This window comes from Pleurodeles waltl, chromosome 4_2 (assembly GCF_031143425.1).
Source record: "Pleurodeles waltl isolate 20211129_DDA chromosome 4_2, aPleWal1.hap1.20221129, whole genome shotgun sequence".
Taxonomy (NCBI): domain Eukaryota; kingdom Metazoa; phylum Chordata; class Amphibia; order Caudata; family Salamandridae; genus Pleurodeles; species Pleurodeles waltl.
The window spans coordinates 568,594,265-569,170,980 of record NC_090443.1 but is presented as its reverse complement, the minus strand read 5'-3'; the positions used below and the strand labels follow the sequence as shown (position 1 = coordinate 569,170,980).

Below are 576,716 nucleotides of genomic sequence, written 5' to 3'. Positions count from 1 at the left end.
ATGTTTGGAGAAATAGAAGCATTTCTCTTTCTCATCAACTGCCTCAAAGAGGCACTACTGCTTGGAACAAAGCCTTATCTACCATTGTTGGTAGAAAGGGCTTTTCATAAAAAGCTATGGATGGTGGCATGAGAACTCACAGCTATTTCCCATAGAAGGCCACCTTGACACAAACTAAGGCAAAGCAGAGCAAAGTGCTTCTTTGAATTACCTTCAGGCAACTTTCCAGTACAAAACAAGTTTTGTTCTGAACAGTTAATCCCAAATAAAACTTTGTGCCATTTTGCATCACTTTGAGATGAAAACCCAGTGCAAACTTTTCGCAAATCTACCCTCGTGTCAAAAATATAAATTACCAAAATATTGTCAAATTTCAGTTAATAGAAAATCTGCATTCAATGGAACAATGTTTTTGTAAATGATTTTTCAGACACACATTTTCTGACACAATATTCCTGCAAACCATTCTGACACACAACTGCAGTCTTTGCCCATAATAGTATTTTGGTAGACCCTATTGTGGTAGTACACATTTTGCAAATTCCATTTGTAGCCCTTGCTGGGCCTGTGTTGAACAGTGGAGGCACACCACAGTTTCATTATGGGACATTATGCTGTCACCTCATCTTTGTCCTCAAACACACAAAACATCTCACCAGCTGTGATGTTACTTACTATCTCCAATCAACATGTCAAAGTCGACGCCACGTCTTCTGTGTAGAAACCTAATAATACATAACTCCTGTTTAGGAAACCACCCATGGTCCAGTACCCTAGTATCCTTAGAATCGGACCGCACCGTATAGGAAGACAAGATACTTGCTTGAATACATGAAGCACAGGGATCCAGTCCATGTCTGTTAGGTCATGCTGTTAAACAGGGCATTCCTTTTAGACAGGCTCCTTGATTACATTGATTGGGCCAGACCTCATTAAAGACCACGCTCCCACAGACCCACCTTTTCCATTCCACTAAAAGAATTGTTGCTGCATACTCATAAAATTAAATGGAGTAAAAATGCAAATCGCTTCAGGGAGATTGTATGAAAAGTCTTAGTGATGAGGACTTCAGTTGAGTACACCACATGGAGAAAAATAATTTTACCTATCTACCCGAACTGCCCATCTTTTCCATCTGGCATTTCCTAGATGGGCTAGAGCCACTTGAAGCCATTTTTAGGTCGAGCTTTGAGACCTGTTGCATATACTTTGTATATACTTCTTTGTAGGCTTACAGCCCGCCCATTGTTATTTATTTATTTGTTTCAGTGTCCTTTAAAGATCCTTGCTTTGTAGTGGTCAGTCCTTCCTCTTTGTCCCTCCGTTTTTGTCTTTTGTTTCCTCCGACAGAGAAGGGAATATGAACTGCATCTTCACACTTTGGTTCTTTAACTGTTCGCTTGGGGGACTATTTTTCACATATTTCCTGCTCGTGTTAATTCTTGCCTGTGTTTAGCTTCGGCACCCGTAGCTGCTTACATTTTAATGCAGCATTCACCCCTCCCACCTCCTGCTATGTCGCTGCTTTTTCATCTGAACACACTCAGCTAACAGCATTTTTATTTTCCAAGCAGAAGATAGTGTGTGTATGCATGTGTAAACAAACTTTGTTTAAATGCATGCTTCTGGAGCCCATGCAGCTTTTATTTTATCGAGCTTTTTGATCTGAACATGCTTAACTGAAGACATTTTCATTTTGCAACCAGAAAATATCGTATGTATGCGTGTGTAAGGTAACATTTTTAATTATATGCTTATGGACTCCACATGGCTTTTTTTTTTATCAGCAAGGCCCTTTATGATTCATATTATTGGTTCTTTTTATCGAGGCAGTAGCGTGTGTGATTTTGTAGGTGGTGTGGATGTTATTTTGTTTAATTATTTTATTTTGGAGGCTGCACATCTTTAATTTAATCAGCACAGTGCCTGGTTCACAGCCCCTGAGTTTCATGTTTCAGCATGGCAGCTGCTTCAAGGGGACTGCGCGCCTAACGTTTAACTACATGCCCACTTTCCTATTATTGCTGTCGCGGGTAACTGAAGACGTTGATCTGTTGGAGTGAATGGAGAGGATCCTGTTACATGTACTGCTTGGGCTTAAGGAATGAGATTCATCCGACTTGGAGGCTGCCCCTTCCCTCCCATGAGTTTTACGAAGCATGTGACCGACGTTTCTTGCTAATAGCAACTCTTCCATCTTCATTACTTTCAAAACATGTCCCTATATAACAGCACTAGGCACAAACTGGGCGAAGCATGCCTGCTGTGGTTGAACATTTCTGTCTTTGGTTGACAGTGTTCGATATTTAGTAAGATTCTCCGCAACTCCCTCCCACATCACTGCTTGTCTGCCCCCACCACCGCTTTCTGGTTGCTGCTTGCCTGTCCCTTTTCCCCATCGCTGCTTGTTTTTATTAGCAGAGTCCACTTCTGTGGCAACTTTTGGATTCTGTCGATTCTTGATAAATTTGCACTTGTGCCTAGCTCACCTAAAAACTGTACAAGATTTGTTTTTGTCTTGGACAGGTTTGGGGAAAGTCAGTTTTTATTTTGATGTCCTTCATTAATTTTACTAAGCCAACAGTGTTGAAAAACAGTGTCTCGCTTGAGAAAAACACTGTTTCAGACAAATGTTTTAGATCCTACACGTATGAGGCTTTTCAGTTTTTAGAGGCAACCCACATGTTAGTCCATTGAATGCATTATCTCATACTGTATCACATCATTGGTGTTTTTTGCAAATGAACATTTTTGTGAGGCACGAATGCCTTGGGGGCATAAAATAATTTTGCCTCAGGTGATTGACCTGCAGTTTGTTTGGTGTTACACAGTGGTCTCCAGGCCAGATTTAATGAGAAATATCTCTGCATCTGCCGAAGCATAGAATCGAGCACCTTCTTGTATAAAGGGGAAAAACGCTGTGCATACCTGAATGACAGGGACAACCAATGCATCATGGATATGTCAGGATTTTCCTGGTGCTGTCTGTGTGAAAGTCAGGTCTCAGGGTGTTGGCTTTTCACATACTCCTTTTCATCATCAGACCGGACTATCATCTCCTTAAAGCAGCTCGGTGACCGAGGGGTTATATTTCTGAAGCCCAGACTCATCTGTGCTGAGCATCGAGTTACATTAGCTGTGCAAACTCCCTCCTGTGCCTACACACAGTTAAGTGTTAGAAATGGGGTCCCTGGTTGGCAGTCAGTTTGCACTCTGTCCAAGCAAGGACCTCACTCTAGTAAGTGTAATGGAGATACACACCTAGGATAACCCCTGCTCACCCCCTTGATAGCTTGGCAAAGACAGAGATAATGTGTAAAGTATCTGTACCACTGTACCAACACACATAGTAACGCAGTGAAAACACACAAAAGGACTCAACACCAGGTTAGAACAATAGCCAATATTTGTCAGAGTAAAAAAAGACCAAAACAAAGAAAGTCCAACATACACAAGCAAAGTTATGAATTTTTAAAGATGAAACTTCAATTTAGCACATGGAAACACAAGTACTTTGAATTGGTGATATCACAACGCCGTGACAGAGTCGTTCCCAACAATCCAAAACTAATGGCTCCAGTCACTGAGTAACATGGAATCCCAGGAAGAGTACCTTGTAAAAATGAGGAAACAAGCCGGTGCACAGAGTTGGGGATTGAGACGTCGCTGGACCCGATGTGGCCTTGATTCTGCTGCTGCGTAGCGAAGGAGTGGAGACATCGGTGCAAGGTGTTGGGTCCTTGCTACAGAGCTGTGGAGGAGAGGCAGCATTGGTGTGAAGCATTGGATCTGCGCACTTCCGGCAGGGTTGATATCTGGTAGTCATGACGTGGTGCGGCGACCTCCCAGAGTCGCAGTCATTCCACAAGGCTGCAGGCGCCACAGTGGAGTTGAGTGTCACGGCACTTCAGAATTCATAGAGTCACGGACTTCAGCGAGTCTGCGTCGGCCTGTGGGGTCATCGCACTCCAGCAGGGACCACAGCGTCAGTTGCAGGTGGCGCCGTGGGATTCGGCAGAGGCGTCAGTCCAGAGTTTCCTGAAGTCGGTACACTTAGACCCATATTTATACTTTTTTTGCGCTGCATCTGCGTCATTTTTTTATGCAAATGCGGCGCAAACTTTCAAAATACTATTGTAAGTATAAAGGCAAAAATATGGGCCTTAGTTCTTCTTGGTTTTTGACCACCTTCTACTTTCAAGGGCCCAGGGACTGGATTAGGCACCACTTGGAGGGTAGGAGTCTCAGCAGAGAGTCCAGGTGCTGGCAGAGAAAGTCTTTGATGGCCCTGAGACTTCAGAACAGGGAGCAGGCTCAGTCCAAGCCCTTGGAGAAACTTCACAAGCAGGATACACAGCAAAGTCCAGTCTTTCTCCTCTCTAAGGAAGAAGCAGCAACTGCAGCCCAACTCAGCAAAGCACACACAGCAAAGGGGAAGTACTCCTCCTCCAGATCTTCAGCTCTTCTCCTTGGTGGAGGTTCCTCTTGGTTCAAGAAGTGTTCTAAAAGTCTGGGGTTTTGGGTCCACTACTTATACCACTTTCTGCCTTTGAAGTAGGCAAACTTCAAAGGAAAGTCTCTGTTGTTGACAAGATCCTGCCTTGCCCAGGCCTGGCCACAGGCACACATCATGGGATTGAAGACTGCATTGTGTGAGGACAGGCACAGCCCATGCAGGGGTAAGTGTCAGCTCCTCCCTCACCCCTGTAGCCCAGGAGACTCATCAAGAAATGCAAACTATACCCCAGCTCCCTTTGCATCACTATCTAGAGGGAGTTAACAACAGTTCAACTGTCAGTCTTACCCAGATGTGGAATACACAAGCAGACAGAGGCACAGAATGGTTAAGCAAGTAAATACCCACTTTCTAAAAGTGGCATTTTCAAACTAACAATCTAAAAACCAACTTTACCAAAAGATGTATTGTGAAATTGTGAGTTCAGAGACGCCAAACTCCACATCTCCATCTGCTCCCAATGGGAAACTTCACTTAAAAGATATTAAAAGGCAGCTCCCATGTTATCTTATAGGAGAGACAGACCTTGCAACAGTAAAAAACAAATTTGTCAGTATTTTACTGTCTGGACATGTAAAACACAGCAGTACATGTCCTACCTTTAACATTGCAACCTGCCAATGGGGCTACCTAGGGCCTACCTTAGGGTTGCCTCACATGTACAAAAAGGGAAGGTTTGGGCCTGGCAAATGAGTGCACTTGCCAGGTCGAATTGGCAGTTTATAACTGCACACACAGACACTGCAATAGCAGGTCTGGGTCATGTTTACAGGGCTACTCATGTAGGTGACACAACCAGTGCTGAAGGCCCCCTAGTAGCATTTGATTCACAAGCCCTGGGCAGGCACCTCTAGTGCACTTTACTAGGGACTTACTAGTAAATCAAATATGCCAATCATGGAAAAGCCAATTATACATACAGTTTACACAGAGAGCACTTGCACTTTAGCACTGGATGAGCAGTTGCAAAGTACCCAGAGTATCATAAACAGCAAAAACAGAGTCCAGCACACAGTCAAAAATACAGGAAGCAGTGGCAAAAAGACTGGAGTGACTGATGTAACACTAAGTAAAAGTGAAACTTGAGCAAGATATTCCAACCACAACAAGCACTTCATGTTCATTAAAGTGTGCAAGAGTGCTGCACTTGACTCTGTCAAATACCGTTTCTTTCACCGAAAGCTGTCATGGTTTAACTATATGACCATGAGTAGGCGCCGTTTGGAGGAAATTGAAAGAACTACTCCTTCCCCTCCTGAGTCTCCCTCCCTTAACTGCCTTTAATTGTTTACTTCCTCTCATAACCCATTATTCTGTACGGATGTCTGAGTCTAGGTAAACTCTCGGTTTGAGCATTCAACAGTGTTTGCTTTCTCTATGCTCATTTGCTGCACATGTTTTTAATGAGACTCTCCGACAGCAGCTCATTTAAGGTTCCAGTGGAGCACTAAGCACTGTACAAAAGTGCTACCCAAAAATAAAACAAGACAACATTGGCCCAAACAAAAATTACACACCTGAGACAGATACACACACACACCCACCAACAGCACTATAAAACACACACCCACACTACCCACAATCCTTTGCAAACACAAAAAGACCGCAACAGCTAGCCACGCAAATCACAGAGACAACTTCACACACACACCACAACTACCCATTTATCCGTTACGCACCACACACCACCACATTATTCAACACCCTATGCCCAACACACACACCACACAACACCCATGTCCCGACAAAGGCACCCTGATTTCACCAATGAGGAGTTGTGGGTCATGGTTGAGGAAATAGTCAGGGTAGAGCCACAGCTGTTTGGAGCACAGGTACAGCAGATATCCAGTGCCAGGAAGATGGAGCTACGGCGGAGGATCGTGGACAGGGTGAACGCTGTGGGACAAAATCCACGCAGAAGGGATGACATTCAGAAAAGGTGGAATGACCTACGGGGGAAGGTGTGTTCCATTTCATCAAGGCACGAGCTCGCCATCCAGAGGACTGTCGGTGGACCCCAACCTCCACCCCCACAGCTGACATCATGGGAGGAGCAGGTCTTGGCAATCCTGCATCCTGAGGGACTCACTGGAGTAGCCGGAGGACTGGACACTGGTGAGTCAACATTAACAATGTACCACCAACCCATTCCTGCATGCCAACTGACCCCCTCACCTTGACTCCCTTCACCCCACTTCATCCCACACGGTGCACCACCCCATTAACCATACCTAAATGTTTAGCCCTGCATGCCATGCCCACTGCAAGTACATCCCTCCCAGCTCTGCAAGCACACCCCCTACCAATGCATGGACAGCATGGGGAACTATCAATCCCACAATACATCACCACATACCACCAAAGGTGGGAAGACAACACCAATATCTTTGGGAAAGCTGGGAATATGGAAAATGTCACAGAAATGTACCTTAACACATCACTTTCTTCCCCACAGGTGCCCCAGCCAATGTCAGCGTCAAGGAGGTGCCACGGCAACCCAGTCCTCCACCAGAAGATGCCCTCAGTGATGACAGCAACTCAGGCGGTCTGGTTCTGGAGGAACTCCCTGGCCCATCTGGGACCACTGGTTAGTCGGACACCACATCCCACAACCAGTCCACCACACGTCCCCCCTTCAGATTCAAACACCAAAACTGCCAGGCAAAGCCCCCAAACCTCTGTCCCCAGGACATGTCAGTCACTGGTGTGCCCACTTCTACAGAGATCCGAGTCTAGACCACTAAGGCAAGACGATGAAGGTTCTGATGTCATTGGGAGTGGGCACACTGTTCAGGGGACACAGGCACAGGGGGCCAGGACACTCAGAGGGCAGCTGTGCACCAGTGGGAGGACAGGCCCAGGGAACCAACTGCCCAGGAGAGACTCACAAATGTCCTGGGAGCATACCAACAAACCCAGCACAGGATGGGCCAGGTGATCACCATCATGCAAGAGAACCATGCAGCAGTTGCAGTCCCTAAATGCCAACATGACCTCCCTTGTAGGGGCGCTGGGTGACATGGCCAATACCATGAGGGAGAACCGAGCACACCAGTGGCCCACTTCCACTAGCCAGTCCACCCAACAGCCATCAACATTAGCTGCAGCTAGTGGACAAGAGGACCTGCCACAGGACCCGCAGGCCACCAGCACCCCTACCCCTGCAGAAGGTGAACCACCCTGCAAGCGTTACATTAACCCAAACAGACACCAGAGACTGTTACCAAGACCACCTGCAGGAAATGAGCTCCTCTCGAATGTCCCCCTTGTGTCCCACTGAGTCACCCTGTTCACTTTGGACTGCCATTGCTCCTCTTCCTATAGCCCCATGGACCCTGGACCTGTGTCACAAACAGACTGGGCCACTACTCTGAACTTTTCCTCAACCATCTCCCCACTCTATTGCACTTCCCATTGTTTTTTGTCTTCAAATAAACACCCTTGAACACAACTTGAGTAGAAGTGCTTTATCAGAAAGAAATGTGCAAAGTATTGAACTGTTCTATCCCATGCAAATGTCCTGTAATGTATGAAGCCATCCAACAAATGTGTCTCAGCAGTCTGTAGTCATCACATCAGTTCACTGTTGTAACCACACCAACATCTGGAATAAGGGAAGGCCATCTGGAATAAGGGAAGGCGTAGGAGACAGTCAATTGGGATGCAAAGGTGGTGACTGGAATAATACTACACCCACACATCACATAAATCAAATGTATACATGTATGGATCAACAGTCTTACCTGAGTGTCATTGGAAATACTGCTGAATGATCTCTGTTCTGTTGTCCACATCCTCCTCCTCTTCCTCCTCTTCACTGTCCTCAGTGTCCACTGCTGCCATAGCTGCATTGTCACACGCCTCCTCCTTCAGATAGGGCACATGGCGTCTGAGGGCCAAATTGTGCAGCACACCACCACAATCTGGCAGACCTTCTCAGGGGAGTAGCAGAGGGATCCACCTGTCAGATGGAGGCACCTGAACCTGGCTTTCAGGAGACAGAAGGTTCGTCCCACAATCCTTCTAATACGCCCATGAGCATCATTGTACCAATTCTCAGCCCCTGTTCTCAGATTCCTGACAAGGCTCAACAGACAGGACAGGTTTGGGTAGCCGGAGTCACCTGCAAGAAGTGAGGGACACACATTAACCATGCACAATGGCTTTGGGTGTGACTTCAGTAGGCATACACTGACATTCATTTGGTGAGGACTCATGGTCACCTATGAGCCACACTTTGTGCCTCTGTAGTCATGCCATCACCTGTGGGTCATTGCTATTCCTCAAGACATAGGCATCATACACAGATCCAGGATACTTAGCAGTGATGTGGGAGATGTACTGGTCAGCAAGGCATCTGGACATTGAGTGAGTGGAAACTCTTCCTGTTCCTGTACACCTGTTCATTGGCCCTGGTGGGTACTAAGGCATTATGGGTGAAGTCAATGGCCCCGTCACATTTGGTATGTGTCCCATTGCGTAGAATCCAGGCTTCACAGTGGGCAAATCATCAACCTGGGTTAATGTATGTAGCTGCACCTGTGTTTCAGCAAGGCAGACAAAACCCTTCCAAGCACAATCGAGAACATTGACTGTGATATTCCTGCAGCCAAGCCCAAAGTCACCTGGAATGAACCAGTTGCCAGGAAATGTAGCACTGACAGGACCTGCACAAGGGGTGAATTGCTGTGGTGCAACGGATTGCAGATATCAGATCAGGCTCCAATTGTGCACACAGCTCTGTGATTGTGGCCCTGTCCAGACGATAGGTGAGTTTGATGTGGCAGTCCTCCAATGTACCCATGTCCACAAGGGGTCTGTACATGGGTGCATGCCTCCTCCTCCTATTCCTCCACAGCGGTTGGTTTCTAAGAGGGCCAAAAAGAATATGGGTCTGACAACAGCACACATGGATACACAACATCAGAGTACACAGTGCATGTATGTGAATTGGACACCAGAATTGTCTAGGTGTGTACAGTCAAAACCAATGACGCACAGACAGAATCCAAACATGAGCACTAGCAGTAGGAAATGGCAACCGCCTGTCCTGTATGCCCCTCACTCCGCCAGCGTTAGATGTCATGGCGGAAGGCAGTCTGCACAGCCGTGCAATTCCTCATTGGCTAACATGGGGCTCTATGGATTATAGGAACCAATGATGATCAATGCCGGGGGTGACGGTGTTCACCACTACGGACGTGACCGGCATTTCCTTTCTACAACTTCACTAGTTTCATGACTATCCACCGGACGACATCTCCACTGCATGTGCTGCTGTGACCTTTGTCTGGAACCTGCCATTGTCTGTGCTACAGGGGAAAGGGCACTAGCTTTCACGTTGGAGGAGTTGGAGAAGCTCGTGGATGGGGGCCTACCCCTGTATGGGCAGTTGTATGGACCTCCATACAAACAGGTGAGTACAACATGGGTACATTGCATGCGACATGGCTGCATGGAGATGTATGTATGTGCTAGCAGTGTGTCAATTGGGGGGTATGGCTGCAGGCAATGTGAATGCAGAGGTACAGGTCATGTATGTGCTACATGAGGGGCAATGCAATATGTAGGCCATATGTGTGACAGGCTGGATGGTATGGTTCATGGTGTCCTTCTGTCTGTTTCCTCTGCAGGTCAGAGCCCATCAGAAGGGGTTGTGATGTGCCATCGCCAAGGATGTGCGGACCCTCAGGTCCATTGCCAGTGGAGCACCCACTGCAGGAAACGGTGGGAGGACCTGAGACGCTTGGCCTGGAAGACCGGAGAGGCCCAGCTGGGGACGGCTCCCAATGAGGGATGGGTGACCGTCAGACCCTGATCCCCCTAACGGCCCGCATACTGGTGGTGACCTACCCAGAGCTGGATGGGCGCTTGAGGACAACACAGAAGCCACAACTGAGTCCAGTGTGTCTGGCATTCATAATTTCTTGGCTGGCATGGGGTTTCAGATTAGGTTTCTAGTCAGTGGATGCCCCCATTTGCCGGTGTTGACATTCCTGCATGGTCCTGCTTAGCCATGTGGGGAGGTATGCATTCTTGGTATTGCTAGGTAGCTATCTTGCCAGGGCTGACAAGGCTTAGTTGTGTCCGGTAGGTGTGCAGATGGTAGTGTATGGGTTCCTAGCTGCTGTAGTGCCTAGGCAATGGTTAATCACTGTGGTCCATACTGCCCAATCTTTGTCCCACGGAGTGATTGTGATGTTTATGCTATCTATGCTGTTGGTGCTGTGTTTGACCCTTTCTTTCCCACCCCCTCTCTCCTTTTGTCATCCTGTCCATGTGTGCATTAGCATCATCTGGTGAAGGAGCAGGGGCACCGGGGAGTGAGGGAGCAGCAGCCCACGGGACCCAGGAGGCAGTGTCCACCGATGCCAAGAGGAGCAATGGTATGGAGGGTGTGGGGAGCTGAAATAACTGACTATGATTCCTCCGATGGAAGCTCCCTGGTGGTGGCGGAGACCTCTGGGACCACCCCAGCTACATCATCTTCCACCAACCCTCGTACCAGCACTACCTGCCCAGTTGTCCCCCCACCCAGTTGCCGGTGCCAGGTCACGCAGGAGGGTGGGCATCTCCTTAGCCCCAGGCACCTCAGGCCCTGCCCCAGTCAGCCCTGCTGCCCTCAGTAAGGAGGCTATTGATCTCCTGAGGTCCATCTCTGTAGGGAAGTCAACCATAGTGAATGCCATCCAGGGGCTGGCATCCCAGATGCAGCAATGCAATGCCTTCTTGGAGGGTATTCATGGTGGCTTGGCGGCCCTACAGAGATTGTTTCAGGCTCTGGCCTCCTCTCTGATGGCAGCCAGTGTCCCTGTTTCTTCCGTCCCCCCTCCAACTACCTCTTCCCAGTTCAAGTCTCCTCTCCCCAACCCATCCCATGCACACATTCTGACATGCATGCACCAAAAGCAACTGTCAAGACTCGCACAGACAAATACAGGCAGCACACATCAGTCCACAAGCACACACACAGCCAACACACAGTTGCACACACAACAGCAGCCACTGCCTCTACTGTCTCCCCCTCCTCCTCTTCCCTCACAGTCACATCAGCACTCACACCTGCATGCAAAACATCAACAGTCTCAGATCCTGCCACCTGCGCAGCCTTGCCCACAGTCACCACAACAGCAGACCCGCAGACATGCACCCCACACACCATATGCGCAGTCACCACCACCACCATCACCACCTCATGCAGCACACCCACCTCACCTTGCAGACACCACCACAACATCCATCCACACGTCCTGTTTGACCTCTCCCACCCTTTCTGCCCCCTCCAAAGACACACAAATGCTCGCACTCAGACCCCCAACAGCCATGCACCTCACAAATGCACACTGTCCTGCACCTGCACCTCCTCCTCCTCCTCCTACAACTACTCCCTCTACCTCCACTACCATTCCTCCTCCCACACCCCACCCCACTGAACCTAAGAAGCTTTTCCTTTCCCACCTTGACCTGTTCCCTGCCCCACCCCACTATCCTGCCGGTAAAAGAAAGATCCCGCCCCCCCATCCCAATACCTCCACCTCCCAATTTGACTCCTGTTGCTCCCCCTGAGACTGCCACTCAGGGGCCCAAGAGTGGAACTCCAGCCCCAATCCCACTCCGCCGCCCCCTAAATGGAAGGGTCAAGTCCTGCCCCCTCCCAAACCGAAGCCCAAGGACCCCCCTGCCAAATCCCCCCCACCACCTCAATGCCCCCACCCCGAGGTGCCTGCCTATCCACACATGATGCCGCTGCCCAATGGAGTGCCAGGTTGTCAGGAGTCAAGTTGGGCCTTGGACGTTGCCTGCTGGTTGAACTCAACATCGGAGTGGCCAATGGCCCTTTGTGCATATGGCTATTTTAATGTGGTCGCTATTCCCACCAGAATACAGTGGTTGGACCAAAGGTATGTGTCTTGGCTTTCTTTACTTCTGGGTTATGTTGCTGCTGGTTTACTCTGCTGATTGTCCTGGGTGTGTTTCATGTGTGTTTGGTGTGTGTTGTGCATGTGTGTGTGTGTATCACTCTCCCCTCTCTCTCGTGTGTGCTAAGCGGCTGGACTCACTGTCAGTGTCTTCATCGGCGTTGGTGCTCCTGGACTACCATGACGTAGTACAGCATTGGGACGACTTGCAGCTCTGGTTCCATGGCTGCCGCTGACTCCTCTGTGTCCCTGGAGGTGAGTGTCTCCTTTATATGATGTGTTTCTGCCAGGCTTTTGGTGTCGTTGCTACTGCCCCGGAAATCTTGGTGGTGTGCTATGTCATAATGTGGTGGGTGGATCCTTGTCTTCCGCCTGCCTGAAGAGGGGTAATGTCGTGTTCAGTGGTCGTACAGCGCTGGCAGATGGTGTGGTACATTGGCTCTCTATGGGAGAGATCACCGCCATGGTCGTTATTTGGTGGTCATTACTGCCGGCCTGGCGATGGTACTATCGCCAGCGTGGCGGTAACCTGACCGGCAAGGTCATATTGACCACCTATATGCCAGCCTCATTGTTGGAAAACCTGAAGCTCACAACCCTCCAATCTCACTGACCAAGCTACGCCCCTGCCGAGATGCAGTTGCAAACACTGGTGAAAGCTAAATAAACAAGCCAAAACAGACAGAGCCAGCTACTAAAGATGCACTCTGCAGAGTGGCTCAACAAAAAGATAAAATAGTTCTCAAAAGTACAAGCAGTGGAAGGACACAGGTACTTGAGCCATGCTCTAGGGGAGGGTCACATGCAAGTAGAGGGAAGTGCCAACCACAGAGCTGACCAGCAGGAAGCAAGCAACCGAATGTGCCTTTGGAAGCACTAACAGTAAACAAAATGTCTCTAAGAGACAGTGCATGTGCTGTCTATGCAAGACCTAAACAATAGCCTATGCAATAAAACAGGCGTGTGCTTACTCTTTACTGGAGGAGGGGATTGGGGAAAAGTTTCTGTTGTGTAGAGTGAGACAGCCCCAGACAGGAACAAGCACTCACAGAACTGATTGAGGCAACAGGGGAACAGAAGTACAGCATTCAATCGAGAAGCGCTCACCTTGAACTATGATGGTCTGTAATGAATCCAGAAGCGACATCCACTGACAAAGCATTTCAATTCAGGCTAGTAATTATCAGCCTGTGCCACATGTGTGACTTGTGAAACATTGCGTGAGGTGAGATGGAAAGGGAAGAAGAGAATGGAGGGTAGGATAAGGAAGAACTGGAGAGAAGAGGAAAAGGAGGAAAGAAAAGGGGAGGTGATGGTTTCACGAGAGAGAATAGTAGGAGTAGAGGGAGTAAATATGAACAAGAAAGTAAAACAGATGAACAAAAAGATTCTGGAAAAAGAGAAAGTAGAATGATGCCTGGGAGAACAGGTTGAATGAATAAACAAGATGGAGGTAAGAGTCAATATGAATATCAGAGGGTAGGACATACCTGGGAGAGAGATGAGTGAACAAGATAGAAGTAGGGAAGAAATAAAAGGCAAAAGAAGATAAAGCAGAGAAAGGAGAGAAGAAAAGAAAGTTACAAAGATAGGAAGTAGATAAGGGTGAGAGGGAGAAAGAGACAAGTGGAAGTGGAAGTGTGTAGGAAGCAGACAGTGAAACATGACAGCCATGAGAAAAGAGAGGGCTGGAGATTAGAAAGAGAGAGGGAAGACAAGTGGAATATGAAATTCAGAAACTCAAAAGCAAGAGCATAGCTACATTTAGTGCCACAGGTGCATTAGCATTGGTGTCCTGGGGTCAAAAGGGCCAATGCACCCAATACATTTTTGTTTTATAATACCATGCCCGAGAGTCAAGGAGCATATTTCCCTTTCCAGTCGTACTGCCATGCCAAGATAAACTTTGTGAAAATACTAGCAGTGATATAAAGATATTAATCTGTAACAAGCATGATTGGTGTGATCCCCCTTAAAACAAATATGGTTTAATCATAGCACATGACAATCAATTGTAATTATACCATCCTTGCAGTCCAGAAGAAAAAGGGGCAAAGTTGAACCTCAGAGGGAGTCCACACCAGCAGACCTACTCAAATTTAAAGACATAGGGCCTCATTACGACCCTGGTGGAACCAACAGGTGGCGGTGTACCACCAGTGTATTATGACCGTGGCGCATTAGCCACGGCCATACCGCCGGCCCCCCCAACATACCCCAGGGCAGCGGTGCTTGCGGTAAACACCGCCATGGAAATGATGGCGGTAAGGGGGACTCGGGGTGCCCCTGGGGGCCCCCTCACTGCCCATGCACTTGGCATGGGCAGTGCTGGGGCTCCCAGGCACAGCCCTATCGCACATTTCACTGCCCAAATTTCCGGCAGTGAAATGCGCGATAGGTGCTGCTGCACCCGCTGCACATCAACATTGCCGCCGGCTCAATGCACTGTTTCCGTCCGCTGGCCCAGCGGAAAAGTCATAATAGGGAGCCACATATACCACCAGCACTGATGGTATAGTGGTGCCCGCGGCTTCGGCGGTCTTCTAGTAAGACCACCAAAGTCATAATGAGGGCCATTAGGGCAGTATTAGTTCTCTCTCAATGATCACCCTTTACGGTTTTGAAATGAGTCTAATCCAATCATTACGTATGGTTCACTGACTTACCATAGTTATCCTATTGTTGACTTTCATAACCAATCTCCAATCGAAATTGCATTGGCACCTTGCATTTCCTGCAAACTAATTAGAAAATAGCCATTTTTATTTTCTGCCACTAAATATTTTCACTTTTTTTCAATACTTAATGGCCTCATACGGTTGACATTTTCCTGTTATTTTTCACCTGTTACTTCCTTTGTTCATGATATTTTGTTTCTGGTTGGCAAAGCTATGTACCCTGCCCCAGTAGCAACCACAGTCCTAGTCAGGGTAACTCAGATACGCACTAGAAGTTAACCTGTGCTCACTCTCTGGTAGCTTGGCACAGAGCAGTCAGGCTTAACTGAAGAGGTAATGTGTAAAGTACTTGTGCAACACATCAAACAGTAAAACGGTGACAACACTGCACAAAAAAGACATCACACTTGGTTAGAACACCAGAGCTCAATTTAATAAATAAAACACGACTAAAAGAACAAAAATCCAATAAGTAGATATTTAGATATGCAATTTAAAAAATGTATGAGAAAATAGCGAATAAAAGAGCCAGCTGTGATTAACTGGTCGGGCTGGACCGGGGCAGAGTCACACGTTCAGACCGACTGCAATATAGTGTGGACCTGCAACAGGGACCCACTTGGGCCCACTGAACATGGTACCTTAAATCTTTGTGCGCGGTCTGCGCAGTGTTGCTTTGTGAGGATATCCGTCATCTGGTGTCGGTTCCCAGAAGTTGTGCAGCAAGGATTGCAGGGCTTGGCATCACTCTGCATCGATCCCAGGGAGCTGTGCGGTGAGACTTTGCAGTGTTTGGCGTCGCTTTTTGTTGATTCCTATGGAGCTGTGCGGCGAGGCTTTGCAGGGATTGTTGTCACTGTGTGTTGGTTCTGATGGACTGGCAGCTGCACAGCAAGGGTTTGAGGGCTTCTTGCCACCCGGTGTTGATTCTAGTGAGGCTGGCAGCTGCACGGCAAGGCTTTGCGTTGCTTCAGGGCAGTTCCGAAGAGGACCACAGAGGACAGAGCACCTTAGGCCCACTTCCGAGAGGCCAAGACTGGGGTTGTACCACTTGGCAGTGTAGACTCACAGATAGCAGAGTCCAGGTTCTGTAGCAGTTGAGTTGGAGGTCTTCTGTGTCCCTGAGACTTCAGAAAACAGGAGTGCCAGAAATAGTTTCTCTAGTTGACACAGGTATGCACTCTGTCCAAGTTCCCAAACCACAATCCTTGTCAGGGTAAGTCAGATACACAACCTAAATTACCTGTGCTCTGGTAGCTTGCCACAGAGCAGTCAGGCTAAACTTAAGAGGCAATGTGTGAAGTATTTGTGCAACACTTAATTACAGTAGCACAGTGGAAGACACCACAAAAAGACTCCACGCCAGTTTGGAAAAATAGAGAATATTTATCTGAGTAAAACAAGACCAAAACAACAAAAATCAAATAAGTATTATGTTGAGATATAAGTTTTTGAAGATTAAGGGGCATATTTATACTCTGTGCTCGATTAGCTTGATTTCTAATTCAGCGCAAACTCAATGCCATATTTAAATTTGTCAGGCATAAAAATATTGGTGTTAACGTCATTTTTTGGATGCGTGAAACCTCCTTGCGTCAATGAGATGCAGAGTAGGCTTTCCCGTCCAAAAAATTATTCAAACACCCTAGTGCCGTATTTATCCACCTGGGCAAAAATGATGTACGGGTGGGAAGCGGACCTAAAAAATTATGTTAACACTGACTTGTGTCAAAATGTAACGCCTGGGTCAGTGGTGAGGCAAACACACCACTACGTAAGGAGAACACACCGAAGCAACATTACAACCCATATGAGAAGATGGAGGTAATAATGATCCAGCTTGCTAGACGGCGCAGAGGACAGCAACAACTCCTGCACTCACAACTATGACATCGCGGCCCACAAAGGCAACGCAGAAGTCAGGAGAGGGTCTTTAAAACCAGGACAACCCTCCTTGGCCTCAGGGACCTGGACAGTATTAGGACCTACAGACTGAACCGGCAAGCCATACTACACCTGCTGCACCACATTGCGCCACAAATTACAGCTAGCCTGCAGACTCCACACAACATACCACCTATGACAAAGCTGCTCGCTGTCCTGCACATGTTGGCAAGTGGTTCCTTCCAAACGACGTGTGCACTGGTTGCTGGTGTCTCACAGCCGTCATTCTCTGCATTCCTGCCAAAGCTGTTAGACGCTATCATCTCCCTGACACCCAGCCACATCAGATTCCCCAACACCCAGCAAAAGCAGCAGGAGAACAAACAGGGGTTGGATCAAATCCATGGCTTTCCACATGTGCTCAGTGCAATTGACTGCACCCATGTACGGCTTGTACCACCTGTAGCAACAGAGCACTTATACTGGAATCGCAAGCACACTCATTCCATTAATGTGCGGGCATAGTGGACCACCGGGGCCTATTCATAAACATTTTGTCCAAATATCTTGGGTGTGTGTATGATGCATACATATTCCGGTACAGCAGGTTCAATGAGCAATTCCAGAATGGACAATTCGGAAATGGCCTACTTGTGGGTAAGTCAACAAATCTAGCAATGTACACACAACACACCAACCCTGTCGGACACACAAGACATACACCACTACAGTAACATATCGCCAGGGTAACACACAAGTGCAAGTGATAACACATATGTACCATGCTGCAGTACAGCACAGTCAGTGCACAACACTAATACATACACCCACATGTACGTAACACACCCACAACTTGACAGGCACACCACGGGAAGGACAGGTGCAGACATGTACCCTTTGCTAATAGCAGAACTACACAGACCACTACAAGTGCCCACAGGCTGCCTACTATGTACACTTCACACACACTATATCAAACAAAGAATAGCACAGACATGTGAATGTCATACATCATGCCCATGTCATTTAACTTCCAAATAGGCACAGATGCCTCAAGTTATGCTGTGCAAATCACTGTCAGAACAAATATCAAACACCACATAACTTGTGCCTATTTCAACTGCATCTCATCAACACATACCTAACTTACCTGTAGTGACCTGTAGTGTGCAGAGACATCTGTCTGACGCATTGGCTCACACACATAGGAATACAAGATCAATGCCCATCACATACCATGTGCCAGATGTTTGAGAAGTGGTACTACACCTACTTTAGTGTAACCTCACATGCAACACTCACTGACTCACAACACCATCATGTCTGTACCAGATACAATAAATGGCCCAACAGGGGGCAGAGTCACTGTCAGACAGTGCAGATCATGAATGTCATAGTTTGAACCAGTAGGAGAAAACAAGACATCACTGACCTCACATGCACTGTGCCAAGGGACACATTTGCTAAGCAGCTGAGCTCCATCCCATAGCCTGCACTGTGCATCTGTCAACAGTATAAATGCACATTAATGTTTTGAAAGATAGGAGAGACACTGGTAGTTATATTCATCATGCTGTGAAAATGGGATACACACCCTTGGACACCTCATGGCTGCCACAAACATTAGCTGCCACTCTGGAACACGAAAGGACCTATATAATAGCCCACAGTTCCATTGTCATGGCCTGTACTGTATGTACAACTTGGCAGATGACCATTTCATAATGACTTGAAGCCACATTGTACATTGGCCACCCTCCCATGCTGTATGTAGTGTTGAAGGGGTGTGCAAAGTTTCTCGCTGCAGGTTTGTCACCACGAGATACATAGCATAATGATGCTAACTCAGATGTAGCTGTCACCCTAAACCTGAGGCAGTGCCAACAACAAACACCACCCCAGAGGTGCTCTATGCAGGATGCAATAAGGAAGTAGACTGTGCTCTGAACTCAGATGAATGTGCCACCAATGCACGCTGCATACTGCTGCACACACAGAAAGAGTCAAATGGCAATCAAAACAACATATGTATAGGGCGGAGTCCCTTCTTGCACAGATACATCCACCTCCACAAGGCAGATAGCCAAGTACCCTGGTGCAAGGTAGGTAGTGTAGGTGCACAGCTGCATATGAGCAACTGTTGCAGGGGACAACAAAGGGATGCTCAGTAACATGTCACACATTGGGCATTCTTGCATAGCCTAAATGTTGCAGGACAGTGCAGCCAAGTTAGGAGACGTGTTGTGCATTGTCACTTAACAATTTCAAAGGCCCTAAGTGTGGCACATCATCTGCAATGTCACATGTCAAAAGGGATGGGATTTCCAGGCTCTGTAGTGCTACCATGTTGCCACCACATCTGACCCCATTGTGTTGTGAGGATGTGTCATGTCCCCTCTAATGATAGCACACAGATACAAAGGATCACTACACAACGCATGGTACATACACCATCACCATCAGTTTGGAATCCAAATCATATGTACCAGGTCCATGAGCCAGACACAAGATTGTCATGTCCAACAACCCAGTGCCGAGGAGACATTACACAAAGATAGAAACTTACAGCATACCACAAAAACGAGTCACAACCAACTCAAAATATCAACTGCCATGCTACATGACAAACCTGTTGCAAACCATAATAACAACTTACTCCCTTAATCTTTTGCAGCAGACCAGGGTTATGGTATACAGCCATGGATAATGTACCCATTTCAAAACCCAAGCACAGCAGCAGAACATTCATTTAATGAGGGACATCGGAGGACACGGACCATTGTGGAGAGGACATTTGGTATCCTGAAGTCCAGATTCAGGTGCCTGGACTTCACAGGAGGCAGCCTCCTATATGCCACACAAATGGTCTGCAAGATCATATTGACTTGTGCTATCCTGCTCAACATATGTGTGCGGATGAACGTACCATTATATGAGCAGGTTGATGACCTGCCTGAGGAGAAGGAGGATGATGGTGGAGAAGAAAATGAGGGGAAAGACCACAACACAGCTGCTGGGATACGCTGCAGACTGCACATTGTACAGACGTTCTTCACATCATAATAACGTAACTTACCTTGTAAATTCTGTCAATAAACACCTCACTTATTCACACTACCCGGCTTTGGTGTCTTCAATCTCTAAAACATATACCTCAGGATTGTGAGTCAAACCTCAGAGAGCATCTCACAAACACTCATCTGAAGAGTACTGTAGCAACATCACATGTGAAGCGTAAGAATGAACTGCTACCATCACACACATCACTATTAGCCTCATCACTTGAATGTGACAACTGAAGGACACATTCTACGGACCACAAACATTAATTACATCCATGTTGCCAACCTGTACAACAATAGCTCATCACACACATCTACAAAATGTCCAAATAGGAGGTAAACAAGGGGCCCACACATGAGGCAGTGGATGTCAAAATATGGTGAGACTGTAACGTCTGTGGAATGCACATCAGAATGGATGAGAACATATGCATTATTACAATGCAAAATGTAATGACTTTCATCTTTCTATTGTGTTCAATACATGATATGGTTGGAATGTAGGCAGAGTCAATCAATCAACCAATCAGAGTTTGTAAAGCGCAGCTACTCACCCGTTAGGGTCTCAAGGCATTGGGGAGGGAAGTGTAGCATGTACCGGTGAGGTGGATTAAAAAAAGTCATGTCTTCAGTTCATTCATGAAACTGGGGAGTGAGGTGGTTTGTTTGATGTGGATGGGTAGGGCATTCCAGGCGGTGGCTACAAAGTAGGAGAAGGAGCGTCCTCCTGTTCTGGTTTTCCTGATGCAGGGTACTTCTGCGAGAGAGAGCTGGGCTGAGCATAGGGCCCTGTGGGGTACATGGAAGTTGAGTCGCTGGTTCAGGTAGGCTGGTCCGGTGTTGTGGAGGGCTTTTTGTGCATGGGTGAGGATCTAGAAAGTGATTTTTTTCTCTATGGGGAGCCAGTGCAGTGTACGTAGGTGTTGCGGGATGTGGCAGTGTCGGGGTAGGTCAAGGATCAGTCTGGCAGCGGCGTTCTGGATGTTTTGCCATTTGCGGGTGAGTTTTTTGTTGATTCTGGCACAGAGTGCGTTGCCTTAGTCTAGTCTGCTGGTGAAAAGGACGTGTGTGACAGTCTTTTTATGCTCGAGGGGGGGTCCATTTCAAGGTCTTTCATTGGAGGCAGAGGGTGCGGAAGCAGGTGGAGGTGACTGAGTTGATTTGATGGTTCATGCTTAGGTCGGGGTCCAAGGTTGTGGGCTTGGCTGGTGGGGGTGGGCGGGCTTCCGAGGGTGGGTGGCCACCAGTAGTCGCTCCATGCGTTGGGTTGAGGGCCCATGATGAGTACTTATGTCTTGTGTCAATCACAGTATGTACTAAATATGTACACATCAGACATATGTGTAGTCCACACACAAGTCATCCATATACTCAAGATCAACATATGGAGAGAGTTGTCGGGTAACATTTGTCAGATAGCATTCATCAGCCATAATTAAGAGTGCCCGAGCTGTGTATGTCGCCTGAAATGTGATGCTCTGTAAGACAACTACACACAGCATATAAGTGAACACAATTCCCAATCACATACCATGACTCTTGCATAGTACTGACTGCCATACATATGTGGCTACACTGCTGTCACACAGACATACATGTGCATGACGTGAATACATTTGCATGCTGTTGATTCTGTAACACACACATTGGTTTAACAGACCAATCATACCCAAATCACATTATTCTATGGACTACCACATGTGGCCCTACACAAAATGCCACTCTGCAGCCCAGCCCATTCAATTTTTATGTTGATACAGGGTGTATCAATTGACAGTGGACAAAATCACGCAATCAGTAACAGAATAAAAAAAAAATGCCGCAAATGTGTCATATACATCCGCAAATGCAAAGTATGTGATCCATTTACCCTTAATGTGAATTCCACCTTCGCACTCATTGCAATGCTGATTTACTGTTAAATTGATGCATAAAGGTAATGTGTCAAGAAAAAAAGAAGGACGTAAGTCATGCAGCAGAAATACTCACGCAAATATCAGATGCATCAAAAAAATACACGCATTAAAGAAAGCGTGACACACAGGGACAGGAAGGAATGTAATAGGATATCATATGTACAGGCATGGTACAGTGGGTGTACTTTCACTTTCTCTTTACAGTCGGTGCCTCTTTTGACTATGTGGTTGTGTCTTGTTGGTAACTTATTGCTCTGTTTTGTATCTTGTGGTGTCCCTCCTGTTGTGATTTCTGTTGTATTTGTTTGTAAATTGTCCCAGTGTATGTGAATTTGTGTGTTCTTTGTATTTTTCCTTGTACCTTTGCTGTGGGGTGTATGTCCGGGTTAGTTGTATAGGTGGGTTAGTTGGGATTGTTAGTTTTTGGGAGTTAAGTTTCCTTTACTTACTTCTGTTTATTACAACTATTATTTCTCATTTACAACCTGTACCCCAGTGCAATGTCTAGTAGAGGGAGGCAGACTAGAATGGGGGAGGAGGAGCTGGGAGGCTTCATGTGGCTGGTAGCCCACTACCTCCCATTAATGTTGGAGATGGTTGGCTGTGTGATACAGTGCTACTGGACAGAGGCGAGGCGGCTGCGGTGAGGCAAGTTGCTCCAACACCTGAAGAGGGTGTACCGCAGTAGCCACAACGACCACCAGCTGATGCATTGCTGGGCTGATCTGGTGGCCAGGGAGCAGGATCTTCTGGACCATCATGGTGTGGTGATCAGTGGCCCTGTTGGTGAGTCTCCGATTGGCAAACTATTTACTGTTTACTGCACTAGAATGACAGTAGCAGATGTGTTGGTGTGCTACATCCAATGCTTGTGGACAAGTTGCATGCAACCAGAATGAAGTGTCACTGTGCCAGTGTAGACATGGGGTTCACATATCCTACCATTTTACCAATGCAAGTCAGATGTTAAGTGAGTCATGCACAAACATCACTAAGTCACACATCTCAAGGGCCATGGCAACATCTGCGCCCCAGCATTGTGTCATGTCTGATAGGTCAAGACAGCGCCAGCATACCATATGTAGCTGGATTGTGAATGCAAAGTAGGCCAATCCATGTATGGTGCAACATTGTCAGAGTTTCACACACATCATCCCTGCCATTATGTTTACAAAGGCGGCATACCCGCCTGAGGGGGCACTGGCAATGGGGCATTTGATACCATCATACAACTGTGACACATCAGTCATGGATTACTCAATGCATGAAAATTGCAGACTAAAAATTGAGCTGCTTGTTCTTCACAAAGTGCCTACATGACTCTCAGGCCCAGTGTGAGAGTACAGATGTGTGGCTCTCACTCACCTGAGTGTCAGTCTCATTGTGAGTTTCCAGTGGTGTGTCTGTTACACTGTCCTCAACTTGGATAATTAGCACACTCCTCTGAAATTGTGCACACTGTGATATGTTGTTCACTAGTAGTGACAGTGATATGATACTACCATGGTTTTCCATCTTTCAGGGGGACCTTCCCCCTACACCATAGGTGAAGTGGCAAGATTTGAGGACCCAGATGTATCCAGTAAGTGTGATTTTGTCTGTCCTTTGTAGTGATTAAGGCGGTCATTCTGACCGCGGCGGTCAGCGGTCGCCGCCCGCCAAGCGGTTCCCGCCAAAAGACCGCGGCGGCCATTCCGGCTTTGGGCGGCGGGCGACCGCCAGAAGACCGCCGGCCGGCCCAGCGGGAAAGCCCCTTCAACAATGAAGCCAGCTCGGAATGGAGCCGGCGGAGTTGCAGGGGTGCGACGGGTGCAGTGGCACCCGTCGCGATTTTCACTGTCTGCAAAGCAGACAGTGAAAATCTTTGTGGGGCCCTGTTAGGGGGCCCAGGGGCCCCACGGCACCCGTTCCCGCCATCCTGGTTCTGGCGGTGGACACCGCCAGAAACAGGCTGGCGGGAAGGCGGTCGGAATCCCCATGGCGGTGCTGCAAGCAGCGTCACCATGGCGGATTCCCTGGGCCAGCGGGAAACCGGCGGGAAACCGCCGGCTCCCCTTTTCTGACCGCGGCTTTACCACTGCAGTCAGAATCGCCCAGGAAGCACCGCCAGCCTGTTGGCGGTGCTTCCGCCGCCCTCCGCCATGGCGGTCATGGACCGCCAGGGTCAGAATGACCCCCTAAGGGTTTTGTGTGAGTGAGTCATGTGTGTTGCACCCAATGCTGGAAGTGATGAGCTGTCAAATGATCAGAAATCAAAGTATGCTGGATGGTGACACTGTGTCACATTTAAGTGGTTCCCCATGCACGTGCAGAGAGTCATATCTTGTGAGGCATGTGGTGCTCAATAGGCAGCATTGTGTAAACAAGGTGATGAAAAGCCACATGTAGGTCCATATGTGACTTAGATGTGCACCATTGTGAAAATATCGGCACTGGAACACACAATCATTCTCATAACTCAGTGATGCACCATTTTGTAGACAAGTTGGTGCATCCCTGTATTGTAATGTACATGGAGGATTGGGTGTGCAATTGTCCCCCAGCATGGTGCCACATATATTGTACTCCACTTACGTGACTTTTATATGGAATGTAATAGGTGTGCAAGCAGGCCAAGTCCAATCATGTGCTGGCATGGATATGGGTGTGTGAGGAATGGTATTGGCTGATCAGGTATTGATGGGTGTCCACACCTGGACACATGAATGTAGATGTGATAGACCTATGGATACCAGCTTCCTAGTTGTCATCGCCTAACATAGGGTCCACTCCATGTATGAGTGGGCATGCCTTGGTGGAAGATCTGGACAGTTGCAATGATGATCTGCATGGCCATCACCCTTGAGGCACAGGGGGTGGTAACAACAAATTTGTAGGTAAATGTGATGCTCACAGTGTAGGTGACAGTCATTTTGATCAGGCTTGCATGTGTCCCTAACAGCACTGTCCCGTTATGGTTACCAACTGTATCCCATACTCCCAATAACAGATACAAGTAACTGGTGATGTATGTTTGAATATTTGACACAGATGATGAGGAATAGAGGCCCTGATCTATGTGAAGTTGACGCTGCCTTTGCATTGCTACACATGGTACAAAGTCAATGGACATCTAATTTTGTTTGTTTCCTAATCTTGTTGTGGGTGGCTTTGGTGTCAGGAAAATGGTGCTACAGCAGAGTTATCATTTCATCCATCAGAGCCATTGTATTATCAGGAATGTGAGTAGGAGTGCATGTGCAAATCGATGTAGATAGTGAGCTAATTATCTGTACATACTCCACACAATGCTGACATTGATGGTTGCCTGTCTCATTTTAACAGCTGTCAAAATGAACAACGAGGAACTGCCTTTCAGAAGAGGGCAGTACCCTATTGGCACATACTGGCAGTGAAATTTGGGTTTAGGAGGATAGCACACCGCTATCGCTCAGAGCAATCCAACGGTGAGTGGCAGGCATTCAGCCAAGGGGGACCCACACTGCCCACACAGGGAGGACCAAGCACCACAGCTGTGCAGGAGGCACAGCGGCCACCATCACTATTGCTCCAGCTGCGGCACCCTCAACATCAGTCCCACAGCCAACCACACCTGCTGCCATGGACATGAGTGTAGTCAGAGACTTACAGAGCAATGTGACACGGGTCCTCAAAATGTTGGACTTAATTAAGAAGGAGGTGGCCAAGAACACTAAGACACTCAAATACATCAAGAGGAAACTAAAGAGGGCCAACCTCTGAATGGCATGATGTCTCTCGTCCCAAGTTCAGTCCCTTACCTACTCATTTTTTCATGGTTTTTAGTGGGTTTTCGGGGGTTAGTTTTAGGTTAGTGGGTTAGTTAGATTAAGTTGGTTTGGGAGATGGGTTTTCTACTTTTTGCATTTTACTATGTCAGTGGGTGGGTCGGGGGTGATGGGACTTTTATGTGTTTATAAAAAAATATATATTTGTTTAGTAATAGGTAGTAAATGTGTAGTTTAGTTTATGTTGTCCTGCATGTGTCTTGTGATATAAGAGGGGTGGGGGTGAGTGTTTAGAATGTGTTGTTAAATGTGTTAGGTAAGCATAGCATTGAGTGGTTAGGGTCTGTTGTGTGTTATGTATAGTTAGGATAGGTTAGGTTAGAATAGGTGTTCTTAATTCTCTTTAGTTTTGTTAAAATGTAATTAAAAAAATGTTGGGTACTCCCTTACTTCATGGGTCATATGCTTGTGTCTCAGGGTCTTCTCATGGGTGTACACCCACTGTACCATGCCTGTACATAGGATATCCCTCTCTTGACATGTTCATCACCTTCTTATAACTGAGCTTTCACATTGTCAGCTACAACACATCTACTTGTCTGTGCATTTGCCATCCAGTGTACCCACCACTCAAGGTGACTATGTTGACCATGTATAGGACAGGTAGATGTGGTAATTCAGCTGACATTGTATGGGTTTTGTGTCGGAATGTTAGGCCCTGTGGGACATTTGACAACAGCCTACATTTCATTCCTATCCTGCTAACCTGACCAGTGGCAATTACAGATGAGGTTGAGGCCCTCTGTTTCACACCAATGTGTTCTACTGGTACTCCCAGATATTGCCCAAGAACTGTTTCACAGCCATTCCTGCCATATGTAGTGGGTGTAGCATACATGTGTTCAACATGTTTTACATACTCAATGAATTGCTTGTAGGGGATGAGACCAGCATTGACGTTCATCATGTAGGTACCATGTGCATAGATATGTGCCCCCATATTCATGCACTCTTGTACTGACACTCTGTGACTTGAGACATGTTACATACATCACAATTCCTAGGCATAGTAGATGTGTCACAACACACAAAAAACATGCTGGTTGTGTAGGTGGTGTTTAATAACAAGTTTTATAGTGCAATATTTACAATGTTCAGGTCTGTGACCCCATTCATGGAATCCATCAATTGTGACACAACACAAGTTCAGGGTTGAGGGACATCTCATGGGACATGTTTGGGTAAAGTGTCTTTCAGTTCAGGGGAACATAAATTGCCAACAGAAATTTAGAGACAATTGCAGTCCATAGCAGAAAGGTCAACAGTGTGTTGAGGAAGAGTGAATAACTACAACAGTGCTAACACTGGCATGATGTCAAGCACAAGACAAAGGAAAACACTGCCCAAGTGGCATGGGCTGGTGCTACCGGGAACTCCTATGGGTGAAGATGATCTGTTCCACATCTCCATCCTCCGATGTGTGTGATGCTTCCTCTACCCTTGATGGTGGTAGTGGTGATGTAGAGGGGGCCACACACACTTTAGTGGTTGGAGATGTGGACTCCCAATTCCTGGCAGCTGCCATCTGTGACACTACATATGGCATCACTGCAGCAAGGAGGCACTGCTGATTTTTAAGTATAGCTGCAACATCCCTGTGGTAGGCAGCCATGTCTACCCTGAGAGAGACCATTTCATCTTTTCCTCAAGCACGCTGATGCCAGTTTGGGAGTGCAGTTGTTTTGGCATCTCCCCCATGGCTGCAGCTATGTCCCTCAGACACTCCTGGACTCCACGCATTGGGAAGTGTGTGCATCGGTTGGCTGCAGTCTGTTCTGTTGCCGTAACCATGCATGCCCGCATCCCCTCAAGGCTGGCTGCCATAGTTTGCATCCCCACCCGCACCTCCTTGGCCAGGTCCCACTGGACTCCTATCACTGTCCTCTCAAAGCTGGTGCCTGGGTCCTCGGAGTCCTCTGCTGTGTCGGTGCTGGCAGGTCGTACTATTGGGGTACTAATTGGGGCCTGTGGGATGTCTGCTTCATTAAAACTCCTCCTTGCGACTGGAGTTGGTGTCTGGAGGTTTATAAGGACTTCTTGGAGGGTCTCTTTGCTGATAGTTGCCAGCTGGTTATCCAGGTCATCAGGGTACTCCAGGACAGGCAGATCCTCAGTAGAGCCATCATCCTGTGCAATGAGATGGTGTAAAATCAGTCTATGTGTGTTGTGGCAATTGACATGTTATGTCACTGACTTGATATTTGGGGCTCATATTAGGGCCATATTCATGTAAAAATGGTGCAGCGTGGTGCTGTGCAACAATTGGCAGCGCTGCACTGCGTCACTTTGGTAACACAAGGATGCGCGTATGTAAGTGAATACAGCGCACCCTTGTGTTGTCCCCCACGCTGGTGCAAAATTCAGCTGCCAGTTCCAATGCAGGCATCCTTGTACCATTGTGCAAGGATGTATGCGTTGAGGGGTGTGATTGTTTATGTGGGCGAAGGTGTCCCTTCCTGCACATTAACAATCACTGATGGCGCTTTGGCACTTGTGCATGAGCTATAGAATGCAGCACACACAGAAGAGCCAAAGCGTAATTTACAAATGATTGTTTATGTGCAGGAAGGAACACCTTCATGCACATAGACAAATATTTCTGGCAGTTTTCTCTTCCTTTGCATGCTGCAGAATGCAGTACACATTGGAAAAGCAAAAAACTAGGAGGTATAAATGTATTCCTACTCATTGCACCCTGCTAACGCCACCACGGGTGCTGGCGTAAGAGTTTTGGCCCTGCCTTAAGTTGACAGAATTCCATTTATTTGAGGTAGCATCAAAATGTAATGGGTGTTGCTGTGGCACGCCCACAGCAACACCCATTGCACCACTTCCACGCACAGTGATGGTCAGGAAGGGACCATATTTACAAGGTGATATTAAGCCTTTAAAAAGTGGATTAACGCCACCTTGTCAATAGGGCACAGTGTTTAGAGCCACAGGAGCGTCACTGAAAGTGACGCTCCTTTGGCGCTAGGGGCCTATGATGCGCCCCTTAGTTCCAAAGGATTATTCCTGTACATCATAGTTGCAGTCTATAGCCCTATGCCCCTCCTGCATGTCAGATGAATGGAAGCCCAATTGGCACTATTGGCTGTGTCATATCTACTAAGTGTGTTGTCTATCCTTTTTGTGGCTTGACGCCATCTTTTCATGTACTACCCTCCCTTTGCATCCATTTGCGTGGTGAGGCCTTGCAATGGGTGTTGCTGTGTTCATGCCACAACACCAAACAAGGCAATTTTCAACTGTCACTTACATGTTTCACATACACCCATGCTGTGCTGAGACCTTGCACCACCCCAGAGATGGCAAGTGTGCAGAATGGTGACAGTACAGCTCATTTGACACAAGCACAGGGTTGAACCCAGGGATGGGCAGTATGGATATGAAATTTCTGGTGTGTACATCATTCTGTATGTGACAGTGCCTGATGGTAAATGAGTCTATGGGCATAGCCATTTAACAGGAATTGTACTTAGGTCAGGGCCTGAAGCAAGTTCTCATTTCATGTGCAGAAGTAAAAGAGGCACCTGACTGCTATTGTGCATTTGACCATCCCAACAGCACAGGTGGTAGTGGCAACTGTTGTCAATGTGGAATGCCCCTTGGGCCAATGGCCTGGACATGCCAGGTTTCCAGCAGCTTACAGACTGACTATGGATTCTGTCCTGTGACACCAGACCAGTGTTACGTTCAACAGTACCCTCCAGGTCTGTTTCTGCATTTCCACCAGCCTTTGCATTGCGGTGTAACCCCCATGAAATGGTTTTTGGTGATGTGGTGTGGTGTGGCCCTGGGTGCCCCTGCAGAGCCCATGCACTTGGCATGGGCAGTGCAGGGGGTCCCATACCCTGGCCCTTTGCCCTTGCCACTGCCTGATTTGCAGCACTGAGTGCAGCATGTCCTGTTACACCCAATACAGCCCAAAATTGGCACTGACTCTATTTGATCCATCAACAATGTTTACTAGGTGCCCCACAGAGCTACCATGAGCAGACAGATTTCCAGCCGCCATCCCAACGTGTGACTCATACCACCAAGTGCAAAGGGTACACTGCACTGGCAGTCTTACCACCACCGGGCTTGCCCATGCACCATTCCCCCACCCGTTGATGTGGAATTATCCACCATTATGTTCACAGTCATATCCCAGTTTTGTAGGTGTGTGTTTATTTCCCCATTCATGTGTCTGACATGGTTGTGTCAGAGTAGTTGTGGGCTCAGCCTGTGACTGTTGTGACCTACTGCTTGCTATCTGTGGCACATATTTTCTGTAGTGGCACATTTCAGTTCAGCATCAAGATGTGTGGTTCAACACTACTTCAGTTTAGTTGGTCTGGGTAGTGGCATGTTACCAATGATACAGGTCCAGCCTGCTATTCTCCCAGCGCCTGTTCAGTTCATTGTTCCATGCACCCAGGGGACACCCTGACTGCATGATCTAGGGATGGCTGCCTCATGTAAATGTGTTGTCTATGTGCTGTGTGGTGGTGCTACCGGCACACGCCTGGGTGATGTTGGGACAGTTGCAATGACTTGTGTGCTGTGAGATGCAGCACACATGCATTTGGGCAATGAGGCAAGGCAGTTGCAAGGTGTTACTGCAAGGGACACCACTATGAAGTAACTCCAGGAATGGTGTTGACCGACTACCTGGTCTCTGAGGTCTTGGTCATGTTGGTGGTGTTGATGTGACAGCATGCAAAGGATATTGTGATGTCACAACCAGTGGCACAGTGATTATACATGCCATCCAGCCATGTCCTGCATATGTACATGTAGGTATTTAGGCTTGGTGTTCTAAATATGTCCAGGTTGGGTATGTGTCATGGTGCATGACACTACCAAGGCGTAGGTACATGTGTAGCTTACATTGACATGGTGCAACTTGCTTAACGTGCATTGTCTCCCTCTGCACTCCTTTGACATGTATTGAGTGAGTCCTATGTGCCTCCCCCTTCTTGCACTTGACATTTTAGCATATATTTCCCCCATGCAACTTACCCTGCATTTGTGGTGTTTCCTTATAGTCTGTGCTGTCCTGTCCTTGTATTCTTGTGACAGTTTCCTCCAGGATGACCCATGCAACCATCTCCTCCATCTCATCCTAGTCCTTTTGTGGTGCAGGTCTCCCACCTCCAGTTTGCAGTGCTGCCTTCCTGTTCCGTGCCATTTTTTTCTTTGTCCTTGTCTTGAAGTCATGCCAGCGTTTCTTGCAATCAGTTACAGTTCTCCGGAGCTCTGCCACACAGTTGATCTTATCCACAGTCTGCTGCCAGATTGCCTCTCTCCTTCTAATTGGCAATTTAGAGGTGATGAAGAGTTGATGTTGATGCTCCGTCACCTCTCTCACCAGTATTTCAGGCTCCTCTGCACTGAAAAGACACTTTTTTTTCTTCTCCCTCCCCTGGATCTTGTCTGTGTCCTCCTGGCTGGTTCCTGGTTGAATGGGGTCTGCCTGGGATCCCTCCTGGCTTCCTGGCTCCATTTTGGGTCTCCTTTGCACTGTTCTCTCCGTTTGCGTCTGGTTTTGATGCTATTGTGGGCAAAAATGATGCATTTCCGTTTTGTGACGGATTTCATGTCAAAAACCGGATTAAAGTCATTTATCCTCCGTTAACGTAATTTTGCCTTACGACAAGTCGCAATGGTCAACTGCGGAAAAAATTACTCTGAACAATTTTTAGTGCCACCCAGCATCATAGTATAAATATGACGCCCGGGTGGCGTTAAAAAATGTCGCAATTCAGCGCTAACCTTTTTGACTCAAAACTGCGTTAGCGCAATTTTGTGTCAAAAAGTATAAATCTGGCCCTAAATGAGAAAACAGTGTTTAGAAGTTACTAGCGGTCAAAAGGTTCCTTGAGGTCACAAGGGACCAGTGCAAATCCAAAACCCAGGCTGACCATGATGGAGGGTAGGCAGGATACAAAACCCATGCAGGGCCTGCTGAAACAGTACCTTTGATGGAGCAAAGCATTAACGTCGAGGGCATGATGAGTGTTAGAAAAGGGGTTTCTGGTTGGCTAGGGTATGCACCTCAGCCAGGCAGAACTTACCCACTCTAGTCGGGGCAAGGGAGTTACACGTCCAAGATAACCCCTGCTCACCCCCTTGGTAGCTTGGCACGAGCAGTCAGGCTTAACCTGGAGGCAATGTGTAAAGCGTTTGCACAACACATATGACGCAATATCCCCACCACAAAGGAAACACAACACCAGATTATATGAAAATATACTGTATTGTACACAAGGCAATTATCAGACCAAACATCACATATCAGTACTATCCTGCTACCTTAGCAGTTGTCAGAACGTTACACATTAGTTACTCTGCAACCTAGCAGTAGTCACACATAACACACAGGTTACTCAGTATTCTGCAACATAAGCAGTAGTCAGGAAAACACTTTATTACATCACAGCATTTGTCATAAGAATATCATAAAATGCCCATAGTAGGAACATTAGAAAACATATGGCAAGTTAGAAAAACATATTAGCAAGCATGTCCATAAAAGGAACATTTGCATACACATATGTAAAAACATCAAACGCAGGTAGGTAATATATGAATCAAACAAAAGTCTGGGGCCTCCCTTATACTCTGGGGTCAGAGGAGGGTGACATGCACCTCCTCTCTTTTATAGACAGGCCCCTCCGGAAACTGTGATTACTGGGGGCCCCCCAGGGCCTCAACCGGCCCTCACGAGGGGGGCCAAAGCAAGCAAAAACAACTTAGGGCAGGAGGGGGCACCACGCACCCCCTCCGGTTTAATGACAGGCCCCTTCCGGGACCCGCGATCTCCGGGGCCCCCCCGGGCCTCCACTGGCCCTTCTACCAAGGGGGGGGGGCACAATAATGCCTGTTTTACCTAACAGCAGAAAAGGAGCGTCCTGCTCCTAACGCAGAGGCCAGGGGGAAGGGGGCACTCCCCGCGCCTTTCCCTGGTCCTGCCGTGAAACCACAAGAAGATCGGACCCCTCCTGGGGCCCGAGCAGACACTAGCCTGCACCCGATGCAGTGCGCAAGTGTTCTTCCAGCTTCCCGGGTCGCTGCGGTGATCTTATTTAAAGGGGCACAATGCAGCGAGGAGCCTCACTGTCACAGTTGGACAGCCCCAAACATAACATTCCTCATATGCCCACAAAACAGAAACAAAAAATAAAAACAAGAGACATACATCAGACTGCAAAAAAGGCTGCAAAAAAACACAACAGAACTGAACATGAGTACTAGACACTGCCACATAAGTTAACACCAGTGCCATGAGCTGCACTCTTCGTGTCTGCACATAGGGTGGACAAGTGACAACCCTAACCATCGGCTCCCAGACCCTCGCGAAAGTTCACCAGCACCCTCCTCCAGATGTTCTCTTACATCAATACAAAATCTCTCAGTGTGCTGGACAGTGGAGGGGGGGGTCTCAGATGAAATCTCCCGGAACTAGCCCTCAAAGGGACACTTTCCACGGTCCCTGCGGGATCACTCCCCACCAACAGCCTTTCCATACTGTCTCTCTCCAAAGCTACGGACGTACCCCCAGAGAGTTGCGGGTCTCCATCCTGCACATTACCCAGGCAGTTCTTTTCCGCGAGTTCAGGGAAGAGTTGGGGATCATCAGAGTTTTCGACACAGTCAGAGTCATCGTGTAGTTCACCTGCACCAGCCCTCGTTTCCACGCCTTCAGATCGGTAGCGCTTAAAGAAGGAGACGTTCCTGGTGACGGACTCTCCTCTACTCATTACAGTGATCATGGTGCTGCGTGTCCTCATGACGGTCCAAGGCACCAGCTCAAATGGAAGCTTGAACCTCCCTCCTGTGCGCCGGTTCCAAACCAGCACCCTGTCACCCACTCTTTGGGGCCTAATACGGGAACGCCTCTTCCTTGACATACGATCATTAGTGGGGCCACCCTGACAAAACCTCTCAGCTGCCTGCTCCTGCAGGGCTGTGGGGGTCTCGTGATGGGGGATGGTGTCCCCAACTATCCAGTTCATACACAGTGAGCTCAGTGGTATTTTAGTGGCAGTCTGGGGCATGAGTCGATATTCCCACAGGAAGGAGTATAAAGCACAGTCTATGTTCTGCCCCTTGGCCATCGCAATCCTCAAAACCCCGTTTAAGGTCCTCATAAAGCGTTCAGCCTTACCGTTCGCCTGTGGCCAGCACGGCATGATTTTCCAATGGCGAATGCCCTTGAGATCCAGATATTCAACAAAGTCCTGACTGGAGAACGTCGGTCCGTTGTCCGTCCTGAGCTCCTGGATGATACCAGGTGTGACTATTATCGTTTTGAATCGGGGAATGGTCTGCTCAGCCGTGGTTGTGTCCAGAATCTCCACCTCTGGATACTTGAGAAGTCATCGATGACAACTAACCATCTGGCAGGGCTCCAAGGTCAGAGCTCGTTCGGTTCCAGGGCATTAACAGGATTGGTTCTGTGACGATAGGCACTGGGGGTTCACTGGGGCCAACAGCCTGACAGAGTTGGCAATGTTGCACTACTCTCTCCACGTGTTGGTCCAGCACTGGGAACCACACCTTACAGTAAAATATTGCTTTGGTTTTGAAAACTCCTTAGTGTGCCAAGTGAGCAAGATTGTAAGGACTTGGTGAACCCCAGCCTCAGGTGCAAAAAGAACAAGCAATGGACATAATGCTGAAAAATGTCAAACATTCAAACCCAGTACAGAGATCTGGGCCTAAATCAATCATTTTCTTTTGCTACCCATGCCATTCCAGTTTGGACCCAGCCAAATGCAAATCAGCCTTGACCCTGCTTTCTATAGGAACAGTCCAGCCCGAACTGCAAAGCCAGGTCTTCCATGGACTGGAAACATGCATCCTAGGATGGGTTTCAGGGTATCACCCTTCATCAGGCAGGTTAGCATGGCTCCAGTGGCAAGGGGTGCAAGGAACCACAGAGTAGGCATCCTTCCGAAGACACAGACAGTTCTTGTCGGGGGTGATGGAGGGCTGTTAGTGTGCGGCCTGCATCTTCAGTCCTTTTTGACAGATTGTGCTCCATGGAGCACCAACGTATTGTGGTGACACCCGCAATAGCCGGTTACAGACACTCATCATCATGGGTGACAGCCTTGAACTCTTCTGTAGACACCAGTTGTGGTCAGGAACGCTCAACCACCAGACGCACAAATCCACATCGTCTGTTTCCGATTCTTCCTGAGCAGTAGTGGCCCTGGCATGTTGTGAGAGGTAGTCCTCTGGATTTTTGGCCCATGGTCAATACACCACTGTGAACTGGTACTCCTGTAATTGGAGAATCCACTTTTCTATTCTGGGGGAGAGGCGGAAGCTGACCTTTTGAATAGTGAAATTAGGGGTTTGTGATCCATCAGTACAGTGAAGGACTGCCCGTACAGGTGAAAATGGCATCAGCCCCAATGAACAGCTGTAGCTTCCTTTTCAATGTGGGTATACCGCTGTTCAGTCTCAGTCAGTGCATGACTGGCGTATGCTACCAGGGCCCACTCCCCATTGTCGCTCCGATGAGATAGGATGGCGCCCAAACCTACAGGACTCGAATCCACAGATAACTCAGACTCAGATCAAAGTACCCCAGAGTGGTGTGGACTGACAGGGCACCCTTGGTAGCACTAAATGCCTCTTCCTGAATGGGTCCCCATTCCCAGGGAGCGTTGGCTTTCGTCAGCTCTTGAAGAGGAGCAGTTAGGGATGCCACGTTCTGGATAAACCTCCTTCAATACATGACCATGCCCAAAAAACTGCGGACTCAAGTGACAGATGTAGGCACCGGTGCAGTTTGAATGTCTTGGACCTTTTTGGGATCCGGCATTATCCCTCGGTCTGAGAAGGGATACCCAAAGAAGGCAATGTTGTTCTGTAGAAATGCACACTTCTCCCGATGCAGCATCAGCCCTTGATCTTGCAGGCGTTTGAATGTGGCGCGGAGCCATACGCAATGTTCCTCTACGGTGGGGGCATGCATCAGGATATTGTTATTGATGTTTATTACTCTCTCCAGTCCAGCCAGAAACCCCCTTATTGTGTCCTGAAAGACTTCAGCATCACTGGATACCCCGAAGCTGTATCTCCAGAGTCCCACATGCGTAGAGAAAGTAGTAATGGCTCTTGATTCTGGGGCCAGCAACAGTCAGTGGTAGCCCGCCTGCAGGTCCATCTTACAAAACCATCGGGACCTGCTCACCTATGCCACAATGTCATCTATGGTTAGGTGCTGTTCCCGACAGATGGCTAGGTTGGGCAGCCTCATGTCAACGCAGATTCTCACCTCCTCAGGCTGCTTGGGCTTCTGGGTAATGACAATCGGGGAGACCCAGGGCATAGGTCCATCCACCCACTCGAAGTCAGCAAGCTTGAGCTTTTGCAGTTCCTCTTTGACCTTGGGACGCAGGTGGAAGATGACCCGGCGGTGTTTCAGGCCTACAGGTTGGATGGACTTGTCAATATGGAGGTGTATCAGTCTCCCTTTAAGACATCCAATGCCTTCGGATAACTGGAAGTGTTCTGCCACCAGTCCCTCAATGCTCTCTCGATGTACGCAGAATGCTAAGGACTCTAGACTCAATTTCTCCGCCGTCCTGCAGCTCAGCAGCATGCCAGAACCGGTCTTGGTGACATAGACTTTGGTGCAGACCTTCTGGGCCTCGTGTGTGATGTTATTCCTGAAAACTGCAAGAGGGAGCGGATTTGAAGATCCGAATGTGAAGAATTTGATGGTTGTGGGGTGGAGCACCCAGTGAATGTGTAGTGCTTTCAGAACAGGCTGGGCCATGATGTTGATGGATGCTCCAATGTCAATGAGGGCCACCACTGGTCAACCCTCTACTTGTATGTTGCTTTTAGGGATGCATTTTCTGGGGAATTGTCCTGGTTGCATGGCATGAATCACGTGGACTGCCTCGTCCAGGTCATCATCATCCATGTCTCCACCCCCTTCATCAGGTGTGTTCATTTTCTCAGCGTGAAGTGTCTTAGTTTTATTGAGTTTCCTTGATGGAGTGGACCGACAGACCTTGGCGAGGTGGTTACGCTTATTGCAACTTGTGCATCATTTTCCTTGAGCAGGGGATTGGCCTTGGTGTGGGTAGGATTCTCCACACTTGTAGCACGGTGGCCGCTTTTGGTTGAGGCTTCTTCTGGTCTGAGGCTGCTGCGGTTTCTGCATTCACTGGTTCAGTTTTAACTTGTCGCTGCAAAGCCGCCTCCATGTGTGTAGTGCGCACCTTCAATAACTCCTTTGACCGCTCCATGGTAAGCATGTCTGCCATGGGAATCCTGGGGACTTGCAGTATGCTTTCTCTCAGCTTTACTGAGTAGCAGCCTTGAATAAATTGTGCTCTTACTTCATCATCAGCATTCGGTAGTGTACAGGTGCTTGCCAGCTTTCAGAGTCTTGCATAGAAAGTGTCAACCGATTCTTTTGGAAGTTGTCGAGCCTGCTGAAGGAGGAACCTTTCATAGTCAGGTTTGCTAATGGCTCGAAATAGGCCAAAAAGGACCTTTTCAGTGTTTAGTATGCGAATGGTGACCTTTCTTCATTCACTGATTTGCTTATTTTATGGATTGCAGCTCTGCCTAGATGTAGCAGCATGGGATGACGTTCATCATTGTCTAGGGCTTCCACTGCAAACTATGTTTCCTGTCTTTCAACCTACTCCTTCCATCTGGTCACCTGGGAAGATGCGGACCGTCGATTATGAACAGCAACAGGGCAGGTATTGATGACATGATGTGCCAATGACAAATCTGGGCCATGTCAATGGAAGACAAACAGGGCACTGAACTGGCTCTTTGGGTTATTTTGTGGTCAGGTGGTACCCCCCCCCCCCACCGATGGCCCACTGGCAACGGCTCCCTCGTGTCCTAGGCCACGCCATGATTCAGTTCCTGTGCAGCCCTTAGTGCTGTTGGCCCTGCACCAATGTCTATTGCCTGTGCGAGTTCATTGGGGTGACTGTGTTCCATCTGAATGCCCCTTGTTGCCTGTCCTCCTCCTTTTATTTGGTCCCTGTAGCATGCATATAGTTCCTCATTCCATCATGTTGTTATTTAGGTGGGTGCCTCTGGCTCTGCTTGAAAGTCTTTGTGGCCAGCATGTTTCTCGGTTGATATCCAAGGTACGGTGTCAGGCCTGATGCCATGCAGCTGGCTGGAAGTGCTCTCCCTCCCTGGAGGTGCGCGATGACCAGCGGTGTTCACTAGCCCTCCTCTCTCTCTATACTTCCTACCACTCTTCCCTCTGCATCTCTCTCTTATCTCTCCACTCCCATCCTTTCTCTCTCTATCCAACCCACGCACTATCCCCTCCCCCTACCTATCCACCTCTCCCCCAGTTTACCCCTACATACCTCCTCCCCACAGGGCAACTTCTAACGCTTGCCACTCCCTCCCTCCCCTCTTTCTCCCAAACCCACCTTGTTTCTAATTACGTTGCTCTGCACGGCACCTCCCCCCTTCCACCTTAACAGTCTCTCTTGGTCCCATCACCATGACCAGCCCTGTCTCTACTGCAGCCTGCCGTCTCCTGGAATGCTAACGGCCTGAGACATTTTGTTAAACGGAACAAAATATTGTCCTACCTTCAATCCAAACGGGATGGTATAGCTCTTATCCAGGAGAAGCACCTTGACAGCATAGAAACCAGTAAACTACGCAGGGACTGGGTGGGAAAGGTACTCTTCAGCTGTTGTCCTAGGCATCAGGAGGAGGGAGGTGGCGCCCCACGAAAATGCGGGGTTGCGATTCTACTACGCAAGATACTGCCCATAATAGTCATCAAAACATGGGAGGACCCCGAAGGGAGATATGTGTTTGCTAAATTAAAGCTGGGAGACTACTTGATTTGCGTGGGCTCCATATACACTCCAACTGGCCCAAATAGACAGTTTCTCTTGCAACTCAACCGTCTTCTGGACAAAATAGGAGCAATCCATGCTACATCATAGGGAGAGACTGGAACCTGACACGAGATGCGGTATTGGACAGGACAGGCCCTCTCGATGTTAGCAATAACCATGACAGAGCTCTCCTAACTGACATAATGGCAGATATGGAACTGGTGGATTGCTGGAGGCTCACACACCCAGCCGACAAGGAATATACTTTCCTGTCGCCTGTACACGGTACTCAGTCCCGACTGGACTTCTTCTTAGTGTCGCACAACATTGTGGCCCAAATACAAGATACTGGTATATTGGAATGTGGTCTCTCGGACCATTCCCCAATTCAGTTATTAACACAGCCGGGTTTGTCGTATCCCGGCCGCAAGCCCTGGCGCTTCACCGTTCCACGATATAGATCTCCCCAGGGCATGGTATGCCTGCAGACCCATGTGTCCACTTACATGAGGGAAAATATCGACACTGTCACCTCCAAGAGGGTTCTGTGGGCTGCAGCAAAGGCAATCCTAAGAGGTCAAATGATGCGAGATGTGGCAATAGACAAGAGAGACAGGAAAGCTCGCCAAACGATCCAAGAAGAAGACATAAGACGTCTTATGAGACAGTATACTATGCAGCCATCTCTAGATACGCACCGCTCCTTGGTACGGGCCCGCATGGCACATAATGAGCTCTACACATCCCAAGCAGAATATGTGCTACAACGTCTACAAGGACGACACTATGAGCAAGGGGAGAAGGCTGGTCGACTGCTAGGGAGGCTGCCCTAGCTATCCCGGCCATCACATCCGCACTTGGAGAGATACTCACACGATCGCAGGACATAGTAAACAAATTCTCAACTTTCTATCAAGATCTATATACCCCGGAATCAATGTCTGACCCCGCTCAAATAGATACCTTCCTAAATAATACTAATCTACCATGCCTTACGGCTGAAGGCCGTTCTCTCCTATATGGAGAGTTGAGCAGGACTGAAATAGAGCAAGCCATTTCCAATCTCCCCTATCATAAAGTGCCAGGGGAAGACGGTTTCCCTGCAGAATTTTACAAGTGGGCTGGCCACCAGGCAATTGGAGCTGTCCATGAAGCACTCAATGAGGCATGTTGAGAAGGCTCTCTGGGCGCGATGTCGAATAGAGCAATGATTGCTGTCATACCCAAACCAGGACGGAACCCGCTACTCTGCGGCGGTTATCACCGCATAACTCTCCAGAACGGGGATATCAAGATACTTGCTAGTGTCCTGGCGGCCCGCCTGCGTAAAGTTATCCCATCCTTGATCCATCACGACCAGGTGGGATTTGTGCTGGGACGCCCCTCTAGGAATCACTTGCGCACTCTTGGCTATACCCTGTGGAAATCCAGGAACATCCCAGAAGAGGCTCTTGCCCTGTCCCTAGATGCTGAGTAAGCATTTGACTGAATGGCCCTATCTTTTTGCCATCCTGTCAAAATTTGGATTAGGAGACCAATTCATTGCCAAAGTTCGCCTACTCTATGACCACCTTAAGGCACAGGTCAATTGTGGGGGCTTTCTATCAGACCCCTTTCCAATTCAAAGAGGGACGCAGCAGGGATGTCCTCTCTCGACACTTTTGTTCTTGTTAGCAATGGAGCCCCTCGCGGCTACTACGCGTCAATCACCACAGATAACAGGAATACCCCTGACGGGTGGGACCGCCACAATATACCTATACGTGGATCATGTGCTACTCACTCTAACTGACCTGACGAGATCCCTGCCGGCTTTACTGAACGTCATAGATGGGTTTGCATAATGAACTGGGACAAGAGGAAAGCACTGCCCCTCTCATTCATGACGACAAGAGCCGCCTTACATGGATATCAGTTCCACTGGACCCCAACCCGCCTCAAGTACCTGGAAATTCTTGTCAACCGGGGTTTGGAACATTTGGTGCCAGATAACCTGGACCCCCTTATTGCACGCATGAAACTAGACTTCGCAAAATGGTCACAAATGGGCTGCTACATGTGGGGCAGGGTACAAGAGGTGAGAATGGTTACACTCCCATGTTTTATCTACGTTCTAGGAATGATCCCCCTTCAAGTCCCCCTCTCAATCCTCAGGCAGATAGACGCAGTGCTGAGAGCCTTCGTGTGGGACTCTACACGCCCACAACTGACACCGGCAAAGATAATTGCATATTGCTCCTGCGGGGGCTTAGGAGTTCCTTCCATGGAACATTATTCCCTGGCTCTCCATTTATCAAAATTGGCATACATGTTACCCGGGAACCCAGAACAACCACAATGGGTAGCCACTGAGAAACTTCTTCTCTCCTACTCTGGCGGTCTTAACGGCCTGTACTGTAAGGACCGTTCACAGTTCCACCCAGCCAATCCGATGTTAACACCAATGCGTGCAGCTTCGTGTAGGGCACATCGCCTACACAGTATACATCCCTTTTTACATGCTCAAGCCCCCATATGGGGAAATAACAACTTGCAGATCGGGGGAACTGCCCTCACCTGGCCACAGTGGAGTCAAGCTGGAATTGCCTGCATAGCTCAGATTGTCGATGAGGGGTCACCCAAGTCATTCGATAGCCTGCGAGTGGAATACAATCTCCACACAAGGCAGTGGTTACTTATCTAAGAACATGGGGTCGCCATGAAGGTGTATCCGCAGGCCTCTATGAAGTACTTACGAGTCATCTTCATTCGCAACCCCTCCTCGAAACGTTGCGCTTTAAATGGCAGACCCGTTTACAGACAGACTATTCAATGGAGGACCGGTCAGACATACTAGATGCCCTAGACAGAGGTACTCGGGAAGCTCGACTGAAATTCTGTCTCTTTAAGATATTGCATGACTGGTACTGGACTCTTCTGAAACTGCACAGAGCAGGACTCCTACCACACGCGAATTGCGAGTCTAGGGACTCGATGCGATTTACTCCATGTCATATGTGAACGTCCTTCAGTCCTGCCCCTATAGGAAATGGTGAGCTCCACCCTGAGAGATTCCATACCACTCCAATCACTGCTCACCCCCTCGACCATTCTCCTAAATAATTTGGGTCCCCTTCCCATTTTGTCGCGACCGCAACTAAGATTGTTGCATACGGCGCTAGCAACAGCTAAGATCTGCATCCTTCGGCACTGGAGGTCAACGGCTTCCCCTACCCCAGAAGAATGGATGGCGGCTGTGGTTCAAATGGCCACCCATGAACATGTCATCTATAACCTACATGACCAGGTAGCCTTATTTACCCAGGTGTGGGCTTCCTTCCTTACAGGGGGATCATGACTCCCTCATCATCATTTACCACTCTCCTTCCTCAACCACGCAGAGTACTGCGGAACTTCAGTCACAGCTTCACTCTACCTCCAACCCTTTGACTTGCGAAAATACCCCCATGCTTGTCCGAGCTCTCCCCCTTCTTTCCTTACCCCCTCTCCTTCTTCTTCCCCCCATTTTTTTCCCAACCTCTCTTCTCTTCTTTTTTCTTCCCTTTTCTTTCCCTTTCTTTTCTCCCTCCTCCCCCGCCCCTCACACACCCACCACAGGTCCTTAATCAGCCTATTGGCGGAAAACCCCGCTTGCAAGCTAGAGGTCATGACCCGCTGACACATACTACTGCGGACTGCACCTCTCACGGAATGGTGCCCCCTCATAAAGCCTTATCCCGACGGTCAGCACTTAGCATCAGAACTGGGAGTTAGAATGGACCGCCTGCTCACGGTCTACTACCCTGGGGATGCACCGTTACTGGACATCATGATCATATTTCCTACCCCTATGATCGTACTGAGTAAGCACAGGCCATGACCGGCTAGAATACTCAGGCATGTCAGCCTACAGGATGCATTGCCCCAAATGATGGCGTATGCTTCCCTCAGCCCGTGACAGCATACTCTTAAATCCAAACCCCCCCTCCTTGACTTTGCACCCCTCCCTATTTTCTCTTTTCCCTTACCTCTTCCTATCCTGAGTATTGTTTCTCTCCCACAGGTTTGAACAGTTATTAAACTCACGCACTGAACTGTCATGTGAAAGATATGTGTTATGACCATTGTAACAGACCTCTATAAGTGCTTTAACCTGTACAGTTTCCATGTGTATTATTTAAATTCTGTAATAAAGAATTGCAAAAAAAAAAAATAACATGCAACCTTTTTTTTGTTTTTGACTTGTGTCCTTTCTATCTGTTTTTTTAATTTCTTAAAGTTTTCTCTCTATATGCTTTCTGGAGGTTTTTCCTGAGCAAACCATTGAATTCACAGTTAAAAATGCTCAAACAAAAAAGGACTTTGTATTCAAATAGGAACATGTTTGTAGTATAGATTAGGGCACTACCCTTTCATTGGTGGTCTACTTGGCGGGTAAGTGTTGCATCTTCACTAATTCCACTTTTCTTTCTTTACAGACTCCTTGATGAAGTCACCTCCATTGGGACCTTCAGATCAGGGTGCAATAGGGTCTCAGGATATTCACAAGGGTAATTACCTATGTTTGTAGTCTTGCTTGTCTGTAGTAATCCCGGTGATGTCTGGAAGTGGCACATGAGACACCGTGCTCACGGATTGACAAAGTCAAGCAGTGGCTTTGTGGCTGGGACATGATATTTATACCATGCCCCAGCCAAGATAGCTGCTGCATCAAATGATCACTTCAAGGTCTCATACATTCGTGTGAGATCTAAATGGTGATGTTTTCTCAACAAACATTTGGCAAGGCTATGCTACAACAATTTAATGGGGGTGGTGAAAGTAAAATAGCAAGACTGGCTGTCAGAGGAAGCCAGATCTTGAAATATCTAGGGAAATATATAGGGGCGGCAACAAATATATGAAAAAAACACTTTTAAATAATGAAACATAGGGTATTCAAGAGTTGTTGTTAAAGAGTGCTGCATGATATAAACTAAAGCTGCACATGAAGTCTTAACAGGCAGAGCATTTACTATGGAGAGCCCTATTGGAAGAACCTCAGATCATAACCACCCTGCCTCTATAATTCATATAGCATTTAGCGAAAAATAGAAAATATTCAGCAAATAAACACACTTGCAAGCAACTTCAATGAGCCCTTTGGTGCAATACTAAAGACAGCATCCACAAAAATCCCTATGCACATTACTAGAGAAACGCTTGCCATCCCTAATTTAAAACGAATTATAAGCAAAAAAGACAGGCAAGTAAGGTTCATTCTACACAGCCATAAAGCTTTAGGGACCTATAGATACCAGGAAATCTAATCCGAATTTTTAATCATAAATCATTTCTTCTTTGTCATAATCACAACCCTTAATAAAAAATACTAATTTTTGCAACTCTCCGTAACATGAGCACCTTAGAAAATAGGGAATTTCAATGAAGACTGGGGCATTTAAAACAGCACTCAATTCATTAGCCCAAATTAAACCTATGCACTGTAAAATTAACACTTCTACTATGCTACTACTATGTGCTTTACTACCTGACAAATAATTTTCTTCCTAAACAGCATTCTTAACAATGATAAAGGGAAAACCAGCAACAAAAGATCTGATAAAATAATAATTGAAAATTAGCAATGATTTCTGTGAATGGAAAAAAATTCTGAAAAATTCAAGGATTTATTCTACTTTTACCAGGCAATGTGTCAAAAAAAATATTGGCAGGAGAGTACATGACTAATAGTAATCAACAATCTGAAATAAGAAAATTGAGATAATTCGCTTTTGTTCCCCCTCAGCATGTAGATGATTTCTGCTCAACAATTATTCAATCAGAATATTATTAATTTAATTAGGAAAGAATGTCAGTCCATTAAATTATTTTGAACAAACATAAATTGGACATCTAAACATTTCAGGCCAGGGCAAGATGGCTGACCGGAGGTAACTAGAAACAGCTCTGGCTAGCCCAGTGAAGAATCCTGTTATAGTCCTTCCGTAATGCTCCTATCCTGTCACAAAAGCAACAGCAGTGCTTTCCTTTTCCTTAGGGGAGGAGTTTGAGGCCAAAAGGAAAGCAGCTGAAGATGACAGCATTGGAGGAAAGAATGGCCCGCAACAGCAGCGCAAGACACTAGTGCTCAAAATGGCAGCCTCCTGACTGCAGTGGAAAACACACAGCTGAAAGAAGAAAGATGATGCAGCCCTGCAATAGGAGGGCTCCTCTAAAGGTGAAGATGCTCTGTGGTGGGGTTGCAGGGGCCTTTGATGTAGGGACCTCGGAGTGCAGGAGGGGTGATTCGTTAGCATTCAAGATGGCATGCAGCAACAAGAGGAGTAGCGGGTCGGCCCTGCAAGGCAGACCTAACCGCTGGTAAGGACTGGTAAATGTGTGGTGTTGGGGGGCCCTGATAAGAAAAAATAACTGCTGTGGTATCCCTGGAAAAAGGGGAAGACCCCTTCTGAGTTGGGGTTCGTAATGAACGTGAAAGCCTAAATAGAGTGTGTATTGGCTGCAGGGACTAATTCCTTGCTCCCTCATGGCCAAATGAGAATCCACAACAAGCTCGGAAGATCATCTGGTGGGGACCCCAGAGTGTAACACCTACAGAGAGAACAGGGAGCAGCCAACAGGAGCTATCAACAGAGCTGGGCTGTGCTATGAAAGAATGAGTGCTGAGGAACACCTGGGCTGCCCTGCAAAGGTACAAAAAACTGAAGGAAAGGAACTCTGCTCTCCCTGTATTAAAAGGCTGGGAGAGGCACTCAAGCTAATAAGATTGTGCAGTAGACTACTGTGGCAAGCACACACAGCACAGCCCTCTGCAGAAGACTGTGGAATGGTGCCTGGACTATCATCAGTGGCCCTATTGGGTGTAACCATCAGTTCAAGCCAATTGCAGGCAAACGCAAATGAGCTGCTCATCACAGTAATTAAGCTGTAGAAGATGGTGAGTCGATAGTATGACAGAACTGAGGAAGTGGACAATATATCAAGGCACAACAACTTATGATTTCTGGGCTTCCCGGATGGTGTGGAGGGCCCATTTTGGAACTTTTCCTTGAGGACAGGTTACTGACAGTTCTAAAGTCTAAGGACCTATCCAACTACTACTTGGTGGAGAGGGCGTACAGAACATTGTCACAGCCGCTAAAACTTGGGGCCCTTCTGATGACCTTATTAGTCCACTTCCTAAATTATCATGTCCGGGACACCATCCAACAGTAGGCCTCTGCAAAGTGATGGAGCACAATATGAAGGCATAACAGCACAGATATACCCAGACTGTACATGCTATATGCAACAAGACAGGAAATCGACTGAAGCTGTGCAAAGGAAGATGCGTAAAGAGCGACTGAAGTACCTTTTGCTATTTCCTGCAAAATTAAAAGTTATCAAGGACAACAAAACCCAATTCTTCTCTTGACTTGAAATGGGTTGTGACCATTGTTCCCTGTAAGGCGCGAGCGCGCGTGCACCTTTCCTTCCCCCATCGCACAGGCCCCTTTGGCAAGCGCGCACGTTGTTCCACCATTCCTGTACTTTGTGGTAGTTTATATGCGTTATCACTTTCTAAGCCTAAATAAGCCTTTTAGAGCGACATACGTGCTCCCCTAAGGCAGATAATGCTCATATTTGAATCTGGATTGAAGTAAATGAAAACAGCGTTTAAAGGCCGCGGGAGTGTTTTAAACATCATTTGCCGTACTTTAACATACAAGCGAGCAAGTGATATTTTTGTTGAAAATTAATGGTTAATGAGCTAGGAAATGCTTCAGAACAGTAGAAAATGTGCTGTTATCAACTTTTCCATCATTGTCGTACTTCATAGTTGTTTATATGCATTATCACTTTCTCAGCTCAAATAAGCCTTTTAGAGCGATAGTCGTGCTCTCCTATTGCAGAAAATGCTCATATTTGAATCTGGATTGAAGTCAATGAAAACAGCGTTTAAAGGCCGCGGGAGTGTTTTAAACATCATTTGGCGTACTTTAGCATACAAGCGAGCAAGTGATATTTATGTTGAAAATGAATGGTTAATGAGCTAGGAAATGCTTCAGAACAGTAGAAAATGTGCTGTTATCAACTTTTCCATCATTGTCGTACTTCATAGTTGTTTATATGCATTATCACTTTCTCAGCTCAAATAAGCCTTTTAGAGCGATAGTCGTGCTCTCATATTGCAGAAAATGCTCATATTTGAATCTGGATTGAAGTCAATGAAAACAGCGTTTAAAGGCCGCAGGGAGTGTTTTAAACATCATTTGGCGTACTTTAGCATACAAGCGAGCAAGTGATATTTATGTTGAAAATGAATGGTTAATGAGCTAGGAAATTCTTCAGAACAGTAGAAAATGTGCTGTTATCAACTTTTCCATCATTGTCGTACTTCATAGTTGTTTACATGCATTATCACTTTCTCAGCTCAAATAAGCCATTTTGAGCGATAGTCGTGCTCTCCTATTGCAGAAAATGCTCATATTTGAATCTGGATTGAAGTCAACGAAAACAGCGTTTAAAGGCCGCGGGGAGTGTTTTAAACATCATTTGGCGTACTTTAGCATAGAAGCGAGCAAGTGATATTTATGTTGAAAATTAATGGTAAATGAGCTAGGAAATGCTTCAGAACAGTAGAAAATGTGCTGTTATCAACTTTTCCATCATTGTCATACTTCATAGTTGTTTATATGCATTATCACTTTCTCAGCTCAAATAAGCCTTTTAGAGCGATAGTCGTGCTCTCCTATTGCAGAAAATGCTCATATTTGAATCTGGATTGAAGTCAATGAAAACAGCGTTTAAAGGCCGCGGGCAATGTTCCCTGTAAGGCGCGCGTGCACCTTTCCTTCCCCCGTCCCGCAGGCCCCTTTGGCAAGCGCGCACGTTGCAACGTTCTTGCAACATCGCTCCCTGCATCATGCACAGCAAATGTGACAAGACAACAACAAGACGTAAAGGCACCTTCATTGCTCATTTACCGTCTGAATGGACAAAACACTTTTTTTTGTCCGCTTGCCAGAACGAGCCAGTAGGCCTAAAAATGGCTCACCCTTATAAATCCGATTAGTCATAGCGAGTGGCTGAGCAGATAACTTGAGGCCTCTACTTCAACTTCCGATCTGTAACATCAACAGAGCACAAAACAGTGTTTGGGGGAATTGTAACTCTGAGTGCATGCAATGCAGAGGCTATCACTACAGCTGTAAAATAGTTCTACACTGCCAATAAGCTGGACCTTATGAAAATGTCATGTTTACATCAGATGGTGCATCAGTGATGCTGGGAAAGAACAATGGTGTTGCTACTCGCCTCAAACAATCCATTCCTCATCTAGTTGAGCAGCACTGTGTTGCACACAGAGAAGATTTGGGAGTTGATGATGTCTGGAAAAAAGTGCAGATGATCAGGGAAATGGAAACATTACTGAGGACTGTCTACACTGTGTTCTCCCGCTCACCTTTAAGAAAGTCCAAGCTGGACGAAATTGCTTTGGTCACTGAATGTGAAGCGGTCTCCTTTCGGCCACTCAATGAGGTGCGGTGGCTTTCAAGGCATTTTGCTGTTGGTGCACTCTTGCGTAATTATGAGGTTGCTCTCAAATACTTTGATCATAAAAGAGTTGAGGAGAATGACCCAATTGCTAAATATTGCTACAAAAAACTATCGGATTCAAACTACCATATTTCCTTTGCAGCACTAAATGACATTCTGGGTGAACTTGCATCTTTGTGCAAGTTGTTTCAGAAAAGCTCTTTGACCACCGTTGAAGCTGTACAGTATGCAAGAGCAAAAATTACCCAAATAAAGAAACAGTACTTGGGCGACACTGTCTTTTGGAGCGACACAGTAAGAGATCTGATGGCTTTGTGCAGAATGCCGAGAGTATGATAGTGAGCCGATGTTATCTTTGATTTATCTTCTTTGTGAGCACATGGAAAGAAGGTTCCCAGAAGATGAATTGAAGGAATAGACAAGCTTTGATTTCCATACAGTAACAACACAATCACAGTTTGATTTTGGGACTGAGAATGTACAAAGACTTGTTGAGAAGTATAAGAAGGTCTTGGTCCTGGGTGATTGTGACACCCCTGGTAATGTTGTTCGGCAGTACAGAGATTATAAATATGTGGTGGCAGCGCATATAAAAAACGGATTGTTTAGGACCTTTCAAGACATGGTGAATTTCACTCTGCGGAATGCTGCACAGTATAGTGTTGTATCTCAGCTTGTTGATATCTGTGCAACTTTCCAGGCTTCAAGGGCAGACTGCGAACGAGGATTCAGCCTCATGAACTCAATCAAGTCCAAATTAAGAAACAGGCTAGAGGAGAGTCACCTAGATATGCTGATGAGGACAAAGGCTTACCTCTCAAATGGGAAAGTTGATTTAGACCGAGTTTATCAGCACTGGAAAAATGGCAAGGACTGGCGAGAAAAACAAACATGTCACACATCTAACGTTGGCACCTGACTTGTCTAAACTCTGATGCGGCTTCTCCTACAGTCTGTGTGTGGGTGGGGTAGGAACATTTCTCAGCCTGTGTCTTGGCAGGGGCATCATGGCATTCATCAGCAGTGTGTTCATCAAACTGTAAATGTTAACCAATTGTACAACTAGCTGTGTTTGATGTGCGGGGTCCTCTGCAGCACTCTGAGAGTATTCATTAAAGTTTCATAATGGTTCAACCTCCTGATTTCTGTTTTCTCTAACTGGGGTGTAGGTGGCACTTAACAGGTCATGTCCTTGGGGTGTGCAACCAGGTCACAAAACTGCCTTGATGCCCTATTGCATGGAGCAATGATATCCCTTTTTTGCTTTAGTGGTATGGAAAGGCTAATGCCAAAGATCTTGGCTAGTTATGCGCTGCGCGCGCGTGAATGGTCAATTTCTTGGTGCAAGTATCCTTGGCTGCAGCGCACAGAGACCGCACACTGCCGCACACAGTGAAAAAAAATTAGAGGGAACATTGGTTGTGACTGACTGGAAGGATAACATGGACGCAAAGCGACAAGGAGCAGAGGCTTATCACAGATAAACAACATTGGCTCACAGATTCATGAGCAACTCTCAGCTGGGACTCTTCCCCATTTACCAGAAAGCAGAAAGGCAAACTCAGATAACACACTGAGCGCTAAGTAATAGAATAATTCAGAGACACCCTACCAGAAATGTAGTGATGTGTATTGATAGGAACCAAATGATGGCAGACTTTCTCACATAAAACTCCTCGGTTTATCATGATTGAAATTGAGATGTGACCCAGGCCACGTGAAATGAGGAATACTTTTCTTAGCTTTCTTATCATCAGACACCGAAGTGGCTACCCAGGCAACTGAACATATATTCTGTTGCCAAGAGGAGCCTGACGTTGTACGGGCCTGTAGTGGTTGCACTGAGTTGTGGATGAAGTTTTTGTTACTAATCTTTGGGTTTATCAATAGGGAGTTTTTGGATGGAGGGGTGGTTACAGGGATTAGGAACCAGAATAGATATGCAATATTGTTACAAATACCTGCTGGATTGTGGGGGTTGAGACCAAGATATTCTAATCAAGATACTGGGCTGCCATGTTCAGGATGCAGGCATCCTTAAAATTGGATTTACAGAAGTGTCCACATGAGGGGGTTGGAAGACTTAGGATTTAGATAGACGACTCATACTCATAGAGGCACAGTTGATGACTACACTGATATCTGTTGTAAACGGGCAATGCATAAAACGAATGGATCCTTCTCGGAGATTGCCCTTGAAGGAGCTCTGGGATGGATAGCACAAAAATGCTGATGTGGAATGTGATAAGGCTAAAGAATTACATTAAAAGATCCAGAATTCTCTACTACATAAAGTGGCACCATATTGGTGTACATTCATACAGGAAAAACACGTAACATTGCAGGAACATGCTAGATTCGCCACAAAATGGAAGTGACATCTGTACTCAGTGGTTTTCTCTTCCTACTCCAAGAAGTGTTCATTTGGATTGATAGTGGAGTCCCTGTTCTGTTTACTATCTGATGGTTAATGGTACTCTAAACAGTACAACGCTGAGCATGTTAAACGTCAACATTTCTAACCTAGAGGGTATGTCACTTTTTCCTGGTTTGCAGGAACTAGTGCTCTTGCAGCTGGGCAGCCACATGATTTGGGATGAATACTTCAATTGTGCATGTCACATGAGAGGAATAGGCACCTACCACAATGAGACTTGCAAATCAAGCTCTCAAATCCGCTGGCCGATATTATAAGACAACTGCACATGACAGATATATTGAGATCTAGACTCTGAGAAGATAGAGAATACTCCTTTTGCTCACCCTCCTATAGTTCCTATAACAGACTGGACTATTGTATTCTCAATCAGAACCTGTGCACAGACTGCCCAGAAGTGGATTATATGGTTGGACCCTTTTGGATCATTCTGTGTAGTTTTCACACTCAAAAAAGTGTATAGGAGAGCTTTCATAACCACATGATGGATGAGAACTGAGACACTTTTAGATGGGGAATTTCCTGTGTCCCTTACACAAGTGTTAACCAATTACATTGATAGTAATTGGGAATTAACAATTAGAAGAACCACTAAATTGGAGACAATTAAAATAGTAATTAGGGGCACTGCCTTTGCCAAAACAGTGTGGGTCGTGGGGCAACTCAAGAGGGACTTTATTGATGGGCAGCAGAAAATAAAATACATGCCTACAGCTTTTGGGGGGTGTTGGGACTTTAGCACAGCAGAAATTGTGCTTTTTGGACACATACAATAGACTGGATAAATATTCACTACAGACATATACACAACATGTGGTGCTATGGTCAGAGCTGCTGATTTTGGAACTGGGGAACCAAGTCGAGCCCCAGTGTCGGCTCAACGTATGGTGATTGTGGATAAATCATTTAATCTCTCCATGCCCAAAAAATGAATCTGATCTTGTGTAACTTAAATGGTTCTCATGCCCTTCGGCCAAGTTTTGGCTTACATAAAACTGCAAAAATAAATGTACACAGAGACAGATATAAGTCAGAAGCGCTGCTGACATGGCTACTCTGAAGGGATCGCAATAGTAAGATTATTATATTAATAACAAATAATGATGGTTGGACTTACACTACACAGAAAGCTGTATACATTGCCTTCAGTGATCCTGCCTGGTGGGTGTACGCACAGGGGCACATAACAAGCGGGCAACAAGTGATCTCCTATCTATGCAGAGCGAAACACCTAGAGTTACCTATACTTATTACAGAAGATTTGGATCGGCCTCTGACCGGTGCAGAATTGAGGCAGCCCTGGGGTATACAGGATACATATGATGTGGACTTGCCTTGCGGTCTGTGAATACTGAAGGCAGGTGGTAAATGTTCTGATGTCAATACCGGCAGTGCGGGTAGGTTGTTCTTTCACACACTGTATGCTAGGTTTACACCCAAAACCCAAAAGGGCAAAATTCGCTACACATTTGTGTCACTAGAATTACTGTTTGCGAAACATAGGGTAATTATATATTGGATACAACCACATGATCCTTCATTGCAGTTGTGGCATAAAGATACCTGTGAATGGCTGCTAACTGAAGAAATTCGGACGAAAAAGGTATACAACAATAGGAGGAAATGACTGATGAAGAGTGAGGTTGGGTCGCCAAGGTCACAAGGCTTGTACATTTCACAAAAGTAGGACTGCATAGCATATATACTACAATACGTATATATTCTGATACCACAAATGTAACCATGGACACTGGTATTATGCAGCAGGGCTGACTAAATTATGCAGCAAGAAAAGGCAAATTATGTTGCGTAATGCAGCACATTTAGTGGCAGCATTACTTCATTATTTGTCATTTTTACCCATGTTAACACTGCTTTCTCCAAAGCTTCACTTCACTAGTACCACTTTAAAACCCAAGTATAGCAATAAGCTACTGAAACATGGCCAGTCAACCTCTGTGAAGGGCCTTCCCTGTGCAGACACGAGTCAATACTTTTTTAGTAACCTTTGATCAGCGGCAGCTGGTGACTCTAGAAAATGGTGGGGCATTCATAGGGTACTTGCTGCAGGAGCAAGTACTATATGAATACCCCACCATTTTAGCTCGTCTTGTCAGTGCTTTATTTGTAAATAAAAATGTGCTGGTGTCCAAAGCCCTCCTCTTAAACATGCGGCTGCTGCATTTAAATGTGCGAGCACGAAATACTAAAGCAGCGTAATCCTGAAGCCATTTCGGGCCTCTTCAATCCATTTAAAGTCACTCCGTGCCCCCTCAGCTCACTCTAGCAGCTTTCTGCTTTCTACTGTTGTGACGCATTTTCGTTTTTCTCTTCCTGCATCTTTCCTACATGTGTCTTTTGCTCTCAGCAAATGATTGAGGCAGAAGACTGAAACCCAGTCCTCAAAAATAAGTGCCGGTGCTCAGCACCGGAAACAACAAGCACAAATTAAGCACTGCTTCTGGTGTCTAATGTCACAACAGAGAGCGGCAGGCATACGGAGCTCTCAGAGCACTAGTGCACACAATCATTCACGACCACACAACAGCCTAGCGCAGCCTTTACATGAGTATCAGTTACATTACTTTATGGGATATAATTAACAAAAACAATCTTACCTCAGTGATTCTCTTAGCTTACTGGCGGCCCTACTCTTCAAAATCCACCTGCATTGTGTATGCTGCCTGGCTGCACTGAAGTGCAGAGCATGATAGGCATGCAGCAACTAAAGCATCAAGTATCTCGGCCAATGAAAGCACTGCTCTCATGCTGTTTATAATAGTAAACAGCATAAGTGCAGTGCAAGTATTGGCTGAGACAGGTGAATACATTGCTTCATCTGAGGCCGAAGGAGCTATGTCTCTGCTTTCCAGCTCCCTTACAGAGATGACTAGGGAAGCTTTAACTACACATGTCAGGCTGGCCACCAGCAAAATACCTGCCAACCTGACAAGCGCAGTTCACATACACAGCCCCAGCTGGTCGCTGCGATAAACCACGCCTGTGAGCACAGTATGCCTTGCCTACCAGAAGATAGATAAATAAGGTATCTGAGGGGCATAATGGCTTGTGGGTAGTGGGTCAACGTCCCTTCACCGTGTGGAGAAACCATCACTGCCTTTGATCCATTTGAGCTAGAAACAAATGGCCTCATTTACAAAGATCTGACACATCGCCATTGATGCTCAGGTTTTTTGTGCTTCCCGCACATCTCCTAAGAACACCATGGATGCACTGTACTTACAATACAGAGCTCCATGGTGCACATTTTTACAGATGCGTCAGATTTTCAGACGTATCTGTTGGTGCTAAACTAACGGATTGCTGGAGTAGCATTGTTAAATTGACGCAACTCCTGCAATGCGGGGAGTCTCACGTAGGAAAAAGCAAAGCCCTGCGGAAATTTTACACCTGCTCTGAGCAGGCGGTAAAATATCGACGCAGTGAAGTCACAGAATGACCCAGTGAAATGTTGTAAATTTCTCTACATCAGTTCTACGTAACTTTTCCCATGGGAACACCTACCCTGCCTACATTATACCTGATGCAGGTATAATGTTACACAGGGCTTTACAAACTGACGCATTGGGCCTAATGCGTCAATTTGTAAATATGGAGCAGTGTAGTGCACTGCAAGCGCCACTGCAGCGTAAAAAAAAATTATGCAGCGGTGGCGCAAAGGTCTTGTAAATTAGGCCCACATTTTGGTTTTTAAATTCTACAAAATATGTAGCAAATGATAGATCTTGAGGCAAATTCAGTATATCAATAATTATGCATGACAACTCCAGTGGCTGTGAATATAACGTTTCTTTGTTGTCTGTATTTCAATTGCCTTTTTAAAAACAATTCTAACCAGCTATATTTTTTCGAAATAGTCCACTTCCTTTTTAGAAATCAGTAACACACGACCAACTATTTTACAAAGTAATACAAATTATATCTTTGAGCAGTCTCCAAGAGTGACTACAAGATAAAACAGCACGTAAAAAACAGAAATACAAACAACGCAAACCCGGATGATTAAAGTTTCATGTGATCTGCAGCATTTCAAAATACTTTTGAGACGAGTAATGATTTGAACGTATGCAGTTTAATGTAGTGGAGAGATCCAAGGTGCCCAGTGGCAAAAGTTTAGGGTCCCGCCCGTTATGCCTATACAGTATGTTTTAATTATTTCAGAATGTTGGGACAGGAAGTCCACTCCATGCCTCTGGAAAGCACTTCTGTCCTGTGTCTTTCTGCTAAATGAGCTTGATGGTTTTCCTAATGAACTCGAAAGTCCGCTGAGGGTACTCCTTTTTTACTGGAATAAGACACCAGAGTGGGGCTTCGAGGCTGAACAGCCACCCTAAGTTTACACCTCTTTAGAAGAGTGGTGAATGCCCTCTCCACCCAGGGAGAGATTGGCAGTAGTGGCAGTGTAAATCTAATAAAGAGACTCGTCTTTTTACCTGTGCTCCTCTGGGGGAATTGACTACAATGTATGTATATGTAGGGAGGTGCATGCAGTCTCCTCTACATAGAGCTCTTTACCGCATCATTTGACAGATACATTGAGGGTGCAAGTAGGGTGTGTCTGTGCATCCATGTGTGTGTGTGCGCACATTTTTACGTGAGTAAAAGGTCTATGAGTATGACTAGCTGTGTACATGGTAGAGTCCACTGGACAGAGAGAAAGAGAGAGGGAGGGAGGGAGGGAGAGAGAGAGAGAGAGAGAGAGAGAGAGTTATGTTTGTGTGCGCTCATGAGTGTGTGTGTGTGTGTGTGTGTGTCATTCAAAATGGCAGCTTGCTGTAGGCAAGGCTACCCAGGCTACATATTGGATCTGTGAGCTTGCACATTTGCATTTCTTTTCCTACTGCCCGAACACAGTTGTTCCTGTGGATAAGTGGATTGCCTCTAAAGCTTTGAAATAGGTGTAGTGCACCTGTCTGAGTCTTACCGCACCCTTCCACTTTCCTGCTGGCAGCTGCATATCCTTGGAGTTAGTCCCCATGTCTGTGTCTGATACAAATTTCCACCGGAGCTACTCAAGCCAGCACACAAGCAGCTACAGCTGATAATGGCCCCTATATCAGTGATCCTAGCACATCAAGGCTGGGGAGTCCCATGAAGTTCATACATTGCAGATAATCCAATGGACAGGGCCGCCGATTAGTACTGATCATTTCGGACAGTACAGATTCCACGATCTCTCAACATATGTGGAGGAACTTCACACAAGTGTAGTTGAGAAGGACTGCAATCAACCAGCCTTGGACTACGTCTGGCACAAGGCCAGAATGAATTGGTGCTATGAGTGCACTGTGAGGACTGAGACTTGTCTTCCAGTGGAAGAAATGCTGGATTGTATCTTTCGGGGGGAGTGCCCAACTGCCAGTGAAGCCCACAGCCAAGCTTACGGTGAAGAATATGACAGATCCTGTTGGACTACGCCAGATCCAGGAAACAAGTTTACCCCCCCACCCCACCACCAGCTTGTCAGCAGTCATCTGTCAGCAACTGCTGCGGCACCCCCCACCACCAGCTTGTCAGCAGTCATCTGTCAGCAACTGATGCGGCACATTATCTTTGAAGTAGAGTGGAAGCGCGGTCATTTGTTGCAGTTAGAAGGGTAGGCCTACATCATTTTAACCCTGCCCTCTGCCATCTTGGAGCCATTCTGCACACTATAGATGACTCCAGAGGATTTGAGGATTACCTAAGCTTCATCCCATGGCCTGGAAATTCAAAGAGTTATCTATAGACTGGAAGCCTTTAGTGCATATTTCTTCTCCAAGCAGTTCTGGAGATAGTTCCATGTGAACCCTTGGTCACAATGAAAAGAAGTAAATGTTCACCTGTTTGGTCCCTGTTGCACTGATGGTTACTGCTGTGGCCTGCCCACCGCCTACTACTACCAGAATGTTTTGACTGGAACCAATGAGTTTCAGTTAGAGATCCATGGAATTGTTTGTGTCATCTGCATGAACGTTCCAGTGTACTTGCACTGGAACCAGTTATTGTCTCCATCAAACTGGACCAGTAGTCTGTGTACCTTGCTTGGGCACTGGAAAAATGGACATCGCTCACTATTGCCCCTGATGCCCTGTAAGAGACCAATTTTGCTTGCCAGGCTGGGTGGGAGTTCCATTTATTGGGAGATGGTCCACGAGCATTTCTTTGGATCATGTGGGGGTTTGTGGCACGCTCATCAAAAACATAATAAGATTAGAGCAACAACCCGTGAAATGTCAATCTCCGCGATATCCTCTTTAAAGTGCAACAGCATTAACCCCCTACGCTTTAATGTATTTCCCATTGAGAATGAAATTTAGAGCTAGTATTTCCCCGATCTTCCAAGGGTTGTTTTGTTACGTTTTCTGGTGTTCCGAGATCATGACCTTGGACTTTGCAAACACCTCATATTGTTTAACATGGTCCTTCGTTTCCTAAATATATCTTGTTATAGTGTTAGGCACCTGTGTGTTATAATAGTTTTCAGGGTCATATCTCTTGCCGGGAGTAGTTAGAGATTTCTTGAGTTAACCTCGACTGCTGTAGCTCATTATGGGCCAGATGTAGGAAAAAAGCAATTTGCGACTTGCAAATTGCGAGTCCCTGCGACTCGCAATTTGCAAGTCGCAAATTGCTATGCAGTACGGTGTCTCAGACACCGACTGCAACTCGCAATGGGGTCGCAATGACCCACCTCATGAATATTCATGAGGTGGGTCGCAAATTGCGGCCCCATTGCGAGTATAGGCACTCGCTAACATGGAGGCCTGCTGACGTCAGCAGACCTCCATGTTAGCGACCTGCTTTTAAATAAAGCAGTTTTTTTTTTTTGAAGTGTAGCCCGTTTTCCCTAAGGGAAAACGAGCTGCACTTAAAAAAAAAACGAAACCTTTAGTTTCGGTTTTTTTTCAGGGCAGGGAGTGGTCCCTTGGACCAATCCCTGCCCTGAAAAAATATTTTGGGCTCCAGTCACAAACTGGAAGGGGTCCCATGGGACCCCTTCCAATTTGCGATTGGGTTACCATCCACTTGAAGTGGATGGTAACTGCGATGCCATTTGCGACCGCATATGCGGTCGCAAATGGTATTGCATCCCAATGCGACTCGCAAATAGGAAGGGAACACCCCTTCCAATTTGCGAGTCTGAAATGCATTTTGCGAGTCGGTAACGACTCGCAAAATGCATTTCTGCATTGGGATACGCGTTTTGCAACTCGCAAACGGCAAATTTTGCCGTTTGCGAGTCGCAAAACGTTTGCTATATCTGGCCCCATGCTCTAAAATAAAGTATGTGGTAATAATGTGGCCCCAGGACACCAGCGGTAAACAACTCCAACAATCGTATTTGGAGCTCATTGCCCTCTGACTGCCCGTGTACAGGAGGAGCCAGGACTCACAATGGCTAATCAGCTTTTTAGAAGAAATACACTTTAGTGGACATGGAGGAAAGTAGTGCTGAATAGTTCACTGAAGGTTAGGAATGGGTTATTTTCCTGACTGCCATGTCCATTGTGCACAATTATTTGAACAGCTCTTGATGCTGGTAGACCCTCAAGGTATTTAAACGGTAGTTAAATATGATGCCTTAGCTTAAGTATTCTTTTATAAAGGTACATTTATAACTTTACAATGCAGTGGCTGACGATTCTAAACTCTGCGCCTTCAACAAGTCCTGAACAAATCTATGGTTCAAACACAAATCCTTGTGCAGGTTCAGTTTTCCAATGATGTACTGTATATACATGCTTTGTCTAACCACACTGATATTTCGTATCCAGACTGTGACCTTGAAGGTATTTCTTCAGAGATGATTTTTTTGGTGTAGAGTATTTAGTATTCATTATAAATTTCCTTCCATGTGATGCCCTTTCATGCTGTCAAATGCTTTCATCTGTAGTATGAAGATAGAGGGCTTGATCTTCACGGATTTTCTGTGCACAGGATCAAAGGACACGTCAACCCATAGATTGGATTTACTCCTGTGGACAATCAGTGTTGTGTGGCTTTTCCCGTGGGAACGCCTACCTTGCACACATTATACATGACACAAATATAATGTGACGCAGGGCTTTCCAAACTGACACATTGGGCCCACTGCGTCAGTTTGAAAATATGGGGCAGTTTAGTGCACTGCTAGCACCACCTCTGCATTAAAAAATTTACGCTGCGGTGGTGCAAAGGGCTGGTAAATGAGGTCTTCAGTGTGTTTCTGAGGACGAGGGCAACCAGAGGTGAAAGGCTCTGAACACTCCCTTATGTTTTTGGTGGAATCTTCCATTGTCCTTCATAAAATAAAATAAAAAGTATCCGTTCAGCTGGGAGACCTAGAGTCGCACAAAGGCTGGATGTACAGGAGTTACACTTTGACCGAGATGTAGGAGACCATAGGTAGTAGTGCTGCCCATTTGTGGCAGGCCCACAGGTTTCCATGTGCACGCATGTGACCCTGGCTCTCCCTCGGGCTATTCACATTCCTGTCAGTTTAATTCTGCTACATTGCCTCATGCAATAGACACACAAAACAGGTAGACATACATCTTTTTATGCGGCCTCTGCTTCCTTACGAACACTGCAATCAATTCTACTTCTAGGTCAGGCTTAATTTGCATATATTATGATCATCTGACTTGCTTGTGAGGGGTAACGCAATGAATTCATTCAGCAAGGCACTTCTATATCTGGGATGCACCTAGGGTGACCACCCGTCTGTAAATTTCATGGACTGCCTGTAAATTCGCCCTGCCGCCCGTTGTCTGTGATGAAAGGCTTAACGGACAGCATTTGTCTGTAATTTTAGCCTTTCACCTAAAGGACAACAGCAGGACGAAATTACAGGCAGATCAGTTTCCCCAGCTGGATTGAAAGACAGTGAGTCTCTTGTGCTCTGAGAGAGGGAGGGGCAGACAGATAAGAAAAGGCCTTCTTGCCAGGGTGTCCCCCTCCCTAAGGAAATGCAAATGTGGGTAACTGGTAAATCTGCAAATGCAAAGGGGCTTCCAAACCTGCATTGACTTTAATAAAAGGAGTCACTTGAAGCTTTCTGATGGCAAAGATATTTTCTTTTAGAGAGGTACTGTAATGGTGTTCCAAGGTGACCTGTGGAGTATGTGGTTTTTATGGAGCGTTATAAAAAATGTTAGTACTAGGTATAAACTGTACATTATTCAAATATGTATTTGAGAAGCACTTTTTTATTTAACCAAACTGTATTTGCACATTTTGTAGCAGCCTATATTACAATATAATTGTATTTACATTGCGCTTATTACCCCTGATGCAGCGTCGACTGCAGGTTTAAAACAAGGACTTACATATTCATAGTTCTTTCAGGGACCTCGGTACCTCATAGTACTAACAAATATTGGCAAAGCCAGTAGGTCTTGTCTACGTAAGAGTTATTGGCTTTGCCAATGTGTTTTAGCCATGTTATACACCAGAATGGCTTCTGTTCAGCATGGCTAAAAGTTAGTGGCATAGTGGTGTGGAGTGGAGTAGAGGTGCATAGGAGCAGTGGCATAGAGCCCAGTGATGCAGAGTACAGTGCAGTGGGGATCAGTGCAGTTGTTTAGACTGCATTGGCCTAGAGTGCAGTGATTTGGAGTGCAGTGGCATGGAGTGGCGTGGGACAGAGTAGAGTGGCATGGAGTGCAGTGGAGTATAGTGGCATACAATAGAGTGGCAGAGAGTGCAGAAGGGTAGAGTGGTGCGGTGGCATAGAGTGCAGAGTAGATTCATGTGGCGGTGAGTACAGTGGTGTAGTGTAGAGTGGTGCAATGCGGAGTAGAGTATAGTGCTGTGGAGTGCAGTTGCATAGAGTGGAGTGACGCAGAGTAGAGTGGCATAGAGGGCAGTGGCGTAGAATGCAGCAGTACAGAGTAGATTGGTGTACAGTACAGTGGTGGAGAGTGCAGTGTTGGAGAGTAGAGTGTCAGTGCAGTGATGTAGAGTGGCACAGAGAGCAGTGGTGTAGAGTACAGTCTTGCAGAGTAAAGGGCAGTGGAATACAGTGCAGTTGTTTAGAGTGCACTGGCATAGAGTGGCGTGGCATAGAGTGGAGTGGCATAGAATGCAGTGGAATAGACTGTATTGGTGCAGAATGTAGTAGTACAGAGTAGAGTGGTGTCGAGTATAGTGGCAGCCAGTGCAGTGTTGCAGAGTAGAGGGTCAGCGTGCAGTGGTGTAGAGTGCATTGAAGTAGAGTGCAGTGGTCAGAGTGGCATAGAGTGTAGTAACGTAGAATAGATTGTTTCAGAGTAGAGTGCAGGTGCATAGAATGGAGATGTGCAGGGTAGAGTGCAGTGGCATAGAATGCAGTGGCACAGAGTGCAGATGCGTAAAGTAGATTGTTTCACAGTAAAGTGAAGTGGCTTAGAGTGGAGAGGTGCAGGGTGGAATAGAGTTGCATAGAGTGGCATAGAGTGTAATGGCATGGAGTAAAGGGGTGTAGAATGCTGTGGCATAGAGTGCAGAGGTGCAGAGTAGATTAAAGTGACGTACAGTGTATTGATGTAGAGTGCAATGCAGGGGCATAGAGTTGAGTGTTACACAGCAAAGTGCACTTGTATAGAGTGTATTAGTTTAGAGTGCAGTGGCATACAGTGCACTATTGCAGAGTGGCATAAAGTGGAGTTGTGCAGACTAGATTGGTGTTGCTTAGACTGGTAGAGTGGTATAGCATGCAGAGGAGCAGAGCGCTGTGGTGTAGAGAGACGTAAAGTGCATTGGCATAGAGTAGAGTGGTACAGAGTAGAGCAGAGAGGCATATGTGAAGTAGCATAGAGTGCAGTGGCAAAATGTGGAGTGGTTCAGAATGGAGAAGAGTGCAGTGCAGTGGCATGGAGTGGTGTAAAGTGGAGTGACACAGAGTAGGGTGCAGTGGTGTGGAGTGGTGCAGAATAGCGTGGAGTGGAGTATGCATGGTGTGGTAACACACTGCCATTACAGACAACACATTTTTCATTGAAATTACCATTACATCTGCACAGACAAAGTTTTTCAAATCAAACTACTGTATACTGTGCACAGACGATGATGTGTGGAAATTGCATCACCTAATGCAATGGATTGTTTTAAACATATAAACGTATGTTTCCAGTCAGTTCAGAATTAACAAAAATGTGCTTCATTTACACTCCTAATTCTGACACATTCTCAAGTTTATTTACATGTTGTCATGTGATAGAAAAAACTCTGTCCTAACCCCAGGTTGTAGCATAAGTCCTCTCACTTTGAAGTCAAAGAAAGAAAAGTAAACACTAAGTTCCCACCGAAGACAGAGCTTGACATTTGACTTTGTTCTTTGAATGCACAGCAAATGTGATGAGATAAGAACAAGATTTACAGGCCTGTTTACAGAAAGGGAGCACTCGGAAGGGTACTGTAAATAAGGTTTGGGAAAGGGAAGGAACAAACTCAAGCTGCATAGCCTAAAACAAATAAAGCCAGCAAATTGAAAGCAACAAAATGTGAGTTACAAACCACAAGGCCAATGGCAAGCAACAGGTGGAATGCATTTCAAAGGAAGCACTGTGAATTGACTTAAAGAGACACCCATGGGATACTTTGTGTGGAAAGTCCAGTATTTTAGTCCAGTCTGTATCTTGCAGAGGTTTGGCCAAATCAATCACCCAGGTAGTATGACAAGAAGACCTGGAGTGGTTTCCATGTTGCAGGAAAGGACTGTACAACCATTCTATCAGTTTGCCACCAGTTCCTATGGTGTGGAGCATCTGGCGCACCTCTTGTAGGGATAGTGCTAGGTGGCAGACATGAAACAGGGAATTTAATGATTATTTAAGGTGGTTGTAAGTAAGGAGTTGACCTGGGTGAAGATGGTAGTCTGCCACAAGGGTTTGGATTTTAGTAGCGTGCCGTCCAGAAACAAATCCCACAATTTTAAGATACCTGCAGCATGCCACTGATGGAGTTGCTCTGAGCACAGCCTTCCTGTGTGAGTGGGAAGGCTTAGCAAAGGTAGTGCAGGAGCACAGGGTTTCTTCCTGTCAGTGAGTTTACAGGCTCTAGCAAGACAAGAGAAAGCTGTGCATGATAATCCCGGATGGTGATCTGTAGAATGGTCAGTAGGAAACAATGAGCACTGTATTACGCCTTCCTTAAAAGTCTTTACTGATAAACCCAATCTTATGCATGGAGGTGGGCAGAAAGCCAGTGAGCCAGCCATTGGACCTGTGCAGCTGAATAACAGCATTCTAAGTCCAGAAGACCTAATCCACCCGCAGTCACAGGTAGCTTTAGAGTGGAAAGAGCTACCCGACAGCACCGCAGCAACCAAATCAGATGTGTGGCATGCCTGAAGAAGGTATGAAGGATGAGTAGGGGAAGTTTTGCTTAATAATACTATCATTAGGGTAGCACACCATCTTCACTAGTGCCGCGTGGCCACTACAAAAAGCAGAATAGAAGACCAAAAAGCAAACTGGGCTTGGAGGGACCGTGACGCTCTGCCGAGATTTCCGTCCTGCAAATCAGTGGAAGAATGGTAAATATTAATCATTAGGTATCAAAAGGTAACTGGTTCCCAGTTCATACTGAGATCTAATTGTATACAAAGGGGAAAACAGTGCCATCTGTTAAATAAACACTTATTACATTTTAACATTTTTACAGTTTGTTTGTGCAATTTACATCCCAAATATTTTGAAGATTGTATGTGTACTTGACACTTAGGTATAACCCAGATCACTAGTTTGGCTTTTGCTCAATTTCAAAACCATTTAAAGACCTGGACAAAGCAGGCAATTGCCTTGCACAACATTGCAAGGGGTCTGGCCCCTGCTCACCCTTCACAAGCACGAACAGCGGACCATTGCACCAGAAGGGTTTGCCAAGGTGGATGGGTGTTGCTTGTTCAACCACTTGACAGTGCCTCTTCTGTTTCTCTCCTGTGTGCAGAGAGAACTCCCCAGGTACCCAATACCTTCCGATAGTCTTGGTTGACCCATCTTGTCTGATTTTAGGAACTGTCCCACCTAGTTCTTCTCTTCCTTATTTATCCAGTTCTGAGCAACAACCCTTTGAATGACTTGCTGTGGATCTCTATTTCATCCTCCTCTTATATTATCTTTGATTGGTAGTCCAGGCTCCCATTTTTGACATAAATGTAGAATCCCAGACATACGCTCTAGTGCTGTGAGACTACAGACAAATTGTGGGTACCTCACATCCTGACATTGGGTGTGAGACTGTCGCCCACGCCATCTGACCTGCCTCTTTAATTTCTTTTTTGGTTGAAAGTCCATGGGCCGTTGGGGTAAGCCAGATGCAATTTGTTTAAACTAGCATAAGGTTAATTACCTAAATGATTCCCAAACTGTTGGCCAGGGGTTTTAAAATGTTCAGAAACATAATCAAAATGTTGCTGTTACTTTCTCTTCAAGAAAGATTGGGTAGATTTGGGTAGGGGTGATGGCCTTGGTGATTGGCCTACACTACTGAGCAAGGACGTAATGTGACACCTGAGTGCAGCATACCAGGAGGCAGTCAAAAAAAGATCACAGTGGGGGGGCGTGGCCACGGAGCCGAGCATGGCGCACGCTTGAAGGATCGGCTCCGGAGGGGCCGACTCTGCATCGGTGCCTGGAGGCGTTGAGGCGGGTGCTCCGGTGTGCGGAGCGGTAAGCGGCGGCTGCCGTGGAAGGGGAGATCGCGGAGGTGCGGTCTTACCCCCCCGGAGCGGGTCCCTGAGTGTCCCGGGCTGATCGGGATGGCGAGGAGGCCGCGGCCCGGCCGGCGGGTGAAGCATTGACGCACTGAGCCAGAGAGCTCCCCGAGCGGGGGAGCAGCGGAGAAGCGGCCGTCACGGGCGGGGCGACTGGGGTGCGGCCGCGGCCCTGAGGGGCGGCCTTGGACGGACTTACGCGCGTCGGCGCGGACCTGGGCCGCGGCCTCGAATAAAGCGGGGCTCGGCGCCCGGCGCTGGCCTCGAGGGCGGTGCCGCCCAGAGGATGGGGTGAGGCCCGGAGCGCCTGCTGGAGGCCCCTGTCAGCATCAGCCGGCCTTCTGCTTGGAGGACGGAGCCTGACGCCCTCCCCTGACTGAGAGTCTACGCAGACCTGTGAGAAACGGAGGTGAGAGGCCCTCCGGAACCACCCGGTAAGGAGTCCACTTCGAGCGTGTCCAACTGGGGAACACATGGCCGGAGCCCTGGGGTCTGCTGCCCGGGAACCACTGGGGGCCCACAACGCAAACTACCGCGCCCCGGGTGCCCTGGGCTGAGCGCTGGCTGTCTTTTGTGGGGCGAGACAACGGGGATTCACCTGACGTCACCTACTGCCATCTTCCTGTGTTGGAGGTCGGGGACCCGTGTTGCCGGGTACGGGGCTCCCTTTGCTGGACCGGACCGAACCGGATCGAAGGTCCTTGCTGAACCAAACACTTATGCATACAGCAACGCAGAACCATAATAGAGTGTCAGCTCCGTTTTAGCCAAAAACTGATCCCCTGCCTATGGAGCAGAAATTGTGCGAAGGGGGGGACTGAGCAAGGCGCACTTGAGAGCATTCGGTTTGCGGGGGACCGCTAGTGGTTCTGGGCCTAAGCGCACTGGGCGCTAGCCTCGCTGAGTCGCCCCTACTTGCCTGGCAAATGCCCCCCAAGGGCAAGCATAAGAGTAAGACCATGGATACCCCGGCACATGCACCACTGGGGGAGAATGAACAGACCACGCAAAGCCAGCCGCAAAACAAAATGCAAGACACTCTTGACAAAATTCTGGGCGCCATTGAGGACACCAAATCCACATTACAGCGCGACATCAATCAGGTGGCGATAGAGGAGGGCCTCCTGAGAGCTGATCATCACAAACTGGCGGATAGAGTAAAAGAAGCGGAGGCAACGCTAGCGGAAGTAGTCCCAAAACATGATGATGTATCAGCGGAGGTGACTTCGTTGGTTGGCAGAGTGGCGAAGCTTGAACAGCGAGCTGAAGAAGTAGAGGGCAGGAACAGAAGGAATAACATACGTGTGGTGGGCCTCCCTGAAGGAGCCGAGGGGCCGAATATGTTGGAGTTTTTGGAGAAATGGCTACGCACAGTTGTCGCACCGGGATGTCTGACCCCCTTCTACTCATTGGAGCGAGCACACCGGGTACCGGCTAGTCCACTGGCTCCTGGCAGGCCACCGAGAACAGTAATAGCTAGGCTCCTGCACTACAGGGACAGAGACATTCTTTTACAGAAAGCCAGGGAAATGGGCCCGTTTAAAATAGCCAATGGTGAAGCGACACTATTTCCTGACTTCACCTTAGAGGTCCAAAGCAAGCGTGCCTCCTTCCTAGCCGTTAAAAGAGCATTGCGTGAAGAGGGGATACAGTATTCGCTGCTCTACCCAGCAAGATTACGAGTGATCGCGGAAGGGAAGACCACGTTCTTCCAGGCTCCAGAGGAGGCATGGGAATGGCTCGAAAGGTCGGGGACACGGTCGACGCGACTGACACCGGAAAGTCGTGGGAAGAACGGGACCCGGCGGGCCTCAAAGGGGAAAAGGCTCAGAGACCGCCAGAGACTAGCACCAACGAGGACACAGAGAGAAACTGGCAGGAGGGAGGCCCTGGAGGCAGCGGCCAAAGTGAGTGGAGAATCGCCGACCCGGGAGATATCTGAAGAAGAATCGGAAGACACGGTAGTGTCTTCGCCCGACGGCTCTGGGGACTCGACTTATGCGCCAAAAGTGACCCCGCAGACCGCTGATGATCTTGCATAGATTGGCCCCGCACCGGCGCTGAAAGGCGAGACAAGATAAGAAACGAAATGGCCCCTCCGGACCTGGCCGCCCCCCCGAACCTGACTCTTGCCTGTCAGTCCTGACTGGCGAGTATTGAAGTGATGTGTTTGAATAATTTGCTGTGTTGCAGTACTTATTGGGCAGCCTACAGTTCCGAAGGTGCCCTGGGGATGGGGAGTTGGGGTTTGCAGTTATTAGTTATATCGGCTACATGTGCGAAATGGTACGAACATGTGGAAGGTACATACTTGTGGGGGCCTCGATTGGGGCCTGGGGTGTGCCGGCCCTTCATGCAACAGGCTTTTAGAATAGGATGGCGAATTATAATATCATAACTTGGAACGTCAGGGGGATGGGTACTCCTGCTAAGAGACATAGGATCCTTTCCTTTCTGAAAAGGAGAGGGGTGCAAATAGCTATGCTACAGGAAACCCACCTCGCATTCGGAGAGGGAGAGAAGCTAAGGCGGAGGTGGAGGGGGCAGGTGTTCGCCACAGAATATTCAGCTTACGCAAGGGGAGTCTTGATCTGGATTAGGGCGGGGGTCCCCTTCACGATTGATTCCTCCAACATTGACAATGAGGGAAGGTTTGTCATATTGGAAGGGAGATTACAGGGGCTCCAGTTGACCCTGAGTTGCATATACGCCCCCAACCAGGACCAAACAACATTTATGATGACTCTTTCTAGGCACCTTACTCGTCAACACACGGGGGAAGTACTGATAGGTGGAGACTTTAACGCAGTGCTCGACACAGACCTAGATAGATCTACCCCCCCACTGCTGGGAGCAGCATCAACCAAAACAGCTAAAAACTTAGTTGGGTGGCTAGACGCCTGGGGCCTAGTGGACGCTTGGCGGTTACAACACCCAGTGACTAGGGACTACTCGTTTTATTCGGGTCTCCACCAGGTACATACCAGAATAGATAGGATAGTTTGTACTCCGGGACTGGCTCGTAGAGTGACCCATGCTGAATACCTTGCCCGCACAACATCAGACCACAACCCTCTATTACTGACGTGGAGAGCATCACAGGACAGACCCCCCATACCGGCATGGAGAATGCTCCCGACAGCGCTTGAAGATCAGGCATATAGGGAGGAATTAAGATGCTACCTAACAGAACTTATAGAAACTAACCAGGGATCCACTTCCTCCAGAGGCATGGAGTGGGAGACACTTAAAGTGGGGACACGGGGTCACTGTCTTGGCCAGTCAGTAGGGATAAAACGCACGCTCGAGAGAGAATTAAATGCGTTGGAGAGAGTCATACACGAGGGGGAGCTGAAACAGGGCGCCGCAGGGCAAGTGGGCGAAGAATACGATCGTGCACGAAGAGAGTGCTCCCAGGCTGAAGAGCGACTTAGATGTCATAATATGCAAAGACACTTGGCATCCATACAGTCAGAGGAGGGAAGGTATGGTAGACTATTGGCATGGTTGGTGCGCCCGAATAGAGATAGTGACCCTATTGCAAGCGTATTAGACAGGGGAGGTACACGTAGACTCAGCCCAGAATCCATAAATGACGCATTTAGAGATTACTACACACACCTATATAGGAGGCCCGCTGACATGGAAAGGGGGACCATTGACAACTTTCTAGCTACGATTCCACTGCCAGTATTGAGTCCAGAGGGCAGGGTCGGCTTGGGGGGCCCAGTGACTGCGGAAGAGACGGTTGAGGCAATTACACAATTGGCCCCTGGGAAGACCCCGGGAACAGATGGTCTTCCTATGGACTTTTATAAAAAATATAAAACCTTACTGGTCCCCAGACTGTTAGAAATGTATAGGGAATCGGCGAAGAACAGAGAACTCCCACGCACATTGCGCGAGGCATTGGTAGTGCCACTTCCTAAAACAAACAGCAAAGAAGCATCGGTGACAGACTACCGCCCGCTATCAATGCTAAATAGCGACTTTAAGATCCTCAGTAAGATCCTTGCCAATCGCCTGTTGCCCCTTATGCCCACCCTGATACATCCTGATCAGAACGGTTTCATACCCGGTCGCAGCACCTCCCTAAACCTTAGGCGTATTTTCTCTATCATACATATGCCTAGTGAATCGAAGCCGCCAACCGGGACCCTGCTAGCAGTGGACTTTGAAAAGGCCTTTGACTCAATTAGGTGGGACTACCTGAGGGCGACAATGCTGAAGATGGGCCTGGGGGAGGGCTGGGTTGAATGGGTGGACCTGCTATACCCATCCCCGCTGGCAAGGGTCAAGACAGGTAGGACAGTTTCTGGAGCCTACCCAGTACATCGAGGAACCAGACAGGGGTGTCCCCTGTCCCCATTGTTGTTCGCCCTAGCGATGGAGCCCCTGGCGGCCTGGGTACGAGGGGAGGGAGCTGATAGAGGGATTCAGTGGGGGCCTACTGACCATATTATATCGCTATATGCAGATGACATCCTGATCTATCTTAGAGACGGGGCGAGTGGCCTCCCCTGGGCCCTGTCCGCCCTGGAGGAATTTGGGGTAGTGTCGGGATTGCGCCTTAATCGTAATAAAACATATGTGTTCCCCCTGGTGCCCGGATATAGTTGCCCAGCAACATGCCCAATAGATCTGAAATGGGCCCCACAGACATTTAAATATCTGGGGATCCAGATTTATCATGACGTGGGAGACTTAAGAGAGGGCAATCTTGGTAGCGCGCTCCGATCCCTGAGACCCTCGGTAGAATTTTGGCGCTCTTTGAAGCTGTCGGTGATGGCCAGGGTGGCGCTGTCCAAGATGATCATGCTCCCCCGACTCCTCTACTACTTTGCCAACTTACCAATACTAATACCCCGAGCATGGTTCCGCGACCTGAATGCACTACTCAGAGAACTAATATGGAACAATGGGCGCAGACGAACTACACTTGCAACTATTTGCAGACCACCCAATGCGGGTGGCCTGGGAGCCCCCGACTTTGAAGCATACTATCTAGCATCCCAACTACAGTGGATATCCGGCTGGCTAGTGGGCCAGGGCCAACTTGATCTATACACAGCCCAAGGACCAATAGATTCGGCATGGATTGCGACATGCATGACAAACAGGAAGATAACCCCCCCTGGGAACAATATAATGATAAAAGTGACGCTGGCATGCTGGAAAAGATGCATGAAGAGAGTGGGAGTGTGCCCTCCATACTCCCCAGCTCTACCACTGGCGGTGCTTGCCATAGAACCCAAGGGGAAAGGGCCGGGAAACACCGGACTTGGCCCCTGGTTGTCAACTGGAATAGAAGTAGTGGGAGGACTCTTCGAGGAGGGAGTGCTGAGGGGATTCGTTGAATTAATGGAAAAAGGGGTTCCCGGTGGGCAGTTCCTGCTTTATGGGAGATTAATACATACTCTTAAGACTCACTGGGGCACAGTGAATGCGGAGCCTACAATACACGAGGTTCTGCACTCGCTGTTGACATTAGGAGAGGAATCACATCTGATCACTAAAATATATCGGGCCCAAGCAGGGGCAGCCTTGGATCCATTACGGTCGCTGAGAGGAAAATGGGAGGGAACAATAGGGCGGGAATTAACTGACTCCGAATGGAGGAGGACACTGGCCTACCCTCAGAAAATATCACGTAATACACGGTTAAGATATATCCAGTATAATTATTTGCATAGAACCTACCTCACGCCTCACAGATTGTTCCGTATATACGGAGGGGCTTTGGGGAGTTGTCCGAGATGTGGAGGAGGAGGGGCAGACTTTGACCACATGGTTTGGAATTGTCCTGTGATCCAGACGGGCTGGAGGGAAATATTGCCTACCCTGTCTGAATTATTTGAAATTGACTTGAGACCCACCCCTGAACTGTGCCTGCTGGGTCTCAGACCAGCTGCACTATGCGGAAAAGTGGAATGGCGCTTTTTGGACCTTTCCTTGGCCCTTTATAAGCGGCTAATCTCGAGGGGCTGGAAGGCTGCGGCTCACCCTCAATTATCTGACTGGAAAAGGGATATATCAACATGGTCCAGAGCTGAACTGCAGGTCCTAAAGGCGGAAGAAGCCAGAAATATTCGCCAGGTTCCTATAGCCCCGGGGTGGGAGAATATAATGACGAACTGGGAGAATATAAATAGGAGAATGGTAAACTCAGTAGGAGAAACCAGTGCAACTCAAATCACATTGAGGACGGAACCAAATGGTGGAAACATATAGATAGGCACCCAAAATCAGACCCAAACCACACATAGAATGCATAAAGAATAAAGGTGGGTGGATAGTTGAATCCCTGACCCCTGAACCACTGACATAACCAGTGGGCAGGGTGAGCGACCCGCCACCTTCGCCGAATGCCGGTGCGCCCCGGACCCCCGTCCTCCCTCATTCAAAAACGAGCACATTACAGTGCCTCCAAACTAGCAACCACGAAAGCCAATCGCACAAAGTCGTAAAGGTTGACCGTTTATGGTCCTTTGTTCTCCTTTCTTTCTCCCCTTCTTCCTTTCCCTACGCCCAACTAAATTAATCCGATTGTCAGCAGAGACTATACACCGAGCACCTCGGGTTCCCCCTCCCCTCACCTCTATCTCCCCTCCATCACCCCTACCCTCCCACACCTAGCCCCAAACACCACTCTCCCAAGTTATAAAGAAGAAAGGGGTCAGGTTTGATGTTGGATTGTTTAATACACAGCACAGCGAATTGCAGTAACGAAAGGTAACTTAATAGAGTAAATGTACATAATCTACTGAATAAAAAACATTAAGTCTAATGATAATAAAAGATGCAAACAATGAGAAAAAAGTAGAATACAACAATGTACGCAAAAATGCATGTAATATGTACAAGCATGAAACTGTGTAAAAACAAAATGTTAATAAAAATATGTAAAAAAAAAAAAAAAAAGATCACAGTGAATAAATAGTGCTATGTTAAAAAAGAGTAAATAAATGCACTGACAACATAGTGAGGCATGGCCTCTCTTGTGTGTGTCTGTAAAACTGACGTTTGTTATTGAATTTTTGTCCTGAATTTTTAACCTTTGTCCTGAATTTTTGTCCTGAATTTTGACCCTTTGTCCTGAATTTTTTACAGTCCTGTCCAGAATTTGCCTCAATGCCAGGTGGTCACCCTAGATGCACCTACTCCCTGCCCTGTGGTTCAGTATTGTTTCACTTGGTTTTCCCAAGTGGTGCTAAAGTGTCACTGTAAAATTTTACTAATTTAATCTCCGTTTTACTAAATACAGAGATTAAACTGGCTAATAAGGAATCAAATCCCACAAGTTCCAATTTGGTCCACAAAATGTGGGGATCAACCAAGTCAAAAGCTGCACAGCAAAGTCAAAAGCAACTATTCAGTTTTGCCAACCGATTTAAAAATATCATGGTCTCCTCAAATGAGAATTACTTTCATACAAAAGACACGCTATTCCACATGAGTAATCTCATGATTCGGTACGGATTTAATTCCCATAATCCTCACGTAACTATGCGTTGCTGCTCTGTTCCACTTCCACCAGAGAAATTGCTCTAGAGACCCATAGGCAATGGTCCTATCTCTCCTGGCATCAGGGTGAGCCAATCACCAAGTGCACCATCTGTAACATAAAACACTTCTGATCTGTTCTCTTTACATTGAGCCCTTCAGCTTATGTAACATTTAGGTGTTTGCTAACTGTGAAGTTTGCACATTATCCCTAAGGTCAAGACTTCCTTCCACTCATTCATTAGGCTGATAGAGCCTAAATTACACTATCATTGAGAGATAATGCTAAGGAAAATGCTATAAGTCTGAATCAAATAGAGAGGGGCTATCATACCTCTACTGTTCCACTGACTTCCTATGGCCAAAAGAGTACAATTCATAGCACTGTCTTGCGAAGCATATGTCTTCAAGTAAAGGGTAAAAAGAACTGGTGAAAAAAGTAGACACTTTGGACCATATTTATAGTCCCCTAGCGCCACCTTTCGCGACATTAACGTAATTTTCTTTACGTTAATGTGGCCCAACGAGGCCGAACTCCCATGCAGTCTTTACAGAGTGGCGCAATGCATGCATTGTGCCACTCTGTAACCCTTTGTGCTACATTATGCCTGCACCAGGCATAATGTATGCAAAGGGGGCGTTCCCCCGTTATTGGAGCTGGAAAAATGGCATAAGGAAATCTATGCAGAGCAGGTGTTAAAAGGGGGCTTCCATTCTTAATAATGGGCCCTATGTACTCAATAGCATCATGAAAAGTGACATTATTGTCCCCTACCCTGTGCCATGGAGCACCATATTTTTAATACGGCACACACATGGTGGCGGTAGGGGGGTGCTAAGAGGCTCAGGGAAAGCAGCGCTGCACTCGGTGCAGCAGCACTTTGTATAAATCTGGCCCTTGCTGTGTTGTAGCCAATCTTACACAGCTTCCTCAAGCCAGCTGCTTTCAATCAGCAGTGGGAATAGTGGTTCTTCAAATATCATTGCTCATTATTTAGGTAACTTTGCTGGAGCAATGCGGGGTGCCAAAGAACTTCCTTCCAGCGTTTTCAAGTTACATAACACGATACATAATATGTCTTACTTAACTAAGGCATGCAGTTGAATGATTTTGGAGGGGGTGAAAGGTTGAGTTGGTCCTTCCCATCTTTAAACCTGCAATCTGCGATCCAAAAAGATGTCAGAGGAAGAGCACTTACCTTTGAGCTTTCTTATGTTATGTAAGAATCAACAAGCCCAATGCAGTGCAGCAAGGCAACAAAAAAGAAAGGTTTGAACAAAGGTGCCTTTGCATTTATAAACTAGATGGTGCACAAAAAGAAGGAACAATCATTGAAAAAAAAATGTCTATCAGTGGAATAGTGCTTTTTAATCTTTGTACGTCATTTGGGGTCTATGACATGGCTGGGATCAATGGGGAAGACAGGTGATGGGATATTGTGGGTAGGATTATCACTTAGTAGGTAAACGTTAGCCAGGTAGTCCGTAAAAATGTAGGGGCATATTTATATTCTGTTTGCGCCGGATTTGCGTCATTTCTTTTTACGCAAATCCAGCACAAACTCAACTCCATATTTATATTTTGTCGCTAGACATGTCTGGCGCCAAAACATTTGAGTTAAAGTCATTTTTTGCCTGAGGAAAACTACCTTGCGTCAATAAGATGCAAGGTAGGCGTTCCCAGGAAAAAAATTACTCAAAGACCCTTGAGCCTTATTAATCCTCTTGTGCAAAAATGGTGAACAGGAGGTAAGCAGGCCTAAATAATGGCGCTAAGCTTGCTTAGCACCATTATTTAACTCCTGGGTCACGGAAGGCGTTAGGGGACCTGTGGGCCCATTTTCATGGTGGAACACCATGGAATAAGCCCACAGGTGCCCTCCCCAGGCCCCAGGGACACCCACACCCACGCAAAAGGGACAGCGGAGGATGAGGGACTCCATCCCAGGTAAGTACAGGTAAGTAAAGGTAAGTATTTACCTTTTTTTCTTAAGTGCCCCATACATTGCACTGGGTGCAATGGTCATGCTCGGGGGACCCTTGTCCCCTGTGCTGGCCAATGGGGTGGTGGGCATGACTCCAGTCTTTTGTATGTCTGTCATGTGGTATGGTAGGTTTAGCATCAATAAATGATGCTAGGCTGGTTAGTCATCTTTTTTTACTCTAACCATTTAACTCTAAACCCACTACTCCCATACCGCCACCCCCACCCGGCTAACATCATTCTCCATGACAGTAGCCCACTCTTTGTGCTTAATTGCGCCATTCCATACATAAGAAGACCAGCAGGTGTCTTGGAATGGCGCTAGCCAGCGGTATAGTTTTTGGTGCTAAACTGCGTTAGTGCAGTTTAGCGTCAAAAAGTATAAATCAGGGCCGTAGTACTTAGGTGATTAATGTGGGAGATGGTCTCACATCATGGGCGAAGGGAGATGTATGCCCTCAGTGACCTATAGTGAAGAATATTTGAAGGCCACAAGAAGCTTTTCTAGATGCTGCTCAGAGTGAAGCTCACTTCACTGAGAGTCTGCTGCTGGCGGTGTTCACACAGAGCTCAGCAATCATGGATAGCCCTGCTTTACCTTCTGGTATTCGAAGGAGGCATTGGGGCAATAGCTAAATACATATAGTTCAGCTAGCAGGCATACATGTCTAGCTCCAAGGGACCTCATGGGACGTTGGGAGATTGATAAACGTTGTCATTCATTCCTTCATCGAGTGCTCTGAGCAAAGAGAACGGATACAGAAACTGTGCACCTTGTGTTCAGGCCCTTAGATCCATGGAGCTGTCTATCTTAGTAAGCTTGTTTGTAGGCACTGGGAAAGCCTCTGATCCAGACTACTTCAGAGGGTATCTCGACGAGTCACCATAACATCGGCCAGCTTAAGCAAATCATTCTTGGTTACAAATATATGTCTTTTATGTGCTTTTATCATATTCTCTAGCTGGATGACAGCTACAATACCGTTCTACCTGAGGGTACGGCATCACAACTACCCTCCACTCATCAATCTTTAGTCCTGCATGAACTGTGGCTAAGCAATAGAGCGCTTCAGCTGCCAATGGGGCTTGACTACACAAATGACCAAGACTACAGTTGACTGTTTGGCATTATACAGGGTGTTAGACCTGACAGCCATAGGGTGGTCATCCCAACACTTTTTGCCTGCATCCCCCCAATTTTCTGACACTGTTTTTGCTGGTTTTAAGACTCTGAACACTTTACCACTGCTAACCAGTGCTAAAGTGCATATGCTCTCTCCCTTAAACATAGTAACATTGGGTCGTCCTCCAATTGGCATATATGATTTACTTATAAGTCCCTAGTAAAGTGCACTTCATGTGCCTAGGGCCTAAAAATTAAATGCTTCTAGAGGGTCTGTAGCAATGATTGTGCCACCCGCCTAAGTAGCCCTTTAACCGTGTCTCAAGCCTGCCATTGCAAGGCCTCTTTGTGCAGTTTCACTGCCACTTTGACTTTGCATTTAAAAGTACTTGCGAAGCCATAAACTTCCCTTTTTCTACATATAAGTCACCTCTAAGGTAGGCTCTAGGTAACCCATAGGGCTGGGTGCTATGTAGGTAAAAGGTAGGCATGTACATATGTCTTTTATATGTCCTGGTAGTGAAAAACTCCCAAATTCGTTTTCCACTACCGTGAGGCCTGTTCCTTTCATATACTAGTATTAAGACTGCCCTCATGTACTTTTTGAGTGGTAGATTCTGATCTGAAAGGAGTAACCAGGTCATACTTAGTATGGCCAGAATGGTAATAGGAAAGCATGCTTATTGGTGAGATTGGATTTCATATTACTATTTTAGAAAGGCTACTTTTAGAAAGTGAGCATTTCTCTGCATTTAAAAACATCTGTGACTTACAGCCTGGCTCCAATCAACGTCTGGTATGTGCTGGTTGACAGCTCCCTTGTGCATTTCACCCAGACAGCCATAAACACAGGACACTTTATCACATCTCCATTCATCTGCATACTGAATGGGTCTTCCTGGGCTGGACGGGTGGAGGTCCTGACACTTACATTTCAAAGGCCAGTGGCCTGCCCTCACACATTGGACTGATAACCCCCCACTGGGGCCCTGGCAGACAGGACTGGGCTAAAAGGGGAACTTGTGCACTTCAAAACCACTCTATGAAGTCTCCCCCACTTCAAAGGCATTTTTGGGTATATAAACTGGGTCTCTGACCCCACCAACTCAGACACCTCTGGATCTACACCTGAACTCTGTCAGAAGAGCTGCCTGGCTGCCCAAATGACTCATCTGGACTACTTTGCAGAGAGAGACTGCTGCCCTGCTGTTGCCCTGCTGGCCTCTGACTTTGCTGGTAGGACTCTGGCTTCTCCCAAAAATGCTCTCCAAGGGCTTGAATTGAACTTGTTTCCTGTTTCTGAAGTCTCGGGCCAACAAAGACTTCACCTCTTCAAGAAATCCATTGTGCGTTTAAAAATTTGACCTGCCGAAATCGAGGTTAAGCCTGCATTGCGACTGAGAAATCGCCGCACAGCCGACTGGAACGGCTTCCCGACTGGAAATTTGATGCAGCACCTACCTTGCTATGAAAATTCAATGCATCACCTACCAGATCCACGCAAAGCCTGTGCCTTCTTCCAGCACGTCAAGGATTTTAAAAACATTGTCCCTCGGTGTCAAAATATCCCCGCATCTCAGTGAGAAACCAAGACTGCGCACCACAAAACGATGCAACCCCTTGTAGCTTAGAAAGAAACAATGCATCATCTATGTTGCGTCAGAAAATCCGACGCAACACCTTATTTTTCCATGCATCTCCTCATCTGCAGTCTCTGAGCGCCGCTATTTTTGAAGCATATGAGGTACTGTGTGTAACAAAGAGACAACTGTTTATTTCTAAGGATTGAGACTCTTTTAAATCTTTTAAAAGTGATATTTCAACTTGTGCTTATTGGATCTTTGTCTTTTAGACCTTATTGTATTCAGATAAATATTATCTATTTCTCTAAATCTGTGTGGTGTATTCTTGTGGTGTTTTCACTGTGTTACTGCATGATTTATTGCACAAATATTTTACACATTGCCTTCTAAGTTCAGCCTGATTGCTCAGTGCCAATCTACCAGAGGGTGGGCACAGGATAATTTGGATTGTGTTGTGGTCCCTACTTGGACAAAGGTGTATACCTCTGCCAACCAGAGACCCCATTTCTAACACAGGGGAATTCTGTAGCATACTTGTTGCCATTTTAAACCAAGGGCATAGCTACCAGTGCTGCATCCGTGCATGCACCATGGGCGCAGAGGTGGGTGTGGCCCAACTTCAATAGCCCCATGAGCTCTTAGAGAGCAACTAAGTAACCATGTTGAAGTTCTGAAGGTAAATGAGCATTAACCTTTTGGTTGCTAGGCCTTTTCTCCCCTAGTGCTAAGCCTGTTTTTAGCTATTTGGGGTAGTTCGCCCTTAGGCACTTTAACCTTTAGTCCACATAGCTATCCACCCCAAATTTGCGTCCTTTTTTTCCAACATCCTGGGGATCCTAAAAGTATCCAGGGTTTTTGGATTTCCCTAGAGGGGACTGAGAAATTAGCCAAAATTAGCCAAAATACATTTTGGGTCTTCTGTGAAAAATGGGAAAAAAGTGCTGCAGAAGAAAGCAGCAGTTTTTTCCCCTGCAAATGACATCAACAAAGGGTTTTTGTTGCTAAAATCACCATCTACTCAGCTTTCAGGAACAGGCAGACTTGAATCAGAAACCCAAATGTTTCAACACAGTTTTGGCATTTTACTGGGAAACAGTCCATTGTTCCTATTTTTGTGCTTTCAATCTCCTTCAAGTTAGTGGTGAAATGGGTGTGAAACTAGTGGTGGATCCCATAAAGCTATATATTTCTGAAAAGTACATAACATTTTGAATTCAGCAAGGGGTAATTTGGGTAAATCTGTCAAGGTTTCTCCAAAGAAAGTAACTATTGAAATTGAAATTATGGCTGCATGGATATATTGGGCTTGTAGGTTCACCAGGAACCTGAGGTGCCCAGAGCCAATAACTAGACTGCACCTTGCAATGGTTTTTCAATGTGTACTGGGTATACCGTAATTCATTTGGTAAAATATAAAGAGTGAAAAATAGGTATCAAGAAAACCTATGTATTTACAAAATGGGCATAAAATATCTAGTTTCCAAGCAGTGGTTATTTGTGCATCTCTGAGTTTGGGGTACCCAGAGTAGCATGTGAGTTAGAGGCCATCTCTCAAAATGACCTCTTTCTTACACATTTTCTTACATGTGGAAAGTGCAAATGAAGAGAAAGACAATTGGTAATAATACGTGTTCTACTATTCTGTGTTCCCCTAAGTCTCCCAATTAAAATGGTACCTCACTTGTGTGGGTTGGCCTAGTGCCCTCGACAGGAAACGGCCCAAAATGCAACATGATCACATCAAACTTTCCACTCTAAACTGAGCACTTTTTTGCAATGTACATAGTTTTCGAGCTCTAGCAGAGCCAGCACCTAGAAAAACCGAGCAAACCTATAATTTTTTTTAAACTAGATACCTAGCAGAATCCAGGATGGTGTGACTTGTGAGGTTCTTACCAGGTTCTGTTAACCAGAATCCCTTGCAAACCTCAATATTTGCCTAACTAAACACATTTTCCTCACATTCCTGTTATGGAAAGTTCTCAAATCTGAGGGGAGCTATCCAGCGTTTCCCCCAAGTCAACCGATAAAAATGGTACCTCACTTGTGTGGGTAGGCCTAGTGCCTATGACACGAAACAGCACAAAACGCAATGTTGATACATCACATTTTTCACGCAAAAACGACACTTTTTTGCAATGTGCATAGCTGTGGATTTTGGGCCGTAGCTCAGCCGGCACCGAGGGAAACCTAGCAAACTTGTGCATTTTTTTAAACTAGATATCCAGGGGAATACAGGATGGGGTGACTTGTGTGACTCTCACCAGGCTCTGTTACCCAGCATCTCTTGCAAACCTCAAAATGTGTCTAAAAATCATATTTTTCTCACATTTCTGTGGTGGAAAGTTCTGGAATCTGATGGAAGCTACACAATTCCTACCACCCAGTGTTCCCTCAGATCTCCTGCTACCTCACTTGTGTGGGTGGATCAAGTGCTTGTGACAGGGAAGGGTCCAAAACACATTGTGGAGAAATCAAAATTATTTATCACAAAATGACCTATTCTTGCAAGGGAGGGCACCTGCATTTTTGGTCCTGAGCTCGGCAGCAATGCAGGGAAACCTACCAAACCCAGACATTTCCTGAAACTAAACACCTGAGGGAGCCCAGGGAGGTGTGGTTTGCATGGATCTCCCAACATTTGTGTACCAAGAATCCCCAGCAAACATCAAATTTAGCAAAAATAAATCACATTTTCCTCACATTTCTGTGTGTGGCATAAATGTTGGTCTCCTGATAAAAATGATACCTCACTAGAGGTGGAGCATATGCCTGCGACAGGGAAGGGCCAAAAACACGTTAAAAAAAAGGGGGGGGGAACAAAGTGCGTCAAAAGGGAACATTGCAGCACACATGGAAAGAGGAAAAAAAACTAAGAGAAGTAAGGTTATTTCTCCTCGTTACACCTTACCTCAGTAGGCATAAGGTGTTGGTGCATCCCCAGCTTTACATGGTTTTATAAACCTAGTGAAGAGTCAAAATCATCTACCACAATGCTCTGGGAATGCTTTCCGAGCACATAGTTAGGCAACGTAGCGATTTGCCCTGCCTTGCCTTACGCCACATCTATGGGGCCATTCAAAGCCAAGCAAAGTGGCTTAGCGTGTGTCCTCATAAATATGATTTTGTAGTATGCACCACCGGAGCATCAAAAAAAGTGATGCTCCGGTGGTTAAAGGGCTCATAAACATGCCCAAAAATTTTAATAGAGTCAAAACAAATCAAGCCACTTTACTTGGTTTTACCATATGACAAGTATTTGCAGGAACCCAATTTCCACACATTGTCATTTGTGTGCTATATATTGCTCTATTTGTAAAATTGCATGTCCGTGCAAATTTCGAGGTCATTCCAATGTAAAATGTGCTGACTACAAAGGACAGTGGCTACCACATCATGCTTTTGGTAGCATATTTGTGACAGCATGCACATAAATACTACACCCTCCACTCTCCAGTTGAATGGAAGTGGCTACTTTGCAACACTTGTTCTTTGTATGATGTTTGAATTTTTCAAAATCCCTAAGAGTTGAGTGATGTAACACTGATGGCAACACCATCAGTCAGAAAATAGTTGCAGCACCACTCTCTTCTAGGGTCATAGCAGCTTGCTGGTTGCTCCGTTTGGTTCCTTGATTTGTGACAGTCAGACTCTGAGCAGCAGAATCTACTGGGGCATTTGTAGGGGCAATAGGAAGGCCTCATTGTGTGTGCATTGAATGGAGGAGCAGAGCACATGTTCACTTTTATAAATGCAGAGTGTTCCAGTCAGCCCTGGCTGCCTGACACCAGTAGAGGTTAAAAAAAAAAGTTATACCTATGCTGCTGGGTAGCTTCTAAAGGCAAGATTGTCACAGTAATCACTGCACTGATGGGTGGAGCACAAACGGTTGTTAGTAAAACAATTTAGAGTTATTTAGGACAGAGTCCAGGAACAGGGAAAATGAATGATCTGAGCATTGTTTGTTTAATTTTATTTTAAGAAAAATGTACAGGTAACTTCAAACAACTTCTTGTGGTGCCTAATCCATATTTCTTCCATATTACAACCTAAAATATGAATAGTTATCCTTCTGAGAACTGTGGAAAGCTGTGAATATTGGAAAATAAGATATGGTTCCTCAGAGCAAGATACTGAGAGAGGGAGGGAGAACTTGAGTAACAGTTACACACAATACTGTAATAGAGGTGGGCAAGCCAACAAATTAATAGGGCAACCGCAGTTAAGGGTCTGTATTTGCTGTAAGAGCCCGTGTTAGCCCTAAGAGCCAAGGCAGAAGCTGAGCCATGGTTACATTTGGCATGAAAATCATGCAACAAATATGTAAACTTTGATGAAGTGTCTTCAAATTAACAGATATGCCTTCGACAAGCGTTTCACATTAGTACATCAGAATATATCACTGTATGGAGAGGCATTTATTAAAAGCGATAGGTGCTTATTTACAAGTCAACATGGTGGGGGGCAGTGCAGCAACATAAACAATCATTAATGGTGTTTTGCTCTTTCTATGTGTGCTCCAGAATGCAGCATACCTAGAAAAAGTGAAAACAAGGAGAAATAAAAGTATTTCTCCTTGTTGCCCCACTCTAACGCCACCCCTGGGATGACATTAATTTTTGGTACTGCCTCAGGTTTACAATTTCTCGTAAATCTGTAGCAGTGTCAAAAGCAATGGGTGTTGTGTGCAAACGCCCACAGCAGCACCCATTGCACACCTGTCTGCCACAGAAAACTGCATCGGAGAAGGCCATATTTACATGATGGCATTAAGCCATGCAAAGTCGCTTAGCACTGCCTTGTAAATGTGGAAAAGGACACAGTTCCAGCAGAGCATTGCGTTGCTGAGGCTTGTAAATCAGTCCCCTAGTTTTTAAACATGAACTTCACAACCTTAATGCCCCCGAGTCACTCCAACTACAATACTATTAGTGAACGAAGAGTCAAGTCAGTTGTCATGTGCATCATATTCCTATTTTACACAGAGCAACATTATAGTCTGTTAAGTCAAACATGAGAGGTTTTTGTACAGCAAACATTCTCAAGTATTTCAAGGTTTTTTCATACACAATAATGAAAAAATTAGAGGCACAATAAAATATTATAATAGCCTATGATCATGTAATTTGGTCAATTGGCCAAGCATGGCTTGATCTCAGGTTTTCTGGCCTTACAATGTATAATTCAGCCACTTCATTGGGTATCCCTTTCTCGCTCCTGTTTGACATCAAAGTTTGTCTTTTATTCTTGATGCATGAGGTTAGAGTGTGGTTAGCAGATGTAAGACACATTAAAAATCAGCATATTTTGGACTTGAGGGCTCAAGAGAACCTTCAGCTGAGCCTGAGCCTAGCATTTAACTCAAGCCTTCAGTAGCTCACCTGCCTCTTTACTATATTCTGGGTATTCCATGCATGAGATAAAAATAGATGCTGTTGCCTGTGTGATACCGGCTTTGTATGTGATGATATTTTAGCTTGTATGGCTGATGACCACCTGTGCTGCATCAGATGGGAACTTACATTGCTGTCAAATGCTGCACATAGTGTGTGTGCTCAATTGATTTCTGTGTGTTTTAGGTCTCTCTAAAAGACTGTTTTAGCTGTCTCACTAGCCTCAGGTTTTCTAAACAATAATGCGTAATTTTGCTTAGCGAAAATGGTATTTAGGTAAGCCAGCATCAGGTATTCACCAGACAGAGAGCCTGATTTAGATTACGGTGGAGGAGTTACTCTGTCACAACTGTGACGGATACCCCTCCACCTCCAATCGGAAATAATGGGATTTAGATTTTGAAGGACTGCATATCCATCACTATTGTGATGTGTTGAGAGTGCGTTGTGAGGGATGCGCCTGTGTAAATACAAGATTAACCTTGTCTTTTGTGAGGGCAGGGTAAGTGGTCTACAGGTTAAAAGTTGTGCCAATGTGAGTGCAGAGTAAGGCCTATGCCTTTGTGAGTGCACATGTTGTGTCCTTGAGTTCCTGCACTCTACAAGGGCCACACCTATTGGTTTTTTTTTAGACACGTCAGCTCTTAGCATGGTTTACCCTGCCTTTTTGGCTTCTGACCTCCTGTTTTTGATCCTGTGCTGAATTTGTTTTGCTGACTTTAGGACTCTGGGCACTTTACCACTGCTGACCAGTGCTAAAGTGCAAGTAGTCTCTGTCTTAATGGTATTGGTGATCGGTTTATCCATGATTGGCATGTTTGATTTACTAGTAAGTCCCAAGTATAGTGCACCATGTGTTCCCAGCCCTGTGAATCTAATGCTACTAATAGGCCTGCGCACTGATTGTGCCACCCACAGGAGTAGCCCTGTAAACATGTCTCAGAACTGCCACTGCAGTGTCTGTGTGTTCAGTTTTAACTGTCAGTTCAACCTGGAAAGTACACCCACTTCCCAGGCCCAAACCTTCCCTTTTACTACATGTAAGTCACTCGGTAGGCAGACTCTAGGCAGCCCCACGGACAGGGTCCAGTATATTTAAAAGGTAGGACATCTACTGCTGTGTTTTACATGTCCTGATAGTGAAATGCTGCTACATTCGTTTTTCAGTATTGCAAGACTGTCTCTCCCATAGGTTAACATGGCCATTGCCTTGAAATAGCTTTCAAAGGTAATTTGCCATTGGGAGCAGATAGAGATTTGGGGTCTCTGAACTCACAATTTAAAAATACATCTTTTGGTGAAGTTGGTTTTGAAATTGTAAGTTTGAAAATGCCACTTTTAGAAAGTGGGCATTTCCTTGCTTAACCATTTTGTGCCTCTGCTTGTCTGTGGAACACATGTCTGGGTCAGGGTGACAGTTGGGTTGTTTCTGAATTCACTCTAGACAGTCACACAAAGGGAGCAGATTTGTGTGTCCTGCATATCCTGAAGTGTTTTCCTGGGCTAAAGTGGTTGGAGGAGCTGACACTTGTACTTGAATAGGGCTGTGCCTGTCCTTACACAAGGCAGTCTCCAACCCTCCGGAGTGTGTCTGGTGCCAGGCCAGGAAAGGCAGGGTCTTGTACTACAAAGACTTTCCATTGAAAATTGCCTACTTCAAAGGCAGAAATGAATCTCAGTATTGGACCTCTGAGACCACAACTTTAAATTTTTTGGGACCGAGGACATTCTGCCAGGAAGAAGAGCTAGATGCCGTAGGAGGGACTGCCACTCTGCTTGTTGCTTTGCTGTGCTGGCCTGCTGCTTGCTGCTTCGATCCTGGACGTGAAAGGACTGACCTTTGCTTTCCACATCCTGCTTCCAAAGGTTCTCCAAGGGCTTGGCCTGAGCTTGCCTCCTGTTTCAGGGATACCAAAGACTTTATCTGCCAGCACCTGGGCTCTCTTGCTGAGAGCCCTGACTTGCCTTGGCAGGTGTTAAAAAATGACGCTAGAATGGTGCAGTGAAATCTTGTAAATTTCACTCCGACACTTTTTTGGGCCTCCCTGGGGGGAACGCCCCTGTTGCATACATTATACCTGGCGCAGGTATAATGTGGTGCACGGGTTTACAAAGTTGTGCAGAGCTAACATTGCACCACTTTTTAAATATGGCGCAGGGTGAGGGCCTGTTTAGGGCCCCCGTTGTGTCAAAAAAAATGACACTATGGCAGTGCTAAGGGGCGCTAGAGGCTTGTAAATATGCCCCCAAGTACATCAACTCCAGAGCAACTTCAGAACCAATGCTGCTGTCCAACCCTGTGCTGTAACCTGTACTGGAGGCCCCACTGAGTGCAACAACTGCGACCGACTCTGCAGGCCTGACACTGCTACAGTGTTTCTGAAGTCCCATCACAGAGTGAGTCCTGAGTGCTGTGTCCCGGACAACGGAGACACCCGACTCTGCTGCAGATCCTGTGGCCTCGTGGTGTGATTGCGACACTGCGAAGTCAACGCCTCGAGTCTTGACCTGCTGGATTCATCAACCTCCCGGATTGTAAGGAACCGACATCTCGCCACTGATGCCACATCATCTCCCCAGCAACCATAAGGAACCAACGCCTCACCTCCTCTACCTCACAGTAAGGAACCCACAACTCACCTGCCCATTAGCAGTAAGGAACTGATGCTGCACCGGCTCCAGAGACGCCTCACCTATCCGACTTGCAATGTCTTTGTTTCCTCATCATTTTCAAAGGTACTGTGCCTGGGGTCCATGTGACACCGTGACCGGCCCACACTCCCTGACGAGTGGCATTGGACTGTTGGGAATGACTCCGTCAAGACGTTGAGGTAGCCCCAGTTAGAGCTATTGTGTTTCTAAGCACTTTACTGAGATTTAGGCCTTAGTTTAAGGAAAGTGACGCTGCATCCAATGCACCCCTTAGCACCCCCCTACCGCCACTATGTGAGCACTGTATTTAATATACAGCGCACCATGGCGCGGGGTAGAGGTAATAGCGTCAACATTTTTTACGCTATTGATGTACCGTGTAGGATGAGCACCAATATTTTGGTGCTAATCCTCCAGAATACATAGAGGGGCCATTGAAAACATTGGTATGCCCCTTTTTAAAGCCTGCTCTGTGCAGGCACTAAAAATAGCCAGTAAAATAGAGCAGTGGAATCTCAGTGTGCCATTTTTTCTGTCCTCCTAATGGGAGAACGCCGACATTGCATACATTATGCCTGGTGCAGGCATAATGTGGTACAAGGTTTTACAAAGTGGTGCAATGCATGCATTGCACCACTTTCTAAATATGGCACAGCAAATTTGGCCTCGTTGGGCCACATTAGCATCACAAAAAATTATGCTAATGTCGCGCAAGGAGGTGCTAGGCCCTATTAAACCTGGGCCTTATTCTTTAGAAATGTGTATCTTTGCTTGTGTATGTTGCATTTTTGTTGTTTTGGTTTTGTTTTACTCAGATAAATAATGGCTATTTTCTAAACTGGTGGAGAGTACTTTTGTGGTGTTTTCACAGTGTTACTGTGTGTGTGTGTGTGTACAAATACTTAACACATTGCCTCTAAGATAAGGCCAACTGTTCGTGCCAATCTACCACTGGGGTGAGCAGGGGTTATTTTAGCTGTGTGGCTCCCTTACCCTGACTAGAGTGAGGGTCCCTACTTGGACAGGGTGCAAACCACTGCCAACTAGAGAACCCATTTCTAACAGGTTTGGTCATGATTTTTAAGGGTTATGGCTTTGACTTCCAGAAATGCACAGTGGGAAGGGAAAATATAATAGTAGTGAGTTGTGATATAGCAGATGCAGACCATGTCAAGTTTGAGGAGTGATGGGTCAGTTGACAGACTGAGATGTAACCCTAGTGGGGGGACCCAGTTACTTTGTTTGCACTATGGTCCATGACAACCTAGCTGCTCCACTGGCTTAAACCACTTAATTATCAAATGGCTCCGACATGTGCCACACATCTGCTTTTACAGTAGCGTAAGTATGTGTAACTTTTACACTGTTTACTTAACTGCCAATTAATGTGTGTGAATTTCCTGTGAAAATACCCCCAAAGAGGATCGCGCATCTCACTGGGGCATGGAAAAATAGTACAGTTTAAATGTAACACGCTTGATTCATTCATCCAAGATATGCTTCCAAAAAGAAACGTTCCCGTCAATTCTCATTGCTGTAAACTGTGCCGAGCTAGGGGTCGGTGTGTTAGGTTACAAGGGGTGCACCTGAACGGCTGGCGAGAACTGCCAAGTACTTATAATAAGAAATAAGTGGCAAGAAAAGAGAAGCATGTGCCTTTCTCCACTCCTACTCGCCCCATCCACAGTACCCCGACATCAAACATGACCGTGAAAAACGTTTTAGCTTTAATCAGTTTAAAATTGTGTTAACACTTTGAACTTATGGTTAAAAAGGGAAATGTTGCGACTTTTTAGTTACACAGTTACAAGCTGTACATTTCCTTAAAGTATTTTAACAAGGCCTACGCAGCACTTTTTGTAGCATCAAGAATATATTCTGTTGCGACTTGCGTTACGGATTAATAGTTGTGAGGTGATTTTGTGTCAGTTTGTGTTACCGATCTAGTTACTTTTGCATATATGGGTGTCATGGTACACTGAGATCCGGGGCGGGGCATGCCGATAAATGTACATAGCTAAACCATCAGTTGAGGTCAAATCGGGGTATAGAAGGCTAGGTTTTCCAGGGATACAGGAGGGTGCAGTTAGACCTGCTTGAAGAACCCAGCGACTTTATGCTGTAGAGTACAGACCCGCAGCAGTGCTTTTTACAGAACACCTTTTCAACACTTGACTCTTTTCGTAGCAAAATCAATAGCTATAGGATTAATTGCGCACCCTGAAGTCATCCTGGTGTCAAAGGTCACAATCTATAAATAAACCTAACCTCAATCCTAAAAATACATCTGGAACCCGAGAAACTGACAACTTTGCCTTAAAATGTTTTACTAATAAAATAGCCTCTTCTACACACTACTTATTTCATAGGGCTGCTGTCTGTGAATCTGTATTTTTGCTACCAATATAGAGGAAAGCGTCAGAAACTCTTTTCAGGGATGCTTATGTGATTTCATACCGCCATCGTGTGTTCGCATTTAAAAATGCTTCATGAACACGTTGAGTGCATTTGTACAGTATAGTTCTAGTTAAACTGAAAATGTGAAGCGAGTTTTGCGTTCTACAGAAGGATTCCTCGGTTAGATGAGAAGCGAAGTCATATTTGCGTTCATTTTCTTAAGGTTAATTGTAACGACAGTCAAACAAATCATGATCAAATTCTATTAAATCAGGTACTATAACAAAACTCGATTTCTACTATAGATAATTAGTCTAAGCAAACCACGTGCTTAAATAAACTTCATCCGAGTTCCAGGATTAGTTAACAATTCACAAACCAACATCAAGCTATGCTGTGTTAATTGCGTATTCTCCTGAGAGCAGTGCATTATGAACCCAGGCAGGAAGCAGCATCACATGGAAACCTCACATCCTATTTTCCAAGGCATCCTTAATGGCATTTAAATTGTCATTTCTGTTTAAGGAGAACTTGTAGGATCAATTTCGGTTCTGCTCAATATATGTTTTTTAGACACTACAACAGACAGTAATTGAATGTTTGGTCTTAAGGTTCTGAATCCATAATTAGAGCCATTGTTGGTGGCCTTCGGGGATACTCCCATCACCCTGCACCAGCAAGTCCCCAATATTTTGCTCGGCATAGGGTTGCTGATGTGTGGGTCGGGCCCATGTGCTCTTTCCGATGTCGGGCTTGAATCTTGGCCTGCACTGTGTCTGCTGCCGCTCTGTTCAGTGGCGTAACAAAGGCAACCGCCCCCAGGGCCCCCTCAGCACAGCACCCTGGCCTGAGAGCCCCAAGTTTCGTTACGCCACTGGCTCTGTCCTTTTACCTGCTCTGGATCAGTGCATGGACAGGCCTTTGGGGTCCCCACTTCCTCAGCACTGGGCTTGATGTTTGCAGACTGCTTTCCTAGGGGCAGATTTAAGGAAAAGTGGTGCAGCCAAAATTGGCAGCGCCGCACTCCGTTACTTCGGAAACGCAGGGATGCGCCGTATTAAAGTGAATGCGGCGCACCCCTGCGTTTCCCCCTGCACTGGTGCTAAATTTAGCTGCCAGTGCCAACGCAGGCATTCTTTCACCATCGTGCTGTGATTGTATAAGGTGTCCCTTCCTGCACATAAACAATCACTAATGGCGCTTTGGCACTTCTGTGTGTGCTGCACAATGCAGCACACACAGAAGTGCCAAAGCGTCATTTTCAAATGATTGTTTAAGTGCAGGAAGGGACACCTTCCCACACATAATAATAACTTCTGGCATTTTGCTCTTTATATGCGTGTTGCAGAATGCAGCACGCATAGGAAAGGCAAAAAACGAGGACGAATAAAAGTATTCCACCTCGTTGCGCCCTGCTAAAGCCACCCCTGAGGGTGGCGTTAGATTTTGGCGCTGCCTCAGGTTTACGGAATTTCATAAATCTGAGGCAGCATCAAAATGCAATGGGTGTTGCTGTTGCACGCCCACAACAACACCCATTGCACCCCCCTTCCACGCACAGTGCTGCGTGAAAGGAGCCATATTTACAAGGTGGCGTTAAGCCACAAAAAGTGGCTTAACGCCACCTTGAAAATACGGCGCAGTGCATAGCTCCAAAGGAGCGTCACAAAAAGTGACCCTCCTGTGGCGCTAGAGGCCTATAAATACAGCCCCTAGTTTTTCGGTTTCACTACATACAGCACATCACACGCAACATGATGCATGCACCCTGACACATATCCATGGAAGTACTGTGACGCATATGTACGCATGTATTGTGATGCACACATGCTCACTCATGCGTACACACCTGCCATGCATATAAATGAGTGGTGCTGCACCAGCAGCCATTTTGGCTTTTTACTTTATTATTCCAACACGGCCAATGGGCATGTCGGAAATGTAATCAAAACACATTTTTTTAAAATGCGCTGAGCTCCATTGGGATTGAACAGCACTGGCAAAGCCAAAAGGTCTGCACTAGATCTTCTAGGGGAACATTTGTTGGCTTTATCAATGCTTGCTCCTGTAGTTTCAAGTTGGGTGTGGCTAAATGTTTCTGTCTTCCTTATTGGGGTTCAGGCCTAGCCCTGTTTTTTGGAGTTTCCTTATGGTGACTTATTCTTTTGTGGGTGTGCTCATTTTGCTATTGGCTATGAGTGCCTTGGTGTCTCTGCTTGCCCCACTCTCCGTCTTGTTGTTATCTTAGTGTTTGTCATTTGACTCATGCAGTGAGGTTTGCCGCTTTTCTTTTCACATACATCTCACTTGTTTGGCTTGCGGACTGGTGGTAGGCTGGGCCATTTGCTTCATTGTGGGGCCTAACCTTCTCTGGGAAAGGAACTCATATTTTTACTGTTGGAGATGCTCCCCGGTGGGCTTGCTAGGCCGGTGTTCAACTGAGCAGTTCTTGCTCTGGGGTGCTCCCTTCCTCTAGCCTCAAAGTGGGTATTGGGACCCTCCTGGCTGATGCTTACTTGTCTGAGTTTGGACTGTTTAGATTGTGTTCCGTTTCCTTGCTGCCAGCGTATCTTTGGCTGAGGATCCATGTCCTTGAACTTCAGAGCCTGCAACCTTAGTGTGTTCACCTACACCTATTGCATCTATTTTAACTTGAGACCGTGCTCCATACGGTACCTGAGGTTTTGAATGCCTTGTTCACTGGGAATCCTATCTTGTTCTTGCCTTCAGCCCCTTTCTCCCATTGCGGTTTGACATGTGGTGTATGCTTTCTTGGTGTGGTATGTTTCTTCTTGCTCTTGTAGCACCTATCATTTTGATTTGGTGTCTTCCAGTGGGGATATATTGTTCTGGTTGTGGGGGACTTACTACCTGGAGCATGTTCACTAAGTAAACCCTCCCATCTCCTCCACTGGTCCTGCAGTGTGTTGGGGTGGTGGTGCTAGTGCCTTCTGTGACAGTCACGTGTTTTCTCCCCTGATTTCTTTGCTTTGTCTTTGCTACACATAAAGGCTTCCTCAGCAGGTACAGTCTGCTGGTCCTCTGTTGGGTATTCTACCTGGTGGTATCTTTCTTAGCAGCTCTGGTGTACTGTAATCCTGGCTATCTGTCGTTCCTTGTACTGTAGGAAAGTACCAACTTGCCTGGCATGTTACCCCCATATTTCACTGTATATATGTTGTTTTAGTCTATGTGTCACTGGGACTCTGCCAGGCAGGGCCCCAGTGCTCATAAGTATGTGCCCTGTATGTGTTCCCTGTGTGATGCCTAACTGTCTCACTGAGGCTCTGCTAACCAGAACCTCAGTAGTTATGGTCTCTCTGCTTTCCAAATTTGTCACTAACAGGCTAGTGACTAAATTTACCAATTCACATTGGCATACTGGTACACCCATATAATTCCCCAGTATATGGTACTGAGGTACCCAGGGTATTGGGGTTCCAGGAGATCCCTATGGGCTGCGGCATTTCTTTTGCCACCCATAGGGAGCTCTGACAATTCTTACACAGGCCTGCCAGTGCAGCCTGAGTGAAATAACGTCCACGTTATTTCACAGCCATTTACCACTGCACTTAAGTAACTTATAAGTCACCTATATGTCTAATCTTCACTTAGTGAAGGTTGGGTGCAAAGTTACTTAGTGTGTGGGCACCCTGGCACTAGCCAAGGTGCCCCACATCGTTCAGGGCAAATTCCCCGGACTTTGTGAGTGCGGGGACACCATTACACGCGTGCACTGTACATAGGTCACTACCTATGTACAGCGTCACAATGGTAACTCTGAACATGGCCTTGTAACATGTCTAAGATCATGGAATTGTGACCCCAATGCCATTCTGGCATTGGGGGGACAATTCCATGATCCCCTGGGTCTCTAGCACAGAACCCGGGTACTGCCAAACTGCATTTCTGGGGTCTCCACTGCAGCTGCTGCCAACCCCTCAGACAGGTTTCTGCCCTCCTGGGGTCCAGGCAGCCCTGGCCCAGGAAGGCAGAACAAAGGATTTCCCCTGAGAGAGGGTATAACACCCTCTCCCTTTGGAAATAGGTGTGAAGGCTGGGGAGGAGTAGCCTCCCCAGCCTCTGGAAATGCTTTGATGGGCACAGATGGTGCCCATCTCTGCATAAGCCAGTCTACACCGATTCAGGGATCCCCCAACCCTGCTCTGGCGCGAAACTGGACAAAGGAAAGGGGAGTGACCACTCACCTGACCTGCACCTCCCAGGGGAGGTGCCCAGAGCTCCTCCAGTGTGTCCCAGACCTCTGCCATCTTGGAAACAGAGGTGTCTGTGGCACACTGGACTGCTCTGAGTGGCCAGTGCCAGCAGGTGACGTCAGAGGCTCCTTCTGATAGGCTCTTACCTCTCTTGGTAGCCAATCCTCCTTCCGTGGTAGCCAAACCTCCTTTTCTGGCTATTTAGGGTCTCTGCTTTGGGGAATTCTTCAGATAACGAATGCAAGAGCTCACCAGAGTTCCTCTGCATCTCCCTCTTCACCTTCTGCCAAAGGATCGACCGCTGACTGCAAAACCGCAACAAAGTAGCAAGACGACTACTAGCAACCTTGTGTCACTTCATCCTGCCGGCTTTCTCGACTGTTTCCAGGTGGTGCATGCTCTGGGGGTAGCCTGCCTCCTCTCTGCACCAGGAGCTCTGAAGAAATCTCCCATTGGTTGATGGAATCTTCCCCCTGCAACCGCAGGCAACAAAAGACTGCATCACCAGTCCTCTGGGTCCCCTCTCAGCACGATGAGCGTGGTCCCTGGAACTCAGCAACTCTGTCCAAGTGACTCCCATAGTCCAGTGACTCTTCAGTCCAAGTTTGGTGGAGGTAAGTCCTTGCCTCCCCACGCTAGACTGCATTGCTGGGTACTGCGTGATTTGCAGCTGCTCCGGCTCCTGTGCACTCTTCCAGGATTTCCTTCATGCACAGCCAAGCCTGGGTCCCAGACACTCTAACCTGCAGTGCACAACCTTCTGAGTTGTCCTCCGGCGTCGTGGGACTCCCTTTTGTGACTTCGGGTGGACTCCAGTTCACTTTTCTTCTAAGGGCCTGTTCAGGTACTTCTGCAGGTGCTTCCTGCTTTTGTGAGGGCTCCTTACATTGCTGGGTGCCCTCTCTGTCTCCTCATCCAAGTGGCAACATCCTGGTCCCTCCTGGGCCACAGCAGCATCCAAAAACCCCTACTGCAACCCTTGCAGCTAGCAAGGCTTGTTTGCGGTCTTTCTGCGTGGGAACACCTCTGCAAGCTTCTTCACAACATGGGACATCCATCCTCCAAAGAGGAAGTTCCTAGTCCTCTTCTTTCTTGCAGAACTCCAAGCTTCTTCTAACAGGTGGCAGCTTCCTTGCACCCTCAGCTGGCATTTCCTGGGCTCCTGCCCACTCTCGACACTTTTGCGACTATTGGACTTGGTCCCCTTGTCTTACAGGTACTCAGGTCCGGAAATCCACTGTTGTTGCATTGCTGGTGTTTGTTCTTCCTGCAGAATTCCCCTATCACGACTTCTGTGCTCTCTGGGGGTAGTAGGTGCACTTTACACCTACCTTTCAGGGTCTTGGGGTGGGCTATTTTCCTAACCCTCACTGTTTTCTTACAGTCCCAGCGACCCCCTAGAAGCTCACATAGGTTTGGGGTCCATTCGTGGTTCGCATTCCACTTTTGGAGTATATGGTTTGTGTTGCCCCTATACCTATGTGCTCCTATTGCAATCTACTGTCATTTTACATTGCTTGCATTACTTTTCTTGCTATTATCTGCATAATTTTGGTTTGTGTATATATATCTTGTGTATATATCTTATCCTCATACTGAGGGTACTCACTGAGATACTTTTGGCATATTGTCATAAAAATAAAGTACCTTTATTTTTAGTACTTCTGTGTATTGTGTTTTCTTATGATATTGTGCATATGACACCAGTGGTATAGTAGGAGCTTTACATGTCTCCTAGTTCAGCCTAGCTGCTTTGCCATAGCTACCTTCTATCAGCCTAAGCTGCTAGAAACACCTCTTCTACACTAATAAGGGATAACTGGACCTGGCACAAGGTGTAAGTACCTCTGGTACCCACTACAAGCCAGGCCAGCCTCCTACATTGGTGGCAGCGGTGGGATTGGAGGCTCATGCAGCAATGCTGGGCATTCCTGGGCATATTTTTGCTTTGACAAGGGCTCAGGCCAAAAAGCAAAAAGGACAGGGTAACTTGGATCCTGGAACAATGGACCAAGTGCTCCCTAAAGCTAGGGGTAGCAAGGGTAAATCCCTACCCATTATCCCTCCCTCTACAGATGATTCTCCTTCTGAGGAAGAAGAATTTCCTCCCTGTGCAGAACCTTCACCAGATGAGCTGGCAGCAGACACTGCTGAGCTTTTGGGTGGTGGGGGGGCCTGCCAGGGAAGAGCTGAGTGTGGCACAGCAATCCTGTCCCACATTAGAGGGTCTCAGACAGCAAGCTGTTAAGCAGCAAAATGGGGATGTCAGTGACTCACATAGAGTTTACTGGGAGGACAACCTCTTGTACACAGAGGCAAGGGACCCAAAACCTGGAGCAGCCAGGAGATTGGTCATTCCCCTGCAGTACAGAGAGTTCCTCCTAACTCTGGAACATGACATTCCTTTGGCTGGGCAATTGGGCCAGATCAAAACATGGGAAAGGCTTGTCCCCCTGTTTCACTGGCCTCAGATGTCAGAGGACACTAAAGATTTTTGTAAGTCTTGTGTGACCTGCCAAGCCAGTTGCAAGACTGGTGGCACACCAAAGGCTCCCCTTATTCCACTACCTGTGGTTGGGGTCCCCTTTGAAAGGGTAGGGGTTGACATAGTTGGCCCCCTTGACCCTCCTACTGCTTCAGGCAATAGGTTTATCTTGGTGGTTGTGGACCATGCCACAAGATATCCTGAAGCAATTCCTCTAAGGACCACTACAGCTCCTGCAGTGGCAAAAGCCCTCCTGGGAATCTTTTCCAGGTTGGGTTTCCCAAAAGAGGTTGTATCAGACAGGGGTAGCAACTTTATGTCTGCATACTTGAAAGTTATGTGGAAGGAATGTGGTGTAACATACAAATTCACCACACCTTATCATCCACAGACTAATGGACTGGTAGAGAGGTTTAATAAAACTCTAAAAGGTATGATAATGGGACTCCCTGAAAAACTCAGGAGGAGATGGGATGTCCTGTTACCTTGCCTCCTTTTTGCTTACAGGGAGGTACCCCAGAAAGGAGTGGGCTTAAGCCCCTTTGAACTCCTCTTTGGACACCCTGTAAGAGGTCCACTAACACTTGTGAAGGAGGGTTGGGAACAACCTTTAAAAGTTCCCAAACAGGACATAGTGGACTATGTACTTGGCCTAAGATCCAGAATGGCCGAGTACATGAAAAAGGCCAGTAAAAACCTTCAGGCCAGCCAAGAGCTCCAGAAGCAATGGCATGACCAGAAGGCTGTTCTGATCCAGTACCAACCAGGACAGAAGGTGTGGGTATTGGAGCCTGTGGCCCCAAGAGCACTCTAGGACAAATGGAGTGGACCCCATCTAATTGTTGAGAAAAAGGGTGAGGTTACCTATCTGGCACCCAGCAACGTAGGGAGCCCTCACAGAAGCAGACAGCACCCGCAGAAGTACCTTAACAGGCACTTAGAAGAAAAGTGAACCGGAGTCCACCTGAAGTCACAAAAGGGAGTCCCACGACGCCGGAGGACAACTCAGAAGGTTGTGCACTGCAGGTTAGAGTGTCGGGGACCCAGGCTTGGCTGTGCACGAAGGAAATCCTGGAAGAGTACACAGGAGCCGGAGCAGCTGCAAATCACGCAGTGCCCAGCAATGCAGTCTAACATGGGGAGGCAAGGACTTACCTCCACCAAACTTGGACTGAAGAGTCACTGGACTGTGGGAGTCACTTGGACAGAGTTGCTGAGTTCCAGGGACCACGCTCGTCGTGCTGAGAGGGGACCCAGAGGACGGTGATGCAGTCTTTTGTTGCCTGCGGTTGCAGGGGGAAGATTCCGTCGACCCACAGGAGATTTCTTCAGAGCTCCTGGTGCAGAAAGGAGGCAGGCTACCCCCAGAGCATGCACCACCTGGAAACAGTCGAGAAAACTGGCAGGATGAAGTGATACAAGGTTGCTAGTAGTCGTCTTGCTACTTTGTTGCGGTTTTGCAGGCGTCCTGAGCAGTCAGCGGTCGATCCTTTGGCAGAAGGTGAAGAGGGAGATGCAGAGGAACTCTGGTGAGCTCTTGCATTCGTTATCTGAAGAATTCCCCAAAGCAGAGACCCTAAATAGCCAGAAAAGGAGGTTTGGCTACCAAGGAAGGAGGATTGGCTACCAAGAGAGGTAAGAGCCTATCAGAAGGAGCATCTGACTTCACCTGCTGGCACTGGCCACTCAGAGCAGTCCAGTGTGCCACAGACACCTGTGTTTCCAAGATGGCAGAGGTCTGGGACACACTGGAGGAGCTCTGGGCACCTCCCCTGGGAGGTGCAGGTCAGGGGAGTGGTCACTTTGTCCAGTTTCGCGCCAGAGCAGGGCTGGGGGATCACTGAACCGGTGTAGACTGGCTTATGTAGAGATGGGCACCATCTGTGCCCATCAAAGCATTTCCAGAGGCTGGGGGAGGCTACTCCTCCCCATCCTTCACACCTATTTCCAAAGGGAGAGGGTGTTACACTCTCTCTCAGAGGAAATCCTTTGTTCTGCCTTCCTGGGCCAGGACTGCCTGGACCCCAGGAGGGCAGAAACCTGTCTGAGGGGTTGGCAGCAGCTGCAGTGGAGACCCCGGAAAGGCAGTTTGGCAGTACCTGGGTTCTGTGCTAGAGACCCGGGGGATAATGGAATTGTCCCCCCAATGCCAGAATGGCATTGGGGGTGACAATTCCATGATCTTAGACATGTTACATGGCCATGTTCGGAGTTACCATTGTGACGCTGTACATAGGTAGTGACCTATGTACAGTGCACACGTGTAATGGTGTCCCCGCACTCACAAAGTCCGGGGAATTTGCCCTGAACGATGTGGGGGCACCTTGGCTAGTGCAAGGGTGCCCACACACTAAGTAACTTTGCACCCAACCTTCACTAAGTGAAGGTTAGACATATATGTGACTTATAAGTTACTTAAGTGCAGTGGTAAATGGCTGTGAAATAACCTGGACGTTATTTCACTCAGGCTGCACTGGCAGGCCTGTGTAAGAATTGTCAGAGCTCCCTATGGGTGGCAAAAGAAATGCTGCAGCCCATAGGAATCTCCTGGAACCCCAATACCCTGGGTACCTCAGTACCATATACTAGGGAATTATATGGGTGTACCAGTATGCCAATGTGAATTGGTAAATTTAGTCACTAGCCTGTTAGTGACAAATTTGGAAAGCAGAGAGAGCATAACCACTTAGGTTCTGGTTAGCAGAGCCTCAGTGAGACAGTTAGGCATCACACAGGGAACACATACAGGGCACATACTTATGAGCACTGGGGCCCTGCCTGCCAGGGTCAAAGTGACACATTGACTAAAACAACATATATACAGTGAAATATGGGGGTAGCATGCCAGGCAAGATGGTACTTTCCTACAGGTACTAGTGTGTGTGTTTCTTGTTTCACTTGGAGCTTGGTCTAACCTGGGGTGATTTCTGTGTGCCATCTTGTTGGGCCACTGCGCTCTCTCTCTTTCTCTCTCTCTCTCTCTCTCCTCTCTCTCTCTCTCCACCAGCTCTTCATTATTGTGGGATCTGGCCAGGTGCTTTGCACTCTGGTTTGCACATGGCGGTGTTTGTTTCCCTTTTTGATGTCCTCTGGTGTTTCTCTGACCCACCAGATGGTCCTGCAACAGATTAGCTTTGTATGTGCTATGGTGTGGGTAAGCATTTCTTGGTGGGAGACATAGGTATCTCTTGCTGTCTGGGCTTGTCTCTTTCTGTGTCATTCGGTTTCTTGGCTTTTGTGTGGGGTTCACTTCCCTGAGACTTTGTCTGATTTTTTTCCCCCTATTGTGGTTGACCCACTAGGCTGAATCGTCCTCTCCTGTGGGTGGAGCTCAATTCTATTGTCTTCTGTCTTTTCCCTTTGGTATTTTGCTGGGCTACTGTGCTACTTAGTTAGGCTGTGTCTGAGGACTTTCCCTGTGCTCTCTAGGGTGCTTAGATTTGGGGGCTGTTAGAAATGGGGTCTTTGGTTGACAGTCAGGTTACCCCCTGTTCAAGCAAGGACCCCCTCACTCTAGTCAGGGTAAAAGAGAATCACCCTCAGCTAATCCCTGCTTACCCCCTTGGTAGCTTGGCAGAGCAGTAGGCTTAACTTCAGAATACTAGGTGTAAAGTATTTGTACCAACACACACAGTAACTCAATTAAAACACTACAAAATGACACAACACCAGTTTAGAAAAATAGGAAATATTTATCTAAACAAAACAAGACCAAAACGACAAAAATCCACAATGCACAAGTCAAGTTATCAATTAAAAATCAAAAAGAGTCCTTAAAGTAGTTTTAAACACACACTAACGCCGTCAGCGTGAAAAAGTGCCTTGGGTGTGTCAAAAATAACCCCGCACGGGCGAGTGCACGTCAAAAAGGGCTTGCGATGCGTTGATTCCACTCGCGAGCGGGACCTTGCGTCGTTTCTCCTTTCACTGGGTCAGGGCGCGTTGTTTCTTCTTTCCGAAGGAGAGCAATGCGCTGATCCGGTCAGCGCTCTCGGGTCCGGGCAGACCTTGCGTTGTTTTTCCACGCCCAGCAGTACTTGAGTCGAAAATCGCACGAAGATCCGAAAACCCCGCAGCGCGGGTGGTGATCACCCAGCCTCCGTCAGCGATGCCACGCGTCCTTTCTCCTGCTCCGTGCGTCAATTCTTCGGTCACGTTTCCTGCGAGCGTTGATTCTCAGCTGTGGAGCCGGTGGCGCGTCGTTTCTTCAGCCGCAGATCAGAGTCGCGTCAATCTTTTCACCGCACGGCGCTCTGTGTGTGGATTTCCTTGTCATTAGGCTGCCAGCTTCTTCTTTCAGGGTCCCAGGAACTGGATAGGCACCACAGTGCAGAGTAGGACTCTCTCCAGAGACTCCAGGTGCTGTCAGAGAGAAGTCTTTGCTGTCCCTGAGACTTCAAACAACAGGAGGCAAGCTCTAAATCAAGCCCTTGGAGATTTCTTCTCAAGATGGAAGGCCCACAAAGTCCAGTCTTTGCCCTCTTACTCTGGCAGAAGCAGCAACTGCAGGATAGCTCCACAACACACAGTCACAGGCAGGGCAGCTCTTCTTCCTAAGCTCTTCAGCTCTTCTCCAGGCAGAGGTTCCTCTTGTTTCCAGAAGTGTTTCTTCAGTCTGTGGTTTTGGGTGCCCTTCTTATACCCAATTTCTCCTTTGAAGTAGGCCTACTTCAAAGCATAGTCTCTTGTGAATGTGAAATCCTGCCTTGCCCAGGCCAGGCCCCAGACTCACCATGGGGTTGGAGACTGTATTGTGTGAGGACAGGCACAGCCCTTTTAGGTGTAAGTGACCACTCCTCCCCTCCACCCTAGCACAGATGGCTCATCAGGAAATGCAGACTACACCCCAGCTCCCTTTGTGTCACTTTCTAGTGTGAGGTGCAACCAGCCCAACTGTCAAACTGACCCAGACAGGGAATCCACAAACAGGCAGAGTCACAGAAATGGTATCAGCAAGAAAATGCTCACTTTCTAAAAGTGGCATTTTCAAACACACAATCTTAAAATCAACTTTACTAAAAGATGTATTTATAAAGTGGGGTCTCTGGCTCACAAACTCCACATGTACATCCGCTCCCAAAGGGAATCTACACTTTAATCAGATTTAAAGGTAGCCCCCATGTTAACCTATCAGAGGGACAGGCCTTGCAACAGTGAAAAATGAATTTAGCAATATTTCACTGTTAGGACATAGAAACACATTACTATGGGGGTTATTACAACTTTGGAGGAGGTGTTAATCCGTCCCAAAAGTGACGGTAATGTGACGGATATACCACCAGCCGTATTACGAGTTCCATAGAATATAATGGACTCGTAATATGGCTGGTGGTATATCCGTCACTTTACAGTCCCTTTTGGGACGGATTAACACCTCCTCCAAAGTTGTAATAACCCCCTATATGTCCTACCTTAACCATACACTGCACCCTGCCCTTGGGGCTATCTAGGGCCTACCTTAGGGGTGTCTGACATGTAAGAAAAGAGAAGGTTTAGGCCTGGCAAGTGGGTACACTTGCCAAGTCGCATTTATAGTTAAAACTGCACACACAGACACAGCAGTGGCAGGTCTGAGACACGATTACAGAGCTACAAATGTGGGTGGCACAACCAGTGCTGCAGGCCCACTAGTAGCTTTTGATTTACAGGCTCTGGCACCTCTAGTGCACCTTAGTAGGGACTTACTAGTAAATCAAATATGCCAATCATGGATAAACCAATCAACAATACAATTTACACAGAGAGCATATGCACTTTAGCACTGGTTAGCAGTGGTAAAGTGCTCAGAGTTCAAAAGCCAACAGCAACAGGTCAGAAAAAATAGGAGGCAGGAGGCAAAAAGATTGTGGATGACCCTGCATAAGCAAAAAAGTCCAACAGGGACCTTGGTCTACAGTCTGATTTTCCACCCTTTTATTTAGTGCCCCTGCCTGTTCCCCTATTTCCCCTGAGGTGGACATCATGCTGATCTCTCCCCTTTGCTCTAACTTTTCCTGGAAGTGGTGTGTGCCTGCTCTTTCGAGGTCTTCTTGCCACTGCTTTTTGCCCCCTTCTAACTTCGACTGATAGCTGCTTTTGTCTTTCATGACTGCCCTATTGCCTTGTGGCAGTCAGAAAGAGTCGGCATGTCCTCTTTTGGGGTCATGTTCTTCTAGGTGTACTGGTTGTGCTTTCTACTGTTGTATGCTTATTTTCTTCCTTTGACGCTGGCATTTGCGGTCTTATTGGTCTTCTCTGCTATTTTCTTAATCATTTGTCTCTACCCTTTTTTAGCTGGCAACTCCAGTGGGCAATTTATGCCAAATGCACATGTTTGGGAGAGCCTCGTGACATTTGGACTGGGATGAGAATGTCTATGCTTCTTCATCCAAGACTTCACAATGCACCTGTCCTGCCTGCTGTGCTCTTGGCTTCAATGATAGTCTGTTGGGCTGCTTTGGTAGCTGACTCAGAGAGTGTTTGTGAAGAGGTCCTCCACCGGGACACCTAGAGGTAAAAGACTGAACTTTTTTGTCTTTTAGGTAGGCAGTGAGGTGATTGTCTCCGGATAGTAGGCCCAAGCGCCCAGATGTACGACCATTTCCTTTTGCGACTCACAAATTGTGAAGTTCCAAAAGGAAATTTACTAATGTGTGACATTTATCAATTCCCAATGGGTTCGCAATTGACCTGCTTCATTAATATTCATGAGGTAGATCACAATTTGCGACCCATTAGGAATGGGCACTAACACGGGGATTGTGGTCTGCTGGAGAGGGCAGACCATCATTTCTGTGCTTGCTTTTAAATTAAACAACTTTTTTAATGAAATGCAGCCTGTTTTCATTCAAGGAAGAATAAGAAATAAGAAAAATAAAACATTTCTGTTTCATTTTTTAACGTTAGGCAGTGTTCTGTGGGACCACTGAATGCTCCTAAAAACATTTCTGCTACCATTCACAAAGGGGAAGGTTTGCGACTAGCTTACTACCTACTTGTGGTAGGTGGTAAACTGCAATTGTTTTGCAACAGCATTCTGATCGCAAAACAATCATACATCCCGCTGTGACTCGCTATTAGGAAGGGACGCCCTTCGCTTGCCTCTTCCTAATAGGGACTTGCAAACACTATTTTGCGAGGCGGTTATAGGTTAGAGACGTGCAAAATAGGGTTTGTACATGCTAGAGGCCGTTTTAGCAGTTGCAAATGGGCCCAGTCTCTGTTTGCAACCGCTAAAAACAATCATATATCTGTCCCAAGGTCTTGAGAGTGCTGACTAGGAAATTAAGTAATAGTGCAAACTGCTAAGTAGTCAGCTCATGCATTTGCCAAAGGGATATGCTTCAAGGATCTAAGACTCTAAAAACATGTATCTGAATTTCAATAGCTCTGTATTTGAACATTGCCCAAACACCAATTGTGCCTATCCATTTTAACCTTGCAAAACGCCATGGTATTGGCCTCTACGAAAGCAATTATCATAGGATCTTTTGCATATGAGTAACCTCCAATGGTTGACTACAGAGGGCTCCAAAAAGCTAATTGACAGCCTGCAAAGACTCCTAAATGATGCACACAAAATTTGCTAAAACCTGGAGAAATATAGCCAAATGGAACCTGCCTGAAAAACCCACCAAATACTCTTAGATTTCTCCAGGTTTAAATTCAAAATCATTTGCTACTTCTCTAAGTTATACTTAAGCAAAGATCCAAGCTATCATCAAAGAATACCCACATATTACCTTTCAGCTCGGAATATCTGATTAAGTAATCTACACCTTACCGTGCAACATGCTTTCAAAATTACTAACATGTGGAGGCACATCCCTAAAAATCCTGGGTCCCAAACACTGAAATGCTTTGAACGATATGAAATTATAACTACCCTTTGCTAACAAAACAGATGTTGCAGGCATCGACAAAAGCCATAACGTGGTAATACCGACTAGAGTTTTACCTCCCATTTAGTTGGACTATACAGCCTCTCCCTTTGCCTTTATGGGTTTCTCTTCTTTTCAGTGCCCTGTAGAGACCAAAAAGGCAACATGGCAGATACTTAACAAAACTTTCAAAAAAATAAAGACATCCCATTGTAATCTTAGAGGAGAATAATGAAGGATAACAATGTCTTCAGAGTATGTTACTTTCCCCCCATCACTGATTCGTTGAGGTGAAGCTCTAGCTCTATATAAAGTTTGAAAGGTAATGGCATGGGGATGGAGTCTTGTTTTAATCCATCTTCTGTTCTTAATTTTTTAGAGTGGCTGAGGTAATAGAAATGGCAATCCTGCAGCCATAGTTTGTAACAATACCATTGCAAGACAGCCCTGAGAGCAAGTTAACTGTCTGTTATCTGCCCAAATATTGAGAACCTTCAGGAGTTGGCAATGTTTTCTCTGAATATTTGCCAATCATTATCAGTTAGGAAAATCCACCAATGTGATTTAAGACCATTCTCTACGCCTTTTTGGGTCTTAGCTGCAGACAGCATTAGTTGTCTGTGGGTAGACCTATTGGGACAGATTTACTAACAAGTCACACAACACAATGCAGCAAGACAACATGCTGTGCTAAGTTGCGTGACAGAAAGAGGGCAGGAATGCGCCATATCTCCTAAGATATAGCACATTTCACTTCACCTGAAAAGGCATAGCATTTTGATATATTCCCAGTTTTACTAGTGTTAGTAAGTCTGGGAATGTACCAAAATCCCTGGGTAGGTGTGTGAGAACACTCACACCCCACCCATGGAACACTTTCCCAGGGCAGAGTAATGCAAGGCAGGGACTTGCACTGCCTTGCGTTACTCCAGATTTACTCCACACAAGGCATGATGCAGTGGCAACACAAGGGCTTCGTAAATCTAGGTCATTGTATCCAATGCACTTAAAGTGGGATTTGGGGTAAGCTCTTTGCTCATGATTGGTTGGCTTTCTTGACTATCTCAGTTGCATGCTCCTGATTGATGCCTTTCATCCCTCTTCTAGTGTTGTCCAACTGAGAAGCAATTCGATCTCACAATGTTCTGAGTGTATGAGTTGTGTGCTTACCTTTTTTTTTTTAAACTGTATTTTATTAGTTTTTAATAAGAACAACAAATACAATATACGGTGCTAGATTCTTGTAGCATGCACATATTCACCTTAATTACATTTTGTTCATATTGACAGTCTGAATGCGATATTTAAGAAGGCAGAGGCTGCATGCATACTTTAGGAATTTCAAGGAAAAAAATGGTCTTTAGGACATCAGAAGACGCCGGGCTAGTAATTAGAAACCACATCATTAACCAATCCAGTGCAAATAACATACCCAATCTGTCGTCTCAAAGATGTGTTGACTATAATGATGAATCTTGTCCCTCACTGCCTGAGTCCCCGCTGGAGTCAGAGTCCTGGTCACCAACCTCCAGGAACCGAGTCAACAACTGGGCCCACTGTGAAATCTCCTCTGCTGCCTTTTTGTCTGTGTGTGTCTGTTTCATCTGATGTTCCTCTGCTACTCCCCACTCCTGCAGATCCCTCAACCACAGGTCAAAAGACTGAGCCAACCAATGGCTACACGTCATTTTGCCAACAATAGGTCCAGCTGTGCAAGCTTATACTGCATTTTACAACCCTTGTGTCTGATCAGATGTACCTGGCTACACTCCCAGGCCAAGTGCAGAAAGGACACACTAACCTCCACACAGCGCTCAAATTTTGCCCTTCTGGTGGGCTCTATCTTATTTAGTTTATACAGCATTACATATGTGCATTGTAGGAAGTGGAAGTGGTGCAATTTAAACCTATTGTTGCATGAAATTGTGCCCACCAACTCTGCAGCTCTTGTCCAAATGAATCAGGGATGGGCATCCCAGTTTCCATTCCCAGGCCACCCGAGCCACAACTTGTTTATGAGTCATGTCACCCCGAAGAGCTCTATAAAACAACAAGATCAGATGTCACCCATCTCCCCACCTAAGCAGCCCATCCAGTATTTCAGAGAGTCTAGGCTCTGCAGGAAACTCAAGCCGGTCCTCCCTTGCGACGCTTTCTAGTTTAGCATAGTGCAAAAAATACGCTGGACCAACCTCAAATGTGTCCTGAACTCCCTGAAATGAAATACACGTTTCCCCTGGGTATATAGCCCCTATATCATGGCATTCTCTCGCTCTCCAATGCTCCATGAATAAGTCCCTATCTATATATCTAAAGGGTGTCAGGTCTCACAACAGGAGTTCCATGCTGTATGGGGCATGCTGAAGAACCCTCTGCATCACCCATTCCCAGATCCCAGCCGTGGTCGTTATAAGGCATATGACTGGAGTGTCGGACCCGCCCCCTCACATCAATAATTGTGGTAGAGATAGACTGGCCACCTCAGCCCCCAACTTCTCCCAGTTGCTCGAGTCTGTGAACCATTTGGCAGCATGTTGTAGGTGTGCAGCCTAATAATAACACCTCATATCCAGTATGGTTAGTCCATCCTCCACAAGGTCTCTCTTGAGTGTCACCAGCGACACCCTGCTGCATTTACTGGCCCTTATTAAAGAGCCCAGAAGGTTATCCAGCTTCCTAAAAAAACTCCTCTCTCAGTGGGAAAAGAGAATCCTGGACCAAATATAAGCACCGTGGAAAAAAGACGATCTTTGCGATAGAGGCTCGACCGATCATGGAGAGAGGGAGCCTGTTCCAGAATTGAATGAAGCCGTAGAGGCCCAGACAACACCTTGTCAACATTCTTAAGCTGATGCTGGGACCCCGAATGTGTGACCCAAATCCTGAGGTATCAGAAACCCTCCAATCTTCCTAGTGGGAATGGCAGTGATTTACAAGCATTGATCCTCAGTCCAGAGACATAACCGAATGAGCTCAACAGCCCCAACAACAATGGAACCGATCCTCTGGGGGAATGGAAATATACCAATGTGTTATCTGCATACAAGGAGACTATATGAGTGACCGTGCCCACTCAGATTACTCTGATCCCCCAGGGTTCCATCTTTTTGCGCAGCAGTAGTGTGAGGCTCTATAGCCAATGCAAATGAAAGAGGGGAGATTGGGCATTCTTGGCATGTTCCTCTACCCAAACTCCAGGGTGCAGAGAGCCCCCCTACTCTAATGCGGATAGTGGTCTCAGTGTTTAGGAGTTGAATCAAGGAGCAATATGATGGGCCAAACCCCATTCTTTGCATCACTGACTCTAGATATCCCCATTCCACTGTGTCAAATGCCTCTTCAACATCCAGGGAGATCAGCGCCATATCCTGGTCAACATGCCACGCTTAACAACTTTGCATCCCCTAGTCTATTACATAATAAGGCTACACTACAAAAAACAGTACACTCTTCTCTCTCAGCCACCAAGTCCACAACCCACAGACACAGACCCAACAAAATGCCTCCTAAACCTGCTAGAAGAGGAACACTATATTGAAAAACAAGACTATTGTGACCCTCACACAGGTATCACAACTAACAACACAGCTGCTACAAGCTCAGAATATACTGCTCACCCTTCTCCTAAACAAAACAACACCGCCACTAACACACTTTTTCTAAACTGCCAGCTCATAAATGCTTGGTCACTCAAAAAAAAAAAACAAGCACCACATCTACAACCTGCTCACAGACACACAGCCTGACTTACTATTCATAACAGAATCATGGTTGGGAGATGACATGGCCCCACTGTTGCATGAAGCCCTTCCGCTGGACTATCAAACCATCACACAAAACCATATAGGGAACAGAGGAGGTGGGCTAGCTATTATATTCAAACAGGCAATAAATCACAGTAAAACAGACATTTCCATATAAGGTTATGAAGCTGTCCTCACCAGATGCCACCCTACTCCAACTTCCTCCTGTAACTTTCTCCTCCTTTACAGACCTCCACCTAACAACTCAACATTCCCAGACGCTTTGCTAGATTCAGTCTGAAACCTTATTACATTATACTCAAACCTATGCATTCTTGGGGACCTAAACATTTGGTTTGACAAACCCAATATGCCCCATCCAAAAGCTATCACCATTGGCCTAGTCTCATTGAACCTACATCAAATTGCACACAATCCCACACACATCGCTGGACACATCCTAGATGTCATTTTTGCTAAGCCTTTACTAGTTACTGTTTACAGCATAACGCCAATCACATGGTCAGACCACCATTTGATAACTTTCCGACATAAAACACCACATATCAACACACCCCACAACTACTTACATGCACTTATCGAACTTGGAGCAAACTCAATTTTGATGACTTAGAAACACAACTAACAGCCAACACAGATCTAGATACAATTAATTCTGTTCCAAAGCTTTATGAGTGGCTAAAGTAAGCTTTTGATATCCCAATACCAACTTAAAAAGATAAAGCAACAAATCAGAAAGTTGCAGCGGAGCTGGCTCAAAACAAACAACAGTCAAGACAAACTGCAGCTACACAAACTTAACAGAATATACACATCATCAATCAAAAAAGCTTAAAAAAGGTACAACTCAGACAGAATTCAAAATGCTAAGTCTGCAACCAAAGAATTTTATAAAATTCTCAATGAATTCTGAAAACCTACATGCATGGAAGGAAGTCATCCCACTACTCAAGATTTCACAAACAAACTGGCAACTCATTACACAACCAAGGCAGACACATTGGACTCCTATTTAAAACAGAAGAAAACCATCAGCACCAACCCCTTTCCTAAAATACTCTCAAGGGATAAACCAACCCAGCCTCAGCAGTCCTTCAAACAAATATCACAAAGTGAATTTATGGATTTGGTCAAAGCAACCAGACCTTCCAGTTGCCCTTCTGACCCTTGCCCACCACACATCTTCAAGAACATTTGTTTATCTACTTCTGCTGCCACACCTGTAAGAAGAATCATCAACAATTCTTTAATTACAGGAACTTTTCCTGAAGACCTGAAGAAGGCATACATACGACCTTTATTAAAGAAAACAAACCTAGACCCGCAAGACCCCAACAACAACAGACCAATCACAAATGCAACAGCAGCATTCACCCAGATGTCACAATTCATTGAAGACAATTCTGTACTTTCAGACTACCAAAATGGATTCTGCCCAGGAAGAGGCACTGAATCGTCACTCATAGTAATCTGGGATGATCTTAAAAACACAGTTGACCGCAATAGAGTTGCTGCACAACTTCTCTTGGACCTCTCGGCTACCTTTGATACGGTTGACCATGATACCTTAATTCAAAGGCTCCACGAAGCCGGCATAGAAGGGACTGCTCTCAACTGGATTACATTCTACCTTCAAAAAAGGACTAATATCATCTATTTCCCCCCTTCTCATCCAAACCCTACCTCTCAAAAGCAGGGGTCCCCCAAGGATCAATCATCTCACCTTTACTTTTCAACATCTACATGCTATCATTACCAGAACTGATCAGTGATTTTCATCTCACGTGCTACAACAACTATAAAGATGACACACAAATACTACTTAAATTAGAATGCCCCAAAAACATTGAAAACTCACAAATCTTCAGTTGCCTCAGAGCCATTGAACAGTGGATGACTTGGAGCCATCTCAAACTTAATGCCTCCAAAACAGAAATACGCAAATGTGGTGAATGGAAAAATTATGACCCACTGTGCGCCTGGCCTGACCTGACGATCTTGGACCACCTCCTCAATTATCCAAGGAAGTTAAAAACCTTGGAATCACCATGGACTCCAAGTTAACAATGAATGCCCAAGTGGACAAATTAGCATGAACAAGCTTCATCACCTTGAACACTCTACGATGCATCTTCCCCCACCTCAGATTTCCACACAAGGTGCAGGCTACTATCTCTTGTACTACCCAACTGGATTATGCCAATGGCTTCTACCATGGATCATCTCTATCTATTATGAAAAAACTACAACGTATTCAGAACTCCGCAGTGAGGCTACTATTACATGTAAAGCCACCAACCTACATCTCCCCTGCCTTGAGAGCATTAAACTGGTTACCCGTTGCCAGAAGATGCACCTTCAAGCTGCTTTGTATTACTAACAAAGCAATACATGGAACAGGACCGCTCTTTATCAGAAACAAAATAACCAAATACATTCAACAAAGAAACCTCCGCTCAAGATTGGCACCTCGCCTTAGAACACCACCATACCAGAAAAAGACTATAGGTGGTACATACCTTCTCCGTTCAAGCAGCCAAACTATGGAATTCATTACCCCCAACTATAAGATCCACAGATAACTATCTTATCTCCAGAATACTACTCAAGAGTTGGCTCTTTTCTTCATAACCACCATATTCAAACAGCTATATGCCTATGTTGATAAATATTTTTTATCTGATTAGGTGTATATTCTAGTTATATATAGTTCTTTAGAAAATATGTATCGCTACTATGTCATAACAATAAATTATACACATACTCTTTAAACCTGTTTAACTAATGTATATTTACTCACGTTTTGAATATGTATATGTTTGTACAAATATGTGTGTGTATGTGTGTATATTCATTGGTGTATGTATGTGTGTGTGTGTGTATATACATATATATATATATATATATATATATATATATATATATATATATATATATATATATATATCCACACTTTCCTTCAATAGTTACAAGAAGAAGCAGCACTCCAGAGCAAGTATTCATTCAGGAACGTGTTTCGGCACAACTGCCTTCATCGGACTGTTGGCCGCCATCTTTAACTTTCTATTTATACACGATAGATCGTCTTTCTTCACTTTACATCAGCGTCATGATCAAATCTTAAAGATGCTTAAATTTTAACTATTAAATTGATTATTATATGTATAAATAGAAAGTTAAAAATGGAGGCCAACAGGCCGATGAAGGCAGTTGTGCCGAAACGTGTAACTGTTGGGAATATGAATACTTGCTCTGGAGTGCTGCTTCTTCTTGTAACTATTGGAGGAAAGTGTGGATTTTAGAATGCAGCAGCGCACGTTCATACGGCAGCACCACTGGCGGTCAAGAGCGGAGTGACCACGCCGAAAAATAGTGTTTATATATATATATACATATATATAAGTGTGTGTGTGTGTGTGTATGTTATTCTATGCTTAACATGTTCATAGGTCATTGCATAGCAAAAAAAAAGTCCTGCTTCACTGCAAAAAAGTGGCGATCATCAGTGTTACGGGCGTATGAGTTCACCATTGTGAGTTCCCTGACATCTAGGATGCCCTGCAGAACTATGTGGCAGCCCTCCACTTCTGCGTTAACTGTATGTGTGTTTAAAAGGGACTCTCAGGGCATCCCCGTGGCATAGGAGGAATAGGAGGATGCAAACAATTGCCCCCTCCATTTATTTACTTATTGAGCCTTTGAGTTTTGTCTGTTATAAGACATGTTTGCTGTAGGCAGGTGATTTGAGTTTTGTGTCTCTTGAGGATGAATGAACCCTGAGGCTCTTGGCACATCTCCGAAGTCCCCTGACGTTATACATTATCACATTAATGTGTTCTCCCATAGATGCCAAAATGTGAACCATGAGCCCCCTCTCCACACCTTCCCACCCACAGCCTTACTTTGAACCATCTAACATTGATAACCATGTACTCTCCAGCATCCAGCACTGTTAAGACCTTAGAACAAATGATCCCCAACCAGGGCTCAATGTACAAACTGGTCACTGAAACCAAACCTTCCACCCCAGACATGCAGACTAACAACACTCCAGTTGCTGCCAAGACACACAGCCTAACTCCCCCTTTCCCCAAACATAACCTACTCCTAGTGTGTAGAAGCATCCCAACCAGTGTTGATCCCCGGTTTGCAAAAGAGTAATGAGACCACTCATCTGTAGCCCTAGTACATCATAAAAGTAAAGCTTGTACTTCCAGTCTAGATTGAACCCCTTCCCCTGGACTCACGGCATTCATAGCATACTCCACTCTGTGACTGCACTGTTTAAACATGAATGAACCGTAAACTTGAGGTTAAGTGACAACTCTGTTGAATGAATCCCAGCCCTGCAAAGGAAGATGAAGTTAATTATCCCAAAGCACTGTGAAGGATTCAACATTCTTACAGCAAAAATATAATCAGATCATAAACCAGCTCATCAAGCCAACTGTCCCAGGGTGTCCGGTCAATGTCCAGATCGACTCCAGAGCCCTCATGCGGTGATCTGAGGCCTCACCTGCCTCCGAGTCTGGGTTTCGCTGGGCCATCGTCATGGTGCCATCCTCCTCCATTTCCATCCTGCCCCGGAAACTCCATCCAGAGGATGGCCCCATGTTCATCTCCTCCCCTTGCACCAGCTGGAACATCCGTAGCAGGACTTTTGCATGGCCCCTTCCTCCCGGTTCCTGTGCAATCCTTAGGCACTTTGCCCCAGACCTCCAGTCAGAACCACACATACTCAGGGTTTTCAAAGAAGTGCAAGTTCCCTCCAGACAACACTTTGAGCTTGGCTGGGTACATGAGCATATTGATAGAGTCCTATAGCTTGTAGTTTTGCTTTTACCTCCAGAAATGTCTAATGAGCCCCTTGCACCCTGATTGTATAGTCCAGATAAATTGAGAGCTTCTGGTTTTCAAACCTGGCTGTGCCTGTGGCCTTGGCTGCCCTCAGGATACAGACCTGTCTTTATTATATAGTTAAATCATGAACATAGGTGACAATCCGACTGGCCTCAGCTGCTCCTGGATCCACTGCTCCAGAAAGCACTCAATTGTAGATCCCTCCACTGTTCCGGGAATCCCAGAAGGCGGACATTATTCCAGCATGATGTTCCCTCTGCGTCCTATACTCTTGCATCCATGGCCCCCGATCTGGTCGTAACCATGGCTACCTGTTTGCGGAGGGTAGCTACCAGCATCTGCAGTTGCTCTATTGAGGATTTGCCACCCGGACTTTCTCGGATACCTTGCGGAGATCCGTGCGCAACAAATTAACCTCAAGCGCCACAGTTTAAATTTTGTATTCCAATGCCACCCTGAAACCGTGGATGGCAGCCAGGACCTCAGCCCTCTTTAGTTCCCCCTCTGCCTGTTCCTGTTCTTGGACCTCCCATCTAGAGGCTTGGCGCATGCTGCGCTGTGCAGTGGTCCCCGGAGTTGTGTAGTGCTCCATGGTGTTCCCCTGAGGGGTACCCTCTTGCCTGTTCCTCCCCATGTGGTTTCAGAGCGTGTCACACTGCAAGTGCTTCCACTGGCTCTCAGAGCCCTCGCGGAGGTGCTCACGGGCAGCAGTTCAGCACTTCTCGCAGTGCCCCCAGGACAGGTTCCAAGTCCTCAGAGCCAGGACTGGCCTGCCCCCAGCTGGTAACCGCAGGTGGGAGAGTAAAATCAGCTCAAGGCTCAAGTTATCAGCTCAAGGAGCCCAGGGTGTTGTGCACGACCATTCATCTAATGGCCGTGGGGCCCAAGGGGCCAGCGACCCCGAAACAAAGGTGATCTGCCCGAAGTACCTCAGGCATCCAACCTTTCCTCAAGGCCTTTCAGTCCACTATGGGGCCTCTTCTCCTACACGATCCTCTTAAGAGATGACCCCCCCAGGGCAGCCAGGATCCAGGCAGCTGGGGGTAAGCAAGGCAGGCCAGTCCACACCTCTAACAGCAGCACTCAGCAGCGCCAACGCCGGGTTAGGCCGCACCGGGAGGGAAAGCTAGCAATGCCCTCTTCAGAGCCGCACCCACCTGATTGGGCCCAGGACCACAACATCATTCCCCCCACTCACAGAGCTCTGACTCCCACAGAGCAGCCCGTGAGGCGGGCCCCCACACCTCCACGCCATTCCACACATCTGGCCTGCAGTATTCGGGCCAGATTTTTCTGTCCAGCTTCAGGACCTCCACTGCCTCACAGGACCCTGGGGCAACATGGGAGCTGTCTGCCCCCATGCGGGTCCAGCCAGCACCATGCCACCTCCAATCCGGCTAGCTATCCCTGCAGGGCGCAGTGCCCTTTCCTGGTGGGACAGATGGGCCACAGAACACCAGATACAGGTCCGCTGCCGGTGACAGGAAGTTTCAACAGAGGAGGGGCAGGCGTGGAATTTGCAAGCCCACCCTGTACTGCGACTGTTGACACTGCGGCGTGCAAGCCCACCAAGACTCAGTCACAGCGTCACAAGCCCAGAAGGGGTTCCAAACCTCACCTCAGAATCACTGCTGGTTCTGGGGGGCCCTTCCTTTGGGGTATCCTCATGGATTAATATGATGAGGACAGGATCATATATGATTTACTGGGGTCGGTCAGAAGCCTCTCAGAAGCACGTGCTGATGGCCATCCTGCTTTACCACACCCCCCAGTTCTGTGCTTCCTTGAGAAAAACTTCCTTTTCCAGAGTGTAGGTTTCCTTTCTTTTGCTTTCTGTTTCTCCTGTGCAAATGCTCCATTTCTCTATTTTGACAAAAATGGAATGCACGCACGGGGAAATGTAGGACGCTAATTCTCTATATAGTGTACAAAAATGATGTGCACTGTGCAGAGAGTCCAAGCAACCCCGCCTTGGTATTCAGAGGTAATAGATAGGCCACCCAATGCTTAATTTTAGTGGTAGCTTGGTCAAGCAGATAGGCTAATGTTGGAGATGTGCTAAGCAGTTGTTGTACTCACAGTATCAATAAATGTGGACACCCACTCAAAAGAATAACTCGAGACCAATTTACAAAAGTACTTAAGATTTGTATAACATTATTATGACCAAGATCATTAAAATCGGGTACGTACTTTCTGAGTTATGAGTTTAGCAAAAATAGTCTTTTTTGTGCATAATTACGCACCATAGGAATCAATGGGAGAAAGCTTTAAAAATGCATATAAAATCAGGCAATGCTTTCATAAGTGTCACCTTCTATTTTTAGATTGACATTGTAGAGATGTCCTGTGGACCAGTCGGAGAAGTTCGGGTGGTTCCCAGTTCTAGTGAGAGCAGCGGCTGAAAGTCTTGGAGCTGGTGCAAAATGGAGAAGGGGATCACTTGGAAACACACTGCACAGGAGGACTTAAAGGTAAGTCTAGTGGGTCAACTTGGAGTGTAGAGGTCACAAGGGGTTAGGGACCCCTAGAGGATAGCTGGTTTTCTGATAAAGGTGCCAGGAAGGCCGGGTGCAGTGCAGATAGGTCAGCCAAGGGTTGTGCATCCTAGGGTCCTTGGAGCCAGGTGCAGGTCAATTTGAGGGTGGATTGCAGGTCAGCAGGGCCACTCTGGTGGTGGTTCTCAGGTGTCCTGAAGTCTCTCAACTTGAGCTTGCTTTTGGTCCTTGAGGAGTCTGGGGTGACCTTTTCTTCTGGGTTTCCGATGTTGGGGGTTCGGTACCACAGGCTATGGCACATCTCAGTCACTGGAGGTTGCAGTGCTGCCAAACTTGGCACACTGGCAGGGTTTGTCCTTTGGGTCCGTTGGGTGAAATTTGGTCTGGCTGCTGTCCGGTTCATTGGTCAGCAGCCAGTCAGTGAACTCACCTTGACTGTTTTTTGCCTCCCGGGTGCAGGGAGTGATGCCTTCACTCTGGAGGGAGGTTGTTGGCTATTTTTAGAAGGCTGGAAGTCCTCTGGGGTTTCTTAGAGTCTGTCCAAGGTCCAGTCAAACACCATCAGCAGCGATTGTCAAGTCCTGGGTGCAGCAGGCAGGGTTTGGCACCTTTTTCTTCTTGCAGTAGAACTTCTGTTCGCAAGCTTTGGGTCTTCTTTGTCACTGGTCTTCTCATGTCCATGGAATCTGATCTGCAGGTCTAGGTATGCCCACTAAATACTGTATTTAGTAGGCATTAAGGGGAGTACCTGGTAGTGGCCAATGGGCCACTTATCTTAGGGTAGCTACACCCACTATGTTACCACTTCCTGTGCAAAGAGGCCAGATCCCTAACCCTGATAGGCTATTTTCCTGCCATCCAAGATGGAGGAAAATGAAATGGAGTGGTCACCTCACCTGCCACACCTGGGGGGTGGTGCATGCTGGGGGTGGTCACTTCTACCACTCTGACTGAGTTTTCCCACTCAAAGTGGGGAAAAACCATGGGGTGGCCATCTGCTGCTAGCAGCAGAGTCAGGGGTCAGATATCAAAGGTGGCAGAGCCTTCGGCACAGGCCTTTAACGTTGGAGTGGGACTTTAATTGCCAGTATAGCCCACTACGGCGGGCTCTAAGACTATATTTAACATGGGAAAAATGCAAAAAACAATAGAGATAGCTAATAGAAAATAAAAAAAACATCTTGAACAAAGTCCATCTGATGAAATCCAGGATGGGAAGAAGGAGTTCAGACTGTAAGGTTCATGGCTGGAGTTGACGCCTCCAGTAGATCACTATACAGTGTGTAGTGGTAGCCTTGGAGCTTTTTAGGTGTCTGAAGTTGCTGAAGCAGATGAAACTGTTAGGGCTGGATACACATAATTAATACAGTGTTGAGGTGGGATAATACTCGCCTCCGTGTGTTTAATAAAATGAAGACTTTCCTTTATAAATTACTTAGGAAAATGTTCATTTTATGTCAAGACTGGAGGCCCTTATTATGTTATGTTCTTTAAAGCATATTAATTACCATAGAAGATGCTGTATTAACTGGCTTACAATAGAAAGTCTGAAAAGTGACATCAGTGGACCGATCAGCCAATCTCAGAATGTCCTCTAGGTGGGACCCTGCCCAAAAACATTTGGAAGCCATGGCACCCCGTGAGAAATGAGCTACAAAAAATGGAGGCATCAATACCCGCGAGTGACATAACCCATTTAACCCATCGAGCTAAGGTGGGGGAAGAAACCAGCTTGTGAGGTTTCCTGAAAGAGATGAGTAATTGGGTATCAGAGGAGGTTCTGAGATGGATTGTTTTTTGTTTGTAAACTTTTAGACAATTTCCAACACAGATTGTGGGTTTCTTTGGAAAAGTAAGGAAAGAAACCAGAATTTAGATTAGCCTTGGCACGTTTATTTTATGGTAGGTGTAGCAGTGATGTGAAAAGGCAGAGATGGTCTGGGGCACCCAGATTTTAGTTTAGCTCTTGTTTGTTCACCCAAGGGTAAACATAATCTGGCAGCAATCTATTCCCCGACATACTCTGGAGGAAGCCACTCCATAGGGTTGGGGTGGTGAATTAGCTTGGTGTTGAACATGGGATGAACTTTCCCATCACGTATTGTTTTTCAATAGAAGAGATCATTAGAGGAGAGGGACAGTTTTTATTTCTTAGGTTGACAACCAAACTAAAAGTCAGAATTATCCAAACCATCAGGATCGTTATCAGAGTCAGGATTATCCATATCGTTGTCAGTATCTTGAATGTTAGACATTAAAATTGTGTGCACTGTCTTCTAAGTGCTTTGATTTGTTTTTGCTTTTAATAGCAGTTGTATTCCCCCCCTTAGCAGGAGGCATAGGAGGAACTTCGTCCTCGAACATATGTGAGAAAGCCTCAATGACTTAGAAGTGCTCTAGTATTGAGCCTGAGAAGCCACCGCGGCTTTGCGCTTTCTGCCTTCCTCACAGATAGGGCCATGTTAGATTGTGACATTATAGATAAAACAGTATTTTCAAATTTTTTGATACTTTGTTCATGGAAGCTGAAACAGCTTTGGCTACTGAGGATTGTATAAATTCATTTACATTATTTTTAACATCCTCCTCATTCTCATTATTGTCCTCCAGAAATGAAGAATTGCCCAAATCCAAGCAAAAAAGCACACTTTAAATGTAAATGCTAAATAAAAGGTTAATTCTCTGGGAGAGAACAGCTTGGGAGGAGCTTTGCTGAGGACTTGGCAAGTTTCCCAGTAAAGGCGGTACCAAGGAGAAGGCTGTGCTCCCAAACAAGAAGGAGCTGGCACAACAGAAGGGCAGGCTGAGCAGCAAGAGACTCGGTTCACAGGAAGACTGAGTGAAGCTAAGGAACTCCAACGATTGTAAGCATTCAACCATCAAGATACCAGAAAATGTGCAGGTATGGGTTAAAAGGAGCTGCACCATAGAATGGCGGGCTTGACCACAACACGAGAAGGGGAGAGCCTGATAAAATGATTTGGAGTGCATTTGTGCGCCGCGCTGTGGAAAGAAAACATCAGTTTACGGTTGGAAGCGGAAAAAAAGCCAAATATGTAATTCAACATACAGTAAATAAGGAATTAGTCACTTTAGATATACTTATCATGACTGTAAGCGGCAAGAAAAGAGGGCTGCTTGCAGGCAAGTTAGGTTTGCTAGAAGGTACCTGGCTAGTGATTGGTGCAATGTGTTAATACTGTTATTTTCCCCATTAGCTTTCTGTTTTCTCTTGGCCTCATGGAAGTTGTAGTTTTCTGGTCCTTGACTGCTGCTATTTAATAAAGCGAGACTAGAGAAGCATAAGAAGAGCCTCTGGTCTTCACATAAAATTAGTCCTCAGTCACTTTATTGCCTTCAGCATTTCCATTTTCTAATATTAATAACCACTAAACACTCCTTAGGTGCCATTGAACTGTAAGGCATTTAGTGCTTGTTCCATCTGCTGAATGCACTATGTATCTTGTTCTATTCCAACCCTAGGAGCATTAACAGTTTCATCCTATTCATGTTCATTATATTTTACTGAAAAGCCCTAGCCTTCTGAACATTGACCTCCAACCATGTGCTTCAGTTTAGCTCAGAATGGGCAAAGTACCCCTTTCTTTCAGAATGAGCACCCAGTCCTTCCAGAGTCATCATTTTAGCACTGCATGGCAGATCTCAAAGCAGAGCACAATCCAATAGGTAATGTTCTCTTCTGCACAGCCTTTCCTTTTTTCGGAGAATCCCACAAAGAGCCTATTGTCCACCAGATGTTCTTTCAGTATTTATTTATTTAGATAGTTTTCTATAGCGCTGGCAAGACCCCAAGGGTATCAGAGCGCTTTACAACAGTATAGATATATAAACTCATAAATTAAAAAAGAACAGTTATACAGTGGGTTTCACATGGTCAAGAAGATAAAAATCCAGCAGTGGTGGGATGGGGGGTGAGAGATTCTTTTTGGAGTGGAGGTTGGTTGAGGAGGAATTCTTTTAGTAGCTTCTTGAAGATCTGAAGGGAAGGGTTAGATCTGATGTGAATAGGTATGGAGTTCCAGATTCTCAGGGCATTGCTTGAGAAGGAACATGTCTGAGTTTTTTGCTTCTGGGTTTTAGGCACGATGAGGAGGAAGGTGTTTGAGCTTCTTAGTGATCTTGTTTGACCTGCTTTCAAGAGTTTATTGGCGAGGTATTCTGGTTTCCCAGTGTGAAGGGCTTTGTGTGTTAGGCAGGCAGTTCGGAACGAGCAGCGGGATTCCATTGGGAGCCATTTTAGACTCTTCAGGGCAGGGGAGATGTGGTCATATTTTTTAACTCCAGTCACCACTCTGGCAGCTGCATGAAGAGTGGACCTCATAGGAGCAAGTTGGGATTTGGCCGTGCCAGTAAGGATGGAGATCCCATAGTCTAGTCTCGAGAGTACCGGTGCTTGTGTGGCCTGTTTGAGATCATCTTGGAAATGAAAGATTTGATTTTGTTCAGCAGTTTAAGGCTGTGGAAAGCATTGTTGGGGTTCTTCTTGATGTGGTCCTACATAGTCAGGTTGGATTCCAGAGTGATTCCCAGTGACTTGACAGTGCTCGTAGGGGTGAGATTACTTTTGAGAACGTTGATGGATTTCAGCCATTCTTGCATCTGGAGGAGCTGGTTCGATTTCGAAAGGGGGAGTATTTCCATCTTATCCTGGTTGAGTTTGATATGGTTGTGGGATAGCCAACAGTGAGCTTCTTTGAGGGTGTTTTTCAGGTGGTGGATGTCTTCTAAAGAGGATATTTCAATGTAAAGTTGAGTGTCGTCAGCATAGAGATGGAAGGGGATGTTGGCTCGAGTGAGAATGGTGGTAAGAGGGTCCATGTAGATGTTAAAGAGTGTGGGAGAGAGGACAGATCCTTGGGGGACTCTTCTGGTGATTATTGAGGTGGGTGAGGTTGTGTTATGTATTTTTACTTGTTGCATTCGGTTGTGTAGGAAGGAAGAGAACCAGCGGAGGACTGTGCCTTCTATGCCGACTCTCTTTTGGAGAGAGTCCAGAAGGAGCTTGTGGTCGACTGGGTCGAAGGCCGCTGTTAGGTCTAGGAGAATCTGAAGGCAGCATCGGTCAGCGTCAAGGGAGTTGTGGAGGTCATCTACTATGTTGAGAATGGCTGTTTCTGTACTACAGCCTTTTCGTAAGCCTGATTGTAGAGGGTTAAGAAGTACGACGTATGTAAAAGCTTAGTGCTCTATTGTGGTTCAAGGGATGGTGTCTCTTCTCCTCCTTAAAGGTGTAAGATGGATCATAGAACGCCAGCAAGTTATGTTCTGGTCGATGTGGATAGGTGACCGAAATTTAGTCAGAAAAGATGACATTCCACATAATCTGCACAACCAGTTTGTCTGGGAAGAAGGTGGTATGTGGTGGGTTGGCACAGAGAGCTTGAAGCTCACTCACAAGACTTATGCTTCTGCCCAGGTGCCTAGATACCCTCAAAGGTGATAAGTTGTGCCCTAAAAATCTCCATAGCATGACAACATAATATACCTGACATAACATAACTCACACACTGTGCTGATGTTATGGTGATGAAGAACACTGTCTAGAGCGTGAGAAGCCACAAGAAGAAGCTGGAAAGCAGCTCAAAGAGAGTGTACATCAACAACGTATGAACAAAGATAAGGTACCACTGTAGCATGAGAAAGGCAGAAGGAGGAAACAAATGTTACAAACTTTTCCAAAAGCTCAATTGCTGGAGACTGAAACAATGAGGGCTGATCCAGCAATCACAAAAAAGCCAAAATGAACTGTTTAACTGTACTCAGAGCCAAGCCTTACTGAGACAAGGACAAAGCAAATAACAAAACGTGAGATAACTTTGCCCAGAGATGGTATATCTACAGAGTAACTAACCAAGAAACAAATTTCTCCTGATGAGGTGTGTACACTTTTTGTCCTCAAGGGGTGCCTGGCTGCACAGATGACATCAATCACCTCCGAGGGAAGGTCGAAACTGTTCAACTGTTGCCGCTCAATTTCCAAGCATGCAGGTGGAGATCTTGAAGGCGTAGGTCCAGAAGCCTGCCCTGCTGCTGTGACAGCAAATCATTATGGAGGGGTAGTCTGATCGCAGGATAGAATCTCAAGCCCAGGCATTCTGTATACCAAAAACCTCCATGCTCAATCCAGGGCCACCAGGAAGACTTGGGCCTGGTTGGTCCTGATCTTCTTAAGAACTCAGAGTCAACCTCACTAACATCCAGGTCCGAGGCAGAAAGATCTGGATCAGAGTCTGAATGTCCTGGACTCTCTTTCCAGGCATAAAGGCACAGAACCAAACTGTAATTGAAAGAGATTGCAGAACCCACAATACATCCACATATACGAATCCAAGCTTGTGGACATAGAATAATATATGTCACGTAGAGTCCAAAGTAGTAAATTCAAGGAAATGTTGATATGTGAACAAAAAGCCGACATGTGTTTCGCCCCTTACGGCAGGTTTCCCTGGGGCTTTTTCAAGGCTGAAAAGTATGCATGAAAATTATACATGAAAATTAGATCAATATTAAGTAGGACTTTGAAAGGCAAGCACATTGTTACTTAGTGGTGATCAGGAAAGAAAAGGTACCATAATGTACCCAGTAGTGTCCAGTCCACTGGGAGCAGGACAGAAAATGAAGTTAAACCTGATGTGAGGAAACATGTGCACAATAAGACTCTAGGTAAGTAAGTAGTAATGGTAATCTCAATATATTTTATGGGGGGTCATGCAATAGATGAAATATAGTCACATGGTGGTTAGCTTCAAATATTCAAATCAGGGTGTACAGTTATTTATTATTACAAGTGCTGGCAGGTTAGGTTAGTAGCGGTACTTCATAGAAACACTGTCTCACAAACTAGTATATTGCGACATCAGAAATGTAGCTGAAGACACAGACAACACATACATCATCTGAGAAAATCCAGTATGGTGGAACGCATATTTTGCTGATCCATATATTCATTCTGTAAAGGAAAATATATATACAGAGAATATCAATCTGATTACAGAGGTCCAACTTAGTACTAAAAAATATATGACTGCGATCTCAGAGGAATTAGTTGATAAGTTAATCCCTATAGAAATGTAGTATGTTTGACCTATTTACAGGTAGAAACTTCGTGAAGGATGGATTTATTAAGCAGTGCATCTATCAGATACCAGGGCATAAATGTCAAGCTCGTTGGTTTGAAAAACGATGCCTATAGGTACAAATATAGAGTTCAATAACCCTAACTATTATCGTAACATAAACCGGCATTTAGTAAGTCCAAAATGTGGGCTTGCTCAGAGCTAACTGCAAATCATAATACAGTAAATGCACATGTTAGGTTCCCCCAAGAGTCAGAATTAGCCTGCTGTGGATCGGTAAACTGTGAATGTTAAATCATAATCTGTTTGTTAAAAGCAGAACATTACGAGTCACTTACCAGTCTTTAAAGTTTATACAGACTTGTCTTCTGGCAGAAGTGTTGCGGGCTAAATCCCGTGTAGTGGACTCAGCGTACCGGTACAACGCCAAATTTAAAGTGATGCATACATTGGTCCTATTTCTATTGTTATGAACCTGAGAGGCAGCGTTATGGGTATATTTTGACAGCGGCCATGATGGAGTATCTAACAGTCTTTAAAATAAATAGAGACATGTCTTATGGCAGAAATGTTTCGGGCAAAATACTTAGTCATGGAAACCACTAGGGTTTATTATCTTAATATGGCAAAATACATTAGTCACACTTCTAATATCATGGCCCTGTAGGGCATTGTTATAACTGAGGTTAGACGGCAACCATGATAGAGTGGATGATATGTTGACGCAATTAGGAATCAAATCAGGGTTAAGCTGTAAAGAACAGTGAAGGAACCAGTGATTGTTAAAGAAAGACTAAAGAAAAACTAATAGTTAGCAGAACAGTCCCCAATATTCTACTCAAGTGAATCAATTGACAAATAGGCAAAACGTAATGGCTTGTTAGTTTGACGTGAAACAGCACGTTAGTCCCACTTCTATTATCCTGGTCTTTTAAGGCATCAGTATAAATATTTTTAAGTACTTTTAAGAATTTTTAACTGGGGCCATGGTGGGGTGGATAAAATTTTAACATTATTGGGAATTCATTACAGGATTATTCTATAGTCGTCAGTGAGAGAGACATATGTCTACCTATGAATATTAATGAGAACTAATTATGTACATAACAGACACCAGTCTTCAGAACAAGAAAGTCTATTAGCAAACAGCAAAACATAAAAGCATGTAGTTGCTCGCAGCAACCAGAATTCATAGCAGGTCAAAATCTAAGTTACTTGGTTATGTTGTCTGGTTAGAATGTACTGACAAGCCCAAAATAACGGTCAAAGGATGCATGAGTATTTACCCATTAATTATGGGCCCAAGTTAGGAACGCATATACCAATTTAGAGTAGCATGTCTGCGTGTTGATATTGTTAGGATATCAATATTAGTAAATTCATAAACCAAAACAAAAGCAGAAAGAGTGACAATAATAGCAGTGTTAAAAAAACAGAAATGACATATACATGTCCATCTCAGTTCATTAAAGGAGCCAGTAATGCCATTCTGCATCTTTGTTAAGACCTCGTCGAACTGTGTCGAAGCAAGTGATGAAGCTATTTTCACATTGTCGTAATTTTAATTCAAGGTCTCCACCTCATTGCAGTCCCTTGTTGTTGCAGAAAATAATCGTTTATAAATAAGAAGTTATTTTTGTGACAGAAGGTCAGCATAGCAATGATCATTTCATTTCTTTCAAGAAGATGTACTGAGCGTGTAGATAAGCATTTACGTACTGCCTCAATGCTGTCTTCATGTTTAATTGAAGTGTAAAGACTTACCACATCTGTGGTAGCTAGTATATAGTGTGGTTGCCAATCAATGTTTTGAAGTTTCTGAAGTATATCCTTAGTATCTTTAACAAAAGAGGGAAGGTTTTTCATAAAAGGTTGTAGTTCAGATTCAATAAAAATCCCTAAGTTGGAAAATAGAGTTTATACCTGAAATGATAGGTCTCCCTTTGGGTGGAAAGGCCTCCTTGTGAATTTTGGGAAGGAGATAACGAGTGGGTGTGGTTGGATGTTTGATGAATAAGAAATTCCTCTCCTCAAGGGTAAGTACCAAAAATCAAGTAATTCCCCTAGTTTGCCTTGAACCTCTTGTGTTGGGTTTTGGGAGTGTTTCCTATAACACGTAGTATCATTAATTTGTTGATAAGCTTCCTTAAGATAATCATTGTTGTTGAGAATACCAATATTTCCCCCCTTGTCTGCTTCTTTAATCAGAACTGTTTTATCTTCCTGTAGTTCCCTAATGGCCTGCCTGTATTTATTTAGAATTGGTGTTCAGTGGGAGATACTCCTGTTTCTTTACAGGCCTATTTCTGCATACTAGTGTGTATAACTTGTGAATTACTTACCTCCTAAGAGAGTATAGCCCCTATGATATTTTTGGTATTTGTTTCACCAAAATAAAGTTACCAATAGGTCAATATAATAACGTGTACTTTATATAACACTTCATATCTGTCAAAGGATACATAGTCACAAAAGTAAATTTACACTTACAAATTTACTCATGAGTGAATCTACTACTGTGCAGAGGAGTACCTTTACACGTTTTAGCTATTCATCCTTTCCAAGTTTAATGTTACCATATACCAGGATTTATGAGTGTAACATTACTATGGTATTCAATTCAAAAAAATATTAAAACTATTTTTATAAAAAATATTAATGTAAAATAGTCTTATGTATATTGTCAACCTTGAACTAATCAAATAAAACGTTACAACACATTAACTTAAATATGTATTAGATATTTACAAATATATATTTATTCATTTTTGAGATATTTCTTAAATAATCTTTTTTTTAAACGCACCTATAGTAACATTTTTGTTATTGGATATATGTTTAAATGTATTGAAAATTATGCATAGAATTAACTTTAATTACTTTTATTTTTAATAGTACTTTAGAAGGGTATTTTTAATTTCAATATTAAAATAAATTCATAGATACATTTTATATAAGTACTTATTAATTGTATATTTTTAACACAGGCGCCGTACTGTCATACAATATAAAGAACTTCAGTTGAATTATCAACTCGCAGGTTGAGCATCTTTCCTTCTAGTTGGAAATCTTTCTTGATGGATGGATGGATGGATGGATGGATAGATAGATAGATAGATAGATAGATAGATAGATAGATAGATAGATAGATAGATAGATAGATAGATAGATAGATAGATCTGCCCATCAAATCAGTCTGGATTTTTTGCTGGAGGATGAGCCTCACAACCTGTAACTCACCCCTGGTAAAATTATGCTATATGGACTGCGCATGTTTATCACCAGTGTCTGCCTTTCAAGACAAGGCCCCTGCGATGTAGCAAGGTTAAGGGGGACTTGGCTGGTTACACGTAAACACATGTGCATACGTGTCTGCACATATGTGAGGGCTGCACGTGGGAGACTCCTAGTGTGTGCAGCCTGCTAACTGTGCACAGGTAGGCTGGCCTGGTGGGCACTCTGCAGGATTGGTTATCAGCCTGGGGTAGGCCTCATAATATTAATATAAACTCAGAATAAAATCAGTGTAGTTTACTGTTTCGCCTGCAGAGACACTCCATTATACATCTATGGGGGAGGCTGCCTTAAAGTGCAGTTTCGCGTCCCCTTGCCTTATAAACACCAGAGACATAGCGATTTAGAGAGTAACCTGTGTGAATATATCAATTCTGCAAAGTCTAAAGACATATCTACACAGGTTATGGGTCATTCAAGAATGTCATATTTCTTTGGCTCAGCTCAGGATCAGTGCCCAGGCCTTTTGTCACCCTGCTGGGATGGGTTAGTTACATTTCTCTCGAGTGGTGGGAACAAAGGCTTCCCCACACAAAGAGAGCAATTAACAGTGCTTAACTCAGCACCTCCGGAGGAAAGCGGTGGGGCGGAATGCTCTGCATCAGTCAGCCAGCTGTCATTCTGTGCAAGTAAGGAGGCCTGCCCAAACCCACTAAACAAAAGAGGGAGTCCCGACTCTGGAGACAAACCAGGAGGGGGCTCTCTTTGATGACTGCTGGGAAAGGCCCTAGTAGTGATGTCAGGGAGGGGTGGAGCTGAGACTCCCAGAGCAGCTATGGAAAGTGACTCCTGGGTGATGCTATTTTGAAATATCCCAGCAGGTTGTGCAAGAAGGTCGAGACAGGGTCGGAAAGGTGATGTGGCCCCCCAGGGCAGGCCAGAGGTGCATCCCTCCTGGAACTTCCCACCCACTTAAAAGGTCCTGCACAGGGGAGAGAGCTCTCTCTAGGGTGTGCTTTTCTGCTGGGCACAGGAACCAGAGGCAGCTGCCATGGACAATTGGAAGGAAGAGCTCCCTGATTGCCATCTGGCCTAAGTAGTCTGACTCCAATTGACCCCAGTACAAGTGGGGCTCTCCTAAGGAATAGGCAAGCTGGAACTAGTTGGGGAATAACTGGGCCACTGCGCCAAACAGGAGAGAGGCCCAGAGGAATAACAAGGAGAAAGGCTAGGTTAAGGAACCAGTGAAACCAGCTCCCTGCAAAGTTTGTTGCCTTTATGGCCATGAGGCATACAAAAAGCACTTCAGGTGGCTAGGGCTTTACCAAACCCAAGTAAAATGGTCAAACGGGCCTGAGATATCAGTACAAGAAAGAGTCTGATCTTTGATCTCCACTGTAATCCCAAAGGACATGGATCTCCACTGCTAGATTACTTTTTATTCCCTGGGGTGGGCCAGGGCCAGGGCCTGGGGGTCACCATGTGCAAGGATCCTGTGCCAACAAAACGAGTCGGAGAGGGCATGCATGATGCACCCTTCTGATGTTCCTGAGGGTCTGGGGACCCCATCTACCAGGCCAGTTTCATAATTGGGGGGCCTGGAACCCCATCTCCGGTTCCCTGATGGCCATCATCATGGGGAAGCACCATTGTGCTTTCCCTGCATGTGAGTATCACCAGAGTGGGCCTTGGATCTCATCCCTGGGCCTAGAGTGATGAGGCTGCTGGGGGAGCGCCGCTGTGCTCACCCTATTGTGGCCAGCCCGCCTCACTCCCTGCAACTGGGGGAGCAGGAGTCTGCCACAAGTGCAACATCCTGCTCACAGGAGCCAGTGGGGCAGAAGAGACCTGTCAAATCCCAAAACAGCAAACAGCGGTGCTGTTCATGTGGGAAGCCAGCAGGGTCAGCCAAGGGTGGACTCCCCAGGGTGTCCCCCAACAAGTGTGCAGTGCAGTGTGCCTGGGTGAGATCGGGCACACCTGCACAAAAGAAAGAGGCCGCACATGAAGATGCCGCACGACAAAGATCACAAGCAGCGGCTCTCCCCAAGGAAGAGGAGACCTTATCATCCAGTGCGTGAAGTTCCGAAGTGTTCTGAAGATCACCCCATAATGAGGCTTTACAAAACAATTTTCTTCCCTTGTGGTGGCCCCAGGTCAGAGGGGCCACCAACAATAATAGCAGAAGAGTGAGGGGGAGCTGCAGAAGCTATGCAGCCCCCAACAAAGTGTTTTTGAAAGTAATGACCCGAAATCTGATGGTTCTCAGAATACATGACTAACCCACAATGTTCCCCTGAAAGACCAGCACTCCCCAGGCTGGATCAAGTGCTCTTCAGCTGGGAGTGCAGCACCCTCTTTGGGCAAAGTCTATGGCAGGAGTCGCTGTGGCATGAAGGTGCTCAAGAAGAGTTGTGTAACGCCCCCTAGGGGCAAAGTCCATGATGACAGCTATGTGATCAGAAATGCTGTGCCCTCTATGGGATATTTTTTTAATTGTGTTTTCAATGATATGTTTATAAACCAAACTACACAGACATGTATGAGGATCATTTTTTAAATGCTTCATTTAAAAATTCATATCAACAGTGATTATTGATCAAAGGGTACATGCTTTATTAATCCTAATAAGTGCATTTACACAGGATTATTTTTGATTATTGCATTTACCTTAAAAACATGATAATTTGATATGTGATTTGTTGAAATAGACCCCTTTTTGAGGGTCAAAAGTGATTAGGGAATGTCATCAAGAAGTATTTCCATCCGCCTTGTGTATATTTGTGAATTATTGCATAATATTAAGTATTGTGTGTGTAATAAATGTAATTTTCCTATTACAGCAGATAAAGCACAGACTGGACAATCATTTTTGAAGTGTTATTTTATTATTATTATTTTTTTTGCTCATTCGCCTTAGGCTCCAGGTCTTCTCCGAACTAGCTCGCTTTATACCCTCCCGCTTTCAGATTCAGACCTTTACTTCATAATCATTTATGAAGTGTTATCATCATGTGACCGCAAATGGTGATTACTATCCCACACCACCTCCCTTGACTAGGCCTTGGACTGCTTTGCTTCGCTATCCTGAAAGAGTCAAGCACTACAATGGGGTGTTTGGTACCCAGCGGAGTACAAATGTGGATCCATTACTTGTGCAGGCCACAGAACTAATGGCCCGTTTTCTTACAGATAAAAAATCTATCTATGTCGAAATCATTTTATTTACGTAACATTATTTTCTATGGTTGTTATTTAAATCCCTGACTGCATTGTCTTCTGTGAGAGTTTGTACCTGTGAGTGGCCATGTGTGGTGCTGGACTTCTTTTCAGCTGTACTGCAGTACATTTACTACTGTATTGGACTTTCTGGCTATATTAACTTTAGAATTGTAGTTTGTGAATAGCAACAGTCTTTCTCTCTTATAAGTGGGTGTATATATTTGCATGCCCCTCCTGTTACCCAACGCTAAATCACTCCTAATAACTCAATTTTCTTGCCACTTGGGCCTGTCCCTCCCACTTAGGTTAGTGAATAGCGTTTTGTAGAACATGAGTAGTCCTACTGTGGTAGTCCTTCACGTACTGCAAAATTCAGTTTGTCAATAGGTCCCACAGTGGTTAATGCCGAATGGTGCTAGAACTATCCAATTGGTAGTTCTACTGACTAAAAATTCCAGCCACCTTGAAATGACAAACCAAGTATAGGTATATTTAATAGAATATACTCTCAGTGGACTAAGATAAAACATTTCCTATGGACAACCACATCACAATAGTGCATATTTAGTTAGTGCTAGAGTGAGTGACAAATTAAAGCAATTTAAATATCTGCCATTTCATGGTTTCAAGATAAGGCCCTTGGAGTTTAGAAGATCACAAGCTTCAAAGCGTCCATAAGTGTCAGTATAGTGGCTTTTTAAAGTACATCTCAAAATTAATAGTGATTGTGAAAAGCAGGGCCAGCTCTAGGGTGATGTGACCGGTGCCACCACACTTGGTGCTGACATCTGGTGGGGGACTCCGTGTTTGCAGGTATAGTATAAATGTAAATGCACCTGCTGCGGCTTTCCTTGCCTCCAGCAATTTTCAGGCAGCAATTAAAATGTCAAGAGAACTCTGGTGATTAATGTTCTGCCTGGGGAGAGATGGGAATTTTCTCTAGTGGAAGTTTTAAGGTAGTGCACAGGGCAAATATGCCTGTTGCAAAGAATGTGTACCATGCACATCACAGAGTGCAGATTCTGAAAATGGGTCAGTGGGTCAGAGAGGTCATTTTGTTACTTGCAGTTTATAAGACAAAATCCTAATATAGAACAATAAGCTATAAACTGTCATCAAAGAGCTGTATGAAAACTGCAAGGTATAGTTTAGAGCGTTATGTTTTTGCCCAGTCTTTCATTATCCTAATGTTGCAAGAAGGGCTCATTTAGGTAGAAATCAGTTCTTATAATCAAAGAGAACTGCCAACCACGGCGTTACATTTCAAATTCTGAGTTTGTGCTTCTCCAGACCAAGCACACTTAAACTATACAGTCTAGCAGTATGAATGACATGTGACTCCTACACCTTGTAGTCCTTTGTCTTATGTAATATTTCTTATACACTGATTTACACACATCTGATTAGTTGTCTCTGTGTAATGTGTGTGCAACGTAAAATGCTCTGACACCCTACACTAGAATAAGAAGCGCTATAAAACGAATTAAATGCATATGAGAGAGAGTGGTTATGGAGACTTGAGGGTCACCATATGCAATGAGGGAACCCGTGGCTGAGGTGGACATTGGGGGTGCCAGCAAACGTTGGGGCTCAGGGCACCACCTGCACTAAGGCCAGCCCTGGTGAAAAGACGGGCCCCCATAATGAATAGATGCAAATTCATCCACCCATCCTGGCTTCACAAATTGTCCTATGCGGAGTGCTTTGAACTTTGAACAAAGTAATGTTGGCTTCTGGGAAAAAAGTATATGAGTTTGTGTTCTTCAATTATAAATTAATCTAGAAAAGCCTAATGGGAATACAGCGTTTTGGCGTGGAGATCGAATTAATTACTCATGTTTTTTTGTTTGGAAAGTTTGCATGAAAGATATATTTTGGACGAAGTGTTAGAATAAGCCCCAAAGGACACCTTATTTGGTCTCGAACATTTGTACATTTCTGTTTTTACCATCAGCTTCGTGGAAAAAGGCTAAACGAGTAGCTGGCCACTTTCCCAGCATAGAACACGGTTGATGCAAACGCCCATGCCCACCAAATGAAATCACGGTAAAGGTCGTGGCTGTCATTTCCAGTTGTGTCTGCATGCTTATCTTACAAAATGTCTGCCCTCCGGCTTTAACTGACTGGGGAGACAGAGCAGGTGCCTTATAGGCCGACACTTGTCACGCGCAGACCAGACCACCTGTAGGGTCAACTGCAAGTCTCTCACAGCAAAGAAGCTGTTGACTGAATTACCCTCTTTTATGGCTCAATGTTCTTGTGGTTTTTTTACGATAGCCTAGGGCTCTCTTCAGCATTTTGCTCAAGTGGTGAGATAACTGTGACACAATATGTTCTTGTGATTCTCAGAAAAGCGGTCGTGGTTGGATCAATTAAGGGTGGGGGAGTAGGCTGAGCCCTTATTCTAAAAGCAGGACATATTATCATGCTGATGTAGGACGAATTACTTTTCCAAAGACATTCTGTCATGCACGTGGACATATAAAGGATTCATTTAGGGAATGTTTGAGTTCGTACATGCCACTAATTTGTAAGCTTCAAGGATAAGGGAAATTAATCCTTGACCCGAATATTAGACAGAAATGCATGTTAACAATGTTGTGCCATTTAATGATTTTATTCACGAGTACTACATCTGTATCTTAAAACTTACCATTGCCTTCTTTTCTGACTGTCTCTTCCCATAATGCACCAACTATTTCAATTACCACTCAATCTACCCACCAAAGCTAGGTTGCAATACAACAAATGGCGTAACAATCATTACTGCAGAAAATGCAGCGGCACCAGGTCCAAGGGGTATGTATGAAAGTCAACTTCTCAAAGTTATTCCTGTTGTTTACTATCCGGCTTGTGATAGGAGGTGGTGGGGGGAGGGGTGGAAGGGGACGTGTCTGCCCATTTTCCCTGCTGCAATTATCTAAGACACAGTAGCTATGCTGGGTGGATAAGGTAATATATTTAGCATACACTCACACGTACATTTTCATACCGGGTCTATGAAAATAAATCTGGTCCACTAACACGTTATTTAGAGAAACTGTACTACTAAATACACATGGACACTTTCATTACAACAGTGCAAAGGTGAAATTCCAGTTTATTACCACAGTACAAACAAATGGCATTAGAAAAACACTGTTTACTGCCTCCTAGATTGCACTTAACAAGTACGTGTCACAGGGAAACAGACTCCTAATAGTCCGGGTTCTCTTCTATTTATTACCAATGCGGAGGGAAGGGAGGGGCCCTTATGGCACAGTAGAGGCCTCCCTACTACCAACAATGGTAATAAATAGCATACCACACGTGCATCTTCATATACTGTACACTACATGGTTAGTGCTTTTATTCCACAAAACGCAGAGGTCTAAAACCCCATATTTCAGCGGGAACCATTAAATATGGAAAATATCCCACAGTTGCCTTTGAAATATGGGTTTCATTATCATAATGACAGCCCACAAACCACTCTGTAGAACGTTACCATTGTCAGGAAACCTGGGTTATGCGGCGAGGAGGACCAAATTATGTGGCAAAGTTATTTCTGACAAAAATGCAAATTATGCAGCACATTTTCAGGCAATATTATTTTCTTCTATCTGGTCAAGAAAATATGAATCGGTAAAATCTGCAATTTATGTGGCAAATGCAATACACTCATAATTATGCCTTAAATGCTACAGCCACAGAATCATATGAATCGACTGGACCTCACCACTGAACATTGTTTTATCAAGTGTTTCCAAAACAGCTTTTTTATGCTACCCCAAAATAAACAATTAATAAAAAACATATATGGTAACCTATACTTGGTGGCATTATAATCTTCAAGGATAAAGTGAATTTCAGAGGTTTGTTTTGCTTGATCACATATTGCATTCAAGTTCTTTGAAATTATTCTCTTTCCTGCTCCGAACATGTAAAGTGGGAGTTGGTCATAGGTCTTAGTCAATAACCCGGTCCTGTGCCCAACGTGCCACTGGCAGTCAACCCACCAAAGACAACTCGAAGCAGGGGTCAGCCACAGGATTTTTTTCTGCGGACAGGCCTGCACCCAACATACTGCAGTTGGCCAGCCTCTGCTACGCATGCCCTTTCATTATCACTACTGTAAACGTTTTTATTTTGTAAAACATTTCTGGAGTTTCCTAACCCCAAGGAATGTTCACAAACACTCAGGCACCTTGAAATCTTCGTTGGACTCCTTCTAGGGTTCGCAAACCCAGTCCTAGGTCTATGAACCCAAGGCGGCCTATCAAAATCCCAAAAATCCTTGCCACAGTGTCTGCAGTCCCTGACACAAGGTTCACAGACCTTAAAGTTTCTTTGGGCGGCAAACCATACCACAGAGTCTACAAACACCTTAGCAAAATAAAAGTTTTTTAAACCCCTCCTCCCCCAGGAGAGTATCTTTCTGCTTCATTTTTTTCTATGGGACCCCTATCCTCCCTCCTTCATCTTTCCTGATGCACTTCCACTGTCTTGGTGGACATTTCCCCTTCTTCTGCACAGGAACAAAACAGGGGCTTCAGGGGTAGAGTCTGCGGGCCTCCATTGCTTGTACGTGCAGTGTGTGTACTACAGTGGCCACATACACAAGCACTTACAACATGCAGTTAGATGGAATTGAGTGGCAAGTTGTGAGTCTGACTGCGCATTGGCGGGACACTCTGAGCCAGTGCCAAATGACCAGTTTTAGGAGTGAGGACCTTTGATTACACAGTAGTTAGGGTAGATCTTTAGATGAGACCTTCTCTTTTTCGGCACTGACTTCCTTTGTGCAGTGTGCAGGCTCGGTGTTAGGACTGGGATACTCCAGACTCTAAGGGCGCTGCTCTGGGCTTGACGTGCAGTTGGTTCGGGCTCATTGTTTGGGAGACATGGACACTTCAGAGTATGGAGAACTATGTATTGTGTTGTTTCTTTTTGCAGCTTGCATCCTCCGGTTGCTTGCCATCTCACAGGACCTTCTCACGCTGTGGTCATGGAACCCTGCATGTGGGATAGACATTGATCTGCGTCCATATGTTTCTCCTTTCCTTTTTTTGAATGGCCATTTTCTTGCCTTCTGTCCTCTGCACGCCATTTGTTTCTGGGTCTGGCCTCGCTTATGTCTCATGCTTGTCTGCCATAATCCTTCTTGTTGTGGTTCTGCAGTTGACTGATAACTCATTTCGTGGATCACAGCCTCTCCTTGTTCGGGCCCCATCCCTCTCTAATGATCACACCTAGCTGGTATAATCTATCTCTAAATAACTGGAGTAAATGGATGCAATTTTTTCTTGAGAACACATGGCTAATAGCATTAGCCACCAGATTAACTGCTAACCTTGGGTTCCAGAGTAGCGTGCTACTCGCCATAATGCGCTTCAACGCCAGGTCAACGGTAGTAACTGCTATATAAATACAATTCGTTTTTTCCAGGATGCAGAGACCAAATTCTATAATTATGGCCGCAAGATGTTTCTCTATTGCAGCCAGCCAGACAGAATCTTCGTGTTCACAAACCCTGCTTTGGGTACACAGATCCAAAATGGACAATGAGACTAAAAGCTTCCCCATCAGATTTAGCTTTGAGGACCCTTCACTGATTAATAGTCCATACTTTGCTAGCTTTTTAACACTTCAAGGCCCACTTAAGACATTTTTGTAATGCTAATTTCTCAAAACTACTGAATGGATTTACACCATTAAAGCAAAGGCTTTTCCTTGAATAAAGCTCTACTTTCATGCGTAGTTTGGTGTATTTCTGTTAAGTCCTTTTTTTGTAGAGAAAAGCAAATAATGGGACTTAACTTAAAAATGTAACTTTTTTGACTTTCCCATCCTCCTTGACTGATTTTCACCAGATTTGCTATGACAAGCTCAAATCAGATAACTTTCATTTTTAAATACTTTTTTTTTTCAGATTTGTTACATGACACCAAAAGTAGTTGTGTCCTAAGGGAACTATATCTTATACCCCCACCATTCACAGTCTCCTCATCAATGATGTTATTTCAAATGTTGCAGTGATGTTTTCAATGAGGTTATAGAACATGTCATGAGTGATGTAATACGTGGGGAAATTAGCTGTGCACGGCATGGTCACATGTTATAGTTACCTTAGGGCATGAGTTATAGTTACTAGACATAACTTTAACTGGTGAATTTCAGTGGTTTCTTTTTAGTTTAAAATGATACGTTGTGATTAATCTTTTCACCTAACTATAATGTCACTTCAATCTTTGTTTTATTTAGTGGACTTCTAGTGTTTTTTAATGTAAGGTACATTTTTATTACTGTTAGAAATGGGGTCTTTGGTTGACAGTCAGGTTACCCCCTGTTCAAGCAAGGACCCTCACTCTAGTTAGGATAAGAGAGAATCACCCTCAGCTAACCCCTGCTTACCCCCTTGGTAGCTTGGCAGAGCAGTAGGCTTAACCTCAGAGTGCTGGGCGTAAAGTATTTGTACCAACACACACAGTAACTTAATGAAAACACTACAAAATGACACAACACCAGTTTAGAAAAAAATAGGAAATATTTATCTAGACAAAACAAGACCAAAACGACAAAAATCCAACATACACAAGTCAAGTTATGATTTTTTAAAGGTTTAAAATAAAAAGAGTCTTTAGGTAGTTGTAACACCACACTAGCGCTGCTAGCGCGAAAATGTACCTGGTTTGCGTCAAAAATAACCCCGCACGGGCGGTGTGCGTCGAAAGTAACCCTGCACGGCTGTGTGCGTCGAAAACAACTCGGCACGGCGGTGCGCGTTGAAAAAGTCAGCCACACGACGATCCGAAAGTCCCGCGGCGCAGGGTGCGATCTCTCAGCCTCCGTCAGCGATGCTGCGCGTCGTTTCTCCTGCTCCGGGCGTCGGTTTTTCGGTCGCGTTTCCTGCGGCGTCGTTTCTCAGCTGCGGAACCGGCGTCGCGTCGTTTTCTCAGCCGCGATCGGATTTGCGTCGATCTTTTCTCCGCACGGTGCTCGGTGCGTGTATTTTTGTCCTTAGGCTGCCAGCCTCTCCTTTCAGGGTCCCAGGAACTGGAAGGGCACCACAGAGCAGAGTAGGGGTCTCTCCAGAGACTCCAGGTGCTGGCAGGAAGAAGTCTTTGCTATCCCTGAGACTTCAACAACAGGAGGCAAGCTCTACATCAAGCCCTTGGAGATTTCTTCTTCAAGATGGAAGGCACACAAAGTCCAGTCTTTGCCCTCTTACTCAGGCAGAAGCAGCACTGCAGGAAAGCTCCACAAAGCACAGTCACAGGCAGGGCAGCACTTGTTCCTCAGCGATCAGCTCTTCTCCAGGCAGAGGTTCCTCTTGATTCCAGAAGTGTTTCTGAAGTTTGTAAGTTTGGGTGCCCTTCTTATACCCATTTTAGTCTTTGAAGTCACCTTTCTTCAAAGGGGACTCACACCTTCTTGTGAAATCCTGCCTTGCCCAGGCAAGGCCTCAGACACACACCAGGGGGTTGGAGACAGCATTGTCAGAGGCAGGCACAGTCCTTTCAGATGAGAGTGACCACTCCACCCCTCCCTCCTAGCAGAGATGGCTAATCAGGAAATGCAGATCACACCCCAGCTCCCTTTGTGTCACTGTCTGGTGTGAGGTGAAAAACAACCCAACTGTCAAACTGACCCAGACAGGGAATCCACAAACCAGGCAGAGTCACAGAATGGTTTAAGCAAGAAAATGCTCACTTTCTAAAAGTGGCATTTCCAAACGCACAATCTTAAAATCAACTTTACTAAAAGATGTATTTTTAAATTGTGAGTTCAGGGATCCCAAACTCCACATGTCCATCTACTCTCTAGGGGAATCTACACGTTAATCATATTTAAAGGTAGCCCCCATATTATCCTATGAGAGAGAGACAGACCTTGCAACAGTGAAAACGAAATTGGCAGTATTTCACTGTCAGGACATATAAACCACATTACTATATGTCCTACCTTATCCATACACTGCACCCTGCCCTTGGGGCTACCTAGGGCCTACCTTAGGGGTGCCTTACATGTAAGAAAAGGGAAGGTTTAGGCCTGGCAAGTGGGTACACTTGCCAAGTCGAATTTACAGTGTAAAAATACACACACAGACACTGCAGTGGCAGGTCTGATACATGATTACAGAGCTACTTATGTGGGTGGCACAACCAGTGCTGCAGGCCCACTAGTAGCATTTGATTTACAGGCCCTGGCACCTCTAGTGCACCTTACTAGGGACTTACTAGTAAATCAAATATGCCAATCATGGATAAACCACTTACATACAATTTCACACAGAGAGCATATGCACTTTAGCACTGGTTAGCAGTGGGAAAGTGCTCAGAGTTCAAAAGCCAACAGCGACAGGTCAGAAAAAAATAGGAGGCAGGAGGCAAAAAGACTGGGGATGACCCTGCATAAGCAAAAGTCCAACACGACCCCCTACCAGCCTAAAGCCAGGGGAGAACAATCAATACCTTGATGTACTTCCCTGATTGGGGCGATAGAACAAGGACCCAGGCCCACAACAGCAGGGGCATGTTCCAGTTCTACGCCTTCCTGACTCCAGTTGGATCCCTCTGTCCATACTCTCAGGGCCCACTAAGCTAACCCATGGGGAACCCTTCTCCACATCTACAGACACCATCTGTGCAACACCTAACTTTACTTTGCTCACAGATGTATTGCAATGGGCAGATAGTACCACCAGGGCCAACACAGTGGTGTTGCCCACTCCACCCCCGGGGTGTGACTCTCGTCCTCCCCCCCCCAGGGGCCACTCTGTCCACCAGGACAGCAAGCCACAGTGGCCCCAGACAACTGTCAGGGATGAGAGCCCGACCTCAGGCCTCTCTAACCACTGTGACCGTGGAGAGTGGGGGGTGGTAGCCCCAGGTGCCTGGCACCCTTTGACCACTCTCTCTTCCACCAGTGCAGGGATGTTAACCTGCAACTGATCCTCCAACCTGGGGTCTGTACCTTCAGGTTGGACCAGGGCCAGGGGTGAGGCTTCCCTCCCCCTGCCCTCTCCTCTGGGGTCCTGAACCACCCAACTAGGAGTGGCCCCCCCAGAAGACAACATGGTAGGGGCACTGTTAGCAGTAGCCCCTTCCTCCAGGTCAGGGGGGACACCCTTAACCTGGCCTCCCAATCCAGGGTCTGTACCCACAGACTGGATCACTGCCTGGCAAACCAGGACTTCCTGGGGGGCATACCTACCCCCTACCAGGTCAGAGTTTACCCTCTGAACCTGGTCATCCAACCTAGGGTCACCACCCTGCGGTTGAACCACTGCCTGGCACACCAGGACTTCCTTGGGAGCACACTTACCCCCCATCAGGTCAGAGTTTACCCCCTGAACCTGATCATTCAACCCAGAGTCACCACCCTGCGGTTGAACCATTGCCTGGCACACCAGGACTTCCAGGGGGGCACACTTACCCCCCTCAAGGGACACACTGTCCCGAAGGGCCACACAAGAGTCTGGCTGGCGCAGGTCTCCTGACCTCTGCCCATCTGACAGAGTCTGGATTCCCCCCAACCCAGAAATGGTCTCACCAAGGTCATTCATGGGGGGCTCTGCTCTCAGAGCTGACCCCTGACCCTCCAGGTTCTCCACTGGGGTCCGCAACCCCCTCTCAACCCTCTGTCTGGACTTCTGCACCCCCTCACTAGGAGTGGTACCGCCAGACACCAGAACTGGTGGGATGCTGGCTACAGCCGCCCCCCCGAGTTCTCCTGACACTGTGGGGTCTCCCTCAACAGATGGCCCTATGGTACAGGCTAGGCTCCCCTCCTGGTGTTCCCGCAGGGAACCCTCCAGGACCTGGGACCGGATCTCGGGCACCTTGGGTCTCAACCCATCCCCATTCCCTCTCCTCTGAGACTGGACATGGGGTCCCTCACCCATCCCACTACACTGGGACCTACCTGGGACACTACAATCCTTCCCTACCTCACCTGGTTGGGAACTACCTAGACCACTCCTCTCAGGAGCACCCCCAAATGCCTCTTCAGACTCTCTGGTACTCACCCAGAAGTCTGCCTCCATTGTAAGCTCCCTGGGGTCAGAGAACTCACACTCCACCTGGTGTTGGCATAGCTCTGGAAAATAAGGACTAGACATATGCTCTCCAGCAATTACATCACTCAGCCCCTCACATGAATTAACCAAAGTACCCTTCACCCAACCATCCAGTGACTCTGCTTTGAAAAAGCACCCCACATCACCCTCCTGAGACTGGTGAGACAGTACCTGACTGTCCCTGACACTCAACCCACACTCTTCTGGGATGTTTTCACACTCCATAACCAGGACTTCTACCTGGGGGGAACCCCTCTCCCTGTCACTCTCACCTAGAGTCAGTAGAGTGTCCCTCCCACCAGTAGGAATATGACTCCCCATGCCAGTTCCCCAATCCACCTCAGGGACCCTGTGCATCACTGGAGCTACCTCATACCCCTGAACCTCCTGGCGTGTGTTAACTCCCTCCTTCAAGTAGGGCACCACCTCTCTGGGCATGTGCACTTCTGCAGCATCACTGGATATACAATTGTTGCTGCCACCATTCCAGCTGGACTCAGCCCTCATGACTTCCAGCTCTTTCAATTTAAGCTCGTAAGCATAAATCATTTTTTTAATCTCTAAGTTCCTCCTCCTTTCTTCCAACTTTTCCCACTTGTCATACTCCCTTTGCATCCTCAACTTTTCTGCCTCCAACCGGCGAACCCTTTCTGCCTGTCTGTCCTGTAACTCTTCAGGAGTCAGACCCTTGGGTGACACCCTGCCATCCCTCCTGGGGACCCTCCCCCCAGGCGTAACAGGTTCCTCCACTACACCACTGTGTATCCTCTGCACTTCCCCACCCATATTCTCCTCCTCTGTGTGCCCTCCAGCCTTCTTGATTGTCACCCAAGCCCTCTGTGCCTGTTGCAGCTCCCCCTCCCTGGTGGAGCTCTCAGTGGGACAGTCAAGATCTTTAAGGAACTGTTTCAATTGAGCAACTGAGTACTCCTTCAGTTTCTCCATTTCAAACACAGCTCCAGCTGTTGCATCTCCAGATTGAGACATGATGGTCACAAGTGCAAAGTTCCAAAAGGCAGAAAAAAATAATTTCCCAATGAAGTAAAGAGAATCAGTCAAGGGATCAGCAAAATCATGGAAGTAGAATAAAAAGAGTCCTTAAGAGAAAAATCAAAAGATCACCAAACAAGTAGTATGTGGTCACGTAGTGGTCTGAGATCAAAACAGTAGTGTACACTTAATTACTGTATGTCAAGTACAAACACAAGTCCAATCCCGACCGCTGGTCACCAATGTTAGAAATGGGGTCTTTGGTTGACAGTCAGGTTACCCCCTGTTCAAGCAAGGACCCTCACTCTAGTTAGGATAAGAGAGAATCACCCTCAGCTAACCCCTGCTTACCCCCTTGGTAGCTTGGCAGAGCAGTAGGCTTAACCTCAGAGTGCTGGGCGTAAAGTATTTGTACCAACACACACAGTAACTTAATGAAAACACTACAAAATGACACAACACCAGTTTAGAAAAAAATAGGAAATATTTATCTAGACAAAACAAGACCAAAACGACAAAAATCCAACATACACAAGTCAAGTTATGATTTTTTAAAGGTTTAAAATAAAAAGAGTCTTTAGGTAGTTGTAACACCACACTAGCGCTGCTAGCGCGAAAATGTACCTGGTTTGCGTCAAAAATAACCCCGCACGGGCGGTGTGCGTCGAAAGTAACCCTGCACGGCTGTGTGCGTCGAAAACAACTCGGCACGGCGGTGCGCGTTGAAAAAGTCAGCCACACGACGATCCGAAAGTCCCGCGGCGCAGGGTGCGATCTCTCAGCCTCCGTCAGCGATGCTGCGCGTCGTTTCTCCTGCTCCGGGCGTCGGTTTTTCGGTCGCGTTTCCTGCGGCGTCGTTTCTCAGCTGCGGAACCGGCGTCGCGTCGTTTTCTCAGCCGCGATCGGATTCGCGTCGATCTTTTCTCCGCACGGTGCTCGGTGCGTGTATTTTTGTCCTTAGGCTGCCAGCCTCTCCTTTCAGGGTCCCAGGAACTGGAAGGGCACCACAGAGCAGAGTAGGGGTCTCTCCAGAGACTCCAGGTGCTGGCAGGAAGAAGTCTTTGCTATCCCTGAGACTTCAACAACAGGAGGCAAGCTCTACATCAAGCCCTTGGAGATTTCTTCTTCAAGATGGAAGGCACACAAAGTCCAGTCTTTGCCCTCTTACTCAGGCAGAAGCAGCACTGCAGGAAAGCTCCACAAAGCACAGTCACAGGCAGGGCAGCACTTGTTCCTCAGCGATCAGCTCTTCTCCAGGCAGAGGTTCCTCTTGATTCCAGAAGTGTTTCTGAAGTTTGTAAGTTTGGGTGCCCTTCTTATACCCATTTTAGTCTTTGAAGTCACCTTTCTTCAAAGGGGACTCACACCTTCTTGTGAAATCCTGCCTTGCCCAGGCAAGGCCTCAGACACACACCAGGGGGTTGGAGACAGCATTGTCAGAGGCAGGCACAGTCCTTTCAGATGAGAGTGACCACTCCACCCCTCCCTCCTAGCAGAGATGGCTAATCAGGAAATGCAGATCACACCCCAGCTCCCTTTGTGTCACTGTCTGGTGTGAGGTGAAAAACAACCCAACTGTCAAACTGACCCAGACAGGGAATCCACAAACCAGGCAGAGTCACAGAATGGTTTAAGCAAGAAAATGCTCACTTTCTAAAAGTGGCATTTCCAAACGCACAATCTTAAAATCAACTTTACTAAAAGATGTATTTTTAAATTGTGAGTTCAGGGATCCCAAACTCCACATGTCCATCTACTCTCTAGGGGAATCTACACGTTAATCATATTTAAAGGTAGCCCCCATATTATCCTATGAGAGAGAGACAGACCTTGCAACAGTGAAAACGAAATTGGCAGTATTTCACTGTCAGGACATATAAACCACATTACTATATGTCCTACCTTATCCATACACTGCACCCTGCCCTTGGGGCTACCTAGGGCCTACCTTAGGGGTGCCTTACATGTAAGAAAAGGGAAGGTTTAGGCCTGGCAAGTGGGTACACTTGCCAAGTCGAATTTACAGTGTAAAAATACACACACAGACACTGCAGTGGCAGGTCTGATACATGATTACAGAGCTACTTATGTGGGTGGCACAACCAGTGCTGCAGGCCCACTAGTAGCATTTGATTTACAGGCCCTGGCACCTCTAGTGCACCTTACTAGGGACTTACTAGTAAATCAAATATGCCAATCATGGATAAACCACTTACATACAATTTCACACAGAGAGCATATGCACTTTAGCACTGGTTAGCAGTGGGAAAGTGCTCAGAGTTCAAAAGCCAACAGCGACAGGTCAGAAAAAAATAGGAGGCAGGAGGCAAAAAGACTGGGGATGACCCTGCATAAGCAAAAGTCCAACAATTACCATATGGGAATCCAACCCCACCCCCACAGGCAGCCAAGCCCACGCCTCACATGGCACCGCAAGGCCTGTGTCTGTATACAAGTCATTTACTCAGCTCACTTCCCTAAGCAACTTTTTTTTTTTTAAGAGGCAGGGGCATACAGCTCCCCTCCCAGAACCACTTTAGGCCCCAAGGACTCCATCCCATGGGGCTGTTTTTATTTTATTAAGGGAGGGTAGAGCAAGGCCACCTTCCCTGAGCCACTAAGGAGCCCCATCCTTCTGGACCTTTTTCATTTTTAAATAAAGGAAAAGGGGCACCCAACCCTCTCTCTGAGCCAATCGTGGCTCCAGGGACCCCATCCACAGGGACAAAAGATATTTCTAAATGGGAGAGGGCACACAGCTCCCCACCCCAAGCCACAAGGGGCCCCTGGCACCCCATCCCCTGGGTCCTTCTTCCCCGAACTTCCCTCCCCCAGCCAATTGTGGACCCTAGGAATCTATCTCTCTGGCTTTTTTCTGAACATCATCCCCCAGGCGTCTTTTATTTTTTAAGAGGATGTGGTGTGTGGCCCTTCCCTCATCAAGCCACAGGGCGTAGTGGGGCAGGGTGTCCCTACCCTGTCCCTTTATATATTTTTTTATTTTTTAAACACAGAACAGTGGATTAAGTCTCGAGTCCTGTAGTGGCTGCTTGCAATGTTTCTTCATAGATAGATAGATAGATAGATAGATAGATGGATAAATAGACAGAAAGAGAGATAAAATGGGTTCTGCCCATCAAATCCGCCAGGATTTGTTGCTTTCGGAGCACCTGGTATGTGACCTTTTTACTGTAGGGTGAGCCTCACAAACTGTGATTCACCCATGGTAAAATCATGATAAAAGGTCTGCATGTGTATACCACGAGTGTCTGCCTTTCAGACAAGGCCGCTGCGACATAGCAAGGTTAAGGAGTACTTGGCTGGTTACATGTAAATACATGTGCACACACATGAGAGCTGCATCTGGGAGACTCCAGTCAGGTGCAGCCTGATACACAGGTAGCCTGGCACAAAAGGTAGTCGCCAGGATTGGGTATCGCCCTGTGGTAGGCCTCATAATGTTAATGTACATTCATAGGGAAAGTCAGTGTAGTTTACTGTTTTGTCTGCAGTGACACTCCATTATACATCTATAAGGGATGGGCTGCCTTAGAGTGGAGTTTTGCTTCCCCTTGCCTTATAAACATAAGAGACATATCCATTTAGAGAGTAACCTGTGTGAAAATATCAATTCTGCAAAGTCCAAAGACAAATCTGCACAGGGTCATCCAAGAATGTCATATTTCTTTGGCTCATCTCAGGATCAGAGCCCAGGCCTTTTGTCACTCTGCTGGGCTGGGTTAATTACATCTCCCTCCAATAGTAGGAACAAAGGCCTCCTCACACAAAGGGAGCAATTAACAGTGCTTAACTCAGCTCTGAGGAAGAAAGGGGTGGGGCGGAATACTCTGCATCAATCAGCCAGCTGTCACACTGTGTCAGTAAAGGGGCCTGCCCAACCTCACTAAACAAATGAGGGAGTCCAGACCTCTGAAGCCATACCAGGAGGGGGCTCCCTTTGAAGATTTGCTGGGGAAGGCCCTAGCAGTGATGCCAGTGAGGGGTGGAACTGAGACCCCCAGAGCAGATGTGGAAAGTGACTCCTAGGTGATGCTATTTTGAAATATCTCAGCAGACTGTGCAGGAAGGCTAGGACAGGGGTGGAGAGCAGATGTTGCACCTCAGGTCAGGCCAGAGGTGCATCCCTGCTGGAACCTCTTGCCCTATGCAGGGGAGAGAGCTCTCTCTAGGGTGTGCTTTTCTGCTGAAACTGGAGGCAGCTGCCATGGACAGTCGGAAGAAAGAACCCCCTAATGGCCGTCTGGCCTAAGGGCTCCAATTGACCCCAGGACCAGTGGGGCTCACCCAAGGATCAGGGAAGCTTATATCCCCTGAGACCTAGTTGTCGAACAACTGGGCCACTGCATCAAGGAGGAGAGAGACCCAGAGGAAAAGCAAGGAGAAAGGCTGGTGCATGGAGCCAGTGAAACCAACTCCTTGCAAAGTTTGTTATCTTTATGGCCATGAAGCATAGAAAAAGCACTTCAGGTGGCTAGGGCTTGACCAAAACCAACGAGGCCTGAGATGTCAACACAAGAAGGAGTCAGACCTTTGAACCTCAGTTTGATCCCAGAGCACGTGGATCTCAGCTGCCATATGATTTTATATCCCCTTGGGTGGGCCAGGACCCAGGGGTCGAGCCATGGAAGGATCCTGTGCCAGCAAAAGGATGTTCCAGAATGCCTGGGAGCCCCAACTCCCAGGCCAGTTTCATATTTGGGGGGCCCAGAACCCCATCTCAGGGCCCCCGGTGGCCATCAACATGGTGAAGCACTATTGTTCATTCCCGCACATGAGAGTCACCAGAGGGGGCCCACGACCTCATCCCTGGGCCCTGAGTGAGGGTGCTGCTTGGGGGAGCGATGTTGCGCTCCACCCAATGTGGCTGGCCTGCCCCACTCCCCGTGACTTTGGGGGGAGCAGGAGACTTCCACAAGGGCACACCCTGCTGGCAGGAGCAGGCGGGCAGAAGAGATCTGTCAACTCCCGTAGGCGTCACACAGGAGTGCAGCTCACGTGAGGACAGCCTGGGGTGGGCTCCCTGGGCTCGCCACCAACAAGTGTGCACTGCAGGATGCCTGGGTGGGACCGGGCACCCCTGCACAAAAGAAAGAGGCTGCACAGTGAGATGCAGCACGGCAAAGATCACAAGTAGCAGCTCTCCCCGAGGCAGTGGGAGAGCCGGTAATTCGGTATGCAGATTTAGACGGGAGCTGCACAGACCACCCCCAAAGGGTTTTTGAAGGTAATGATCCTAAATCTGATGGGTCTAAGAAAACATGGTTAACCCACGATTTATCCCTTAAAGTCAAGCACTCCCAAACCTGGAGCAAGTGCTCTGCAGCGCCCTCTAGGGGCAAAGTCTATGGCTGGAGTCTCTGTTCAACAAGAGTTTACATGTTGTGTAACGCCCCCTAGGGGCAAAGTCCATGGCTGCAGCTATTTGAGCAGAAATGTTGTACACTCTATGGGCTATTTTTTAAATGCATTTTCAATGGTACAAGTGTATAAAAAGAAAGCACACAGACACATGTGAGGATCATTTTTGTAAATACTTCATTTAAAAATGTATATCAACAGTGATTACTGATCAAAGGGTACATGCTTTATTATCATTTTTAAATACTTCATTGAACAACTAAAGACATTACTTATTGATCAAAAGGTATATACTTTATTAACCCTATTAAATACATTTGCATAGGATTATTTTTGATTATTGCATTTAACCCCTAAAATGATGATAGTTTGACATGTGGTTTGTTGTACTAGAACCCTTTTGGAGGGTCAAAAGTGATTTTTTGTCATTCGGCGAGTGTAGACATTATTGTACTATATCCCCATATGTCGTTTTTAATCATGTCAGAGGTATTAGTATCAGAATAAATAGTATTTTTTTACCTCTAGGCATTTTTAACTACCCTTATACCAATCCTTACAATATTTTTTGACCGGTTGTTCACTATTATCAAAAGATCTCCGGCAAAGAGCCCCCCCTGAGGGGCCCGTCAGGAATTGCAGCGCTGGCCTGACGAGGAGCATAGCCCTATGATGAAGCATGTCACCGGCAGGTGAGTGAGGGCTTTTTGCTTCGAATAAATTGATTCCCACCAATACAGAACCTTTAGTTTGGAAGAAACCCTCTCGTGCTTTGTAACTGTGTGTATACTGTTTTGATGTGTTAAACTATTGGGAGTCATACACACAGGACCAGGAGTCTTTACTCCGAATCTCCCACTTATGCCCCTCCCTGCTGTTGTTTGAACATTCTGTCATGTTACTTCTTGTGATGTCACGTCCAAATTAGAGGGGCCTCAGAGCTTCCCTTTCACCCAGAGCCCCAGAAATCCTATAACCAACCCTTTCAATGCTGAGCAAATGAAATCGTGGCAAAGGTCATGCCTGTCATTTCCAGTCATGTCTGCATGCTTATCTTCTGCCCTCCGGCTTTAACTGACTGGGGAGACAGAGCAGGTGCCTTATAGGCTGACACTTGTCATGCGCAGACCACACCAGCTGTAGGGTCAACGGCAAGTCTCCCATAGTAAAGAAGCAGTTGATTTTGTGGCTCAATGTTCTTGTGTTTTTTTTTTTAATAATGCTTTATTGAATAAGTTAGCATACACTAGTACAATAGGATAAATACATTGTAACCAAAAACAATTATCATAAAGATAATTATACCTATAACAAGCATTTGCAATGCAATGGGTCTCGCGTTTGCTCATGTTCGAGCTGATAGCGTTGTAAACTCCTAACCCGACTTTTCACATATCGGCAAAAGTGCATTTATGTACGTAAGCCAAAAAGGTGCATTTAACTATGTAAAGCGCTCGACTTCTGCCAAGCGAAATCGCGCTAGTAAATTGGAGAAAAAGTAGTCCACGAGCCGGACAGAAAACAGCGAGCCTCGCATGTTTTCTGTACATGGTCGATGCGCTCGAGGAGGGCTAGCCACTGGAAAGGCATGACCTATGCATGCCTTCGACTAATGAAAGCAAGCAGATTTTAATAGGCAAGCCCACTAACCAATGAAAAACACTGACGTTGTTGAAGTAAGCCTCAACAAGGCCTACTAGTGCAAGGGGTTCACCTTTCTCTGCACAAAGTCCTCAGACCATGTAGGAAGAAGTTGGCACAGGAACTGAAATAAAAGACAAAGGGCCAGATGTACTAAAGGATTTTACCCATTCTGTGTCTATGGGAAAAAGCTTTCGTACATACGGCCCAAAGTTTATTAACCTCATGAGGTGGTACAACAGTTCAAACAGCACCCTTAGGTAATGTCTGAAGTAGCACACTGAACTGAGAGAGCATGGTCCTTTTATACCCACGCAGGGGCTAAAAGGAGGTGGTACAATTATAGAAGCAAGACTTGCATACATGTAAGGTCATGTGGAAATGCACAGTCGACAGGTAGGAGGAGCTAACAGTTTTCAAGGACTAACAGCTGCAGACCTTACTAAGCATGTGCGAAAGTGGGAGTTGCTAAATATAACTTGTCACTAGGCAGATTTAAAGAGTAGTTAACAGAAAGGTAGGACAGAGCACATGGTGAGCACATGGCAGCATGTGGCAGAGAAAATGGCTGCCATGAATACAAAATGGATTCCGCGAAATGTTCACAATAGTTACTAAATACAAGATGTCTTCTGCTAATGCTTAATCTAATCGCTGCTAAACTACAACAACGTGACGTCGACAGGGCTCCGAGCCCTTTTCTAAATCTTAAAGCGTCTTGTTGCAATACGCATGCGCGAGCGCATGCAACGCAGGCTCGACCCTAAAAACAATTTGTATACACAACCAGAATAGAATATTGTACCATGGAATAATAGCATTTTTTGTTATGTTTTAGTAAAGAAAGAAAGAGACGAGAGAAAGGAAAGAAAAGTAAAATTTAAACAATGCAAATTAAAAATCAAATATTTACAATAAAGCAACCATTAAGTATTAACAGTAGTATGAAAGGTCTTGTGTTGCGAAAGAAAAGAGGTGAGAGGAAGCCAAAGTTTGTCCCTTTTAATTAACAGTTGAGTAGTATTAGCATTTGCTCGATCCATTCTGTGATGATAACAAATCAGATTCCACCAAGCTACAACAGATATTTTCGTGGTATCTTTCCAATTAGAAGCTATAATTTGCAGTGCACTAGCAATGAGAAAATCAGCCAATTTACCAAGCAGTGGTTGGGAATGCCAAATAGATGAAGTACTACCCAAATAAATATGTAATATATTAAAAGGTACATTGATGGACAAAATCTGATTGACTTTATCCCAAACTTATTCCCAAAAAGTATGAACTGAAGGGCACTCAAAAAACATGTGCATATAATGGCTGTTTTCTTTTGAGCACGACCAACACTTGCTATCTGTAGTACGTTTACATTTATAAAGATCTACAGGAGTATAGTACAACCTATTATAAAAGTAAAATAACGTTTGGGTTGTAGATGCTGAACGGGATGTTGTATGGAGTTTTGACCATATTTTTTTTCCATGTAGATATAGGAATTTTTGATTAAAATCCTGCTCCCATGCTAATTCTATTTTAGACTTTGGTCTCACAAGACTGGTATGTGTAAGAGTAATGTTTATAAAGGACGCTGGGACTTGTGAGGAAAAATTATGAGGTTCGGAAATGGGCTGTGTAGAAGAGGGAGCCTCCAAAGATTGAGACAACAAGTTATAGAGGATAGCAAAGAGTGTTTGGTATTGCACAGCGTAATAAGAGGAGATATGAAATGTCCGTTGAATATCTTGAAATTCAAGTACAGCATTATCTAAAATTAAATGATCTAAAGTTATAGTGCCTTTGTGCATCCACTCTTTCCATACTAAACTTCTATTATGAAATGTAATATAATTATTGTACCATATAGGAGTTTGCCTAAGGTTCTCATATGAGGAGTGAGAGGCAAGAAGTAATGGCTTGGCAATAGAAATAGAATGAGTTATTATCGGAGAGAAAAGAGATTTAGGAGGTTTTGAAAACCAAACTGCATCTCTAAATGTAAATAGTGTAATTTGTGAGTGTTCCAATTGACTCCATAGAGAGGTCCCTTTATGAAAAGTGGGAGAGAGGGACAACCATATTTGTTTTAAAACAAATGCAGAGTGATATCTTCTAAGGCACGGAAAATTTACACCTCCATTATCTCTAGGTTTCTGCAGTTTGACTAGAGATATACAAGATTTACGTTTGTTCCATAAAAATTTCATAAATAATGCATTTATAGTTTTAAAAAAACTAGAAGGAAGTTTAACTGGGAGCATAGATAAATACAAATTTAAAATGGGCAACAACATCATTTTAATTGTGGCCAATCTTCCCCACCAAGTTAAATAAAAAGGATACCATCTGTCAAGTAATTTCAAAATCTTTGACTCTACCTCTTTGAGATTAGTTCGAATAGTGTCTTTAAGAGAGTTGGAATAGGATATGCCCAGGCATTTGATATGCTTAGAGTTCCACGTAAAACCAGTATCTTTAAACATGTCTGGTAGACGATATGCATTTAATGGCAAAACCTCTGATTTGTCTACATTAAGCTCATAACCTGAGACACTTGAGCATTCTTGTAGTATGTTAAAAAATTCCAGAATAGTCTTTTGAGGATTAGAGATAAAAAGTAAAATATCGTCAGCATAAGCTGTGAATTTAATCTCAGTGTCTTTATGCTGAAAACCATATAAATCAGATGACCCACGTATTTTCTCTAGAAGGGGCTCAAGTGCTAATATAAATAACAGAGGTGATAGAGGACAACCTTGTCTAGTACCTCTGTGCAGGGGGAAGTAATGAGATTGTTTACCAGTGACTAAAATTGATGTAGAGGGTGAAGAGTACAACATTCTAATAAGTTTAATAATATCAGGACTAAAACCATGCCATTTTAATGCTCCAAACATAAAATCCCAACAAACTCGATCAATCAATCAATCAGTCACATTTATAAAGCGCGCTACTCACCCGTAAGGGTCTCAAGGCGCTGTGGGGGGGGGGGGGTCAATGCTCGAAGAACCAGGTCTTGAGCTGCCGTCTGAAGTGAAGGTGGTCTTGTATGGCGCGAAGGTGGCTGGGAAGGGAGTTCCAGGTCTTCGCTGCTAGGTAAGAGAAGGACCTTTCTCCGGCAGTGGCTTTGCGAATGCGTGGTACGGCTGCCAGGGCTTGTCCGGTCGAGCGTAGGGTGCGAGGAGGAGTGTAGAAGGAGATGCGGTGGTTGATGAGTTCTGGTCCGCGGTTGTGCAGGGCTTTGTGTGCGTGGGTGAGGAGTCTGAAGGTTATCCTCTTGTTGACTGGGAGCCAGTGGAGTTTCCTCAGGTGTCCGGAGATGTGGTTGTGGCGGGGTATGTTCAGGATAAGTCGTGCAGCAGCGTTCTGGATTCGTTGAAGTTTCCTCTGTAGCTTGATGGTGATGCCGGCGTACAGAGCGATCAAAGGCTTTTTCAGCATCTAGAGTTATGGCAGCTATAGGGTCCCTGGACTTAGAGGCAAGATGGATAATATTGAGAAAAGTTCTAGAATTATCCGATATGTATCGCCCCTTAACAAAACCTGACTGATGAATGTCTATTAAGTCTGGGATAAAATGATTAATCCGTAAGGCTAGGACTTTTGCAAAGATTTTACAGTCAACATTAATAAGGGATATAGGTCTATAATTACCACATTTGGATAAATCCTCATCCTTTTTAGGAATCAAACACAACATAGCTTCAGAAAAAGTGCCCTTTGCTTGATCTTTTGATATGAAATATTGTATAAGTGTTAATAGCTTTGGAACTAAAATAGATGCAAAAGTTGAATACAATTCTATTGAAAAGCCATCTGGGCCAGGGGCCTTCTCTTTAGGAAGCTTGGTAATGGCATTTTTAATTTCTGTTTCAGATAGGTCAGAGTCTAATAGTGACAAATCTACTTTTTGTTTCGAAGGAATAGAGTGGAAGAATGTATCTACTTCAGTCATATTAGGAATATTTTTGGGAGTATTTAATGTGGTATAATAGTCGGTAAAGCATTCCAGGATTTTTGAATCTTTAGTGTGTCTGTTTCCAAATGTGTCTGTGATAACAGTAATTTTAGACTTTTGTTTTTTGATCTTTAAATAATTTGCCAATAGTTTACCCGCTTTATTTTTCCCCCCATAATATTTGGAATTTATTTTGAGTAGAGTTTCACATGCACTTTCCAAGGAATGCTTATTGTATTGTAATTTAATATCAATCAACCTGGATAAGGTATCTGGTTTGTTACATGAGAAATATTCATGCTCAAGACACTATTTGTGTGAGCAATTGAGAGGAAGCGTTAGATTTTTCTTTCTTTTTAATGGCAACATAATCTATAACAAAGCCTCGAGCAGTAGCTTTAAATGAATCCCATATAAAATTCATCGGAGTATCAGAAGGTAAATTGTGCATAAAAATTCTTTAGAAAACATTGTGAATTGTTCAATAAATAAATGATCTTGCAATAAAGTGTTATTAAACCTCCAGCGATTAGAAAAGGAGGAATTTCCTGGAAGGTTCATATCAATAATTATTGGGGCGTGATCTGATAAAAGAATAGACCCAATGTCAGCATGTGAAATTGTTTGTATAACACTTTGTGTAGCAAATAATCTATTCTAGAATATGAGTGATGTACTGGTGAATAAAACGTGAATTGTAATACATATGGATGAGCAATTCTCCATATATTGCGTAAACCTCTGGAGGAGACTGCTTGCTAAAATGTTTTTTGCATTTTATTAGGGATATAACGAGTTTGAGAGCGACGATCTACAAAAGGATCCATAAATTGACTGCAATCACCTCCTACCACAAGATTTTCAGAGTTGCAAGATAGTAATAAAGAAGAAAAGTTAACCCAAAATTGAGGCTCTACTCCAGTTGGACCATAAACATTGCAAATGGAAAACAGCATACCATTAATCTTAACTGTCAGTAATATCCATCTACCTATAACATCCTTAATCTCCTCCACAACTTGTATTTGTAAAGATCTATGAAACAAGATTATTACCTCATTCTTATTATGAGCTGCAGAGGAACCGAAAACATGACCAACCCAATTTCTATTTAGACTTTTAAAGTCCTGCTCTTTAAGATGGGTTTCTTGTACAAGAGCAACTTGACAATTCAATTTAGAGAGATGTTGGAGCACTCTTTGTTTCTTAGTTGGATTACATAAGCCCTTAACAGTCCATGAGATAATACGAAGACTGGTCATTTAACTAGTAGAAGACATTTAGACAACAGAACCTTACCGAAACCTAAGAGACAAACAACATGTGAATCATAGAAGAAGGTGGAAGGGAAAATTATGAACATATATCTAAGTGAGGTTACTTGTTGATGCCAATCTTGCATTGTAAGGCATAAAAATAATAAAGGAAGAAAGAAAGGTAGAAAGAGAAAGAGAAAAGACCAGAGAGAAAGAAAAAGAAAGAGGTAGCAAAAGCACCCCATTGATAAAAGATTTTTTTTTTTCAAAAAGCCAGGAAGCTTCAGTCATAATTGTCTCAAAAAGAAGAAAAATATTTTGCATGGGAGAAAGGGAGGAGCAAGAGAAAAGAAAAAAGAGGCCAATCAGCGACAGTACCCCCGAGGAACTACAATAATTGGATAACAAGAGGAAGGAGAGACGATGATACAGAATAAATACATTACAATTGACGACATGACTTACCAACAAGGGAAAGAACACTATGATGTTGAGATATAAAGGAATATAGACACAATCGGAAAAAGGGGTTTTTCTCAACTTGGGATATCAGCGGTTTGAGTATCTGTAAAGAAGAAATAAATAATTTAAGAATTTCATATTAACCAATCAAGTCTTGCTAAGTTCCATTGCCTCCCCTTTGTGAGTATATATAAACTGTTTCAGATCAGAGGGATTTTCAAAATTAGTTGTTCTGTCCTTGAAGTTAACCTTAAAGAAACAAGAGTGAAAAAGGCTAAATCTAGCATTCATAGATATTAAAGCTGGTGGAGAATCCAGAAATTCCTTCCTTCGTTTGGCTGTCGCCGTGGCCACATCCTGGCTAAAGAAAATCTTTTGACCCGACCACAACATTTGTTTACATTGCTTGGCAGCAGTTAAAACAGTCATTAAATCTGAATGTTGTAGAAACAAGGCAATAATTCCTCTTGGTTTTGATGTAGAAGGGGGACCAACACGATGTGCTCTCTGAATGTTGAGAGCGGTAGTATTCTGTAGACCAACAATCTTTGGAAAATGAGTTTGCAAGAATGTTATCAAATCTTGGCCTTCTGAGCCTTACGGAATGACATAAATGCAAAGATTGTTTTGTCGATTGCGATTTTCCAAATCCTCTGTCTGTTTTTTGAGTAGTATGACTTCCTTAGTCAGATTATCAACCTTGGTAGTAGTATCCTGTATGTCACTGATCCTCTGTTCCACCTCAGAAAGTCTAGAATCCAGACGTGACCATTTCTCTTCAATTCGCTGTAACGCAATATTTGTCTCCGTAACAAAGGGCTTTATTAACTTAAGCTCATCCATAATGTCATCCAATGTGAGAGGCAATGGAGACTTAGTTGGAAAGGCAGGGTCTTTTTTAACTCTTTTGTGGCCCCGGAGTCTTTACGACCATTAGCATTAGAAACAGAGGATACAGATATTTTTGAAGTGTGAGGAACTTGCATTTCAGCTACACAGTATGTATTTAACACAGTAGTTTAGTTGATGTTACTGCAACGTCGATTAGGTCACCTGATTAAAAAACTTCTGAATAAAACGTCAGTAATACCTTCAAAAATGACTTCCAAGAGTGTCAAAAAAGTATTAAGTTCTCCATATTAATCAAAATCGCCAAAATATAAAAACAAATGAAAAAAATATATATATATATTCCTCTCAAAATGGCGGCCACATTCCTGTCAGAAAGGGAGCAGCAGGTTAAAAATATGAAACTCTGTACAATACCAGAATTTTAAAAACAGTAAACAACTCACCATACTGCTCCCTGCACTTTCCACCATCGAAAACTGGGGAAGAAAAAAAAGTCTGCCGTCAAAACTGCCTCCTTCCGAGATGAAACGTCCTCGGCAACTCGGGAGCGTCGTTACCGAGCGGCCATCTTTGCTGCTCTGACGCGCAATCTTTTTTTTTTTTTTTTTAAGGTGGCCTAGGGCTCTCTTCAACATTTTGCTAAAGTGGCGAGGTAACTGTGACACAATATCTTCTCGTGATTATGAGAAGAGGTTAGTGGTTAGATAAATTAAGGGTAGACTGAGCCCTTATTCTAAAAGCAGGACACATTAACATGCTGATGTAGGACGAATTACTTTTCCAAAGAGAACTCCATACTTACCATTAACATTCTGTCACACACGTGGACATATAAAGGTTTAATTTAGGGAATGTTTGAGTTTGTACATGTCACTAATTTGTAAGCTTCAAGGATAAGGGAAATCCTTAACCCGAAATTTAGACAGAAATTTGTTTTGACAATGTTGTGCCACCCAATTATTCTATTCACGAGTACTACATCTGTATCTATGAACCTTCCATTGCCTTCTTTTCTGACTGTCTTTCCCCACAGTGCACCAACTATTTGTGTAACAATCATTACTGCTGAAAATGCAGTGGCAGCAGGTCCAAGGGGCATGAATGGCAACTGCTCAAAGTTATTCCCTTTGTTTAGTGCCCAACTTGTGATGGGAGGTGGTGGGGAGAGGGGTGGAAGGGGACGTGTCTGCTCATTTTCCCTGCTGCAATTGGGGTCTATTCTAAGACACATTTGCTATGCTGGGCAGAGATGGTTAATTTATTTACCATACACACACACGTACATTTTCATACTGTGCCTTTAAAAATCTAGTCCACTAACACGTTATTTAGAGCTACTGTACTGATAAACACAAATAGACATGTTTAATACAACAGTGCAAATCTGAAAATCTGGTTTATTACAATAGTACAAAAAAGTGGCATTAGAAAACCCCTTTTTACTGCCTCCCAAATTGCACGTAGCAATTACTTGTCACAGGGACTTCTGCAATTTATTACCAATACTGAGAGAAAGTAGGGGCCTCATGGCATGCTAGATGCTTCTCTACCACCAACAATGGTAATAAATCGCATGCCACACGTGCATCTTCATATGCTGTCCACTACATGGTTAGTGTTTTTATTCCATAAAACGTAGATGTATAAAACCCATATTTCACAGGGAACCATTCAATGTGGAAAATATCCCACAGTTGCCTTCGAAATATGGGTTTCACTATCATAATGACAGCCCACAAACCACTCTATAGAACTTTACCATTGTCAGGAAACTTGGGTTATGGGGCATGGAGGACCAAATTACATGGCAAAATAATTTCTGACAAAAATGCAAATTATGCTGCACTTTTTCTGACAGTATATTTTCATCCATCTGACCAAGACAACGTTTTTTGGTAAAATCGCCAATTTGTGTGTAAAAATGCAGTAAATCCATAACTATGCCTTAACCCGTTATGTGCCTTGGACGAGGCTACAGTTCCCGTGTGCCTTGGACGAGGTCACCTCGTCCAAGGCACGGGAACTTGGGGGAGCGCTAGCGCGCCCCCCCTGTGCACCCCCCCACCCCCAAGGCGGGGATGGAAGGGGAAGACCTTCCCCTTCCACCCCGACCCCCCCCCCCCCGGTAATCCGATGATGTCAGCGCGCGCACAGCGCGCCGACGCCATCAAGTGTTGCCGGACGCGCTGGAAGCCATTTGCTTCCAGCTTGTCGAGGGGAAAGGACCCTCAAAGGTGAGTCCTTTCCTTTTTTGGGGTTTTGGGGGGATGGAAAACAGACACGGGGGGAACGGAAAGGGTTTTTCCTTTCCCCCTGTGCCTGTTTTCACAAGATTCCTGCTCCACGATCGCGGGCAGGGCCCGCGATCGTGGAGCAGGAATCTCCACTAGCCACCAGGGATTTTTTGAGGTCTGTTTATTTTGGGGGCGACCCCTTGGGCATCGCCTTTTTTTCGGCCGATCTGCCCCCAGGGGGGCGAAATCCACTAGACACCAGGGATTTATTTTTAGAGAAAAGTTTCTTTTGGAGCAACCCCTTGGGCAAGGGTCGCCCCCCTGGGGGGCTATTTTTTTTAGTATTTCGCCCCCCCCCCCCCCCCGGGGGCAGATCAGTGATTTTTCGGCAGATCTGCCCCCAGGGGGGGCGAAATCCACTAGACACCAGGGAATTTGTTTTTATTGTGTTTTTTGGGGGCAACCCCTTGGGCAAGGGTCGCCCCTCCTGGGGGTCTATTTTTTTTTTTTAGTGTTTCGCCCCCCCCTGGGGTCAGATCGCCTTTTTTTCGGCCGATCTGCCCCCATGGGGGGCGAAATCCACTAGACACCAGGAATTTATTTGTAAAGAAAAGTTTCTTTTGGGGGCGACCCCCTGGGGGGCTATTCTTTTTTGTATTTCGCCCCCCCCCCCCCCCTGGGGGCAGATCGCCGATTTTTTGGCCGGTCTGCCCCCAAGGGGGGGGGGGGGGGGGGGGCGAAATCCACTAGATACCAGGGATTTTGTTTTTCTTGTTTATTTTGGGGGCAACCCCTTGGGCAAGGGTCGCTCCCCTGGGGGGCTATTTTTTTTTCTGTTTTGGCCCCCCTGGTGGCAGACCAGCCATTTTTTTGGACGATCTGGCCCCCGGGGGGGTGGAAGAACACTAGGCGCCAGGGATTGTGTGGTGTGTGTTTGGGGGCACCCCCTGGGCAACGGTCGCCCCCCTAAAGTGGGGAAAGTTCGTATTGGTCATCTCTGCCCCCTTTGGGGGAAGATGGGCCTATTTTTGTAGGCCCATCTGCCCCGAAGGAGGGCAGAAACCACCAATACGCCAGGGATTATTTTTTGTTCCCCTTTTTTTTGTTTTGTGCTGGGGGTGCCCCCTTTGGGAAGGGTCACCCCCTAAAGGGGGCACAGAGGTGTTGCCCATTTCTGCCATCCTTGGGGGCAGATTGGCCAATTGTTTTACGCCCATCTGCCCCCGAGGGGGGCAGGATCCACTTAGGTACCAGGGACAACTTCTAAGTTCTTGGTGGTGGGGTGTTTGTCAACTGGCGAAGTATTTGTATTTGTGATTATAACAATTTATTTCTTCTTTTTCTTCTACTTCAATGCTTTTGCTTCCTTTGCTGTGGATCCTTGCGGTTTTGCCAGTAGTTGTCCTGCGGTTTGCATAGTTGCATGTTTTAGGTAAGTGAAAGCAATTTACTCCAAAGGAGTATTGTTGACATGCATGAATGACATGTTTGTAGGTGGTGTACTAAATGCAGTATTGTGTGTTTGACATTGTCCTTAGATTAGAGCACAATGATATTTGTGTTGTCAAATGTCTAATTTTCTTTTTTCTTTTTTCTTTTTAGTGGGATATCATTGGTGATTGCTGTGTCTGTGCAGAGTAGTTCCTTGGTGAGTAGCTTTTTCAGGCAAGTGAGTGGTATAGTTTTTTTTTAGTACATAACTCTTTGTGATAAAGCTACACTTTGTTTATTACTTATTTTAGTGCTAGTTGTTGTTGGCAATCCATTTGTTGTTAGTGAGGATCATGGCTAGCCGCAGAGTGACCGCTCAGCAGGTTGTTCGCATTCTCTTTGAGTCGTCTTCAGACCATGATTACGACACTGACTCTGCATCTGAGGCAGAGGAGGAAGCAGGAGATTCTGGAAGTGAGTTTTCTGTCCGATAGTATTCTTCTGATGAGGAAGCTACTCTCAGTGCAGATGAAGGGCCTGTGCTAGAGGAGGACATTGATGTGCCAAGAGTGCAGCAGCCTGGGGCTGAAGGGTTTCCCATTAGAAGACCTGACACCTGGATTGCCCCAAACATGGAGCAGCCACAGTTACCTGCATTTACTGGTCTCCCAGGGTGTAGAGTTAATACGGAAAACTTTTTGCCTGTCCATTTCTTTCACTTGTTTATGGACGATGTATTTTTGGAAGAGATTGTGGAGCAGACAAATGTGTATGCAGATCAATATTTGCGGGACAACGCTGCCAGACTTAAGCCTCAGTCTAGAGCTACTCAGTGGGTTCCCACATATCTGGAAGAGATGAAAAGGTTTTTAGGTTTGACTTTTTTGATGGGGTTGATCAGGAAGCCGTCACTGGCTTCTTATTGGTCTACTAGTCCCTTGATGGCAACGGCTATATTTCCTGCAACTATGACACGTAATCGGTATTTGCTTCTTCTTCGTATGCTGCATTTTGTAGACAATGCTTTAGCCTTGCCACGAGATCACCCTGATTGTGACCGTCTTTTTAAGATTAGGCCTGTCCTTGATCATTTTGTGGATCGGTTTTCAGAGGTCTATGTTCCAGGCAAAGAGATAAGTGTGGACGAGTCTTTGGTCCTTTTCAAGGGGCGTTTAGTTTTTAAGCAGTACATTCCTAGTAAGAGGGCACGGTATGGGATTAAATTGTATCTGCTGTCAGAAAGCAGTACAGGATATGTGTATGATTTCTGGGTCTACATTGGTAGGGATTCCAGTATTGACCCTCCTGGTTATCCAGCCACTTTTGGAGTTAGCGAAACAATTGTGTGGGAACTTGCTAGACGGCTGTTTAACAAAGGTCACCATTTGTACGTAGATAATTTCTACACTGGAGTGCAGTTGTTCAAGGAGTTGTTTAGAGTGGACACTGTTGCTTGTGGCACAATCCGTTCTAACCGGAAAGGCTACCCAAGGGAGCTTGTCTCTAAAAAAACTTGAGAGGGGACAGTGCAGTGCCTTGCGGAATAATGAGCTGCTAGCTATGAACTTTTCAGACAGGAGGGATGTGTACATGCTATCTACCATCCATGATGAGAGTACTTCCCCTGTGGCTGTTTGGGGTCAGGTTGCGGAAGTGCGCAAACCTGCGTGCATTTTGGACTACAATAGGCACATGGGTGGTGTTGATAGAGTAGATCAGAGGTTGGAACCTTACACTGCTCTACGTAAGTCTTATATGTGGTATAAAAAGTTGGCCCTACATTTATTTCATTTGGCAACTTTTAATGCCTTTATTGTATACAAGGATTGTTCACCTGAGTCAAGGATGACATTTGTTAAATTTCAGGAGTCGGTGATAGAAAGCCTTATTGTGGTGGAACCGGCAAGAGTTCCTAGAGTAGAAGTGGTGGAGGATGTGGCTAGATTGAAAGATCGGCACTTTCCAGATCACATTCCTCCCACTCCCAAAAAAGACTTGCCCATAAAGAAATGTAGAGTATGTGCCCTGAGATTAATCCGGAGGGAGAGCCGGATGTACTGCCCCGAATGCCCTTCAAAGCCTGGGCTGTGTGTGCCCAGCTGTTATACAAGTTACCACACAAAAAGAAACTTCTGGGAAATACCGTGAGCGTAAGCTGTCTGTTTTATATTTTCATAAGTTTCACGGTTGGCATCTCTGTCATGTATTTAGTTAGAGATTTTGTGTTTGTAGTTGTGTGCTTATTTTATAATTAGTGGTTTCTTTGTTGTTTATAAACAAAAAAAAAGTGATGGCGGTGTGCGTGGGGTGGCGCTTAGCTGGCGGTGTGCGTGGGCCGGCGCTTGGCTGGCGGTGTTACGTGGGGTGGCGCTTGGAAGGCAGTGTGCGTGGGGTGGCGCTTGGCTGGCGGTGTGCGTGGGGTGGCGCTTGGATGGCGGTGTGCGTGGGGTGGTGCTTGGCTGGCGGTGCCAGCCAAACGCCAGTCCACACTCCCATCAGCTGGTGTGATTCTTGTATCAGGCATGTGGGCATATGTAAGTGATGGGCCCTTGAGTGGCGCGGTCTGTCGATGTGAGTGTTGTAATGTGCTGGGCCCGTGGCTGGCGGTGTGAATGATCTTGTGCGTGTCATGTATGAAAGGTGTGTGAATGGACTGTAAAGCGGTTGGTGCCTTGTCGCGGCTTTACAGCTCACGAGCTGTGAGTCATTGATTCAGTTTTTTGCCTTTCAGTTATTAACAGTGCATTTCATTTTTGTGAAATCTCTTGTTAATAAAATTTGATCCACTGAACCATCACTCACCCTCGTGCCAAATCCAACCAGTATGTGTGGTAAAAATGACAAAACCTGCTCCGCTGTAATCAGGCGTCGCAGCACACCTGTGACACGCTAGGTGCCTCAGGTGGGACCCCGATGATGAAGCATGCCACCAACTTGGTTGGTGGGTGAGGGGTCTTTTTCACATAACCTAAGTGTGTTTCTTTTCACAATTTTAGTGTTTGGCACATCACGGACGTATGTGCACACATCAAAATGATATATTACAAAAATACCTGTGTTTGGGGGGGAGGGCCCACCAATGTTTTTGGTCCTGGGTGCCGCCTTCATCTAGGGAAACCTACAAAACCCAGACATTTTTTAAAACTAGACACCCCAAGGAGTCCAGGGAGGTGTGGCTTGCGTGGCTCCACCAACATTTTCTTACCCAGACTCCTCTGTAAACCTCAAAATTCGCTTAAAAAAGCATATTTTCCTGACTTTTCTTAGTAGGATCACCGCTCCAGCACAAAATTCCTACTCCCCAGTTTTCCCCTCAGTTTCCCAAGTAAAATAACACCTCACTTTTGTGGGTCCCCAAATCAGAGTCTGTCTAAAGATGTATAAAAGAATATGTCCTTATAAACTCGCTGTGCTATCTCCTCTATCTCTACAAGTTGTGGGCCTTATTCTGTTGCAGGCACCTGGCCCACCCACACAAGTGAGGTATCATTTTTATCGGGAGACTTGGGGGAACGCTGGGTGGAAGGAAATTTGTGGCTCCTCTCAGATTCCAGAACTTTCTGCCACAGAAATGTGAGGAACATGTGTTTTTTTAGCCAAATTTTGAGGTTTGCAAAGGATTCTGGGTAACAGAACCTGGTCAGAGCCCCACAAGTCATCCCATCTTGGATTCCCCTAGGTCTCTAGTTTTCAAAAATGCACAGGTTTGGTAGGTTTCCCTAGGTGCCGGCTGAGCTACAGGCCAAAATCCACAGGTAGGCACTGTTTTCTTTCAAAAAATTAGATGTGTCCACGTTGCGCTTTGGGGCATTTCCTGTCGCGGGCGCTAGGCCTACCCACACAAGTGAGGTATCATTTTTTTCGGGAGACTTGGGGGAATGCTGTGTGGAAGGAAATTTGTGGCTCCTCTCAGATTCCAGAACTTTCTGCAACAGAAATATGAGGAACATGTGTTTTTTTAGCCATATTTTGTGGTTTGCAAAGGATTCTGGGTAACAGAACCTGGTCAGAGCCCCACAAGTCACCCCATCTTGGATTCCCCTAGGTCTCTAGTTTTCAAAAATGCACAGGTTTGGTAGGTTTCCCTAGGTGCCGGCTGAGCTAGAGGCCAAAATCTACAGGTAGGCACTTTGCAAAAAACAGCTCTGTTTTCTTTCAAAAAATTGGATGTGTCCACGTTGCGCTTTGGGGCATTTCCTGTCGCAGGCGCTAGGCCTACCCACACAAGTGAGGTATTGTTTTTATCGGGAGACTTGGGGGAATGCTGAGTGGAAGGAAATTTGTGGCTCCTCTCAGATTCCAGAACTTTCTGCCACAGACATGTGAGGAACATGTGTTTTTTTAGCCACATTTTGAGGTTTGCAAAGGATTCTGGGTAACAGAACCTGGTCAGAGCCCCACAAGTCACCCCATCTTGGATTCCCCTAGGTCTCTAGTTTTAAAAAATGCACAGGTTTGATAGGTTTCCCTAGGTGCCGGCTGAGCTAGAGGCCAAAATCTACAGGTAGGCACTTTGCAAAAAACAGCTCTGTTTTCTTTCAAAAAATTGGATGTGTCCACGTTGCGCTTTGGGGCATTTCCTGTCGCGGGTGCTAGGCCTACCCACACAAGTGAGGTATAATTTTTATCGGGAGACTTGGGGGAATGCTGAGTGGAAGGAAATTTGTGGCTCCTCTCAGATTCCAGAACTTTGTGCCACAGACATGTGAGGAACTTTTAGCCACATTTTGAGGTTTGCAAAGGATTCTGGGTAACAGAACCTGGTCAGAGCCCCACAAGTCACCCCATCTTGGATTCCCCTAGGTCTCTAGTTTTAAAAAATGCACAGGTTTGATAGGTTTCCCTAGGTGCCGGCTGAGCTAGAGGCCAAAATCTACAGGTAGGCACTTTGCAAAAAACACCTCTATTTTCTTAAAAAAAAGTGGATGTGTCCACGTTGCGCTTTGGGGCATTTCCTCTCGCGGGCGCTAGGTCTACCCACACAAGTGAGGTATCATTTTTATCGGGAGACTTGGGGGAACGCTGGGTGGAAGGAAATTTGTGCCTCCTCTCAGATTCCAGAACTTTCTGCCACAGAAATGTGGGGAACATGTGTTTTTTTTAGCCAAATTTTGAGGTTTGCAAAGGATTCTGGGTAACAGAACCTGGCCAGAGTCCCACAAGTCACCCCATCTTGGATTCCCCCAAGTCTCTAGTTTTTAATAATGCACAGGTTTTGTAGGTTTCCCTAGGTGCCGGCTGAGCTAGAGGCCAAAATCTACAGGTAGGCACTTTGTAAAAAAACACCTCTGTTTTCTTTAAAAAAAAATGGGATGTGTCCACGTTGCGCTTTAGGGCGTTTCCTGTCGCGGGCGCTAGCCCTACCCACACAAGTGAGGTATCATTTTTATCGGGAGACTTGGGGGAACATAGATTAGCAAAACAAGTGTTATTGCCCCTTGTCTTTCTCTACATTTTTTCCTTCCAAATATAGTAGAGTGTGTAAAAAAGACATCTATTTGAGAAATGCCCTGTAATTCACATGCTAGTATGGTCACCCCGGAATTCAGAGATGTGCAAATAACCACTGCTCCTCAACTCCTTATCTAGTGCCCATTTTGGAAATACAAAGGTTTTCTTGATAGCTATTTTTTACTCTTTATATTTCAGCAAATGAATTGCTGTAGACCCGGTATAGAATGAAAACGCACTGCAGGGTTCAGCTCATTTATTGGCTCTGGGTACCTATGGTTCTTGATGAACCTACAAGCCCTATATATCCCCGCAACCAGAGGAGTCCAGCAGATGTAACGGTATATTGCTTTCGAAAATCTGACATTGCAGGAAAAAGTTACAGAGTAAAACGTAGAGAAAAATTTATGTTTTTTTCACCTCAATTTCAATATTTTTCTTTTTCAGTTGTTATTTTCTGTAGGGAACCCTTGTAGGATCTACACAAATACCCCTTGCTGAATTCAGAATTTTGACTACTTTTCAGAAATGTTTAAGTTTCTGGGATCCAGCATTGGTTTCATGCCCATTTCTGTCACTGACTGGAAGGATGCTGAAAGCACAAATATTGTAAAAATGGGGTATGTCCCAGTAAAATGCCAACATTGTGTTGAAAAATTGGGTTTTCTGATTCAAGTCTGCCTGTTCCTCAAAGCTGAGAAGCTGGTGAGTTTAGCACCGCAAACCCTTTGTTGATGCCTTTTTCAGGGGAAAAACAACAAGCCTTCTTCTGCAGCCACTTTCTCTTTTTTTTTTTGAAAAAACAAAATTTTCACTGTATTTTGGCTAATTTCTTGGCCTCCTTCAGGGGAACCCACAAAGTCGGGGTACCTCTAGAATCCCTAGTATGTTGGAAAAAAAGGACGCAAATTTGGCTTGGTTAGCTTATGTGGACAAAAAGTTATGAGGGCCTAAGCGCGAACTGCCCCAAATAGGCAAAAAAAGGCCTGGCACAGGAGGGGGAAAAGGCCTGGCAGCGAAGGGGTTAAAGGCTACAACCACAGGATCATATTAATTCACTGGACCTCACCACTGGCCATTGTTTTATCAAATGTTTCCCAAGCAGCTATTTTTACGCTACCCCAAAATAAACATGTAATAAAAAACATATCTGGTAACTTATACTTGGTGACATTATAATCTTCAAGGCTAAAGTGAATTTCAGGGGTTTGTTTTGTTTGTTGTCATATTGCATCCAAGTTTTTTAAATTATTCTCTTTCCTGCTCTGAATGTGTACAGCAGGGGTTGGTCATAGGCCTTAGCCAATTACCTGGTCCTGTACCCAACGTACCGCTGGGAGTCAACCCACGGAACACAGCTCAAAGCACGGGTCAGCCACAGGACTTTTGCAGTTGGCCAAACTCGGCTACTTTCATTATCACTACTTTAAACATTGTTATTTTGTAAAACATTTTTGGAGTTTGCTAACCCCAAGGAATGTTCACAAAAACTCAGACACCTTTAAACCTTGGTTGGATGCGTTTGGGGTTCACAAACCTAGTCCTAGGTCTTTGAACCCAAAGTGGCCAATCAAAATCCAAGAGTCCTTGCCACAGCGTCTGCGGTCCCTGACACAAGGTTCACAGACCTTAGGATTTTGCATGGGCGGCCTGCCATAGCTCAGGGTCTACAAACACCTTAGCATAAGCAATTGTTTTTAACCCCACCCCCAGGAGAGTACCTTTCTGCTTCTTCAATTTTTTTCTATGTGATCCTTGTCCTCCTTCTAACTCTCCTAATGCACTTCTACTGTCTTGGAGGACATTGCCCCTTCTTCTGCTCAGGAACAAAACAGGCTTTCGGGGTGGAGCCTGTGGGCCTTCATTGCTTCTGCATGCAGTGTGTGTACTACAGTGGTCACATACACAAACATGCATAACATGCAGTTGGATGGGATTGGGTGACAAGTTATGAGTCTAGCTGCGCATTGGTAGGACACTCTGAGCCAGTGCCAAATTACTAATTTTGGGAGTGAGGACCTTTGGTTACACAGTAGTGGGGGCAGATATTTAGATAAGACCTTCTTGTTTTCGGCACTGACTTCCTCTGTGTAGTGTGAGGGATTGGTGCTAGGACTGGGATACTCCAGACTCTATTTAAGGGCGCTGCTCTGGACTTGGCGTGCAGTGGGTGAGGGCTCAGTATTTGGGTGATGTGTACACTTTAGAGTATGGAGCACTATCAATGGTGTTTTATCTTTTTGCAGTTTGCATCCTCTGGTTGCTTGGAGTCTCACAGGACCTTCTCTTGCTGTGCTCCTGGGACCCTGCAGGTGGGATTTACTTTGGTCTACTTCCTTTTTTTTTCCCCCTCCTTTCTTTTTCTAGAATAGCCCTTTTTTTGCCTTCCGTCCTCTGCATGCCTTTTATTTCTGGGTGTGGACTCACCTTTGTCTCATGCTTGTCTGTCATACGCCTTCTTCTTGTTGTTCTGTAGTTGGCTGATACCTCATTTTGTGGAGCATGGCCTCTTCTCTTTGGGGCCCTGTCCCTTACTAATGATCACACCTAACTGGTATTAATTTTATCTATCTCTAAATAACTGGAGTAAAAGGATGGATGCAATTTTTTTTTCTAGAGAACACATGACTAATCACAATAACCACTAGATTACTGCTAACCGTGGTTGCCAGAGTAGCGTGCTACTCATTGTAAAGCGCTTCAATGCTTGGTCAGGGGTAGTAACCGTTATAAAAATACAACCACCTATTTTTTATTTTTCCAGGATGCGAAGACCAAATCCTGAAATGGTGGCCACCTCATTTTTCTCTATTGCAGCCAGCCAGTCAGAAACCTCCGGTTCATAGACCCTGTTTAGGGTAAAAAGATCCAAAATGGACAATGAGACAAAAAGCTTCTGCATCAAATTTGGATTTGAGGACCATTTACTGATTAATGGTCCATACGTTGCTAACATTTTGACACTTCATGGCCCACATTACACATTTCTGTAATGCTAATTGCTCAAAAGTATTGAATAGATTTATACCAAACTAAGCAAAGGCATTTCCCTAAGTAAAGTTCTACTTTCATGTGTAGTTTGATGTCATTTTGTTTAGTCCTTTTTGTTTAGAGCAAAGTAAATAATGGGACTGAAATGAAAAAAAAAGTAACTTTTTTGACTTTCCCATCCTCCTTGATGGATTTGCATAAAACAAAGCTCAAATCACATAACTAATTTTTTTTTAAAAACTTTTTTTGCAGATTTGTTACATGACACCAAGGGGGTTATTCTAACTTTGGAGGAGTGTTAATCCGTCCCAAAAGTGACGGTAAAGTGACGGATATACCACCAGCCGTATTACGAGTTCCATAGGATATAATGGACTCATAATACGGCTGGTGGTAAATCCGTCACTTTTGGGACGGATTACCACCTCCTCCAAAGTTAGAATAACCCCCCAAATGTAGTTGTGCTCCAAGGTAACTATAACTTGCGGCCCGCCATGCACAGTCTCCTCATCAAGGATGTTATTTCAAATGTTGCAGTGACATTTTCAATGATGTTATAGAACACAATCATACGTGATGTAATATGTGGGGTAATAAACTGTGCATGGCATGGTTGTGTATTATAGTACCTTAGAATTTCAGTGGGTGCTTTTAGTTTACGTAGTCTCTAAACTTTTCACCTAACTATAAGTCACTTCAATCTTTGTTTTCCAGTGAATTTCTAGGTGTTCATAAATGTAAGGTAATATTTTATCATCATACAGAAAGCCATACCCCACAGTCAGCCAACACCATGTCACACAGGCTGCTGCAAGGCCTGTGCCTGTATTCATCCTATTTACTCAGGCCCCCTCCCTAAGCAAATTTAGGCCCTGGGAACACCATCACCCGGGCCTGTTTTTTAAGGGGAGGGGGCACACAGCACCCCTCCCAGAACCACTTTGGACACCTGGAACCCCATCCCATGAAGCCTTTTTTTATTGAGGGGAGCATAAGGCCCCATTCCCTAAGCCACTAAGGGCACCCATCCTTCTGGCCTTTTGCTTTTTTAAATAAAGGAAAAGGGGTGCCCAACCCCGTCTCTGAGCCAATAGTTGCCCCAGGGTCCCAATCCCACAGGGATAAAAGATGTTTCCAAAGGGGAGAGGGCACACAAGAGGTCCCAGGGACCCCATCCTAGTGGTCTTTAAGGGGAGGAGGCATGTGGAAGGTTAGACCTGGCAGCTTTTTGCATGTTCCCCTGTCTTTTTTCCTTCCGACCTCCTGTTATTATGTGCGAAAGTGCAAGTGCTCCCTAGGTAAATTGTACTGTTGATTGGTTTATCCATAATTAGCATATTTGATTTATTGGTAAGTCCCAGGTAAAGTGCACCAGAGGTGCCAAGGGCTTGTAGATCAAATGCTACTAGTGGGCCTGCAGCACTGATTGCACCACCCACATAAGTAGCCCTGTAAACGTGGCTCAGACCTGCTACCACAGTGTCTGTGTGTGCAGTTTTAAACTGCCAATTCGACCTGGCAAATGTACCCACTTGCCAGGCCCAAACCATCCCTTCTTTGGTTCATGTAAGGTACCCCTAAGGTAGGCCCTAGGTAGCCCCATGGGTGGGGTGCAGTGTATTTAAAGGATAGGACCTGTACTGGTGTGTTATACATGTCCTTACAGTGAAATACTGCCAGACTTGGGTTTCACTGTTGTAAGGCCTAACTTCCTCATAGGTTAACATGGGTGCTGCCTTTAAATAACTTTAAAGCGCAGATTCCCTTTGAGGGCAGATGGAAATATGGAGTTTGGGGTGTCTGAACTCACAACTGAAAAGTACCTCTTTTAGTGAAGTTGTTTTTTCGATTATGAGTTTGAAAATGCCACTTTTAGAAAGTAGGCATTTTCTTGCTTAAACCATTCTATGACTCTGCATGTTTGTGGATTCCCCGTCTGAGTTAGTTTGACAGTTGCGCTGTTGTGAATTCCCTCTAGTCAGTGACACAAAGGGGTGTGGGGTGTAGCTTGCATCTCCTGATGGGCCATCTGATCTAGAGTGGAGGGAGGAGTGATTGCTTACACCTGAAGGGACTGTGCCTTCCTTCACACACTGCAGTCTCCAACCCCCTGGTGTGTGTCTGGGGCCTGGTCTGGACAAGGAAGTATCTTGCAAACACTTGAGTCTTTGCTTTGAATTTTGCCAACTTCAAAGGCAGAAAAGGGTATAAGAAGAAGAACCAAAACCCCAGACTTTTAGAATCTTTCTGGAATCAAGAGGAACTTCTGCCAAGGAGAAGAGCTGAAGAGCTGGAGGAGGAGTACTGTCCCTTTGCTGTGTTGCTGTGCTGGACTGGCCTGCAGTTACTACTTCTGCCTGAAAAGAGTGCAAAGGGTGAACTTTGTTGTGTGTTCTGCTTGAGAGAGTTCTCCAAGGGCTTGGAGAAGAGCTTGCCTCCTGTTGGAAGTCTCAAGGGCACCAAAGACTTCAGTTTCCTCGACCTGCAGCACTGGGAACTGTGTGTTTTGTGCTGTTCAAAAGGAGAAACCACTGGGATACCGCCAACAACACCGCTGGCCTGCACCGTGACCTGCTGACGCCGTACTGAATCGCATTGCCCCGCTTTGCACTGCGACCTTGGTCTCACCGTCGCAGTCATCAGACAATTTCACTGAGCCGCTGCTCGCACCGCAACCTGTGGCCCCCGCACTCCAGCATCGCCTGCTCACACCGCAGCCTGGGCATCCCCTACACCATCGCTCCTGCTGACACCGGCACTGCTGCCTGCACCGTGGCCTGTGGACACCGTTTGTGAGGTACACGAAGAATCGTCCCGTCCTGCACCGCAACCCTGGTCCAATGACACCAGCATCATTGACTCCAGTGTTGTTACCAGGCATCCTGCCTGCACCGTGGCCTGTGGACACCGCTTGTGAGGGTCATGAAGCCCCATCCCGTCCCGCTGGCTTGGGCCTACAGACAACAGCACTTCCGCAACGACGACAACGCTGCCTGCACCATGACATGGTGACACAGCACATCGCACCGCCCCGCTTCACACCACAGCCCCAGTCTCACCGACGCCGCTGGACTCTGTCACCGAGCCACTGACTGCACCGTGACCTGTGGGCACCGCACATCGCATCGTTCTGCTTCGCACCACAGCCCGAAGCCATGCACGCCAGCGCTCCTGACTTCATCAGCCCAGAGTTCGATCTGCAAGATGTGGTACTTCCAGGGCCCAACGATTTCCGCACCGACTCCGGAACCATCACCACAACGCCAGCGACATCACTCTCCGGAGCCCACCACGAGGATCACGAAGCCCTGCAATTCCAAAGGTACTGTTTGCGGATCTTCCCGACACCGTAGCCGACCCGTGACGCTGTGGCTGGCCTGAACTGTTGGTTTTGTTGATCACGACACCGTGATAGCCCCAGGTGGAGCTTTCGATTTTAAGGAACTGTATTTTTGAGTAAATCTTGCAGAATTCATATATTTATTACTATATGGTGGATTTTTATCGTATTTGGGCTTGTTTTATATAGATAAATATTGGTTATTTTTTTCTAAAACTGGTGGGTGTCCTTTTGTAGTGTTTTCATTGTGTTACTGGGTGTTATGTGCAAATGCTTTACACATTGCTTCTGAGATAAGCCTGACTGCTCGTGCCAAGCTACCAAGGGGGTGAGCAGGGGTTATCTGAGTGGGTATCTCCCTTATCTTGACTAGAGTAAGGGTCCCAGCTTGGACAGGGTGCAAACTGACTGCCAACTAGGGACCCCATTTGTAACATGGACCCTCTCCCTTAGCTAATAGTGGCCCAAAGATCATGTCCCTCGGGTCCAGAACATATATTAAGGGTGATGAGCCCAGCCACTCCCTAAGCCACTATGGGCCCTGGGTTCTTCTTCCCCAGAGCCCCTGACCCCAGTCTATAGTGGCCCCTAGGAATCTATTTTTTGGGGCCTTCTTTTTTAACCCCATCCCCCGGGCCTTTGTTATTTTTTTACGGGGATGTGGTGTGCAGTCCCCTTCCTCAAGCCATCTTGGGCCCCGGAGACCCCATCCCCTGGGCTGATAGCAGCACAACGAGGGGGGTGCTTGGCCCATCCTGCCCTTCTATTAGCATTGTGGCCCCAGGTGATGGAGTCCTCAGGACCCAAAAGTGACTCTGGAAGGGGGACCACACGCTTCACCTTTCTTGAAGACTTTAGTCCCGGGGAATGGGGTCCCAAGGCCAATGTTGGCTTGGGAAGGTTGGCCGCATGCCCCTCTCCGCATTATTAAATAATCGGCCCCATGTGATGGGGTCCCCAGGATCCATTATAAGTGGGTGTATGAGTGGCTACATTAGTGACAGACTGGGTGTATCAGTGCTTTGCATGTCAGTCAGCGAGTGTGTGAATGGTTTTATTGATTGATTATGGGTGTTAGTGATTGTATTGAGGACTGGGTGGGTATGTTAGTGACTGAATGGGTGAGTGTGTGGATGTGTTAGTGGTCGGGCAGTTGATTCACTGAATGTGTCGATAGATGAGTGATGTAATGTTTTTTTCTGATCCTTTGTATGGGTGTATCAGTGGGTGTGTTAATGGCTGTATGGGTGTATGAGTGGATATGTACTAGCTGTATGATTCTCTTAATATGTGAGTTCGTACTGTGTGGGTGACTAAGTGGTTCTGTCAGTGACTGAGTGAATGAATGTCTGTATATCACTAGTTTTATCTATGTGTGAAGAAATGTGTGAGTGGCTGTGTGTGAGTGGACATAGAAGAGTTTCTATGTGTGAATGACGTGGATGTGTCAGTGCATGGATGATGTCATCAGTGATGTCACTGACCGTGTCATGAGCTATGTAATCTGTGAGGTCATAAGCAGCGCATTGGGGGCACAAGTTATAGTTAGCTAAGGTAACTATAACTGCTGAATTTCTATGATTTTGTACGTAGAAAATGTTACACTTACTATAACGTCCCTATAACCTTTTCAGTGAATTTCTATGTTTTATATTAATTCTATTTCCTAACTATAATGCCCCTATAACCTTTGGGGTTTTTTCAGTGAAGAGATACATATATATCTCTTCACTAAAAAAAAACAAAGGTTATGGGAACGTTATAGTTAGGTTGTGAATGTACTCGCAAAGAAACCAGAGAAATTCAGTAGTTGTAGTTAGAGTTATTTCAAGTAACTATACCCGCGGCCTAAGGTAACTATAACTCACGGCCTAAGGTAACTATAACCATGCACAGTTGTTTCTTCAATAATTTGACTGCTAATGATTCATTGATATTTTTATTGATGTTATAAAAGTTGTCATGAGTCCTATATCTGGGGTAATTAGCAGTGTATGGCGAGGGCGCAAGTTATAGTTACCATAGATCACGAGTTACAGTTACTTGAAATTACTCTAACTACAATTGCCGAATTTCTCTGGTTTTGTGCAAGTAAATTCAGAACCTAACTATAATGTTCCTGTAACCTTTGTTTTTTTAAAGTGAATTTCTAAAGTTGTTTAAATTCTATTTCCTAACTATAACGTCCCTGTAACCTTTATTTTTTTCTATTAATTTCTATGTTTTTTAATGAAAAGTAATTTTTATTACTATACGTTAATCAAACCACCGCCAGACCCTGTGGCCAACTGCCCTAACCACACAACCCATGATGTGCATGGCCTTTGGCCATGCACAGCGGGAGCTGGCCACAGGGTCTGTCTCTCTGGGTGTGAGAATAGGTGTGAGAGGGTGTCTCTGGGTGTGAGAGTGGATCTGAGAGTGTCTAGCTGGTGGGTGTGAAAGGGTCTATGTGGGTGTGAGAGGGTCAGATTGCACTCCAATAGATGAAAGATGCATTCATCTCCACAAAGGATTTCAGATTGTTTTTTCAATATGGAATCATGGAGTAAACACACTTGCTTTGCCTTCGCCAAGCCCAAGAGTTAGGATAATTTGCCCTTTCCAGAAGTGGAGCTTCAACTGGGGCACCTGCTACGTTCATATTTGTAAGTGCTTCCTGTTGAGGTTTAATTTCTATGAAATGAGCATCATGAAAAAAACAAAAGAGCTGGCAGGCAGCAGGCAAGCACACAATGGGGCTGAGAGCCTGGGGAAAGCGGTTAGAAGGAGGGACAGGCAGGCAGCATGCATGCACACGATGGGGCTGAGAGCCAGGGGAAAGCAGTGAGAAGAAGGGGCATGCAGGCACACACACAATGGGGCTGAGAGCAAGGACAAAGCATTGAGAAGGAGGGACAGGCAGGCAGCAGGCATGCACGCAACAGGGCTGAAAGCCCGGGTAACGCAGTGAGAAGGTGGGACAGGCATCAGTCACAGACGTCGGGGTTGACAGCTCAGGGAAAGCAGAAGCATTCACACGAATGGGACTGAGAGCCTGGGGAAAGCAATGAGAAAAAGCGGCAGGCAAGCAGCAGGCATGTACGAAACGTGACTGAGAGCAAGGACAAAGCAGTGAGAAGGTGGGGTGGGCAGGCAGCAGGCATGCACACAATGGGGCAGAGAGCCCAGGAAACACACTGAGAAGGATGGACAGAGAGGAAGCAGGCATGCACACAATGGGGCTGAGAGCCCGGGGAAAGCAGTGAGAAGGAGGGAGAGGCAGCAGTCATGCACATGTCAGGGCTGAGAGACCAGGTAAAGCAGTGAGCAGGAGGGACAGGCAGTCAGCTGGCACGCACACAACAGGGCTGACAGCTCAGGGAAAGCAGAGAGAAGGAAGGAGAGGCAGGCATGCACACGATGGGGCTGAGAGCCTGGGGAAAGTAGTGAGAAAAAGGGGAAAGCAGGCACAGGCACCCATACAATGGGGCTGAGAGCCCAGGGAAAGCAGTAAGAAGGAGGGACAGGCAGGCAGCAGGCACACACAAAACGGGGTTGAGAGCCTGAGGAAAGCATTCATCATGTGTCCTGAGGAGGTGATAGTCCCTGGGGCTCAGGGGGGCCATGCAGGACCCCACATTGATTTAATTATGTGACCCAGGGAGGTGGCAGTCCCTGAGGCTGTGGCCCCCTGTATCTGTTTCATCAGGTGCCCCAAGAGGTGGTGGTCCCAGGGGCATAAATAAGCCCATGAAGGGGGGCCCGTGCACCCCCTCTTCTATTGTTTACATGCCTTTGGGACCAGGCCCACCTGGGGCTTTAGTAAAAACAAGCCCTGGAGACTATGCTTGTATTATTTTTTTTTTTTTTATTTTTACGTTTTCAGCAGTGCGTGGCCTGGCAAGATGGCAGGTCGAAAGCTCTAAAGCCGAGCTCCAGCGCCCCATCAGTAAATCCTTCATAATCCTGCCCATCATATATATCTGATTGAGCGTCTTTGGGTGCTCGGTGCCCAGCATACCCCCTTACACCTCTACCATTGACAATGCAGCAAGAGGGGTGCGATGAGGAGAGTGGTGGTCGGCCGGCCCAGAGGGCCTATTGTGCTGCAGTGACAGGGCTGGTGTGCGGCTGTATCGCCGAAGCATGGAGTTGTAGCGCCCGGCATTGGCAGCATCGATGTGTAGCTGGGCTCTCCTGAAGAGGTGTCTGTGACTGGGAGAGCGCTGCCTGGGGCCCAAGAGTCACCACGCTGGGCCCAGGAGATCAGACGCCTGTGGCCAACTCGCAGCCTGTGTATGGAGTCGGCGGGTGGGGCCTGCCCACCCATGGCTGAATTGATTAAAGGTAAGGGCATTGGGAAGGCTGAGACAGGATGAACCGCAGCACCCTTCTGCAACGGCAACAGACAAGCACCCTGGCGAGGCACTGGGGAGGAGCGTTTTAGGTGCCGGAGGTTGCAGGAAGACCGAGCCACATGAGGGTGCAACATGAAACACACTGCAATGCTGGAAATTGAGTAGGATGGTGTGGAGGGGCCCTGTGGACAAGTAGTCAGTCCTGAAGCTCAGTGAGTGCCCTCCCCCGCCCACATACGTCTACATGACCTGAGATGGCTAGGGTGCCTTCTCTGACACATTGCGGTGGCCAGGCTTAGTGGAACAATTGCATTATATTGAATTGCACTCTTCAAACTAGGTGCTGATCTCCTGAGGGGATACCTGGGCTCTCATTGGAGTGAGAAGGTCACTAGACCTGGAAGCATAGAAAGAAGGGCTGGTGGGGCTGACATAGTGCTTGGGGCCCGTGCCTGCAGGTGGGGCCTCACTGACAGGACAGGAATGCTTGGAAAACCACTCAACAGAAGTCAGTGGAACTGGACTGTCCAGGGCAGCGAGGGTCCACCGGATCTAACAGCGTGCAGCGCATCCTGGTAGCTGGAACATGGGGAAGGATAAACCTACCAAAGGCCAGCAGGTCAATACGAACAGCCAGTACGCCCTACAGCAGGGTACCTCGGCACACAGTATGCTCCACAGTGGGACACAGACAGAACCAGAGGGGGAGCCCTCACACACGGCCCTACTGGAGGCGATCCTGGGTTGCATAGGAGAAGATTGATGCCATGTCGATCAAGGCTGGCCTTCTACACCCAGATCTCCGCAAAGTGCAACAAAGGGTAACGAACACAGAACAAACACTTGATGAACTAACTACAGATATGGTCACCCTCAAGAAACAGATGGCACGACTAATCACCATCACCAAGACACTGGAGGACAGGGCTGAAGACGCTGAGGGAAGGTGCGGGCGCAATAACCTCTGTCTGGTGGGGTTCCCAGGACGTACGGAGGGCACCACAACAGAATGCTTCATAGAACAGGGGACACTTAACATTCTCAAACCAGAGGGACTCTCTCTGGTGTTCTGGTGGAACGAGCACATGGAGCCCTTGCAGCACACCCCCCTCCGGGTTGAGGCCCACCCAGGGCAATCAATATATTAATCATCAACTACCATTGCAGGAATTGTATCCTGACAGAAAAGAAGGGACCCTTGAAATATGAAAATCACATCACTGGTGTGTTCCCAGACTACACACGCAAAGTATAAAATCAGAGACAATCGTTCATTGAGGTTAAAAAAAAACTGCTTGCTACGGGACTCACTTACATGCTGATATTTCCAGCTAAACTGAGAATGAAGTAAACAGAGTGATCACCAATGGCAAGGCACTTCTTTGACAGGCCAGAGGATGTCTGGAGATGGCTGAAGCAATGGCACAAAGTAACAGTCCGGGAGCAAGGGACAAGCGGCGGAGGAGGAATTGGGCAGATGAGCAGAGGTTGAGAAGGGGGCCATCAGCCCCAGTCACCTGAAAAGAGAAGATTGACTTCCAGGATACTGGTGCAAGAAGATGGTACACTGGCAGATGCGAGGATGGGCAGTGGTGATAACTCTGCGCACCAGAACGATGCTGAGAAGGCTGTTGCCCCGACTCCTTCGGATGAGGGTGAGGCGAACCCTGACTGAAAAGTTGCGGTGGGGGGGTTGGTACTAGCTGAGGGTAAGGGGATTTATTGGTACATATAGCAGATACTGATGTACACTGACTGCCCACACAATTGGACAGGATCCTGTGGGAGGGGTGGTTTCACCCACTAGGGAGTGGAGAATGAAGTAACACTGCCTGGACTTATGGCACATATACACAGAATAGTCTCATCGAATGTTGTGGTGTGTGTACCTGAAAAGGCACAGGGTTCTATCTTTTTTGCTTCAGCACAAAATTGGTATCGCCTGCTTGCAGGAAACTTACCTCACAGAGGAAAAGGCAGACAAGCTTAGACGGAAATGGAGAGGCCAACAGGTATCGCCACATACTTCTCCTATGCTCAGGGGGTGGTTATCTGGGTGGAACCTGGTGTGCTGTTCCAGCTGATATTCTCTGAGTCAGATCAGTATGGCCAGTATGTATTGGTACAGGGGACTCAGCACGGTGTGGTCATGATGTTACTTAACATCTATGCCACCAAACTGGACAGCATGGAATTTTATTCGCAACTGCAGACATTAGTGTCTAAGAATTTGATGGAACACCTCCTCTGGGTTGGAGGCTTGAACTGTGTCCTTGATGCTACAATGGACAGGATACCCACTCGTTCACTTACCAAGCCGTGTATGGTGGATGCACTAACCACAGTTGGAATTGGGGTGAGAGGAGAGAGGTCTACCCAACCAAAAATGAATTTTCCTGCTATTCAGCCACACATCACACTCACAGCAGACTAGACCATGCACTGGGCAATGCACCTACTCAAATGAATGTCTGTTCCATTGTCTGGATAGGCAGATATCTGTCTGACCATGCATCTCTGTTGCTGAAATGAGAGGGGTGGCCCCAAGACTGGAGCGGGCCAGCTGGTGCCTCGGGTGGATGTCCTGTTGGACGTGCTGTTTCGACAAATAATTGGTGAGGTGATGCGGAATATCTGACGGCCAATTTTGGTACCACAGAGAAAAAGGGAATTGAATGGGAGGCGGTGAAGGTGGTGATCTGGGGTGAATACCTTGGTAAGGCGTGTGGTCTGCATCAACAACTACAGGGTGAGCTAATGACAACGGAAACTAAGTTAGCTGAGGCTCAATGGGAGGGAACAGGCCTGGGGGACGAAGAGGACACAACAGTAGCACTGTGAGGGTGCATTGGGGGCACTTGGGAGAGGTTAGTGTGGCAAAGTACCCTCTTGTATGGCATGTTACCCCCATTTTTACATGTATATAAGTTTGTTTCTGCCTGTCTAACTGGGATCCTGCTAGCCAGGACCCCAGTGCTCACAGTTTTGGCCTGAATGTGTGTACCTGTGTAGTGACTAACTCTGTCACTGAGGCTCTGCTAACCAGAACCTCAGGTCTGATGCTCTCTCTGCCTTTACAATTGTCACTATAGGCTAGTGACCATTTTCACCAATTCTAATTGGCACACTGGAACACCCTTATAATTCCCTAGTATATGGTACCTGGGTACCCAGGGTATTGGGGTTCCAGGAGATCCCATTGGGCTGCAGCATTTCTTTTGCCACCCATAGGGAGCTCAGACAAATCTTACACAGGACTGCCACTGCAGCCTGAGTGAAATAACGCACACGCCTTTTCACAGCCATTTTCACTGCACTTAAGTAACTCATAAGTCACCTATATGCCTAGCCTTCACTTGTTGAAGGTTAGGTGCAAAGTTACTAAGTGTGAGGGCACCCTTGCACTAGCAAAAGTGCCCCCACACAGTTCAGGGCCATTTTCCCGGACTTTGTGAGTGCGGAGACGCCATTACACGTGTGCACTACATATAGGTTAATACCAATATGTAGCTTCACAATGGTAACTCCAAATATGGCAATGTAACATGTCTAAGATCATGGAATTGTCCCCCCATGCCAAATCTGGTATTGGGGTGCCAATCCCATGCATCCCCGGGGCTCCACTATGGACCCTGGGTACTGCCAAACCAGCTCTCTGGGGTTTTCTCTGCAGCTACCGATGCTGCCACCCCACAGACAGGGTTCTGCCCTCCTGGGGTCTGGGCAGCCCAGACCCCAGGATTCCCACTGGATTCCCACTGGATTCAAGCTAGCCTGGCTGATGAGGGGTGAAACCCCAAAACCGGTCCCAGGATGCTTGTTTCCAGTCCAGGGAAGACCTGGCCTAGCAGTTCGGGCTGGACTGTTCCCATGGGGAACAGGGTCAAGACTGATTTGCATATGGCTGGGTCCAAACTGGAATGGCATGGGCAGCAAAAAAACGATGGATTAAACCCAGATCTGTGACTGGGGGTGAATGTTTGACAATGTTCAGGATTCCGTCCATCACTTGTTATTTTTGCATTTGTCGCCCTAAGTGGGAAGGGTATGCCCAGACGTGGGTCCCGTGCTTCCCGTGCCACTGGATTCAAGCTAGCCTGGCTGATGAGGGGTGAAACCCCGAAACCGGTCCCAGGATGCTTGTTTCCAGTCCAGGGAAGACCTGGCCTAGCAGTTCGGGCTGGACTGTTCCCATGGGGAACAGGGTCAAGACTGATTTGCATATGGCTGGGTCCAAACTGGAATGGCATGGGCAGCAAAAAAACGATGGATTAAACCCAGATCTGTGACTGGGGGTGAATGTTTGACAATGTTCAGCATTCCGTCCATCACTTGTGCATTTGTCGCCCTAAGTGGGAAGGGTACCGGTCCCAGGATGCTTGTTTCCAGTCCAGGGAAGACCTGGCCTAGCAGTTCGGGCTGGACTGTTCCCATGGGGAACAGGGTCAAGACTGATTTGCATATGGCTGGGTCCAAACTGGAATGGCATGGGCAGCAAAAAAACGATGGATTAAACCCAGATCTGTGACTGGGGGTGAATGTTTGACAATGTTCAGCATTCCGTCCATCACTTGTTATTTTTGCAGGTGTATCTTGGACACCCTTAGTGTTTTCTTACACTCCATACGACCCTCTACACACTAACCTAGCCTAGGGGTCCATCCATGGTTCGCATTCCACTTTCATAGTATATGGTTTGTGTTACCCCTAGGCCTATTGCATCCTATTGTATTCTACAGTGTTTGCAATATTTTTCTAACAGTTTACGTACCTGATTTTGGTTTGTGTGTATATTTTGTGTATTTTACATACCTCCTAAGGGAGCATATCCTCTGAGCTATTTTTGGCACATTGTCACTAAAATAAAGAACCTTTATTTTTTAGTAACCCTGAGTTTTATATTTCTTATGATATAGTACCTATATGATATAAGTGGTATAGTAGGAGCTTTGCATTTCTCCTAGTTCAGCCTAAGCTGCTCTGCTTTAGCTACCTCTATCAGCCTAAGCAGCTAGAACACGACTAATCTTCTAATAAGGGATAACTGGACCTGGCACAAGGTGTAAGTACCATCAGGTACCCACTATAAGCCAGGCCAGCCTCCTACAGTTAGACAATGTGACACGGAAAGACTATAGGCAGTACCTCAACCAGGAAGGGGACAAACCAAGCAAGATGCTGGCATGGCTGCTCTGGCGGGAGACGGCTAGGGCACACATAGTGTGGGCCGGTGGGATGAGGCACCTTTATTTTTATTGGGAGAGGGAGGCATGTGGTCCCGCTTCCCCAGCTATTTTCAGCCTTGGGAACCCCAACTAGTCAGGGCCTGAAGCATTTTATAAGTGGAGGGAACCACATGCACACTCAGATATTTTCGGTCCCTGAAACCCCATCCCCCAGGGTCCACAGTTATTTTTAAGAGAAGGGAGCACACAGCCTCCCTCCTGAGCCCTTTAGTGCCCTAATATCATCATCCTCAGTGCCCCCCCGTGAGCCATTAAAGGTCCTGGAGACCCCATCCCAGCCCACAAGCAATGTCCTGGGAAGTCCACACCTGGAACACAGTTATTTCTCCGCCTGCAACCGGCAGTAGCATTTTTAAAACTCCCACAAAACGGAAGCAAACACAAAGTCTGCCCCAGTGGGTGGAAGCTTTAAAAATGCTCCCACCAGAGGGGAGCATACTTTTGTTCGGTTTCCCCTCTCATACTGATGCAGGCAGGGAAACATGAAAACATTGCTCCCGCCTAGAGGGCGCTTCCGGAATAGACCTAGGCAGAGGTCACGATGCGGAACTCACCAATGTGACCAATAAAATCTGCTGCGATACGTGGAGTTCTAGAAGCGGCGGAGTGCATTAGGTCACACCGTTCGCACTGATTTTAATTACTGGGTGTTTGACCTGCGCGGAAAAATCAGCGCGAACAGCACCATGTGCAGCACAAGAGGGCGATGCTTCTCTTCTGCCGCTCAAGTAGATTTTCTACTCGAGCAGCAACTTCAATGCAATCAGAAGATTTCTCAATGCAGGCAGTAGAGACCATCCACGTTGATAAATCTCACTGGGAGGTGGTGCTTTTCCTTGTTCACGCTCGCCAACTTAACATCAGTGAGAAAAAAAGAGGAAAAAATCTCCGCACCTCTGAGTTTTTTGGAACTCTAAGCAGAGCTTAGAGAGGGGAAAAACTCTGCACACTCCACGAGCAGAGCAGAGTTCACTGCCCACCCCTATTCATGACCAGGCCTGGCGGAAGAAGCATCTGTGAGAAGCAGCTTTTGTAAAGGGTAGAATGCACCGTGAGCTTTATGCAAGGGCCAGAGTTGAGGTGCCATACCCAATGCATGCAGGTATCCACCATTGGATCACGCCATCTGCTCAACTGTTTGGATGTTTAAAAAAAGGACCACTGGATGGCCTTGTATAAATCACAATTTCTAAAACTCTTAACTGTTTGTTGAGCACTCAAGCAGAAGTATCACCATCATGTTGACCCTTAATCAGTGACACAAACCAAGCAGGTTTAACTCTCTCCTGCCTTTCTTCTGAATTCAATCCTGACCCAGGGATGCTTTAATAAACTCTCTGTGTACTCTGTAGTCAGTTTTATCTTCACATTTTGTTCACACTCTGCTTACCTCACCACTCCTTGCTTACCATCGAGAAACCATCATAACCCCAGAAAACATTTGCAAAGCACCTCCCACTCAGCAAGGCGGTTGTAGCCTGCGCAGTGACTATGTATTGCGGCATGAGGAGGTTCCCGATGATGAAGCATGCCACCACTTCTGGGTGATGGAACTCTTCCTTTAAAAGGAACACTCCCTTAACAGCATATTGATTAACAGCTAGTTTTGTCTTGTCTTTCTACTGTTGTTTATTTTTTTGATAGCCTTTCTTTTTGTCGTATTTTGCATTAGACCCAGGCGTTTTATGCTGCTTTATAGTGGGTTGGTTGGGGAATCAACTTCTGCAAGTCTTTTAATTTCCACTGGCCCATTTATTTTGTGATAGGGCTTTTCTCCAATCACCACTAACCCTATTTTAATTGTGGTACCAATCCTTGGCATGGAACAAATGAAGAGTTTGACCAGTGCTCAGTGGGACCTAGCTGTCCCTAACAAAGCAGAAGGGGGCTGAAGAACTGGCTGAGGCTCTTCAAGATGGTACCAATTCTGATGTGAGAGCTAAGACGCACCAACAGAGGAGAAGAGCAGGACATCCACACTAGGGTATGCCAAAGCTAAGGAACCAAAAATATTGATGGCAAAATATTGATAGCATATCTGCAGGTTCCCTAGGCAGCCTTCACACTCTTTAATAGAAGTTTTTAAGGAAGAGAACTTCATTTTCCATCATCAAACTGCACAAGAAGTGACACTACTGCATTTCCCACCATGCATATGCACAGAAAGTGATATCACTTATTACCTTCTCTCCACTTCAATCTACTCTTCAGATCTTCCTTATCAAAGGGCAAATACAGGCAAGGGAATTGCCTATTTTAGCCAGGAAGGGTCTTGGGCCAGAACCCTTGTTCCCCTGACACTTACCAGGTAAGATTAAATCATGTGCATCACTTAGTAACCCATACTGCCAAGCCCCACAATCACATCCAGATGTAAAAGGACAAGACACTCACATTACATTTTCACAACACATAGACCCAACCACGCTTACATCTCACAAACTACCACAGACCTTGAAACTACAGAGCACACATTCCATCGCATGCTCAATAATGATCTCTCTGCAGTACTTCAAGCACCAGCCATCACATACCTCATCACCTACCACAACCTTGATGCCTCTTCAACACAGAACATCTTTCACATCCACATTTTTGACCATCCTAGATGTCCTCCTTCCTACATGCTACAGCATCCATCATGTGGACCACACAAATAAGAAAGGAGGTGGCATCAATGTCATCCATAGTTCCTCATGGTCCTACACCCTGGGCAAGCAAGTAAAACTCTACTCCATAAGGCTGCTGACAAGCCATTTCCCACTCTGCAAATTAGACTGCCACATTCCATCTCATCTACAGGATGCATGGACAGGATTTAATTGATGGATTTACAGATCTCCTCACCATGTTGTCCATTTGACATGTCCACCCTACTCTCCTGGGTGAATTCAGCCTTCCAGACCTCCCAAACAACACAAGTTAAAAAAAGCACAAGACACCCTCTTCAACCTAATTGAAACACTTAACATTGTACAGCATGTAGCACACCCAACACATTCCAGAAACCACATCCTTAACCTTGTCTTCTCAACATTACCAACATTTAAACGACCCATACCCTGGACCAACCATTTTGCCATCCCTATCTCATTGTTTAGCATCCTATTCATCTATCAAGGTCAACACATAAAAGAAGACCATACATTCAGATTCCTCAAGGACTTCTCTGTAGACTATCCAATGCTTGAACTCATTCTTCACACTACCATCTCCACGTGATGCCAACAACCCTTCTAACAACTTCAACAATGTTTTGAAAAGCTATGTGAGCACCCACAACCCAATTACAACACACAAGTGCAAGCTAAAGCCTTCTGCATGATAGTACTCTAAAGACATTGCTGACAATAAATGATCAATCCACAGTCAGGAACGAAAATTGAATAAAAACTAAACTACTGAGGACCTCTTCATACTGAAGTTCCTTCTGCACTACATGCAGACGGCTCATCACGTCAGCAAAAACATAGTACTATATCAACACCATCATAGAAAGCACCAACAGAAGCAAAAAGCTGTGCAAGTCAGTCAAGCACTGCATCAAACCCCTGCCCGACCCACCTTTCCTCACTCCACAGAAAAGTGCAATGCCATCATCCTCTTCTTCAGCGAAAAAATACTGAAAATCTTACAGCACATCAATTAATTCAAGCCTGCTTCATCTCTAAGACCTACCCCTTCCTCTAGAATCCCAACGGTCAGCCTTCAAATCCCAGTCATCACTGACGTACTTAACTTCATCAAACCGTTTCTTAGGAAGATGATGTCCTACAATTGTCCCTCATAGTTCTCTCTGTGGACAGTCTCTTACCCCTACTTGCCTCCCTAACGCAAAGGAATTTTCTCAGAAGCTCTCAAGACAGGTCAGACCCTCCTACTCCTAAAGAACCTACACTAGACCCTGATGGCCTTGCCAACTACTGACCCCTCACTCAGCTACCATTCATTGACCATATCATCGAAAAGTAGTGTTCGTTGAACTCCATGATAACATCAATGCTAATTGTCTCCAACATGACTACCAGTCCAGCTTCGGATCATGCTGCAGCAAGGATGTCGCTAATTTATGTATTATAGTCCCCAACCTCTTGATCACAGATGAAGATGACCAGTGACTCCTGATATTACCTCTGTAGGAAGTTGGCTCTGTATGTGCTATTTCAAAGTAAGGAATAGCATGCACAGAGTCCAAGGGTTCCCCTTAGAGGTAAGATAGTGGCAAAAAGAGATAATACTAATGCTCTATTTTGTGGTAGTGTGGTCGAGCAGTAGGCTTATCCAAGGAGTAGTGTTAAGCATTTGTTGTACATACACATAGACAATAAATGAGGTACACACACTCAGAGACAAATCCAGCCAATAGGTTTTGTATAGAAAAATATCTTTTCTTAGTTTATTTTAAGAACCACAGGTTCAAATTCTACATGTAATATCTCATTCGAAAGGTATTGCAGGTAAGTACTTTAGGAACTTCAAATCATCAAAATTGCATGTATACTTTTCAAGTTATTCACAAATAGCTGTTTTAAAAGTGGACACAGTGCAATTTTCACAGTTCCTAGGGGAGGTAAGTATTTGTTAGGTTAACCAGGTAAGTAAGACACTTACAGGGCATAGTTCTTGGTCCAAGGTAGCCCACCGTTGGGGGTTCAGAGCAACCCCAAAGTCACCACACCAGCAGCTCAGGGCCGGTCAGGTGCAGAGTTCAAAGCGGTGCCCAAAACACATAGGCTAGAATGGAGAGAAGGGGGTGCCCCGGTTCCGGTCTGCTTACAGGTAAGTACCCGCGTCTTCGGAGGGCAGACCAGGGGGGTTTTGTAGGGCACCGGAGGGGACACAAGCCCACACAGAAATTTCACCCTCAGCAGCGCGGGGGCGGCCGGGTGCAGTGTAGGAACAGGCGTCGGGTTCGCAATGTTAGTCTATGAGAGATCTCGGGATCTCTTCAGCGCTGCAGGCAGGCAAGGGGGGGATTCCTCGGGGAAACCTCCACTTGGGTAAGGGAGAGGGACTCCTGGGGGTCACTTCTCCAGTGAAAGTCCGGTCCTTCAGGTCCTGGGGGCTGCGGGTGCAGGGTCTCTCCCAGGCGTCGGGACTTTAGGTTCAAAGAGTCGCGGTCAGGGGAAGCCTCGGGATTCCCTCTGCAGGCGGCGCTGTGGGGGCTCAGGGGGGACAGGTTTTGGTACTCACAGTATCAGAGTAGTCCTGGGGTCCCTCCTGAGGTGTTGGATCGCCACCAGCCGAGTCGGGGTCGCCGGGTGCAGTGTTGCAAGTCTCACGCTTCTTGCGGGGAGCTTGCAGGGTTCTTTAAAGCTGCTGGAAACAAAGTTGCAGCTTTTCTTGGAGCAGGTCCGCTGTCCTCGGGAGTTTCTTGTCTTTTCGAAGCAGGGGCAGTCCTCAGAGGATGTCGAGGTCGCTGGTCCCTTTGGAAGGCGTCGCTGGAGCAGGATCTTTGGAAGGCAGGAGACAGGCCGGTGAGTTTCTGGAGCCAAGGCAGTTGTCGTCTTCTGGTCTTCCGCTGCAGGGGTTTTCAGCTGGGCAGTCCTTCTTCTTGTAGTTGCAGGAATCTAATTTTCTAGGGTTCAGGGTAGCCCTTAAATACTAAATTTAAGGGCGTGTTTAGGTCTGGGGGGTTAGTAGCCAATGGCTACTAGCCCTGAGGGTGGGTACACCCTCTTTGTGCCTCCTCCCAAGGGGAGGGGGTCACAATCCTAACCCTATTGGGGGAATCCTCCATCTGCAAGATGGAGGATCTCTAAAAGTCAGAGTCACCTCAGCTCAGGACACCTTAGGGGCTGTCCTGACTGGCCAGTGACTCCTCCTTGTTGCTTTCTTTGTTCCCTCCAGCCTTGCCGCCAAAAGTGGGGGCCGTGGCCGGAGGGGGCGGGCAACTCCACTAAGCTGGAGTGCCCTGCTGGGCTGTGACAAAGGGGTGAGCCTTTGAGGCTCACCGCCAGGTGTTACAGTTCCTGCCTGGGGGAGGTGTTAGCATCTCCACCCAGTGCAGGCTTTGTTACTGGCCTCAGAGTGACAAAGGCACTCTCCCCATGGGGCCAGCAACATGTCCCTGGTGTGGCAGGCTGCTGGAACTAGTCAGCCTACACAGACAGTCGGTTAAGTTTCAGGGGGCACCTCTAAGGTGCCCTCTGTGGTGTATTTTACAATAAAATGTACACTGGCATCAGTGTGCATTTATTGTGCTGAGAAGTTTGATACCAAACTTCCCAGTTTTCAGTGTAGCCATTATGGTGCTGTGGAGTTCGTGTTTGACAGACTCCCAGACCATATACTCTTATGGCTACCCTGCACTTACAATGTCTAAGGTTTTGTTTAGACACTGTAGGGGTACCATGCTCATGCACTGGTACCCTCACCTATGGTATAGTGCACCCTGCCTTAGGGCTGTAAGGCCTGCTAGAGGGGTGTCTTACCTATACTGCATAGGCAGTGAGAGGCTGGCATGGCACCCTGAGGGGAGTGCCATGTCGACTTACTCGTTTTGTCCTCACTAGCACACACAAGCTGGCAAGCAGTGTGTCTGTGCTGAGTGAGAGGTCTCCAGGGTGGCATAAGACATGCTGCAGCCCTTAGAGACCTTCCTTGGCATCAGGGCCCTTGGTACTAGAAGTACCAGTTACAAGGGACTTATCTGGATGCCAGGGTCTGCCAATTGTGGATACAAAAGTACAGGTTAGGGAAAGAACACTGGTGCTGGGGCCTGGTTAGCAGGCCTCAGCACACTTTCAATTGTAAACATAGCATCAGCAAAGGCAAAAAGTCAGGGGGCAACCATGCCAAGGAGGCATTTCCTTACACAACCCCCCCCCAAACGAAAGAGGATGAGACTAACCTTTCCCAAGAGAGTCTTCATTTTCTAAGTGGAAGAACCTGGAAAGGCCATCTGCATTGGCATGGGCAGTCCCAGGTCTGTGTTCCACTATAAAGTCCATTCCCTGTAGGGAGATGGACCACCTCAACAGTTTAGGATTTTCACCTTTCATTTGCATCAGCCATTTGAGAGGTCTGTGGTCAGTTTGAACTAGGAAGTGAGTCCCAAAGAGGTATGGTCTCAGCTTCTTCAGGGACCAAACCACAGCAAAGGCCTCCCTCTCAATGGCACTCCAACGCTGCTCCCTGGGGAGTAACCTCCTGCTAATGAAAGCAACAGGCTGGTCAAGGCCATCATCATTGGTTTGGGACAAAACTGCCCCTATCCCATGTTCAGAGGCATCAGTCTGCACAATGAACTGCTTAGAATAATCTGGAGCTTTGAGAACTGGTGCTGAGCACATTGCCTGTTTCAGGGTGTCAAAGGCCTGTTGGCATTCCACAGTCCAGTTCACTTTCTTGGGCATTTTCTTGGAGGTGAGTTCAGTGAGGGCTGTCACAATGGATCCATATCCCTTCACAAACCTCCTGTAATACCCAGTCAAGCCAAGGAATGCCCTGACTTGAGTCTGGGTTTTTGGAGCTACCCAGTCCAGAATAGTCTGGATCTTGGGTTGGAGTGGCTGAACTTGGCCTCCACCTACAAGGTGTCCCAAGTAAACCACAGTTCCCTGCCCTATCTGGCATTTGGATGCCTTGATAGAGAGGCCTGCAGATTGCAGAGCCTTCAAAACCTTCCTCAGGTGGACCAGGTGATCCTGCCAGGTGGAGCTAAAGACAGCAATATCATCAAGATAAGCTGTGCTAAAGGACTCCAAGCCAGCAAGGACTTGATTCACCAACCTTTGGAAGGTGGCAGGGGCATTCTTTAAACCAAAGGGCATAACAGTAAACTGATAATGCCCATCAGGTGTGGAGAATGCTGTTTTCTCTTTTGCTCCAGGTGCCATTTTTATTTGCCAGTACCCTGCTGTCAAGTCAAAGGTACTTAGGAATTTGGCAGCACCTAATTTGTCTATGAGCTCATCAGCTCTTGGAATTGGATGAGCATCTGTCTTGGTGACAGAATTGAGCCCTCTGTAGTCCACACAAAACCTCATCTCTTTCTTTCCATCTTTGGTGTGAGGTTTGGGGACTAAGACCACTGGGCTAGCCCAGGGGCTGTCAGAGCGCTCAATTACTCCCAATTCCAGCATCTTGTGGACTTCCACCTTGATGCTTTCCTTAACATGGTCAGATTGTCTAAAGATTTTGTTCTTGACAGGCATGCTGTCTCCTGTGTCCACATCATGGGTACACAGGTGTGTCTGACCAGGGGTTAAGGAGAAGAGTTCAGGAAACTGTTGTAGGACTCTCCTACAATCAGCTTGCTGTTGGCCAGAGAGGGTGTCTGAGTAGATCACTCCATCTACTGTGCCATCTTTTGGGTCTGATGACAGAAGATCAGGGAGAGGTTCACTCTCTGCCTCCTGATCCTCATCTGTTACCATCAACAGATTGACATCAGCCCTGTCGTGGAAGAGCTTAAGGCGGTTTACATGGATCACCCTCTTGGGGCTCCTGCTTGTGCCCAGGTCCACCAGGTAGGTGACCTGACTCTTCCTTTCTAGTACTGGGTAAGGGCCACTCCATTTGTCCTGGAGTGCCCTGGGAGCCACAGGCTCCAGGACCCAGACTTTCTGCCCTGGTTGGAACTCAACCAGTGCAGCCTTTTGGTCATACCAAAACTTCTGGAGCTGTTGGCTGGCCTCAAGGTTTTTGGTTGCCTTTTCCATGTACTCTGCCATTCTAGAGCGAAGGCCAAGTACATAGTCCACTATGTCCTGTTTAGGCTCATGGAGAGGTCTCTCCCAGCCTTCTTTAACAAGGGCAAGTGGTCCCCTTACAGGATGACCAAACAGAAGTTCAAAGGGTGAGAATCCTACTCCCTTCTGTGGCACCTCTCTGTAAGCGAAAAGCAGACATGGCAAGAGGACATCCCATCTCCTTTTGAGCTTTTCTGGGAGCCCCATGATCATGCCTTTTAATGTCTTGTTGAATCTCTCAACCAAGCCATTAGTTTGTGGATGGTATGGTGTAGTGAATTTATAAGTCACTCCACACTCATTCCACATGTGCTTTAGGTATGCTGACATGAAGTTGGTACCTCTGTCAGACACCACCTCCTTAGGGAAACCCACTCTGGTAAAGATACCAATGAGGGCCTTGGCTACTGCAGGGGCAGTAGTCGACCTAAGGGGAATAGCTTCAGGATACCTGGTAGCATGATCCACTACTACCAGGATATACATATTTCCTGAGGCTGTGGGAGGTTCCAGTGGACCAACTATGTCCACACCCACTCTTTCAAAGGGAACCCCCACCACTGGAAGTGGAATGAGGGGGGCCTTTGGCTGCCCCACCTGTCTTTAAAATAAACTAAGAAAAGATATTTTTCTATACAAAACCTATCCCACCGCTGCCACCAATGTAGGAAGTTGGCTCTGTATGTGCTATTTCAAAGTAAGGAATAGCATGCACAGAGTCCAAGGGTTCCCCTTAGAGGTAAGATAGTGGCAAAAAGAGATAATACTAATGCTCTATTTTGTGGTAGTGTGGTCGAGCAGTAGGCTTATCCAAGGAGTAGTGTTAAGCATTTGTTGTACATACACATAGACAATAAATGAGGTACACACACTCAGAGACAAATCCAGCCAATAGGTTTTGTATAGAAAAATATATTTTCTTAGTTTATTTTAAGAACCACAGGTTCAAATTCTACATGTAATATCTCATTCGAAAGGTATTGCAGGTAAGTACTTTAGGAACTTCAAATCATCAAAATTGCATGTATACTTTTCAAGTTATTCACAAATAGCTGTTTTAAAAGTGGACACTTAGTGCAATTTTCACAGTTCCTAGGGGAGGTAAGTATTTGTTAGGTTAACCAGGTAAGTAAGACACTTACAGGGCTTAGTTCTTGGTCCAAGGTAGCCCACCGTTGGGGGTTCAGAGCAACCCCAAAGTCACCACACCAGCAGCTCAGGGCCGGTCAGGTGCAGAGTTCAAAGCGGTGCCCAAAACACATAGGCTAGAATGGAGAGAAGGGGGTGCCCCGGTTCCGGTCTGCTTACAGGTAAGTACCCGCGTCTTCGGAGGGCAGACCAGGGGGGTTTTGTAGGGCACCGGAGGGGACACAAGCCCACACAGAAATTTCACCCTCAGCAGCGCGGGGGCGGCCGGGTGCAGTGTAGGAACAGGCGTCGGGTTCGCAATGTTAGTCTATGAGAGATCTCGGGATCTCTTCAGCGCTGCAGGCAGGCAAGGGGGGGATTCCTCGGGGAAACCTCCACTTGGGTAAGGGAGAGGGACTCCTGGGGGTCACTTCTCCAGTGAAAGTCCGGTCCTTCAGGCCCTGGGGGCTGCGGGTGCAGGGTCTCTCCCAGGCGTCGGGACTTTAGGTTCAAAGAGTCGCGGTCAGGGGAAGCCTCGGGATTCCCTCTGCAGGCGGCGCTGTGGGGGCTCAGGGGGGACAGGTTTTGGTACTCACAGTATCAGAGTAGTCCTGGGGTCCCTCCTGAGGTGTTGGATCGCCACCAGCCGAGTCGGGGTCGCCGGGTGCAGTGTTGCAAGTCTCACGCTTCTTGCGGGGAGCTTGCAGGGTTCTTTAAAGCTGCTGGAAACAAAGTTGCAGCTTTTCTTGGAGCAGGTCCGCTGTCCTCGGGAGTTTCTTGTCTTTTCGAAGCAGGGGCAGTCCTCAGAGGATGTCGAGGTCGCTGGTCCCTTTGGAAGGCGTCGCTGGAGCAGGATCTTTGGAAGGCAGGAGACAGGCCGGTGAGTTTCTGGAGCCAAGGCAGTTGTCGTCTTCTGGTCTTCCGCTGCAGGGGTTTTCAGCTGGGCAGTCCTTCTTCTTGTAGTTGCAGGAATCAAATTTTCTAGGGTTCAGGGTAGCCCTTAAATACTAAATTTAAGGGCGTGTTTAGGTCTGGGGGGTTAGTAGCCAATGGCTACTAGCCCTGAGGGTGGGTACACCCTCTTTGTGCCTCCTCCCAAGGGGAGGGGGTCACAATCCTAACCCTATTGGGGGAATCCTCCATCTGCAAGATGGAGGATCTCTAAAAGTCAGAGTCACCTCAGCTCAGGACACCTTAGGGGCTGTCCTGACTGGCCAGTGACTCCTCCTTGTTGCTTTCTTTGTTCCCTCCAGCCTTGCCGCCAAAAGTGGGGGCCGTGGCCGGAGGGGGCGGGCAACTCCACTAAGCTGGAGTGCCCTGCTGGGCTGTGACAAAGGGGTGAGCCTTTGAGGCTCACCGCCAGGTGTTACAGTTCCTGCCTGGGGGAGGTGTTAGCATCTCCACCCAGTGCAGGGTTTGTTACTGGCCTCAGAGTGACAAAGGCACTCTCCCCATGGGGCCAGCAACATGTCCCTGGTGTGGCAGGCTGCTGGAACTAGTCAGCCTACACAGACAGTCGGTTAAGTTTCAGGGGGCACCTCTAAGGTGCCCTCTGTGGTGTATTTTACAATAAAATGTACACTGGCATCAGTGTGCATTTATTGTGCTGAGAAGTTTGATACCAAACTTCCCAGTTTTCAGTGTAGCCATTATGGTGCTGTGGAGTTCGTGTTTGACAGACTCCCAGACCATATACTCTTATGGCTACCCTGCACTTACAATGTCTAAGGTTTTGTTTAGACACTGTAGGGGTACCATGCTCATGCACTGGTACCCTCACCTATGGTATAGTGCACCCTGCCTTAGGGCTGTAAGGCCTGCTAGAGGGGTGTCTTACCTATACTGCATAGGCAGTGAGAGGCTGGCATGGCACCCTGAGGGGAGTGCCATGTCGACTTACTCGTTTTGTCCTCACTAGCACACACAAGCTGGCAAGCAGTGTGTCTGTGCTGAGTGAGAGGTCTCCAGGGTGGCATAAGACATGCTGCAGCCCTTAGAGACCTTCCTTGGCATCAGGGCCCTTGGTACTAGAAGTACCAGTTACAAGGGACTTATCTGGATGCCAGGGTCTGCCAATTGTGGATACAAAAGTACAGGTTAGGGAAAGAACACTGGTGCTGGGGCCTGGTTAGCAGGCCTCAGCACACTTTCAATTGTAAACATAGCATCAGAAAAGGCAAAAAGTCAGGGGGCAACCATGCCAAGGAGGCATTTCCTTACAACCTCTAAGCTGCTTTCAACACAGTCAACTATCCCACCCTCATTCACACCCTGAGGTCTTGAGTGAGATTCACTGGCAATGTCCTTTATTGTTTCTTCTTCTACCTGTCCAACCATCACCAGTTTGTTCACATGGGCAGCTCCAGGTTACAAATGCTCTGTATCATCCGTGAAGTAACCCAGGGTTCCTTGCTGTCTCCTGCCACCTTTGACCTTTACATGGAGCTGCTTTGTGCTCTATTCACACATATTAGTGTCAAGATACACCATTATACCGATGATTACATCTCTGTTTGAATGTCTCCTCTGGTTCAGACATCCAACACCTTGCAAATCGTCCGGACGTGGATGTCCAGTGCCTACATAAAGTCGAGTTCAACCAAGACAGAATTCCTGTCATACGTTGTCGCGTAGGCTCTCATTATTCTAATGAGTCTACTGGATTTTGAGCGGCAGAATCGCCCGCGATGTGGGAGACTGAGTCTAATCCACTGCAGGTGACACCTGTCGCTCCAACCCGGGGTTTGCTCTGGCCAACTAGCAGTGCCTCATCTCCTCCCAAGGGCAGGGATGATTGGGCAGCCGAGCACATGACATACTTGGTTTCTCAGGGAAGCCACGGTCACTCAGATCTCATCCGTTTCTCTCAGTTACCTTAGTCTCATATAGAAATGACAAGCAGAGGCAGTATATGTTTTAATAATGATTTTAATAAAACGACTGCATCTTAGATAGCAAAGCATGAGCTACAATAACCAGGATGACACAGCATGACAATATTAAAATGGTAACGAGGAGAGTGAAGCATAGAAATAATGCTATCATATTGTCACTATGGTTGATAGACTAATTCCTGCCTAAGCTATCATAGAGCACAGTATATTAAGTTCTAATTCTGCCCTTCAGGTTCCCCTGGGAAGACATCATCCCCCAACATGTTAAGGGGCAAAGAAGTGTTTTTATAATAAAACTGCTGATGTTCTGAGAAAATGTCCCTACGTAAGGATGTGTATTTTCTACGAATGTCAGAGACTAAACTTATAGCACGTTCACCGGCAATGTACTGTGCTGTAGCCTTGGAAGAAGCACAGAGTGAGCAGGAATGTCTTGTTTGAGAACATTGTGCTGGCATAAGAAAACAAGTAGATAAACAGAAAATAAAACAAGACCGTAAGAGTGGCTATTGTAACAATAAAATAAAGCTGAATAAAATACATCTAGGTTAGAGTGAACAGCAGCTTAAATGGCTACACTACAAAGCTAAGAATAACAAAGAAAGCACAGTACAAACCTGGCTCAATTATATGAACCTTAAAGGCTTCGAACCCCAACTTCAACTGAATGCCAATCAATTGGATTCGCCCTGGACACCAACCTCACACTCAAAGACGCACTGGTATCTGCACTCTCGTCTAAAGAAAATCTATCTTTTTCTGTTGTTGAAGCCCTTGTACTCTCTCATCCAGTTCGTGGTAATGCCTAATGACCTACTCCATGGCATCCCAGTCTCCACACTGACACCCCTTAAGGGCATCGGACACAATGCAGCACTTCTCACTCAGGTACTAAAGAAATATGATCACATCACTCCATACTGGTGGAACTCCAGTAGCTCCCCTTCCCAGCCCATACCATCTTCAAAACCAGCTGCATCATTTACAAAGCCATCACGACCAGTACCCCTGCTGACAATCTTACCATCTCCTGTGGTGTTCAGCACACCTGCACCCAGGACACCATCAGACTGCAGACTAAGAGGTGCATAAATGAAAACACATGGCAGCAGCCATTTTCCATCTATGCACTCAGGATATAGAATAACATCCCTGTATCCTTCAGGACAGCTCCAACACTGCTCCAATTTACAAAAAAACTGAAGAATCTCCTCTTTCAAGAGCAACACATTAACCACCTACGACTCAGCTTACTCTCCCATTAATCGTTAACTGTATCCTTGTCTTCGACCATGGACCACACTCTGCTGCTCTTTGGCTAGGTTTGTGATTAAGAAATACTACATACATACATGCATATATACAGAGGGGTGTGCAGCTCATAAATAGTGCAGCTCACCTCGATGGGTTGCCCCTTTGTGGTGTAGTAGACGATAGTAACAATTCCTCTTTGGTGATCCCAGCATGGGAGCAAGTCTGATGCACTGAGAATGAAAACTAGATCTCCATGTTCCCCTGGAAGATGAAGGTGTATATTCAGGGAAAGTTACCAAGACTACAAAACTGGCTTCCCGTTTTATATGAAAGAAGACATTAATGTGACCTTCCCACTTGTGGACAAATGAGAACTGACCCTCTGGAAGTGTCCTGTGAGATCCATATACCAGATGGTGTGCCTTGCAGAAATTCCCAATAAATGGATCAGACTTAGGCTCGGTGAAGCAGACCTCATTATTCGATGAGTGGCTGAGTTTACTCTGTTCCAAAGTAGTTTGAGTACCACTGAAAAACAAAAACATAAGTTGTGCAACTATTTGAAATCTACCAATGATATAGCCACTCTGGCGCAAAGAGAAGCTGCTTTAAGTCCACAAATAATGGCATGGCGCTGCATAAAACCTCTCTCCAGAAGTAGGTTTGGTAAATAAGGGCGAGTGGTGCAAATTGTTGCTGTTTTAATCCTACTACAGGTAAAAGGGAAATGATGGGTGGTTACCGACTTTGACATGGAGATGATTAGATAGTATTCTTGAATATAAAAGGTTTCAATGCACCCTCAAACGATTCAATCGGTTGGACATATCTAGGAGATACTAGACCAACATTATTTGCTTACAGGAGACATTTCAGAGGAGTAGATCAACCCGGAATGAGGAGTAGAAAGTAGCTCTTTGCCTTGTATTATCTTTCTTCAATAAGCATCATGGGTTGGCCATTGTCTGGCGTAGAGGTCTCCAATTTTAAGCATCAGTTTGTGAAAATCCTTTCTTGAGGAATTCCTTACAGCTCTCTCCGATTGCACATCAGGGACTTAATGACAAAGGATTTCAAAGCAAGTGTGAAATGGTATATTAGAGCGATCAAACATGAGGGAGGCAACACCAAATGTCTTCTCCAAGAAGCTGAAAGAGCACTGGAGGATCTGTGCACGTCTGAGATGTGGTGGGAACAAAAATGTATATGTAAAATAATTTGTATATTTTTTGCATGTCCACACGCATTGGTAATATATATGTAAGCAATGGTAAATGTTTTTTTTTCCGGTGGCTGAGCAGCATAAGTTGAAAACCTTAAAGATGCTTAAACTAGAGAAAGAATTCCGAGAAGCAGAAAGAGAATATAGGCAAACACTTCTTACGCTCCTGCGACAAATGAAGAATTTCAGAACTCAACTAAAAGTCACAATTAACAGAGGTGAAACGACAATGACCCAGCTAAAGGACTCTTCTAAGTTCAGTGGAAAAAATGGGTTCACAAGTAGTTCTCCAATTACAGGGGAAAGGGGAAAATGTATCTGATAAATAAATTTGCTTCAGCACCGGTGAACCTCTCCTAAGAAGCCAAACATTTGGATGAATTCAAGATGTTTTGTAGTCCTCTCTGTTCTGCGAATAACCATTCCTAGAAACACCAGGAGGGCTACCAAACGAACTAATATTCCTAAAATGATCAGGGGCAGTGGGTTGTTTAAAGGCATCAATTACAGAAGATGACAGAAGATGACGTTAAACAAGTCATAATTCATAATAGATTAACAAGGAACCAAGCCCTGATGGTTAAGTAGGGTACCTCTCTAAAAAAATAAAATATATATATAGCCCTGTTAATTCCAAAACGTACTAAACTTTACAATTACTTGTAAAGTTGGGCCCCCGATCGCACTTTAATTAAAAATAATAAATTACTTACCTATACTTACCTGGGATGGGGTCCCCTATCCTCCGAAGTCCCTCTGATGTGGGTGGGGGTGTTCCTGGTGCTTGAGGAGGGCACCTGTGGACCCATTCCATGGTGTTTAACCATGGAAATGGGTCCACAGGTCCCCTAACGCCTGGTCTGACCTAGGCGTTAAATAATGGTGCAAAGTAACCTTTGCACCATTATTTAGCACCTCCTCCCCGTGCGTCATTTTAGCACGTGGATGAATATGGGGCTATGGGGTTAGCACCATTTTTTAGCTAGGAATGTCTACCTTGCATCTCATTGACTCAAGGGAGATTCACGCATCAAAAAAATGGTGCAAATTCCAATATTTTGATGTTAGACGGGTCTAACGTCAAAATATAAATATGAAGTTAGTTTTGGGGTGAATTTGCGGAAAGAAAATGATGCAAATTGGGCCCAAATGGGATATAAATATGCCCCTAGGTGCGGGTCCATTACCAACATGGTGCGTTAGCAGGTACCACATGGCTTAAACCCTAACTTCCTAGATGACATTCTTGACAAACATTACAAAGAATATTCAACAAAATGCCAAAAAAAGCCTTTTAAAAAGAGACAGAGGGGTAGCTCTTCCTCGGATAAGTACTAACTGGCTCAGAAAGAAAAGAACGGACAGCCACGCGCCTGGGTGGAACCAAATAGGTGACCGTCATTTCACTTCCGGCGCCAACGACAATGAAGACACCACGCAGGGGTATTGCTCAAGCAAAAGTTGCCAGATCCAGTTTGATGTCTGGGAAATTTAAAGGTAAGGATTCTGCAGCTAGAAGTCTCTATCAGATGGAAATCCTAGCCTACACACGTACGTTGGATACAGGATTATACTGGTGGGAATCAGACTATCTGATATAAAAAAGCTCATTACAGCAGATTGGTGTCTGATATGTCAATGTCTAGGAGCATCAAAAGTAAGTATTGCTTATTTGTGGAAGAGAAAAGAGTCATGCCAAATCTAAAAGTGGAGGACGTTCTGAGGGAACAAATAGGAGCCCACGTTTAAGGTGAAGAGAAGTTTAAAACAATTGGTGTACTACCAGCATTTTGCAGTGCAAGTAGGCTTGGGTAGGTATTATGTAACAAATGTTTGAATATAGTATTATGCAGAACACATTTCCAGTGGGGCAGAGAAGGATGGGTAGTAGTAATAGTTGATGGAAGGTTTTTTTGTATTACAAAGATACCTGCAAGCCAGAAACTGTAATGTTTCTTTGGATAGCTGTCAATGCAAAAGTACTAACGTTATGTATTTTTGGTTTGAAAAAAAATAAACATACTGTTTAAAAAGAAAAAAAACAGCTGTGACTGCAAAACTGGAATGTTATTGGCTGTCATATTGGAAGGAAAAGATATTATCTGGCAGGATACTTCACAAGGCAAAACAAACTCGTTTTCTTCAACATCCAGTCCATTAGTATCACAAAATTATGATTCATCACATACAGTGGATAAGGCTAGCCACCATAAAAGGGGTGTAATTGGAAGAATCTGGGTGTCTCATGAAAGTGAAAGCACCTCTGTTAGAAATTGAATTATATAGGATAGTTGCCGCCCCACCCCAAGGAAAAATCACAACCCTTGTCAGGGTAAGCCATCAAAGTCACTAAATTAACCTGCGCTCAACCCCTGATAGCTATGGCATAGAGACCCCCCTCCCTCCAGGGTATTACAATTTTGCAATTAGCAAAACAAATCATTAAATTGGAACTTTTGATTAAACACAACAATTTCTTTTTTTTAACTAAAGTTCCTGCAAAAATCGTCATTTAATAAAAAGTGAGGGGGGTCCTCCTTTTATTTGCTCTGTGCTGAGCCAACAAAGGGAGGGTGAACAACGGGGTATCTAGCCGCAAAGCTGTTGAATTACTGTCACCTGCCTGTTAATCCCCTGAAAATGCACAGTGCAATACTCCTGTGCCCGGTTTTAAGCTTCCTTTCCTCCTTCCTCTTGATTTGTGGCATCCACTACACCATCTGCTGCCCCCTGACGTTTTTTTTTTTTTTTTGCAATTTAATTCAGCGCAAGTGATGACGCAGAAAAGAAGGTCTCGCAAATATTCATATGTCAAATAATCAAAATCGTACAAGGTAGTGTGATTTTAGCAAAGAAAAATATTGTACGTGGGAAATTGTGCCCACAGGGTAGTTCGCCATCATTATAAACAAGCTTAAATTAATCATGAAGAATTGACAAATGTAGTAATCCGTCATAATTGCAAATGTATTCTATGATTTTCTTGTCAAAATTGTTATATGCTTAGCTTAAATTTAGCAGAGGCTTTGGCCTAGTTGCCTGGTCTCAAAATTTAACTGCGTGGTTTTCACTTGCTTTAACAAAGACTTACTATTTTAGTATAATGCTGTATTTTTCCAGTAGAGATGACTAATACACTTATCTCAAGGTTTCGTGCTAGGATGGTTTCATCCCTTTTGATGCAAGGTCAGCTCCTGCAGGTGCGGTTAATAAAAGCACTGATACCGAAATAATTGGCAAACTTTGTTGCAACTCGTGTTCCAAGGCTCCAAGGACAATGTATGCATAAATGAGTACTAGGAGAAAGACACTATTCATTGGTCAAATTGAAGCCACCCTATGAACCCTCCAATGGAAGACCCTGAAGGATTTGGAATGTTTCTTACTTAAACCGACCGGACAAAGAGAAGTCAGCCATTTTCCTTGATGCCATCTTGAAGCAAGATTCGAGAAGCCATTTTGGACCTTTTCTCTGTCGCAGAGAAAGAGACTTTAAAGAATTCTCACCCTAGAGACTTTAACTTTAATGTTGCCCCGTCTTGCCCATGCAGTATCTCTTGCCCCATTCTCCTTGCTGCCGCAAGGAAACTTGCCCTTAACTTTGCCCCCTTGAAATCTGCCCCATGCTGATCTAACCAATACCTGAAGGACGAAGACTTTTCCTTGAATGCTGATTGTATTTGGTAGATATGAAAGGATAATTGTATTATGCATTGTGTTTTCCTTCCTAGGTACCAACTGCTATTTTGATAGGGCCCAAGCTAGAAGTTTTCTAAATTCGTGTTGACTAAATTCATTTTGCATGAAGCCCCACATGCCAGTGCTAATTAGAGGCTAGTCGAGGTATTCATCTGATGCACCATGCTAAATTGAAATCTTGTTATGCTGACCGATGTATGCAATTAGTCAAATTCAGTTACTTATAATAGTGATTTGAATTGCTATAACCGAGTGCATTATAATTCAGATTTTGCGTAGACTGCGTTTCTTCCGCCGCTATGGACAGCTAGTAATGTTCATATACATATATCATTTAATTTTGAGATTCACTTATATCATGCTAGCTTTGTTAATATAGAGAAATAAATTCATTAACTTCAAATCAACTGGTGTGGTTATTCATGACTGAAAGGTCATGGTGTGTCAAAATACTGATTGTTATTGATTTCAATTGTGTCGCTCGATCTATTGATTAAGTATTGGATAATGATTACAATGGTTATTGATTATTGATTTGAGTGATCCGACTATTCTTGGATGAGGAGAACCCAACTCGGTTAAAAGGTTCACCGACCTCCGGCGTGTCCAAGTACAGGTAATTTATAAAGACTGGACGTGCTATCAGTAGATGGTAGCAGAGATTGATGGTTACGCCCTTTGGGACCCCATCCGAACAATAGACGGAGTCAAGTTAGAATTTTCTATGATGCAACAAGTTGGAGAGATGATGATGCCCTAAATCCCCAATGACTTTCCCGGAATCTCGGGGCTTGCGAATGGAGGAAATGGAGGTGTGAGAATGTTTCTGGCATTTCTAGTGACGGTATGAGAGAAGTTAGGGTTTTGCGCTTGCACAGCTTATTGCCGCAGATTAATTGAAAAGTTTGTGAGGATTTTAGGGGGTTATGAACTCCAGTTAAGAGATTTTAGAGGAGTGTTACTCCAAAGTGTGAGAGTAGGGAAATCGTCGAACTTCACGTGTGTAGCGCTTTGTACAGGAAAATTGTCCACGTGGTTGTTGATGTTGAGACGGGCCCTGCGAGGTCAAGAGACTCCGGAGTATGTTGAAAAGTGTATGAGACACTTGATTGATGTTGTAATCTGTTCGGTTTAATAGGTTGATCGGGCGTGGTCAACGAGTCAGTATGAATATTGAGGAATGAAAGAAAATTTCAACTTTGAGATTTGACGAATTCTAAGGTGCACTAGAATAGTTCATTGATCAGTTGAGAGTAAAGTTTGCGGGTCAAATTTTGCTTGCGACAGCGGGAAACCGAGAAAGATGGAATAACTGCTGAGGCTAGTGAAAAATCCTTAAGGTTTCTGAAGCGATTGTATTACCCTTCCTGTAGTAAACCGACAGATTTGTGGGTTTTTTTTTGGTCAGTGCTCGCAATATATTGCGGAAATTAATTTTGAGTGAAGCTGAATGAAGGAGGACAAGCCGCGGGACTTTGTCAGCCGCAGTGTGTGAGTGTGACGTCACTAGGAACCGCGCTTGGATAGGTTGGTTGGTGAGAAAGGTCGCGCACGGATTGTACGCAGTCCGTGAAGCGCAATTGGTGGAGAAAGGCAAGCGAAGAGTATTCCAGGAATTAAAATCACTTATTGATTACATATCCTAGAACAATAAAAGACGGAAAGATGAAATTTTTCAAAGCATTCAAGAGTGCCTTGAGGGGAGATGTATATATTAAAGCAAATGTGGGAGAAGAAACACCGCCTGAGGGTACACCAGCTTACATCGTGATTGAAGAAAAGGGTGTCGCACCATGTCTTTGGCTAAAGCAATGGTGCAAATTAACAGAAAAACATGGAAGTGTAGCGTTCCCTATCCATGGGTCGTTAAATCTAAGAGTTTTGGAGAATCTAAGATTCACGCTATACGACATGAAAGTACCTCCAAGACCAGCACAGTTTGAGGCATTAGCTATTTGGGAGCTAATAGCTAGAAGGCAACAACAAAAGAAATTTGAGACAAGAGTGAGAAAAGTAGAAAAGACACCAGCGGATGCTAGATGGGATACTACTCAAAAGGTTTGGAGATCAGACGTATTGCAGGGAATTAAATTGTTTCCAGCAATTACTGACGAAGCATAGACGTAAGGAAGGAAAGCTACCTATAAAACAAACAGGAGTCAGTCCAGAGATAGAGAAAACAACAGAAATTCGAAAAGGTCAGACGAGTCAGAGGATGAGGAGTTCATTATGCAATTGCTAAATGACCGCCCGCCACCATATGTGGAAAGCGAAAATGGGCCAAGCACTAGTACTGCCCCTCCAGAACCAGTACAGGGTACTGTAACACCGAATTTGAGAATACCGCAGAGGCAGAGTAGTTCTGACATGCCTTTTACACTAGAAATACCACAAGTTCAGAGAATATATCCCGACGTGCCTAAATTGAAACCTGTCAATGATTACCAGCCACAGGTTCAAAGGCGCTATTATGATGAGCATAATTTAGAAATGACTTCTAGTTTAATGGCACAGGGAGGACAGAATTATCAAAGACCGACATTGATTCAAGCCGAATCAACACAAATTTTGAAGCAGATGCAAGAAGTGCCGAGGTACACACAAATAGCAGAGAACCAGTTAGACATGCCAACAATGATGAACCATAATGTGGGAATTAACATGCCACAGAATTCGGGGAACGGACAGAATCCAGACGCAATATCTCTGCCTATCACTGTAGGTACGCCAGTACCATTGTATATACAAGCAAAGCCGAATGCATGCGACCAAGGGGTAATGACACAAAATGAGACAGGGAGGAGATGCATAGAAAATACTCCAGAAACAACCCCGGTAGGAACACTGCCAAATAGATCTGGGTCTTTGTTGGAATTTAGTCCAATTCCAGCTTGTGTTCCGTCAACTGTGATAAGGTGAGGTCTACCACTAGTAGTACCGCTAACCTCAAAAACAGAAACGTTACAGAAACCATCAGTAGCAGTCGATGTAAGTGCTACATTGATGGGACTGAACGCTGAACAGTTAACACAATGGTTGAACAGCCTGAACTCCCAACAGAGTTCACCCAGCGGAAAGGGAGAAGAATATTTGAATAAGATAAGATTGGGCATGGAAGCAGACAAACTAGTAGAGGGAACAATGGGTCTGAACAGATTAGAATCATACACAGAAGAAGAGCTGAGATACATGTGCCCTAGAATTACAAGAGAAGTAAGCAACATACATAAAAGGTTACAAGAAATTGCAGGCAGAAACCAAGTCGACATAGGTAAAACCAAACACTTGAGCAGAAGTTACAGGTTAGACTTTGAGACAAAAGACTTTGAACACATGAGATCTGCAGGAATGAAAACACACCTTAAAGAGATACTGCAAAGCGCGCAGGTTTGGAGATGTCTAGATAAGTGGGAGAGCAGGTGGGTTAAGAAAAAGGACAAGAAGAAAGAAAATACCCCAGACCGGAATGAGAAAGTACAACAGAATGATGATCTGATAACCATGTTGCCAATGAGAGAAACGGCAGGGGGGAAACTTGTCCATGTACCATGGCACAGGTGCGATATTCAGTCCTTTACGGATGATTTCCCAAAATTAAGAGAGAAACCGATCGAATGGTATCAACAAACAGATTTGTGAAACTCGCAAAATGTCTTTGGGAAGACCTAAACACATTTTTTGAAATCGTGGTCCCGGCAGATTTGTGGGAAGATTGTAAAAGGTCTGTAGGTTGGCCAACAAGTGAACCAGAAAGAGATAGGGAGACAGGCGCACCATCGCCTACGGTAATGAGTTTGTACCATAAAGTAATTGAGCATTTGAAAACAAAGGTTGCGTCGGAAAATGTGGATTGGCAGAGAATTGACAGAACAGCACAAGAAGTTAAAGAGTCGATACATGCATACTATGAGAGATTGTTGAAAGCGGTTAAAAATTACAGTGGTACGGAAACGATTGAACCAAAGGACATGCTCCATTTTGTGTTCAGATTTGTGGAAGGATTAAGACCCGAAATCAGCTAGATGATTAAAATGCATTTGATTTGTTGGTAGTCAAAGTCGATCGATGAGGTGTTGAATTATGCAAAATATTGCAGTGATGAGATTGAGACAAAGCAGAAAAGGTTGAAAGAAAAAGTGATGGTGATGCACCTTAGAGCAGCTCAGACAGGTTTGCAAAGTTTGCAAGGTTTTCAACAACAGTTGCCGCAGCAGCAACAGCAGGGAAATGCTTTGTTTCAGCCACAGATGAGAGGCAGAGGGTGAGGAGGTTTTGTGAATAATGGTCCTGATTTAAATACTGTTATGATTCCAAATGGTATACAGGCAATGAAGAAGGTGATGCCGTGTCACACGTGCGGAATCGTCGGGTATTGGAAACAGGAGTGCCCAATGTTGGTGCAGGAAGGTGTAGGTCAGCAAAACAATGATGTCAATTCATTTCAGAATATGAGAGGACCGAAAATGAGGGGTCCAAATCCAAATTTTAAAAATAATGTGAATCAGATGCAGGGTTTACAACCCGTACAACCACAGCAGGTGCAAATGCCCCGTGTACAAATGGCCCAGTTGCAGCCAACGCAACAGCAGTTTCCCATGGTACCTAATCAGCAAATGCAAATACCCTTAGCACCAATGAATCAGCAACAAGTAATGCTTCCTCAACAGGTCACGGGTCAAGGAATGAATCAAAATGACAGTACAACAATTCCCGTTACACAGTGAGAATGGAATAAACAATGTATGGGAGAGTGAAAGTTCAGATGAGGAGGGAAATTGTATGCTTGCAGCATCTTTGGAAGTTGATCAAAAGGGACCGTATGTGGAAGGAAGAGTTATGGGTCACAGCGTTTCATTCTTGGTTGACACAGGAGCTACACGCTCTACAGTCAGAAGTATCGAAGTACCAAATTTGCCACTTTCGGGAAGAACAGTTCAAGTAGTGGGAGTAGCAAATAGGTATCTGACAAACCCAATCACAGATCCAGTTCAAGTCAGGATTGGTAACTATCAAGGGTCGCACAAGTTTGTGGTGTGTGACTCGAGTCCAATATCCCTGTTAGGGAGAGATTTGCTGTGCAAGTTGGGATGTTCGATTATGTGCTCAAACGATGGAATTAAAATACAGACAAACAGTGATGAGGAAGAAGAGGACAGTTTAGGAGGAGACGAAGTGGAAACTGTCGATGAAGAGTATCCCCTGATTACTCTTTATCCAATGCTCACTGAAGCAGATATTCCTACAGAATTACAGGAAACAGTTGGAAAGGAAGTGTGGGACATGACAGGGGAAGAAGTAGGCTTGGTTAAAGGAGCAGAACCAGTGAAAGTGACTGTAAAACCCAATGCAAATTTTCCTCAGACTCCACAATACCATATGTCACAAGACACTCTCATAAAAGTCGCCCAACTCATTGATGAGTTTGTGAAACAGGGAGTACTGAAAGAAGTACTAAGTAGTCCATGTAATTCACCAATCATGGGATTAATAAAACCGAGTGGAAAGGTCCGAATTGTTCAGGATTTGAGAAAAATAAATGACATAGTAGTCAAATGTTGTCCCGTGGTACCAAATCCAGCTGTGATAATGTTTCAAATTCCCTGTGATGCAGAGTGGTTTTCAGTCATCGACTTGTCGCAAGCATTCTTTTCTGTGCCTCTTCATGAGGACAGCCAATTTCTCTTTTGCTTCAAATTCCTAGACAGAGTCTACAGTTGGTGTCGAATTCCTCAAGGGTTTTCGGAGTCACCATCAATATTCAATCAGATCCTAAAGAAAGATTGGAATCATTGCAATTACCATTTGAATCAACCTTGGTACAGTATATTGACGATTTACTAATCGCATCCAAGACAGAGAATGACTGTACGGTTGGCACTATTGCCCTATTGAACCACTTGGGAAGGAATGGCCACAAAGTGTCTCCTTCAAAATTACAGTTCTGTCAGAAGAACGTGAAATATTTGGGTCACCAAATAGAGAAAGGGTCGAGAAGAATTATGAAAGAGAGAATAACAAGTGTACTTCAAATGAGTCCACCAAAGACGAGAAGAGAGGTGAGGAAGTTTTTGGGAATGGTGAGCTACTGTCGCCAATGGATTCCCAATTTCTCGGCTCTAGCCAAACCTTTGAAACTGACCCAGAAAGAAGCGTTGGATGAAATAGTGTTGAAAAGAGATGAAATGGATGCTTTTGTTGAATTAAAGGAATGCATGTGCAGAGCTCCAGCTTTAGGTATGCCTGATTACACAAAGCCTTTTACATTGTTTTGTCATGAACGTGATGCATGTTCCTTGTCTGTCTTGACTCAAGCCCATGGTGGCGTAAACAGACCAGTAGCATATTTTTCAGCTACTTTGGATCCAGTCGCAGCAGCCTTACCGGGATGCATGCGTGCTGTAGCAGCAGTTGGTATAAGCCTAAATCAGAGTGAAGGAATTGTGATGGGACATCCTTTGACAGTTATGGTACCCCACTCAGTCTAAATACTTTTGACACGTTCCCGAACACAACACATGACCGGTGCTAGGCTTGCAAGGTATGAGACAATAATTTTGGGGTCACCCAATGTGCAGCTGAAAAGGTGCACTACGTTGAATCCAGCAACTTTGTTTCCCAGTGAAAATGTCGAAATTGAGAACGCTGAAGACATCGAGCATGACTGTCTTCAGGTGACTGAATTTTGTACAAAGCTGAGACCTGATATCAAAGACACCACATTGGAAGAAAATGATCAAATTATTTTTGTTGATGGTTCGTGTTTAAGAGATGCACTAGGAATATTGAAAGCAGGATATGCCGTCTGTACGATAACAGGTGTTCTGGAAGCATCTTGGCTTCAAGGAGTTTACTCTGCACAGGTAGCGGAACTAGTAGCCCTTACTAGAGCTTGCCAACTTTCAGCATTAATGAAAGTCGCCATTTACACTGACAGTCAGTACGGATTTGGAATAGTGCATGATTTTGGACAATTGTGGTCGCAGAGAGGTTTTATGACCTCTTCAGGATCACCAGTGAAAAATGGTGAAAGAATAAGAGAACTGTTACATGCCATCCAGTTACCAGGAGAAGTGGCAGTGGTAAAATGCAGTGCACACTCGAAATCACAAGACTTCGTTTCTTTGGGAAATGGATATGCAGATCAAGTCGCAAGGTTTTGCGCATTGAACTGTATATTGCTCAGAGACAAATGGAACCTGATACATGAGCCAGAACTTGAACCAAATGAAGCCTTTGCTTTAAAAGTCGTAGATACAATTGAAGAATTGAAATTCCCACAAAATAATGTCAGTAAGGATGAGAAACTCTCATGGAGCAAACTACAATGCATAAAGAAACCAGATGATTTGTGGGTTTCAAGTGAAGGGAGGTTGGCTCTGCCAGACAGTCTTTTAACGCAGCTAGCCAGATTGTATCATGGACAAGCCCATCTTGGAAGGGATGCCATGATTAGGCTATTCAAAATTGATTGGTTTAATCCTAAATTCCGCCAAGTTGCTGAAGCAGTTTGCCATTGTTGCGTCATTTGCCAACAAATGAACGCAGGGAAGGGAACAGTAGTAAATTTGAGCCACATTGGAAGAGCAGGTGGGCCATTCAGCAGGATGCAAATGGATTTCATTGAGATGCCTATGCATGCAGGCTTGAAGTATGTGTTGGTGATTGTGTGTATTTTTAGTCACTGGATTGAAGCATACCCTACACGCAGAAATGACAGTCTCACAGTTGCAAAACTACTCCTGAGAGAACTCATACCATGTTTCGGATTCCCGATCTCTTTAGAATCAGATAGGGGAAGTCACTTCAATAACGAAGTAATCAAATTGTTGTGTGTGGCACTGAACATTGAGCAAAAGTTGCATTGTAGCTACCGCCCTGAAGCATCAGGACCAGTGGAACAAATGAATGGCACATTGAAATCGAGAATGGCGAAAATATGTGCATCCACAAACTTGAAATGGCCTGACGCGTTGCCTTTGGTGTTAATGTCAATGAGAAACACACCTGATAGAAAGACTGGACTGTCACTGCATGAAATCCTCATGGGCAGAGCCATGAGACTTCCAGCCATTCCTGCAAATGCACTTGTAAATATTACCGATGATATGATATTGGACTACTGCAAAGGTCTAGCTGATGTGGTCCGCTCTTTTTCTCACCAGGTGGAGGCACCCACCTTGCCACCGATCCAAGGTCCAGGACACGCCCTGAAAGCAGGTGACTGGGTCGTGATAAAGAAACACGTGAGGAAGTCGTGTCTGGAACCCCATTGGAAAGGACCTTTCCAAGTGATTCTGACAACTACCACCGCTGTGAAGTGTTCAGGAGTTCCCAACTGGATTCACGCCAGTCACACGAAAAGGGTGACGTGCCCCACAGAAGAGGAAGTCGAAGGGCTGAAATTACCAGCAACTGGCAGGGAAGTACCAGGTACCGAGACAAGACAAAGAGAACCTGGAGGCGAATAAGCAGAAATAGAAGAAGGAGAAATATTTTCTGAAGAAGAAGCAGCTGACCCACTTGAGGAGGTCGGAGGAGAAACATCAGAAAGTGACAAAGATCCTGAAGGTGACGAAGAACCTGCGACAGGTGAAGAAGCAGGAGAGCCTGATCAGAGGAGGGTTTTCCCAGAAGCAGACGATACAGGAAAAGGAAAGGAAAACCTGATTGACCTCCTAGGGGAAGAAAAGGATGCGGGACAGACTGAAATCGTTCAACCTCTTCCAGAACCGGTTGCAGGTCCGTCAAGTGAAAACAGTTCGAAAAGAAGACAAAGCATATCGTCAGTGGGATCAAAGACTAAAGAAATATTAAAAGAAGGTGAAGAGCCAAAGTTGAAGGAGAAAAGAAAAGAAGTGTCTGTCGCAATAACATCACCAAGTGAAGAAAAGGACACAGCCAAAGCACAAAGCGTCAGCAAGAGAGAATCAAAAGGTGATGCAAAATTGAAGAGGAAAAGAATACCGAGCAGAAGATATTCTGGTCCTGAGTGGGCATAAATAGCCGCTAACGATTGGTCAGACGAATTCCTCTCTCTCAGTCTTGAGAACGAGGAAGCAGAACGTCACTTTGGCACATGAGAAATTAAAATTCCATGAACATTACCGAATAAGACACTGACAACCTGATTGACTTTTAACCGGATAAGACATTGTTAACTTGATTGACTTTGAAACCGATCTTGAGACAAAGGTGCTAAACCAATAAGAGACTAAGCTGATAAAGAAAACTGTGTGAACATTGAACTCGTTCGGCTTTATATACATATATATACATCTGCAAACCTGATTTGGTAAAGTGTCTTCAACTTTCTGATTCTATATAGATCATGACAGGCTACACTAAAAAGGGACATAAATTGAAGTGTTGTAAATACATGTGTGGAGGTCTAATAACTGCATGTGTACTAATAATTATAGCAATAGTTCTTGGAATGCATGGGAAGAATGAGAGAGATGCAAATGTTGCTTCTACTTCTAAACCTACTACTGAATTAAACCCTTTGCAGAAACTCGAACAAGACGAGAAATATTTGCACGATAAGAAAGAGCTCTCCTCCAACGTCTTCTATCGCTTGCTGAATGAGTATGTTGAGACAATGGATGCGAAAGATTGTTATGTGTGCACACAAATACCTATCTCAGTAAAGGAAGGAGTAACCTATCATAGCATGCCTCTTACGTATGGCATTTCATGTAGTTTATTGATGACCAGATTTTATGGCCAGGAGTATATTCACTACTTTTATTCCAATCATGATGTTGTATTTGCATATATCCCCATAATTGAGTATCTGAGTAAAGTAGCAAGAGATTATTATATAAAATTAATGAGGGGTTTCTTTGAACCATTGTCACCCTTTCACACAGCTCACGACCACAGAGAAAACCTTACATGCTTGCTTTCACCGATGGAGAAAAGCTTTTTAGATCACACTGACGATAGGAGGAAGGAGGGGAAGGACAAATTAGAAAGGGAATTACACAAGAGGACATCTGTAGATAATTATGCTTTTGCCGCAATAAAGACACAAGAGAAACTAGCTGTAGATGCCATACACGTAGGGAGGCTTTGTGTATATAGACCTAAATCATATTACGACACAATCTTTGTGGGAACGAGTGAATGTAAACATACGTTTTTGTTTCAAGCTAAATGGACGTTTATGTTAAATGGCCTAGATCCAGTTATTCCAGGAGTATATTATATCTGTGGACTCAATGCCTATTATCGTCTTCCAAAAGGGTGGTATGGAAGGTGTTATTTGGGAATAGTATTTCCAAAGATTCATCAACTAGACGACTTAAAGAAGCTTCCAAAGCTGTCTGAATCACATCATGTTCAGAAAAGGGAGACAGCTTCTGGTGTGGTAGGAGATATATTTGGAGCAATGATTCCTTCAGTAGGAGTCATATTGAATTCAATCAAAATACGAAAGTTGTCTACTATCGTGGATAACATGTTGACAAAATTCTCAGGAGCTATAATCCTGATGGATGCTGAACTTGCTGCAGAAAGAGCTATGACTCTTCAAAATCAGCTTGCTTTAGACATTCTTTTAGCAAAGGATGGCGGCGTTTGCAAAATGCTTGGGCCACGTCACTGTTGTTCTTATATTCCAGACAACAGTGGGCAAATTAGAAAAATGCTTACAAATTTAACTAACGAGAGTACAGATTTAAAAGAATTGAAAGAACCAGGAGTATGGGAGAAGGTTGGAAAAGGATTTGCTTCTGTGGGAAATTGGCTCAGCAACATTTGGAACGGACTATTACTGAAAATAGCAAAAGGAATATTAATAATATTAATTTGCTTATTGGGTATTTGGGGAATAGGGAAAGCTATTAAAATATTGAAAACAAGAAACAAAAGGAAAAGAGAAGAGAAAATAGAAAACAAAATGGTAGAAATATACAGAGAAAAATCTAAAGGAACCAAAAGAAAGAGGGAATTGACTGAAGTGGCAAATTACTAAAACAGAATTTTAATGGAATAAAATTTGTGGGAAGATTTGATGTGATGACATAATTAGTCATCAGAGGAGGGATTGATGACGCAGAAAAGAAGGTCTCGCAAATATTCATATGTCATATAATCAAAATCGTATAAGGTAGTGGGATTTTAGCAAAGAAAAATAATGTACGTGGGAAATTGTGCCCACTAGGTAGTTCGCCATCATTATAAACGAGCTTAAATTAATCATGAAGAATTGACAAATGTAGTAATCAGTCATAATTGCAAATGTATTCTATGATTTTCTTGTCAAAATTGTTATATGCTTAGCTTAAATTTAGCAGAGGCTTTGGCCTAGTAGCCTGGTCTCAAAATTTAACTGCGTGGTTTTCACTTGCTTTAATAAAGACTTACTATTTTAGTATAATGCTGTATTTTTCCAGTAGAGATGACTAATACACTTATCTCAAGGTTTCGTGCTTGGATGGTTTCATCCCTTTTGATGCAAAGTCAGCTCCTGCAGGTGCAGACATTAAAAGCACTGATACCGAAATAATTGGCAAACTTTGTTGCAACTTGTGTTCCAAGGCTCCAAGGACAATGTATGCATAAATGAGTACTAGGAGAAAGACACTATTCATTGGTCAAATTGAAGCCACCCTATGAACCCTCCAATGGAAGACCCTGAAGGATTTGGAATGTTTCTTACTTAAACCCACCGGACAAAGAGAAGTCAGCCATTTTCCTTGATGCCATCTTGAAGCAAGATTCGAGAAGCCATTTTGGACCTTTTCTCTGTCGCAGAGAAAGAGACTTTAAAGAATTCTCACCCTAGAGACTTTAACTTTAATGTTGCCCCGTCTTGCCCATGCAGTATCTCTTGCCCCATTCTCCTTGCTGCCGCAAGGAAACTTGCCCTTAACTTTGCCCCCTTGAAATCTGCCCCATGCTGATCGAACCGATACCTGAAGGACGAAGACTTTTCCTTGAATGCTGATTGTATTTGGTAAATATGAAAGGATAATTGTATTATGCATTGTGTTTTCCTTCCTAGGTACCAACTGCTATTTTGGTAGGGCCCAAGCTAGAAGTTTTCTAAATTCGTGTTGACTAAATTCGTTTTGCATGAAGCCCCACATGCCAGTGCTAATTAGAGGCTAGTCGAGGTATTCATCTGATGCACCATGCTAAATTGAAATCTTGTTATGCTGACCGATGTATGCAATTAGTCAAATTCAGTTACTTATATTAGTGATTTGCATTGCTATAACCGAGTGCATTATAATTCAGATTTTGCGTAGACTGCATTTCTTCCGCCGCTATGGACAGCTAGTAATGTTCGTATACATATATAATTTAATTTTTAGATTCACTTATATCATGCTAGCTTTGTTAATATAGAGAAATAAATTCATTAACTTCAAATAAACTGGTGTGGTTATTCATGACTGAAAGGTAATGGTGTGTCAAAATACTGATTGTTATTGATTTCAATTGTGTCGCTCGATCTATTGATTAAGTATTGGATACTGATTACAATGGTTATTGATTATTGATTTGAGTGATCCGACTATTCTTGGATGAGGAGAACCCAACTCGGTTAAAAGGTTCACCGACCTCCGGCGTGTCCAAGTACAGGTAATTTATAAAGACTGGACGCGCTATCACAAGCTCGATCAGTACTTGGGCGGTTTACATTAATAATGGTTAAATCACACAAGCTCACATTCCTTTTTTTTAAGGCATGGGTAGATTACGTGATTTGCCCAGAACCACAGGATGTTGAGCAGATGCTGTGACTCAACTCTGTTTCCCCAGGTTCAAAGTCAAAAGCTCGGGCCATATCGCAACATCTTCTCTCCTTTACACACACTCCGGTGCCTCCTCTCCCGTGGCCGAAACTCCTCTCCTCCAACAACTCCAGGAGACTCATCGCACCTCTCTCCTCACATCCACTGCCCCAACTCCCAAGTCTTCTGTGTCACTGCCACTTCATTCCCCCAGCGACATTATTCACCTTTGGAATAGTGCATGTTGGAAGGCAGCGAGAGCAGAGATTTAATATTAAGATGCGCACTCTTTGGCATCAGACACCCTTCTGTTCCAAGGCACGGTGCTGCTGGACACTCCACCAGGTCACAGACTGTGACAAGTCTGAGTCTCTAGCAATGGCAGACCAAGGACCGAGTGGTATTTTTGTTTTTCCTGCTGCAAAAATATTGCCAATTTTGGGGTTTAGATTCACATATTTTGGGGGTTTTGCCACCCTAAGCCATTTTAGAAAAATAGTGAATTTTAACAAATAAAATGACACCAAAATGACAAGAATCCAATAAGGGGAAATAAAGATATGATTAAAAAAAAAATGTTTAAGGAAGAGTTCAGCCAAAAAGCATTAAACTGCAATGACAATCTATGGCAGCAGTAGAATGGCACAATTTCAGGCTGACCACAATTGAACACCAGTTGGACACCCCAAGCGTGTTTGTCAAGATCAAAGATTTTACCATCTTACGTAGTCATTTTTCAAGGAGCACAAACTCCTCCAGTGTGACAAACCTGAAGCTGTATCAGACGAAGGTGCATCCAAACCGTACACCTTTAAAGGATGTCCCCTGACTGCTCCAGAGGTCTTGGAAGTCCAAAAATGTTTTATGTCCCAACTTTGCAGGGTTTCTGGAGTAGCCCTTTTGGGTCACTTCTAATGCTCCTAAAAGCTCAGGGACAGTACTTACGGGCCAGGACTCACTCCAGCAAGGGCCATAAGCAAGGTCCAGTCCAGGTCCATTTGCTACTTGCCAACTGATCATTTCAGGAAAAATGCCTCTTGCAGCTTATTTCGTCAGTGTAGCGACACAGGCGGTCTGCCATCTGACACTTGCAGTCCACTTCTTTTTCCTAGGTACAAGAGGAAGTAGATCCACTCCTTCAGGGCTTCAGGTTACAGCAAGCGTGATCTTCCGCAGATTCAGAAAGTCGTCTGAGAAAGGCTCCTTTGGATGTAATATTAGTCAGTGGGTGTGGGTGTGGGTCATTCCTGGCCACTCCCTAACCAGTGGGAAATATGCAACCATACCCACTTTTTCAGCAGTTCCTGATTGCCCTACAGCAAACAATCCAGCAGTGGCCCTCACTCCTATAAGCCAAGATAGGGAAACCCTTTCTCCCTTGTGCAGCGCTCGTGTCCACCCAGAGGTGAGGCCAGGAAAATGAGCAGTCTCCACCCTTGACCTAACCAATTGCGGGGGGTAGCTTCGCTCCCACTGGGTTTGAAGCCAACGTGGCTCCTATGGGCCTTGTGGAAAAAGGCTTTTCCTTTTGCAGGTCTCTCTTTACAATACAATCTTTCAAGTTAATTAAGTTTCTGGGTCTACTCCAACCATCCTTACTGGGCTGATAGGAATCAATTTTCATTTTGTACACCATATACTAGGGACTTAAAGGAAAGTTAAATAAGCCAATTAGGGGTAATGCAATATAACTATGTTCAAAGGGGGAAGCACAGGGACTTTACACTTAATTAGCGAGGGTAAAGGCAGTGTTAAAAATTCCGAAAAAAAATAGGGTTCAGAAAAAAAGAGAACATGCTGAGGTGACCATGCACTAAAGGCAGACTCACTACATCCAGGCTTCATCTTTTTCAATGGTGGGATTTTCTCAGACAATGAGGAAGAGTCCGCATCAAGACTTCAAAACTGCTATTCTTCGCTATCATAAATCTGACGAATCGTGCCTTCTGGGACGATGTCAGAAAGATGCGAACATTAGGACCTTCACTAACAAAGCCAACTTAAAGCTTGAGAGTTCGGCCTTGGCAGAAACTTTGAGGGATAATTCTTGCACCAGAACCGCGTTTAAACAGTTACTCAACACTAAACAACTCTGTTGTCTTTATAGTACTGACCTTGAGACTGGTGGATCAGCCTCGTTTTCATTATTGAAACTGTGTGTCAAATTGCATTTATATAGCGATTACTACATCTTCTGAGGCATTTAAATGGTTATTTGAATGCCGTAAGGGACACTTGAGCATTAAATGTAAAAAAAAAAAAACTACTCATGCGACTTAAACATAATGTTGTAAGTAAGATTCATTCCTAGCATCCATCACAGGTACAATGCCTTTCTTCTGTTTTTAGGTCTCGGCTAAACATCGCATGCGTTGTCTGGAAGAGACATGCTGTATATGCTTTGAGGCATTTGGCCCATCCATAAGCTTTCTATTTGCTGGCTCCATTGTCACTCTCCCAATCACTCGCTTCATTTGTCCAGGGCGTGCATTTGTCACGCCTCTTGCTTTGTTTAGCCTTCCCTTAGAACACCGACCAAGTACTATACAAATACATTGGTCACCATTTTAACATCTATTCAGGAACTACTTTTCACTTTCATCTGGAGCACTTGAGACGAGTGCTTGTGGTTTTCCAAGCTCAGATGTAAACAGGGCTGGAAATCTTGTTATATGGTCACATTTGCTGTGCATTCAAAGACCAAGATCAAATGTCAAACTCTGGTTTCTGTTCTGGTGTAGCCACATTTTTTGGCTTGGCCTGGAGAAGATCTCTGGGCTTTTACAGCATGTGCCTCACTCCCAGTGTTATGCAGCATCCTGTGGGAAAGATACGCCTCACTGAAGTGCCCTGAAAAATATGTACACATTTGGAACTGACCTTTTAGCAACGCAGTGCACAACATTAATTCACCAAGCAAAGTCTTGCAAGAGTCCAATTGTAAGCGATCAATTTACCTTCCGCAAGATTTAGGTACTTTCCATAAATCTCTCATGCGTGTTTTACTTTACATGGCAGAGCAACTAGTGATGTTGGTGACACAAATGTCTTGGTTACTAATTGTTGCATTGTTAGTCATATACCCGTACTGTGTTTTTAACAAGTCTTTACATTCTGGGAGTTGCAGTTTAGAAGAAAAGTTACATTTAACAAAGTGTATGGCTAGAATTTGTGAAATGATATTCCAGGGTTTGAATATAAAAACCTTTTATTTTTCCATTGTGACTCCATTTATTTACCTAAATGTTGTCACCTTAAGGCAAGGCACGTAGTTGGCCTTGTACATGCTGTGTCTAGATGACCCATGTAGGGAGAACGCCACATTTTCAGTTCCAAAGTTTATCTTGAGCCACTGTTTGTCAGAGACATAGTCCAAATGAAGCAATTGAAGACTACAACTCCCAGAACACTTTGTTACATGACTGCCTAGGATTAGAAATGCCCGGCAACTCAAGGCCCAAATGTGTTCCGTAACATAATAATGCAGTTCCTAAATGACTTCCACCATAGCATATGTGCTGCCGCTGACCGCACTTCATTTATCCCCAGCCACTCACTGTAGGAAAGTACCCTCTTTCTTGGCATGGTTACCCCCAATTTCTGTCTATTGTCAGTGTGTTTGACTGTGTCCACTGGGATCCTCCTAACCAGGACCCCAGTGGTTATACTTGCTCCCTTAAAACTTGGTAACTATACCTTTTTCTCCCCACATTTGACATACTGGTCTCCCCATGTAAGTCCCTAGTATATGGTACCCAGGGCATTGGGGTACCAGGGGATCCCTATGGGCTACAACATATATTGGGCCACCCATACGAGGCGATTGCAAAGGGTTTTGCAGGCCTGCCATGTAAGCCTGTGTGAAACATGTGCACACACCTGTTTTCACTACAGGTCACTGCACCAGGTAACTATACGTCACCCCTATGGCAGGCCCTCTCAGCCCAGAGAGCAGGGTGCAGGTACCTGTGAGTGAGGGCACCCCTGCACTAGTGAAGGTGCCCCCACGAACTCCAACTCCATTTTCCTGGACTTCGTGAGTGCAGAGATGCCATTTTACGAATGTACTGGACATAGGTCACTACCTATGTCCAGCTACATAATGGTAACTCTGAACCTGGGCTTGTTTGGTATCAAACATGTTGGAATCATACCCCAATACTGTTGCAAATATTGGAAGTATGATTCCAGGCACTCTGGGGGCTCCTTAGAGGACCCCCAGCATTGCTACAACCAGTCTTCTAGGGTTTTCTGAGCAGCCCAAGCTGCTGCCACCCCTTAGGCAGGTTTCTGCCCTCCTGATGCTTGAGCTGATAAAGCCCAGGAAGGCATAACAAAGGATTTCCTTTGGGAGAAAGAGGTAACACCCTCTCCCTTTGAAAGTAGGTGTAACTACCTTGTGAGAAGTAGCCTCCCCAAGCCACTGGTATGCTTTGAAGGGCATATTTGGTGCCCTCTGTGAATAAACCAATCCACACCAGTTCAGAGACCCATAGTCCCTGCTCTGGCGCGAAACTGGACAATGGAAAGGGGAGTGACCGTTCCCCTGTCCATCACCACCTCAGGGGTGGTGCCCAGAGCTCCTCCAGAGGGTCCCTGTGTTCTGCCATCTTGAATCCAAGGTTGGCCAGGACCTCTGGGAGCATCTGAGGGGCCAGGCAGATGACGTTAGCGCCCGCTCCTGATAGGTGGTCACTTGGCTAGGTGACCAATCCCCCTTTCAGGGCTATTTAGGGTCTCTCCTGGGTAGGTCCTCAGATTCTCTTGCAAGATTTCAGCAGGATTCCTCTACAACCTCTGCTTCTACTTCTGGCCTCCAGAACTGTGACTGGACCCCCCCCCCCCAGGACCTGACAATCGGTCTCCAAGAAGAAGGACTCTTCTGCAACATTGTTTCCACGGCTCCTGCCAGCTCCTGCAACATTAGCACCGGCTGTGCATCCACTGAGGATGGCATGACTTCAGCCTGCACTAGCAGAAAGAAGTAATCTCCCTTGGAGTGAAGGATTCACTCCGTTGCATCCGCAGGCACCTACTGCAACAATGACCGGCTGCATGGATCTCTTCTCATTCTGAGCTGCATGGATCCTGCATCACAGGTGGTGGTCCGGAGTAGTCCTCTTGGTCCTCTCTGCCAGCTGTCCAACTTTGGTGGAGGTAAGCCCTTGCCTTCCCATGCAGGATAGTACCCCTGTGCACTGCATCTCTTGCAGCTGCCAAGACTTGCTTGCATCTCCTCCAAGGAAATTTCAGGCTACGTGCAGCGCCAGCCCCCAGCACTCCTTCCCCCGACACACAGCCCTCTACATGGTTCTCCTGCGCCGTGGGACCCTTTGTCTGTGTGCTGCATGGGCTACTTCTGTAACTTCTGTGTCCCCGTCCTGTGGGACTCCTGTGGGTGCTGCCTTAGATCCTGTGGGCTCTCTGTGTCATTGAAGGTCCCCTCCGACTCGCCCTCTGACTCCCCCTCCTGGGTTGAGCCCTCCTGGTCCCCAGCAGCACAACTTTCCACCAACCACGATATTTGCCCTTGCCAAGGCTTGTTGGTGGAATTCCTGCACCGACACCGGACTGCAATTTTCCTTCCAGGGTGGGACGTCATCTGCCTCCCTCAGGGACTCTCCTCTGGCTCTAGGGCTGCAGTGCGGACCTTCCTCTCATGACCATCGACCAACTTCTGCAACTACACAGCTCCTAGTCCTCCTGGACTCCACTGTGATTCTTGGACTTGTTCCCATCTCTCCACAGGTCTTCCTCTTCAGGAATCCACCGCTGAGGTCTTGCAGTCTTGTCTGGGTGTTTCATTTTCTTCATTTTCGTCCTTTTGGGTGCTTGGTGGAAATTCCAGTGATTTACTCCTGCTTTCTTGGTCGCTGGGGGGTACTGTGTTACTTACCTCTGTGGTTTTCCTAGTTTTCCCAGCTCCCCTCTACACATTCCACTTAGCAAGGTGGGAGTCCTGTGTTCGTATTCCATTTTTTTTGTATATGGTTTGTGCTCCTCCTAGAGTCACTATTGTTTATTTGCAACTGCACTGTTTTCAAAACTTTTCTATGCCTATTACTGTGTACCAGTGTATATAATTAGTGTATTACTTACCTCCTATTGGAGTGCTGTCCTTCTAGTATTTTGTGGTATTGTGTGACCAAAAATAAAGTACCTTTATTTTCGTACAACTGAGTGTTTTCTTTTGTGTGTGTAAGTGCTGTGGGACTACAGTGGTTTTGCATAAGCTTTGCATGTCTCCTAGATAAGCCTTGGCTGCTCATCCACAGCTACCTCTAGAGAGCCTGGCTTCTAGACACTGCCTACACTTCACTAATAGGGGACCTGCTATAAGATGTAAGTACCTTAGGAACTCACCACACACCAGGCCAGCTTCCTATAATCACTATGTATAATTATCTTTACCTTTCTGCACAAAAAGGGTACAATCTGCAGCGGAGGCGTTATGTTGTTGTGGAATGATTGACTTAAATTAATGTTTTTACTTGGCCTGGAAACTTTGACCAAAATACACAATATGAACATTAGTTAGTCGAATAATCAAGGCCCATGTTTGGTGCCCTTACCTACATATGAGGTTTCATCGCATCTAGTTTAGAAGCAGCAACCATGCATCAGTGCAGGCTGCACTAAACAGTGACTCAAGGGTTTTCTATTCAAACTTTGAGGTATTTTGTGCTTGCTGGAGGCAAAATATGACTCATTCAAGAACTAGCCTCTACCATTTTTGGGCCAGTTACATAGGCTTTTTATATTAAGCAACTCAAATATACGTTTTAAGACAATGGGCTAGGTTGTCTCTATATTTTGAACACACACTTTCAAATCTATTTCAGAACGAACAGCATTCTTGAATGAGCAAGCCTAAAATGTAATGCCACAAGTAAAAAAACAGAAAGGTGTCCACAGTTTCCAGCCACACAAGTGGGGTAATATTTTTATCAGAATAAGTGTGGAAATGCTTGGTGGTAGACATTCTGCTGGTCCCTCAGATTTTATAATGTTCCCTCAGAAATATGAGGTAAATGCATGATTTTAGTCAAAGTTTGAGGTTTGCTGGGTATTCCGGGTAAGAAAACATAGCAGCACGCACACAGGTCACACTACCCTAGATTCTCTAGGAGCCTAGTTTTCAGAAATGTCTTGGTTTAGCAGGTTTCACTAGGTGGCATCTGAGCTCTGGCCCAAATACCACAGCTATCCCCATCACCAAAATAGGTTTATCTTCATGGTGCAATTCTGACATCACCACACTTTTATTTTGGGGGTTTTCGTGTCCGGGGGGATGGTCCAGCATCATCAGGGGTGTACAATTTTTTATTGGGAGAAGTGGGAAACAATGAATAGTAGAATAGGTGTTATAATCTACTGAATTTCTATTTTTGGTTTCTAAATGTAAGTGGTTGTGCAAGAAAACACAATTTGCAAAGTGCCTTCAGAATCATATGGTAGTATGGGTAACGCATGTTTTTGGAAAAACCACAAACACTAAAAGTGCCTGAAAACAGAAGGCTATGACTGATGTAACATTTTATTATGTTTGTACATCAGCCATTGGGGCAACAAAAATTGCAGATGACAACATTGTCATCTATTTCTACATTTTATTTGATTTTTTTACTCACTTCAACAATTAGTTTCTTTGAGTAAACCATGAGAGATCGCAAATTACCCGTTGCTCTGCTTGTTCCTGAAAGCTGAACAGATGATTGTATTAATAGAGCACACCTTTTGTTGATACTGTTTTTAGAAATAAAATCATGCTTTCCTGCACAGCATTTTTTAACTACTTTTCTTTTGTTTGTTTTTTTTAAATCATTTTGCTATATTTTTGGTTACTTTACTGGCTCCCTCCAGGGGAATCCATAACTCCTGGTTAACTTTAGGATCCTTCATGTAGAAAATAAAGGACAAACTTGGTCTGGATAGCTTTGTGAGAAAATGTCATGAAGCCTAAGTACCCCAAACATCAAAAAAAGCTCAGCACTGTGGATGGGGGAGGGACGAGCAACTATAGGATTAAGAATTGCCTTAAACCCTTGCAGACTACAAGACAGCACAGCTGTCTGGTTTACTGCTAGAAATAGGGTCTATAGTTGGCAGTCGGTTTATACCCTGTCCAAGTAGGGACACTTATTCTAGTCAGGATAAGAGAGAGATACCCGCTCAGATAATCCCTGCTCTCCCCCTTGGTATCTTGGCACGAGCAGTCAGGAGCAATTTGCACATAACACACAGTAATAAATGAAGACACTACAAAAGGAAACCTCACCAGTTTTAGAAACATAGCCAATATTTATCTATGTAAAACAAGACCGAATACGATAAAAATCCACCATACAGAAATATATGAATTCTGCAAGATTTACGCAAAAATGCAGTTCCTTGATGTCGATAGCTCCACCTGGGGCTATCACGGCATCCACCAGTTCAGGCCAGCCGCGGCATCACGGCCAGCTACGATGTTGGGAAGACCCGCAAACAGGACCTTTGGAATTGCAGGGCGTTGTGATCCTCATGGTGAGCTCTGGAGAATGGCGTCTCTGGCGTCGTGGTGTTTGGTTCGGAGTCAGTGCCGGAGTCATCAGGCCCTTGAAGTCACACGCCTTGCGGATCGCACTCCGGGCTGATGAAGACAGGAGCACTGGCGTGGATAGCATTGGGACTGTGGTGCAAAGTGGGACGCTGCGATGTGCGGTGCCCACAGGTCCTCCCAACTGGAGCTGAACACTGCCATGTCATCAAGGTAGGCGGCACTGAAGTTTTCAAGCCCAACCATGACCTGATTGACCAACCTTTGGAAGGTGGCAGGGGCGTTCTTCAACCCAAAAGGCATAACCCTGAACTGGAAATGCCCCTCTAGTGTTGAGAACACTGACCTCTCTTTGGCCCCCTCGGTTAAGTCATTTTCCAGTACCCAATCGTTAAATCAAACGTGCTGAGGAACTTGGCTGCCCCGAACCGATCTATGAGCTCATCAGCTCTGGGGATGGGGCGGGCATCCATTTTGGTGACGGCATTGAGCCCCCAGTAGTAAACACAGAACCAAAGTTCTGGTGTGCACCAGGTGCAGCAGGCTTGGGTACCAAAACCACTGGGCTTGACCAAGGGCTGCTGGAGCACTCAATCACCCCTAAATCCAACACCTTGGAGACCCACTCCTTGATGCTTGGCCTTTACTCGGTCAGCTAACCTGTAAACCTTGTTTTTCACAGGCAGGCTGTCCCCAGTGTCCACATCATGCATGCATAGTTTTGTGACACCTGGAGTGAGTGAGAACAGAGTGGCAAAGTGTCCTTGTAACTGGTGACACTCATTCTGCTGTTCTAGAGACAGAGAAGGGGAGAGGACTACGCTTTCTACTGACCCATCCTGCTCCCTGGCAGACAGGAGGTCAGGGAGAGGTTCACTCTCCTCTCCTGCCCCATTGTCTGTAGCCAGAAGCATGGTTAATTCGGAACTCTCAAAGTGGGGTTTGAGGCGGTTCACATGGAGAACCCTCTAGGGGTTCCTTGGAGTCTCCAAGTCCACCAGATAGGTGACGTCACTCTTGAGTTCCTTCACCTCAAATGGCCCTGACCACCTGTCCTGCAGAGCACAAGGCTCTACGGGGGCCATGACCCACACTTTCTAGCCAGGCTGAAACTCAACCAGAGTGGTATTCTGGTCATACCAGTGTTTCATGTCCTCCTGGCTTGCCTCTAGGTTCTCTTGCGCAAGCTTCCTGAACAGTATCATTTACTTAGGGAGCATTTGCACTTTAGCACTGATCAGCAGTGGTAAAGTGCACAGAGACAATAAACCAGCAAAAACAGAGTCCAGTAAACCATAAAAACAGGAGGTCAGCAAGCAAAAAGACATGGGAGACATGCCAAAAAGCTGCCGGGTCTAACATTTACTAAAGACATCTTGGGGACATTCAGAACGTTGACTTGGGAATGCATTCTGCCTGTTGCTTGCTATTGGCTTTGTAACTCACATTTTCTTGCTTTCTGTTTGCTGGCTTTATTTGGTTTAGGCTGGCCAGCTTGAGTTTGGTCCCTGCCTTGCCAAAACCTTATTCACAGAATCCTTCAGAGTGCTCCTTTTCAGAAAATAGACCAGCAAATATTGTTCTTATTTCATCACATTTGTGTGAATTCAAAGACAGAGGTCAATTGTCAGGCGATGTCTTCCAAGAGTGCTTGTTTACTTTTCTTTCTCTGACTTCAAAGTGAGAGGATTTATGTGACAATCTTGATGGATAGTAGGGGTACAAAACAGTTTGTTTGTTTTTCTAGCACACTACAACATTTAAATGAACTGTGTAAATATTTCAGAATATATCAATTATGAATGCACATATGAAGCACATTTTTTTGCTATTTCTGAAGCCTTGTTGGAAACAAATACTTTAACATGATTAAATCGAATCATTAAACTAGGTGATATAATTTCCACACATATGCATCTGTGCTCTGTATACTTTTATTAGTAAAAATGTATGTTTGTGCAAATGTATTGGTCATTTCAATTGAAAATGTGTTGTCTGTAATGGCAGTGTACTACCACATCATGAATACTCCACGCCACTGCACTGGTCTTCGGAAACACTCCACTCTGCACCACTGCACTGCATGCTACACCTCTCTACTCTACCCTGTACCACTCTAATCTATGACAATGGCCTCTTCGCCACTCTACTCTACACCATTGCACTTTTCGCCACTGCACTCTACAGCACTCCAGGCTAGGCCACACCAATCTACTCTGCACAACTCCACTCTATGCCACTGTAATCTACGACACTGCAACACTGCACTCTATGACAATACTCTACACAAATGCACTTTACTCTGCAAAACTCAACTCTATGCCCCTTCGCTCAGTGCCAATCCACTGTACTCCATTCTAATCTGCACAACTGAACTCTACACCGTTACTCTCTATGCCACTCTACACAACCGCACTCCACCCTGCACCACTCGAATCTATGCCACTGCACTCTACATCACTCTACTCTGTACCACATGCCACTATACTCTATGCCACTCTACTTTTACCCACTCCACTCTATCCCAATGCACTCTCCACATCACTGAACTGTATGCCACAGCTGTCTACGCCACTCTATTCGGCTCTTCTTCCCTTCACTCTGACACTCTACTCTGCAACACTTCACTTCCTGCCATTGAACACTACTATGCACTACTCCAAGCTATGCTATTCCACTCCATGCCACTGAACTCTATGCTGCTGCACAATATTGCAGTTTATTTTACACCACTCTATGCCACTCAACTCCTCTCAGGGTCACCCTAATCTGCGCCGCTGCATTGTATGTCTCTGAATTCAATACCACTGCACTCTATGCCAGTCCACTCTACTCTGCCACTCCAGTGCATGCCACTCTATGCTACTCCAAACTATGCCACTTCAAAACAGGACACTCTGACACTCCACTCTACAGCACTCTAATCCACTCTTCACCATTCCACTCTGACATTCCACACCACTAACTTTCAGTCATGCCGAACAGCATCCACCCTGGTATACAACATGCCTAAAACACATTAGCAAAGCCAATAGCTTCTGCAGAGGCAAGGCCTATTGGCTCTGCCAGTGCTTGTTAGAGAGAAGCTGCATCAAACAGCTTTCATTCTCTCCGTACTCTCCTTTAATAAAATTCTTCCGCTGGAGTGTTTCGTCTGCGTTTCCTGTTGGCTCACATCTCTAGTCTAAAAAAAAGTGCCTAGCTGTAATTCAAAAATAACTGACAATAACATAAATCTGAATTCCATAACAGACTTTGAAGACTGCAGGAACCAAGTCGATCATTTTTTAAAATATAAATCAAAACGTATTCCGCTTGGTGCAGAAAGCGTTCAAACAACACAAAAACGTTTTTAGAACTCGTCACTTTATAATAATATTGGCATTTATTAATGAAAACCCCAAACGCGCTGTTTTTGACGCATAGCTTTGTTAAAAGTTTTAATTTTTGGTCAATTTTTGTGATATGAGGAAAACAAGTAATGAAGAAAGGATTGAGAGGTAAGGACAAGGACAGTAGAAAGGGGTGAGTTGGGGGTAAAGGACAAATGGGTAGGATAGTTAGAAAGGCCGCAAGTGAGGGAGAGATAAATGGATTAGGGGAAGGGATGAAACATGCTGTGAAAGAAAAAGTGTAATTGGAGGAGAATGCAAAAACACGGATCAAGGAATCAACAGGAAAGAGAGGTGAAATAGGAATAGAGACAAAAGGAGTGAAGAATCGAGAGAAGTGATGACAAAAGGGAAAGGCAAAACACGGATGAAGAAGAGAGCAATGGGAGGAGAAAGACAAAAGGATAAGCGAGACAGAGGTAAGGGAGAGGAGGGAAAAACTCTGAGATAAGAGCAAGGGAGAAGTCGAACATGGGAGAGAAAAATAGAAAGATAAAGGAGGGATGAAAGAATCACCCTTATAGAGAGAGAAATTATCTTCCTGGTTCACAGCCTTTCCGGAGGTAGGTTCAAGTGGGGGCATTTATTTTCTCTGGCTACTTCTCTGATTAAGAAACATAGTATTAACGTTTAAACGTGAGTTCAGGTGTCGATTCCTTTTTTAATCGATTTCACTATATATATGTGTGTATATATCAGGACAGTCCTGACATAGAAGTAAGATTAAAGGTCTTAGTCCTACCTTTATGTCTGGCCTGTCCCGGTTTTTGCTTCTCAAAATTGAGATTTTCCTAGCCTTGGTGTCTGAAAGACTAGATTTTATTAAAGACACGGAGGCGAGTATTATGCGTTCTTTTCTTACTTTATTAAACACAGCAGCCAATAAACTACGAATCCCAGAAGCCCTGCGAAAGAAACTACAAAATATCGTCAAAAAGAGGGTAACCAATCATATATCGAGTACGAGTACAATTATCTTGACTGAGAGCAACAAGCCCTCTTTTCTTGCGAGAGTCAGTCAGAATCATCTGGGAGCAAAATCAAAACCAAATAGAAAGTCAACAGGGAAACAGAAAATCCAAAAAGGAGTCCATGAAGATGGAAGGAGGCCGAACAGGTAACCAGGAAGCACGATGAGACGAAATGGAGTACAGCGAATTCGAATGCAAATCAGCAGGATGTAGCAGAGCTAGTTGTAGGTAGCAAAACTGTGACGGAAACAACAGGGAGGGTTAAAGCATATGCGGCGGGATAATACTCGCCTCTGTGTCTTTAATAAAATCTAGCCTTTCAGACACCAAGACTAGGAAAATCTCAATTTTATTACAAGACCGGAGGCTCATTTTATGCTAGTTCAAAGCAATGAAATAACATTGTCCAATGGATGATCAAGAGTTTTACAATAAAATGTTCTAAAAGTGTTGACGTTTGACCAATCTGCTGATCTGAGAGTATCATGTAACCCAGCCACGACCATAAGGCGCAAGAGGCCGTAGCCCCTCTCACCGAATGGGCACCAAAGGAAAGGGTAAATATACCCGAGAGGGACATGAGCCATTTAATCCAACGGGCCAGAGTGGGAGCAGAAACAGGCTTATGTGGCCTTTGAAAGGAAATGAGTAACTGGGAAGAGGAAACGTTTCTAAGATCTGCAGTTCGAGAAACGTAAGTCTTTAAACAATTACCAACACACAACTTGGGTTGTAAGGGGAAAAAGGGGTAAAACACAGATGATAAATGAGTTTTGGTGCGTCTACTGACCTGGAAATAAACGCCCATAGAGGAATAACGGAAAGAGGAAACATCTAAAGCTTTTACATCAGTAACACGCTTAATAGATACTAAACACAAAAGCATTGTCAATTTAGCAGACAAATGTTTGAGCGATAATTGAGCATTATCTGGCCATGTAATAAAAAGACGAAGTACAGTATTAACATCCCAGATAACATTGTATTTAGGAATTGGAGGTTTAACAAACGTACTCCCTTCAATAGTCGGCAGACTAAATGGTGTTCGCCAATAGGCCTTCCGTCCACTCTGATTTGTTCTGAAGAGATTGCAGATCTATATGTATTAACAGCCCGATAAGCATTACCTTGGGACGCTAAAGAGGCAAGGAAATTGACTACCAAGGTTACATCCACTGAAAACGGATCCGAATCCCTGTCCAAACACCAGCTACACCAGGCCATCCAGGCCGACTTATAGACCTTTGTTGTGTCTGGAGCCAAGGATTGCTGGATAAAATGGATAGCTTCTTTTGAAATTCCTGCGGCTCTCCAGGAAGCCCCGAAACCCTCCAGGTTACTAGATGAAGGGCGTTGTCTAAGACCAGAGGATGAGGAAGACCCTGGGGGTTCAGGAGTAAATCGGGAAAGGGAGGAATCAACACTGGAAAATCCAAGGTCAGCTCCAGTAGGATTGGATACCAGGGTTGGGACTGCCAAAAGGGAGTGATCAAGACAAGGGATGACCGTTGTCTACGAACCTGTGCTAGGACCCCATAAGGAGAAAGTGAGGGAAGGCGTAGAGGAGGGAAGGGGGCCATGACTGAAGGAAGGCATCTGTGGCCATTGCCAAAGGGTCTGGTCTCCAGCTGAAAAAGGAAGAGAGTTGAGTGTTGAGACGGGAAGCGAAAAGGTCTGTCGACATTATGCCAAAGATGGAAGAAAGTTGATTGAAAACGGAAGGATGCAGACGCCAGTCGCTTTAGTCGTAAATATGTCTGGAAAACCAATCGGCCACGACATTGAGCTGGCCCGGTAGATATTCTGCCCTGACTGAAATGTTTTTCTGCAGGCAGAATTCCCACAGGCTTTTGGCCAGTAAGGCCAGAGGTCTGGATCTGGTACCTCCCAAATGAGTTATGTACCTGACCACTGACAGGTTGTCCATCCGGAGTAGCACCGTGCACCTTACCCTGCCTTTTGTAAAGGACTGGATGGCAAGGGAACGTGCAAGCATCTTTAAACAATTGATGTGCAGTGTTGACTCCTGAACGGACCATGAACCCCCAGTCGAGAGTTGACCGCATCTTGCACCCCATTCTGTCAGACTTGCATCTGACTCTAAGACAAGATATGGGGCGGCAGAGAAAATCGTTCTCCTGTTCCAGACATCTAAGTGACTGAGCCACCAAAGGAGTTCCTCTCTGGATTCTGAGTCCAGAACAACTGGATATGAGTAAGCCAGACCTTGACGGAGATGATGGATTTTTAGTCTTTGAAGGGCCCTGTAATGTAAAGGCCCTGGAAAGATGGCCTGAATGGAGGAAGAGAGAAGGCCCACTAATCGAGCCAAAGACCTGAGGGAGGTACGAGAAATGGATAAGGCGTGATGAATCTCTTTCTTTATCATTTCCACTTTCATTTGAGGGAGTTGAATCTAATCGACTGTATTTATTATAAAGCCGAGAAACTCCAATTGTTGGGAAGGGGTAAGGATTGACTTGTGAGGGTTGATGAGGAAACTCAGACTTATCAAAAGATTTCGACAAAGATCTAGATGAATCAAGAGATAGGACCTGTCCTGGGCCATTATGAGGAAGTCGTCGAGATAGACTATGAGCCTGACACCCTGAGCCCTGAGGAAGGCAACAACCGGTTTGAGAATCTTGGTAAAGCACCACGGGGCTGAAGACAAACCAAAAGGCAGCGTCTTGAATTGGAAGAAAGAATCTTCCCACTGGAACTGAAGGAACTTCCTGAAACCCGGATGCACGGAGACTGAGAGATAGGCATCCTGAAGGTCTAGACAGACCAGCCAATCGCCCTGAAGGAGAAGGTCTCTGAGAGGAAGGATAGTCTCCATCTTGAAACGATGATACACCACAAAATCGTTGAACAGCTTTAAATTTATGACTGGACGATGTTTGTTGTTTTTCTTGTGAACAAAAAATATATTGCTCAGGAAACCTGAAGGATCGAAGGAGACCCTTTCTATGGCTCGTTTCATCAGCAAAGCATGTATCTCATCTTGGACCAACAGAAACTGGTCGTCTGAAAAATGAAGGGGTTGAGGAAGATGGGTCTGGAAGGGACGTTGGTAAAATTCTTTTCAATAGCCCTCAACCGTTTGTAAAACCGAGGGATCCGACGTTAGAGACAACAATACGTTTAGACAAGGTGCTAATCTGCCTTCTACGGGAGGAAGGCCAGAACTGAGTTGATCGCTCTTGGGTTTGAAACCCCTGCCGTGGCCTCCACAGAAACGCCGGGGATAAAACTGGGGTTTGTATCCTTGATAGAAGTCTTGCTGGGAGTCTTGGTTAAAGGATCCTCGGTTGAGGTATTGTCCTCGGGATGTATAACGGTCGGCAAAGTGACTCCTTCCTCTGCCGGCCCTGCCAAAAACCCATTGGGAAACAAATGTCTTCATCGAAGACTGGGCTTTCTCAATAGAAGCGAAGGTTGAGATGTATCTGCTCATTTCCTCGATGAAAGAATCTCCAAAGACAAGGCCTTCAGCCTTAGGTCGAACATGGGTTCCCCAAACTGGTCCCCCAAGTCATCTGACAGTGCAAGGAATGAAATTGCAGAGGGAGACATTTTTCGCCTTTTCTTCAAAGGCCAGTGATCATAAATATCATCATGGACATATTTGTCAAAGGCATCATCCCCATCGCTGTCCGTATCTCTGAGGTTAGTAACATTAAGAGGGGAAGGAGAGAGCCCTGAACGATTCGCCTCTCGGGTGGGAGGCCCAATCTTGAGAGAAGCGCCTTTAAGAGGCACCCGGGAGGGAGCCGCACGTTTCGTTCTCCTTTTTGAAGGAACATCACCGGAGGGCAGTAGCATTTTAGATAATGAGGCCTCTAGATTTTTGGAAATATCAAGCATGGAAACAGAAACGGCATAATGCACTGAATCTTTAAGAAAATACTTTAAATTGTCTTTTAAAAATTGGGCTTATTCATCCCCAGACATTATAAGGTAAAAGGAAAATACACACTATTTCAGAATAAATAAATAAATACTAATAAAAAATATTTAACCAATATTTAACAAGTATTGGCACCGGAAACCCAGCAAATAATGAAAAACCCACATTAAACTAATAATAGGCTGTGAGGAGCAAAAACCAGAGAAGCAGGGGTTAACAAAAGCTGAGGCCGGAAGGGGTGTGCAATGCGGAGCCAGAGAAGGACTGCCGGAGAAACCGGGAACGCCCCTGAGGCAAGGGGAAACGCCCGGAAGGCAGACGAATGCAAAACGCAGCGAGCGAGAGCCAATTTGACCGAGGCCTCTCAATGAGGAAAGTGCTCTGCAGCCGTTAGAGCGTAACGGCAGAAGATAGAATGCCTCGGGGAAACAGCGCGCTACAGAGAGCAAAGGAAGCGCGGCAAGAAGCATGAAAGTTTAAGGCAAGGCAAATAAAAAGTTATACATTAAATATATACCGAATACACAAATGATGCATGACAAATGCACGTAGAGTGAGCAGAGTACTTATCTTGACTCTTGCAAGAAAAGAGGGCTTGTTGCTCTCAGTCAAGATAATTGTACTCATACTCGATATATGATTGGTTACCTTCTTTATGATGATATTTTGTAGTTTCTTTCCAAGGGTTTCTGGGATTTGTAGTTTCTTGGCTGCTGTGTTTAATAAAGTAAGAAAAGAACGCATAATATGAGTCTCCGGTCTTATAATAAAATCTGGTCAACCTAATCTCGGGGAGTTTGGTTCTTGATGAATACCAGTTGAGACATATTAAATATTTTATATAAATCTATATTTTTTAAAGAAAAAGTTACTGAATATTTGAATATATAATAGGTGGAGACCATGAGGGATGTAATTCAAGGAAAATCACACTCACGATTGTTAAGCAGGTAACTTCAACAAAGATGGACTGATACTAAAATAGATTGGATTTCGAATCCGTTGAAAGTAGCTGTATAATTCGAATTTGTATAATTAGGGTGTGATTGAAGGTTAGGATCTGTAATTAAGTTGAGTATTTAAAAGGATGGTGAAGACGTTGGTGGTATGCGGCAAGAAATATGGGAAAGTATTGAGGAGTTACATTGTATCTAACCTTTCTTGGTGTGGTTTGTTGTAAAATGCGGATTGGATGGTTATTGTCAGCTCATATTTGTATTTGAAGCAGTTGCACCATATCAAAAGGTTGGAAGTTATAACAACGTTACTTAATGGATCTAAGAAACCTTGTAAACTTTGTACAGGTTGGAGTGCTTCTTGAATTTGATTTGAAAGGTGCCACTCTTACTGAGAAGATTTGGAAAGCCAACCGAATAGGTTACAATGTATTTGATATGCCTCCTAAAGCTGGATTGTGGCCCTGTAATATAGCTATTAGATTGAATCTGAGGGGGCGGAGCCATGCCGGCTTCCAAAATGGCCACCAGACTGGCTCTTAACCCCTTTGCTGCCAGGCCTTTTCCCCCTCAGGTGCCAAGCCTTTTTTTGGCTATTTGGGGCAGTTCGCGTTTAGGCCCTCATAACTTTTTCTCCACATAAGCGACCCATTACAAATTTGCGTCCTTTTTTTCCAACATCCTAGGGATTCTAGAGGTACAAAGACTTTGTGGGTTGCCCCTGAAGGAGACCAAGAAATTAGCCAAAATACAGCGAAAAGTTTATTTTTGTCAAAAAAATGGGAAAAAAGGGCTGTAGAAGAAGACTTGTGGTTTTTTCACTGAAAATGGCATCAACAAAGGGTTTGCGGTGGTAAAATCACCATCTTTTGTGGTATTCTGTTTGTTGGGGAAACATTTATGTATGCAAATTGTAATTCAAGGTTCAGGTAATTATATCTTGCCCCTTTACGCTTCGTTTATTTATGTTATGTGAAATGGTATCTTCCTGCTCTCCCTGCTCTTAGAACGGTACTGCCTGGAATGTGGGGATTGGAGGCAGTTAAAGAAGGAGCTGAGCAGGAGCGGCTGGGGTCTTTCATTATTCAGGACTTGAACAAATAAACAAGTGTTCTACTTTTTGAATTGGTATTTTTCTTATGGATTTACTTCATTTTGGCAACAAGTGACTTTTTGACCCCAGGACCCCAGGACCTGCTCTCATCTGAGCTTTTAAACCAGAGCTATTCATGCTGTTCGACATTGCTGGTTTCCTAGGCAACGGCTGAAGCTGAAGGGATTTCCTCTCGTAAGGCCGTTAGAACTGAAGGATCTGTGTTTACTTTAGGCCGTCTGCCCTTGCCTATTAATTGACAGAGGAGGAGAAGGAATTCGGGTGAGTTTCATTTCATCTTGGCCACCTGCCAATATTTACTTTGAAGGTTAACACATTGTGCTATCCCTGCTTCAAATAGAATTAGCTCATCAGAGCTCGGTATTGATTTTGGCTGCCTGCCAACAAAAGAGTGTTCAGCTGAAACTATCCAAGAAAGGATTTAACCCGTGTGATGTTGTTTTGGCTCCCAGCCAAAACATCAGAGCTCAGTATTGATTTTGGCTGCCTACCAACAAAAGAGTGTTCAGCTGAAACTATTGAAGAAAGGATTTAACCTGTGTGCTGTTGTTTTGGCTCCCAGCCAATGTTTACATTTCACAATTATTAGAGCTGCTGTGCTTCTAAGAAGATTGTTGGAGCTTGGTATTTACTTTGGATGCCTGCCAACATGAGTCTTGAAGTGTTCAGCTGAACTTGATAATTACCTTGCTTCATTGTGTTTAAGAAAAGTTGGGTATTTATCTTGGCTTTGGGCCAATGCTTCTATCTCAGCATTAAGGTTTTGTTGCTAGGCAACGCACAAGCTTTAGCAACCTCACTAGCAAGTGCTGTAAGACTATTGTTTTTTTTTTCCTCTTTGTTTTCAACTATGTATTCTTTTGCTATGCTCTGCTTTCTTACACATGATTATTAACATTTAAGGCAGTTTTACATTTCAAAGGGTTGCATTTAAGTAAGAGTATATCTGAGAGAATGCAGAATATAACACCGCCCCCCTTTTTCTTGTCTTTACCTGGTGATCCACCTATACCATGGAGTAAATGGAAAAAGGTTTTTCTTACATACATTCGAGTTTGTGGCAGCAATTTATCTGCAGACCGGAAAACTTCTATTCTCCAACATTGTCTGGGTGCAGAAGGTCAGGAGATTTTGGAGAATTTACCGGTAATTGATTCACCAGATGGAGCGGAAGGCGACACAAATTTGAATGAGTTTGAATTAACTTTGCTCAGGTTGGATAGACATTATCTCCCTAAAGTGTCCATTATTTTACAAAGGTACTACTTTGGTAAATGTAAGCAAAGTGAAATTGAGACAGTGGAGGATTTTGTGACTGCTTTGCGTAAATTGGCTGCCCAATGTAAATTTGGTGACACTTTGGAGGAGCGCATTAGGGACCAATTTATGCTGGAATGTAAGAGCGACAAGATTAGAGAAGCCTTGTGGTCGAAAGGTGATCCAAATTTGGATGAAGTTATAATGGTGGCAAAACAAATTGAACATTCTGAACTTTGCATGGAAAACTTAATAAAATCAAAAAATGCCTTGAGGGATATCCAGTTAGTTGAAACCAAGGTGGCAACAAAGAAACCGACTGGATCACTCAAATCTAAACTGTTATGCTATAGGTGTAATTCTTCATCACACTTAGCCAATAGCAAGGATTGTCCAGCAATTAACATGTTATGTAAAAAATGTGGTAAAAGAGGGCATTTTGCTAGATATTGCAAGTCAAGTGAGAAGAAAATGGTGAAAGTGAATGAAATTGAGTATGCTTGCAGTGATGAAGAGGAAGAGAAGTCGTTTGTGTTACAGGTTGTTAATGATGTAAATTGTACTGCCAGGGTAAATTGTGATTATCCCATTGATGAGGTTGATGTAAATGGGATGAAGGTTTCCATGATGATGGATTCAGGCGCAAAGTTAACCCTGATTTCGGAGTCAGATTATTTGAAATACTTTGTCAACAATGTGACTCTTCTCCCTCCGGATGTTATGCCGTTTAGTTATGGTGGGAAACCTATTGAGTTAAGAGGGTACTTTGAGGCTAAGATCACGTTCAAGGGAAACGTAATTGAAGGAAAAATATATATTCCTGTTGTGGGTGACACGATTTTGGGATGGCCTCATCAAAAATTACTTAATATTATATTGAATCCTAATGCTAACCCTCAAGTTCAAGTGCAGAAGGTATGTATGGAGGGTGAAGATCTCAAGAATGAATTTCCTGAGGTATTTTCCAACAAAATTGGGTGTGTTAAGGGCTACAAGCATCGCATTGTACTTAAGAAAGGAGCAATACCTGTAATGTGCAAAGTTAGAAGCATACCCTTTAGTGTAAGGGACAATGTGAGAAAGGAACTTCAGAGATTAGAATCAGAAAGTATCATTGAAAAAGTTGAGGCTGCGGAATGGATTGCACCCATTGTGGTTGCCTCTAAGGCCAATGGAGACATAAGATTGTGTGTGGACTTGCGCAATTTAAATAAGGCAGTAGTTGAAGACAGGTTTCCCTTACCCAACATAACTGAAATGATAAGTTTGTTAGGTAATGCTAGATTTTTCACTACTTTGGATCTCAGCTCGGCTTATCACCAGGTTCAGCTTTGTGAAGAATCTAAAGTGTTGACTTCCTTTATCACTCCTTTTGGTGTTTATAAATTCAACCGGATGCCGTTTGGTCTATGTTCTGCGGCTTCGGTCTTCCAAAGACTCATGAATGAGCTTCTTGGTGAGTTGCCTTTCGTGAAATTTTTTCAAGATGATGTTCTCATATTCTCCAGTACTCTTGAACAACACAGAACATCTGTGAGGAGTGTGCTCAACATTTTCCGGAACAAAGGTATAACTCTTAAAGGGGATAAGTGTAAGTTTAAAACAAATGAAATCTCTTACCTCGGACACATGATTACTGCAGAAGGTGTAAAGCCGAAAGATGATCTAGTGAAATCTATTATCAAGCTTACTGTACCTGAAAGTAAGTCTGATGTGCAGACGTTCTTGGGAATGGTGGAATATTATTCTAGGTTCATTCCTGATCTAGCTAAAAGAACTTGTGCTATCAGAAACTTACTTAAAAGTCGATCTGTATACATGTGGGACTCAGAATGTCAAAGGGAATTTGATGACTTGAAAGAGAGCTTGTCATCGGCGCAATCCTTAAATAGTTTCCAACCTGGCCTTCCGTGCTCTATCACTACGGATGCATCTGAGAAAGGGTTAGGTTGTGTTTTGAAACAACTTAGTGGTGATGAGAACAAAACCATTGCTTTTGCGTCAAGGAGTTTACGTGGAGCGGAGTATAAATACTCTACCATTGAAAAAGAGGCTTTGGCAATTTTTTGGGCTATAAAGAAATTCAAACAATTTCTGTGGGGAACTAAATTTGTGGTGTGCACTGATCACAAACCACTACGTGAGATTTTTGAGAAGAAGGGTTTGGATAATGTTTCAGGTCGTATTTGTAAATGGATTGTGGGCCTACAGGATTATTTTTTCGATGTAAAGTATGTGCCAGGTTGTGAGAATAAAGCTGCAGACTGTTTATCCAGACTCAGAAATAAAGGAGTGGGAGAAGATGACCCTGAAAGTTCCTGGTGGGTAGATGAGGAGGTGAAAGTATGTGCTGTAACGGATGGATGTGTTACTGAGGAAGAATGGAAACAAGGAGTGGATGATGATGTTGAACTTTCCCGTGTGAGAGATTTACTTTCTGTTGGTAAGGTTTTAGATAAAAGTGAGAGTATAGGTGATGGTTTTGGTAAGATTTGGCATGAATTGTCCATTCAAAATGGAATTGTGTTAAGAGGGGAAAGGTTGATCCCGCCGTGCAATTTGCGTGAATGTATTATGGATCTTGCTCACAGTGGTCATCATGGGATCTGCAAAACTAAAGAAAGACTTAGGGGAGTGTATTGGTGGCCAGGGATGGATTTATCTATCGAGAGAAGGGTGCGTGATTGTGTGGAGTGTAATGTTGCAGATAAATCGTTGAAAGTCAGAACTCAACCCATGATACTCAAAAAAATTCCCAGTGAGGTGTGGGATTCTGTATCTATTGACATTTTGGGGCCTTTGAATTATAAATCTCATTCGAAGTATGTGGTGGTCCTCATGGATGAGTTATCTAGATGGCCGGAAGTCAAGATTGTCTCTGAGGTGTCTTCTTTGACTGTTTTAGAATTCCTCACTGAAGTATTTAGTAGAGAGGGTAATCCTAAGTCTATTTTGACCGATAATGGAGTTCAATTCACATCCAAACTTATGTGTGAGTTCTTGAGGAAAAGAGGGATTTTACACAAAAAGAGTGCATTATATCATCCAGAAACCAATGGCATGGTAGAACGCTTCAACAGAACATTAAAAGAGACTATCCAGTTAGCTAATCATTTAAATTGTGATTGGGAGTATATGGTGAAGAAGAAGGTTGAGGAATATAGGTTCACCCCTCACACTAGCACTGGTCAATCTCCGTTCATCATGTTCAGGAAACGTATACCTCACACTGTGATAAATCCACTGTGGGTTAAAAATTATACCAAGGAACATCTCAATTATGAGGGCAGGAGAGTTTCAGCAAGGAGTAAGCATTTGTCCTGTCAGGAGAAAAGAAAACTTGTGTATGATGCGAGAAAATCTGTAAAGGAGATGCATTTTGGGGTAGGGGAGTTAGTTAAAGTCAAATTACCAGGGAGAACTGGTGGAGGGCAGTCTCACTTTAGTAGAGTCTTTAAAATTATTAAAGTCTATAAAGGAGCGGTTAAATTGGATGATGGACGTGTATGGAATCTCAATAGAATTGTCAAAATAAAATAATGTGTATATATTAATAGTTATTTAGGAATCTCAATAGGAATGTCAAAATAATATTATGTATATATGTTTACAGATATTTGTTTGAAGGGGAAAGATGGTGTGGTATTCTGTTTGTTGGGGAAACATTTATGTATGCAAATTGTAATTCAAGGTTCAGGTAATTATATCTTGCCCCTTTACGCTTCGTTTATTTATGTTATGTGAAATGGTATCTTCCTGCTCTCCCTGCTCTTAGAACGGTACTGCCTGGAATGTGGGGATTGGAGGCAGTTAAAGAAGGAGCGGAGCAGGAGCGGCTGGGGTCTTTAATTATTCAGGACTTGAACAAATAAACAAGTGTTCTACTTTTTGAATTGGTATTTTTCTTATGGATTTACTTCATCTTTCCAGCTTTCAGGAACAGGCAGAGTTGAATTAGAAAACCCTATTTTTCAGCACAATTTTGACATTTTACTGGGACATACCCCATTTTTACTATTTTTTGTGCTTTCAGCCTCCTTCCAGTTAGTGACAGAAATGGGTGAGAAACCAATGCTGGATCCCAGAAAGCTCAACAGTTCTGAAAAGTAGATAACATTCTGAATTCAGCAGGGGGTCATTTGTGTAGATTCTACAAGTTTCTCCTACAGATAATAACAGCTGAAATAAAAGAATATTGAAATTGAGATGAAAAAAAATGCCATTTTTTGTTGCAGGTTGTAACTTTTTCCTGCGATGTCAGATTTTTTAAAGCAATATACCATTACGTCTGCTGGACTCTTTTGGTTGTGGGGATATATACGGCTTGTAGGTTCATCAAGAACCCTAGGTACCCAGAGCCAATAAATGAGCTGCACCTTGCAATGGGTTTTCATTCTATACCAGCAATTATTTTGCTCAAATATAAAAAGTGAAAAATAGGTATCAAGAAAACCTTTGTATTTCCAAAATGGGCACAAGATAAAGTGTTGAGAAGCAGTGGTTATTTGCACATCTCTGAATTCCGGGGTGCCCATACTACCATGTAAATTACAGGGCATTTCTCAAATAGACGTCTTTTTTTTACACACTGTCTTACATTTGGAAGTAAAAATGTAGAGAAAGACAAGGGGCAATAACACTTGTTTTGCTATTCTGTGTTCTCCCAAGTCTCCCGATAAAAACGGTACCTCACTTGCGTGGTTAGGCCTAATGCTCGCGACAGGAAACACAAAATGGACACATCACATTTTTACATCGAAATCTGACATGTTCTTTGCAAAATGCCTTGCTGTAGGTTTTGGCCTCTAGCTCAGCCAGCACCTAGGGAAACCTACCAAACCTGTGCATTGTTTAAAACAAGACACCTAGGGAAATCCAAGATGGGGTGACTTGTGGGGCTCTCACCAGGTTCTGTTACCCAGAATCCTTTGCAAACCTCAACATTTGGCAAAAAACACTTTTTCCTCTCATTTTGGTGACAGAAAGTTCTGGAATCTGAAAGGAGACACAAATTTCCTTCCACCCTGCGTTCCCCTATGTCTCCCGATAAAAATGATACCTCACTTGTGTGGGTGGCCCAGGTGCCTGCAACAGAAAAATGCCAAAAACCTGTAGAGATTGAGGGGATAGCACAGCGACTTGATAAGCACACATTTTTCTTTTATACATCTTTTAGGCTGACTCTGCTTTGGGGACCCCCACAAGTGAGGTATCATTTTACTTGCGAGACTGAGGGGAACACTGGGTGGTAGGAAATTTGTGCCGCAGCGGTGATCCTACAAAGAAAAAAGTGAGGAAAATATGCTTTTTTAAGCAAATTTTGAGGTTTGCAGAGGAGTCTAGGTAAGAAAATGTTGGGGTATCCAGGCAAGCCACACCTCCTTGGACTCCTATTTTTATAACATGTCTGGGTTTGGTAGGTTTCCCTAGATGAAGGCCGCACACGGGACCAAAAACATAGGTGCCCCCCCCAAACACAGATAATTTTCCAATAGATCATTTTGATGTATCCACGTACTTATGTGATGTTCCAAACACTAAAATTGTGAGAAGAAACGCACTTAGGTTAAAAAGACCCCTCACCCACCAAACAAGTTGGTGGCATGCTTCATCATCGGGGTCCCACCCGAGACACCTAGCATGTCGCAGGTGTGCTGCGACGCCCGATTACAGCGGAGCAGGTTTTGCCATTTTTACCACACATACTGGTTGGATTTGGCACGAGGGTGAGTGATGGTTCAGTGGATCAAATTTTATTAACAAGAGATTTCACAAAAATGAAATTCACTGTTAATAACTGAAAGGCCAAAAAAACTGAAACAATGACTCACAGCTCATGAGCTGTAAAGCCACAACAAGACACCAACCGCTTTACAGTCCATTCACACACCTTACATACATGACATGCACAAGACCATTCACGCCACCAGCCGGGGGCCTAGCACATTACAACACTCGGATCGACAGACAGGGCCACTCAAGGGCCCATTACTTTCATACGCCCACATGCCTGATACAGAAATCACACCAGCTGATGAGTGTGTGCACTGGCGTTTGGCTGGCACTGCCAGCCAAGCGCTACTCCACGCACCCCACCAGCCAAGCGCCACCCCACCCACACTGCTAGCCAAGCGCCACCCCACTCACACCGCCAGCCAAGCGCTGCCCCACTCACCGCCAGCCAAGCGCCGCCCCACTCACACCGCCAGCCAAGCGCCGCCCCACTCACACCGCCAGCCAAGCTCCACCCACGGACACCGCCAGCCAAGCGCCACCCCACACACACCGCCAGCCAAGCGTCACCCCACACACACCGCCAGCCAAGCGCCACCCCACACACACCGCCAGCCAAGCGCCATCCCACACACACCGCCAGCCAAGCGCCATCCCACACACACCGCCAGCCAAGCTCCACCCCACGCACACCGCCAGCCAAGCGCCACCCCACGTACACCGCCAGCCAAGCGCCACCCCACGTACACCGCCAGTCAAGCGCCACCCCACACACACACATCACTTTTTTTGTTTTTAAACAGCAAAGAAACCACTAATTATAAATAAGTACAAAACTACAAACACAAAAGCTCTAACTGAATACATGAAAGTAATGCCAACCGTGAAACTGAACATATAAAAATATAAAACAGCAGTTTACGCTTACGGAATTTCCCATTAATTCTTCTGTGTGTGGTAGCTCCTAAAACAGCCACCCACACACAGCCCAGGTTTTGAAGGACAATCAGGGCAGTACATCCTAGTCTCCTTCCTGATACCTCTTCCAGCACAGACTCTACATCTCTTAGCAGGAAAGTTGTTTTTGGCCGTGGGAGGAATGTGCTCAGCCAAGTGACGATCTTTCAATCTAGCCACATCCTCCACCATTGCATCTCTAGGAACTCTTGCCTGTTCCAGCACAGCAAGGCTCACTATGAGAGACTCATGAAATTTCACAAATGTCAGCCTTGACTCTGGAGAACTATCCCTTAACACAACAAAAGCATTAAAAGTTACCAAGTGGAACAGATGAACCGCTAATTTCTTATACCAAACATAAGACTTACAAGCAGCAGTGTAAGGTTCCAACCTCTTAACTACTGTATCAACACCATCCATGTGCTTATTATAGTAAAAAAATGCACACAGGTTTACGCACTTCAGCAACTTGACTCCAAACAGCCACAGGTGAAGTACTCTCATCATGGATGATAGTTAGCATGTACACATCTCTCCTGTCTACAAATTTCAGAACTATCAGCTCATAATTCCGCAAGGCACTGCACTGTCCCTTCTCAAGTTTTTTTTACAGGCAAGCTCTCTTGGATAGCCTTTCCGATTAGAGCGGATTGTGCCACAAGCAACAGTGTCCACTCTGAACAACTGAACTCCAGTGTAGAAGATGTCTACATATAAATGGTGACCTTTGTTAAACAGTCGTCTACCATGTTCCCACACAATTTTCTCACTAACTCCAAAAGTGGGTGGACAACCGGGGGGGGGGGTCAATATTGGAATCCCTACCAGTGTGGACCCGGAAATTATAAATATATCCAGTACTACTTTCAGACAGCATATACATCTTAATTCCATACCGTGCCCTCTTGCTAGGAATGTACTGCCTAAAAAACAAACAACCCTTGAACAGGACCAAAGTCTCATCTACAGATATTTCTTTGCCTGGAACATAGATCTCTGAAAAACGATCTACCAAATGATCAAGGACAGGTCTAATCTTAAAAAGACGGTCAGAATCAGGGTGATCGCGTGGCAAGGCTAAAGCATTATCAACAAAATGCAACATCCGAAGAAGAAGCTCATACCGGTTACAACTCATGATTGCAGGCAATATAGCAGTTGCCATCAAGGGACTAGTAGACCATTATGAAGACAGTGATGGCTTCCTTCTCAGCCCCATCAAAAAAGTTAAACCCAAGAACTTTTTCTATTCTTCCAGATTTGTGGGAGTCCACCAGCTAGCTCTAGAGTGTGGCCTAAGTCTGGCAGTGTTGTCCCTCAAATACTACTCTGTATACAAATTAGTCTGCTCAACAATCTCTTCCAAAAATATATTGTCCATAAACAACTCAAAAAAGTTGACGGGCAAAAAGTTTTCTGTATTAACTCGACACCCTGGGTAACGCAGGCAACTGTGGCTGCTCTATGTTTGGTGTAACCCACGTGTCAGGTCTTCCAATGGGAAGCCTCTCAGCCGCTGGCTGCTGCACCATTGGCATATCAGTGTCCTCCTCTAAAACAAGCACTGAGAGTGGCTTTATCATCAGAGGATTCCTCTCTGACAGAATATTAAATTCCAGAATCTTGCACTTCCTCCTCTGCCTCAGATGCAGAGTCAGTCTCATAACCATGGTCAGAAGACGACTCAAAAAGCACACCAACAACCTGCTGAGCGGTCATCCTACGGCTAGCCATGATCCGTCCTACAAAAATTAACTGGACAAATGCACCACCGACAACCAGCACTGTGTAAGATAAGTAACAAAGTGTAGCTTTATCACTAAGAGTTATAAACTCAAAAACTATACCGCAAACTTGCCTGAAAAAGCTCGACTCACCAGCAACTACTCTGCACAGCCACAGCAATCACCAACGATATCCCACTAAAAAGAGAAAAAAAGCAAATTAGATATAGACAACACAATAATCATTGTGCATAAATCTAAGGACACTTTCACACACAATCCTGCATTCAGTAGACCACCTACAAACATGTCATTCATGCATGGCAACAACACTCCTTTGGAGTAAATTTATTTACTTACCTAAAACATGTAACTATGCAAACCGCAGGACAACCACTGCCAAAACTGCAACAAGCCACAGCAAAGGAAGCAAAAGCTTTGAACTAGAACAAAAAGAAGAAATAAACTTATTAACAAAAATACCAAATACTTCCCCAGTTGACAAACACCCCGCCACCAACCATTTTTAAATTTCCCCTCGTGTCTAGTGTTCTCTGCTTGGGGGCAGATGGGACTAAAAAAAAAATAGGCCAATCTGCCCCCAAAGGGGGCAGAAATGTCATAGAATATATTGCCCCCTTTGGGGGGTGACCCTTGCCCTAGGGGCCACCCCCACACACAAAGCACACACATGATCCCTGGCGCTAAGTGGATTCTGCCTCCATTGGGGGCAGATGGGCCTAAAAAACAAGAAAAAAAAATAGGCTGATCTGCCCCCAAGGGTGGGCAGAACTGCTCAATAGTGCTTTTTGCCCCTTGGGGGCGACCCTTGCCCAAGGGGGCGCCTCCCCAAAACAAAAAAAACTAAGGAAAGAAAAAAAAAATCCCTGGTGTTTTCATGGTTTCTGCCCCCCCTCGGGGGCAGAAGGGCCTACAAAATAGGGCAGAAATGCCTAGATTTCATTGCCCCCTTTGGGGGGGGGGTGACCCTTGCTCAAGGGGCCACCCCCCATACACAAAGCACACACACTCACATAATCTCTGGCGCTAAGTGGATTCTGCCCCTCTTGGGGGCAGAAAGGCCTAAAAAATAGGTTTTTGGGCCCTTGGGGGCGACCCTTGCCCAAGGGGCCACCCCCAACACAAAAAAATGAACAACAAAAAACAAACCCTGGTTTCTAGTGGCTTTCTGCCCCCATTGGGGGCAGATCGGCCTAAAAATAAGGTCAATCTGCCTCCAAGGGGGGCAGAAATGGCAAAAAATACATTGCCCCCAAAAGGAGAGCGACCCTTGCCCAAGGGGTCACTCTCCCATGCAACAACACCACACACACACACTAATTCGAGACATCGAGGGAAAGAAAAACCCTTTCCTTTCCCTCAATGCCTCTTTCAGAGGGATCCCCCCTGCACGGAGGTAAAACGTACCTTTTTCCCTGAAGACGCACTGGAAGCAAATGGCTTCCAGCGCGTCTTTGCACCCTTTCATGATGTCAGCACGCGATCGCGTGCTGACCTTAATGGGGGGGGGGGGGGGGGGATTGCAGGGGTGAAGGGGAAGCGATTCCCCTTCCAGCCCTGACCTTGGCCATCAGGGGGAGCATTAGCGCTTCCCCGAGGGCTGGTAAAGGGACGTAATGGTTACGTCCATGGCACCTCAGAGGCGCAACCATTACGTCCTTGGTGGTTAGGGGGTTAAAAAACTCCAGATGAACCTGTATACGCACCCCTCTGACCCCAAAGACATGCCGCAGACCCCCTGAACGTCAGCTGCAGCAGAGGTGGTGCATTTGAAGGCACGAGCGACCTTCTCTCTGCACGTACAGCAGATGCTCCTGAAATTAGCCTGTGCCTCGGAGGCCCAGTGGCGACAAGGGATGCGAGTGAGCCTCAGGCGTGAAGCTGGTGGGTCACACAGTGCGGCCCGATTGATCACCCTGGCTGTGCACCAACACTTTGGCCCTCCAGGACACTCACAGCTCTGGAGTGTGAGCAGACACCACCTACCGCAGCGACCACCAACAGCCCATACATTGAGCTCAAAATGGCGGCCACCATTACCCTGACTGCTGGATGGCCTGGGATACCATAGCTGCACATGGCTGGTAGGGCGCAGTAATCACTGCACATTCTCTTTACTGCTTAACTGCCCTGCTGTCTACCCAGGCCATCCCTGCAATGGATCATTGTACTTCAGCACGCTCACCCGGCACAGTGAACCACCCTGCCTGACTGCTTCTTAACCCAGCTGCGACCAGCAAACAATGTGATTCAGTGCCCTGCTAAGTACCAACAAGCGCAGAACGCCTGGGCCCACTCAGGATATCTGCTCCATACCTGCTCTTGCCACAGGCTAGGCACTTCCACCCCACAAGCCGCATTTGCGACACAGTGAATTGGTGGATGATGCTACATACTGCAATCCCTGATCTGCAAGACCTTCTTCCTTCTGCACTACCTGCACCCCCTTGCCTCATCTTCCCACAGGCAGTGACAGCAGCTTCTCCCACCTGCGCTTGAGATGTTTCGGGGGAACCCAAAACAGCAGATGCTTCCCTTTGAGAAAACCAGGCCGCCAACTCCGACAGACACCTGTGCAGCCATGGAGGACAATGCAATGGGTGGGACTGAGCCAGAGCAACCAGAAGGTATGGATGCCATCATAGCCGAAGTCTGATCCAGGTTTTGTGCATTTGATTCCCGCTTCTACACAATGGTTTCATGTTTGGACCGGCTGGGGGAGAGTCTAGAACGGTAGGGCTGAAGGATAGAGAGGACAGAAGAACACATTCCACACTCAGACAATGCCACTACGGTGGAGAAAAGACTGCTGAAACTGAAATTCAGACTGCACCCTGCAGCCATTAAAAACGAACATCTGGAAGCGCAAGGACTTCGCAACAATCTTCGTATATTAGGACTTGAGGATTCCACAAACAAGGGGCGCTTGGACCTCTTTGTTGAAAAACTCCTTGATGAGCTGCTTGGCTGCCAAAATGTCACTACTATGGTTGTGGTGGAGTGGGCCCATAGCACTGTTAGACCCCACCCGGTCCCAGGTGTACCGCCCAAGCCGATCATTGCCCCATTACTTAATTTCAGAGACCATGACACCTTTCTACGCCTGGTGGGGAAACTGTGCCCCCTCCAGTACCAGGCTATATTGCTCACTTTTCCTTGACTTTACCCTGGCAAGACATGAAGCTCGGCACAAATTTACCAATGCCAAAACATGTTTGCGCAAGTTGGGGCTATGTTATTGCATGCTATACCTCGCGAGACTCCGAGTCAACAACAGTGGAAAAACATGCATCATCAACACTCCTGCTGATGCCCTGGATTTTTTGCAAAACGGATACTAAAGCATGCACACCCTCTGGACAAGGTTCATCTGCTCGATCTCCCCCTGGATACACAGAATGCCCCAGTATGGATCTGTCCCCACCACCCCTGAAAGACAGTGGACTCCTTATCTTAGTTCTGGAACCTGAGTTCTAGGTCACACACGCCTTGTTTGTTCATAGTCCAACAATATTGCCTCTGCATTGTTGGCCAGGACCTTGGCACTCACTTGTCCAGATTACATTAGCTCATCTGCATCTTACTTATTGACTTATCCTTTTATGTAGAGCCCCACCGTAGTGTTGCAAACCCTTATAGTTGATGCCACACCATCATTTCTTTGGGTTGTTGCTCGTTTGTTAGCATTATGGTGATTCACCTGGCATTTTTTGCCAGGTGTGGGTGGGGATTTGGTTCTTCAATGTTGTTTTTCCTTTGTCTTTGTTTAATGCCTAACTACCATGACTTTTCACCATACATATTGCAATTTCGTATGGACGCATAGATGACGAGCAATACATACCACTGGAGGTCCTCCTTAGACATCACCTTCATCTCCTGGAACATCAGGGTGCTCAATAATTATAAGGGTAAATGGGTATTACAGTATTTGAGCAGATACAATGCTCAGATAGCCTTTCTACAGGAGATCCACCTGCCACCGTGACTCACGTGCACATTCGCAGCTCACTGATACTTTTCCAGCTATAGCTCCTATTCTTAAGGGGTATGTACTCTCATTCACAAACTCCTTCCCTTCCACCCATATTCCACTTCCATAGATCAACAGGGTAAATATGTATAGTTCACGGGTACTTTTGCCAGCTTGAGGGTCCATCTCGCTAATGGGTTTGCCCCAGACATGGATGACCCTGTTTTTTTTCCCTCCCAGACACTACTGCCCCACCTCGATCATATGGACGCTGATCACATTGTCCTCATTGGTGATTTTAATATGCTCCTAGACCCATTGCTAGATACCACAGCGTGAACCCTGCCAGGAAACCCGATCCCTGTGTGTCCTGCACGACATGTGTGACATCTATGCCCTACAAGATCCCTGGCACCTACATCTCCCATCTGCCCCAGCATACACCTTTTGGTCAGCCCCCCACAACACATGGACATGTATTGATTATTGGCTAGGGTCTCCCCAGGTTGTTCCGTGGATAGGCGCTATGACACACTTAACATGCGCCCTTTCTAACTACTACCCGGTCAAGATTACATGCTGATTTTCCCACTCGGGAGAACATTAACGTACGTGGAGGTTCCCCGCGATGGCCCTTCAGGACTCTATTTTCCGTACTGAACTCTGTACTGTCATTATGGAGTACTTTGAACTTAATAAGTTCGGGCCACCTTTGGGAGGCCATCAAAGCCTATATGAGGGATGTCAGAATATCGAAACACTCAGGGGTCCTGAGAGATATTCATAACAGTCTTGCCCAGGTGGCGGCGGCATTGACTGAGTTAGATCAGACCAATGTACGTCATCCTGATGGCTCTGAACTACCAAAGAGGGCCATCCTGCTGACAGAATTTCATGATTTTGCAGAACGCGAGTCACATTATCTAGGGAAGTACGCAAGAGCCAGCCGATATGAAGAGGGCGACCACTCAGGACGCACCCTGGCACGTCTGCTCTGACCTCCCCCACCCTCACCCAGATCCTCCACCTACATATCAGAAGTGCAAGCAGCAGACTGAGCACACATCTCCAATCGTAAGGGTAATCAAAACACATTTCTTACCTACTATACACAAATATATACCACTTGACATTGTGATGACATGCTGGGACTAGCTCACTATCTAGAAAAAGTGGCCATGGTGGAGTCACTACTGCGCAGCAGCAATTTCTCAGTGAGCCGTTTACTTATGAGGAGATTGTACTCTCAATAGATGCTCCGGATAGATTCAAGGCCCCTGGCCTGGTAAGATTCACCAGCGCATTCTACAAAGCATACAAACACATCCTGGTGCCGCATTTATTAGCAATGCACGCTGAAGTCCTGCAGACGGGCATCCTGCCACCAACACTGCTAGAAGCAGTGATTACATTACTGCCAAAACCAGACAATGACCACCAGCTGTGCGGCTCTTACCACCACCCTGTCCTCGTTGAATTTAGACAATGAGATATTGACTGAGCTCCTGGCCATGCACCTCTCCCTACTGATGGACCAAATCATATCACCGGCTCAGTTGGAATTTGTCCCTCATCACACCATGTCCATCAACCTCCGGACAGTATTGGCAGTTACTAAATCCGATTTCACCCACCACCCCAGCCACCTTAGCCTGCTTGATGCCGAAGGGGTGTTTGATTCTTTGGAATGGCCCTTTTTACATGCAACCCCATGCAAACTGGGGATGCCCCGGGGCTTCACCTCCTTGCTTATGCTATTATATTCACAGCCTATGGCCTGGATTCGACTTAATGTTTATATTTCTCCCTCTTCACAGTCACTAGGGGTATCTGTCAGGAGGGCTCCTTTTCGCCACTCCTTTTTACCATCACCATGGACCCACTGGTACATCATCTACAAGACAAACATTTGCATAGGGGATTGCAGTTCAAGGCGGGTCCACTGCTTATTTTGCTTCATGTGGATGACATTTTGTTGTTTATGCGATCATCCTGCGGACAATCTGGACCCCATCTTGCGTGAAATTGTTCGAGTCAGGAACTTTTCAGGACTGCATCAACTGGGCAAAGTCTGAGCTGTTCCCTCTTACAGACACACAGACCCTAGTCCAAATAAATGGTGTACCGATTCAGTCAAATATCTCAGTGTATATGTACAACCTAACAAAGCAGGTCAAACGGTGGATTCAACTACCATTGTCAATGGCGGGTCGTATCGCCATAATTAAAATGGTGGTCCTTCCCCTCTTTTTGTATTTATTCAATAGCATTACTATCCCAATCACCAATTCCATCTTTGCCTCCCTTAGAAGCTTATTGACATGACTTGTCTGTGCAGACAGGTGACCCCAGATCCGCTGGGGTGTCATGGTATTCCCTCATGAACAGGGATTTGGCATTCCTTATTTTCAACTGTAGTATCTGACCACACAATGCTACTATTCATATCTCTGGTATCACGCGGATGCGTCTGCCGTATGCCATACCCAAGAAGGATCTTATCTCCCCCACAACCCCATGGGCACTGCTCCTTGCAGGATATCTGCTAGATAATTCAGATATTCAAACCGTTTCAACCACCTGCTGGACATGGTGCAAATTTGCCCAGCTACTTAATGGGGGGGGACGTTGTACTCTCTTACGCTACCTATACCAAATAACCCATGGCTCCCCATTGCTAAAGAAAAACTGGTTCAGCGCACACTGAACAGCTTGACTCTTCATACCTTTGGGGGATTTATTCCCAGAGAGGCATCTATTCTCACGAACGGAGTGTCCAGACTGACTACATATGTGGACCATTTTGTGCTGTGGTGTCTTTAGAACGCATTGCACACCCAAATCCCTTCGTACCCCTGGCCCCGGAGGATTTCAACCGCACACGTTAGTCATCACTGACAGAGATGATGGAAAACTGGTCTCAAAACTATATAGCGCTTGCTTAGGTCTGTTACCACCCCATGACACCAAATTATGGGCCATATGGGAGACCGAAATAGGTCACACCCTCCTTGACAAAATTTGGAACGCCTGCTGTGCACAAACACGTTTGATCTCTCTGAACCATCAACACAGACATATACAATTTAAATTCTTGCACCATGCTTACACAACTTCTGAAGCACTGGCTAAAATGGACTACAATCGCTCCCCGGCTGGCCCTAGTTGTAACGCACCCTGAGCTGAATTTGCACACATGACAAGGACCTCTGCCACTATTGCTCAATATTGGAGGGACATATTTAGCCGCCTAACCTTGATGACTGACTTAACTCTTGAATCAAGCCCTCTCCCAGCCTTACTGGGATATTTGAAGGATGCTCCCAAATCCACCCAATGCTACATAGCCACGCCGTAGTTTTAGCCAAACGTGAAACTGCCATACATTGGGGTAACAGAACTCTGCCCACAGTGAAGGTTCGCCTTAAAAGCCTTATCCTTCACCAGCAAAATATACGCTACTCTCCAACCACCCATGTCCAGACCTAAGGACTTATGGCAACCCCTGAGGAACTATCTGTAGCTTAGAGAAACTGATGCACTTGTCATACTTAAACCAATGTATATATATTCTGATGTTCTTCCTTTTCTTTGTCTCCTTATGCTTCTGGTTCTTTTTTAAAGCATGGACACACCCCTTATGTGATTCCCCTGACTGTTATTGCATTGTTTGTCCCTTTTGTCGATGCTGTAATCTTCGCTTCACATTCACTCAATCATCCCTATGGAGGATCAGGAGACTGTACGTTATGTATGGTATGGCAATAAAATAAAGTTTCAGAACAAAATAATAATCTGATGTAACTGGTACCATTTATATTAAGATGAGACGTACAGCCAACAACCTAATAGGTTACAATGTATTGGATATGCCTTACGAGGTGGGAGTACAGTGCAATCAACAAACTTTGCACTCTCAACGGTTGAGGTGTGAGCTTGGAGTTAGTGAAAACTTTGTAAAGAGGGATCGTGTATCATATATTTGGAAATAAAATGTTGCGCTCAGAGCAAGGGGATGGAAGGAATTTTGGAATTATTGTTTTTTGAATGAATAATATCAGTGGGCATTGTCTAATTAGTTCAAAGAATGTTCTATTGGGCCCCTTTTTCCTTCTTTTTCTCTTTTTTAGACTTGGCATGTATATTGTGACATTTGATGCATGAAATCATTTCTGATTCAAGAGCAACCACAACAGACCAGTCATATATATTTTGTGTGTCTTCACCGGAGGGAGTGTGATCTAATTTTGTGTACATTTAATAGAAGATTGTCCTTTCGTGAATGGTGACAAAACATTGTCTATGGGAAGAGCAGATATCTTGGCTCATAAGACTGATCTTCCAAGTAGCAACAATTTCTAAACAGGAAATAAGATTAATAGATGTGTGTGGAGTGATTAAGCTTGTTACATTTCGCATGAGAGAATATTGCAGTAAGTTAAGGCCAGTATTGGTTATACTAGGGGATGAATGGTGTTCTCACCGTTCTCTAATTAAGACATTTTTAAATCTCCTGTTCTTCAATTAGACTAGACCTACTTATCACCATTTGATTGACCTGCAAATTCCAGGGAGCATTACAGTGTGAAGAAAGAAGGATTAAGCCCATGCAAATATTATGACTTTCTTGTGAGACAAGATCTGTTATAACAATACTCTAGGGTGAGTGCATTATAGAACTTAGGACCTGATTTAGAGTTTGGCAGATGGGTTACTTAGTCAAAAATGTGACAGATATCTCATCCGCTGTATTACGATGTCAATAAGATATAATGGCATTGTAATACGGCAGATGGAATATCCGTCGCGTTTGTGACTGAGTCACCCCATCCACCAAACGTTAAATAAGGCCCTTAGTGTTGAATCTTGGGTTAATTGGTAAAGATTTTAGATTTTTATGTTAAATAAAGATTAAAATCCATGTACATACTTCCAACTGACAGGAGTTTGTTCTCCTACGGAATGTTCTCAATTTAATTGATAACTGGCTTTGTAAAACACAAATGTGGATTTTCTTATGGTAATCTAAAACAGTAATATTTTGTTTTAAATGGAATATGCCTGTAGTGTTACCAATACGCACGATATGTGGATATATTGAAATCTATTTTTTCTTGTTCTTATAATTTCAGCCCTGAAGAAGCATCATGTATTGCTGTGAAATACGTGTTGGCTGGAATCAGTTTTGCTTCAAGGAACTAGTTAATTATTACTATTACTAGAACCAGTGGCGTATAGATCTTCCTTATGATGGTTTCTAACTTAGCTGGAGACAATGTGTTTGAAGAACAATGACGGATTACTGAATATATTTATAGGCAAGTGTTTGGAACCTCCAATGGAAATAATTTGCTGTTGAAGTACAATGTCTTATTGCTAATTTTTTGCAATAAATAAGATGGAAAATTTATGTTCATTAGGAGACTTGAGCTCCCTACCAAAACTTAGATTGGGTTTACGTATCGGCTTGGTTAGGCACCGGTCCAGTAGGTGAGCTTGTCCGGGCCACTATTATCTTCATGCAGCGACTTTGACTTGATGGTGTCTCAAGTCACCATCCCAGATCAGAAAGTCTGTGCCCACTAGTCTACCAAATGTCTTTGTAGAAACTAAGTTATTCTGAGTTTTTTTTTTTGGCTCTTTTTCGATATAAATCTGTATCCCTGCCGCCTCGTGGCCAGACACGGAAACTGCTTCTATGGCTGTTTCAGTACAGCTCTCTGTACAGGAATTGCACAGGTATATCAAACAAAACCCCTTCCTTCCATCCCTGGGTGTATGCATGTCCTTGTTAGTTTCCCTTTTCCCACAGAACAGTGTGCTCATGGTCAGGGTCTTTTTATACGTATTCTTTTGAGGTTCTTCCCCTTGCCCCCACTTCCTTCAAACATGGTAGCTTATATTGCAGTGCTTTGAAATTAAGTCACAAATTTCTTCCCTCAACTGTTTTCAGCTGCTGCAAAATTCCTACCTGCACTTATGTACACTCCACCATCTTCCGCTAATTGAACAAAAAAACTAACCAGTGCTGTATTCAGACAGGTGAATCAAGCATTGGCATTTCTTATGGGAAAGAGCCTGGCCTAAAAATAGTTGGCCACTGACTGCAATTGCAAATATCTAAGATAGAACAGAGACCTCACCTTTTTAAGTTTTGGTTGCATCCCCCTACTCCGCCCTCTGATATTTTGTAAGAAACCCCCCAGAACGAAACACCCCGCCTTCTGATCTCTTTAAAACATCCCAACCCTTCATTCCTTTTGAAACCCCCATGGTTGTTCTTTAACCCACCCCGCTGCCCTCCTCCAGCTACATACTCTTTGTTCCTCCACCCTCCTACCTCTCGTTTCTTGCCACCCCAACCCCTTTCACTGCTTTGCAACATGTAAAGAAAATCATGGACCAAACCAATAAATCTTGCATAGGCAAAACCTATTGTCTTTGTCAATGCTTGCTTTTCTTACATATATTTAGATTGAATAGAATCCCTTATCCCTTTTAGGAGCAGTATCTGTCTTGATCAATCCCAAATGGAGGAGCCTCTTTACCTCCTGCAGAAGTTCTAGGCAGGGCAACTGGGCGAGAGGTGCTTGGGTGAAGGTAGTTGTCCAACAGAACATAGCTACTCTCCACAAGACTTGGGTGATTTTGGTTACCTGAAGCAAACAGTGGCAGTGCACAAAAAACATTCACTTCTCACCCACTGGCATTGATTGGGTCTCCTGGAATGGCACAGAACTTTTTGGCCTTGACTGCAGCCGGTGTAGACTGCTTGTTTCTTCCCCCTGAAAGGTATTTTCTTTGCCTATCTACATCCCTATAAAGATGAGGATCAAACTGTGATGAGGAGTCAAAAGGGCTCACTAGGCTTTAATGACAAAGGTGGTCATTAAGACATTGGCGGTGAGTAATAAAGAGGCGTAAGTACCACCAATAGGCTGGCAGTAATTACCGCCAAATTATGACCATGGCGGTGAGAACTCCCATATACAACCAATGTACCACACCATCCGCCAGGGCGTTAACACCACTTACCACAGTGGCAGCCAACAAAAGCCAAGTGGAAGACAAGGTACCGCCCACCAAATCATGACCTTGCAATCCGCCACGATTTCCGGGGCGGAACCAACGCCATCAAAAGCCTGGCAGAAACACTGCACAGAAGAGCAAAGAATCACCAGAGACACAGAGAAGAACAAAGCCACCATGGAACCGTAACTGCAAGTCTTCCCGATGCTTTTCTACGCCATGCTCACCTGGAGCACAAACGCTGACGAAGACGACAGGGAGTAGAGCTGCCTAGCACACAAGGGAGGGAGGAAAAAGAGAGTGACACACACACCATACACACAACCAGCTGCAAACGTAAACCAACGGCACACAACACATGGCATAATAAAACAAGGACTAGATTTCGGAAGTATTGAAAATGTATTGTCAAGGGAAAAGCCAAATGAACCAGATATGTACAATTATCCACAAAGAGCCAATGCCCAATCCAAGTACTAAGGGCTCACATGGCCACAGTGCACAGTCCAAGGCCCAACTCGTTTCCTGACAGCATCCTCACAGAACTGTGCAGGGGCATCATGATTGGAGTGGGCAGGCACCTCAGGGGGAAGGGGGTTGGGGAGAGCGCACCTCAGCCAAAGTCAGGAACTCCTCCACTGGTTCTGGAGGGGGCTCCATGCCCATTTTCCCTTGTTGGGGAGTGCAAGGTCACAGTTTCTCGGGTGGGGAACTCGCCTATTGCTTCTGGAGGGGGCTCCATGCCCATTTTCCTTTGCTGGGGAGTGCAAGGTCACAGTCTCTCAGGTGGGGAACTTGCCCACTGCTTCTGGAGGGGGATCCTTGCACAGCAGTCCATGTAGGGTGGCTTACATGTCCGCTGCTGGAGGAGAGGGCTGCACCGTCTCAGCTGGAGGTGAGGGCTCCATGACCGGTAGTGGTGGTGGTGATACCCTGCCAGCCTCTGCTGGAGATGAGGTGCGGCTGTGTCTCAGCTGTGGAAGGTGCCTCCTGGCAGCCTCTACTGGAGGTGAGGGCTGCTGTGTCTCAGCTGTGGAAGGTGCCTCCTGGGCAGCCTCCGTTGGAGGCGAGGGCTGCTGTGTGGCAGCTGGAGGTGAGGGCTTCTTCACTTTAATGGCAGGAGGTGAGGGCTTCTTTCCTGTCCTGGCTGTTGGTGTGGGATCCTTCCCCTTCCTGGCTGTTGGTGTGGGATCTTTCCTCTTCCTGGCTGTTGGAGTGGGATCCTTCACTGTCTTGTCTCCACAACTAGGAGGTGCCTCCACTGTCCCTGTGGACTGTTTGGCTGAGGTGCTGGGCTGGGTCATTGGGACCCTGCTCTTACAGGCAGGACGGGGGGAGGGAGAGGTAGGGGTAGGTAAGAGGTCAAGTTGGACAAGGAAAAGCTTCTTAGGGACGGTGGGGTTGGATGAGGGAGGAGGAGAGTGGAGGTTGAGGGAGTGGTTGTTGGAGGAGTACGTCTTCTGGACTTGGGTGCAGGTGCATGGGCAGTGTGCTGATGTGAGGTGGATGGCTGTTTGGTGTCTGAGTGCCTGTGTTTGTGTCCTTTAGGAGGGAGGGACAGACAGGGTGGTAGAGGACACAGGGGACGCATTAAAGGATGTTGTGGAGGTGTCTGCAAGTGAGGCTTGTGTGCTGCTTGGTGTAGTGATGCTGGTGGTGGAGCAGTGCATGCAGGTGTGAGTGTGGACGTGACTGTGAAGGAGAGGGAGACAGTGGATGTGGTTGTGTGTGCAACTGTCTGGTGTTTGCGTCAGTGCTTGTGGGCTGAAGTGTGCTGCCTGTGTTTGACTGTGCCACTCGTGTGATGTTTCGTGTGCATGTTTTGTGATGTATGTGTTCATGGGATGGGTTGGGGTTGAGGAGACTGGGAAGTGGTAGTTGGAGGGGGGACGGTAGGAACAGAGACAATGGCTGCCATCAGAGAGGAGGCCAGAGCCTGGATTGATCTCTGTGGGGCCGCCAATCCACCGTGGATGCCCTCCAGGAATGCATTGCATTGCTGCATCTGGGATGCCTGGATGGCATTCACAATGGTTGACTGCCCTAAAGAGATGGATCGCAGGAGGTCAATACCCTCCTCACTCAGGGCAGCAGGGCTGACTGGGGCAGGGCCTGAGGTGCCTGGGGCGAAGGAGATGCCCACCCTCCTGGGTGAGCGGGCACGGGCAACTCATCAAGGGGCTACTGGGAGGGGGGCTGGTACGGGGGTGGTGGCTGTAGCTGGGGTGGTTACAGAGGTGTCCGCCACACCCAGGGAGCTTCCATCGGAGGAGGTATCCAACTCTGTGTTGTCACCTCCTGTCTCCACCATGGTGCTCCCCTCGCCCTCCGTCCCACTGGTTCCTTTGGCGTCGGTGGACTCTGCCTCCTGGGTCCTGTGGAATGCAGCTCCCTCTGTCGCCGGTGCCCCTGCTCCCCCGCCAGATGATGCTAATGCACACATGGACAGGATGACAGAAGAAAAAAGGGGAGATAGAGAGAGCTGGGTCAATCAAAGTACCAATACCACAGTTGGCATACACAGCACCATCACACACAGGGATCAGGATTGAGTACTATGCATTGCACTGCCATTGATTCGGCTAGATGCCACAGCAAGATGAGGGCCAAACACCTGGGACCCACCAATCCTTGACTTACATGGAATGCAAACAAGCTAGGTTACCTGCATTTACCATACACCCATTTCCCTTGAGCTGGATCACGCTGCAATATCTGGCCTGGCATTAAGGGGCACCCACTAACTCACACGCAGCACCCGGATCCCATGCCACCTACTAATTATTGTAGTAATGCCCACTGTACTCACCCCCTTGTGGCTGCTGTGATGCCCTCAAGCGTCCACCCAGCTCTGGGTAGGCCACCGCCAGTATGCGGGCCATAAGGGGGGTCAGGTTCCGACAGGCACCTCTTCCTCGTTGGGAGGCCATCCCCTGCTGGACCTCCGCGGTCTTCCGTGCCCAGCGTCTCAGGTCCTCCCACCGTTTCCTGCAGTGGGTGCTCCGCCTGCTGAAGACCCCCAGGGTCCGCACGTCCTTGGCGATGGCACACCACCATCCCTTCTTCTGATGGGTGCTGACCTGCAGAGGAAACAGACAGGAGGATACCATTAACCATACAATACAGCCTGTCACACATATGGCCCACCAATCCCGTTTCCGACTCGAATGGCACACACATCATCTGGCGCCCACCATGTACAGTACCACGAGACACCCCCCCCCCCGATGACACGATGCATGCACACACATCCTCATCCATCCTTCCCACATGCATCGTGCCCATGGTGTGCTCACCTATTGGCCTGGCGGCCCGTATAGCAGTCCATACTGGGGCAGGATCCCATCCACCAGTCGCTCCAACTCCTCTGAAGTGAAGGCAGGGGACCTTTTTTCAAGTCACACGGGCCATGGTAGGTTCCAGACACAGGTCACAGCAGCACGTGCAGTGTAGGTGTCGTCCTGTGGAAAGTCAGGAAATAAGGGAGGATTTAGTTAGAGAATGGCAGTCACGTCTGCGGCTGTGTACGCAGTCACCGCAGGCGCAGATCTCCATTGGCCACTGTACTCCATAGAGCCCCATATTATCCAAAGAGGAATTGCACGGCGGTGCAAGACCGCCTTCCGCCACGACGCCCAACATCAGCTGAGTTAACTCACTTACATCAGTCCCAAGATACAGGACAGGCGGTCGCCATTTCATGGTGGTGGACAACGATCAGAAACCATCATTGCATCACTGCCTAAAATAGCACATACATTGCCATTCCCACTGTCTCATCACATTGATGCTGTATGTACACTGTGGTGATGGTTCTATTGTTCAAATTGTGACAGCCTACTCACTCTTGTGGCCCTTAGATACCTACAGCTGCGAATGAATAGGAGGAGGAGGAGGAGGAGACAAACCCCGTGCACAGACCCCTTGAGGACTTGGCTATGCTGGAGGACAGGCACATTATACTCACCTATAGACTGGACAGGGCCACAATCACAGAGCTGTGTGCCCAATTGGAACATGACCTGATATCAGCTATCCGTCATCCCACTGGGATCCCCCCTCTTGTGCAAGTGCTATCAGTGCTCCATATTCTGGCAACTGGTTCTTTCCAAGTGACAGTGGGCTTGGCAGCAGGAATGTCACAACCAATGTTCTCAATCATGCTGGCAAGGGTTCTGTCTGCCCTTATGAAACACATGTGCAGCTACATTGTTTTCCCCTACATGGAAGATTTGGTCACTGTTAAGGCAGGATTCTATGCAATGGGCCACATCCCTAATATTGTTGAGGCGATTGACGGTACACATATTGTGTTAGTCCCTCCCCCTGCCAGAATGAATAGATGTTCAGGTATCGGAAAAGTTCCCACTCACTGAATGTGCAAATGGTGTGCTTGGCTGACCAGTACATCTCCCGCGTCACTGCCAAGTATCCTGGGTCAGTGCAGGACACCTTTGTCCTGAGGAATAGCAGCATCCCAAATGTGATGGGCCAACTACAGAGGAACAGGGTGTGGCTAATAGGTGAGCCAGAGTCCTCACCCACTGTATGTCAGTGTACTCCTTGAGGTGTTATCCCCATAGGATTGTGTAAGGCTAAAGTGTATCCCTCACTATTTGCAGGTGACTCTGGCTACCCAAACCTTTTGTGGCTCCTGACCCCTGTGAGGAATGCCAGGACAGGGGCTGAGAACCGTTATAATGAGGCCAGGTTCAGGTGCCTCCATCTGACAGGTGGATCGCTGTGCTACTCACCCTGGAAGGTCTGCCAGATAGTGGCATGCTGCATGTTGCACAACCTAGCCCTCAGACGGCATGTGCCTTTTCTGCAGGATGACGAGACTGGAGATGCCCCTGTGGCAGCAGTGTTCCCCAAGGACAGTGAGGATGATTAGGCAGAGGATGAGGATGTGGAGAACAGAACATCAGTTATATGTCAATACTTCCAATGACACAAGTGAGACAGTGGGACTGATCATTGCTCTGAATATTGATTTCATCTGTGTGACTGTGGCATGATGGCATTTGCTTCCTTTGCATCTAAACTTACTGTCACCTTTGGCTTGTGATCTTGCAGATGTTGGTGATATGACAAGAGTGTCCTGATGTGATTACTACAGACAGATACAGGTCATTAATTGTATGCTATCACAGTGTCCATATCATTTGCATCAGATGTGACTGTTCCCCTAAATACACATTTTCAACACATCAAATACTATCAGTCAAGTTGTGTTCAAGGGTGTTTATTGTGGTGATATAAAATTGAGGGTAAAGTGCAATGGAATGGGGTAATGGTAGAGGAAAGTCCAGGGTATTGTTCAAGTCTGATGGTAGCACAGGTGCACTATCCAAGGGCCAGGAACAATGGCAGTTCAAAGTGGACAAGGTTGGAAACAAGGGGGACAGTTAGGAGAGTCATTTCCTGGCAGTGCTGTTGGCCTTGGCAAGGGTCTCTGGCTTCTGTCTGGGTCACAGGGAACGTTTGCAGGGAGGTTCACCTTCTGCAGGGGGAGGGGTGCTGGTGGCCTGTGGTTCCTGTGGCAGGGCCTCCAGCACATCAGCTGCGGCGGAGGTGATGGGCTGGTCAATAGACTGGCTAGTGGTAGGGGCATGCTGGTGTGCTGTCCATTCCCTCATGATTTTGGCCATGTCTGCCAGGACCCCTGCTATGAAGATCATAGTGGTGTTGAGAGCATGCAAGTCCCCCCTGATCTCCTGGTGGTGTTCCTCCTACAGCCACTTGTTCTACTGCATATTGTCAAGGATCTGGCCCAAAGTGTCCTGGGAATGTTGGTAGGCACCCAGGATCTTGGTGAGTGCCCCCTTGAGAGTTGGTTCCCTGGGCCTGTCCTTCCCCTGGCGCACAGCGGTCTTCCCAGTGTCCCTGTTGCCCCTGGATGAAGTGCCCACTGCCACTGACCCCAGTTCCAAGATTCTTTAAGGTGTGAGGTGTGGACTGGGGTCCCTGAACAGGTGGATACACTTCTGATTGACATGTCCTGGGGACAGAGGTGTGGGGAGGCTGGGTGGGTGCTGTGGTGTTGGATACTGATGGGGGAGGTTCTGTGGTGGACTGTGAGTGCGCTGGGCTGACCAAATGTCCAGTGGTCCCTGATGGGCCAGGTTGTTGATCTAGATCATGAAGTCCAGAGTTACCGTCCTCACTGGGGGCATCTTGTGTTGGGAGACTGGTTTGTCGTGGCACCTCCTCTCCGATAACATTGGCTGGGGCACCTGTGGGGTTGTAAGTGATGTATTATGCTTCATGCCTGGGACATATTGTACATCCCTAGCTTCCCCTCTATCTTTGCTGTTTCCCTGCCACCTTTGTTTGTGTATGGTAATATATTGTGGGATTGTTAGTTCCCCTATGCTGTGCATGCTTTTGTGATGGGTGTCCATGCAGGGCTGGGAGGGCTGACCATGCATTGGTATAGCATGCAGGGCTGGGCATTGTGGTTAGTCATATGTGTAGGTACAGTGTGTGGGATGGAGTGATGGGAGTGAGGGCGAGGGGGTGTGATGGCATGCAGGTATGGGGGTGATAAGTAGTAAATGTTGACTCACCAGTGTCCAGTCCTCCAGCAACTCCAGTGAGTCCCTTAGGATTGCCAAGACTTGCTCCTCCCATGCTGTGAGCTGTGGGGGTCCACCGCCAGTCCTATGTATGGCGAGCTGGTGCCTTGCTGCAATGGAACGTACCTTCCCCTGTAGGTCGTTCCACCTCTTCCTGATGTCATCCCTTGTTCTTTGATGCTGCCCCACAGTGTTCACCCTTTCCACGATTCTCCGCCATAGCTCCATCTTTCTGGCAATAGATATCTGGTGTACCTGTGCTCCAAACAGCTGCGGCTCTACCCTATTTCCTCCACCATGACCCTCAACTCCTCACCTGTGAAACAGGGGTACCTTTGTGGGGACATGGGTGTTGTGTGGTGTGTGTGCATGTGTGTGGGTGTGCGTAGTGGTGTGCGTGAGTTGTGTATGTGGTGTGTGCGTCTAGCTGTCGCAGTGGTCTTGGTGTCAGTCTGGTGGCAATAATTTGTATTTATAAAGGGTTGTGGGTATTGTGGGTGTGTGTTTTATAGTGCGGTGGGTGTGGTATGTGTATGAGTGTCAGGTATGTGTTTTTGGTATTGGCCAATGTTGTGCAGTTTAGTATTTGGGTGTCCATTCTAAGCGCGCTAGTGTGTACCACCGTTAAATGTCCGCCTTGGTGATTTGTGGGTCATGAAGTAGTGGGCGTCGTTTTGTTGGCGTAACGGTATGGGTGTTGGTACTGACACTTTAGCACTGACCTTTGGACTGGTGGATTTGTGTATGTGGCTGAATTCTGTCGGATTGGTGTGTATGTGTGTCATAATATGGAGGACAGATATTCGCCACAGCGACGGTAAGTTGGCAGCTGTCACCGTGGCGGTAAGCAGGATTTACCATTAATGTCATAATGAAGGCCAAAGTCTCTACACTAGGTGTTTTGGCTGTGACCAGTCCCATATGTATTGTTGGACGACCTCCTTTGTTATGGAACTAGACAAGTTCTTCTCATAAAAAAGGAGACTAATGCCTTTCTCCTCATACTCCAACTTCAGATCAGAGGACTTGAACCATCACTACAGCAGACGGTACAAGTAGTCTTAAGGGTTTTATGAACAAGGGTTTATAAAACTGCTAAACATCAGCAGTTTCAGCTTTACAGTTTACTTGTCCTGAATGTAGTCTGGGAGGAAGGAAAAAATGGCAGTTTAACGTGTGCAAGAGGTGAAGATTGTGGCTGTTCAGCATAGTATAGGGTTGCTTCAAGAATGATCCATCAGACTAGTAAATCAAATCATCTTCCAATTTGCCTTGAGGCACTTTTCCTCCTTATCCATGTAGGTGGATGATAGTTTCCCATTAGGAAAAGTTGTCATCTCAAATGCAGATGTGGATTCCCAGATAGAGATTAAACATTTCTTGGGGGCTGGTACTTTGCATCCAGTACCAAGGATATACTGAAATGCATCTTCCAAATCTCCATTGACTGCTTGAGTGCCAGGGCCAGGGCTGCTGTCTGTGGATAAAGTGTATAGACACCAAGATGACAATGGTAGGAGTGGGCATCTCACAATGGGAACCTCTTCCTCGGTCATGACAATATATAATCCTTTACCTTGAAAGGGGTTGGCAGTATCAGGCCAGCCAAAGAACTGGAGTGAGCAGATGATCTTCCGCCTTTGTGAGCTGCACAGTGAGGTCAGGTGCTGCGCTGGGTCAACTGAGAGCTACTCCACAGGAGGAAGCATCAGGACTTGAGGCGATGGCCTCTAGCTTTCAATTTTACACTCAACATTCAAGGTGTTTAAGGAGTGTATTAAGTATAGCACGGAGGCTGTAGCAAAGTCTTCAGGCAGCTTGAAAGGGTGACGTATCTCATACAGCTGCTTCTTCTCTAAAGGAGTCACCAAATAGGACCTGTTTACCATTGAGTCTAGCACTTCTGTAGGAGGGCAGCCAGCTAGAAACCCCCTGAGGATTGTGCCCCAGGTGGACAAACCTCTGCTATTCAGCCAACCTCCAAAGCCAGGTGAGACTGGTGCCAAATCCTGCTCCTGAAAGAAGCTGAGCATATAAGCAAGCAGTGGGGTCATATTCTTAGTGGTTCAGTGCACACCTGTTTGTGAGTAAAAATCCCAGCAGGTCTAGTGTGACAGAACTTCCAGGAGAGAGAAAGAGCTCGGGGGGGGAGGGGTAGGGCACTGCTTTTACTTATGGTCCCTATTGAACTCCTGTGCAATTCCAAAAAGAGGAGGAGTATTGACCGCTATGGTTCCTACACTGCTGAAGGAAGGCAGTCCCCTTCTAAACAGCCACCCGCACGGTGCAGGAGTCGTCCTCAAATGAGATGTGAAGGAAGAGGAATTGGGAAAAGCTCCTAGCCTGGCACATTGAGAATGCAACACTCCTCTAACAGGAGCAGATGGAGTCAACTTCCAAGAGCAAGTCTGAAGTCACAAGAGTGGACAGAGATTGGGCACCAAGTCCACATCTGGAGAGGGAGCTTTGTTCAGCCACTTGCTACAAAGGACCTCTAGCACCACACCGATGTAGATCGGTTCTACAAGACTGGGACCTCCATGCATAGATGAAAAGCTGGACACAACAGATTCTGGAACAGAGTTTGAGATGCTGAAGAATGATCTGCTTCTGGGAGCTTGACCTCCTGTCCTTGGATTACAACGAGGTCTTGCTGTAACAAGCAGTCAAGTGCACAAGTTAGTTACAACCAGCAATGCTGTTTCTAGTGGACATGATCTAAATACAGGTTCCTCATCTTTAGACTATTCCCCAGGAGCCAAACTGGACCTGGAAACTTTTCATAGCAAGGATCCTGCATGTCCCTAGTTGGCGCCTTATGGCTTCACTTAGGCTTCATGCTGCCTCAGATTTGAGAGGGGAGACACATATTCACCCTACCCTGCACACCATTCAGTTTCATGCACAAAAAATTGAACCACTAAACAGAAGGGGAGGTGAAAGGGCAGTGAGTAATCTGCAGTTAGACTGAGTATCTACTAGAATGAACATTACCAAAGGTAAGTAACTGTTCCTCTGATTAATACATCTAACTACGTATCACTTACCTACAGTACAGATACCAAAACAGTGTTTTTTGGGGGGAGGGGGTCAAACCACAAAATCATACAGGACCAAGCTGCCAAACTTCCTTTCCCATCATGCCTGGCTTAAAGACAGTAGTACTTTCTAAATGTGTGCAGTGATGCTCTGGAAGAAATCAAGAACAGGCACCATGCATGACAGCACAGTGATACCAACCTTGGCTCTGGTGGCATGAGCTTTCAGACCTTCCAGAACTTGTTTTTTGGCCAATATGTCACCAATATTAAGACAGAGGACCATCCATCTTGACAGTCCTTTTCTGCAAAGCCTTTCCTTTCTTCATCCCCAGAGACCCCAACAAAAATCTGATTGTCCACCTTGGTGTGATCAAAGTAAAAGCTTAAAGATCTTTTGGCATCCAACCATTGGAGTCCTTCGCCTCTTTTGTGAGGTGAGGTAAGGAACACTGGATGTGTGATTTTATCACCCAAAGTGGAAATAAGTACCCCCACTTTCGATGAGGCCACCTGAGTCTTCCGCACTAGTTTGTCTGGGAAATAAAGTGGTGTAGGGCAGTTTATCAACAGGCACTGGAGTTCACCAATGTCACAAACTGATGTAATCACAATAAGGAAGAGAGTCTAAGGTCAGAAGACACAACAAGCAGCTGGACCTTGCCTTGTAGAGAGTACAGATGAGAAATGTCAAGACAAAGCTAAGGCCCCACTGTGGCATCACACAAGTTGGAAGGGAACATGTGTGTTTAACCTTTAACAAATCACACCAAAATAGGCGATTTAAACATGGATGGTTGGTCCAGCAAACGCAAAAAGTCAGACCTCTTATTAGTGCCCACTGCAAAGACTTGCTGGACCAAAGACAAAACAGTAAAGCGTCTAATCAGTTTGGCAAGTAAAGGGTCTGTTTTGCAGACCTCAGATCAAACCACAAATTTATCCTAGTACCTGGCATAAAGGACCTTTGAAAATGGACACCTGGTAGCAAGAATGACATACACAACCTCAGCTGTTAGATTGAACATGGTCAACTTCTGCCATGCAATCTCCAAGTCTGAAGGTGCAGAATGAGCAGGTTCTGATGCAGAACCCTGCCCTGCAACAAAAGATCCTCCCTAAGTGGTAACCTTATCAGATGACAGATGCCCGAATCCAGAGGTTCTAGGTGCCACACAATCCGGGCCCAATCCGTAGCCAGTAGAATGATTTGGCTTGGTCATCATCATATAATTCTTTATTCGGTTATAAAAATAACCATACAAGAGCATAACAAACGTGGTGCATACACATCATAAACCTTAAAAGCAGATTACAATACATGTGTAAAGGATCATAAAAATCATGGCTAAAAGAAAATCCGCATAGACATCTACAGAGTTAATCAGGTCTAGATCGACTTGATCTCAACGCAGCACATAAAAAACATGAAAAATCAGATAAAACATGTTAATTCTAGAGGAGCTGCAGATACATAAGGGCTTATCGAACTTGTGTAAAATTCAGTGCTTTCAGTAACTGGTGAATAAATTGCTTCCTAGGCATGGTAAAATATTTTCAAAAGAACACGAAATGTAGTGTCCTGTGGAGACACATTGTCGCAGCAACATGGTCCCAAGGTTCCAGGACGGCTCCATCCACTAGGGGAAGCCAAAAGATGGTGCAACAGGTTAAACGTAAATCTTACCACAACAAATCAGTCCCCTTCATTGGATAAAGGAATAAATAGGGCTCCATAGGTTTCATCAGCTCTGTTTGTTCATGTTGCAATATGTGTGGTAAAAAAACAAAACCCTCACACTTTTAAGCTCCGAGGGTTTCGGGGATGGCAGTTATAAAATAGTTCTGCCCTACCCAAACTGGTAAAAGCTGCTTTACATAAGCAATCTATGGAATTTTATGCACATGGTCAAGGGACAATCAGCCAAAATCTGTCTGTACATCTGGGCACCCTCCCCAGTCCAGATCTTAATCCAGCAAAGCAGTGGCCCGAGGGCAACAATGTCTCCAAGTATCTTACACCTAGCTTCTCATGGACAGAAAAGGCCGGGGTGCTTTGTGAAACGTGCAATATGTGCCATAAAAACTTATTTTCAGCAAGCTGGATCTTATCAACCATTGTATATCCCCAAACCTAAGAGCCATATAGGGCAGGGCACTGGAAACACACTTGGCCTGGTAAAAGTTCAGTAAAGTACCTGGGAACCAAGAGCCCAACCTCTAGGCAAAACTAGCAAAAGCCTCCCCTCCCCCCAGTGGCCTTCACCAGGTCATCTCTCCTTCACTCAATTAAGGGTTTCCAATTCACGCTTGCGTCAAACAGCACCCCGATGTAAGAAAAATCTGAGACTTTTGCTAGAGTGTGATTCCCCACCTTAAAGGTTTTAGAGCTGGAGGACTGGGCACCAAATACCATGACATAATATTCTGTAAACTTTACAGCAAGATCTAAGCTGTCCATAAAGGAAACAAATGTGTCCAATAATAACTGCAGACCCACTACTGTGTATGCCATAAGGACTCCATTGTTGCCATACAGTAGCACAGGTAATGAGCTCATTCCCACTCTAGTGCAGTCAGCCTGCACAGAAAGAAGGTCTTGCTCTAAACCATTGAACAAAAAAAGAATAAAGTATGATACTCTGATGTACTCCCCTAATAGTGGGAAAATGCTCCAAGAGATCCACCCACTGGGAGTACCTCACTCCTCTGCTGTATTAGCAGGCAAGTTCGATAAGAGGAGCACTATGTCTGGATCCACGCCCATCGCAAGGACCAGAGCCCAAAGCTTCCTGCGGTTTACCCTATCAAATGCAGACATAAGGTCTCTAAACGCCAGATGAAGTGATCCTAGCCGAGCAGTATACTTTTTAATAATTAGGTATAAGTTTAGGCATTGAACAGTTATCGGCGTACCTGTTCTAAAACCATATTGGACATGTGAAAATGTACTGTTCACATCTGTCCACAACATCAACCTATTCAAGAGTACCCTCCCAAGAACTTTCACAGCTGCATCAATTAGTAAGATCGAATGATAACACTGAGGGTTGTCCTTATCTCCCTTCTTAAATAATGGGGTGATTACAGCAGTGGACCATGACTGTGGGACACCCTCTCTCGCTGCTGCATTTAGGACACAGGTCAAAGTTGGGCTCCAAACTTCTATCTTATCCCGAAACAAGTCAGGTGGATGTGATCACGTCCTGGGGCCTTTTTACACAAAAGCGCTTTAGTGCCTTGTGTAACTTCCTCTGAGGTGAAAACAATGTCATCTCTGCCCAACATTAAAACACCCTGTTCTTCAACACCATCATCCAATTCAAAATTGTATATCCCTTTAAAATGTGCCACCTATTGCTGCTCCAAAATGTGATGACAAAGCCAGACCTGATGATTCAGCAAAACAAGGCCTATTTCTTACTATCTAAAAGGGAGCTATTTCTAGTTTCACTGGCTTGCACTAAATCCTCCCACACCCTCTTGTGTAAAGTTAGATATGGCCTGCTTATATTTCTTCTACCAGTAGGCTACTTGCTCCCTAACTCTGTGAACCTGCTTTAAGCAACCTTTAGAAGATGGAGGGACTTTGAGAATTCTCGATCGAACCATTTCGGCTCCTGCAACCTAAACTTTTTCCAATGGAGCCGTTAATAATGCTGTGGCATCTGGGCAATGCGTGCAAATGCATCCAAAATTGCAACCCCCGGGGACTTCAGAGCCAAGCAGCTCAATATCTCCAGCCAGCAAGTAAAGAGTGACAAGTTAAAATCCTTTCGTTCTACCTGCAACCATCTTAGTTGTCTACTCTGATCAGAAAGGGTGGCCCTGCCTTGTATCTCAACCACTGGCCTAGTCATACTTCTAACTCCAACAATGGCAAGGGACAATGGGTTATGGTCACTAAAAGGGCTACGAACAATAGCAAAAATCCACAATAAACAAGAACAAAGGGGCAGAAACAAAAATAAAATCTATTATAAACGCACACTTCCTTCCTTTAAACGTGGGGATAATATGTGGCTTAATTGAGCTTACTGATACAGAGCGAAAACTAGATTATAAGTGTTTCAAAGATTTAGCTCTGTGCCTTGTTTGTGTGAACCATATGATGCTGATCTGTAATCATACACTTGGGCTTTGTGTTTTCTAAAGCTAAGAGACAAACACAAAGATGGCAATTGAAGTCACCTACTAGTATAATCTTGTCCCAACAGAACACCAGCCCCCCCTCCCCGAGTGTCAATAGCAGAGCTTAAGCTGGATAAGCGAGAGGCCCCATGTGACCTTGATTTTGCATTGTAAAAATTGAATAATACTAAAGATAGGGAGCCGTGTACATGCAGCTTCAATGCTTGAAGGTGAAGTGAATCCCACTTGAGATCTTTAATATATCCACCTACCTCTAAAGACACAAAGATTTTCAGTGTCCCTTTGGCCCTCCTTGATGCTAGTGCAGGTGAAAAATATGTTCTGTAACCGTCTAGGAAAAAAAGATTATTTACTTACCAGGTTTCCTGCAAGCAGATGACATGATATGTCCTCACAAACTGCACCCAATTAGCAGACAAACCTGCGATGGTCCAGGATAGCAACCTCAGATCGTCCTGGTTAACAGAACTTTCATGGGGAAGGTTATGGGCAGAAAAGATAGACGGGATGCTCCAGGGGCAACAAGTCCGTCACAGGAGTCAAGGTTGCTCATGGGTCCAAATCTGTTCTGTAGGAGGGGAGTCGGGGACACCAATGGGGCTGAAACAGGGAGACCGGAAAGGGCTGACACGCGCCATATCAGGATCCACAGCGGTTGACACAGTTTCAGGTTTGTAAAAGAAACCTAGTGGAAGTGCTTAAACTTTGGTCTGTGTAGATGATCTAAAAGAGTATATTGTGGTCAGAACACGCCCGCAGTGGTCGGATTGTTAAAGTGAACCACCACACAATCTCCCACCTATTTCTTAACATCAGGACCCACCCAAGTTACCCTCCTGACCATGTTTTTTTAATTTTGCAGAGCTCATGAAAAAAAGAACACTTTTTAATGAAGAAAATAGTTTAGTCTTATGTACTTAAAATGTCCACACTTAAATAAGGCACAGTTTTGTGAAACAGAAAACTTTGTCCCTAAAGGGAGGTCTGAATCAGAAGATTCTGCAATACAATTCAAGTTTTACGGCATTGTCATAAATGTTCAAGGCATTCTCTCAAAATCTGTTGCAACAGCATCTTCCAAGGCAGTCTTTGGATGAAAATGCCAACTGAAGAATCCATGTAACCTGTTGCTAGGCTGAAGGCAGCAGGAATGCAGAACTTGGTCACTGCCAGTGATACCTCAGGTACCAGATAGTTTCATTGCTCAGCTGCAGCCCAAAGAGAGGGTTGACCTGCACCAAGATGGCTATGAGCCAAAAGAGATCACAGCAAATGGAACACGTCACTAGCATTGTATTGATGACTCCCCGGTTTGGACCCTTGGGGATGAACCAGGGCAGCACGGCACCCACCACTCCCCAAAAAACACTCATGACGATAATAGGCAACACCAGCCCGGGTACGCCATGTCCATAGCCTTCACCGACACCACAAAGACTCCTGACCATGTTGACTGAGTCAAATCTCCATACCTAGGGTAAAGTGGGAACTAAGGATAAGTTACTTACCTGTAAATCCTAGTTCTCTTCCAGGGGTATCCTCATCAAAGTCATAAACATTGAATATTCCCACCCTTGTGCGGGGACCCCAGAGCATATATAAAATATATACCTATAAAGTATGAAATATGCACGAAAAATATATATATAGCATTTTTAGTAGACATATCTTTCATACTAAACTCATATATTCATGTGTAAAACAGCAATGCAGGCTATAATCATAAACAAGCTAAAATGCTTTATTTCTATGAAGTTTTTTTTTTTTTTTATCATTATAAAATTACAATAGAGAATAAATATCTACCCAAGCCCCCAAAACTGGGCTTAGGGAAATAAGCAGCAGCAATATCTAGAGAAAAAAGAGAAAAAACTACATTGAAAAACAATGGAGCATTCTTAGCCAATAGGCTGCATGCAGGTTAACACAGGAGAACCATATAAACTTTGGCATTGTGCCTTTAAGACCCTGAGCACCTCCAGTATCCCACCATGCCTCGGGGGTGAAGGAAAGGTGACAGTTGGTTCACAGTTAGGTCAGTACTTTTTTACGGTGACAATCTGTGAAACTGATTAGAAAAACAGTCTGTCCTGCACTTCTAGGAGACGTGCGTCCTGGGAGGAGGGTGGGTTGTTTATGACTTTGATGAGGATACCCCTGGAAGAGAACTAGGATTTACAGGTAAGTAACTTATCCTTCTCTTCCAGGGGATCCTCATCAATAGTCATAAACATTGAATAGATTAGCAAGCCCATCCCTAAACTCTGCGGACTGTCTAATAGAAGTGCAGGAATATATACATGTATCATGCAAATAAATTTCTCAGAGAGGCCTGCCCCACTTGGGCATCTGCTCTTGCATCGGAGTCCAAACAGTAATGTCTAGTAAATGTATGTACAGACTTCCATGTAGCAGCCTTACAAATCTCAGATATTGGAACATTGTTAAGGAGGGCAGCAGTAGCCGCTTTTCCCCTTGTGGAATGCGCTTTAGGCCTAGCTAGTAGTTGTTTGTTAGCCAACTGGTAAGCATTAACAATGCAAGAAACTATCCATCTTGATATCGTTCGTTTAGATGCTGCCTCTCCTGTCCTCAAATGACCATAATTTACAAACAAGTGGTTGGAATGTCTAATCGATTTTGTTTTATCCAAATAAAATTTCAGCACTCTTTTCAAATCTAAGGAGTGCAATGCTTTCTCCGCCGGAGTCTCCGGATTGGGAAAGAAAGTCGGTAAAGAGATAGTCTGATTGATGTGGAATTCTGACACCACCTTCGGTAGAAAAGATGGGTGAGTCCGCAGAACCACTCTATTGTCGTGAAAAACTGTGTACGGTTCTTTGGAAGACAAAGCCTGAATTTCACTGAGCCTCCTCGCGGAAGTAATGGCCACCAAAAAAAAAGGCTTCCACGTAAGGTGTTGCAAAGAGGCTTTGTGTATAGGTTCCAAAAGGGGGGCCCATAAGTTTTGACAATACTATGTTCAGTTCCCATGGAGGAGAGGGTCTCCGAATGGGCGGAAAAACTTTTTTCAAACCTTCTAAGAAATCCTTGACTACTGGTTTCGTAAAGAAGGATTCCTGAGAAGGTGACTTACGATAGGCTGTAATGGCAGACAAATGTACCTTAATAGATGATACCTGCAGACCGGACTTTGCCAGATGAAGTAAGTAAGACAGTATGACATCCTCCTGAGCCCGTATGGGATTCTGACCTTGTTGACAGCACCATATGTAGAATCTCTTCCACTTAAAAGCGTAAGAACGCCGCATGGAAGGTCGTTTGGACTCTTTCAAGATGTTCATGCACTCCTGCGAGAGCCCTAGGTGCCCATATTGCAGGAATTCAGGAGCCATGCTGTCAAGCTCAGAGAGGGTAGGTTGGGATGCAGAACCCTGCCCTCCATCCTGCTCAGAAGATCCGGTCTGCACTGCAGCCTCCTGTGAGGTTTTTCCGATAGGTTGAGGAGATCTGTGTACCAGAATTGACGGGGCCATTGTGGCGCTATGAGAATCATTCTGGTGCTGGACCTGTAAAGTTTGTTGATCACTGCCGGTATGAGGGGAATCGGTGGAAAGGCGTAGAGAAATATCCCTGACCAGTCGATCAACAGGGCATTCCCTCGAGATCCCGGACGGTAGAACCTGGATGCGAAGTCTGGGCATTTCTTGTTTACTTCGTCTGCGAAGAGATCCAATTGAGGCCGACCCCATTGAGCGAAGATGTCTTCGACGACTTCGCCGTGTAGGACCCAATCGTGGGCGTCCTCTAGGTGTCTGCTCAGGAAATCCGCTTCCACGTTTTGTTGACCTGGCAGGTGAACCGCTGTAAGTGACATTCCTCTGGCCAGGAGCCAATGCCATATCGTTTGGGACTCTCGAGATAGGGGTAGGGATCTCGTCCCCCCCTGTCTGTTCAAATAATACATTGTGGTTGTATTGTCCATTTGTATTAGGAGAGATTTCCCCTGAATCAATGGAATAAAAGACTTGAGAGCCAGATGGACCGCCCTGAATTCCAGCAGATTGATGTGGTACTTCTTTTCCTTGTCGGACCACATGCCCTGAGCTTGAAGGGGACCCAGATGAGCCCCCCATCCCTGAAGAGACGCATCTGTTACCAGAATGTCGGATGGAATTACCTGGTGAAACGGAGCACCTACTGACAGGTGAGGTCTGTGCATCCACCATTGCAATGACTGAAGTGCCGCTATCGGTAGCCGCACTCTGTCCTCCCAGCGACCTGTCCTTTGGCTCCAGTTGTTCTCCAACGCCTCTTGGAGGGGCCTCATGTGCAGCCTGGCATTTGGGACAATGAAAATACATGATGCCATGGAGCCCAGCAGCGATGTCACCTGACGGGCCGTAGGTGCGTCGGATTTTAACAGGTGTTGACACTTCCTGTTTATTGATAATAGTTGTTCCTCCGAAGGATACACTCTTTGGAGCTCTGTGTTTAGTATAGCTCCCAGGTAGTGAAGATTTTGTGTTGGAACCAAGGTGGACTTTTGGTAGTTGACTTGAAGGCCTAGAGACTCGAAAACCTTGAGCACATTGTCCCGATGGCTTCTCGCCTGATCCGGAGAGGAAGCTTTCAGTAACCAGTCGTCTAGGTATGGGTAGATGAAGATCTTTTGTTTTCGAAGATGTGCTGCTACCACTGCCACACATTTCGAGAAGACGCGGGGGCAGATTTCAGGCCGAATGGTAGTACTCTGAACTGATAGTGCTGTGAGGCTATTTGGAAGCGCAAGAATTTCCGATGCTTGGGAGCTATTGGGATGTGAAAATATGCATCCTGCAGGTCGATGGAGCACATCCAGTCTCCCTGATGTAGCTGAGGGAAAATCTGGTGAAGAGCCAGCATCCTGAACTTCTGTTTTCTTATGTACTTGTTCAGCAGCCGTAAGTCCAGAATTGGTCTGAAAACGCCCTCTCTGCCTTTTTTCGCCACCAGGAAATAACGGGAGTAAACCCACTTTCCTCTGTGCGCAAGTGGAACCTTTTCTATTGCCTTCTTTTGTAAGAGGGCGAGAGCCTCTTTGCGCAGCAGGCTGAGATGAGATGGATTGCATTTGGCTGGTGGCAAGTGTGGTGGAGGCTGTCTGAAAAGAAGAGAGTAGCCATTTTCGACAATGTTGAGCACCCATTTGTCTTTTGTGATAGAGTGCCACTCGTGAAGATAACCTGGGATACTTCCCCCCACCGGAGTGGTGTACAGTGTCGAGGGAAGCGAGAACTCATTGTTTGGCCGGCGCTTTCGGTGTGGACTGCTGAGGTCTACTTGACCCTCGTTCCTTTGTGGCCTTTCGAGCCTGAAAAAGAGGGCGTCCCTGCCTTTGCTGAGGCCTCTTGGACCAGTGAGGGGTTTGAACCCTCTGCTGGAAAGGGCTCTTGTCATAAGGCCTATACCTCCGCCTGAAGTCTTTCTTCCTTTCCAGGCCTACTGCCCTCATGGTGTCCACCTCGGTCTTCATGCGGGCCATTTCTTCATCCGCATGGGTACCAAACAGCGAGTTCCCGTTGAATGGGAGATTTAGGATGCGCTGTTGTGCTTCCTGTTTTAAACCAGTCAATCTCAGCCAGGAAGACCTTCTTGCACAGATTCCATGTGCGTACCCATGTGCAGCTAAGTCTGCCCCATCTGCCGCTGCGCTGATGACCTGGTTAGATATCAGACATCCCTCTTGCAGGATCTCTTGAAAATCCTGTCTGTCTTCCCTGGGCAACTTTTCTGTGAATCTGTTGAGGTAGTCCCACAGAGAACGGTCATACCTGCCCAGGAGTGCAGAAGCGCTGGAGACTTTCATTACAGATGCCGCCGTGCCGCACATTTTTCTCCCCAGAGAGTCTAGATGCCTGCTCTCTTTGTCCGGTGGGACCGTGGAGGATGATGCCACCGAATGGGTTTTTCGGGCTGCGGCCAATATTACAGAGTCCGGTGGCAGGTCCTTTCTTAAGAATAAAGGGTCCTGTTCAGGCGCCTTATATTTTTTCAGAATCCTAGCCGGGGCAGATTTGAGGGTGGCTGGCGCCAAAAAAGTGTCCTTGGTTGGCTGCAACAAACCAGGCACTAGCGGCAGTAGCTTTTTCGACACTGTTCTATGCTGCAGAGTCTCAAAAATGACTGACGAGGAGGTAGATGGTTCTGGAACCTTATATTTAACTTCTGCGCTCCCCTTAACAGCACCTCATTAAAAGTGGTAATGTCATCCACCGGTGAGACCCTAGCTGGTGGAGAATCTGTTAGGGTGGGGGAGTAACGTCCGACAGATGATCCTGACGACGACCAAGAGGGTGATCTTCTGTGTCATGATCGTGATCTAGAGCGCCGTTGGGAACGTGACCTGCTGCGAGACACTGTAACAGAGCTCCCAGGCCTCGTGGTCGGTTGGCGAGGAGCAGAACGAGCCCGTTCTGCCCCCGCTGTCGGTGATGGTGTTCTCGGGAGAGAGGCAGTAGGAGAGTACATTCGTGAGTACTGTGAATCCGGGGACGCCGCTGGTCTATTAAGGCTCTCCAACCATCTTGGTGATAAGTTGATGGGTGAAATATGCCCCGATGATGCCGCTCTCGAACGAGATGAATCGCTCTGTATGGAGACCACTGGAGAAGGCGCAGCCTTTTCTGCTGGAGGACGATGTTCTACTCCCTGCGAGACAGGTAAAACCTGTGTCGACGTCGATGGCTGTGCCGACGTCGAAGGGCACGCCGGTTGTTCTTGCCTCGACGTTGAGTGTCTCGACGTTGAGTGCCTCGACGTAGAGTGTCTCGACGTCGAACGGCGATCTCTGGACCTTGACCTACTCGCCGTCGTGTGCCTCGACGTGGAGCGGTGGGTGGCCAACGGCGGATGTCGCTCTTGCCGCCGTGGCAATTTTGATGTCGTGTCTCTTGACGTCGGGGGGCGTGAGGTCTTCGGCGGCGAACGGGCACGCCGGTGATGGCTCGACGTCGATCGGCGGGCTGCCGTCGACGGAGATATGCCCCTGCGATGGCCATGTTCTCTCGACGCCGTGTCCTTCGACGTCGGTCGGGTCGCCGGCGATCTATGGCGGTGAGATGGTGGCAGCGACGACGTCGACGGGGAACAAACAGGTACTTTCCTACCTGCTGACGTCGACCTAGCCATTCTCTCCCGAGAGTGGCCTGTTGGCTGCCTGGGAAGCGAAGAGGATGATGTCCTCTGCCTCTCGTGAAGCCCATGAATTCTGATCTTTTCTCTGTCCTTCAGAGTCCTCTTTGACATATTCTTGCAGTGTTTGCAAGTGTCAGGGCAGTGATTCTGAGGCAGGCACACAATACAAAGAGAGTGTGGATCTGACTGGGCCTTCTTCTTCCCACAAGAAGTGCATTTGACAAAAAGGGAAGGCATTTTTCTGTCAGGAAAAAACTGCCAAACTCAGACAAAGATGTTAGATGTCGAGTGAAACAGGAAAAAATGCTGTTTTTAAGTATTTTTCTGAGAAAAACTCAGAAAAACTGAGAGCTCAATGCTCCAGGATCCTCTCAGAAGAAGCCGGAAAAAAGAACTGACCTAACTGTGAACCAACTGTCACCTTTCCTTCACCCCTGAGGCATGGTGGGATACTGGAGGTGCTCAGGGTCTTAAAGGCACGGTGCCAAAGTTTTTATGGTTCTCCTGTGTTAACCTGCATGCAGCCTATTGGCTAAGAATGCTCCATTGTTTTTCAATGTAGTTTTTTCTCTTTTTTCACTAGATATTGCTGCTGCTTATTTCCCTAAGCCCAGTTTTGGGGGCTTGGGTAGATATTTATTCTCTATTGTAATTTTATAATGATTAAAAAAAAAAAAAAAAACTTCATAGAAATAAAGCATTTTAACTTGTTTATGATTTATAGCCTGCATTGCTGTTTTACACATGTATATATGAGTTTAGTATGAAAGATATGTCTACTAAAAATGCTATATATATATTTTTCGTGCATATTTCATACTTTATAGGTATATATTTTATATATGCTCCGGGGTCCCCGCACAAGGGCGGGAATATTCAATGTTTATGACTATTGATGAGGATCCCCTGGAAGAGAAACCAATGTACCACTTTATGTTTTAGCTCCGCAAAGGATTCTAGGGTGGGATTGTTATGAGGAGGAATATTTCCAAATAATACCATTTATGGAGTTACTTCCGGAGGCAAATTAATTACCACCCCTGGCCTAGGAAATGGGTTGCTACAGGAACACAAGTTCCAGCTCGAGGAGGTGCAGTGGCTGGAGTGACATGCGAAACAGTGCAAGAAATTCGAGTCAACTGAGAAGGTAAGGGAGGTAGCTCACTCAACTGCGTTAACTCTTCCTGTGGCCGAGTTGGGTCAGTGCTGATAGCCCCCTCTCAGATAAGGAAACCCGGCCCCTGGTAACACAACTGACATTTTCAACTGATCCATGATCTGTGATACTCGAGCTTCAATTATTGCTAGCCTTACAACAATTGGGTCTAATATGGAATTCACAGAATCCTTAAGCTCCCAGATGATCAATCTGGCCAGAAAGCTGGGAGCAATATGACAATGGCTCTCTCTCTACTTCCACCCTAACCACAACGCCTTGTTTAGGAGTGGCCTCACGTCTCCTATGTTTACATCTGGGGCTTACAGCGGGACTTGGCTGTCTCTCTTCCCCCCCACCCTCCCACCCCCTGTATCAGCCACTAAAGTTTCACCACTTTTTGATCCCAGGAAAACCTCTTGAACACCCCCCCCCCCATTAATGCATGGAAACTGAATCACAGGTCTCAAAGGATGTAACTGGAGGAACAAAGCGGTTAGGAGCACTGGGGAGGGAGCAAGGAGAGGGTCTTCCCTTGTTAGGGGTAGTCTTCTTTCAGTCAACTCAATCTCCTTTGACGTAACCCCCACCACCTGAGACAAAACCCCTCAATGGTGATGATTCGATGAACAGCCTCGGGAGCTTTGGGTACAGAGGAGCCACCTTTCTTATCCCCATCCTTTAGGCCAACAATACTAAAACTGGAGGCTTACACAACAAAGCCACGCACTGGTCCCAAATGTGGCAAAAGTTATATGCAAAATTATCCCATGCCCCACTTAACTCCAGACAGGCAAACGGTCTGGTCATTCCTGATTTTTCTCAGAACTCAGGGCAGGAGTGGTAGCAGTAAAGGAGCTCTGTGTTCCATTTCAATTATTTTAATTTTTTGCAGGAACTCCAAAAATGTTATCACTGCACATTCTAATCTGAGGTGAACAGTTCTAGCCAGGGTCACACCACTGTCAGAAGATGCCCTGTGCCACCTCAGAATGCAGGCGGCGCTTGTGATTTGACAGATACTGCTAAATTAGCTCATCTGGCTTGTGTTCAATGATCCTGCCAGGTAGTTCATAACCAGGGCACTGCCCTAACACCATAGCCAACTCCAGAGGTGCAGGCACTCATGGCACACTACCCAGGACCCCACTCTGCCCTGCTTGTAACTACCACATAGTAGTAGTCTTTTACGTGACAACCTGTATCAGCCTTCCCTTGATGACAGCACAAAGGCCTTCAGTGCCAGATGACAGGCCTGCAACACCAGCAGATTGTTAAGGAGACCGGTTTTCACCCTAACGGGTGTCCTCTGACTGCTACCTCCCCAACCAGACAGTGACGCATCCATCATCACTGTGCACTCACCTCCTAAACCTGGGAGGCCATAGGGGAGCATGGCAAATTGAAAATGCTACTGGCCTACCTTGAACCATAGCTAACATCTAAGGGACTGCAGGATGGGTATATAATACGCATTGTGCAGGTCCAAGGCTACCATCCAGTTGCCTGGATCCAGGGCAGACAGAACCTGGACCAGCGTGAGCATTTTGAATGAGTCATTCTGTAGAAAGGCATTCAGAAGGTGAAAACTGAAGATGGGCCGAAGCCCTCCATCCTTCGTCTAGAGGAAATAGCAAGAGTAACAACCCAGGTCTATTTCAGACTCTGGGACCCTCTTGAGGGCTCCTTTGGAGAGCCAAGATTGCATCCCCCGAGAACGAGTCCGGTGCGAGAAAGTGGTGCAGTGGGGCATAACCCTGCTGAATGAACTGACCCATGTGACCGTTACCATGGAAGAAAGTACTATATTCAGCCTGCCACGGGGTGGTTGAGCACTGCTAAAGAAGGCTAAAGTGGCTTGGAGGCTGCTGCCATAGGAGAGGGAGACTAGAACGACTGATGACCTGGGCATGTCTGCCTATCCATGATCTTGGCCACTAAATGACTAGGGTGACTACAGAGAGGGCTTGGGAGACTGGCATTCCCTGTAAGCTAGGCCCCTGGAGGAGCGTCAGTTCCCTTACCAGATGATAAAACTGTCAGGAGCAGGAATCGAATGAACGAGATAGTGCTGTGGCCCTACTCTCCTTAAAGCAAAGGCGGAATCAACTTTTTTGCTGAACAGACGTCAGCCTTTGAAAGGCATACCCATAAGGGAGGTGTGTATGTTTCCTGACAATCCTGCTGATCTCATCCATTTGCAGCACTGAAGCCCACACTGATGCAAAGCGCCCATCCCAGACAATCCATTACAAATCATGCATTTGGCCACATTTTGATCATCTTCAGTTGTTTGAACCAAGAGGCCCTACGTTCTTCTGGGACTGTTGCCAACATCGTGCTGGCCATGTCCCATGGTGAATGCCTATATCAGCCCAATGAACAAACATCACTGACTGACCTCAATGCTAGGCTAGCCAAGGTGAACATGTTTGCCAAATGCCTCAATCTTCCACTTCTTCTCCAGGGGGTTACGAAGAATGAACTGGGGCTTACCTTGCTGGCAGATGCTTGGACCACCAGACTCTCTGGAGTAGGATGCTGTGTAAGAAACTAAGGGTCACCACTGGCCACTTGCCAATTCACCGGCAGGCATGGACACAGCTTGGTGACAGTAATGGCTTTATTGAACAGAAGCAGTGGCTCAGATGATGCTAGTCTAAGTTGCAAAAGCTCCATAATTAAATTTGTCTTGACTTCAACTGAAGGCAGTTGTAGGTCTAGGACCTCACGTGCTTGTTGAATCACCATAGCAAAGGAAGCACACTCTTCAGTTGGGGACGCAGTGCACAAATTACACCCTCTATCAGGGGGAGTATCAAGGCATTGGACTCCTGCAAGTCCATGTAAAGACTTTCATCATCATAACTGCAGTGCAGGGGAGGAGGCTGGGGGGAGTTTAAATCATTCCTATTGTCATCTTAAACTCTGGTCAGAGTCAGAGCAACAAAACATTGGAACCTCTTCAGTAGTGGACGCATAGGATCAGACTCCCCTTGTAAGGTGATGGGGTGAGTTGTAGCGGATTCGGTGTGTGACCTTAGTTGTGGTTGAGTCACCGATGGTTCAGGGTCAGATATCTGAGTAGGTACCAGATGTTCCTCCAGCATTGACTGCATTAGTTCTGGTGTTGATGAAAGAGGGACAGGTGGAGGCCTTGGAACCAATAGTCCAAGGGGTTTTGACTGCCACAGACGAACCTGCTGGCAGTAATCAGACTGGGAGCCCCTGCGGATCCCTGGCCCTGAAGGCATGCCAGAGGGAGCCAGAAGAGTGCCAAAGATAAGCAAGATTGCTACCTTAAAGGCCTCAACCTGATGCAGTGGCACCAATGGCCTGGGAAACTCAAGGTGCATTGGGATCAGTTCCTCAATCGGAGATCAGGAGCAAATTCAATTGACCCCTTTATACCCTTCAAACTTCTCTCTTGATAGAAAGTGAAGGGTTGGGGTCAAGTCCTGATTTGCTTTCTTAGGATTCTGCTTTGACTTCGGCTTACAGGAGGAATTTCACAGCAAAGACAACACACAAGTCAGCCTCTAGAGGGCTACAGGGTCCTCGCCCTCAACTTGGAGCAGAACTTTTAAGAGGCTTGTGTTCAGCCACTTACAGCTTTGCGTTCCCTGGTCGCCTTGCTGGGCACTAGGGCAGATTCTTCACACAACTGTCAAGCTCCAAACCCAAACATCAAATGATGTGAGGTTCTGTGACTGACACTGTTTTGTGCAGTTATGGAACGGTATGAATCCTGTAGTTTTAGGAAGGGATAGCCTTGCACACTGGATTTTGTTTTGGGAGTCTTTGAAAGGGGGAGCAGAGGTAGAAGAAAAAAAAAAAAAAAGGAATAGAGAGGTGGCACTTATATGTGGCTTCGTTCCATCACTTCCGGGGCTGAATGAAGCCTAAGTGGATCCACACGGCACCAGCTGGTGCACTAGAGCACTCGGATGAAAAGTTTCCAGATCCATTCTTGCACCATGTATTGGCCGCCCCTCAAGTTCTGCATGGTGAGTCCTATCTAAATAACACATTTCCTGCTTGGCTATTTCCCTGTGGCTGGATTTCAAGTGCGCATAATAAACAATGATCAATCGGCTACTTATTTTTTTCTACAGTGAATAGTCCATTACTTTTTTGCCACTTGTGTTTGCTGGGTGAAAGGGGGAGCCCTACACAAGCTCGTGTCTTTGTATATGGATGTTTGGTATGTACTTTGTGTGTGTTTCATAGTGAATCACGTGTGTGGCTTCAATTCCAATTCGTTTCTCTTCTTCAAAGAGGGGTGTTTTAATGCAAGGGACTGTTCTCACTCAATGACTCAGTTTTTTAAACTCACAGAAAAAAACTGCTTCACACAATTATGAAAGGCACATAATTTAATAAATCAAATAGTACAAAGTAAAAATAAATCAGCCTGCGAAAACAGATTTCAGACCTTGTCACAGTTGTGGATACATTCATAGTTGCATAGATTCAGAGAAGAGTATTGCGAGGAGCCATAAATTATGGAGCTGCAAGAAGGCACTGCAAAGCAACTGTGAAGAATTATGGGGAGTGATAAGAAGTTGGACAGAGGGTGCAAGAAAATAAAACCCATAAAAACACAAAGTAAAACTACTGTGCCAAACAGGAAACAAACTTAATCAAGACGTATATATGGGAAGACGTGAATGATGTACATGCTAATAAAATGTTTATTAAAATATGTTACAGGTTTAGTAATGTGTGTATCAGCTGTACATTCCATGACTGCTCGATGTTAAAGACGTCATTTCAGCTGGTGTGTGCACAGGTCCATTTGAATAGGTTGTATGTGCTGTGTGCCAGAAGTGCATAATGTTATGTGCCCACTCCAAATATCTTGTGTATCACTTTTGAAATGGTCACACAAACTCCACTTCTGTTGACACATATTGGTAATTGTGCATGTTGCCAAACTATGTGCAAATTTATTTTATTTATGGTACACAAAAACATTTTTGTGACATATTTCTAAAAAAGGGCATTTATACCTATACTGTTACAAAGAAAAAAATGTGAAACAATCGGATAGCATTAAGCATTTCCGTCATGGTGCTTTATTGTATGATTTCATAATACAAATTTTAAAAAATCTGTACATTTATAAAGAAAAAACACTGATTTAAACGGTGTAATGTAAGAAATAGGACAGTAAAAAAGTTTACTGCAGTGGGAGAGATCTATTTACAAGTTCATATGTTCTTTTACACATAGGAAATATTTACAACGTACATACACATATAGAGACTCTGTACAATATCTACATTTAGCGTGCAATACTGAGTGTATCCATCAGCATTTCAATAGCCTTAAGCGGATCCTCGATTTCCTTCATGTTGTCTTTCCTTAGAATCCAGTCAGGTTTAATTCTGTGGCAAAGGGAACATATTTACATTTAGGTAAGTGCAGCCACTCATGGAGGTAACATACAGTAACTTGAATTAAAAGCAACCAATACTACATTTGATTTTTAAGCCGTTTAATTTTTAAGACCATTTATAAATTGGTAGGCATTGCCTTTTGGTCACGGAGGATCGCAGCCTGGCAATCATAATAGATTAAACTACACCAAAGAATTATTGCAATACGAAGCGCATCACTATTTGATTACCAAGCTGGGGGCGCAAACCTAGGTAAAGACTTAACTGTAAAAATAGCCAAAACAATTGGCAATACATTTAGCAGCGACAACACTAACGTTTTGGTTAAGATAGTAGGACAAGGGCTAAGTGGAGCCACTTCACCTTCACTAGGCTTTAAGTTGCAAGCCTCGGAATATATAGTAGTATTCTGTCAAGTATAAGCATTCACTTTAAAATGGTAAAGAAACGGGTAGCATTAACCAACGTTGCCGTAACAGAGGATAGACAGATTTCAGCGTATTGGATGGTGGCTCAAATCCTTATCCCAGATATTGCCACTTAAATTATGGTCCAAATTATGTGGCAGGGCCAACTAAATTATGCTAAGAGAAAAAGTAAATTACGTGAAGAATACTTAAAAATTATGCATATTATTCAGTGACTAAATGCAAATTATTTGGCACACGAGGAATCTACATTCACAATTTTAATACCTTACATTAATACAAAAATGATCATAACATTACAGAAAATACAAAGATTTCATAAGACAAAAAACATAATTCAGCATACCCTATTGAAATTGTTACTCATCCAAAAATATCAATTAACGCCAATGCCCTTCCTTTCTTACCCCTGACTGAGGCACAGAAATATGGTCATCTACTCAATACTCCTTAGTTCGATCTATGTAGACTACATCTATAGTCTAGATCCGTAGCCGAAAGCCCTCTGAGGAACACAGAATAATCCTCTGCTCCGCCTCAAAATGCAGAGGGCGATGTGTTTTCTCACATGGAAGGTTCTACTTTCGATAGGGAAGATTTCAGTGTGAAGCACCAATTTAATAGTGAAAAATGTGGCATAATGTGGCTGTACGTTTGTTTGCTGTGTCAGTAAACTGCTGGCAATCGCAATGAGAAAAACAGTCAATATCAGCAACTTCAGAGAACAGTTGTGCACAGGATTAAAATAAATTTACATCAAAAACGTGAGGACCAAGTAAAGGTCCCACTGCTGCAAAATATTCGACAGGAAACGTGAGCCCTTTAAGAAGTGCACTACAATACAACCAGTGACAAACAACGGTAGATCAGGCAAGCGTGGAAATGTCAAAAGGCCAGATAAAATCTTTAATGGTGCCCATTATCCAAGTTCTGCCAGGCCAGTAGCAAAAAAGAAGCGCTGGCAAAGACAATAGGTCTCACCTATACAAGAGCTATTGGCTTTGGCAGTGTGTTTTGCCATGTTGTACACCGTGTAGCTGCTGTTCAGCATGGATAAAAGTTAATGGTGTGGAGTGTAAGAGTGGGGTGGGGAAGGAGAGTGTTGTAGAGTGGATTTGTTGAAATGTTGTGGAGTGGGAGGAGTAGAGTGTCAGCGGTGAGTAGAGTTCAGTGGTGGAGTGCGTTGTAGAGTGCAGTGGGGTGAAATACGGTGGAGAGCATTGGAGTGGATTGAGGTAGTGAGTTGGAGTGTATTGAGATAGTGGGGTGGATTGGACTGACTTGGTGGGGTGGGTTGGTTTGAAATGGGGTGAGGTGTGTGGGGTGGATTAGATTGGATTGGGGAAGGTATATTTAGATTGGAGTGATAGGGTTGGGTGTGGGGTGGCTTGGGGCTGGATGAATTGGAGTGGACTGAATTGGGATGGGCTGAGGTGGAATGAAGTACAGTGGGTGGACTGGAGAAGAGTAAGGTGGAATGGTGGATTGGAGTGAGTGTTGATTGGAGAGGGATGGGGTGGATTGCATTCTGCTGAGGAGGAGTACAATGGAATGGATTAGGGTGGGGTGTGTTGGATTGGATTGTGGTGGATTGCATTGAGGTGGGTTGGTTTGGAGTGTGGTGAAGTGGGGTGAACTGGAGTGTGGTGGATGGATGGATTGGAGTGTAGTGGACTGAATTGGCATGGGTGGAGTGGACTGGGGTAGAGTGGGATGATTGAAGTGGAGTGAGTTGGATTTAAGTAGGGAGGACTGGATGGAGTGGATTGAAATGGGGTGGGGTTGGATTAGATTGGGCTGGAATGGGTGGATTGGATTAGAGGGTGTGGAGTGGATTGGGGCAGGCTGGGTGGACTGGGGAAGGTTGGACTGAACTGGGATGTGGTGGGGTGGATTGGAGTAGAGTGGGTGGATTGGAGTGGGATGGACTGAAATGTGGTGGGGTGGATTGGAGTGTGGTGGGGTACAGTGGGATGGATTGAGTGGATTAGACGGGGGTGCGGTGTGTAGGATTGCATTGAAGGGGGTTAGGCTGGAGTGTGTTGGGGTGGATGGACAGGATTGGAGTGGGGTGGACTGAACTGGGGTGGATTGTAGTGTGGTGGAGTGGAGTGGACTGGAGGGATTGGGTTGGGGTGGACTGCACTGAGGTGGACTGAATTGTACTGGGATGTATTGGACTGGAGTGGGGTGGCTTGGATTGCCATGTAGCAGATTGGGTGGGGTGGAGTTGATTGGAATGAGTGGGGTGGATTGAACTGAGTGTGGTGGATTGGACAGGGGTGGGGTGGACTGGATTGTGGTGGGGTGGAGTGGATTGTTGTAGGGTGGAATGATTGGAGATGACTGTGCTTGACAGAGGTGGTTTGGAATGGAGAAGGGTGGATTAATGTGGGCTTGAGTTGGGTGGATTAAAGTGGATTGTATTGGAGTGGGGTGAATTGGAGTGAGGTGGATTAAGTAGCAGTGGACTTTACTGAGTGGAATGGACTGAAGTGGGATGGGCTGGATTGGAGTAGGATGGATCTGAGTGAGTGGGATGGACTGGGGTGGGGTGGGATGGATTGGGGAGGGCTGGTCTGGAGTGGGTGTGGGAGTCGATTGGAGTAAGGATTGGGTAGCAGTGGAATTGATTGGAGTAGGGTGGGTTGCACTGGACTGGGGTGGGTTGCACTGGACTGGGGTGGGGTGCACTGGATTGGGGTGGGGTTGACTGGATTGTATTGGTGTGGGGTGGATTGTATTGGTGTGAGGTGGACAGGATTGTAGTGGGGTGGATTGTGGTGGGGTGAATTGGGATGGAGTAGGGTGGAATGGATTGGGGTGAGGTGGATTGGAGTGAGTAGATTGGAGTGGGGCAGAATGAAATTGATTGGAGTGGGGCAGGTTATTTTGGATTGAAGTGGGGCAGACTGGAGTGGGACAGATTGTGTTGGATTGGAGTGGGGTGGATTGGAGTGGGGCAGATTGTTTTAGATTGAATTGGGGCAGATGGGAGTGAGGCGGACTGGAGTGGGGCAGATTGTTTTGGATTAAAGTGGGTAAAACTGAAATGAGGTGGACTGGAGTTGGGTAGATTGTTTTGGATTGCAGTGGGGCCGATTGTTTTGGACTGGAGTGGGGCACATTGTTTTGGATTGAAGTGGAGCTGAGTGGAGTGGGGCATATTGTTTTAGGCTGGAGTGGGGCAGATTTTTTAGGATTGGAGTGGGGCGAATTGAAGTGTGGCAGATTGTTTTGGATTAAAGTGGGGCAAATTGTATCAGGGTGAATTTGAGTGGGGCAAATTGTATCAGAGTGAACTGGAGTGGTGTTTGGTGGATTGTACTGGGGTGAGAGGGATTGGATTGAGTGGGGCGGACTGCAGCAGGATAGATTGTTTTGGATTGAAGTGGGGTGGATTTCAGTGGGGCAGATTGTTTTGGATTAAAGTGGGCCAGACTGGAGTGAGGTGGACTGGAGTGGGGTAGATTGGTTTGTAATGAGTGGAGCAGATTATTTTGGATTGCAGTGGGGCAGATTGTTATGGATTGAAGTGGGAAAGGTGCTTTTGGATTAGAGTGGGGCAGAGCGCAGTGGGGAAGATTATTTTGGATTGGAGTGGGGCAGTTTAGAGTAGGGTAGATGAGTGGGGCATATTGTTTTGGAGTGGGGAAGATTGTTTTGGATTTAAGTGGTGCAGATTATTTATGATGAGTGGGGTGAATTGGGAGTGGGGCAGATTAGATTGAGATCGTAAGAGGGTTGGAGTGGGGTGGGTTGAGTGCAGTGGGGTGAGTGGAGTGGATTGGTGTGGGGTAAAGTGGGGTGGATTGGGGTGGGGCGAATTGTAGTAGGTGGATTGGGGTTTACTGCACGATTATCTGTTAAATCATAATTTCATAAATTACACATAATAAGGAAACAATGTTGCTTGAACAAGTTGTCATCTTTTGAAAAGAGTGCCCAGGAGCAAAAACTAAAGAAAACATGAGTGGAAAGTTAGAAAAGATGACCTGGCAAAGTAAAAAAACGTTATCTTTTAAACATAAAACTTTTCAAGTTTGTTTGCTGGGCACGTTTTTGCCAGTCATAAGACTACTGCTTGCAGGGCACTAGAAGTTAAAAAGAACAACATAGTAACTTGATCGTGTCTGTAGCAGGGGACGGGCACTAATTAAGTTGAATCAATCAGTGCTTGGTCCCTGTCCACACCGAAGAACGGAAATGATGCCAGGGTGGTCTTGATGAATTACGAGGATGTAAAGAAGAGTGCTAGGCAAACCATCAAATGATGAGCGCTAGGTGGCCTCCAAGCCCTTAACTGTACATAACAGAGTCTCGCAAACATCTCATAGTTTTGTTGAAGAGGATCTGCCAGACTATCCTCCCAACAGCACAAACTTTGCCCATCAACTAGAATAAACCAATCTGATAGACTGACACCATGTTGCCAGGACAACATCCCAGTCAAAGGGGCAAATCAAAACCCCTTCAGCAGTAACTAATTTGTTAAAAAAAATACATAAGTGCTAGGGCACTTGTCAGAAGGCCACTGCAGCTTCCACCACCCATTAGCGCTGCCAATGACAGTACCATCACAACTTATCACACTCATTCAAGTGTGACAATTCAGACTTTAAACAAAATAAAAATGACTAATACATGCAGCCACGCTATATTGATGGCTTTGGGTGGTTGGTATTAGTGACTTTAATTTACATTTAATTAATAAGCAACTGCTGTTGTGCTCCTCAAAAAATTAAACGTCACCACCATGTGGCAGGCTGTTTTAAGAGTCAGTGTTGATAATAAAGTGCTGGTGTCGAGCACCAGAAACTACTGGCTCAAATTAAGCAATATCCCTCAGGTTCCACTCAATCTCTATGCATGGGTGTGTAGGATGCGGAAGTTCATCTGAAAAATCCTGCCTGTTTCCTGAGACAGGCGGTTAACAGGAAGAGGTAGATACAATGGGGGGACAAATGCTCTCCCAGCAGGTCTCCTGGTCCAGTCCGGGGATACCAGGATGAGTTGAGCTCAGTCCCTCCTGATCATCTACAGATCTTAGGACAAGGAAGGTGGTGGTGGAAAAGCATACAGGAAACGTAAGACCGACTGCAGGCATAATGCATCTTCCCAGTGAGCCTTGGGGCGGATGTTCTTGTGCACAGTATTTGTAAAGCTACAGGTTCTTGGAGGTGGAGACGAGAACTACCCAGATCATGCACTACTGGCTGAAGTGAATTTCAAACCTCTGAGTGCCTTTCATGGTCCACCAGGTGACATTAGCTGAGCTCATCAGCACTGGCATTTAGAGAGCCAGACATTGATTGGCCATCAGTAAGATCCCTTTGCGGTTGAGCTATCTCCACAGTTGCAGCACTTCCCGACAGTACACAAGACTACACACTGCTGCTTGTGTTGTCCAACAGGACCTGGGTCCAGCTCCCCCCAGATAGAAGAAAGGCCTTCAGGGCCAAATGAACTGTATACAGTTCCATGAGACTGATTTGGTGCCACTGCTCTACTAGTGACGAAAGGCCCCACATTTCCACATCATCCGGGTGACACCCATGGCAGAGAGAATGCATTAGTCACTAATGTAAGCTCAGGGTGGGGTAAGGAGAATGGTATGCCACAGGTATGGTTGGTTTTTGTTACCCACCACTAAAGGCCTTCACTGCCTCATCCAAGAGACAGACATTGCTCGAGGGCAACCCCAGTGGTGAGTCCCCTCCAGGCCTCCTCCAATTTTCACAGCATTTGGCTGCGCAAATAGAACTAGAAGAGTGCACAAAGCCAGGAGGCCAAGAAGTTTTAAAACAGTCTGTGCTGTAATACACGATTGAGCCGGAAATATAAGGATTGTAATCCGAAAGTCCTGGACTTGCTGCCTGAAAAGACACAGTGTCCAGGATGACCACAATGAAGGGAATACTCTACATTAGTTGCAGATAGGATTTTGGCTTGTTGTCTAGAACCCTAGATGGAACAACAAAGACAGTTGTCTGCAGGTGGTCCGTGACTGACCGCAACAAGCTCTCTTTCAACAGCCCATCATTGAGGTACAGGTTTACGCGCTTCCCTGACATTTGAGGATTGGCCACGACAACCATCATCGCCTTCGTAAACACTCAGAGGGCTGAAGGGTAGGATGATAAACTCAGAATGTTCACGCCCCACCACCAATTAAGGAGGAATCTTTTGGATTGCCGAACAGGAACATGCAAGGGCACATACTACAAGTCCAAAGTCACCAGCTAGTCCCCAGATACAGGCAAGAGAGAGAGAGACGGAGGACCTGGCTGAGTATCAATATTTTGGCACCTTTGGCTAACAGATATCTGCAGATCAGAACTCCATCCTTGTTCGTGAAATCTGATCGCTGAGAGAGAAGAGAAGCAACAAAAGGGGGAGTGGACACAAATGGTAGGACAAACAATGAGCAATCTCAACTGTATGCCAGCCGCGGAGACAAAACAATATTCTGCTTCCTACCAGGGGCTGTCCATGATCACTGGAGATTGTTGCAGTCATGGCGGGCAACTACAAGAAAGAAGTTTAAAGTCCTTGTTGGTACCCACAGCACTCACTGGCACTGCATGCTCTAGCATCCCGGAAAGCCTGTATGGCTGCCTTTGGCTATAGGGAAGACCCAGAGAGCAGGGTTCACACTTATAGTACAGATGGTGAAATTGGTAGGCTTCAGGTAGCAAGCCCAAGGAACGGGTTGTATTGCAGCTGTCTTTCAAGCACTCCAATGCAGAATCCGTTTTTTTCTCCAAAAAGTCTGGAATTGTCAAATAGCATATCGATAAAAGATACATGAACAGCCCCAGAAAATCCTGTGGCACACATCCATACATGCAGTCTGATCACCACGACACCATTTTTTTAAATTTTTTTTTTTATTTATTGCCAGGATCGAGCAACACCGAAACAAAAATGATACATTGTCACTTTCAGTGAAAATAAAAAGTTGCGTATAATCATTCAATAGAAAATTAAACCATAAACAAATTCAGCCAGGCTTATCTAAGAACTAATCCCCCTAGATCAGGGAGAACTTTTTACCACTACCTACTCTGCTAGCATATCTCGATTCCTGAACCCTCATCTTAGAAACGCCATTCTTGACTAGTGGGAGACAGCTTAGCACTCCAATTTCTTAACAGAAGAGATCTAGCAACCACAGTAGCGATAAATACGAGCTTCTCCCACCTAGAAGGGAGCCTTGCCTCAGGGTCATAACCCAAGCTCATCAGCCGAATGCTGGGAGATATGGAAACCTGCGCCATAGTTGTTAACTTCTTGAAAATTCCAGCCTAGTATCCCTGTATTCATCGGCACGTCACAATCACGAGTCCAGCCTGCCACTCCTACTTCCTTACAACTAAAACAAAAATCGGGATAGTCGGTCCCCATGTGAGACAGGGCCTGCGGGGTTCGATACAATAACCATTTGCTGAAAAATATAATTCGGTGCCAGTTTGCCCCTCTAAGAACTGAGAAATTCAGACGATTAATGCTCTCCCAGCATTCACTTGAAAGCTCTAAGCGCTCCTGACGAGCCCATTTCCTTTGAGCTTTTATCCCAAGATCTGCTTTGTCCCTGTCTGTCAGAAGCCTTCTCCATGACCCCGCAGTCCTCATCCCAGGAGGATCCGCCAATTCTGAGACCAACGACTGGGCGTTAATAATAGAATTGACATCTAAATACCTTAAAATATGTGACAAAATATTATAGGATCCATCCAAAAGGAAATCATTTTTTAAAGCAGACAGAATATTTAAGGGAGTTTCCCAGTTGTCATTGGCGCGAAAATCCCCAATTTTACTGAATCCCGCGTGCTCCCATCTCCTTACTAAGTCTTCATTAAGCTGAGCACCAGAATGCACCAAGATCTGTGTAAGAGGAGTGTCAAAATGTAAAAATGGGATTGAATGTTTTCTGAAAAAGTCTGATCTTCTCTTAAAGAGCCATTTGAAAGTCTTACAGCGAACTTTTTTAGGCGATTTCACCAAAAGTGCTGGGTTCCGAATATTATGCTCCCTACATATTAAATCCCGAAAATCATTAAAGAACCTACAACCTGCCAAATGATCCATTTTAAAGCTAGCACAGTAATGTGCAAAAAAATCAAAATAATAGTCTTTCAAATTCGGCAAAGCTAACCCCCCCTGTTCTTTATCCGCATATAGTATAGTTAATGCGGCTCGAGCCTTCCAGTTTTGCCAAATAAAAGGGCAAAATATGGACTCCAGTTTTCTGAAAAAGTTTTGTGTTAGAACACACGGAATGGCCGCAAACAAAAAATTGAAGAGTGGTAAGATCAACATTTTAATTAACGCAATTCGACCCAGTATAGAAAGGGGAAGGGACCCCCAGTGGGCCAGCAAAGCCTGAGTTTTCTGAAGTAATGGAGCAAAATTTAGATCATACAGGTCTCGTATATTGGCCGAGAAATAAATCCCTAAATATCTCTTTTGATTGGCATTCACACAACATTTTAATTCAGGGAGCAGACTGATAGGAGAGGTGCCGCAAAAATAATATTGGTCTTGCTCATATTGATCTTATAGCCACCAATTTGCTCAAATGCATTAAATACATTAAAAAACGCTTCCTGAGAAGTACGTTCTTTATCTAGAAACAGGATGATGTCATCCGCATAGAGTTTGATCTTTCCCATTAACTTTAAAGGAGGTTGAATCTGAATATGTTGTCTAATTTTAATGGCTAGAGGCTCAATAAAAGAGCAAATAGTATGGGGGATAAAGGGCAACCCTGCCTAGTCCCTCGTTGTATTTGAAGTTGGCCGACGCACTGAGTTTATAATAATATTGGCTTCTGAGTTTAAGTACAGCCTTTGAATTAGTGCAGTATCCTGAGAAGGCACCTTGTAACTGGACAATACTGCAAAAAGCGTATCCCATACAACCAAGTCAAATGCTTTTTCCACGTCTAGTAAAAGAACGATGGCAGGGACTTTATTAGAAGCAAAATAATCAAGAGCCTCAGCCAAAAAATATGTATTAGTAGCAAGTTGCCGGCCAGCTATAAACCCATTTTGATCAGGATGCACCAGTTTGTTCACTACCCCATTAAGCCTATTGGCCAGAAATTTTGTAATCATTTTGTAATCTGTGTTTAACAATGAAATTGGACGATATGCATTGGGGTCCTCCCTGTCCTTGTTTTTCTTAGGAAAGCTAACCACGTTTCCTGAATGCCAGGTCTTAGGAATCTGCTCGACCATCAGTAGGCCATTAATTAAGGCCAAAAAATCATCAGCAAATGCATTGATAAAAACCTTATAAAACTCAGCCGGGAAGCCATCCGTCCACAGGCCTTCCCCGTGGGGAGGTTCTTAACAACATCTAGGAGTTCTGGCTTCGTAAATGGCTGTAACAGCACCTCACAGTCTTCGTCTGTGAGACTGGGAATCTCCAGGTCCCTCAGGAATTTCTTAATAGACCTGGAATCGATGACTGGGGCATAGCTATAAATTTGTCTATAATGCTCCAGCATAATTTTATCGACGGCTCGGGGATCAGTATATCTAGCCCCGGTGACAGGACATCTTAGAGGGTGTATGATATTACCAGCAATACGATCTCGAGCTTGCCATGCCAAAAGTTTTCCTGTAAAGTTACTCTCTTCATAGACCTTTTGTTTATATTTCCGATATTCTTTATCCACCTTCTTAAAAAAAGTTATCAGCCAATGCCTTCTTAGCAGCTTCCAAAGACTGCTTATTATTGTCCGAGGGAGCATGTAGATAGGCAATTAAACACTTTTGAACTTCCTCTTCCAGGACGGTGATTTGTTGTCTCAGGAACGATTTATCAGCTGCCTCTTTGGCAATTACCCTGCCCCTAAACAAGGCCTTAAATGAATCCCAGACCACAGCTGGAGTTGAGGATCCCTGATTGCGTTTGAAAAAAGCCCTTATTTCAGCCTGAGAGATCTGTAGCCACCCCTCATCCAAAAGAAGCTGAAGATTAAAAAAACACCTTCTAGTCTGAATTGTAGGGGCTTTGGAATGGAGATACTTCCAGCACCAGGGAGGCATGGTCTGATAGGCCAGAGTGCTGGACCAACTGAGTTCTATAACACAATATTTCTGATATCAGAAAAAAAAAATCGATACAAGAGGAGCTTTTGAACCAAGTAGAAATACAAGTATATTCCCTTGCATTAGGAGCGTTCGTTCTCCAGGGATCACAGAGCATCAAGACCTTAACATAGTCTTTAAAAAAAATTGCAACTCTGGGTTTGTGTTGTTTCTTACCCCTAACCGTGGTATCCAAAACTGGATCCTGAAGGAAATTAAAATCTTCTCCAATAATGATTTTGCCTGTTAATTGCAAAAGGGAGTGAAACAAGCCTACATAGGGACCTGGGTCATCTAACAGAGGGGCATAAAAACTAAAAAAGACAAATCTTTCTTTGGCAATTAAACACTGGACCCAACACCATCGCCCGTTGGGGTCAGAAAAAAAAGAAATCAAGTGGCTGTGCATTGAGAGCTCTGGCTAGAAACACTGCCACACCTCTGTGAGCTGCTGAAGCTGCAGCGACTACTTTAAAATCAGCCAATTTTTTAAACATGTGGAAATCCGGAACTTTATTAACCGGAACATGAGTCTCCTGTAAAAGTATAACTGAGGGATTTAAAGCGGTTACCCTTTCCTCAATTATGAACCTTTTCCTACGGTTATTTAATCCATTAACGTTCCAGGAGAGTATTCTTAATGGAAGAAAACATTTTGTCATTGATTTACACCTTGACCTGGTCTGAATAATATCACCCACACTATGGAGTTAAATACTCTATAATAGGCATAGCGGCGCTCTAAAGTGATAAAAACGTAGCCTGGTGTCCGTACCTACCCCCCCCCAAAACCCGCTCCTCCCTTACCCCCCCAACCCTCACCCTCGGTGGCCAACTCCTGGAGCCCTCCCGTCCGGGCAACCCGAGGCCACCGCCCCCACCCCGACCCCAACCTTCCCTAACCTGGTGCCTTGACATAGCACCCTAAGCCACAGACTGGAGAGAGACTAAGGTGCAAACAACCTGGACATGCACTGTGGATGCTATCAATAGAATCTCGCATTTTCTTGCATCATCATCATCCCTCTTAGTGCAATATGTATCTCGCCCTGCCATTCTCTTGTTAAGTTTTTTCTACCCCGGCCCGCCCCCCCCTTGTTCGACCTGACTGCTCAGAGTTTTGAATTACATATAGCAAGGATTTAGCAGCATCAACTGTATGAATAAAATTCGAATGACCCTGAAAAAACACTTTAAGTTGGGATTGCTGCACAAGTCCATCCTGAGCCCCAGCTTTTTGCAATGCCGGAATCATCCCTTTCAATTCTCTCCTCCGATGCGCAGCCGCAACCGGCACATCTGAGAAAATCTTAAATGTATAGTCACCAGGAATCTGGTAGATTTTAGTCTTAAATCTTGAATCTGTTCCTTGATGCGAAAATCACCAAAATTCACAAGAATAGTGCGAGGGTATTTAGCGTTGGGAGGCTGCACTGCAGGGACACGATGGGCCCGCATGATGGTGAGATCCGACTGCTTGTCCGTTGGTTCTGATAGAACATGACGTTGAATAAGACCAGTGACCAGATCTGTGACAGTCTGGCCATTTTCACGGCCTTCAGGGACTCCTGTGAATCTCAAATTAGATCTATGTGAACTATTTTCGGCATCGTCAAACCAAATCTGTAGATCTAGCAGGTCCGCCTGACACTTTGACAGGGATGGTTCTACAGTCACACGGACGTCCTCAAGGTCAGAAACTCGCTGCTCGATATCCGTAATTCGCGAATTAAGTTGCTGGATATTACTACAGATTAAGTTCAATTGCGATTCTGTTCTCCGATTTGTGTCAGCTTGCGAAACTTTCAGAGTTTTTAATTCCCTTAGTATCTGCAGGCGTAAGCTTTCCAGGGGGTGTCAGTACTTGCTGTATCTTTCAGCTCCTGAGATGGAGCCCTATTTTGACCATTTAACTCAGAAGATCCAACAGGAGTAGAAACATGAGGGGAGGATCCAGCTACTGTGTCTCCCCCGACCCTGCTGATTGACTTGTGCAGTAGGAGCGAAACAGAGCTATCTGCCTGAGGGGCAGAGATGCAGCCGTTAATCAGTGAAGGAGTAACCTCTTTCTGGCCTTTCCCCAACCCAAACAAGGGATAGAGTGGCTTGAAGGCAGTGTCCGTATCAGTCACCTGGCCGCAGGAGGTCTCAGAGTTCCAGCTAGGGGTCGACTGAGTGAGCAGTGGGGAGCCTTTGCCAAATGATCCCGGACTGGAATCCGAGTCGGATGGCAAAACTCTTAGTTCATCAGATGGACAGTCAGAGCTAAGGTGAAGGCTTGCCAAATTGTTCATGGAGGGGGGTAAATTATGAGGCAGGAGTGAAGTAGAGTTAGAAGTTAAATCTATGGCGGACGGTATGGCAGGTTCTAAAGATGGAGCCTTGTGTATGTGGTTATCCAAAGGGACAGGACATTTTGTTTTGAAAGTACGTGCTGTTCTAGGAGCCCTGGCGGCAGAGCGACATGTGCCCAGCGCGTGATGTGGAGAACGCCGCATCATCCAAGGTAACGGAGTAGCCGTGTCGCGCCAGAAACGTGCCTGTCCTGATCCTTCAGACCGCGATTGAGTCGTTAGCGAAGCACAGAGAAGGGCCGACAAATCGCACCAAGGGCAAGTCTCAAGACCAGTGTTTTAAGTAAGTGATTTCCACTCTAATAGCTCCCTTACACGGAGAGGAAGCAATGGTCTGTCTCAACCCTCAAAGTACGACTGAATCCGCATTTGGCTGAGTACAAACAGGAACTAGCAGAGCCATTGTAACCAATAATGTCCTTTGGGAAAATAGCTCCCTTAATGAGAAACCCTCTGGCACACTTAACAAGCCTGGCAGTCAAAGTCCCCCAATATATTAGGCATTGACTAGGAATCCTCACCTAAAGAGCCAGGGTCAATAGAAGTGAAAGCGGCCTTTCAATTCAGTCTTCTTTTTTGTTTTGTTTATTTAAGCCCCCTGCCTCACCTCCGTGTGTCGTGCCGGTCTCTCCCTTGCCAGTGAGCTATTACAGGAGCCGAGAGGTTGTGTCCACGAAGTCAGCTGGTTCCACCCTCAGCTCCTGGGATACTGCACTTGCAGGGGGGCGGGTAGCCATCGGCTCCATATTCGGCTGCTTCAGCCCCGTTTGGCCGATACAGCCAGTTCAGGTGCCGCTCCCCTTGATCCTAATTTCGGCGTCCTGCTTGCTGCTGCGCTCGTAAGTAGAGTGAAATACTGTCTTCACAACGCGTCTCGCTCAGACGCGCGCCCTCTCCCTGTGTCTGTGGCTAGCCGCGGAGCATGACGGGAGCTCCCTGCCGGCTTCCCCACAATGGCACCATTAGCACACCTCAGCAGTCAGTCTTGCCCAGACTGGCTTGCAATATGTACTTAGCTGCGCCCATTCATTATGGATTGTGTGTGTTAATGCATTATTGAATTCCTTGGGAACTGTGGGCAAAATCTTGTTAGCCACATCCCAGAAAGTCTTCTAGTGCTTTAGTAGACAGGAAGCGTTTAGGGACCTGGATGCCAAACTGGCAGATGAGAAAACCTTCCAAACGCTAACAGGCTTTGACTCTTTGTCCTGTAAGGCAATGGAATTCGTGGCGACTTTAATGGAAGCCTGTAAACATCAATCTTTCAGGAGTCTGGTATTAAGTCAGAAAGGCAGGGTCCCCAGGGGCAAACCTATGAAGTCTAGCTATAGAGAGAGTCATTGGTGGCAGAGCATGGCTTAGAGCAGGTAGCATGTGTTATAACCTTATCAAAGGGCAGCAGGGTCTTACATTTCAGATCCGGGCTGCAAAAACTGTTATTAAATTTGCCTTGATTCCAAGAGTGGACAACTGAAGGCCAAGCACTTCTACAGCTAGGAGGACTACAGCTGTAAAAGAGACATTTTGTTCTGCAGTGGATCCAAATGGGGAGTCTAACTCTGTATCAGCAGAAGAATTCAGGCCATTAGCATTTACCAAGTCCAAATACATGCATCTGTAATCAGGTGGTGGGGGAAAATTATCTGCCTCCTCGTCATCATGAGGAACATTGTAAAGGACCAGGAAAGCATCATAGTCCGATCCAAAGAGTCTCTAGCATCGGCTAGTATGGAGTCACAGTAGTGTCTAGGAGTTCTCCCAGACCACAGGCTGTGAATTAGTTATTTCATAGTGAGACAATGACAGAACTCGGTTTGAAGCGGACTCTGGGCCCCAACAGGCATCTGAGTTTGGGTCCAGAGTCAGCACCTCAGGAGCCAAATGGAAGAGCAGGCAGAATTGATGTTGCATATCATGCAGGTGTGGAGATGTGAGATAGGGTTGCCTCAGAGCTTCTAAGGAATTTTATCAGGCCAGTGGAAGGAGAGGTCAGGAGGGACTATATAAATGACAAAGAAACAAACACTAGCAGTAACAGTAAACTATAATATCCATGTCCTCTGCTCCTTTCTAACCCCTTCCTTTCGATCTACTGGAAGTTTAGCAAGCATTACTAATATGGGAGGTTAAGCCGCTTAGCATAAAAACATGCAAGGTCAGCAAAAGAGTTTGAGGATTGCTTGGATAGATTTTACTGGGTTCAAGCCTAAAATCAAATGTCTGTTGATCTCTTCAAAGGGAAGGCAATCCTCCACATTTCAAGATGTATGAAACAACCCAATGGGTAACATCCAAAAGTATTTTCCATGCAATTAGAGTCACTGTAACACACTGATGACTTTCTGCATCCAAAGGTTTCCCTTAAATACATATTGTAAAGATGATCTGCATTACCTGTGTTAATGGGGCAAAGAGGACTATTAGCAAAAAAAAAACGTGTCTATGGTCATTGTAACCGTATCTATTTGCAGCACTGCAAAAGGTTCTTTAGCAGGAAATATGAGCCATTCTTACCCAGCAAAAACCTAGCCTTCCTTGTCAGGTTAACAACTCTGAAAGCCATCAAGTTTACAGACCCATAATCTTATAAGTACAAATAGAAAGAAAATGTCAGTTCCAAACTGGACAAGACCCACAGATTGAGGTATTATTAAATGTGGAATTTACTGTGCCAAGACTAAACCTAATGTAGGAAAAAGAAACACTGCCTCAGAGATGCAACAGTGCCGCTCAAGGCAAAATAGTAATTACATGAATAGTAAACGAGGTAAATAAGCGACAGATGCGAAAAAAGATGGAAGTAATATAACAGTCTGTTAATGGCACCTGCAAGAAACCAGTAGCAGCAAACATTAAGATACTCGCTTTTATACTGCATCCTTTCTGATCGTTTAGTGTCTGCCTTGAGGATGTCAATGTGATCCTGAGTACACACCAAGCGCACAATAGAGCTGGGCCTAATGCACTATGGTACCATGTTAAGTCATTGTGAAGAGCAGTGCCAAGGTCCACTCCTACGTCAAAACTTAGGATAGCTCCTGCTATGGAAGGAGCTTCAAAGGAATATTAGTCAATTGCATGCTGTTTGGATGTCATTAGAATCACTCAACACTTCTGAGCATCAGAAAATCTGACCATGCATCTTCAGGGAGGAAACTCTCTACCCATTTAGAGGTCATAATCCTCACTGTAGGAAAGTAGCCTCTTTCTAGCTTGGTTACCCCCACTTTTGGCCTGTTTGTCAGTGTGTTTGACTGTGTTCACTGTGATCCTGCTAACCAGGACCCCAGCGACTGCTCTCTCCTCTAAATTTGGTTTCTGGTAACTTTTTATCCCCATAATTGGCATAATGGTGCCCTCATGTAAGTACCTAGTTTATGTACCCAGGGCATTGGGGTTCCAGGGGATCCCTATGGGCTGCAGCTGTTATTCTGCCACCCATAGGGAACCCATGCAAAGGGTTCTGCAGGCCTGCCATTGCAGTCTGTGGGAACCGGGTACACGCACCCTGTATCACTACAGGTCACTGCACCAGGTCACAGTAAGTCACCCCTGCGGTAGGCCCTCTCAGCACAGAGGGCAGGGTTCAGGTACCTGTGTGTGAGGGCACCCATGCACCAGCAGAGGTGCCCCTACGAACTCTAGCACCATTTTACTGGACTTTGTGAGTGCGGGGACACCATTTTACGTGTATACTGGACATTAGATCACTACCTATGTCCAGCTACATAATGGTAACTCCGAACCTTAGCATGTTTGGTGTCAAACATGTCGGAATCATACCCAAATACTGGTGAAAGTTTTGGAAGTATGATTCCATGCACTCGGAGGGCTCCTTCGAGGACCCCCAGCATTGCACGCACGGACAGGGCAGCCAGGCGTATTCTTAGAGGGCATGTGTAAAGCGTTTGCACACACACACACACACACACACACACACACACACACACACACACACACACAATAAATACACCACAAAAGAAACGTCACGATAAATTATGTAAAAATAAACTATTACACATAAAACATCATGGACCGAAATCAGTAATATTCTGCTAAGCCAGCAGTTGTCAGATCATCATCATGAATGTAAATAAAGAGGAATATTTCCATATTGCACGTTTTCAAAAGCACACCCTCCTAGAGCATATAAGGCGATCCTGAAAATATGCATGTCACCCCCTACAAGGCAAGAACAACATAACTCACATCATGTCATGGAAACATAGTAGTTAGGTGAGGGCGAGAACACACATGAATGATCATGGTATCATCATACATAAATCATCTGCAAGGTGGTTGCCTAACCCCAGCAATGTCTGAGTCTGCACCACCCCAAACATACCGTGCATCTGTACCCCTTTCAGAAGATATGGGGGTGAGAACCCCCTGTCCAGCACAGCAGCTCCTGTGCTCCGGCTATGCTAGGGCTGTAAAAAGACCCCCGGAGGGATGGGGCCCTCTGTCCCGTCCCACAAGTTTCAGCCAAAACAAACGAGAAGCGCAGAGAGAGAGAGAGAGAGAGAGAGAGGCAGAGAGAGAGAGGCGGAGAGCGAGAGAGAGAGAGAGAGAGAGAGAGAGAGAGAGAGAGAGAGAGAGAGACAGAGAATATGAAGGTGCATGTCCTACCTCTTACCTACATAGCATGCTGCCCGTAAAGCAACCTAGGGCCTACCGTAGGGGGTGACCTACATGTAGTAAAAGGGGAGCTGCAGGCCTGGCAAGAAATTTTAGATGCCAAGCCACTGTGGCAGTAAACTGCACATGAAGGCCTTGCAGTGGCAGACCTGAGACAGGTTTGAAAAGGTACTTCTGTGGGTGGCGCAAGCTGCGCTGCAGGCCCACAAGTAGCATTTAATTTACAGGCCTTGGTTATAACAGCTACCACTATACAAGGGACTTACAGGTAAATTAAATGTGGCACTCAGGTGTAAGCCACGCCTACCAAGTTTAGAGGACAGAGCACATGAACTCTAGCATTTTTCAGCAGTGATAAAGTGCCCAGAGCCCTACAGCCAACAAAAAGAGGTCAGAAAAACAGGAAAGAGATTGGGGGTGACCCTGCAAAAAAGGGTATATTATATATATAATAAAAAAAATCTCCACCCCCCCCCCCCATTTACACACACAAATAAAAAAAAATAAAAAAAAACAACAAACAAAACAAGCAAGGACAGCACCTTTACTGCAACTCCAGCAAAACACATCAGTTATGAAAAACCAAAGGATAAATACAGGCACAGAGATGCAGTAGTATCAATATACATGGGTGTGACAGAAAAAAAAATATTGGCCCGTAGGAGGTCAGAAATTTATTAGTCCTATTTCTTAGGCTTCTCGTACAGTGCAGAGACAAAGTCATCAGCTGTTGATTTTGATTGTGGCAAACCGAGGACTTCAATCCATTGAACAATCCTGATAGGCTAAACCACAACTCAGAAAAGGATGATATGATCTGGACAATTCAATAAATCTGTAAATCTTTTTTAGTTATTATCACCAACTGAAAATCTAATTTGTAAATGAGTGAGAAACTTGCAATCAAAGGTCCAGAATGTTTATCTAACACATTGTGTGTTGGCTAGAAAAAGGTAACTGCACATGGTACCACCCAGCCCCTGCCCTGATGCTAGGGTCAACATGTTAACATGTTGAAATCGAAAGCTACAGTGCTACCAGATCATCTTTAGCCAGTAAATTCACATAATCCACACTGGAACTGTTTGGAAACTCCCTTAAATATTTTGAATATCCAACAAAAATACATGCCTAAGATTACAAAACAAGCATTTGCAATGCAATGGATCTCATGTTTGCTCGAGGTAGAGCTATTAGCGTTGTTAATTCCTAACTGGAATTTTCTTGCCATATAAATTGAAAATGAAAAGTAAAATAGTTGACGTAAGTGAGCCAAATCAAAGCTCCACGGCCGCCATGAGCATTAAGGCGAGACACAAAAGGAAAAACAAATTTGCTCGCAGTCAAACTTATCGGCAAAAATGCAATTATCCATGTAGCAAGGTCGATGGCCAAGGCAGTAACAAAACTGCCCCAAGGAGGGACAAACACAAAGCATTTACCAATGGCAAGCCCATGAACGAGTGATAGTGATGGGCATGCAGTGGGAGTGTTAAAAGCCCACAGAGATTACAACACGTCAAAGCACTTGCACACTCCGCCTAAAAACTGCCTTCGAGCAGGGAAGTGTCAAACGTGCGGTTTCCTACAAAGATATTACAACAGGTGTGAAAGCTAGTGGTCCATCTGAAGATGGGCTGAAGAAAAAAAAAAAAACACTTAGGGCTGTGGCTATGCACAAGATGCCTTCTTGTTAGCAGCATAAGATATAACTTGTGATGCATGAGGCAAGCAGACAGTATTTGGCAATTGTGAGTTTCATGTATTCCAAGAATGATATCAAACAGAGACATATATCAAACTTGTAAGACATGAAGGACAAAGGCTTTGTGACTCTTCAGGCCACAGCGCCCCCACCTCTGGCACACCACTCATTGATTGTATATATCCTACCTTGAAACTAGTTTTGTTCTCACAGGCGTTGCCTGCATAGCGAAGGTTGCATTTCTGCTGAAGGGTGCGCTCACAGAACTCATCATTCGTTTGCTAAGTGTTCGCTGTGCATCCATCTTATGTTTTCGAGCAGTAAGTTTATATATGCTGCAAATTCGATCCACAGCCTTCGGTACCGCACGTATCTCCTACAAGGAAAAATGTATTTAGACCAAATGAATCCATTACCTTTCAAGAACACATAGCATGGCATTAAAGAACTAACCAGATACATAACAGTTTGCACTTTTAATCATGTAACGAGCTCAATACCCAGCAATTGCATTTTTCTCTAAACTCAGTGTACAAAATAAATTATATACATATTATGAAATGCTTGCCTAGCGGAAGAAGAACAGGGTTTTACTATATTTGAGCATGAATACAAAAAACAGCATATCCGACACTGCTGCAGGATTTTAAAGCTCTGTGCTTCTGCCTGAAACGCTTCCACGGCCTGCTTAAAGCATACACCTCAGCTAAAAAATAAACCAGCATTTGCAATACAATGGGTCTCGCGTTTGCACGAGTTAGCGCAATTAGCATTGTAAATTCCTAACAGGACTTTTCTTGCCACGCAAATTGAAAATGAAAAGTAAAACTATTGACATAAGCGAGCCGATTCAAAGCGCCAGGGCGGCCATGAGCATGAGCGCGAAAGCAGACACAAAAGGAAAAAGAAGTTCGGTCGCAGTCAAAATTATCGGCAATTATCCATGTAACAGGCTCGGTGTCCAAGGCGGTAACAAAACCGCCACCAAGTAGGAACAAACAAAGCATTTACCAATGATAAAGGATTTTTGAAAGGCAAGCCTATGAACAAGTGATAGTGACGGGCAAGCGGTGGGCATGGTTAAAAGCCCACAACACTTACAACAGGTCAAAGCGCTTGCTTGCTCGACCTAAAATTGGTTCTGGCTCTCCCAGGAAATAGGGTTTGCAAAGTAACCTAGATAAAAAGCACATACAAAGACCTGCATGCTATAACCACTTAGCTTCTTGCTGTCTCTAACCTCTTTCTGATGCAACATAAATCACTAGAATATTTTTATGTATTCAAATCGATAATGTTATCCTGCCCATTTTCTACTGCTGAAAATCTTATATCTTGTATCCTCTCCAACGCACTGTAACATAGGCTATAGTTTGTTGACTTGTTGATTCCAACTAACTGTAATGACTCAAATGAGTGTGAGCCACTGTTTGGAACTATGTGCCACAAAGTCTTTATTTTGAAGCCCCAGGACACGCACGTTGTTCAGTTTTAATCGAGCTTTATCAATAACTAGATATATAAATAAAATGAAAAGCCCAAGCCATTGTGGTTGATATCGGCCTTGTGCTCAGTGTCACACTGAACACCGTCTTGGGGCATTGGAAAGGGGTCAGGTGGGAACACTGCCAAGGTGAAATGAGCAGACGTGAGCAAATGGAGGAAGTGTGCTTGCGAGGCAGTTACCACTCCACTCACCCGCACATATAGACTGACCTTGAGAATATCTCTGGTCTCTAGTAAGGGGTAGGTGGATGTGGTTCTCTAGGTCTGTATTACTGGACACTTAGGGCTGGCTGGTGGAATCGAGGTTATGGATTTGAGAACACAAATTTGAATAATTTTTTTTTAATCTTTAAGTTTGAAAAAGTTTATTTGAATTGGTAATGCTGCCTATGTATTTAGCACTGCGATTTTTTTTTTTTTTAACTAAACGTTTGGGGTTGTGGCCAAGATGGTGGCGGAGTGAAGTGTTTTTCTCCAATCCACCTGGGCCTTTGGTATTGGGCCCGAAACGGTAAAGCCATGAACAGTACGAGCTTGTGGATTACAATTAACGACTATCAATCAGTTTTTGTAAATCCTGGCTACTCACCCGTGAGGGTCTCAAGGCGCTGAGGTGGAGGGGAGGGGCCTCATCCAAAGAGCCAGGTCTTAAGGTTCTTCCTGAAGATGGTGCTTTGTCTGAGGTGCAGGAGAAGATTGTTCTAGCTCTTTACTGCAATGTAGGTGAAGGATCGTCCTCCGGCAGTGTTTTTGCGAGAGATGGTGGCCAGGGCCATCTGGGCGGGACGGAGGGATCTGGCGGGCTGTGAATGGAGACGCAGTGGTTCAGGGAGGCTGGTCCAGCATTGTGTATGGCCTTGTACGTGTGGGTGAGTAGCTTGAAGGTGATTCGCTTCTCGACCGGTAGCCAGTGGAGGGTCCTCAGGTGTTGGGAGATGTGTTCTCAGCGTGGGAGGTCCAGAATGAGTCTGGCGGTGGCGTTCTGGATAAGTTGTACTTTTTTAAATGTTTCTAGTTCAGGTGACGGCAGAGAGGGCGTTGCCGTGACCGAGCTTGCTTGTGGCTGAGGCGTGGGTGACTGTCCTGGGATACAGCAGATTAGCAAATTGGAGGGCTAGGAATGGACAGGAATGTGCTGTACCATGTTAAGTACAGCCCATTCCTTGCGCTATATGAAATAAAGACAAATCTGCCCAAAGTATCTGCAGTGAATATAATGCTGTATTATTGGGTATTGAAATTGCAAATCAGATGAAACTGTCACAATTACTACATTGATTATTGTGCCTCTTGTAATCAGTGGTTCACAACAATAAGGACTATGGCCTTCTCGAATAGAAAATAAAAATCTGTTATTGGATGGCAATTATCTGACTTCCAATATTATTGGCAAAAAATATGTCTACGTCTCTCCAGTTCACAATTTATTGCCAATCACGATCCATGGTAAAACCGCACTATTGTGAAGAAAACGCAGTTATCTAAGTGAAAACTACAACACATTAAAACCTTATTATTGAGTTGAAGAGTGTTTGCCCAGGAAACCTGCTGTGTCTCTTAATTTTGGGTTAGGGTTTTCACAGTACCTTAAAATTTGGACCTTTTGACTCAAAGGTGCCAGTGATGCTGGTTTAATGGCTTTCTGTACAGGAAGGACTAATCTAGATGATGGGAAAAAAAATTATTGCTCTCCAAGGAATCAGGGTTTGCAAAACCACCTAGGTAACAAGTTAATTGTCATCTTTTGACAACAGCGCCCACGAGCAAAAAAAAAAAAAAGAAAAAAAAAAAAGTGGAAACTGAGGAAAGACGACTTAACAAAATAAAAGTCAGCTTAAAAAAATAAAACTTTGCAATTTGGTTTGTCCTGCTGGGCACGTTTTTGCCAGTCTCAAGCCTTCTGTTTGCAGGGCACAGGAAGTTAGAACAAAACAGTACCTCGATCATCTGTGGAGCAGCGGACGGGGGCTAATGAAGTTGAATCAATTAGTGCTTGATACTTGCTCCACACCGAGGAACGGAAATTATGCCAGGCCTCTCCCTGCCTTGACGAATTATGAGGCTGTAAAGAAGAGTGCCACACAAGCCAACAAATGGTGAGCGACAGGCGGGCTTCCAAGGCCTTTAATGAACTCAACAGTGTCTCATGCGAGACGTATGTGCATGCACTTGCTGGCTCGTCCCTAATAAAGTGGCAATTTGAGGAGCGCACTTCAGACGACTGGCAGGCCTCAACATTTTGAACAGGTGCAGCATCGAGGCTGGGACTGCACACAGCCTGAAGCACGCGCATTCAAAATTTTTACAAAGAAGTTGACATCTGTTTCTCTCTAGGGCATAGTTACTTAGGTTGCGGCAAGGCTGTAAAGAAAAAATTAAAAAAAAAAAAAAAAAAATCAACGACCTACTAGGTTACTGCAATTTTGTTTTAATATATGGAAGAAAAAACAAAAATCAAAGAACAGATCTCAGAGTGTAAGCAGCAGGAGTTTCAGGGTGGCGATGTGGAATATCACCTAAGTGAGAATAGTGTCAGAACTTGCATAGTCACCTACTTATTCACCTATAAATTACTCTCAGGAAGTGAAGCACCTGTTTCCGACATCTGTCTGTAACCTATAACGCACTAATGCCTTAACCATTCATGTTCTGTCAGTGAAGAAAGTTAGTACAACTCTACCATGCTGGATCTTATCTGAAGAAATGACAGATTGCATTTATTGCCTTCGGTGAGAGAGGGAAGCCTGCTTTGCTATAGCCATGCTGTCCCTATTCATTAAAAACTAAAGCTTACACTGCTGTTACCCTATTTGTATCTGCTTATGCTGCCCCAGCTGTACCTGCCCTCCGAAGGAGGGATGCTTGCACCATTTCTGACCAAGGTGTAGCTGTTCTATGAAGAGACGTGTTTACCCTGCTCTTTCTCCATTTCCTAATGATAAAAAGATAATTTGAATGCCCTTACATAGCATGTCCTGACCAGTAAGAAACATTTATTGAACCCAGGACACAACTTCCCTGCTTGACCAAACTGTGTGACTCAGGGCAATTCGTTTTCTTCACTCCTCCTTCCTTTTCAGTAGTCATCACATTTTAGAGCAACTTGTAAAAACTTAGCTCATGATGTGCACACTACAAAAACCTCTTTTATATGGGTTAATAAACCATAATGTTGCTTTACTGATGAAAACATTAAAAGCCTTGCATAAGACAACTAACTTGCCTCTTGCGACAATAGTAAAGTTTTCATTAGGGCAGAAGGGGGTAAAGAACGCAATTTCCATCCAGGATCTGAATTGTACAATGTCTAATCAGGAAACTTGGTTTTAATTCCAGCTTCCAAGCTGGACTTATTAATAATTATGATTAATTACTTTTCTTCACTGTTGCTCTTTTCCCATGATCCCCTCATTTGAGAGCAGATTAAAATATTCCAGGAAGCACACTGTACAGTAACCTCTCTTGTGTAAAGCTTACTAGACAAGGTTGTTCCATCTATTAAAACAAAAGGATTATATAGAAGGAAACATGGAAACAAAACAACCAACTTGACTCTTGAATTATTATTAAAATTGTCCCAGCAAAAAAGGTGTGGTTGACAAATTTAATTAAGGCTGCTTACAGCAGTGATATAATCTAAGGTGCTAAAAAGAAACAATCCAAAATTCACTTTATGTAATTAAAAAAAAAAAAACTCTGCTATAAAGTAACAGTCACTGACATTTGCAGAAAGGCAAGAGATAGGCTAACTCAAGAGCTGTTCCCTTATACCTGGCATGGCACTGCTTTTTGTTCTTAGGCAAGATACAACACAGATAGTGCTGCAGAGAAAAATGGGACTCTCTACCACTGCCCTATTAGTGCTAACTTCGAGGTAGGAGATGCTTTGGTGTTGGATGTTTAGTCTGTGCTCTCAAGGCCCTTGAAACTCAAGATGCCCAAACATTCCACCCTCTTGTGAGGCTAGCAAAAATGCCCTATAACTAGGGTTGTTTCACATTTGATTTTTGAAAGCTACATTCCTGGGAGACACCTAACCTCACAAGGGCAATCTTCAAACATCAAAACAAGCTGATAAAGAGAATTGTATGATGCCGGGCCTCCTGTTAATCTTGTGGTAGAGACACCAGTAAAAACATTCTGCACTCACCCACCTAACATTTTAATATTGATCTAACAGTTTAATCAAGGGATAAAACAAATGTTGACAAAAGTGACAAACTCACCCGAATGAGGGAACCCAATAACTAAGTGACTATACAACCAGTGAAGAGTAGTACTCTTGAATGTGTTCCAGTGCAAACATTAGAACCCAGTGATTAAGCATACTACACAAGAAAGGTAAGATTTCTCTCTATACGAGTACATGGATTTTTGGTAAATCTATAAAGGGTTTTGCTATTTCATGCAGCAGTTTTGTACTTCCTGTATGCTCATGTCTGTTTACAAAAAAATATTCAACAGTGTTTACAAGGACACTGTAGGGAGCTGGCGTGGTGTCCAGGTATCCCCTATTAGTGTAGTGTAGGCAGTGTCGAGAAGCCAGGCTCTCTAGAGGAAGCTGTGGATGAGCAGCCAAGACTTATCTAGGAGACACGCAAAGCTCACGCAATACCACTGTAGTCACACAGCACTTACACTCAGTTTTACAAAAATAAAGGTACTTGATTTCAGTGACACAATTACCAAAAAGTACTAGAGAGGCAACCCTCCAATAGGAGGTAAGTAACACACTAGATATGTACACCAATAATCAGTAATAGGCATAAAAAGTGATAGAAAACAGTGCAAATAGCAATAGATAATAGTGACCCTAGGGGGAGCCCAAACCATATACTAAAAAAAATTGAATGCAAATTCACTAGGTAAGTGGAATGTGCAGAGGGGAGCTGGGGGAACTACGAAACCCCAAAGGTAAGTACCACAGTGCCCCCCAGCGACTAGGAAGAAAGGAGTAAGTTACTGGATTTATCCCCAAACCACCCAAAAGGACTAAAAAGAAGAAAATGCAACACCCAGACAAGACTGCAAGAAACCAGCGGTGGATTCCTGAAGAGGAAGACCTGTGGAAGAAGGGGACCAAGTCCAGAAGTCGCAGGAGTGTTCGGTGGTGGCAGGAGCCACCACCCATCCGTCTGTGGTTGCTGGAGTTGGTCTACAGTAGGACGAAGACAGTCAACAATGCAGCCCTTGAGCCGGAAAAGAGTTTCTGGAGGATGCAGTGGACTTACCATGCCGGACAGAAGATTGCAGTCGGTCAGTGGCATGGAAGGGCCACCAACAAGCCTTGGCAAAGGCAGAAGTTGCGGTGAAGCAAAAGAAAATAAGTTACTTACCTGTAACTGTAGTTCTCCAGTATTGGTATCTTTCATAGATTCACATGCTTGAATCATTCCCCGTCGTCGAAGTGGGAGTCCCACGGTACATAGAAAGCAATAAATAGAGAAAAAACTTTTCTTTCCTTTTTTTTTTTTTCATTGAAGTCAATAGGAAAAAACATATTCAATTGTAGAACTATCAGCCTCTTTAGAAAGAGCCCAAACTTCAACCAATCAGGCGTGACCACCCTCTTAGAACCCTCAGCACAGAGGCTCAGTCTGTCAGATTTCTCCGCACTAGTGTACACAGGAAAAAATCCCAGAAGGTGAGCCTCTCTGGGGAGGAGGGTGGGTCGCATGTGAATCTATGAAAGATACCAATACTGGAGAACTACAGTTAAAGGTAAGTAACTTATTTTCTTCTCCAGTATTAGGGTATCTTTCATAGATTCACATGCTTGAATCAGAATAGCCAGCAGTAAGGATAAGTTATTATTTTCTTGTAGTACCAACAGAATGCATAAACATAATGCATGTTGACTGAATGTATATAAGCAATTAAATCTGCAAATTAAGAGCTAATCATTACAAAGTACATGTAGTAACCATCCATTATATATAATACCTATCCATATCCACATAAACATTTAGACATGAATATAAATACATATACCTCCATGTAGTCAAGAAAAAATATGTGTATTCCTAACTGCATATAAGAAGCGTATACTCTAAATTACATATGAAATAATACACAGAGGATGGAGGGTAAAGTTTATAGGCTCACCTTATGTGAACAAATTGCGCAAAACTGCTTGTCCTACCACAGCATCCACCTTGTCCGTAGCTTCCAGGCAGTAATGCTGGGTGAAAGTATGAGGACGTGTCCATGTCGCTGCCTTGCAGATTTGGTCCAGAGGTATTCCAGTGAACAGAGCTGTGGAAGTGGATACCGCTCTAGTGGAATGCGCCCGGACCTTAGATGATAATGGCTTTCCCGCCAACTGGTGGGTCAAGTGAATTGCAGCAGAAATCCAGCGCGCTATAGTTTGCTTAGTAACTGCGCTACCACGATTGACCTTTCCAAAGCTGATAAACAACTGCTCAGATTTACGGAAAGCACTTGTTCTTTCTATATAGAACTTTAAACAGCGCTTAATGTCTAACGAATGCAAAGATCGTTCAGCTGCCGTTTGAGGATTTGGAAAAAATGTTCGTAGAACTACTGGTTCGTTTAAGTGAAAAGATGATGGAACTTTAGGTATAAACCTTGGATTCGTTCTCAAAATGACCACCTCTGGCTTGAATTGAAGGAAAGGTGGAGAAATTGTAAATGCCTGGATATCGCTGACTCTCCTTGCCGATGTCAAGGCTAAAAGAAGGGCCGTTTTAAAAGAAACGAACTTCAAATCCACTCTATGAATAGGCTCGAACGGATGTTTCATTAATTGGGAGAGCACAATGTTCAGATGCCATTGTGGTGCAGGACGATGAATTGGTGGATATTTTCTGAACAAACCTTTAAGAAATTATTTTATGATTCTGGCGGACCATAGTGAAGGTGACTGAGAGGTCCGTCGGTAACGAGATATGGCAGCCAAATGCACTTTAATCGATGAATGCGAAAGACCGGATTTAGCCAAATGTAGTAAGTATGGCAAAATTTGTTTAGGGGATGATGTTAGAGGATGGATGCTGGAAGCTGCGCACCACAAACAAAACCTCTTCCACTTGAATTTCTATGTGCGATTCGTAGACTGGGCTCTGGCACAGGCAAGTATCTCTCTGCACTCCGGAGGAATATTCAATCCATCAAATTCATAGAATTCAGGAGCCAGGCTGATAAACGAAGAGATGTCGGGTTGGGATGACGAACCTGACCCTGGCTCATTGTCAGCAGATCCGGAATTGCTTTCAGCCGAATGTGAGGTTGTTCCGATAGCAATAGAAGCTCTGTGAACCAGAACTGGCGTGGCCACCTCGGAGCGATTAGAAGAATCCTGCATTGCTCCCTCTTCATTTTTAGCAGAAGTCTCGGGATGAGTGGAAGCGGGTGAAAAGCGTATGCATAAATCCCTGACCATCTGATCAAAAACGCATTCCCCCTCGAACCCTTCTGCGGACGCCAGCTTGCGAAGTGTCGGCATTTTTTGTTGTCCTTGGTCGCGAATAGATCTAGGGTGGGCTTGCCCCAAAGGCGAAAGAGATTGTCGAGAACCGATTGATTGAGTTCCCACTTGTGGCAGCTGGTTCGATTCCTGCTCAAGGCATCTGCCCAGATGTTGGTGATCCCTGGGAGATGTTCTGCTCGGATGGCGATTCCCTGCTGAATCACCCAATGCCACAGCTTCTGCGCCTCCAGGGATAATGCTCGAGATCTTGTGCCTCCTTGCTTGTTGATATAGTGCATGACCGTGGTGTTGTCTGTCCTTATCAACACTGAAGAGTCTTTGATGTTCATGAGGAAGGATTTGAGTGCCAAAGACACCGCTCTGAGCTCTAATACATTTATGTGGAGAGTTGATTCTTGCATAGAGCATTTTCCCCTCACGGAAAGATCCTGTAAATGAGCACCCCATCCCTCCAGGGATGCGTCCGTTGTTACTATGTGCATGGTCCTGTCTTTCAGAAATGACAGCCCGTCTGAGACTAGGGGAGTTTCTTTCCACCACCTGAAAGCCTGTTTCGCTGCAGGGGTGATTTGTACTAGCTCGTCGAAAGAGCCTTCTGTCTGTTTCCATTGGTTGTCTAGTTGTTGCTGAAGAGTCGATAGTATCCCTAGAAAAGACTTGTAAGTCCGCACTGAAACGGACCTTTTTTTGCTGAGCCGAGCTGCTAAGTTTCGAAGTCTCCGTCTTCTGTCCTGTGAAGCAAAGGCTTTCGCTTGTAAAGTGTCCAAGATGGCTCCTAGAAACGTGATGTTCTGAGTGGGCTCTGTGTGAGATTTGGGGTAATTGACCGTCAAACCCAAAGCTCCGAAAAGGGAGAGACATGTTTCCGTGTCTCTGGCAGCCTTCGACGCTGTACGTGCCTTTATTAGCCAGTCGTCTAGGTAAGGGAACACCTGTACCCCTAATTGTCTGAGGTGGGCTGCCACTGGCGCCAAAACCTTGGTGAACACTCTTGGAGCCGACTTGAGGCCAAACGGAAGCACTCTGAACTGGTAGTGAATGCCTGTGACCCTGAACCGCAAGAATTTCCGATGATTGGGGTGAATTGGAATGTGAAAATATGCGTCCTGAAGATCTAGCGAGGTCATAAAATCCCCTCGGTTGAGGAGGCTCAGAACGTCTTGAAGAGAGATCATGCGAAAAAATTGCTTCTTGAGGTATTTGTTGAGCGATCGAAGATCGAGAATAGGCCTCCAGTCTCAGTTTTTCTTCCTGATAAGGAAAAAACGGGAGTAAAAACCTATTCCCCTCTGGTTTCTTGGTACGATCTCTATTGCTCCCTTGCTCATTAAGATAGCAATCTGTTCCATAAGCTTGTTGAGATGGGCTGGCGGTGGGCCTCTTGGTGGTACTTGAGGAGGAGACTGGTTGAATTCTAGAGTATGTCCCCGATTGATAATATCCAAAACCCATCTGTCTGTTGTTTTTCTGGACCATTGGTGTAGAAATCCGGAAATTGTGCCCCCTATACGAGTGTTGGTGCAGGGGCTGGGTGCAGGCACTTGATGAGGGTCACTGCTTTCTAGCCGTATCCTTGGGTCTGAAAGCAGACTTTCCTCTCGTCTGCTGTTTGAAGCGAGCTGATGTTTGCTGGCGAAAGGAATGCTGTTGTTGCTGGCCATAAGTTGAGCGATATTGCCCTTGGTAAGAGGAGTACGGTCTATATTGTTGAAAACCTCCTCTGTGGGAAAAAGTACCTCTCCCTCTCGCTCCTCGAAAGGGTTGCCTTTTGTACTGGAGCGTTGCAAGTGACCTGGCTGTTTCAGTGTCTGACTTGATCGACTGCAATACATCGTCATGTTTTCCAAATAAAAGTTCGCCATCATATGGCATGTCTAGAATTTTCAACTGAACTTCCGGCCTAAAAGATGTAGCCTTTAGCCACCCTTGGCGTCTTAGAACCGCAGCACCGGCCAATTGTCTGAAACCTGTAGAAGAAACATCAATGGCCGAGTCTATGATTTCGGCCGAAATCTTTTCTCCTTCTTGAAGAATTCTGCGTGCCTCTGCCCTACTGGATTCAGGTATCATGTCAATGAATTGTGACATGTCAGACCACATCTGACGATCGTATCTCCCCAGTATTGCTAGAGAGTTGGCGGCTCTAACAGTAGTGGCAGCCATGGTTGAAAATGTTTTACCTATAGAGTCCAGACGCCGTCCTTCCTTGTCTGGAGGGGCAGTCAGAGAAGCTGACGGATTCCTGGATCTTCTCTGAGCTGCTTGGGAGATAACCGAATCCGGCTTAGGATGGCTGATTAGACATGCTGGGGAGTGGTCAGGTGCCTTATATTTCTTTTCTAGTCTGGGCAAGACTGCAGGAATGGAGGACGGAGTCTGCATGACCTTTAAGCCTTCTTCCCAGATGAAATCGACTATGGGAATGGCTCTTACCGATTTTCTAGTGTCCTCTAGAAAACAATCTGATTGTTTTGACGTAATCGGTAGCTGGAATCTTTTGGCAGCTCTCTCCATGACACTATGGAAACCCCCAATGTCCTGAGGAGGAGAGTCTACTGGCGGTGGTGTAGACGGAGATGGAGTCTGAATCTGATACTCATCCCATTCCGGTATTAAAGAGTCTGAGTCTTGTATCTCCCCTTCTTCCTGTTCCTCCTCAGATGACGGTGACTCAATAGTCTGAACCGATGGAGGTGCTGTGGTAGGGTCTGGTAATGTGGAAGGTCTAGCTGGAGTGGACACTGGTGTCTGCTGAGGCTGTACCGGTGTAGAAGGACCAGGCGGGGGAAACCTCGCATAGTAGTCCTGCATCATTTGCTGAAGGTTGTTAATCAATGATACCGGCATTTGTACTGTCTGTTCTGGTTGTTCGAAATGCCCTTGATCCTGCCGGTGGGAAAATTGCTGAAGATCCTCCTCTTCATCCTCCTCTTGGCATTTTATACGTAGTTCGGACGGACTACGCGCTACCGGAAAAAATCCATCATCAGAGTACCCATCGCCATCATCATCATCATCATCATCATCAGCAGCATCAGCAAAAAGATGCTGCGGAGGAACGGGTGCAACCTTGCTGGGCGATGTATGCGATGGTTGTAAAACAGAGGACCTGACCTGTACAGGCAAAATCCTTTGTGGTAGGTAAGGAGATGTTCCAGAAAAATAAATAAACCGTCGACGGAGCTGTCGTCGACGGAGCAGGCGTCGACGGGGCCGTCGGTGTAGTTGGTGGTATCATTGTCGATGAAGGAGCCGTCGACGAAGCCAATGTCACTGCGTCACCCGTCGACGGGGTTGACAACGACGGAGTTTTCGCGATCCGGTGCGTTGATGGAATCTTCGTCGGCGAAACCGACGGCGACCTTCTGAATCTCTTCGTCGACGATGGTAAAGATTTTAGCTTCTTACTCATCGACGGCTTCTTAATGATCTTCAAAGTGTGCGACGACGACGGACCATACTTGAGACTCACCGATGTTATCGTCGTAGACGACAGCGGAGATGAAGTCACTATCATCGGAGACGGAGGGGCTGTAAACGTAGCCGTAGTCATCACAGGTAGAGCTATCGTCGACGGAGCGCTCGTCGAAGGTGTAGATTTTTTGGACATCGACGAAGGTAGAGAACTGGAAGGCTTTTTAAGCTTCTTTGAAGAAGAAGCAGGTGTTGATGGTTCTGAATGAACCCTGCCACTTGCTACCTTAGATGTTGAAGGTAGATCCCCGGTGTCCTTAAAAGCATGCAGCTTCTTGGCTGACTTAGTGCTTGCAGGGGATAGGCTCTCCACAGACCTCTTTCTCTTCTTTGAGGTCACTGCAGTGTCACTCTCTTCTTCTTCTGGAGCCAAAGTAGGTGCCTGGCTTCTCTGTCCCTCAGAGTCTTATTAGGAAAGGTCCTGCAGATCTTACAGTCCTTGACCTTATGCTCTGGATGTAAGCAATAGATACATTCTTTGTGAGGGTCCTCACAGTGAAGTCTCAATTTGCCACAGGTCCCACAAGGTCTAAAAAGGCCTTTTCTTGTAGACATGATGGAAAAAAGACTTGAAGAAAAAATGAAGTTAAAAGTACTAAGGATTTCTCTTGAAGAGATGGAAAACTGAGCAGAGCTCAGGGAGACTCCCTTACACACGACATGCGGTAGAAAATCTGACAGACTGAGCCTCTGTGCTGAGGGTTCTAAGAGGGTGGTCACGCCTGATTGGTTGAAGTTTGGGCTCTTTCTAAAGAGGCTGATAGTTCTACAATTGAATATGTTTTTTCCTATTGACTTCAATGAAAACAAAAAAACAAAAAAAAAGGAAAGAAAAGTTTTTTCTCTATTTATTGCTTTCTATGTACCGTGGGACTCCCACTTCGACGACGGGGAATGATTCAAGCATGTGAATCTATGAAAGATACCCTAATACTGGAGAAGTGGAGCTGCCGGGGACCAGCAAGGTCCAGGAGGACTCAACCCATGATGGAAGACCTGGGGGACCCTCCACAAGGCAGCGAGTCCACAGAATAACAGGCAGCCCCCACAGGACACCCACTGGACAAGCAACCAGGAGTTGCAGAGGAGCCCACGCAGCACAACCGGAGAAGGGCCCCTCTGCGTCCCAAAAAGGAGCGCTCGGGCTACATGGAGCCTGAAGATCCCTTGGAGGAGATGCCAACAAGCTTTGGTACCTGCAAGAGACGCAGTGCATGGAGTACTGTCCTGCGTGGAAAGGCAAGGGCTTATCTCCACCAAAGCTGGACAGCTGGCAGAGAGGACTACTCCAGGCCACCACCGTGATGCAGGATCCACGCAGGATGAAAGAAGATCCACGCAGCCTGTTGTCGTGGCAGTTGGTGCCTGCGGATGCAGGAGAGTGACTCCTTCACTCCAAGCAAGATTCCTTCTTTCTTCTTGTGCAGGCTGAAGGCTTGCTGTCCCAAGAGAACGCATAGCCAGGGGAATGTTGCAGAAGCTGGAAGGAGCCGTGGAAACAATGTTGCAAGCAGAGCCTTCATTGTGGATGCAGATTGTCAGTTCCTGGAGGGTCCAATCGTGGTTCCAGTGGCCAGAAGTCGAAGTAGAGGTTGTAGAGGAGTCCTGCTGGAATCTTGCAAGCCGAATCTGAGGACACACCCCAGAGGAAGACCCTAAATAGCCCTGAAAGGGGGATAGATCACCTAGCCAGTTGACCACCTATTAGGAGGGGGTTCTGACATCACCTGCCTTTCCTGGTCACTCAGATTCACCCAGATGCCTCTGCCCACCTTGTATTCAAGATGGCAAAAACAAGGGACCTTTCTGAGGAGCTCTGGGCACCACCCCTCGGGTTGGTGATGTACAGGGGAAGGGTCACTCCAGTTTCGTGCCAGGACAGGGACTGGGGATCCCTGAACCAGTGTAGGCTGGGTTATGCACAAATGGCACAAAATGCCCTTCAAAGCACACCAGTGGCTTGGGGAGGCTACCCCTCCCAAGCCATGTAACACCTATTTCCAAAGGTAGAGGGTGTTACACCCCACCCCCTAAAGGAAATCTTCTGTTCTGCCTTCCTAGGCTTCAGCTGTTCAAGCAGCAGGAGGGCAGAATCCTGCCTGAGGGTGGCAGCAGCTTGGGCTGCCCAGAAAACCCCAGAAGGCTGGCAGCAGCAATGCTGGGGGTCCTCTAAGGAGCCCCAGAGTGCATGGAATCATACTTCCAATACTGGCAACAGTATTGAGGTATGATTCCGACATGTTTGATACCAAACATGCCCAGGTTCAGAGTTACCATTATGTAGCTGGACCTGATGTCACATTTTACATGGGCTCCCCATGGGTGGCATAATACATACTGCAGCTCATGTGAATCCCCTGGTATCCCAACGCCCTTGGTACCTGGGCACCATATACTAGGGGACGTACATGGGGGCACCAATATGCCAAATATCGGGTGTATGTGGTTCAAGTAGCCAAGTTTAAAGGGAGAGAGCTTAATCACTGGGGTCCTGGTTAGCAGGATCCCGCTGAACACAGTCAAACACACTGACAACAGGCAGAACAAGGGTGTAACCATGCCAAGAAAGAGGGTACTTTCCTACAGCCTCTCTCTCCTTTTGTGCGTTAGCTACCTTGGTTGTATCTGTCCTGTATTTGTGAGAGAATCGTGTAATGTTCTTTTTGCTGCGGTCACCTGTCCTTAACTTATATATGTGAGGAAAGTTGCGTTGTGGCGGTCCATCTTGTACCTTTATTGTGAAGCTCGGTTTAAAACCTTTCACACCACATAAGAAAAAATAAATGATCCTCATTGCCACATGCTTGTTTTAATGCATGATTTGAGTAAAAGAGTGAACTCTTACAAATTAATTGAACAGAGTTTACTTTTAGTTTTACACACAAAACAAACTTTTTTTTAAGGAGTAGACAGTTTGTAAACATTTAAAAGACAGCTGGCAAGTTACTATGTCACGTATAACAACGCCAGCTAATTTTGGCAACTTAGCCAATAGCACACTGCATACTGGGATTCTGATCTCATAATCAAACTGTTAAATGCAAAACTACAAGCCCCAAAATGCAACATTCAGTTAGCTGCAAAAAAAAAAAAAAAAAAAAAAAAAAAAACAGATCCCATTACCATATGTAGTAGTACCAAAGCGCAGAGTTGTGAAATGCAACAGAAAATCTATTTCCTAGCTTTCTGTCTTTTTAGGGTCGAGTGCGCAAAGCGATCTGTCTCTGTTGTTCTCTCTCTCTACGGGCTTGTAACCACGCCCATCAGTTTGGTTGGTTTGTGGGCTTGCCTTTTAAATTTTTGATTAGTGAAAGACATATATACGTCATGCCTTTTCTGGTGTTTAGACCTCCTCGAGCGCACAGGCCAACTACTGAATACATACAAGGCTTGATGATTTTCGTATTTCTGGCCTACCTTTTCTCTTTGTTTCGTAGGTAGCGCGGTCTCGCTGGGCAGTAGCTGGGCACTTTGCAAGACATCGATCCTGTTACATGGATAATTGCACTTTTGCCGGTAACATGGATAATTGCACTTTTTCCACTGCGTTTCACTGCAAGCTAACTTCTGTTTCCTTTTGTGTGTTTGCTTTGCAGCTGCCGTCTTGCTTTTGTGAAACTGTTTATCTTTTCATTTTCAGTTTATGTGGCAAGAAAAATCTGGTTAGGAGTTTACAACGATAATAGCTATAACTCGAGCAAACGCGAGGCCCATTGCATTGCAAATGCTTGTTTGTTTTTGTAGGCAATCGTGGATAAAACAGCCCAGTGGAAGAGAGGGCAGAGATTGCCTTAAAGATGCAACTACCAGCACCTACTGTTAATGCGATAACATTAACACTCATTGGAATACCAGTTTGAAAAAATGATCGATTTACCAGAACAATGCTAGCATCAGCAGGTAGGGACACAAAAAAAAGCACAATGACTGTTCGCTGACTCTACTCCAGCTCGTCTTCTAGGCTTTTCCATGATATTGGTGGAACCCACACCACACAGCTGTGAATGTGATGCATCCTGCCTCAAGCAAGTGCAGCACAGGCTGCAGGAGCTGCCCTGCAAGGGGCAACAGTGCTTTGAACAAAGCAAAGATAACGGCATTGCGTCTCCGGTTAGAATGCGATAAATTACAAAACTGTGAGGGCCAAAGCCACCCACTTGCCAGAACCACATGCACATCTTGGAGCAAGGTGAAGCAGAACCTAGTGTTCGGGCCAGCAAGAGGATGGACACGGAGGTGCGCACAGAAGAGAGCCCATCAACACAAGATATCACAACTGCCACGAGAGTAGCTCTCCTGCCTACCTTTACGCATGAAGTCTCCTTGCGACAAGGATTAGGACTATAGGGAGAGCAATGCCAGCAAGAGAATGTGTTGCAACTTTGGAGCTGCTTGTGATCAAGAAGCATTCCTGGTGTTGGGTGGGGTGGAGGGTATAGACTTTTGCAGAGGGTCCCAAAAGATGTGGTTAAGTTCATCTGGTGAAAATGCATAACCAGGCGGTGAGCAACTGCTTTCCAGCCTTCATTCTCACATATTTCTCCCCTGCCAACCACCAAAATGAAATAAAACACTGGTTGCAGAAAACACATAGCAAAGCGTGGACGGACTAATAAGAGGATATCATCACCTGTGCTTGACTGTCATCTTAGTGGATCCACAGTGAAGAGTGAACAACAGGGAGCAGAAAGAGAGGTAAACCTACTAAAACATGCAAGCCTCCTAGGATCTAATGTACCTTTGCAACCGTTAACCAACAGTATAGCTGACTTTCAAGTACCAAGGCTTTGCAAATTTGTATTATCCTAACTGCCTCAAAGACACCTCACGCAGTGGTCATCATTGGGTCAACTGTCAGCATCATGAAGTCACATCGTGAATTATGTAAAACAGAAGGAATTTTAAGTATTTCGGGACCAGATATTGTTGACATAAGATTGCACTTGTTAGAGCAGATTAAAGAACGAATTGATAGGATTTCCACAGTCTGAATGTCTACACAAACCGGCCTAGAAGCCCTGCGTCATCGACCCAGTCGGCTTCGAAGAGGCATACACCCAAGGTATATCTTACGCGGGCACATTCCCAACACCCTAGTTTACCAGTTAGGAACACTCCATTTCAGAAATTAAAGAATTTGCAGAGGAAATTTTACAAAAAAGCCAAAGTGCATAAACTATGTCCAGCTCTTACATCGCTTCCTTTGTTACATGCATGTCAGATATATAAAAAAAAACAAGGGAAAAACGATTTCAGCTTACCAAAGCTCTTTTAGTGTCTAGAGAAAGAATTGCCAACAAGCAACACGTCTTCGTGAAAATGCTTCCTCCTTTGTCAGCCACTTTATCACCAGCCTTTTCTCGGTACGTCTGCATTAACTCAGTTAACGTGTCCACCGAATTATCCACAGCATAAACTGCTTGTGTTGTTTTTTCGTACTTAAAAAAACATATTAAAGTAATTATGAGGCGTATTTTCTGTACAACACTTATTTAAATTAGTAGCTAGGGGAACAAGACAGGACTAAAGTAAAATGTTTATTCGTGATCTGTTAAACTACGAAGCAGGGCAAAAAAACATCTTCAAATTTCAATGTAGAATTAAACATAGGCTAGATAATAGGCAGCAACCATTCAATCCACATACAAAATACACATGTATATAAAAGCATTGAAGGTTTGTATCTCGCCACACCCCTCTCCAACACCACCAACGCTTTTTCCAGGCTATCTACAGAGCGGAATTCCCTGGTATTTGCACACGTAAATTCAGCAACAGGATTTCTTTAAATGATACTCGAGCAAATAGGACTTCCTTTTTTTTCCCATAATAATATGGTTGTACCCAGTGACCCTTATTTTCGATTACTGGTTTCAAAGTCATGGCAAATATTAATATGCAAATGTCATTGACTATTGCCAATCTTGATCTCAGTTGGGACAGCATTACAAAAAACTCTTGTGCTTGCTTTAATGACAATGGGACACACAAAATCCAAAATTCTTTTTCACTTCCCTTTCATAACAACCTGGACAATCAAAGTTGACTTCCATCTGAGGGAGGCGGTTATTGTCCCCATAAAAAAGTGGACAGACATTCTCCTCCTCGTTATCGCCCAATCTCCCTTCTTTTAAAATATTAGGCAGAGACTTGGCAGTGAAGCTAGAGGCCTGGCTGGAAGTAAACCAGGCTCTGTCAAGAGTGCAGTATGGGTTCCACCCAGGGATATGCACTGTGGAACCTCCTTAAACATCCAACTGATTAAAGGTAAATATGTCAAGGCTAGGAAGGGATCCATTCACCTTGCATTTATGGACCTCTCCTGAGCATTTGACATGGTGGATAGGGAGAAGCTTTGGAATAATATTGCAAGGGTTGGGATTGTCTGGTTTACTTCTAAGGATGCACTGGGATACTATAGCAAGAATTAGATATGGAACAGACGTTGAGCTATCCCCTATAATTAAATGTTCACAAGGGGTCAGACAAGGATGTGTGATGACACCTTTACTGTTCCTCATTTATATCAATGGTTGAGAACATCACCTAGGCAAAACAGGGAAAAATCTTCCCAAAATGAAATCTTGTGTTTTACCAGTTTTACTTTAGGTGAATGATGCAGTTTTAATATCAAGACCTGTAAATGGGTTGCAAATCCCTCCAAGATGTTTTTTATAGTATTACTGAGGCATGAGGGGTGAGGGGCTGGACCTTAAAACTAATCTCAGCGAATCATTTGTGATGAGTTTAGGTCCTAAAAATGTAAAAACTATATTATTTCAATTGGGAGGGACAGCCATTCTTAGAGTAAAAACTTACTTATTTAGATTTTTCGCCTAGATTCCAACTTAAATTGAAATAGTCTGTTCAAAACCAGAATAACCCAAAGCGACAGAGATGTAGAGTCAGTATTTAGATTTGCCCACCGCTTTGGGCATAAGCCTGTGCAAGAGTTGGTTAATATATACAAAAGCAAGTGCATCTCTTTGCAGGTTATGGATCTGGTGTTTGGAAGTACAAGGATGTTGGTCAACTGCAGCAGGTGAAAAATACATTTCTCCATAGACTTTTAGCAGTCCCTCAATCTACACCATCCTTTATGTGCTATTTTGAGGTATGTCTGGTCTCAGTGATGGGTAGAATTAAGCTGGAGCCCTTGCTTCTCTGGCTTTGAATTTGGGGAAACCCAGAAGCTAATTTTGCGAGGAAATTGCTGGCAGACTCTTTCCCTGGACAATGCCTTGGCAATACACTTGATTAATTATGTCAAAAATGGTTTTATAGCTTTAGGTCCTCCGGAGCTCTTCCATTACCCAGAGAATACAGTAATGAGAATAAGAATGTGGGTGAACAAGCTGTTTATGGCAAGGCAAGGCAGACTCCATCCAGAGGATTTTAACAAATTGCGATTCAGCACAAATAATAATTTAATCAAACATCCCCCAGGTTGTGAGATTTAGCTGACATTGATTTTTAATGTGAGGTTGAGGTTTTCTCTCACACGATTTTGTTTTAATATGTTACGTTATTTCAAAAGACTGCAAAGAGTCCAAACAGCTGCTACAAAACTAATATTAAATCCTCTGCTTCCCTTGGCCTTAGGTAACATCATTGGCTTCATGTGGAACAAAGGATCCTCTTTCAAGTCTATGTGCATTGTGTTTAGGGCCTTGCAGAAGAAAGGTCCTGTACTGCTGCAACGCAGACTGAAAAGTTATGCCCAAGGAGGCCTCTTCGATCTGCTACTGCTAATCTCATGCAGGAACATAAGTTCTGAAAGGTTCGACAAGGTGGACAAGCCTTTTCAGTCAAAGCTACTCAGTTGTAGAATGAGCTCCCGTCCACTCCGAGTGCACACAGAACTGATGGAATGCAGGATAGATGTGATGACTTGGTTCTTCCCAAAACAGCAGATGCTTGCATTAGAGTATTACTTCGTCATTCTCTCTTTTTAAACAACTTTGTGCCTCAGCACTCCGATACCAGTCTGGTCCCAATGAGCTTTATAAATGTTATACAATGATAATAACAGTAATAATAATGACAACAACAACAATAATACACTGACATTCTGGATTCCTACCTTAGTAGCATTAATCCATGGACAGAAGCAATGTCAAAGATGAAGTCAGCAGGATAAAAAGCTCCCATAACTCAGCTTCTATAACTCGTATATCATAATCAAGGTGGAAGAACTACAGACCTTCATTTTACTGCAAAACATAGGGCTTAGCACCAAAACTAGTACATGGGTGCCTGTTAGAATAGAAAGGACCCTTATATGTCTTTTTACAGAATGTGCTCCTGCCCCGCATTTCAATTGACAAGTTTGTGGGTTTTGGATGTTTTGCTTCAGCACCCATGGCAAGCATATGTGTGGTCAGAGAGCTCTCTGTGATGCAGAATACGACCCAGAGTGACGCTCTGTGGTTTGGAGGGGCACACCATGTGCACCCTCCTTTTCTGACTATGACTACTGTCAACTCTCTGGGTTTTAGGAGTCTGACAGTGTTGGCAGCAAAAGACTATTGAGGCATGACTAGCTTCATCTGCTGCCTGCTAGGGAGAGTTGCCTTCCATGGTTGAAACTGGTGTCTCAGTCTCCCACAATTATATCCTTTGCTTAGTCCATCTGGGACATCGATGAACATGTTTGCACAACTCATTTATGTGTTGTTGGCTGTGTGTGGAGTGCAAAAAGTACTATGATTTCCCACACTATAGTATCACCACATAAGGTGGAGGGTTCAAGAGGGCACCAGGGAGCAATAAGAACAGAAACTGTCTGCCAATTTAGAATAAGTATGGGGCAGAAACTGCGAGCCAGTGTGTTAAGATTTCACGACCAGAAGCTAGAGTCTCATACCAGTGGATACCAAGAAACTCTTCTATGCTCCAGAGTTGAAGTATTTATAGCTAAAATCTATTTGACAGGTTCAGGACCAGGAATGTAGAAAGTTCTGCAATCTGGCATAAGAAGAGCTTCCTTGAACTTGCCACAAAGGAACCAACTCGCCTGACTGCTGAGCAGTGCCACTGCAAAAGAATATATAAGAACAAATTCATTTATTTACAGTATTGCCAAATGAAGTAAAGAATATAAATGTATTAGTTCTTATATGTGGCGCTCTCACCAGGTTCTGTTACCCAGAATCCTTTGCAAACCTCAAAATGTGGCAAAAAACACTTTTTCCTCACATTTCGGTGATAGAAAGTTCTAGAACCTAAGGGGAGCCACACATTCCCTTCAACCCAGCATTCCGCAGGTCTCCCGATAAAAATGGTACCTCACTTGTGTGGGTAGGCCTAGTGCCCACGAAAGGAAATGCACCAAAACACTACGTGGACACATCAAAATGATCAAATACAAAACTACCTGTCTTTGCGGGGGTATGGCACCTGCATTTTTGGTCCTGGGCTCAGCAGCCATCCAGGGAAACCTATCGAACCCAAACATGTCTGAAAACTAGACACCTGAGGGAGTCCAGGGAGGTATGACTTGCATGGATCCCCTAGTGTTTTCTTGCCCAGAATCCTCAACAAACCTCAAATTTAGCGAAAAAAAATAAAATAAATACATTTTCCCACATTTCTGTTTGATCCCCTCAGCAGCACAAATTTCTTACCACCCAATGTTCCCCTCAGTCGTCCGGTGAAAAATGATACCGCACTTGTGTAGGTGGGACAAGTGCTTGTGACAGGGAAGATCCAAAAACATGGCGAAAATGAGAGGTAACCAAAGCGGGTCTAAACTGGGAGTTTGAAGAAAAGAAAAAAAAAACGTTTTTAGGCTGACAAGGGGGGCAGAATTGTTATCTGTATAGATGAGACAATGCTAGGTGGTATGAATTTTGTGGATTCCTGCAGATTCAGGAAGGTTCCATCACAAAATGTGTGATTTCAAGCAAAATTGGAGGTTTGCAGGGTATTGTGGGTAAGAAAATGGTGCAGAGTGCATGTGAAGCACACCACTCTGGACTCAGCCAGATGTTTAGTTTTCAGATGTTTCTAGGTCACATAGATTTTTCTACATGGCAGCATCCCAAAGTCCAAAAAGTACAGCCCTCATCATTCCAAGAGGGACGATTTTGAGAGTTAGACAAGCTCTCATGGCCCAAATATAAAACCAAATCCCCAAATAATCAAATGTCCCCTTGCTTGCTGTGGGATAAGATGTTTTAGTGTGCGGGGGAGAGCTGAAACACTGTTACCCCCTTTAGTTGGGGCATAACCATGCTCATACTGGTTGGTAGCCATCACCCCACAATTTGTTTTGAATTCCCTGTCATCTAGTAGGCTTTCTGCCCCCTTGGGGAGTGGATTTGGGGTAATTGACCTATCTGCCCAGAACAACTTTGTTCCCATTTATTTAGGGTGAGGGTATGGCCATACCCTCAACCTCTTTTTTTTATTTATTTTTTTAAACAAAATATTCCCTGTTCTCTGATGGGCTTTCTGCCCCCTCCCCCTTTGGGGGCAGATGGGCCTTCCAAATTAGGCCAATCTCCCCCCCAGGGGGGCAGAAATGGCCTAAAATAAATTTGTCCACCAAGGGAGTGATCCTTACATAAGGGGTTGCTCCCCTTGTGTGAAATTGTCGCAAAAAAAGAAATGGCCTAAAATAAATCACCCCCGTCCCCAGGAGTGGATTTGGGGTAATTGCCCCATCTGCCCACCGGTGGGCAGAACAACTTTGTCCCCATGTATTTAAAGTGGGGTATGGCCATACCCTCAGCCTCTTTTTTTTTTTTTTTTTTTATATCTTCCTTGTTCTCTGGTAGGCTTTCTGCCCCCCTGGGGGGCAGATGGACCTTACAAATTAGGCCAATCTGCCCCCCCAAGGGGCAGAAATGGCCTAAAATAAATTTGCCCACCAAGGGAGCAACCCATCCCTTTGCATGTTGACAACCTTAACTGCTGCTATACCTTGAAGCCTCTATTCTTTGGGTCCCCAACACTGTGGTCATGCCCCAGTTTAATGGCAACCTCCCACAAGACCCTCGCTCAACACTTAGTTCCTGTGGTACTTAGTCCAACAGAGTTTACATTTTGCCCAGTTTAACAAGAATTATTGCGGAGTTTTTGGGTTGGCACTAATACTCAATAGTCTTGAAACATTTTTAGTAAAGCTGACAATATAGGCCTATAACATTGTGTTCAGGTTTCTGGTTTGCTGATGCAATTAGGTAAAGAAAACATCCTGCCTACTGTGCTCTTTATACATATTTCTTGATTATAAACCAGAAATATGTTTAAAGCAAAGCAGCCTAGGTTCTTCATTTATAGGCATCAGCCTTAACTAAACAAAATGAGACTGGGTACTAAAATGTGCGAAAGGAATGCTCCTAGTGGTCAGCATAAGGAGTGGAGGTGATGAATATTTTGGAGAGTAATCAAAACAAGCACTGCACACATTTGAACTGTGTCTGTTAAGGATATATGGATTCATGATTCCCCATGCACTCCACAGCAAACTAACCCCACACTACACTCATATTGAACAACACTCTACTGCCAAAAATAGAACACTAGATACAATTCAATCTTTTATGTTTATGGATGGGCACAGATCACATAAAAGCAATGAAAGCGACTATAAAGGCGAAAGAAATACTACATGCTGCTATCCCGACATTCTTGTGGTCTTCACAAACACATTAGGTATTGACACTTTCACAAAGTGGTTCCAATACATTTTTAAAAAAAGCTCAATTAAGCCCACCACCAATAACGAACAAGATGCTACATATTGCTGATGGGCAATTAATTTTACAAATTGAGAACACAGGATGTACCATTCAAATTTGGAGAAACTAATCCTTCCTATTTCCAGGATGAAAACAGGAGCTAGGAGGAAAACTTCAATGATTGCTTGCCACGCAGAGAATGGCCATACGGGCTAGTCAGCTTTTAAAGGCACACAATAAAACTAGTTTTGGAAGTAAAAACAACTTACAAACATATCACATGCAGCCAAGCAGTTTCTCTTCAAATCTTGGTGTTTAGATTTACATACAAATATTATTAGTGAATCTGAAAATCTAGTAGAAAAACATAGTTGTTCAGTTAGTTACCTTTGACAGGTTCAGCAGGACTTGAATTGAATATTTTATAACTTCCATACAGGGGATGCTGCGGTTACAGCTCCGGATTAGAATGAAAATGTTAACAATTGCTCCACTCCGAGCCATGTTTTCACAACAAACGGAGGACAACCTGGTTGCAACCTCTGAAAGAAAATATCAAGTGTTCACACATGAATTACATTACATTTTTTTTTATAGATTATACTTTGTCCAGAAAATTACTTGTGAAAGCACATAATTCATTGATGCACAAAAGTGAGCGTTCAACATGGACTGCCATTCACAACCAATGTCCACTAATAGCCAAGGGAGTTGGTCAAGTGGCTCCTCTGCATTTGAAATCGCACAAGTTTAGTGGCTGCGAGATAGACATAGCAACATTACTGAGAGGAGGAAGTAAGGAGGGAAGGATAAAACTGGTCCGGGATCAGACCAAAAGCACAGTGGACACCTGAAGAAGGACAACAAATTGTCATATAAAGGCTGCGAGAAGAACTGGGGGCTTTCTTAAATTCTAGTGACGTGTGCTCTGAATGCAGGCCAGGTTTGTGAAGCATCAAAATAACGATCAATAATGAGACCAAGATCCTAATTTACATGAGTGTCAAAGTACACTTGTTAGACAGGATGAGACAGAAGGACAATTCATCCTTGTGGAACAATGTATGCTCCTACGGGTCTGTATTCTCATAGCACAATTAAACTATGAATAGGGATAACAATGTTTGCGATAGTGGTTTCATTGTACTGCGAATATTGGTATTGCCAAGCCCGATGCTTCCTGCAGCTTCCCCAGTGCTTTCCTGAATTAACGTAAGCCTTGATTTCTTTTTTGGGAGAGCAATACCTTTTCAGCCTTTTAGACAGCATGGAGGCCATTTTAAGCTTGTTTCAACTCCTATGCTTGCCACTGCTGTATGTCAATAAAACATCATACATCAGAAAATGGTCTAGCTGCTCCAAAATGTACAACCAACAGCTTCAATATCCCGCACTGTATCGCTTTGCTTCTTACTTGACAGTATGGTTCAGAAATGTTTTCAGAAATAATTAAAAAGTACACACAACTGAAAGTAAAATTGACTTACCTATGGTAATGCGTTTTCTGGTGGATACTATATTTTTGAGTTGTACCCTCACCTTCTGAAAATCCTATGCCTGACTGGTTCTGGAAACCTCTGCCATACAGCAATAGTGCTCCAGAGCCTTAAAGTGGTCATGCGGCATCAACTGTGACTCTGTCCACACATCATGTGAAGACATTGGAGTATATAAGATGCCAAATAGGACCCTGGCATTAGTTCTTTGTTGTTTTTCCACACCTCATTGAGACATGCAGATAGCACCAATGTGAGTGATAATACAACTTAAGTTAGATTTGCATACCTTGGGATCTTATTAACCATGATCCTAACTCATAAAAGAGGAAGGAGGACAGTAAAGAATCTGTAGGAATAAAAAGTAACCACAGACATAGTGTGATCAAAGGTAAGCTACTTTTACTTCGTATGGGCACTTCTTTCCACAGATTCCTCACCTTATGAATAAGTCCTTAAGCAGTGCACTCAGTGAAATGGGACTGAGTAGAGGCAATTATCCGAGGAGGTTATTCAACACAGCCCTGGCAAAGTATGCATCACTGCATGCTGGAGCTGTAAGAGTTCAGGAGGAGTATTCCAGTAAGTCCATGTGACAGCCCAGCAGATGTCAGCCACCAGAATGCCTCTGGTGAGAGCAGAGAAACAACCATGGGCCCGAGAGTGAGCACAAATGCGTGCTTGAGGCTCTTTCTTGACCAAATCATAACTGATCTCATTGCAGACAAGATTCAACGTGCCATGGCACGCTTGGCCACTGCTTTCTCTATCTTTTCCATTATGGCAATGGTAAAGCCCACATAAAGCTGATCTTCTACTCTGTCCTTCTATGTACGGTCATTGTAATAAAGACACTATATGCAAGGTCCAGTGTATGGAGCCGGTCCTCTTCCTTGATGGTTGAGAAAGAGGAACTAAAGGTGGAAGAGTGGCCTATGTGAAAGGCAGAGATTGGTGAGAAAGATGAAAAACTATTAAGAACTATTAAGAACCAGTTTTTCTGCATAGAAGACTGAATGGTGGCCAGACCAAGATGGCCTGTAGTTCAATGGCCCGCCGAGCCAAAGTCATTACCACAATGAAGACTGTTCCAGTGTCAGAAGTCACACAGGGCAATTGTGCATCAGTTCTAATGAAAATTCCATGAGGGAAATTAGCACAATAATCAAATCCCACTGAGGAACTATAAACTGAGCTGGAGGAAACAAAGCAAACATTTCTGAAACATGCACTAGGGAAGACAGAGCAGCCAAATAACTTGTTACAATAGACACTGCTGGTGCAGGAAACAGTGCAAAGTCTAGATCATTGTAAAGACATGACTGAAAAGGGTTACAGATTTCTTGACTTGCACTGCTGGATTTAACCAGGTTTCCTAGCAACCAATAAGACATCTGCAACTTCAGGATCCAATCAAGAGGACCATTTGTCACCACTCAATATCTAAGCATGCAGCGTCTGAGTAATGTGATAAAGGACCTAGCCAATATGATGCAAGACCCTTTGACTTTACGGCTTACTGCATCGCAGGTTACTTCAGAATATGAATTATTGCTGTCCTTGTTTTGAGTATAGCTTTTTCCTGGAATCACAGACTACCTTAATTAAGTTCAGGGAAATACTGACTCACTACAGCGGCTCCCGTCACATTAGTTCTATTTACTTCTAAATAATCCACGAGATCGCTTGTTATAACAGCAACGGGACCATTTGATTAGTTATTGCCATTTGCTACTTTTCCAGACTTTTGGGGACATTTAGCCAGACGTGTTGATCTCTCAACTTGAACTGTGACAATCTCAGGTGAAGTTTCGGCACAACTGCAAAATGGTCAACCGGCCTTTTACTGCGTTTTGAGTTGTTTCTGCAGGTTCTTGGGACTACTTGCCTGCTTGTATAACTTTTCGATTTTGTGGATTACCAGTTCATGCAAACCTACTTTGCGGTCTGCGAGACACAATAATTAGCCTTGAAAAAGTCACATAGGTAATGAAATATGTGGCGGCTGTTGATAATTATTAAGTATGTCAATAAAAGGACTTCAACTTCACCTGCTTGTCTACGTATCCTTACTGTGATGTGATTCTGTTTTTGAACAAGTTTAAATACTTCAACTTAATGTGTGCAGAGGGTATCTTTATGGCAAACTAAGTTGTACTGATTCTACTCGGGACCAATAACTCATTAGCTCTGGGTAGTAGGGCTTATATACTTGGCCAGCACTACATGTTGCTTCTTTGACATTACCTGCTACAGTGTTACATCTGTGCGTAGAGGTGCAAGGCATACTCCACTGCTACCCACATTCATTGCACATAATGCGAGAGCAGGTTCAACCTGTGTGTGTGTGTGTGTGAGGGGGGGGTTGGGGGGGGGGCAGAGTTCCAGCAGATCGGCATACCAAATCCTCCTCTCCAAGGCGAATAGGATGTGCTGTGCTCAGTTTTTCTGCGCTTTCTGTAGGACACACTCAGAAGTAGGATAGGTGGGAATTTGTAAAGGAGAACTCCATGACTGTATGAACCTGAGTAAAGTGTGAGGCACAAAAACAGAGACACTACCCATTATGGGCCACGATAAAGATATCCAGAAATGGACACACCAACGTGGAAACCTTTTCATACATCACTTTGCGATTAAGTTGTATCTTGTGGGCCTCCAAGGAGAGGGGCCACAGAGCATCCACTCTATTGCAGAGGGTGCCAGCATGGTGTGATATTCCTGGTAAAATAATATGTTGCTGGGCCCTTTGCTTCACCCAAACTGACTGCCAACACAGGACCATGACCCCCACACTGCCCAGTTGGTTGTCAACAAGTAAGCTATTGAACAGAACTTGAATGCTATTCCCTGAGATGGAAGGGTGGATGGTGTTCATGGAAAGACCATCCACTTGCATCTCCAACACGTTTATGTGTAGGTGCTACTCACAAACGAACAAAAAGCCCATGTACTGATGTTACCCAGATAAGTCACCCAAGCCCAGCAAAGAAGCAAACCAAAGTAGCCCAAAACTACGGAGGACTTACGGAACACACGACCAACAGATTGGAGGGGCACATGAACTAGTGCAGATCTCGGATGACAGTATTGAAAATCTGCGTATGAGCCAATAGGTTCCCCTGACGCTGGCGCCACCGAATTCTTAGTTACCAATAAAGGGCTCCTAATCACCATCTGGCATGTTGCTCCAACAAAATGCATAAAGTCATCAGGCCTAACAGTTTGCAATGTGTCCGAGTAAGAAAAAAAAGTTACTTGCCTTAGGTAATCATCTTTATAGTGCATATTTTATTTGGCAGCAGATTCCTCACCTTTTAATATCCCAGGCACCAGTCTGGGTCCAGAAACGTCTGACATGGCTCTCCAGCAGGGGGAGTCCATTTAGACTCCATAAGTGGATTCACTGCAACATTAATAGAACCATAGATTGTCTACATGCAACATAATCTCAGATTTCCTGCAAGGCAGAGATGAGAAGAATGACTATAAGGGACAGGTGCAACAGGCAACTAACAGGATATCTCACTAATATGTAAGAATTTTGTTCAAAGCAGGGAGGCGGGAAGAGTCAGTCAAGAATCTGCAGATAGACAAGAGTATGCACCAAAAAGATAGTTACCAAAGGCAAGCATCTTTTTCTTCAGGTGGATACTACTATCTCAAGATTCCTTACTTTTGAGCAGCTTTCCAACAATACTTCTCCAGCAGATGGGTCTGAAGGAAATTCAAACAAAGAAATCCTGTAAGAAAGAGCAAACAAACTGGACATTACACTGTTCTTTAATTCAGTAACGCTCAGTCTAGTAGAGACTAACTAGCCACCGATTCCTCACATTGTCTATTCCCCAGATGTCAGACTGGATCCGGAAACTGTTCAGCAGTACCACCGCACACCTTAAGCTCCACACTGATGCTGTTCCTCTCTAGAAATGGTGTGCAGAGCCTATGTAGCCACCACTCAAGTGCACTGATGTAATTTGCTTTTGAGAGCATCTGCGCTCCAAGAATAAGAGCTCCTTAAGGAAACAGGGTGCCAATGTGCAGATTGCTATTCTTAGGATCTTACTAATAGGTAAAGTCCAATCACAGATCAGGGAGGATGGGAAGGTCGGTGAGCAATCTGCAACCAGATAGTCTCGAACACAAAAAGCTTCATCAAAGATGAATAACGTTTTCTTCTGTTAGCGACTTCTAGCCACAGAATCCCCATCTTTTCAATAGATACAAAAGCAGTTCCTATTCGGAGGTGGATCTGTGGATGGACTCAAACCTGACGGTCCTGCAGGACCTAGATGGCATAATGCTTCTCTCGGCAAACCTGACTGTCCAGAAAATAGAGCCTCAAACTTATGGAGGGTTGTCCACGTTGCTAACTGGCAAATGTCCAGAACAGGGACACCGCATGTCAACGCAGTTGTAGCAGCTTTGCTTCTGGTAGAATGAGCACACGGTCTTTCAGAGGCTGCTTGTTAGCCAATCTGTAGCAGAGCACAATCCAGTGGGAGATGGTTTTCTTCTGCAGTCTTGCATTTTTTCACTACAGAAAACCCCACAAACAGCTAATTGTAGACCTGGTGTTTGTTACAACCTATGCAAAATCTCAGCGCTCTCTTGGGGTCCAAGAGATGGAGTCTCTCCCCCTCAGTGGCACAGCATAGAACATCAGCATGGTGACATTCTGACTGATGTGGAACAGCATCACAACTTTAGGCAAGCAAGGATGCCCTTGCCCCCCCCCCCCCCCAAAAACCAGCTAGTGTGGAAAGAAGGTGTTATAAGGCAGGTTGGCTCAGAAAGACAGAAGCTCACTCACATGTGGCTCAATGGAAGTGCACATCAGGAATGTAAGGACCAATTTAAGTTCACACTGTGGCATGACAAAAGGAGGGGGGAGAAAACAAATGTAAAACTTTAAAAAAGCGCAAAACAACTGGAGAATAAAACAATTAAGGCTAAGCCGGCAACAGGAAAAAAGCCGAAAGGTAGATTTTCAACTGTGCCAAGACCAAACTCTTGCTGAGTCAAGGTAAAAACAAATAACAAAATGTCAGAAAATGTTGCCTGAAGGGCGTCAACTGTGGAGTATCTCACCAAGCCACAAATCTGTCCCAACAATAGGAGTATACAATTTGTCAACACGTCTGGCTGCCAAGATGACCTCAAGCACCTCCGGAGGAAGGTTAAGGTGGTCTCCAAGAATGAAGGTAGAGACTGCGAAGGCCTAGTTGCAGAACCCTGCCCTGCTGCTGCCACAGTAGATTCTCCCGGAGTGGCAGCCTGATCGGAGGAAAGATGCTCAAGCCCGGAGGTTCAGGATACCATACTCTCCGTGCCCAATCCTGGACTGTAGGAAAGTCCCTCTTTCTGGCATGGTTACCCCCACTTTTTATAAGTTGTCAGTGTGCTTAGACTGTTTTCACTGAGGTCCTGCTGACCAGGACCCCAGGGTTTGTGCTCTCTCCTCTAAATTTGGTTGTCTTTGTACTCTATACACCCCACAATTGGCATACTGGTGTACCCCTGTAAGCCACTAGTATATGGTACTTAGGTACCTTTGGCACTGGTACACCAGGGGCTGCAGCATGTATTATGCCACCCATGGAAGCCCATGCAAACTGTGTCTGCAGGCCTGCCATTTGCAATCTACGTAAAAAAGGAGCATGCACCCTTTCAGTGCTCATCACTACACCAGGCTACTGTACGTCACCCCTATGATAGGCTTTGCCAGCCCTAAGGGCACAGTGCAGACACCTGTGTGTGTGGGCACCCCTGTGAACTCCAGTTCCAATTCCCTGGACTTCTTTAGTGCAGGGAAGCCATTTTAGCTATGTACTAGCCATAGGTCTTTACCTATGGTCCAGCTACATAATGGTAATTCCAAATCTAGGCATGTTGGTGGCAGTATTGGTGGCATGATTCCATGCACTCTGGGACCTCCTTAGAGGACCCCCAGTATTGCTCCTAACAGTCTTCCAGGATCTGCGAGCAGCTGCCCCTCAGACAGGATTCTGCCCTCCTGCTACTTGACCAGCTCAAGCACGGGAAGGCACAACAAAGGTTTTCTCCTCTCCCTTGGAAATAGGTTTAACAAGGTTGGGGAGGGGTAGCCTCCCCACCACACTGGTTTGCTTTGAAGAGCACATTTGGTGCCCTCCTTGCATAAATTGGTTCGCACCAGACCAGGGGCTCCCGGGCCCTGCTCTGGCGTGAAACTGCACAAAGGAAAGGGGTGTGACCAAAGCAGTAAGGAACCGACACCGCACCTCAAAAGGTCGAGTCCCCGGGATCTTGCTGGTCCTCTTCAGCTCTGCAAATCTCCAACAGCTTCAGTTGCATTTGTTTGTGCTTGTTGGTGGTCCTCCTTACCACTGACCCGTCTGCAATTCGGCAACTGTCGAGGAACAGCTCTTAGGTGACTTGAGGACTCCTCTGCAGCTTCTGGACTCCGTAGCTGGACTTAATCCACCGCTGTCGACTCTGATCTTCACCCACAGAAGGGTGGGCATTGCCTCCTGCCCCACCTAGACACTCCTGTGTGGACTGGACTCCCTCCCCTTCTTTTGCAGGTCCTCTTCATCCAGAATCCACTGTTGGGTTCTACTGGCCTGGTCCTGCTTTTGCAATATTCCTTTTACGAGTCCCCATGGTAGCCTATGGGACGACCAGGTAACTTACCTCTGCTCTCCTGGTCACTGGGGGTTGTCTAGATACTTACCTCATGGGGTTACACTCTCTCCCAGCCCTTGGCTAACTACTCCATAATCTCTGGTGGGTGACCCATTCTTGCATTCCACTTTTTTTTTTAGTATATGGTTTGTACCGTATAGGGCCCTTGCTATTTTATGCTATTTCCTAATACTTACTTGTGTATATTTTGCGTGCACTTACCTCCAGCAGGAGGTTTGCCTACAGTAATCTAGTTTGGTGTTCCAGCAATGAAGTATCTTTATTTTTGCAAGACTGTGTGGTCCCTTTCATGTGTGTTAAGTTACTGTGCAACTACTGCAGTGTTGCAAGAGCTCCTCAATCCTCCTAGATAAGTCTTGGCTGTTTACCACAGCTACCACTAGAGAGCCCTGACTACCTAGACACTCTAACACTATCTAATAAGGGTTGCCTGGACCCAGAATAAGGTGTAACATCATAGGTGTCCACCATACACTGGGCCAGCCTCCTACATGGACCATGAGGATGACTTGGGCCTGGTCAATCCTCATTTTTAGCAGGAGTAGTATTAGCGTATAGGCATGCAGGAGTCCCAAGGCCCACTCAAGGCACGCGTTTCAGAATGAGATGCTTTTGAAAATCCAATGCAAAGAGTGCTGACACTGAGTGGTCTTGGTAGTGGCTAACAGATCGAACCGAGGCAGAGGTTCTCCTCAATTGTGGAAGAGGCCATACACCAATTCTGGGTACAACTGCCATTAGCGATTTGCAAGGTACTGACGGCTGAGCTGGTCTGCGCTGTCATTCAACAATCCTACAAGTAATGTTCCCTTGTGGTCCAGTATTTCCAGAGTTGCAGGGCCTTCTGGCACAAGGTCTGTGACCACACCTGTCCTGCTTGTTGCAGTACTACATGATGGTGGTATCTGTGAGCACCTATACCAATCCCCCCTTGATAGATGGAAAGAAGACTTCCAATGACAAGCAAATGGCCCTCAGCTCCAGACTGAGTTTTTTTTAACTCTTTAAGTCGTAAAACAAAGAGAAAAGGGAGCACCGGACTTGCCTCTAGTGGCAGGGTGTTGGACCAGTCTCTTTTTGCAGGGTTATCCCCAAACTTTTTGACTCCTTCCTCCTATTTTTTCAGACTTGTTTTGGTTGGCTGTGGGACTCTGGACCCTTTACCACTACTAACCAATGCTAAAGTGCATATGCTCCGTCTAAAATGTATTGGTGGTTGGTTTGTCCATGATTGGCATATTTCATTTACTAGTAAGTCCCTAGTATAGTGCACCAAGTGTGCCAAGGGCCTGTAAATCAAATGCTACTAGTGGGCCTGCAGCCCTGATTGTGCAACCCACATGAGTAGCCCTGCAAACATGTCTCAGGCCTGTTACTGCAGTGCCAGTGTGTGCAGATCTACACTTCCATGTCGGCCTTGCAAGTGCACCCATTTGCAAACCTTCGCTTTTACTACATGTAAGTCACCTCTAAAGTAGGCACAATGCAGCCCCATGGTAGGCTGCAGTGTATTTAAAAGGTAGGACCATGTGGTGGTATGTTTTACATGTCCTGATAGTGAATTGCAAGGCATATCTCTAACCATAGGGTAACATGGGGATTGCCTTGAAATATCGTTTAAGTGTAACTTCCAATTGGGAGTAGATAGATATGTGGAGTTTGGGGTCTCTGACTCAATTTAAAAATACAATTTTTGTTGTTTTGGTGAAGCTGTTTTTTAAAATTTTAAGTCTGAAAGTGCCACTTTTAGAAAGTGGGCATTTTCTTGCTTAATCATTCCGTGCCTCTGCCTGTCTGTGGATTACACGACTGGGTCAGGATGACAGTTAGGCTGTTTGTGAGTTCAATCTAGACAATCATACAAAGGGAGCTAAGTTGTGCCTTATAAATCCTGATGGGTCTTCCTGAGCTACAGTGGTAGGAGGAGCCGACACTTGCAAACTCAGTAGGTCCGTCCTTACACCACGCAGTTCAACCCCCTGGAGTATGTCTGGGGCAAGGGCAGGGTCTCGTGCACTACCACAACTTCTCTTTGAAGTTTGCCTACTTCAAAGACAGAAATGGGTGTAAGTACTGGACCTTTGAAACCACATAGTTGGAATCCTTCTGGACTGCCAAAAGAGCTCAATGCTGTCGGAGGGACTGCCATTCTGCCTGTTGCTTTGCTGTGCTGGCCTGCTTCTTCTGACCTGGAAGTGAAAGGACTGGACTTTGCTTTCTACATTCTGCTTTCAAAGGCTCTCCAAGGGCTTGGACTGAGCTTGCCTCATGTTAAGATGTCTCAGGGACATCAAAGTCTTCATCTGCCAGCACCTGGGCCCTCTTGCTGAGAGTCCTGACTTGCTAAGTAGTGCTAAACCCAGTCCCTGGGCCCTTGCAAGAGAATTCTGGTGCAACCAGAAAGAAACCAAGTACACTGATGACTTCAGAAGTGGTGCCGTTGTCCGACTCCGCCCGCTGTTTGCACCTGAGCTGTGGTCTCTGCTGAATGCAACAACTGTGACCGACGCTTCTGCAGCGCCTCCAAAGTCCCACCAAAGCATGAGGCTCGAGAGCTGTGCCACCTATACCCATGACACCTAACTCTTCTGCAGCACATGTGGGCCCGCGGTGTGATCACTACACCACAAAGTCGACGCCTTGCATCTCGACCTGCTGGATTAATTGACACTGCTGGGTAGTAAGGATTCAATGCCGCATCAGCTCTCCTGTAACAGTAAGGAAAGGACACCTCACCTCCCCTGCCTAGCAATAAGGAACTGACACCACACCGGCTCCAGTGACGCCACACCTCCCCAACTCCGTGCAACATCTTTGTTTTCTTATCAGTTTCAAAGGAACGGTACATGGGGTCTGTGTGACTCCGTGACTGGCCCGCACTCCCTCGCGAGTGGCATTGGACTGGTACAAACAACTCTGTCAAGATGCCGTGATAGCCCCAGTTGGAGCTATTGTGTTTGTAAGTGCTACACTAAGATTTAATCTTTGAAAATGTGCATCTTTGCGTTGGATGTTTGCTGTTTTGGTCTTGTTTTACTCAGATAAATATTGACTATTTTGCTAAACTGGTGTGGAGTACTTTTGTGGTGGTTTCACTGCATTACTGGGTGTGTACAAATACTTTAAACATTGCCTCTGAGACAAGCCTGAATACTCGTGCCAAGCTACCAAGGGGGTTAAGCAGGGGTTATCTTAACTGTGTGTATTCCTTACCCTGACTAGATGGAGGGCTCCTACTTGGAAAGGGTGCAAACCACTGCCAACTAGAGACAACATTTCTAAAATGAGGAAACAAAGAAACTGAGGTCAGTGTGTGGGAGTGGCACCTATATAGGCTCTGCACGTCACTTTCGAAGAAGTGTTTCAGTGCAGAGCAGAATGACACTATCTACAGGTACACAGAGGTACTGCGGAAAAGTTAACAGATCTAGTCTGACACTGGGAAACATACAAAAGTTGAGGGATTTGCAGCTAGAAGCCTCTATTAGAAAGTAGTGCTTAGCGATAGTGTCAAGAGGCCCATGTTCCAGTGTTCGTCCTAGTGGAACGGACTTCGTCCCCTTCAGGTTGTTCTTCCTTTTCCAGTGCATAGCAGTTCCTAATACACAGCAAAATACACCACAAAGGTGCCTTTTTGTTGCTTGGGTGCCCAACAAACAGCTAGATGTCAAACCTGATCTCTTTCGTGAGGGTGTTCTAAAATGTCACTGTATTCCTAGGCTCCAATCTGTGCAACCGCTCTTCCTCCTTGGGGTTATGGGGTTGACAATGAAAAGGTGGATAGGATAAGCTGATAGACTGCCCTAGATGGAATGGGGACACCACCTTAGGAAAGCTGCCTTATTATAGAGGACCAGCTTCTGACGAGAAGCACATCTAAAGAGCGCGGACAGTCACTGCCTGTATCTTGCTAAATCAGTGGGCTGAGGTTTAAGCAATCAACATACAGCTTTAAGAGCGAGAAGTTGCAGCTGGCAACTATGCGGGGGCTCAAACTGAGTGGCCCTCAAAAAAATGTCCACATCAAATTCAGTCCCATTGCAACATAATAAATGGGACAAGCGGAAACAAGTTTATCAACAGTTTAAAAAATCTGACCACCACTGATGACGAGAACACAGAAAGTTGGTTTGTAAGTCATAGAAAGGTCTACAGGGCTGCAATGTATTCGCTGACTGTAGCAAATGCACAGCCCTGCTGCGCCAAGAATAGAGCAAATTGTAAAGTATATGCCTGTGTCCCCTTCTTGGATCAATATGGCTACCTGAACACCATGTGACAAAAACGTTCCATCTTGCTGCGAAGCCCAACTCAACTGAGGGCCAATGTACAGAAATGATTGCATCAGTCATTTCCAGAGCAAGTTGCTTTAAAGTCTAATGTCACCACTCAATCTTAGCGCATAAAGGTACAGGCTATGTTGACCTGGGTGCAGAACCAGCTCCTGTCTGAGTTGGAGAAAAAAGGAGCCAGTTGGACAAATGCTGTAGGTCTGTGTACCACTATCAGGCTAGTCCAGGGTAACAAGAATTACTTGAACTCATTCCTAGAAAATCTTCCTAAGAACCAGAGGAGTCAAATGATAAATGTAGGCTGATTGGGGGTGGGAGCCCATAGTTCCATATCTCATGAAAAGGCATCCACCAAAGCTACTTGCAACGGCTGCTGGAGAGAAAAAGTCGTGCAATGGGCACTTGAAACGACTAGCAAAAAGGTACACCTGATGCATGCCCTAAAGGGCAAAAACTTCCTTTATGTGTCTCAAATGGTGTGATGGCAAAGCGTACGAGTCACTTTTTGTTTCTTTTTTTGCAGATGATGGGTCTAAGAGTCTGATAACTGTATCAGCTATTATCGGCCTCGTGCAGACATTTGTGCTGGCAGTAACAAATGTTGAGCCAGGGCTAGGGTGATTGGAGTCGAGGTTGAAGGTGTCTGCCTCACGTTGAGGTCGAGTTGAGCAGTTGGTATAGAGGGAAGGATCCACAGGCGGTAACCAGAAAGGAGGCCACCTCAGATTCTCAGGGCACAAAGGTGCTCCAGAGGGACCCGGAGGAATACCAGAGATTTTATCCAAGGTCTCTAGCAGCTCACAAAACTGATCTGCCATCGCCATTTTCACAAGGTCAGGATGGATCAGAACAAAAGTGAAATCTGTTACGTTGCAGGGAAATGCCTCGGAGACCTGGAGATACCCAGCACATCACATGCCTTCAAATGATGGGAGTGGTGTGATGACAGACTCATGCTTGGATTTCTTAGTTTTTTTTTGCCGTCTTACTTACCTAATGCTGAGAGTTAGATGGCAAGAACTGATCCCTTGACTCAGACTGGCACCTTTTTCTCAACTTCCTATGAAGTTTGGTGACGGCGGGTTTGCCTTCAAGGTTGCAGATGGACTTTCAATTCACCTTCACGCAGCAGTCATACAATGCTGATCGTGTTTGGAGCAGAGGCAGATGTTGTGGGTGTCTGTCACCGACATCTGTCTATGACAGTCTCTTCCCACAAGGCTTAAAGGCTGCTGTTTTAAGGTCACATAGGTCTGCACACAGAAGAATATTTGGGGAAAAAAGGATATCAAATGGACAATTCGAGAAGCTCCAGATCTGCATTGGAAGGCACTGAAAGAAAGTAACTGATGACAGCTGGTAGAGGTGTTAGAAATACACAGGTTTAGAAGTCATATCCAGGGTGGATCGGCCCGTATGGAAACCAAAAACACCACCACCTATCAACGTACAGGGGAACTGCTTTGAAGGTTTCCGGATCCAGTCTCGTGCCTAGGGGAATTCACAAGGTGAGCAATCTACAGTCATAAGTCTCTACCAGAAACTTCAATCATTTTCTCTCCTTTCTTTCCTTCGAATTGCTGTCTCCCTGCCTTTCATCTTCTGTGTGCCTCCGCTCTGTGAATACAGCCTTCTGTTGCATACTTGTTTCCCTAATTTCCATTGCTATACTTCTGCAAATTACTCACACCTCATTTTATAAATCACAACTCTTTGGAAGCTATACTACTGTAACTTAACAATACCTAATCTCGTCTAACCTATCTATTCATCTCATCAACTATTTGCAGGACTCTCATAACTTCCAATTATGACACCCAAGTCCTTTTAAATTTACCCTATAACAAAGAAGAAGGTCAAATGCATGGCATGATTTCCTTAAGAGCACAAGACTAATCAAAATATCCAATACTGAACAATCATCCAATTAACCATGGATTCCCAAGTGGCATTAAAACTCTGTGTAAACTGCTTCAATGCCTCATCAGGAGCAGTAAGCACAATATAAATGCAATTGCAATTCCCATTAAGCAGTCGGTAGTACAAACACCAGAACCCCAAACAGGTAGAGTGCTGAGATCCCACAGTAAATTTCAGATAGGACCAGTAAGCGAGTATAATACGAGAGCCAGTGTGGTCTATCTCAGGAACAGCATCTTGAACTTGTCCTGCCAAATCAAAATGTGTAAGATGGGAAGGCCTGCCAAGATTTGTGAGAGACCTCCATCCATCTTAGGGACCTGAAATAAAAGTAGTCAAATAAAGCGCCCCTTTCCGCCATGAGAAAACCTTCATTTGCCCCTTTTACAGCAGCAAACATCTCAAATTTGGAGGTAGAGAACGGTACAGGGAGGAGGAACAAAAGTGTAGGACCTACCTCTTGTGGAGGGGGAAGAACCACAAATTGAAACTGCAAATCCAGTGGAAGATGGTGAGGATCGGACCTGTTCCAGGCATCCTCTAGAAATATCTTTACCCTGAAGAAGCAATACAACTATTGGGGCACATGGCAGCTGCAAAGGTTGAAACTAGCTGGAAGGCGGTCACTGCAGTAGCCCCTACATGTTTTCACTGTTGGAGACGCCAGGTAGCGCTGTAGTTTGTCTGTTCTTGAAGGGTGCCATAAAGGAGTATCTAGTCCTTGAATAGCCACTCGCCATCCAAGGGTATGTCCATGTTGGCCAGGTAGACATCTCATGAAAGCCAGTGGGCCACATCCAAAAGTGGCAATACCACATTAAGGTCTATATGAATTGTTCGAGAAATTAGGTCTGCAAAATCCAGGGTGCACTTCAAGATCTATCTGGAAGCGTTTCAACCATTGTAGACTAAGTGAAAAAACCTTTTTCAGATTTGGATAGCATTATGAACACTACACCAGGCCACAAATTCGTCCCTGCGTCCGGCGTAAATAGACTTTGTAGTGTGGTACCGTCCACCAAATATCATTTTCACAACCTCATGAGGAAAAATCAAAAGCAGTCAACTCACGCTATTCAATCTCCAAGCATGGAGGTATAAATTGTGCAAGCCCATGTGCAAAACGTTGCCCAGCTGCTGCGGCAGAAGATCCTCTCACAGCAGAAGCTTAATTAGGGAACAGAAGTTCCAGATATCAATCAGGAGCCAGTAGGATGACCTGGGCATGTCATTCCTGATCTTCACTACTAGAGCCATGATAGGCGCTGGCAGAAAGGTATAGGAGTCTCATGCTTCACTCCAGCCTGAATAGGTCTCAGAGAGAGCACTCTTGGGAACTCCAACAGGCACAAGTTTTGACACTGCAGTTTCAACAGTGGAGAAAAGAACTAGTCAGGGTTCTCCCACTTTCATAAGATGTATTGTTCCATCTCAAGGTGAAACTGCCATTTGTGATCTGCCAGGCACAGTCAGCTGTACTAGTTTGCCCTGGCATTCAAAGATCCCGCCAGGTTGTTCACAACCAGGGAAATGCCCTGATGTCCCAGCCAAATCCAGAGGCAAAGGGCCCCTCAGCACAGAACCTTTCAATGCCATGATGGCAGTTGTGCTGTATGCGAAGACCTGTATCAGCCTCTCTTTGATGGATAGTAAGAAGGCCTTAGGCATCAGGCAAATGACCTGCAACTCCCAGATTTATGTTTCTGCTGGAGACCAGATTCCTGAAAGGGGTGCAGAAGGGAGAGGGATTTGACTCTGGTCCAACTACAGTTGAGAAACCACCATTACAGATCTTTTGCAATCTCCTCCGAAACCTGGTTGAGACTGGACAGGTTCCCTCGGTGCTGGGCCCACTAAGACTTCAGGTTTCACTGCAGAGCTAGCATATGCCACATGTCAGTCTACAAGTAGGATGCCGGAGCCAGGAAGCCTCAAAGCCACACTTAGAGACCAAGGACCAAGGCTGTAAGACTGGGATCAAAGCCCAAATGACCTGAAATTATTGGGATGAAGAAGAGCCTCTGAGGAGTCAAGTGTGACCAACATATTGATTGTGAACCTGGACTTTGTCAGGAGGTTCACTGTCGTCTGGAGGTGGTCTAAGATGGACCGTGGCAAGACCACCTTCTCCTCCCAGTGTTCTGGGTAGAGAAAGATTGGAATCCCATACCTCCAAAAGGTGTACCCTGACCACCGCAATCACTTTTGTGAATGCCTGTGGGGCGCTGGTGAGACTGAAGAGGAACACAGCAAATTAAAAATGCTCCTGGCCTGCCTTGAACCACAGGTACCCTCTGCAGAACTTCAGAACCGTTGTATCAAAATGTGTGTCCTACAAGACCAGGGGTACCATCCAGTCGACTGAATCCAGGGCAGGCCGAACCTGGAACAGTGTGAGCATCTTTAATCTCTCCTTCTGCAGGAAAGCTTCAGAAGTCAGATCTAAAATGGGACAAAGCACTCTGCCCTTCTTTGGTACGAGGAAATAGCAAGAGTGACAACCAGTCCCTACTTCTGATGCCAGTACCATCACTATGGCTCTTTTGCACAAGACAGGTTGCACATCTTGTAACCAAATGCCCAGGTGCTCCTCTGAAAGCTGTGCCGATTTGGTGGAAGACGAGGTGGGAAGGAATGGAAGATCATAGCCCTACTGAACAATCTGGAGGAGCAATCTGTTGGATGTGATCCTTTGTCACACTTGGTGAAAACGTTGGATCCAGACTCCTACAGGGTGGCCGTATGTCACAAATGGAAAGCTAAAGTGGCTTGGTGGCTGATGCCATAGGGTTGGGGGACTGAGCTGATCGCTGTTCCTGATGACCTGCACAATGGCTGCCCAAACCTCGAACCCTAAAGGGTTGGACTGGTGTGCATACTGCAGAGGCAGGGGTCCTGGCGATACCTGTTTGCCAACCCTCAATAGTAGCCTTTAAAGGGATATGTTGCTGGGGAAATTATCTAACAGGTATTGAAAAGCCCAAAGAATGCACTATGGCTTGCTCTCCTTACAGCATTAATCTCCACTGTCCTCTCCGAAAGCTGCCTGATTCTGCTCGGAATCAGAGCCAAAAACTTGGTGGAACACTTCAAGGCAGCTCCATAGCAGAGACAATGTTCTATCTTAGTCTGATTGAATGGGGACAGGGAGTGTCAAAGTGGATTTGGGATGTATTCTTGGTCAAGACTAAGACAAGTTCAGCTGCAAATCAAACGTCAGTAAAGCACATCAGTAAAAGTAAAGCATCCTTCTCCAGCACCATTAGGCCAGTGTCAAAGGGACCAGCGCAGATTTTGGTGCAGGACTCGAAAACAGCACCAACTTTGGCACGGAACCCAGAACAAGTTTTAGAGGCACAGAGTGCAAATTATAGATTTTGAGTCTATCAAACCATTGATGCAAAGGGGCACTTGAGCTCCGATTACATGCTTGAAGGTGCAAAAAAAAAAAAGGTAACAGACAGCACACATGTGACCCTTATATGCAGCTCCATTCATCACTTTTGGATGGAACAAAGTCAAAGAACCACATGGAGCCACCTATTGGTGTGCAGGAGTACTGCTGTTTAACAATTTCTGGATCCAGTCTGGCGCTTGAAGATATTACAAAGTGGAAGAGTCCATCAGCGAATGGAAAGTTTGAAGGTGCACACGTATGGTTTAGCTTCGACCACATAATTGATCACCTTGACTTGTGAGACTTAGACAGCCACATCTCTGCTTAGCCTGTAATGCTAGCAGCATGGTTCTACATATGCTATGTTATATTTCATTGTTATGCCAAGAGAATGTCCTATCTTGAGTCTTATTTCTACTTTCCCTCTAAGAAAATCATCTCTACCATCACAAAAATCCTACTGTGCCTCTTCACATCAGAGCGTAGGACAGAAAATCAATAGGTGCCTACCTAAAAAGCAAGATGTGGATCTCAGAGTGGTATCTAATGTAAAATCCTTCTTTGTCATGGGATTGAGCAGGATTCCCTCTGGTGAAGAATGTTCAGGGGAAAATTAAAAAAACACGTGGCCTACCTCTAGCACTCCTCAATGAGCAGGTAACTGACTGAACTGACCTCTAATAAAGCTGAAAAGACTGATGCAGGCTTCTGTCACATCTCCATGACTGTGTTTAAAAGCTCTCACATTTAAGTAAAATGTCATTGCACATTACATCTAATCTTCTCTTTCTTTATTCAGCAAATAAAGAGCCTTAGTTGATGGTGTAGAAACTAATCTCACTCATTTGATAAACAGAAAGATATGCTGGACAACTCTGGCATGCTCAATGCTGCACAGAGGATATAAGATGCTTTCCATAACTGTCAAACTAGCAAGCACTGACCGACAGCAGGAGTCTTTCTTCATCAGTTTTGCAAAGTAGGCATACTGGAGTAAAATGAATCTCTGCTGAAATTGGGGAAAAAAACAAATATATATCTCCCCAATTTTCAAATTGAGCATATTAAATCTCTTTTCCAATGGCGCTGTAAATGATGGAGGCATAATTAAAGCAACATTTTTGACCCTCAACTTCTTGAATCATACACAAGAGATGTTTGTAAAAAGTCTCTAAAAGCAGCTCCTTAGCAACCTCATGCCCCCGAGCACAAAGTCTAGTTATCGTCCCTGGCTAAAGTGGTGGTGCCCTGAAGGCCTGTGACTATGAAACACTGCCACTGTTTATTTTCTGGCACTGGCCCTGGCAAACCCTTGAGTGAAGAAAGAAGCCCAGTTCTCACACAAAGGGTCCTCTGCATGTCCAAGAGTAAACAAGTAGTGTTGGTCTGGTCCAAGTAAACCTCTCTCTTTTGGACATTATGCTTAAACAGATTTTGCAGTTGCTATTTCACATCTGCCTCGCTGAAACCATATATGGAAGTTTGCTATGCAGTCCTTAATATTGCCACTGCCAGTCCTTAAATCCCATTAGGACATTGGAACGCTGGCAGCTCCATTGAAAACAATGGAGTTCTGCGGGCTTTTACTGGCCGGTAAAAGCCTGCAGCGCCAACATTCCAATGTTCGCTTTGTTCACAGCAACAGCTGTGAACAAAGCCTTGAGCCCGAGGGGATTTTAATCCCCTCGGGCTCCGTGAGCATTTTGTTTTATTTAATAGAACATTCTGCCCTGAGTGGCAGAATGTTCTAATAGCCTTAGAACCCGCCATAGCGGGCTCTACCGGCTGTTAAAGGCCCTTTCCCTTGTTAAAGGCCCTCGCCTTCGGCTCGGGCATTTAACGCGGGAGCGGGCCTTTAATAGCCGGTAGAGCCCGCTACAGCGGGTTCTAAGGCTATAATGGATTTATGAGAATTGTCACATGAATATAACGTTTAAAAATGATTGAGCATTTTTAATTGGTAAATATTGCAGTAGCTAGTGATAGTTAGCTGTATTCATCTGTAGGCAGCTGACTGACGGCATGACATTTTACATGCACTGAAAGGAAAACTTCTTAACTGGTATATCTGCACTGCAGTGAGGTCTTCAATGCATTTTTACACAGATAAACAACTTGGCAACAGATGATATACTAAACAGACTACATTGAACACACCCCATCCCTCTTAAAAAACTACCAACCTAAATGTTTTAAAGCTGCCAAAATATAAGACAGATGTTTGAATTTCAGAAGATAGTCTATGGCAATTGAAGTTCTATTACACAGCTTGTTTTCTTCCTTCTGCTCCATAGTAACTTCAACCAAACGGTTTCGCAAACGTAACAGTTTTGGCGTATCATGCCTGCTTCGCCAGAAGTATCCTCTCCACAATGCCTGGAAAGAGAGTAAGAAGACAAGCATAGGTTAGTTCAAAACCATAACACTAGATGCCTACGTGGAAGCAAGTTACTATCTGTAGGAAGCTGGCCTGGTGTGTAGTGGACGCCTGTGGTGTTTGCATCTCATACCCGGTCCAGGCATCCCTTATTAGTTAGGGAAACAGTGTGTAGGAAGTGAGGGCTCTCTAGTGGTAGCTGTGGTGAGCAGCCACGACTTATCCAGAAGGAGTGTAAAGCACTTGCAATACCACCGTAGTCACACAGTAACTTATCTCACATGAAAGGAAGCACACAGTGTTCCAAAAATAAAGGTAGTTTGTAACGGTAACACTGAACTAGATTACTTATAGGCAGCCCCCAATTGCAGGTAAATATACACTAAATACACATGGTATTAGGAATTAGCATAAAAAAACAACAAGCATTGGCAAGAAATAGCAGAAAATAACTAGGGCCCTACTTGGGGTGTGTGGGTGTGGGGGGGGCAAGCCATATGCGGAAATAGTGGAATGCAAAGTGAGGTTCCCCACCCAAGGATGTGGAATACTTAGGAGGGAGCTGGGAGAGCTTGGGACCCTTGAAGGTGAGTACCTAGAAGACCCCCAGCGACCAGGAGAGCAGAGGTAAGTTACCTGGTCTTCCCACTGACTAACAAGTGGACTTGAAAAAAATAACTCTGCAAGAACAGGACCAGTCCAGTGAAACCCAATGGTGGATTCCTGATGAAGAGGACCTGCGAAAGAAGGGGACAGAGTCCAGTACACGTATCGCAGGAGCCACTGCCCACCCTTCTGTGGGTGAAGATCCGGGTTGACGGTGGAAGATGAAGATCAGCTGTGGAGCCTAGGAGCTGCAGAGGAGTCCCTGAAGTCATGGAGAAGATGGCCCATGCTGGTCGTCAGATCGCAGACGGGTCGGTAATCAGAAGGACCACCAATAAGCCTTGACAAGTGCAAATCTGGACAGAAGAGGATTTGCACAGCAAGAGAGGACCAGCAAGATCCAGGGGACTTGACCCATGAAAGGAGTCCGGGCTGACCCTCAGCAGTCAGGAGAGTCAGCAGAAACACTTGTAGCCGCCACAGGCAACCCACTGGCAGCAGGCACAGTAAGTTGCAATGAGGCCCAAACAGCACACTTTGAGAGGAGTCCCATGTTGCTAGAGCAGCAGAGGAGAGACTGTCCTTGAAAGGAGGAAGTGCTGGAGGCCGGGACTACTTGAAGCCTGAAGATCCCTCGGAATGGGAGTCAACAAGCCTTGGTTGATGCAAGAGTCGCGGTGCACAGGGATTCTGTCCTGAAAGAAAGGCAAGGGGTCACCACCTCCCAAGTTGGATAGAAGGCAGTGAGGACCACTCAGAACTTCCACCTGTGATGGAGGAGCAGCGTAGTTCCAGTGGAGAACAGATCCCAGCAGCCGGATGTCATTGCCTTAGGCGCCTGCGGATACAGGGACGTGACTCCTTCATTCCAAGGAAGATTCCTTCTTGCTTGCTTTGGTGCAGCTGAAGTCTTGCTGACCACAGAGGATGCACAGCCATGGAAATGTTGCAACTGCTGGAAAGAGATGGAGAAACAATGTTGCAAGGTGAGGTCGTCTTGGGAGTTGCAAGCTTGTTTGGTTCCTGTGAAGTCTGGCAGCGGTTCCAGTGCCAGTGATTGATGCTGAGGAGTCCTGATGGAGTCTTGCACGCCTAATCTGGGGACCCAACCGAATGGGAGTCCCTAAATAGCCCTAACAGGGGGCTTGGTCACCCTGCAGGGTGACCACCTATCAGAGAGTGTCACTGATGTCAGTTACCTGTCCTGACCAACCAGATGCTCCCAGAGGCCTCTCCCCAGCTTGTTTTCTAGAAGGCAGAATCAAGAGGTTACTTGAAGGAGCTCTGGGCACCCCTGGGGTGGTGATGGACAGGGGAGTGGTCACTCCCCTTTCCTTTGTGTGGTTCTTGTCAGAGCAAGAACTGGGGGTTCCTGGACTGGTGCAAATCAATTTATGCAAGGAGGGCACCCAATGTACCCTTCAAAGCAAGTCAGTGGTGTAGGGAGGCTATCCCTCCCCAGCCGTGTTTCACCTATTTTCAAGGGAGAGGGTGTTGCATCCCCTCTCCCACAGGAAATCCTTTTTTCTGCCTTCCACTGCTTGAGCTGGTCAGAAACCTGTGAGGGGATGCAGCAGTGTGAGCTGCCTGCAAACCCTAGGCGACTGGTAGGAGCAATACTGGGGTGTCCTCTAAGGAGCCCCCAGAGTGCACGGAATCATACCACCGATACAGGCATTAGTACTGGGGCATGATTCAGACATGTTTGATACCAAACATGCCTAGGCTGGGAATTACCATTATGTTGCTGGACCACTGGTAGTGACCTGTGGCCAGTAGATGGGTAAAATAGCTTCCCTGCACTTACGACGTCTAGAGCATTGGAAGTGGGGTTCATAGGGGTACCGCTGCTCATGCAGGGGTGCCCTCACTCACAACGACCTCCACCCTGCCCATTGGGCTGAAAGGGCCTACCATAGGTGGGGACTTACAGTGACCTGGTGTAATGACCAGTTTCTCAAATGCTAGAATGCTTAGTTAAGAATGCCTTGAGGATATCACCTATTTCGGATTTCTGAACTATGAAAGGTAATCCTCTACTTCGACAACTATACCATAAAAATTTTACATTTCACAAGCACCTGAGAAGATCAACCCATATATTTCAGGATTATGCACAGCATGTGAACCTATTAAAAAAAAAATCATACAGCTCATTTTGCTTTTCATTGGGCCTTAGAACAACACGGAATAATGGCGATTTAATTCTTATTTTGCAACTGGCTTAAAGGCTTTATACATTGCCTGGCAAGATCCAAATTATGATCTCAGGAAAAGGCAAGGGTTTACACTGAAGGGAGCAGGTCCATCTGGTCTGCGAAATGCAGTTTGATGCCCTCCTGGTCTGTGGAGAAAACCTTCACAGGTCTGCTGTGATAGGTTTTAATGGCAGCAATGTATCTCTTACATGTAGTTCACTAGCACTCCTGCCTTATGCTGGAAACAGGTTGATGATCCTCACCGATGATCAGAGGTAGAAGGTGGGCCACTTGCTCCTGTACTGGACTGAAACAAATGTGGTCTCTCTCAGCGATCAAGTAAATCTGAAAGACGGAACTGGCAAGGCCATTTTGGAAACACAGGAATCATGTGCACCTTGGGCTTTACTCAGTCTTCTGGAGAACTTGTGGAATTAGTGGATTAAGGGGAAAATAGTAGAGCAACCCCAAGTTCATGGTCAGGTAACTCAAACCACGGAACAGGGTTCCTCCTGCTCATTTGGTGTTTAGGGGACTTTAAAGTATCTGAATGGTTGACAGCAAACATCTCACATAAAGTTGAAGACATTGAAGTATCTCCCACTGTTGTTGCAAAACAAAATGATTGCTCAGGCTCCCAGTCTGTATGCTAAATCCATGGAATGTAAGATTCAAGCAGCAACATTTCCTCTCGAGAAGAGCTACACCCAGTCAGAAGACCTGAGAAGAGTGAGCACCAATTGTGGTGTTGATTGGAAGGAAAATTTAACTCTGGATCGCAGCACCGGAAGTAGGGCCTACAAGAATAAAGTAAGGGCTTCAGCTTTAACAAATGTGTTTCTAAAGACATCTGATTTGTCACATAAGGAACCCCTGGAGATATTCGCAATGTGTTACGCGGCGTCACTCGGATGAGTTAGTAGTAACTGAGCTATTGGCAGGGCAGGCAGTAAGATTATTGCACCAGGAGGTTCTGGGGGCCAATGTTTCAAGGATGGAACTATGAAAGTATGAACAGGGACAAGATTTGAATGATCATATCACACTGGTCCCAGTGCTCTGCCAAACTATGTTTTAACCACACGAGGCTTTACAATACAGCCTTTACAACACAAGCCTTTACCAGATAAGATAAGGGTATTGTGTTGTAAGGGTATTTTTCTAGAGTTTATGGGTGCAAGGGTATTATAAGGTTTAGGGGTGGGTAGGGGCATAAGGTGGGAAGCGTATGTTCGAAATTGGGTTTCTGGTTGGCAGAGCTATACACCTTGTTCAAGCAGGAACCACAATCCCAGTCGGATTAAGTCAGTTACACTCACTAAATTAACCTGGGTTCTGGGTTGTAGAGATGCAGGGCCAGCCCTTATCACTCCCAGGTAAGAGGGAAGCAGGCACAGGTCAGTCCATTTAAGTAGCAGTCCAGCATAGTGGCAGTCCTTTCCGCTGCACAGCAGTCCTTCCTAGCAGACTATCCACAGGTCTTGAAGTGTACTGAAGTGGTGATATCTGAGGTCCAGTATTTATACTTTATTGCCCTGGTTCTGGAGGGTGAGAAAAACTTCTAGAGGCATGCCTTTGAAGTTCACATATGCCATTTCTCCAATGTCCTGGCTCCAAGCTGGCTGAAGTGACAATGCATGGTCCTTAAGACATATTGTGAGTAAACACAACAAGCTGACACAGTTGTAAGTGAGGCAGTGCTAAGCTCCACCCCCTCATCAAGCCAGTTAACAGCCTATTAAGGCCCATCATGCCACACCTAATCTCCTGTTGTGTGTGGCTCTCCAGAGGGAATGCCCAAGGCCCAGCTGTCACCCACCCCAGACGTGTATTGGAGACATGCAGCAGGCACACACAGCTAAGTGCAGAAAAATGCCAACTTTACAAAAGTGCCATTTTATAAATTGTTATGATTAATTCAACTTTACCATTAAAGAGGATTTATCATTACAATTCCATCGGTGCTAAATAGGACAGCTCTACATCCTCCCAATCAGGATTTACACTTAATACATGTATTAAGGAATCCCCAGTGTTATCCTAGGAGAGGATAGGCCTCACAGTAGTGACGAATTTGGGAGATTTTCACTACCAAGGCATGTAAAACTAAAAAGTATAAGTCCTGCCTTTTCCTTACACAGCGCCCTGCCCTATGTGCTACCTAAGGCCTACTTTATATAGGTCTTATGTGCAATAAGTGGAGTTTAAGGCTTGGCAAGGGGTTTTAAATGCCAAGTCGACAATGCAATGAAACTGCACATACAGGCTCTGCAGTGACAGGCCTGAGACATGTTTAAAGAGCTACTTTAGCGGATGGTAGAATCTGTGCTGCAGGACTACTAGTAGCATTTAATTTACAGGCCCTGGGCACATGCTATGTACTTTACTAGAGAATTATGAGTAAATTAAATATGCCAATTGTGGATAAGTCAATGTCATCATGTATGTCTTAGAGAAAGAGCACATATATTTTAGCACTGGTTAGCAATGATAGAGTGCCCACAGTACTAATGCCAACAAAAATGAATTCAGCAAAAACGGAGGACGAAGGCAAAAGGTTGGGGGGGGTTGTGGGAGGGAGGGGACAACGACCTACAGAAAGGGCCATTTCCAACAGGATAGGTTTAGGGGTGGGGAAGTGCACAGGGTAGTAAAGGTTTTTTCCTTAGGATTTAGGGGTGGGTAGGAGCATAAGGCGGTAATGGTAATTAATAAAAGGGAGGGTTTCACCCCCATTAAAAATAAAACATTGGGGTTTGGGAGGTTTCCCCTCCCACACACAGTTACCTTATTTATACTTACACGTGTGGTAAACGCATATCTGTGGTAAAGTCATGCATTGTAAAAAAAATGTGTGGTAACGGCATGCATTGCAAAAGCAGGAGTCTCAATGGCATAAATCCCTGCTCAAGAATTAAGGCGTAATGGAGACCAAATCATAGCATTCTGTATTGGTAGGCTTGGTTTCCCACAGTGAACTGAAGGAGTTTCCTGTGTTCCATCAGCACAGGCACTTAAAGTTATGCATGCACCAGGACTGCTGAGCACATCTAGTTGTCACTCTCTACATGTGCCACAACCTGGACTAAAGCTTGCTTGAGCATTTGGGAAGGTACTGATTGATAGAAAGAAATTTTCAGGGTGAAGCTGAGCCCCCTCACTTTTTTCGTTACAGAGAAATAGTAGTAGTATGCCTAGTTCTAGGGGATTTCTTGACAACAAGACTGGGCAATTTTTGTAGGCTTTATTTCCCTATTTAGGCATGCTTAGGGCACTATAATCAGGACTAGTCTCAGTGGTGTTGTGTTGTAGCCACAAAAATACCCTTATTCTATGTTGCCATTTCAATTGACAGCCCCTCCAATACAATAACCACGTGGTAGTGTCAGGTGTGTTGCAGGTCCTTGTGGTCACCAATTATGTTCACTGGATGATGCACAAAGGAACTTTAGGAGATTCCTCTCTTGTATCACACAGAAAGTATTGGTGTACACATACACACCAGTTAATAGCACATGAGCAAAGCGGTGATTCAGCTGTATTATATGAGGGTAGAGTTCACATACTGATGTGTGTATATATAGTTAAGCAGTGCTCTTTTAAGCTAAGGGACAGGTTGCAGTACAGACCATGTTGAGTCATAGCCCCGTGGATCTTTCTTTTTAGACAATAAAGAACAATTGACACTGACAATCTCAGCTCTTGTTGTGCGTCCATCAGCCCACAAGTTCCTCCTCTGAAATAATAAGATTGCTTTTTGTTCCCAGCTAATCACCTAAACCAGCTCAGATATTAGGTGAGCGTTGCATGTGTGTGGCAGCCTGTTGCAGAAGCTTCCCTCCTTCATCGATTATAAAGGAGGTGTCAACCACAACCATTGTGGTGCAAGTGTAATTAGTTTTCAGAAAACTATGCAGCCGATACTGTTTCAGCACACTGCTTTTAGAATGCCCTTATGCCATGTTTTCTCTTTCCTCTAACAGTATGACTAAAACAGTAATTTTTGGGCTGAATTTGCACCAATTACAGGAGTTGGTGTGAATTAAGTAGTCTATTTTCACGTTTTTGCTGCCATATTTCGTTACGTTGGCAACTGTCAGCCAGTTCTGTCTTTATGTACAACAATTATACATTTTGAGATTTGTAGTTTTGTTTTCATTGTGAGCAGAGGCCCAAATGCACCATTGTGATATGTTATAGTGGCTACGAAGGCTGGACTGGCTCAGGAACCTAGCTGAGAATATACATCATGACACTTGACATGGTACTACTTGGTATCTATTTTGCAAGTAGCCCAGGACGAGGAGTACCAGGAACGCAACCAAAAGGAAGATCAGAAACTGGTCTGGGGGAATGGTGGGATGAACAGGTACCAGACCACCAGGTGGACAAGGCCCCAATAGCAGGACCATGATGAAGCAGATCATGATGAACAAGAAAACCAGTACAATCTGGAGGACCAGATACAGGACGAGGGTCAATGAGACAGATGACCACAAACTAGTCCATCAGAATGTTTAGAAGGTACAGGAACAACAACTGGATTAGGGAGACTAGGAACAAGAGAACCAGGATAAGCAGGACAAGGACGGCAAGAACCAGATCGAAGGGTCAGGTGGAACCAAATCAAGAGGGTCAGGGCCAGGAGGTCAAGGACCATAGTCAGGAGGACAAGGAAGACGAAAAGAGGCTAATATGGTTAAAGGCCACATGCATTAAGACATCCTTAGACTTCACACCTCTTGTAAGTGGGACTTAGTTTATCTCCATAGGCCATATGCCATTTTTTGAGCCCACTTCCACATTTAGAGCCCACGTTCCCTCATCCCTCTCAAACCACTAAGGATATCAATCATGTAAATTGGAGATTGGGAGAGGACCTCAGTCACAAACGTTGGAGTACCTTGGGACAATTGTTTAGGAAAACCCCATTTAGCACTAATTATCACAAGTACCCTGGTGCTTTAGGAAAGATGTTCAACTCTGACATGTCCTTGGAGAAATCACCCCCGTAGACCCCCCACAAACATGTTCAACAAAGCAAGATTGGGCAGGAGTATGGATCAAAATTGGTTGTATTCGTTGAAGCACTGGGACTGGAGCCAAAGACTGATCCTCATGTTTCAAAAGCCGTTTTAGAGACTATGCAGTTAACACCAAGGAAGGCTAAAGTTGCAATCCAAGATTGGACAGAATAACAGAAGAACTGTGGGGTTCTCCGGCTTTTAATTTTGCACTCTAAGCATCTGTACAGGAGTCAGAGGAATAAAGGCCAGTCTCGGATGAATGCTGTAGATGGGTGAACAAGAGACTATGAAGGATATGCCATCTGCTCAAGATGCTTCTGGATCAGTCCAACATGTCCACCCAGTGGTGTAACACAAAATGATGTCTCCCCCCAACCCTGTAGAACGTGATGAGTGGCCCCACAAGTCCACCATATCACACAAATATTTGTTGACTTTGGACTGAATGGGCCCCCCTGAAGGTATGGGACCCCTGAATGGTTGGGGCAGCCCCAGCATCATTTGGTCTACAGCACTGCTTCAGAAGAAGAGTCTGGCTCAATCCTTTGGTCAAATTACCCAACCTAGTTACTCCCACCCTCTGCCACCCCCTAATTTATACACAATCTTGGTAAATGCTCCACACAATCAAAGTACCCCTACAAACATACAATGAAATGAAGACAATGCCCCCACATTAGACTCTGCTTACACGTGTTTGTAGTGGCATTTCTTGCCATAGTAGGTAACTGTAAACTATGCGTTCAGGTTAAGGCTTTAGTGTCTTTGAAATCAGCTTGTATATGAAATCACTGAAAAAAGCAAACTTTATTTACTTTCTAGGCAACAGCAGTAAGACAAATTAACTACAGCTGCATTAAACAAACATGGCGAACTTGTATATGTGGATAGGTTTACGTTACTTTTCTTAGATGAAATCTCGATTTAAAAAAAACAGAACACACTTTGACAAGTTGGCTCTCGCTCATATTCACGTCTCCGTCAAATCCCTGGAGGTCACTGATAATTCTGACTGAATTATTTACTACTACACCACCGTGGTGGAGAATCCCCCCCCCCCCTGCACCGAATACTCTGCAGCATTACATTAGTATTTCTGCGCAGTCTACGAATACAAACCTAAAGGGCACCGATAGAGGTTTAAGGACAAAAATCTACATCTGATTTGACAAAGCGACATGAACAAGCCCATATATTTCGTTTTGTATAAAGCATACTTGCGGCTATACCTGAATTTGAATGACTCCATTTAAGATCTTTTCTTTTCGCTTTTTTAACAGAAAGTGGCGGATTAGCCTCTGGATCACACAGGCAGCCTTGTTTCTCCGACTCAACCATGATCGTGTTGCTCGCTGTAGTCTGATGATTTTGGACCGATCATCCAGATACTTTTTCTGTTGAAGCCTGGCACGAAAACAACTCTACTCCAATACATCAACAAAAATATTGAGCTTTAATTTTCTGTGACATTCTTACATTGTATTTACTATCGTTAAGTCAACTACATGACTCGCCTGCAATTGTATATCCATTTGCTAACATATGAAAAGATCAGTAATCTATCCAAGGGTATGGTGTCACAGATGGAACTACTAGGCAAAGGATGTTGTAATTAACCGCTGCCCATTCATCTGCACATTGAATACATGATTTATATGCATTCGAGGAAGGGCAGTCACCAATACGCACTTCTCATTCCTGTGAATCCCATGCAGAGTCCTCCATGTTGTACTGCCAACTAAATGGTTTCGGACATCTGACATCAACTATCCCAGGCTCCAAAAAGGAAGTGTGTTTTTCCCGGGCAAGGCCATCTACATTCTGTAAGTGAATCAACAATGCTGTTGCGAGTCCTCTCTTTGGGCTGAGCAGGAGATAACTCTCAAAGTGCCTCTTACTCTCTCCCCTTATGTGGTTCTCTCATAATTAAGCATCTTATGGCCCTCACATAATACCCTGCTGGATACCTCTAGAGCAAACAGATCCGGTCAAATACAGTCCTTCATTGGAACTCTTTAATATGAAGGTCAATACTTTCACACACCCACATCAGTCTCTGATAGCAAACAACAGAACAAAACAAACAGTTGACCCAACTAGAAACAAAAAGTTAGCTTTTTTCTGAATAAAGGTCATCTACCTGAAATTATTCGTAATTGGGAGACTTTTTGAATACAGAAATAGATTTGGCCTTAAAAACAATTATGCATGTGCTGTGATGAAACCGAAGAGATTTAACACTTTCAATCACATGTGCAAGGTGATAAAAACATTTACATATTCTTAGGGTGAGGAAAGAATTTGAGAAGTGGCCTTTTGCATCCACCTCCCATGCTAATGTTGCAACATTTAATGATCTTAAGAGAAAACAGGTGGTCCCAGGGCGGCTTCGTAGCATCACCTTCGCCTAGCAATGCTCAGACATATGCACCTACCTGTATGAAGACCACTGTATCCATGTGTCTTTTGGCACGTCTCAGTGCGAGGTACACCTTGAACTTCCGTTGAATTTTGAGAGCAGACAAATGGAGATATGCTGCTGCTGAAAATCGCAGTATTCTCTGTTCTTGCTTTTGTTGTACAATCTAGATGCAAAAATATGTCACAACACATTACTACCACAGACCTCACCCATGAAACCCCACAAAGGCTGATCTAGTCTTTTCGCCTCGATGGGAATCCCTACAGGAATCTTTTGACAAGCCTTTTTGGCCAGTGCACATCCTGAACTCGCATACTGGAAGGTGCTCACATACGATACATGATGGAACACCTGTCCGGCTTAGGGTAGTCTTCCCCCAAACATTTTGCCTTACTCCTCCATATTTTTCTGAATTGATTGTTGTTGGCCTTGGGATTCTGTGCTAAAGTTCATGTGCTCACTTCTTAAAGCATGTTATCATTGGCTTGTCCCCAACTGCAATACTTAATTTACTTATAAGTCCCTGGTACAGTGGTAGTACATATACCCACAGTCTGTCAAATAATGGTACTTAGTACGCCTGCAGCGCTTGTTGTGCCACCTACCTAAGTAGACTTGCAAACCGGTCTCAGGCCTGTCATTGCAGCCTTTGTGTGCAGTTTTCAACTGCCATTTCGACCTGGTAAAATAAACCTTTTGCCAGACTCAAACCTGTTATTTTAATACATATAAGTCATCCCGAAGGTAGGCCCTAAACAGCCCACAGATCAGTGTCCAACAGACTTCAAAAGTAGGACATGTAATTTTAGGTTTTACATGTCCTGGTAGTGAAAAACACTCACATTTGTTTTTCACTACTGCATGGCTTGCTTCTCCACGAGAGGACATTGGAGTTTCCTCATTCAAGTTAGAAAGCTATAACTTCTGAATGGAGCAGGTAAACTGTTTATGTTTGGTGTTTTGGGAATTGTAATGAAAATTCCCTTTTATGGTAAAGTCGAATTCTGAATTACATTTTTGAAAATGCCACTTTTACAAAGTTGGCATTTTCCTGTCCTAGCCATTTAGTGCTTGCTTCTTGTCTCTGGGTCACATGACTGGGTGTAGATGGCAGATGGTCTTTGTGTATCCCCCCTAGACAACCACAAACAATAGAGAACTTAAGGACTGCCTGGATGGGCCATCACTGGCAGGACAGAAGGGCAAAGTTATGCACAGCCCCACTTACATCTGAATAGGCTGTGTCCTGCATTCACACAAAGGTTTGCATACCCGCTTTAGCCTACAGCCAGGACAAGGGGAGGCGGGAAACATGAGCACTTCGAAGTGAATCCTCTAGAAGTTTCTCCCACTTCAAAGAAGGAACCATGCGTAAATACTGGACCTCATCCACCAACTCTTTCAGTACATTTCTGGACCTGTGGAAGATTCTGCCAGGTCTGCTGTGCTGCCCTTCTGCTCTTGCCTGTGAGAGAAGGCATGAGCCTGCAGCCTGTACTAAGGACCACCAGAGTAGCTCCAAGGGCTAATTCCTTGCAACCAGCACCCGGACTCTGCAACTGTGAATTTTACCCTGCCAAGTGGTGCCACCCCAGTCCTGGACAATTGGAGGTTGGCCTGAAGGTGTATTGCTAGCCAATCTGTAGATCCAGCAGAATGGACGCATCTACTTTGCTGTGCAGTGCAACCCCCAACAAATGCGATGCTTTGCCTTTGCTGCGATGACTATCTCGCAGCCTCATCGAAAAACAACAGATGCATGATGCATTCCCGATGCAGGCTCTCGCATCGCAAACCTCTCGTCAACAGCAACCTCTGTGAAGACACAGGACTTCTCATTGCTAGCCCCAGAGTCTTTTTGAATCACCTGGTGCGCGATACATCCTCAACACAGGATTTTGTATTGCATGCTGCCCTCAATAACAGCCTCCTTGGTGACAATGCAGCACCTTGCATCGCAGCTCGTCTGACCCAGACTTCACATTGCCTCGGCTGCGCAACATACTTGATGCGGACCTTGCAACGTTCTGCCACAAGGATTTAAGGTACCCTTCTTTAGGGGGCCTAATTGGGTCCTTGTAGGCAGTCCTTTATCCATCGTGGTTGGCCTGGACTTGTGACTGCCCCAGTCCAACAGAACTAACCAACCACACAGTGGGTGCTTTGTGCTTTTTGGCACTATTTTCACTAAAATAGTGCCAAATGCCTGTACCCGGTTCCACTAATTGGATTTGTCATTCTGAACTTGTTAAAATGTACTCTATTTTTCTTATTTGGTGTGGTGTTCCTTTTGTGTTGTCTTTTTACTTTATTACTGCTTGAAGTATTGCACAAATACTTTACACATTGCCCCTAAATTAAGCCAGACTGCTCTGGTACAAGCTAACAGAGTGCTGAACATGGGTTAATTTAGAGGTTTGCTAGTGACATCACCTTGATAAGGATTGTGGTTCTTGCTTGAGTAGCATTTCACCCTCCTCAGCCAGTAACCCAGTTTCTTACACATTCACACTTATTTGATGCCTAAGAAATCAAATTCCTAAATTAGACCAAGAAAATACTGTAATATTTAATTAGTGTCTTTAGAGTGGATGGCACTTTAGCACCTTTAAGTGAAAAGTGGCCTGTAAAATGCAAAATCTAATCACATTTTTCAAAACATTTTAGGGTGTGGGGGACCCTTCAACAGCTCTTAAGGAAAACGGACTAGCTTGTTGCTCTTGCTTGCTGCTATCTAGCTTTGGGAATCGTTCATTGAAGCAGCAGATGGTGCACTGACAGTGATGGAAGTGGGCAGTGGCAGTAGTGGAAGTGGGCAGCAGCACTGGTGAACTGAGCAATATCCTCTTTAAAAAAAAAAGAACACTGAAGGTGTGGCCATCTTGGAATGGTTTTGTGAATTATGTACCATTGTAGTGCCATTTAAGTAGGCCAAATCAAGAGAGCTGTCATGTTTCAAAGGCAGTGGCTATAAAGGATGTGGAACACAGTTGAAATGAGTGGCCGAACACCACTCAATTGGGAGCTGCTGGGTACTCCCAAATCAGTAAAAAGAATCCCCCAAAATTGTGAAAATGACAATAAAAGGGGACCACTGAAAGTGGCAAATAGAATAGTAAAAGACTGACCCACCAGTCCAGGTACTGATCCTTACCCTTTTCAGTTGGATTATCAGGCTACATGTAGTCACTCACAGGGCAATATCTGAAGTCTGCTGACCTATTACCCAATGCTATATGGTGTCATGGGTGGAACAGAATGCGAATGGCATTCGAACACTCAAGCGGTAAAGAAGGCAGACCCAAAGGCACTCTACATAAGTATATGGATGGATTTTTCATGATCCATCCCATGGAATTTGACAAACTTTTCCAACGAACCAACCAGGACTATACCCTTTATCACTGGATGTTCACCAAAAACAACTTAGGCCTACAGTAGGGAGCATACCTTTTTTGAAAGGCAACCATCAGGCATACAATCAAAATATTATAATAATATTAGAGTGGACAACAAATATACAAACCTGTATCCAGTAATCTGTGATTCCAGGTCACAAAATTCCCAGGCACAGGCTAACACAGTGTAGTAACAATCCCACCCTTAAATGACCATCGGATTTCGCAGAAGCTCTTCACAATAAATAAGTAAGCTCTCCTGCCTTTGCTATAACTTTTCATAATAAAATGATCTGATCTAAAAGGCATCTACCAGGACAAACACCCATGAACAAATTGGGTTTACAGTCTTTATAATTAGTTTGTCAAAATAACCTACTCAGCCCTGGTGTATTGAGCACTAATTTTTCCACAGGCACTCAGCCATACAGTCAAAACTACAAACACATACAAAATTACAGTGGGCTCAACAAGCATAACCATGGTGCAAATATTCTACGTCCAGGGTTTTGCCTACTAGTGTAATCTGAGATTCCATGTAACAAAACTGCACTCTAGAGGGTAACAGAGCATGATAACAATCCAACCTTAAAGGTCTTTAGGCTTTAACATACTTTTCACAATAAATACCCAACTTAGCCCTACTGTATTGAGCATTAGTTTCTTGTTCAAAAGCTATGCTTCTCTTAGATTGAATACATCCCTGACTAATTAGATTTTTTTTGCTGAGACCTGTAGAAGACAAGGAACTTGAATATCCGGTGAGGTGCAGAGCTGTGCTAGTGACAGCAAGTCCTACATAAGGCTCAGTTGACTTAACCAAGGCTGTTCAGTAGCCCTATGGCCCCCTACAGCACACACTCAGTTTTTAGGCACTCGCGGATAATCGTTTACCGTTCCAGTCCTCGGTTTGTTTTTAATCTTGACATAGGTCCCACAGCCTTTAGTAAAGTGATAACGTTGGTACCTATAGCTAATTTCAACCCCCCTTTCCAATCCTTCACGTTCTCCTCACACTTAAGCCAAAATATAGGCATGAGTTTCACAGCATTTACACAAAAGATCTTTGGCAAAGTGCCCCGTGGGGCCTGATGGGCATTGCAGAGCGGGCATTGCAGAGCGGGCCCAACAGGCAGCAATGCCCAATAATGAAGCATATCACCTAATGATGGGTGAGGGCACGTGTTCATACCCAGCAGATGCTTTAGGTGACGTATGTTCTCAATGAATAGATGCTGAGGTGTTGGACCTGGCCCTTTTACAGGGTCATTCCCCAGACGTTTTGCCATTTTCCTCCTTGTTTGTCTGAACTTTGTTGGCTGATGTTATGACTCTGAGCACTTTTTCATTGCTAATCAGTCCTAAAGTGCATGTGCTCTCCCTTAAAAATTGGTATGATTGGTTTATACCGGATTGACATATTTAATTTACCTATATGTCCCTTGTAAAGGCTGCTTGCGCCACCCACTGAAGTAACCTTTCAAACCTATCTCGGGCCTGCTAGCGCAGGGACTGTGGGCGCAGTTTTCTGCCACAGGACCTGCCATCTAAATTTAGTTGCCAGGCCAGGTCCACCCTAGCTAGCCCTATGGGCAGGGTGCCATGTATGTAGAAGGCAGGACATGTGCCAGGTTGTGTGGCCTGTCCTAGTAGTGACAAACAGCCTAACTTGGTGTCTAATTGCTGTGAGTGCTGCCTTCTCATAGGATTGCATTAGCAATGCCCTGCCTTATGTGTAAGGGATATTGTCTGATTTATGAGGGGTAGCGTAGGCATGTTTGGTATGGTTGTAATGGTGGTAAGAAATGCTGCTTACTGGTATAGGTGTATTTTTTATTACTGTTACAGAATTGCCACTTCTAGAAAGTGAGCATTTCTCTGTGCTTATGACTCTGGTGTTTTGCAGCTTGACTCCAATCCATGTCAGGGCAGACTGACAGTTGGGCTTTGTGCATAATTTTCAGACAGCCTGTACACCGGGAGGGTGGCGGTGTCACAGAGGTGCATCTACATATTGTATGGTCTTCCTGGGCTGAGAGAAGGGAGAGGCGGGTCACACCTGCATTTGTAAAGGCTGTGCCCTGGCCTCGCACACTAAGGTTGTTTACCCCCCACTGATGTTTGGAGCCTGTGCTGGAGGAGAGAAAGGGTACTCCCAGAACCAGTTGTAACTGGTTGAAAAACCCTCTCCTTCTCATTGTAAAAGACACTCTAAACTGAGTATAAGTACAGGGGAATTTTCCCCCCAATTTAGACATTCTTGGGACTCCAGCAACTTACTGGAAGCTGGACATTGGACGTTGCTGAAAGGACTCACCAGGACCCACCTTGGACTGCTGCTGCTTTGCTGACCCTGTGACCTGCCTGGTCACTAGGAGGCCTGTAGTGGGGGCCCGCCAGCCCTGTACTCCTTCTCTCGCTTGTCTCCAGCGGCGGGGTGCTGTGGCCCCTGACCCCTACAATTATCCCCTTCACGAGGAGTGTTGCGTCAGATACTGAAAACTCCTAGAAAAGCGCTTCCTTGTGCCTCCTGTGCACAGTTGCAGGGGAAATCAAATAATCGCCGCGACCCGGTATACAAGATTAGCCCCTAGCGTTTTAAGAAGTGCTCCGTTGCTGCCTGATTTCACCGCCGCAGCCAAAGTGTATTAATTGGGTTCAGAGCGCGTCGCGCTCAGATCCTGTGCTCCCAGGGTACCAAAAGCAAGAAGAAAGGAGCAAGCGCTGCAACCGTGCCCCCGGGCCGAAGCATGCTTTCAGACGTGCCCTCGGGGCACCAGCAGGCACCTTCCTTGGTCCCTGTTTACCGCCGAGGCCCAGGAAAGGGCATTAGAGCGGCTCGCGCACCGTGTCGGCTGCGGCCGCGGAAGAGCAGGAGGAAAGCCTCATCGGAGGCCCCTACTCCATTTTTCATTTGTTGGCAGCCGCACCGAGGACGAGGGCGGCTGCCTACACGACGCAGGGCACGGGGCGGAAAGGGAGTTCCTCCACCCCTGCCTTAGGGGCGCGATCGCCCCAATAACTTACCTTGGGAAGTTTTGGTGCCCCCCCTTACTGGAAGGGCCAGTGGAGGGGTCCCCAGAGATCACAGGCCCCAGGAAGGGCCAGTTAGGTACAACAGAGAGTGTGCCGACCGCCCCTCTCCCACAGGAGCCAAACGTGGCCCCTGTTTAGCGCACAGGACCGCTGGGGCCCCAGCTTCCTCTTCTAGGCACTAGGAGTGCCCTTTTCCCAGAAACAGGTACTTTTGGAGACATGTTAGGGTGAGATGCTTCATACCTATTTTGCTAAGGCTATATAGGTTTGCTACATGTTCCTTTTATGGGCATGACCTATTGATATATGTTTTTTCCGGACTTGCCACAAGTTCCCTAATGTTCCTTTTATGGATATTTATGAGGTGTTCATGACAAATACATATATTTCATTATTGTAATGCCTGACTACTGTTTATGTTGCAGAATCCTGAGTACTTACGTGTTCCATTGTGACAACTGCTTATTCTTGCAGAGTATTAGTAACTTGTGCAACATTCTGACAACTGCTAAGGTAGCAGGGTATTACTGACGTGTAATGTTTGGTCTAATTATGTTTTGTGCAATACAGTTTATTTTTACATAGCTCAGTGTTGTGTTCACTTTGTGGTATACATATTGCATCATGTGTGTTGTGCAAACGCTTTACACATTGCTTCTAGGTTAGGCCTGACTGCTCGTGCCAAGCTACCAAGGAGGTGAGCAGGGGTTATCTTGGACGTGTAACTCCCTTGCCTGACTAGAGTGGGTGGGTTCTGCCTGGCTCAGGTGCATACCCTAGCCAACCAGAAACCCCATTTCTAACATGAGGCATCTCCCATTTCGAACAGTTTACCTGGTTAGTTTGCACCCCTACAGCACAACTAGTCTGGAAGCAAGACCAGTGGCAAGCATAATGTGGGTTGTGGAGCTGCAGAGATTCTTTTCTATATCAGCAGGAAAGATCATGCTCCGCCCCCTCTTGTAGGGTGTCCATATCTTTACTCTTTCAGTACCAGAGAGACATGGACATTTCAAACCTCTACATTCCAAGTGTGGGCTGTTTCTGTTGACTCCAGCCTCTCTTTCTGATTCTATAAGAAGTTGAACCATCATGGCATCTGAGATATCACTGTTTAAAATAACTGATCCCAAATTCCAGTTCACAGGTTGATCAGGTGAAACCTTTGGTTCACTGAGTTCTAGAAAATCATTTGAGGCCCTGTTTATTTGTTTGGAACCACAATGAAGATCAACACAGATTAGGAGTCAGTGGAACAAAACTTAGGAACCCTTATCTTCAAAACCACCAATCATGGTTAAGATTTTCTTGTGGTGGGGGAACGCAGTGGACACCAAAGCTTCACCAGGTCAACCGGGCAAGTTCCCAGTCTTCCACAGGTCACAGTAAAACAACCTAAGAACTCCGGGTTGTACACAATCTGGCAGAAGGATGGTAATCAAACAAGTTGCTTACCCTAGATAACACTCATTCTGGCTATTTAATATGTAATCTTGTCTAAACTGATCATTCTATGCCTAAAAAGATGCTACGTGTAGGAAGCTGGCTCTGTATATACTATTTCAAAGTAAGAAATAGTGTGCACAGAGGCCAAGGGTTCCCCTTAGAGGTAAGATAGTGTCAAAAATAGATAATTCTAATGCTCTATTTTGTGGTAGTGTGGTAGAGCAGTAGGCTTATCAGAGGGTAGTGTTAAGCATTTGATGTACACACACAGGCAATAAATGAGGAACAGACACTCAAAGACTTACTCCAGGCCAATAGGTTTTTATATAGAAACATATCTTTTCTTAGTTTATTTTAAGAACCACAGGTTCAAGATTTGAAGTAAACATATAAAATGCAAGGTACTTCACACAGGTATCTTAGGAACTTTGAATAAAAGCAATATCATATACAGTCTTTGTTAAAATGGCAATAAGCTATTTTCAAAGTGGACACAGAGCAAAAATCAACAGTTCCTGGGGGGAGGTAAGTAAAGGTTAGTTTATGAGGTAAGTAAGACACTTACAAGTCTCAGTACCTGGGCACAGGTAGCCACCGTTAGGGGTTCAAGGGGACCCCAAAGTTACCACACCAGAAGCTCAGGGCCGGTCAGGTGCGGAGGTCAAAGAGGTGCCCAGAACACATAGGCGCCTATGGAGAACAGGGGGTGCTCCGGTTCCAGTCTGCCAGCAGGTAAGTACCAGCGTCCTCAGGGGGGGGGAGGGGGGTTAACCAGGGGGGTTTTGTAGAGCACTGGGGGAGGGGTGGGAGGCACACAAAACACACCCTCAGTGGCACAGGGGCGGCCGGGTGCAGTGTGCGAAGCAGGCGTCGGGTTTCAGATAGGAATCAATGGAGGGACCCGGGGGTCACTCTCGCGGTGCAAGCAGGCATGGGGGTGGGGGAGGGAGGGGCGTCTCGGGACAGCCACCACCTGGGCTAGGCAGAGGGTCACCTGGTGGTCACTCCTGCGCTGAGGTTCGGTTCCTTCAGGTCCTGGGGGCTGCGGGTGCAGTGCTGGTTCCAGGCGTCGGGTCCCTTGTTACCGCAGTCGTGGTCAGGGGGAGCCTCTGGATTCTCTCTGCAGGCGTCTCTGTGGGATTTCAGGGGGGTCGTCTCTGGCTACTCACAGGCTCGCAGTCGCCGGGGAGTCCTCCCTGTGGTGTTTATTCTCTGGATCTCGAGCCGGGGCGTTGGGTGCAGAGTGTGAAGTCTCACGCTTCCGGCGGGAAACGTGAAGTCGTTGGAAGTTGCTTCTTTGTTGCAAAGAAGTTGCTGGTTTTGAGCAGAGCTGCTGCTCACAGGAGTTTCTTGGTCCTTTAGTCCAGGGCAGTCCTCTGAGGCATCAGAGGTCGCTGGTCCCTGTTGGATGTGTCGCTGGTTGCAGGTTTTCGAAGTCAGAGACAGGCCAGTAAGGCTGGGACCAAAGCAGTTGTCGTCATCCGCCTTCTCTGCAGGCTTGTATGTCAGCAGTCCTTCTGGTTTCTTCAGGTTGCAGGAATCTGATTTCCTGGGACCTGGGGTGCCCCTAAATACTAGATTTAGAGGGGTGTTTAGGTCTGGGAGGGCAGTTGCCAATGGCTACTGTCCTTGAGGGTGCCTACACACTCTTTGTGCCTCCTCTCTGTGGGGAGGGGGGCACATCCCTAATCCTATTGGGGGAATCCTCCAACACTAAGATGGAGGATTTCTAAAAGCAGGGGTCACCTCAGCTCAGGACACCTTAGGGGCTGTCCTGACTGGTGGGTGACTCCTCCTTGTTTTTCTCATTATCTCCTCCAGCATTGCCGCCAAAAGTGGGGGCAGTGGCCGGAGGGGCGGGCATCTCCACTAGCTGGGATGCCCTGGGGCGCTGTAACCAAAGTAGTGAGCCTTTGAGGCTGTGTTACAGTTCCTGCAGGGGGAGGTGTGAAGCAACTCCACCCAGTACAGGCTTTGTTCCTTGTCAGAGTGACAAAGGCACTCTCCCCATGTGGCCAGCAACATATCTGGTGTGTGGCAGGCTGGCAGAAACTGGTCAGCCTACACTAGAAGTCGGATTGGTATTCAGGGGGCATCTCCAAGATGCCCTCTGGGTGCATGTTACAATAAATTGCACACTGGCATCAGTGTGCATTTATTGTGCTGAGAAGTTTGATACCAAACTTCCCAGATTTCAGTGTAGCCATTATGGAACTGTGTTTGCCAAACTCCCAGACCATATACTCTTATGGCTACCCTGCACTTACAATGTCTAAGGTTTTGCTTAAACACTGTAGGGGCATACTGCTTTTGCACATATGCCCTCACCTGTGATATAGTGCACCCTGCCTTAGGGCTGTAAGGCATGCTAGAGAGGTGACTTACCTATGCCACAGGCAGTGTGAGGTTGGCATGGCACTCTGAGGGGAGTGCCATGTCGACTTAATCATTTTCTCCCCACCAGTACACACAAGCTGAGAGGCAGTGTGTATGTGCTGAGTGAGGGGTCCCCAGGGTAGCATAAGACATGCTGCAGCCCTTAGAGACCTTCCCTGGCATCAGGGCCCTTGGTACCAGGGGTACCAGTTACAAGGGACTTATCTGAGTGCCAGGGCTGTGCCAATTGTGGAAGCAAAGGTACAGTTTAGGGAAAGAACACTGGTGCTGGGGCCTGGTTAGCAGGGTCCCAGCACACTTCCAATCAAAACTTAGCATCAGCAAAGGCAAAAAGTTAAGGGGTAACCATGCCAAGGAGGCATTTCCTTACACTATGCCCTGGCCAAAAATAAAAGTCTCCCAGGGGTCTTCAGGTTCATTCCAGCGAGCCAAGGCTGACATTGGCTAGAGGTATTCCGGTGTTGAACACCTGTCAGAATGCTAATCAGGTCTCTGTAGACACCTCCTCCAGGCACTAATCTTACAGCAATCAAGTCAGCAGGAAATGCCATTTTGCCTGCCCTGTCCTTAAAGACCTTCTGGTTTAAGTCCACTTCTCCGGGGCCTACATTTTGTGGGAGGTAGTAATATTTAGTATGAATTGAGAAAGTGAGGAATCTATGATTATAAGTATTCACAGAATAAATTAGTTACCTTTAGTATTCGCTCTCTGACAGATACTTAATCCAACTACAGATTTCTCACTGAACACCCCCACCTCCCATTCTGTTGAGTGCACCTTTAGCTCTAACAAGGTCCCAAAGTTAGATTTTGCACGCCGTCTCACTGCAATCTGTCACAGTTGATTGTGTCTGAGTGTGTTGAAGAGTTCCAAGAAAACCTGACATCAGCGCACAGAGGTGGCGTCTTTATGTGGCTCGATGTCGTCACTTCTGGGATGGCACAAGGATGGTGCGGAGCCAACGGCCCGATCTATAAGCACTCAAGTGCAACTGCTTTTAACATTTTCAGATCTAATCTGGGGCCTGGAATAAATTCAGAAGGTGAGCAATCTGCAGTTATCAATATCCATCAAAGTACAAGTTACTTAACTTTGGTAACGAAATAGCTGGTAGAGACATATTCTAGTGCAGATTCCTTACCTTAGAATTTTCTCCCAAGCGTCAGACTGGATCCAGAGATTTTTTCCTTCGAGCAATACCCTTGTGAGTCGGTCAACTCCGCGGGCATCGTAGTCGCCGTCATGATGTCGGGAGTAGTACATAGACGCCGCCTCAGCACACTGACGTCAGTTTCTTTTCACAACTTTCCACGCCAAAGCGCAGAGCCGCGACAACACAGATTGGTGCGCCAGAGCTAATGCCCCGAAAGGGGAATCCCTGTCCCTAGAAATCAGTTTGCAAGCGGAGAGGATGGGTGGATCGATAAAGAATATGCAACTAGAATATCTCTCTACCAGATATATCGTTACCGAAGGTAAGTAACTTGCACATCTTATGGGGCTGTGAACCAAGATCATACTAGAAAGTCCTGCAGGACCGAACTGCCAAAGTAGCCGTACCAACGGACCTGACTGTTCAGGCAGTAATGTTTAGCAAACGTGTGCAAGAATGTCCACATAGCTGCCTGCAGATATCCAGGGCAGGAACTTTGCGTGCTAACACAGTGGAAGCAGCAGTCGCTCTGGTGGAATGAGCGCGCAAGTCCTCAGGGGGTTGCTTCTTGGCCAAAGCATAGCACATCTTGATGCAAAAAAGTACCCATCAAGAGATGGTACGTTTTTGCATCGCCTTCCCTTTCTTCGCACCCACATATCCAACAAATAGTTGATCATTCACCCAATCAGTATGATTTAGATAGAAAGCCAATGCTCTTTTGGGTCCCAAACGGTGGAGTCTCTCCTCCTCATGAGAAGGATGTGGAGGTGCGTAGAAAGCAGGCAAGGTGGTGGACTGGCCTAAATGAAAAGGGGTAACGACCTTGGGAGGGAAGGAAGGAAGCCTTTGTGCGCAACACCACTTTATCAAGGTGCACAGGCAATTATGGGGGCTTTGAAGAAAGAACCTGAAGCTCACTCACTCTGCAGAAGTGATGGCAAAAAGAAAAACAGTCTTGAGAGTAAGGAGCTGTAATGGACAATTGTGTATCGGCTCGAATGGAGTACACAAATTAAATACAAGATTGAGGTCCCACTGAGGCATGATAAATGGAGTGGGAGGAAACAAATGGATGAGACTTTTAAAGAAGCGATTGACAATAGGAGACTTAAAGAGTGAAGACTGATCAAGTAACCTAAGAAAGGCCGAACTAGCCAATAAATACCCTTTAAGGGTGCTCAAAGCAGAGCCCTGCTGGGCTAAAGAAAGAATGAACAGAAGAACCTCAGAGAGGGGAGCAGAGAGGGGGAATCAACAGATTTGTTGGTACTCCATGCCACAAATTTATGCCGACAGGCGTATATCCCTTTTAGTGGAGGGACGCCTGGCTACCAAGATAACGTCACAGACTTTGGGTGGAAGGTCAAAAGCTGTCAACTGCCACTGCTCAATCTCCATGCATGAAGGCAGAGATTGGACAGTTTCGTGTGGAGAACCGTCCCCTGCTGCTGCGACAGAAGATCCTCCCGAACAGGCAGTCTGAGTGCAGGATCCGTGGCCATACCCGATAGCTCGGGAAACCATACTCTCCGTGCCCAGTCTGGGGCCACTAAGATAACTTAGGCCCAGTCGTTCCTGATCTTCTTAAGAACTCTGGGCAGACGTGGTATAGGTGGAAAGGAGGCTGGAGTTTCACTCGAGAAAAAGAGCCTCCGAGTGAGTGCCGCCTTGGAAACTCCAACACGCAAAACAGCTGACATTGCGCGTTCTCTGTGGAGGCAAACAGATCTAACCAAGGTTCTTCCCGCTGGTGAAAGAGACCTTGCGCCACCTGGATGGAGACGCCATTCGTGATCTGCTATGCATCGGCGGCTGAGTTCCTCTGCTCTGGCGCTCAGAGAGCCCACCAGATATTGAACCACCAGGGTAATGTTTTGATCTTCCAGGCATATCCAGAGGCGTAGTGCCTCCTGACAGAGTCCAGGACCCTACTCTGCCCTGTTTGTTGCAGTACCACATGGCAGTAGTGTTGTCCATGAACACTTTCACTACTTTCCCATTGAGTGAGGGAAGAACTGCATTCAACGTAAGCCTGATATCCTGGAGCTCCAGAAGATTGATATGGAGCCCAGACTCCGCCGGAGATCACAGACCTCTCATCGCCAACTCTCCCATGTGGTCACCCCATCCCAGAAGTGACGCATCTGTCACTATGGATAGATCGGGCTGAGGAAGGGACAGGAATCTGCAGAGGACCCAATGCTGATTTGAAAGCCACCACTGCAGGCCTTTTGCAGTCCCCTCTGAGATCTGGACCATGTCAGAGAGATTTCCCGGATGCTGTGCCCACTGGAACTTCAAGTCGCACTGCAGAGCCCATATATGCCACCTGGCATGTGTCACTAGCAACATGCAGGAGGCCATGAGGCCCAGAAGTCTCAGAGTCAGTCTCACCGAAACATAACACAGAGGCTAAAAGATCAGAATCATAGCCTGAATGTCTTGGACTTGCTTTTTGGGAGGATAGGCCCGAAACTTCAAAGTGTCCAGAACAGCTCCGATGAAAGGGAGCGTCTGAGAGGGAGTCAGGTGTGACTTTGGCATGTTTATAGTGAACCCCAGTGTGTGCAGGAGGTTCGCCATGGTCTGAAGGTGGGAGACGACTTTCTGGGGCGAGTCCGTGTCGTTGAGGTAGGGAAAGACTGAAACCCCCAAACTGCGCAGATGAGCTGCAACCAACACCATCACTTTCGCGAACACCCGAGGGGCGCTGGTAAGGTCAAAGGGGAGCGCAGTAAATTGAAAGTGCTCGTAACCTACCATGAACCGTAGGTAACATCTGTGGGAAGGCAGGATTGGGGTGTGGAAATAGGCGTCCTGCAAGTCCAACGCTACCATCCACTCTCCTGGGTCCGAGGCAGACAGGACCTGAGCCAGGGTGAGCATTTTGAATTTCTCCTTCTTGAGAAAGAGATTGAGGTCCCGCGGGTCTAGGATAAGACACAAACCCTTGTCTTTTTTGGGCACTAGAAAGTAGCGGGAATAACCACGACCTACTTCTGGCGCAGGGACCTTCTCTATGGCTCCCTTGGCCAAGAGAGCCGCAACTTCCTGGCAGAGAAGTGCCAAATTATCCTCCGGAATATGGCTGACTGATGGAGGCATGGCTGGCTGGTGGGGCAGATTCGAAGGGGAAGGAGTAGCCCCTTCGAATGATCTGCAAAACCCACCTGTCTGTAGTGATGGATTCCCAGTGGGGTAGGTGATGGCTAATCCTGCCGCCAACTGGACCGGTGTGAAGGGACGGATTAGGAGGGTTTGGAGACTGTAGCAGGGGCAGGGGTAGACCTCTGGTTCCCTGTCCCAGGCCCACGTGGGATTCCGCATCCCCAGCCACGCAGCGGTTGAACAGAATGGGTGGCACAGTGGCTGGGATAGGGATGCGTTGGGTCTGGACCAAGTACCCAATAAGACATCGATGACGGCTTCACCTGAAATGCAGAAGAGGCTCATATGTGGAAGCCCATGCCCAAAGCACTTCTGTCAAGCAATCTGACCTGAACAGTAGGCAGCCCAAGGTTTAGGTCCTCAGCCGCCCTGCTGACCATCATAGAATAAGTCGCTCCCTTCGCCATAGCCAGGGTAGGAGGAGACAGCATGCCAGCATCTGGAAAAGTGTCCAGGCCACTGGCCCTGCCCAACTCCTGTGCCCAGTCCAATTTAGGGTCATTCTGGTATTTATAGGAGTCCAGGGACCCCTCCAATCCTTCCCCGAATTTGTACCCATAAGAAAAAGGGTCAGAATGCGACCTGGGGTGACTAGGCCCCACGAAGCCAGAGGCAGCGTTGGCTGACGCTGGTCCGACTCAGACTCGTCGGGGATGAGCATCAGCTCGACATTGATGGTGGGCACCACCGACGTCAGGAGCGTCGACAATCGAACCGGCGCCGGGGAAGGTCTCAATGGTACAACCGGCACTGGTGTGCATCTGAGAGCGGGTCCAGAGGGAACCTTGGTGGCCGGAGCCGAAGCCACCAGCGCGAAACCCGAAGGCCCCCCCCGACTGAACTCCTTTGGCCCGAAGGCACCGTATCGGGGTTGGCCTGCCCAAAAATGAGGTGCATGGCCTCATAAAACTCTTAATTGGGCAGGGGTTGCTCGGGCTCCCGGAAAATCAGGGAAGCACGGAGTGGACCCAGAAGCAGGCTCCGAAGACAGAGCCCTCAAGCATCAGCGCTCCTCCTGAGTCGCATCAGCCGAGTGACGGAGTGAAGTCGAAGGGTGACGGGATCTTTTCAACTCCTTACCTCCTGCCGAAGACTCTGAGGAAGAAGAATGGTGGTGGCTTCACGACCGGTCTCAAGACCTTTGCCTCGAGCGAGACAGGGACCTACGCAGAGTCGAGGGCCGGGCCGCCATGAGCTTGAGGGACCGCTCCCTCAAGGACTTCGGGTGCACGGCCTGGCACTCTGAGCACGACTTCGGGTCAAGGTCATGCTACAGGCACAAGAAACAGACCTGATGCAGATCAGTCACCAACATCATGCAATGACAGTCCTCGCATCGTTTGAAACTGGTCTTCGGGAACATCCTCGACACACGAAAAAACTCGACAAAAGGGTCGAAGTCGGTCAAAAAGAGACTGAGGTAGCTCTCTCCGGATCACGCATAGCGCGTAAAGAAAAGAACTGACACCACTTTGCTGAGGCTTCATGTATGTACTACTCCGGACGTCATCACTGTAACTACGACGCCAACAACGCCTGCGGAGTGGTCCGACGCCACCTACCGACGTGCAAGGGTATTGCTTGAAAAATCTTGTGCTCCAGTCTAGACGTGGGGGGAAATTCCAAGGCAAGGAATCTGCAACTAGAAGTCTCTATCAGATGAAAAAAAGCCATCCGTGAGCTTTGGTTGCCAAAAAAAAAAAAAAAAAAAAGAAAAAAGCCTCACATTCATGACCATGCTTCTTGGTCACCAATTAAACAAATAAAGTTGACAAGAATGTTTTCAAGGCTAAAATGTATTTATTTTCAGAACTCAAAACTGGTGTTTATTTGAATTTCCAAATATATATTTTAAACTGATATTTGAGTGATAAATCATGTGGCAATTGAGAGACTTAATGCTGATATTGCCTTGGTGCCTGGGCAGTCGCGGCTCGCGCTGCATGGAATGGTGGGGACTTCGGTAAAATTTAAATTAAAAAAAATATTAAAATTTTAAAAAAACGCCTCGCTCCACGCCGCTCTGCTCTCCCTCGTCACTCCAGGCAGGAACAGGGTCCCAGCCTGCCCTGTGCCAATCCTGACGCTGCTCAGAGCAGCGTCAGGATTGGCTGGGAGTGCCCTGGCTGGGCGCTCTCAGGCAGATCGGGAGCCTGTGCAGGCTCTCTCTAGAGAGCCCGGTGCGCATATGTGTTTGGCCGGCCCAAGACAGCCGGCCAAACACACCTCCGCTCTGAGGGGGAGTGCACAGCACTCCCCCTTAGTGCATGTCACCCCCATGGCCCCGCCTGTTCATAGAAAAGGATAATAAACATAGTTTGTTATCCTCTTCTTTTAAATGTTTTGCAGCTGCCGCCATTGGGCGGGGGGTCCTCTGCAGGAGCCACCCCTGTGCCTGGGGTTTTACAGCATACATTATTCTCTGAGGCATTCCACATGGACAACACTTTTTTTTTTTTTTTAAGGTTACTACTGGCAACTGCTTCTGATGAAATGCTAATAATCTTGCATATGGTCGTAATTTCGACTGATGTGGTCACTAACTGGCACTGTTCGGTGGTAGTCCCCAAACCTTTTCCTTTCACCTCTCCTGTTTTGCTGAATTTGTTTTTGTTGGTTGACTTTAGGACTTTATACACTTTACCACTGCTAACTAGTGTTGAAGTGCTTGCGCTCTCTCTCCCTAAAACATGGTAAAGGCTAGGCTCTAAACAGCCCATGGGTCAGGGTGAAGTGTATTTAAAAAGCGGGACAGTTCTGTTACACTCTACATGTTGTGGTAGTGAAAAACTCTACTTCATTTATCACTACTGCAAGGCCTACTTCTCCCACTGGATAACATTGGGTTACCTTATTACATTTAATATGTGGAAACTTTGGTTGGGAGACACGTAGGAATATCATATTTGGTGCCTATGGAATTGTCATTTAAAATCTTCTTTAATGGTAAAGCTGGAGTATGAGTCACAACTCCGAAAATGCGACTTTTAGAAAATTGGCATTTCCTTGTTCTAACTATTTGATGACTGCAGTCTGTTCCTGGGTCACATGACTAGGTGAAGTTGGCCTTTGTGTATTCCTCTCAGATAGTTGCAGAAAAGAGGGACTGGATGTTGGCATGGTGGGCGGTCACAACAATGGGTTGGGCAGAGCTGTCACCTACCACAATTACACTACAAAGGGACTGCCTCAGCACAATCACGAAGGACTGCACACTAGTCTATTTGTTACCTAGATATCCTGGGATCAGGTCAGGGAGGAAAGAAATTCCAGAAGCCTCTATGTGTGAGGGTTGAGAGTAGGACAGTGGTGTGGGAGGGGGGAAGGAGGGGGTGGAGGTGAAGGGGGCTGTAGAAGTTTCTTCCATTTCAGAGCTGGCCCCAGGTATAAAATTAGGAACCTCAGCCCCACTCCTTAGTATACTCCCGGACCTGTGGACACTACAGAAGGACTGCCCTGCTTCTTAAGCCCTGCCGTGCTGTCTGAGAAACAAGACTTGACTTGCGCCTTCCATCCCAGGCTAAATGAGTGACTCCAGGGGCTAGTTAGCTGGTCTCCTGTTCTGAGCTACAGGGACACAACAAGCTGCAGAGGCCTCTCAGCTAGCTGACCTGCTGCGCTGGACCTGCCTGAGTCCTGCTGGCCTCAGGCTGGCCTCATGCTGGAGCGAGTGCTAAATCCCTAAGAGGTGCCATCTAGGTCCTGTGCCCTTGTTGTGGTATCAATTGAGCTCCTCCTGGAAGAAAGGGAGAATTCCTCAAGTTTTAGGCTTTATGACCAGGCCCATTTGTGCCAAGATCTTGCCACCAGACAACACAAAGCTCCAGTGAACCTGACTTTGCGCTACAGCGACCACATCGATGACCTCTAATGTGAGATCTGCACTTCACACTACAGCATTGACAACCCGCTGTGACCACCAGCTCAAAGCTCCAACAACGACCTTCTGTGACACGTGGAATGCTATTCACACTACAACGACAGCCATCCATGATACTTTCCCTGCTACTCACATCTTCCTTCACCGGGAACTGGAATTTGTGCCGGACTTTCAAAGGTAACTATTTCAGTTGTTACCCTCATCCCTAGATCCGGTCCATGCTCCATCGCGGTGAACCTTAACTTGAGACTTTTCCCTGGTCTCGCACTCCCAGATAACAGCGAGTGTCGCTTTGTGTTTTTAGGCATTATACTTACATTATGCACTCTATTTTTCTAAATTAGTGTGGGATTTTTCTTGTGTTGTTTTTAAACTTTAGTACTGTGTACGTGTGCATAAAAACATTGCTTTTAAGTTAGGCCTGGCTGCTTTTGTGCCAAGCTACCCAAGGGTTATGCACAGGTTAATTTTGAAACTTTTGTGGTTCTCCTTGACAAGGATTGTGGCTGTTGCTTGAGTAGGGTTTCACCACCTCAGCCAAAAACCAATTTTCCAAGGATCAAAAAATATTTCAAAAATACACTACTGTAATCTTAGTAAGGTGTCTTGGTGAGAACACAATTTAACTCGGAGGTAACTCAAGAGGCCTCTGCAAGACACTGATCTTGCATAACGAGAAAACTTTTCTCATTTGATATCACCAGATTCAAAGTGCTGCTGCTCAACTGAATCTTCCCTTGCTGGAAAGAGAGGACTGTGCGTCAGGACTCACCAGCCATTGTGAAGGTACAGAATTCAGAGGCTGGGCTTCTTGAATAAAAGCTGGTGTTCGAGTTACTGTTTTGTTGGCAGATAAAAAATAAAATAAAAAAAAACACACACCTTGTACAGATCCATCACTGACATTTGCTTCCAACAGTCACTGCATGGTTTGAACCCTATAATTTCAGGTGGGGACATCATTTTCTTGTACACTGCATTCGGATTTCGAAAGTATACACTCTAGGACACTGGATCACACCAAATTCTGTTCATTTGTAATATTTTTTCAAACAGTTCAGTCCATGCATTTTTTTCATTTATTTTCACCATTTTAAGTGATGTAGATAATCTTAATTAGCAAATACATGCGTTCAAAAGACATCTGGCAGCCAACACCTGTTTCATCAATACAAAAACTTTAAACCTCAAACCATTCTGGAAACTATCAATTGCACCAAAGTAAGGAGACAAGACTTCCATTTATATGCTGCTTTATTTTACCTTTCCCTTGTTGATTTCAGTGGATGTACAATTATCTAATACCAAGGCTCCCAAAAATTGTTTGATTACTCTTATGGATCATGAAGGTGTCAAAAACCAACAAAAAAGTAAGACGAGTTCCAGATGTGTGTTTAAAGGTGAGGAAAGAAATGGACTGGTGTCAGCACGCAGGGGTGGTGTTCCTATACGACTCTCCTCCATCACTTCTGGGGCTGAACGAAGCCTACGCAGAACTGTAGGGCGCCATCTAGCAGCACATAGGGACACTGCAGGCTGCTGCTTGGGGATATACACTAAAGGTAAGCAATCTTCAGTTATAAGTATACATCAGAAAGTGATCAGTTGGAAAACAAACAAAAATGGAGAAGTTGGACCATGGACAGAAATAGCACATGCACATGGTTTACCTTTTGCACATGTGGTAGTATTATCAATTGTCGCTACTCCCTTGGTGACATTGCGCCTGGCAAAAGTGTCTTTAAACATGAATGTATGAAGCTGGGTTCTGTTTGCAGTCCAACCCCAACACCCCCCCCACACTCACTTGTTTCCTGTTTTTTAGATGCAACTTTGACTGAAGTGCACTGGGTTCCTGCTAACCAGGTCCCCTGTGCCAGTGTTCCTTCCCTAAAACAAGACACCTGGTCACTTGATTTCCAAGTGACCAGGCCCTTCAGCCCCCCGCAAGTCCCTAGTAAATGGTACCCATGGGACCAAGGGCATGGGTACTGAAGAGGGCCCCTCAGAGTTGCAGCATAACTTGTGCCACTCTGAGGGACTCCGCACCAACCTTATGCAGAATGCCATTGCAGGCTGCGTGTCAAGGTGCTTCCAAAATTGTAAACACGTATGCCATGTCCCCTAAACACTGCATGCAATATATGTAAGTCACCCCTCTAGCAGACTTTACAGCCCTAAGGCAGGGTACATTTGATTAAATGTGAGGGCATATCTGCATGAGCAGATATGCCCCTGCTGTGTCTTTGTCGATTCTCAGACATAGTGGGTGTACAGGGAAGAAATTTTACATGCATGTGCTGGACACTAGTCACTACTAGTTCCCCAGCTACATAATGCTGAATCCTGGAATGTTTGGTATCAAACATCTCAGAATAATAAACCCTCACTGACTACAGTGATGGATGCATTACAAAATGCACCCAGAGGGCACCTTAGAGGTGCCCCTGAAAACCTACCCGCTACTAGTGTGTTGACTGACTGGTCACTAGGATTTTTTAAAGCCTTTATTTTAAAAGCATTCTACTTTAACTCGTGAAACAGCACTGAAAGGTTTGATAGATATGATTTTTTTTAACAATAGTTTTTAGTCAGTTTTAAAATTGGGCAGCTCACTCACTGCAGAGATTCAAAAACCGGGCAATCCAAAAAACAGACTTCTTCAAACAGCAGGGACAAAAAAAAAAAACAGCTTCAATTGAATAATGATCACTCCTAGCACGATAATCGGCTACATAATTCACCAACAATGCCCCGCAACATTTGTTTGCCTCACCAATACAAAGCATTACATTTCCCATACATACCATTCTTCTAACCAACCAGCCGCGTGTCAGACTTTGAAGCCAGATGACTGCATTTCGAGTTGTAATGTACTTAAGCCTGTCACGTCTTCCTTCTTGAACAGCTCGCAAGTAACTTTGAAAGGTGAGTGTAGCAGCTTTTAATCGGAGAAATTTACGTCTCTCTCGAAAGCCTCTGTAAGCACCTTGTATCAGACTTGCAGCTTCTTTTTTCTGGTAATAAAAACGTATCAAGTGAAAAAAACACAGAAGTGCTAGCGTATTTCACAATGTTGATATCACTCTAGTTAATAAATTGGCACAGTGAATGATGTGCCTTACGTTCAGATTTAACTTCACATCATTCCATAAGTGAGTACATCTTAAAATGACAACTGCAATAACATTTTAACTAGTTTTTCTTTCAGATAAAAAAGGTACTTGCAATTAAATTACATTTTACACCAGAGTTTAAAACTGTGAATTGTTTTAAGAATTAATTAAAGCATGCATCAGACTGTAGAAATAATCCCTCAATGTTTTCTTCTGCGCCAGGGTGCATCAGGTCGGCAGAAGAAGAGAGGAATGTTCATGTAGTGTGCTGGCCAACCTATACTGTATTGCGAGACTCGGACCCACATAGAGCTAAAAGAATATTAGTACAAAATAAGGTGTTTCTTTCCTGTGTTTTGGTGCCACTCGAGGCCAATTCTTATTACCCATCGATAAGGGAAAAAACTGGGACCTGCGTGCACACAGAAGAAAATCTGTTCAGTGACTACCCCAACACAGGCTACTGCCTCACAAGAAAGACATTTTCTGTCAAGATCCCTCGTTAACAATTGGTAAGTGAGAGTTCTTTAACCCTCACAATACGCTCACACCGCTACAGTGTGATCTTCAACAGAAGTAAGGTAGTAATGAGAATACGAAATGATCAGGAAGCAGCCCGAGACATTCCACCCCGTTTGCACACAAAAAGTGGGAATGCCACTGCTGCTAATAGCTCTCAGAAATGAAGGACAGACCAGGTGTGTATCGTATTGCTCTGAACAAGAAGTTAAAACACACAAAAAAGTCTTATTCAAATATTTTATTTGACAAACTATAATTCAGAAAAAAGTATTAACTTGTACCTGAACGATTACATTTACCTTTAGAAGTTGTCTCCTGACACACACTCCCCTGTGCACAGACTGAATTTTAATTATTGCCGCCTTGATGGTTTCAAATTCCCGGCATATTCTTCTTGCTGTAAGCGTTTCTCTCCACCGTCTTTGAATAAGAACCACAGCGGCACGCATCCTCAGGAATCTTAAACAATTCAACAAAAAGAACAACTAATTTAACTTTAACCAAAAGTGCCCATAATACTAATCATAATCCTTTCAAAAGCGCAAATAATTTTACTGAACGGATAATTTGAAAGCAATTCTGTTTTCAAAATCATGGACATTCAGGTGGAGCTATACTGAATACTCTGACAGTCTTCGTGTCGGGCATCAACGATAAACTCGAAAAGTTGAACGCCTGATAATTCGAAAGCAAGCAGTTAAGAACAGCGATTTCATCATATGTTCAAGCAAAGAGGTGATTGACAAGTTGGTGCAGCTCCCGTGGACCCTCAGGGGCATACTGGAGAAAGAGAGAGTTACATCTTCGTCCAAAGACGTCCTGTTCGCACATAACTACACACCTCATTCCAGATACCCCAGAAGGCCATGCAATTAGTAGGTCCAAACCACCCCAAGATACCCCCCCCCCCACCCTCTGCTGAATGGGAAAAAAAAGAGGCCCTGCAAAGCGCAGACCGAGTGGATAGGGGAATGTAGCGGCTGCAACTGTCTACCCCACAACAGTTCGACTGCTCCCCCTCTCCGCGCCTGAATGCAGACCCCATCCAGAGTCTCTAGCACTGTAATTCTAATATCCATTCGATCAGCCAGGGAGGAAGAGAAAAAGGTGACCAACGAGGACAGCTTCCCCCTTGATAGAGGTATCAGGAACTATTGAAGGGTCGGCTTTGATAACGAAGACTCTCTCTCAAGGCCAAGAGGGTAGTGAAAATGCCAGCCCAGCGATACGGCTCAGGGAAGAGATGAACAAATCATTGGCCAATGAAGTCAACACCCCCCCGTGACAGGTAGTCTGCCACCATGAGGTGTAATAGCCCCCTGCAAGTATGGAGGGACACCCAGATGGGAAATTGAGATGGCAAACTTGGGCCCAACAACAGAAAAGGGCCCGTTGGAAATCATCCTGGCCACCCCCGGACATGTGGGCAGGCTCAGGGGAACTGTAGGAAGCTGGCTCTGTATATATTATATCAAAATGACATACTGTGCGCAGAGTCCAGGAGTTCCCCGGAGGCTTGACAGAGGCAAAAATACATAGTACTAATGCTCTATTGGTGGTAGTGTGGTCGAGCAGTTAGGCTTATCAGAGGGTAGTGTTAAGCATTTGTTGTACAAACAAGCAATAAGAGAAACCACACACTCAAAGACTTAACTCGAGGCCAATAGGTTTTTATATAGAAAAATATTAATTTTTTAATTTATTTCTAGAACCACAAGATTCATTTAGCAGGTAAGTACATCAAATGGAAGGCACTTTGCATAGTAATACTTAGGACTTTGAATATAATCAATATTGTATACAGTTTTCTTTAAAATGGCAAAAAGCTATTTTAAAAGTGGACACTGCAATTTTCAACAGTTCCTGGGGGAGTTAAGTACAGTTTCTGAGGTAAGTACCACACACTACGGGTTCAGTCTCCAGGGCATAGGTAGCCCACCGCTGGGGGTTCAAGGTAATCCCAAACACCCAGCACCACCAACATAGGGCCGGTCAGGTGCAGAGCCCAAACAGGAGCCAAAATAACGTGGGCGCCTACGGAGACTGGGGTACTCGGGTTCCAGTCTGCTTGCAGGCAAGTACCCACATTGTCGGAGGGCAGACCATGGGGGTTTGGAGGAGTACTGGAGGGGTCCCAAGTAGGCACAAAAACCACACCATCAGCAGCATGGGGGCGGCCGGGTGCAGTGTACAAACAGGGCGTTGGGTTCTCAATAGAAGTCAATGGAGGGACCTGGGGGTCACTTAGGCGCTGCAGGCAGGACACAGGGGGTCCTCTCGGGCAAGCCACTGACTGGGCAAGGATGAGGGTCGCCTGCTGGTCGTTGCCGCACCAGTGGTCGGTTTCTCACTGGCCTGGGGGCTGCGGGTGCAGTGCTTCTCCAGGCATCGGATATCTTTGCCCCGGGCAGTCACGTCGGGGGGTTCCTCAGGATTCCCTCTGCAGGTGTCGTCGTGGGGGTGCAGGGAGGTCAGCCCAGGGTGGACACGTCGGAGTCACCTGAGGGTCCTCTCTGGATAGTTGGTTTCTCTGGACAAGGGCCGGGGGCGTGGGGTGCAGAATAGTTGGACTCGCGCTTCTGGAGTGAGGTGAGAGTCCCTTTAAAGTTGGTTTCTTGATCTTTTGGACAGGTACGCTGTCCACTGGCAGGCAGTCCCATGGAGGCTTTTCAGTGGTCGCTGGTCCTGTAGGACGCGTTGCTTCTTTACTTGCAGCTTTTCGAAGTAGGAGACGGGCCAGGAGGGCTGGGGCCGAGTCAGTTGTTGTCTCCTCTTCTCTGCGGGGTTTTCAGCTCAGCAGTCCTTCTTTCTTGAGGTCGTCCGGAATCTGAAGAGCTGGGTTCAGGCCTGTCCCTAAATACTAAATTTAGGGGTGTGTTAGGGTCAGAGGGCAGTAACCAATGGCTACTGTCCCTGAGGGTGGCTACACCCTCCTTGTGCCCACTCCCTCTGGGGAGAGGGGCACCTCCCTATCACTATTGGTCCTAATCCTCCAAAGCAAGATGGAGGTTTTTTCAAGGAGGGGATCTCTTCAGCTCTGGACACCTTAGGGGTGGTCCTGGCTGAGGGGGTGACTCCTCATTGTTTTTCTCATTATTCCTCCGGACTTGCAGTCAAAAGTGGGGGCTCGTCTGAGGTGCGAGCATCTCCACTAGCTGGAGTGCCCTGGGCACTGTAACACGAGGCTTGAGCCTTTGAGGCTCACCACCAGGTGTTACAGTTCCTGCCGGGGGAGGTGTGAAGCACCTCCACCCAGGACAGCCTTTGTTTCTGACCAAAGAGTGCACAAAGGCACTCACCCCATGTGGTCAGAAACTTGTCTGGAAGTGGCAGGCTGTCTCAGGCCAGTCAGCCTTGCTCTAGCAGTTGGGCTAACATACAGGGGGCATCTCTAAGATGCCCTCTTTGTGCGTTTTTCAATAAATCCCACACAGGCATCAGTGAGGGTTTAATGTGCTGAGAGAAGTTTGATACCAAACTTCCCAGTATTCAGTGTAGCAATTATGGAACTGTGGAGTTCGTGTTTGACAAACTCCCAGACCATAGACTCTGTATGGCTACCCTGCACTTACAAGGTCTAAGGTTTTGCTTAGACACTGTAAGGGCATAGTGCTCATGCACATATGCCCTCACCTGCGGTGTAGTGCACCCTGCCTTAGGGCTGTAAGGCCTGCTAGAGGGGTGACTTACCTATGCCACAGGCAATTGTTTATGGGCATTGCACTCTGAGGGGAGTGCCATGTTGATTTTGTCTTTTCTCCCCACTAGCACACACAAGCTGCAAAGCAGTGTGCATGCACTGAGTAAGGGGTCTCTGAGGGTGGCATAATACTTGCTGCAGCCCTTAGGGACCTTCTCTGGCCACAGGGCCCCCTGGTACCAGGGGTACCTTTTACAAGGGACTTTACTGTGTGCCAGGGCTGTGCCAATTGTGGAAACAAAGGTACAGTTTTAGGAAAAGAACACTGGTGCTGGGGCCCGGCTAGCAGGGTCCCAGCACACTTTCAATTAAAGCTGGCATCAACACTAGGCAAAAAAGGTGGAGGGTGACCATGCTAACAGTGGCATTTTCCTACAATTGGCAAAATCCCTTCAGGGTTATAACCTCCAACCACTTGCAGCAGTTATGAAGGCAAGGGGGGGGGGGAGAAGTAATGAAAGGAACGGCTGCAATGCAATCCTATTAGATAAAATGGTCATAAAAACCTATACAACAGTGTTCCGAATGCCGAGTTTGGCATCATCTGCCGAGGTTAGGTTGGAGTTTTCACTGACCAGCAAGATCTGGCCAGGTCTGACGCATTTGTGAAATGTTGTTTTAAGCTGAAAAGAACACCCAAAGACACGCTGGCCAGCTTAGTTTTTGTAAGTGTCATTTCCTCTTTGGAGGTTGATTTCAGACAAGACTATCTCAACTGATGCATAAAGAAGCTAGGACTGGGTGAATTATGGTCACTATATACAACCATCCAGAATTTCAAAAGAACAGTAACCAACGCAGTAAAGTGGCAAAACTGGATTGCGGATAAAGCAGTAGTTGCCCAAAGCTCCCATGGGTGGTTGGTGTTAAATTCTTGAGGCCATCTACTCTCTGAAAGCCAAGCAGAGGTTTTTGGCACTGAGGCCAAGAGTGATCCCCACGCTGTATTTTTTTTACCAAAATGGAAAGAAAAGGATGTTAAGGGGGATATGGAATGCCGCCTGTGCCATCGGACAAAAGAGTAGCTGCTCCACATCCTATGCATTTGTCCCTTACTAGACCTGCTGCGGAGAACCTTTCTTAGGTCCCTGGGGTTGAGATCATGCAGATCAGCTGTAATAGAATTGTTCAATAAAGCAAATGTAATAGTCAATATTCGATTTGTGCAACTCCTTGACATTTTCAAGGACCTTGCTAAATAGCACCCTGCTGCCCAGTTTAAGCAGAGGCCTGCCAGTTAAGCTTCAGGCTCCAAAGGGTTTAAGGAATGTATGATATTACGGAAGGTGACTCCATCCTGGCCCCAACTGGACCCGCCGGCCTTAGGACAGATACACTAAAACCAGGGCCCACAGGTAGGACGGTTTTCTGTGGAATGTAGCAAACCTGCAGTGTCAAGCTGGTAGGCACTGTTTGCACCTTACAGATCATGCTAGCACCTCAGCATTTTATGCGCCTATTTGTTTTGGCAATAAATACTACAGGCTTGGGTATTTACGGAATTGAGGAGTCATGCACCATGTTGAGGTACTTTTTAAATGTAACTTTAACACTTACAACTTTCGCGTTATGGTACCCAATAGGAGCTTAGTTTTTAATACACAAGTATCTAATAACACTAAATGACATATTTATTTTTTTATTTTTTTTACAAATGTTAAATGCATGTTTTTATAGATTTTAATGATGGGCATGCTCCTGCATACCATGTAATGTTTATGGTTTTAATTTACTAATAAAGTGATTTTTGAATGGAAAAAAAATAGAATATGATAAGGCAAAAAAACAAAAACAAAAAAAAACCTTTAAAAGATACCTAGCAAATTTTAAAGCAGATAGACTAAATTCAAAGAAAACTGGGCCAGCCGTGCAAAGGTAAATAAAAAGCAAGAATGATTGAAAAAATGTTTGATAAAAATTTTCCTCACCTGTAGCAAGTGAAGAAAACGGAGGAAAAAAAGTACTGAAAACGCATTTTTGCTTTGCTAATCCTTTCTGCTGACGCTGTTAAGTGAGCATCGACAAACAAAACATCCGAAAAAGTTATTTCTGTATTGGAAAAATACAAGAAAAAGTGCAATTACACATGTTAACTCTTGCGTTACCATGCATCTGAATGAAGGGGTCAAAATGCTACCCTATTGTCAAGTGTCATTCTGTGGAGACCATTTTTAGGGGTGAGAGCAAAGCGCTCCGTCCCCACTAATCTCTCTTTGGGCTTCCAACCACACCCATGTCACGTCAGTCACTTTCATTGGTTCGTGGGCTTGCCTTTTAAAATCTGCTTGCTTTCATTTGTGAAAGGCATGCATACGTCATGCCTTTTCTAGTGTTTGGCCAACCTACACAGCACCAGTACACTACTGAAAACATACGAGGCTCTATGCTTTCAGCATGGTTTCTGGACTACTTTATTGGTTTATTTTCTATGCAGCGCGATCGCACTGGGGTGTACATAGTGCGGTCACGCTCGTTTTTTCCGTTTTCAATTCAGCACGATCGCGCTGCATTTTACATAGTGTGATCGCACTGCGTTTTTTTTTATTTCTTTTAATTTGTGTGGCAAGAAAAGTCCAGTTAGGGGCTTACAACACTAATAGCACTACCTCGAGCAAATGCGAGACCCGTGCATTGAAAATGCTTGTTTAAAATGTTATCATACTAAGATGATCACAGTCTTTGAGCATTAAATTTACAAGGAAATGCACCAAACAGTTTATTTTAGTTATTTATGTTTTACAGAAAGTATTTCAGCTGCCAGGCCCTCCTAAAAAGAAAATATGAAATTACAAAAAACGTAACAGGGAGGAGCAAAGGTGAAGTGGGTTGGGGAGGTAACAATGAAACGCTGCCGCACAGCAAGGGGAAGAAGGTGGCAGGGGAAGCTAAAAGGGGGAAACAACTGACAAGCTAAAGGATGAAGGAGAGGGAAGCATGTAAGCAAAGCAACTGAGAACGTGGTGTTCGCATCGGCAAGAAGAACAAGTTACTTACCTTCGGTCGGAGGGATAGAAGGAGGGAAAGACTGGAAGGGAAGGGAGTAGCCCTTCCGTATGATCTGCAGGACCCACCTGTCCGTGGTGATGGAAAGCCAGTGAGGGAGATGAAAACGAATCCTCCCTCCAACTGGACGGACGTGATCCCGCAGAACCACACTAGGAGGGCTTGGGCGCAGTGGAGGGGGGCTGTGTGGCGGTCGACCTCTGGCCAGACCCTCTGGGTCTGATGGTACCACGACCACGTCCTCTTCTGAGATGCTGTGAAGCCTGAGGACGTTGGCTAAATTGTGGCTGGAGTGGCACCACACCCCTCCCGAAGCCTCGGAAGGGGCGAAAAACAGACTGCTGTCGTGCCGGCGTTGAAAGGCCCAAGGATCTGGCCGTGGCACGAGAATCCTTGAACCTCTCAAGCGCAGAGTCTGCCTTTTCGCCAAAAAGACGAGAGCCATCAAAGGGTATGTCCATCAAGCTGGACTGGACATCCCCTGAAAAACCAGTGGAACGTAGCCAGGCGTGGCGACGAAGGGCCACTGACGATGAAATCGCTCTGCCCAGCGAGTCGGTCGCATCCAAACCACACCGGATTGTAAACTTGGCTGCATCTCTCCCATCCTTTACAGCCTGGGTGAGAGTGTCCTGCACGCCCTCCGGGACCTGGGGCAGCACTTGTGCCATCGTATCCCATAAAGTATGGGAATAACGGCCCAATAGGCAAGAGGTGTTTACAGACCTCAATGCCAGGCTGGAGGAAGAAAACATCTTCTTCCCAAGCTGATCCAGCCTCTTGGATTCCCTATCCGGGGGAGCGGAAGTGAAGGCACCACGTGAAGTAGAGGCTTGGACAACAAAGCTCTCAGGAGTGGGGTGTTGTGTTAGGAAACTAGGGTCGCTGGGAGCGGGTCTATGGCGGCAGCGGCCGACCGTCCTATTCACAGGAGCCCCTGTGCTGGGTTTGGACCACGTACCCAGAAGGACGTCTGTAAGAGCTTCATTGAAGGGCAACAACGGTTCCGACGGCGCACGCGCAGGGTACTGCTCACCCACATTGGATCGAAGCTGATGCCAGGGAATTCTAAGGGAAGGAAGCTGCAGCTAGAAGTCTATCAGATGAAGAAGTTACTTACCTTCGGTAACGAAGTATCTGGTAGAGACTCTATCTAGCTGCAGATTCCTTACCTTAGAATTCCCTGGCGTCAGCTTCGAATCCGGAGTTTTTTGTGAGCAGTACCCTGCGTGCGCGCCGGACGGCGTCGTTCGGATCCGTGTGCGTCGACCAGCTCCGCGTGCATCGTCTATGACGTCACGGTTGTCTATATAGACGCCGCCTCGGCGCGCGTACGTCAGTTCTTTTCCACAACTTCACGCGCCAGAAGCACAGAGTCATGGAAGAACCGATTAATACACTTTTAACCTCTTTGACTGTTTGGAGAAAAACACTTTCATGCCTGAAAGAAAGGCAAAAAGTTGCCCAAAATGAAATATATATATACATGAGAAAAAATTTCCCCAGAGCGGGGAGGCTTGGGCGGGTGTAAGGAATCTGCAGCTAGATAGAGTCTCTACCAGATACTTTGTTACCGAAGGTAAGTAACTTGTTCATCTGATAGAGACTTCTAGCTGAAGCTTCCTTACCTCAGAAGAGATACCCAAGCTATAACCCATGGCGGTGGGTCTGAAGGAGATTTTTTTTTTTATATAAGGAAGTCCTGCAAGACAGAACGGGCAAAATGCCCCTCTCTCCTCACCTGGCTATCCAGGCAGTAGTGCTTCGCAAACGTGTGTAAAGAAGCCCACGTTGCGGCTTGACATATATCCACCCCCGGTACACCACGTGCCAACGCAGTGGTAGCAGCTTTCCCTCTAGTGGAATGAGCTCTCAAGCCCTCAGGAGGCTGCTTCTTCGCCAAAGCATAGCATATTTTTATACAGAGAACGACCCAGCGCGAAATGGATCGCTTCTGTACTGCCCGACCCTTCTTTACACCAACGTACCCCACAAAGAGTTGGTCGTCCACCCAGAACTCTTTAGTGCGGGCAAGGTAGAACGACAACGCTCTTTTTGGGTCCAGTCGATGGAGACGCTCCTCTTCCTTAGAGGGATGCGGTGGTGCAAAGAAGGTGGGCAGGGTGATATTTTGACCCAGATGGAAAGGGGTCACCACCTTGGGGAGGAAAGAGGCACGAGTTCTTAACACCACCTTGTCAGGATATATCATGAGATAAGGAGGTTTAGAAGATAAAGCCTGCAGCTCACTCACTCTCCTGGCAGATGTAATTGCCACCAAAAAGGCTGTCTTAATAGTGAGCAGCCGGAGAGGACAGTTGTGCAAGTGCTCTAAAGAAGCACACATAAGGAAGGTAAGAACCAAATTAAGATCCCACTGGGGCATAACGAAAGGCACAGGCGGGAACAGATGAACAAGCCCTTTCAAAAACCTCTGTACTATAGGTGATTTAAACAGAGATGGTTGATCAGGCAACTGAAGAAAAGCCGATAAGGCTGCAAGATAGCCCTTAAGAGTACCCAAGGAGGAACCCTGCTGGGCGAGAGACAAAATAAACAAAAGGATGTTAGACAGAGAAGAAGAAAGAGGATCAATAGACCTCTCTGAACAATAAGAAACAAAAAACTTTTCCAACGGCAGGCGTAGATCGACTTAGTAGAGGGACGCCTGGCTGCCAGAATGACATCACAGACCTCGGGAGGGAGGTCATAAACCATCAACTGTCGCCGCTCAATCTCCACGCATGAAGGCGCAGAGTTGACCGGTTCGGGTGGAGAACCTTCCCCTGCTGCTGCAACAGAAGATCCTCCCGAAGAGGCAGCCTGATTGGAGGACCGATGCTCATTTTGAGAAGCTCTGGATACCAAACTCTCCATGCCCAATCCGGAGCCACAAGGATTACTTGAGCCCGGTCGTTCTTGATTTTCTTGAGAACTCTGGGCAGAAGTGGTATAGGCGGAAAGGCGTACAGGAGGCCTGAATTCCACTCGCGACGAAAAGCGTCGTCTAGCGATAGCCCCCTTGGAAACTCCAACGTGCAAAACTGCTGACATTGTGCGTTCTCTGCGGAGGCGAACAGATCTAACCAAGGCTCTCCCCACTGCTGAAAGAGTGCTTGCGCCACCTCCGGATGGAGACACCATTCGTGATCCTCTAAGCATTTTTGGCTGAGTTCGTCTGCTCTGGCGTTCAGAGAACCTGCCAGGTGTTGAACCACCAGGGTCATGCCCTGCTGTTCCAGCCATGTCCAGAGACGTAAAGCCTCTTTACAAAGGGTCCACGACCCCACACCGCCCTGCTTGTTGCAGTACCACATTGCGGTAGTGTTGTCCGTGAACACCTGCACCACCTTCTCTTTCACAACAGGAAGAAATGCTTTTAATGCTAGCCGGATCGCCCGAAGCTCCAACAAGTAGATGTGGAGCCCGTATTCCGCCGGAGACCAGTGACCTCTGATCTCCACCTCCCCCAGATGGCCGCCCCATCCCAGAAGTGACGCATCTGTCACTACCGTTAGATCTGGTTGGGGAAGGGAGAGGGGTCTGCCCTTGACCCACTCGCAGTTCACTAGCCACCACTGCAGATCTTCCGCAGTCCTCTCCGAGATCTGAACTACGTTGGTAAGATTTCCCTGATGCTGTGCCCATTGGAACTTCAGGTCCCACTGCAGAGCCCTAATGCGCCATCTGGCATGCTTGACCAACAGGATGCAGGAAGCCATGAGTCCCAGCAGCCTCAAAGTCTGTCTCACCGAGATCCAGGATAGAGGCCGAAACATCGGAATCATAACCTGAATATCCTGAACCCGCTGATCGGGAGGATAAGCCCGATACTGCACTGTGTCCAGAACAGCTCCGATGAAAGAGCTTCTGAGAGGGAGTCAGGTGTGACTTCGGCACATTTATAGTGAACCCCAGCGAATGCAGGAGGTCCGCCGTCGTCTGGAGGTGGGTGACTAGAGCCTGGGGCGTAGGAGCCTTCAACAGCCAATCGTCCAAGTAGGGGAAGACTGAAATCCCTGACCTGCGCACATGAGCTGCCACCACCGCCATCACCTTTGTGAACACCCGAGGGGCACTGGTGAGACCGAAAGGAAGCACGGTAAACTGAAAGTGCTCGTGGCCCACCTTGAACCGCAGGTAACGTCTGTGGCTTGGCAGGATAGGAATATGGAAATACGCATCCTGCAAGTCCAACGCTACCATCCAGTCTCCTTGGTCAAGGGCAGACAAAACCTGAGCAAGAGTGAGCATCTTGAATTTCTCCTTCTTGAGGAAGAGATTGACGTCCCTTAAGTCCAAAATAGGGCGAAGGCCTTTTTTCTTTTTGGGAATCAGAAAGTAGCGGGAATAACCACCACTGTCTACTTCTGATATCGGGACTCTTTCTATGGCTCCCTTGGCCAAAAGAGCCGAAACTTCCTCGCGGAGCAAAGCTAAATGGTCCTCCATCAGCCATTCCTTTGTCGGAGGGATAGAAGGAGGGAAAGACTGGAAGGGAAGGGAGTAGCCCTTCCGTATGATCTGCAGGACCCACCTGTCCGTGGTGATGGAAAGCCAGTGAGGGAGATGAAAACGAATCCTCCCTCAACTGGTCGGACGTGATCCCGCAGAACCACACTAGGAGGGCTTGGGCGCAGTGGAGGAGGGCTTGGGCGCAGTGGAGGGGGGCTGTGTGGCGGTCGACCTCTGGCCAGACCCTCTGGGTCTGATGGTACCACAACAACGTCCTCTTCCGGGATGCTGTGAAGCCTGAGGACGGTGGCTAAATTGTGGCTGGCGTGGCACCACACCCCTCCTGAAGCCTCGGAAGGGGCGAAAAACAGACTGCTGTCGTGCCGGCGTTGAAAGGCCCAAGGATCTGGCCGTGGCTCGAGAATCCTTGAACCTCTCAAGCGCAGAGTCTGCCTTTTCGCCAAAAAGACGAGAGCCATCAAAGGGTATGTCCATCAAGCTGGACTGGACATCCCTGAAAAACCAGTGGAACGTAGCCAGGCGTGGCGACGAAGGGCCACTGACGATGAAATCGCTCTGCCCAGCGAGTCGGTCGTATCCAAACCACACCGGATTGTAAACTTGGCTGCATCTCTCCAATCCTTTACAGCCTGGGTGAGAGTGTCCCGCACGCCCTCCGGGACCTTGGGCAGCACTTGCGCCACCGTATCCCATAAAGTATGGGAATAACGGCCCAATAGGCAAGAGGTGTTTACAGACCTCAATGCCAGGCTGGAGGAAGAAAACATCTTCTTCCCAAGTTGATCCAGCCTCTTGGATTCCCTATCCGGGGGAGCGGAAGGGAAGGCACCACGTGAAGTAGAGGCTTGGACAACCAAGCTCTCAGGAGTGGGGTGTTGTGTTAGGAAACTAGGGTCGCTGGGAGCGGGTCTATGGCGGCGGCCGACCGTCCTATTCACAGGAGCCCCTGTGCTGGTTTGGACCACGTACCCAGAAGGACATCTGTAAGAGCCTCATTGAAGGGCAACAACGGTTCCGATGTGGACACCCCCGGCTGAAGCACTTCTGTCAGGATATTTGTCCTGACTGGCACCGTAGGCAGATCTAGGTCCAAGACCTCAGCTGCCCTACGCACCACCATAGCGAAAGAAGCCCCCTCCTCCATAGCCACATTAGGAGGAGAGAGCATACCATTATCTGGAGGTGTGTCCAGTCCACTGGCCTCCCCTAGATCCACATACCAGTCCTGTTGCAATCCTGATTCTAAAGGGTCCTCAGACCCCTCCCATTCCTCTCCTGCGTCTGGCTGTTCCAAATAATGCTCAGACAATGATCTGGGCCGAATCGGCTCCGTCGAAGTCTGAGTCGACGTCGTCGCTCTGGCTCATCCGGAATAAGGATGGGGCTGCCACCGGTGGGCGCTGGTGAAGGAATAGTCGAAATCGGACCCGGAGGAGGTCGACTGTGTGAAACCGGCGCCGGTCCAGATCAGTTATCGGATCCTGAGGTCCCCAACGGCGCCGAGGCCGAAGCCGCCGGCGTCGAATCCGAAGGGGCCCCTGCTGACCCCGAAGACCCAACCGAGGGTTCAGCCCGCTCAAAAACGAGACGCATGGCCTCGTAAAATTCTTTAATTTGAGCGGGGGTCGATCCGGTCCCCGGAAAGGGGGGAAGACGCGGAGTCGACCCTGGCGACGGCTCCGCAGAACCGCGCTCGGAACGTCGACATTCCCTAGATGCCTCGTTGGTCAATGGGCGTGGGGAAGACGAAGTCCGCTTGGACTTCTTCTTCTTCTTGTGCCTCTTACCTTCCGATGAACTCGAGTGCGAGGAAGAGGACTTGGGGCTCCGGGAGCGGTGCCGCGACCTCCTCCTACTGCGGGACCGTGACCTCCACGGAGTCGCGCCGACCGAAGACGAATGTCGGGCCGCAAGAAGCTTAAGGGATCTCTCCCTCAAGGCCTTCGGCGCCATGGCCCGACAATCAGAGCACGAGGTGGAATCGTGGTCCTTGTCCAAGCACCAAAGACAAGCTCGGTGCGGATCCGTCACCGACATGGTGCGAGGACACGCACCACACGGCTTGAATCCTATCTTTCTCAAAGACATGATTCCAAACAGTCAAAAAAGCGTCGACAAACCGTCGAAGCAGAGTAGCTCTGTCCAAAACTGCGCTTAACCGGCGCGGAAGGAAAAGAACTGACGTACGCGCGCCGAGACGGCGCCTATATAGACAACCGTGACGTCATAGAAGACTCCAACGACGCACGCGGATCCGAACGATGCCGTCCGACGCCACACGCGCTCACAAAAAACTCCGGATTCGAAGCTGACGCCAGGGAATTCTAAGGTAAGGAAGCTGCAGCTAGAAGTCTCTATCAGATGTATGTGTACACAACAAAGAAGCCCCACTAAGATGGATCTGCTTCCCTGGTCAGTCTCCAACTCCCCCTACTGACAGATTAAAATAAGAATTTCACAGCAAATCTCTCCCCTGAAATGGGGACCACAAATAAAGGATACATGTGACGACAAAATATCATATTGGAGACAAGTACATTACACTCTTCTTGTCCTCTATCATGTCCACTTGCAGCAAAGACAATAACAAACCCAAATATATTTAACACTTATTGCCTACAATCATAAGACCTCAAAACATAGGCAACAGAAAAGCACCACGGCAGCTTTCTCCCCACCAAAACACGAACACACATCCAACGGAAGGATCAGTTGAATAAAGAAACAGACAACACGACTCAAGCAGTTCTTCCTGCACTCTCAGAATTTAACAGATGACCAAATATGTTGGAATTTCTTGCATAAACCGAAAAGCAGCACAACCTCTAACACGAAACTGTTTCGAGTTCAACATTCCATACCTGACCGGACCATTACATGTACTAAAGTAAATTCTTTCAGAAAAGGTACCACAACCCTTAACTGCTTTTGTGGCTCCAGGCAAAGAATATGACATGAAACAAAATAATAACGGGTGTAAATAAAATCAGAATTCAAACATAAAGGGGTGTACTCCTACACATCTAATCCGTAGCAAATGCAATACAGACTCATGCAGCATAAATGATACTGAAACAGAACCCTCTTAAAATAAATCATAGCCACGCGCCTTTGTGACCTACCTCCTGCGCAATGTGTCACCCAGCCAGCCTTTTACATCAGAAAATACCACAGATCATCTCTTCATTTTGTGCAGCATTGAAAATATTCCCTCGATTCTACTGTTGCACATATAGTTAACTAACGTCTGCATTCTCACCTCACTTACAAATGAAACTGACGATTTCATCGACTAGGGATACAGTTCATTTTGTGGGGGATTACACTGGATTACACCACATCCTGGAACAACCATATCAGGACCTTACCACCACTACTCGTGTTCCGCAAAAAACTGAAGACCTGGCAATCCAGCTAGGAGCCTGATCAGCCTTCTCATCTATTTCAGCACCTGGAAACTGCTCGGGTGATAGGTGCGCTATACGAATACTCATAACGTAACAGTATATTGTCTACATTTATCAGATCATAATTGTATGTTCTTGAGTGGAAACCTTAGTAAACAAACGAAGTCTGAAAAAAAGTTTGCTGACAATACCTTAACAATCGAGAAAGCATGAAAGACATCAATCATAATTCAAGCCAAATAACTACCATCGAATGTTTATTTGCTAGGAAATGGGCTCTGCAATATGTTATGAATATATTTGGAGAATAAGGATGATTTACCTTGTCCTCTGAAGTTTTGTTTGAAGATAATTCTGAATCACTTGAATAGAGAAAAGCATAACTCTATATTCTTTACGTGCTTTGTAACCCCTGTAACAGGTTTGAATTGTTTGTGCCGCTCTCGTTTTGCAAATTATCTGTCTAGCTTGAAATCGTCGATACATCGCCTAAAGAATAAAAAAAGATATACAATATGACAATTTAATGCGTCAGTAAAGAATGTTGTTAATGCAAGATACATGGTTTACTAGCAGGTTAGACTATTGGACTGTGACCACGGGCAAAACCAATAGGTCTTGCTTAAAAAAAGATAAGGTATGCCCTTAAAATTGCAATTGCACGTTTCCGGTGCAACCTGCAACACTTGAAGCCGTTACCAGTGATCCCATAGGCTTCATCCCTGCACTTCCAAACTCGGGATACTAGATAATTATGAGCAGATCAGCTCCCTCTGAATGTCTTTTGGTTGAAAGTAAGCTGGTTCTAACGGGTACATAATCTCGACTGTGCTTTCATTTTGTACACTGTAGAAACGGGATGCCTTCAACAGATTAATTTGCATATTTACTTTCCCAATTCTAATGGTTTTTACTTGTATTCACTGCTCACAAAGAACAATGTTCACGGCTAGCTAGAGACGAGGTACACTGCTACAGGGTGACAGGTAAGGGGTACCAATGATAAAGATGGCAGATGACCAAGGAAGGAAGGGCGACAATATTTCGGATCAACAGGTAAGCAAGGACAATTAGGAGTAATAAATGATTTTTTTTGGGGGCGTGGACAGGCTGAGGCAGTGAAAAGTCGATGATGAGAAAGAATGGTGAGGAGTGGGAAGAAACCTGACAAACCGGATTGAAATGAGAGCAAATGGGTGGTGATCTGGAGTGAGGACTGGGAGTGAGAGCAGGGAGTGTGAATGAAGGGGAAAATAAACAACCAACATGGGAGACTAAGGAGCGAGAGCTACATCAGAAAAACCTAACGGGAATAGGAAGAGTAAGGTGGGAAATTCAACTTTCCACAAAATCTAATGGACTAGAAGGACAGACTATCCAACCAATGGCTAACCTTGAAAAAGGGTTCAGTCAAAATCCACTCTCCCTACTATTTCTAATATGTATACATTGTTTTAGATACTAGTAACATAATGGCAAACACAGAAATGCAGCTGCCCTACAGCAAGATCTAAAAAGGCCTTTATTGCATGGCTGAAAGCCACACAATAGCATGAAACTTTGTTTTGCAAATGTGTAATGACAAAAATTGCACCCCCCCAATTTTTGTACTATTGAACGTGGCCAAAATAAAGCTTATTTAATGGAGGGTAAGATAGTTAATTGGGTAGAGCACTCTAAACAAACCAGTGCAATTACAGGGTCGAAGGTCTCTAGGGCAAAGAGCATGCAATGTTTTTATCCATCCAAGGCTGTTGGAATAAAACAGTGATATGGGTATTTTTTAACAGGAATTATTAAAAGGCACCCAGATCAATTTCAGTGTGTTATCATTAATAAGAATCCAGACAGCTGTGATTTAAGTACACTGCACCGGTTTCTGTTCCTTATTGTCCCAGGTTTGCCCACTCGGAGAGAGACTGCCAGCAAATCCCTGCTCGATACAATACTAGCTCATGGGAGAGCAATTGCAGAATCACCAAAGAAAATTTGCTCTCAAAATGTCATTCTAAATTCTTACTAGTAATGCTCAGGGGGTCTGTATCAAGCGCCATGTGTCAAATAAGATGACAATCACACTATGGAGTTGTGCAGCTTCTTTCTGTATTAATCTCGTGATTCCATCAAAGTTGCGCGATGAATACATCTCAAAAGACCCAGCTAACGAGTTTCGTCCTTTGCTCAGTATTGGATTTTTTTTTTTTTTTTAAACAAGCCACGTAATGCTCATTTCATATCCAAATTGTTCTCGTAGGGTGTTCTATGATCCTGCTGAACCTCATGATCAGTCTGGGTCCTTACTGACAGCAAAGGAAAGGATTTAAACCAATCATGAGAAATTTTGTTAGACAATTATGGAATTACTCTCCCATGAGTTGGTATTCTGCTAGCATTACTGAAGCAAGTAATGCAGTAAACATGGATTCTGAGCTGAGCCCTAGATCGGGATATTCAGCAGTCCCATGGTATCAGCGGGATGACAAGGTAACTCTGTAAGCAGGGATACCTTAACTACCTCAACAACGCATCTCTAAAATGTAGGTTCAAGATCTAACAGCCTTTGCTTTTGAAAATACTAACATGCCTGCTAATTGCATACTTCAGTCTTGCCTTTCTGTGTTTCCGCTGGACATTTTGACCATTCTCATAAGCTAATATCTGGGTGAATTCCAATAGGGTCAGTATCATACCAGTTCCAACAGGACTGCCCCGGTCACTCAAACTGAGGCACTCAGTGTAGAACAATCACAACAGAAAATAATTGCACTTATTCTTGGTTTCATTCCAGCCTTCTACCGGAATCACAGAAACAGATTCCGGTAACGATCATTTTAATGAGCAAACAGATGTATGAACAAGCAGGGGTCTAATAAAATTATTCTTTAGCTTGGTTTGCATGAACTATGCACCAGATCTGTACTTTGCAGCCTGTATGTAGTATCTGTAGAACGCATGTGGAGTAACCTGTGCAGCTGCTTAACTGAAATTCATCAGAACCTAGCGCTGAAGAACAACATGGCTGAGATCAATGAGTGTAATCTGATGTTGTCTTGCCGCCATGACTGGAAGTCCCAGTCTTCTACGGCTTTCTTGTTATGACTTCACAGGTTCTTCTGAGCCTTTGAGTTCTCATTCACAAGTACAGACAACTGTGACTTTCATCTCGCTTACCAGACAATCTACACTACAAACAAAAGTATCCCCATTAGGCAAAGATCAGGAGATTGGTAAGGCAAGTATTGGAAGAGAGAAAGGAAACTGTTTACTGTTAGCATAACAAAGACATGCACATACGTTTAATCAGACTCAAGTGAGAATGGGTAAGCAAGTGACTCCATGGGCTCAAACACCCTTTAACCCTGCACCTGGACTCTGTATGCTGGGAGTCCTAATACCCAGGTGGTATCACCTAGTCCTAGACCCTAGGGAATGGGTATTAAGTTGCTCTGCCAGCCCAACTGCGGTTCCTATTAGAGCTGATGCAACCCGATGCAGCACTTGCAGCTCCTCACTGTAACCGACATAGCTAGACACAACTAGACGCAGGATCTCGCATCGCAGCTCATTGTAACAGATGCAGCGTGCAGTAACTCAATGAAGACCTTGCCTCCCAGCCCACACAGTTCCTCACTGGAACTGATGCAGTGCAGTATATCCCAATGCAGGACCCTCATTGCTCCTCTAAATTGCCGCTGAGGGGTGCCAAGCCCGCAGCCAGGACATAAAGTACAATACTAAGTGGGCCTAACCTGGTCCCTGTATCAGGCCCACGCTGCATCGTGGTCTGATTGAACTTGTGACTTTGTACCGGTCTGACGCAATCAGATAATCACAGTTGGTGCTTTGTGCTTCTAGGCACTATTTTTACCTAATTCTTTAAAACTGCATGTCTCTGGTTCTACCGATTGGATTTTTGTTTTAGTGTTGAATAATATCTTAAAATGTACTCTATATTTTTTCATTGTGTTATATTGTGGTTTCACTTCATTGTTCTTTCTATACTTCATAAGTACTTTATATACTGCCTCTAAATTAAGCCTGACTGGTTTGTGCCAGACTACCAGAGGATTAAGTGCAGGCTTATTTTATTACTTCACGTTTCACCCTGAAAGAGACAGATTCTTGCTTGAGAAGGGCTCACCCCTCACCCCCCAACCATTAGCCCAATAAACTGCCAAGTATGTGAGTAACAGGAGACGTGCCACGTCAAGTGGATTGCTTCACACCAGCATGTGGGTGTGAAATTACTTGGAGAGACGCTCCAATTGAACAGTCCTCAGCCTGAGGTGGGCTGTTGTAAAAGGTGCAAGAGGTGAACAGGTAATCAAATTAATTTAACTCCTTTGAAAACTGCTAAGCTATGAAAAGCTGTACTGCAAATAGTGTTCCAACTGCTATTCCGACGAGGGTTTCCTTCAATACGAGCTGGTAGTTAAAGTAGCAAAACATGTACCCTAGGACGTTTGAGGTGCATTGAAACCATTGTCCCTCAGTCCAATATCTGGACAAGAGAGGATTAAATAGTAGTGCCTTTGGAAAAAAAAAGGCAAAATGTAAAACTCACCAGAGGCAACGTATCTAATGGACAATAAATTAAAGCACTACTCACATCTACCACAAATTATTTTGACTAGCATCTCGATACTGACTTCTCTGTGGTGCCTTTTCTCTATTGCACATTTAGCAATAAGGTTTCGCCTTCTCACAGGAAAACAGTTGAATGAAATTTGTACATGGTAACTTGGGGCAATAAGAGGGGAGTCTTCTGAAAAAGTATTAGAGCTGGCATCCTTGGCATGGTTTCCCCTGTCTTTTTGATTCTATCTCCTGTATTTTTGAATGTTTGTTGGCGATTTTGGCACTCTGGGCACTTTACCACCGCTAATCAGTGCTAAAGTGCAAGTGCTCCCTGTGTAAACTGTGGTTATGATTGGTTATCATGAGTGGCATATTTAATGTACTGGTAAATCACTGGTAAAGTGCACTGTGTGTGCCCAGGGCTGGTAAATCAAATGCTACTAGTGGGCCTGCAGCACTGATTGTGCCACTCACAAGAGTAGCCCTGCAAACATGGCTCAGACCTGCCTCCTCAGTGTCTGTGAGTGCAGTTAAACTGCATATCGAACTGGCAAGTGCACTCACTTGCCAGGCCCAAAACCTTCACTTTTTAGTACACATAGGACATCCCTAAGGTAGCCCCATGAGCAGGGTGCAGTGAATGCGAAAGACAGGACATGTATTGGTGTGTTTTACATGCCTTAATAGTGAAACGCTGCTAAACTTGTGTCTCACTATGCAAGGCCTATCACTATGCAAGGCCTATCTCTCCCAGAGGTTATCAATGGGGCTGCCTTGTAACACCATACAAGTGTAGCTTTCAATTAGGAAGGGATACAGACATAAAGGTTGGGGTCTCCGAGCACAGAACTCAAAGATCCATCTTTCAGTGAAAGTGCTTTTTAAATTGTGTTTGAAAATGCCACTTTCAAAAAGTGGGGATTTTTTGCTTCACCCTGTTAGGTCTCTGCTTGTGTCTGTAATCAACGTCTGGTTTAGACTGGCCGGGGCTAGCTGTGCATACACAATAGACAGTCACCCAAAGGGAGCGGAGGTGTGCCCTGCAAATCCTGCTGGCACATCAACAGGCTGATGGGTCTTCTTGAGCTAGAGTGGTGGGAGGAGTTGTCACTGACACCAGAGTAGGGCTGTGCCTATCCACTCACAATGCTGCCTCCAACCCCCATGGAGTGTGTCTGGAGCCAGTCCAGGCCAGGGCAAGGCAAGGCAGGATCTGGTGAACAACAAAGACTTTCCTTTGAAGTGTGCCAACTTAAAGGCCAAAAGGGGTATAAGTATTGGACCTAAAATCAGACTTTGGAACACTTCTGGATGAAGAGGGAAACTCTGCAAAGGAGAAGAGCTGAAGAGCTGAAATTAGGAATACTGCCTTTTCGCTGTGTGTGGCTTTGTTGAGTTGGCCTGCAGTTGCTGCTTCTGCTTTGGAGAGGTCAAAGACTGGACTTTGCTGTGTATCCTGCTTGTGAAGGTTCTCCAAGGGCTTGTGTGTGCTTGCCTCCAGTTGGAAGTCTCAGGGCCAGAAAAGACCTTACCTGCATCACACCTGAACTCCACTGTTGGGAGTTCTAGCCTGCTAAGCGGTGCCCATTCCAGTCCTGGGCCCTTGGTGGTTGTCCCTGCTGCAAAGATCTACAATATCAAAGCATTGCTACGCCACCACCTGTGTTTCCGATGCAACACCACCATGCAGGAGAAATTTCCCCATATCACTGCTGTGCTGCAGACCAAATTGATGCAGCGCCTGTGAGCGCCACAAAGAACCGCCGCCGCCCGAGTTCTGTGCCCATGTCTCGGATGCCCGAGACCCCCATGCTGACTCCGATGCAGGCCCTGCTGTGCAGGTGAACAAAATCAACGCGACTGAGAAAAATCAACGCAGCTCCTGTTTACCACTGGTGCATCGACCTTCAGTGTGTCTAGATGTCCATGCATCACACCTGGACGTTCAAATTTCCAACGCAGTGCCCTTGAAAAGAACTGCCTCGAAACAAGACGCATTGAATCCACTTAGTCCTGATTTGACGCAACACTCCTCCTGCATGCAGCAGAACTGAAATCACCTCCTTGCGGACTCAGAAACTGATGCATCACTGTACTTTTCAAAGCTTTCTTACTTTGCAGCTATTTCTGCCTTGGATTTTGACTCACCCACAGGTACTCTGTTTAACATCCCCGTATCCATAAAGTTCTATGGACAGAATCGCTTAAACCTTTAAAGAAGTCATATTTGTGGGCTCTGCGTGTTGGATTTTTTTCTTTCTGGTCTTGGTTAGTTTAGATAAAGATTGTTTATTATCTACACGTGTGGTGTCCATTTGTTGTGTTTTCACTGTGTTATGTTACTGTGTGTGTTATGTACAACTGCTTTACACATTGCCTCTGAGATAAACCGGACTGCTTGTGCCAAGCTGGAGGTAGGCAGGGGGTTATCTTAGTTGGGTAATCCCCTTACTCTGATTAGGAGGATCCCTACTTGGACAGGGTGTGAGCCACTGCCAAACAGACGCCCTCGGAAAGGCATTGAGAACAACAATGAAATGATTTTCAGCACTTAACCATTGCAAACCCCACTTTTTCTAATCACACTGAGGATACCTGACCAGAATAGTATGTTTAGCATCATGTATTTGATTGCATTTTTAAAACAGTATCAGAACTTAACTGCAATGTTTAATTAAGTCTATACGTATTTAAACATTTCCAATTAAACAGATTTGTAAAACATTTGGAGGGGGGCCCGATGATTCTTTTTTCACTGAGGGAAGGGCGGCATTAAAAAGTTTAGAAATCACTGTTTCAATTTAATAACCTTTCCTTACAAAGATCCTTGTATAACCTTCTTTTAGACACAGATTACTATTCACAATGCTTCAGCACTTGCAAATGTTTGTAACGATTAAAACTCTATTAAAAAAAAAAGAAAAAAAACAACAGCATACGAAGGTTAACAAAACACACCTGTATTAGAATGGCGGCGTCTTTCATCTGCGTGTACTTCTGTCGCTGAACTGTTCGAGCACGGTGTGCCCGGAAATGCATCTGGATTGTCATGGCTGATGCCTTACAGTTCAAGAACGTTCTTCTCTGGGTATATCCCCGCCATAGAGCCTGAAGCAAGTTTAAAAAAAAGATACAATGTTAATTAGCAACGTCTGCAACAATAAAATAGCTATGTTTCACTTCATTTCCTAAACTTGCTTTCCTTTGGAAAAAATGATCTTGTGCTAATGTCCTGGTCAATATCAAACATAACAGTGCCGACTACAAGCCGTTAGTAAATTGCGTGTCTAGCAAAAGAATAGCATAGCCTTCCACATACACACTTCGAGACTCTAGTAAAACCTACTTTTCACTGAAAATAAGTAAAGTACTAAATTAGCCGACACTTTACAGGGACAAGCCCCAGTGTTGCTTCTTACTGCCGGTCTTCTGTCATCACCCCACCCCTTTCGTCCTATCAAAATGTTCTGCTATCTGTTTTAAACACATGATTTAAGTACATTGACTGAAAGCTCCTTAGCAGCAGGATTTTTTTTCAACTGAGACTAGTCCACCCCCATTTCTACCCTTAACATGAGACTACCATTGCTTCACAGGGCCATGCCTTAGCGCCACCATTACACAGGGCAACACCGACGTTCAAACTGGCAACAAACGAAGTGAGAGCAGTAAATTAGGCAGAGTGGACCAACAACGAGTCTTGTTCCTGTCTTGATCCGACAAACGATACCTCCAGCAAAGCAGAGGTACTTTCTGGTGCTTTAAAGTTACCCCTGAGGAGAAGCAGAGGAAGAGCAAGAAATACTGTGTAAAGACTGAACTCCGAGAAAAGAAGAGCATTACAGTAGTTTAGGGATGGCGCAGAGAATGGAACATTAAATTCTCAGCTCACTCATTTTCAAACAACAAGGTTTTTGCACACCTTTACTCCAATTGTGTCGATTACTTGGGGATCCATTAATCTGCTTTTTTCACACAGTAGAACACTTTTAAAATGAATGGTCTTCTGTGTATTTACTTACATCCCTCAAGAAACAAAGAAAGAAGTGGATGCAGCCCATATCGCTGAAACAGATTTCCAACACATCAAAAATATGTTTAACAAGCATTGGCCGTCATTAGGTCTCCCCTATGAGCTATTGGCAATCAGGTGGTGCTAGAGACTGGGGTAGGGGGGAGGAGCTAGAGAAAGGAGGGAGGGGAAGATGAGGGGGCTAGAGAATTCTCCAAACGCTTAATAACGTTTTTTTTTCCCTTTGGTCTGTTGGGAGGTGGGGAAGAAACGACGTTGTGGGAGAAACAAGCATTTGCAATGCAATGGGTCTCGCATTTGCTGAAGTTAGAGCTATTAGCGTTGCAAACTCCTAACCGGACTTTACTTGCCACATAAATTGAAAATAAAAAGTAAAAGAGTGTCACATAAGCAAGCCGATATCAAGCACCACGGCATGAGCATGAAGGAGACACACAAAAGGAAAAAGAAGTCACTCGCAGTCAAACTTATCGGCAAAAGTGCAATTAGGCATGTAATAGGGTCGATGTCCAAGGCTGTAACCAAACCGCCCCAAGGAGGGACCAACAAAGCATTTACCAATGATAAAGGATTTTTGAAGGGCATGTCCATGAACACACGCGATAGTGATGGGTGTGAGGTGGGCGTGATTCAAAGGCCAAATAGATAACACGTCGGAAAAGCAGCGCTTGCGTGCTGCTACACTCGACCTAAAAAAAAGTAGGTTTGGGCCTGGTGAAAGGTTTTTAGGCAGGTTGAAACAGCACACACAGGCTTTCCAATGGCAGGCCCGTGGCACGTTTAAAGACCTTAAGTGGGTGGCACAACCAGCGCTGCATTACTATTCCAAATGGGGATATGCCAATATTCCCATGTTAGAGGAAAGAGCACAAGCATTTACGCAATTGGTTAGCAGTGGTAAAGTGCGCAGAGTCCTTATAGCAGCAAAAACGAGGTTAGAAAGTTGGGGAGAATACCACCCTAAGGTTGAGAGATCGTACCGTACCCTTCATAGGTGTGGCTCTTGGACCAGGGGTAAAAGGCCACGTTAGGATTCATAGGTGACAGAAGTGATTCAAACACTCTGACCTCTCCTCAGTGTCATCATAGTGGTGACCCCTTATCCATCTCTTAACATCTTGCAGTCCTCCCAATTGTTGCTGGGAAGTTGGGTTAAGGGCAATTAGCCAAAACTAAGTAAAGCATGAGGGGTTTTAAGAGCTGAGGTTTTCTTTCCTACTGCTTCCTTGAAAGACACCTGAAAAAAAGATTAGCAAGGGTTGTGCCCAGGCTACCAAGGGAAAAGCCAGGAGTAACAGATGTAACCCCTGACTACCGCTAATTGATTTTTGATTGACATTTTTACACTTGGAAGATACAACTGTTGGCAGTTTCTCATCAGTTTCTGGAGACCTTTGTGAATTCTAGATAGTCATAGATGCAAGGGTGTGACCGTGCAGGTGTAGATTTACAACTTTTGTGTGATTCCGGCAACACATTTTCAAGCTGTGGCGACCAATGATCAGCAATATATTGCGCTGATCATTGCGTAACCCTCTAAGTGGTCAGCGGGCATCAATGTGCAAAAGGAAAACCTGACACATGGAGAAACAAAGCTACTGCAGGAAAAGGGAGTTATTAAGAATGATAACTTGCCTTGGTAGTTTTGAACCTGGTCTGAATATTAATAATTTGGGAGAGAAATGAAGGTTCTTATCCTTCAACTAACTATTTATTAGCTTATTTGTTCATATCCGTGTGTGGACTGAAGTGCAGCACGCACTGGCTCTCTGGCAATAGTACTTCAACTGTTATTTACATTTTTGCAGCAGAAATCAAAATAAGTTTAGGGGGTTTATGATGAAATTGCTTGAGAAATGTATACAGCATGCCAGAGACGGGGCACATGGTGTATGCTCGTCCAGGCTTTAAAATTTACAAAATAAAACAAACAGAATTAAAGCGCCACGCCATGAGCGTGAAGAAGCACACAAAAAGAAACAGAAGTTTGCTTGCAGGCAAACGTATTGGCAGTGATGCAATTAACCATCTAAGAGGCTGGATGTCATGCAAAGCACTCAACTGAATGGGTGGGAGGGGGAAGAACAAGGATCGGATGGTTGGGAAAGACGAAAGGAACAGGGACTGGGGATGGGGGAGGAGCAGGGACCGAGAGGAGGCAAAGAGGTACAGGGACCGGGTGGGTTGTAGGGAGAGGAGAAGGTAAAGGGACTGGGTGGGTTGGGGGAGGTAAAGGGAATGGGTGGGTTGAGGGAGGTAAAGGGACTGGGTGGGTTGAGGGGGGTACAGGGACCGAATGGGTTAGGGGGTGTGGTACGTGGACTAGGAGGGTGTGGGAAGAGATACAGGTACCAGGAGGGTGGGTGTGGGGGAGGAGGTACAGGTACCAGGAGGGTGGGTGGGTGGGGAGGAGGTACAAGTACCGGGTGGGTGGGTGGGGAGGAGGTACAAGTACCCCTGGGGAGGAGTACATGGAGCTGGTGAACCAGGACCAGGCAGGTGGGAAAAAAGGAACGGGGACTGGGTAGGTTGGAAATGGAACAGAGACCCGGGTGAGTTGTAGAAGGAAGAGCGACCTGATTGGGTGGGAAGGAAGAGGGACCCAGGCAGGTGGGGGAGGGAACAGGAAGAGGGTCTTAGGTGGGTGGGAGGAGAAGGAACACGAATGTGCAAGTGAGTGAGGCGCAAAGGACAGGTACCCAGGCGGGTGGGAGAAGGAACCAGGACCCCAGAAGGACAGGTACCTGAGCGGTTCAGAAGGGGAAGAAGGAACACGGACCTGGGCGGGTGGGAGGGAGAAGGAACAGGGACCTGAGTGGGTGAGAAGGGGGAAGAGGAACAGGGACCAGGGCGGGTGGGAGAAGGAACCAGGACCCCAGAAGGAACAGGTACCTGAGCGGTTCAGAAGGGGAAGAAGGAACACGGACCTGGGCGGGTGGGAGGTGGAAAGAAGGAACAGGGACCTGGGCGGGTGGGAGGCGGAAAGAAGGAACAGGGACCTGGGCGGGTGGGAGGGGGGGGGGGGGGAACAAAGGAACAGGGACCTGGGCGGGTGGGTGGGGGGAGAAGGAAGAGGGACTTAAGTGGGTGGGAGGAGAAGGAACACAAATGTGCAAGTGAGTGAGGCGCAAAGGACAGGTACCCAGGCGGGTGGGAGAAGGAACCAGGACCCCAGAAGGAACAGGTACCTGAGCGGTTCAGAAGCGGAAGAAGGAACAGGGACCTGGGCGGGTGGGAGGGGGAAGAAGGAACAGGGACCTGGATGGGTGGGAGGGGGGTGAAGAAGGAACAGGGACCTGGGCGGGTGGGAGGGGGGGGAGAGAAGGAACAGGGTCCTGGGCGGGTGGGGGGGGGGGGGGGGGGGGGGGGGAAGAACAGGGATGGGTGGATGGAGAGGGAACAGGGATGGGCAGGTGGGAGGGTGGAGAAGGAACAGGGATGGGCAGGTGGTAGGGGGGAGAAGGAACAGGGACGGGCAGGTGGGAGAAGGCACAGGGATGGGCGGGTGGGCAGGTGGGAGAAGGCACAGGGATGGGCGGGTGGGAGAAGGCACAGGGATGGGTGGGAGGAGGCACAGGGATGGGTGGGTGGGAGAAGGCACAGGGATGGGTGGGAGGTGGGAGAAGGCACAGGGATGGGCGGGTGGGAGAAGGCACAGGGATGGGCGGGTGGGAGATGGCACAGGGATGGGCGGGTGGGAGATGGCACAGGGATGGGCGGGTGGGAGATGGCACAGGGATGGGCGGGTGGGAGAAGGAACAGGGATGGGCGGGTGGGAGAAGGAACAGGGATGGGCGGGAAGGTGGAGAAGCAATGGGGCGGGCGGGAAGGTAGAGAAGCCACAGGGACAGGGCATTTCGCAACGGGGAGCTGGGTGGGTGGGGGGGGGGAAGAAGGAATAGGGAGCTGGGCGGTTGGGACGCTGAAGCGACGGGGCGGGTGGGGGACAGAAGCTACGGGGACAGGGTAGGGTGGGTGGGAGGGGGAGAAGCTACGGGGACAGGGTGGGTGGGAGGGGGAGAAGCTACGGGTGGGAGGGGGAGAAGCTACGGGGACAGGGTGGGTGGGAGGGGGAGAAGCTACGGGGACAGGGCGGGTGGGAGGGTGGGGAGAAGCTACGGGGACAGGGCGGGTGGGAGGGTGGGGAGAAGCTACGGGGACAGGGCGGGTGGGAGGGTGGGGAGAAGCTACGGGGACAGGGCAGGTGGGAGGGTGGGGAGAAGCTACGGGGACAGGGCGGGTGGGGAGAAGCTACGGGGACAGGGCGGGTGGGAGGGTGGGGAGAAGCTACGGGGACAGGGCGGGTGGGAGGGTGGGGAGAAGCTACGGGGACAGGGCGGGTGGGAGGGTGGGGAGAAGCTACGGGGACAGGGAGGGTGGGGAGAAGCTACGGGGACAGGGCGGGTGGGAAGAAGCGACAGGGCGGGTGGGAAGAAGCGACAGGGCGGGTGGGCGGGTGGGAAGAAGCAACAGCGACAGGGCGGGTGGGCGTGTGGGGAGAAGCAACGGGGACATGGCGGGTGGGGAGAAGCAACGGGGACAGGGCGGGTGGGGAGAAGCAACGGGGACAGGGCGGGTGGGGAGAAGCAACGGGGACAGGGCGGGTGGGGAGAAGCAACGGGGACAGGGCGGGTGGGAGGGTGGGGAGAAGCAACGGGGACAGGGCGGGTGGGAGGGTGGGGAGAAGCAACGGGGACCGGGCGTAGAAGCAACAGGGACAGGGCGGGTGGGAGGGTGGGGAGAAGCAACGGGGACCGGGTGGGAGGGTGGGGAGAAGCAACGGGGACCGGGTGGGAGGGTGGGGAGAAGCAACGGGGACCGGGTGGGAGGGTGGGGAGAAGCAACGGGGACCGGGTGGGAGGGTGGGGAGAAGCAACGGGGACCGGGTGGGAGGGTGGGGAGAAGCAACGGGGACAGGGCGGGTGGGAGGGTGGGGAGAAGCAACGGGGACAGGGCGGGTGGGAGGGTGGGGAGAAGCAACGGGGACAGGGCGGGTGGGAGGGTGGGGAGAAGCAACGGGGACCGGGTGGGAGGGTGGGGAGAAGCAACGGGGACCGGGTGGGAGGGTGGGGAGAAGCAACGGGGACCGGGTGGGAGGGTGGGGAGAAGCAACGGGGACCGGGTGGGAGGGTGGGGAGAAGCAACGGGGACCGGGTGGGAGGGTGGGGAGAAGCAACGGGGACCGGGTGGGAGGGTGGGGAGAAGCAACGGGGACCGGGTGGGAGGGTGGGGAGAAGCAACGGGGACCGGGTGGGAGGGTGGGGAGAAGCAACGGGGACCGGGTGGGAGGGTGGGGAGAAGCAACGGGGACCGGGTGGGAGGGTGGGGAGAAGCAACGGGGACAGGGCAGGTGGGAGGGTGGGGAGAAGCAACGGGACAGGGCGGGTGGGAGGGTGGGGAGAAGCAACGGGGACAGGGCGGGTGGGAGGGTGGGGAGAAGCAACAGGGACAGGGCGGGTGGGAGGGTGGGGAGAAGCAACGGGGACAGGGTGGGTGGGAGGGTGGGGAAAAGCAACGGGGACAGGGCGTAGAAGCAATGGGGACAGGGAGGTTGGGGAGAAGCAACGGGGACAGGGCGGGTGGGAGAAGCAACGGGGACAGGGCGGGTGGGATGGTGGGAGAGGCAACGGGGACAGGGCGGGTGGGAGAAGCAACGGGGACAGGGCGGGTGGGATGGTGGGAGAAGCAACGGGGACAGGGCGGGTGGGAGAAGCAATGGGGACAAGGTGGGCGGGAGGGGGAGAAGCAACAGGGAACAGGTGGGAGAGGAGCAATGGGGCTGTTCGGGTGGGAGAGTAAGACGAAATGGTGCAGGGTGGGAAGGAGAGCAAAGGGTGTGGGCGGGTGGTAGGGAAAGGAACAGGGGAAGGAGGGATAAGAAGCAACATGGATGGAGTGGGAGGGATAATAAGCAACTCTGCTGAAAATTTGTGATGGAAAAATCAAAAAATGCTGGCGTATTTTCGTCATACTTTTAATTCAGACACCCTAGGCAGATAGGTGGTAAGGCGGGTTTGGGGGCAGACACTGAAAGGACAAATGTTGAGTGCGAAGGTAAGAGTGTGCTAGGACATGGCCCGTGATGCCCACATCACAGCGATTTTGTTGTTATGGTGGGTGAAAACTGATCGTAGTAAAAAAAAAAAAAAAAAAAAAAAAAGAAGGGGGGGATTTGAACCATTACAGGGGCACGGGAACAAGCAGGTAGAGGAGCATGGGAAATCAATAGATGAGCAGGGGAGTGGTTTGAGAGGACGAATTGGGAAGCCAGACGTTGCATGTGTGAAAACAAGCATAAGAACTAATTTCTGGATGATCACATCCACCAAATACTATGGGCAGTTTCAAATGGTGAGCAGCCTGGTGTGCCAATGCTTAAAGCCAGCTGAACCACAGTAGCCAATGGCTCAAAGGAGTTGTCCAAAAGTCTCTTCTTTCGATCTACAAATGTGTTGTGTGATCTGCGGGGATGGGGGGTTTGCGTGATGACAACAGCTCTCACAAAGTTACAACTAAAGCAGTCATTAGACGAGACCTAATAAAAGTTCGGCGCTATGAACTCGGATTATTGTTTAAGCATGGCAGGTAATGATGGGAGTGTCAAGTGTTCCTTTTCAACAGTTGTATTTGTTGCATTTGAGGCTACTTACTGAAATATTTTTTAATACAAGAGAGGGAATGGGCAACTGTATAATAATCTTTCATCCCAAAGCATTAACAGGCTAGGAGGAGAATAATTAAATTCCATGGGTAATCAAATAAATATATGTGCATATATATATGCGTTATATATTTTTTTTTTTAACATTGGATTAATTGCCCACCTTACCTGAATTTGGATTGCACTTGTTTTTATCTGCTGAAACCTCTTCTGTTCAACGAATCGCCTCACAGCTGCTTGGACGGTGATGACGTCTGCCAATTTGCGCAAGAAAGCCTCTCGTTGACGTTTCATTGCCAAGTGTCCCCGGTATCGAGTTTGTAGAACGAGTGCAGCTTCTCTGCACATCCTATACTGCTTTTGCGCCGCGTACATCCGGTAACACGCTTGAATGGTACACACACAGCTCCTGAGTTGAATGTATTTTCTTCGGTACACCATCATATGTAGGTAGGCCTGAATTTTCCGGACAGCTCGTTTTTCTTTAGCTAGTCTTCGAGCCACCAGCCCTCTGAAAGCAGACTGGACAGTGACTGCAGACTTCTTTAGCAAAAGGTACTGGTGTCTCTGAAGATGACTCAAGCGGCAAGCTCTGTACCATTTTTGGATTAAAACTGCGGATACCACTATTGCTTTGTATCGGGCCCTGGCAACATATCCTCTAAACGCAGACTGAATGACCACTGAGGCAGTCTTTTTCTCAAGAAACCTTTTTCTTGAAGCATACATTAGTAAAACAGATTGTATGCGCCGAGCAGCAACCATTTTTTTGGCCAGCTGCCTTGCTTTCATTGCACGGAAAGCAGTCTGGATGCAGAGGACGGCTTTTTTAGTCAACCTGTAGTGGTGAACTTCAGAATCTCTCGCTACCTTTGCTTGATATCTTTGCTCAAACACTTGGACTGCCCAGCACATTCGGCTATAACGCTTCCGTTGTCTGTGCATGCGATATTCGGACTGTATTACTGTTGCAGCGGTGTGTAGCCTTTTCATGTGCCTTAAGAGGGTGAGACGCCGGTATGCAGCCTGAATAACCACCGCCGCTTTGCGAAGGGCCAAATATTCCTCACGCTCCTGTTTCCCTTTCATGTAGGATCTGTAAAACGTCTGTATGACGCAACAGGCCCTTTTCTTGTGCTTGTACTGGGCCCGAGCGCGGTGCATCCTGAATGCTGACTGGACTGTGGCGGCAGCTGCGTGCAGTTGCTGGACTTCCCGCCTCACCTTGGAACCTCTGTAGGCAGACTGGATACTAACAGCAGCTTTTCGGACGCGGATAAAGTCTTGGTGCTGCTGTTTTGCAGCAAATGACGCTCTGTATCTTTGCTGGCAAACTATTACAGCAGCTCGAAGAGCAAGGTATCGTCTTTGCTGTGAACGAGATTTTAAATGCTTTTGAATGACCACCGCAGCACTATGCATTTCTTGAAGTTGTTGTCTTGCCATCTTGCCCCGGAAAGCAGCCTGAATGCATACGGTGGCGTTTTTCAGTCGCAGGTACTGCTGCCTTGCAGAATCTCTTGCTGTTTTTGCTCTGTACCTCTCCTGGAGGGTTGCAACGGCCCAGTGGGTCTTCTTGTAACGAACCCGCTGCCTGTGCATGAGGTAATAAGATTGCAACACTGTTGCTGCCGCGTGCATGTCTTGTACATTTTGCCGGACTTTCATGCCTCGGTATGCTGCTTGAAGGACCACCACTGACTTTCGAAGGTCCGTGTAACGAGCTCTCTGTTTTTGGCCATCAATGTGAGAACGGTAGTAGCTCTGTATGACGCTGGCGGCCATTTGCATAGTTTTGTACCCAACACGAGCTCTGTGCATCCTGAACGCAGACTGGATAGAGGTAGCTGCTTGGTGCATCGTGCGGAGCTCTCCTCTTACCTTTGAACCACGATGTGCAGCCTGTACAAGAATTACCGCTTTGCGCAGAGAAAGGTACTCCTGGCGCTGCTGCCTTCCCACTATTAACGCCCGATATCTTCTCTGAATGGCCACACTGGCGTGTCTGAGCTTTAGAAACCTTCTGTGCTCTAGCAAGGCTTTAAACCGCGTCTGGATAGTTTTTGCAGCCCTGTGCATTGCTCGAAGATGCTTTCTGAGTCTCATGCCCCGAAAGGCAGCCTGGAGGCAACATGCTGCTTCCTTCACTGCACAGTAGTTTTTTACTGCCACATCTCTCTGTCCGTTTGCTCTGAACCTTTCCTGGATGACTTTGGTGGCACAATGAATTTTCCTGTACCTAGTCTTACAGCTGCTCATTCTGTAACTGGCTTGAATTATTGTGGCGGCCTTGTTCAGCATCTTCAGGTGCTGCCTAGTTTTCATGCCACGGTAAGCAGCCTGGAGAACCACAACAGAGCGGCGCTCTTTCAGAAAGTTCTTCCTTTCGTGAATTGCCAGCCTGTAAGCTCTGTAATGCCGCTGTATAGTGATGGCAGCCAGCTTAGCAGCTCGGAAGCGCAGACTCATTATGTGCATCCTGAATGTTGCCTGAATGACTCTGGCAGCTCTGTGTCTCCCTTGAATGTCCTTCCGTACTTTCCACCCTCTGTAACCAGCCTGAACAGTAATGGCCGCTTCACGAAGGCAGATGTAGTGTTTTCGTTGATGACTTCCAAACCTTCTATAACGAAATAGTCGTTGGACCACAACAGTAGCTTTCTTCAGCGAAAGGAACCTTTCTCTTTCTAAATAAGACTTGAACCTCCGCTGAATAATGGTCGCTGCAACATCCCTCCTATGCATGTAGCGCCTGGTTTGCAAGCCCCGGTACGCAGACTGGATGCAGGCAACTGCGTCCTTGAGAGCTTGGTATTCACAGACCTGCCTATTTCGGACTCTGCATGCACGGTAGATTAGTTGCATGGATTTAGTGGCCATGACTAGGTTCTTGTAGTATCTTCTCTGTAAGTGCATCCTAAAATATGCCTGTATTTGGGTTGCAGCTCTGCGCATGCGCGCCTGCTCCTGCCTAGCCAATGCCCCTCTGCAGGCGGCTTGAAGTGTAACAGTGGCTCTCTTCAACTCAACATACTCTGAACGATCCTTCCTGCACAGGCAGCTCGCTTTGTACCTTATTTGGATGACTGTTGCTGCCATTTTCATTCTGCTGTAAGCCACATAACGCTGATGCCCCCGAAATGCTTTTTGAATGGTAGTGGCTGCCTGGTGCAGGTGCTTCATCTGTCTTCGGACCCTCATACCCCGAACCCCAGCCTGCAGCGTGATAACTGCCCACCGTAGATAAAGATAGTGCCAGTGAAGTACTTTTGCACGAATGGATGCCCGGTACCACCGCTGAACTGTAACTGCAGCTCCTCTGTATGCAACATAGCGCCTCCTGAGTGAAAAGGCCCTGAAAGCCGCTTGGATAGTTGTAGCTGCCGCCCTGAGTTTGCGAGCTTGCTGTCTAGTAGCCCGGCCACGCCATGCCGCTTGCAAGGTAATGGTGGCAGATTTTTGTTTCAAATACAGCGTGCGTTGCTTCTGTGCAGTAGAATATGCTCGATAATGTTGCTGGACAGTCAACACAGCCTGTTTTACTCGTCTGAACTGTTTTTGGGCCACAACCTTCCTGTAGGAGGACTGAAGCACAACAGCAGCAGTATGTTGCTTCTGGATTTGCCTTCGAACAACCAAGCCACGATAAGCTGACTGTAGGCACACTGCGGCCTTCCTCACCTTTAAGAAATTCTGTCGTTGTCTTTTACAAATGATGTAGGCCCTAGCAAACTTCTGAATTGTAAGGCATGCTTTTAGGGTTAGGAGATAATGTTTGCGAGCAGAGTAAGCTCTAAAAACAGTCTGAATTGCCAGCGCTGCACTGACTTGCATTTTAAGGGCTTTCCGTGTCCTGTATCCTCGGTATGCTGCTTGTATGCAGACTGCAGATGCTTTTAGTTTCAAGAATGTCCGCCTTTGGTAAACCTGTGCACGATAAGCAGCGAAATGATGCTGGATCACAACCGCTGCACTGCGGAGTGTGAGGTAGCACTGTCTTTGCCGGAACATCCTATATTGAGTTTGTAGCACAGTTGCCGCTTTCTTCCTCTGGTGCATTTGTTTCCTGATCAAATGTCCCCTCAGTGCAGCCTGCAAGCAAATACAAGCTTCCCGCTTGCGGCGAAACTCCGCTTTATGCTGCACGATACACTGCTTTGAACGGTAATGTCTTTGGACAAAGAGCACCGCTTTCTTCAGAGCCCTGTAATGTTCTTGTGCGTGCCTCATCCTCACATTGCCTTGGATTCTCGTGATGGCACGCTTCAACTTTTGAAACTTCTTCCTGGTCACGTACGCACGATAAAAGGCCTGAATTGTTACTGCAGATTTGAACACACGTGCCTCTCTCCTGGAGCGCATGTTTCTGTAAGCAGCTTGCAACACCATAACAGCAGAATATATTCGGCTGTAAACCGAGACAGCTCGCTTTGTAGCAAGGTGCCCTCTGTATCGAGCTTGGATCAGCCTGGCAGCATTTCTATACTTTGTGTATCTACTCTGCTGTTGCCACTTCCTAACATGGGCCTGTATCGAGATGACGCAGGTTTTCACATACAAGAAGCGCTGCCTCTCCCGCCTCATTCGCCAGAGTGACTGAAAAAGGATGGCTGCTCGGACTTGCTTTTGTAGTTGGCGGGCTTTCATCGCTCTGAAAGCAGCTTGCAGGCGGATAACTGCGGTGCGTTTACTCACATACTCCTGTCGTTCGTACTTCCCTTGCAGGTACGCTCTGCAGTACCGCTGGAGTGTAATTATGTGCCTCCTTTTAGTTTCGTACGCACGTTTCTCTCTCAAGCATCTGAAGCAGGCCTGGATTCTGGTTGAACTTTGCCTAAGTCGCAGGTACCATTTTCGCCTTAAATACATTCGATACCACGACTGTATGAGAACCGCAGCTTTTTCTTCTAGGGCAGCTTTTTTGACTCGCCATTTTCTGACGGCAGCTTGGAGTACAAGAGCAGCCCTTGTTCGCTTCAAGAGGTTGCGTCGGCTCCAACGCCGGAATGCAGCCTGAATTACTATGGTGGAAGACTGCAGTGCCCGGTAACTCCGCCTCTCCCGCTTAGCCGACTGCCACGCGCGTACATATCTCTGAATTGTCAGTGTGGCACGCATAATGCGTTCATAGGAAAGCACAGCAATCTTCATTCTTATCCTTGCTTGCATTCGAATGGCAGAATATCTTAACTGCAGGTAATATCGTCTTGCAGAGTAAAGTCGCCAATGAGCCTGAAAAAGAAACACAAACCAGTAATTAATTTGAACATATCACACCCGGTCTCCAGTTACATTAAATTGCTAAACGGTTATACACATTGACAAAATCTAAAATAAGCATTAATTAAATCATGCATAAGCAGTTAACGTCTCAGATCATACAAAAGCATTAAAACGAAGCATCATATTCCAGTCTTTGCAGTCTCAGACCGCTTCAGATGTCTGCTGCAGACAGCATTGCATACAATACTATATAAAATGGGGTTTGTGTCAGCCCTTGGTTATGATTGGATAGCTTTCTTGTCTACCTCAGTTCCCTCCTCTTAGGTGGATGACTTGCCACATTCTAATGTGTGTTCCATCCATGTGACATTTCTCCTTTGCCCTACCTTTTGATTGTCCAAGTTGTAACCTTTTGCTGCAGACGTTTAATTTTTTTCTTTTTAAACTTTCAGTTCCAAATTAGGAGCCCTCTCCTTGCTTCTGCGGTCTCTGCACATACAGCATGTTTCAGCTCTTTCGCTTACTCTGCCAATCCGTCTCTTTCTATCTTCCACCTGATTGTGAAACACTGCAGGAGATAGCATGGTTCCAAAGTTGCATGACAACATGGTTTGTCAAAACATGGCACTCGTTTCTATACTTTCAAGATGGGCACCAAGTTGCTTCACGTTACATGGCGGACACCTTATAAGTATATGAAATACACATTCAATATGACCTGTCGCCTCTTCCGGCATTGCCAATACTGATACAATTATAAAAGCATCAGTAATGCCAATTGTAGTGTCCAAACAGCACTGTCAAAGCGAGACAGAGTGATTTGCCAATGCCTGTTTGTCAACTAGGTGCCACGCAAGGAGGAATAGTCAACTTTCTGATATTATAGACAAAGCTCAAACTATATTTTCACTGAAAAGTGTCAGTCCACATTAGATCAGGTTTACAAAAAGAATGGGTTTCATCCAGGTGAGAAGAGCCGACATTGAATGAAATGTTTGAAAAATATTTAGTTTGAGAAGGCCAGGTATGCATTTTCAATATGGAGTCACTAAACCTACCTGAATTACTTTAGCTGCATGCCACTGAATAATTTTCAGCTTTTCCAGTTTCAGCTGGCGGGCTTGCTTCTGTGCCAGAAACCGCTTCCAGTTTTTCTGAAGGACAACAACTGCAGAAATCATATTCTTCAATCTGCGTCGAATCAAAAATCCAGTGACCAATGCTTGAATTTTGCGAGCTGCTTGGTTTTTCTTCTACAAAAACGAAATAAATGTGTACTGAATTTGAAAGCGAACACGCAGGCCGGTTTGTAAACAAATATAACGTTTTATTTCCCCATCAAGAAGCAAATGTAAATATTTGCTTTTAACAGGAATAATTTGCTTAATTCAATAATCAGTAATGTTTCAAAACGATCAGGATACAGAAGGTCTGGGTGGATTACATATCCTGTTATTTACTAAACCTAGCCAAATCTGGCCACCAAAACAAAAGTATTAGGGAATGATGTTACTGTATTGGGAAATAAACTGCACCAGGAAATACTTAATACATTTTAGACCCATCAAAATATTTATGTAGCGAGCGTGCGCAGGTAAGAACGTCAAAAAACACTTGCTAAATTGGTAAATAAATATTCCCTAGGTACTGACGACGATACAGTGGCTATTTCAATTGATTGTATGAACTGATTTAGCCAGGAACACATGCTGAACATATGCCTGAAAGTTTCCTTAAATGCACCTTTTCTTCCCTTTTCCTGCATCTTAAAGGTGAGACTCGCTTTTCTCTCAGTGTCTTCTAAAAATGATGTGACATGACGTTTAGCCAATGACCTTGATGCTTTTGAAGACAGCGACATTGCTTCTATACAGGTAATTCGCCAATGTCAGTTGGTGGAGGAGTACTAGAGTGGAACTACAAATGAGTTTCACAGTCCATCGGTAATACGGTATCGGGGAAAAAAGACGAAGGGACAAGGTGGTGGATCAGTCAGTCACTTTTTGGGCCAATAGGATATCAAAGAATTAGGGGGAGTGGAAGGGCAATCTGAAGTGAAGACCAAATCCCAGGAGATCAGTGACCACTTTTGGCCAACATGCTACTATCCACACTGTACTGACAAGCTCATAAATGCACAAATCAACTGTTAATGCAGTAGGAGGGAGAAAAAAAAAATCAACTTAGTGCTGCCAATTTTGACATACTAAACCATTTGCATTGTATGTTTTCTTTTACTCTCGAAATCTAATTTATAGAACGAGATTTATGTTAAAAAGTAGACTTGCAAATTTATCCATCCTACCTACTTGACAGATTGCTATCTATATCTCTATAGATACCTCCGTTCAGCATTGTACCTCTATATCTCCTAATACCCAACACCTCTGAGGAATAGTGCTTTAGTATGGATTCCGAAGGTCAGGTATTTGAAGTTAGAAGTATCCATCAGAAACCCTTCTACCAGGCTAGAATGCTTACTAGGATGGAGAATTAGCGAGAGACAAGTCTTTACACAAAACCACAAGATTGGTTGTCATCAATGTAATGACTAGGTTTCGTATGTAGAACTCCAGACGCTTAAAACAACCAACGAAAACACTTCAGTAAACAAATTAATCATTACTTAATTAGGAAATTTACATGGCCATTGTGGTTCTTCACTTGTCATGTCTACTTCTTGTCAAAGTCAATATTAAAAGGCAATTTTGTAATAACTGCTGAGAATGCAACTTAACTTGCCAGTTAATTAGGGGCATCCTTGGATGCGAATTAAAAATATTCTCAGTACCTCAAGTAGTTGCAACTCTGCTTTCAGTTTATACCTCCTCCATGCTGATTGAATGACCCGGGCGGCCCTGGTTTCTTTACGAAGATCCAAAAGACGTGCACAGAGAAAGGAAAGGTAAGTAATAACCACCTGTAAAAAGCAACATAGGAACAAAATTATTGTTTTCAGTTGTTGATGCAAAGATATTATAAGGGGTAAAAAAAAAACCCTTCTGTACATTAGAAGGGTATTGCAAGTCACAGAGGAGTTACATAACCACACTAGAGTAACGAGGCTGAAGGTTATGGAGCTCAGAGTTGACTTGCAATATCCTTATCATGTATGCCAAGTGGTACTATATCCCACATAACACAATCACACATCACCTTTGTCACTAACCACTTAAAACCTTGGTGCATAGCTCTTTCATATGAAAAAGCCTACATGTGCTTCAAACATGAAGAATAACAGTAAAACCTCTAGAGCAAAATTAAACACCCCAAAAACTTGTTAGAGATTTGTGGCAAACATATATTAGAAACAGTTCAATACAAGTCAGTTTAAAAAAAAAGCTGCAGTTGCTCGGAATGTATAGAAACATGCAGAAAAATTCTAGCTTTACTCAAACTAAAGAGTGTAAAAAATATAATTTCTCTTTTTGCTTGTCACTGTAAGCAAATAAAATATAGCAGAAGAAAAAAAGCAACGTCCTGCTCTTGTTTCTTTAAACAGCTGATTCAGTTATGCTCCATACCCTAACCTGCCTTTCACCTCGGCTGCTGGCAGGAGGCACTGTGATGTCAGAACCAGACAGTAATAACATAATAGTTGAGTTCTGATGTCTTTTCTTTATAATCAGTGACTGCATGCATCACAATTTGCCGAGTATAAAGAAATCAGACTGCCATTTACAGATGATAGATTCCCATGTATCATAAAGATATAAAGCTTCAACAAAGCTGCACTAAATAATGAATCTCAGCACGGCATTGCAATGAGCCATAAATGTAAAGGCTTATCCGCACTCAAGCAGATCAAGGGTGCTCAGGGTTGATACAAAAAAGACAGACCCATGCTATGTTTTAAGAAAAATGTATTCAGGTCAGTTTACATTAACTGTATATACATTTATCTCATCTGGATATCCTTAAAATCTGTCCCTCAGACTTATTTTGCATGCCCTGTTGTAGATCATCCAGAGGCATTATAAGAATGTATAACATTAGCTTAAAAGTGTTAATCGCTCCAGTCTGGTACTTACTAAATCATGTGTACATGTGTCAGAACCCTAAAAAATGTATAGAATGATCACCGACCAGGACCGATTTCACAATCATTCAATGCATCACTGTGGTATTGTGTTAAGAATAAGTAAGGAGAAAAAAAAATAAACTTTCATGTATTTAAATTGTATCATATTATTTGTGTAATTGTATTTTGTTGTCCTTGCTCTTTGTTTACTTGTAGCATGTTACATGGTATCTTCCGGCCGCCCCTGCTCCAACAATGGGACTGCCTGGAATGTTGGACTGACAGTTGGTGAAGGAGCAGAGCAGGAGTGGCTGGAGTTTCCTTTCCTTCCTTGAGAATTATTCTTATAAATAAATACGGATTACTGTCTTCCTGCTTTGCTGCATCGGTTACTTCATTTTTGGCGACGAGCGTGAGGACTTTCAATTTTGTGGAGCACGTGTCGGATTTTCTTCGACGTGTACACGGAAACTCCAGCACTGAGCATTATTGGCATTATTCATGCTCTGTGCATGTGAATGGCTTGCGCAAGGAAAAAGAGTTGGTAACCCTGTGGGGATAATTTGTTTTTCTTCTGCCGAAGCAGCCGGCATTGAACGAAGATATCTAATAGAGGCCTGCTTTGGCTGCTTGCCAACGCTTAGCTCACAGCGTCTTACAAGCTGTTGCTAGGCAACTATTGAGCCTTTTCCTTTCCTTACTAAGCGATGTTTTGAAGGATTGATTTTTTGCATAGAATTTTCAGTTTCTCTTTGCTAATTGTTTATTTAAGCGTTGTAAACATTTTTGAAGAAAAGTTTTTTCATTTTTTTTGCTCTGTTCTGCTACAAAGGATTTTTTTTTTTCAATCAACTTTTAGTAGAATTATATGTAAAGGGTCATACTTGTTTTGAAAGAGTTGGAGTTTAAAGAAAAAAAAAAAAAAAAAAGAAGAGGTTTTTGATATAAAGATTATATTATTCATTTTTTTTGAAGAAGAAGACATGCAGAACATTACACCAACTCCATTTTTTTTGTCTTTACCTGGTCAACCATCTATACCGTGGAGTAAATGGAAGAAGGTTTTTCTGGACGTACATTCGTGTTTGTGGAAGTAATTTGTCTGCAGACCGGAAGACTTCTGTTCTTCAACACAGTCTTGGGGCAGAAGGACAGGAGATTTTGGAGAATTTACCTGTTATCAATCCCTCAGATGGAGGGACAGAAGGACAGGAGATTTTGGAGAATTTACCTGTTATCAATCCCTCAGATGGAGGAAAAGGGGACACAAACTTGAATGAGTTTGAGTTAAGATTACTCCGATTGGATAGGCACTTTCTACCAAAAGTGTCAAATTATTCTACAGAGATATTACTTTGGAAAGTGTAAACAAGGTGAAACTGAGACAGTAGAAGATTTTGTAACAAATCTTCGTAAATTAGCTGCCCAGTGTAAGTTTGGCGACTCTGTGGAGGAACGTATTAGAGACTGTAGGAAGTTGGCTCTGTATGCACTATTTCAAAGTAAGGAATAGTATGCACAGAGTCCAAGGGTTCCCCTTAGAGGTAAGATAGTGGCAAAAAGAGATAATACTAATGCTCTATTTTGTGGTAGTGTGGTCGAGCAGTAGGCTTATCAAAGGAGTAGTGTTAAGCATTTGTTGTACACACACACAGGCAATAAATGAGGAACACACACTCAGAGACAAATCCAGCCAATAGGTTTTGTTATAGAAAAATATATTTTCTTAGTTTATTTTAAGAACCACAGGTTCAATTTCTACATGTAATATCTCATTTGAAAGGTATTGCAGGTAAGTACTTTAGGAACTTTGAATCATTACATTAGCATGTATATGTTTCATATAAAACACAAATAGCTGTTTTAAAAGTGGACACAGTGCAATTTTCACAGTTCCTGGGGGAGGTAAGTTTTTGTTAGTTTTGTCAGGTAAGTAAATCACTTACAAGTCTCAGGTTTGGGTCCAAGGTAGCCCACCGTTGGGGGTTCAGAGCAACCCCAAAGTTACCACACCAGCAGCTCAGGGCCAGTCAGGTGCAGAGGTCAAAGAGGTGCCCAAAACGCATAGGCTGCAATGGAGAGAAGGGGGTGCCCCGGTTCCAGTCTGCCAGCAGGTAAGTACCCGCGTCTTCGGAGGGCAGACCAGGGGGGTTTTGTAGGGCACCGGGGGGGGGGGGGGGGGGGGAACACAAGTCAGCACAAAAAGTACACCCTCAGCAGCGCGGGGGCGGCCGGGTGCAGTGTGCAAACACGCGTCGGGTTTTCAATGAGAGACCAAGGGATCTCTTCAGCGGTGCAGGCAGGCAAGGGGGGGGCTCCTCGGGGTAGCCACCACCTGGGCAAGGGAGAGGGCCTCCTGGGGGTCACTCCTGCACAGAAGTTCTGTTCCTTCAGGTGCTGGGGGCTGCGGGTGCAGGGTCTTTTCCAGCCGTCCGGACTTTAGGTTCAGGCAGTCGCGGTCAGGGGGAGCCTCGGGATTCCCTCTGCAGGCATCGCTGTGCGGGTTCAGGGGGGACAACTTTGGTTACTCACAGTCTCAGAGTCGCCGGAGGGTCCTCCCTGAGGTGTTGGTTCTCCACCAGTCGAGTCGGGGTTGCCGGGTGCAGTGTTGCAAGTCTCACGCTTCTTGCGGGGATTTGCAGGGGTCTTTAAATCTGCTCCTCTGTAACAAAGTTGCAGTTCTTTTGGAGCAGTGCCGCTGTCCTCAGGAGTTTCTTGTCTTTCTTGAAGCAGGGCAGTCCTCTGAGGATTCAGAGGTCCCTGGTCCTTGGGAAAGCGTCGCTGGAGCAGGTTTCTTTGGAAGGCAGGAGACAGGCCGGTAGGTCTGGGGCCAAAGCAGTTGGTGTCTTCTTTTCTTCCTCTGCAGGGGTCTTTCAGCTCAGCAGTCCTCTTCTTCTTGTAAGTTGCAGGAATCTAAATTCTTAGGTTCAGGGGAGCCCTTAAATACTAAATTTAAGGGCGTGTTTAGGTCTGGGGGGTTAGTAGCCAATGGCTACTAGCCCTGAGGGTGGGTACACCCTCTTTGTGCCTCCTCCCAAGAGGAGGGGGTCACATCCCTAATCCTATTGGGGAATCCTCCATCTGCAAGATGGAGGATTTCTACAAGTTAGAGTCACTTCAGCTCAGGACACCTTAGGGGCTGTCCTGACTGGCCAGTGACTCCTCCTTGTTATTCTCATTATTTCCTCCGGCCTTGCCGCCAAAAGTGGGGGCCGTGGCCGGAGGGGGCGGGCAACTCCACTAGCTGGAGTGTCCTGCGGTGCTGGAACATAGGGGTGAGCCTTTGAGGCTCACCGCCAGGTGTGACAGCTCCTGCCTGGGGGAGGTGTTAGCATCTCCACCCAGTGCAGGCTTTGTTACTGGCCTCAGAGTGACAAAGGCACTCTCCCCATGGGGCCAGCAACATGTCTCGGTTGTGGCAGGCTGCTGGAACCAGTCAGCCTACACAGAACAATTGGGGAAAATACAGGGGGCATCTCTAAGATGCTCTGTGTGTGCATTTTTTAATAAATCCAACACTGGCATCAGTGTGGGTTTATTATTCTGAGAAGTTTGATACTAAACTCCCCTGTATTCAGTGTAGCCATTATGGAGCTGTGGAGTTCGTTTTTGACAGACTCCCAGACCATATACTCTTATGGCTACCCTGCACTTACAATGTCTAAGGTTTTGCTTAGACACTGTAGGGGCATAGTGCTCATGCACTGGTGCCCTCACCTATGGTATAGTGCACCCTGCCTTAGGGCTGTAAGGCCTACTAGAGGGGTGACTTATCTATACTGCATAGGCAGTGTGAGGTTGGCATGGCACCCTGAGGGGAGTGCCATGTCGACTTACTCGTTTTGTTCTCATCAGCATACACAAGCTGGCAAGCAGTGTGTCTGTGCTGAGTGAGGGGTCCCCAGGGTGGCATAAGATATGCTGCAGCCCTTAGAGACCTTCCCTGGCATCAGGGCCCTTGGTACCAGGGGTACCAGTTACAAGGGACTTACCTGGATGCCAGGGTGTGCCAATTGTGGAGTCAAAAGTACATTTTAGGTGAAAGAACACTGGTGCTGGGGCCTGGTTAGCAGGGTCCCAGCACACTTCTCAGTCAAGTCAGCATCAGTATCAGGCAAAAAGTGGGGGGTAACTGCAACAGGGAGCCATTTCTTTACACATCTGTAGTAATTGAGCAAGGTAGACCTGGTTGAAAGCTATTAAGAGATTAAGCCGAAGACAAACCCATCTATATGGTCTGGGAGTCTGTTTTACACGAACTCCACAGCACCATAATGGCTACACTGAAAGCTGGGAAGTTTGGTATCAAACTTCTCAGCACAATAAATGCACACTGATACCAGTGTACATTTTATTGTAAAATACACCCCAGAGGGCACCTTAGAGGTGCCCCCTGAAACCTTAACCAACTATCTGTGTAGGCTGACTGGTTCCAGCAGCCTGCCCCATGGGGAGAGTGCCTTTGTCACTCTGAGGCCAGTAACAAAGCCTGCACTGGGTGGAGATGCTAACACCTCCCCCAGGCAGGAGCTGTCACACCTGGCGGTGAGCCTCAAAGGCTCACCCCTTTGTGCCAGCACCGCAGGACACTCAAACTAGTGGAGTTGCCCACCCCCTCCGGCCCCGGCCCCCACTTTTGGCGGCAAGGCCGGAGAAAATAATGAGAAAAACAAGGAGGAGTCACTGGCCAGTCAGGACAGCCCCTAAGGTGTCCTGAGCTGAAGTGACTCCAACTTTTAGAAATCCTCCATCTTGCAGATGGAGGATTCCCCCAATAGGATTAGGGATGTGACCCCCTCCCCTTGGGAGGAGGCACAAAGAGGGTGTACCCACCCTCAGGGCTAGTAGCCATTGGCTACTAACCCCCCAGACCTAAACACGCCCTTAAAATTAGTATTTAAGGGCTCCCCTGAACCTAAGAATTTAGATTCCTGCAACTTACCGAAGAAGAAGACTGCTGAGCTGAAAACCCCTGCAGAAGAAGAAAGAAGACACCAACTGCTTTGGCCCCAGTCCTACCGGCCTGTCTCCTGCCTTCTAAAGAACCCTGCTCCAGCGACGCTTTCTCCAGGACCAGCGACCTCTGAATCCTCAGAGGACTGCCCTGCTTCCAAGAGACCAAGAAACTCCCGAGGACAGCGGTACTGCTCCAAAAAGAACTGCGACTGTTTCAAGGAGCAGATTTAAAGACCCTTGCAACTCCCCGCAAGAAGCGTGAGACTTGCAACACTGCACCCGGCGACCCCGACTCGACTGGTGGAGAACCAACACCTCAGGGAGGACCCTCCGGTGACTCAGAGTCCGTGAGTAACCAAAGTTGTCCCCCCTGAGCCCCCACAGCGACGCCTGCAGAGGGAATCCCGAGGCTCCCCGTGACCGCGACTGCCTGAACTCGATTTCCCGACGGCTGGAAAAGACCCTGCACCCGCAGCCCCCAGCACCTAAAGGAACGGAACTCCTGTGCAGGAGTGACCCCCAGGAAGCCCTCTCCCTTGCCCAGGTGGTGGCTACCCTGAGGAGCCCCCCCCTTGCCTGCCTGCAACGCTGAAGAGATCCCTTGATCTCTCATTGATTTCCATTGAAAACCCGACGCTTGTTTCTACACTGCACCCGGCCGGCCCAGTGCCGCTGATGGTGTACTTTTTGTGTGGACTTGTGTCCCCCCCGGTGCCCTACAAAACCCCCCTGGTCTGCCCTCCGAAGACGCGGGTACTTACCTGCTGGCAGACCGGAACCAGGGCACCCCCTTCTCTCCATTGCAGCATATGCGTTTTGGGCACCTCTTTGACCTCTGCACCTGACTGGCCCTGAGCTGCTGGTGTGGTAACTTTGGGGTTGCTCTGAACCCCCAACGGTGGGCTACCTTGGACCCAAACCTGAGACTTGTAAGTGATTTACTTACCTGACAAAAACTAACAAAAACTTACCTCCCCAGGAACTGTGAAAATTGCACAGTGTCCACTTTTAAAACAGCTTATTGTGTTTTATGTAAAAAGTATACATGCTAATGTAATGATTCAAAGTTCCTAAAGTACTTACCTGCAATACCTCGCAAATGAGATATTACATGTAGAAATTGAACCTGTGGTTCTTAAAATAAACTAAGAAAAGATATTTTTCTATAACAAAACCTATTGGCTTGGATTTGTCTCTGAGTGTGTGTTCCTCATTTATTGCCTGTGTGTATGTACAACAAATGCTTAACACTACTCCTTTGATAAGCCTACTGCTCGACCACACTACCACAAAATAGAGCATTAGTATTATCTCTTTTTGCCACCATCTTACCTCGAAGGGGAACCCTTGGACTCTGTGCATGCTATTCCTTACTTTGAAATAGCACATACAGAGCCAACTTCCTACAAGATGCATCTGAGAAAGGATTAGGTTGTGTCTTAAGACAGTTTAATGAGGACAAAATCAATACTATCGCATTCGCGTCACGTAGTCTACGTGGGGCGGAGTGTAAATATTCGACTATCAAAAAAGAAGCATTAGCAATTTTCTGGGCTGTAAGAAAATGTAAACAATTTCTGTGGGGAGTCAAGTTTGAAGTATGCACTGATCACAAACCTCTACGCGAGATCTTTGGGAAGAAGGGGTTGGATAATGTTTCAGGTTGCATTTGTAAGTGGATTGTTGGATTACAGGATTACCATTTTGATGTGAAGTATGTTCCGGGTTGTGAGAACAAAGCAGCGGACTGTTTATCAAGAATGAAGAATGTTGATTGGGGTGGAGAGGACTCTGATGATTCCTGGTGGGTTGACGAGGATGTTAAGGTATGTGCTGGCACTGACGGGTGTGTTACAGAGGATGAATGGCTACAAGGAATGGATGAGGATATGAATCTTTCCCGTGTGAGAGATTTACTTTTGGATGGACGGGCCTTAAATAAAAAAAGAGAAAAGAAGTGAGAATTATAGTAAAACTTGGCATGAATTGTCCATTCAGAATGGAATAGTATTGAGAGGAGAAAGGTTAATTCCCCCGTGTAATTTGCGTGAGCGCATCATGGATCTTGCCCATAGTGGTCATCATGGGATTTGTAAAACTAAAGAAAGAGTAAGAGGAGTAAACTGGTGGCCGGGTATGGACTTAACTACTGAAAGAAAAGTGCGTGATTGCGTGGAGTGTAATGTTGCAGATAAGTCGTTGAAAGTTAGAACTCAACCTATGATACTCAAAAAAACTCCTAACGAAGTGTGGGACTCAGTATCTATGGATATCTTAGGACCGTTGAACTATAAATCTCATTCAAAATTTGTTGTAGTTATTATGGATGAGTTTTCTAGGTGGCCAGAGATCATGATCTCTTCGACTGTTGTAGAATTTCTCACGGAGGTTTTTAGTAAAGAAGGTAATCCCAGGTCCATTTTGACTGATAATGGGGTTCAATTCACATCTAAGCTTATGTGTGAGTTTTTGAGAAAAAGAGGGATTCTGCATAGAAAGAGTGCCTTGTACCAGCCTGAGACAAATGGGATGGTGGAACGCTTCAACAGGACATTAAAGGAGACCATTCAGTTGGCAAATCATTTAGGGTGTGATTGGGAATTCATGATTAAGAAGAAGGTTGAGGAATATAGGTTCGCGCCACACACTAGCACGGACCAATCCCCTTTTGTCATGTTCAAGAAACTTATACCACATACTATGGTGTATCCTCCGTGGGTTAAGGTTTATACTAAGGAACAACTCAATTATGAAGGTTGGAGAGATTCAGCAAGGAGCAAACATTTGTCTTGTCAGGAGAAAAGAAAACAAGTGTATGACTTGAGGAAATCTGTAAAAGAGTTACATTTTGGAGTGGGTGATTTAGTAAAGGTCAAGTTACCTGGGAAAATTACTGGAGGGCAATCTCACTTTAGTAGAGTTTTTAAGGTTATTGAAGTTTACAGTGGTGCTGTTAAATTGGATGATGGTTGTGTGTGGAATCTCAATAGAATTGTCAAAGTTAAGTAATGTAAATGTGTATATATATTTACTTTTCTGGAAGAGGAAGGGGGTGTGGTATTGTGTTTAGAATAAGTAAGGAGAAAAAAAACCTTTCATGTATTTAAAATGTATCATATTATTTGTGTAATTGTATTTTGTTCTCCTTGCTCTTTGTTTACTTGTAGCATGTTACATGGTATCTTCCGGCCGCCCCAGCTCAAACAATGGGACTGCCTGGAATGTTGGACTGACAGTTGGTGAAGGAGCAGAGCAGGAGTGGCTGGAGTTTCCTTTCCTTCCTTGAGAATTATTCTTATAAATAAATACGGATTACTGTCTTCCTGCTTTGCTGCATCGGTTACTTCAATTACTTTTATCTAAAGATAAAATGGTTGAACCCACATTTCTGGTGCCTGGTAAATAGTGAATCACTTCTCTAACAAGGTTTCTACTACTATTCAACTGCAAATTCTCAATTTGCACTGGAATGGTACCAGGTTGAAACTCCAGAATATATTTGCAGAGCAAAGGAGCAAAATAACACTTTCATCAACACAGAGAGATTGAGCCTCACAACAGAAGTGAACAGTAGTATGTATATATGGCCCCACGGTGTACACACATGCATGTGAGCACCCACAAGTGCACATTTCTCAATACTTCCCATTAGAAATAGTCAGAGTAAACTGAAAGGACAAAAACTATGATAACTCAGCAGAGGAAAGTAAAGTTCTGCCAGAAACAATGCTACCAGAGGTAACATATACTGGGACCCCCACTATTTCTCACATCGGTGAGCTGAAATGCTTAATTTTCATCCAAAGCTTCACTCTGCAACTCTAAGACAAGCGCACTAAACAAAGAAAAAAAAAACTGAAACTGACCACAACCCTGTATGACCTCACCAAAATCAAACCACTATGTTCAGCAGGTAGATCCCGAATGCCAACCATAAAAGTTCTATACAACACTGTAAATTGAGAAGGTAGTACAAACAAAGCATTCTTCAAAGCAGTCAGTCACTGTATCAACCCATTGCCAGATCTTCCAATCCATAATTAGTCAAATTAGCAATGCGGTCACTCACAAATAAGATCCGATACAGACAACTCAAAACAAACACTGTTTTGTACCCAGCCTCCCACACACTTAACACACCAACATTATTGCCTAATGTAGGTCATCTCCGATGACAACATTGTATTGTCAGTGACCAAATCTCTCTACAATAACACCCTAGCATAACTACTCAATCATCAACACACCCCCCTAGCCAAGGACCCTTCTGGACTTAAAACAGGACGTTCAACTCTTTGCTAAATAAACCTAAACAGACCCAGAGAATCACCTCACAATCCACCGCTTTTCATAAGAACAATCATCGAGAAACCAGTGTTCAGCCAACTACGGGATCCATCTTCACCTCAGCGTCTACAAAACTATCTAGGTCCATAATCTACAACAACAATAGTAATTAAGACATTTTGAGGAACAATTGTTTAGTCAGAGTATTCAGTCCATGATTTTCAGTGCTTCAAACCTGCCTAAAGGGTCTATTGCTTTTGCTTCAGAGGGCACAGCCATCAAAAGTTCCTCAGATTTACCTTCAACGCAGACATTTGCTGGGAAACACATTTCAAAGACACTCAAAACTGCATGGTACCATCTATCTCTTCTGAAAAAGTGAATCAATTTTTATCCTCAACTAAAAATATAGCCTGTGGGATGGAAGCAACACTATCTTTAACAGACTCTCTGGTACCATATTGATATTAGTGATCGTTTTATTGCACACACCCGATGTGTTTCAAACGTCTAAAGAAGTATCACAACATCACACCATCAGTGGAGAAATTACACTGGCTCCCTTTCCAGGCCTAAATTAAATTAGTCTCATAACCATAGGTTTTCCCACACAAAAAAAAAAAAAAAAAAAAAAAAACTTTGCAAAAAACATGCGGGCATATGCTAAACACATTATTCAGCTAAGGCAGAGATTACCACACTAGGATACAAGGTACTGCCAGACTGGAGACTTAAAGGCAAGAAGGGGAAAAACAAGGTAAGACTTCTCCATCTACTCAGACAAAATCCGAAACAGTGTCCTCATCGACGTTTCAGTAACTGCAACTTCCCTTCAACTCCGAAATAAACAGAATTCATCTGTTCAAGAAAACACTACCCCCTCAAAATGAGAGTCAAAATGATAGTCTTATTTATCGGCTACTGTAAACAATCTTTAATATATTGCTTGGTTGTAGCCCTTTTTTCTTTAGTGTTCCACTACTTTGCACTATGTACATATGGTTGTCAGGAGCAAAAGCTGGATTGAATTCACAGTTGCAATTAAAATCGTTTAGATCATCTGCCTTCTGATAAATCAGTTACTGGATAGGATACTGCTGCAGATCCTCAAAATATTTATATTTATTCTGAGTGCTAGATACCCCAGCACTACATCAAATTGGGAGCAAAGGAACTCTATTATTCGCTTTAGTTTTGCAGACTACAACAAAAATGTACACCAGTGAGCTTGCAAAGTACACGCAGTTTTTCCCCTCCCTCCAAAAGCTTTTTTTTTTTTTTTTTAAATCGATACTGACAAACATAACATGAGACACAGACAAATGTATAAGATTTTCAGTTTCCCTCCTGTCATTGAGATAGCACTAACTTGTGCTGTTTTTAGGTCTCCTACTAAAGACGAGTCAAGAGCAATGCGCACAGAATGCACTTAACTAATGACCAGCAGGTGAAACACATTCCAGTGTAAACACGACTGTCATCCAACCAAAACTAACGTGGTGGTTGTGAGTGCAGAATCCTTCAAAAGGTAAATTTATCAGAATATTGAACATGAAAGTTGAGGGGAGGTATCCCCCATACCTCCCCTCAACTTTCATGTTCAATATTCTGTCTAGGGGAAAAAGGTTTTTAGCAGCTTGCAGATACAAATAATAGGAACATTGAAAACAAGCAAAACATAATAACATCTGTGGAAGCATATTCTATGCTAAAGAGGACAATTATTAGATTGCACAGCTTGTAATAAACATTACAGCCTGCTTCAAGGGGCTATAAGTGTTGAAAAAGGCCCAGAAGCGAACTAGTTACAAGCCGGAGCCACACCCAGGGGGCTTTTGACAACCAGTTTAGCCCAGGCAGAAGAGTGACAAAAGTTAATAGCACACACTACCCGCTGAGGTTAGAATGATCTAAAAGAAAAAAAAAGAAAAAAAAGAAAACAGAAACAGAGGCAAACAAAAAGACAACCATTGATTTGTTGGGGCATAAGGTCTATATGAGCCATTATTGCCCCCAACTTCCGAGTCTCAAACGCAGATCCACACAGCGAATGTTCTAATACAATGGTTCCCAACCTTTTGACTTCTGTGGACCCCCATTTTATCAATACTGGAGCCCGGGGACCCCCACTGAATCATTATTGGAACACGGGGACCCCCGAGGAGTCATTACTGATAGCTGGGACCTAATATTATTAAATGTTTTAAGCAGCCGCGGACCCCCTAAGGAGGCTTCGCGGACCCCCAGGGGTCCCCGGCCCACAGTTTGGGAACCACTGTTCTAATAGGTTAAACTCACCTTTTCATCAGGAATCGTGTTCGACATATCTGAATGATTTATCATAGCTGGTACACCACCAAGATCCGCAACAGCGGCATTCAATAAATGAAAATTCTTCTTCTCGTTCTCCAGGAGCTCTTTATACTTGGGCGAGTTAGTAATTGCTGAACATAAAAAGAAGTATAATAAGCACTCTTCACATCGAACAATGAAACAGTGGAAATTAAAAGCATGCCTCACAGCAGAGCTCACAGCTGAGAAAGTAAGAAGGAGCATACAGTCTCATCCTAACCAAAACGGGCTTAATTATAGCAGCAAATAGACCTACAACCGGTATCAAAAGTGAAGTCCAATAAACACAAGTTGTAAAAGCATGTAGTAATAGCCAGCAGGTTACTAGGTCTATGTGCTCCCATTTCTTTCATCAAAGTTTCTTTCTGTTTGGATGAAAATAGGCATTTTAACTTTACCTTGAAGCGTTGTCTAATTTTGGTAGCGGTGATGACTCTTGTTCACTAATCAAATTAATACAAAGAAGATAAAAGCAACGTATCACTTGTCCAATTAACCACCCAGAGCCTTCCTAATTCAGTTTTAGGTGCATTAAAATATAAGTTGCTTCGAAACAACATGAGGCACAAAATAGTAGTCATTTCAAAATCTGTGGTTTTTAGTAGTGCATCAATCAATACACGATCAATGGCACAAATCTGCTCGGATCTCACAGGACGGGTGGATTGGCAGAGCACAGAGTACCTTTTCGTCACTAATTCTACTTTTTTTTAATAAATCTGACAGACAAGTTTTTAGATCAGAAAGAAAAAGATAGTGATGGGAGGTGGGAATCGAACCATTGGGTAAGTCCCGTTTTACAATCCGAGGTCGACAGATTTGTTTCCTCTGACACAATCTTAAACGAAAAATGTTGAAAAAAAAGTTATATAGGACAGGTACATGGACACACTAGGCTATTGAAGTGGCTGATGAGATTTTGTTCTGCCTCCTATTACTTTTATGGTTTTGTCTATAATCAAAGTTAGTGTTCATGAATTTTAGATTTTCATATCACAAGAAGAGGGTAATTGCCTTGGCTACCACTAATTAAACTACTAAAAATTAGTGAGTAAAAATAGCTTGAAAGACAGGCAGTTTATCATCTGAGACAGTAAAGTAATAACACATAGGAGCTGTGCTGGTCAAGAGCATGGGTCCTGAAACTAATATTATGAATGGATGGTATTAACAGTGGTCTTTGAATTTCCACTTTAGAGGAGTGGCAGAGGAGAGTGCAGGGATGGTAGGATAAAGTTGGAGAATACAAAGAGCGAATTTTTGGAGACGGTATGACAAGTAGTGAACACACTCAACCAAGTGTCAGAACCTAAAAACAATAAGTCATGTTAATGATAATGCGTGACCAAGCACAACTGCAGCACAAATTCTAGCTATTGCGTGTACTCAGTCCACATGTTTCCCAAAAATAGTGCGTAACCACACTATTTTCCTTATCCAGAGCTTGCTCTGTAGGTGGCTTACTTGCATCTATGAGCTCTCCAGACGACTGAACATTAGCACTGGCTAAAACAAAAAGCCCAGGCTTAATGTGCTTACACATGTCGCGTTCTCACACTAGAACGCAAGACAAAGGAGGCAGGCAGCAGAAGCGGACAACAAATCTAGTTGCAAAGAAGTCGCAAACGCGGTTCAATGCATGCACTCGAGTGGTGGAATAAGGATACATGCAACAGTGGTCCACTGTCCAAGACGAGACTGACAAAGTCCTAAGTCAATGGCTGAATGAGGTTGGTCGAAGATATCTAATGGTTTAGGCGCTGCACTCAAAGCCTACTCTAAGTAAATAGAAATCAAGAGGTCTGTTTACAGCTGTGCTGTCAAAACCCATACTTGAAAGCACTTGGGCTTGCCCCTTGCAAAGCCCCCTCCCCTGCTCTTGCCTGTCCTTGATGATCGTAGTCCCCCTTTCTTCAAGCACATGCTCCTTGATTTTGAGCCCCTCATATTCCTGCACCACTCAGTCCTGATATTTTACACACAACAGGAACCATGGATTCAGAGGAGATCTTCGAAGCAGCAAATACAGTCAATTTAAAAGTTAAGTGGAAAATAGAAAGACAACAGTTAATGCACTAGAACCAGCATAAATCAAAGTGACTAGCACCTGTATATTCAAAAGACACTAGTGTGCAGAAAATGGCAAAATGAACCAAACTGGAGGACTGAGAAACGAGACATTGTATGGAAAAACTCCACACACTATGGCACCCAAGGACATCAACTGAGCTAAGCACCTAAACCACAGAAACTGCTCCAGGTGCAAAAAGTGGTGTCACTGGACTCTGCGTCTTTCCTTCAAGCACTGTAGGTTAACAGTCGCCAGCGAAAGCTCCGCCACTAAGTTTTACACGGAGTGAGAAGGCCGGGAGTTGTACTATTAAATGTAGAAGGGGAGGCTCTTTTGGATGTCAAATCTTGAAACAACTTCTCGTTTTATACCCAACGATTGCCTCATTATTCTGATATTTCTGAAGGATTCCCCCATTGCATAATGCTGAAGTTGTAGAACAGCTGCCCCCACCCTTCATGTGAATACTTTATAAGGAAACCTACCCTCAAACTACTAAATGCTCAGCCTGCAAAGATAATGGCTAATGGAGCTACAGGACAGGCTAAGTGAAAAATGCTTGAGTAGGGAGTCCACTATTTCAGGTTCGGTGAGAAAGAATACTTGAAAGCTGGTCATTTAGAAGGCTATTAGAAATAGCATAATACATTTTAGGGATGTGAAGGTGCAGGGGAAAGTGCATGTTAATTTGTCTGTAGGCTTGGACTGTTTGACTAGGAGAGGCTGTCCATATGCAATAACATGAATTATGACGAATTGGATCAACCTTACGCAACCTGCAGCAAAGGATTTTCCTCTTTTTATAATGGCCATCTATAACAACGCACAATCTTGCTCTTCCTAACAAAAGAAAATGTTGGGCATGACAGACTGAGGTGGTTTCTCTGAGCCCCGATGTTTTGGTGACTTACAGATTGGGTAGTTTTTGGGATGATGTTTTTGTAAGTGCATTTGGCACAGAGTCATTCTGCAAAATAAGGAACAGCTTTTATGGTTAGGCCATTGTAATGAAATGCATGGGATTGTGTGTGAACACCACCCACAGCTAAATACAGCTTTATCTACAGCAAAACAATTTAGAAAACAGTTCACAGAAATCGAAATCAAATCTTCAATTTAAGACTGGTTGATGAACATGGTTTTCTTATTTAAATATGAGGCAGGAATGTGCAACAGAAAGATGAACCTTGTCGATTACCAGATAGTTTGGCAAGAGTTAACCAATATGAATAGCTAATATTCTAGTCTGTTGTCATGATGCAGGGGTTGCTTGGTCCGTCTGGTAAAGGGATTGGGTTTCTCTGTTTTTCGTGTCTTATCAGTGAGGAGTTTGTTGCCCTGCGAGCTAATGGGAGATTCATATCAAATAGTTATGTTTCTCTGATTTATTACAATATAAAACGAAGTTTTAATTGAGGGACATTTGATGACAAAGAAATCTAAATATACATGGCTGACAGCAAACCGATTAAGGGTAACTGAATAAATAAAATAAAAAGACTGCCCATAAGTATAATATATCTGCAGTACACCATACTCAACAATACTTACTTTGGTCGAAGGCGATAGGCCACGTATCCAAGGAGTTCTCGGATTCAGTTGAAGAATTTAGACCGATTGAACCAGCTTCAGTGCATTCTACAGTCTGGGTTGTTTGCTGGCATATTTCCCTTAGAGGCATATAGCTAGGATGGTAGTGGTGAATCAGATAGCACAGTACCCGTCCGTCTGAAAAAGACACTGTGAAGTTTTCCACCTAGTCCAAGACAAAAACAGATTAGTATTGATATTTTCATGGTAGCACAGACGGCAATATTGTGTTTTAGACACTAACTGCAACTACTGGTGCACATACATACACACTATAGAGGACAAAGGAAAAGATTTACCCAACATTGCGTGAATTTTAACAATCCGTGAGAAACCCATTTTGTGGCAGCCACCACAAATGAGGCAAACATATCTGTATAAAGTGATGTCGCATACGGCATTCTTGAGACTGTGGGATTCGCGCAATCACTAGCTACATAACTGACAACAAAAGTGTTTATCTGGCCAGTGTAGGAAAGTACCCTCTTTTTGGCATGGTTAACCCCACTTTTTGCCTGGTATCAGAATGCTTAGACTGTTTTCACTGGGATCCTGCTAACCAGGACTCCAGTGATTGTGCTCTCTGCTTCTAAATTTGGTTGCCTCGGACTTTGTACATCCCACAATTGCCATACTGGCACCCCCTTATAAGTCCCTAGTATATGGTACTTGGGTACCCAGCACATTGGGACAGCATACACCCTTTCACCACAGGTCACTGTAAGTCACCCCTTTGGTAGGCCCTCCTAGCCTAGAGGGCAAGGTGCAGGTCCCTGCGTGTGAGGGCACCCCTGCATGAGCACTCCTGCTCGATTGCACTGGACTTTGTAAGAGTGGGGAAGCCATTTTACCCGTGTACTGGACACAGGTCACACTACCTGTGTCTAGTTACATAATGGTAACTCAACCTGGGCATGTTCAGCATCAAACATGTTGGACTCATACCCCAATACTGTAGCCAGTATTGGTTGTATGGTTCCATGCACTTTGGGGGCGCCTTAGAGGCGTAGAGTATTGCTCCTACCAGTCTTCTAGGGTTCTCCAGGTGCTGCTGCCACCCCTTAACAGGTTTCTGCCTTTCTGCTGCTTGACCAGCTCAAGCAGTGGAAGGCAGAACAAAGGATTTCCTGTGGTCAAAGGGAGGGAACAACCTCTCCCCTTGGAAATAGATGTTACAAGGCTTGGGAGTGGTAGCCTTCACATGCCACCAGTTTGCTTTGAAGGGCACATTTGGTGCCCTCCTTGCATAAACCAGTTTGCACCAGTCCAGGGACCCCAGGTCCCTGCTCTGGTGTGAAACTGGACAAAGGAAAAGGGAGTGATGACTCCCCTGTCCACCACCACTCCAGGGGTGGTGCCCAGAGCTCTTCCAGGTGGCCACTTGATTCTACCATCTTGAAACCAAGATGTGTAGAGGCTCCTGGAAGCATCTGAGTGGCCAGGTCAGGCAGGTGACGTCACAGATCCCTCCTGATAGGTGGTCACCTTGCTAGGCGACCAATGCCCTTTTTAGGGATATTTAGGGACTCCCTGGCAGGTGGGTCCTCAGATTTGATGTGCAAGACTCCACCAGGACCCCTCTACATCATTTACTTCAACTTCTGGCCACTGGAATGGCAAATGGACTCTTCAGGAACCGACAAGACTGCAACTCTAGCGACAACTTTGCTTTGCAACATTGTTTCTCCAGCTCCATCCAGCAACTGCAACATTTACCCGGCTGTGCATCCACTGGGGTCGACGAGACTTCAGCCTGCACCAAGCAGCAACAAGAAATCTCCCTTGGAGTGAAGGAGTCACTCCCCTGCATCTGCAGGCAACGACATCCGACTGCGTAGATCTGCTCTCCTCTGGAACTGCGTGGATCCTGCACCACAGGTGGTGGTCTGGAGTGGTCCCCTTAGTCCCCTCTTCCAGCTGTCCAACTTGAGAGATGGTGTGCCCTTGCCTCTCCTTGTAGGACAGTACCCCTGTGCACCATGACGATTGCAGCTACCAGGGCTTGTTCTCTCTTGCTTTAAGAGATCTTCAGGATCCGAGTAGCCCTGGCCCCCAGCACTTCTTCCTGCCAAGTCTCCTCTCTGCTGCTCCAGTGACGTGGAACTCCTCTTTGTGTGTGCTGACTGGGCCTCAGTGCGATTTACTGTGCCTGCTGACAGTGGGTTGCGAGTGCTTCTGTTGGCTTACACGACTGCTGAGGGTCACCCCAGACTCCCCTCCAAGGTTCAAGTCCCCTGGGCCTTGCCGATTCTCTTCAGCCTTGGAACTCTTCTTTTGCTTCTTCCTGCATTCGTCAAGGCTTTTTGGTGGTTCTCTTAACCACCGCCCATCTGCAACCTGACAACTGACGTGAGACACCATCTGCACGGCTCCAATGATTCTTCAGCTCCTGCGCTCCACAGCTGGTGGTCTTCCCCCGTCGACCTGGTTCTTCATCCAGGTAGTAGCTCCTGCCCCCACTGGACACTCCATCGTGGACTGAAGTCTGCTCCATACTTTTGCAGGTCCTCTTCTTTCAGAATCCACTGCTGGTTTCTTCTAGACTGGTCCTATTCTTGCATAATCCTTTTTCTAGGTCCTCCTGTTAGTCCTTGGGAAGACCAGGTACTTACCTCTGCTCTCCTGGCCGCTGGGACTCACTTGGGTACTCACCTCTTGGGGTTCATAGTCCTTCCAGCTTCCCTCTAACAACTCAACATTTTTGCGAGGTGGACTGTATCTCGCATTCCACTTTCTTAGTATATGGTTTGGCCCTCCCCTAGGACTCTCACTATTTTCATTAATTACTGCCAATGCTTGTTGCTATGGTAATTTCTGACTGCTATTGTGTATATATCTAATGCGTACTTACCTCCAGTTGAGAGGGACTTCCTACAAGTAATCTAGTGTTTTGTTACTATAATAAAGTACCTTTCTTTTTGTAACACTGTGTGGTTCTTTCATGTGTGATAAGTTGCTGTGTGACAACAGTGGTATTGCATAAGCTTTGCATGTCTCCTAGATAAGTCTTAGCTGCTCACCCACAGCTACCTTCAGAGAGCCCAGGCTTCCTAGACACTGCCTACACTTCACTAACAGGGGTTGCCTGCACCTGCTATAAGGTGCCAACACCATAGGTGTCTACCACACACCAGGCCAACCTCCTACAGACAGACACTGTCAAGCAGAGTTTCTACACTGATTTCGAAGTGTCTGAGTAGGATCTTGACTAAGTAGTTTAACTCAAAGTCTATAACATTTACTTACTGTTCTTTTATGCTCACTTCTTTCCTAGTGTTTAGAAACATTCCAAAGCAGGAAACCAACTAGGTGCAGAGGTTACGCAGACCATAATAAACTATATATGTCATCTCTGCTCTCCTTTCATTAATCCCCACTTTTCACCCAACAACCTACTCAGAAGCATATCCTCTTGGTTACTGTATGTGAGGGAAAGGTTTTCCAACTCCCTCACTGCCATAAAAGGAATGCAATGTACAAGGTAAAATGATCTATCAAGACAAATACCTTTCATTCTACATGAAATATTCCTTAGCCGTTTTAGCTGCAAACAACATAATGTTGTGACCAAGTTATTACAAACCGTGGAGAATAAAAGTAATTAAATAGCTCATAGTCTAAGCAAAGAGTTTTATGTCTCCAGCAAGCCTCCTACAGGCACCTCAGCAAAATAGCAGGACATTATCAAACCCTCCAGCGCTAGAAAGGTTACTACTAGACTGTTTTCTATTTCCCATTTGGTGAGAAGAACAACTAAACTACACGAAAGAAAGAACATATTCGTCTGAGACAGAAGAATAACCTACTAATCCATTCTAATCACAGTGTAGGGATTACAACAAGTACCAGGGTAAAATAACACCAGTCAAGACCTCAATGGTTGCAAATCAACTGAAATGCAAGTAATGACATGTAACACCACTTAGTCGAGGAATCAAAGTATTCTGCTCGACTTCCTTAGGGCAAGAGAGCATGCTCATGGTACTGGCTCAAATAAGAGTCCCCACTTCCAAGAGCAGGATGCACAGGATGACCACATGACATTTGGATTACAGACCCCACAAGCAGGTTAACAAATCGAGTAGTATATGTGGTTCCAGCACCAGAACAGTATTGTCAACAAACAGTCCTCCACTTTGGTCCAAGCATCTCCCTCTGCACTCCTCAATATGTGGCAGATAACAGCCACACTTATTGAAAGCTGGTATAATTTGTTTCTGGACACCTTGACGCTTGGCTTAAAAAAAAAAAAAAAGTTTAGTCCAGCGCCATCATGCACTGGTACTAAAGACTGTGCAAGATTATGAATCAATGTGACACTTCAACAGAGCATGCAAGAAAGATGGTGATTTTCTATATAAAACTCAAACCTGTAAAACCCTGGAGGGAAACCTGCAAAAACAGAAACAAATATTTACCCTAAAGTTTATAGAACCACCGAGAATTCTGATGGAGCAAAGGGTCTTTTGCACCACAGAGCCAGGATGGCAACTGAAATATGAGACTTTAGCTGTCTGGAAACAGTTAAGTTGTTAGAGGTTGACAAAGACGAGCTGCTACTTAGTTCTACCTGGAAATCAGGATCCAGCTCAGTCCATGGAGAATGCAGTAGAAAAGTGCTTTCCATGATTCAAAGGAAAGCATATGGGAACGCCTTATCCGGAAGAGATATTCAGATTCCTTACCTTCTGAATTTCCTCGGGTGGCAGCTGATCCAGAGAATTTTCTGAGCAGTACCCCTGCATGCTGTTAGGTGGAGTTGATCAGTACAGTGTCCATGGTAGGTGTTTTCTACATCGGATACAATTTTGCGAGTCCTATATAGGTGCCATCCCGACGTGCTGACATCAGTTCCTTTTCACAACTCTCCACGTCAGAAGCGCAGCGCCATGAACACAGACTACTGGTGCATCAAAACTAAGGTCCTTATGGGGGTCTCTTGTCCCTAGAAATCAGGTCGCAGAGCGGGTAGGATGGATGGGTCGGTAAGGAATCTGCAACTAAACTATGTCTCTATCAGATAAGACATTACCAAAGGTAAATCACTTGTTCATCTGATAGAGACTTTTAGTAGTAGATTCCTTACCTTAAATAGATACCCAAGCAATACCATTCCCAGAGGTGGATCTGCGAACCAAAATCTTACTAGCAAGTCCTGCAGGACTGAAAGGGCAAAGTACCTGCCCCTACAGACCTGACTGTCCAGGCAGTAGTGTTTGGTAAACGTGTGCAAGGATGCCCATGTTACAGCCTGGCAGATATTGAGGACTGGAACTCTGCGTGCTAACGCAGTGGTTGCAGCTGTAGCTCGAGAAGAATGAGTGCGAAAACCCTCAGGGGGTTGCTTGTTGGTCAGTGCGGAGCGGATCTTAATGCAGAGTATGAGCCATCTGAAGATAGCCTGAGTCTGCATTGCCCGACCTTTCTTTGCTCCCACATAACCGACAAAGAGTTGATCATCTACCCGGAACACCTTTGTTCCAAGATAGAACGCTAATGCTCTTTTTGGGTCCAGGTGTGGAGCCTTTCCTCTTCTTTAGAAGCATGTGGGGGTGCACAAAAAGTAGGCAAGGTGATAGATTGACCTGCATGAAAGGGCGTAACCACTTGTAGCAGAAAAGATGTCCCAGTGGGAAGCATTACTTTGTCAGGGTAGGTGGAAAGGTAGGGTGGCCTAGATGACAATGCCTGCAACTCACTCAATGTGTGGGCAGATGTAATGGCCAGAGGAAGGCTGTTTTCAAAGTGAGAAGCATGAAAGGACAATTGTGAGGAGGCTCGAAAGGAGTGCACACCCTAAAGTTCCAACCCAAGTTCAAATCCCATTTAGGCATAATGAATGGGGCTGGAGGGAACATGTGTGCAAGGCCTTTAAAGAACCCATTTACAATAGGGGATATAAACAAAGAAGTTTGATCTGGTAGCCTCAAAATAGCAGAAATTGCACACAAATTACCTTTGGGAGTGCTCAGAGGAGAGACCTACTTGGCCAAAGAAAGTATAAACAGAACTCAGACAGAGGGGTAGAAAGGGTGGCAACAGACTTGTCTATGCACCATGCCACAAATTTCTTCTAACAGGCATATACCATTGAGGTGGAAGGGCACCTGGCTGGCAAGATAATGTTACAGACTTTGGGTGGAAGGTCAGCAGCTGTCAACTGCTGCCACTCCAACGCCATGGAAGAAGGCGGAGAGCGACAGGTTCCGGTGCAGAACCCTCCCCTGCTGTGACAGTTGATCCTCCCTAGGGGCAGTCTTGATCACAGGATTGATGGACATGCTCAACAGCTTGGAATACCAGACTCTCCTTGCCCAGTCCTGAGCTACAATGATTACTTTAGCTCGGTCACTTTAGATCTTCTTGAGAACTCTGGGCAGAAGTGGTACGGGCGGAAAAGCATACAGGAGGCCAGAGTTCTACCAGAGACTAAAAGCATCTCGGAGTGATTGCCGCCTTGGAAACTCCAACAAGCAAAACTGCAGACATTGCACTTTCTCTACGAAGGCGAACATTTCTAACCAAGGCTCTCCATACTGCTGAACAAGACCTTGGCCACCTCCAGATGGAAATGCCAGTCGTGATCCAGTAGACATTTTTGGCTGAGTTTGTTGGCTCTGGCATTCAGAGAGCTTGCCAGATATTGAACCACCAGCGATATGACCTGCTGTTCTAGCCATGTCCAGAGGTGCAGAGCCTCTTGACAAAGGGTTGACAAACCCACCCTGCCCTACTTGTTGCAGTGCCACAAGGCGGTGGTGGTGTCTGAACACCTGCACCATCTTCCCCTTGACAGGGGGAAGAAATGTCTTCAATGTTAGCGGGATGGCATGGAGCTCCAACGGGTCAATGTGGAGTCCGGGATCCTCTGGAAAACAGATGCCTCTGGTATCCCCCTCTCACAGGTGGCTGCCCCTTCCTGCATCTGTTAATATTGTCAGATCTGATTAGGGGAAGGATCTGCCCTCTGACCCATTCGTGATTCGTTACACACTACTGCAGATCCTGCACAGTTCCCTTTGAGATCTCTGGACCTTAACTGAAAGATGTCCCTGATGCTGCGCCCACTAGAACTTCAGATCCCACTGCACAGCCTGCATATGCCATCTTGCATGTGTCAGCAGCAGGATGCAGGAAGCCATGAGGCCCAGAAACCTCAGTCATTCTCACCGAAATCCAGGATAGAGCCTGAAACATCGTTATGATAGCCTACATATATTGGACTTGCAGCTCATGAGGATAAGCCCAAAACTGCACTGCGTCCAGAACAGCTCGATGAAATAAAGCATCTGAGAGGGAATCAGGCGTGACTTTGGCACAATTATAGTGAACCCCAGCAAATGCAAGAGGTCCACTGTGGTCTAGAGGTGAGAAACAATAGCCTGTGGTGAGCCCACCTTCAACAGCGAGTCGCCGAGAGAGGGGGGAAGACTGGAACCCCTGATCTGCACAGATGAGCTGCGACCACCACAATCACCTTGGTGAACACCAGTGGGGTGCTGATAAGGCCAAAGGGGAGCAAGGTGAACTGAAAGGTCTTGTGGCCTACCATGAACCGCAAGTAACATCTGTGGGAAGGAAGGACGGGAATATGGAAATAAATGTACTGCAAGTCCAACGCTACCATCCAGTCTCCTGAGTCTACAGCAGATAAAACCTGAGCCAGAGAGAACATCTGGAACTTCTTCTTGAGGAAGAGATTGAGAGATCGAATTACAAACACAACCTATTTCTGATACAGAAACCCGCTCTATGGCTCCCTTGGCCAAGAGAGCCGTTACTTCCCCGCGGGGAAGGGAAAGGTGATCCTCCGTCATCCAACCTTATGATGAGGCATGGATGGAGGGGTAGTCTTGAAGGGGAGGGAGTAGCCCCTTTGGACTAACTGCAAAACCCACATATCTGACATGATGGGCTGCCAGTGGAGGAGGTGAGGGGAATCCTGCCTCTTACTGGCTCTCGGTGGGGAGTCAGACTAGAAAGACTAAAAGGGTTGAGGGAAGGTGGCTGTGGACTGCCAGACCAGAACCCACACCCTCGGCCACTCAGACGTTGGGCAACGTGTGTGGCATGGTGGCTGACCGGGAATGGATGTGGTTGGAGGCTGAAGGACCTGGCCGTAGCACTGGAATCCTTGAAGCACTTGAGTGCTGAGTCTGCCATGTCTCAGAAGAGACAGGTGCCATCGAATGGCATGTCCATCACAGTAGCCTGAACATCCCCCGAAAAGGTAGATGTCCTTAACCAGGCCTGTAGCCTCAGGGCCACCGTCAATGAAACCGCTCTGCCCAAGGAGTCAATCTGTTCAATTCAAAATGGACAGTGAACTTTTTTGTACCTCTCCCATTGGCAACTGCCTGAGATAGTACAGCCCAGGCCTACACCAGGACTTGTGGCAGCACTTGCTCAATCATATCCAACAGCGAATGAGAGTAATGGCCCAAAAGGCATGTGGTGTTCACGGACCACAATGCTAGGCTGGAGGAAGAAAAAAATCTTATTCCTACGTGTAGCCAACCTTATGGATTCTACCTTCGGCAGCCCCAGATAGAAATGCACCCTCGGAAGTGTAGGCTTGGATGACCAAGCTCTCGGGGTGGGATGCTGCATCAGAAAGCTTGGGTCCCCCAGGGTGGGGTGAGGCAGCGGGCCATTTTCCTGTTCACAGGAGCCCCTGTGCTGGGTTTGGACCAAGTTCCCAGTAGGACATCCATGAAGACTTCCTTAAAGTAGAGCATGGTTTCTGAAGCGGAGCTCCAGGTTGAAGCACCTCTGCCAGGAGGTTAGTCCTAACTGCCACTGAAGGCAACTCGAGGTCCAAGACGTAGGCCTCCCTTTTCACCACCATAGAAAAGGAAGCTCCCTCCTCTGTAGCCATGGTGGTGGTGGGGGAATGCATGCCAGTATTTGGAAAGTATCCGGTCTGCTAGCCTCAGCCAAGTCTGTATGCCAATCAGTAGGGTCTTGGAGCTAGTGTTCTAGAGGGTCCAGCGACCCTTCCCATTCCTCACAGTAACCTAGCCCACAGGAAAGGGGCTTAGGAACCGATATAGGAGGCAAGGCTCCTGCTGGCTTCCTGTCGGAGTCAGCAAGGAGAATGGGGATAGCGTCGACCTTCCTTGACACCAGTCTGGATCCAGGACTTGCTCTATGGGTACCCTACTCACTCTGCGGGGCCTAAAGACACTTCAGCGGAGTTGAGCTGCCAGCTAAAAATGGGGCACATGGCATAATAAAACTCTCGAAGTTGGGCAGGGGTTGCTCCGGTTCCCAGAAACTCAGGTAGGCAAGGAGTTGGCCCAGGTTCCTCAGAAAGAAGCCTAGAGCTGACAGACAAGGAGAATTTGAAGAACGCTTTGACTTTATGCTCTTCTTCTCATGCCTCAACTTAACTGATCGTCCCAAGGACTTGGAGTGGGATAACGACGATGGAGGACTGTAGGAGGCTGGCCTGGTTTCTAGTGGTACCAAGGGGTACTTACACTCTGCACCAGGTCCAGTTATCCCTTATTAGTGCAGAAGAGGTGTCTAGCAGCTTAGGCTGATAGAAAAGGTAGCTTAGCAGAGCAGCTTAGGCTGAACTAGGAGGCGTGTAAAGCTCCTACTATACCACTGGTGTCATATGCACAATATCATAAGAAAACACAATACACAGATATACTAAAAATAAAGGTACTTTATTTTTATGACAATATGCCAAAAGTATCTCAGTGAGTACCCTCAGTATGAGGATAGCAAATATACACAAGATGTATGTACACAATACCAAATATATGCAGTAATAGCAATAGAAAGCAATGCAAGCAATGTACAGTCACAATAGATTGCAATGAGAGCACATAGGTACAGGGGCAACACAAACCATATACTCTAGAAGTGGAATGCGAACCACGAATGGACCCCAAACCTATGTGACCTTGTAGAGGGTCGCTGGGACTGTAATAAAACAGTGAGGGTTAGAAAAATAGCCCACCCCAAGACCCTGAAAAGTGGGTGCAAAGTGCACCCAAGTTCCCCAGAGAGCACAGAAGTTGTGATAGGGGAATTCTGCAAGGAAAACCAATACCAGCAATGCAACAACGATGGATTTCTGGACGAGAGTACCTGTGGAACAAGTGGACCAAGTCCAAGAGTCACGATCAAGTCGGGAGTGGGCAGATGCCCAGGAAATGCCAGCTGTGGGTGCAAAGAAGCTGCCACCGGATGGTAGAAGCTGTGGATTCTGCAAGAACGAAGAGGGCTAGAAACTTCCCCTTTGGAGGATGGATGTCCAACGTCGTGAAGAAGCTTGCAGAGGTGTTTCCGTGCAGAAAGACCGCAAACAAGCCTTGCTAGCTTCAAGGGTCGCGGCTAGGGTTTTTTGGATGCTGCTGTGGCCCAGGAGGGACCAGGATGTCGCCAATTGCGTGAGGAGACAGAGGGGGCGTCCAGCAAGACAAAGAGCCCACTCAGAAGCAAGCAGCATCCGCAGAAGTGCCGGAACAGGCACTACGAAGAAGAGTGAACCGGAGCTCACCCGAAGTTACAAAAGAAGGTCCCACGACGCCGGAGGACAACTCAGGAGGTCGTGCACTGCAGGTTAGAGTGTCGGGGACCCAGGCTTGACTGTGCACAAAGGAAATCCTTGAAGAGTGCACAGGAGCCGGAGCAGCTGCAAATCACACGGTACCAAGCAATGCAGTCTAGCGTGGGGAGGCAAGAACTTACCTCCACCAAACTTGGACTGAAGAGTCACTGGACTGTGGGAGTCACTTGGACAGAGTTGCTGAGTTCCAGGGACCACGCTCGTCGTACTGAGAGGGGACCCAGAGGACCGGTGATGCAGTCTTTTGGTGCCTGCAGTTGCAGGGGGGAAGATTCCGTCGACCCACTGGAGATTTCTTCGGAGCTTCTAGTGCAGAGAGGAGGCAGACTACCCCCACAGCATGCACCACCAGGAAAACAGTCGAGAAGGCGGCCGGATCAGCGTTACAAGGTTGCAGTAGTCATCTTTGCTACTTTGTTGCAGTTTTGCGGGCGTCCAGCGCAGTCAGTGGTCGATTCCTTGGCAGAAGGTGAAGAGAGAGATGCAGAGGAACTCTGATGAGCTCTTGCATTCGTTATCTAAAGAATTCCCCAAAGCAGAGACCCTAAATAGCCAGAAAAGGAGGTTTGGCTACTTAGGAAGGAGGATAGGCTAGTAACACAGGTAAGAGCCTATCAGAAGGAGCCTCTGACGTCACCTGCTGGCACTGGCCACTCAGAGCAGTCCAGTGTGCCAGCAGCACCTCTGTTTCCAAGATGGCAGAGGTCTGGAACACACTGGAGGAGCTCTGGGCACCTCCCAGGGGAGTTGCAGGTCAGGGGAGTGGTCACTCCCCTTTCCTTTGTCCAGTTTTGCGCCAGAGCAGGGCTGTGGGATCCCTGAACCGGTGTAGACTGGCTTATGCACAGATGGGCACCATCTGTGCCCATCAAAGCAGTTCCAGAGGCTGGGGGAGGCTACTCCTCCCCAGCCCCAACACCTTTTTCCAAAGGGAGAGGGTGTAACACCCTCTCTCTGAGGAAGTCCTTTGTTCTGCCTTCCTGGGCCAAGCCTGTCTGGACCCCAGGAGGGCAGAAACCTGTCTGAGGGGTTGGCAGCAGCTGCAGTGAAACCCCGGGAAAGGTAGTTTGGCAGTACCCGGGTCTGAGCTAGAGACTCGGGGATCATGGAATTGTTTCCCCAATGCCAGAATGGCATTGGGGTGACGATTCCATGATCTTAGACATGTTACATGGCCATGTTCGGAGTTATCATTGTGACGCTATACATATGTCGTGACATATGTATAGTGCACGCGTGTAATGGTGTCCCCGCACTCACAAAGTCCGGGGAATTTGCCCTGAACAATGTGGGGGCACCTTGGCTAGTGCCAGGGTGCCCACACACTAAGTAACTTAGCACCCAACCTTTACCAGGTAAAGGTTAGACATATAGGTGACTTATAAGTTACTCAAGTGCAGTGGTAAATGGCTGTGAAATAACGTGGACGTTATTTCACTCAGGCTGCAGTGGCAGGCCTGTGTAAGAATTGTCAGAGCTCCCTATGGGTGGCAAAAGAAATGCTGCAGCCCATAGGGATCTCCTGGAACCCCAATACCCTGGGTACCTCAGTACCATATACTAGGGAATTATAAGGGTGTTCCAGTATACCAATGTGAATTGGTGAAATTGGTCACTAGCCTGTTAGTGACAATTTGGAAATCAAAGAGAGCATAACCACTGAGGTTCTGGTTAGCAGAGCCTCAGTGAGACAGTTAGTCATCACACAGGAAACACATACAGGGCACACTTATGAGCACTGGGGCCCTAGCTGGCAGGGTCCCAGTGACACATACAACTAAAACAACATATATACAGTGAAATATGGGGGTAACATGCCAGGCAATATGGTACTTTCCTACAAGGACTCCGCGGACACTCCTGGTCCTTACCTTTTGACCAGGACCTCAATTTGCATAGTCCAGCGTCAGGCTGCCATCAGTTTCAGGGATCACTCCCTCAAAGCCTTTGGATGCATTGCCCGACAACTATCCAGAAACGTTCTGTGTGGGTCTCTAGTCAAATGGAATGAATTTGCAAAATGTGAGACGCCAGACTCAGAATGAAAGACAACCTCTTGTTGTGCTTCAGATTTTTAAGCCAGCACATCAACCAGGAAGTGCTGGCAGCCATCTTGGGAACAATATACATGACCGCACCAATTAAAAATGCATGGTAGTCAATGCAGGTTTTGAGGGTCACAAAAAGGAGAACATATAAAGGGTGATATCAGATTTTAGCTACAATATAAATCATTTGTTGATGGCACCATACTAATCTTTAGAAATTGTGGCGTGTTCTGTGGTGATTTTACCCTGGGGGTAAAAAGCCTTCTACTGGGATTTCATTAATCATGTTGAGAGCATATTTTTTGTAAATTCACACTCTTTCACAGCCAGGTAAGAATTAAGTCTGACATTATCAGCAAAACATTTACTTTCAACAGGAGCAGTCAGTCAGTCGATTCCCTTGTGTTCTATTACAGCCTCCCATAGTGTTCTAAAGAACAACTAGAGCGCTAACAGTTACTTATGACAAAAATGTGGCACTCCTGAAGCCATCTTGATTGAATCACACTAAAACATTTAATTTAGTAAGGAACAAAATTAGGGTGTTCATTTTGTCATTGAAATTACGGTGAGGGCTGTAGAAAGAAACATTAGTCATATTTTAAGTGAGTTCTCAAATATCTTTTGCTTCAGTTTCATTAAAATATTCTGACATGGGGACTGAAACATGCACTTTCAACACCAGCGGTCTGCCAGTTAACTCCCTCGTAATCAGCAGCTTTCAGTGTTCTAATAGGCAGCTGGAGGGCTAACATTCTAAGTTTATGCCAAAAGTGTGGCACATCTGAACGCCATCCAGATGTAATCAAAGTGGAAAACTGAAAGCGTTTTGTACTGAGGATACTGAAGTAAATAAGGAAATTAGGGAGCTTCATAACAAACAAGTCTCCCAAGATGGCTACCAGAGGAAAAAAAGAGCCCAAATGTTGCACACATCACCGAAATGTAGCCCAAACATTACCCAATGACCGAAGTGTGCAAAACAGGTAATTCTTTAGATTTATTTTAGCAGTTTTATAAAGCACAGACTTGACCCGGAGGTATTAGAGTGTTTTATGTGATGTGAGCATCAGTTACATTACACAAGGACACTGTTTTTATACTTGAATGTGTTCTAATGTGTTCTATGTATTCTACCGTTCCCATGCGCTGTATGGATACAGCAGAGAAGAAACGGTAGAACCGGACTGAAGAGGACGTGTATACACAGGCTCCAGATAATAAAGTTGTGTTCACAGCACACTGTGTGGATTCTTAAACACAACAATTTGGTGATGATTCTCTCGAGCCAGAACCCATTACTGGAAATTACAACTCAGCATTATTAAGTCGAAGACTGCCATACTTGCTTACAGCGTCTAACTACATTCCAAGAATTTATGAGGACAAAATTTACGCAACGATCATTGTGAGTGAACATAAGGAAAGAGTTTTGATATTTCTTTACGGAATTTGGTGAGCGCTTTTTTAAATACGCATGTGCAGATTTTAAGTAAACAGTGGAGACGTGCTGGCAATTCAGTGATGCGCGGGAACAGTGAGGAGACTGCCGCACGCTGAAGCATATTATCGCACTTCTAATGCTCTGAGAAACAAATTGGAACTCCATTTTTCATGTTGTTGCTGCAAGGTCTATTTCCGTTAGAAATTGACACTCCTGGTACTAAGGCGGCCATCTTTATTCTTTGAGATAAGTATTATAGACAATCATGAAAACGATGATGTGTATGTAGTCCTCTGGTCCAGTCTTTTACGAAGAGCCAACAATAAAAGAAGTCATCTACAACACTTGAAGGCTTGTTTTCTTTGGATGAAACATTTTTAGGAGATTACATATGAAAAAAAAAAAAAAAAGATATAATCAAATGTTGAAGGCCACACTTGAGTGATTTGAATGTCTTTGAGGCAGCATTGAAAGATCTTGACACTTAGTTTACCCCGTAAGTTTGTACTGGCATTACCAGACGTAAGTTTTTGCAACATAAGCAAAAAAAGGATGAATCTGTGGACAATTATGTGGCAGAATGAAAAGCAAATTAGCTATTGATTGTAAGTTTGCAACATTATAGAATCAATTAATTGGAGACCAATTAGTAATGCATGTCTGCAACCACAGTATTCAAGACCGTTTTTGGGTAAATGGTGATTCGTCACTTGAGGATATAATGAATATTGTGCGTAAAGCAGAGATGTCTGGAAGGTGCGCCAAGGAGCTATTATCAAAATATGAAGGAAGTGAAATAGCCTGTGAAGTGAATTCTAAACCTATAAGTAAGACTTTCAATGCCCATAGGAATCTGGCTCTGTTTATACTATATCAAAATGAGATATAGTGTGCACAAAGTCCAGGGGTTCCCCAAGAGGCTTGACAAAGGCAATAACAGCTAACATTATTGCTTTATTTGTGGTAGTGTGGTCGAGCAACAGTTAGGATTATCAGAGGGTAGTGTTAAGCATTTGTTGTACACACACAAGCAATAAGTGAAAACACACACTCGGACTTAACTCCAAACCAATAGGTTTTTATATAGAAAAATATCTCGTTAATTATTTCTAGAACCACAAGATTCAGTTTGCAAGTAAGTACATTAATCTTTCGGGTGCCTTGGACCAGGTGACCTCGTCCAAGGCATGAAAACTGGGGGGAGCGCTAGCACTCCCCCCTGTGCTCCCCACCCACCCAAGGCAGAGATGGAAGGGGAAGCCCAGGGGGGTCAGAAACCTCTAGGCACCAGGGATCATTTTTTTTTTTATTTTTTTTTTTTTAGGTGGGTCGCTCCCCTAGGGGGCAAATTATATATAGGCCATTTCTGCCCCCCTTGGGGGCAGATTGGCCTATTTTGATGAGGCCAATCTGCCCCCAAGGGGGGGCAGAAACCACTAGACACCAGGGAGTTTTTGTTTGTTTTCATGAATTTCACACAAGGGGAGCGACCCCTTAGGCAAGGGTCGCTCCCCTGTGGGGGGGGGGGGGGGGGGGGGAATTATTTTAGGCCATTTCTGTTCCCCTGGGGGGTAGATCAGCCTAGAATTTTTCTTTTTTTTGGTTTACAGATGGGGAGCGACCCCTTGGACAAGGGTCACTCCCCTGGGGGGCAAATTGTATTTAGGCCATTAGGGCAGATTGGCCGATTTTAGGTCAATCTGCCCCCAAGTGGGCAGAGACCACTAGGCACCGGGGATTTTTTTTTTTAGCGCCAATGTCATGCGGGGGAGCGATCTCGTAGGCAAGGGTCACTCCGGGAGTGGGGGTTAGGGGGGCAAATTTATTTTAGGCCATTTCTGCCCCCAATGGGGCCGGCTGAGCTAGAGGCCAAAATCCACAGGTAGGCACTTTGCAAAAAACACCTCTGTTTTCTGTGAAAAAATGTGATGTGTCCATGTTGTGTTTTGGGCCATTACCTTTCGTGGGCGCTAGGCCTACCCACACAAGTGAGGTACCATTTTTATCGGGAGACTTTGGGGAACGCTGGGTGGAAGGAAATTAGTGGCTCCTCTCGGATTCCAGAACTTTCTGTCACCGAAATGAGTGGAAAACGTGTTTTGTTAGCCACATTTTGAGGTTTGCAAAGGATTCTGGGTAACAGAACCTGGTCAGAGCCCCACAAGTCCCCCCATCTTGGATTCCCCTAGGTCTCTAGTTTTCAAAAATGCACAGGTTTGGTAGATTTCCCTAGGTGCCGGCTGAACTAGAGGCCAAAATCTACAGGTAGGCACTTTGCAAAAAACACCTCTGTTTTCTTTTAAAAAAAATTGATGTGTCCACGTTTGGTTTTGGGGTATTGCCTGTCGCGGGCGCCAGGCCTACCCACACAAGTGAGGTATCATTTTTATCGGGAGACTTGGGGGAACGCTGGGTGGAAGGAAATTTGTGGCTCCTCTCCGATTCCAGAACTTTCTGTCACCAAAATGTGAGGAAAATTTTTTTTTTTAGCCAAATTTTGAGGTTTGCAAAGGATTCTGGTAACAGAACCTGGTCAGAGCCCCACAAGTCACCCCATCTTGGATTCCCCTAGGTCTCTAGTTTTCAAAAATGCACAGGTTTGGTAGGTTTCCCTAGGTGCCGGCTGAGCTAGTGGCCAAAATCTACAGGTAGGCACTTTGCAAAAAACACCTCTGTTTTCTGTGAAAAAATGTGATGTGTCCATGTTGTGTTTTGGGCCATTACCTTTCGTGGGCGCTAGGCCTACCCACACAAGTGAGGTACCATTTTTATCGGGAGACTTTGGGGAACGCTGGGTGGAAGGAAATTAGTGGCTCCTCTCGGATTCCAGAACTTTCTGTCACCGAAATGAGTGGAAAACGTGTTTTGTTAGCCACATTTTGAGGTTTGCAAAGGATTCTGGGTAACAGAACCTGGTCAGAGCCCCACAAGTCCCCCCATCTTGGATTCCCCTAGGTCTCTAGTTTTCAAAAATGCACAGGTTTGGTAGGTTTCCCTAGGTGCCGGCTGAGCTAGTGGCCAAAATCTACAGGTAGGCACTTTGCAAAAAACACCTCTGTTTTCTTTAAAAAAATGTCATGTGTCCACGTTGCGTTTTGGGGCGTTTCCTGTCGCGGGCGCTAGGCCTACCCACACAAGTGAGGTATCATTTTTATCGGGAGACTTTGGGGAACGCTGGGTGGAAGGAAATTAGTGGCTCCTCTCGGATTCCAGAACTTTCTGTCACCGAAATGAGTGGAAAACGTGTTTTGTTAGCCACATTTTGAGGTTTGCAAAGGATTCTGGGTAACAGAACCTGGTCAGAGCCCCACAAGTCCCCCCATCTTGGATTCCCCTAGGTCTCTAGTTTTCAAAAATGCACAGGTTTGGTAGGTTTCCCTAGGTGCCGGCTGAGCTAGTGGCCAAAATCTACAGGTAGGCACTTTGCAAAAAACACCTCTGTTTTCTTTTAAAAAAAATTGATGTGTCCACGTTTGGTTTTGGGGTATTGCCTGTCGCGGGCGCCAGGCCTACCCACACAAGTGAGGTATCATTTTTATCGGGAGACTTTGGGGAACGCTGGGTGGAAGGAAATTAGTGGCTCCTCTCGGATTCCAGAACTTTCTGTCACCGAAATGAGTGGAAAACGTGTTTTGTTAGCCACATTTTGAGGTTTGCAAAGGATTCTGGGTAACAGAACCTGGTCAGAGCCCCACAAGTCCCCCCATCTTGGATTCCCCTAGGTCTCTAGTTTTCAAAAATGCACAGGTTTGGTAGGTTTCCCTAGGTGCCGGCTGAGCTAGTGGCCAAAATCTACAGGTAGGCACTTTGCAAAAAACACCTCTGTTTTCTTTAAAAAAATGTCATGTGTCCACGTTGCGTTTTGGGGCGTTTCCTGTCGCGGGCGCTAGGCCTACCCACACAAGTGAGGTATCATTTGTATCGGGAGACTTGGGGGAACATAGATTAGCAAAACAAGTGTTATGGTCCCTTGTCTTTCTTTAAATTTTTTCCTTCCAAATGTAAGACAGTGTGTAAAAAAGACGTCTATTTGAGAAATGCCCTGTAATTCACGTTAGTATGGTCACCCCGGAATTCAGAGATGTGCAAATAACCACTGCTCCTCAACACCTTATCTTGTGCCCATTTTGGAAATACAAAGGTTTTCTTGATAGCTATTTTTCACTCTTTATATTTTAGCAAATGAATTGCTGTATACCCGGTATAGAATGAAAACGCACTGCAGGGTGCAGCTCATTTATTGGCTCTGGGTACCTAGGGTTCTTGATGAACCTACAAGCCCTATATATCCCCGCAACCAGAGGAGTCCAGCAGAGGTAACGGTATATTGCTTTCGAAAATCTGACATTGCAGGAAAAGTTAGAGTAAAACGTAGAGAAAAATTGCTGTTTTTTTTCACCTCAATTTCAATATTTTTCTTTTTCAGTTGTTATTTTTTGTAGGAAACCCTTGTAGGATCTACACAAATGACCCCTTGCTGAATTCAGAATTTTGTCTACTTTTCAGAAATGTTTAGGTGTCTGAGATCCAGCATTGGTTTCACGCCCATTTCTGTCACTGACTGGAAGGAGGCTGAAAGCACCAAAAATTGTAAAAATGGGGTATGTCCCAGTAAAATGGCAAATTTGTGTGGAAAAATTTCCGCCTAAGCGCGAACTGCCCCGAATAGCCAAAAAAAGGCCTGGCACAGGAGGGGGAAAAGGCCTGGCAGCGAAGGGGTTAAATGAAAGGTACTTTGCATAGGTATGTTCAAAATCAAATCAACAATATATACAGTTTTCTTTAAAATGGCAAAATTCTATTTTTAAAAGTGGACACTGCAATTTTCAACAGATCCTGGGGGGAGGAAAATACAATACAGATTTGGAGGTAAATAATCGACTTACAGACTCAGTCTCCGTGGCATAGGTAGCCTACCGTTGGGGGTTCAAGATAACCCCAAACACCCAACACCAGCAGCACAGGGCCAGTTAGGTGCAGTGGTCAAACAGGAGCCAAACTAACATGGGCACCTATGGAGACAAGGGGGTACTCCTCCGGTCTGCTTGCAGGTAAGTACCTGCATTGTCAGAGGGCAGACCAGGGGGGGTTTAGAGTAGCACTGGGGCGGTCGGGCGCAGGGTGCAAAGAAGGCATTGGGTTCCCAATAGGACTCAATGGGCAGACCCGGGGGTCACTTAGGCACTGCAGGCAAGGCACGGGGGCTTCTCGGGCAAGCCACTGACTGGACAGGGAGGAGGGCCGCCTGCTGGTCACTTCTGCACCAGTGGTCCGTTTCTCTCGAGTCTGGGGGCTGCAGGTGCACTGCTTCTCCAGGGGTCTGATTACTTTGTCTGGGCAGTCGCGGTCAAGGGGGGGGGTCCTCGGGATTCCCTCTGCAGGCATCGTCATGGAGAGGTCATCGCCTGGGGGTCGGAATCGCCTGGGGGTCCTCTCTGGCTGCTTGGTTCCTCTGGACAGGGGCAGGTGCGTCGGGTGCAGAGTAGTTTTGGGCAAACTACTCTGGAGTGAGATTGGAGTCCCTATAAAGATTGTTTATTTTTCTTCTTGTTGGACAGGCCTGCTGTCCACTGGAGTTTCTTGGTCCTCGGTGATGCAGGCAGTCCCCTGGAGGCTTTTCAGGGGTCGCTGGTCCTGTAGAACCTGTTGCTTTTCTTTTGCAAGGTCTTTGAGGCAGGAGACAGGTCAGTAGGGCTGGGGCCAAGTCAGTTGTTGTTGTCTCCTTCTCTTCGTGGGATTTCAGCTCAGCAGTCCTTCTTTTATTGAGGTAGTCAGGAATCTGAAGAGCTGGGTTCAGGGTTGCCCCAAATACTAAATTAAGGGGTGTGTTAGGGTCAGGGTCAGGGGCAGTAGCCAATGGCTAATGTCCCGGAGGGTGGCTACACCTTTCTTGTGCCCACTCCCTCTGGGGAGAGGGGCACATCCCTATCCCTATTGGTCCTACACCTCCAAAGAAAGTTGGAGGATTTCTCAAGGAGGGGGGTCACTTCAGCTCTGGACACCAGTTCTGAGCCTGTGAGGCTTACCACCAGGTGCTACAGGTCCTGCAGGGGGAGGTGTGAAGCACCTCCACCCAGGACAAGCTTTGTTTCTGACCATAGAGTGCACAAAAGGCACTCACCCCATGTAGTCAGAAACTTGTCTAGATGTGGCAGGCTGGCATTGACAGGTCAGTCCTACACTACCAGGCTGGCTGATATACAGGGGGCATCTCTGAGATGCCCTGTGTGTGCATTTTTCAATAAATCCCACACTTGGATCAGTGTGGGTTTATTGTGCTGAGATGTTTGATACCAAACTTCCCATTGTTCAGTGTAGCTATTATGGTGCTGGGGAGTTCGTAATGACACACTCCCAGACCATATACTCAGTATGGCTACCCTGCACTTACAATGTCTAAGAATTGACTTAGACACTGTACGGGCATAGTGCTCATGCAGCTATGCCCTCACCTGTGGTATAGTGCACCCTGCCTTAGGGCTGTCAGGCCTGCTAGAGGGGTGACTTACCTATGCCACAGGCAGTGGTTTGTGGGTATAGCGCACTGAGGAGAGTGCAATGTCGACTTTGTCTTTTCTCCCCACTGGCAGACAGAAGCTGCAAGGCAGTGTGCATGTACTGAGCGAGGGGTCCCTTAGGGTGGCCTAATACATACTGCAGCTCTTAGGGACCTTCCCTGGCCACAGGGCCCTTGGTACCAGGGGTACCTTTTACAAGGGATTTAACTGTGTGCCAGGGATGTTCCAATTGGGTAACAAAGGTAATTTTTTGGGAAGAACAATTGTGCTGGGGCCTGGTTAGCAGGGTCACACTTCCAATCAAAGCTCGCATTGACACTAGGCAAAATGTGAGGGAGTAACATGCCAACAGTGGCATTTCCTACAATGCCCAATCAATGTTTTCCTCTAAAGATAACTATGTATGTGTCAGCAAAGATCACCTTGCTTATAGTACGACCTGTCCAGCTCTTCAAAAGAAATGTAGTAATTGTGGTTTTGTTAGACATTTTGTAAGAAAAAACAGAGTAACGTCAAATGCATAGTTGAAATCTCTGAGCAAGGAGATGCAGAGGATGGAGAGAATGATGAAAATGAGTGCGAAAACATGGTACGTTTCTCAAACAAATTGAAATTGATTCTAAATATTAATGCTGTGCATTTAAAAAATAAACCAAAATGTTGCACAAGCAATGGTGGAGTTAAAATGAACATTTTTTGGTGATTGTGGTTCTCCATATACAAATGAAATGGTGATGTGTCTCAAAGGTGCAAAAATATTTTCTACAATAGACTTGTCAGCTGCCTATCATCAGAATTCCTTGATGCTCAACTCCAAAAAGTATACAGCGTTTATTACACCTTTTGGGTGTTTTCGATTTCATAGGATGCCTTTTGGATTGGCGTCTGCAGCCACTGTCTTTCAGAGACTTATGTTCGAGTTGTCTGGAAATAAAAACGGTATCAATTTTTTTCAGGATGATATCCTGATTTATGGAGAAGACAAAATGGAGCATGATTCAAGGTTAAAAGATGTTATGGACATATTGGAGAAAAGTGGATTAACAGTGGAATGACCAAAATGTAAATTTGCTAGGGACAGCGTCACTTATTTGAGACAGGACATTGGGGCCCAAGGGATTAGACCGAAAGCATCTCTGGTGAATGCTACAAACGAAGCCCTACCTGAGAGTTGTAAGGATGATATCAGATCATTCTTGGGATTAGTTGAATACTACACCAAGTTTATTCCATGGTTTGCAGACAAAAGTTTCCATTTAAGGCAACTGTTAATAAACAAAGTCAAATTTGAATGGTCTAAGGTGTGTCAGGAAGAATTTGCCTGCATCACTTCAGAAATTGATAAAGTCCAAGCTTTGCAATGTTTTGTATCACAACTGATGCCAGCAGTAAGGGATTGGGTGCGGTGCTAAGCTAGAAGGACAAGGAAGGAAGGGAATTTATAATATATTTTGCTTCCAGCTTTGTCGCCAACCAAGGAAAAGTATCCTATAATAGAGAGGCATTAGCATGGGCTTTGGATCATTTCAGGGCTTTCGGATGGGGTAAACCTGTAACAATTGTTTGCTACCATAAACCACTTGTGAAGTTATTGACAACAGAGGGTATGGTAAACGCCTCAGCGAGGATGGCCAGACTGTCGATAAGGATGCAGGACTATGTACATAAACTAGTATATTTACCTAGCAAACACAATCATGAAGCAGACTGTTTATCTAGAATGCCAACCAAATTGGAAGAGTGTGAGGATGAAAGTTGGGATCATTTTCAAGTAGCTTTTGTACATGGTGATGGTAGTCATGCCGTATGCAAGGAAGAATGGATGTCTGAATATGACAAAGATGAATTACTGACTGTAGTTAAGAAATATATGCAAGAAAATTGGCCTAACAAATGTCAATTACAAGAGGAAGTTAAGCCTTTTTGCGAGGTAAGGTCACAGTTGTTTGTGGAGAATGGTACTATTGTGAGGGGTGAACCGATTGTTCCTCCAAAAGGCTTATGGAAAATAATTGTGGAGATGCCATGAAGGACATTTTGGCATAGTGAAAACTAAAGGTGTAGTAAGATGTTTATTCTTGTGGCCAAATGTGGATGCTGAGGTAGAAAGGTATGTGAGAGATTGTTCCAAGTGTTCTAGTGCTGATATAACATTACAAACTTTGAGACCACCAATGTGTGAATATTTATTACCAAAACAACTGTGGGAACTAGTAGCGATAGACTTTGTTGGACCGATTGGAGAACAACACAAATATATAAAGGTTTTGATGGATTTGTTCTCCAGGTGGCCTGTTTTAGAGATTGTGGAGAAAGCAGACACAAAATGTGTATTGGAATTTTTGGAAAAGCCCTTGTGTCTAGAGGTTTGCTCAAGGTGGTGTTAAGTGACAATGGGGTTTATTTTTTGTCCAATGCATCTAAAGATTACTTTAAAAGGATTGGTGTGCAACATAAAACCACATCCCTTTATAATCCTAGTTGCAACTGTATGGTGGAAAGATTCAACGGAGTGGTAAAGGGAGATTTTCAGTCAGCTTTTGCTATTGGCACAGATTGGGAGGGACAACTGCACAAGGCAGTATGGGCATACAGGGTGATGAAGAATGACTTTACAGAGCTGTCGCCATTTGTAATAATGAGAGGACGCAAAGCCAGGCCCAAGTGCAATTTAAATTGGTTGCATCAACCTAGTGTGGAACAGTGGTCTTTAGAATCAGTTCAGAACAGGATGGAAGAAAAGCATTGTGAAATGAAAAAACATTATAATGAGCGTCATGGAGTTAAACCAACCAACATTGTAGTTGGAGATTGGGTTCAGGTTAAGAAGCAGAGTATGGTGATCTAGTCAATTTTATTAACTGGAGGAAGTGATAGAAGTATTGAATACCGCACTTAGAGTGAGCTACGGAAAGGTTTGGAATCTCAAGCGTGTGGAAAAAGTGTGTAACAAAGCAAGGAAGATTAATTCTGCAAAGGAGGATTTTTAATGGTTGGAGTTTGAAACAGGAAATGCTGCAAGTAGCGAAGGAAGTTCTAATGGAAATAATGAGAGTAGGACACATTCGGGTAATTTGGTAGTGAAGAATGGTGAAGTGAGTGAGACAACTGGAGGTAGTGAAAGGAGTATGGATGCAGAAGTGCTGGATGGAACAAGATCAAGGAAACCGTCTACGTAGCTTAACGAGTGTGTGGGGAGAAAAGGTTTTCCTGAGTCAGGAGTAAGTATAATTTTAGTTGTGCACAAGATAGTATTTAGTTAGGTATGGTGGAATTATATTAAAGTTGCTATTCGCATATTCATAAAGTACAATTAAGTATAACGGGAAGAAAAAAGCAAAGCCAGCAACTCTCAGTGAATTCTTTAAGCAGTTTCATTATTCCAGGCCTTGGGTTATAAAATCATCTCTGGACACGTGTTTCTAGGTCAATCCTTTCTTCAGCAGAGAAAAATATAAAAGTGTTTCACCCTCGTAGGTGCAGCCAGTGCTGGAAGTGTTCCAGGCATTTCTTTCTTGTTGAAAAGAGCATGGCTTCAGCTTGTCTAATTGCAGGCACCTGATTAGTCTCTTTAAATACCAGTCCGCCCCAGTGGGCCTCTCAAGTGAGTACAGTGCATGCTGGTTATGGTGGTCCTGCAATTTTTTCATGTTGCCCCAAGTGGGTTGCTGGAGCCAGATGAAATAATGAACCAAAGTTTAAAACCTTTGTAGGCGAATCCAAAGTAAAATTGTCAGATTTGCTGTGAATATCCCAACCTGATTGCTCTTATGTGACAATCCATTTTTAGTCACACAGACCTGCTTCGATGTGCAGTGGTGCTGCCTTCCTGGCTGGACAGGCCGGTTAATTATCAAAAACGAAGTTGTCCTCATGTGAAAGCGCACTCCCAACAATATATATACACAAAAAACAAAGGAGAACCCTGGGAAGTTCCCAAATTTAGGTGGAGAGCAGCTCTAGTAAGGAGCAGCCTGCAACACCAGCGACACTCTAGATTTGCTCACCTCAAATGTCTGTTTATCTAGCAAAGTTTTTAAGCATTGGATCAGCACAGTGCTATCCACACCGAGCTAGATAGTGACAAAGTCTTTTGCCATTTGTACAGCAAAATCTTTAAGCATAGGATTGACACAGTGTCATCCTCGTTTACCACTCCAGTCCTATAATGTTTCTGTAATATTTTTTCTGTAATATATATATATACAGTTGAAGGTGTTAGCCGAAACGTGTAGACATTGACATTTGGTCAAGACAGCACGATTGTGAATTTGTTCTGAACATGTAATTAATATAAGATGCCAGCATACAATGAACTGCCAGTCCAAGTTAGTAGCGCTATAATAATAAAAGCTCTGTCGCTGCAGCGAGGGGAACTACTTTAAAGACTTTGGATTTGACTACCACTCTAATTGATGTCACAGAAGGAGGGATGGATCCTAAAACAGTCCTTATGCCATACAGCAGGGGCCAAGAAAAGCACACCTGTCTTACTTGGATTCAGCTGCTGAGGACAGCTGAATTTAAGGAACCTGCTAATATAGCATACTTCAAACCGTAGCAGAAGTACAGGGTTTATGCAGATTATAAATACCAACAAATTATGATGCCACAGTAACTGGGAGAAACAGAAAAGTCTTAGAATTGAGATGCAATGTACTTACTTTCGTATTGTAGAAGGCACAAGTTGCATTGACCCACTCCATCAGCAATCCAACATTTTCAGAATACTTCAAAGATGAAAAGTTACCGCTGCTTGCTCGCTTTAGATTTGGTAAATTAGAAAACAATCTCAGGGCACCAATTTTTTTCTGCAAAATCCAGGATTGCTTTAAAAAGGTAATTTCTTCTTTTACTTCCTCCACATTGAGCAAAACATCCACCTGTGTAGAAAGAAGGTAACCTTTTAGCATAAAAGGACTGGTTTGCCATGCAGGAACCAAAAAAAAATTAACTACAGGAACCAACTGTAATGATCTGAAATCGCCATTTTACTATAAAACTTAATTAGGGTACTCCTGACGCTATTGTCTTTAGTACTGTAACACAACACAATATTACTCGGACTAGCTACGATCGTAACCTTAGCCCAGTAAACCCCATTCTATCAGACTCGTGACACTAAAGGAAAAGGGAAGACGGAGACAATGCTCAGAGAAAAAAGGCATTGGGAGTACAAATCACTAGATTAACCAATTTACTTTCTCCTTTAAAACTCGCTTTTTCCTAAATTATATGAAGTTTATTAGGCATTCATACACATTATCCACATTAGTAATTCCAAGACCCCATTAGCAAACAGACCAAGTAACTGGTGAACACTTCACTGCACAGAGACGGAGACACCTAATTTAATATCCATGGGACTAGGCAAAACAGTGTTTATAAGGCAGATATGCCCAACCCTCGACATCAGCTATGAAATAATACTCAATACATAGTGCGCAAGCAATCATATGGATTAGCTCAAAGTACTACTCTGTGCGTTATCTGTTTAAAGGCTCTCCTGGATGATAATCTGTAGCCAGTGTGAATCTAACTGGGAAGCATCAGAACACTTGAGGTCTAGCACGGTCGCAGGCAGCCCCTAATAGCATAACCCTTCACAACAAAGGACGCAGCCCACTTTGTAGTAGGGCTCTTAGTGGCGGAAGCATTGGATGAATGATTAACTGTTTACAAACCATGTGACAAACTGTGTGGGATGCTCTGAAGGCTCTCGTCTAAGCAATCTAGAACTTCAGAGCCCTAAAAATAGTTGTGCAGTGTCTGTTCAGTGGTCAAGTTCAGAAATAACCTGGGATGAAAACGAAATTCCAGCAAGTTAATAAAGAAGACTGTGGCAAAATGAAGGCAGAGTCCAGCAAACAGCATTACACCCCTTTGTGTTAGACCTGTATGTCAAGAACCTAAATGCTCTGGTTCCCCTATGCAGCAATTGATAATTAACGTGGTATAGCACCAATCACAATTATTGTGCCTGAGAGGGAAAGGAGGACTGCATACTTGGTGCAGTTCTAAAGGTAGACTAGAGTGGACCATATGAACATGGAGAGGTAAATGGCAGCCCATATCATTTTTACTCAATACTAGAGCTACCTGCGCTATCGTCCGAACAATAGAGGTCCCAAAGTGACCCCTCTCATGAAAACAAGTGCAAGCTGTAGGCATCTTTAAGTATGAACCCTGTTTCAGCTAACATCTTGGTAAAAACAGGCCCACTCGAAGACCACTAATTTGTAATATGACACACAAGTTCAAACAATTTGTTGGGCAGTAATTTTCTGTACACTTAAAACTGTGCGAGGTATGGCACACTGATGATGTGGAACTCCATAAACACGATGGGGATGCAGACTTTAAATTAAAATCATGAGAAACAGCTAACACGACAGGACTTAGCTCCCGACTAAAAAGATTCAGTGAAAGAGGAAGTCTGGCAGGGACAATTGTCTGATTAAGCATGTCAACAGTGAGTATCACAATAAAGTCTAATGCAGAGAATCCCCAATACAACCTCACACCTGAGGTGCTGGCTGAATTTACACCTTTGATTGAATCAATGCTAGAGCAAGGCATCTTGAAAGAAATACTAGGGAGTCCCTGCAACTCTCCTGTGATGGTTTTGCTGAAACCAAATAAAAAGTTGAGGATAGTTCCGGACCTAAGAAAGGTGAATCAAATCCTTGTCCCATGTTGGCCTGTGGTACCAAATGCTGCAGTGATATTTAAAAAAAAAAAAAATCTATGCAACTCAGAGAGGTTCTCTGTAATTGATCTGTGTCCAGCATTCATTCCCATTCCTCTGCATGCGACTAGTCAGTTCCTTTTTGCCTAGATTATTAGGAAAAACTCTGGTGTGGTGCGGAGTCCCATAGAGTTATACAGCAAGACCCTCAATCTTCAGAAGATACTGAAGCAAAATCTGGAGACCTTGTAGCAGTCCTGCATCTCTATTCCGGTTCAAGACACAGACAAACTTTTAGTGGCATCAATAACACAAGCTTGTAAACACAACAAGATTGGTCAACTGAAACACCTGGCAGAGAATGGACACAAGGTGTCCCCAACGAAGCTACAGTACTGTCAGAAGGAATTTCCCTTTTTGGAACATGACCGTGAGAAAAGAATTATGAAAGTGCTCCATAAATGAATCTCTACAATTCTGAGAATGAACCACCCCAAAGAGACAGAGAGAAGGCAGGATGTTCTTTGGAATGGTGGGCTACTGTTGTCAGTAGATTCCTCACTTTTCCCTAATGGCAAAGCGTTTACAGAGACTTGCTCACAACAATGTGCCGGATTCGCTATCCTCTGATAATAAATGAACGAGTGCCTTCCTAGAGCTCAGAAAGACACTTTGCCACTCACGAGCCCTAAGAATGCCTGATTACGACATCTAAGATCAGGAGAGAGAAGGGTACACATTGAATTTGTTGACACAGACTGTTGGTGAAGCTGTATGGCCAGATGCTTATTTCTCTGCTATAATTGATCCAGTAGTGACAGCAGTTCCTGATGGCTCAAGGCTGTGGTTGCAGTGGTTGTTAGCTTCCAACAGTGCAAGGGGATTGTTATGAGTTACTTGCCTATTTGAATGGCTCCACATTCAGTTCAAATCTTGTTCACCTGTACTCGAACTCAGCACATGACAAACAGCAGGCTTACTAAATATGAACATGTGATTTTGGACACAGCAAATGTATCTTCAAAGCGCTGCAATGCAATAAATCCTGTTTTGCCAATTATAGAAAATGATGCAGATAACGGGGTAGACCATGACTGTCTAGATGTTACTGAATTGTGAGCCAAGACTTGACATTCGAGAGATCCCCTTAGAGGAGCCCGAGAACCTTATTGGTTTGATTATCTGTTCTAATGGGAACAAATTAAGACAGGAACCATATTTTGTGAAGAAGAAGCTGTAGAGAGTCCAAAACTGTACTTCCTACACTTGAAAAGGAGTTGGTCTTTAACAGATGCAGCAGGATGCCTGGTTCTGGATTTCGTTAAAGACAGAGGAATTAGGCTTAAGGAGCACATTGTCGGAACAGACATAAATCCAAACCATTTTTTCAGGGCTGTATTTCACATTAGGATCCTATGGTGCCCGAAACTCCTGATGTAAAACATTTTAACATCTCATTATCTTCCTCTGGCTCTGATGAGAACAATCTGCCTGCTGACTACACAAGTCAATTCTCATAATGTTCTGCTCAGGATTACTGGGATTTTGAGAGGGGGGGGAGGGGGGGGTAAGAGAAGGACAGTGATGCAAGCATTTTGGCAGCCCTGTGCATACAAGTGAGAAAGTCCTATATGTTCTCCCAACAGTAAAACTAATTGTTGAGCAATCTAGCTGTATAGGAGTGAGAAATAAAGTAGTAATGCATGGAATGGTCACGCCCATGCACTGAAAGCATGACAGGCAAGCATCAGCGAAACTATGAGACCAGTATTCAAGGAGCTTAAAATCAACAAGTATTGGCGGGCAAAGCCAGTAGGTCTCGTCTGTGAAACCTATTTCTTTTGTCAACAATATGGCTTCTATATATTCAACAAACACAACACCAGACTTTGTCTGCAGGTCAAAATACAGAAATGAGTAAATAGTTATAAGAAAATGCTGGAAAAAAAAACAAACAAAAAAAAAAAAACAGTTGAACAGCTCTATAACATAGAAGCCAACAGATCTGAAAGCTAGAGAAGACTGAAATCCAAGTTGACATTAGTAGAAAAACTTGTCCTCTTCTGCAATTCGAAAACATTAAAATTAATTTTCATAGTAAAAATGAATGAAGCGACCTGAATGACTTTTCTTAGTTCAATGAAAAAGAGACTAAGTTTACATGAACTATCAAAAATAGTTAAACAAGTTCTTACAACTTCAAAATAAACTTGGGATCTTATGTACTTTCTGTCCTAGTCGAAGAGATATATTGTAAAACAATTATTTTCCATTTGAACGACTAGTTAAGGATGGAAGGTGTTTTGTGTTGCTTAAATGATTATGAGAGAAATGAAACACTTTGCTAAACACTCATCTGAACGTATAGATATTCATAATTAGAGCTGGTAGTGTTCCTTCTGTTTACTGTAGAGATGGGAAAATACAGTTTATTTTTTGAGGAAGTTACAAATACCAACTGATATTAAAAAAAAGTAAATTTTTAATTTTTTTATTTCACTGGGAGAAAATTGAGTCCTATGTGGTGCACCCGAAATTCCAAGCGTGCATTGTTTAAAAAATTTAAATAAAAAAAAAAAAGGCTTTTTAGTAAAATTGTAGTGAAAGAGGAGAATATGTATGCTGAAATAAGAAGCAGGGAGCATCACATTAAAAAAAAGAATGTTATAGGTACAACTACATAGTGGTTCGATTTTGGTGCATTTCATAAAAATAAATCAGAATCATTCCAAACATAAGATATAAAAACAAATTAATGAGGAAGAAACATAATACAAAAACGAAGTAATGGATATTTATATTGAAAATAAAATAATTAGGCTGCTGTAACAATAGATTTATAACATAGTTAAACAGAAACGATAAAGGGCCAGCTTTTAAGCAACTAATCTTGACGATTACAGTTCAAGCCATTGGTCCAATTCATTTAAATGTTTTTTAATTGAATACTCCCTTACCCCCCTCCCCCATTTCATGAAATTTGCAGAAAGATAAATGTTTAGTCCCAAAAAGATCCAAGTGAATTTTGTACTGTTTATCTCTGTTTTTGTGGCCTGTAATTGCTCTACATAGTAGCCCTTTTATATTCAGATGTTCTCAACATTATACGAAAAAGAGGAACATAAGATAATACACTGCTCAAAGCACAAAGAATAAACAAAGTCAAATTTAAATACCTGGAAAGCAGAAACAATTCTCCAAAGAAGTGCTAAGGTTCGTTCTCTATGACGATCTACTATGTCCCTGGAATCAATAGCAGTACCTACAGATTAAACATAACATATGGTAAAAAAGCTGCAAACTCTAAAATAAAAAAGCACCGCACAACATATTTGCAAAACACTTTTTACCGTGTTCATCGGTTAGTTGGACGTTTCGTTCCTTCAAAACATGCAGTACTACTTCAACATTGTGCATCTTCTGAAGTCGACTAATTGCAGGTACTCTAAGCTTTTTTGAAAGAGTCCAATTCTGTGTGAGAAGTTCCATTGCTCTCCTGATGACAAAAATCACATTAAAATTTCTTCGTATTGCAGCCACAGAAAAATAGTGAATACAAAAACTAACATATACTTACACAAGACGTACTCCACATTGTAAGTCGACTGCTAAATTAGTTACAGCAAAGTCAAACTCATCCAGTGGCATCTGAACATGGCTAACGGGAAGGCCAAGGTAGCTGAGATGGCGTGAGAGATCACCTTCTCCACTTAGGAAATCTCTTGAAATGGCAAGTAGAACATCTTTACTTGTCTGCAGGGAAAAACAAGCAACAATTTGTTGTTGTTCTAAAAACTGAAAACTACTGTTCTCTAAACTTCCTTCAAAAAGGGACACACCAGAAGCAAATGTGGAAATAATAAATTACTCAGCACTAAATCTGGCTCTTCATTTTTGATATCTTCAATATCCTTTATAGCTTCAAAAAGCCATTTTAGATAATCTGTAGCATGAGGGTTACACAAGTAGGCTTCAACCAACCTTTATGATGGGGAGAGTTGCATGTGCATTTCTGAAAAATTAGCATATTTTCTCTAACACGGTCTTCGTCAGTAGACTGGCATATATCAATGAATGAAAAAACGAAGGCAGAGTTACAAAAGTGGCAAGACCGCATTCAAAGCTCTGACATGAACATTCATGATGTAGACACTTGTAAAAGTATCAGACATCACTGACTTGCCCTTGCAATCCCAAGTTGTGGCAACCTTCTAAGACAAGCGACTATATTGCCCTACTCATAGTAGGGGAAGTGCTCTGGAATCAGATAACAGATTTTTATGCAGCCTGACATTCATATTGCTATTCCTTACTGGGAAAAGTATGCTACCATGACCTGCATTTTCAGAGCAAACAAAAGATGGATCTGCATACCATGAGTCATATGTCCAGCTTATGTAATAAGGAATTGCATTTTTTGACAATTCACTGGTGCAATTCCTGCCACGGTTGAGTTGTTGATTGGGTATTAAACCTAGCAGCAAGACAATATGATGCATATCCATGTTCAATAAAACTTTCGAATTACCTCTGATACAGTCTCCGCAATATGTTCCGAAAATCCTGGATATGAATCTTCTACAGAAAGCTAGTAATTCCTCAGATAATGATTACTTCCCAACTTACATAGATTCAAAAAGTGAGCCCAACTCAATTTCCATGGAATTTCTGGTAGTTAAAGCAGAAGATCTAAAGCACTTTCAGTAAATCCAAAGAAGTTGCCATATAGACAAATAAAAGTGAAACGAGAAAGGTTTGATAGTTTTAAATGTGAATGTTTTCAGCCTCCATACAAAAAATATAAATGAAAACAAACAAAAAGAAAATGCACAAATCATGTTTCCTTGTTTGTAGCTCTATAGAATGGGGAAAATGCTCTCATCTTTCATCAGTGCAGTTACCAACGTAAGTGAAACAGCCAAATTATAGAAAGCAAAGGAACTAAACTCAGTGTCATTATGAGATATCATCATCACGCATACGGAGAGATAACTAGTTTCACACCAGGCCAAATTATATTGCACAATTTAATGTACCAATGATTATTTGTCATGTGCAGCCTTTAAATTTACAGAAAATATTGCGAATTAAAACAAGGAGAAGGATACAGTCAATTCATCGGTACATCCAGCTTTGTACATTTAGGCCTTATCTGTAGTAAACAGGAAACACAAATCTAAGCATTAAATATGTTTTCTCATTGCAAGTAACCATTTTGCCTACTGGCTCTAATTTAGGCACTTTGATATGATCCAGTAGCTACAGCAACAGTGATAATTTGGTTTTCGGTCACCAACTCCTATGCTAGCAAAGGACTCCCAAAAAACTGGATTCCCCAATAAGACCCAAGAAAGGCATCACTACTAATATTTAGGTGAGACTGCAGCATACAACAGGATGCAAAAAAGCTGAAATCTGGTATGATCCACAGTGGAAGAGGTTTTGTGGTAGGAGCAGTATCAAGGTAATAATTAACTTTTAATGGGAGGAAACAAGCAATGGCAAAGCTAATAGGTCGCCCTATGTGAGAGCTAGGGGCTTTGTCAATGTATTTTAGCCATACTGTACAGCAGTGTGGCTGCTGTTCAGCATGGCTAAACGATAGTGGTGTGGGGGAGAAAAGTGGAGAGGCACAGAGGAGCAGAGAGTGACGTACAGTAAAGTGCCATAGATTGGAAGTGGATAGTGTGGTATGGCCTGGAGGGGAGTGATGTACAGTGGAGTAGAGTGGAGCGGGCTAGAGTAAAGTGGCATCAAGTAGAGTAGGACAGATTAGAGATGCAGGGAGTTGAGTGACATGGGGCACAGTGGCGTAGAGTGGAGTGGACCCACTGTTAATCACACATTCAGTTGGAAGTTAAAACACCTTCAGTAGGCAAGAATAATTTTTAGAGTGGTTCCTGAGTCCCGGAGCTAAGGTCACTAGGGGTGTGCATATGCTAAGTGAATAACAATTGTGAGGAAGATGGCCATTGTGGACACTTCATTACGGGACCAAACACCTAACAAGAAGGGGAATAGGCATTTATAACACAAAAGAGATCCCACATGGAATGACAAATGAGGGAGACATCTGGAGAAGAGTACATGTATGGGAGCAAAACCCTCACCAGCAACTGCATGTTCCTGCTAGTCTTAAGCTACTTACCCTTCATGGAGGCATGCCGCAATTGCACAAAAAAAAAAAAAAAAAATACCCCTCTACATACTCCATTACCTTCATAGTGACTACAACAGCAGAGAAACAAGACAGAAGGAGGAGACTAGGCAGAAGCCATTAAGATTTAGTGATGTGTTAGATTCTCCAGCATCCATTTCTAAAGGAAGTGACATCACTACGGATTCCAGTAGCTGCCTTCACAGGCAAAGATAGCTAATGTCCAACCAAAACAGTCTTCAAAATAGGAGTCCAGGCAAACAAACCACATTCATCTAAATCCATCCCTAAAGGAAGTGACATAATTGCAATCTCTAGCACTGCTGTACCATAATTGAAATCAATGCAGGTCCCAGCTTCCACCTCTACAGAAAGGAACATAACCGGTTCCAACTTGAGACATTTTGCCTCCACCACTACTTAGGACAACCCTTCAGAGTACCCCGCCAGCTGTTCATTGCCCAGCTAAGGGCCACAAAGACCTTGGTTTCTACTGTTTGGGCCAGAATTCCAGCCCCAATGCAACCTCAGCAAGCACTTAAAAGGCAAGATTTCAGATTACACAATCACTTTGCATAAAATAGAGGCCCGACCTTATTCACATGCCATTAACCACAACACATTCTCAAACTGCTTAACACACACTCCAACTCAATCATTAACACACATCCTGCAGTACTTAATACTCCAGACATCGCAGAACTCATCACTTAAAACAAAGTTGATGCACTCTTTACCACAGAAACAAGGCATATGCTAATGTCCCAGACGTCCTTGTTCCCACAAAATACAGCCTCTGGCGTTTATATTTGAAAACAGGGAGGAGGCCCCACAGTCATGTGCAATTCCTGGCCCTGCAACCTAGGCAAGCAAGAGCCATTCAACTCAACAAGCTCCTCACATTCTACTTCCCATTCTCCTCAGTACAGTCCTAAACCTTCTGTCTCATGTTAATAATTCATAAGGCTTTTCAACATTCATCTCTTGGCATTAATGTAAATTTGACATCGGGGTAGAAAACCGATAAAATAACTAAATTTTCATGCAGTGCCAATTGACTCACTCACTCAGGTAGCACATCACCAACAAAACCAAGACAGGCTGGGTCTAGCATCCTATACACTAAAGAAAGTGAAACAGTGTTCTCCCCTAAAGCTATCTGCAGCATGCTTATGAAAGGCCTAAAGAAATATGACCACATCCAGGGGCATTCCCCTATCTTTCACAACAGCTGCAATCCTGCTCCAATTTAGGAAAGAGAAGAGACCCTGCCTATCTATAGAATATTACATCACATTGCAGGAACAGACCACATCTACTATCAGAAATGAGCTATAATCACTGATTACTGTTTTATTACATATGACCCTGTACAGCACGTTGGTGCATTTCAGCTAGGCTGCTTTTGAAAATGTAATATTGTACATCTTTTGGTTTTGTGTTATCAAAAGAAAGACTAGCTTGCCACTGCAAAAGGTTAATAAAAATATAAACTTATCTGTACACTTACAGGCATTTGTGATGTAAATATGTCAGTGCGACATTGGCACCCCAAAATAATTTGCCATGCTATTTAGAAATAGGTCTTTATATATGTCTGTATTTTTTATACCTAATGCTGTTAAAACCTATACAGCTGGCATCTACAATGTGCCAGAAAAATTATAAATAAAAAACAAACACATGACAAAAGTAACAACCTACTTGAAAATTAATTGTAAAACGTTTTTGAATATTTTACAGACACAGTTCTCTTTAAGGAAAAAAAAAACTAGCATTCCTTGGACAAAGCTTAGCAGAATACTAGAAATCCTGCGTACTACTACAGAAACAATTACACATCCCAAAATTAGCGAAAATGTCTAAAAGGTGTTTTGCACTTTCCAAATGGTATTAATGTATTACATTTATTATGAAGGAGTAATTTAAAACATGTACATATTTTGATTTTATTTCACCATTGTTTTGCTATACCTTAAAATCTGAATCTTTACAGAACAAGCAAGGATCGTGATCAATGAGACGACTCTGTTTAGCATGATCAAGAAAGAAAACCAGCAAGAGCAGCTTTTTCAGTGTGAACTTTGATAAGGCATCCTCGTGACCTAAAATAAAGCACGCACAATTGTAAAGTTCACACTTATGTAATGAATGAACCTTTCATAAACACGTTTACAATAAAAATAAAGACAAACAGATACATACCATCTCTGTATAGGTGGGGAACAGTAGGGTGTCTGTACTCTGCTGCTATGTCTGGATTCCAAAGCAAACGATTTAGCACAAACAACGCCAAGCCCATAACATCACTATTACTTTCCAAGGAAATTAGTTCGCCAAAAATGGTCTAATAAGATATACAAATAGGAAATATTAAATCCAGTCAAAACTTACTTGTACAGCAGAATTCTCAAAGTACCATTTTTATAAACACATGTAAATAAAAAGTTCTATATTCAATAAATATCAACACTATACCGCAACAGGACAAATCAATTACAATATCAAAATAGTTAAGATATCTAGGAGCCAGAAACTCTGGGTCACCACAATTATTAACTGGGAGCTTACAATTTACTATTAGGTCTCGACTGCTAGGGCACTCACTTTCCAAATAGAATTATAGATTTTGCGCCAGTTAGGATATCTTAACCTGACTGCACTTTGATGCATAAAGGCACAGGCGTTAAAAAGGGTTCTTTTATTTCCAATTGGTTTTTCACTTGATCACATAGTAAAATATATTCTTGTTTATATCACAAAAGCATCGATTGAGGTCCAGGGTGAACAATTCTAATATCCAAGTCTTAACAAATCAAGTGTACTCGCTGAGATACCAACCAAATTATTAAGAAACACATTTTCTTACCTAACTCTTTGCATTAGCACAGTTTCAAAAATTCTCATCCAAATACTGTTGCAGAAAGTGCCCTTAAGACTACAGATTTTCTTATGCCACTATTTAAGATGCATTTTGAAAATTGAACTGGACCCATAAACAGACTTTACTGCAGTTAAAGGCAGACCAGGCAGAATTTTGAAAGCATGGTATTCCAAGTTAATTTGAATGAGGAACTCCCAGATGCACGCCCCATAATCTTTAGAAGTGTGAAACAAACTGGCACTGTCTCTCCAGTACTGTAACCTTTTTCTACAATCTTTCTAATACACAATAAACCATACACCGCATTAAGAATGACAAACACTGAATTTTCAGTCTGTGCAAGCAGCATACCAGAAAAGAGCAACAGAGGCATGAGTCTGAGGGTTCATCATATGAGCATGATCAGTCACGAGATCTGTTCAAATCATTAATAAAAACATTGAGTACATCTTGTTAAGGACATAAACCTCTCTCCTCAATCTATATGAGGCAATAAAAATCAGCTGTGCTTGATCATCCTGCACCTTCCGTGGAGTTTTTGACAGAAGCAGGATCACGCATATGCCCTGACATCAGTTGAACCTGAAGGCATCTCCGAAGGAACCATTGAGAAGGACATGTATGACACAAAATCTTGTCCATGGCAAATGGATCCACTAATGGAAACCCCAATCTGCAGTGCAGTTTCCACTAAAGGCCATCCAGAGACACACAAGAAAGCCCACTCACATTCAGAGAGCCTGCAAACTGGCTCGCCGTGTGGAAAATGTCCAGCGCAGTGTTTAGTGCTCAGCACCATAGAAGAATTGCCTTTCAAAGCAGGGTCTGTGATCCCACACTTCCCTGTGTGTTGATGTAATGGACAATGCTGGTATCCTCGCAGAGACTGAAACGCTTTCATGGCAAAGTTGATAACCTGCAACTCCCACACATTTAGGTGCAGACACTGATCCACTGTAGACCAAGGGCCTTTCATAGTCTTGTCACCCAAGTAGGCACTCAAGTCCAGTGAGAAGGCATGTGGGGCAAGGGTAGCCTTGGCCTCCAAGGTGGCTGAAAGGTTGACCCATCAAAAGATTAGAGGGATCCATCCTTTAATACAGATTATGATGAACAGAGAGGACTATCTGCACCGGAGACTTGAGGCTGGAGCCACGGTATCTAAGCAGCAGTGAAGGGCCCTTCTGTGGCATCTGTCATGTGGCACTAAATGAATGCATGAGGCCATGAGACAAAGGAGATACAAGACCATCATAACTGTAATCCAAGCACAAGTTAAAAACCTCTTAGTTATCTCCTGATAATCTGCGATTCTCTGACTGGGAAGAAAGGCCCGTTGTGGGGTTATTTTAGTGCTTTGCATGGGGACATTTATTTTAGATATAGGCCTGTGGCCTGTGCTCTTTTACCTAGTTTATTTCATTTATTCCTTTTCAGTATTTTAGCAAAAGTTTAATTTAAAGAGTACAATATCTACCCTACACAGAAAAGACACTATCATGTCAGGGCAGTTCTCAGAACAACATGTTTAGTTAAAAAAACAAGGTGTTACAAACCAGGTTGGAGGGGAACATTCCAGCCATCTTATACTGTACCATGTTGTCTTCTAGACTTGGCTTTGTCGCTCTAAACACCTGGGAGGACTGCCAGCAGACCCACAGGCAACCCCCCCTTGCTTATTATCCAGATAGGGGGATGGTACTTGCAGAGACTAATATGGGCAGATTAGGGCTAACATTGCTATTGCTCTTATGTAGATTATCAGTAGTGCATTTATGGATTTTAGATTCACTAGTATGATAATATGTTGGGACTTTTCATCTCTTTCTCATTTCTCCTCACAATGATAGCAGTGCTGCATTTTAATTTCCTAATAATCTCAATTCATCGACTTTACGTAGAATGCAGTTGCTTCAATAAATGTATTGAACCAAATCCTGCTTGTTTGTCTTTTGCACGTATGAGAATTTTATAACTCAGAGAAACGGGTAAGACCTGTTCCATCAGGACTTCCCTAAGAAGTCATGGTGTCATGCATCAGGCTGCCACAAATCACCTTTACTTTTGAGTGAGGTGCTGCAAGCTAGGTGCATTGGAGGTGCTATGAAAATTACCACTTCTATATAGTTGAGTGGCACGGACGTCAGTCTATATAGCTGAACAGAGAAGTGATAGTGTTGGGGTTGCAACATGAACCTAAGGTAATATTTGTAAATCTGTAGGATATAGAGATGGAAGTCCTGAACACCCAGGACACCAAACAATCCCCCTGTTCAGGGTCAGCAGAACTTGGCTGAAAGATAGCATCTTGAACTTATCCTGCCAAATGAACAAGTTCAGAGCGCACACATCAATTAAGGGTCCTATATCTCAATCAACCTTCGGGACTAAAAAGTAAAGGAAACGGACCTCTCCAACCAACCTCCTCCAGAATTGCCTCCACCTCAATTGCCAGCTTGCTCAACTGGGCAAGGACTGCAGTCTCTAACATCTCGACATGCGTCGGAGAGCTCATGTTGATGTATGATCCAGGATGAGCATGACGTTTCTCCAAATAGCCACAAGCTTTGGATAGCACACAAGATGCCAATGGAAAGTATCCAAACCAGATGATCAATTAACAATTAAAGATCTGTTTAAAAACATTCACGCAGTCAATGACCAAATCCATAAAAAGGCATTTTCATGTGGTATATCAAACTGATCACTGTGAGTGTTTGGTCCAGAAAGCAGTTTGCATCCGCTTGGAGGTGCAGTGGAAAAGGCATTCGGGTTTCTCTTTAAGGTAGAAGCTTGGACTACCAGACTTTTTGGTAAAGGTTAAGAAGACAAAGTGTGGGTTAACAGCAGATAAACATCTATTTATCAGTGGATCGCAGGTTGCAGAAACTTCTGCCATGCTGCTATCTCAGGGACAAAAGGATGCATATTAAACTGAAGAGGAGCACTGTAAGATGGCGTTACAAAGGTTAAGTGAAGAAACTTCCTCTGAGAGCAGAGGACTAATAGACGCCTCCCTTCTTGCTAGGTGTCCAGGTCACTCAAATTCGGCAAGGCCAGATTCAAAACAGTATAAGTGGTATGGTGATGAAGGAGATTATTTCCTCGCACATTGTGCTGGAGGCCCAGCCAAGTAACTCTCACACGGGTGAATTAAGAGTCCTAGAAAAGTGCTTTGCCAAAAGAACATTATTAAAATGTGTTTAACTCCCATGATACATGGTTCCAAGTTTGAAGGTTTCTAGAGCAGTGTTGTTCTCTTCTCGAAGGGTAGCATCTGTGTTTAGGTCAAAAGAAATTCAAGTGAAAAGAGACGGCACCTGGGAAGGCTTAGATTTCTGTTTGCACACTGAAGCCCATGGAGGCAGAGCACCAGGGTCATAGCCACTATGTCTGCCTCATTGTGCTCATCTTGGAATCCAGCCCTAAGGATATAGAAGCAAGCCTGATCAACCGCAGCATAGCCAGAATATACAGACTTGGGGCTTTGTCCAATGGACCCAGAATCTCCGGTATCATTCTTGTCAACATTGGGATCTTATCCAAAGAGGAAAAGTCCAGCACTGGGTCAATGCACCAAGATTAGGAATGGTGCAGTGAGCAGAATTGTGCACACTCAACTGGTGAGCTTGACCACTTCTAGGTAGAATTCAGGGAGGTGAAGTTCTCCAACTGGGAATTTTTTTGGCGGGCGGATTGGGAAGTCAAAGGGTCGTGCAACTAGTGCAATTCAAAGCAGACTTTGATGTTTTTTTGTTTTTTTTTTTAAAAGGAATTGGTTCTGAAAGGTTTGAAATGTGCTGTACCTGTTCCATACATAAAAGAAAACTTCATTTTGCAGGCCACCCATTTTGTCAGCGTAACCCCTTAAGCCAAAAAATGACACAAAATTGCTAAGTGCCAAGGGCCATCATGTCCTCCATCTATTCCGGGGCACCCACCAACCCCGGCTCCCACCATCTCTTCATCCTGGGATCCAACATAATATAGCACATAACTAACCAACCTCCTCAACATTTCCATCTCCATCGCATCCTTTCCGGACGGAAAGAAGCACGCAGACATCAGACCCCTTCTAAGCAAGCCCTCAGTCGACCCCAGCGACCTGACAAACTATCGGGCAATCTCCCTGCTAGCATACCCAGCTCAAGAAGACCATCAACCAACAGCTCACCAACTACCTATAATGGAACCACTTACTCAGCGCATCACAATCAGGATTCCGGGTCAAACATAGCACCAAGACCTCACTCATCGCTGCAACAGACATCAGAACCCTCCTCGACCAAGGATAAACAGTGACTCTGATTCTCCTCGACCTATCAACAGTATTCAACACCATCGCCCACCACTTCCTCAATAGATTCCACAACACTGGAATTCAACCACATGCCCTCAAGTGGATCAAATCATTCCTCCCAGGACGCACCCAGAGTGTCCACCTACCTCCGTTCTCCTTCGCCCCAAGATCATCATATGCGGCATGCTCCATGGATTATCATTCAGCCCCACCCTGTTCAACGTCTAAATGACCCCTTCCACCCTTCCCGCACATCGCCAGAGCCTCAACATCATGTCCTATGCAGACGACCACCAGCTTGTCCTCTGCTCACCAAAGACCCGTCTAAGACCAAAACCAACTTCTGCAATGCCACGACCAACGTAGCTAACTGGATGAAAGACAACTGTCTCAAATGGAACTCCGACAAAAACCGGGGTACTGACCTTTGGAAAGAACACCTCCGCTTGGGAACACAGCTGGTTGACATAAGAACTTTGACCCACTCCCACACTGACTGACCACGCTCATAACCTTAGTATAATCTTGGACAGCCAACTAACCATGAAACAACAAGTCAATGCAGTCGCCTACTCCTGTTTCTGCATGCTCTGCAAGATCTTCTGCTGGATCCCAGCAAACCCCAGGGAGATTGTCACACAAGCCCTCATCACCAGCCCCCTTGACTACGGCAAAACGCTCTACACCGGCATCCCCTCCCAACTCATCCGAAGACTCCAGACAATACAGAACATGGCAGCCAGGCTCATACTGAACCTCCCCAAGCGTACACATATTACTCCTCACCTCAGGAAACTCCACTAGCACCATGTCCAGAAAAGATGCCAGTTTACGACGCTCACACACACTTGCAAAGCCAACCTCCGAACTGGGACCGTTCTACATCAACCACTGGCCAAACTTCCATCTTCCCTCAAGACACCTGCGCTTATCTTCATTTGCCCCATCAGAGTCCCCTGCATCTATCACACCCACAGCAGGTACAGTCCATTCTCCTAAATCGCCTCCAAAGCCTGGAATGACCTCCTCTCCACCTCTGAACGGCACCCTCAATGTAAGACTTCAGAAACCGACTCAAAACCTGGCTTTTCAACGCAGACATAGCAACCTCAGCGCCATTTACTCCTAAGAGTAATAGTGTTGTGCTCTACAAGTGATTGATTGAAGGGTAATCTTATGTTTAAAACAACAACTAGCATGCCAGGGCCAGCATTTTGCATTGGTGTACCCCATCCAACATACAAGTGTAACCCTTGACTTCAACTGCCCCTTTTTTTAGTTTTAGAACCTCTTTCATGAGGAAATCCTCCAAAAATGAAATGCAGTTTTATTTTTGTATTCCCAAAAATGATTTCAAAACCAGAATATCATAATATCAAAGGTACTCCTATACAGTCATGGTGCAGTGCAATGTGACAAGGTGAAAAAAGTGCACTCGTGCTAAATATACATAACATATTCACGTGACTGGAAGAGACGGTGTGTTATTGTATGGCAGTGGTTCCCAAACTGTGCGCCGCGGCTCCCTGGTGCGCCGTCAAAACTAGCCAGGGGCGCCGCACACAGTCTGGAAACCACTCGGAGGTGCTTTGAATCGGTAGCTTTTCCTCGTGGTATTGGAAAAAAACACCCTGCATTAATTATTCTGACCAGCGGAGGGCGCCAAAGTACCATTAATAATATCCCTGTAACAAAAATAGTTTCCAATAAATGGTTTTCAGCAACGTGAAGGAGAGAATAAAGAAGACAAACGGTAAATAGTGTAGGTACAGGTACAGGCTGGGATTACGTTCCCCCACCCGCCAAAAAAAGTAACATAACGGGGAGCCGTGGCCAACACAGCCAATAGGTCAAAGGAGCCGGGGATCAAAAAAGTTTGGGAACCACTGTTGTATGGGATAGCTGTACATCGGATATTCCTAACCACATTAAAAAACAATCCACATTTATGAGTTCTGTTGACGTTAACAGATTAATCAGTGCAGGGTCATCATCCGGACAGCAAGTACGAAGGAGACCCCAGAAGGTATTTTGTTACTCTTCCTTTCTCTCCATTGATTATCACGGTTGAAAAAGGCTTACCCTGAAAACATCAACGATATCGTAGAAGTCAAAAACGGTTACTGTGCAGTGATAGAGATCAAAGACTGAAACTGAACTCAACGAGCCAGGAACCAAACAGCCGCGCTCCGCCACAGATCAGCCTTGACCTGTGGCAGAGGACGGCTGTTTGGTTCCCTGGTCATGAACCGTGATTGTTTATACCGAGTCCCTGGTTTATGGGTTATTACCCCTAATTGTAGATCACATTCCTGTGCTAAAAGCCTCGTCCAGCATTTAGGCCAAGAGTTACTTCCAGAATGCCAGCTCCAACATTTTGCAGTGGCCATTCGTTTTCACTCACTTGCCCCCACTTTGTTATTTGCTCACTTAAATTTGTACACCTGCAGTCATCCCAACCACCAGTCACTTACTCAGTTATTCTCAGTCAGTTACACTCAAGGTCTGTCACATTTCTTCACTCAATTGAAATCACTTTATAATGCGCACTCATTCTCACACACTCATTACTTGCCAATCTCACTCACTGTCACACTTGAACACTCAACCGCACTACAAACATTCAAAGACATGTTATTTCACTTACCTCAGCTGCCACTGAAAGTCCCGTTCCTGCTCCTTCATTTTTTATTACATGTATTACGAGTAAGACTATCATTCACTATTATTGTAATAAACAAATAGGCAGAAAACAATGAGGGTGTAGCCCAGACATCCATAACAGCGAGTTGTCACATGTTCTAAACTCTGATTTTGCCACCTCGAAGGCCGGGGGTTACAAAGACAGTTCTAGGGGGTTGCAAGGAGCAAGCGAGAGGTCACAGTTGTGACTCCTGACAACCCCTAAATGACACTCATAGCAGATTGGCCCTTAAACTCTAGTGTTACAACAGGCAGTGGAATCGCAGCAGAGGCCACATGGTGCCACCTGGTGGCACTGTACAGATACTGTTTGGGAAAAGATTTATGGACCATATATGCATCATACAGTCATGTAACCGTGCAAATAGCAGGCCAGACCTGTGTGCTACAAGTAAAAGTGAAGCAATTTTTTCTCTTAAATTAATAAAAGAGATTGGATTAATGCTAAAGGCTGTAAATCTGTCTTTGTTTAAAAGTTCACACAGTCTAGGAGCCATGTTGGTATAAGTAAGCATCATCCTTAAAGCTACTGTCATCAACTTAATACAAAAATAGAGGTACATCCATTTTTCAAAGACCATAATTAAAAAAAAAAAGTAAATACCAATGACCAAGAGTTTTATTATCTACACCACAAAAATGTATTTTGTTATATTTAATTAATTTTATCGAGAGTGAATGCATTAGATTAAAACACAGAACACAAATATTGAATAACTCAAGGCAACACATTCATTATATAAATCAATACAAATACTGAAACCAAATACATAATTTGAGTATAAATCCATCTCGTAAATCAAGATGCCAAAAAAACAATCTTTCAAGGTGCCCCATATATGATGAAATACGAGGGAATATCTGGAGTTCCAATTTGTATGCTGAAACCATTGATTGCCACCATTCCTCATACATGGGCAGAAAAAGTCAGACTTTCATTTCCTCTCAATCATCAGTCTAGCAAGGGTTAATGTATAAAAGATCCAGTCTGGAACACCTAAGCCTAGCAGCATCATTTTCGGAGTAATTGTTGACCCGATAGTTAGTACAGTTGATATGTCTATCAAAAACAGAAGACCAGATTGGCTTGAGTTTGGCACATGTAACAAACATGAATATTATCAGTTATGCCAATAAGCAGTGTGGACAGCTATAGAATCTGTTATACCACTTACAAAGTTTAGAAGGTTTTATGTAAGTGAAAGAGTCCAGTAAACCTGACAACGCAGCCTTGTGGAACTAATAACCCTACAAAAACATGCAAGGATACAAGATAGTTCTTACTCCGTAACTAGCTCATCAAGGCTAGTAAACCACTTGTTGGTCCATAGTCCTAAATCACTTTGAGTGTATCGAGTTAAACATCTATACCCATCAGACGTATTAGATGAGCAGAGTAGAAAACTGGAATTTGATTTCAGTAACTCCCTCACTTTTTGCCTAGCCTTTAATGCAACTTGAGCGAAGTGCACTGGGGCCCTGCTAACCAGGTACCCAGAAGCAGGGTTCCTTCCCCAAAACAAGACACCTGGTCACTTGATCCCAAAGTGCCCAGGCCTTTAGCACCGCTGTAAGTCCCTAGTAAATGGTGCCTCTGATACCCAAGGCAGGAGTACTAAAGAGGGTCCCCCAAAAGCTGCAGCACAGAGAGTGCCATTCTAAGGGACCCAGCACCAAACTCATTCAGACTACCACAGCAGGCTGCATGACCAGGTGCTGCAAAAAGTGAAAACACAATATGGCACGCACTTGTGTGCTCATGTCCCCTGACACTGTCTGCAATATTTGCAAGTCATGCCTACAGTAGGCCTTACAGCCCTAAGTCAGGGTGGAGTATATTACAGGTGAGGGCATACATGCAGGAGCAAATGTGCGCCTAATATATCTTTGTCGATTCATAGACATACTAAGTGAACAGAGAAGCCGGTATTTTAAATACATGTGCTGGACGCTGGTCAGTAAGAGTTCCCCAGCTACATGATGGCTTCACTGAAACTAGGGATGTTTGGTATCAAACATCTCGTATTAATAAACCCTCACCGATTCCAGTGATGGATGTATTAATATAGGCACCCAGAGGGCACCTTAGAAGTGACCCCAGAAAACCTACCAACTGCCGTTGTGCTGACTGATTAGTTTCCACCAGTCTGCCATCAACAGACAAGTTTCTGACCCCAAGGGTGAGAGCCTTTGGTCTTGGGCGGTCAGGTTAACACACGCTTCCCAACAGGATGTCCTGCAAATCTGCATTCCAGGGCAGGGGAGCTTCAAAGAAGCCCACTGCCCTTGGTATGCAGATCTAGCTCCCCTCAGAAGGAAGGTGCCGACACCAATGCCCCAGGACCCATTTGGTACTTGGACAGGCAGGAAAATTAGCTAGACAGGAGGCATGTTGCATTTGCAGGATGGACACAAAGACAGCCTTAGGAATTCCACCATCTTGTGTGTGGTGGAATTAAGTATTCTGGGACAGGATGATGCCAACTCCCCAAAGGAAGTGGTCCTCTAGGGGGCGTAATGACCCCAGGGATTAGTAGCCGATTGGCTACTACCCTTCACCCCCCTTAAAACTCCTAAATTGAGTATTTAGGGAACCCCTGATACCAGGACCTCAGAGTCATGCTGACCTACGAAGGACACTCAAGAGTTGCAAAAGCAAAGATTGAGGAAGAAGCAACTGGCCTGATATCAGCCCTGCCAGCCTGTCTGCTGTTTGTACCAAACTGCGCCACGGTCATCTTATCCTGCAAGATGTCGTGCCTCCAAGAGCCTAGGAGTACTGCCTTCCTTCAACAAAGAATCGGGAACTTCCATGGAGCAGCAGCGCTGCTTCCCTGCATCCTGCAGGCACCGCAAGAGACATGAGAAGACTCTAGACTGCCAAAACCAAACACCATAAAGCACCACGCACCAGTGCCGCCTAGATAGAGCTGAAGTGGACCAACGGTGCCAAAGGGCCCCTAGCCCTCCAGAGACAAAGCCCCCTTTCACTGTTAACTCACCAACATCGCCTGCAGCCTCTGCTTGCAGGTCCCTCCTCGACTGTGCAAGTGCTCCCGTTGACGAAAACCCAATACTTTTGCACCGTTGCACCTGGCCTTTGGGAAAGAGCACCTAAGGTGTCCTTCAAGTTTTGCAAGAGGGGAGCCCACTTGCTGGTTGAGCCAGACTAGCTCCCCAGTCGAACCCTGCAGCCTCTTTTTAACAAGACTGATCCCCATTGACTAACAGTGGGCACCAGTCCCTTGAAAATCATCTCTGCACCTGGACGCCCGAGTGCTGCCCAAGGTGCCGGCTTGGACCTTGCCCCATACTTACCTTAAGTCCAGGAGATTGGTCCTGTGAGTATTTGTGAAATGCCCAAATGAGGTGCATGTTTTCCCCCCATAGCATTGATACTCAGAGTACGGCTAGGAAACTAGCCCTGTAAGTCGCTGTACTATACCTGTATGCAATATATGTTTTCCTCTATAAGATAACATTGATTGCCGTCTCTGAAAAATACACTGTCAACTTTTGAAAGCTGTAGAAATTCATAACTGGAAAAGTACCTACCTGAATCCAATGATCTTTGTATCTAAATTTATACAAAAGTATGTATTATTTTTCATAAATTGTTGTTGGATTTCTTTATTGAGTGCGGTGCACTGCCAATGTGTGTGCAATACATACTTAGCACTACTCTCTGATATGACTAACTGCTCGCCCACACTACCGCAAAAGAGAGCATTTTGGGTGTCATTTATGGCTCTGTAATACCTTTGAGGTTTGCATGGACTCATTGCACAGTGTACCTCTGTTAGACCCGACAGCCTTAGGGTGGTCACCCCTAACATTTTGCCTGCCTCCCTTTACTTTTTTAACACTGTTTTTGCTGGTTTTAGGACTCTGCACACTTTACCACTGCCAACCAGTGCCAAAGTGCATATGCTCTCTCCCTGCAAACATGGTGACAGTGGTTCCTACCCAATTGGCTTATTTAATCTACTTGTAAGTCCCCAGTAAAGTGCACTACATGTGCCTAGGCCCGTAGATTAAATGCTACTAGTGGGCATGCAGCACTGATTGTGCCACCCACTTAAGTAACCCCTTAACCATGCCTCAGGCCTGCCATTGCAAGGCCTGTGTGTGCGGTTTCACTGCCAATTCGACTTGGCATTTACAAGTACTTGCCAAGCCTTAAACTCCCCTTTTACTACATTTAAGTCACCCCTAAGGTAGGTCCTAGGTAACCCATAGAGCAGGGTGCTATGTAGATAAAAGGCATGACATATGCCTGTGTAGTTTATATGTCCTGGTAGTGTAGAACTCCTAAATTCATGTTACACTGCTGTGAGGCCTGCTCCTTTCATAAGCTAACATTATGGCTACCCTCATATACTGTTATTGTGGTAGATTCTGATCTGACAGGAGTAACAAGGTCATATTTAGTATGGCCAGAATGGTAATACAAAATCCTGCTGACTGGTGAAGTTGGATTTTATATTACTATTTTAGAAATGTCACTTTTAGAAAGTGAGCATTTCTCTGCACTTAATTCCTTCTGGGCCTTACAATCCACATCTGGCTAGGTTCAGTTGACAGGTCCCTTGTGCATTTCACTCAGACAACCCCAAACACAGGATGCTGAGTCACAACTGCACACATCTGCATACAAATAGGTCTTCCTGGGCTGGGAGGGTGGAGGGCCGGACACTTACATTTGAAAGGACAATGGCTTGCCCACACACAATGGACTGCCAAACACCCTACTGGGACCCTAGCATACAGGATGCAACGGAAAGGGAACCTGGTGCACTTCTGAGCCACTCTTTGAAGTTTCCCCCACTTCAAAGGCACATTTGGGTATTTAAATAGGGCCTATGACCCTACCACCTCAGACACTTCTGGACAAGACACCACTGGTGAAGAAACTCCAAACCAGAACCTGCCAAGAGGAACAGCCTGGCTGCCCAAAGGACTCACCTGACTGCTTTTATGCAAAGGAATGCTGTCCTGCTGTTGCTCTGCTGCCTCGCTACCCTCTGGCTCTGCTAAGAAGTGCTCTCCAAGGGCCTGGTTGGAGCTTGCCTCCTGTTCCTTGAAGTCTCAGGGCCAAAAAGACTTCATCCTGCAAAGAACTCCTGGTGCGGTGAAAATTCGACGCACAGCCTGCCAGAAACGACGCACAGCTGGCATCGTGGTGAGAAAATCACTGCAGGCCGAACCGGAACAACCCAGCCCGGCTCCCCGAAAGGAGATTGATGCAGCGCCAGCGTTGCAACCAGATCTTTGATACATGGCCCACTGGATTGACGCATAGCCGAGCCGGAACAACGCAGCCTGACTTCCTGCGAGAAGAATCGACGCAGCGCCTGCCATGCGACAAAAATTTCCCCGCATCACCCAAAGGATCGACACAGCTCCTGTTGATTTCGTCCTGCATGCCCAGCATTTCTTCGCATTGTCCTCGGGGAGCCGAAATACCCAGGAACCAGAAGAGGATCCAAGCCTTAGCGCCGGAAATCAACGCAAGGCCCTGACTGCGTGGAAAAATATTGACGCATCGCCTGTGTGCGCCCGGAAAAACCAATGCACACCGCTCCACGCATCCCCTCCTCTGCGGCCCCTTGCGGATAATTTAGACGCAAACCAGGTACTTTGTGCTTGCAAGAGACACTTTTTAAAGATTAAAAACCCTTTTTATCAGTCTCTAAAGTAATATTTCACCGTGTACTTAAACCTTGATCGTTTTGACCTGCATTTAACCAGATAATTATTATAGATTTTTCTAATCACTCTGTGGTGTATTTTTGTGGTGTGTGTTGTTGCATGATTTATTGCACAAATACTTTACACATTTCCTTTTAAATTAAGCCTGACTGCTCCGTGCCAAGCTACCAGAGGGTGGGCACAGGATAATTTGGATTGTGTGTGACTTACCCTGACTAGAGTGAGGTTCCTTGCTTGGACAGTAGGTAACCTGACTGCCAACCAAAGACTCCATTTCAAACAATCTCTTTTTGGTCCACTATATAAAGAGCCAGCTTCCTACATGTGGTTACCAAAAATCAATTGTGAAAATTCAGACTAAGTCAGTGGGACAGTAATACTAATAGTATGACTCAGTAAAGAGGTTCGAATCTGTAAGTATTTGACAAAAATCATTGCGCTGTAAGGAAAATTCCACCTGTAGATCTAGAAATGGCTTAATCCCGAAATCATCCACCAAATCACTTAACCACCAGACTCCCACCTGGATCCAAGTCTCAAAATACGAGGAAGTAAAACATTCAGGTAACTCAGCATTTTTCAAAACCAGGGTATGGTGTGGAGTGGCAAAATTCTCAGAAACCTTCTAACGTCGGACAAGATTTTTTTCAAGCCCCACAGTAGTCTTCAATTTAACTTTCTTAAAGAATCTCTCACTACTGAATATAATGTTGCCGGTGCCATGATTTTAAGTAGCAGAAATGGCATGAAGCCATTTATCTGGATAGAAGTCATATAGCATTCGGATACGATTAGCCTTCTAGCCCAGTAATAAACGCACCAAGCCGGAAAAGCTCCTAGGCCCTGCAAAAATTAATTTACAAAGATTTTCATTTCTGCCTGAAAAAGCTAACCAGACTGAGCTGGATTAAAAGCTTTTTTCTAGCTGTCCTCCTGGGGCTCAGGGGAAATCACTGTTTTTTATTTCTCATTGTCCCTGAAAGCAGATGTCCAATAGAGCAGATGCATATCATTTTCTAAACACTGACCTTTCTGTCACAGTAGACCCCCCCACCCCCCGATCAGAACGGTCCGTCAATACATTTCAATAGCATACCTTTCAAGGAAAGGATCCTCTAGAGTTTTGGGACTATCTTCTAAGGAGATAGATGTAGAAGTATTCAGAAAGGATGCAATGTTTCCTTACTTCGTTTAGGAGGGGAGAGTTGCCCCTCACCTTAAGAAGAGTTTGTGGGAAGAGTGGATGGTTTCTAAGCAAAGATCCAAGCTGCCATCTTAGAAATTTGCAGCACAATAAGGCATTGTGAGCTTATTTCTGCAGGACAGTAACTCTGGCTTACGGGATCTGTGTGACAACACAGTAACGTAAAAGCCAGGGTATTGTGTACCAATTGTAAAAATTCCATTTGCCTGGTGACTAGCTGCTGAGAATGGTCTCTTGAAAATATGGAACTGAAATCTGTGACGAAGGATAAGGAACCAACATTTTGTTGACTCCAAGAACTAACTGCATTCCAGATTTGTCTGATTCTGAGAAATTAATTAATAAGAGATTGTGGATTATCCTAGGGACAGAGAGCTGCATCCACATGTAAAACACATCTAGCAAACCAATGGCAACTGGAGACCAGTCTGCGGTCCTGACTGGAAGTGCAGAGAGGTATTCTTAACATTGAGTCCAGTGTTGAAGAATGCTTGCTTGAAGACTTCGGGAGCTATCTGGAGCACCAGGGAAGAGCTTTATGAAAGTGGACACTTCACTCAAACTTAACCTCTGGAGGACTGGGACAAGGTGCAACTCACCCAAAAAATATGACTTAGGTCGTTCATTTTTCTGTCTTACCAGTTTAAAGTTATCGATTGCAAAGTTATAGGCTTCCATAGGTCTGTGATACAGAGATATCAGGCCATGTGGTGCCATGGCCTTTTACAGAGTTCATCCCTTCCCCCTGAATATTTCATGCCCTAAGAAAGACTTTAAGGCGAAGGTAAAACTGTTGAACAGCAATAACTTCGCAACTATACTCAACCTCCACACTCTTGTTGATCAGCTACAAAGCATGTCTCAATCCTAGTCTTCTTAAAACATGACTCATATGAACCAATAGTTTGCCTTCATCCTTGCTCCATCACTAGACTGTCTCAAGGACTGCCTTGGTCACAGTAAAGCACAGCATTCTGAATCTCACTAGACTTTGCTCCTTGTTTCCTATGCAAATCTCACTGATGTTTTAGTAATTCTGGTCCCATAAAAAACAGACTGGATAAACCTTGCGGAAGTTCAGTTGCGGTTCACATTAAGCCAAAGGCCTTTCTAGTACAATTTAACAAAAATATTTCTTGCATCCATGATGATGGAAAATGTCCAGTTTCGACAGAGCTCCTTAGCGAGCTCACAATCCTGAACCCATCACAATAAACATGATTTAGGAACAATTTACTTACCTTTGTTAACGTTCTTTCTTTTGGATACACAACCTAATCGTAAATTCTATGTCAGGACCTGAAGTGAGGATTCATCTTTACTTTCCTCACTTAATTCAACTAACAGCCAAGCCAAGATTAACACAAAAACTTCATTTCCCATCAGTACTTGGGGAAAAAATAATTCAGTAAACATCAACAACCAATCAAGTGTTCTTAATGGCAACAAAGTGCCTTGTCGCTGTTGTCTCCTCCTCTTTCTTGGCTTCTCCTGCTGCTGAACTAAGTACCTTGGCCTTCATGCCTGTGGTTTCTGTATTTAATATCCGTCACTGTGATTATGTTTTGTTTTTATGCAAAACACTTTTCTTCCAATTTAGGTACCCCACTGCGGGAACGCTTGTTGCTCCTCTGCGGCTGCTGTTTATTACTCGCACCTCAGCGCATCTGGGGCCACAGTGGTGAGGTTCTATGATGTCAAGAGGGCACCGCCATGCGAGCGCGACTCGCACTCCAACGCCGGGAATACCAGTCGGTGCGTGCTGCAATTTGAATTATGCTGAACATCGCAGCAGTGTGGCCAACTGAGCTCTCGTCACAGGGGTCGGTATATGGTCATTGTACTAGAAGCGTTCATGTGTCTGAATGACACCTGCCTAGGCGGAATCCTGCCCCAGTAAACAACGGGCGTGAGGTGTCGCATGCTATTAGCCCTGTGAGATTACCCCCACCACACTACCACCCTCTATACACTACCTGGTGACCCAGGCCTGGTCTCATACACTGATATCCCCGGTAAGCGTGGCTCCCTAACTAGCCATTCATCAAGGAATCACCATGAGTGACATGGAGGACATCTATGTGCCAGAGGAACAATAGATGGTGACTTTTGTAGGATTTACGTATGCCTATCTGGTCGGCAGTGAAGCAGGCGGGGACAGTACAAAGATACCTCCAAGTTCGGGTCCTTCCATCCAACCAGGCCCTATCCCAGGCACAAAGCCTCCTGGAGGCACCCCAAACTCCCAAGGTGAGTGACCTACTAACACTCCCTTACAGGCTGGGGGGGGGGGGGGGGGGGGGGGGGGATTTCGGTCCAACTGGCAAACTCTTACCTCTGATGCGTGGGTACTCCAAACAGTGCAAGGTTTCCACAGAGTTTTTTGGCTCACTTACTCAAAGCAGGTCCCCCCCTCCTTTAGTGTTTTCGGCCGAAGATATGGCTCTGGTGGACGCGGAGGTGGCCAACCTCTTGCACAAGGGAGCAACTGTAGAAACTACTCCCCACCCAACAGGTTTGATCAACAATATTTTTCTGGTGGACAAGTGCCATGGTGGTCAACAGCCGGTAATCAACCCGAAGGAATTCATCAAGTGGCTTGTCTATCATCACTTCAAGGTGGAGGGGATCCAACTCCTCCAAGACATCCTTCAACCCAATGATTCGATGGTACACCTGGATCGGAAAGACGCCTATCTAATGGTCCCAACCTTTGCCCCACCTATCTCCGCATCCTCCAATTCAAGTGAAGGGGGACAATCCTTCGAATTCACATCTCTCCCCTTCGGCCTACCTTCCACACCATGGTGCTTCTGGGGTCACACCTGCGTTTGGCTATATCCCTCCTGGAATCCCTCTGCTTCATCATAAACGGAATTTTTTTAATCTATTTTTACCCTGACTCAATCCTTGGCATTCCTGGGATTTGTGGTGGATTCGGTTTAAGCCACTCTATACCTTACCTTCCAGAAAGTCAACAAGATCGGACACGAACTGCGCAGAATTGTGCTCAAACCTTCCACCTCTCTCCAACAGATAACCAGGATTGTGGGCCTGTTGTCCTCTTCTATTCAGTCCATCTTCCCAGGCCCGATACACTATCAGGCCCTGGAACACCTCAAAGAAGTCCATCTCATGAAGGGAACCACCTACTCCCAAATAGTTCCTCTGTCGCAGGAGGCATGCAAGGAGATCCAATGGTGGCTCGTTCATATGGAAGCCTGGAATGGCCGGGTGATCTTCGGCTCATCCCCAGACCTGGTTATCAAATCGGGTTGGGGAGCAACCTGTGGACCACTGGAGGACTATGGTCATCTCAAGAGCAGGCTATGCACATCAATTGCCTCAAACTTCTTGCAGGTTTCATTGGCAGTCATATGTTGGATAAAAGTAAGTGTCCGCCTGAAGATGGACAACGTATCGGGTGTACGGTATATAAACCACTAGGGAGGCACTCATTCCAAGGCCCTGTCAGACCTGGCGAGATCCTTTTGGGAGTACTGTGCGGCAAACAAGATTTTGGTGATGGCAGAACACCTCCCGGACAGTCCAACCAGGTGGCCAACTGACACTCCAGCCATCAGAGTAACACGAGACTTCATTGTGCTTCAGGCCCTTTGGGGTCCTTTCTCTATCAAAGTCTTTCCGTCTTGGCTGGATCATCAGGTCCCCAGATATTTCAGTTGGAGATCAGACCCGGAGTCAATCGTCACAGACGCATTCCTGCAGGACTGGCAACTGGAACAGGGATATGCCCCATCTCCCCCCACCCAACAGGAGGACCTGGTACTGGTGATGCCAATCTGGAAATCACAAGCTTGGTATCCGGTTCTACTGGAACTTTCTTGGAACTTTCCAATTCCTCTACCCCTCCATCTAAATCTCCTCCGGTACCCAGGTTGGAGTCCTCACCCTCTGGTGATGACAGGGGCTCTTTCACTTATGATGTGAAGGATTACAGGCAATCCCAGGAATTTCGAAGCAAGCTGCCTTACTCTTTTCCAAAGCATGGCAGACAGCACTATTTAACACTACGGTAAACACTTTCTTGATGGTTTGGCAGGTGTCACAACAGGACCTGGATTTGGTGGGATCAGATGTTGTACACAGCTTGAATTTTTTGGCTTCTTTGGCCTCCGAGGGCCTAGCATACTGGTCAAAAAATACTTTCAGGTCCGCAATATCAGCTGGACATGTGCTGATCAGGGATCACCCAGTGGCGGGTGGGGGGGATGGGTGGACACCCCTTGGTGCGGAAACTGATGCGGGGTATCCGCTTATCTCTTCCATAAGAACCCAGATAGTCAGCATTGTGGGACGTCAACAGGGTTTTTTAAACCATATCAATCACGGCAGGCCAACACATACCTGTCTAGGAAGGAACTGTCAGCCAACCTGGCTACCTTGTTATGTCTAGTGTCTTGCAGACGGGTCTCGAATGTTCGACCTCTGGATATTAACGGTAGAGTATTTACCCCCAAAGGGGTTACGTTTCACATTTCTAGAAGAACTAAATGTAATTCTTGCGTAGTCTCTGGTACGACCTATGAGGTTATGATGGACAAGATCCGCCCACATGGGGAGTCCCAATTGCTGACTGCCCTTCGGAAACCCTTCCAGGTAGTGTCCTCCCCTACCATTGCTAGATGGATTCACTGGGTAATGCAAGAGGCCAGTATCGATACCAAGATATTTAGATCTCGCTCAGTCAGAGGAGCTATGGCCTCCAAAGCGTTTTGCCTCTGAGCTCGTCTGGAGGGCCTCCTCAATGCAGCAGATTGGTCCTCAGACACTAGGTTAAGAGAGTCTACTTCAAACCTATCCCTAAATAAGGCATCGCCAGTGGTGGGAAAGCTTTAAACTAGCGTAATCCTTGCCACCGGTCTGGATATAGAGTGAAAAATTTGGTAGCTATCGTAACAGAAGGTTTAAATTCTATTAAGGATACGGGGCGTGGATTAACCCACCTTTTTATGGCATGTACATCTCCCCTCCCTCGGATCTTCCCATCCTAAAGGTAGGCATTGCATGTAAATTGAAAATAAATACTGGTTATTGTCTGCAATCACTTTGTTGCTAATGTTGCTTAGCATAAGACTCATATGATGTTTTTAAGACCATGATGGGCAAAGAGTCATTGGGTGTTTCATTTTAATGTAGGCTCTGATGGTTCCAAACAGAAATGAAGACAGGCTTTTGTTGATCTCAGTCACAGGAAGAAAGAGGAGGAGACAACAGCGACAAGGGCATTAAGGACACTTGATTGGTTGTTGATGTTTACTGGTTTGTGCCCCCCCCCCCCCCACTACTCATGGGAAATGATGTTTGTGTGTTAATCTTGGCTTGGCTGCTGGTTGAATAAAGTGAGTAAAGTAAAGTGTAATCTTCACCTCCATGTCCTTAATAGAATTGAAACTTTTCTTTATGTTAGCTAGGAATTTTTTCAATCTTCATCTTGTGAATATCAGGTACCAGAATGGATCTAAAGATTTATTTTTCAGCAATTCCCCTGCGCTGAGATTTGGCAACATGCAGCTCCACATTGGTTTCTTCTGGCCCCAGAAGGGACGTCAAGCCACAATACCACATCACCTCAGTGCATCAACGTCAGTTTTAATCCGATATCTGACCATGCAATGAGGGACACAGTTTTCAACAAGAGCAACCACAGAGGATAACTATGCATTGACTCGAATGGGGTGCAGTGTGAGAACCAGATTGAGGTAAGAAAGGAACACCACAAAGGATTTCAGCTGGAATATACGGGTTAGCCCTTTTCCAAAAAAAAAAATATATATATATATATATATACACACATACATACATACACACACACAAATAATTATCACAACTAGTGATTTAAACAGAGATGGCTGACCAGCCAATCGTAAAAAAAGACAGTAAGACTGACAAATAACCTTTAACTGTTGCCACAGCAAGGGCCTGCTAGGCTAGTAATAAAGGGGAAAGTAAAAAAGCAACTGGATTTGTGAGGGTTGCACATAGTGGGAAGATCATCAAAGAACAATGACATTTACTACTACGGGGGCAAAATCAGAGGGTCATCTGTCGCCACTCAAACACCACACATGGATGTTTAAGGTGTGCAGGCTCACATTGCCCTGATGCTGTGACTCGAGATACTCCCGAAAAGACAGTCAAATTGGATGACAGATTAAGTTCTGGGTACCACTCCCTCCTGGCTCAATCCCACACCACTAGGATGACGGGACCTGTTCCTTCCAGATCTTCAGAACTTTGGGCAGGAAGGCATACAGTCCAGAACCCCGATCCAATCAAAAGGACAAGTGACAACTGCCTTGAGAACTCCAACTTACAAAAGCCTGAACACTGCTTGATCTCTCCAGTGGTGAAAAGATCAAGCCAGGGTCCCCAATCTCTCAAATAAGCCCTGCATTACTTCCGAATGCAGTTGCCATTCAAGATTGGCTATGGAATGCCAGCTGAGCCCATCTGCTATAGTGTTTAAAGATCATGGCAGTTTTTTTTTTTTACAACCCGGGAGATGAATTGAAAAATCAGCCAGCTGCAGAGGCGCAGAGCTTCCTGGCACAGAAGCCACAAGCCCAACCTGCCCTTCCTCAGTACAAAACGGCAATACTTCTGTCAGTCAGAACTAGACAAGAGGAAAACTTTCAAAGCCAAGCACATCATCCGCAACTTCAAAAAACTGATGTGGATGCAGAATTCCACCAGAGACCAGAGTCTTCGGATTTCCAGCTCTCCCAGATGACCTACACAACACTGACAGTTGGGTATTGACTACATTCAGTTTAGCCTATGCTATCTTCAATATTTGGAGATGCTACTTGCTTAAAAAACTAAGTAGGTTACTCCAAAATAAAATAAATATAATGAAAAAATAAAATAAAACTATTAAGATATGCAACACACTGGTTAGATAAGCAAGATACTATTCTGAAAACGTTCTATTTAGTAAAGTGCATAGAGGGAAAGAAAAATTCACTAAAAACCCCCAAAACAGATATATTATGATAATAGATCAGGACACCCACTTCTCCATCTGCCAAGTTATACATTTTAATACTAAAAGAAAAGCGAGTAGCAATTCATATATTGAAAACGTATAGAATTAAAGAAACAAAAATATGATACCTCTAATCCAATGCGCAGCCAAAGAGGATTGTAAGACAAAAGCCAGTGTAACACTTTCTGACGTTCTCCTGAAATGACAAAAGAAAATGGTGGCAGAGAGCAGAATTACACAGTAGGTACACAGGCAATTTCACACTTCATGACATGCCAGACTATGGACAGTTTTAAATATTAGAGACACTGGACAGTTCCTATGTCTGAGGGGCCATACAGCTATATATTTTTCCTACCTGTATTCCACACATTAGATTGCGAAGTTTCGAAGTAAATAACTGCACCTCCCTGTGTTCAAACTTTAGATCAAATTTAAATCATCAAGTTGAAAACATCCATCAATATCATCTTCATCATTTTAGTCATGGGTTGCACAGAAAAGCTCATAGACTGTTCATATGACAGTATGATCTATGGAAATGAAATTAAATATAGGAATTCAAAGTCCCACTTCTGGAGAAAAAAAGAAAAAAAAAGGCTTTGGGTTTTCCATCAGGGGCGTTTCTTCGGCCAAAGTGTGAATGATGATTATATTCTTTTAAATATAATATCCACCAGCAGTTATTCTTGTGCAGTAGGTACCAGCATGCATTCATGTGTCAGGCATTCACATTATTGTGCCACAAACATAATAAATTGTTTACTTTTTACCTAGTAACAGATCTCATTCTGCCCATCAATGAAACTTCACCAACATCACAAAATCACAAGGTGAGCATGCAGTTTTTATCAATATCTTAAGTTGTGTAGCTCCATGTCTGCGAATCAGGACATGCACTAAGAAATAGTTCAAATTTCTCCACATAGCAACTCACGCTTGGTCCAAAAGCCACCCTTCTGTTAGATCCAGGTGCAGTCCCTACCTAGAGATAGGAGACCAGAGAATCTTTAGCATAGGACACAGTAGCCAAAGTCCAGGTGTAGAATTATCCACACCCAATCCCCCAAAATTCCTGTCACATCGAGTCCATAAACCAAAATAAATGGGGCTTGTGAGCAATAGAAGTAAAAATGCAAGAGTCACCATGCAGAGTTACTTTCATGTTAAGGACACCCATTAATACAAATATAGAAGTTTTGAAGACCTATCAGGAAACAAATCCTCATCAAGGGTTTGCTAAACTTAACGTCTGATGTAGAGAAATATCTGACTGACAAGGAACTTTTACACAGCAGAGACACATTTCAAGTTTCTTACCACCAACTGCACGATGGTGGATGTAAAATAATCAGAGTAGGGAGATCCTATTCAACCTTCTGTGAACTGCTGCTGTGCTCTCTGGGACAGGCAAATGTTGAACTGAAAAAAGGTTTGCTTAACTAGTACTAGTTTATTACCTGCAAGTGGCTTTGTGGTGATAAATGGTCAATTACTCCTAGCTATTCAAACTCCAACCTCAGATTCAAATTTCCGATTGTGAAAAGAACCACAAATTCGTGCGACAAGATAATCTTAAGTGTTTCTTTTTTAGTGTTCTCAAAATCTCTCTCTCTCTCTCTCTCTCTATATATATATATATATATATATATATATATATATATACACACACACACACACACACACACACACACACACACACACACACCATATACATATAATATAGGAAACCAATGCCACAAACTAAGAAGCCCAAAGGCTAAATTATGGTCAGTGGTGAGACGGCAAATTAAAATCAGCATTGTTGTTGCATTGTCACCTTGACCAAGCAGCACAACGTTCCACACAATCATATATATGTATCCTTTGAGTATTTTGTGTAGATTGCTCGAGCAGGGAACAAGTTGCTAACAGTCGGAAAAACACTCTTTCAATGGGGTCGGTGACTTGACCATACCTAAAGTCAAAGCTAGCACCTTTAAAAAATATTAAAATTGCTAAGGTCTTTGTATTCTCACCAACATCTTTCCAGAGATGCCGATCCTTTCTGACAAGTAGACGCTTTGCCTCGATTTCAATCTCCAGTCTCTTAATGGCTTTAACAACAGTTTCGGACGTGAACAGACGGCAAGCTGCACGGCGAAGTCGATTTAACCGACATCGGGCAGTGTACGCCTTCAGTGATACTTCCTCCTTGGAGGGTGCTTTTGGTACACTGGCTTTATGATGGTTTTCAGCACCCAAAATCACAGCAGCTGCATTCGCTGATTAAACAGAAAGGTATTTAGTGTTCCAAATAAATCCTTAAAACATGCACTTACAACATTAAAAAAAAGAATTAAACATTTCAAAGCATGATTTACATTTCTATACACTCCTTATTGTAATGCAGTAAATGCACATTTCCCTCAATGTTTCTCATTGTAACATGGATGGCCAACTTATTCACATAATAGTGAGGATCTTCATACTCTATATTTTCTAGAAAGGCAGGGCAATCCTGGGTGTAGTTAGATGCTCAGTAATATGTTGTACCACTCTTAATTACACATAGGCAAGTAAAAGGAAAGTATTAGCACCCATCTCAGATCATAAAATAGTCAAACTGGGTAAATCGGTGTGTTGGGTTAGAGAGTAGGCAAGAGCGTTTTACATGGCATGACAAATTAATCCTGATTTATGCTTAGGTATTTCAGCCTCAAATAGAAATTTCTGTTGGCCGGAATATAGTCAGCAGAATATGAATTACAAAGCAAGCAGTGATGGAGTCTGATCAAAGAGAAACATAAATGGAACATCAAGGAAAGTGATCTTTTCCTTGCAGTAGTACATGTCTCGCTATTTTCCATTTAATGAATTAACGACATGCCACAAGGGGTTTAGGGTGTTTGGAGACAACACTGCTGAACGTTTTTCTGCAGAGTGCCCCAATTTTTGTTGGTCAACAACAGTTTTTCATTTTTGGGGGGGGGGGAACTCATCTGCTGGTCATTTTGAACGTACACATTGGGACACTGCTATTCTGTGCCCAGTGTATGGGACTTATCTAGCCCCTAAAACATGTTGAAATTGGCTTGAACGTGATTGGAACGTTTAACTTTCCTATAAGTCATGGCATGGAAAGTTACAAGCTATTTGTGAACTGCAGCCACTTCTGTGCCATTCACTACAGTGGCAGTGAAAACATGGTTTCAGGCCTAACCCTTGTAGCCTGACAGCTGCAACCCGAACTTTGATACACACGTCATAATCACCCCTTACGATCGGTTCGAAAACCCGATTTTTAATACTAAATAAGTGACTACCCAAACGCACCCTGCTGCCCACAAAGTAGGATGTATGTGTAACATTAGAAACTGCATGTCCCCCCCCCCCAGTGACTAGGCCTAAAATGACATTGTAACTGATCAGGCTGTAGCTGGCACACAGAAAAAGTGAAAGTAGAGATTATACAGTTTACTCTATAATTCTTAGCCTGTACCATCTACAGACTCCATTCAAGGACTCCGCTTCATAATTAATAAAAATCCATTCCAATAGTCAAGTCAGATTTTTATTAAATAATTGGGAAATGTAACTTTTAGAACGTTACTTTTTACTGTAGCTGAAACTGTAGGAGGCTAGTTTGCTTTCGCTCTCCAGCCACTGTCCAACTTGTCCTTTGCCAGAATTAGGAGTGTAAAAGGCTTGAAAACTGCTCCCAGAGCACACAAAATGGCCTGGGAGTAAGGAAGTGTTTTCTTCCTCTGGCAGGAAGACCAGCTGGGGTGGGCCCAGGAACTTAATTACACTTAAAGGGGCCTGCCTTGTCACAAAAAAAAAAAAAAAATGTTGGGCAACACTTGAAAAGCCACAGCTTCTGACCTCACAGTCCGGTTTTCAAAAACCCAGTGGGAGGAAAGCTACCTTCATAACCAATTTTGAGAGACCACAGGGTGTGGCTGCTCGTTACCCTGGCCATACCTCTGTGGGCACACAGGCTCTGCACAAGAGGATAAAGGTTTCCCTATCTTTTATTGAAAACAGAACTGCTGAAAAGGTTACAGGTTACCCCTGGTAAGTTTTAATCCATTGGTTTTTAACCCCAGTGGTAAAGGACTGCCCCACCCACATGCTGGTGAACCACAGAAAGCTGGATCCTTAGCCATCCCTTCTCAGAATATTTTAGACCTGCAGAAGAGAACTGGTCCTGCCGAAGAGAACTGTTCCTGCTGACTGTAACCCGAAGGACTATCCTCTCCCTCTTGTACTCAGAAAAAGTAAGTGGGCTCCAATGGCCAGTGAGACTACAAGACAACAAGAAGCTACAAGAGGTTTTCCCCAGGAAAAACCCAGCTGGCCAGTGGCAATTATATCTGAACTGGACTTTGCTGTGGGCCTCTGCCAGAAACACAGAGTCTCCACTGCCTTCCCCCGGGGTCCTGGTCAGCTTAGAAGTTTGACCTCTGAATAACTTGTCCTCATGAGTTTCAGTCAGTCCTGCAGGATAAAGTATTCGACCAGTAGTTCGACGGTGTCAGATTGAATTTCAACTGCATCCAGGTCAAGCCTCCAACCAGCTCCGAAAAAACAACTAAGTAACTCAAATTGCACCTATGTCTCAGTCTACCGCTTCCACGCACTATCATTAGCATTTTGTGCTTCTTAGCACTTTTTATATGAATCTTTAAAAATTCATGTGTCTGGTTCCACTTGTTGTCTTGTCTTTTTAGTCTTATTTTGGTAATAAAAACGATTCTCCTTCTCTTTTTATATCGATTGTGGAATTTTATTGTGCTTTGTGTGACTTTTCCTAGTGTGAATGGCCTGCATAAATACTTTACACATTGCCTTTGATTTAAGCCTGACTGCTTCGTGTCACATTACCAGGAACTGAGAACAGGTGTATGTTATTTGAGTGACGTAAGGCAAGTTATGGACTAATCCTTGGAGGAAGACACTTGAACACCACAAATAATAATCCACTTTCTTGTAGATTTCCATTGCAGCCATCTACTACTCCCACATCTTAGTCAAATGTTATGCAGACTCTAAGGAATCCACCAACTGCACAAACTCAGGAAGGGTGGAGTGTAATCTCCAATTGCCCCTTCTCCCCTCCCCCCATATTGAAGCTACAATTAGCTAATTGATGAATCCCAAAATAGGCAATAAGAGTCCCCATGCCTATTTTTCTTTCATGCAAAAACTCTTAAGCGCTCTGGCCCTGTCAAACCCTCCTTCCTCTTCTAAACAAGCATTATTTTGACTTCCAAGACTAGCCTCCAGATGCTGCTCCTGGTTTTTACAGCCTCTTCCCATTGACTCAATTAAAATTATAACCAATTTTATAGCAATAGCAAAGGCATGGAGGCTAGCATCATGCAACATCCTTTACTGCTTCTGCTTACATCCCTTTCACAGCAGCAACAAAAAAGAATTTCGAATGTTAGCACAATTTCGAGGAGATAAAACAGCAGAATGTGCAGCCAAGTTCCTTCGTTTGCGGTTGCTGCTAAAAAGAGGAGTAGCTTTGAAACCTTAGAAAGTTATTATGAGATTGTTTGACTTATCTGTCTCTGTGTTAAAATGGCTGGGATGTGAGTTTATGATCTCAAATCTAACGTTTGTTTTAGGCGTCACATTAATATGCTAATATTTGGTGTTTGAAGATAATTTCTTAAAGGATTCGATGCATGATTTTGTTTTTATTTTTGTCATTTTTCCTATCAAGATTTTCACAAAATTAGGGAATTTGCTTAATATTGGACTACTGCAGATTATCTGACGTTGTTCCATTTAAATTAACGGGCAAAGCTTGAGTAGATTTGTGATATGGTCAGCTTGCTCCTCCCAAACAAGGCATGAACTTGGGTTTCAGGTGAGAGTGCAGGCAGCGCAAGGTGAAGCCTCTCTAAGTCAGGTGAGGTTAAAGAGTGCTCAATTTGTGTGGCCACTAAAGGAAATTACCTCAGTGATTAATGTACACGTGATGTGCAACATCTGCGGTGCCAATTTTAGGCAAACAGGTTTTTAATATTTAGGGAGACACTTTGGAGTATTAGGCAATTTGTAGATTTAACTGGCACACATTTTTGTTTATTGTTTCTTGTGGAAAATGTACGTTAGTTGTAGGCCACGCATCAGAAGATTATTTGATTTTGGATTTAGATGGGAGTTTAAAAACAAGCTAATCGGGCCATTTGGGAAGCCTTTGGACTCTATCACAGATTCCATTCATAAGAAATCTGAGAGTATACGGCCAGTTTTAAGGAGACTTGTCATCGAATGTGGTGGTCAAACAGGGTCCACATGTAAGTGACGGAGAAAGCTGCATTGGATGCACATTTGCAGCATAAAAGGAAAGTGGAATAGTATTGTATGATCGTGATTAAGAAAGAGAGAGCTAATAGAATTGAGGTATAGGACAATATGTTGGAGGGTCACGATAGTGCAGATAGCACTATGGATGGGCAGAAGGGAGGCATAAATGTATTTCGGGTAATAAGACGGCCAGGAATCAGAGAAACGACTCATTAGGAAGCAATGCCAGACGAGGCCTCCAACTTTGGCACATATTATCTCTTCTAATGGATTTAAATGTTTGACCTCTACGTGCTGAAGTACCGGGAATACACCCACCCCTCACCGCCTCCAGTAACCTCATGTAGCTCACTGAGTTACTGACTTTGAAGGGAGATTCTGAAAGTTTTAAAAGTCAAGACTACAACCGGAGTACCCATTGCCTATTCTTGCAGGCGTGATCTCACTTACTTCAGAGCTAGGTGCTAAAGTGACAGCTTTCGGAAGAAATGAGGGTGGGGGAGGGAGAGGTCCTCACAAGGGACTGAATAATGACTTAAATCATGGCTTTATACCTATCTAATGTTAGCCTCCATGCCTGAAACACACTAAAAAGTAATGGGAGGAATGCTTGCAACAAGTCGGACCACACCTAGATGCTCAGAATAGCACTCCTATCCATCGTTCTTTTGACCACAATGCCACCTACTATGGAATCAGACATATGCAAATCAGTCTTGACCCTGCTCCAACAGGAACAGTCCAGGCCAAACTTCCAAGCCAAGTCCTTCCTGACCTGTAACACAAGCAATTCAGGACCGATTTCGCCTAGATGGGGATCGTCAGATGGGTGCAGCTTGGGTCCAGTAGCACAGTGCCCACATACGGGTATACGTTTGCCACTTAGGATGGTACAACAAACACACAAAAGGTGGTAGGAGGAACACTTGCAATATGTCTAACCACTGGCAATCAGTTGGGGTAGCATTGCATCCCATTGCATGTTTGATGCTGCTTTTCTGATCCAAGAAGCCATTTATTTTGCATATCTGTGTTTGCCTTGCTTAATTCCTCTTAAAAGCTGTGTGCATTCGATATTGTTTTTTTCAAACGTTTTTTGGGGTCACACAACAAATGATAAGAACCATGGGACAATAAAGTAAGCCCAATATGTTTGTAAAATTGAAGCTCTGTTTCACAAGGGCACTGGTCAAACAAGTAGACATTAACAGGATATAGTACACAACCAAAATCTTAGTTATTGGAATACAGTTTAGATGCAGCTAAGTAATGTACATTAATGTTGACAGCTAACTCTTGCCTTAGGCAACGAGTCTCAATAATGAAATCTGTATGAAGATAGAAAAAAGTAGCAAAACACCCACAGAACTGCAAGATGGGGGATTCTTAATTCGTATTACACAAGTCACAACTAAAAAATTATTTGAAACTCGATTCCTGCGACATGGCAAAAGCTGCTTACCTCGCAATGAGTCAGCCTTCAGATCATCTGGAGTAAGGATAAAATTTAACCACCAGGTAAACCCGCGCTCCTGCTTTTCTTTCCATCGTTCATCATAAAACATGTTCTTGGCAGCAAATGGCATTGGATGTCGAGGAATGGCTATGAGAAAATAGGTATAGAAGAAGAAAATTATGCAACTTGAATTCTAGGAACAGTTCATTAACAGTTTTGGTTTCTGCATGTACTTAAAATTTGGCGATTTAGGAGTTTGAGTGCTGAAAACACTGATGACATATAGCATTCTTTCCCAAGTTACTCCTATTTTTGCATCACACAATAGCTACCAAGCTCACCAGGCAACCCTGAATGTCGTCACAAAATCAGCTAGCAGGTTTACTATAATTTTTTTTTTTTTTTTTATTTTTTAAATGAATGTATACACAAAGCTACTGATCTCCAAGACACCAAAAGGAATAGGTAACTTACACTGGTAGCATCTGTCTGTGGCATGTAGTGCTGTAGGTTCATATGCTCTACGTACTCATGCCATCTAGTGTTGGACTCAGACGTGTGCATTTTGAAGAAGACTATCAAGAAATGAGTCTCCTTCTGATTGCTAATGTGCATGGGCACAGTCTCCATTATTAGATTGTTTTCCGCACAGCGGGTGAAGATGAAGATGGAGCATAGAAAAAGAATATATGGCTGGCCATGCAAAAGGAATAAAGGGGAAAGATATCTGCAACAACCAGAGAATTCTAGGAAGGAAGGAGGGCACATGTTCATCTACAGCACTACATGCCACAAACAGATGTTTACAGGGTAAGTAACACATTTCATTTGTGGCACATGTAGCTGTAGATACACATGCTCGGCAGAGACAACAAAGCAGTACCCCCCTAAGCGGTGGCAAGTCAGAGGATTGTGCAGAGGACTGAAAGAGTTCATAGAACAGCTTGGCTAACTTTTGCTTGTTGACATGCTAAAACGTCCACACACTAGTGCTTGATAAACATGTATGGAGCGAGCCATGTAGTTGCCTTAAATATATCAACTATGGGAATATTTTCAAGGAAAGCCACAGAGGCCCACTTCTTGCGAGTGCAGTATAGTCTGGTCAGGCAGCTGCCTTTGAGCCTTGGAGTAGCAGGTTTAGATACACTGTGGCAGTGCTGACACCTGCAGAAAGTGTGCGCCTCCCTGCTTTTGAAGGTAATGCTTGGCTGTCATGTCTTAAGCAATGAGAAGGACCAACTTGTTCTGAACCTGGTGAAAGAAGGCTTCGAGTGCCAACTGTGTTGATGTGGAGGTCCTGTTAGTGGGACATCCACATACCCTTGAAGGTCATGTGCTGCATATGCACCTCCAACCCGAGAGGGAAGCTCCAGTTTGATGGTTACCTGCAGAACTATGGCTAGAAATGGTCGGCACTGCAACAGGGTGTTACTGTTCCATCACAACAGTGAGCGATGGGTGCTGGCCTGTATAAACATTAGATCCTCCCACGGACCCTTCGCCTGTGATAATTGCTCTGTTAGACACTCTTGTAGAAGATGCATGTGTAATATCATGGGGAACTCTGGCCATACAAGAGGCCATCAAAACAAGAAGGTGCATTATTATTCTAACTGTTAAGTGGCGATCTGGCTAAAAAAGTGGCAGGAACAATTGATAAGCCCGAATCCTTGCTTGGCTCGGTCAAGCTTTCACTGTAATTGTGTTTTAACTGCACGCAGGAAGGCCCAAACCTAGAGAGGTTGAAGGTGCGACTTCACTGAATTTATCATAAAACCTAAATTGTGTAGGAGGTTTATGGTGGTTTGGGAAAGACAATGTTGCCTGTTTGCACTCTTGACCAGTCAGTAGTCCAAAGTAGAGGATCAAGTGGATGCCTCTCCTTCGGAGATGAGTGGCTACCACGCCAAGGCATTTTGTAAATACCCTTGGGTGGGCAGTACCTTGAAGTGTTAATTCTGACCACAAACTGCAGGAAGTGGTGGTGTTCAGGGTGGATGGTTATGTGGAAGTAGGTGTTCTTCTGATCAAAAGCAGTCATGAAATCACCTTATTGAAGCAGAGGGATGACATCTTTTAAAGTGATTATGTGGAAATGTTCTGACAGGATATATTTGTTGAGCAGCCTGAGGTTGATTGTAGGCTCTAGGGTCCCATCTTTCTAGGATATGAGGAATATACACCCTTGCCACGCTGGTGTAGATGAACATGTTCTATTGCTCCTTTGAGAATACGTGCCTGTACTTCTTATAGGAGGTGCTAATGTTCAGCAGACAGGATACATCTGTAGAGTGGAATACTTGGTAAGGATACAGTGAGTTCTAGACAGTAACCAGGTTGTGTGATGGTGAGGATCCACTGGTCGGAGGCTATTCTTCCCTACTGTGGAAGGAACCCTTGTCATCTTCACCCCAACTGGTGTAGTGTGATGGGAGAAAACAAAGTGTGTTACTGCTTTGCGGGATGGTTCACTTGGCCACACCCCATTTTCCACCTCTGTCAACGGCTGCTGGAGTTGTTAACTGTTGTGCATGTTTTTTGGGGAGGTGGTTACAGTGTCTCCACTGTACTCGGGCCTTCAGTTCAGGCGTATCGGGGAAAGGGTGTCTGGAGAGCACCAAATGCTTGGCTGGGTCAGTAGCTTTTTTTAAGCTTCTCCAGCATCTGATGCACCTATGGCCTGAAGAGATGTTCACCATCGAACGGCAAGTTCAGCAGATGCTGTTGTATGTCTGGCTTGAAACCAGAAAGACAAATTCAAGCATAGTGCCTAAATAGGAGAATCAAATTGATTTGCCTAGCCACAGTATCAGCTTTGTCAAGGGTGCAGCAGATGTTAGTGCTAGAGATTACCTTGCCCTCAGTGACCACCTGTTGTCCACGCTGCCTGCATTGATCTGGGAGCTGCTGGAGGAGTTCCTCCATTTCATACCAATGGGCTCTGTCATAACATGAGAACAAGCCAATCAATCTTGCAATTCTTCAATGTGTGGCCAACTGCGCAGAGACTCTTTTGCCTTCTGTGTCAATCTTCTTGCTCTTTTTCAGGAGGTGGGGCATCACCAGTACTTTGGGCACTGGCAAGTACCACACCGCGTGACCCACCATTGAACCCAGTGGAACCTGGCTGCAGTTGTGGAGAGGGTTGCTAGAGAATTTATATTTCTTTCTGGGTGTGTTTATTCTTGCTTTTTCCAGTGACGTTTTAAGCATTCTTTTAAGCCCTGGCAGGAACTGCTGAGTGTGCTGTGTGGTGGAGAGTGTGTCGACCAGGAATTCATCGTTTACCTGGATTGTGGCTACCTTATGGAAAGCGAAGCGCTATGAATAAGCTCATGATACAATGTAAGGTAATGCGGAGGGCAGGGTTTGCCCAGGTAGGGATCTGGATCTGTGCCCACTGGCAAAAAAAAGTGAGTAAAATCTTGTGGCCGACATAACAGACTGATAGCCAAAAGGAAGAGTCCAAACTTGAAGTTGCCACAAAATGTGCATTCTCCAAACTTAATTGGGGGCGGGGGAACATTCAACATACCTTTTGTTTTGCAAGAAAAAGTGCTGTGACTCAGGGCTTGTGTAGGCTCAGTTTGTAACCACATAGGACCCGCTGGGTTCCTCTTTGAACTTTAATTTAGTCAGATGGCTGAAAATATGTTAGCCTACTGTTCTTAGTCAGTAAGCATTTAGAAAATCTACTATGACCAAATCATGCTTTTAGTACACAGCCAAAATTACCATAAATTGACTCGCGGGTATCAGGCAGCTGAGATAACCAAACAGGGGACTAGTCCACCACTATTGCGATCCTTAGGCAGACTGATTCTGCATAAACTCACATGAAGTAGAAGTTATCTTGCACAAAAAATATGCTTTAGAGTAGAAAGGCTCTACTAGGCATATTGCCAACTGTCATTTTACTCAAGTGAGTGCCAATTCCCATAGTTAGATTCACAGATGTCAGAGACTATGTGAAAGGTTTCCCAAATCGATAAAGAACATGGTTGTGATGTTGTACAAGAAGGTAAATGGACAGCTACCAAAACTAAAAGTCCCAGTATGTGATATACTAATTTTAAATTACAGTTTTAGAGCCCACTTCCAACATTACTATAGCCTTGTGGTGTTAGTTTATCTGAGATGTGTGTCACATTTTACTAGGTACCTTTTAACAGGATTCAGAGATTTGTCTGAGGAGCAAGTGATGGTGTTTAGAGAGTGCTGATGAGCAGGTTTCTTCTCAGTATGAGAAATCCCAACAGCAACACAAAAGGGAAGGGAGAACAGCTATTTCCAACCCCACATGCCTAACACTAAGCAGAAGGACCCAGACACTGAAGTGCAGGGATCCAGTGCCTGCTTCATAGGCACAGATGGTTACAGACAATGTCCAATCAATCATCAAGAGTGGGAGCATTATACATGTAGGCAAGATAGTATTTTACCGGCAAAGCTGAAGGGGACAGGGCACAGACTACCTTTATGCGACTCCCAGAAGGCAGAAACTCTCATGGACTTAGCAATGCAATCAAGAGAGGGTAAAGGATTGGACCTAGCACTACAATCAAGGGAGGGCCTTGAAATGACATTTAAAGTTGATATAGTTGATTGGAGGGGTTTCAGTCAGAAGAATGACTTAAGATACTTTAAAGGAAGAGGGATGTCAGGCCAAATTATAGGGGAAATATATATCTTGATTAGTGGAGTGACTGGATTTAGATGTTAAATCCCCTCAAGAATAGGAATTCCTATGCTAGTAAGGGGGCGAACTAATTAAATTAGCAAGTTGCATTTTTCTAAGTCTTAGAATACTGTGAAACTGATTTTCTCATATTTGAATGGGGAGTTTGATTGGCACATTGCACTTTAGCTTTAATTTTGGTAACTGCTTAACTTCGTTCTGGTGAATTTGATTTGCTGTTGCAACCAATTAAGGTTATGTCGTTCTGGTGAGTCTTTTTTTTTTTTTTTTTAAACCAATACACCACATTTGTCAAATTTTTCAAGTTTCTTAAACTGTTCACTCACACGATGCCTGTAGGTCTTCCTTAGTTCCTGGTTGCTGCATAGAGTCACAATTTTGGGAAGGTAGCGCTCCAGCAGCTCAAACTGGAAAGCAGGTGCAAACGCTCATGCCGAATAGTGCTCCCTTAAAAATGCAGACCCAGCATGCCAAAGGAAAGCCTCTCTGCGCCATGGATGATGTCAGCTTCATGCAAGAGTTACAAGCTTCCTTGAGAATGACATGTACTAAAGCCCAGCTAGTCGCATTATGTCCTTTGGGTAAGCCCACAAATTGTACTATGATCTCTTTTGATAGCACTGCATGCCCCACTTGCCCCAACGGTCATTTATTTACTCAGTGGAATAGGCAGGGTGGAATGGCCTCTCAGAGGGCAGAAGTCACTTTGAACATAATTGGCAATCATATTAATGCATGCTCGCTGATTAAGCACAGACCTCAAGTTATGGATTTGATCTAGGCTGCCTTTTTATTACAGAAACTTGTGCAAACTAAGACTCTGGGTTGGATCTAGTAGAGGCAGTATTAAAAGACTTTCCGATCTCTTGATTAGATCAACCTAGCCGCGCAGGCGGTGGACCACCTGTAATCAGTAAAGAACATTCTAACTGCACATTTAAGCAGATAACTTACCTGCCATATGGGATATACAAAGGGTGCATTTTAGACCCAAACTCATGCCTAGGCCACTGGCGAGCCTCCTAATCAGTCGTCCACCAGGCCTCTGGGTAAAGCTTCTCTTGATGTGGGGGACAGGCCTTGCAACCGTTCATCACGCACACCAACTTAAAGATACCACAGTGTTATTAGAGCTTATGGCCAATTTGGGCTTTATACAACTAGTTAACACTACTACACAAAGTGCATACCTTTGACAGCATTTTCACAAATTCTACCGACTTTCATGTGAAGGACACTTCACATTAGTTGGTCCGAACATCTGATGATACTCTTTACATCACCTTTCACACCTACTGGCCAACTTCAAAGGGCCACAAACTAGGCCTCAAGCCTACAGGAATTGGGGTAAGTATCACAAAAGAGCTTCAATTAGCTCTCCGTACCTTTGTAGGAGATGTAGAGTTTAACATGGCAGTATAAGCGCTACGAGGCCGTTGGGCAGTTTAGGCGCTACATAACATAACATAACATAACATAAAACATAACATAAAACATAACATAAAACATAACATAAAACATAACACAACACAACACAACACAACACAACACAACACAACACAACAACACAACACAACTCTGACCACCCGGCAGAAGCTGTTACTAACTGGCTCAAGAAAGCCTTGGATAAGATAGCACCTATGACATCCTCGTTTTGGGGAGCTTTGTCCGCTCCTGTGGGGTGGTGGGTGTACCATATTTCCTTGCCTAAGCTCCAGAGCGGGAGTATATAAATGACAGTTGGCTATACCAGATATACGCTTATATTACTGGGCAGCTCACTTAAGTATAATCAACGAATGGGTCTCTGCAGAACTGGATGACCCAGCATGTCGGTTGGATAGAGAGGCTATGGGGAGTGGAGGGTACCTGTCTCCCCTTTATGGGATCAGAGGAGGGGGGGGGGGGGCGAGCGGAAACCGCAACATACTGAAACAGTGGTCAGAGTTTGGAGAGAGGCTAGCAGGCTTCTTGGCTGGGAAAACAAGCTGATCATCCAAACGCCCCTACGGAACAGCACTGCGCTGCGTGAGGTGGGAGTGTTAACAGGGTTTAGGCAATGGAGACTAATTGGAATTGAGTATGTGGGAGACGTATGAAGAGGGGGGTGGGGGGGGGAAGACGATGGTGCCCTTTACGGATCTGTCAAGTGAATACAAACTAGTAAACTCAGAACAGTTCCGATATATGCAACTGAAAGATGCCCTAAGGAGTCATGTACCGGAGAGGGAGCAGCTCCCAGAGCCGAAGCTCTTGGAGGATAGATTATTACTGAACCCCATGTCAAATAAAGCCATCTCATTAATTTATGCAAAATTACTTAATTTACCTCCTATTCTACAGCACCTTCGATCAGTATGGGAAGGGAACATAGGCCTGATTGAGGATGATGACTGGGCAAAGGCCATTCAGAGCCCCTGGGAGATTGCTATTAGGGCTCGATTCAGGTAGATACAGCCGAGAGTCCTTCACAGGGCGTACTACCCAAGGACACTCTTCCATAAGCTGAGGTGGTGTGCCAATGAGCTTTGTGTCAGGGGCTGTGGTATGACTGGGCCCCTTTTTCCATATTCTATGGGAGTGTCCACTGATACAGGAGTTTTGGAGGAGGATTATACAAATCATGTCACAAGTGACGGCTATACAAATCCCACTAGAACTTAGATGGGGCCTGCTGCATATCTCTGGGGAAGAACCACGGCCTAAGCATATGAAAATCTAGTTGAATGTGGCAGCGGGAGTGGCAAAACGGAACATAGAGAGACGCTTGAGGGTGGTCGAGGCACCTGGGGTTCTTGAGTGGCAGAGGGATCTGGACTGGTGCCCAGGGGCCGAGAAGGTGGTCTATCGGATCTATCCCAGGAAATACGAGAAAATATTGTTGTGCTGGTCGTCGTTTAGAGAATATAAGAAGTGAGAAGAAGTGAAAGGCCCAATGGGGGATGGGGGCACATGGAGGTAGGAGCAGCAAACAGTGGGAAGATGTCTGAAAAGTCTTATGCAATTTGTATTTAACATGATGTTAATAAGAATTATGGCTGTCTAAGAAATTCTGCGAAGTCTGATGTATAAACTGCACGCTGAGCTTTGTTTGAATAAAAAGAGTGGAAGAAAAAAAAATAAAAAAAATAAAAGTTAGCACTTATGACTGTCAATTGCCCCAACAAAAGGAAAGGGTCAGCTCCATGGTTCTTCACCAAACTAAGAACCGAGGCAGCTCTGTTGCAGGCAGGAAAGGAAATGGTGCAAAAACTTAGACAGCAATGAGAATGAGAAGCATAGATCAGTACTAGCCACATAAGTTGGCAATTACTGAGGCTAAATCCATCTATTATAGATCAAAAATTAGGCTAGCTACAAATTCCACCAATGAACTTTTTATGGTGGTCAAGAGCCTATCTAGTTTTCCCAGCAAGCAACAGTCCAATGCTTCCCAAGCCTTTTGTGATAATCTGCCTATGTTCTTCAGGGATAAATTTCTCAATATATACTCAGAACTTAATCTGGTGGAGACACCAGAGAAGATGCACCTTGCTCAGCACATTTCCTGAGCAGCCTCTGTTGGTGACCTTCCCGCCGATCTCAGCACATCAGGTAAGCGAGGCTGATGAGTATTAAATCAGGCTCTCACACTGATCCGTGCCCTCCCAAAACTCTGCAGTTAGCCTCTAACACAGTAGCAGATGTTTTGGAAAAAGTTTTCAACACATTCTGTTAACAGGATTGTTCCTTGGGAGCTGGAATGAAGCAATTATCATCCCACTTCCAAAAAACCCAATGTAGATCCAGACAAGCTGAAGAACTATTTTCCGATCTCGCTGCTTCCTACCCTTGTGAAACATCTGAACAAAGCTAATGAGATTCATTACCGATCATGACGTTCTGGACCCTTCTCTAAACAATTTCAGAAGCGGCTACAGCATGGAATTGGCACTCATTGCTGCCACTGAATCTCAGAATGCAGGTGGATCAGGGTGGGAGGGCTGTCCTGGTACTTTTGGACCTATCCACAGCCTTTGACACTGTCCTACCCTCACAAAAGGTCAAATGGCTACAAGAAATAGAGGTGGGCACAAAGGCTCTAGAACTGCATCACCCCATCTTTGTTGGGAGACACCAGACTGCAGGTTGTGATTAGTTTAGAGCCAAGGCCTCCAGCTTTCCATGTGGGGTGCTGCAGGGCTCCTCCCTCAGCCCCACACTTTTTAAACTTATACATCTTCTCTTTGGTAGCCTTAGTGAGATCTTTTGGATTCCAGGTAGTATCATACGTTGATGATGCACAAATTTTTCTTTCATTGACAACCTACCTCAGATGGCCGAGAAGTTCAAACTTTGCATGGCCAGTGTAAGCAGCAGGATGACTGATAATTTGCTTCAGCGTAATGCTGATAAGACTGAAGTCCTGGTCTTCGGAACCCAGCACTCTATCTCGTCAGAGCTCTGGTAGCCAAATTCATGTGGGTCCCTCCCATCTTGCGCGGAAACAGTAAAGAACTTCGGAGTTCTATTTGATCCCCCCCTAAACTTCAATCTGCAGATAAATCAAACTACAAGCACCTGCTTTGATATTATTCGATTCCCTCAGGAAGATCTTACCTTTTATTCTTGAGGAGCTTTGCAAAACAGGGGCTTTGCATTAATCACCTTGCAATTAGAATACTGTAATGCGATCTATCTTAAAATAAACAGCTACTCTTTGAACAAACATAAGGGACGGAAGGCCTTTGAGATCCCTACTGGATTCCAGTCAAGAAATGGGCGATTTTCAATGCGCTTTCTACAGTCCATCTAGCTCTGCATGCCAAGGACTCACTGGCAATCAGGTCTTCCTTTTACCTTTATAAGCCTACTAGGCTTCCAAGATAAGCTTCAAGCATGAAAGTTACTGTGTCAAAATTCTAAAAAGGCAAGATGAGGTGCATGCTCCTTCTCAGTTGCAGTTGCCAAATTATGTAACACCCTGCCAAACCACATCACAAAAATCCACTCTTGCCTCTTTTTGAAAACACCTAAAAAATCTGGCTGTTTTTTCCCCTTAAGTTTGGTTCTCCCGAGAGGGGTTTAGGAATTCTGGAACACAGCGCTATATACATTTTAAAATTTATTTTCAAGATAATTTGTCTAAACAGTAAACCTGTAAGGGACGTGCTTGTGCGGACAAAGAAAGACGGTCAGTGGTAATCTGATTAAACGTGATGCCTCCTCAGATGTTGATTGAAATTCTTGTATTAGTGTATTATTTTATTTTTAAATTAATAAAAACGAACTGAAAAAATAAGCAATACTGAGGTAAAACCAAGCAAGGAGATAAACTATTTCCTGTAACAATCCATGTGAAGTTTTCTGCGTGCATAAAATGGTCACTAAAGTCATATTTGGGTCAATTTTACAAATCCATTGAGCTTATCTAGTAGTCTTAGCAGGGCGATAAGCTCTCCATCACCAGCATCTCTAGGTATTCACACTTTCCTGTACAGCTTCAACAAGATTCAGGAACGAAGATGCTGAACTGTGGCAGATTCAATATACACATGGTAATTTTAAACGAACTAGTTTCAAGAACATACCTTTTATAACCTACAGTTCACTCTCTCCACTATAGTAACCATTCCACGCTTCTTCCTACAGAGTGTGACTGCTAGATATTGAACTGTCAAATGTAAACCCAAGACAGATCTTGGTTCCCGAATAATCAAAGGTCAGACATGCAATAACTTCAAGGTTCTTCCATTGGTACAAATCCCTTTGCCACCATGTTAAGACCCATTTGAGTTACTTGATCCAGATGGCATTTATCCAGTTTGCATGTGATCCCTAACTGTAATGCCTAATGCTCTCAAGAAGCAAAGTTATGCACCAGAAAAATAAGTGACTTATGCTGGATCATGAAAGGTGGTCGTGCAAGAGTTGGGGCTCAAATGTCAGACTCCACAGGGTTGAGCTTAGCACAAATATCATAAGTTATTCCTCCCAAATTAAGTACACAAAACACAATAAGCTACAGAGAACCATGAAACACATCAGCAAAATGTGTTTTCCTCTTTCCAGAGTGCAACTTTTCAAAAATTAAAATATTACAAAAAGGAACAAGCAATTCATTCTCACATCCGACCCACAAAACTTGCCTTGAAACATTTTACCTGTTTTTGCTGGTTTTACAAATGTCAGCTGCGACTGTGGTACTGCAACAACACGCTTTGCTCTTTTTAAATTCTGAGTCGATTTTTGAGATGGTGGCTCTAAAAAACAATGTAGGTTACATTTGAAAACAAAAACCTTGAGAGGTTTTCAATTAATTATGGTGAAGATAAAATGCAACAATCAAAATGCACATCCAAGCTAGTAAAAGGTTTACACCACATATAAAAAAAATGCAAATGCATGTGTGCTTTGCCACCAAGAGCTTTTAAATCTGCAGTTATATACTTCAAATAACCCTTTACTATTTTACAGTTACAAGCATAACAAATAAGGAAACGGAGTAAAGGTTTGAGCTGAGGTAGGCAAGACAACAATGTTCCTACACTGCTCTAGATTGCACCAGCAGAAAGACAATGTATCGTCAAAGGTTATTGACACTCCTATAATGAGAACTAGCGACTGAGGATTAGGCTACCCTGCCCAATTGGAAATGAATGCTGTTTTTTTATACATATTTGTAAGGTGTGCATATTACCCAGGAGGATACCCTGACACCTGGTTGAAGGAGCAGACTGGAAGGTCTGACGGAGGCCTGTTGGAAGAGTTAAAATTCGGGATCAGGAAGAAACTCAAAACCAGACATTTAAGGGAAAGAGGGAGCGCGTTCCATGCTTTTGTTCGGATGTAGGAGATGGTGCAGCCTCTTGCTTTGGGTAGGTGGGCATGGGCAAGGTCTAGGCCAGCTGAGCAGAGGTTAGGATGTTGAGGTTGATTCGGGCGTGTAGGTACACACACAGCCCAGGTTATGTAGCACCTTGTGGGTGTGGGGGAGAAGCTTTAAGGCAGCATGTTTCTGAATGGGTAGCCTGTCAAAGTCTCAGGTTGCTGGCAATGTAAGCCTAGATTGGAAGGTTGAGTAAGAGTTTGGCCGCTGCATACGGCACTACCTGGAGTCTGTTGGTGAGTTTAGCCAGGATGTCCACATTGAGGGAGTTTACATGGTACAGTCTGATGGTGATGAGGGCTTGTATCACTGTTCTGCAGACATCGAGCTGGAGCCAGTTTAATATGTCCCTGAGTATTCTACGAGTGAGTAAATATATAGACACAACAGAATTGACTTGGACAGTGTTATTGGTTGTTGACCACGGTGCCCAGGTTTCTGGTGGCTAAGATGGGGCTAGGGCCCACCATCAATTCTGCTGCTCACCAAGTCAGTAACAAGAGTGAGGTGTCTCTTCTGAACAGCACTACTTCTGTTTTGTCACAGTTAAGGTTAAAGTAGTTACTGATCATCTGGTCAGCTACAGAGGACAGGCCCTTGGGTTGTGTGCATGAGTCTTGAGAGGGACCTGATCAGTTGGGTGCTGTTCATGTAGGAGAAATGCAGAAGCTGAAGGAGCAAATAATGGTGGCAAGATGGGCAATGTAGGTGTGAGAGAGGGCGGAGCTCAGAGAGGAGCCCTAGGGCACGCCACAGATGAGCTTGGTAATGTGTAACCTAAAAGGGGCTAGGGCTAACAGATTCTGTGCACCTGGAGAGGAAGGACCAGATCCAGAGAAATGCCTAGCTATTGTTCCCAGCTTGGTGTTGGTGCCTGAGGAAGATGGGATTGGAGACTGTCGAAGGCAGCCAAGAGGTCCAAAAGACTGAGGGCTGCCGTGTCACCTTTGTCTGCGATAAGGTAGATGCTGCAAACAGTGGAGAAGAGGGATGTTTCTTTACTATAGTTGGACCTGAAGACTGATTGTGAGGAGTCCAGAAGGCGGCTGGAAAGAGGTAGGTGGAGAAGCAGGAGTTGATATGTTTTTCGAGGACTTTGGCTAGACAGAGGAGCGGAGAGAGGTGCCTGTAGTTAAATATGGCCAAGAGGCTGGCATACGGTGTTTTAGTCGGTGGTAAGATTGTGGCATCTTTCCATAAGGCCAGGAAGGTGGCAGTGGAACGTAACAGGTCAATTATGGGGGTGAGAGCAGTGCAGATAAGGTTCAGTCTGAAACTGTGGATGTGGTGGAACCAGGTGTTGGAGGGAGCTCCTGATTGGATGACATGCATAGCAGGGCAACATGCATGGTTGTGATTGTGGGCCATCATGTTATGTTTGTCTTTTGACAACATTAAGGGTGAGAATGCAATCTTATAACCTTAAGGTAATTTGTTAAGCGCAGGGTGATAACTCCTTGTGAGTGGAAATAGTAGGTTTGTCTGTCTAAGGTCTCACATACTTGATCAGTGATCTACAAGACCTGAAGCACTGCCACACTCTTGAGAGTGTACTTTTATGGCCTTGAGTATTAGTGAATGAACAGATGGAGACTATGTGGAAGGTTTCCCAACTCTTGGTGCCCAATTTGGAACCACATGAATGACTTAGCCCCGGTCCTTACGCATCATCTCGAGAACTCTGGGCAGGTGGGTATCAGCAGAAAGGGATACAGAAGGTGTGAGCTCCGAGTGCGAGTGACCTTGCACGCTCTCAGCAGTGACAACAGATCTAACCAAGGTTCTTCCCATCCAAGAAGAGACCTTGCACCACCTGCAGGTGGAGACACCGTTTGTGATCTACTAGGCTGATTTTGTCTGCTCTGTTGTTTAGAGACACGCTAGATGCTAAAACATCAGTGAATTGCCCTGATGTTCCAGCCATGTCCAGAGATTCAGGGCATCTTCACATAGGGTCCATGACCCCCACCCTGTCCTGTTTGATGCAGTACCACGTGAAGGTGGTGTTGTTCATGAATCCCTGAACTAGCCTTCCCTTGATCGAAGGAAGAAAGGCTTTCAATGCCAGCAAATTGATATAGAGTTGGGACTCCAAAGACCTGAGTCCTCAGATCTCCATTCTCCGATGTGGCTACCTCAGCCCATGAGTGACACATCTGTCACTATAGTCAGCTCTGTGTGGTGAAGAGAGGGGTGCCTGCCACGGACCCAACTGTGGTTCATCGGCCACCACCTCAGGTCTTTTGCAATTCTTTCAAGATCTAGACTGTGTCAGAGAGATTACCCTGATGCTCCGCCCACTGGGACTAAGGTCCCACTTCAGTGCCCGCATATGTCATTGGGCATCTGTTACCAGCAGGATGTAGGCGGCCATGAGGCCCAGCAGCCTCAGAGTCAGTCTCAACGAAATCTAGCATAAAGGCTGAAACATAGGACTCATAGCCCAAATATCCAGGAGTCACCATTCAGGAGGATAAGCCAGAAATGACACTATCTAGAGCAGTTCCACTGAAAGGGAGAATCGGAGAGGTAGTCAGGTTTGGCTTTGGCATGTTGGTAGTGAACCCCAGCAAATGCAGGTGGGAGACAACTGCCTGGACCAAGCCTGCCTTCAACTACCAATTGTCAAGGTACTGGAAGATTTTTAAGTCCTGACCTCTGCAGTTGTGCTGCGACCACTGATACCAGCTTGGTGAACACCAGAGGGTCACTGGTAAGGCCAAAGGGGTGCACAGCGAACTGAAGATGCTCATAAGTCACCGTGAACCACATGTTTAACACCTGTCAGCAGGGATGTGCTACCATCCAGTCTCCAGGGCAGACAGGACCTAAGATAACATGAGCATTCTGAATTTCTCTTTCTCCAGGAAGAGATTGAGAGGGTGCATGTCTAATATACAGTAGAAGTCTCCGTCCTTTTTGGGCACCAAAAAGTAACAACAACCACCTAGTTTTGACGCCGGCACTCTCTTGAAGACCGCTTTGGCAAAAAAGGCTAACAGTTCCTGATGGAGCAAGGAGAGATGGCCGTTCATCAGCAGATCGTGAGAAGGTAGCTTGGGTGGATAGACTCAAAAAACCTGGCCGTAGGTTTGCTGTCTTTAAAATTCTCCAGCGCCAAGTCTGTTTTTTTACCGAGGTGGCAAGAGCCAGCCCAGGGCATGTCCATGAGGGAAGATTCGACACCCCCTGAAAAGCCAATGGTTCTCAATCCGGCATGGCATCCAGGGGCCACCGACAACACAATAGCCCTGCATAACGAGTCATTCATGTCTAATCCAAATCGAATGAGGACCTTTGCTGCATCTCGCTCATCAGCAACAGATTGGGGCAGCCTTATCGTGCAGTACACTCGCATTTACTGTCTTGAGTATAGTCAAAGTTATTTCAATTAACCTTCAGCTCAACCTTTTGGTAGCTATGACACAGAGCAGCAAGGCTTAGCAAAGGAACAATTGGCAAAGCATTTAACAGCACCAAACAATGAAATATGAAAGTCACCAAACAAGAAAGACACAATACCTATTTATAAAAAAAAGAGCATATTTTTATGAATTGTTAGAGACTTAAGACTACAATCCACCGCTAGATTCTGGCGATATGAATTTTTAAGGCATTTAAAAACTTTGATATCAAGCACAAACAAGCATTGACAAGTCAAACCTTGCAAACATTAGAAAACTTAGTAAAAGTTTGCAACACCAAGTTTGGCGACTCCGACCCAAGTTGCAAGACCAGATCCACAAGGATAGATATCTAGGAGTCCAGAAAGTAAACTCTGGAGCGTTACCTGACCACCAGAGGCTTTTTAAGTCGAGTTCCATACTTTACTGGACAACCGCCATTGACTTCTATGTAGAGTTCCTGATGCCAAGTGATACATGCTTTAAGATGCCCTTGATGCTGTGCGGTCCACGGTGGTTGAGTCTGGTCGAGTCCTTGGTCCACAGATGAGTCAGGGCAACTCCAATCATAGATCTCAGGGACCCACAAAGTCCTCTGTGCAGGTGTCAAAGGGATGCCGATTGAGACCTTTCGTTCTTGCAACACAGCAGTTCTGCTGCAAACCTTTGGTGGGGCTGCTGTCTCCTGGGGTGGACAAATTCAGTCACAACCAACACTCACGGGTCCAGCAGACTTGGGTGCAATTTCTGGCAATTCCCAAATTGTCCAAAGTGCCCAGTGTCCGGTAGCGGCAAAAGCACAGGGGTGGCTACCAGAGATGCAGTTTGGGCTCGTCAAGCTTTAATGTCCTCATTGCCATCTGGGAGGTCAGCTACATTGACCCTCATAGTCAGTGCTTCGGATTGGTGCCCGGAATCAACTTTTCCTCGGGCCAGCGATGCAGAATAGGGTCCAAACTATTAGTCCAGAGTGCAGCAGGTGCAGTCGCTCCGGCATCACAGCCTCTCTTCGTGCGCTTCCAACTGGTGCCGAGTGGTTGTCTTCTCGTCCTGAATCCAGCAAGTACCAACATCTCAGGTGCTAGGGGTGTCCATTATATCACAGTAAAGTGCCCAGAGGGGGGGCAATGCGGTCACTAACCTATGGGCTAATGAGTTCTGTCCTATCTGGTGACACAGTTCCAGTGGTGTGTGGCATCTTGCTATCCCTGAGTGCATCTTCCACGCCACAGCCAACATGGCTGAAGTCTGAGTGCGAGGACCTTGGTAGCCCACTCCCAGGGGTGTGGCTACCATGGTCAGCACCCCTACGGAAAATTGGTTCTAAAACCGGTCTTCATATCCTTTGCCTTGGCTCTACCCTGTCTAAGGGAAGCAAAAGGATTCCTGCACAGGAGTGTTGTCACAGCGGCCCTTCAAAACTGGCAACACCTTTTGATGCTTGCATTTTGGGCCAACACCCCTTGCAGGTTTTGCAACCTGTCTCAGTCCCTGTGACTCTGTAAAGTCTCTGGACTAGCTGGGTCAAAGTATGGCAACTTTTGAAAAACTGACCAGCATTAAATTGGATATAAATAGCGACTACACCACTGAGTCGTATTTTATGTACCCTTTCATTTGATACCTTACATGCCATAATTAGGTAGCCTCTGTCAGGGAGCCAACCGTTAACGCTGCACAGCTCTTGAGTGGCACAACCAGTGCTACAGTCCTGTGTGGCCAGCCAGCCAGCCAGCCTTACATGCGCTTTGTACCTGGGTACCATATACTGGGGACTTATAAGTAAGACAGCACGTGCCAATTGGGGGTATCCACTTACATACCCCATTTCAAAAGGGGAAGGAACACTGTCACTGAGGTCTAGACAGAAGGCCTCAGTGCAATCTCTGAGTCCAAAACCAGCAGCTAATAGTCCAAAATGGGGCAAAAAGTTGGGGTAAACCTGCAAAAGGCCTGTTTTCCAACAGCGAGTATAGCTTGGGCTTCCTCTAAGTATTGTGGGCAGCACTTTCCCAACCAAATCCCACACAGTGTAGATGTAACAGCTTAAAAAGCAAGCAGTGTTCACCGAACACAGTGTCAGGCTGGTGGAAGAGAACATCCTCTTGCCAAAGGTGTTCAGCCTTTCGGATTCCCTAGTTGGTGGAGCGGCAGGGGTTGCTCAAGGGTGAACTCAAGAGGTAGAGGCTTGGAGCACCAAGCCCTACAAAGTGGGGTGCTGTGTGACAAAAGTGGGATCCCCAGGAGCAGGGCAATGGCGGCAGGCAATCTTCTAGTCCAGGAGTTGGACAACACCATAAGCAGGACACCAGTGAGGGATTCATTGAGTTGGAGGAGAGGTTCTGTAGGGGTGACTCAGCTAAGGCACGTTTCATTCGTCTACACTGCCACTAAGGGTAACATAAGGTCCAAGACCTCAGTCACCCTCTGCACTACCACTGCAAAAGAGGCTCCCACCTCCACAGCCATGGTAGGATTAGTGTGTCTGGTGAGATGTCCAAACCACTGGCCTTCTTCATTCTTGTTGCTCACTGGTTTGTCAAGGGTGTGCATATGTGAAATAAGGGTTCTCAGACCCCTCACACTCGCACTCCTCTCCAGACAGTAAAAAAAAACAAAAAACAAAAAAAAATAAGAAAAGCACTTGCTCTGACATTGAAGGTATGGTACCAGCCAGCATCAGAGACTGTCAATCCAGCTATGTATTGGAGTGGGGCATGACCATGGGTTCAGGGACTCCAGGGATAACGTCAATGGAGCAGGCTCCAAGGAAGATCACAGATGGGCCTACTCCAGATCCAGCACTGGATCCATAGTACTCGACATGTGCAAAGGGGGAGACCCACCAGCAGGAATTCAGTAGGGGCGCATCCCGAACCCATGGGGCCCGAAGTCACACAAATATGAGGTAAATGGCCTCTGGCGTTGGGAAACTCTAGGAGGCAGGGAGCAGGCCCAGGCTCTGTGGTGGAGCGAGGCATAGAGTATTGTTCCCACGCCTCATCCGAGGAGTTGGATCAGTGTGGGAAGTCAAAGAGTGCTTTGACTTCTCAGACTACTTACACTTGTGGGATGAACCCGATGTCTTGGACTGGGACAACGTTTGTCAGGAGCATCTCCGCAACCAGTCCAATGACCTTCTGCATAATTGGGATAAGGAGGACTGCAGGGTTGACCAACATTGAATGGGAAGGAGCTTCAGGGTACTTTCTCTCAGCGCCTTGTGATTCATGGCAAAGCAGAACTCAAAGATCCTGGAGTCATGGTCCTGCTCCAAGCACCACAAACCAAACATGTTCTGTCACAGACATTTGCTTGAAACCCGCTGACTTTTTAGGGGACATTCCTGGGCACAGTAGGAGAAGAATCTCAAAACGAATTTTGACAAAATGTTGAAAAAAAGGTGAGTCAAAAATTAAAGGTGGTAGCTCTCCCCAGATCAGGGCTGACTGGCGACTAAAGAACTAATGTCAGGGTGCTTGGGTGGTGCGGATTTAGAAACCGTGAAAGTCACTTCCAGCACAATGACGTGGACAAACCGACGCAGAGCTGAACAGCGTACCCTACGTGTGCAGGGGTACAATTCAAGATTTTTTGGGATCCCGTCGGAGGCTTGGGGATTATTTTAAGGTAAGTAATTCATCACTACAAGCCTTTATCAGACAAAAAACACAAAAAAAAATCTATTCAACAAAAACACTCCAAATAAAAAACTGCATCACATAAACATGTCTGTGTGTGAAAGAACCAGAATATTTACTCATAGTGCCACTAAAAATCACTACATTTTATTATAAAAAATGCATTTGCTTTCTTCAGATGATCAATTTAAATCACAATATTCCTCTGTGATAAATCCATTTTCCACTTACCTATGTGTACATGTTTCATAAAGGCACTCTTACGTGCCTCTACATTATGAGTTTTCAGTGAAGACGATTTTAATGCCAGGGACACTGAAAAAAAAATTGAAGACCAATTTACATTTCTGAAACCCCCTGATCTACTACATAAACAGCATTAAACGATAACAGATACAGATTACGACATAACCCCTGTTCAATATGGGATGAAAAAGTTACTTACCGTCAGTAACATACTTCATAGTGGACAATCTAACCACAGATTACTCACCCTTGGAACAGTCCCAGGGGCCAGCCTGGCTCTAGAGATTTCTCAACAAAGCTCCCTGCATACCAGTAGGTGGCACCATATGTCTCCGAAAGCACATCATACCACCACACAAGTAATGGAGTTCAGCTATGCATTAGCATGACACCTGCGGTGATGTAATTTTCTTAAACTTTCTCCTTTTGTGCACTTAACACGCAGCACAGAGTAAATTCCTGGTGGCAGTGTTTAAATACCTAATGTGTAACCTTATTATGATGTTTAGGAGTCCACTTCACAGAACAGGAGGTGGGAGGGGACCTGCACCTAAACAGAGTATCGACCAGAAAGAGCTTACAGAATGTAGTTAACTTGTTCTTCTGAACCAAACTTCTAACTGCAGATTTGTAATCTTTAGAAAATATACTATAGAAGTATCTTCCAAATTTGGAGAATCAGACTAAGAAGTCTTGAAGAACTGAAGACTAAATAACCCTCCAATCAGACCGGGCTATCCAGGAAGCAGATTTCAGTAAACCAATGACCACATCCAGAACCAGTAACCCTATTGCCAATGCAGCCATAGTTGTTTTAGCCTGGAAGAATAAGCTGAGAATTCACCTGGGGTTCCTTCTCTGCCAGCTCGTAGCAGATTTTAAGGCAAAGGGTTATCCACCTCTACAGAGTACTCTTTTGCATTGCTTTGCCTTTCATAGTCCCAGTGAACTTGTAGCAAATTGGTTATCCTGCATGGTCAACTTGGATTTTTTGCTTTTTTAACCCTATTTTGGTGTTTTTGTTTTTTAACTCTGAGCACTTTGTTCTTGCTAAGCAGAGATAAAGTGCCTATGCTCCCCCTTGAAATAAGATTAAATTGTCTCAACCCCAATTGATATATTTAACTTGATTATATGTCCATACTATATAGCTTAAGAAATACACCACAGCCTGAAGTTAAATATCACCTACAGTGTCACCCACAAAGTGGGCCTGTAAAACATGGCTTCAGGCCTACCCTGTGTAGTCGGACTGCAGCAGCTTAAAAATCAGCTGTCAACCCTTTTAGACAGGTGGGAAGCCTTGATTTTGAATATTAATAATAATAATAATACTATTATTATTATTATTATTATTAATAATTCAACCTTAAATATACCTTGTCATTCACAAGGTAGGGTGCCGGATATGTAAAAGTGGAACATGTGCAAAAATTAAAACTGCCATGTTCCTCTGGTTACTAGGGCCAAAAAGGCATTTTCACTGGCAGGACAGACACTGTATCCTAAAAAATTCCAAAGTACAGATTATAAACTCAAACCTGTTTTGTCATATAGAAAACAGGTAAAATAGTCATTCAAGCATGTGTTTATATTTATTATTCATAAGTGAAGTCCGTGTTCTATTATGTATTGAGGAAAGTAGCCTTTAGAAACTTAATTTGTGTGTGGTGCACTTGCTCCTCATCAGCCCAGGGATGACAGCTGGGGTGGACACAGGAACGTAAATAGGTCAGAGGTGAGGCCATCCAATTTACTGTTTAGAGTAAGGAGAGACATGAAGAAAAGCCTTTGTCTCCAAGGCCCACACAAGCCAGGCTGCCTTTGAGCCCAATGGGAGGGAAGCTACCCATAGAGCTGGTGTGTAGTCAATACAGGGATGAGGGGGGTTGAAATGCTCGTTACCACTGCCATACTGAGAGTGGACAGAAGAGCTCTGCACAAAGGAGAAAGGGTTAATCCATCTTGAATTTTTCGGAGCGAGGGACACTGTGGGATTGTTTGCAGGAAAAGGTGGAAAGGGTTGCACCTGGGAGCTTTTACCACTATCACTAGGTAGCATCCAGGGGTCAATACATAAAACATGAGAAGATCAGAGGCAGCCTAAATGGAAGGGAAATACCACCTTTGGCAATAAGCAGGTAGGGGTCCTCAGCACCAATTTGTCCAGGTAAGAAAGTGATATAGGGAGGCTGCACTGAGAATACCTGCATTACACTCACATGGTGAGTAGTAGGGATGATGAAACACTGATTGTCAGAAGTAGTGACTAGCAACTGTGCTTAGGATTGAATGGTGTGCATATAAGGAACGTCAAGACTAGATTTAGGTCCCACTGAGGCATGGCAAAATGGTTTTATTTTTTTTTGGGGGGGGGAGGAATCATATGGAATGGGCCATTCAGAAAAGGCAATATGTTTCAAGATTTAAAGAAAAACATAATTTAAAAACAAACAGGCAAAAGGGTCTACAAGTAACCCTTAACTGTGTTTACTGCAAGGCCATGCCGGGCAATGACAAAACTGAGAACAATATATCATAAAGTTTGGTATGCAAAATGTCAGGATGACCGACCCAGATCAGGCTACAAACTTTCCAGTGCAGATCGATTTATGGGCAGACATCTTGCTACACAAAACATTTACGTCAGCTGGCAAGAAAAAAAGAAAAAGAAAGTGTTACATCTGTGTCTCAATGCATGGATGTGTAGCGTGTGGAGACCCGCTTGTGGTTGTAGGCTTTTCGATGTTGTGGAGAGAGAAGGCTCTTTCTAATGGGTAACCAGTTCGGAAGAGAATGCTAAGGACCTCCGAGTAGGACTCTATCCTTTACAAATTCCGAGTTAGGAAGATGACTTGGCCCTGTCCTCATAATTTAAGGTAGAGGAGTATGTGAAGTTAACATGTATAGGACATTGGTGTCCTATTGCAGATGCAATGAATCTCCAAATGACCTTTTAGAAGGAAACTCCAGTAAGAACATTTGGGAAATGCGAGTTAGACGATGGCAAACCAATCCAGCAAGAGCATGTTCTAGAAAAAATGTTTAGGAAAGCTTATATGAAGTGAATTCGCTACATAGGGCTCAGGTGGGACTTTGACTTGATGATGTAAAATCTTAAATAGATCAAAAGCCTGGCTGTTGTTTTGAGGTGGTTTGTGTGGAGCTGCAGCAAGCCCACCTTGCGTACCCAGTCTTCGAGGTACTGGTAACCATAACTGGTGTTTTTCAGAGTTTAAAATCTTATGTTGTTGCTGAAGATTTCATCTAACTATAACATCACTTTAACCTTTGTTAATTTCTAGGGCTTTAACATAAAGTAATATTTAATTACCATATGTAAATCCAATCCCCCACAGCACATTGCCTTTGGCCACAAGCGGCAGGCAACCCCCTACATGCAGTCAGCTGCGCATGGTCTTTGGCCATGTGCATTAGCGGTTTAGCCACAAGGCCTGGCCTGCAGCCAGCCCTGTAGCTAACCGCCTCAAAGGCAACCAACCCCATACTGCAAGTCGGTCAGTTGGCCACATGGTCTAGCCCTGATGACCCCATCCACCCCACCCCGTTTTTGTTATTTTGTTTTAATTAAACAAAAGGGGAAAGGGGACCGTGTGACCTCCCCTTTCCAAGCTTTAAGCAGCCCTGGGGACCCCTTCTCTCAAGGATGTTTTTAAAAAAAGTAAAGGGTGGCAGCCGCATGAAGCCTCCTCCACCCTCTGAGCCCTGTTAGGCTGTGGGAAACCAAATTCTCTAGGGACGTTTTTTTTTGTATTGCGGTAAAGGGGGGAGGAGATGGGGAGGTGTTAACACACAGCTCCCCCCCCCCCCCAACCCGGTTAGGCCCTTGAAAGCCCATTCCTTAGGGCCATTACTAGAAAGAAAAAAAAGCAAGGGGGGCTGGGCCTGGCTTCTTAGGGAAGTTTGGCAGCTTATTTTAATTGAAGGGGAGGGAGGTCCCTTTCATTTTTCCAGATTCTTGCCTCCTCCATAAATTCACAGCAACATTAAAAAAAAAAAAAAGAAGAAAAAAAAAAAAAAAAACATGTTTTCAGCCTCAGTCTTTTTTGTTTTTGTTTAAGGATTCAGAACAGACTTCAGAGTACTAAGACGCCTGCTACCGCTTCCTGGTTATGGTGCCAATCTGATTTCAGCTTAAGATCCGTCTGGATCTGCGGAGGCTTTGCATTCCTAGATGATATACAGCGTTTTTGCACTAATTGCTCAAAAACTACTGAACGAGTTTACACCCAAAAAATCAAAAAGCACTCTTTCTGGACCTAGCTTTCTGCCAAATCTGGGCTAAATCCCTTTAGGCTGTAGCTGTGTCCAAAGTTCCTATGGGAAAATGAATAGGGAAAATGCATTTTTGGATCCTTCTTTTTCTCGGCCCCAGCCTGACAGAAACATTCCATGTGTAAACTAGTAAAGTAGTAGCACTTTAATTTTTTGAAAAGTTTCATGGAGATTCGTCAAAAGGCACCAAAGTTATTAGCAACACAATAAATGCATTTCCTATGGAAACACGCTCCTGACTATAAGTACCGTGTGTGTGTGTGTGTATACACACATACATACACACACCTATATATCTATATCTTTACAACCCCCCACTCACATCATTCTACATTGAACTATGCTTCCTTGTATATACCACAAGAGACGTAGCTCAGACCAAGTCATAATTGCCACTTCTATGTACAGATATAAAAGAGTTCATGCCTACTACTAAAACTCTGAGAACTGTCACGAAAAAAGTATACCTCTCTACAAGATAACTGTGCACATTAGACCATACTGCCTGTGTGCACATATGGGTATATACATAGAGGGGTTTTCTCCAGCCAATACAACCTTATTCAGTGCCGTGCATATATGTGTATGCATAATCCCGCATATATGAACTCCCAGACATCCTTCTCAAACTTCCCCTCTTTTTTAGCTGTGGACTAACAGGCACACACAATAACTACTTAGATAAACTACATACTACTTTCCCTCTCAAATCTACTCCCATCATTCTATCCCTACTCCAAACCCTAGTAAACAATACACAAGAAATCAAGAGCACAAACCTAATACAACTAATGCAGCAGGAAAAAAAAGTTACGAATCTACCAACTATTAACCTCTAATCTTGGGTTCTGGAGTATCACGCTACTTGCTACAAAGAGCTTTAACAGCTCATCAGGGGTACTATGTGCTCTATAACTACAATTTTAAATTACATTCCAAAGGTAACCTAATATGATGTGGTGGGGATGAAATCTAAAAGTTCAAGACACGGTTACTGACTTAAGAGGCGGATAAGTGATAGTAAAAGTACTCTCACAACAATATAATGTGTTGCTGCTATGCATTTATGGCCCAAGCTATGATTAATCTCAATGTTTTCACATATGCACTTTACAGTATCAATTCTATATGCAAATCTGGGGAGGGGAACTTATTTGTACACTAAATCCAGATTGAGATCTCTGCAGACGCCCCCAGAAGCCTCTGTGCTATATCTCGAGTGCTGAAAGATATACCACATTAGGAGAGACTTGTTGACCTCTGGTGGCACCACCTAGATACAGCAGAATGCACATTTTACTAGGCTGTACATAATATGCACTCACTATAGTTTATCAACTGCCACTGAAAGACATGGTACAAGCATGTAAACATCTAGTTCGCAAATATTCTGATCAATCCTCTGGGACTATGGCTCTAGTGAGACCTAAAAATTAACACAGTGGCTTTCTGTGGCAATTCCATCCCACCGCCGGCCTCAACTTGGTATTCCATGTGTAGATTGCTACCCCTATAGAGGAGTACTTTAAGCATTATGTAAGGTATTTGCAATGCTTCAAGACAGTTTAAGAGGCCTTTAAAGGTTTTTATCAGAGGAGTCAGCATATCTGAAAATGGCTGGGGGGGGGGGGGGGTTGGTGGGGTGGCAAGGGAGTATTAAAATAATGCAAAAGCTATCCATCTAGTTTGGAAACTGGATTACCAATCCTGGAAAAGCAACATGAAATGACTAAGGCTGAAGGTGTACTGGAGGCAGATTGGCCCATTTTATTTAGGCCCATCTACCCCCAAGGGGGGCAGAATCCACTTAGGCATCAGGGATCTTGTGTGTGTGTTTTGTGTGTGGGGGCGGCCCCTTTGGCAAGCATCGCTCCCCAAGGAGGGGGGGGGGGGGGGGGGGGGGAGGGGAGACATTACTGATGGCCATTTCTGCTCCCCTTGGGGCAGATTGAGCTATTTTTTTTAGGTCTATTTGCCCCCAAGGGGCCAGAAGCCACCAACACGTGAGGGAATTATTTATTTTTTTGTTCCCCTTAGTTTTTTTTGTGCTGGGGGTGCCCCCTTTTGGAAGGGAGCCCCCCCCCTCTAAACAGGGTACAGAGCTGTTGGCCATTTCTGACCCCCTATTTTTTTAGGCCCATCTGCCCCCAAGGGGGGGGCAGAAGACACTTAGGCACCAGGGACAATTTCTAAATTCTTAGTGGTGGGGTGTTTGTCAACTTGCGAAGTATTTGTATTTTTGATTATAACAGTTTATTTCTTTTTGTTTTAGTTCAAAGCTTTTGCTTCCTTTACTGTGGATCCTTGCGGTTTTGGCAGTAGTTGTCCTGCGGTTTCCATAGTTGCATATTTTAGGTAAGTAAAAGCAATTTAATCCAAAGGAGTGTTGTTGACATCCATGAATGACATGTTTGTAGGTGGTGTACTAAATGCAGTATTAAGTGTGAAATTGTCCTTAGATTTGAGCACAATGATATTTGTGTTGTCATATGACTAATTTGCTTTTTTCTTTTTAGTGGTGTGTCTGTGCAGAGTAGTTGCTGGTGAGTAGCTTTTTCAGGCAAGTGAGTGGTATAGTTTTTTTAGTACATAACTCTTTGTGATAAAGCTACACTTTGTTTATTACTTATTTTAGTGCTGGTTGTTGTTGGCAGTCCATTTGTTGGTAGTGAGGATCATGGCTAGCCGTAGAGTGACCGCTCAGCAGGTTGTTGGCATGCTTTTTGAGTTGTCTTCAGACCATGATTACAAGACTGACTTTGCATCTGAGGCAGAGGAGGAAGTGAGAGATTCTGGCAGTGAGTTTTCTGTCCGAGATGATTCTTCTGATGAGGAAGCCACTCAGTGCAGAAAAGGGCCTGTTTTTTTAGGAGGACATTGATGTGCCAAGAGTGCAGCAGCATGGGGCTGAAGGGTTTCCCATTAGAAGACCCGACACCTGGATTGCCCCAAACATGGAGCAGCCACAGTTACCTGCATTTACTGGTCTCCCACAGTGTAGAGTCAATACGGAAAACTTTTTGCCTGTCAATTTCTTTCACTTGTTTACGGACAATGTATTTTTGGAAGAGATTGTGGAGCAGACTTATTCGTACGCGGAGCAATATTTGAGGGACAACGCTGCCAGACTTAGGCCTCAGTCTAGAGCTACTCAGTGGGTTCCCACATATCTGGAAGAGATGAAAAGGTTTTTAGGTTTGACTTTTTTGATGTGGTTGATAAGGAGGCCGTCACTGGCTTCTTATTGGTTTACTAGTCCCTTGATGGCAACGGCTATATTTCCTACAACTATGACACATAATCGCTATTTGCTTCTTCGTATGCTGCATTTTGTAGACAATGGTTTAGCCTTGCCACAAGATCACCCTAATTGTAACCGTCTTTTTAAGGTTAGGCCTGTCCTTGATCATTTTGTAGATCGGGTTTGAGGTCTATGTTCCAGGCAAAGAGAGAAGTGTGGACGAGTCTTTGGTCCTTTTCAAGGGGTGTTTAGTTTTTAACATTCATAGTAAGAGGGCACGGTATGGAATTAAATTGTATATGCTGTCAGAAAGTAGTACAGGATACGTGTATAATTTCCGGGTCTACACTGGTAGGGATTCCAGTATTGACCCTCCTGGTTGTCGGCCGACTTTTGGAGTTAGCGAAAAAATTGTGTGGGAACTTGGTAGATGACTGTTTAACAAAGGTCACCATTTGTACATAGATAATTTCTACACTGGAGTGCAGTTGTTCAGGAGTTGTTTAGAGTGGACACTGTTGCTTGTAGCACAATCCGTTCTAACCGGAAAGGCTATCCAAGGGAGCTTGTCTGTATAAAACTTGAGGGGACAGTGCAGTGCCTTGCGGAATAATGAGCTGCTATCTCTGAAATTTTCAGACAGGAGAGATGTGTAAATGCCATCTACCATCCATGATGAGAGTACTCCCCCTGTGACTGTTTGGGGTCAGGTTGCCAAAGTGCGCAAACCTGCATGCATTTTGGACTACAATAGGCACAAGGGTGGTGTTGATCGAGTAGATCAGAGGTTGGAACCTTACACTGCTCTTCGGAAGTCTTATGTGTGGTGGAAAAGGTTGGCCCTACATTTATTTGATTTGGCAACTTTTAATGCTTGTATTGTGTTCAAGGACTGTTCACCTGAGTCAAGGATGAAATTTGTTAAATTTCAGGAGTCCGTGATAGAGAGCCTTATTGAGGTGGAACAGGCAAGAGTTCCTAGGGTAGCAGTGGTAGAGGATGTGGCTAGATTGAAAGATCGCCACTTTCCAGATCACATTCCTCCCACTCCCAAAAAAGACTTGCCCACTAAGAAATGTAGAGTATGTGCCCGAAGAGGTATCCGGAGGGCGAGCTGGATGTACTGCCCCGAATGCCCTTCAAAGCCTCGGTTGTGTGTGGCCGGCTGTTTTAGAAGTTACCACACACACAATAATTATTGGGAAATACTGGGTAACATAACCTGGTGAGAGCCACACAAGTCGCCCCATCTTGGATTCCCCTAGGTCTCTAGTTTTAAAAAATGCACAGGTTTGGTAGGTTTCCCTAGGTGCTGGCTGAGCTAGAGGCCAAAATCCACAGGTAGGCACTTTGCAAAAAAACACCTCTGTTTTCTTTGAGAAAATGTGATGTGTCCACATTGCATTTTGGGGCATTTCCTGTTGCAGGCGCTAGGCCTACCCACACAAGTGAGGTACCATTTTGATCGGGAGACTTGTGGGAACATAGAATAGCAAAACAAGTGTTATTGCCCCTTGTCTTTCGCTACATTTTTCCCTTCCAAGTATAAGAGAATGGGTAAAAAAAAAAGAAGATGTCCAGCAGACCTAACGGTATATTGCTTTCAAAAGTCGGACATCGCAGGAAAACGTTAGAGTAAAACGTAGAGAAAAATTGCAGTTTTGTTCACCTCAATTTCAATATTTTATTTCAGTTGTTATGTTCTATAGGATCCACACAAATTACCCATTGCTGAATTCAGAATTTTGTCTACTTTTCAGACATATTTAGGTTTCTGGGATCCAGCACTGGTTTCACACCCATTTCGGTCACTGACTGGAAGGAGGCTGAAAGCACCCAAAAAAAAAAAAACGTAAAAATGGGGTATGTCCCAGTAAAATGCCAAAATTGTGTTTTCTGATTCAAGTCTGCCTGTTCCTGAAAGCTGGTGATTTTAGCAACACAAACCCTTTGTTGATGCCATTTTCAGGGGGAAAAAACCACAAGCCTTCTTCTGCAGCCCTTTTTTCCCATTTTTTTTTTTTTTTTTAAAACGAAATTTGCACTGTATTTTGGCTAATCTCTTGGCCTCCTTCAGGGGAACCCACAAAGTCTGGGTACCTCTAGAATATCTAGGATGTTGGAAAATAAAAACGCAAATTTGGCCTTGGTAGATTATGTGGACAAAAGGTTATGAGGGCCTAAGCGCGCCCTGCCCCAAAAAGCCAAAAAAAGGCCTGGCACCTGAGGGGGAAAAGCCTGGCAGCGAAGGGGTTAATCCTTGGCATCATTGCCAAGGCCAACTGAGAGTAACATAACTCACTTGTGGGTTAATAAAATGACATGTATCCACAAAGGCATGCAGCTCCTGTACAGACTAGAGAAAAAGAGAGAAAGTAAGCAGGTTGAAAAAACTGATCAGGCAGATTGAGGGATCTGTTTGATCAGCAGCAATGGCCCTCGTACCCCCCAAGAGGTGCCACGCTTCATCATCGAGCAGCTCCTCATTAAGCCAGCACAGCAATGCCCAACATTCTTCTCAAGGGGGCTGTTTGCTGGGGATCTTTTGAAAATTTCAAACAGATTTGATGAGATGTGTTTGGGGGTGCAGTGTGTGTGTAGATTGGGGACTATGTGATTTAAAAGGACTAAACTGGACTGTAGGAAGTTGACTCTGTATGTACTATTTCAAAGTAAGGAATAGTATGCACAGAGTCCAAGGGTTCCCCTTAGAGGTAAGATAGTGGCAAAAATAGATAATTCTAATGCTCTATTTTGTGGTAGGGTGGTCGAGCAGTAGGCTTATCAAAGGAGTAGTGTTAAGCATTTGTTGTACATACACACAGGCAATAAATGAGGAACACACACTCAGAGACAATTCCAGGCCAATAGGTTTTTGTATAGAAAAATATATTTTCTTAGTTTATTTTAAGAACCACAGGTTCAAATTCTACATGTAATATCTCATTTGAAAGGTATTGCAGGTAAGTACTTTAGGAACTTTGAATAATCACAATAGCATATATACTTTTTACATAAAACACATATAGCTATTTTAAAAGTGGACACAGTGCAATTTTCAACAGTTCCTGGGGGAGGTAAGTTATTGTTAGTTCTTGCAGGTAAGTAAACCACCTACGGGGTTCAAATTGGGGTCCAAGGTAGCCCACCGTTGGGGGTTCAGAGCAACCCCAAAGTTACCACACCAGCATCTCAGGGCCGGTCAGGTGCAGAGTTCCAAGTGGTGCCCAAAACACATAGGCTTCAATGGAGAAGGGGGTGCCCCGGTTCCAGTCTGCCAGCAGGTAAGTACCCGTGTCTTCGGAGGGCAGACCAGGGGGGTTTTGTAGGGCACCGGGGGGGGGGGGGGGGACACAAGTCAGCACAGAAAGTACACCCTCAGCAGAGCGGGGGCGGCCGGGTGCAGTGTGCAAACACGCATCGGGTTTTCAATAGGTTTCAATGAGAGACCAAGGGGTCTCTTCAGCGATGCAGGCAGGCAAAGGGGGGGGGGGGGGGGGGGGGGGGGGGAGGCTCCTCGGGGTAGCCACCACCTGGGCAAGGGAGAGGGCCTCCTGGGGGTCACTCCTGCACTGGAGTTCCGATCTTTCAGGTCCTGGGGGCTGCGGGTGCAGGGTCTTTTCCAGGCGTCGGGATTTTAGAGTCAGGCAGTCGCGGTCAGGGGGAGCCTCGGGATTCCCTCTGCAGGCATCGCTGTGGGGGATCAGGGGGGACAACTTTGGTTACTCACAGTCTTGGAGTCGCCTGGGGGTCCTCCCTGTAGCGTAGTTTCTCCTCCAGTCGAGTCGGGGTCGCCGGGTGCAGTGTTGCAAGTCCCACGCTTCTGGCGGGGATTGCAGGGGTCTTTAAAGCTGCTCCTCTGGAAACAAAGTTGCAGTCTTTGTTGAACAGGGCCGCTGTTCTCGGGAGTTTCTTGGTCTTTTTGAAGCAGGGCAGTCCTCGGAGGATTCAGAGGTCGCTGGTCCTTGGGAAAGCGTCGCTGGAGCAGTTTTCTTCCGAAGGAGGGAGACAGGCCGGTAGGGCTGGGGCCAAAGCAGTTGGTGTCTCCGTCTTCTCTGCAGGGTTTTTCAGCTCAGCAGTCCTCTTCTTCTTAAGTTGCAGGAATCCGATTTCCTAGGTTCAGGGGAGCCCCTAAATACAGGATTTAGGGGTGTGTTTAGGTCAGGGAGGGCAGTAGCCAATGGCTACTAGCCCTGAGGGTGGCTACACCCTCTTTGTGCCTCCTCCCAGGGTGAGGGGGTCACATTCCTATCCCTATTGGGGGGATCCTCCATCTGCAAGATGGAGGATTCCTAAAAGTCAGAGTCACTTCAGCTCAGGTTGCCTTAGGGGCTGTCCCGACTGGTCAGTGACTCCTCCTTGTTTTTCTCATTATCTCCTCCGGCCTTGCCGCCAAAAGTGGGGCCGTGGCCGGAGGGGGCGGGCAACTCCACTAGCTGGAATGCCCTGTGGTGCTGGAACAAAGGGGGTGAGCCCTTGAGGCTCACCGCCAGGTGTTACAGCTCCTGCAAGGGGGAGGTGATAGCATCTCCACCCAGTGCAGGCTTTGTTACTAGTCACAGAGGGACAAAGGCACTCTCCCCATGTGGCCAGCAACATGTCTCGGGTGTGGCAGGCTGCTGGAACCAGTCAGCCTACACAGGTAGTCGGATAAGGTTTCAGGGGGCACCTTTAAGGTGCCCTCTGGGGTGTATTTTACAATAAAATGTACACTGGCATCAGTGTGCATTTATTGTGCTGAGAAGTTTGATACCAAACTTCCCAGTTTTCAGTGTAGCCATTATGGTGATGTGGAGTTCGTGTTTGACAGACTCCCAGACCATATACTCTTATGGCTACCCTGCACTTACAATGTCTAAGGTTTGGCTTAGACACTGTAGGGGCACAGTGCTCATGCACTGGTGCCCTCACCTATGGTATAGTGCACCCTGCCTTAGGGCTGTAAGGCCTGCTAGAGGGGTGACTTATCTATACTGCATAGGCAGTGTGAGGTTGGCATGGCACCCTGAGGGGAGTGCCATGTCGACTTACTCGTTTTGTCCTCACCAGCACACACAAGCTGGCAAGCAGTGTGTCTGTGCTGAGTGAGGGGTCCCCAGGGTGGCATAAGATATGCTGCAGCCCTTAGAGACCTTCCCTGGCATCAGGGCCCTTGGTACCAGGGGTACCAGTTACAATGGACTTACCTGGATGCCAGGGGGTGCCAATTGTGAAAACAAAAGTACAGGTTAGGGAAAGAACACTGGTGCTGGGGCCTGGTTAGCAGGCCTTAGCACACTTTCAATTCAAAACATAGCATCAGCAAAGGAAAAAAGTCAGGGGGTAACCATGCCAAGGAGGCATTTCCTTACAAGAACCTTGCAGGTTTTTAATAAAGAGTGGTTGAGTTGGAGACACTGATACTCTGCAGCTTAAAATGTGTTGAAAACTGGGGTTAACATGTTTCATGCCTTTCGCAGTCACAATAGATCTTGGCAATTCATCAGGACCATGATTATAGCTGATCTACAGATTACTGGGATTGTACGTGTAGTGTTTGAAAAAAATACTCAAATAGATCACCCATATGGTGTAAGGAATACTTTATGAAAGTAAAAAAATACACAGTCCAAACCTATTGGAGTAAGAAATGTTGGCAAAGGACCGTGCTAGCAGTAGAATGAAAGGCATCTTGCGTGATCATAATCGGGCGACCTACCCCCGTCTGCAAACCAGGAGGGTTGCAGACAGGGGTAGGTCACCGGAATAAGGGGAACATTTCTTATTCAAATAGGGTCAACGTGTGCAAAAAAAAGAGCAGGTGGGCATCATGGTTGGCATCATTGCAGGGTAGATGATCAAGGTCCCCCTCCTTATCTCCATCATGCTCCAGGAAATATGGAGGCTAGGATACTTGGAAAGGTTCACTGGCATACAGTCCGTTAAACAGATGGTCCGATCAAGAGGGTTGTTTAGAGTTTGCGAGATTGCATAGGGCAAGACTACTCCCACATAATAACTGTTTTAAGAACAATGCATTGGGTTGTGACCCTATTCATATTTGTGTTTCCTGACAAAGCTTGCTACAAACTGGCAAACAAATGGATGGTTCACCGTCATAGATGGGTGGTAACAGCCATGCCCAAAATTTATATCCTGTGCCACTTTCATACACTGATGATCCCCAGCTTAGAGTAACAGAACACTGGACTGAAAAAGTGGACTACTGTGAGGGAATGGTACATACTTTGAATGATCAAAAAGTCAATCCTCAAAGCAACATTGGGATATATCACATGCAGGGCTGAACACTAGGCTGGTTACCATGAACATATGCTGTGACAGCATCAGATAGAAAGTACATGCTCCTTACTATGCTGATTTCGGTTTGTATTCTTGTGATTGCATAGCTCTGCTGTCTACCCATTGTTAAGTGGGACACCAGTACCCTACATTGCAATTTAGGACCTGGATAGAAAAAGATGGTCAATGATCCGATTCTGTTATCGTTAATGTTGCTTGAAGTACTTAGAACTTAGCATTATTGAGATACCAGGACTCCACAATTATTATTCTTTAATTTGAGTGCTGTGGTACCAATGCTTCTCCTCCTCTACTCATTTTCTGATGCCTACTTAGCTTTTATGTTCTTTTCTTCTGTTATGTTGTGCCAGATTGTTAGTATCTCGGATTTGCAGTATAGTTTGAGAAAGTTTTGCTTCAAAATACTTTCGAAAACATCTATGTTTCTAAGGTTAAAAAATACCAAATATCTTTAAAAAAATACACTTTTCCCAAATGTATGCACAACAGAAGATTACTCCCCAGTTATTGGAAAAAAGGGGGGAAAAACGCTACCTCGCCAATTACCATCCCAAGACGTTCCAGCCATTTCTCAAGAAGGTAACTAGAAAAGCAGTTGACATCCAGCATGCACAATCGCCTTCATCATAACCAATCCAGTTTCAAGTCATGCTTCAACATGTTAAAATGATGTACAAAACCCTTCACTCCACAACAGCGACTCTTGCTTTCTCTCTATAGCTCTGGACACAGTTGATCATTCTGCTTGTATATATGTGTCTTACATCACTATCCTGAAAGTTTTAGCACTGCATTGGCTTTCAAGCAACGGGCACCAATGAAAAACACTAATCTGTACACACAACACTTGAAATTTTGCAAAGAATGCCTTTGCTCTGAAAGTTACAATAGTTGCCAAGCCTATAAGTGATGAACTATTGATAAGTGTAAATAAGAGAAACTGGACAGGAGGTACCAAACAGACACACACCTCAATCAACTGACTGAAACATGACACTGCAGGTGGTTAGCTCAGTTATAAATTCTTGGTCAGATAATAAAATGTATTAAAATTATAGGTGGACAGATTATGTTTTACAGAGGAAACAATAAAGTATTGTACTCCGGCTACTAGAGAAATATCCTATAAGCATATATTTATCACTCCATTTAACTCTTCTATACAGTACAATGCAGAATGTCTTTAAAGATCAGTAGTGTCACTTTCTTGCTGTGCACTTAAAGACCAAGCAATGACTTTGATAACAAAAATATCAATAAACTTTATTTCATACTGCTCTCAGGAAAGGGACCAAAAGTGCATAAAGTGGGTAGGCAGCAGCCACCGACATCGCGAAAGAAGAAATCCAGCCATACGCGTTAAGCCACGTCCTTCCTCTAAAGAGCAAATAAATAACCTCAGATATGTGTTCTTCTCTTTGAATGTAATGGAAATAACGATTCAGGCAAAAATGTTTTTAAAAATAAATAACAAAAATGAAGCAGTATTTTTGTATTTCAGACATGTAAAACAAGCACATTTTACATACATTCAATGCAGCATGAAAGGTTGGAAGCAATACTTCCGCTACAGCTTATGTATGTTGGGCGCATTAACTAACAAATTACATAGCCTCAATTGGCGACTATAATTCATGTCCAGTGCAAATGAAGTAATGCGCCAGTTCTAGGACCTATTGCATACTTCCGGGCATGGGGCACTCATCTTGCAGAGGCTCATGCTACCCTGGAATATCCTCTTGATGGGCAGTTGTTTCATGCAGCGTCATATTAAAGTGAAGATCCAGCATTAGCAACATGTACAACAATATAACTACAGAAACAATTACCAAAACTGGAGTCTGTTTATGGCGACCCCAGCTGCCTATCCCACAACTCTGCAGCTCTATCTGCTCCGCTCATCCAGGTCCCATAGTGCCGCCCGCAAGGGTTTCCTCCCATTCGATCTGTTGCCCACATTTCCTGAGGGGGATGCAAGCACGCCACCAGAGGCACAGCAGCTGTTCCCTACACATAGAAGCTTATCTGGTCACCACAAGTAGGTCTTCCACTTCTGCAGCTCCGGTACCTGCCTTGAGTCCCAGCTCGCACAGCTTAACTAGCATCGCATCCTGGCCAGGGGATATTTATGCAGGCTCAAACTGTCCTCCCTCCACAGCACCACTACCTCTGCTTCTGCCCATACCATAAAATACTTATTCCACGCTTCTAATGACGGCGGTTCCGTGGATTTCCATCTTCTGGTAATGAGGCGTTTGGCCATAAAGAGGCCAAGGTCTAAGAATCTCGTTGAGGCTTTATGCTTTTTAGCTCTGGGAAAAGGCCCAGAATACAGGCTTCCCCTGTGGACAACAGCAGGCGCCGTGCATCCGATAGCCATGCCGATACACCTCGCCAGTAAGGGTTCAACGAGAGACAGGACCATAACATATGGAGTAAGTCCGCCTCCACTAGTGCACAGCGGGGGCAAGCAGCATCTACACGGTGAAAGTACCAATTAATTTTAGCTGTCGTGAGATAGGCCCTATGGAGGATATAAAACTGAATAAGGCAAAATCGAGAGTTGCACTGAATGTTAGCGTGACTTTTCAATGCTGCAGCCCACTCTCTATCTGAACAGGGCTTAGTCAAGTCACCTTCCCAGCTGGCCCGCAGTTCGGCACAGGCATTAACTGTGTGTGTTTGATGCGCATCAGTAAACCATTGTATTAGGTGTCTACCCTGCCCCATAACCTGCATATATTGTACCACAGGTGCTTTGGCGGTTCAGCAGACATGCCCCCCCAGTGTTGTGATATTATAGCTAGCAAGGTATTATACAACAGAAACTACCCCGGTGGCAGGCCCATCTCTGCAGCTAGCGCAGCAAATTGCATTAGAGCGCCCTCGCTGTATAGATCCCCCAGAGTATACAGCCCAGCTACATGCCAGGACTCCAGCTCGACTCTATTAGTAAGCCGCGCACCACGGGGCAAGCCCAACAGAGCCAATGCCGGCGCATAGGGAGTGGCCATGTGTGTGATACGTAAACACCTGATATAACAGCGATGGGCCACACCCACCAGGAGCATCTCTGCTGGTACCTTTGGCATCGACAGGGGGTTAAATAGATGTAGTAGCTCAGGTGGTGTTCAGGGCTGTGTCACTGCCACTGTGTCGGACAACTGGAGACCGGACAGCCACGTAGCCGCCAATGTAGTCAAGCAGTATTGCTCCATATTTGGCACTGCCAGACCACCCCGAACCAGAGGCAAATACAGTTTTTTTAGCGCCACTCTACAATGGCCTTTGCTCCATATGAACTCCCTAATTCTGGATTCCAGCTCCCTTAAGAATTTAGCCGGAACATAGGGTAACTTGGAGAAGTAATACAGCAAACAAAAGGAGAACCACTATCTTCAGGAGAGCAACTCTTCCAATTACTGAGAGTGGTAATATTCGCCAGAAGTTCATCTGAGCAAGAAGTTACAGCTCGCTTGAGGTTTCCATCATGGAGATCTTCTTCCGTATGGAATATGTTAACGCCCAGATATCGGAACGTCCTAGGTTGCTAGGGAATGAGTACCTCTGAGAGGCGAAGATCCGGATCTGGTATATTGGGGCTGAGGGGGAACAAACACAATTTCACCCAGTTAATCCGCAAACCAGAGAGTGGAGCAAATCTTCAGTATGTCCGCAACTTTGATGGGGGGAAAAACAGTTGCGGGGAGAGAAAGCAACCTTGTTGGGTTTCTCTGCTCACCTCAATTGGTTCAGAAATAACCATCTTAACCCTAAGCTGAGGTCGGGTATATAACAGTTTCACCAATCGCAAGAAACTAGGGCCTGGGCCAAAGTGCTGCAGCAGCTCAAACAGGTACAATTGAAGGCATTTTCCAGATATAGTACCAGACAGCCCACCTTAAGCTAGTCTTGTGTCGAGTACCTCATGACCCTAAATAAGCGCCTGATGTTCAAGGAGGTGTTGCGTTCCGGCACAAAGCCGTTCTGATCAGGGTGAATCAGCTGAGGCACCAGTCGCGTTAGCAAAATCTTGGCCAGGATTTTATAATCGGTGTTAAGCATCGCGAGTGGCTTGGAGCCAAACAGTTGGATTTTTGCCAAACTTGGGAAGAGCTATTAGCAGCACCTCCCAGTGTGACGCAGTCAGGGATGCCACCTCCATTGCTCCTTCATATAGCTGCAGAAGGCGAGGTGCAATCACAGAGGAGAATGTTTTATAGAACTCCGATGGAAAGCAGTCAGGGCCTGGGGTTTTACCAGCAGCTAAAGCGCATATACTATCTTTCTATCTGCAGTAGTGTTAAGGGCTCATTAATCTCCTCCTTTTGCTCATCCGTCAGATGGGACAGAGGGGTCAGGGAAAAGAACTCTTCTGATTTCTCTGTTGTTGACGAGCGATACACGGCAGTATAATGGCATACATGCTGGGCTCATATCTCACCTTGGGTGTACAGCATATCGCTCGCCACTGAGCGCAGCTTCATTATAGAGGTGCAGTCCTGCTCTTGGCAGATCAGCCAAGCTAACAGCTTACCCGACCTATCAGCCCCGGCATGCGTGCGAGCCGAATGGGCCATGTGGTTGAGACACCGCAACCGTTCCACCAGTGACGCATGTTCTACTCAGCTGGATGCCAGCCTACGAGCCCCTAGACAGTGTTGAATAGCATTCTGCTCGTGTTGTAGCAGGGATCTCTACACCCAAATTCAGTTGCCTTTGATGGATCAATGCATGTTCCATTGTGTACCCAGACAGTGCCCTCTTATAAAGACTTTGAATGCCTCCCACTCAATAATGCCAGACGATGCGGTGCCACCATTATGTTCAAAATATTCTCAGATTGCTATGACCAATGACACTTTAAGGGGGGCATCTTCCAACAACTCGGGATGCAGCTGCCATGTAGGGATGACAAGAGGGGATGTGTCCCATCTCAGCTGTAGGAACTGGGTATTGTGGTTAGAATGAGTGCGGCCTAGATAATCAGTCTGCAGCACCGTGGAGTTCAAGTTAGTCGTACAAAGTATTCGGTCAAGCCGCACATACAGCTGATGTGGAACCAAACAAAACATGAATAGACACTGGTCTCAGCGCTGCGCTGGTTCCACGGGTATAACAGCTACCAACGCTGGAGCCATTCCCGCAGCCGTCCCCATGGGCACTGTAGGTAATGGTGGGAAAGAACAGTCTAGATTTGGGTCCAGAATGTTGTTAACCCCCTCACCCAACCACTAGCCAAGGTAGAACGCTCCACCGAGAAGGGGAGCCAGGTAGCCCATGAAGAAAAGAGGCCTGATCCACACTAGTCTCATAGATGAACCCCAGTAGTAATGCTCGACACCCAAGCCTCCACACACAATCACATAGCAACCCTCAGTATCAGCCTCCCACTCTTCAGCTACAAATGGAGTACCTGGCCTGGTCCAAACTAGAGCCCCCCAGCTTAGAAAGAGAAATTAGTCGCAAACAGCTGCCCTTGCCAGCAGTGCTGTAATTTGGTAATCTGTAACTATGCAAGGTGTGTCCTTGCAGAATAGGTTGGAAGGATTCTTAGGTTGTCATCTGGGAAACAGTCCCTTGAAGCCCCGCTCCTGGGGACATGTGACTCTACATGGCTGATGGATGGGACTCTGGGGGAGGGAGGGGAACAAGAGGGATCCGGACTCCAGTCTAAAACTAACAAACTCAACTACTGCCATAATGACAATACAGTACAATACCATCAGAGCAGAGGGACAACCGGTATCTGCCCAAACCATCTAACTCACCTGTGTGACGTATCTGGTGTTCTGCCAAATAAGCTCTACGGTGGGAGCCCCTGTTGCATCTTATGCACAAGCAGCAGCTAGGTATGCATCCCAACACTTTATGCAGCAGCCCATCAATCTACGCACAGACTCAACACCGGCCAGGAGAGCAGGCAAGCCAACCAGACCACGCGGGTGCAATGCCAGCACGCAACGCAGCCCGATCTCACAGCAATCCATTATAACAGCATTAAACGCCAAGAGCAAACAGAGTTTTCCATGCAACAGCGGTATGGGTTCAGATTATATCATACGCGGTCTGAAATGTCACAGCAGGGAGGGCCGAAGAACGAGTGACTGAGAGCATTCCAGCTAAGAAGCCGTCTTCACTGTCAGAGTTGTTTAGTTCTGCATCCCCATCTGAAGTAGCTGATGGTTCTCTAATAGCCACCGCAGTCTGTAGTGCACAGCGTTGCTCCTGTATAATCTGCTCGGGGGGATGGGGAGGTTTTGGTCATGACAGCTGCGATTTAGACATCAGCGGCGTTTCAGGTCCAGCGACTCCCTTCTCGCCGCCATCATCTCCCGCTGGCCAACCAGCTCCATCAATTCCAACCACTCACACGCAGCCCCAGGGTGTTGAAGAAGCGTACCTTTCCCTGGGCTACTACTCGCAGCCTAGCGGGGAAGAGGAGGGGGTAAATCAGATTAAAAGCACGCAGCTTGCGCTGCACAAATAGAAAGGAGCCTCTCTGCACGGCAATAGTATAGTCTGGGAACATCATAATTTGAACGTGGCCTATCTGTAGTGCTGGGAGCGATCTCACCGCTTGCAAAATAATGTCTCTGTCCACAAAATGTGGTAATCAGAATAGAGAGGGATGTATGCCCATAACCGGCAGTTAGGCCCTCGTCAGAACCCGATGGAAACGTTCAACGGACAAGAATGGTGTAAGTGACCCTGCTGGGACCAGTTTTCATAACCATTTCTCTACATAAACAACTGCATCCCCGCCATCTGGAAGGCCCACAACACGGATATTGTTTCTCCTGGTGCGCCTTTCTCCATCTTCCGCTCGACGTTCCAGCACCTCAATTCTGTCCAGTACTGCCTCCATAGAGGTCTCCAATTGGCCCGTCTTAGGAGCAAGGGCATTGAATTTAAAATCCAGCGAGCAAGTCTTATCTGCCACCTTGTGAAGGTCCGCATGGAGCGGAGTGAGGTCACTAGTAACCTTGTGGATCTTGTTCTCCAGCGAGGTTCGAGCTTGGTCCAGGGGAAGTGCCAATGCGTTCCACCACCGCCAGCACAGCGTCCAGTTTATGGCCATCGGAGTCCAAGGCCTCAGCTCTCAGAACCGGCTTCTTGTTCCCTGTTCGGAGCGAAGACGGTCCATTTCCTCAGCTGCGGTGTCCTGGCATCCCCAGGGTCATTAGGGCAAACACTCAGGGCTACAGCACAGTAGCCTCCAGGGCACAATATTCCAGAGACCAGGAATGTGCTATTATGCGGAGACCCATCTCCTGCCAGATGGCGGGTAAAAGATGGATTATCGGGGCTTCGCCACAGATGCTCGTTAGTCCACGTCCACCATCTTGGCTGTTCAAACCACACCCCCACGGAGATACTGCTTCATTGCAGTGACATCACAATGCAGCAGCAACACAATCAAAAAGCTAAAACTATGATGCACCCTGACGCATTCACCTTAAAGTTACTTAGGCTAGTCAATATTACAATTATCACATCAGCAATAATAAAGTATTTTTGCATCCAGAACAAAATGAGGATGGAGATAGCATCCATAAAAATGAACATGAATAGTACGTCTGAAAGACATTACAACCATACACTAATCTTTTAAAATGGGTTATATAACAGAAAAAAAAATACATTTCCAGTATTGAAGCCTGAAAAATACTTTTATGTAAGCAGCATTTAAAAGACAAATGAATCAAAACTCTTACCCGCTTTCTTTCTTTGGTTTTTCTGTTCTTCACTTTTGTGTTTTGTAACATTTACTTTTTGCATACTGGCTTGTTTTACTTTCGTAAAAGGTGCAATAATTTTCTCAGCTCTGATTAATTCTGGATGCTCATTTGTTGCAACTTTAGCAATCACATTTTCTATTAGTTCTCCACTTTTTCTTTTTCTGCTAACCAAGCTTGGTCTAAGAAGATCCGGACTTGAGAGATCTGCTTCCAGGACATTTGTCGAACATAAGACTGTGTCAATTACGGGAAGATCCAGAAACCGGACACTCTTCCTATTCTCTAAAGCAATGCTTTCATGGTTTGCCATTGAGTTTTTAAGACATCGTCTAGCCTTTGGAGGTGTATTCGCCTTCTTGCTTTTCTCATCCCCACCAGCAGACTTACTCTTTATAACAGTCTCAGAATTAACTTGACCTTTTTTGTGCTGGACACTTTCCAAACTGTTACACTCTTGTTTTGGCTTAATAAAAAATGTTAATCTTGACGGCAGTGGTTCAAATTCATCTAGAGTAATGTTTGAGAAATCAGATTCCTCACACACAGAAACACAAGATAATACTTTTTGTTCTTCAGCTACACATTGATGTTCTGAAGGTGGGGAGCTTGAAAACGATGACTGTGAAACATTAACACTAGAGGACTGGAAAGACAACAGCAAGGATTCATATTCCTGTAGATTTAAGGAAGACTTTATTGAAGAAATATTTTCCCTTACAAACTGATCTGGTGACAGAATAGGAGCAAATTCTGAAGGTCCAGCTTCTTCGTCAGGCTGGTAACTGTCATTAACAAATGAGTCTGGACTTAAAAATTTCCGCTGACTAAGGGGAGTTGGGAAAAAAGTCTTCTCATCCGGGGTATGAGCTGGTCTATTCGTACAATTACTGGACCCTTTGTCCGGTGCTTCTTTTACTACAGTTGCTGATACACAACCATTGAGGAAGGCCTGTGGAGTAAGAGTTTTTTCCACATTGAAATTAAAATCATCTTGAACAATGGTGGCAGTTGTGGTCGTTTGAAATGATTCGCGATACACTGACGAGCCAAGCACAGAATAGGTTGTTGACCTCCTCAAAGAGCCAGGAGTACAAGTCACTCGAGAGTCCCGACTAATGGGATTAATGGGGGATAAGGATAATCTCTGCTCTAACTCAACTTTACTTGCAGCCTCTTCAACAAAATGAAATTCTTTATGAACACTGGATGAAGCTGTAACCCCTTGCAAGGATTCACAATATGTATCTGCACAAAGAGTTGAATATGAAATTGAGCTTCTTAGTATATCTGATGCACCAGTGACTTCAAAATGTTCTTTTCGTTGAAGTCTGATGGGCGGTGAAGGCATTTGGTTCTCGACATTTTTTTGGGAAATCATTTTCAGGGATTTGATGCTATCAGCCACTTCTAAGTTTTCACATGACTGCAATGGGCTCCTAACTCTTTCAATGCCTCTATAGTTGTTCTTCTCAGAAACACTCTTAGTTTTGTTAATTGTTTTTATGTTAGAGTCCTTTTTCTTTGGCCTTGAAGAATTTGTCAGTGCCGAACTATTTTTCTTTTTTATAGCCTCCCAAAGGCTCTTCTGGAAAAAAACATAAAAAAAAAAATCCATATCATTTGAACTAAAGGCTGACACAGTCCCAATGTTAAATACAGCAAATTATGATTGGCTTACATTTATATTAGTAGTATTTCCTGCTCATGGCTGCATGGGTTTTATATGACTTTTACCGCGGCAAATAGTGAGACTTCATCTCATAATGCATGCTTTTCTTCAAACATTAATACCCATCTATTTGTTTTACTACTAAACAATTAATCTACTCTGACAGAGCAAAGAAACTGTAAGTGGTATATAGGTCACAAAGCAAACTCAAAACAAATCTTTACTTGGACAGCACCTTGGGCTTGAGGGCAATGTTTGCACTACAACTCTTTCATAACCCACAGCAAAAAATAAACCAATCTCAACTATCCAGCTCAGATATACCACTTTATAAATCATCCAATATAGCCTCTCAAATATTACAATGATAAAACAGACCTCTAATACCTAAAGACGTATACATGTAGACCTAAATAACTGTTATGTCTCCCACAGCCTCATCATGCATCCTAAAATTGCGCTCTTTTGACGTAATGAAATAACCAATACACCCATCTACCTCTCTGGACCGGACACCTACCACCACCCCGCATCTCCCCCCCCCCCCCCCACACCACTTAGCAATAACTTTACAATTTAGCACTCGCCATAATACATAATGAAGCAAACCTTTCACAAACACACACAGAACTACATCAAAAAGAAAAAAAGCATGACCACCGTTCCAAAATGCCTCATGAATCCAAACACCATCTTCATACAGACCTTAGACAAGGTCATGCCCTGCCAAACATCTAACAAAGGTAGGTCAAATATTCATAGAGCACTGTTCAAAATGATATTTTCACTATAGCACAAACACAAATCTCCCTCCAATTACACAAATAAATTACATTGTTTAACTGTAATCTCTCAAGAATGGTACTATTACAGGTATTCTGTAACACTTGAAGCATCGCCACAGACAATTAAGATTTCTTCTGTCCTACACGTACTCACAGATTTACCTTTCATCCAAACAAGAAAACTCAGTAACCACTCTAAAGAACTAAACTGATTAGAGTCCAATCACCGATAGCCACAAACTCCCTGAAACAAAACAAAAAACCTTTAGAAAACTATTACTGTTTCTCAGTACATAAACGCACCTCTACCCAAATGCTTTCCCCTCCATAGGGGAATCGAGTACAATGATTAAAGAATATAAGTCACCCTTGATTTGAAAATTACGTGTGATGCCCAGAGCATGCCAACGGTCTGCACACCAAAACATTTCCTCCAGTACATGCCATTTCATTCCCAGAAGGAAACAGTAGTATTGAAAGAAATCACCATTGCCTACTTCGTCAACTCCTAACTTCCCCCTCCAACTATTTAACCTCTAATTATCCCATCACAACACAGACGGCCTCATAACTTGAAAAAAAATCCCAAGTCACATTCATAGCCCTGTTATCGAATCACATACCGTCCAAGATTCCACAGATATCACAAAAAAACACTGAGTACCAGACATAGCACACTATATTCAACCATTCGAAAACGTATGCCAGGTCCAACAAAAGCAGAAGCTCAAAATAAGACAAACGTTTAAAGCTCATTATCACGGCTGTTAAAACACTTCACAGTCTAAAAGTCGGAACCACGACTCTACCAAAAAAAAAAAAAAAAAAAAATTATATATATATATATATATATATATATATATATATATATATATATATATATATATATATATACACACACACACACATACATACACATATATATATACACATACATACATACACACACACACACAAACAACTCAGTATTGACAAGTCTGCTTTACACTCATTCCTTCAGCAGAATTTATTCATTCACCTTAGGCGAAAGTTGCACTACACACTCGGTGGGTGCCGCTAGTAATTAGTGCTCAAATTAAATTCATTGAAATACCAGTAGTTTACAGACTATTGTTTAAGTCTGGCAAACAATATACAAAGACCAGTGCTGGAATTTGAAAGAAATCTTCTCTGGAAATCCGTAAACTGGAGGTCAAAGTGTAGCAGACTAAGGGGAGTAGTCACGAGGTACTCATGAAAAGCAGAATTTTATAATCAACTTAAACATTTATTTAAAAAAACAAAGTCTGCACAGAAGTTGGCACCAAGGGCCTGACAGTAAACCAGTTGTATCTTAATTGGTCACAAAGAGACTGCATTTTAAAATACCTTGTAGGGTGAAAACACCTGATGCAGAGCTCACTGCGGGCCCAGACATTTTGAAGGGATTATAATAGTGGTAAAATAACTCTAGTGGTTAACTCAGTTCGGTGTTTTGTAGATCAGAGATTGGCATTTTATTTATATTTTTACTGCTTTTGATACGGAGAACATTTTGTTACTTTGTTCATAGGTTGCAGTCCTTTTAATATAACAGAGTGATCTATTTATCAGCATCAAGGAGCTGCACGAAATTGTAAATCATGGGTTTAGACCCCTGGTGTTTTTCCTCAATCTGGTGTTATTGTAAGATTGCCAAGAAGGGGTCCTTTAGGAAATAATAACGTCTTATTAGTACAATCACTGCGTTACTCGGTATATCCAGACTTTGTATTTCTCCCGACCATTCACTCTTAACATATGTTTACAATTATGGATTTATATGAGATTCCTTCACCTTATAACTCTTTGTGTTGTGTAACATTTCTTGTACTTTGAATTACAAACTTGTATGACTTATTGTGTGTGTGTGTGTAATGTAAACATCTCTCACACCTTGCACTGGGATGAGTACTACTATAAAAGCATTAAATAAACGAAAAATAGGTGCCAGTTAAATCAATGTTTGCATAATTACTCATACAGACTGATTTTTAGCATTCTTACATTACAAGTACTTTTCTCACACATGGAGTTGAGCAAAGTTAAACACCTGTCTCCAACAGGGTCTCTTAACTATTTGTGAAATGGTAATGAGCTGTGAGCCATTGTTTCGTCCCATTGCATGGTCATCTAGGTGTTGGTCTCCAGATGGCTCCCAGCTAGAATGATATGTGAAAAATGAGGGCTGATGGTCATTTACATCGGGCCTTTGTTTGGGCACAACTGGAATCTAAAAATCAGAAAGCACCCTTGCCCCATGCACAGTGCTGCTCTGAACAGAATGCAGAAAACGTGTGGGCATTCCTGAATGTGTCTAATTTAATTACTCAAGTGGACTATTAAAGGTTTTGGGCACTGGGAAAATTCAGGTTTACCTTTTTCTTTACAGGTTGCTCTGCCTTGCCAAGCAAAATGACCCTGTGTTTCACAATGCCGTTGGTGACAAAGTTGAGGAGCTCCCGGACTCCACCCTCTTCCAGTGGTGTCCATCTTATGGAAACAAGCTTCTTTTCCATGGGCTAAGGAAAAAACACAAATAATTAAAAAACAAAGCTTTACTATTTAATGTAAAAGGAAATAAAACATGCATTAGTAATTCCAACAGAACTGCCTTGTAACTGAAAGTGCTGCGTCAGTCACTTGTGCGCTGAGGCACTCACTATGTTAACATACATGCACTCCGTTTCTCAACCTGTCACTCATAACCCTGTTCATTCACCCAGTAACTCATTCTTGTATTCACCCACTTATCCGGCAAAAAAACAGAAACCCGAACTCAACAAGCAAAAAGAAGATAAAATGAAAACATGCTGCCACCTAATCGTTGTTGGCATATGCTTGCAATAGAAAAATAAGAATTTAATGTAGCAGCAGGTAGCGGTCTTGCAATGCAGTTATACATAGTGTACGATTGTCTTATAGTTCCAAAATAGCTACTACATTTAAAATCCAACATGGTGACCGTCCAGAACATAGTGATCTCAACCCTTTGTTCGAGTTGAGGACTTTCTCACTAGAAATAAGACTATTTGCACTAAGATATGATCTTTCTTTGACCAACAACGTAAATGCCTTGAAAAAGCCCTAGGTAAATACACCACAAGAGGGCGAAACGTGTGTCAGCTGTTTCTCCATGTGTTCTTCGAAAAAATCTCCATGTAAATATGTTCTAACTGAATACGCAGATTTGACGTTTCATTGCTTGAATACAATTCGACACAACGTACATTATTTTGATTTTATCAAAGTGGGTTCTCGATACTTTTGGACTCTACATTTAGAAGCAGCTTGTTGGCCATCACAGAGGGGAAAGACAATGATACACTATGCACAATATTCTCACAAGGGAACTGCTCAGTAAACATCACAATGAGCAGCCATCTTTGAATGCTAAACTGTTTAATGTCTCACTGTTGTACTAATCAAAGGGACCCAAAATAACGCTCCTTAACATGGTGACCATCGTGGAAGCGATAATACACTATGGATAATACTATTCCAATATGGCCATCCAATTAAGAAACAGTGGCTGCACAGAATGCAGCACACTGTAGATGAATTCTGCAGCAAACAAACAGCCCTGCAGGACTGTCTGGGGAGTTGCAGGACACTCTGAAGCAACAAGAAAATCAGAAAAAATTGAAGTGAACCTTTAAAAAAAGAATACAATTGTAAACTGAAGAATTAGCTGCTAGCCCAGACACTGAAGCATATTCATTTTCAGGTATATGTGCGTAAGTGATCAGGCAAAATGTTGTTAGGCAAATAGAGCCAATGGCAGAAATCAGCTGACCTATTGTCCGATTCAGTATGTAATAATGGAAAGAAGATTGTGAACGACACTCGATTAAACGGAAGAGGGCTTGCCCAAAGACTACATACATACATACCAACTGTATTTATTCTTTTTAATTATTTCAAGGGCCAGCCTGGAAGGCAACTACACAAGTGAGGTACCCCAAGGGGGTCTAGCTAAGATGATCACAGTGCTTGCCAAATGAAGTAACCAACACCAAACTCCTTCCTTACTACAGAAAACTGTGAGAATCCATGTAACAAAATACAAGTCTACAGACAATAACTGTGATGTCAATGCACTCTTAAATGTCTGCTGGTTTTAACAAATGTTCACAAAAACAAACCAGGCCTACTCATTTGGTTGTCATTTTTCAGAATAATAGAAGAGACCTATGGCATCTACCATATATTTTCCAAATGAACCAATCAGGCATACTCCCTTTGTCAATGGCTCATCACCATAACCCACTCAGGCTAACTGTGTTGAGCATACATTTTCCACAAGTGAACCATCACATTTAGAGTAATAAATTGGAATACTCTACTGGGTTCAATGTTACAAACCCCTAGAACAGCTATTACCAACCCCAGAAAAGCACATAAAGGATTATAGTCTTAAAGACCTCTAGGTGATCAATCTGGATGCCAAGATCCTGAACAAAGCCTGCTTAGATAGGCACTTAAGAATACAGAGATCAATCCCAGTAATTGTACACTGAAACAATATAGAGCACCTCAGAAAGCTCACAACTATCAACTAAAACTGGCACAGTGTGACTATTTAGGAGTCACCAATTCAAAGAAATCAGAGACCTCTTTAGTATATTTAAGGAATGCTGCTGATTAGACAGGAAATAGATTGTCAGGATAATTACGGATATCCGTGTGCAATCAAGGTTTACCCCAAAGAAGACGTAGAGAAGGTCTGGACACTCTGGGTAGCAATAAATGCAGAAAGTTATGTGGTATTTTAATTTATGTATGCCTTCTCTGGCATGGCCAATCTCTTCTATGCTGAGCCAAAACATATAGTAAGATTTTAAATTGTGGTACCACGAGAGTGGCACCAGTTAGAGTTGTCACCTCTCCGAGGTTGCTAGATGCCTGGCTATCAATTCTCTGGCAAGCACATTTAAAAACGATTTTACAGACTGAGCATTATAGATAGAAAAAAAACACAATGCCTCAATGTATATAGATCATGAATTCATGTACATAAGCAACTTAAATAAAATGTAGTTCCAAGACCACTGGAAAACCTTGAAAGAAGTAGTAGGGTTTCTGGTTTATTAACATTTTCGAATGAATTAACATCCAACATGGGACAACTATATACATAGCACAGACTGCTAAAGACCTCCTTGCACTGATTATGGACAGGGTCTTGATAGTCTGCACTTTTGTTTTTTTAATAAAATACACTGCCACTCTTTATGGCCCTAATAAAGTTGCTGATATGCTTCTGTGCTTTGCTAAGTACCACGTACCTCTTCCACAAGAGTCTGTTGCAGGAATTAAAGAGCTTGATAGTATTATTAATGAGAGACTGGACATCATAGCAGGATTAGACTTAGCGTATTTAAAGGACAGAAAATAGGGGGGGTGAGGAGGGGGGGGGGGGGGGAGGGTGAAAGAGGGCAGGGAGCAGGGTGACTGGAACTGCCAAGTTGTAGTTCTATTATTGTTTATTCTTAATTGCAACAACTGGTGAGATCGTTCATAGAGAAGCCACACACAGGAAAGCTATTGAGGGGCACACGCAGACAAACTAATGTGGAATGTCCTTGAAACTTATTGTGTTATTAGTTGAGGGGTTTTAAACTATTCTCAAACACCAACCACAATCCTTGTTAGGTGAACAACAAAAAAAGTCACCAAATTTACCTCTGCTAATCTGGGGTGGGGGGTTGTTGGTGGCTTGGCCCAACACCAAGATGGTGCACCTTCGTGAGGCTCTGCCGGTCGGGGTAATCAATCCTAAATCCCCTGCTATCCTGACTCCCTGTGGTCTCGCCAGGCAGCGATCATTCAGATGCATGCATGCATGCGATAACATACAAGAGCCGAGGAATGTTCAGCAAATGTGGGTATAAGTTGCACTGCAAATATTTTAGGGAGTGGAATTTATTGGCTCAGGACATTCAATGCTTACATACCCTGAAATATGTGGACAACTCAATGTTACGTTGAAAGAATGTGTACATCTCATCTAGGCGGGAATTTATTGGCTCAGGACATTCAATGCTTACATACCCTGAAATATGTGGATAACTCAATGTTACGTTGAAAGAATGTGTACATCTCATCTAGGCGAACGAAAAACTAAATGTATCACTAATTAGGCATCATGCATGTCAGCCACACATGCGCATTACAATAAATCAATATGCAACCCGATAAAGGAAGCAGACGTAAAATCAAACATGATAGACCAGCATCTATCCATCTTATCACTGCATCTGCCTATCTTGGTACCCATTTGTTTTTATGTGTCCCAAGCAATGATTCTATACATCTGCAGATGATACACAACCTTGCAGCCCATGTCCTGCTGCCTCTGTGCCCCTGAAAGCACCATCATTCCATGTACACAGCACTGGGGGAGATACAAACTAGTATTCCCTGTAACTCCAGGAGCATCTTCTTCCAAGCCGGCCCGTGTAATTATCTGCATTATTACAGGATCATCCGGAACACTTCTAGATCAGGTTTCAGTCGCTTCTCCTGTGTATCCAGAACCCAGCGATGTTTTCTGGGCCTGTGGTCACATACATGGGTCTGTTTCGTGGTTCTGCAAACAAGAGCCGTCTGTATCTCTGGTCACCCACCGCCCGTAGATGTAAAGTTGGATGTGTTAAACTAACCAATACCCTGGGTTACTAACTGCAGTTGTGAATAAGACAGGACTCTGGCTAGTCTGTGTATTGTAACCCTGCACATGTGTGCTGTCCTTGTGTGAAATGCTTACAGATGTACAGTTGTATCCACAGATCCTGGCAAGAAGAGCTGTGAACACCACAGCGTCTGCCGTGCTCCCCCAACCCCATGCAATGTGGGTGGCCCCCAGGAAAGCCATCCATTCATGCACCGATCTATGTATTGATTGTATTGTGAGTTTTTAAATTACCCTTTGAGCCCCCCCCCCCCCCCCCCCCAACTTACACGTTCATTGTGCAGGAGTGAACAACCTGCCATGCAGTAGTGCACAACCTCAGGCTTCAATACCGCCTGCTATCGACCAATTCATGTACACACTAAAGCCATACTTCACGCTCTTTTACTAAAAATAAAGAAATACAAAAGGCGCTTTGTTTCTGCTTCTCATTGCGAAAATGTAAAATCTCTTATTAACACCTCTGCTTGTGCGTCATTTGTGCCCTGAAACTAAATATAAAATAACGTGGTATAAGTGCTAGTGTCACGTAAACACAAGGGCAAGCGACGACTGCACCTATGTCAGATTTATTTTATTGCAGAAGTATGTACACACTGATCCAAGACATGATTGAGCCGCAAGAAGAAAGGATTGTGGCTAGGATTAAAGGCAAAACAGAAATCAGATAGGAGGAGGGGCCATCTCACATTGTAACAGGAGGAAACGTGACATAGCCAATTAAAGGCAAAATGTAACCATGTCCTAAGCTCATGGAGTAGAGAGGGGAAAGTGCTTTACATATGGGCGGGATCTTCCTGTTGTTTCTTACAGAGCAGACATTCCTGTGAAGATTGAAGTTCCACCCACTGTGCCTGAGGAGCTGGGAAATACAAAGTATAGCTCCATTAATCTTGTCTAGTAATACACTTATGGACCTCGTCCTTCCTGCAGGGTCACCACAGATTTTTGCCTTCCTTCGCTGAACCCGTCTTTGTCGGCTTTTAGGACTATGCACTTTTTGACCGCTAACCAGTGGTAAAGTGTTTGTGCTCGCCCTCATCTGATTGGTAGATTCATATACTTGTTAGTACCTAGCTGCTGGTACTAAATGTATCCAGGGCCTGTAAATGAAATGCTACTAGTGGACTGCAGCATCGTTGTGCCACCACCCAAGTAGATTGTAAAACAAGTCTGAGGTCTGTCCCTGCAGTGCAGTTTTAAACTGTCATTTCAGCATGACAAAAATAAACCTTTTTTCCAGGCCTAAACCTTCCTTTTCAATACTTATAAGTCACCCCTAAAGCAACTAACAAGTAAAGGATAAGAGGACAGACTGCATGGCATTTAAAAAGTAAAACATGAGTGCTTACGTTTTACATGCCCTAACAGAGAAAAACTCCTAAAGTCGTTTTTCTTTCCTTAAAAGGATATGTATCCCATAGACTCACATAGGCTTACCACATTACACTTAATAACTTAAGTTTGGGAGAAGATAGAGAAATGCTGTTTTTACTGAAGTTACTATTCTGAAATACCACTTTTAGAAAGTTGGTATTTTTTCTGCCTAAATCAAACGTGCCTTTCTGTCAGGTACAGGATATTCTTGGGGGCAGGGGTGTTTATATTCAGCCTTCCTGAGACTCAAAGGGCTGCGTCAGATCTTACCCACCTCTCTGCTAACTTCTAAGAGATGCCTACCCTGCCACTCACAAATGCACTACCTGGTCTTTGCTACCCTATAGAGTTTGGAGTCGAACCAGGAAAGGTTAGACAAAGGGAGAATCCCTCACCCAAAGGGTTGTATTAAGAATAAACGTGAGACATTCAGAAGTCTCATCACAACACTCTTGGACCTGTGGAAGATTCAGAAAAAGGGCTTCCCTGATGTCAGAAGTGAGATTGGACCTGCGTACATTGAACCCAGGCTCTTGAGAAGTCTAGGGATTACCTTAGGGGTGACCTATCAAATAGGAAGGTTTGGGCCTGGCAAAAAGGTTATTTTGCCTGGTCGACATGGTAGTGTAAAGCTGCACACAGTCTCTGCAATCGTATGCCTGAGACATGTATAAGGGGATACTTAAGAGGGTACCACAATCAGTGCTGCATTCACACTTGCAGGTTTTAATGTACAGGTCCTGGATACACATATACCTCTTTGGGGATAAGCCAATATTACCATGTAGAGGGGAAAGCACAAGCACTTCAGCACTGATTAGCCGTGGTAAAGTGCACAGAGTCCTAATACCAGCAAAAACTAGGTCAGAAAAGTGGAGGTGGTAGGCAATAAGTTGGGGGAGGGCACCCTAAGGATGTCGGCTCTAATAACACTGATAGAAACACTAAGATATGCTTTTGCTTGAAACACATTTTGGCACTGATCCAGAAAAGTATGCATCTCCACCAAAAGCTGGAGGGTGACATATGACAATATCAAAGAGCTTAACTTGTCCAGTTGCAGGTGTGAATAGTTAAGACAACCATTTATTTTACTACAGCGTTGTTAAGTTAGATTTTGATCTTGTAATTATATTATAAAAACTGCATGCCTGATTGCAAACAAGAAACAGAATGGACACCGCCATATCGCTCCTGGCAAGGGGGCAGAAACAGTAATAATATGTAAAATGCAAAAACCAAACCGAGCCATACTGTAACCACAGCACTGCCACGCACAGACATATAGAAACCTGCCACTTATGTTTATGGGTCAATAAAGTTATAGTGCATCACATGGCTTCTAATCTTTGATAATGAAAAGGAGATACTCAGTCCATTTCGGCATGGATCAGCAACTTAAACACTATAACTAACAAACAGTAGGGGACGTTTGCAGAGGATGAGATCTCCTGGAGGGAGACTCTCGCAACGACGGTGGTTTTCGGAGCAGAGTGGATGGAGAGGAACGTTTTGAAGGGGTCTTTTTGGCAGGAACACGAGAGGCATCCCCCAGGTTATCTATGGGAAAGGGAGGAGGGCGTACCGTGCAGAGCAGCCCCCGACTTAGTTACAGTAAGCTCCTTACCCGCATCAAAAACTTGCGCTCCTCCAGGCTGAAGCCTCGCTCCTCTGGCACACGCTCCACCAGCACATCCACCGGTTCGGTATTGGGGTTGTCAATGGCCAAAAGCGCGGTGCGGGAGGTGCCCAGACGCACACAGTCAAAGCACACGAAAGGTGGCCGTGAGAAGAGTCCGAGCACCAGCACGGGGTACTGCTCATCTTGCCCAATCTGCCCCTCAGGCGAGGGCTGCCCTATGTCCAGATGCACGGGACGGGAAGCCCGACTCTCCATGGCGGTAGAGTGACACCAGCCGGTGTTTGTTACGGGCTTTACCTCTTCCCTATCAGTATCTCCTATCTCTGCCTGCCTTCAGCCATCCAGCGTTGTTGTCCCGTCAAACGGCTAACCCCGCCCATTTGATCTTTCAAACTGCACCACTTCCTCCATGATCCAATCCATGGTCGGTAATGCAAATGACTCACGACCAATAGTCTTAGACTGGTGAAAGCATCCAATCAGCTTAGGGAACTCCGCCATGGGAGCAGCAAAAGGATCCAATCAGGGCAGGAGCGTTTTATTTAAACAGTGGCGAGTGGATGCGTTGTCTTATACGTATTGCTGCTCGTGTTGAGGTGCAAGCAGCTCTTGGTCTGTCAGTTCCTGTCCTTTAAGTTCGGCAGTACAGAGATACCATGGGAACAAGCATCCATGCTGCAGGGCACGCACGTTACTGGCATACGAAGGCATATTTATCACAAGAAGCCATGTAATAGAAGAGTGAGTACTTAACCTGATCTGGACAGACCGTTCGAAATTCCTGGAGTCTAGGACTGGCATAGCCAGAAAAGTTTAGGGCACATGTAGTACTATGGACGCAATACGTTCTTCCGCCCGCCCCGACATTATGTTTTACCTTAACAACCAGTGCGTTAAATGGGCCGGTACGGAGTACCGGCACTTTTTTATTTTGAGAGGAAGAGTACCGGCATATCTCAAGAAAAACGTAATACTTTTAATTGGAGAGTACCGGCACTTCTCAGAAACAAGCAGGTACTCTATTACAGAGTACCTGCACTTCTATTTTTCAATTTAAAGCACTGTTAACAACATGTATTTGGTTTATCTCTCAAATATATTATCTATGTAAACTATGTGTTGCGGTGACTTTCTCTTGCACCCCTTCTTGCTTTGAGTGCAAGCGGTTTCATTAGGAGAGGCAACGGTTCTGTTTGTTCTCTTACAATTCCTCTCCTCTCAGGTGCCTTTCTGCCAGTGCAGAGGTAGTGTTATGACTATTGACATTTTTGAATGACCCCACCGAGTTAGAAATAAAAAATAAATAAAGGTGGTAAATAGTGCAATTGTAATCATTGTATGGTAATGTAGTACAATTGTAATCATTTAGAGTAACGCTGGGCAAAATGATAGTGCTTAAATAGTCATTCTTTACTCAGGGGGATCGGCCTTTACACAGGGGATCGGGTGTTTTTTGTCCAATGATGTTTTTTTTCAGCAACCCAGTAAGAGAGTGGTCACCGGTGAGCACACTGATTTAAAGACTACTTCAGAGGAAGTGGCAGACGCAGCTAGCTGGAAGATAAGGTGATCATGAGGCATGGGGCAGCGATAACGCAGATGGGCTGTAATAGGGGGGATGCTTTTTTCAGCCCTGCCCAGTACCATGCATTTGTACTAGTATAACTCATGTACTTTTTCCTGCATCACCACGAGCACCCGAGATCCTCACGCAATCGAAGGTGTGAGGGTCGCATCATTTAATAAGTTTGCATTTTATACTGAGGTGTGCACAATTGTATGTCCGGCCCGGAGGCTTCAGACTATACATTCTGTTCTTTGGTTTATTTAAAATAGCAACCTTGTAAACAACCATAGTAACCACATTTGTAGAAGGAAAAAACCTGCACAATCCAGAATTCCAACAAGAACCACACATATCACATTAGAATGTCCAATACCTAGTCAGCATTCATGGAAACCTACAAACAATATTAACCCTTCCTCTTTTTTTGCTGCTCGGCGGCCATGTTAAGTATCTTTCTCAGATTATTCTTTCACTATCTATAACAGTTATTTTAATGTGTTTTAGAATTCTATATACTAGGATGGTGTAGTGTGAACATTGCTGTTGTTTTTCTCCCTCCTTGCTGTGTTGATTGATGTCAGCGGTAGTGTTGTTTCCCCGCTTGTCCCCGGACTGGAGCACCATTTTATCCTGTGCCACCACCATTTTATGACTGTTGTGTGTTGCAGTGACTTTCTCTTGCACCGCCTTCTTGCTTTGAGTGCAAGCGGTTTCATTAGGAGAGGCAACGGTTCTGTTTGTTCTCTTACCACTCCTCTCCTCTCAGGTGCCTTTCTGCCAGTGCAGAGGTAGTGTTATTTTCCAGCTTGTCCACACTTGGAGCACCATTTCCTCCCACGTCGCTGCCACTATATATGTCTCTGTTTGCGGTGTACACAGGTGTGTGTCCTGCAGTTACTGTAGCATCTTCCTCTGGTCTGGAGCATACAAATGAATACACCACACCCGGAGCTCTGCAACAGATGTTTTTATTCTTAAACATACTCTTTCACACTACACACATTGTGTCATAACTTTCAGAACCACACCATAACACCCCCCCATCAGATTATGTAATTCCTGTCTAAAGTCCAACCTGGGCCGCGAGGGTCCTAGCGGGCATGACATCAAAGACACTACACCTTCCCCTTTGTTAAATACCCAGTCCCCTTTCTCAAAGACTGTTTCCTGGGCGCCTCAGTGTTAATCTGCACATGGTTTCATTTTTCACTTTTGAGAAGTATCTGTGACCCAAACCTTATTGGCATTCATTGATCAGTCTGATGTCTATTGTGCTAGATTGGTTCCGATTGCTCTCCCAAACAGCAAGGTAGCAGGGCTGTCACCAGTTTTGGAGTGAGGAGTTGATCGATGGGCACAAAGGGCTGGACATAGGGCTTGGTTTAGATTGATTCGCTCCATCAAGGCTTGCTGAATTACCCCCATGAGAGTGCCCATAAATCGTTCAACACCATTTGCTTGGGGCCAAAGAGATGTACATTGAGTCAACCAAGAAACTCCTTGAATTCTTTGCTATCGAAAGCCAAGTCATTATCAAACTTGAGAATAGAGGGGTTGCCACACGCTGCAAAAATAACATCAATCCGCTCAATTACTTTATTATAGGTTGTCAATGATAAGTGCCACCAAAGGAAAATGAGTATTCGTCAATGACTACCATGCACTAATGTCCATTTTCTAGAGGCCCAAGGAAATCAAAGGCAACTCTCTCCCAGGCATGCACAGGTAGGTCAGATATTGTCAATGGATGCTGTGTCACCTTGGGGGATAAACAGTTACAAAGGTGGCATGCTCTTAGATCTCTCGCAACTCGTTCATCTAGGTGAGGGAACCACACTCTGTTTGGGCTGTTTTGGTGTCTGCAATGCCAAGATGTAGTTGATGGGCTAGCTCAATGGCTTGCTGTCTCAGGCTCTCCAGGATGACAATTCTCCACCTCTCGGTATGATACCCTCTCAGGTGACTGATAGCTAATCCTGTGCATTTGTAAAATTTTTGTAATTCAACATCATAAGCAAGAGGTCGAATATTTGTCTACTAAGATTGCGTTGTAATAAGGCCTTTGAGGATGAGCATGCCTTTATCTGCTGTGGTAGCAGCATTCTGTTCAATGGATAGAGCTGCTGGAGTGCTGTACTTCCCAATACAGTTGAGATATTCTTCAACCACTTTGGGTGTCGAACTGTGGCATTGTAGCAGCACTTGTGAAAAGTAATCTGCAAGGTTGTTGTTTTTGTCCTGCTTGTGCATTATGTAGTCCTACTCCTGCAGTCACAACCCCACCCCTCAATGCGAGGAGGCATTTTAGTTTTTGGGTTTCCAAAGATAGTGACCAGCACCTGGTGGTCTGTGATAATAGTGAAACGCTTCCCATATAAAATTACATGAAAATGTTCGCAGGCCCAGATTATGTCCAGTCTCTCTTCCTCTGGCTGAGTGTAGGCACGTTCCGTTTCGGGCAGGCTTCTACTGGCATAGGCCACAATGTATCTCTGGGCATTCAGCTTGCATCTCCTGTAATATCAGTATGTAGCTTGGGGTCAAAATAAGCCATATCAATTGCTATCTCAATCACATGTTTTATTACTTTGAAACTGTGATTACATTCAGCAGACCTCTGGAATAGGATATTTCACTTTAAGTCTCTAAATAGGGCACTTATTGAAGCAAAGTCACAAATGTACCTTGAGCAATAACTGGCCATGTCTAAGAAGGACCGTAGTGGGGGACATGTAGATGACAGTGCTTTCACCTTATCCAGGTCATGAGTCATTCCCCATCAGAGAATGTTCCCAAAGAATTTAAGTGTGGTTTTGTGAAACTCACACTTTGCTGCATTCACAGTGAGACCTGCATCAGCAAGTAATTGTCACACTTGTGTAAGAGCCTTGTCATGTCCCTTTTGTGTTGGCCCAAATACCAGTATGTAATCCCTGTAATTGAAAGCATGCATTACAGGTTGAATAATTCAGTGAATAACATCCTAAAATATCTCTGCAGCTGGAGTTACTCCAATTCTCAGTCTTTTGTATCGGAACAAACCAACATGAGTCAAAAAAGTAGTAATGTGCCTACAGTTGCCTTCCAGCTCGAGTCAATTATATCTTTTGTTCAGGTCAAGACGGGAGAGGATTTTGGCTCTTTGGAGCTGCAGGATCATGTCTGCTATGTGGGGACCAGGTTGTCTTTCTCAATTGCTTTGTTGGCCTGGTACATATCAACACAGATGTACACTGCACCTCCACTGTCCTTTTTTGGCACCACAACTATGAGCGAAACCCCATGATGTAGGAGTGGTGGAGTGTTAAATGATGTCACGTTTCAACAGTTTTTCTAGTTATCTCTCAACTGCTGATTTTAAGTGAAAAGCGATTCTCCGGTGCCTTTGGGCAACACGCTGAATGTCATTAAAATGTAATTGAAACTACAATGGGAACTGACTCACAATTTCAACCTGAGCATGGATGTTGTAGTTGAGATATATCAGTCCCATGTCAGCAACAGTAGCCAAGCTAAGCAATTAGGTATATCTTAATCCAATCCCTCTGATCTGCCTGTAGACCTGATGCAGGAGAGTGTCACAGATTTCATTTTAAGCCCTGATAAAGAGGCAGTGTCTCAAGCAATGCTGATATGTCCACAAGACTATTACTAAATCATTGGGCCCACTTGTGGAGAAGCTTCAAGCCTTTTTTGAAGAGAAGCCCTTCTGCACCCCAAGGTGCCCCTAGTCTTACAGATTAGACAGCGTCTCAGAATATAGAGCCGTCCAAAACGGACCCCCTAGAACAATTGAAGAAGGTCTACCTGCATACACTATCTTCCTTCTCAGAGGAAGAATACTAAGGTGAGACCCTAGACAGCATAGTCTCCAAGATTTTAAAAACCTGTAAGAGGCTACAGATGTCTCTGATGACCAAGATACTGAGTCTTGGTTACCCGCCCCCAAAAACAGGTGTCTGGAACATCATGATTCTGGTGAAGCTCCCACAGACTCCTTATCTAAGCCCTCATTGTTGTGCGATGCCTTTGATGCAGAAGAGCTTGTCTGTACGCGTTCCACTGAGTGGACCCTTTCCCTAGGATGGCTGTTTATGTGCGAAGCAGATTGTGTAAAGCCTTCCCCAAAGAAGTTAGGAATCACCTTTGATCGTAATGCCCAGATCTTCTTTGGAAGTCAAGGTAGCTTTAACTCCAGACATTGACCCTAAGTTGCCCACCGTCTTGGGTGCATTTCTGAAAGACCCTAAAAAAGGGATGCATAGATCCTGGAAACTTGCCAGGACAAGCTTTCAGATATTTCTGGCCCTTTGTCAAAGATTTTGGACATGGCCTTAATGGCTAAAGACTAAGGCACCACCATTGAACCCAATATTCTGGCGGGTTTGGACCAAGGGGCCATCTGCTTATTAGGAAATGCTAATTGAACTGTCATCAGAACGTCGGTGGTCTATTCTTAGAATAGATTTGTACATCATTTCTGCTGTACAAAAACAACCTCTTGTTTGATTAATCAGACTAAATGTTTGCTCCATGTATAATAGAAATCTAGCCCACATGTATGGGACACATGATTCATGACTTGCCTGCCAACAGGGCAGGTGTGTTTCTTAGTTTATTTAAATATTCACGTTTATTACATATATTACTAAAGCATGATGTGGTAGTACACTGTCATTTACAGACAGTAAATTTCCAAGAAATGTCCAAAAACCATCCACTAACTTGCAGCTTTACTGATAAAACTACGTAATGTATTAATCTGTGTAAATTGGGTTTCAGAAAACATATTTATCCTTTGCACATCACTAAGCAAAGTGTTGTTTTTATCCTTGTAAAATGTTTTTCATCACACAAGGCTTTCTCAACTATTGAAAGATATTTTGAAATGTTTGCACACACAACATTTACATAACTCTTTGTACAACACGTCAAAACCCTGGAACTCTGCAGTCAGAAGAAAAATTAATTGTAAGACAAACTGACTTTTGACCTCCGTCTCTGAACACAAAGCAAATGTGACAATATAAAAAGATTTAAAGACATTTTTATTGCTCCTTCACTTTCTGACTGAACAAAACACCTGTTCTTTGTCAACTCACAAGAAGGGGTGAGTAAGGCCTAAAAAAAGCTCAACCTGATAAAATGACTTCCCATAGCTAGTGGGCAAGTAGATTTTTCGAGGCCTGAACTGATATGTAGAATGGTCCAATAGGGTCCTGAAGGTGGTCTTACAGTCATCCCCTTCTTTAAAAATGCGGAGATGTCGGGCTCCACAGAGGTCTAGTTTGGTGAAGATTTTTTACTCGCTCACAGGCACTAACGCCCTCATTACGACCGCCAGCCTTGCTGTGGCAGTCTTACCACCACGGACCCGGCGGTAAAGACCACCACATCACAAGTTGTGGGGTTTGGCAGCAGCCTAAGCTCCACAACTCTGCCTGGCCCACCAGTGAACACCCCCAACCTGGCGGCAGGCCTCAGCCTGCCAGCCGGATTACAAAGCTGCAGAGCGCCAGACTTTCCGTGGTGGTCTCCCTGCCACAAAAACCCTGGCAGTAACGCCCCCTGGCCTCAGGAATCCCCATTCCCGTCACCAGCACGCACATGTCCCCTCACCTCCATGCACCCTCCACCCGACCACATACTTACAAACTCCCCCACCCACGTTCAAACACCCCCAACCGTACACATCCATACACCCACACTCACACTGACATACACACACCCCCACTCACATTCGCACCCACCGTCCACTAACATTCACACCTTCCTCCCTCCTGCACCGCATGCATCCACTCATCCACTCTCCACGTTCACTCACACAAACACATGCACTCACACACGCATCCACAAACACCCCCCACGACCCCATCCACAATCATTCACACCCCCACCCCCTCCACGCACACATTTACACTCACCCCTCCGCATACGCACACTTGCACTTGTGCACCCTGACTCACTCGCAGACAATCACACATGCACCCACCTTTCGGACAATCACTTACCTTCTCCATTGAGGACATCATCCGGGGGGAGATGGGTCCTGGCAGTTTTGCATCACCCACACCACCACGCCAGCAAGACTCTGCCAAGCCATATTACGGCTCGTAATATGGCGGGCGGAGTCTTGCTGCCATGGCGGTGCTGGCGATGCAACCACCTATTCAGGAGTCAGGCTTCTGCCGATAAATGGGCAGAAGTCCTCCAATGACTCCAAATATGGCAGTCAGCAGCTTCGGCGGTCTTAGAAAAAGACAACCAAAGTCATAATGAGGGCCTAAGTCTTTAATCCGATGAAGGGGTATTGGTCCTTGATGGCTATTGTATTAAAATCTCTATAGTCTATGCAGGGCCTCAATTCATCAGATTGCTTGAGTACAAAAACATTGAGGTTCCTGAAGGAGATGAAGATTATGCTGTGAGGCTTTTGTGTAGACTTTCTTCTAAATATTGTCTGAGGACTTCCTTCTCAGATTTGGAAAGAGAATAAATTCTTCAGAAATGAGTAGCTCCTGGCTCAGTTGGGATGGCCCAATCAAATTTGGGGAGGGGGTAAACCTATTTTTGTTTTATTTTTTTCAAACTGTTCAGAGGAGTGCATATATTGGGCCGGAATACCTTGGACCTTACTTATCATTCTAGAGTCTGAATGGTTGCTAGATTCCAGTTCTTTTTTTAGTCCTACAACCCTCTGACAGGTAATAGTGATAATGGCAGAATTGAGAAGATAGGGAAATGGTTTGAGTTTTCCAGTTGATATAAGGGTTATGGTATATTAACAAAGAAAAAGTTAAATAATGGCATGTTCGGGAGAGGCTATGAGAGTTTTTAGAGTGTTGACCCTTCTCGTGCCCCACTTGAGTTCCTAGCATAACTTTTAGCCTTACCTCCATTAAATTGTTCCCTAATCGTAATAGGTGATTTGTAAGGTAATTTTATTTATCTACGCCCTATCTAGATCCCTGTAATTATCCAGTCAGATTTCAATCTCAGCACTCCCTAGGTAGTTCCTTTAACAACGAGGTTGAGTCCGCCCAGGTAGTATCATCTTACCTTGGTGGGGCTAGGTGGTCAAATGATGAAGCATGACACTATAATGTGTGTGAGACCACCTAGTCCGTAAAGGGAACTCCCTCCTGTAGACACAGCCTCATCCACATCCACCCCCCACCTTTATCTCTATCTGGAACTTACACGCTTAGCCAGACCCCCTGAACTGGGCTAAACAGTTGAGTTCCTTCCAGTCTCACACCCCACACCTTTAGTTGTTTAATAAAGTCCTTGTAGTAGCACAGCAGTCCTCCTTCCTGGCAGAGTATCCACCAGTCCAGAAGTGTACTGAGTTGGAGGCGTAAGAGGGCCAGTACGTATTCCCCCGTTGTGCCTTTCAAGTGGGGAAGACTTCAAAGGTCTTTAAAGTGCACAGCGGTTCTCTTTTCTTGCCCTGGTTCCAGACTCACTACAGGGGAGTATGCAGCCTTTGTGTGGGGCAGGACACCGCCCATTCAGTTGTCAGCCCATCCTGCCCAGGAAGGCCCATCAGTTTGTGGATGGCTCGTCATTCATACCTAAGCTCCCTTTGTGTATGGCTTTCCCCAGAGAACGCACAAGCCCAGCTGTCACCCCACCCCAGAAGTGTATTGGAGACAGGCAATAGGCACCAAACGGCTAAAGTTTAAAAAAAAAAAAAAAAAAGCCAACTTTCTAAAAGGGGCATTTTAAGAACAGCAGTTTAAAATCCCACATCACCATAAGTTGTCATTTTAAATAGTGAGTCCAGGGACACCAAACTTGACAAATCTCTTCCAGATTGTGAACTACACTTATAAGATGCAATAAGGTAATCCCAATGTTATCATATGGAAGAGAGAGGCCTTGCTGTAGGGAAAAACGACTTTGGGTGTTTTTCAGCACCAGGGCACCTTTTTAAATGCATTGCACCCTGCCCTGCGTGTTGTCCATGGTCTCCCTTAGGGGTAACGTATATGTATAAAAAGGGAAGGTTCTAGCCTGGCAAAAGGGTAAATTTGTCCAGGTCGACATGACACTTTACACCTGCACACACAGGTTCTGCAATGGCAGGTTGAGACATGGTTAAAGGGCCCCTTTTTGGGTGGCACAACCAATGCTGCAGGCCCACACCTAGCATTTAATTTATATGCCCTGGGCACATGTAGTGCACTTTACTAGGGACTTATTTAAGCCAATGTTACCATAATTTAGGAAAGAGAGCACAAACACTTAACCACTAGTTAGCAGTGGTAAAGTGCACCGAGTCCTAAAAACTAGGTCAGAAAATGGAGTTGGAGTGAAGAGCACACTAAGGCTGTCTGGTCTAACATTTACGGAGAAGTCAAAAGCCGCGAAGGAATCTGGAGAAGGGTTGGGAATGCCAGCATGTCATCTCTTGCTATAGCTATGGCAAAATGGTGAGGGATAATGAAGTTAGGCTAAATGAGTCTTTCACGTTAGTCTTCCTCGTCCGTGTAATCTTCACCAAGAAAACTTATTTTCAGCTGGTGAGGAACATTTCTGCCTTGAGCACTCTGGACATCTTTATCAGAACCGAAGAACAATTCAATCTTTTCTTCCTCTCCCTTGCCGCCTCGCCTCCTCCTCTGCAGGACCCTTATTCAGACTATGCCCATCCTGCTGCTGGGTTGAAGGAAGCTTACAGAATCAAATATGGAGACTGAAGTGTACTCTTAATGGGAGAAATCAAATACTGAACAGGCAATGCAAAAGGCATCAGATAGACTGTGAGTTCAGCGACGTTGAATCAAATAACGCCTGAGAAGCTGATATGTGAACAGCAGACAGTGAAGCATCGACTGTGTGACAACCAAAGAAGGGAGCACTACTTGTGTAAGAGCCAACAATAGAGCAAGAACGAGTGATAATGTGGGAACATCAACGAAGCAGGGACAGCCTTCTATGCAGGCACATCTGACCAGTGCAAGTGACTGTTGCACAAAAATTCTAGGTCGGGACCGGAGGCTCAGATTATGCTTCTCTTTCCATGCTTTATTTTTTAACAGCAGCCAATGAAAACCATGGAAAACAAAAAACTACATATCCCAATATATGATATGTCACGTGATAACCATAGAGAGGGTAGCATATAAAGTGTTGCCTCACACCCAGCCACTCCTCTTTCTTTGCTGCTTCGCAGCCAGTTAAGTGACCTTTCATTTTTACTTTACATGTGGTTTTACTTTAAACTTTTAATGGTGTTGGGAGCGGTCTTTCCCTCCCTAAAAGCGACCGCTCGGCTCGCTTTTCTGTTTGGTGGAGTTTGGGGGCAGGGGAGTGAGGACTCGCGCCCTTACGCGCAGTCCTCTCTTTATGCCGGTAATTTCAAAGTTTTATTATCACGCTGATCAGCGTGAGTCCCGTCCGGCCAGAGCCCACGCAACAATCCTTGGTTGCACGTCTCTGTGCCGGATAGAAGGAAGTGTTCGTCCGCCCTGGGGGTCTGATTTTCTCTCCGCTCGGAGCTTTAAGAGTGTTGACTTTGCCCCAGGGGGCTACTTTCTATTAAAGCTCGTTTCAAGTGTTTGCTTTGCCCCAGGGGGACGCTCCGTAGGCGTGAGTTTTCCTGGAGCCGGCCCGTGTATACTTACTCTTCCTCAGAGAAGAGATTTAATTATCGAGCGCTCACGCGGAGCGCCTGTTGAAAGACTTATCTGATTTTGTCCTGGGAAAGCTTACGCGCTCGTTTTTTCAGGAGCGCTTTTCAGCAAGCAAGACATTTCTTGTATACACGCTCGCTACTAGAGCGTTTGTTTTTTCAAATCCATAACATTATTACCGGCTCAACTCCCCTCCTACACCCCATGGCTTGTACTCTGGGGTTGCAATAAATTATATATCCAGGCTGGCCTGCACCAAGGGTGTTGTTCATTTCACAGGGCTGCTCCCTCCACGCCCTATTAAATATTTGTTTTTTGCCCTGTTTTTCAGTAGTATTCTTGATATTGCTCCTTTGGGGCTCCTCTACTGTATTACAGTATGGCTGGTTATGATGACCAAGCCGAAGATTTATACTATCCGGATGAATCGGTTAATTCCTTTGAACAAGACTTGGTATATGCTCTTGACGCAGGAGTGCGTCAGTTCTGTTAATCAAGCTTTAGCTCAAGCTATTCAACCCATCAAGCATCAGCTTTTGGGTTTTGTGGAGCAACAAGGCTGGGTAGCCCCGTCAAGCATCCAATCCATTGGGGAACCTCCCCTTACAGAGAACACCCAAGCTTCTAAGCAGAGTACTAATCCGCATTCTGCGGACTTTGAATCCCTTATCAGGAATATGGCAAGGGAGCACGATTATAATTCTGAGTCTCATAAGAAAGCTGTAAGTGTCCCGGCTTCTTCTTCTTCTGATCAGTCCTCCGAGCAGGGAGATGATCCCCCTCGCAAACGCAAGAAGAAGGTTCATCATCAGGAGGCATCTGCCCCTAAGGTCCTGACGTTCGAACCAGAGGACATTGTCCATCCCAGATCTTCGCTTTGATTACCACCTCCTGAAGTGGCAGATTATGTGGAATCCCACATTAGGCATAGTTTCGACAAGGAGGTTCGCTCTAGGCTGAGGTCGGAATGCCCCAGACTGGATTTTCCTTCAAAGGTGACTGAGACACCGGAATTAGACCCTACGCTAGTCACTTTTCTCAAAAAATCTACGAAAGACCCTATGAAGGGTATTGATCGTGCCTGGAGTGGATGTCACGATAAACTGTTGGACGTTTCCGGTCCTTTAACAAAGAGGCCAAGGAATCAGGTCAGTCCATCAACCCGGACATTCTTGTAGGTTGGGCTCAAAGAGCTCTTTGATTTTTGGGCAACGCCAATTGCGCCATATCATCTGAACGTTGCAGATCTGTGTTGATGAAGTTAGACCCCAAGTTGGCAGACCTCGCTCCCTTTGAATCGAACCCCGCGGCTCAGGGTTTACTGTTTGGTTCCCCTTTCCTAAAGGAGCTCTCAAAATTTGTCTCCACTTACGCCAGTTTGGACAAGGCGCAGGGATCAATCAGAAGAGTGCTACGTCCACTTTTTAGAGGGGCCGGATGCTACAGAGAGCGTGCCTTCGGCCGCTTCAACCAACAAGGCCCTCAACGTAGCTACTACCATCCGGGAAGAGGTGGATTTCAGGAGTATGACTCCTCCTCTTCTACCTTCTATCCATCGAGGCCTAGATCTGGTCGGGGCAGATTCCGCAGCGGGAGATCCAAAGGCCATCAATCTTTCTCCCAAGACTCGGGAGCCACAGGTGAGCTTAATTGTAAGTTCGGATGTAATGTTGGGGGGCAGAACTCGGAAATTTCTGCAAACATGGCGTCTTATTTCTTCAGATGCATGGGTCCTAGAGACCGTGCAGGGGTTCAAACTAGAATTTTACGAATCCCCGACTCAACAGTGTCCTCCCAGGCCAGCATATTTTTCCCCTCAAAATCGCAGTCTCATTTCCGCAGAAATATTGGATTTGGTAAAGAAGGGTGCCGTCGTCAAGGTACCTCTTCGCCCTTCAGGGTTTGTCAGTCCAGTGTTTCTAGTGGACAAGAAGGGAGGCGGGTGTCGCCTGGTGCTAAACTTAAGACTTCAACGGTTTTTTACTATATTGTCATTTCAAAATGGAGGGCATTCATTTGTTGAGAGACATTCTCCAAGAGGGAGACTGGATGGTCCGTTTAGACTTAAAAGATGCCTAAGTGACCATTCCTATTTTCCCTCCTCATCAGAATTTTTTTCAATTCCAGTGGGAGACCGAGTATTACGAGTACAGGGTTCTTCCGTTTGGCCTATCTTCGGCCCCCTGTGCTTCACAAAGGTGATGCGTCCAGTGGTGGAATTCCTGCATTCTCAAGGGGTTCGTCTAATAATTTATCTAGAAGATATCCTAATCATGGCCCAGAATCAAGACCTGCTCCTTTCTCATCTGGAATGCACAGTGTCTCTTCTTCAGGATCTGGGTTTTATAATCAATTCCCAGAAGTCTATCCTGACTCCATCTCAACAGATGGATATTCTAGGTTTCCAGATAGACTCGGTACAGCCTCAGCTTCTTCCCACAAGCAAGATTCACTCGATCAAGAGAGAGTTGAGGTCTCTATTGTCCAGACAGACTGTATCATTGAGGGCGATTGCCCGCATGGTGGGCCTGCATTCTTCTTCGATTCAAGCGATTTTTCCCGGGCCCTTTACATTACCGAGCCCTTCAGCGTTTAAAGATCTCCCATCTTCAGAGTTCTGTTATGCGGATCAGGTACTCCTCTCTGAGGAATCTCGTGCAGAGATGAATTGGTGGTTGGAGCATATGGAAGCCTGGAACGGCAGAGCTATTTTCAGTTCTCTCCCGGATGTAGTGATAGAATCCGACGCCAGTCGTTGGGGTTGGGGAGCCCGCTGCGGATCTCTGTCCACAGGGGGCAGATGGTCCAACACAGAGGTGAACCTTCACATCAATTGCTTGGAACTCCTAGCGGGGTCCTTTGCGATCAAGAGTCTCTCTCCTCTCAGAGCGAACTGTTGCGTTCTCCTTCGTATGGCCAATATCTCAGCAGTGAGATATGTCAACAAGTTGGGGGGAACTCGCTCTCGCATTTTGGCGGAGATAGCCAAGGATTTTTGGCACTTTTGCCTTCAACACAGGATATCAGATGTCACGGAATATCTCCCAGGGGCCAACAATTTGGTGGCGGACTGGAACTCGCGTCACTTGAGAGATTACAGCGATTGGAGGCTTCACACCAGAGTTTTCCGGGCACTTTCTGCTTGGTGGGGTCCGTTCTCAATAGACCTTTTTGCATCTCGCCTCAATCGGCAGATCAAACGGTTTTTCAGTTGGAGGCCAGATCCGGAAGCAGCGAACACGGACGCCTTCCTTCAGGACTGGTCTCAGGAGCAGAGTTACACCTTTCCCCCGTTCTTGATGATATCCAGGGTATTGGCTCAGATCAAACGTCAGCATGCAGAGATGGTTCTGGTGACACCTCTTTGGAGATCTCAGGCTTGGTTTCCGTTGGCAAGGGAATTAAGTTGCGATCATCCGATTCTGCTTCCCTTCTGGGAGAATCTTCTCCAGGGCCCTCTGGGTCTATTACATCCATTGATCCTGTCGGGTCAACTCTCTCCTTGGTGGCTTGGCGTCTTTCAGGGAAAGATGGAGTATCCCAGGCCTTTTGCAAGAATCTTCCGATTTCATTGCAGGTTCCTGGTCCTCCAGTACTCACAAGAGATATGCTTCGGCTTGGAAGCGATGGGGTTCTTGGTGTAGTAGTAGGGGTGCGGATCCTTCTTCAGCAGATTTCTGTCTGGTTTTGAGTTACCTTTCTTCCTTAGCTGCGTCGGGTCTAGCTTATAGATCCATTAATAATTATCGTCTGCTATTTCAGCAGGGAATTTACCCGTGGATGGCAAACCTATTGGGGAGTCTCCCATTGTTTGTAAATTAATGAGCGGTATCAGATTGGCTAATCCACCTCCCCCTCGGTATTCTTCCCTTTGGGATGTGAACATTGTCCTTCGTTTTTTGCAATCTTGGCCTTCCAATAGATTTTTGTCTAGGAAACATCTTTCAGCTAAACTGACGATGTTGTTGTGCTTGATTTCATGTAAGAGAGTTTCAGATGTTAGGGCTCTGGATTTGGCTGGGAGAGTTTTTTTTTTTCTCCCGAGGGGGTTACGTTTTCAATTTCATGTAGAACAAAATGCAATCTGAAGTCCGTTTCTTATCCCTGTTTTGTGGACAAACTGTAGGAGGCTGGCCTGGCTTGTAGTGGGTACCAAGGGGTACTTACACTCTGTACCAGGTCCAGTTATCCCTTATTAGTGTAGAAGAGGTGTTTCTAGCAGCTTAGGCTGATAGAAGGTAGCTATAGCAGAGCAGCTTAGGCTGAACTAGGAGACCTGCAAAGCTCCTACTATACCACTGGTGTCATATGCACAATATCATAAGAAAACACAATACACAGATATACTAAAAATAAAGGTACTTTATTTTTATGACAATATGCAAAAGTATCTCAGTGAGTACCCTCAGTATGAGGATGCCAAATATACACAAGATATATGTACACAATACCAAAAATATGCAGTAATAGCAAAAGGAAGTAATGCAAGCAGTGTAAAGTTACAATAGATTGCAATAGGAGCACATAGGTATAGGGGCAACACAAACCATATACTCAAAGTGGAATGCAAACCACGAATGGACCCCAAACCTATGTGAGCTTGTAGAGGGTCGCTGGGACTGTAAGAAAACAGTGAGGGTTAGAAAAATAGCCCACCCCATGACCCCGTAAGGTAGGTGTAAAGTGCACCTACAACCCCCAGAGAGCACAGAAGTCATGATAGGGGGATTCTGCAAGGAAGACCAACACCAGCAATGCAACAACAGTGGATTTCCGGACCTGAGTACCTGTAAGACAAGGGGACCAAGTCCAAGAGTCGTGACAGTGTCGAGAGTGGGCAGATGCCCAGGAAATGCCAGCTGAGGGTGCAAGGAAGCTGCCACCGGATGGAAGAAGCTTGGTGTTTTGCAAGAACGAAGAGGACTAGGAACTTCTCCTTTGGAGGATGGATGTCCCACGTCATGAAGAAGCTTGCAGAGGTGTTCCCAAGCAGAAATCCGCAAACAAGCCTTGCTAGCTGCAAGGGTCGCGGTTTAGGGTTTTTGGATGCTGCTGTGGCCCAGGAGGGACCAGGATGTCGCCACATGGATGAGGAGACAGAGGGGGTGCCCAGCAAGTCAGGGAGCCCTCACAGAAGCAGGCAGCACCCGCAGAAGTACCGGAACAGGCACTTAGAAGAGGAGTGAACCGAAGTGCATCCGAAGTCACAAAAGGGAGTCCCACAACACCGGAGGACAACTCAGGTTGTGCACTGCAGGTTAGAGTGTCGGGACCCAGGCTTGGCTGTGCATGAAGGAAATCCTGGAAGAGTGCACAGGAGCCAGAGCAGCTGCAAATCATGCGGTACCCAGCAATGCAGTCTAGCGTGGGGAGGCAAGGACTTACCTCCACCAAACTTGGACTGAAGAGTCACTGGACTGTGGGAGTCACTTGGACAGAGTTGCTGAGTTCCAGGGACCACGCTTGTCGTGCTGAGAGGAGACCCAGAGGACCGGTGATGCAGTCTTTTGTTGCCTGCGGTTTCAGGGGGAAGATTCCGTCGACCTACGGGAGATTTCTTCAGAGCTCCTGAGCATGCACCACCAGGAAACAGGCGAGAAAGCCGGCAGGATGAAGCAATACAAGGTTGCAGTAGTCGTCTTTGCTACTTTGTTGCGGTTTTGCAGGCGTCCTGAGCAGTCAGCGGTCGATCCTTTGGCAGAAGGTGAAGAGGGAGATGCAGAGGAACTCTGGTGAGCTCTTGTATTCGGTATCTGAAGAATTCCCCAAAGCAGAGACCCTAAATAGCCAGAAAAGGCGGTTTGGCTACCTGGGAAGGAGGATAGGCTAGTAAGACAGGTAAGAGCCTATCAGAAGGAGTCTCTGACGTCACCTGCTGGTCCTGGCCACTCAGAGCACTCCAGTGTGCCAGCACACCTCTGAATCCAAGATGGCAGAGGTCTGGGGCACGCTGGAGGAGCTCTGGGCACCTCCCCTAGAAGGTGCAGGTCAGGGGAGTGGTCACTCCCCTTTCCTTTGTCCAGTTTCGCGCCAGAGCAGGGCTGGGGGATCCCTGAACCGGTGTAGACTGACTTATGCAGAGATGGGCACCATCTGTGCCAATCAAAGCATTTCCAGAGGCTGGGGGAGGCTACTCCTCCCCAGCCCTGACACCTATTTCCAATGGGAGAGGGTGTAACACCCACTCTCTGAGGAAGTCCTTTGTTCTGCCTTCCTGGGCCAGGCCTGGCTGGACCCCAGGAGGGCAGAAACCTGTCTGAGGGGTTGGCGGCAGCAGCAGCAGCTGCAGTGAAACCCCCGGAAAGGCAGTTTGGCAGTACCCGGGTTCTGTGCTAGAGACCCAGGGGATCATGGAATTGTCTCCCCGATGCCAGAATGGCATTGGGGTGACAATTCCATGATCTTAGACATATTACATGGCCATGTTCGGAGTTACCATTGTGACGCTATACATAGGTAGTGACCTATGTATAGTGCACGCGTGAAATAGTGTCCCCGCACTCACAAAGTCCGGGGAATTTGCCCTGAACGATGTGGGGGCACCTTGGCTAGTGTCAGGGTGCCCACACACAAAGTAACTTTGCACCCAACCTTCACCAGGTGACGGTTAGACATATAGGTGACTTATAAGTTACTTATGTGCAGTGGTAAATGGCTGTGAAATAACGTGGACGTTATTTCACTCAGGCTGCACTGGCAGGCCTGTGTAAGAATTGTCAGATCTCCCTATGGGTGGCAAAAGAAATGTTGCAGGGATGTCCTGGAACCCCAATAGCCTGGGTACCTCAGTACCATATACTAGGGAATTATAAGGATGTTCCAGTATGCCAATGTGAATTGGTGAAATTGGTCACTAGCCTGTTAGTGACAATTTGGAAAGCAGAGAGAGCATAACCACTGAGGTTCTGGTTAGCAGAGCCTCAGTGAGACAGTTAGTCATCACACAGGGAACACATACAGGGCACACTTATGAGCACTGGGGCCCTGGCTGGCAGGGTCCCAGTGACACATACACTAAAACAACATATATACAGTGAAATATGGGGGTAACATGCCAGGCAAGATGGTACTTTCCTACAACAACCTCAATCTCTGTGTTGTGCAATGCCTTAGAGATTATGAGGTGAGTACAGAAGAGTTTCGTTCTGATATGGGGGACCAATTGCTTATATCTTTGGTTAAGCCATATCATCCTGTTTCATCGTCAACCCTCGCTAGATGGATGCGATGGTTGTTGAATTAAGCAGGCATTGATGTTTCTAAATTTGGGGCTCATTCATCTAGAGGTGCTATGGCATCAAAGTCTTTTGCTTTGGGTTCTCGTTTAGAGTACATTCTAAAGGCAGCAGACTGGTCTTCTCCTTCGACTTTTAAATCCTTTTATTGTAAACCTATTGTTGATATTGCATCGGTGGTTGTGAATCAGCTTTGAACAAGCATAATCTGACCCTCTGGCCCTGACATAGAATAAAAAAAAATTCTAGCATTCGCGTTAAGAATTTTTCAGTTCTATTAAGGACACGGAGGCGAGGATTATCCCACTGCGCTGTTATGTTTTAATGTGGTTCATGTTATTTCTATGAAGATAATGTACAAGATGAACGAGTTACTTACCTTCGGTAACGACTTTTCTGGTGGATACATTAGCTACCTGTGGATTCCTCACCTCATGAATACTCCCATGGCGCCAGCATTCAACGGAAATCTTCTTACTAGTCTCTGCACGTCGACGAGGACGTCACTGTCTCGCACGCGACGCCGTCTGACGTCATACAGGCAATAAGAGGTCCTCGACGACGTGCGGACGTCAGTACCAATCATTTTTTACGTGCATGAGAACAACCAGGCAATGCAATGAAAGAACAAAGCAACATCCATTATATTGTAAAAAATACACCACATTGTATGAATAACTGTAAATCTTTTTTATGTACATATATATATATATATATATATATAACTCTTTCTTTTAAAAATATATACACACACCAAGTATATACATAAAGATATATACACATATACCTATATATATATAAATATATTATATATATACATCTATTGCACCCTCAAAGATCAAGAGGAGCTCACTCAAGGATTACTTGGCAAGACCATAAAGGCAACGGGGAGGCGGGTGGGACCGTGAGGAATCCACAGGTAGCTAATGTATCCACCAGAAAAGTCGTTACCGAAGGTAAGTAACTCGTTCTTCTGATGGATACAACTACCTGTGGATTCCTCACCTCATGAATAGAGTCCCAAAGCAGTACCACGCCCGGCGGTGGGTGCCTAAATGGTCAAACCAAGAAATCCTGCAGCACTGACCGTGCAAAATGGCCGTCCCTTCTAACCTCAGAATCTAAACAGTAATGTTTTGCAAAAGTGTGAAGGGACGACCAAGTTGCGGCCTTGCAGATGTCGACCACAGGAACACCTCTGGCTAAGGCCGAAGTGGCCGACTTAGCTCTGGTGGAATGAGCTCTAATGCCCTCAGGAGGATCCTTCTTTGCCAAAGAGTAACATATTTTAATGCAAAGAACAACCCACCTGGATAGTGTTCTCTTGTGGACTGCCTTTCCTCTCCTCTTGCCCACGTATCCAATAAACAGCTGATCCTCCAGCCTGAAATCCTTTGTTCTATCGATAAAGAAGCTCAACGCTCTCTTTGGATCCAGACGGTGCAGTCTTTCTTCCTCTTTGGAAGGATGAGGCGGAGGATAGAACGTGGACAAAGTAATTGCCTGAGCCAAATGGAAGGGTGAAACAACCTTCGGGAGGAAAGCAGCCTTGGTCCTCAACACCACCTTATCCCCATAAAAAGTTGTATAAGGGGGTTTTACTGATAAGGCCTGCAACTCACTCACTCTCCTTGCTGATGTTATAGCTATCAGGAAGACTGTTTTTAAAAACAAATACCTCAAGGGGCAAGAATGCATAGGTTCAAAAGGGGACCCCATAAGGAAAGTCAGGACTAAGGACAAATCCCATTGCGGCATAACGAATGGCTTTGGAGGATATTGATTTAGAAGACCTTTCAAGAATCTGATAACAATAGGGGATTTAAATAAAGATGGTTGGTCTGGAAGACATATGAAGGCTGACAAGGCCGATAAATAACCTTTAATGGTAGCCACTGCACAACCTTTCTGCGCCAGAGATAGAGCAAAAGACAAAACGTCCGATAGATGAGCTTGTAAAGGATCAATCTGCCTCTCTCCACACCACGCAACAAATTTAGACCACCTATTAGCGTAGATAGATTTAGTGGAGTGTCGCCTGGCCGCTAATATAACATCCACTACCTCAGGCGGGAGAGAGAAGGAACTCAGGTTGCCCCGTTCAATCTCCAGGCATGTAGGTGCAGACTCTGGAGGTTGGGGTGTAGAACCTGCCCCTGCGACTGCGAGAGGAGGTCTGCCCTGAAAGGGAGACGGAGCGGCGGGCACGTTGAGAGTTGGAGAAGGTCGGAGTACCACACCCTCCTTGGCCAATCCGGAGCTATTACGATTACTAGAGCCTGGTCTTGGCGAATCTTCCTCAATACTCGAGGAATCAAGGGTATGGGAGGAAACGCGTAAAGCAACTGGCCGCACCAGGTCATTTGAAACGCGTCCCCCAACGCTTCCTGCATCGGATACTGAAGGCTGCAGAACAACGGACAATGCGCGTTCTCTCGAGTGGCGAACAGATCTACCCGAGGAAACCCCCACTTCTGGAAGATTAAACAGACTTGATCTGGATGGAGACGCCACTCGTGGTCTGCCGAGAAGTGGCGACTGAGACTGTCCGCACGCACGTTCAAGACTCCGGCCAGATGGTTTGCTATCAAGCAAATCCGATGGTCCTTTGCCCAGGACCATAGTCGAAGAGCTTCTCTGCAGAGAAGGTACGACCCCACTCCTCCCTGCTTGTTTATGTACCACATCGTGGTAGTATTGTCCGTTAGGACCTGTACCGACTGACCACGAAGGGAAGGGAGGAAGGCCTTGAGAGCCAGACGTACAGCCCGTAACTCTAACAGATTGATGTGAAAAATCTGTTCCTCTGGAGACCAAAGACCTTTGATCTCCAGATCCCCCAGATGAGCTCCCCACCCTAGAGTGGAAGCATCCGTTATGACTGTGGCCACTGGTGGCGACTGCTGGAATGGTTTTCCTTGTGAAAGATTGTTGCTTGCAATCCACCACTTCAAATCCACAGCAGCATCTCTGGAGATCTTGACAGTACCCTCTAGATCCCCTCTGTGTTGAGACCACTGCCTTCGGAGGCACCACTGAAGAGCCCTCATGTGCCAGCGAGCATGCGTGACCAACAGAATGCAGGAGGCAAAAAGACCGAGCAGACGAAGGACCTTGAGGACTGGAACTACCGCTCCATTTCGAAACATTGGAACCAAATCCTGAATATCTTGAATCCGCTGAGGCGGAGGAAAGGCCCGACCCAATGTCGTATCCAGTACTGCCCCTATGAACAGGAGGCGCTGAGAGGGCTCCAGGTGAGATTTGGGCTCGTTCACCGAAAAGCCCAGGTCGAACAACAACTGGGTTGTTGACTGCAGATGACGCAACACAAGCTCCGGGGACTTGGCTTTGATCAACCAATCGTCCAAGTAAGGGAATACTGCTATCCCCTTCCTTCTGAGCTCTGCCGCAACCACCGACATCACCTTCGTGAAGACTCGAGGTGCTGAAGTAAGACCAAACGGAAGGACCGCAAACTGGTAGTGTTGCGATCCCACCACAAACCGGAGATACTTCCTGTGTGACTTGAGTATCGGGATATGAAAGTAAGCATCCTGCAAGTCGACGGACACCATCCAGTCTTCCATGTTCAACGCCAAAAGCACCTGTGCTAGGGTCAGCATCTTGAACTTTTCCTGCTTGAGGAACCAATTCAAGATCCTCAGGTCCAGAATTGGTCTCAAACGACCATCCTTCTTGGGAATCAGGAAATACCTTGAGTAAACTCCTTGACCCCTTTCCTGCTCCGGGACCAACTCCACCGCGCCCTTTAAAAGGAGGACTTCTACCTCCTGTTCTAGCAACAGGAGGTGTTCTTGTGAACAATACGAAGGGCGGGGCGGGATGAGGGGCGGAAACTCCCGAAAGGGAAGGGTGTAGCCTTTTCCCACAACACTGAGAACCCAAGTGTCCGACGTAACAGTCTCCCATTTGGTGAGAAAATGCTGTAATCTTCCCCCTACAGGAGAGGAGTGAGTGGGAAATGGTGGAAGCCTAAGGCTGCTTCCCCTGCTGCACCCCGCCAGAGGATGAGGAAGAGGCAGAGTGCTGCTGAGAGGCTCCCCTGGTGCGGACCCTACCCCTCCCCCTAAAAGATCTATAGGGATGGGAAGAGGCAGGTTGCTGATATCTTCCCCGAAAGGAAGAGGAGGAAGAGCCACGCCCAAATCCACGAAACCTCCTGAAGAATCTGGAAGAGGCCGTGGAAGAAGGAGCTTGGAGTCCCAACGACTTAGCCGTGGCCCTGCTCTCCTTAAAACGTTCCAAGGCCGAATCCGCCTTAGCCCCAAACAGTTTGTCCCCATCAAACGGGAGATCCAACAATGTGGACTGTACACCTGCCGAAAAGCCCGAGTTACGTAGCCAGGCCTGTCTCCTTTCCACCACAGTTGTGCCCATTGCTCTGGCTACCGAGTCGGTGGTATCCAGTCCCGTCTGGATAATTTGGGTCGCAGCAGCCTGGGCATCAGAGACAAGATCCAAAAGACCCTGGGGAAGCTCTGTAAACGAAGAGGAGATGTCATCCATCAGAGCATGAATATACCTCCCCAGGATACAGGTCGCATTAGTGGCTTTTAACGCCAGACTGCAGGACGAAAAAATCTTCTTCGACTGCGCCTCTAGCTTTTTTGAGTCTCTGTCCCCAGGCACCGTCGGGAAAGAACCAGGCGCTGATTTGGACGAACAGGAGGCCTGCACAACCAAGCTCTCCGGCGTAGGGTGCCTAGATAGGAAACCAGGATCAGTTGGAGCCGTCCGATACCTCCTGGCCACGGCTCTGTGAACTGCTGGGGAAGATGCCGGCTTCTTCCACACCTCTAAAACCGGATCCAGCAGAGCGTCATTAAAAGGTAATAGAGGCTCCGCCGCGGCTGAGGCCGGATGCAACCCCTCTGTCAAAAGGTTTTGTTTCGCCTCCACCACCGGCAAAGGCAGGTCCAAAAAACTAGCTGCCTTCCGTACCACTGTATGAAAGGAAGCAGCTTCCTCGGTATATTCCCCCGGGGACGAAAGGTCCCACTCAGGGGAAGTGTCCAGCCCACTGGCCGACTCCAGTCCACGCAGCCCATCACCCGAGTCCTCTAGCTCTCCTTCCTCTAGGGCTCGTTGGTACTCCTGCTCCTCTAGTACCCGGAGAGCACGCCTCCTTGAATGCAGTCGTTGCTCAATCCGCGGAGTCGACAACACCTCCGCCGAAGTCGGAGATCGGCGCCGATCTTCCGAAGCCACCGACGCCGCATCCGGTGCCACAGGTAACTTCGGCGCCGACTGAAGAGCAGATGAAACGGATGGACCCACCGGAGTCACAGGCCGAAATCTCGACGTCGACGGGATGGAAATCCCTGGGGCCAATCCCTCCGAAGCCATCGGAGCGGCCACCGGCGCCGACACTGGCGCCGAGCCCACGTTCCCAAACGGGAGAAAGGGCATAAAGGGTGCCGGCCGAAGAGGCGCAGGATCACCCAAAGAAAAGGCCAAAGACCCAGCCGGAGCACCCCCTGGAGCCATCTGTTGGAAGATGGCATACATCGCATTCAAGAATGCGGAACTATCGGCTCCAGGGGTGGGAAAAGCCAGATACTGGGGTGCCTGACTCGGAGGCGACGCCGGCCTCGGCGTCTGCGCCGGAGAAAACACCTGAGGCTCCAATACCTCAATCACCGACGCCTGTCCAGGCGAAGTTGGAGACGTCGGAGAGAGCAACGGCGTCGAAAGATGCGGCGTCACCGTGGGGCTGACCTCCCATGTCCTCCGGCGCCGATCCGGAGACCTGGAACGAGCCTCCCTTGAATGACGCCGAGATTCTCTACGGCGCCGGGAGTCTCGATGACGCCGATGTCTTGGAGAAGACTTTTTCTTGTGATGCTTCTCCTTTGACTTGGCCATAAACAGCTTCGCCTCGCGTTCTTTAATGGCCTTCGGATTCATGTGCTGACACGAATCACAAGTCGAGACGTCGTGGTCGGAGCTCAAACACCAAAGGCAATCGGAATGAGGATCCGTCACCGACATCTTGCCTCCACACTCACGACAAGGCTTAAATCCAGACTTTCTCTGCGACATTATTTCCACAGAGAAAGAGTACGCAGCAAGATATACACTGTAACCGCAAGAGTAACAGTTGCTCCCTCGAAGATAACCGTTTCGAATGCACGGAAAAAAGGGAACTGACGTCCGCACGTCGTCGAGGACCTCTTATTGCCTGTATGACGTCAGACGGCGTCGCGTGCGAGACAGTGACGTCCTCGTCGACGTGCAGAGACTAGTAAGAAGATTTCCGTTGAATGCTGGCGCCATGGGAGTATTCATGAGGTGAGGAATCCACAGGTAGTTGTATCCATCAGAATACTGTTTTTTCAGTGCTAAACCCACCCTATTTGGTAGTAGATATAAGTATCATTTTATAATGTTCAGCTTTAATGGCCTGAATTATTATTATTTTTTTTTCCCCTAGGGAATGATGAGAAATGATTTCGATCGGTTCTGGCACCGTTCAAGTTTCCGGTCAAGTTGGATTCCAGATCTTCCTTTTTTCAGGATTGCGTTTACAAGTTTCGTGTTAAGACTTTGACTTTTACTGTTGCGAATTTGGACAAAGAAAGAGGAGTGGCTGGGTGTGAGGCAACACTTTATAGGCTACCCTCTCTATGGTTATCACGTGACATATCATATATTGGGATATCTAGTTTTTGGTTTTCCATGGTTTTCATTGGCTGCTGTTAAAAAGGAAAGAGAAGCATAATCCTCGCCTCCGAGTCCTTAATAGAATTGATTTTTTTTTATCGCGAATGCTAGATTTTTTTTACTGTAATGCAGGGATAGATGCACACTACAGGAGACATCCAACACCGCATTTGCTTTCCCAAAAGGGTTTTTATATTTTTAAGCAGCCTCTGTTCAGGCACTTAAAAAAGAAAAAAGTTTCCCACCCGGGCACACTTCGCGAGAAGCAAGCAGCGGTCATGAGGACGATTGCTTGCTTGCTGGACAGCCAACAGCCTGATTACCGAGGCTCAGCTTGCCTCCAAGGTCAGCTTCCCCTTTGGTAATCGGTTACCGTCTCAAATCGTGGGTCAGTTTATTGTCAACGTTTTGCGACCACAACTGCGGTCATTAACTTGGTAAATTGCTTTCCAAATGGCAAATAGGAGGATGGTGGCCCTTTGACATTCCCTCCTAGTTCCGATTCAGAAATGGTCACAAAATCCCTCCCGTTTTTTTATTTCTTTACGGAATTTTAACATAATAAGCATTGTTCCTCTTTTTTCCTTATATCTTCTGCCCTTGATTACGTATAGCAGCATACATTCTTGACCTATGCACATTAACTATATTCTAATTACTAAATCAGCAGAGAGAGAACATTTACTTTTGTATAATTTGGGCTACTAGCCAGTTATTATAACGTATCAATACAGAATATTACCGTCAACAGGGTGTCAGATAAATTCTGGTATGAATGGCGGCGTCAACTATTGAGAATAGTGAGTAGTGCTTGATCAAGTGTGAATTTTGAAGGAGGCTCGGTTATCTCTAGCTCAGTGGGTCGTAAGAAGGCATGTTCTAGGAGATATAATCATTGTATCCCAGGTGTTTAGTTGTGTGGGTATGTTTTGTTGTTTGCGCTGTTTGATAATAAATCGCCTTTCAGCTTCCATTGTTTCAAGAGTAGGAGAGGGCAATGGTTTTCAATTTTGGACTATAAATCTTTTGCACAGAATGAATGCTAAATGACTCAGTTTACAGTGTGGCCCAATAGGCTTTCGGATTACTTGTTACTCCAATTCTAGTTTCAATGCCCCGCGCCTGAATAATGTCTTCCCATAAAGGTATAGCTTGGGATATGATTAGAAAATGTGAATTAAATCGACATCCCTCTCAAGACACCTGGGCATGGATTCCTCATGGTTTGATATATTTTGTAAAATCGGTTGGGAGTTTGAGTAGGTGCAGTGTAGAATGCTGCTGAATTAATTTGAACTTAGTACTGCTAGAAATACTTCTGGGGTATGCAAAAATCCGTTTCCAGTCTTGATCTATTATGTATTCCCCTAGGCTTGCTGTCCATCTTGTTCTTAATATTCGAAGGTTTAGCGTGGTTATTTTCTGTAGCGCTGGGTAAAGGCTAGTGAACACATTACTGGCAGTGGTTAGTTCCAGTATGTGTGGGAGGGAGAGTCCCTCAGTAAAGAACCACTTGATTCTGATTGCTTTCACTGTTGCTTTAAAGGTTAAAAGATGGCCAGCTCTTTTGGGACTTCTTGTAAGCTCAGGGAGGTATATACTAATTGTGCTTTATTAAACCACTCTCCTAATTTTATGATGGTTGTCTCAGACCACGTGTGCACGTTTGTGGTATGTGCTATTTATCTGAACTGCTGTAAGCGCCACAGGGAAGAGCATTTTTCCTATTAAAATGAAGCCCCGATATGTTTTTGTAGGAATTCTAGTGCCATTCCCAACATTTCTCAGTATTACAAAAGTAAAATTATCATCGCATATAATGACAAAGAACGTATTGTAGTTCCAATAATTATCCCCGAGTATCTCCCATTTCCCTGAACCTTGTGGCTAATGGCTTAATCACCAAAGCAAATAGATGGGGATAATAGACACCCCTGCTGTGTACCATGCTCTAGCTGAATTGATTCAGGGATTATCCTTCCTGGTTTTATCTGGCTGCAGTGTTGGTCTATAACAAGTTATTCACCCAAATACATTTTGTAGTCCTATAAGCCGGGTCTGTTAGCATCTCTGTAAGTAGTCCTTGTGTGCTGCAAGTTTTCACTGACTTGTTTGAGTTTGACTGCTCCTCTAATTCAAATAAAAGTCCTTGTCAACTCAGTATTGAGGTGAGAAACACAATAATGTTTCTCAATGCTTTTAAATTGGAGAAAATTAAAATGAAAAGTTACCTTATGATTAAGTTAACTTTTCATTTGACTTTTCTCAATTGTTTTCAAAGTGTTGGCTTTACAAACAGGCCTCTTTGTCCCAGAGGCCAGTAGAACACAGTGCCACATTTAAAACTAATCAATAGTCATGTTATTTAAATGGGAGAAATATAATGTGCAGAAAAATGCTCCACATTATGAAAATACTTGTATGTTTGTGTTTATACACGTATGGTGAAAGCTAGCAAGAGCACTACGACAGCGGCAAGGTTTAATTCTTGTTAGAGCCCATCTGAGTGTGCCACCCTGCAGCAAAGGTAGATCATTAGTTTAAATTGCTGGCAAAAGCACCAGTACTATCTGTAGTCCCAGAAGAGGCCTCGCTGACAGTTGCCTGATGCTTCTAGAATTATGGTTAATGGAGTTGTAGTAGAGAGAGGTCTAAGGATGGGGGGGCCCCACACCGAAAAATTTGTTTGAGGCCCATTCAAGGCACTCTGGCAGCGACTACCCCTTATCCTCTTGGCACCTGGGGCACACCATAGGGGGTTGCTGGGAAGGGTAAGAACTGCTTGGGCCAAACCTCTTAGCAGCAGGGCAGTGGCAGGATAGTTGGTTCTCTCACCCATATCCCCTGCTTGAGTAATCACATGACTGTGGGTGCCTGGATCAGATTGACCAAGCTGGCTCCTTAACTCCAGATTGGATTCGTCCTGAGGTCAGTTGTCACTCGGGCCAGGCTCTTCTCCCTCCCATTCGTGCTTGTCTGGCCAGGCCTGTGTCTCTGCACCAGTCTAGTCCACAGCTCTCCAAAGAGACTAGACCTGTTATCTTGATCAGCCAAGCCTATACACTGCCAGAGAATCCATTGGACCTCATGCAGGCATGTCTACGTGGACAATCCTGGTACTGACTGCCCTGGCAATACAGTCCATCATATCCAAACTGGCAAAGATACCATGTTTGGTCATGTCCTTCCCATCCTGTATTATCTGAGCCTAGGATGCCCTAAGATCCTCCGGGACTGCCTTCAAGATCTAGCTACCATGCCCAAAAGACAATGTGTATATTGCGTCACAGAGAGGCTGTGTTTATGAATCACAATACGAAAATGGCAGAAGAAAACATATGTTTGGCAAAGTCATCAATACTTTTGGACTCTATATTAAGGTTTGGTTGGGTATGAATTAGGATTCACCTTAAAGGTTGAGGCCTGTACAATAAGACTCTCTAGTGTAGGATGCATGGCGAAAAAGTCAGGATAACAAGGCGCCATCTATGAAGTCAGGACACTGCCAGCTACCGGGCAGCAAGAACATGGTTTGAAACAACTATCCATGACAATATCTGTAAGGGCATCACTGAATGAGGTCAAGGGCTCAGAAGCTGCTGGCCCAGACTGTAGAATTGCTGTCAAAACAGAAACCTTGTCAGCCCTCTGAACCACCACTGAAAATAAGGTACTTTCTTCTATTGGTGGCCTATGTGGTGAGTCAAGCTTTATTAGGGTGTGGGGAATCAAGTCCACGGGCATTTTGTAAATCAAGGTTTAAGGCATCATCAGTGTAATGCTGGAGGAGCAAACCAACACCTTCGTCATCATCATTCATTTCCTGTCAAAGTATCAGAATTACAGCCAAACAAATTATGGAATTCTGCTGATGGTTGCAACATGGGAAAGGCACAGGGTTAGAACCAGGGTGCACAACAACCAGTTGTGCTTTTAGAATCTCATGGTGCAATATCCCTTGAGCTTGAGTTCTTGGTGGCTCAGAATCATCAGACATAGGAGTCAGCACTCCATCATCCCCACCCCAAGGCACCAGTGGCATTGGCACTGCCATGACAAGAACTGTCGTAGCCAAGGAGCCAGGGCAAAAATGTGCACCAAAGTTGATACAGGCCCAGTAACTGCTCCTGATGGGACAGAGCACACTGGGGAGTGAGCTGTCTGTGATAACCTGTCTGGATGCCCCTAGGCTTATGTGGGATCCAAAAGCACACCAGAGGGATCCAGAAGTGCACTGCCAATTTACAGTATTGCCTCTTTGAAGGCCTCCGTCAGATGTGGGGTTAGTAATGTCCTGGGAAACTCTGGAAGAGTTGTTAACAACTTATGGATAGGCTATGTGGCTATTGACCTAGATGGAGCGTTACTGACACCTTGACACAATTGTGGCAAAACTTTTGGAGTCACAGTGCATGCGTTGTCTGTTAAGACATGTTACCTTACAGTGGGTTTAAAGCCCGCTCATTTCTGATCACTGGTTTGCTTCTTATTCATCACCTTGTTTGATCTTTACTTCCTCTTTTATGTTTGTTCCTCCCGTGCAGCATAGGTGCATTACTGTATGCTTCTAGTACTTGTTTTTTGAGCCACTACTTGTTGTTTTAATGTAAGCCCTCTACAAGAGTGCATGCTTTCCAGCCATCGGAGTGTCCCCGCCCTTTGTGTTCCTCTCTTTCGCCATGTGCTTTCTCCATTGTGTTTCTCCACCACTCACCAATTGCATTGCGTTCTCACCCATGTGCATTCTCCCCGCTGCCTCCATGTTGCACTGACGACCAGTTCTGAATGTGATAAACACCTGCTTTTAAATCAAGAATTTTGTATTGATGTTTTATTAAAACACTTGTAAAGTACTGATCCCATATAAAGGAAAGCCTGTTAGCAACACCCTCATGGAAACCCCACACCACAATCTACTATGTACTTTATTTGAAGGAATGCAAAATCCCCAGGAGGGAGGGAACGAACTTCCACTGATTGAGAATGTATGTAATGCATCACTTTCTTGCAAGTGCCAAAGCCTCCATCCTTACAGAGAAACACATCAGGTACAGCAGAAGTATCTCTAATCAGCACATTTGGTACAACTGTTATCAGCAGTTAGACTTTAGGCCTAGTAGAAGACATGGCAAAGGCTAATATGCAGACAGCTTGTGTCCACAATAAAGGAGTCTCTGCAAGAGGGATGAAGAAATTAAGCCAAAGGTCATTCAATGTTCATGGAGTCTGATTTTCTGTGGAACAATCCTCCCACCACTTTGCGTCTGCCTTGACACGCGCTCCTACAGATAGCTTCCATACCTCGATCCTCTGTATTTCTTCTGGTCTCCAACTCTCGTTTTGCTTCCTTCCACCCATGAACCCCCATTTTGTTACCCACACAACCCCCCCCATATCACTGCCATTCCACAACCTGCATTTAAAGATACTGATCCAACTCAGCCCAGTACCTAAGAAGAAAGAGTGGCTGTACCATTTTGTAGGTGAACATGCCTGTAAAAAGATACAAATTCCTTAGCCATGCTGCACAGGACTTGGGTCCCAAGGGCAAGATCTGTTGGCTTTGCTATTGCTTCTTTATTCTTTTGCTTCAATGTACTAGAGAGCATCAAGTGGTAAGTCAAGCACTGACAGAAATGGCACTCCATCTCTCCGTTTTGAATGGCCTTTGGGTGCCCTTGTCGCAAATTTGTGAGCCATGTCTGGAGTTCAGTCACCAATGGCATACCTTGTGTGGGTCTGTAACCAACATCTCCCTCAAGCAGTCGCAGCACAGTTTCAATCCTGTAATGTTTGGTTGGGATATTGTTCCCTAGTACACTGTGGAATAAGTATTGGAGATCACATTCTGGACAAGAGCACTGAATCCATGCTGGAAGGAACAGAAGGGAAGAAAATGGAGTTAGCACATAGGGGTGGCACTTGCACGCGCCTTCCCTTTGTCACTTTCAGGGTTGCATGTAGTCAACACAGAGCTTCAAGACTCCACCTCGTGCAGCATGAGAGCAGTACTACAAAATTCTCCAGATCCAGTCTGGAGCCTGGGGAGATATTCCAAGATGAGGAAATTGGGGTTAGAAATATTCATCAGAGGCTGGAAATGTGTATGTAAGACAAAGAGAGTACTGCAAGCATGTTTAATGTGAGGCTCATGAAAGCGCAGCACTTGCTATGGAGTTGCAAGAAGTCAGTTGATAATGCTGGAATCCGGTTGTTACAACATACAAAAACCAGAAACATGACCATTATAGAGTCAGGGTAACACTCATGTCCTAACAAAAGTACCTCTACAAATGTAAAATAGTCCCTCGTGCACTGTAATGCAAGCACTTCCCAGGAGGATTAATGATATACTCAAACAGTTGACAGCATGACTGCAAGAGTAGTACTACTCTCTGCGATCCAAAATGTCACTGACAATGCCATGAATTAAAGAGGCTATTCCAAATAAGGATACAAGTGGTATAACACTACTTGTGTTGCCATACCGTCCTTCCTGGGTCATTCCATGTAGGTCGGTGTCTCCTAATCTGTAAGTCTGAACCCAGACACTAGGTCCAGAAGAGCACCCAGTGAAAAGCTATGTAGGAATAGGGGTAGTGTCAGCAGGCAGGAGCACAACCTAGTACCACAGGGGTAACTTACAATTCACCCTGTTCTAAATCTACTTTGTCCTGGCCTGTGCAGATGACTAAGGTGGGGTTAAATTAAAATGAAGACACTGAAATTAACAAGTTAGTTACCTCCAATAATGCTCTTTGGGGTAGATACTTTCTGGAACTTAGTTTCTCCACCTTGAGAAGATCCCCCAGGTGCCAGACTGGATCTGGAGAATTTTTTCAGCAATGTTCCTACATATCAGTAGGTAGCATCATACTCCACAATGCCACTGTACTGCCCAAGAAGTGACAGGCGGGAGCCTAATATAAGCGCCACCTCCACCGGCCTATGTCAGTTTCTTATCTTTCTCCTTCCGCACCCTCAAACGAGAAACACTACAAAAAGTGCAGGTGACACTGTGCCTAAATTTAACTGGGAACCTTTTTATGTGGTTAACGAGTCTACTCCACGGAATGGAGATGTGGGAGGGAAGTGATGACTCAGAGGTTAGAGTATCCACAAGAAAGAGCATTACCAATGGTAAGCAACCTTTTTTTTTTTCTTTTTCTGATGGATACCAACTGTAAGTAACCTTCTTCTCATAGATACTTCTAAAAGCAAATTTGTCACTTTAATAATGGATACCATAGCAGTACTTCCCATAGGTGGAGGGTCTGAAGACCAGAAAGTCCTGCAGGACTGACAGGGCAAAATGCCCCTTCTTTTGGGCCGGTCAATGCAATAATGTTTTTGTGAACCATGAACACCAACACCCATGTCGCATCCTGGGCGATCCATAGAACAGGCATCCCCTTGTCCAGTGTCATCATAGCAGCCTTTGTGGAATGAATCAGCAGGCCTTCCATAGGTTACTTCCTGGCCAGTGCACAGTAGATTTTAATGAAAGACTATCCATCTTGAAGGGGTCCTTTTCTGGACATCCTTCCTTTGGTTTGCTCCAGAGAATCTGACAAAGGGCTGATGATCCACATGCTGGCCATTTGTGCCATCAATGTAAAAGCTCAGTGTCCATTTAGGGTTGAGCTGATGGTGTATCTACAGCTCCAAAGGGTGAATGTTGGCACAGTGATAGATTGGCCGACATGGAAAGGCATTACTCCTTTGGGTAAGAAGGCAGGCTATGTTCTCAGCACTAACTTGTTCAGAAAGAAGGTTCTTTGCAGCAGTCGCACTGGGTGCCGCCAGTTCATTCATGTTGCATGCAGAGGAGATGGCAATTAAGAAGACTGTTTTGAGTGTCAGCAGTCTCAGTGAGCAGCTGCACACTGGCTCAAAAGGTGTGTACATAGGAAATGTTAATACTAAATTCAAGTCCATTGTGACATGACAAACAGCTTTGGGGGAAACAATGGAGTCAAACCTTTAATAGAACAAATCACCTTAGACGATTTAAATTGAGGTGGCTGATCAGGTAAACATACAAAGCCCGAAAAGGCCACCAGATCAGCCTTATCTGTGCCCAGTGCAACAATAGCCCAAACAGGAACCCATTGAAAGGTTTGGCCTGCAGGGGGGTTGATGTGATGAACACTGCAGCAGGCAACAAAATTCTCCCAGCGCCTAACATAGGTGGACTTTGTCAAAGGGCGTCAGGCTGCACGGATAAGGTAGAATTCTGCGGACAAAAGGTTGAAGTATTCAACTGCTGCTATTCACTCTCCATGTGTAGAGGTGTAGGTTGCAGAGGCTGAGCAGGATCCTCCCCTACTGGTGAGACAAGAAGTTCTCCTAAAGTGTTAGTCTGATCCCAGGGCAAATGTGGATAGTCAGGAGCTCTGGGTACCATACTCTCCTGGTCCAGTCAGGCGCTATTAAGATGACTTGGGCCTGCTCTGTCCTTACGTTCCTCAGAACTTGAGGCAGGAGAGACAGGAGTGGGAACACATACAGGAGACGTGTCCTATTGCAGCCAAAATGCCTCTCCCAGAGAAAACTTCAGTGCATAGTTGTTTTGACAATGTGTTTTCCTGCTGATGGTAAACAGATCTAACCATGCCTTACTGATCAAAGAAGCTCCTTTCCACCTTGGAAAGGAGATTCCAGACGTGGTCTTGCCAGCAGATATCTGCTCAGTTTGTCTGCTGTGGCATCCAGAGACCCTGCTAGATGGGTGGCTATCAGAAAGATAATATGTTGGTCCAGCCACCTCCAGATATGCAAAGACTCCTGGTACACGGTCCAGGACCCAACTGTAATCAGTTTGGTGCAGTAGTACATGGTGGTTGCTATGTCCATCAGGACCTGCACCTGCCCTTCCTTAATGGATATAAGGTAGTTTCAAAACCAGACAGATTGCTCACCAAAAGATTGATGTACCACTGCCTCTCTGCTGGAGACCTAAGTCCTCTGCCAGGTGACCCCATCCCCAAATCAATAGAGATGAACCTGCCACCACTGAAGTCTGGCTGAGGAAAGGAAAGTAGTGGGTCGCAAGTCAGGCTGCCACTTAAGCCCAAAGGCACACCGTGCTGGGTTCATGACCAACATCATCTTAATGCAGTCATGTCACAAGTTAAATCCTGTTTTTTTCCCTGAGGGAGTTTTCTACCCTGCCACAATGCCTCATGTAATTTAGAAGGTGTCAGAAAACCGTCACGTTGGGAGTGGAGCTCTGCATCTGGTTGAAGGCATGAAAAGA

The 576,716-nt window shown here is 45.4% G+C and overlaps 1 protein-coding gene across 1 annotated transcript; it reads right to left on the bottom strand.

Annotated features, from left to right (window-relative positions):
- Window positions 1-273,402: 273,402 nt before the first annotated feature.
- Window positions 273,403-542,731, bottom strand: ASPM (assembly factor for spindle microtubules). Its single transcript, XM_069232128.1, has 30 exons — window positions 542,316-542,731; window positions 534,996-535,139; window positions 530,122-531,730; window positions 508,549-508,632; window positions 500,548-500,646; window positions 489,709-489,849; window positions 483,962-484,207; window positions 482,072-482,139; window positions 460,337-460,478; window positions 460,106-460,236; window positions 455,552-455,727; window positions 455,325-455,470; window positions 455,151-455,236; window positions 449,951-450,169; window positions 424,653-424,857; window positions 420,977-421,122; window positions 408,206-408,334; window positions 406,473-406,667; window positions 400,360-405,423; window positions 392,456-392,605; window positions 385,242-385,408; window positions 370,633-370,792; window positions 369,503-369,712; window positions 348,227-348,376; window positions 347,021-347,212; window positions 337,767-337,959; window positions 318,176-318,330; window positions 311,363-311,539; window positions 293,860-294,047; window positions 273,403-274,434 (listed from the first exon to the last, which is right to left on the bottom strand). The coding sequence occupies exons 1-30, from the start codon at window positions 542,583-542,585 to the stop codon at window positions 274,332-274,334; spliced, it is 11,145 nt and encodes a 3,714-aa protein (XP_069088229.1). The 5' UTR covers window positions 542,586-542,731; the 3' UTR covers window positions 273,403-274,331.
- Window positions 542,732-576,716: the final 33,985 nt, after the last annotated feature.

Coding starts and splice junctions, on each gene's coding strand:
- ASPM (XM_069232128.1), bottom strand. CDS start 542,585: ATGGAGAGTCGGGCTTCCCGTCCCGTGCATCTGGACATAGGGCAGCCC. Junction 385,409..392,455: donor ACGCCGCCATTCTAATACAG/GTGTGTTTTGTT, acceptor TTTATTCTTTAG/GCGATGTATCGACGATTTCA. Junction 337,960..347,020: donor ATGGAGTCATTCAAATTCAG/GTATAGCCGCAA, acceptor CTCTCTTTCCAG/GCATTGTGGAGAGGATACTT.